Source organism: Coloeus monedula (genome assembly GCF_965178545.1).
Source record: "Coloeus monedula genome assembly, chromosome: 4".
NCBI classification, from domain to species: domain Eukaryota; kingdom Metazoa; phylum Chordata; class Aves; order Passeriformes; family Corvidae; genus Coloeus; species Coloeus monedula.
Genome location: NC_138784.1, coordinates 67,052,286 through 67,629,001, shown reverse-complemented (window position 1 = coordinate 67,629,001; position 576,716 = coordinate 67,052,286). Strand labels below are relative to the sequence as shown.

The following is a 576,716-nucleotide window of genomic DNA, read 5'->3' as shown; positions in this document are numbered from 1 at the left end:
CCTCTCTTTCCCAAACTCAATCCTCCAAACCTCAGTCTTTCATGCATTTTAGTCTTTATGATGAGTGAGATGTGTGTCGTATTTTTAGTTGGTCATGTATTTTTCTCTTTCAAGGTTAGGTGAGATGGAATCACCTGGGGGAAAAGACAGAAGTATCAGAGACTTCCGGCAAAATCTTTTAAATATGGGACTGGGGAAATGCAGCTCAGAGATGATGAAGGTGCTGTGAAAAACAAGGACTGAGCAGCCAAGGTTTACATGAAACAAATTAGAAACTCCCAAGTGATTAGATGTGATGAAAAGTTTACTGCATTTCAAAGATCACTGAGTTAATTGCAACATCTTATGAGAGCAAAGTTCTACTTGCAAGAGGTAAAGAGGAAGTTGGTGCAAAAGTATTTATTTCTCCTGAATTCTTTGGATAAAGAGAGTTCTCAAGAATTCCTATGGATAAAAAGAATTCATAAATCCTAGTTTTCTTTCTTATGAAAATGCAACTTTTAAAGATTTTAAAGCCCTGTGGTCTTCTTCAGGGAGTTAAAGTAAAGGTCTAGATAATGCTGTTTCTAGTGAGAGTTAAGTTGGTTTCCCATCATTACTCTTCCAAGAAAAGTCACCTGAAGTCTGTGCACTTTGTCTTTTCTCTTTCTTTGTCTTTCTCTCTGTATTTATGTGTCTGTGCATATGTACACATATTCAAGTGCAATTATATGTTTGTATGTATGCATATATACATCCATATATATATGTAAATACACATAAAGAGAGAGATATATATTCTTAAGTACATCTATTACCTCAATAAACAGAAACTTCCTTAAGGAAGTTTCATTTTAATTAATTTTTATTTGCAAAATAAATGTATTGAAAAATACTTTTCACTGCTAAAAGATATCATACTGATTTGGCAAGAACAAACCCAGTTAGTTGATCCCATTTCCTATGAATAGAATTTCTCTCCCACCATTTCACGTTTGCTTTTGGAAGTACTTTCTGAAGTTAAATGTGCACATGTGGAATAGAGCTGTATTTCAGCAAATGAGTTCTGTTAGCACAGTCATTAGGTTTAGATTTATGTGAACAGGAGACCAGGAGCATTCTACTAGCCCCAGTGGATTCCTTCAGTTTAGATACACGATTTGTGTAAGTTATGATAACAGTCTAATTAGTGGTTTGGACATACAGTTTTCCACTTGGCAGATTGACTACAATAGCTCTTTCAGAAATTCTACTCATTATGTCTTATTAGTATCAGGCAAGACAATATAAATCTGAATTCTCAAGGGATTTATAAGAACTCCTACTGGGAAGTGGTCCTTTTTCAAATGACCCCTATTTTATTTTTTTCTGTGTGTCAGCTGGATATTTCTGGAATACTGTCTTTAGGATCAAATATAGTGCATAACAGTCAGTATTTGAAAATGTCAGTGTCTGAGAAAGTAGATAACACTTCTCAAGCTAAAACTGCTTTGGGGGGGAAATAGTGCTAATATTAGTATATCACCAAATTACTGCATCAAAATGAAAATATTTTAGTATATATGTCTGAATCATACTGCAAAATTCTAAATGGCCTTAAATGTAAATCTCATTCACACATGAAGCTGAAGATCTTGATTCTTAATAGGAACTTTGTTTTTAGGTTCGAAGACTTTTTGTTCCATTCAAATGTATCAATTGGTTTTTCTTTAGCTGAAAATTCATTAGCCACCAAAGCTTTGCACTTCTGACCTCTTTTTAGAGAAGCAGCTTCTGATTTTTTAATTGTCCTAGAATTGCCTTGTATTCATTCTGATTAGCTTTTATAGGACTACAAAAAGTCTAATAAAGTATTAACATTCTTAAGATAATTCTATCCAGTAAAATGAAAAAAGAAATTGGAAAGTAATATTAATTCTGCTTCTGGTAGAGTTTGAGTAGGAACAGTTGGACCATAAGTAGAAGTTTCCCGTCCTCCAGAAAGAGTTGGCTCCTTCCAAACCACAGCCAGAGGGCGACCCAGCATGGAACTGTATTAGAAATTTGTGCCATGACTTGGTAGATCTGGAGTACAAGCAGCTAGATCTGGGATGAACTGTACAAAGAATAATTTCAGTATAAGGTATGACAATTGTTCTTTTGTAATAACTTTTGCTGTTCCTGGGGGTTTTGCTGCAGCAGTTGGTTGAATCTGAACAGCATCAACTATGTTGTATATGTTGGCATGTCATTTAAGTGGCGCTCATGAATTAGAAAGGAATGGGCTTCTGTGTTTCACTCCATGTTGGCAGGAAAGTGCACATGGTTTAGCTAGCCCAGTATTCATGGACAATATATACAGTGCAAATCATACAACTGCCCAAACTTCCTGTATAGTGACAAATCCTACAGGAAGTATTTGCTATCTGTTTTTAGGAACAAACATGCTTGCTATTGCACTGATAAGGATTACATGTGTCTTGACTGTAGTTCCCATTTTAGCGTCAGCAAAACAATACTTTTGTCTGTATGAAAACAGAGAGGGTTTAAGATGCTTTTTCTTACACCTGCATTGGCCAATGACTCATGCTGTATTTGAGGAAGAGGCCAGTTTTCAGTCTTTGATCATTGAGCTGAATAATGATTTGCAAAGCCAAAAAAGATAAAAGTAAAAAAGTGTTGAGTTCTTCATCTGTTAAAACTAGGTACAGTGGACTTAATAGCAATGAAAAATAAATGCATGGGGCCAAATTTGGGCAACATACAACAAACTTGATTTGCAGTAAAACTTTTTAATGCACTTATGGTAAAGCACATGTGAGAAGATGGATTTCCCTGTCGCTCTGAAGAGGGGATGAAAGCAAAGTCGGTAAAATCAACAGAGTGCTCATTTTACCTGAACAGAGGTGATTTAAAGAGAAGATCTCAATTGCCTCATGTATCAGATATCTTTTACCCCCAAATTGGTTTCAGCTTATTTGTTCAATTTAGTGAGTGTTTTTTACTTTTTACTACCTCTGTGATGGCAGTTAGCATTCATAACCCACCTGATTGTTTAGGAAAAGCTGCAAGGTGTGGAACAGCAATGGTTTCTGCAGAGAATCAGTGGAAATGTCTTAGGATGTGTTCCAAATATAACTAATTATTTTAGATGAAGAAATATTTTTTGAAGATGCTTTCAGTTGCAATTTGCTTTGGAATGGGACAGTTCCTGTACAGCTCAAAAAATTGTACTAGACCTTTTTTATCATAAATCAAGGCTCTTTTGGCACACTGCGTGTTGTTAAGGAAGTTTATTTTCTGATAGATAAGGGAAATACCTTATGTGTGTTTTGTAAGTGCATGCATTGATTTTAGCCAGGTCTTGGATAATCAGCATAAAAATGTCTGGGGAGCCTGGAGCACCTCTCCTATGAACAAAAGCTGAGGGAGCTGGGGATGTTCAGCCTGTGGAAGTGAAGGCTGTAGGGAGACCTTCGAACAGCCTTCCAATACTTAAAAGGAGTTTAAAAGAATAACAGAGAGTGTTATAGTGATAGAACAAGGGGTCATGGTTTTAAACTGAGTAGATTTAATTGAACAGAAGGAAGAAACTCTTCCCTGTGAGGGTGGTGAGGCACTAGCCCTGGTTGCCCAGAGAAGCTGTGGATGCCCCATCCCTGAAAGTGTTCAAGGCCAGGTCAGATAGGGCCAGGTCTAGTAGAAGTGCCCCTGCCTGTGGGGGAAGGGTGTGAGGGTATGGACCCCGATCATCTTTTAGATCCCTTTCAACCCAAACCACACCAAGATTCTAAGTTTCTATGACTTTATTGCAACGTTTCTATGCATGTGTGGTACAAACTCAATTTGCTGAAGCAGTTGTAAAGAAAGCTTCAATGAATACCACAGCATCTTTATAGGCTGTGTTGTTAACAACACAGCATTGCAAACCTTTCTTTGCTTTTATTTCAGCATTGAACTGCAAGTCTTTACAGTAATGCTTCAGGACAGAAGGAGGCCACTGCAGTCATTCCCAGTAACACATCACTAATGTTTTCAGCGCTTCAAAATGCTTGTCTAACACTTTTTTGAATGATCACAGCTGTGGTTTCTGGTGCCATCTCAGTCGATGCATTCTCCACGTTAATCAACCCTTTGTATTCTGCTAATTGTCATTGTGTCTTATCCTCTCATTTGACCTTGTGTCTCTCAGCCTTAAAACTTCTAAAGCTCTGTGTAACTTTGCCACATTTCTTAACTGTCTCTTTTTTCTTGAATGTTCACAGTACACAGGGAAGCACAAAAAGGGGTTATTACTCCTGCATGCTGTGTATTAAAGCCTGACTCCCTGCACATGAGCTTAGGATGGATGGCAATGAGAATCCAGGTTTCAGAGTCTACCTCGTGTTACCTGGCAATGCGTAGTAAGAATTGCCATTCTACATTCCTTTGCTCAGGCAAGGAATTTTCCATCTTTTCCTTGGGTACAAAAAACCACATATTAAAATTCAGAGGCGAAATACCTCATTGCAGTCTGCAGCTTCTTCATGATGCAACGTGGAGGGGCACTGATCTTTTCTCTCTGGTGACCAGTGAGAGGACCCACATAAATGTCATGAAGTTGAGTCAAGGGAGTGACTGGGTGCTGGGACAGGCTCCCCAGGGAAGTGGTCACAGCACCAAGAGTTCAAGAAGAATTTGGTCCATGCTCTCGGACAGATTTCGTGATCCTTGTCATGTTCTGTGCAGGGCCAGGAGTTGCACTTGATGATCCTGATGGGTCCCTTCCAACTCAGGATATTCTATCATTGTATGATCTGACTACCCATCCCATGTAAGGCACCCACTCTTGTCCCCATTGTGTGCCTGTAAGTATTGCAGAAAGGAGTAACTGGGGAAATTTTTTTCTTATATAGCACCAGTGACCATGTGTTCTGCTACACCTATAGGCAAAGCACCAGTGACCATGTGTTCTGCTACACCTTGCCCCTCCATAAGGCCATGGCTCCCAGACTTTGGATCCCAGATGCTCTCAGCTCTGTTGAGGAGTTTAAAACCCTTGTAGAAGCAGTGTCTCTGTGAAAGGCAGCAGATACAAGTCACAAATATTTATATTCTGGAAAATTTTTTCTGCATTGATTTCCTGTTCGTTTTCCATAAACATTTCATGTTTACTGTTCACTAAATATTAATAGCATAGCTATTATTCAAGCTTCTGTTTTGTTTCTGCATATATTTTTAGAAGAAATACTTTTGGCTGTATCTACAAACATACTTTCCCAAAATAACTTTTTTTTCAGACTCCTTGAAACCTTTCTCTCTAATTTTCAGTATCTTGCTTATCTGTTCTGTTATTTTAAAATATAGATAATGCTTAAGAGTCACCCTTATGTTTCAGTAGCCTTTATAATATTTTTCCCTTACTGTATCTCTAAACATTTGTAGTTCAGAAATGAAGAAATGAACTTGAATCTCTGTAGACTATATTTTACTTTGGATACTTGGTAAACATTTGGCACCAGGAAAATTAATGAGGTTCAAGGAAATATAACATTCACTCAAATATGAATTGCTTGATGTCCACGTGGATTTCTCTCCCCACTCAACTCTTCCTACTTATAATTATGATCTGAAAAAATCATTTGTGAGCAGACAAAGAAGTACAGAACACATGGTCTAGTACTATGTATATTTTTCATAACTTTGACTTTACCCTTCTGAGTTAAAATACCCACATTTTCTTTTTCCCTTGTTTGTAAGCTTCAAATTGAAGAATTTTCTCCCAGTTGTGACCTAATCAGTGAACCATAGTGAGAGGATTTTGCCACCTTCTATTTCTTGTTCCTGATTAATAGTTTCTTTATCTCCCAGAGTTTTATGTGGTTTTCAGAGGTTTTGGAGCAGTTTTCAGATGATCTTTTGATCATGCCATTTTCAAAATTGTTCTTTTCATGTCTGGATTCAGTTTGGCTTCTAAAATATCTTGTCAGTGGCTTCAAAGGCCACAATGAGCATGATTAGATGGTATTTGCTATACATATCTAGATGGCATTTACCTCTAAATAGCAGGGACAAGCAAGCTCTGCTTCTGGGGCTGTCCCTCCCTGTGCTCCGAGCCAGCTCACAACCATGCAAAATCCAAGGACAAAAGGCAGGATGCATGAGCTCAGACTTGGGAGAAGGTAACTACCCTTCCATGTCTCCCCTTTGACTGTGTGTATGAGCAGGACTCTCTAAGTCTGTTTACAGAAGGCAATGTTAGCAGATTCTTTATGACCCTGGTCCCTGTCCTTCCTCCCTGCTCAGCGAGCCTGTGATGTGATATACCAACATTACTGACAGATAACTTGTCAGTGCAGGATGGTGATTCCCATTAAAAACATCAAGGCCCCTCCAATCCCTCAGTAAGTTAGCTCTTTACAGTGACCTGTATAACATATTCATACTTCACTTTGGAGACTTTGACTCCAAGGCATTTGAACACCCCTAACATGCTGGTTAACTCCCAGGAAATGTCCACTCATTCGGCAGAAGCTTAATTGCACACTATGTGCTATTTTTTGACAAATAGCAAGTCTCTTAGTCAGCTTTGACAAAACAGTAAATTGTGGCTTCCTTACTTAAGGCTTCAAGTGTGTCCAGGGATTACTTTCCCTGGTTTGTATCACATTCAGACAACCACAGTGTTAGCAGTAGTTAACTATATGTCAGCATTCAGAAGCGTGATTTCTGTGTTTCTCATAACATCTATTACATCTCTTACAATATATGCAATGTGATTGTAGCTATTGATCTCTCTTCTAACTATGGTAGTCGTTAAAAGTTAGTGGCTCTCTGTATCTCCACATACTGTATTCAGTAGCAGCCATTTATCAGTAGGCGAGTCTGAGTGTTACTCATTTCAGTGAAAATGAAAAGGCCTTCTTCCACCCAAGAGTAGCTGTGATGAGGAATTGCACTCTTCCTTCACAATTTTTTTTCTGGTTAGGAGGTTGAGTTGGGTTTAAACCATCCCAAAACCTCTGTGATAGCCATTTGCTCCTATTCTCAGAGAACCCATTTTGCACAGGAGCTCAACAGAGCACTTGGTGTGTATTCACGCCTTTTAAAACAAAACTACTATATAATTTGGACAAGATTCTCTTTGCTGGTGTTTTATGCTGAGCCTGTTTCCACAGCATGCCTCTCTGTTCTTGCATAATGTAACTTTTCCCATCAACTTGTGGGCAGCTGAGGAGCCAGAGCTAAATAAAGCTCAGATAAAGGGTTTTATATGTGATGTAAATAGATGTGAACTGGCAATTTAATAGTGCCCTTGCATTTTTCTGTGCTGTATAGGATTGTGAAAGCTGAATCTGGCAGAAACTGTGCAGTGTTCACAACTAACAACAAAGTCTTGAATTTAAGCATGGTAATTTATGTGGGTGCAAGGGGATGCCTGTGAGAGAGATGAAATAATTTGGTCTAATGGCAGCAGTCTCTGATTTGGAGAATTTTAAGGCTCAGATTTGTAACCACTCAAATGGAAAGCAACATATGTTCCACAAATGGATTAATAAACTAAATTAAGGCTTAGCCAAAGACCTATATAAAGTCCTAGAAATATTCATAGACATATTCATACTGAAACCACTGTTGAAAAATTAAAATGAGACCTGTACAGTTTTAAACTACTCTTAAAATACAACATCCTGTTACTGGATGGTTTACAGAAAATCATTGGACTCAATAGAGGTGAAATTCCTTTGCTTGTGTTATACAGGTCAGGTTTGATGATGGAATGGTCCCTTCTGGACTTAAAAGCTATGAATCTGTTCCTTTTCTACAATGCTCACATAAAAGGTCATATTTCCAAGACTGGAATATTTCACTGAAGGACCAGAAGCTCTCTATGATGTCTTTAAAGCAATGAAAAGGGTAAAAACGACATAAAATAAGGACAAGAGAAGGAATACAAAATAAACTGAACTAAGGAATTTCTGTCCTCAACCTACAAACGGGAATGAAATGTTAAATATCGGAGCATGCCATGTGTTTCCAGAAGTACTTATGTGTCAGTGAACAACTCTATCACACAGCTTAAGGCTGGTCTGCTAATGGAATAGGCCTAATAATCATAATATCTCCTAATAATCATAATCTCTCACTTAACTAGATCCTGAAATTCTTCACTAAGAGGAAAACTATTTTGTGAATTGAATGTGTACATGTCACCCCATGTAAATACATAAGCATAATTAAAGAGCTACAGTGACAAATACCAGGATCAAAATAGCTACTAACTACCTAATGACATTACCACAGTCTAGTATTAGCATCCTCCCTCCCATACTACTCCAAGACTGAAAAACATACTGAACATTTCATTTTTGGAGTTCACGCTCTAATCTCAGTAGGAATTTCAGTGTTCAGAGGAAGTCTCAATGAGGGTCACTCAACAAATGGGGTACATACTCTGGAGGCACCCTTTTAGACTTTGATTCTTACTGTGCCTTATTTTATAAAGAGATTATACGTTAAAAATAACATTCTACAATTTTAAATTTAAATATTTATTTGGTGGCACTAAGGAAAAAACACCCACTCAAATGTAAACAGTACAAGCCTATACCCTCTAAACAATTAATAGTTTACATTTCTCATAGATGACTTATCAAATACAAACAGAAACCAACATTCCTTTTCCTACATTTTGATAAGCTCAGCAACATTGCAACATTAACTCCTTTATAATGAAGGATTTCTAAACTGTAATAAAAGGGATATATTAAAATAGTACACATGGTACTTATTAATTCCCTCCATCAATATGATCTGTATTTTGTGCCCCATAAACCTCCACCACCAGGCAAGGGTTTAATTTCTAATTTATGCAACTGTTTTCCAATCAACTATCTGTGATGGCAGATAAGGCAAAAGCAGTAAGACATCATATCTGGAAGAAAAAATACTGAGCTGGAGAGCACAGTGAGAGGTGTTTCATTTAGCTGACAGTCGTGCATATAACAGTTCTTATCCAAAGACCCAAGAGCAGTCAAATTTTATAGCCAATATGTTAGCTCTCTGTATCCATTATTGAAATTCAGCTAGGGCTGAAGATAAAAATCTAAGATCCTTTGTGAATGTACACCAAGATGACACAGAAAGCAGGAGTAAAATAAGGAATCTTCATATCAGTGTAAGAAATATAGGAGCAATTAGTCAAGTGAAATGTCATCAAGATCCAAAAAAATTATGGCTCTCTGCCACTTGAATCTAGCTTTAGTACATTTACATCTTACTCAAAGGATAATATCTCAGAATTTCTGTAATAATACAGCATTGTGCTTCTCTTTACTATAACATATTTTGTATTCTTATACATAAGTATTATTAATAGTAACTAACTACTGCAGTTAAATTCCCTGATGTGAGTAGGTGAGAGTTTTACTTGCAGTGCAGTGATTTGTGAAGTTTTTTGAAGGGTTAATAGTTTCATTTCTAAACTTAAAAATTAGGATTTTTAGGAACTGCTTTTTCTACTAAAGCAGTCCTAAGCAATGCTGTCAATCTTCTTGCTTTCCAAGGTACCTGAGCTACATCAATTTGGGCTCATATTATACAGCATTTCAAAAATAAGATGAAGAATGGAACACTTATTCTGTTTAAATAGAATCCTTTTTTAGAACTAGCTGTGATAACATCATAAAATTTCTTGCTGGGTTCCTTTCTGTAAAAACACAAAGAAGGTTTTATACAACTTCTCTTCCTTACATGCAACTTCCCCCCACCCTCTCCTTCAAACACCCATATTTAGGAAAGGGAAATTCTTGACAGCAAGCCCTCAGTGGCAATGACCATCTGGCTTTGTGTTCACTGGTAGGCGCTAATTGGCAGTGGTGAAAAGTGGTGGTAATAAACGCTCAGCCCAGTGTAGCCAGCCCTGTTTGACTGAAAAAGAAAATTCTTTGAACTTTACAGAATTTTTAACAAATAGAGCTTTTTTGGGTTACAAATGCTTAGATTTTTATCAGTGTTAGGAACATATTGGCCTGACTCTGTGAGCAGATTTATAGCAAAGAAAAAAAGAATTTAAGTCATGGTACAATTGCAGCCATTAACATAGCTTTTCTTTTAATAATTGCTGCCCCAAAGGAGACGTTTTGGTGTTTGTTTGCCTACAAGCAGAATTATGATTCAGAGGACAGAGTCTTGGGTGTACCCTATACCTTCATAGGATGGCCTGATTTCGTGGGAAGTGTCTCAAATATCAAAGTTTCAGAGCAATATAGGAAAGTGAAAATCACAATGTTACCATGTCCATATGTCTTGTATATGAATTGCACAATTTATGTGCTCAATAGCACATTTCTTTCCCCAGATTTGAAATTAGTACCACTGGATCCATTAAGCCTACTCAGGGTAGAGAGCAACTGACAAAATCCCATTCAGTGGATATGGTTCAGACTTAATATATGCAGTTTTTGGTTTTCTCAAACACTATAAAGATATAAGGTTGTTTGAAGGAAAGGCTCTAATTTGCAAGTGGGCAAAGTTTGAATACTATTTATTTGTATTTCTGAAACTACTTCACTTGTTTTTATTCAAAAAGTCACAAGTATCTTGAAATATTTTTATTTTGCTTAACTTGTGAGCTAATCTGAGCCTTTTTAGACATGAGTCCTACAAAATGAATTTTAAAATCCTCCCAAAAATTATCTTCAATAAGATTATTATACTGTGCTGAAAACTCATAGCATAACTTTCTGCAAATGTTAGACAAGAATATTTTTATTTTTATTTTTATTTTTATTTTTTTATATCTATAAAAAATTATTACTGCAGAATACTAAAACAAATAAAATATTTTAGAACTTAAAAAAAGAAATAGTGACTTATTTTGAGAGCTGATTGTGTGCGATTTTTATGTGATCCTTGTTGATTATCAGTGTTCGTCAGACACCTTGGCGTTTCAAGTTAGAAGTCTAACTTTCACATGGAAAAACAGAGGTGAAAAAAAATTTATCTTTAGTTTCTATTTACAGCAATGCTACTACTCCTCTGCCCTTACTAAATCCTTTCCTGCTTTATGTTTATCTTTCTCCAAGTAAGTTCAAGCCATAAATAAATTAATTGATGTACATCTGAAATTTCTGACCTTTTCCTTCATTCAGTTATTTTTCAAATTTCAGTAATTACAGGGAGAGTACTTCATATCTGTAGGACATGTTGAGAAGGACTACATCTTGGCTGGTAGCTCTAGTTGTGACTGCTCTCAAGAAAAGAGCCTTTATCGTTCATTTCTTATGCCATTATGGATCTGACCCCTAGCATTCTCAGCTAAACCTTGGTTCTAGAAGACTAGAGAAAGAAAATCAATTGCTAGCTTTATATATTTGCAAAGTGACACTTGCTAGGAAAGTTGTCAGAATCCTATGTTTCTCCAGTTGGAAGGTTTATAAAAGCTACTTCATCCATATTAAATTCTAAAGTGAAATAGATTTGTGTGGGAGAGAACTTAATCTCAGTTTAACATCGGTACAACACCCCAAAGGATCATAGTTCATGCCTAATTGAGCTTTTGCAGCACAGTCACGATCACCTACATGAGGAGAGAAAAAAGATGCCATAACTTCAAAAGAGAAAATACTTTATTCTCTTCTACCCTCTTTCCCTCTTTTTTTCTCTCTCCTACCCATTCCACCCCCTTTAGAGCAATAAATGCACACTGCACTTTGCACATTCCCACAGCAGATAAACATAGACAAATTTTCCTACTGATGACCTTATTTTTTAATACTTGGAAAACTTAAAACTATGTCTGGCCATAGTTTTATAATAAAAATAGTCGTGTTTTTTGCAATTTGCATTTAACTCTTCCTATAGAAAAGCCTCAGTTCTGGCAGTCAGGAAGAGCACTACAACACTGATTTTTTGGATGGCCACCACTATGGATCCCACTCTATAGCTGAGTGCATGGCTGTTTCCAACTCATAATGTGAAAGTCAGCCATTTCTATTCAGCCCATCCCTCTCTTGTATTCTGTGGAATCAGCAAAAACTGAGGATATATTCCATCCAATTTCTAGAAGAAATAGTAACTTACCAAGAACAAGCAGGGGTATTCAGGAACTTTAGTGCATTTTCTTTCACTCTTGCACAGATCTAAAGGAATATCTTGCAATAAAATCAAATACATATTACGCATTAATATGGTATAATGCTTTCCATTGCATTAATGGAAACAGTGTGCTCAGATCATCTCTATCAAAAGTCCTCTTTTGGTCACAGTACAATATCTTTTGACCTCCTCACCTGTTGGAACTCACCTGTTCCCAGTTCCCTGCAGAAATGTGATAGTATCTGAAGCTGTCAAATGGAAATGGCTGAACATTGGAGATAGGAAATGTTTTGCAAGTACACTTATTCCAGTGTAGAAAAGTTGGTGTTACATGTTTTGCCCAAGAGACCTTGCTCTGAATATCTGAAATGACTTGCTGGATCTCTCTGAAATACAAGAAGAAAACACACTTGTTATTTGTCCTCATGTCCTGTCTTGGAATGAATGAACGTGTTGAATCAATCCAACTGATAAAGAATGACTGAAGAAGAAGTTAAATCAGATAGCTTTTAAGGTAGGAACAATGGGGAATTAACACTGAGAAGCAGGAATCAGAGCCCAAAACCAAGAAGAGAGTCCAGATTAAGGTGCACATTTTTTGTCTGATGCAATGCAAAAAGCACTTCCTTCCCAGATACACCATTTAATTTTTTACAAAGAATAGATGAAAAAGTGTTGTTATACAATATGGATCTTGGCTGTCTAGTTACTTTCATTCCCTTTTTGTCATTGAAATATAATACCAGAACACAGTTTATATCTTCATGCACCAAGAACTTTAGCTGGTTACCAGCTTGTTTATTAGTGAAGAACAACTTGAGTTAAGCCAGTCAGTAAATCAGTCTTAATGCCAAGGTGGTATTCTTAGCACAAACTTTCACTTTCTTAAATACTGAGTAAAATATTTTCAGTTATCTAATAGCACAAGTAGCCTTGACTATGATTGTCACACTCTTCTGTCCACACTTTACTAACTTCTTTGGCTCTAGTTTGTGAGCTAGTGGTGTCTCATCAAGATTTTACTTAATGCTTTTAGTAGAGAAATTAAATGGGACAAAACCTAGACATCTAAATAAGAGAAGAGGATGGCTGTGTGGCCCTCCATAGAGTGCTGCTGTAGTGCTGTCCTTGTGAAACCTTTCTGATGTCGAAAGTAATCTAACTGATGCTGAACAGGACGTTGGGGAGCCTTCCACAGAGAGCAGTTGTACACTAGTTTGATGGGACTTAGAGCAAATAGCAAGTGTCACAAAGGTTTTTATTCCTAGATTTTGAGGGAGCTTTTAGAAAGGAAAGAGTAGCATAGCTGCTTGAGAAAGGAAATAAGGAAAATCTGAAATACCCATGTACTTACAAGTGGAAAAAATCTGCTGTCTTTCAACTGCCACAACACTGGTAACTTTGTGATTGATATTCAGTATGCACAGTCCTAAAAATAAATCAATGCACATTTTAAATGCTGTCTGTTTGGTTACACATCCTTGTGCAGTCTTCTGTTTTTAAGACCTGATAATGAATCTTTTGTTCTGATTTTTCAATTGTAATGTGATTCATGGATTTAAAGTCATTAGGATTAGCATCAGTAAAAACAGCTAAGGTCCATATTATGAATAAAATGAAAATTTTAAAAAATTTCTGAAGTAGGGATGTGCCTTGAGTATGTAATATTTTTTTTCTGTTTTCCATTGACTTACAGTCTATTATTACATGTTGCTGGTAGCAACCTTAAAGCCAAAGAATGGTTCTGTATTCTACAGTCCTTTTGGAACTTAAGCTACTCAGAAGGTTGGCTGGCTGTTACATAAATCAGATTTTACATAAGTCAGTCTTAATAAACGAACCACTATAGCTGTACTCTGGGGGCATGCTATCCATTTGGAAACAAACAGTGTTTTCCAGCCACATTCAAGGAACTGCCAGCTAGTGCCTCCACAACTGTTTCTAGGGGATTGGATAGTTATAATGCATGATGCTTGCCAAGTCCACCAAGTCCCCTGAAAAGTAGCTATAGTAATGAAAGATTATGTCAGATAAGCCAAAGTCAACTGTCACTGCAAACATCAGGAATGTTGCACTGGATAATGGTCACCATTAGACACAACAGAGTCTTATCTGGAATCCTTTGTGGTGACTAAGGAAAAAAAAAAATCTATTTCATGGGCATCATCACATGCCCATCCTGGAAAATACCTGGAGAATAGAAGGCCTGACATCAAACTCTGCATGAATCTCTAGCTCCAGCTTGGTAAGTATGGGCATGTTCCTAGAAAAGGAAACTTAAGATATATCAGCTGCTGTTACAGGTCTCTGATGAGAATGTCCTTCATAAATACCTTAAGTATCATTAACTCATATAGTCTGACCATCTGAAAAATTCAGGGTACATCTAATTTAAGTGCAACTCAATATAAAAATAATCTAGCTTTTCCCACATTAAAGCAAATAACTCCGTGTGACTACAGCCCAGTTTTCAAAATCTGCTTAGTTTTATTTTGAGGATTTAGAAGTGGGGAATCCAATATGCCCTCCTAGATTATAACATTACTGTGTTAAGAAAGAAGAGGAAACTTAGTTAAATTTGTTTTCATAGATTCTCACTTTATCTTTCACAACAAGATGAAAGTATCCTTGATATTTTAATTCCCATTTTGTAAAGGCTTAATAACAGCACTGGAAAACCTATTAATAAACAGCATAATACACATTTATGTGTATTTATTTTTGTCTTGTTTTCACTCATTGCCTATGATGATATTAAAGAAATAAACAACAATTACTGGCGTCTTAACTTTGGAAGTATCAGTACACTGCAATCCTCTCTCCATGCATGAGTAGTACTTGATTCAAGTGATTAAGTTTCACAGTATAGGTTGAAGAACTGAAGGAATCATGAAACCAGTGGGACAATTTCAGAATCTTTGGTTTTTAATATAAAATGTGTGCAATCTCTGAATACCATTTCAGGCTCTCTTTATTTGGATTTTGCTAAAAACTGTTGAATGACTTTAAATAGATTATCACCTGTATCCAGGAACAGTTTCAGAGAAATTAATGGGGCTACTTCTGAACTAAGGATCTAACTTAGGTCAGGGTGACATAGTTTGATACGTACTTGGCCAGATTTAGCAGGCAATATATTTTTGGACTGTTTTTGTTTTTTTTTTTCCAAACTTAAAAAATTTCGGTGCAGTCTTTTGTAAAAATGATCTACAGATCAGAATTGCCTAAGAATGTGAGCTCACAGCAAAGTAAAATCATTAATATAATCAAAATAAATATAAAGATCTTTCCTGTCAGTGCTCAATCTATCTTTTATCTTCTTCTGCTCTCTGAAACATCTCTATCCTGATCTTGACGTAATATGGAAGTATCGGTGCATTTGAGCTATCAGAGAATGCACTATAAAACAAAAGCAATTTTAATCTTTTGGATATAAGTAGCATAGACAGGATTATTAGTTTCTGACTAATTTTTCCCCCTTGTTATTAGAATATCAACTTCAAGTACTTCTGGTTTTGTTGTTATTATGGCTGGTAATTCTCATCAAACAAGGCACAAGGGATAATCTGTGAAAAGCTACTCCATGCTTCCCAATACTTTTCTTGAATCTTTCTCTGAATTTTCTGGTTCCCTCCAACACAGAGGAAAAAGTTCTGGGCTTGAAAACTGTGATTCACCATAATAGTTGCTCTTTAGGAAACAGATTAGTCATTGAAAAATCCCAATCATCTTCTGCAGCCACGCACTTTCTCTCTAGAAACACATTTAACCTATATAAGCTCAGGATGCTACTCAATCATTTTATTAGAATATTTCTCTAAGTAGATGGACCAGAATCATGTCACTGTATCCTCAAGGGGCACTAATGTGATTTTGTCTTTGCCTACCTTTTTCATTAAAAGTTCCCTTCATACTTCTGTACCTGAAACAAATTATCTGGCTGACCCAAGTAATTCAGCCATACTCTAAGTATGTTCTACTTCACCAGGAGTAATTTTAAAAGCTGAATTTTTATGTTGGAAAAGTCTAACAAGTGCCACTACAGAGCATACAGATCCTGTTACTTTCCATTTCCATCCATTACACTGGTAGCCATGTTCACCCCGCACAAATTTTTCTCCTGTTTTCTGAACAGCCACCTATAGCATGTATGCATAGAAGTGAGACCATTCAGTCAGGCTGCTGCTTCTAAGCCAAGAAGTGCTTATTCACTAAGGTAGGAAGAAATGTCTTGACAAATCCACTGCCTCTAAATACGCAATTGTTTCCAGCTGCAAATAGACATTGCTTCTCCCTGTTTAGCTACTCTGCAAAGTTCCTGGGAGGTTAGTTAAGAAGGTGGGGAGGGAATCTACATTACAGAGGAAATTACCTCTCTATTGGCAAGATCTGCTTGAAATCACCCTACTTTTCTGGTGCTGATTAAAATGCCAGTTCACACAGAGAGAGTGAAGGCAACAAGGTATTGCTGTTAGTATTTTATACAGCACAAAAAGCAAAGAACTGATCAAAGTTATATAAAATGCACTGATGAAGCAGAACTGAGAAACAGGTAATGTTATGTCACTAAATAGATAGCATAATGTCGTTTATATATTAAATAGGGATAACATATTCCATGTAACTCTAAAGATTTTTTTTTAATTAATATAATATTGGACTATGATTTCATATAAACGTCAAGATAGAAACATGGAGACCAAAAATCTGGAGTCCATCTGAACTAAAAGTCATGGTCCAGAAAGATAGAAATGAAACTAAGTATTCTGTTTCCAAGGGTCTTCAACATGAAAGTTGAGAAATCTTTAAGAGCCATGTGGAAAATTTTTGCCTGTTTGGAAACTCATTTTTTCAACTTTCTACTCATGGAAATGATGACAAATAAAGGAGTGCTGTATATTTTTTACTGTAAGCAGCTGTGTTCCAAAACCAAGAAAAAACCCCATTTTTTAACTTTCATCATAGCTTGTTTTTCAGACTTTTCTTATTAACATTGTGCTTCATTCCAGGGTAGAATGTACCTACTTTGGCATGATATAAGACAAGAGCATGTACAGGACCACGTTTGCAACACATGCAGCTGCCCACTACAGATTGTGTGAAAAGGACACGGCTTGGCCAAGCAGAGCTCTTGCTACTTCTAACGGGCACTGTGAACTCCCCAGCAAAGCAGCTGTCAAAACTCCTACCAAGTCAGCCCCTGGGTCTGGTCCTTAGAAAAGAGCCCAGCACCAGGTAATTCGGAGAATTTAGTCCCCAACTGGTTATTGTGTACTTTATGTAAAAGATTTTCCCCTGTGGCTGTTTCCTCTACAAAGAAAATTACAAATATAATGTTAACTCAGGTACAAATTTTTAAATTTGCTACTTATTTTTCATTTTTAAATGGTCTATCTATGCAGTCAGGAAGAAGTGTGTTTCACATCTGCAGAGGGAAAAATAGATTGCAAAAACATTTTCTTTTTTTTACAATTTCAAATAAGGCATTTGAAAAATGAAATTTCATGTGTGTGTCTGTAAATTTTGATGGATTATTGTTTTAAGGCTTTATATTTTGCCTCCTCACTGTTTAAATCCTTTAAAATTTCTATCAATGTCTAGCATAAGTTGAATAAATATTTAAGCTAAATATAAGTAATTCTCAGCCAAAGAGTGAGAGTTTCTAATTTTGTAAAGTGAATTCAGTGACAAATCAAAAGCAATATAAGCAATAAAAAGTTGGATTAGTTTGACTCTAACATTTAGTTGCTTTCATTTTTTACTCTGTAGTCTTCAGAAAGTGGTTTGGTTTTCTATGGAAATGAATTAAAAGAAAGCCACACAAGTTCTGTGCTGTATTAAATGGTCTTTTTCAACCTTAATTATTATATTATTCCATTATTCTATGGGGTTTTATTACAATTATTATTTTGATATATACAATTTTAAATCTTGTAGCATTCCTGGGGTCAAATCCTAAGGGTCAAAATTTAATATAAGTGTCAAATTTGTCACATGATTTGTAAAGAACTGCAAGTATGAAGGAGTGGGAGGCTGGGATCAAACATATATCTTCGTTGGTTTATAAGAAAAACTAGGAGAAGAACAGCTGACATAATTTTATGTCAATACATTTGCTATCTTGGACATTCTGGATATAATTGAGTACAAATAAAATAAGAAAAAACCCTTCTATCTACTGATATTCCAGCATTTGAGGTTGGTGTCTATAATATTGGTTCACACTCAGATGTACCATAAAAGATGTTCTGTCAAACACTTAAAAAACGAGAGGAAAGAAGGAGAGAAAAATGACCTTTTCAGGTTATTCGGACTTGTGCAGGAAGCCAGTGAACCAGAACCACTTCACACTGACTTGTTGGACTCTGCCACAGTTCATCTCTCTGTTCTTGTGCAAACTTCACTCATTTTGTAACATTGTAAAAACAGAAATCAATGCAAGAGAAAAAGTCTTTTAGATAAATAGTACTGAGAGATGTAACTTACAGAGATTCCTCCTGAAAAATTTTTTTAAAGGAAAAGCAACATTCCTTCTTACTGAATATGATGTTAGTTTTACCACCTCTAGCAAAAATAGCACATTGTAATTTTCTGGTTCACTTACAGTGCTACTGCACATTTTAAGCTTCTGTGCAGTAAGAGCATGGTCTCTATTTGATAATTAATAACATCTGCTTCCCTTATATGACAAATGATGTTTCTTAAATGCAAGTTTTTTTCATTTCTGCAAGTTTTGCATGAGTCTTTTAGGAAAAGTTTTCAAATGTTTAGTTTTGTGCAATTTTCTAAAGTTTCAAACGTGTAGGAGAGAATATTAGCTTTTGAATCTGAAAGTATATGGTTTATTTAAAATTCAACCTGCTTCTCTTGGGCCTTCTTAAGCAAGGAATATATGAATAAGAAGAATTAGTCTTACAGTGTCTATTAGTCTATTAGTGTGATGTGTAAAGTATTTTGAAGTATAAAATGTATACATTTTTATAAGGTGATTGTCTATCCAAAAGGTGTTTGTATTCCAGACTTGATATGTTTAAACTCCATAAATATTCAAAGAAATATCTTTGCTGTATACTTCTAACATGTAAAGTAGTATCTCCTTTTTTAATTACAAGGAAGCTCAGACATGAAGAAATTAAATGACCTCAACAAACAGCACAAAAGCAGAGACAGAATTTGAATCTGGATCTCCTGAATGTTAATTATTTGGTTTCCTTCGCAGAATTAACTCTTTAATGTGTTGCTGTTCAGTATCTTTCATTTGACATTCCTGTAGTTGTTTTGGCTCCAAATAGGGCAGGTTTAGAAAGCAGCAAAAAGCTGCGTATTCATTTCAGCAATTGTGAAAGGAAGAAGCTGTCTTGTTATTATTCAAGTAAATTCCATTTTTCTGGACCTTGAAACTTACTTTTTTAGACAGACAATGAAACAATAAAATAGATGTCCATGAGCCATGGTGCTGTGTCATGGCTGCCGATTGGAAGAAATGGGCTTGCAATTAGGAACCACATTTTCTGTTGAACAACAGAATATATAACATATATGGTCAGCATTTTAGGGAGACTTACTACATCCTTGATAAACTTAAGCAATCCAGGTAGATTTTATCTCAGCTAAATTTAGCTGCTTAAATAACTACAGACATTCAAACATTCTATAAAACATAGACATCTAAATGTCCACTACACTCTATGAAGTAGGAATAATAAATAAGAAGCCACATGAGAAAGCGCTGTCTTGTCACTGGGTGGGGCAAAGAGGTAAAAAAGCAAAAAGGACAAATAGAGAGATCTAAGGCTTATTTGGTTTTGTATGTGTTAGTTACATTTAAGAGGTAGTTATTTTAAAAACTTTCTTCTCTGGAGAAAAATACTCCTAAGCAGTTATATTTATCCTCTGGGAATTGTGTAGCTGTTATTCTGTCTATCTACCTGTTAAAGTGTGCTCTGTTCTTCCTTGGATACAAATTTTGACAAATTTTTTATAAGATCTGTTAAGCCTTTTTCTGTCAGGTTAGGAAATTAGCTCTTAGAACAGTACTAGTGTTCGTACAACTTTCCCAGGTTTCTGGATGGAGTCAGAGGACTTTTTTTGTAGTGACCACCATAAAATTTAAACACAGCTTTTGTTGCTGCCAGTCAAATTATAGCAAAAGAAAGTTTTGTATCTCATGATCTTACCACCAAACATTCAAAATCACAAGCTTGTTCTCCAATATAGGAATAAACTTTAAAAATAAAATGCTTTTCCAGTTTTTGCTTTTAAATTAGATGATTATTTAACTGTAGAAATTATCCATATGAAGAAACATTACAGAAAAGGAAGAAATTGATGGGTGATGTCTGATGGAGACTGAAATGCATGCCTAAAAGCAAGTTGTGGATCATAGAGGCAAGTAATTATTAATTATTTTGAACATTTTACATTTAATTTTTATTATGTTTTTATGATGCAGGAATTTAATCCAAAATATCCAGTGAGATTTGGAATCCCTATTTGCTATCTGGTGCTATTAAAAATAGTACCTTTAATGGACAGAACTCAGACACCAAATGTTATGTGCTGCTTATAAGGTGGAAAGGAGCGAGGAGTTTCAACCTGAAAAAAGTTTCATTTTCAGGCATTTTGGTCAATGCAGCATTCCAAATATTGCTACGAACCTTTACAGTAGACTAAAGATCAGGAAATTTAAATGAGCTCTTGCTACCAAGGACTCAATTAAATGTGTACGGCTACGAAAACCCCACAGGAATGAAGGGCAGCCTGTGTTAAGGAGGAGATCCAAATTAAAACCAGTTTTTAAAACAGTTGCTGATTATTATTTTTTTATTCTTTCCAAATGCTTTGCATTCTCTATGTTCCAAGAAACACAGAATGAATTTACAAATTTATGGAGAATACAGTTCCAAAATTAATACAGTCTATAGAATATAATTGCTGACGCAAATTCACAACTTTCAGAGTACCAGGAATTGTAGGGGTTTGTTCCAGGCCAAATCCTGTTCAGAACATTAGCAGCTACAACAGGCTAATTTCTAGTTTTATTGACCAGTGGTCAGTGTGACATATTTGGGCTGAGTCCCATTTTCAGACACATTTAATACCCTATAATGAATGTGTCATCTTGTCATGGCCTCAGTGAAAAAGGGACAAATATAGATTTGATTGCACAGAATCAAGTGGCTCTTGTGAACAAGGTTGATCATGTTTGGTTTTTTTCTTTCATCAATACTGACGTAAACTTGAGCACCAAAATATATGCTGTCTCTCTTTCTGTGTGCTGATGCTTCTAAAATTAAATCCAGACCCAAAAGGTAACAAAACTGATCACTTCTTCCACTGCTGTGTCCAGGAAGGCAAAGTTGAAGCTGTCCATAGACATGAACCACTTCTGTCCATCCTCTCACTGGGACCTTAATACTATGACAGACTCTATGTGCTTCTTAGCTCCTTTGAAACTTTTTCTTCTAGTTTTACCTTCACTGTTTTCACATCCTACCCTAAAAACACAGTTACCTGAAATTACATTTATCAATTTCACTGTGCACCAACTTCATCGCTCTGTGTTGGCTCCTCTTTGACATATAACTTGCAAACCATTTTTGGCACCAAGGCACTCTCTTTCTTTTCTTTGTCTAAAGGAATGTAGACCACATTCTAGTGAATTCTATGTGTATTTCTTGTTTCTTTCAAACAGGGCAGTACTCTTCATAACTGTTCATTTTCCACAAAAAAAACCCCAAAAAACCAAACAACCTCCCCCAAAAAAACCAAACAAACCCCTCCAAAAAAAACCAAACAAAATCCCCCCCAAACAAACAAAAAACCCCCAAGCCAACAATAACAAAAAACCCAAAAGAAACAAACAAACAAACAAAAAACCCTAAAAGCAAAAGACTGGGAAAGGTGATGATGGTGAATAATTGCTCAGTGAACAATATTTTTCAGGTCATGGGGTTTGGGAGTCCAGGTTGTGGGTCTTCTACAGAAATTATGAGAGAATAATCATAAGATCCTGAGATCATTAAAATCTGGGAGAAAATCCTCAAAGAAATCTTTACCCTAAGAAAAATTCCTGAGAATATCTCTGGAAAGAACCAGTTCAATGACACAAGTTTAGGATTAAGACTTTCCAAAAGTTAAGTGTCAGTGAAAGACATCTGTGAATATGCAATTTTATTTTTAGGGAGATAATTTAAAGATATTTTAAAAACAGGATATTAGCTGTGGAAAATTACAGCCCTTGAACTGAAATAAATAAAATATGACCTCCAGTACCAAATAATTCCTCTCATTTTACAGCTATTCAAACATAGAAGTCAATTGGTCATTTGTTGGGTGTTCAGCCCACAGAGAAATAAGCTCCCAGCTATGGCTGATCAAGATTTATGTGTTTATAAATATATAATTTTAGTTGGCAGGCTTTCTTGATCAAGCACACCCCTTTTTTAGAAGAAAATGGCACATTTCCATAAAAGTGACAAGAAATAGTAATCTTTCTCAGACAGGCTTCCATTTTGCTGAGTGTTTCAGTCTGATGGTCTGAACATGGGAACTGAGTGCCAGATCTGGTGAGGTCCTGTGAATAGTGCTATGTGAATAATTGTACTTCAGTTCTTGAAAAGGGAAAATGAAGTTTTGGTACTTTAAAAATGAAAATTAACTTTCAAGTTGAATAGAATGCAAAATTATGCAAAATTCTTTTTATGTCTCTTCAAGAAATAAAAAAGTTTTTGCTGACTGAAAGATTACATCCATAGTGAACCTCAGAGGAAAAGTCCAAGCAGAACTGTGTCAGATAATCCTCTTGTTTGAGGTGGGAATGCAAAAATACTGGACAACAGATCAACTTTATATACTGGCATATTAAAGAAAAATAACAACAAACCCAAGAGGAGTTTAGATTCATGAATTTTTTAAAAAAATTTGAAATAGTTTAAAGTTGAATCTCTCAACTGTGGACATCTAATCACAGTTGTATTGGATTAGGACAGGTAAGATACACACTCTTACTTCAAAAGTTTTATAAGCCTAATCACTTCCGAGCTATTTCCATGAAAAATAATTGTAAATCTGTTGCCTTGGATTACCGAAACAGAAGAAGTGTATTTTATTTATAGTGTTTTCATTTTTTCACAAATAGTGCTGCAACTAACTTGATGCAACCCCAAAAACTCTGTTTTGTGAATTTAAAGCATAAAATAGTGTTTTTTGAATGAATGTTAATAGCATATTCACACTTTTCATCAAGAGTAATAATTTCAGGATATTTGGTGTTGCTAGCTGTCCCTATTAATAGAAATTGAATCAAGTCATTTTACACAACCAGAGAAGGAGACCGTCCTGTTTCTGGCCTTTCTGATGATGCAATAATTTGGCTATGAAACCTTAGGAAAATTTAACTGAAGGAATAAGAGCTACACAGACTGAAGGAGTGATACATAGGAACTGCAATGAGAGGGTTCCACATTTAACAGAGCACTTCTGTATTTTAGATGATTCAATAATTAATATTTTAATTATTGTTATTTTTAAAAGTTTATCATGGCAACTACTGTGGTAATTATGCTAAGCATCAACAAGCACAGCAACACCAGACTGTACAACTTGCTGTATTGTAAATCAGGGATTCCCCCAGGCAGCCGTAATTTTTCTGTCCTTCTGGTTTTGTCTACTTTAACTTTTCTATTTTAGGGACTACACATGTGCTTTGTGTTAGAGTAGGGAAGTCATAGCAGACAAAACTATAGTCTATGGTGACTTTGCCTTTGAGGTCGTGCCCTTCTTTGGTCTTGGAGGAAGATGGTCACATATAAAAACAAATTATGATTCAGAGAATCCCTACAGAGCGATTAACCAAAGAAATGTGGTTTTCACTGTGCCTTCACCCAATGTACAAAGTCCCTGTAAAAATAGTCTTGTACTGGTGTAATTAATTGGCTCTCTAATCCTTGCCTTGCCCACTACATACAAAGTGGTTTTGTAAATTCAAAATAGACGTGGTCCTGAGCCACAACATTTATAAGTTCATGGCATCCAGGGATGGAAAACAACTAATACATCATCCGGTACACCTCTCCAGCAGGGCAGGGCAGCCTAGTTAAAAATGCCTCAAATAACATGGCTTTGACCACATCCCAAGCCAGCCAGTCCGCTGTCTAATTCATCCTGCTGCTGTGAAGCTTTCCTTGATTTTCTTGGTAGCTCGTTTCACAACTCCAGCCTCTAACTTCGAATTCAGCTCTGCTATGGAAAGGCAGCAAATCTCCCTTGCCTGAGGACAGCCTTTCACATACAGACAATTGCTCACCTCTTGTTTATCCTCCTATCTCATTCCTGTTCTTTTGAATTGGGGAAATTTGTGTAGATGAAAATTCTGTATCAGCCAACACAGCCTCAGGATTCAATTTTTGATGTTTTTCTCATATCTGGCAATACTATTGCACTTTCACTACACAACTATAGTACTGGATTTCTGAGTATTTGTACTAACAACTGAAACCATAGGTTTTGCTACTGGAACAATGTCATATGATTATGAAGACAGCAGTATCTTAGCAGATGAGGGTAATACTTGTACATCCTTAATAACGATATAAATTATCTTAACAGGCAGACAACATACTTCCCTGAGATAAACTATTCACTTATCTAGTTGTAAAATAGACTGACGCTCCTCTTTCACTTCGTCAAGGTTGTAATTTAAAGGATTAACTTAATGCTGTTTGATACCCTGTCCAGACACTTCTTGAAAGCTGAAGTTGTTGGCTCTTCAATAAAGAAAATATATTAAAGCCTTTGGTTTTGGGGTTTTTTTTCTTCCTTTTTTCTCTTTTTCTTTAAGTGGATGTGTTGGTGGTTCAAATAAATATCTGTCTAGACAGATGTCAAAAGTGAAATCCAATGATAAGGGCTTTTTTCATGATAATAATAAAGCAGATGGCAAAAAAAAAATATTTGTGGTGTATAGAACACCCAAGTTCTGAATGCAGAGCCAGATCTTTTTGTTTCAGCTACCACACAGCAAAAGACAGTCAGTCAGTCAGACCAGAAGTTCCCTTACACAGAGCATGGGTGCAGGGAGGGTGTGCACGTACAGTAAAGTGGTTAGAAACACAGCAATGGATTTTGTGGTTTTCTCCTTTGAAAGTTATCATCTGGTTAGTGCTGGGATTTCTGAAGACCTCAAGGGAAATAGATTGTTCAGTTCTCACCACACTGGGGTCTCTTTTCTTGGAGAGGTTTTGTACAGAGTCTGAAAGTTTTGAGATCTCCCTCCAAAGCTCCCCGCGGCTGCAGTTGAGATCAGCTGCTGCTCACCAGGAACTGCTGCAAAACACTGGGGATTTGTGTGCTTCAGTAGTTGGCATCCCAGCACCTGGATGTTAGCTGCCTGACAGCTGCAAAGGGATTCTAAGCAGTATATATACCTAGGAACATCTTTAAGCCAAAGGAAGAATTAATGCTTTAACCACTGTGACACAGAAGAATATCCGCTAAGCTTCTCTGTGTACTGAAGTTGAATACAGACAGCTCACTTCCAAGTTAAATGCCAAAAGAGTTTCTTTAGATTTCCTTCATCATTCCCTCAGGTTTTGGACCCACATTGCTTTAATGAGAAATCTAATGCATTTCTGAAAGCAGATTATGTCCCACAGATGCAAATCACAGCATATACAGCTCTGTGTTTTTGGTATCTGTCATGGAATATGTCTTCCACTACCAGGAGTACGTAAAAATACAAACTAACTGTAACCCAGGACTTATGTCCAGAACAGATGATGTCATCACCTTGCTCAAATAGGAATGTGGAATCTTTTAGTGAGCAATAAAATTGGAATTGATTTTTAAATATTTTGCATTTTGCATTTGCAACTCTAAAACCTGCAACTCATTTGTGGTCAAAATGGTTTATTTTTTAACCAATGTTTTTAATTTCACCTTAAGATGATAATTGCATTAAGTGATGGCTTCAGACAGAAAATGTGCATGTTATAATTTTGCATGTCTGATCATGGAAAGAAAGATTTTGTCTAACCCTGTCTTCAACAATGGGCAAACCACTTATTCTTCTGTAGAGAAATCAATAGCTAAGAAGTGAGGCCACTAAATGTCACCTTTAAGGCATAAAACATCATAATTCCTTAACTAGTTATTTGTTGTTTTGTCTTCTTTTTAAATGATGAAGAACCAAGAAGCAATCCACTGGAAGCAAAATTATGTAAAGGGAGAGCTAAACGGTATTCACATTGATAATTTGGGATAAAAAAGGGAATCATTAACCTTCAATAAAATATATTCCTCATTCTGAGTTAATAGGAAATATCTGATAGATATAATTACTTAATATTAGACTTCTGACCATTACATTTTTTATTTCCTGCTCAGTGATCAGGATAGGAAATATGTCATGCCATATTTCTTCTTCATCTTCAACAAACAGCAAACTGTTTCATTTTTTTTCTTTTGCGAGACTTCAGTAATTATTTAGTAGCAAAAATATAATAAAAAATACATTCCTCTAGAGAAATCAGTAATTTGATTTTCATCCATAACTAACCATACAGGTTGCTGTGACCCATGTACTAATTGTAAGTCAGGTACATGGAGTTGATTTCAGGAATAAGATACACAGATATGCCTGGTTTTTTTAGTCTAATTTATAAAGAAATCCATTAAGAGGTCTGCATTTGAAAAAATAAATGTTTATTCCATCTGTTTTTTATAGGTTAGCCAAAATACCCAATCTATGTCCCAAGCAGTATTGACATTCACCTGTAATTAGACATAGAAATGATGTTACTGCAAACAACAATGTTCCAAGGACAGTGTGTTACTATATTTACCCGTCAAAACCCTGTCCTTCCTGAGTTGAGGAATGTAATTTAATTCAGACTCTTTTTCTTCCTCCAGAACATTAATTTATCATGTAATTTTGTGGCTAGGTTGAAGCAGAGGCTCATGTTCAGTCAAACTCTTATTCTTAATGAATATTGTCTAAATTTGATCTTGGACCAAAGAGAATGCACTGTGTATAAAACAAGAGAAATAACACTTCCCAGTTCTGGAGATATCTCATATAAACACTTCTAGTTTCACAGAGGGTTAGGGTCCAATTCCTGATGACAAAAGCAAAGACCTGAAATATTTCTAATCTGAAAATTCCACAGAGGACCATGTCTTATTATTATTTACTGTTATTTCCTTGTAACAAACATGATCTGGCAGCATTCTTCTGCTATCAGTTAGCATATCCTCCAGAGGGTCAGTGGGGTCATCCAAGTGGTGGTTCTGCTCCTTTTTCATTGAGAGAGATTCCAGAAGATATTATTGAGAGATTACTCACCTGTTGGATCAGCTTTTTCACTTTCTTCTTGTGTCTTGTCAGCACTCTTAACTAATACGTCCAGAGAATTTTTTATGGGTAGACTGGGAGTTAGGATGCTGGGGTACCTGACATGCAGTTTGGTATTTCTCTCGGTACTGCTGACGTAAGGGAGACAGCGACCAGCTAGTAACAGAGACTGAAGCAGACATGAATTCCCACCTCAAAGGCAGAGATAAGACAGAGTTAACAATTACATGATATATAGAACTTTCCTTCAACTCCTACGTTTGTCGTAAAAATTTCTGTATGACAGAATTTGAACGTCAATGTGTCAATACAAACTGCAATGCCCAGTGGACAAGTGGTGACACAGACAAAGATTTAAAGATGAAGGACTGTAAAAGAAGTTGTTATTTAAGTGCCTTTTAAATATTTTTGCATTAAATAAATGAAGATATCATTACCTGTGCACTACATCTACTGCAGGTTCTGTACCAATGCAGACATAGGTACCATTAACTGGTGAAGGCCACACAGCTCCGTTTGGGGTTGCTCAAGTTCTTTAGATCTGCAGTCATAGTCAGACAGAGACAGAAAGAAAGAGAGAATTCCTGCTTTGGTTCAGTGTGTTGTCATCAGAAGAAGGAGGAAAACTTGCAACTTTTAAACCTGGTTTTAAGTTATGGTTATGGCAAATTTTGGACCACCCCAGCTTTAAATTTTCTAAACATTTCATTTTGCTTTATGGTTATAATGTTTAGAATTAGTTACTGGTGCTAGTAGCTGCAGATCTACTTATTTATGTCATGCTCCTGCGTTTACATTTCACTCTATCAGTTAAACCAGTTCACACAATATGTCAGAAGTATTTTGTGTTGGAGTTCTTAGATTTACAAGCTCGATGATTTCATTATGATTGCTCTGGATCTGCAGCAGCTGTAGCAAATCAAACTATGGTTCACAGACTTCACATAGCAACTCACAATTAATTTGTTGTTATTTTAATGGACTTCTTTACTGTACATAAAAAAATGAATATGTATACAGCAACCTTTGTTTTCCCCCCCTTCAAAAAAACCTCATCATCTTCCTCTTCAGGATAGTGTAGTTATAGGGATTCTACACTGGCAATCAAGTATATGGTTTGCATTTGTATTTTCAAATACTCTTTACTTACAAGCATGTTTCCAGGCATTTTTTTTACGTATCTGTCAGCATTTACTTAAATGGCAATTTTACTACTGAAACAAACTCAGGTTTGACAGACGTTTGTTGTATTTGCCTTATTAAAGAGAAAACAAGGAGTAAACCCACCCTGTTTACTCTTCAGAGACCCTTGCACTGTACTACATGAGGGCTCCATAGCCCTGGGGCTTTGTGTTTGTACTCATCTAAGACAGAATCCTAATATTTGAACATCTGTGTTGCCATCCTTCTACCTACTGTTTAAAACTGTATAGGAAAAAGTCTTCCAAAACACCCCTTGAGGCAAGACTGTGTACCTATTAAATTGAAAAGATGCTGAGGTATAGAGCTTGACTGCCTTGCCTGAGGCCACACATTTCTCTTGGGTTGAAACTGTGTGTACCTTTCCACCACTTGCTTTGCTACAAAACTTGTTGTGTAAGGCTGTAAGGGCTTGCAATCCTCACACAGCAATTTGAGAATTATAAAGAGAGGATTCACCCTGTGAGAACACAAACTCAGGGAAAAATGAATCTCCTGTAGGTACCGATATGTGAATTTTCCTTTTCTATTGTTAGGTTACTTTCCAGTGCAGGAATCTTTCCCCATGCCCAGCAGCCATTCCCAGATTTCCCATGCCAGCACTTCTTGCTGACAGCCAAAGCCTGAACACTGAGCAGCAGCTCCAGCTTCTGCCTCTGTGTCTTTGCCCCAGCCCTTCCCTCGGCAGGCAGGGAAGGAGCCTGAGGCACCCACACAGCCCACCCTGCTTGAGAATCAGATTTCAGACAAAAAAGCTTTGTCCTTGGGCACAAATATGAAAATCAGCTTGTTTGGGTATTTCTGACTCCTCTGGAGCTCCAGCTCTGGGTCACGTTGTGTTTGTAGGGAGCCAAGGAGTTGTGTAATGGCTGGAATATGTGGGGTTAGAAATGCAAGTGAGTGCATGTAAGCTCAGGTTGGTGGGGGAATTGCCCTTATTTGTATGCGTGCATTTGTTTGAATAGACCTGCTGCACCCTATCTCTTATCTAAATACAAAACAAGGCCCATAGTTTCTAGCAGCTCCCTTGTGCCTTCCCTCCTCCACTTGCCTTTCCCCAGCTGGATGAAGAAAACAGAACTTTAATGCTGGGGAAATTGTTTTGAATTTGCCACACAAACCTTTTTGTACCATCTCAGGATAACTGAAGTGTACCTATTCAGTATGCTGAGCATCTCAGATGCCAGCTGAAGCCCAGGAATATTAATAAATAACACCATGTAGCAGCTTGGAGAGGAGCTCTAGAGAGAGGCAAGATTTGAGATTTTGCACTAATATTTGCTTTACTCACTGAATATGGTTTTAGCTTTCATAGTGTGAGCTCACATTTGGATTTTGTGCCCTTTTTGAAAATACATATCATAAATAAAAAGAAACATCAAATGTTCCACAAGACCTTTCAAAGAAAAAATTCCATTTGGACTACTTCAGAATCAGAAATGTTTACATTTTGTAGGGTTATGATGATAGAGAATGAGTCTTTGAGAAATGTCTTAATTGTATGCTTGCGGGGTGGTTTTGGTTTTCATTTTTTTTTAGGAAAAATGTGACTATTTCAATAAGAACTCACAAAATCACAATCAAAAGAGAGTCTTCACTAACCTTAACAGGCACCAGATCATGCTGCTCTACAGCAGATCTTAATGGTCAAAGGCAGAGTATTTGTATGCCTCACTGTTACAGAAAGGTGCCAGTAATAACAATCCCATCAGGTGGATATAAACTCGTCCCTGCTGAGGTCTGTCCTTGGAGGCAGAGCCTGCATTGCCTTCTCCACCGACAAGATCTCAAGTACTCATGCTGAGCTACTGCCAGACAGCTGGCACATCAGCATAAAATCCACTGCAACCTGCAATTGTGTGCAAGAATTGGAGCAAATAGCTGTGTGATTTAGCTCGTGCTCCCATGGTTCAACTGCTGCTGGCACAGCTTCCAGCTGATTCAAAGCAAGCCCAGGTATGTGTACGTGACCTGCTCTTGGAGAACTCACAGGTAGATATGACCTGCTCCCTGCTCCTGATTATACAGCAGCCTCCAGGAATCCTTGGGCACTCTGAGGATTTACTTCTGTCTTTTCACCAAAGCTGCATTTTTTTTCTCTGTCCTAGGAGTTCATATATTTTATTCTTCTTGAACAGATCTGTCTTCTCCCATCCATGTATCCTGCTATTAAATTTATTAGCATTTCATTCTCTTATTGTTCTGGGTTCTTTTCAGTTTGCTGGCATACAGACATGTCTTATTAAATCTTTCTCTCCAGATATTATTATCTCTGGTTGACTACCAATTTTTTTTTGAGTGCATTATTGTCAAATGCATACATTAGTTTTCATTTTCCTTTCTTTGTGATTCTTTTTCTGTAAAAAAACAATGAGGAATATAAAGACTTAACATGACTTTAATGCTTCATCCTATTAAAAAGTGCAATTGTTAATGTCTAAAATGCACCTTGCATAATCCTAAATGGTTATATGCATGAGATCTTAATTACATAGAACTTTATTCCTTAATTAATGTATTCCAGACATCTGTAGTTTTGATGTATAAAAATCTTGCCATGGGTATATTTTTAAGTTACACATGCAAAAAAGAGATGAAGTTTTCTGGTACTTGTTAGCAATGTAAGAGGTAGCTGCTTGGCACTTTCAAATCTGATGCTGTTAATCATCACAGTACTTTGATCAGGCTTTTATATTTTTTTAAATACTTCCCAATCACACAGGCATCTAGTCAGAGAAATAATTTTACTGACATATATAGATGACCTAGGGTTCCAGACTTACAGACATTTAAAATGCAAAGGGGAGAAGCTACTGTGTGAAAGCACAAAGGGGGGGGGGGGGGGGGGGGAAGGGGAGGGGGGGGGATACGTAAAGCAGATCCTTTTTCTTTAACGTGAGCAAGTATAAAGTATATACAACTAGACTCGTTTTACCCTGATCCACTTAGGAGCATGCTGTTTAACGATGCAAAGTGATAATGTACTTAAATGGTTAATGCAAGGGTTGATCCTCCTCTAAAACTGCGCTGGGAACAAAAGCTGAAATGACTTTTGGAAAGGGAGGGACAGGAGGAATTCTGACCCTTCTCCTGGCGCTTTACAATGTGAAACCACAAATCAATTGAGGAATCAGTGCACGGCACGTGGATTAAAACGCCTCCTAGAAGCAGCCGGTACTGTACATTGCCTAAACCCTCCCTGAACTTTCTCAGTGAATACAGCAGCCTGACAGCCCGGCTTCCCGCTGGGTGGATCCTGCAACTCCAGGAGGGAATGGCACTTCTTGTTTTTAATTAGCAAAGGTGAAAGGTGAATTAAAACTAGCTGTTTGGCAAGTCAGAGCAAGGGGCTGAGTTCTGAAGATCACCAAGGAGGAGGGTGCTTTCTCTTTTTTTCCTTTTTTTTTTTTTTTTTTTTTTCCCTCCCTCCTTCTCTGAATGAATTGCCTTGCAGGAGGGACTGAAAATACAGCTTCTTCCTGAATCCACTGGCAGAGTTACTAAAGACAGCTCAAGACACAACACTGCAGAGTAACGCCTTGGAATGTCCTCGCACTTTATAAACAATTGTCCTAGGGAGGGAATATTTTTACATGACATTTGCACAGCTTGACAAATGGCTAGCTGAGGCTGTGTGCTGCTCTGATGAACGTTGAATTTCCCACAGAGACACCCCACAAACTGACCAAAGAGAGAGATCTAGCTGCACTGGCAAAGTAGAAGTGGAAGTTGAAGCCTTAAAAACACCCCACCAAAACAACAAACAAACAGCAGCAGTTAAGTGAAGAGAGCAAGAAATTTATCTTGGGCAGGATGGCATCTGCCCAGCACCTTCTAATCCTGGCACTGTATGGCTTGTTACTAGAGTTACCAGCTGGATGTCACACAGCAGATACGAGGCAACCAAGGTTACGTCTGTCACATAAAGGTAGGTCAGTGTGTCAGGTTTTTAAAGACTTTATGCTAATGCAAGTTCATTGACTTCGCTGAATGTATTGCATGGGATTAAATTATGGTCCTTTGATGGAGTAAAATGATCCTGTTCAGAAATCTTGTGAATTGTTTCTTTTTACTAAACTGCATCCTAGATTAAGTTTACTGAATTCTGGAAGACTTAAGGTACTTGCAGTGATGATTTTAGACTGCTGAAATATTCTTCTACCTGAAAGTGTGTTAGATTTGCATGTCATTCTCTCTTACTCTCCATGCTGTAAGAAGGCTGTCAGGTCTCTTAATAAGAGGCAAAGAACTGGAGAAGATAACCTGAAATTATTGCTGAATAAATGTGCATCATATAACCCTTGAACAATTAAATGTGTGTTTCACTTTTAGAATTCTGTCTGTCTACAAATGTAGCTGAGGCAAAAGGACTGAATTCCTGTGCAACCATATGATTCATTTTCTAAACAAGCAAGTGTCATCACACTATAATTAAAATGAGTAACTGCCAGTGTAAGTCTGCTTGCAGTTTAACTGAGTTACCCAATGAAAAAAATGTTATTTTTTCTGACATATTTATGTAGAATACTTATAACTTTTATTTTTGTTTAAAATTATTTAAGTCTCAGTTACCTGAAGCCTGAAGCACTCTTCCTTAGCTCCTTCAGTGTCCCTGTTCTTTTCTGGATTGCATGTGATTTAAACTCTTCCTTATTACTTGGGTTTAATCCTGCATATATAAAAAAATACCTGTGCATAGCCATGGCATTTCAGTTCTCTGCAGCAAGACGTACATTTGTAGATTATACACTTAGACAGGTATGACAGATAATCATTGCAAAAGGAGAAAAATATGTAATTGTGCAAGATAAACTGATGATTGGCCAGGATGTTTGGATATTACCTCTTATGCACAGATGAAAAGAAAATGCCTTTTTGCTGACATAGTTGGGAATGAGCAAATTCTAATTTACTCAAGAACATTTCGATGGCTATACAAGTGATAACTGCATCAGTGTGAAGTACATTAGAATACCTATTTTAAGAATGGGTAAGATTTAAGAATTAGTAGCAGCTAGAGCTCCATGAGTCTACAGCTTTACTCCAAACAAGGTTTAATTATGTTTTATATAGCAAGCTAAATTACCAATTATAAGGAAGGGAGAAGCTGAATAGGCTAATTGGTCTGAATATCTTGCTAGAAAGCTATAAGAAATGGGGTTTGCTTTTACAGGGCAGTGAAATGTTCTAGAGAAAGAAGTATTTGTCATGGAAAGCTGTCTTGTAAGTAAAAAATTAATGGCTCTAAATTAAATAAATTATATGACCCCTTTTAACATATAAACCACTTTTTTTAACCTATGGTTTCAGAGTACAGTAGGAATGAGTGCCAAATGCTGATTGTATAATTCTTTAGTATCTCTTACTGTTGAAAATGTGCATTTGAATATTGATTTATTTCTAGATGTAACTACTAGGGCTATAGTTATTTGGTATTTTTTTGTTTGTGATGGGGTAAGGGAGATGAGAAAAGCACAGTAAATGAGACAAATAGACCTAGCGTTATGTTGGTTCAGGACTTTAGCTTAGCTGGCTGTTTTGGCAAGCTCCCCACTATGGTACTGCAGCTATTAACTGCTTCTCTGCTCACTTGTAGTAGTAATTGCTTTCCAATGGTTGGAACCCGTGTACATTTCACTGCATACTGCTCCTCTTTTCAGCAGTGAGCCAGTAATTTGGCCACAACACACCATAACTCTGATATCTTCAAAGAGATCTTAAAACACCCATTTCTCACAGAGGACCAAACCTTCCCTGCTTGATGGCAGTTCCCTCAGATCCAATGACACAGAAAGATCTGTCCTCATAAATTCCCTACAATGGTCACACACATCACCATCTTATACTTCACCTTGTACAATACCCTGTTGCATTTTTCACACTTATGAAATGTGACTGATTTTACAAGCAGTGTTGCAGTCAGGGAATGCCTGACCACATATCCCCAGCCAAAGGCTGGAAGTGGCATATCTGCCTGCCACCCTGGGAACAGCTACTGCAACCCTCCCAGCCAAAAGAATGTAGCGACCAAGCATGAAGACAATGAACAAATGTCACTGCTGTCCTCACTAATCAAATAGGAACAGCAGGTGGGACCCTCATCTTAATTGCATCTGCTCCAGAGAAAGGCTGCTGTGGGTACCAGAGAGGTGTGGGGTAGTCACAAAGAGGTGGCCATGCACCCCTCTGTAGGAAGTTGCTTCAGCCTCTCCTGTGAGTTGCTGTTGTGGTACTGAGGATGAAGCCTATATGTGTAAATTTTCAGTGTGGAGTAGCTGTAGCTTCAGTTAAAAATTTCACTGCAAAGACCCTGAAACATGAAAGTCAGCAGGCCTGCTAGCTACCTCCCTTTGGAACTGCAGATGTTGGTGGCTAACTGGGATTCAGGCCCTTGCAAGACAGGCTAGTGCTAGCTGGAAAATTAAAAGCTTCTGTGATGAGTATGATGAGGTTACGGACATCAGAAATTTTTTTGTTATGGAAGGATATTTAAAACTAGTCCATTTTAAAGTCTTGTTTCCTTAGAGTCAAGAGAAAGCTTCCACAAATTAGAAAGAGTCTCCTTTGATTTTTATAAATTCATAAATTATCTCTTTAAATTTCTTTTAAAGTGATGCTCAGTGAAAGTTAGTGGTCTGACAGTGAAAGGGAACCTTTTGCTCTCTCAGCAAACCAGACCTTCACCTGCAGTGCACACATGTCTCCAAACCCACAGCAACAAGACCAGGTCCTAACCCTTGCAGAGGGGTCGCCTGATGGATAGGAATACCACAATCCCCCTGCCAATTAAGGGATATATTGTGCAACCCCTGTTTGACTCTACAGCCATTTTCTCTGCTTCAGTCGGAGTTAATGAGAGTCCTGCATTCATTAACTACTGGTAAACCTGTCAAGTCAATGCAAACTGTAATGGTGATTTTTGTTAAGGTAGATGATGGTCTTTATTCACAGTAAACCCAAATGTGAATTTTGACATTCCTTTATGAGATCGGAATTGATCCTATAACCACCTAGCAGTCATTTTATGGTTCTAACTTCATTTTTAGTAAGTTGAGATAGGTTTATATCCAGAACTTGAAGGTGTTTTCCTCAAACCATCATCTTATGTCTATTAGAAAATGTATACTGCAGTTCATACCACCTGTGGTACTAGTGTTACAATTGCAATAAAGGTTAGTGCTTGAAGATGACCAACTAAGATCTATGTACTCCAACAGCTTCATGTAGATTTGTAGAGATAAAAATGTGTCATATCTTGATTAATATTACAGAGAAATAGATTTCTACATTATTAAGTTATAGGTTGACAACTTCATTTAAAAATCATTAGCTCATTTTACATACAGTACATACTCTGGCTAATGAGGTGTTAATGGAAGCCAAGCTTCAACCCCTATTCTTTATAGGCTGCTGGTTAAATTCTTTCCCAGTATCCCACAGTTTGAGTTCTCGCAATGGGAAGTATATAATTAAGGTGAAATCAGCACACACTGCGTGCTAAAAAGAAACTATTTACATTACAGATTGAAATGGATTGGGTTTCCAGAGGACAGGAGGGATATATTTATATAAGGCTAACAAGGCTACACGAGAAGCATGTGGGCCTGAAAGGCCCATGAAGGATGTAATTGTATAATTCAAGCATTATGCATGGTTTGCTTTGTATTTCTAATTGGTTTTGGATTCTTTTCTTTTCCTAGTTCATGAATATGGTAAAGAACAAAGGCAATACAGTATGAAAATGAGATATTGAGCCGTTAGAGCGGTCTGTACAATTCTGTTGCATCAATGGGGTCTGGTTTTTGTGCAGCAATTTGCACATCTTGAGGGATCTATTTTCTGTTTTACCCACTACATTCTATTGAGTGACTTGAGGGATTTTGGCATTGCCTGACCTCAGGTTGTGTAGCTATGTACTGGACACTGCTCTTATCTATCAGAAGTGTGGTTAAGAAGCAGTTGCGCCTGTCTTACCCACTGAAGTATATTTTTTTTACCTGTTGTTGGAACTGCTTGCAACTTTCTACAGTAGAGTCAAGCTGCAGCAGGCAGAAGGAGCAGACTGAACTTGGAAGGAAATCATCTAGGTTAAAAAATGTATTCTCCAAGCACAAATATTTCAAATAATAGCATACTGCTAAGGAAGGGAGAGTGGAAATGTTGCAGACAAAAGCTGATACTCTCCATGTTCATAGTCAGATTTTAATACGAAAAATGTGTAATATAAAACATTTAATGTAGAAGAGTTTAGGTTTTTTCGGGCTGACTAATCATCTTTGAGGGCTGCTGAGGTCTGTTACAGCAGAAAAAATGTTTCATTGCCATTTTCAGGAACCAGACTTTCAGTGCACCTACTTTAACTTTCCTGATATTTGCAATTTAGAATTTATTGTAATAAGGATCAGGAGTTCCACCATGCTTATCCACGATACCTTACTCTGTTCTCTAGCTAGAGGGCAGTAAAGTTTACTCAGGGGCTAACAACTACATTGAATAACAAAAATGTGGGGAATGTTTAGACAGTAATTTCCAAATTGTAATGTCGACAAATATATTTAATACGAGTATAATATTTTCAATTAGTAATCACCTGACCGCATAAATCGTGGCTAATTACTGACCAGCCACATAACCCATAACTGAGTCATGGCTGAGTCAATTTCATACGTGAAAATGTTTTCTATTTTTAACAGCTTTCACTTGTTTTGAATGACTAGGAAAGACCAGTTTTCCTAACAAAGCAAATTCAAATCCAATAAAGATGTTAATTCATCCTAGATGTATATCACCTTGACTTTGTACCAGGATAAGGAATTGACTTGTGGTCTTTGCTCTACTTATAGTCCAGAGAAGTCTATGTCCAAAAAAAATAGATGATACTGTATATGTATAAACACACACACACACATATATATATATGTATATGTATCTGTAAAATGTGTGTGTATATACATAACAGATTGAAGTTTTGATATTTCTTACATTGAAATAAAGAGCAGTAAAATTCCAAGCGTTTAGGAGCTAATGGCCTTTATTATGGCTCCACATTTAAATGTGCTGGGATATAAGGGCTGCTAACCAGAATTATGAGTGTTTGGGAAAAAAAAGTGATGAGTAATGTTTTATAATTCTCAAGGCCCCATAGAGCTCAATGTCAGCTTAAAAATATCTTAGGAAAAGATGTGCAAGTATCTCTAGGCCAATTAGGAGGCAGAGAGGAGAGCTTTTGCATCTCCCACCGGACAGGCAACTGATTGTCTACCAACAGTTAGGACAAGATTTAGGTTTATTAATCACCCATATCACTAGGGGTGACTGCTAGGAAGCTCAGGAGTGCTTACGAGTAATCCTGGTGTGACTTGCTCACTGAGACAGGAATTTTTTGGCAGAGAATTCATGCTAGTTCCTTTCATAACTGCATTTTGTTGACAAAGGCTGCTGTAAGTCTTGCTGTAGCAGAGCTCTGAAGTGATAAGCACCACCACCGGGAATGCAAGGAGCAGACAGTTTGCAGCCTGACATCAATCACTTTCCTGCTCTTGCTTTAAAGAACTAAGTACCATCTGAAGGTGCAAGACCAGAATATCCTGCATGTTGCTGCTTCTCTGCAGCTAACTCCCTGCTTTCAAAGTGATAACACCATCTGCTATTTTAAACTCTTCATCAGATATCGTACTCGCCATTATTTCACTGAAAGCAAGTGTTATATTTTACTTAAATGAAAACAGGATTAATGCTCTTTATGTGATTTAAGGGATGGTGTCCAAGGGTGAGCATCTGTGTCAGGCCTTTTGATAAACTTCTGGTCAATAAATATCCTAAAATGTGCAATAGAAATATTACATATTATTAAAATTGCTGCCCTGGTTTTCCTGGTTTTCTTCATGTAGCCAGGCAAATATGACGAATTTATAACATGCAGACAGTGTTAATTGCAAAAATCATAATTTCTTGAAGAAATTCATAGCCTGCAGGGATAAAGATAATAATCTTTGTTTTACAGGGGAAAATAAAGCCCTCTTGAGTACACTATTTAAAATGTTTTGTGTTGGTTAGTTAATGTTTAGCATTTATTTAAATCAGTTAAGGATTCAGAATTAAACATGAAAGAACATGTTGAAAGAGAAGAAGATTGAAAATATTGCATTATAAAAAATAAGTAGTATCCTTTAGCCATAATTTCAAACTCCTCTTAAGAAAAGACTTAAATGATTTTGAGGAAACAATATTTGAGAAGTTTTTTAAATAAACTCCATCTTTGAATTGGTGAAAAATTTAAATTGTCACCATCAAGATTCAGTTTGAGGAACTGAATCTACGGAGTCTACTGTATACATTAAAACAAAGGAAACCATCAGGATTCTCTCAGAACACAGTTTTAAAACCAATGTGTTTATCTCACATTGACAAATTCCATTTTTTCCCTTGATCTTGGTTCTTCTGATCACCCTCAAGGCTACAAATTCTTATTTTGGAAGAGAGATTTCTCCGTCTTAACAACTTCAATTGAAAGCTGACTTCAATGTGCTTCTCCTCTAAGCATCTTCTGCTAGTTTAAGCTATAAATTGATATGCTTTCACTCATCCCTTTGGCAAACTGTTTTATAGCAGTCTAAAGACTGGTTTTTTTCCCTTTCAAAAAAATGTAAAGCAGGAATGTATCATTATGTATCCAGTTTTTTCTTACGCTGTGATGATTTTCATGCCTGTAAAAATCACCGAAGCAAAACTATTTTAAGATAAATTTTGTTTGTTTTTTTTCTTTTTTTAAGACACAATATTACAGATACAAGGAGTGGTTTCTCTGGTTTGTCTCAGGGTTTCTTGGTGACATTTTGATGCTAGATCTCTTCAAATGTTTGTGAACTGCAGCACATTACAATCAAGCATCCAAATACACTGCTTAGCTGCAGTGCTCTTGGTGAATGTATAATCTTAGTAGTGAATCTTTTGTTCCTCTTCTAGTCTCCTCATTCTTATTTTACCTGCAATTTGGGGGGCCTCCAGAATATAATGGCATGTCAAAGGTTCCTTTTACAGTTTCTGTGCAAGTATATACAGGAGGTCTGCAACCACAAAGTTGTCAAGGGGATGGCTGCCAAACATCTTGGCCCTGACATGACACCCAGCCTCTGTGTGTAGCCAATAGCTGCAAAACTTGAGTAACTCATGTAGCTGAGAAACAATTTTTGATGAAATAGAAGTTGAATCTCATTTTTAAATAACTTTTTATTAGTCTCAGGTGAAAGCAGAGAATTGGCAGTTGTTTGTCGTGTCTTGCTACCCTGTCTCGCTAGAGTACTTGGTGTGCTTTATTGCCTCTTCTGTCAACCAGAATCTGCTCAACTCTTATTAAAAGTCAACAAGAGTCTTCCAGTTACATATAACGATCTAAGATTTGTTCCTGAATGCAGTGCTGTGTTTCAGACTGTGGAAGTGCCAACCTTTGACCTCATAAACTCCACAATATCAGAATCAATTCTGTGTACCAGGAAGCACCAACACTCCACCATGTTGTCTTTGCTTTCCACAGAAAAACACAGTGCCATAGCACTTTTTGTAACTCACCTGCCTGTTACTGATTGGCACCTGGTACTTAGACCTCCAGTATCAAGGAATGGATTAAAAGCTGTTTTTTTAAACTTCTGCATGTTAAAAAGTCAACACAAAAGAAATTCTGTAACGATCCAATGGCAAAGACTAGTTTGCCATCGACTTGCAACATTCACAAATTATATTACCTTTCCTGGTTGAATTTTCATATCAGAAACCTAATTGTGAAGGAAACTTTCCAGTCAAGGAAGATTATATGAGAAGCATGAGACTTGTCTGCTTTGTGGGATCTATTGCAATATAGTTCAAAGGATCTTTATGAATATATAATGTCAAAATTCACAAAAAAAATTAAAGGCCAAAAATTTCATTAATGAAAAATAAAAAAAGCCCCAAACTCAACCAAAAAATGTCTACTAGCCAAAAATAGAGAGACAAATATATCACTGACAGCTTTTCATATCTATTTGGCCTGAGCATAGATGTTCATTATTTATAAGAATTTGATGACAGGTAATATACAGTACTCTTCAGACTGTGATTTGGCAGGAACAGATACAAAAAAAAGTTGTTTATGATCCTTGTGAAATCATGTTGCTAGTGTTTTTACTTCATCAGTAATGAAGAATTTAGGGGTTTAGGAGATTTGCTTGTTCAGCATTTGCAGTTTTCATTCTCTTTCTATTTTTTTTTTAATCCCCAAAAATCCCCCAAAATAAAAAAAAAAAAAAAAAAATACCCATATTTACATATGAATATAGAAGATTCTCAACACATGCTAGATCCCTCTAGCATGATGGTGAGTCTTTCCCCCCCCAAAATAATTCTCTAAACTAAGGGACCAATGCTGGGAAGATAGGCATTCAGTGAAAGAAGATTTAACTCCTCTTAACATCCTTAGTATATCTGTTCTCTACTTCTTCTGTGTTTATTTTCATCTAAAGGATTCCTGACTTCACACTGTGAAGCAATTGAAGCTTCTGTGGGGAGTCAGACAATGGGGTTTTTACTGTTGCTAAGTTCGCTTTATAAGCTTTTTCTTCCAACACATTTGTTTAATAGGCCTAGTAAATGGTGAATGAAGCTGTAAATATATGTTTTATTTGTTGATGTGCAATAAACATCACAAGGATGTTGGTCTTTTCTTATTCTGATCTTCCTGACACTGGTGAAAGGAAGCTGTACAAAATGAATGAGAAGTGCCTTAAACTGATTGCAGAAAACAACAGTCCCCACATACCAAAGGGTTGGTACCTTGTTTCTTTTTTAACAGATGGTTTCTCCCAGCAGTGTTACTAAAACTTAATAATAGCAAAATAATAGGTTTCTTGATGTGAGGGAATTATTCCAGATAGCACTATTCACTGGGGTCATCGCTGAAGGTCATTTTTCATCCAGAGAGCTAAAGGTTTGCAAGTGTTGGTCAATTCCATGAGCTCCTGCAACTCTTTATTTATGATTAAGCTAAGTGCTCTCCTGTGGGTGTGTGGTAAAAGCCAAGAGTAAAGGAAAATAAACCCATTCCTTTATATATTAAATATTTCATCTCAGTTGATTGAGAATGGTATGATGCAAAGCTTGAAAATATGTGCTGTCTGGGAGCCCAGAAAGACGTAAGCTGTCTTAGAGATCTTGTTCTTATTAATGTTGTTGCTGAGAAAACATCTTGTCTTTATGTGCCTGTGTTTACACACTAAGTAAGTCATTATTCTCTCTCCTCTGCTTATCTTAGGCATGGCCATGTCCTCCTGCATATTTTCAGGTTACACAAGCGTCTGGGATAGCAGTCATTTCTAAACACACTACTGAGAAGGTGTTAAAGTATTCAGCAGGTTCAGCACTTATTATAGCTCATAACCAGGCTGTAAACAGGCCCAAGCACTTTACTGATTCCATAGTATTCCTTGTTGAGTGACTGCAGCTTCTATGGTTTAACACTCTAGCACTGCAATGGGTTATTTCATTTCTAGAAGACTTCAATTCTTGTAAATAAAATGCTTCACATTTAGAAGACAAAGTTACAGTAAAGAATGTTCTTCCAACAACAGCTCTGAATATGGTCCTTAAGTTCTGCTGCTAAATATATGAAAGCTTTATTACAAAACCAGAACAATTAGTAAAAAATAGAACAGAGGCCTTATTTCACTAAATACTCCCATAAACTTTTGTGACTAAAAAGTTGACAGGATATTCCTTGCTCCTGACCTTATTCTCTGAAAGAGGTGATCCATTTGGTCATTGCATTTCACCTGGAAGTGTATTTCTGTCTCTCTTGAGTTTAGAGGGAGAGTAAAGTCAGCTTAAACCAGAGTCCTCACATTTCAATAAAGGTGGGTAAAATGGACTTGGGATGAATGTCTGATGATAGGTCTAGCATGCTAAACATGCAAGGATAAAACCCTTTGGCTTAGAATGACTTACTGCAGAGTTTACAAGCTGCAGCACTATTGCCTTGATAAAGTATAAGTGAAGATATTATTGCTAAGTAGTATGTCTTTGATCTAATAATGGTCTGGAAGAAGAGGATGGAGGCATACTCATTTGAGCAGTGACCTGAGCAGTGTAAGTGGCTCCCAGAGCTGCTGGACACAACTATCTCTAGACCATAGTAATGACTGTTGTGCTCTGCACCTGCGCCCATGCACAATATGCTGATTTAGATTAAGCATGACATGCTTAGGTTAAGCAGCTTTCAGAACAGTTTAAACCTAATTGATGTACTATTGCATTGAAATAGGTGAGCCACTCACAGATGCCTGCCATAGCTACTCCTTGGCAAAGAAGCAGTAGAAAAAAGGTTAGATACAAGCTGCGTAAGTTATTTCCACTGCCCACAAAGCAGCCTTAAAACTGCACCCTAAAACTTTGGTTCTATAAATATTTGATGATCTTGTGTGTGTACTTTTAATTAGACAAATTTATTATTTGATTAAAAGTTAAATGGGGGTTTATTTGCAAGATCAAAATCTAAGGCATAAATTCTTTGAAGCAGTCCCTGTAGTGTGATTGACTAAAATCAGTCATGACAAAAGTTATTCTATTTTGCCTATACCGCAGGCATTACAAAGCAACTTGAAACTTTGAAAATTTTGATTTATGTGCAAAATTTCACTTTCCATTTTATTCTATGGTTAAAAACTTATGGAAAGTTTTGAGAACTACAACTTACTGGCATCTTTTGTCATAAGGAAAACGGTACTTCCAGAAGATGCTTCTTTGGGTCTTTTATAGAGCGCTGTGTGTAGGTGCACGTCATTTAGAATTGTGAATAAATTTCACAAATGCTATATGTGGTCTCTGTAATTTTCTTAACATGGAACAACCCCTTACTTTCTTAGGAAATGTAACAAATTACTTCATAGTATCAGGTTAATGGAATTTTTTTTTACTTTGTGGTTTCACGTTTACTGCTGTAATGTGTTGGCACTAAAATCCTTGAGCTGTAAAATTAGATGTCTGGGCTGTTGAAAACTCCTCATACTTTTAATTTAAAAGTAAAATAAAAACTAAAACTTACAGCATGGAGATTTGAAAATAATAATAACTGTTGTTTATACATTCTTGTGAAACAGCTCCTGAAGTGTTCTGTGAATTTGATAGCAGCATAGAAATACTTTACCTTGGGATTGCTGAAAGGTAATAGAGATCTTGACATGAACTGATATCTGATACCATTGCCTGGGAGTGTTGCAGGACCCATGGGGAATATCTGAGAGTTAAATTTTTCATGTCTTAGCATGTTTTATACTTTAAATGGTGTATACTATAAATTAACATGCAAAAAAAAGGTTTCTAATCTAAGATGAAAAGGTGCTTCAGAGTTTTTCTGAATTAGTCATACATTATATGCAGCACTGTAGCCCTGCTTCAGCCTCGTTGGAGTGGTTTGGCCTCTGCATTCAGCTGTTCATAACATGGTGGTAAGTTTCTATAGGTGTTGATTTCTGTGAAAATTTTGTCTTTGGTTTTGCTTTATGAGTGTTTGGTCCTTGAGTCTGTAAGGTCTGCTCTTGCCAGACATTGTAATGTTGATGGCAGAGGTTAGCTATTACAGCATCCACCTCAGCCCCATAATTATGGTTGCAAATGCATTACAGTAGCACAGGGTGAGAATGTATTTCTGTCGGCATCTTGGAATCCTGCAGTTGGTTTCACAGGGACTGTGATACTGCTTATTCACCAAAGAATTGCTTACAGACTTTTAAAAATGCATTTGAGAGCACTAGAGGGTGGAGGTAGATCCATAATTGGATTTGAAAACCTTCCTGACCTTAACACTGTTGATTGGACAAGATTTGCTTTTAACCAATCAGTTCCTAACCTAAGCATTTACTGATTTTTAACCTTCATGAAGACTTCACACCTACTGAAAATGTAGAAGATGAACCCAAATAAAGACCTCACAACTGCTGGCTGGAATCTATCTTGGAAGGTGAAATCCAGAGATCTCATATGATGCTTATAGAAGTTATAGTACCCATGAAACTTGCCTTTAAACCAAATCTTTTTATAATTAAATTATTTCTTTTAAGAAAGATGAGATCTTTTATTTACTTGAGAGGTTTTTTTTGCTGGGTTTATTGGATTACCAATAATGTGCTAATAATCTATTAGATTTGAGAAATCTGGATTCATCTAAAATTTTACTAAAAACTTTCAGCAAGCTCCTGGGATGCTCTAGTATTTAAGTCTTGCTAAATGTCATAATTTCCTTCCCAAATAGAACTTGCATGTGAGAATAAAACTTCTTTCCAACTACCTACTGTTTTACCTCATGAGACTGAAATACCTTTGACTATTGCGAAACTGGCAATAAGGAGTAGGAACGAAGATATGCCTCAATAGCAGGCTATCATTAAAGAAGATAAACTTGGAAAATGAAAGATGTTTTCTAGACTCCTATATCCTTATATCATATGTCCTTTGTTTTTCTTCTGTTCTTTACTCCTCTACTGAAGTAGTCTGAGATGTTCTTTTCTTTATTACTAGCTTCTTTATTATCTTCACTTCTTAATAAATCCATAAGTAACAATCCAAAGTCATACTCACCTTTCCTCATCCCTCATGTTTTCCTGCTGCAGATATAAGGGTATCCCAGGCACTAAGGTCTCCCTTATAGCAGCTATGTCCCTCTCATGTAAACTTCAACAGTATTTCTTCAACTCTTTTTATTCATTAAACACTTATTTGGCTCCCTAGGTGGGCCAAAAGTATCAGAGGTATGATTGTTTCTGCATGTGATGTTGACCAGTTAGTTTGCATGTGCTAATTGACCAGCTAATTGGCCTGCTAACTGCATTACTTGTATAATGATTTTGTTCTCCTTTTTCAAGGGACTTACAGAGTATTTCTATTTCTTAGCTGCTGACTTTCAGGAAACTTGGAAAAACTTAATGTTTTTTAGACAGCCGGTACTCCTCACCCTTTTCCCACAAAATTTAAAATTGATCAGTGGGACCTCATGTGTCATAGGGAACATGGATTGTGTTATCAATTATCAGAGTGTTCCAGAACACCTGACTTTCTAGGGCAATTAGATTTGTTTGCATCACAAGAAAATCAAATAATTTTTACTATGATAAATCATTCTTCTCTTTTGCTCCTTCCAAACTGATAATTCTGTAGAGAAGTCAGATAACTACTGTCATTTCAGTGGCAACAAAATTATCTTTTCCAATAGTTCCTATGGAAATTTCAGTCTCCTGTGTTGCAGGTAGCTGTTCCTAGGAAATCCAGATGATACCCAAGCATGATTTAGCCTGAAGGTATTTTCTTATTTCATGAGTTAAAGGCACTAAATATGCGTTCTTAAGAGAATTAAAATTAATGAAAACAAGACATTTTGTTCTGAAGCTTTTGTCCTTGAAGAATAATTGGAGACAGTGCAATAAATGAGTACTTGGAAGATATTTTCTGTGCTACTCCTTGCTTTCAGATGGGTTAGAATTATTATCCTAGCTCTTCCCTCCAAGATTTTGACATGCTTTTATTCTCAGGGGAGTCTTGGAGATGTACATACATGTGGAGCTTTCTGGAGCACAAACATTAAAGCAAGAAGCCAAGGAATGATGAAAGTATCCCAGATCAATATAGTGCTAAAGGAAAAGAACATCTGGAAATAAAGACCACATAAGGTCTATATGACTGGAAGATGAAAGAGTCCTCACTAGGTAAACATTTGGGCTGGAAGTTTTAGAAAAGACCATATAGCTGGGGTAGTGAGACAGGTAGTGAGACCAAGCTAAATTCAACCCACTATATCAGTATCAGCAAGCTTTACCAAAAGACTTGTTAACACGAAAATTTCAAGAAAAAAAGCTGATCAGGCTAGTGGCTGAAAAGCGTGTAGGCAAGCTAGATAAAAAATAAAATCTATGTGTACCTGAGCACATTCTACTTTAGGAGTAATAACAAAAAAACATCCTCTATTTACTTTGTATTATCTTAGACGGTGTCATTCTCAGCTCAGAGTGATAAACTAGTAATAAATTGTTATATGCTTTGCTAACAAGCTGTTTTATTTATCAGTAACCTCTAAAGTTTTTAAGTGCAACATTTTATTTAAAGTGCTTTGAGATACTAAGTTAGACAAATTAACCTTTTTCCTTTTACTGATTGTGCTGTAAATGCATTCCAAAAATTCTAGTGAGCTGATGAAATCAAATTTTTCCTTAAGCTGCTGCCATTTATTCTTTTGTAATGTTTATCTAGATACTGTTAATTAACTTCAATTTTACAGGTAGTTTAGGAATGTTAAAACAAGCCTTGTCCTATCTCAATCGTCAGAAACAGCAGGAACACTTTGAAAGAGCAAATGGTTGTTGTCTTTCAATTTTAGTCTTCACAATAATGCTTAGTTTTGTTCACAGATAAGTATTTAATTCAGAAATTCCATATGAATTTAGTGATGACTACCTTATTAATAAATCGAGATACAAAATTTTTCTTTGAAGTCCTGCATTTTGAAATTCTAGATCTTTAAGAATAAGTAATAGTTTTTTTTTAAATTATAGTGTTCAGCATTGCAAAAAATTCTTGGAAACAATATTTTTTTGATATTTCAAATATTGGAAAAAATGGACAGTAAATTGAATGAGCTTTGCACCTATTTCTGGAAATATTACATGCTTTTTTGGAAGGTCTTATCTGCCATTATAAGAGCTCCAAAGTTCTTTTTTTTGGTGAATGTCAATAAGTATTGAAAACTTAATACATTATCATTGACTTGAAATGATCCTTTTCTTTAGGACAGAGGTTTATTATCATTACTTGAAACAAGCACATGTTGAAAAGGTATTTGACTAAATTATTGTGGTGAAGAACAACTTTAAACAAATGTTCAGTTGATCATTTATTCTAAAGTGGCATTGGTGACATGGATCCTCCTGTAGACAACTTACCTGGTTTGAGGTTTGACTACACATTCTTCAGATTTGACATTAGCTTTCCAAATGCAGGGCTCAGGAACAGAGTTTCCAATGGTTTAACCAATCACATGGCATCAAAGTGCACATTTACAGCCTGCTGAAAATATAAATTAAACTAACTTCACAGAATCATTGTTAATTTTAGGCCAAAATTACTTGATTCAGAGGCATTCATGCTAACTTGTCACCTCATCACAACTTGGTCACATATCAAATCCCCCTCGGCTTATGTTCATGACTGGTTCTCTTCTGATGGCCTCAATGGGCTGTTCCTTTCTTTGGAAAAGGTTTCTGCTTAATGCAAAAAAAAAAAAAAAAAAAAAAAAAAGAGCCCAAGACCCTTTCTGGTTTGGTAGTGGAGTTTTTAAAATTCATTTTCCTAAATCTTCAAGGTCCAGAAATAAGTATGATTAGTATCATGTGTTTGTGCAGCTTCCAGCTAGCAATACAAGGATTTAAGTTAACTTTAAATTATGTCAGTCCTTTTATTTTTGGTATAAGTTTCACTTTTGGTTTTAACTATCTTCTGAAATGTCATATCTTAAGGTTAATTTTTCTTTCTTGGTTTTTTTTTTTTGGTAAATATTATTCCTCCTCTAAGAGAACTAAATTTAATTCTGTTTTGATCACTATTACTTAACGTCTCAACTATAAATATTTTTTCTATTTTTGACTAAAACTTCATTTTATATATTCCAAAACAAACTACTCCAAGAAGGAATCGTTTAACATGCAGAATGAACTTCTTTAGATGTTTTACTATGCCAGGTAATTAGTTCACAAAAGAGATATGTTTTAATGTAATATCATTGTTTTCTGCAACATCACTGATCTCAGCCAAGAACATTCTCTCCAGTAGAAGTAGTACCATACCTTTGTGGCTCTCTCTGTGTTCTCTACAGACATAAATTTAAAAAATAAATTCACTTCTCATAATTTAGAATACACATACTTTGTTTCCACAATTGTATTAAGTATAGGTTCTTGTTTATATACCCTGGAAGTATTTCTACCTATCCTTTTGTGGTGTATGTCCCTTCCTCGATTTAGGGAGGTCTGGATGAAGAAAAGCTTAGAGATTTTTATAAAAAGTGGAGTTTCTGTACTGTCTCGTTTTTTTGAAGTTGAAAAAAAGAAATGAAAATACAGAAGTTAACAGTTAAATTTTCAACTCAAGGTAGAGGATTTAGTTGTGCCAGGGGAGGTTTAGATTGGATATTAGGAAAAGATTCTACACAGAAAGGGTTGTCAAGCACTGAATTAGGCTGCCTTGGAAAGTGTGTAGATGGAGTGTTTAGGGACATGGTTTAGGGGTGAGTTGGCAATGGTGGGTTAATAGTTGGACTCAAGGATCTTAGGGGTCTTTTCCAACCTAAATGATTCTATGATTCTATATTTTGTGATGTTTGAAAAGACACAGACCCACTGTTTCTTTCAACTCTCTCAGTCTGGTCCTAAACCCTATCAGGAAATTGAGTGTTTTCTGCAGGAGAGAATAGATTTTTTTTCTCTTGGTAGACAATTTGGATGCAGGTTTTTAAGGTTGTTTTTCCCCTCTTTTGCTTGTTTGGTTTTTTCTTTCTTTTTTTTTTTTTTTCTTTTTTCTAAGAAGCACTGGAGAATGGCAGAAACTAGAGGCAGATTTCATGCTCCTCTTGGCATAAAATGGTCAGATACCTGTCTATTATATCCTTCTATCCTGATATTATATCCAAAAAAAACAGAATTAAACTGACAACCACGTTTAGTATAAAAAGAAATATTCATCTATTCCCCATTTTTCTCCTTCTCCTTTGTGGTGCTGACACTATAACTTTAATTTAAAAAAGTCCTGCTAAGGTACTCCCTGGAAATGGGCTTTAACTGCCTTGCTTTGACACTTTTTTATTTACAACATTTTCTGTGGTGCTCAGGTTGTTATAGAAAATTGGAAACTGTGTTGTGTTCTGTAGCCTGTAGTGATGTCTGGAATATCAGTAACTCCTGGGAGTACTCCTAAACCATGTACTTGTTTTAGGGTTACTTTTAGTTTTGTGGAGCTGGACTTCAATGAGGATTGACAACAGCAATATGAAAAGATACATCAAATTGTCAGTCAGCTGCAGAAGACATCAAAAACTCTGACTGGTATGCATTTCAGACCAGCAGCAGTTGTAATGCTATTAACTTAATTAGATAAGGAGAAACCTCTACAAATTTTCTGGAAAATTGCCTATTATTTAAAACATTTAATCTGAGAGTAGAACATGTTCGTTGGCTGTGGAATTGTCTAACTTTTGGCTTTCAAAGCTGTCACTTTGCCTCACTTTTTTTATTTGCTACTTTACACTTCCACTGGAACCTGGAATAAGTCTAAAGAATTTTTAGTAGCAGTGAGTTGTGTGTTAACTCTGAATTCGTAGTTAAAATGATTCAACTTTTAGTCTAAGAAAATCTCAATCTGCAATAAATTCTTGGGTAAAATGTATATGGCTAAGTTACTAGACTATATTTCTGATCTAGTGTTCAGGCTATCCAGAGTTTAATAATAGATGAAACTTTCTTCTGTTCCTGGATAATCTGGAAAGAGAGAGACATAATTGAACAGAACAGAAGATCATTCATGACTACTGAATAAGTGGCATGGTTTTGTTTTCCCAAGCTGAGCATTTCTAAATTGAATATTGTTTTGTGTTTGGTGTCTGTGTTAAAAGCATAGATTCTCTTGGTTAAGGATTTTTTTAATGATGATTTATGATATAAGATTATGTGGAATTTGTTCTGAGCTGTTGAAATCAGTGCATAATGAGTTCAGAAATATGTAATGAATAATGCATTGTATTCTATGTAATTTTGAGATTAACTTGTCTCTCAGATGTTGATCAAATAGTTCTAGAAAAATATTCTGTAGGAAAAGGGGAAGAGAAAGGACAAGACCTTCCTACTTAAATATACATCCCATTTGTATTGATTATTGTATGCGTTAAGGCCAATCTTGAACAAGATTTGAGCTATATATCACATGAGGAAGCTCAAGTTCAGCATATCCTCAGAACATGTGTTTGGGACTTCTGTGAGCATATCCTCTGACGTTTCAGTGCTTCAGTTGGCTGAGTGTCTTGTGATCTTTTCCAAATTTTGAGGCAACTTGTGGGTTTGGAAGCTGAATTAGTTTTGTTTTCACTGCATCCTCACTGCAAAATCAGGACAGAACTAGTTCACATACCACAGACCAAGCTGGGCTTTTCACTTCACTTGCAGTACTCCTAAACTTAGCCCAAGGTTTCTTGTGGGAAAAGCCCACATTAACACTCTAGTGAAGATGCATGAAGTGTGTTCCTTTCAAATATTACTAATTCTTATATTATTATATATTATTCTTATATCCTTATATATCTTATAGAAATGTTATTATTCTTTCTTTCTGTTTATAGTTAATTTATCATCTTGGAGGTGTTAGAAACATGCTGGTGAATTTGTACTGTTTAGGAAGTTAAGCTGATTTTAGGCACTGGTGGTTACTAATCATGTTCAGTAGAATATTCCATTTTGATTCATAAAATAGTATGATTAAGTAATTTTTCTGGATTTTTATGAATCCACACCCAGTTTCTGGTTGTTTATGATTCTGCAGCCCATTTGAACGGTTCCTGTCGTGATTTATTCTTAAGATGCTATGGCTGGACCTGTAAGAGAAAAGTAATATTCTGTGAGCACCCTCTGAAAAAATTTCAATGGGGCTGGTGAAAGGAAAGGGAGAAAGCAATTCCATTATGTCTCTTTTCCATGCCTTTAAAAAAAAACAAACCAAAAAATTCCAAAGTAACCACCTCTAAAAACCACAGATTAATGTGTTGAAATTGGGTAAGGTTGTGCTGCTGTGACACATTTCCTCTGGCACGATTTCATAATAATGCCTCATCAGGCCTGCCCTTACTGCCATCATTCACATGCTACAACCAGAATGATGGGGGATACTTTATGCACGTGTTGTGAGAATCTGTAGTGTTCTCAGTATTTGTAGGGTCCAAGTCAACACAGTAGAAAGTCAGAGAGGAGAAAATAAAAGTTTAATCTAAACTGATAAATCAATATCTGCCCAGTCTTGACCTGTGTTAGCTGTATTTTTAAATGCTGTTCCATGTTGCAGTTACAGACACATATCCACTGAAGAAATGGGTGGGCTTCCTATTCTTTCACATCCTCAATCAGTGGAACAGCTGGGTTATTTTCCTCATTAGGACACTCTTAATCTAACGGAAATGCTGATTATCATACTGAGATCACAATCCTACATCTGAGGTGGAAATGTAACATCTGAGATACCTGCAGAAAAGGTCTTGTGTCTGAAAACTTGTTGCTTTTTCCAAATGTTTTGGCATAAGAAGGTGTAGCCTCTTTGTTTTCCTTACCTACATTTTGGGAAAATCACAACCAGACTTCACAAATAAAACATAAGAAGTGACTGACTTGTTTTAAAACCAGTTGTTAGCAAAGATTCACATAAGCCACACTCCAAAATGATTACTTTGTTGAAATGAAAACCAAAACAAAGAACAACAATGTTGTAGGATATTAAATATTTAGATAGTTTATCTAAATATCTCTGCTATTTCCCTTGTTCCTTGTTTTTACCCCTGTATTTATAACTAGGATCAGAAATGGAAGTATAGCAATATTCTTAAGGAAGGTACAGAATTACAAAAAAATCCCTCAGATATGATTTTCTTTGTATATTCATTCCATCTTAAATAAGATAAATAATTCTGAATTGCTAACGTTGCTAGTTATGTACTTGGCAATACAGCTTGAGGTAAGCAATTTTAGGACAAATTGACTATTTGGAACTTCTGGAGTGGAAACCAATGCCATATCAATAGTCGGTCATCTCAGGCTGACTTACATAAGCCCATTGAAAACAGATTTGAACTGAGGAATTATGTTGCATTAATTTATATTATGGTTTGATAGGATTTGACACAACTTTAAATGCCAATCTCACTTGGCATGATAAATGCAAGTTTTCAAAATGTCTTTTTTTTCTTTTTTTAAGCTGCCTCGCATTTGTAAAGGAGATGTGGGTTTCTCTTTACTTGAAATATTGTCATATTACATCCTGAGTTGGAAGGGGCCCATAAGGATCAATAAGTCCAACTCCTGACCCTGCACAGGACACCTCCGGAATCACATCCTGTGCCTGTGTCCAAACCCTTCTTAACTCTGTCAGGCTTGGTGCTGTGGCTGCTTCCTTAGGGAGCCTATTCCAGTGCCCAACCATCCTCTGGGGGAACCTCTGGGTTCTTAACATCCAACCTAAACCTCCCCTGGCTCAGTTTCATGCCATTTCCTTGGGTCCTGTCACTGGGCACCAGAGAAGAGATCAGTGTCTGCCCCTGCACTTCCCCTTGTGAGGAAGCTCCAGACCAGGGTGAGGTCTCCCCTCAACCTTCTCCAGGCTGAACAAGTTACTCCAAACGCCCTTGTATGGCTTTCCCTGTAGACCTTTCACCATCTTCATAGCCCTCCTTTGGATGCCCTATAATAGCTTTATGTCCTCACATTGTGGTGCCAAACCTGCACACAGACTCGAGGTGAGGCTGGACTAGTGCAGAGCAGAGCAGGACGATCCCCTCACCCAGCTGGCTGTGCCTGATGCACCCCAGGACATGGTTGGGTCCTCCTGGGCACTGCTGGCTCATGCTCAACCTGCCATGTTCTACTTATTACTAGTGGTAGTAGTATTTCAAGCAATAGCAATAGCTGCAGAAATTGTCCAGTCTGATCCCAGATAGATGGAATGTAGATTAAATGGATTGTGTGTATGTTTACGTATCTGTGCCTTTTTTCTCCTTGTGAATACACAGCTCAGGCCATGGAAAATAACAACAACAAAGTAGATTGCATGAGTATTTTACATATAGTCTTGAGAAAGCAATATCCTTGCTCAAATGAAAATACACATTTTGTTATAAGTTAATATGGCTTCTTGTTCAAAGAAACAATAAGAATAAATATAGGTATAAGATAATGTCATAGAAACCATTCTCACTTTTCACATTATGTGAATGATCTTTATAGATTAAGTCTATATGCTGCAAAGATCCTGACTTGAGTACCTTACAATGTTTTTGACTTAATTAATTAAATATATTGGCCAATGCTTTCTGTTAAATATTATATTTTGAAAGTTGTTATTTTGCTACTTATAAAGAATCATAGCTGTTTTCCTGTTCTTCCCAGTAAGCAGCTTTATAAATTGCTTATTTATTTTTGGACTATATTAAGAGATGTAAAACTCTGTGATAAGTAATACTTATATAGCTAAATACAGTATTTCAATACCATACCTCAGTGTTCAAAAAAGGCTTCCTTTTCCTTTTAATACCTCTTGAAGTTCTAAAGCCAGATTCCCTTATCCTGTGGGACTGTCTGAAAAATAGATGAACTGTTACAATATGAAGCTTAGCATATCTTAGCCAAGTAACCTTTATAGTTCACCCTGTAGGAAGAGGCATTAACTTTCTCTTCCCATCAATAAATCCAGACTTTCAAAAGATGCTGGAAGCCACTCTGTGACTTAAGCAATAATTTTGTCTTCAAGACTTCAGTTTTGAGTAGCCTGCAAGACACTAAAATCTTGCACAGTGTGTAACAATTGCTGCTCACTACTTGTAATTGAGAAGCAGAGATCCCTGGTGCTTCAGCTTACTAGAGAGGACATTCGTGGAGTATAGCCAGTTTTGTGGATTATTAATTAAGTAAAGGATAGAGTTTTCTACTTCACTATGGATAAGTTAGACAGTTTATCATTCTCACAGATCCGAAAAACCACATCTGTCCACATCTTGTGGAACAATATTTTTTTCACCCTATATATTTCAATAACATATGCCTTTCACCAGCAGGAATTCTTGTTATTCACCTGCAGTCATCAGTAGCTGAACACATTCAGAGAGAACATAATGTTCACAGTTAAAAAAGACTATTCAGTTTATTTTTCTCCTACTCAGCCTATTCAGTTGACTAGATGAATTCTTACAATAGTAATTCCAATTTCTGCAGCCTCCAGCACAGCCATCCAGAAGTGGGATGGATCATCAGAGCAGAAAACGTCGATATTTGGAATTTGTGTTGATGATTGCAAAACCTGGTTTGCAGCATCAATTGTTTCAATAAGAGTATGTCTTGCCTCAACCTGTACACCTTGAAATGATAGATTGTAAAAAGGTGTTTGGGCATGTGTGCAATAATAATCCCTGAGTAAATTTGGTCCACACCTGGCCATTACTGTACTGTTTCTTTAGAGAAACATGAAGAGTCTGAGACAAATTGTGTTATCTGGCTTAAGTATTAAATTATTGGTACAAACAGAGTTTCACATCTTTGGTGTGATAAATCAATGTAAAGTTCATAGCAGCAGAGTAGGAATTAGGACTGATTATGACAATGATGATCATTTTATTCCTTAATGAATGCTATTATGTAAAATGAGTCTAGTCTACACCTGGCATTTCAATCATCATACTTCAAACATCTTCTTTTCCAGAGTGACTATACATATATTCATGAAGAAAATATTTCAACAGCAGCAAAATTTTCTCCTCTATGAAAGAGTAGCTTTTCATTTTGAGATACTGAATAATCCAGGAATTAAAGTTTTCCTTGTTAAACTACACGTGCATAAGTTTCTACTTACAATTTCTCTGCTTATGCCAAATACTGGTGTTTCCCAGTATTCAGTTTCAGTATATTCAGACTCACTGTCTTTGCCACTCAGTGCAAATCAGATTGCATTCAAATTCCAAATACATTGCAGTTTACATTGCAACTCAGTGTAAATTGATGTATCACGCAAAACTTCAGTGATCTACTGATGGTCTTACTGCTCTACATCTGTGCAGGTTCAGTACACCTACAGCCTTCTTAGCCTTGTGGAGATGTGCTGGATCAGGCCAGATGTGTAGTGCTGGATGAGAATTAAGTGGAAGTGATAGGCATACAGGATTGCTGCTCTGGATTAGCTAAATAAGCTCGAACAAGGTTTTGCAGGAGCCAGTGGAGGCCTCTGCTCTGTCTGGGACATGGTGTATCACCAGTAACAACCTCTCCTAATGGCTGGGTTCTGCTTGAGGTAGCCAAACTCACTTGCACCAAAGCAATCAGCACACCTGGTTCACCTGGCTACCTAGTTCAGTGTTGTGCTTGTCATTTCCACTCAATTTTTGGCATACCTCATTAATCCAACAGGGAACAATTTTCATGAATCCAACAGGGTATGATTAATTCACTACATTTACTGAAAATCAGTGCTCTGCATCGAACATCCTGGGCTATGTGTGCCTGGCTGTGTTCTTTCATAGCAGGGTGGTCTGTTCAAGTGGCCTTTAGTAAACACCCTCAGCAGTGTCACCCATGTTATCCTGCCCCTTAATTCTTACCCATAAGCTCAACTGGTTCTTCATGCCCCCCAAGGCAGAACTCAACACATTCCAATTGCTTTTCACGTAAAGAGCCTAAAGACATTATAGTTAGTTTCTGTTAGCTGATATGAGGACATCATTCTGTCTTTGGGCTCTCATTACATATATTTGGTTAAATAATATCATAACATGCATATTATATATGTTTATTTTTAAATAAATATAAAGGTTTCTCAACAGACATATATGTATAAATACCAATATTTATTTAGCAATGCCTGTAATATGGTATTTCCTATGAGAATATCTCTTGGTATATGAAAGGGTCTTTTCATATGTCTGACTTTTGAAATAGTGCAGACTCTACTGTGCACACAGGGTCAGGATAGATCGTTATAATGTTCTCTTATATCCTTCAAATTTCTGGGACATTTCTTATTTGGCATAATTCAGTCCAGCTCTCTTGAATGCAAAGGCATGGACAGGCTAAATACAATTCCACTGTCAATAGATTCCTAATTTATAAAGGCAGCACTGATATTCTTTCATCATTAATGTTCAGTTTTGATCTGATGCACTGTTTTTTTCATTGGACTTTAGGCAAACATATGAAATATATCATTTTAGCTGCTACTGCATGCCTGAATTTAAAAAGAAAGAAAAAAATTTAGGAAGTTTTATCCTGTTTAACCACAGCATATTTTTTCCATCCTCAGGGAAAAAGAAAGTAATTCTGGTTAAAAAGGATACTCTGTTATGTATAGCATAATGTTTTCTCTGACTTTAATGGATTTCACTGTTTTAGAAAGCACTGAAAATGGAAAAAAGATTACACACTAACAACAAAAATGACATCACATTGGTTTTATTAAAAACAAAAAGCCTTTAGAAAAGAGACCAGAGAGAAGCATGGATTCAGCAGTATTCCTTTCTTTAAAAGAAAGAGATTTCCAGGATATATTTTCTTTAGAAACATAAGTAAGTGAGCCTAATTAAAATACTTAGAGATATTTAATAATGAGCAATTAGTTTTAAATTCAGAAAAACGACTATCATTTTAATAGTTTGGTTATATCTAGGAACTCTGCAGACATTCAGTTTTCATGAAGCATCAGTATGACTTGATATTTGATATAACAACTGAACAGCTTTCTGGGATCCATCCCACTATACTTTAACATTTTTAGCACCATTCCCAATTATATTCTAAATTAAAGTCTTACATAAACAGAGGCATAAATGCAAATGCGGAGTTTAAGATGCCATGTCTGGATTATCACAGGATTTTAACTAGCAGTTCCACTCAATCCATTTACATTACTGATAACTCCGCTAGCGAGTTCATCCCTACTGACCTAAAGCTTCATAAACAATAAATATAAATGTGAATTGATTTTGCAATCATTTGTGGAAAGGATTTTTTTTATGGAAGTACCTGAGAAGTGGAATTCTCCATGGAAATTTTTTACTTAATGAAAAAGAATAAATATATTTTTCACAAAGAAACTAAAGCAACTTGTTTCTTTTCAGGCGCATATAACCTGAAAACAAAATAAACTTTTCTTTAACTTGGCCACTTTAGTTTTAGTTAAACACTAACTTACTCCTTTGGCTGGCGACTTGGATTTTTAATGAAGGTTCTGTTTGAATGCTTAGATTTGTGTTTGGCTCACATACATTATAACTAAATACAATATAACCATAAATGAGTGACAGTGCACGTGTGGCTTTGTCACTGAAAGGTTCGTGTTAGCTGACATTTTCAATGAAGCATGTGGGATTTCAGTGACCAACTCCTTATCTAATCCAGTTAAAATCCTTTGAAAATCCTATCATTTACTATTAATTCTCCTAATGAGTTATTTCTGAAAGTACCCATGTACCTCTCAAATGATACATAATGTAGCCCTTTGACATACACTTGTCTTTGAGGAGGAGAACAACAGGTGATTTTCAGGTGATAATTCTTCAAATAAAGTAGTTAATTTTTAAATTATTTTAAGTATAATTCTAATTTACTGCTCCACATAGAGCAGTTTAACAACATATTTAATTACCTTCTTATGAGAAAAGTATAAAAATATTCTTGTAAGAAAAGTATGAATTACTGAAAGGCAGCTATGAAAACGAATACACCTATATCTGGTAATATATTCTAGCACAGCTTCTATTTATCATTCTCCCTAAAGTGTTTTATATATTAAATTACATATAAATTTTGCATAAAATATTCATAAACACACCAGTTTCAAGCACAACACAATGCTTTTCTAATATTAATTGAATTACAACAGTCTGGCATATCTATATGTCTTTAGTTATTAATATTTTTGAAGATATTATTGCCTTTTTCTAGTATGGATGTGAGTGAGATTAGGGTGACATTTGTATAAATCTGTAGGAAGATTCTTCTGTTTCCAGGGAGCACAGATTGCCTTTTGTCTGAAAATATCTGTAGTATTAAACTCAGTTTTATATCCTTATACCGCCACTTCTTGCTGGAAAATTAAGCATTAGAGAAATTCACTACTATTCTGGCATCATCCATAGGATTTAGTGAGATGTTTCTAGTTTTTCTGATCTTGGAATCTAGTGAAACCTGGCTTTTTAATGTTATTCATCTGAGAATTTAATTCAGTTTTTATATGCAAAGGTAGAATTCATTACTCGTATTGGTTTAATCATACAGAAAAAAAATTGAGTTGTCTGCAGCACATACTACTGCACAGACATGAGTGCTACTGTATGATTTATACAGATAAAATAGGGTTTAAAATCTAGTTTCTGAATTTGTAATTGCACAGCACAGAAGGCCAAAGACAATCACATGTATGGTCGTCTGAAATTTCTTGGAGCCATCTGACATCACCCACGTTGACTTTTGAGTCATTAATTTTTAACATGATAATATCCTGTTCTTTACCTTCATAATCAGATCTGAATGTTATTCTTTCTGTTTGACAGAAATAAGAGTTAGGAACATGGAAAATTTAGAGTGGAAGAAGGCTTGACTACAAATTGGAAGATATCTCAAGTTCTATTGCTCATATATGAAAGAAACACCTATTAAAAAGTAACATGAGAGAAAAAAGATTTTTAAAAAGGCTTTTTACTGTGGTTAAAATCTAGTTGGAATGGAAATACAGTTCATATGAAAAGTGAATATATAAAATGAGAGTGTAAAATTATACATAAGTGGCCTTATTCAAGCAAGAGAACAATTTGAAAATTTGATGTCAGAATGACAGGGGTGCTTGTGGTCAAAAGTAAAATCCAGTATTTCATAGTGCTATACTGTGGCCATTCTTTGAGTGACAGTGGAGATTAAATGGATTTAAATTATATTTTGCTATTATAGCTATTAATTTCTGTGTCATTTATTTGTATTAAGACTTTGCTTTTCCCTTGGAGATCTCAGAGCACTTTAGAAGATGTACGACACTCATTAATAATGGTTCTCATTAAATAAGCCATCTGCCTGGTTTACTCATTTGGAAAGCCAACATGTGTCTGCTGCATTTATATAATTTTTAGTGCCCTCTTCAAGGCAGAGGTCAGGCAACAGCATGCTTGTGCATGGCAAGTGTGAAAAGTTAGTCAGTTTAAGCTACCCATGCTGGTGCCACATCTCAAATATTATTATTAGCCATTCGTCTAACTTATATAGACAAGTTACAAGAGCTTGAGAATCTTCTATCTCTGTCCCTTCCCCTTCCTAGCTAAACAGTTTCTGCAGCCCATGAAATTCTTCCCCCATACTGCCTCAACTCCACGGATCTCTCCAAGCCCCAGTGACTTTCAGACACAATGAGTTAAGCTTGTATATTTCTTACTGCAGAAATATTTTCTAGCACAGCATCTACATTCATTGAGACAGAGCCATTTCCAGATTAAAAAGTATATAGGCTTTGCTAAAGATGGCATTTTTAAGAAATGCATTAAAAATACTGAAGAGAGACATTTTGTGGTGTTTCAGCCCATTTTCAAGAGCTGTAACTTAAAAACTCTTATTTCTTTGATATCTTCATATAAAAATTGATTTTTCATGTTTTATTTTATTTTAAAGTCACAAAATGTTATTAAAAAAAACACCCCAAAATACAACCTATTTTCTCTCCAAATTATTCCACCAAAAATTTTACATAAAATTGAACGTGGAAAATATTTGGTAGGGTTATATTCCATTTGTTGAACTTTTGTGTTTGTTTATTTACCTTACCTCCCCATCAACTTTGCATAATAATCAGGAACAATTTACACTTGAGGAGAGAGAAATGTGAAAAAAAAAATTATCATAATGGGTGTAATCTTGAAAAGTAACTGTCTACAAAGAAATAAATTGAAAATATCATGCAGTAAGGAACAGGATCATTAAATAACTGTTAAGGTGAATTTTATGTTCAATCTATCTTTCTCATGAACAGATGCCTAATTAGGATCAGGAACAACTAGAAGCTTGATTTTAGAAGGTATTTAGGCAAATATGAGATAATACCATAAAAACAAAGAAGTCAAATCCTGCTTCTTGGTCATAATCTAAATTGAACAAACCTGGAATCAACTGTTTCTGCTGCTATCTCCCCAAGGTGAGATATGGGAGAATGGACCAGAAAAAGGATGAAGGCATCTCAAGATACTGGTTCATTCAATAAAATATTCGGGTATTCCACTACTTAATTGATACTCTTGTCCTCTGTAATAAACACTAAGGCCCTGTATCTTCAGTGTCCCCTCCATGTGAAAGTTACATATCTCAGCAGAGAGAGAACTGACAACACACTGCAAAAATCAGAAACAAACTGAGGAGCTGCACTGTGCTAGGTCCAATGTTGTAGTGCCAGTCCCCATGTAATTTAGAGTTTCAGATATCTACAAGACAGAACTATAAACCTTTTTTCCTTTTTAAAGGTAATCATCTACTTTTTACACTGGAGATGAGGTATCAGTTTTTCTCTCTTGACATATCTTCATTCCCACCTAACTTAATATGTAGAACGTTTTTGCTTTGAGATGTAAGAGGTCTGAACCCAACTTCCTTCTTTGGCTGGTGGCAATTCAACTCTTTATTCTTCACCTCCAGTGGAGAATTTTGATATTGTGTTGAGATCCCCTGTCTGCCCTCCCACTGCAGCTATCACTTTTATAAAAACATTTAAGTCATTAAGGAGAGGATACAGGTGAATGTAAGGCTATCATATGGCAACCTGAAAACTACAGCAATGTCCTGGCTAAGGAAATTCTAGATATCCTGAAATCCTCCATATATTTAGTCAGTTGTCAGCATGCCAACTTTGAGTATTTCAAACTGAATTTCTAATTGCTTTAAATGTTATCTTCATTGCAGAAATTTATTACACAGCTAATAAAAACTGCATGTATCTTCTGCACTGTAGCACTGAATTTAGCTTTCTTCGAGACTGCTGCAACCCTGCCTTGCTTCTCACATCAATTTCTATTTTAAACTCTGAACAGGAGCCAAGTAATTTAAAAGTATGTGAGAAAGTTAATGTCTTATAAGTGGTACTAATAGGTTATTCTCAGAGCCTTAAAAATCAGCATTTGCAGTGAAAATATGAGTCTGGGAGAGACAGATCCCACTTACCTGTAACTGATTCAGTCTGGGGATTTGGTGATTTAGAAGTTCAATTTTAATTGCTTTGAAGATTTTCAGCTTTTGCAGGCCTGTTCTGTAAAAGAAAGTTTGTTTTTGCTGACAAATGAGAAAACAGATAAATGTATTAAATCAGACAGTGCCTGGACACTAAATTTTTCTTCCATCTGGAAGCCTATTAGCCAATAGTCCCTGGGAGACTTGCTGCCAGTAGCTAGTTGTACTTGTTTATTTATACATCATTAATGTTTTTACTTCTTGAATCACTGAAACCCATGTGCAGTTCAGAGTTTCATCTGGACTCTGGATCTCTGGTCTTAACGAGAATGGTTAGGTTAAGTACAAGGGTAAAATGCCCACATAAAAGGGTAAACACAGGACAGCCCACAACTGCTTTGTATTCCTTCATGAGCCTCCCAGACTGGCAGGGCTGCCTGGAGCTCTGGGCAGGCTCTGCTGCCTGCCCATCCTGGGCAACACCCTGGGAACTGGGAATTAATGTTACCTTTGGCTCAGTTCTTCCACTTGCTGGCCAGCATAGCTGAGCTGGCATGGAGGTGGCACAGGAATTTATTTCTGGAAAAGACCATAAGCAAATAGAAAGGCTGAGGGTGAAAGGAGGAAGCAAGGGATGAATTATGACTCAGATGGAGGTCTGTGACTCACAGTGTTTCCCTGGGCTGCCCAGGAGTTACATGCAGCCTCCTACTTGGAGTCAAAATAAAGGAATAGTTTGTTTCAACAGCAAAGTGAGTACTGAGGATTAGAGTTTACATGTATGGGTTTGCAAAGAGCCACTTCTTCATGATGTTTGTATTTTCAAATGCTTTCAGCTTGAATTGAGGGCATGTAAAGTAACTCTGATGAGGTCATTAGCAAATCTGAGATCATGATTCTGCTTCATTCCTTCCATTGTGTTCATCATGAATCTCACAGTGAGAAGTACAACAGAGACTGTATGCATTACAATAGAAATGTAAAGATGTAGTTCCTAACTCTAGAAGGCTTGCAGCTTTTACAGCTTCACTCTTGGATACCTGTCAGGTGTAACCCTTTTAAACACCCATTTAGTGGCAGTGCAGCTGGGTGTTTCCAAGGAGCAGGAATACTTCTTTCTACAGCTTTACTCTTCTCCAGGGAAGAATTTCACGTGTCCCTGTATTTCAGGGTCTGTGGAAATGCATTCATGTTCAAATACTCTAATAAAGTTAAAATGTTAATGTTCCTGTGAATATATCTACAGAGAAAATATTTTTTGCTCCCACAGTCATCCATGATAAATCCCTTCAGCTCAATATTAATCCATTTTTCCTTAGGATGGCAATTATGCTTAATTAGTGTTCTGAATAAGAATGTTCGTACCAACCAGAGCATACACCTACAGAAGACCAGTGGCAACCTTTTCTTTGCCTTACTGAATAATTGCCTTGGTAAAAGAAGCAAAATGTGGAAGAGTTTTTGCGTCTCCATTCAAGTGCCTTTTTCTCATAATCTGAAAAATAACTTATTCTTTTTGTGCACTTAGTTTGCTGCTTTTACAGCAAAACAGGGAAAAGGTGTTCTAGTTTTGCTCTCTCTCACTGTAGTCACACTCTGGGAAGCCAGCACAACCAAGAACTACTGGATGTAGCCAAATTTTATGCATTAAAACTTCAGTGATATGCAAGAAGAATCCCTAAAGATTTAGTAGTGTTCTTAGTAAAACAGTAGGAAAGTGTATCCTTGAACTGATACAATCCAGCATCAGGTAGTAAGTTTACGCTCTTGAAGTTCAATGAAAACTTTATCAACACCAGTGAGGCACTGGGCTCCAGATGCACATTTTTAAAAACAACTGCTTGGCATTAGAAAAAGATGAAATAATTGTCAGCCTCATTTTCCAGTGATCATATATTCTTCTTGACACAGTCTGCACCTTAATTGTGTCTCCCCTGGTGGGGGAGACTTTTTAGAGCCTTTGCCAGGAGTCAGAGACGAACGGGACTTTTGGCCTTCTCTTTCTTCAGTTGTTGTTTATTAAGTCTTATGAGAAAAGTACAAACCACTGATGTGACCCAGACATAGCATGAAGCAGAGAATACAGGAAAAGCTGAATTATCAAGATTACACAGCCTTTTTAAAGGTAAATTACCCAATGAAAACTTAAAATGCAAGATATTTTCACTTTTCTACCAATGTCTAATGAATCATCTAGTCACACAGGCGGGAACTGTGGAATTCTTTATCCAATCATCCCAGACTGCTTCTACCACAGAATATGGAGTAGATGAAGAAGAAGAAGAAGGTCTGGAGAATAATAACAAACCTCCATTTTGATGTTTTTTGCTTATATCTACTTACTATACTAATAAACCCAAAAACTCTAGATTTTTCACCCTGTGACAACCTTACATACTATTCTATCACCTAATTCACACCATTGTAGATTCTAATTCTTCCCAGAGGGTAGGCAATGTTCTCCATGGGTGAAGGTCAAAAATAGTGTTGTCCAGGGGGGTAGAACCCTTCAAAACAGGCAGAGAAGTATTCTCTGTATTCTGGGCTCCCGACCTTCTGAAACAGTAAGATGAAAATAAATGTTCAGATGAGGATAATAGTGTATGCGTGTGTTTATGTGTTAATATGTATAATGATGTAGTGTGTGTATAGACACACTTCTTTGATGTGTGTCTTTACACATGTATACATAGAGATACATAGATATATGTGTACACACATATCGCCACACTTTTGGTTCATAAAGTTTCGTTCTTCTTTAAATACACATTTTCATAAAACCCTTTCAGTAATTGTTCCTGTGCTGTGGGTTAGCACTGTACCATTTGCTCAGTTATAATTCTGTGCACAGGTTGTACAGAGATTTTCGTTCACTAGTTAGTGCATGAACTAGTCTTTAGTTACCCCTTCTTAGAAATGTATACTTTTATCATTCACGTATTTGTACTTAACTAAAAAAGAAGAAACTAATGTGGTGAAAATAATATTCACACCAAGAACAGAAGTTCAATGTCAGTTATTTCTTTATGGACATTATTTAAAGGATATATGTTTCCCATATATTGGAAGTTTATAGCAAGAAATTTGCATTTCCATAAGGAAGTTTTCCATTAAAACATGGTTCTGTTCCCCAGCAGTGAGGTTTCAGCCAGCTTTGCTGTTTGAGTGCCCACACTCCTCCAAGGGGAAAAAATTCTTCTTTTGGAGAAATGGGAAGGATAATACATTCATTCATAGGCTAGATTCTGTGTAGTATGCTTCAAGTGTAACATTCAGCTTCCTTAAGAAAGTAGAAAGACGCTTCTGTTTGTAGTATTAATACACATGAAAATGTTTCCAAATGAGAAGGTTTTCCACCCTTCCTGAAATCAGAGCAGATGGAGTCCCCTTTATTTAGAATCAATTTCTAAAAGTCTTTAGTATTATGATTTACTAGGACAAAATCAAGTTTACATTTTTCATTTATATTTATGTAAAGAGTAATTTTCATTAGCCTTCCATTAATTAAAAGGAAATAAAACAGTAATTGCACTTTTTTTTTGGTCTTTCTTTTGATGTGAGAAAAAAGCTGACCCACACTGACACTAATGGGTGAAAACCATCAGTTATTCCAAAGCAAAACTTTGTATCTCATCCCCACATTTTGCTGTAGTGAGATATCAGCTGTAGTGAGTTCACCCAAGTCAGTGTCCCAGTAGTGTGGGCTACACATGCCAGGGCTGCAAACTATTAAAACCTTTGAAAAACCTTTGTTTCAAGGAATTTTAATTATGGCTCACAAGGTCATTCATGTTGAGACTTTATATCACAGGCCAAACTTCAGATCTCCATGAATAAGGCAAGAGGTTAGCATGTGTAACTTTATCCTCACTATAGAGTTCATATGCTGTTGATTATAAGCTTGTAAACAAATCCTTCACATCTCTCCTGTCTGAAACAGCTTTATAAGGAGTTTATTTTTTAGAAAAATAAGAACAGGTGTTAAGGACAAATTGTCCTGAAGACTGTGCAAGGTAGTTAAACCCCCAGTTTCTGATGAAAAAGGGATTATAATCAGAAATATCAGATGTCTTTAGACTATGTGGAGCATACTTAGGTCATGTCACAGTTTTGTTGTCAAGGAACACCACTCCTTGGCTTCAGTGAAACAGAGGATGACTTCCCTTTTCATTCTTCTCAGCATCTGTTTTCTTCTCTTTTGCCTCTTTCTCCATGAAGACATGCTTTTTATAGGCTAGCCTTGAGCTGAAGGCACTGAATCAAATTCCTTGCTCACAAATTTGTAAACTCCTTAACATATTTGGCAACGTGAATGAGCAAAATCTCAGCTACCATCTCTTAAGGGTTGTAGACAAAGTATATAAATTTTTAATCCAGATTCCCTCTTTGGAAATTATTAATTTGAATGAATCATAGTGATGATTCTGCTATTTATTCTATCCTTTCTATTTTAAGTCATACCTGTGTTAAGTTTGTTTGGGCCATGGAGCAGTACTGTTTTATGGTGCTTTTTTCTTGAAAAGGCATAATTATTTTTTTTCTTTCTTTTCTTGAAAAGAACCATTCTGGCTTGTCCGCCTCTCACTTTATTTGACATACATAACTTGTCTTATGCCTTAAGAATCAATTTGGCTCACTTGTGTAATTTGGTCTTTTAGTCTGCTTTTGTCATCTTTGCTTCAGAGAACATTTATGTCTTCAACTGAGACTAAATTGTGTTAATTAGGAAAATATCTAATGGCATCTTGCCCATCACCATGCCTGAATGGCCACATAAAGTTAAAGGAAAAAAAAAGCACTGATGTTTCTCTTGAGTTCATATGAAATGCTTCCAAAATTGTCAGCACAGAGTAATTTATCTTTTTAAAATATAGACAATGTAACAGAAAAAGGCATTATAAGACAGATTTGGATGGGAAATTATGTAGACTTTTTTTTTAATAATGAGAATAATTAATTGTTGGGAGAGTTTTCTAACCAAAGTGATGGAGCAGCTATAGCTGAGTGTTTCTCTAAATCATGTACTTAAGCTCATCAGGAAGTTATTAGGCTTGATGAAGAAATTACTTCATTAAATTTTACACCCTGTATAATGAAAGAGGTCAAAATAAATAGTCATAATAAACATTTTTGGTCCTCAATTGCAGGTGAAATTGTGGTCAAGTGAATCCTAGTAGGACCTAAGTCCTATTGATTTCAACAAGAAAATGTTTTCCTGCAATACACTTGCAAACAAATCTTTTACTTATGTTAGGTGAAGACAGAAACAAAGTATTTTAGGTAACTTATTTTTTAAGTATATTGTGTTATGTAACCAGGTGTTATGAAGGAGAGTAAAATATGGCTACAATGGGACATGCCTATTTATGGTGTTGCTATGGTAATTAAAAGTAATATTTTTTATTCTTGTGTGCTTTTACTAAGCGACAGAAAAAAGTACCCTCTTCATTATGCTGAGAAAACAGCTGAATGGCCCTATGGAAATTTAACATCTGTTCATCTGACTTTTCTTAGCTCATTATGACTAACCCTACTGCCAATGAACCTGCTAATATATTAATTAATACTGGGTTATAATATTTACTATATTGAATACTATGGTACTGTGTGTGTATACATACATGCACACAATGTATATATTGTGTGCTGAGTAGCAGGTCTTAATCCTCTTCTAGTCAATTATAGAACCTTTTGACTTCCCTGAGACACAGCTTTAGGTCCCTGCTGTTTTTTTTCTTTTGCAAGTTAATGCCTATACTTTTAGCTCCTTCATATAATGCAGCAGAGAGACCCATGCAATCTAGAATCGAAAGGGCGTCAGTCTGCTGTTGTGCCCCCTAATTGCTTCTGTCTTGAAACATTTCAGTCTTTCTAAGACATGTAATATTTTTTTCTTTTCAGTGCACATGAAAAGGGATAATGTTAGCATTTTGCAGTTAATTCAATTACTTTCCACTTGCGAAAATGCTGACAGGATTTCCGACCACTGGAAGAGGTGCCCTGACTATTAGATGTGATTGGCACCCCAGACATAACTTATAAATTGCAGCTGAAATTAAAGCATTTTATCTTCACTCATATATATCCTTCATGACCAACCGTTCAGCAATACTTTCAAGCCATTATTTCAGTGAATTGATTTTCAACAGCAATTAATGACCAATTTGTGAGATAATGTTCTCAGTCAAATCCCAGATGTGTCAGGATCTGTTTCAGTAGTAGACAAGACTAATGCACGTGCGAACTTAAATCATAACTGTTGTTCTTTAAATACTATAGATGAATAGTTTTTCAGATTTACACCACCTGCAGTAATATAGTTATCAGAAAACTGTGCTCTGTGCATTACATATAAACTAGAAAATACGAAAAACAAAGCTTATTCAAAAAGTGTCATTGTCTGCATACTGGAGAAAATAACTTCTCATAATAAACCCATTACTTTTTAAAATGTTATTTAATGATAATCGTAAAAATTTTCCAATAGCATAATAAGAAAGTAATTTAGAAAATAAAGCTTGCCAAAAACAACTATAAAACACACAGAGGAGAAAAAGACTACTCCAAAATATGTTTAACTAAGGCTTACAGTCATCACACCTAACTTTATTTTAAGAGTTCATTTAGCTCAGATTTTCTCTATGGCCCATGGAAAAAAAGAAATGCTCCCAAAGGTAATTCATGTGAGAGGTGAGCTGAATTTCTGTCTCCAAGTGACTCCCTATTGTTGTTAAATGAACAGAGATGTAGGATCACTCTGTACTTGTTTAGACTGAACATCTAATTTTTAGACAACTAGCATTAAGGTTCATAAGCCTCTATTATCTCACTCTGATGATATTAGCATGATTTTACTACTAAAAGTTGTATAAAAGCTGAGATGAAAGTAGGAAGGGTGCAAATTCCACTATGGTAAATCAATGACTTAATCCCATAATGGAATTTGCAGACATTAAAAATTAGTAGAAAAGATAATAGCCACATATTGGCTAATTTTTGGCTATATTTTAAATTCTTAAAAAGATATAACGTGGCAGAAAATTCAAGGATAGGAGAACATTTTGAAAAATATGAAGACAAGTAATGGTCTAAATTAACAAAAGAAACCCATTAGTATTATGAACAAAACATTTTTTTCCCTTTATTTCAATTTTTAATTGGGCATGTTTATCCTGATCAGCTAGAATAGCAATATTTAGTATTCTGCATATAAACCAATGGACAACTTTCTTAACTGAAGATATGTCTGGGCCCGTTGGTGCAGCCAGCTGCAGGAGCAGAAGGTCTGACTCCTGAACAATAGCATTTCAAGGTTTTCAGAAGCAGATTTCTCGTTCTGTTCCTCCTTCAGGTCTGTGGAGGAGAAATGAACAGTTTCTTCTGGCATCCAAGATTTCTGTGCTGACTTCTTGTCACTCCTCAAGGAATAATGAGAGGCTCATGCATGTTCTAAAATTTGAAAGGTAGGGATGAAGTTGAGTTGCTATGCTCCTTGCCTTGACATAGTACAGAATAGTGGTTTAAATACCTTAGATATGCAGCAGTGAATATCCAAGATAGCCAAAGATGCGAAAAGAATGATTAAATCACATTAAATCCATATACATTTAAAAAAATGCACATTCTGTTAATATTTTTTTTTGTAATAGAACTTCAGTTATCTTCAAATTAAAACTAACAAGAGATAAAAAGATTAACAGTTATTATGGAAAATTAAGGGAAAGAACAATTCTCATATATAATTTAAACCTCCTTTGGTATCATGAAAACAGAATAGACATTTTTGTAGTTTTAATCACATTTGCTTTACACTCTTCTTTATTTTAATTAATTTTTTTTCAGCTTCTCAGCTTCTAGAATGATAATTAAACATACACAGCGGTTTGTCCCTTTAGAAAGGAGTAAAAATATTTCATTTCTCTGAGGAGACTCTCAGTTATTAAAGACCCATTTGCAGTCCAATAGGCAGCTTGTTCTTTAGACATGAAGGCAAGCATTTGGTACAGATATTTCAGGGTTATTTTGCAATATCGTCTTTAACTAGTAGGCAGTTGCTAGGTGTATATTGTAATTGCTATTGTAATTTCAGTGCCTCAAGCAAAAAAAAACCCCAGTATTTTTATAAATGTTTCTTTGTTATGTCTATACTTAATTAAGTTTAGGGATGTGACTTTGCCTATCATCATGTGCTTCTGATTACAGTGATACCTGCATTAGCCTGTATTTTGAAGGATTTAAATCTTAAGTATTAATCATCTGTTAATAAAAGAGATTATCTCACTGCATTTTACAACAGGTATAGACTAATTAGAACCAATTGGTATTTTTTGCATTCCTTTTTTCTCACAAAGGAGCTCTCCAACATAGAAGTTACATGGTTAAAATCTATCTTTTGATTGAATGCAGTTTTATTGGATCATTACTTAATCCATCGAAGATGTTGATTATATCTTTTAATAACTGGAATAGTTGAGACCAAAAAAGAGATTGATTTAATGATATGGCAGTTTTAGCACAAGGCAGGCGTTTCAAAACTAAGTGGTTGCATGAAAGAGGAGAAGTTGCCTGAAGGCTTTGGCGAAAGCATTATGGTATTTCGGTGACAGGTTTCCTCACTGCTACTTCAGCACAGCTCCTTTACAGCTGGCTGCTTCTGTTTGTGCTTGCAGAGTCTCCTAAGGATTAGGAGATTATTGGTCTTGACTAAATAAAATGAAGTGAAACTTGAGATTTCTGCACAAGCTTTGCACTATTAAAATTATAAAAATTTATTTCTATGAGTATCTCTATACCAGTAATTATGGACTCCACTGGCTCAGTGTTACTAGTTTTGAGATTAACATGGTATAAAAAAAAATGGTGAAGGAGCCTCAAAAACCCTTCTCTCTGAAGTAAATGCATTCTGACAAGAAGGACAAGAAAATATCAATTTAAATATTAATGATAAACATATGGAGACAATTTATAATTATTAATCTCTTGGTCAGACCTACAAAATTAAAAAGGAATGAAGTCCACTGAAAAAAATCCTTCTCAAATGTAACTTGATGGCTGGATATATTTTATGATCAGAAGAATCTCTTTGGTGTCTTTAAAATAATAAGGTGTTTGGTTCAAAATTGCTACTATATTTAAGTGAGTTATTGTGGAGTAAAATGACATCAGCCATAAATCAAACAAGAATTACCATGATACCATAAATATAGATTTACTTTGATTTGAAAAAAGAAATAAAATCAACTTATTTCAGAGATAACCAGTTCAATAAAAGGAATGGTTGGAATTGATACTTTAACTTTTCTTATGTAATAATTGTAAATATTCTACATAGGAGGCTACAACATTTTAGATGAGAATGTGTGTTGCTGAGCTTGTAGGTTCCTTGTTTCTTAAGATTCTGTGTACATAAATTTATTTTTTCCAGACAGACAGATTTCATTGTTTTAAAACCTGCATGGACATATAGGCACATCAGTATGGAAAAGACACTTTGATCTGGAAATTTCTCATAGGCCAGTTTAGAGGGTTTAAACAGGCCAGGGGAAAGGGAAGCCTTGTGAAATCCTCCAGCTGGTTCAGAAGAAATGGTTCTCATTCTGATTTTCCCAAGAACACTTTCATAGGTTGCCTAATTTTTGAAGCCTTGGTAAATTGTAATACAAGATCAAGTTGTGTGAAGTTGTGTGATCTGTTCCTCATTGATATAATTCACAGGCAGTGAGAGAGACTGGTTTTTAACCAATTATTTTCCATAATCATCCAAACTTCTAACAGTTTTAATAACATCCCCTCTGCTGTCTGTGGACCCTCCATGGGCAGACCTGAAGACACTATGTGATTTCAGCAGGAACTGGGGCTGTCAGAGGAATTTCACTATTTGGTGTGACAGGCTTAGCTTTGGCCACAGTGATTTACTTTACCCCTCATGACTGCTGAACAAAGAGAATGTTATTTTGTTTATTCTGATGAGATTTGAGATGGTAAAGGTGATCTGAACAGTCATCAACAATTTGGCTTTTAAGACTACAATATAAAGTCATCGTGGGTGTTTGTTATGTTCACTAATGTAATGTTAGTCTGAATATTCTGTCAAGGGAATTTTGAAATACACTTTTTGGAAGATGGTGTGTAAGAGCCTTTCAAATACTTCCTTGGAAGATTATCCTATAACCAGAATAAGAGCTAAGAAATGCTAAACAAAAAAGCGTTCAGCCCAGCTTTAACCAGGAGGCTGCCCTTCATATTGTTTTCTTGGATTAAAAACTTCAAACAATAATGAAAACTGAAGCATGAATGTTAAAGTTGCCTCCTAAAGTTCTGGTTCAAGTTCAGGCAGATTGATATTTATTATTTAATTTCAATCACCATGTTTTCAGATATTTTGATCTACTGATAACCTATTCAACTAAGCTAACTGCCAGCAAAACATGAAAGTAAAACATTATTCTTAGATACACTGTGCCAAATGTTTTACCAGAGTAACGGAAAGAGATCTGGAAATTTTGCTTCAAGTGCTGCACAGGAGATGGTACTGCAGCTCAGCCATGCCTGAATAGGTGACAATGGGCATCTTGGTAAAACCTGAAGTTTAATCTCTATGTGGCAGGACAGAATAGTTTTGTTTACTTACCACAGAATCATAGTGGAAATTATTCAGATGCTTTATAGCTTCTCTAGTGTTGGCTTGATAATGTAAGCAATCTGAGAGGACTGGAGAGAAAAAACAAAGTGCTTAACAGAGAGTGCTAAGGGGAAAAAACCATCAGAAACATAGTCTGAGTACCAAGATAATAATGATCCTATCAATGGGCTGTGAGCAGATTCTGAAATCCAAAGATCTTAAAGACAGATGGACCATCAAATAAAGTCAGTTTTTAACTGTAACTGCAAGTGAGCTATGTGGATTGGGAGCAGTGAAATCTATTTTATTGATAATATGCCTATAAATAGGGTTAGAAAATTCTTGCACCAACATCTCTACCTGAGTTTGTCATGTGGGCATCATTTAAAACCAGTGAGGAGAAATAAGCCTCTCTAGAGTACAATTCATCTCAGCAATGTTGGACTTTACAATGGGGAGTTGAACAGCTGTCTTCCTAGAAAAACTCACTTACCTGTTTTAGATTAGACAACCAGAATATATCTAAATATCAGATTTCTGGAGTTGGATGGGTTACCTTTAATGTCAGATTTTTTAAGGTGTTAGCCATATATCTGCATCTTTACGAAAAAGAAATTATGCTTCTAAGCTTAAATATTTCCAGGCTATTATGCAAGGGCAATGTCATTAACCTGTCCTCTAAATGTGGTCCTGGGATCTTATTTGAGAGTGTTAGGAATGATTTCATGGATGTAAAATTGAAAGCAGAGCCCAGTCTTCTGACTTTGTGCAAGTATTGCCACATGCCTGTTTCCCTGGAAGCCTTAACAGCAACCCTGGCAATTTCTAATGCACTTGACTGAAAACAATTGAAATTGCAAGTGAACTGCAATTGCTACGAAAGCTTGAGTTACCACTGTACCATGTAATTTCTGATGGCAATTTCCTTAGCATTTAGTGAGGTTTTGAAAAGTACTTTCGTTGCAATTAATAGAAATAATGGTGTATCTGTAATTTCCTTTGGCCTAAAACCAAACTCTGATTGACATATATTCTAATAACATTGTCATGAATGCTAGCTGCAACTTTTTTTTTTCCTTTTTAAATGAAGTAAATGGGATTAAATGTCTTTATTAGTACAAGACATGAAGCATGCAATTACTTGGCTAGCAAGTAAATAGTAACTGGCAAACTGTGTAGACAATCTGGAGCTCAGATATTTGGACCTTGCTGGTGGTCCCAGAGTCTGCAGTGAAGACTCAATGGCATAGGGACAGAACTATTCTTGCAGTTGAGTAGGTGGTTCTCTGCAGTTGAGAGCTAAGACAAATAACTAGCAAAGGCAGGAAAATATTTACTGCCACTACCCACTACACATACTGCCACCATACATAATGTACCAGCATTGTGACTGAAAATAACCTTCCTGGCTCAAAGACTATCAAACTATCACATACTCCACCAATAATACAAGATGTTTGTAAATGAAACAGCATGGAAATGCCAGCATTTATAACATCCTAACCACATCTGTGTCACTAAATTCATTGTAGGAGTCAAAGCATATGTTCATCTTATCTAAATTCAGGCACCTATAATGCTTTAATTAATATTTTGGTCTTGCTAAGCAGCTCATGCAGTCAGTGGAAAAATATGGGCCTTTCCAGAAGGCAAGGCTGATCTGCAATAAGCTAAATTACTCTTTGGAGGGTCATACTTCTCTCCATTAACTATTAGGAAATTCAGTTACTGGATATGTACCTTGTGTACCCCCAAGCTCTTACCTGGGTTGGAATGACTCTGAATCCACATGACTAAAAATATTATTGAGGAGAGTGTGAAGTAAATGATATATACAGTATCTGGAGGACTGAATTTCTTATTTTTTGTTCTTGGGGTTGCTCTGATATTCAGTCCAATATTAGTGCTGGGTATGGCAAACTTCAGCCAGTTATACATGCCATGTTTAACCTGGAGCACTTGATTTGTCCTAGTAACTGAATACTTGAGTTTTATCATTAAGCAACTACTTTTCTCTTCTGGGAAGTCACATGTGAAACCATGCATAGTTTCTAATTTATAGAAACAACCTAGTCCAATCAATATTCAACTCATCTTCATTGTCTTCTCTTTTGATGCAAAAGAAACCTCACTGCATGTAACAAGTCAGACAATAATGTTTATCCATTGCAGTTGTTTCACCTTTTAGTACGAGGTTCAGTCTATCTCAACTAGACATGTACTGGCCTCTGGAGACCTATAACTCATCTAAATTCCAAACAAAAAGTTAAAGATTAGTGTATTCAATTGATCAAGAAATGTTTTTGGATCCTATATCTCATACCCTGAAAGGCATGTATAATCTTCCTGGGAAACAAGAATCACAACCTTAGAGGCTTTCCTCCAAGAAAATGAACTGACTTCTAGGCAAGGGAGAAATGCATCTTTGCTCATTTGTCTGAACAAGCCCTGTCCCTCTTCCTTGAAATACCCTTTTTAACTGGGTTGCACCTGCCTCAAAATTGACTTCACTGAACTCTTCTGATGAATGGTTAATGATAAATAAGGATGTCTGAATCCAAATAAAGTAAGTTCAGAGCTGAATTTTAAGTGTATATGTCTCACTTTATACATATATTAAAAGCTAATAACATTCTGAAATTATAGGGTAGTTTTGATGAAGACCACTGTTCCAAATCCCATACACTGCAACATCTGAGTAGCTATTACAGTTACTGATATTTAAGGACTTTGTGGTCTTCATTTTAAAGTACAAGTATGTATTTATGTGTTTACACCCTTGAGCTAAACCATCAAAGACATCTTTGTAAGGTACAATTTTTAGTAAAAATAAATTAAAATTGTTCTGAATGCTACTGAAATAACAAACTGGGGCAATCCATCTGGAATTCATTTTACTTCATATTACAGGCTTTGTGTCACTGCTGTCCAATTTGACACCGAAAAGCACAAAAAATAACATTGACATAAGGATATAGTTATGTTTATAGCACAGAAGTAGTTTGTTTTTTTTTTTCCCCTTATTTTCAGAGTAGTATCCTTAGAATTGGCACCCTCAACTGGCTTTCAGAAAAAACTATCTGTGGCGGTCATGTTAAAATGCAGCAGCAAAAGCCTATGGAATGAAAAGCTGTCAGTCCAGCTACTGTTCTTAGTCAAGTACTTCTGTTGTACCCGCTGGGGTAGGCTGCAAGGCTGGAACGGGAGACAGGCTTTTCCAGACATGCTTTGAGGAAACAGATACAGTACAAGTCTGCTGACTGCATCAGTGCTATTTTCTTAGGGTCCATTAAGTCATGCCAATTAAAATCAATAGGGGGGTTTTCTTTTAAAAAGCAGAATAAAATCTGCTTTTTTTTTCTTTTTTATTTCCTTATACCACATTCCGTATCTTATGTAATATATATTTTTAAAATATCTAGAAATTTTGGTCTCCACAATGACTGCAGTTGTCAGAACTTTAGGTATCTGAAAGAGATAATAGAAAGGAGAAGGCAATTAGATCACTCTTCTGTAAGGGCAGAACATGAGACGATCTGAGTATGAGCCAAAGCTAAATAAAAATTTGCTTTCAATAAGGGAAATAATATAAGATTTGAAGATAAATATTATTACTAACAATAGATTTATAAAAGGGAAGTGTCTTTATTTGATTTAGAAATAAATCTATAAGGGTTTTCACAACCTCAAGTCAGAAAACACAATCTTCTTCAACCCCAGCTATAGGCTGATCCAGCTATCTAAAAGTATGGGTCCTAGTTCATTCAAGAGAGAAAATAGGTATCTCATTTAATTCCAAATATGTCTGTGTATATATACGGGTGCTAATGTATGAAGTGATTTACTCCTCACATATGTTTACATCTTTCATTTGGAACCTAAAAGGCTACTTTACACCAGATGCCTACATTATGTTTTGCTAAATTTAGGTGGAGTATTCCTTCAATTTAAGGGAAGAAAACAGTCCTTAAAACAGAATTAAATTGAAAGCAAGATGATACTGAAGACAGTTTCATCAAATATAAATGCAATTACTCGTACTAATATATTGTTATTTAACATATGATTCATTCCTTCAGACATGAAATGTAGTAGAGCAAATGTGTTTAGACTTCAGTAAAACATTTAATATAGTGCTATAAGATGGTATTTGTCAGCCAAAGGGTTAGGGATGGACAGGTATTAACACACATCTTATAAAATTAAGAAAAAAAAAGGAGAGTAGCTGGACTTAAAGAGGGCTTTTTTCAGAATTCTACAAGGGTTATTCATGGAATGCATCCTCTTTAATAGACTCATTTATAGGCTTGGCAGAAACCCAAGCAATTTGCTAAAGAAATTAGCAGATAATGAACAAAATAGATGACCTTAAGAAAGAAGTGTTAGACTGAAATAAACTAAATGAAATTTTAATAGTATTGAATGTTTGGATATGAACATAAAGGTCCATAACAAATGACTCTGTTAAAAGCTGCAGCCAATATTTTTGGGACACAGAAGGAGGGAGAAAATGGAAGCCTAAGAGCTGATCCCAGAGAGATTATTAGCTAAGTATTGGGACTAGCAATGAAAAGAAAAAGGGGATCCTAAAATCTATTAAGCAAAGTATTTCCAATGGAATGGGAAATACTGCATGAGGCATAGGTGAGACAGTCATAAAATCATAGATTCAGCAGTTCTGTGAGTTGGGAAATGCTATTGGAAAGGCATGGGGAAGAGGCAAACATATGCCAGCCCAGTGAGGATGCTGAGCAACACTGCCCCATCAAGCCTTAAAACAAGTTTCATTGTCACCTACCAGGACCAGGGACTGGGGCTCCCAAGTGAGAAGGTGGAAATTTTATATAGTTCTGTAAAACTCCTCCAGCTTCCTACTTCTGATGCCAGAACCCAGAGCAAAGTTCTGTGAACACATGGTGTCCCTGCTGCGGCTCAGGAGACAGAGTGACTGACTTTTACTCTGGAAAAAAAGCTGAAGCAGCATGATCTGAAAGAAGATTCAGGTTAGTGCTGCAGATGGCTCACAGAGCTCAGTACGAGTGTGTGGTGGGGTGTCCTTTCCTTTCCTTCCACACAGATGATCTCCCACTCATCACAGCTCATGCCATAGGAAAATCCTATTTTGAGTTTGTAGTAGCAAGACAGTAGTAAGTAGCTGCAAAACTGTAAATTTAGAAATATGACCTCATCTAATAATCAGAAGCGGTAAAAGAAAGTGAACTTTGGTGGACAAATAAATCCCTTTTATATAAATGCTTCCAGGGACAAGGCAAAAGGTGAAGTGATATATCCTATTACAACAGTGTTGTCCCTAAATTGACTGTTTCAGAGTTTCCCATGTGACATTAGCTGGTCTTATAAAAGACATTTATGCTGATAGAACATATTTCCATCCAACAATGGTTAGGTATAAACAGCAGGGAGTCCTATTATATGCTTATCTAGTCTGTGAGTTGCTGTGCACTAATGAGCAGCAGATGAGATAGATTCTTTGTAGTCATTGTTTTCCTTTCCTCCCTCCCCATTTTTCTTTTTTTTTTTTTTTTAATGGCTTTTTGTTTTTGTTGTTGCTGTTCTCTATGGGTTTGAATTTAGTGTCCTTGGCTTCTAGAGAGAATTCTCCTGTATATTTTACTTGATTTTAAGTGTAATAAGTTTTGAGTGTCTTAACATACACTGTCCTAAATATCTACAATTTCTCTTCTACTTCATGGAATTGCTTGAATGCATTCTCAAGGGCAAATATTAGTGTAAAGGAAAATATCTAGCAACCTTAGATCTGTATTTTGTTTCCTTTATGCTTCAAACACAGCAAAAATTTTTAATACAATGAAGGATAAGTGAAGATAAGAAAAAGTGAACATCAGACCTCTACAGAATAATACCTCATTTACATCCTTAATATTGTGTTATTGTAATTAATTTCATTCATATATTTTTCCTGGAAGAATGATCTTCAAACATGTTACAAGAAATGAGAGAAACACAATTGAAGGTTTCTAGATTATTTATAGATCTCCCTGAAAGTAATAACCAGTTTTCAGCCTTCTGAGAAACTTATAGGCAATGGAACTGTTGAAACATTTTGAGATAATTTTAGTTGTTTAATTATGCTTATTTTATAAATTTCTAATCCAAAAATGTTGAACAATGAAAAAAATTTTAAAAAATAAATTCAGCATTTAAAAATATCATAAATGGTACATTAATGTGCTTTGTCACTACAAATATATATATTTACTTCTACATAGATTAAAAGTGTTTGATAAAGAAAAAATAAGACAAAATTAAATGTATTACAACACAGCTGAGGAAGATATTATAGTCTCAGATATTATGAGCAAGTGAATATGATGATAAATATGCAATATTATTTAAAATAATATTCACATTATAAAGTGGAAGCACATTAAAAGCATTATGTTCTTTCAGCAATCTAGGGAACTGATTGTTTTACTTACACAACTGAATATACTGATTGAATTAGCTATGAGCTTTTAATGCTATTCACATACTTATTCACAAATGATAGTCCATTTTCACTCTTCTTGATGTGTATTATATATCAGAAGACTCTGTGTGGGGCAACACATGAACTATGTCACCTGGTCAGTACTAGAATTATTCATAGTTCCAGAGGCATCAGATTTTAGCCAGGGTCAGCAGAAAATTGCCAGTCAATATTAGCAAATTATATAATTTAGAATTAATCTTGCATTCTCTTTTCAGTATCAGAAAAATATTTTGAAATAATTATCTAAATGGACTTGAGGCAGCGGAAAACATATCTGTAATCCTATTGTGGTGCTAATTAACTCCTTTGTGTTACTTTGATGTGGTTTTGTAGTTTAGATTGTTTTATTTCGGATTGTGCAATTCAGCATGTCTACATTATAGAGTGGAAAATGTAGCACTATGCCTACAGCAAAATGTGAGTGAGGAAATATTGGCAAGGGAAGGTTGATCCGGTAGTGCACTCAAGCTTATATTATTCATCTCTTAAATGAGAAAAGCTGGCTTTTGCAAACAAGATGGTGATTTATCACATAGTTGAAGTGAGAAGCCAAAGGTTAGTAGAAGGATATGAAAATGAAACTCTTTCATGCTTTAGTTGAGTAAGGAGCTGGCAGAGTTATACTATTATGGTTTATAATATAGATTATATTAACATATATACATTAAAAAATGGAAAGAATGAAATGCTAAATAATGTATTTATAATCACAGCAATCATTTGTGGATTATTCCTTAAGGAGACATAGTAGACAGCTCCCTGCCTCTGCTGAGTAGTGTAGCTGAAGTTCTACTCTAAGCAGGATTCCCCACATCAGGGGTACATAACACTTACAGTTCTGGATATGGAGACTCTAATGATAGAAGGAAAAAAGCATTGAAGCAAAATTCTGACTACAACCCTTAGATTTTGTTTTTGGCACTAGAACAAGTGAACAAGTTGCAGTTGCTAAGTTACTTATAAAAAATAACATACTGCTCATGCAACTTCCCTGTTTTCTTTAGGGAGCAGAGTTTGTGCCTAAGCACAATATCATATGATTTATCAATATATATCTACTGTAGAACATGTGTTTATCTGACAAGGAGGCCATGCTGGGAAAAAGTGACCTGTCACTGTCTTTAATGTGATTGCAATTTCCATAATTTGAAGCAATTATTTCATATATCATCACTGTGAAATAGACTGGTGTGTTAGATCCTAGAACCTTTCCCATGGTACAGATTTCCTGGGGGCTGGATATATCCCTATAATGACATTTGGATTATTTCAAATGAAAGAAATGTCTTTGTGTTCCATACTCAAATGCTTCTTAAACAAGATTATTATTATTGAGCTATGTTGTAAACCTAAGTATGTCAAAGCACTTTCTTAACTAGATTTTAATTAACAGATTACAGATATGCTTTACTTAAGCTGTTGTTGATGGTAACTGAAGTTACCACTGCTCATTAGCATTACTGAGGTGACATGCTCATTAGTGCCCCTTGGCTATGAGGCAGCACGTGAATATTTCCCTACTGTTTTGTCTAAGTCAAAAGCAAAGAACTGGGCCTTTATTGTACACATGTGAGATGTCTGGTACAACAGAAATTCTTCTCCGTTCTCCCAACTCTGGTCTAATATATCAGTTAAATAATAATTAATACATTCTGGAACAGAATAGACAGGCAATAAAACAAAAAAATTACCCAAATGAAAACAAACCAGCAGGGTAGGTTTAGAAAAGGGTGCATATAATTTTAAAAGGTAAATCCAGAGTACAAACACCACTGAAATATTGACCTGTGATTATTCCTAGTATTTAAATTTTTGATGTTCTTCTTGGCAACTTTGAAAAATAGTACTCTTCCAAATAATATTTGGGCATGGTTCAGGAAACAATACAAGGACCATTCTACATAGGGGGGTTGGATGACATTATATTGCTTGGAGATGAAGACAGTGGAACATTTTAGCTTTGTGGATGTATGCCATGTGGCCTCTGAGACACAAAATGGTTTTATTTAGTAATACTTCTGCAGCCAAGGAAACCATATTCTTTCACACTAGCAGGGCCTATTAGAGCATCACTACTTTTCAAAAGAAGAGGTGGTTGCAGTTTCACACCTTCCAGGTTGTGTTGTAGTTGCATCAGATGCAGCTCTTTGGTGTTGATGTTATTTGCTATCCTATTTGGGGATAAAAGTGGCTGAATGCAATTTAGATAATGCTGACAAGTATGAAATATAATTCATTAGTTTTATTCATAAATCTGCTAATACACAGTTGTTGACGTTTTTAGTAGAATTTTGTAATTCAGTCTCTAAAATCTATCTCTTGGTTTATTCATTTACATTTCATAATTGAATGGAATGCAGAATAGAGAAGACACTATTCAGAGTGAAATTCCTCCATAACTTTTTGTTAAATATCATGAAATTTGTTGCCAAGACAATCAAAGTCATCCTCGAGACCAGACACTGAATTTTTTTATGCTATAGTTTCCTGCAGTCAACATCACGCAAGAGAAATAACACCGCCTTGAGGTTTTTCATCACGTGAAAACATTTGTCAAGCTGACAGTTTGGCTACTTCACAAAAATACATAAAGTTCATCAGCAGTGCATGAAAAAGTCATAAAACAAAGCTCTTTTTATTCCATTTTGAGATATATGATTAACGGAATATAGCCTAGTTTGATTAATCTATGCATTCATAGTATCTCCCACTTGACATTTGTAGATAGTTGCTCCTTTTACAAGAGTTTTTCTTACATTTATATACAAAAGGGGATCAATCATTCTTCCAGTTAGCCACCTTTTTTGTCACTTACCCACCAAAAAGACTTGGCTTTCCAGACAGTGTTTCCACTAAAAACTCTTGCCATAATATTTGGTTTCTCCACTACACTCTCAGTTTTCATCTCTCTTGGCAAAAGTATTTTTCATTCTACAGCTTATATGGAGTGTGATGTTAGCAAGGTATTTGAACAGAAAAAGACATTGCTGGTCTATTTTCCATTTCACATGTAATGAAAACAATTTGAGTTTGAGTTGACACACAAGCACTAGCAGTGTTCGTGCAAAGGAAACAATAAATAATGACAAACTTCAGCAGTGATGGAATCATTCACATGTATTTGACAAACACCCTCAGTGTCCAGCAAGAGAGTATATGGCTTGAGTATATCCCAGAAAATGTAAAGAGTGAAAATAAATCACTTAAAATACAGTGAGTATCCACTTAACCAGAAGACAAATGGTCATCTTTGAACCATTATTTCACTTCATTTCAATGGAAAGGAGGGATGCTCCAGTCCTTTGATCATCTTCATGGATTCCTCCAGACTTGCTCCAATAGGCCCATGTCTTTCTTGTGATGGAGGCCCCACAGCTGGATGCAGCACTGCAGGTGGGGTCTCATGAGAGTGCAGTAGAGGGGCTGAATCACCCCCTTAAACCTGCTGCCTACACTGCTTTGGATGCAGCACAGGATTGGCTTTCTGGGCTGTGAGAGCATGGCAAGCTTCGCATGCTCCAAATTCCCCAAGTCCTTCTCCCCACGGCTGCTCTCAAACCATTCTCCACCCAGCCTGTCCTTGTGCTTGGTACTGCCCTGACCCATGGTGCAACACTTTGCATTTGGGTGTGTTGAACTTGATGAGGTTTGCACAGTCCCACCTCTCAGGCCTGTCAAGGTCCCTCTGGGTGACATCTGTTCCCTCCAGTGTGTTGACCACATCACTCAGACTGGTGTTGGCAAACTTGCTGAGGGTGCACTCAATCCCACTGGCCATGTTGCTGGTAAATGTGTTAAACCCTGCCAGTCCCAGTGCCAACCCCTGAGGAACAACACTCATCACTGGTCTCTACCTGGACATTGGGACACTGAATCTGCTGTGTGGTGTACAGTGAAAGAAGAAGGCCTAAGACTTTTTCAAAATATGTTATAGAAATTTAATGACAAAATTAATACAGCTCACCAAATAGTTCTGAGGAAGAGAGGAGATCTTTACAGAAAGAGTAAGAAAATTAACTTAGTTTTAAGTTTCATGAGAAAAGACATTAAACCCTTCTGTGTTGTGGGGGAGCAACAAAGTATTTGTAACTATAAGGAGAGCTCATTAAAAATCTGCCCCCAAATCTGTCTCTTAAAACATGTCGTGTCTGTAAGTGAGGGTGCTCGTTAGTAATAGCAATTATTGCTCACAGCACTAATAATTGATGCTTTCCCAGTAGTCAGTGCATGTTCTTCTGGAGACATAAAAAGTTTTAGTCTCAGTCTTCTTCTTGCCTTTTTCCCCTTGCTTTTTCAAAGGCAACTTCCCTCTATCTGCCTTCAAGCTCAGAGGCTCATATCTTTTGAACTTGTAGGTGAATAAAATACCTGGCAAGTAACCTGCCAACTGTAGGATCAGTTTCCATTTTCAAGAGAGACTTTTAAATAAGCTGGAATACTTTTCAGAGTTTGTTAGCTCACGAAGTCTAAATGTCAGATTCTTCTGTGCTGAGCAGAGTGTAGGCCTGTGTAATTATCGAGCACAGCAACCCTATTGTTGCTTTATAATTAATTGATTTTCAAGGCAATGCTGCTTCTTTTAATTTAAACATATTTCTCCTATTTAATTTTTTCATAAATAAAGATTACCAAATATATCTCTTGGTTTTTTAAATCCTCTTTCCTCAAGTAAGCCAGCACAGAACTGGAGATTCTTAGTAGTCCTGAAAGTAAAACCTGCCACTCTCCCAAATACAGGTTGAAGTGCCATAATGTGAAGAACAGTTTTAAATTGCTGGGTTTTTCCTACTCTGAAATGCAGCTGAGTAGCCACTGTCCACACCTGTAGCAATTATATCATTCCCTGAGCACACAGAAACAAGCAAACCCCAATAAGCTCTTATTGACAGTAACAGCAAGGAGACCTTACCGAGACTATGGCAGTGCATATTTTAACACCATTATTGCATTTTTAATTGAAATTGGTCCCCCCTTAACATGCTACACTTAACCTCTAGATACAATGTGCTGTACAAGAGTTTTGAGACAGTCACACATTAAAGGTGTGTAGTTAGGCATAAAGCCAAAGCAAAGTGCTCCTCGTTCCTCTGGAGAAGAATATCCACCAAGGAATGCAAATAATTATATTTGGCAGGTATCCTTATCAGCAAGTGATTCAGCCTTCAACAATCTCCAATTCTGCAAAAGGAAGAAGATTACTTTATAATGCTAATAAATGATCAGTATTCTATTTCTATTGATTTTTATTCACGTGCAAATAAATAAGCACTCTAGCACCACCATGTTTCCTTCTTTATAACATATTATTACAGCATTAAACTGATACAAATGCTAGACCTTGACATAGATTTCCTATTAGCTGATTTGTGCTGAAAACCATGTGATGTGTATAGATGAGTTTGTTCACCTATTTACCATTTTAAAAAGTAATATATATGACAAAAACTTAAATACCACTTTTTACACTTTCTATCAATGGTAGAAGGAACCACTAAATGTATTTTCTTTCAACCAGCTTCCAGGTGTATGCAGCCTCATATGGGAGTTGCTTCTGTCAGAAGCAAACTTTGCTCATAACTAATCATAATTTTAGAAGGTCTGTTGCTTATGTCGAAATTAATTCACAAAAAGAACAAAATCTAATGTACAGTGTAATTAAGCACTGGCAAACCTAGATATTCAAGGTCTAGGAAATGGAAAAATTAAGATATCCTTCAGGTGTCTTAACAGATTGCAACTAGGCTCCAGTTTTCAAAAAAAGAGATATAAATAACCAGTTAAAAACATGTTTAAATGCAATCTTTGTTTATTTAAAGAACTTTTGCATTATAACTATTCCACTAGCCCCTTCTAAAATTTAAAATGTAGATACCCTGTGTCTGGCTGGTGTCTGAAGAACAGCTGCAAAATAAAAGAGATATTCTGATTTGAAAAGAAACCAAAAGTATTGACACATCGATATAAACTATTTTTCTAATCTATATGTATTAGAAAAGTGTTGAAATAATATGGAATAAAACATTAAAGTTCTATTATACCCCGAGTCACAATGTAGTGCCATGCCTTAATATAAATATTTGTTAATTCTCTGACTAAAAGTACTTCAAAGTGAAAAGTACTTTTGAATATTCCTTCCCTCCTTTGCATCTTTCTTGTGTGGAATACTAAGTTAATACTAAATCAGAGGTATTTAACAGGAATGGGGATAAAGATATGTAAAAAACAATTGGATAAAAACAAAAGAATTTCACAGTACATGATGGTGCTAGTCAGCCAATCCTTCTATGGAACCACTATTGTGAGATACTGTTCACAATCGACAGCACAAAGAAAAATCCCATTCAACTAGAACAGAAGAGCTTTCCAATTAGTAAGACATAAAGCAGGCATTGTCGTGCTCTCAGTTCTGTATGTCATTTCTAATAAAGATTGGATAATAGAAATGCGTGCTAAAATGAACCTTTTTTTTTAATAAGAAGGCTCTATATAGCAGGAAAATAATATGAACTTTTTTGGTCTAGCTGTTTCTCAATCAAAGGGCATATCAGTTACTGTATATTACTGCAACATTCCAAGCATTAAATTAAATTATAGACAATAGAATCAAATACAGTTTACATCTGTGGGGCATTAAAAAATGAGGCACGTTCAGCAGTTTATTTATTCCCAGTAGAAATACTCCTGTTGAAACAGTGCTTTGAAAACATTCTTTCCTACCAGGCTTGGCTGTTTCAAATGTGTTCCTCAGGCAATACACATATTTAGTTTTTAAATGTGACATGTAGAAATCAACCTTGATTTTCTTGGATGGCTGGACTTTCTTTAGCTGTGCAACGGTTTAGGTAACCTTATCACTCCCAAGCTCTAACCCTGCTACTGGACCTGTACAAACAGCCTGAAGCACACTTATTCCACAGGGCTGCAAATAAGCACCAAAGGTCCACCTGTGTTAATATGTTTTGAAGTCTTCTGTCACTTATTACACAAGATTAATGTGTAAGGGGAGGCCAAATACTGTGGAGACTGAACATGCGATCTTTAGTCTAAATATGAGGATCTGTACCATCTGAGCTGAAAATTATACCGTTAGTGGAATACCATTACAGCTCACTGCAGTCATAAAAGAAGGGGCTGCAAACATTACTGGTAGGTTTGGATGCACATTTTAAAATCTAGCTTAAAATTGTTTTCTAAATCAAAAATATTTTGGATTTAAATATTAGGCATCATTTCTTCTTCTTCCTAACACTAGAAAAATGCTTCTGTAATTTAGATCAGCAGACTGTATAAATAAATCAGAAACATCTATAGGGTGCATCAAGGACAAAAGTCTACACAGGTATAAGTAAGTGAAATGTCATTGGGCAATTTGCAGTGCTACCTTTTGCACAAGTGTTCATTTTAACTTCTTTGGCTGCTGTGGTCTTTTGCCTGGAGACACCAGGGCACATTTGAAATTGAATCATTACGTATGTTGAGTCCATCCATTGCATGATTTGCTACACTATTCTCTAAACACATACCAGTCTATTCCTTTTTTTTTTTTTTCCAAAAAAGACTCATTGGTCAAGAAAAATTGCCTGTATCTCCATAGAGTGTGTAGCTTGATGTGAAATTTAGTGTGTTGAGTTCTGTGACTAAAAGCCCAAACTGGGTTGTGTTGAAAGACAAATGAAGATGATTAAGCAAAAATAAATCAGAATTTCCTAGAACTCCTGTGTAATAGAATTTCTGACTGTTTATAGTAATATTCTGCAGACTTGCCCTACTTGTTTTTTTCATTTAAAGCTCTCTGACAAAAGAATGTAAGAGAGAGGTAAATATTTAACATGAATGGATTCCTTAGATGTCTTTAGTAGAACTGACTTGAAGCTGAGGATGGCATTTCAAGACATGCAATTTGTGTTAAGGTGCTGATGCTTATATTTTTTGTACAAATGCAAGAACAGGGGAGGGTGAGTCAGTGGAAGCCACAACTGCCTTGACAACATCAAGCCATCTATGCAAACACCATAGCTTCCAGTTTTCAGCACAGACAGCATCCGTACTGCTGCTTTACTAGAGCAGCACATGTAAATCCTTATCAGTAAACCACCAACAGATACAGTGGAAATAAATCCTTCTAAAGGACCTGTCTTCTGATCTTTATAACCCTTCTAAACAGAGCAAGAAAGAAAGCAGTGCAAATTCTACTGACCATCTGACCTATGAATTGCCAAAATGTTAAATTATCATAGGGAAGAAAAAGTAATTGTTTCCAATAGCATTTTTAAAGCTATTCAGGTAATGATGATAGACATAGAAAAAAGAACTGATAACAACAGAAAAAATAGTTACTGTCAAATGACATTAATAGCAGCACCAGGCTAGACTTGAATAGGAATAGGTAGGTATAAATAAGCTGTTTCTTTCTGAGGAGATGGATGTAAATATTCTTTTTTTTATCTTACTTTTGCATAGAAATATTTTAATTGGAAATGTGACACATCCAACTAATGATCTGGTGTCAGCATCTTGTGCTTGTAGAAAACTTTGTTCTTTAGTGTACATTATATTATGGAAAATGAAGATGGGGAAATAACCTGGAAGACAGCTAATCTTTCCCCACTAGTGTGTGGCTATTAACTAGAACAGATTGCCAGATGTTTCCTCCTATCTTTTTTAATTGGTTCATCTACTAGCAGTTCCACTGCTTGCCTTTGCAGATAATTCTAAAACTAATAGATCTTTTACATTATTTGTATCCTTATTGCTAAACTACCCACCACAATGCCTTGTCTTGTCCTTGCAGTATTTGCTGTTAACTTTTCTCTTTCTTTTTTTCAAAAACAAATATATATAATTGTGCTATGGTTAAACAATTTTATCTTCCATTGCTTTAAAGAGTGGAAAATGGGTAGAGAATGTTTGGTACTTATCATACACTCAATTTGAACAAGTGAATGGGATTGCAAAAGATGCAGTGAAAACCATTTTTTGGGTTCCTTGTGATACACGTATAACACACATCATGGCATGTGTGGTCTCTCAGGGGCTGCCATCCCCTGGTACATAACAGCTGTTTATATTGAGAAATACATCCTTCTGCAAGAGAGCCTGTTGAAATCAGAAACTGTATATAGATATTCATGTGAGTAAAGCTGGCAGAAACAAACCAGATATATTGCATTCTCACTTACATGTACCAGCATTTTCTAATGCTTTGCCTCCTTTCTTTTCTTTGTAAAGAAAAGTGTCTCACTGCCTTCAGATATTTTATAATATCCTACAAGGGTCCGAATAGGACCCAATTCTTTAATTCTTAAAGAGACAAAATTCCCTTGAACTTTAGTTAAGCTTATATAAAAAGTGGCAGAAATACTTAAGTGTAACATTTTCCTCTAAAGTATTTATGAAATATAATATAAACAATTAAATAGCTCTCAGTTAAATAATATATGTTTTGGACCTATTCATTCCTAATTGTACTTACTTCTGACAGTTTGATAAATATATTATTCTGTGACAAGCTATTTCATACAGTTCATTATGTTCTTCTTACATATTTTTCCTAGTATCAAGCATAGAGAATTGTATCCTGATGTATAAATTCTAGTGCAATATGCAGCACGTATTACAAATTTAATTTGTCCTCAGATAGTCCCATGACTGTAAATAATGTGCAGAATATAAATCTCTCTTTCTATTCTATTCTAAGAAAAAACATTGCTGTCAGATTAAGTACATTGTACTTGGGATTTATAATTCCAATATAATAGCTTCAAATTTTTCATATATATATTGACAATCATTTTGGATGTAACCAGCATATCTCAAAACTTGGTATTTAGAAATTGTCTTGTAATTTTGTAAAAGGATTCTGAATGTTGTCTTCCATATGACTTTTCCTCTACATTTTCCCATCTCTACACACTACTATGAAAAATCCATAGCAGATTTTTCAGTTCTTTTGCTTTTGGAGATAGCTAAATTTTATTAAAGATATACCTTTTTAGAGGAGACATAATAATAGGTACTTTAAAGGTATGCAGAAGTTCTTTGCTAGCTGTAAAGATTCTGGTTTTGGCTTTTGATTTTGGTGTTTTTTCCTCTATGAAGCATTATGAAATCATGGAAATTTGATTTTTTTTTCATTGATTAATATTTTGGCAAAAAAAAGGGATATTTACATGTTTTAAATTAAGACTTCCATTTTGTTTTAAGAACATGTCATTTTGAAATGTTAGTTGACTTACTATAAAAAGAGAGGACTGCATTAATCAAAATAAAATATGTAAAATTATCAAAATAATTCCATCCATGGGAAAATAACTAGATTTTTTTGATGTTTGAAAATGCTCTGTATTTGAAGCTTTTATTCCAGTTTGGGATGGAAACATTTTCCATAATCTTTACAAAGTCTTTCAGTGTCTGAAAAATATTCTCTCCCAGTTCCAATATCTTTTGTGTGTTCTGCTCCCAAAATTTCCGAGGGCAAATTCTCAGGACAGTAGCCTGTGGGTCACCCATTGTGCTTTCTCTCAAAAGATGAAGTGTCCAGCAGTTTTATGCAGACTTGCTGAGTCATCATTACAAATCATGCAAATCAGAGCTAAATTCAAACCCTAGAGAATTTTGTGAACACTGAAATTATTATTTTCTCATTTACCCCATTTTCATGATGGAAATTCTTTAATTTTGGTTTCTTTTTTTTTTTTTTTTTTTTTTTTGTTTGTTTTTGTTTAGTTTTGTTAGATTGGAAATTCCTGGAGAAAACACTTGTTTTCTCAGGGCTGTGTATTTTTCCAGTGCTGAGCAGTACATAATCTAGTAATGAGTGGTGTTCCTCAAGGATCTGTACTGCAACTAATACTATTTGATATCTTTAAAAGCAACATAGACTGGTGGATTGAGTCCATCCTCAGGAATTTTGTGGATGTCACCAAGCTGGTGGAAGCAGTGACAGTGCCTGGCTCTGGCAGGGGTCTATGGGAGATGATCTTCAAAGGTTCTTTCCAATCCAAAACTCTATGTGTCTATGATTGGATCCCTAGATCTCTATGGACTTCTGCACAACTCTTTAGTATACAAAAATGAATCACATATATCAGTCCTTCATTTTCATGATATCTCTATAATTCTAAACATCAGTAGCCCTCATGAGAAATAAAGAACATTAATGAAATTATCTGATGTTCTACCTTCTGTAAAGACAGCAATGAGTAGAAAAGACAGATTGATCCCAAAACATCTGAAATTAAGCCCCAGTGTTAAACCAAGCATCAAGATGAAGGTGAATTTCTAAATTACAGTGAAGAAAGAACTAATGAAGGAACACCCATAAGTGTATGGTGTTTTCACATCGTGTGAAAAATGGTTCAGGATAGAGTCATACTTGAGACAACATTGGTTCCATTTTGAAGTGGGAGAGGTTTATGTGGGATATTTTATGACTACCATCAGGTCAATTGAGGATATAGAGATGCTACTTGTAATTTCAGGAGATTGTTTCTCTGTTCTAATGTTGAATTCTCTTCAATGTAACAGGAGCTTTTGTTATCATTGGGTATTTTTCTAAAAGCATCTGAAAGGCTTAGGAGCACAAACGACAGCTGAAATTCAGTACAGTCTATTATGTGACTCTGTTGGATAATCAAATGTGACATGAGAAAAGAAAATGTTTATATCAAAGTACAATAAACTTCTAAACAAGCACTATCATTTTTCTCTGTCTTGAAAAATCTGACAGAAACAAATAAATAGTGTGGGGAAAAAAAGGAAAGGAAGGATAGGTGGACATATCCATGAAGGTTTGAGGATAATATGCAACAGTCCATATTATAATTCATAATAGTTACGTGACCATTAATAGCTGCCTATTATTGACTTCTATTCTCCAGTAACACTATTTAAGATCAACTGTGTTGAGTTCTAAACAGAAGAATGTTTTGACTGTTAATATTTGCAAAGCATTACTGATTCTGAAAGGTTTCAAATATGTCCTAAGTTATTCAAATAAAGCTTTTTTCTGTCTCTTTCTTCCAAGGCATTTACTTAACCAGCATTTTACAGATAATTAAGTGTACTGGGGGAGAAACAGAAGAGACAAGAAAGACAGCTATTTCTGTGTGTCGCCCGTCATTGCAGCGATTAAAATTTCAAGCACTGATAAAATACAACCTTGGTTTATTTATAGAATGCATTTTAGAGTGGAATTCATCTACAGTTTATTATTTATCTAAAACTTAGCTTACATTCTTAAAATTTGGATTATAGAAATTATTACTTTCAGATTATATTTGTTTGGATGCTTTTATAAAGGAATTTTCAAATGCCAATTAGGAATACCTCTTTCTTTTGTTCTGATAAAAAGCCAGACAGCTGGATAAATACCTTAAACTAAACACCTGACTGAACAAAACAAAAGCTGAATATGACATATCCCACCCTGTAATATAAGAGCTTGAATTCTTTCATAAAGCTCTGTGTCATTTAAAAAAAAAGATTAAAAAATAAAGGCAACAAGACCTTTGATGTATTCAGCTTTTGTTAATATTTAAAAGTATTTGAGATGTATGTGGAAAAGCAGGGTCAAATCATGGACATATTAGTGCCAGTTAACTCACCTGAGGTATGTCTCCCAAAGACACTGATATAACAGCTGAATATGTCTCCTTTCTATGAATTAAATCTTTCCAGAGACGATATTCTGGTCAATTAAAAAGAACAAACTTTGGACTAACAAACTGCTCGGTTCTATGTAAGTCTATTCACTGCTGTTTATAGACTTTGTATGCTCAGTGAAAATTGAGTTTATTTCAGTGCATGAGGTGTAGCAAATCTTTCTAAACTCACCTATGGACTATTATCTCAAACTCTGCATAAGCTGTGAGTAATTTATTTCACAGGAAAAAAAAAATACTTTGAAAATTTCGTTTCATCTTTTTAGTTATTTCCATTTCAATTTTCCCTCTGACTTTTGCTTTTCTTACAATGCCTCCTTTCTCCTCCATTCTGTTTTTCTCCTGTTGATGACTCCAGATAGCCTTACATACACTGTCAATCACATGCCATCCTGCCCAAGAGCATATGCTGCTGAAAATCACATGAGATAGCTCCTTTTTATCCATCTTTTACAGGGGAAATTCAATTTAACAGTCATTTTGAATAGCATAAACCCCTGACTCTTGGCATCTTCATTTTAAATGAAAGCACCAGATTCTCTTTCTGTCAAAACACTGGGTCTCTCCATAGGATGAATTCTACTCTTCCCAGACTGGTGTGGTAATAAGCATGTAGTAACTGGTACACCTTAATAAATCAGGTCCTCAAGAGACTGGACTGTCTGTGTTTCATCAGCAGAGGTCTGTGATTATTTGAACCATATGTACCTTCTAAAACTCAAGTTTTATAAATCAATTATTTCACTTGTTAACACTATTAAGATATTAAACATAATGTAAAACATCTTCAGTGTGTATAATTTTAAAAGGACATTTCTTTCTATGCTTACTTCCTTAGAGATACTTTGGATGAAGTGCATGAAGTTCACAAAGACTATTTCATGGATGCTTGTGTCATCCATTGGCTGGAATAATTTCACAGTAAAAAAATTCCAATTTATATTTCTGCTGAAATGTTTTATTAGAAAAGCACATTTCTGATGCTTTCTATCATGCAATCTAACTTTTGGAAAGAAATTTGTAACATTGATGAAGATATTTATTATCCACAACATTATCATTTATTATCACCTCCTAAAATGCTTTACTAAAAATAAAGGATCATTAGGATTTGAAGTTACTAGAGAATTTTAGGCAGCCACATTATGCAAGTCACTGAGACCTGGGAGTTCATAACAGACAGAGTATTATGTCATTTTGCATAAGCAGTTGTTTGATATTTTCATTACAACCATGTTTCAGAACTGTGCTGGCAGATAGCACTTTGGGGATGCATGTACCTTTTCTAAGAAAAATCCCACTGGTAAGGTAAACAAATTTTTTGATAACAGAGTCCCTGGTATAATGAGTATGTCAATTTACCATAGCAAATTTGTTTGAATGAGTGCCAAAATTTGCCATCTACTACTGAAATGAATTAAAAGAATAAATTCTTCACCACTCTGCAAGCAATATCCTGCTAACTGGAAATAGATATGGTAAAAATATAGTAATATTTATTAAAAATATTTGAAATTTTTATTATCATTGAAAATTAATATTATCATTAAAAGCATAATGAATGGTAGACATCATTTATATAGTAGTTTAACACTGAAATGATGAAAATTTAATCTCATTCTTAGTTGATTCTCTGTCTGTTGTTTCCCAGGATCAGATAAAATACAGAAAGATAAGTGTTTTTCCTGTACTATTTAATCCATATTGGTGTGATAACCTAACTCAAAAAGGCTCAAAATGGCAGATGAGCTCTGGATTAGGCCTTATATCACTAACCATAGTAGCTTACTGCTATAATGGAAACCAGTAAGATCCAGAAATTGGTAGGGTCAAATGTGTTAGTGTCAGAAAACAAATATCACTTCAACATACACAACAGTTTAGTGGGTTCTGTAACTGCTTTCATTTGACTTACAAAGAGATTTTCTTCTAAAACAGTCTGTAAATCATCCGTAGTTTCTAGGTAAGTATGATTAAAACCCAAAAAGATCAAAGTTTTATTACATGGAATTTCATTTCTTTTCAAGCATTAGTAACATTAAACTGAATATCAGTTATTTTTTATATATGTAAAAAAATTTACCAGCATGTAAATCTAGAAATGGACCTTAAAATTGCTGTAAACCCAGCTTGTATGAAGATGATGTGCGATTACTCTTAAATTGATGTACACCATAGAGGTTTCCAGCAAGAACTAGAAATATTATGAAATGCTGTGTAAAAATACATGTTTTTACTATTATATAGTATACTAATACAATAAACCATGGCCTTTTTTAATGCCTATATTTCTGTTGTTTAGTAACTAAAACCAAACCAGCTACAGTGCTACTAACTGAATATGTTATTTTGCTATCAGGGAAGAAAAACTAAATATTTGTTAAATATGACAGAATATACACATATCACAGTATATATGTGACATATAATAGTTTGAGATGGAAATATCAAGGATTAGGACTTGAACTATCATGATTAGCTGTGTTAAGGGCTTTCAAGCTACACAGAATATTTTCTGCCATTACCTGAGTAGAATTAGAAGAAACAAAAATATTTCCTAAGATTTATTACATGTTCCAGTTTTAAGTTTTTCATATATTCTTGAGGGGAAAAAAGCCACAAGAGTGTTTTGTCTTGCATACAGATTTAAACTGTGCTTGTCTCCCCAAACTGGACCTTTTAATTTCAGAAACTTTTGCCTCTGTAATTTGGACAGACTGACAAGGAAAGATCTTTGAAGTTTTTACTTTAATTCAAACTTCATCACTAGATCCAGAACATTTAGGGGAAAAGAGAACCAAATAAGCAAAATTATTCATGGGCTTTGCTGCACCAGCTCCCTTCATGAAGCCAATTACATTCTCCAAATAAAGCTCTACAGCCAAACTCACCTGCTGTTAAGAGCAGAGGTTGAATCATATGAAAGTAGTTATGGACTAATGGGTTTTTGCTTGTTGTTACTAGACTTTGCCTTCTGTCTCCTACCCTGCCAAGTTTCTGAGGCATCTGTGTGGCAGCCACAGAGATAAAACCTGAAGCAGTGAAAGCTCATACTTCAGTCTCCCTCACAGGCTTTTAAACCTATCTCCTACTAATTCATGTTCCCCAAATAAAACACTAAAGTATCTTAAGAACGGTGTTTTCAAATTACAGTGGTATCTTTTGGCATTACTACTGCTCTAGATTTTTAGTTTACTATTTGCTGTTAATTCTGTTATAGTTCTTGGCTCAGATTTTGCTACCAATTCTCATGCAGCAGGATTTACTTTGGCCATCACTGTCTCCTTTGGCCAGCACTTGTCTCCTTTACTACTGCCCAACAAGTTTAGTTCCTTGCTGGTTCACCAGAGTTAATGCATTTTTCTATTATCTGACAATCACTATCACCACTTTATTTTTACAGAGCTGTATTTGACTGAGGACTGTAAGCACAGGAAAGCAAAAATTGCTAATCTCATTCAGCAGCATTGGGGTTTTTAGGAGAGTTTTAGTCTCTAATGGTTTTTTTCCCAGGGAAGAAATCTTGTGCCTCCTGCTACTAATTTTATACAGTCAGAGGTCTTAACCTTGTCAGAAAGATTCAACCACTTGTAAGTTTATATTTTGTCCTTGTGATGGATGACTCTTAAGAGTACCCTTGCATAGACATTTGCCTTAAAGTACCAGTGTTTTAAAACAGAAGATACTTATATTTCCTGGTCTTACAGTTGACCTGTAGTTCATAAGCTGTGTCACAGATATTTCAGGCTCTCCCCTATGTCTCTTTTTCATTTTTCCTTCTCTTTGCTTCTGTCCCTTTCTTGTCACATGTAAGCAGGTTTTGTTATCACTTGGCAGCAATACAGCAAAAAGCTAAATTAAATAAATTTACATAAGGTTGACTAAGTTCTTGTAAATCTTGTTCCGCTGTAGTATCTATATTCCAGGACTATGCTTCTAATTTGAAGCATCAGATGTCCTTCAGGTGCTCACATTACATAGACTTTTTATCAGTGGCCTTTTACATTATTGATGGGGGCAGAAGGCAACCCCAGTCATTAGCTCTTCCTGTAAGGCAGCACTGAAACATCCACCTTATGTGGACTCATTTGTCAGTGCCCTGCATCTGGAAAACATCTTTGCCAGAAGAATGATCTGCAACATGAAGTAGTGTGGGAGGTGAGACTATATTTCTGAAGAATTTAAAAGGGGAGCCAAAGATTTTTATGAGGGCAAAAAAGGGCAAAGGCTTGTGCAGTAGCGATGATGTAATGCTATGAAGAACGGAGTAGCGCAACAGCAGCTTTGTCACTCCCTAAGAAAAATAAGAAAGATTAAAAATTTGCATTGATATTTGTCTATATTCAAGGTCCAAATTGATATATTACTCAAAATGTGATTAAATTCTAAAACATGTTACAAATGAAATGTCACTATACTCTGGTTGCTGTGGAGCAGCATTGAGATTTTTGCATTTAATGTTCTAAGCATATTTAAGTTATCAATCACTTATAGTTAAAAAATATTGAAATAGAAGTCGGGTGACAATTTTTTTTCTCCCCAAACGAATAGAAGAATTTCTAATAGAAGAAATGGCTGCTCTAAAGTAATCTTAGAAGTAAGAATTATATACTGCTCATTAAAATATCTAAGAAAATGGGTATTAGGAATATAATTAACATTGTTAGACCAATGTATAACAGAATCCATTTTGTCAAACAGGATACAGTATGAATATGTTCACCAAAGTAGTTATGCAATAAGAGAAAGGGTGGTAAGCAAGATCCATCTGAATAGTTTCCAGAAAGCTCTGGCAGACAGATAGCAAACCATCAGGTTTGTTCTCAGCTTTTAAAACAGTAAGAAATAAGATTTGTTCTCTTACGAAATGTAGTTTAGCAGTCCAGACTTGCCTTAAAGCTTTCACAGGTAAAGTGAAGTGTCATATAGGAGTATGTAAATATTGAAGCAGTCTTTCCTTTGTTGAGTAAAATGCTGTTTGTACTGCAATGGTGTGGGTTTAGTTATGGTCTTGAGTCTTTAGATTAAAATGGCAAAGCAGTATAGCACAAAAGATAACATTTTCTCAAATTTATGGGTCAGTACTCCAGAAGATTTGTTTTTACCAAAAGATAACAGTAGGAAAACTCTTTTCTCTTTTTTTTCTGTGTGTTGAGCACTAGCAATATATTCCCTGTGAATAATTCATCCCCTGTGTCTCTGGCTTTTTACTTCTTTACACAAGATCTTTACAGAAAAAGGACTTTTTTTTCCTTTGTCACAGAAATCTTTAGAAACTCAGTAAAAGGAAGGGCTCTGCTCAACTGAAGCCCTTAGTCACTCCCACATGAGGAAGAAGCCAAGGATTTCTAGCTGGAACAGCTTGTAAAGTTTATCCACTAACTGTTTAATATAAAATGCATAGACTATCTTGAGCAGCAGAGCCAGAACTTCTTTCCCAGAAAAGCAGTTTAACTACGAAATTAGAGTACAACTTCTTGTTCACTCTTTCTGAGTCTTAAATATTTTGTTGCACAGCTTCAACAGGGAATGGAGAAAACGTCCATCCTTCCCTACCAATCCAGTAGCTAATAACTTGTGATTAGACCTCTTTATGGTAGAGGAAGATCTGAGTTTCAAGCCATTTAGAAAAGGAAATTGAAGTCATGTCTGCTATTCCTTAGCTGACCCATTTAGCCATTAGACTATTTTAAAAATGTTAGGCAGCACTGTTTTTTCTTTTGTTGAAGAAAATTGCACTTGCACCTGATCTTGTAAGTGTGCTAAGATGTGTCCAGCATAAATGTGGACATTAAATCCTAGTATTAGGTAGAGGAACAACCTCTCTTTGGGTTATGCTCAAGTATAGACATGGTCTGGAAATTAATTTTTTTAATTAAAGGGTATCAGAATGGCCAGCAGCACAACTCTTGACACCTCAAGTAATCCGTATTTACAAGGTGACCCTTGTGAGCATAAGTTTCTTCAAAGTAACTGAAATTAGATTTTGGGGAAAGTTGCTTAAAAGTTTGAATTGAAGGGCCTCACTCCCAATTGTGTTGTGATTTCAATGACCGAGTGCAACTCAGCACTCCAAGTGCAGTGATCCATGTGTCCAGCCCTGGGGTCCCCCCACATAAGAAGGATGTGGACCTGTTGGAGCAGAGGAGGCCACAAAGATGATCAGAGGACTGGAGCACTTCTAGAATGAAGACAGGCTGAGAGAGCTGGGATTACTTAGCCTGGAGAAGAAAAGGCTTTAGGAAGAACTTACAGCAGCCTTCATTGTCTAAAGGGGCTACAAGAGAGCTGGAAAGAAACTTTGTAGAAGGGCATGTGGTGATAGAACAAGGGGTAATGGCTCTAAACTGCAAGAGCTTAGGCTGAAATTAGATACTAAACATTTTTTACTGTGAGGGTGTGGAGACACCGGCACGAGTTGTCCGGAGAAGATGTGGGTGTCCCTGCCTGGAAGTGTTCAACGCCAGGCTGGACAGAGCTTGGAATAACCTGGTCTAGTGGAAGATGACCCTGCCCATGGCAGGGGGGTTGGAACCAGATGATCTTTAAGGTCCTTTCCAACTCAAGCCATTCCATGATTCTACAAACTACAAACAATGCCCTTGTGTGAGTGTGAAGGCTGTTCTGTGTCTGGAGGCAGCAGGAGCAGCAGCTTCTCTTCTGGAAGCAGTACAGCTGCATTCCTGCAGTGCTACATTGAAGCCAACCAGCTTTGCTGAAGGGGCACAGCACTACATGAATGTTGTTCTACTGCTTCAGAACCTGTGTCATTTACATCAAACCACACCACGGTGAGATTCACTTACCTAGAAATGACAGGCTTCTAGAACCATTTTAGACTCCCAGATATACCACTCATTCTCCAGGCATTCAGGAGGTGTTGCATTCTATTTGCTTGCACTGTCCTAATATCTCACATATCCTACAATGTATGGAAATCCTACTACCTTTCAAAGGATCTACATAATACTGCTACATTGGTGTTTCAGTACAAAATCACTCTCCAAACCCAACTGCTTGTTGTTTTCCAGCCCTTTCAGATATCAGGTTTACTTCTATTCTCATCTCTACCCCCACAGCAAAACCGTGTCAGTGTAGGTTGCTGGATGTAGTGTTAGAAACATCTCTTTTTACAAGTTTGATCTTGAAAGATGTTTAATATTCTCAACTTCTATTTAAGACAATAATATTCACAGGTGTGCTTTGCAGGACTGAGTCTTATATGAGCAGTTACCAGTTTATGTGATCAGGTAGAGGACATCAGTATGAGAACACATGAGTCATATCTCTGATCCATGTAAAGAAATATTGTCTCATTTATGAGCAATTTGCCTTCAGGACAACATGAAAATAAATCAAGGGAAGCTACCACAGTAATCTTTTGTGGCTTGTATATAACTAGAATTTAAAATGCAATTCTTTTCACTTCAAGACTGATTAAAAAATAAAATATATTGAATGTTTTATATTCTTGCAAATAAGAAGTGGCTTTATTTAGGACCAAAAGTGTATTTCTAGCTCAGCTTTCATTTCATTTCTAATCTGTTCAGAAACAAGCGATATTCTTCCAAAACAGCAATCTGCTCATTTGCTTGGAGAGAGCAAGATTTGAAAGTGCCGTTTCCACATTGCTGTGCAGCTGTGTTCTGGGTGTATCTCTGTCAAAAAATGTGTATCTATCCACTGGTTAGTATGCAATGCTTAGACAAAAAACTCTTGTTCTGTTCATCATGATGTTCCTCTCTCTGAGTTTTTCCATTTGTTAAGTGAAGCCAGTCAAACACAGGTACAACTATTTAATACATTCTGTTTGAAGATCACTCAAGAAAGGCATCATATGTGAGACTGAATTTTTGCTATGACTCCTTTGATGTAAATTTTATCACCTAAGGAAACAGCTTTCAGAAACTAGTTACTTTCAGCCTCTGTTGACCTGAACTAATCCTACCTAGTAAATGGAGCAAAACATATTTATCCTATTACTGATTTTCATTAATCATCACACACACAATATACTTAATAATTTAAAATTAATAGAAATTGTGTCAATTTTTAAAATTAAATTAATATCCTTTTGGAATGTTAAATTTCTTGCTTACAGAACATCAGCTGTGGTCTCTGTGTTGCTGTCAAGGTGCAGCATGGACAAATGAACATAACTGCTGGTGTAGCATGTGAGCAGGACCCTCCAAACTGCATGGGGGCTCATTTGTCTTCTCCAGCTCTGGGACAATCCCACTTCTTCCAGCATCAGCTGCTGGGCCACATCCAAACAATTGAAAAAGTTATGTGAGGATAAGCATATTTAGCTATTTTTAACAAAAGTGATTTCTTCAAAATAAAACAATTTGCCACAGTACAGACATAAGAACATAGTTGCTTTCCCCCAGTTCAACCGCTGTCATTTTGGAGGGAGTCTGAGGGTACTCTCTGTAATGGATCCTTTTGAGGCTTCTCAACAGCAAAATGGTTTTCAACCTCTCTGACCTGCTGCAAGCCAGGCTGTGCTCTGCACCACAGAGCAGAAAATCCCCATGCTTGCCTCTTCTTTCCTGAGGCCTGAATCCAAGTTTCTGCAGCACTACCCAGAATGAACTTACTTTTCTCTGTGGGACTGACTTTAGCTTGGATCATGTACAGTTAAGCTTCAGATTCCCATATCAGGTCAGTGCATTTCTTGACAAAATCAGTGTCAGAAAACTATTCTTATGCATTTCACAGATTTCATACTGTTTTCACTGAATTTAGAGGCAGTATTTTCAGTAAACTGAGTGAAGAAAGTGCTGGGATTAAAACCCACAATGCCATCATCCTAAAAATACAAACCCAGGTAAATATTGTGTGTACACTGAAAATCTGTAGTTTGACATGTTTCAAAGACAAGGACATAATTTCCAGCTCTTTTTTTTTCAATTTCCATTAATTCATTCATTTTTTTGCCCATCTGCAGCTATTGTTCTAAGTACTTTTTCCTTTTCAGAAAATAACCAGGAGCAAAATAATTTGCATCCCTCCCCATCTCATATTTTGAGCATAAAGATTATGATGTAAAAATTCAGAGACAAACCTCCTGGAGAACTGGTTAAATTTGAAAATTGCTCTCAGGTGTTTTGTGTCTCTTTCTTACTCAAAGATTATATGATTAGCATTTTAATGTCCCACAACTTCTCGTCCAGTTCCCTAGGAGGATATGAAAATGAAGCCATGAAAGCTAAGCTGTTTGGTATTTATTATGACCACTCTGATTGTATTTCAGAGCTCTGGGATTTAAACAGGACGTCAGTCTTTCGTAGCCCGTTTGGATATCTTGGACTTCATATAATGCTGCTGGATGAGTATCAAGAGCGACTGTTCGTGGGAGGAAGAGACCTCTTGTATTCCCTCAGTTTGGATCGAATCAGTGACAACTACCGAGAGGTGGAGTAAAAAGTTATATATATATTTTTATATATATTAGACACTTCATGTCATAACATGTAGCACAGGATATCAGAACTTGCATGAATGAAGTAATGGAGTTTTTGTAGGTGTTTTGTGCATGAACTTTAAAGCCATGTTTATATTAAGAAAAATACACTAATTACCATTTTTTCCCCCCTCTTCATCCATAAAGGCTCACTCTGGGTGAAGAGACTTGGAGGTCGTATAGCTATTTCTCACTGAATTTCAGCATAGTCACAGATGTTTAGAGCATCTCACACTCGTAGACATCTGATTTCTGCATCTCCACTATATTATTGAGGACTAAAATCTCTCTGGTATTTTGGGGAAGTTTCAGAAGAGAAAATATTAAGGAAAAAAATCAGCATGTAAACTATAAGAACCTTACAACAGCAGCATAAACCTTGCAGCTATTTTTCCTAGTCTTCTTAGAAACTGAATTTTGCATTGGTTTGAGCCAGATGTGCTATTAAGTAATGACTGAAAGTGCCATGTGAAGGCTGAGCCATGGTATCAGAGAGAAAGGTGGGTTAAGTCATAATCCTACCAGAGAACTCAGTACATTTTAGAAACCATACATGATTGGCAAACTGACAACTGGAGAGGCTGGAGTTTGAGCTGATGTGAGCCTTGGATTCCTTACTCACTTCTGCACTTGGAAGCTAGAACTGGAAACATACAGTTGTAAGGGAAGCTGACAGGAGCATTGTTCCTGCCTCAACCATTTTGACTGCAGATAAATGATCTCTTGAAATATTTCAGTGTTTTCATTATCTACTTTTTAAAATTTTTCCAATGGGTTTTGATATGTTTTCATTTTTTTGCAAATTAATAAATGGAATGAAAAGCAAGTAAAATAAAATAAAGTCCTTTTGGAGAAATATTGTTGTTGATGCCCATACTTCACTGACCACTGATGTCTCAAAATCTTTTCTTTCTTCCGCCTTGCTAAAAGTGAATATCATTATTCTCATGTCAACACCCTGGCCACCTTTACCATAAGCCTTCTTTCTTATCTCCAAGCACAATTAGCATGTTCCACTACTATGAACAGATAAAATATACTTTATTCTTTTTATAAACATTTGGGTATGTCGGTTCTAGATAAGAGGACATGAATGTACTCAGAGAGGGTATTTGAGAATTTATCTATATTAAAAAAAAATCAAAACAAAACAGAATTTGACTCCTCAGGGAGCAAATTTACATACTGAGATTTGTTCCTCAACAGTCAGATATGAGTTAACTCCTTTTCACTTTGATACAAATTATTAATATCCTGTGACAAGATATCAGAGCTCAGGGAAATGAAAACATTTAGATAGCATTTGTTTCTATAAAATAAGCTTTTTCCCGCCTCTCTTCTTCCCCATTTGGCAGTAAATCTGTGAGGAAAGGGTTACTTTGATACAAATTACTTTTGTATTTCACTTTTCACTTTGATACAAATTATTAATATCCTGTGACAAGATATTAGAGCTCAGGGAAATGAAAACATTTAGATAGCATTTGTTTCTATAAAATAAGCTTTTTCCCACCTCTCTTCTTCCCCATTTGGCAGTAAATCTGTGAGGAAAGATGGCAGGATAGAGCACTTCATGCTTCTGTCCAACTACTATCATCCCATCTGGACACACTCAAAGTTCATTGCTCCCTTTCTTGTTTTTAAGTGGAATATCAGCCATTTACTCTGAAACTATATTCTCTGTCTGGAGACCTGTATAGAGAGTATGGCAAACTGGTGAAAACTCTTCTTGCGTTTTTTTTTTTATGCAAAAGATGAGAAACTGGAATAAATGAAGCTTCTCCTGGTATGTTTAGAAACACGATCTCACTGGGACCTAGCTCCCTTGAATACAAATGTCATGAGCTTTCTCTCTTTTTCTCGGTGTTCACTAGCGCAGATCTCATTCAGGGATAGTTAAGGAAAGTGTGATCATCCTACAGCACTTCCAGCAAAAGTGTGGAATGAGACATTTCTGTTACAGGAAAGCTTAATTGCTGAGATACATTAGAGAAAGTTCCTGGAGTTGAGAGACTAGTTGATTAATTATTACCAAAGTTCTTAATTAAGCTATCTTTAACTGTGTGTTGGTTAGTCTTTGACCTTTGCTTTTAGACTGAAGAGTTTAGCTTAATTAATCTAAACTAGAAGTTGCAGTCCAGTGAAAGCATATGAGTTCAGGCAAATTCCTGGGTTTTATTATCGCTCTGGTAACCAGGATGACTCACTAGCTGCAAAAGAGAGGTTTTGTGAAATTTTGGGCAGATTCATATTGATCTTCATCCTCTGTGTCCCAGAAAACAGTTTATGTCTTTTAATTCAGTCATCCCTTTCTCAACAATTTGGAATATTAGTATGCCTTCTAAAATCCAAACTGAAATCCATTTCCAGTTGGAGACTTTATGCCTTTTTCTGTAAAATGACCAGATAATTCAGTCCTAGCCAGCATATTAGAAGTTATCCCAAAGAAAAACAACTAAATGCTCAGTGGACATAAAATGCTTTTGCATAGAGACCTGTTGACTGCCAAAGTAATCCAACATTTCCAAAACACTTACCTTGTGATGCATATGAGGTATGCCTCCTATAAATCTGTATTTAATAGACTACGTATTTTCTTCTGGTTCAATTCTTTTCAGCTTTTAAATACAATGCAACACTATGAAGGGTAGATTATAGCTTTTTCATGTAAGCTAATGGCTGTTTATATATATCTCTACCATATTATTTAAAGCACATTTTATCCTAACCAATTTTCATATAGAATAAAAAAAGACCTAAAAAAAAGGGGGAGAAAACCTTCAGGGAAGAATACTACTGCTTTCATTCTTGCATTGGTGGGGAAATCCAGACATCTGGGTTGAGCTCTCAACTGTGGCACAAACCTTCCACGTCATCTTGGACAGCGACCGACTCTCACTTCTCTGTGTGTCAAATTATGTTTCTTTTGCCTACATTGCTCTTTGTATCTCTCATTTAACACATGCAGAATGGATTATACTCTTTCTTAGAGTATTTAACACATACTGCTATAAGTTTTTGAAAAGGTTACTTAAATGTCATTTCTATGTGAAGACTGCCCTAACACTAAGAGCAGCAAGACTGAGGGAGAATATGAAATGTGGATATCAGTGTTTACAGGGAATTAGAGCCATATAAGCACTTAAAACCTTGTGTAAAGCCAAAGTTTTGTAGGCACATTCCACTTAACCTTTGCTTCCCCTAAGACCTCATTCCCTTTGACACCATCTTTGGAATAAAACCTTCCACATATTTGAAATTTGATCCAAAGCCTGTAGTGATCTAACAGAGTGATAGAGAACTTTTTTTGGTATCTGGTGCCAAATTTGTTTTTAAAAACATTGCAGTTCATTGTAATTGGTGACAGTAAGGATCTTTGTTAACAGCAAACTTGAATCAGTGCCAGTGACTCATCACCACTGGTCCCCCTGCATAGAGAAGGGGGACCTTCGGTCCTACTTTTCATCCTGTGTTGGAGTGAAAATAAACTGCTCTTCCTATTTGCCCACAAATTCCTTGCAGATAGCTCTGCTTCAAAGCCCTTATGAAGGTCTGAGTCTGAAAAGAAAGCTTCCCACTTCTGTAAATGGGCTTGTGCAGGCAGATTGCAATTTTGCTGTTTCTCACCTAGTGTGAGACGGCTCCAGATTTGGTTTTATATCTCTGCTGTAATAAACTGTAGAGACCTCATCATATATCTTGCCTCTTGTAAAGCTCTACTTCCACTCCAGAGCTGGCTGAACACAAGTCTGCAACAGCAGGGCTTACTTATGTCTTCTCTGAATACTGTGTAGGAATGTGCACAAATGTAAACTGAAATAAGAAGCACAGAATTTAGTGAGTTTGGTTATCCATTGGAGTAACATTCCAAGAGGGAAGGTGGCTATGTATTTGTTGATAAATATATATAATATCCAGTCATCAGCAGATATTTTTAAAGAATTTGTGCTTCAGCCAAACACAAGTTATCGGTTAATTAAGCATTATTTATTGATTTAAACTGGGGACAGGGTGGCTGAATTGCTTAATTGCTCTGTCATACACTAGAGTTCAGACTAGATCACACAGTAGCCTATTTTGGCCTGAAGTGCTACAAAGCTCATATGATTTCTTTAAATTAATTTTCAGTAGAGATACCATCCTGTTTTTTAAGGTTAGTGGCTGAATAAAGAGGATGTCTGGAGAAACTAATTATCATTCCAGATCCAATTAAAGTTTCCCCCATATCTGTACTACCTTGCAACTCCATTTTTCCCCATGACGAGTATATTTAAAAATATCTTTTACCTGTCTTTTAAATACAGTGCTAAAGTTACATCATCCAGGTCTCAAGGATGAGAATACTATTATGCAAGATGAGAAAACATCAGTAAACAAGCAATTTAAAAATTTAATTACAGTAACCTGAAGGGGTAAAAATTTTGAAAAAGTATGTATAAGCCAATAGATATGTCAAGCCTTCAGCCCAGTGAAATGTATGCTATTACAGCTTAAATACCCAGGAAGATTTCCCAAAAATTCTTATTGATAGCTTGCCAAACCATTGTAATCCTGGCAGAGAATCAATTAAAAATTAAGTCTGGTAACTGTCACATGTCTAAAGCATAAACATCAGGAAAAGTAATACATGGCAGGTTCAAGACTATCATTGCAGCTGATTAATATTTGGATTTTCAAGCAGTGCAAACACATCCTATGTCATGCTAATTTGGAATTTGCTATGATAGCAAAATCTGACATGCAGAGATTTTTTTTAGTCTCAATTATAAAATACTCTTGAAGAGATTAAAATCTTAATGCTTATTTATGTTAAAACTCAGAAGCCTCACAAGAGTTTTGAGTCTCAAAAAGTAATTTGTGGATAGAAAACCTTCTTCAGGAGATATATATCTATTACTGGAGTTATAATTCAGACCCATGTACTTCAGGCAACTAACATGGACTTGCCTTAGAAGTAGGTAATTTGCTATGAGCATCTAAGGTAGATTCCTATGCTGCAGCACAGCCTCTGAATCTGCCCTTCTACTCTCTTTTGAGAGCCCAGCTGGAGTACTATGTCCAGCTTTGGGTTCCCCTGTGTAAGAAAGATGGGAACCTGATGGAGCAGGTCCAGAAGAGGGCCACAAAAGTAGTCAGAGGGTTGGAACAGCTCTCCTATGAAGACAGGCTGGGAAAATTGGGGTTCAGCCTGCAGAAGAGAAAGCTCTAGGGAAACCTTATGCTGGCATTTCAATTTGTAAAGGGGCCTTATAAGAAAGACAGAGAGTTTTATCAGGACATGTTGTGACAGGAAAAGAGACAGAGGTTTTAAAATGAGAGTGTAGATTTAGGGTAAATACTAGGAAGACCTTCTTAACTATGAGAGCGGTGAGACCCTGGAACAGGTTGCCCATAGAAGCTGTGAATGCTCCATCCATGGAACTGGTCAAGGTCAGGCTGGATGGGGCTTTGAGAAACATTAGCTAGTGAAAGATGACCCTGACTATTGGTTAGTTACCAATAGCTGCTGGTTACCAATAGCTGCTGGTTACACTAGTTGGTCTTTAAGGGTCCCTTCCTACCCAAACCATTCTGCAACTCTATGATTTATTCTATTATTCTGTGCCAAGAACCAAATTCACGTAGCTCTACTGCAGCTGCTTTCTGACATCCCAGAAATAGCAGGAGCACTGGGTTACCTCTTTGGCTTTTTTCTCTTAATTCTGTATATGTATTTAATTCAGTATATCTTAAGTGGAAAATGTATATACAAAGTATTTTCAATAGCACTGGGACTAAGTCTCCAAATACAAAAATAATCAGCTACATGTGGTGTATTTAATATCAGGTTACAGAGTGAAGTGTTTTATTCCCTCTGTGGTTTCTCTGTTCCTAACAACCACCTACACCTGGTGTGGGCAATAGCTCTCATTTTAACCTACTAGTTAGAACATGTCCTGGGGAAGTGAAAGCTGTAGCTTCACACTTTTAGCCTCGAGAGATCCTGGAGATCTCATAACTTCGAGGTTTTTGGGTTAAGGACAAGCTTAACCCAAGATTCATTCAATTCCTGACCATTGACTAAAATAAGTTACTGTGAACCCTGAGTTATGCAGTGAATGAAGCAGGAATGGTCTGACCAGGATGGCTAGATGACTGCCCTTATGGGAGTTCAGCAGAGTTCAGGTACCTTTCCAGACTGTACAGCAGCAATGCAGAGACTAGATGAGAGTTTTGATCATTCATAGATGATTATAAAACCATCTGACTGAAAACAGATGTTCTGATTAACCTGGATTTAAATGGTGTGAGTCCAACACACTACCAGGGTACTACTGACTCATGCTCAGCTTGCCACTGACCAGGACCCCCCGGTCCCTGTCTGCAACTGTTCTCCAGCCTCTCATGCCCTGATCTATACACACTGTCCCAGAATCCAGCACTTGCCCTTGTTAAACTTGATACAGCTGGTGATTGTCCAGCCCCCTGATTTATCCTGGTCTCTCTGCAGGGCCTCTCTGCCCTCCAGAGAGTCAGCAGCTCCTCCCAGCTTAGTGTCATTGGCAAATTTACTCAGTATTCCTTTGAGATCCACGTCCAAGTCGTTAATGAAGACACTGAAGAGAACTGAGCCTTTTTCTTAAAAGCCCTAGGCATCTAGGAGTCATAATTTATCCCCACTTTTCTTGCAATTAACTTTTCTAATAATTTATCCACAGATTTTCTGAGACTTGAATTATTTCAAGAAAACTAAGATAGTTCAATTAACCAAAAAAAAAAAAAAAGGAAGAAAAAAGCCTAGCAGATAAACTTAATTTTAAAATGTTTTCCAGACAAAAAAAAAAAAAAAAAAATTGTGATTGGATTATTTACAAAAATGCCTTGATGATGACATCAGTTTTTTGATATTTACTTGGTTTCAGCCAAGCCTGATATCACTGTCATGAACATGTTTTTGTTTTCACTTTTAAATGTCCTAAGAAATTAAGTAATCATTCCAGTGTGCTCAGTCATTGTTTAATATTGTTTTCATCCAAACAAATCACACATCTGGAATGAAACATAAACGTTGTATAGTAGGTAGCTGAAAAAAACCTCACTTGTGTAATTTGGCTTCATGTCTAGGAACTGACTGTGAAGAGCTGATCCTACTCCCATGAGGGTGGTTGCTGACCCTTATTAGCTTCACTGCAAATCATTTGCTTTCCTAAGTGTTACTTAAAGCAGGAAATCACTAGTTAAAAATTAATAACTATGTTGAAAATCCCTGACAATTTAGCATAGATGTTTCTACTGAATTTATATAAAATATTCCTTACATTATCTTCCTTTAAATTCTGTTGATTACTAATCAGTTTGATGAGCTACCCTAATCAAGACAGTTCTGTTCAAACAAAGGAGAGACTGAAGGTCTTTTCTCCTGGGGAGAAAGGCTCAGGGGGAACTCCTCACAGTGTTGCAGTACTTGAGTATTTAAATGGCATCTCAAAGAGGACAGAGGCTCTCCCCTCACAAGCAGCCAGGGACATGGTGAAGTTTCTGTCTCTGGAGGCTCTAAAGATGTGTAGGACAGAGTGATAATCTCATCTAGGCTCCCATTCCCACCTAGGGCTGGACCAGATGGTCTTCTGAGGTACCTTCCAACCTGGACTGTTCTATGATTTTGTACTTCTGTTCTGAGAATCTCTCACATGAGAAATAGTGGAAAAACTGAAGACTGCCAATTAAATTATTTTCTTGGTTTTTTTCCTCAGATCCATTGGCCTAGTACACCTCTGCAGACAGAAGAATGCATAATTAAAGGAAGAGATGCTGTAAGTATCACTAATTACAGAGCAAATATAAGTTAATTATACCAGTCGCTGGTACAAAACAAGGATTCAGGCATCCTTAACTTGAGAGAGATTAAAGCACAGATCTAAATTTAAGTGTTGCAGGTTAAAAACATGTGACTGCTGTGAACACACTAAATTATTAATTTAATTGCTCTTTAAACCAGTTTGTAAACAGGCAATGAATACTTTTGATCATCTGAACTTTCTTTTCATTCTTTTTCTGGTGCTGTCAAAGAACATACCTTAATAATTCACCTTTTCCATTTCTATTTCCTCTTCTTTTTGTCCACATGGATTATCTTGTCCATTTTCACATTCTCTAGAATACATTCAGAAAAGCAGTTGCATTATTAGTAATTATAAAATACATTGTCATATATACTGTCCTATAGCTTTTGTGTTACATTAATAAAAACACTCTGTTTTAATGAACCTCAGAACTGTTCTGTTCTTGTGATTCAGTGCCCTGACTGTAATCAGTTCCTGGGAAAAGACCTGAAAGCTCACTGACACACAGCAGCTGATATCATTGGCAGCACAGGATGAAAGTTCTTCTGGATGGGAGGTCTCTTTAGTTTTGCAGTGCACCAAGCTCATTATCTGCACCTCATAAACACACAGCAAGTACAACACCTAATAAATCCCACAGCTGAGAGCTCACACTGAACCAAAGGATCTGAAAATTATGATAGTTTTACAGCAACAGTGACAGGAATGTAGGACATGGAAGGGCACATACAAGCTTTTCCCACAAACCCAGCAAAGAGCAGCCTTGATGATAACCACAGTATATTCCAAATAAGATAAGGAAGTTATAAAGATTTCTTCTGAAGTAAAAACTTGAGAACTGTCCACATTAAGGGACTGGAAGCAGATTGGAAAGTAGTAGTAATAATAATAATAATAATAGTAATGACAATAAAACCCCACCTCTTTAAACTCACCTGGCTTAGAACTGATCCTTTCTGAAGATTCTTAAGAGTTCATTGCAGTTTTTCGGGTTAATTTTGTATGCTTGATAATTTTAGATGGCTTTGTTTGAAAATGGCAGTGGCTAAACTTTATGGTCATATTAAATGAACCCCAAACCTAAATTATTTGGCCTTTATTTAATAGTACCTTTCAGCATAAGCTGTTATTAGTTAAAGATGTACAAACTTTCCTTCACCACTACATATTTTCTGATACTCTGACAATATTTTTTTGGTTAAATTAATACAGAAATAGGTACTGTTGTTTCAAAGCAAAGATAGCCCCCTCAGACTCATCTTTCCCTAAAACTCAAAACCTTTTTGCAATCCAGTTTGTTACTATAAGTCCTGAAATTTGCATTGTATGAATGTGATCATTTAAAGAACTTCATGTGTTTCCCACATTTCTCTGCATCATGAAGGTTTGGTGTAACTACTATTTTTATAGAAAAACCAGAACTTTTAAATAATCACAAGATTCCAGAAGCGGACTATTTAAAAAAAAATACATTAAAATTTTAAAAGCTGGAGATATTGCAATACTAAACAATATTCTGATCCTCACATGAGACTTAATTATGGATGGACTATGTGGATGAGTAACACTAATTAATATCAGGGAAACCTTAGTAATTTTCATCAGTATGCTCAGTATCAGTAAGATAAATTGCTCAGCCTGAAAGGAATCTAAATTAGAATCAAAAACTATCCTTCTAATTTTCTTTTCACCTTCATTCTTTGAAGCCATAAACCAATATTGACTTAATAGCACAATGCCTTAAAATCAGCCCTTTGTCAATTTTAGGTTCTTAATGCTACTTTTCACACTACAAACTCACTGAAAAATATTGCTCTATTTCAAACTTTGTTTGCTTATTTCTATGCTATTTCTTTTTTTATTTTCCTTTGCAAAAGATCTGTTATTCAAGGCATAATTATTAAGTAGAACTGATAATATTGTAATAAGCTTCTCAGCATTGAAATACTTCAGGTGTACCCTGCTGCCTCTTTCTAGATAACAGAAGAGACTACTTTTATGAGCTTGTATAACCTTAAAAGTTATCAGTTCATGTTGTAGCAGTAAAACTGCAAGTATTGTAGTCATAAACAGTTTCAGAGCTTGTAACAGTCTTCATAGGACAGTTAAAAAAGGCTTGTCTTAACAACACATGCATACTCTTAAAATAAGGCTATGCTTTTCTGATTCGAGTGAAGCCAAGGAAAAAAAATCCTTCAGCTGTCATCCTGTGTGCCAGGAATCCCACCTGCTAGCCTGTGGTGTGAGAGCTTTCAATTACTCTGAATTACTTTATCAGAATTGGAAATCGTTCAGATAAAGAAATCAGATTCTGTAGAGATGACTAACTCCTCCACACTGAGAAGTTTCGGATGAATAAAATTCCACAGATCTGTTAATGTATCTATGGAGCATCCTAAAGACAACCCTTATATTTAATTAATTGATATAGTGTAAAGAAGTCTTATTTCAAAGTCCCCTTGGATGATGTATCTCCTCCCTGCTCTGTGTACAGTACATTATTAGTAGGGTTAGCAGCAATGCCTTGTTGCCTGACACTTCCCAGAACAGCACCTTTTGTCATCTGTTTATAAATGATCAAGTCTAGCCATTTGGAATTAGTTTTTTTCTATATTTGGTATTTTCCTCATCCTAGGGTTTTTTTGCAGAATTTTTCAGGCATTCCTACAAAGGCATGCAGGAGGAAAAAAAGTGCAGATTTTTCCCATTTAAAAAAATCTTAAATTCCTAAAATGATTTTGGCACAAAGATCAAGAGCTGAAGGCATATGCGGATAAAAAAGGAAATAAAGGAGTAAAGAACAGACCACCACTGAGAGGAAACAGAGGGAGTAAGTCAGGAAGGTCAGGAAGGTCATTCTTGGAGGAGAGGGAGAATCAGGAAGAGCACCACTGCCCATCTATTCAAAACCTGCATGGCATCATAAAATTCCTATGGAATATCACTTTGCTACCACCAGTCAGCAAATATTTGGGAAATGAACATACAAATAGGACACCTCTGTCACTGAATGCTGATGCATGCATCACATCCTACTAATTTCAACCCATTCCTCTCTCAATTTGCCTGACTTAATATTTTTATTTGCTTAAAAAAAAAAAAAAAAAAGGAAAAAAAAAAAAAAGAAAAAAATTAGTTACAAATCAAGAAATTCCAAAAGTAAGATATTAAAAAATTGATTTTTCCTTTGTGTATACATAATATTTAATTACACAACAGGTTACCTCCTGTTGTTTAAATACATTTCTTACTTCTATGAATTAGCATGATTATCTTAAGGATGAACAGTTAAGGAGAATCAGGTAGCAAAGGAGATTTCTTTCCTTTTTTGTCTGCTGGAGCATTTGGAAGACTTGCACTGAATGATTTAAGGATTTGAAGAAAGAAGAAAGATGGTTTCTTAGTTTTGAACATAATGTAGATTTGCAAGTGTTGAATTCTGCCCATGGATCCTCTGCAGACTCCTCCTCTTTGACCTTAAGTTTTTGCAGCTGGTTAATAAGACCCAGGATTGTTCTCACACAAACATGGCAGTCCAATAATAAGAGTAGTCAACAGTGAAGAATAGGAAATTTTCCAAAAAGGAAATTCCTCCACTTTGTTTTACATGCTTCTTTTAGGATTGTATTAATTGCCTTCTGGAGATGTCTGGCCTACTTCACTGACTATTGAAAAAGCCTGTGAGAATTGCCTAAATTACATGTCTAAACTCTAGAACAGCTAAAGTTAGCTCAGATTAATTCCATTTTTCATGTCTTAAACCTGACATAACTCCTAAAGCTCAGTATTCTAAGTTACAGAAATGTTGAGCAATGAATTGAAATGTACAGTAATTTTGCTCCACACATAGAAACCATTGCAAAATATAAAATACTCTCTAAAACCAAATTGCAGGAGTCCCAAAATCAATGGATACTTTTATCTCACTGTCTCCATTTCTAGTTTAGCACAGTAATAATGACACCATATCTCAAAGGGATGCTTGAAAATGTTTTAATTGTAATATTTATGAAGCTGCAAATACACTAATGAGTCCCAAAGTGTTGCCCTGGGGGAAATTAATATTTCTTCAAAGGAGTTTAAATAGTGGGAACAGACAAAGTATGTGTCTATACAATATAAAAAATATTGACTAGCTATTAATTATACAAGAAATTAATGGTGCAGTAAGAAAAAGGATATTTTTCTTGAGATAAAGTTTATTTAACTTGAGAGAGAACCCATTTGCTGACTATTCACATCTTATGCTCTGAATCTTACATCTAGTTTATCTAATAATACTTACTAAAAGATCTATTCAGATTTGCAGAATATCTCCATGATTAAAGAAGCACAAATGTGTGTTTTTATAACTAAGCAACTCCTAATTGGTTAAGTATCTAAAATAAAATATGATCAATTAGGGCTCTAAACTTCCTTTTTTAATGTAAAAATTCCCACCCATGAAACTGATGGCACAGAGTTAGTAATATGAAGTGAAATAGAATAGCACAGAGTTAGTAATATGAAGTGAAATAGAATAGAAAGATTCAATATAAGAACATCACCTAAGGGCACATAAGATACAAAAACTACCAAATAATTGAAAGCTAATATTTCCCTATGTTTATTTTTTATGTAAACTAGGATGAATGTGCAAATTATATCCGTGTCCTTCACCGATACAACAGGACTCATCTTCTGGCTTGTGGGACAGGAGCTTTTGATCCACTCTGTACTTTTATAAGAGCTGGACATCCATCAGAGGTAAGAAATTTGGTTTACAGTAGTGATTCTTTCAGTCTAGACTCCAGCAAAGCTTCTGTGGTTAAAAAAAAATATTTAAGTTCAGTTGCTCACAGTTCTCATATGAACCAAACAATAGATATTTTTCCTGAAGAAATGTAATGCTGGTCTAAAATTTAGTATGTGGTTAGAAAAAACTCACTAATATTTGAAAGTATATTCTGGAGAATTATGCAAAGAATCCAAAGACTTTTTCATCTGAGGCTTTTTGGTGTGCTTTTTACTAGATAAGCTGATATAGTAATTCTTAATAAAAATATTATTTTTTGGGGGAGGTTTTAGCTAAATCTGTAGGGGCTTTTTTTTTTTTTTTTTTTAATTAAATAATACATCATATATCAAAGTATGTGTTAGTTTGATGGGAGATGGAATCTCTTAACAAATCTTTGGTAAATTCGGCTTCTTTGTATTGGTCTTGTTCAGCAAGTGTATGTATGCTCCTTAATGGTGCTTATAGCTGAGTGAAACAGTACTGCAGAGACCAATAAATGGAACATATAATCAATATTGTGAATATATTTCTTATGCAAAAATAAAAATTGTCTAGACTTTTCAGAAATTGGGAACCTTTCTGTCTCAGCTATATCAGAACAGGTTAAATGACTCAGCAGAAGTACCAACCTCTTATTTTAAATTAGCATGTAAGACTCTTTGGGCATTAAACCTAGGCTGCTGAAGGCACATGTGATGACAGCTTTAGCAATTGGACCAGGGATTCTTGGAAATGCACTTTTTGAGGTAGGACTTCATAGATGGAGGTGATGTATAGGCCAAAGATATGATTGCTTTTTACTGGCAGGTGTCAGCAAGGGTTGCTGGTCAATGGTCTCATTTAGTTGGTTCACATGATGTCTCCTGGTAGAGCCGAGCACTTCTCATGGAGCTGATGCTAAAGCACCATCCAAGAGGATTCTTGCCTTCTCCTATGGCCTGGAGCTCTTGGCTTGAATAAATATTAATGTCAGATATGAAGTATTTAAAGTGTACTCATATAAATCAACTAAGGGATTTGCTTCAGCCAAATGTTTTTGATTAATCTTTTCTGAGTAACAAGGCATTGTTTTGAAACTAGAAACAAACATCACCAGAAGCAGCCTCCAAGGATCCAATCCATGCTGTGCACCTCCAGCTGCTGTCAAAATAAGCATCTCAAAGTTAGGACTCCAGCACAGCACTTAGATTCAGAGTTGTATGCATCACAGAAACACACTCTCTTCTGAAATTAAGGAAGGAACTAGATAATAATCAGCTGGTTAATAAGACCCAGGATTGTTCTCACACAAATATGGCAGTCCAGTAAAAAGAGTAGTCAACATTGAAGAAGAGGAAATTTTCCAAAAAGGAATTTCCTCCTTAAAATAAGGCAAATTTGCATGTCTTCTTTGCTCCTCTCACAAACCTCCTGTTAGGCTTCCTGGTACAGTTTGAAGGAAGCAATAGCTGCTTATTTAGGAACACTATTTTAGAAAGCATAAACAACAGACTAATAAAAATAGAAACCAACCAAACAAAAAATGAGAAGCAAGACATTTGTAAGACTGTGTGGCCCATTATCATCCCCTTATCTATCACTGTCCTTCCTCCCCTTATTTTTGTTTATTATTCTCCCTTGTCACACTGAGGTTCTAAAATCTTACCCACACTGAAATCATGGGAAAATTTCCTCTTTTTTTGGCTGTGTAGACCAACAGGAAATTTATTTGCTACACTAATAAGTGGCTATACTATTTCCTGTTATCTGAAAAGCTGACCATCAGGATTAAAAAACATAGGTGCCCTTTATACAGCTGGTTAAAAATAACACATGGTATGTGGTTGAGTGGGCAAATTGTAATCTTGCTTTCTTTGAGTGATAAAGACATGGTGTAACTGCAGGAAGTGAAAGGACAAGATCCTTCAGAAAACTGCAGTTCAGTCTCTGCTGATTTATCTGGTCAGAGCATCCTCTTCCAAAAACATCCAATTACTGTCCCCTATTTCTTCCACCTCATCTCTCTGGCCTTTTTCTCACTGTCTGACTGTCGTGGAATAGACAGTAGCAAATGAAACAGGATTTAAAATATATATATACTTTAATATAAATATATATATATAATAAAATATACACCTCTTTATACCTCAGCATGTCTAAGTAGAACAAGGTGTGTTTAAGGCTCATATACATTTGAAAAATGGCACTTCCCAGACATGTTGAGGTATAAAGTATGGGATGCAGGAAAGGTGGGAGCCCTTATGACAAACTTCTGTGTATCCAGATACATAACTAACACAGCCTATGAAGGCAGATGCACACTTCCATATGGAATTATGAATCAGCAGTATCAGCATTGAAAAATACTTGCTCTGTGGTCAGGGACCTTAACTAGAAGTTTCAGTAGTGCTCCTTGAGCTGATGGCAAAGGGAGGATGTGACCCTGTCAGTAAAAACTGCAGAGTTCTTAACTGATACAATTCTAACTGTATATAAATGTAAACTACAGATAATTTTAGAGAGGCATTAAGCACATGACAGAATAGCAGAACTGTTTCTTCTGCAGCATTGTCACTTCCCATTTATGAGCAGGCCAAAGAGAATCAACCTGTTGGAACTAAATATCCAGCTAAGGCTCCCGATCTTGGTGATCACTAGTCCCATGTTGCAGGGACATTTATTTTGTAGTTGGCTTGCAACTAAAGTTTACATAAAGTCATCAATTTCTGAATAGCCATTTGAACAGGGAAAATATCCTAAAGCCATGATCCCAAGCATACTATATGGCATCCTGATTTAGCATGGGTTTGTGAGGTGCAGTACAGTTTATGAAAAGGAACATTCTGCCTCCTGTATAAAATCTTACATGCTTACACAACCACAAATTCATCTTTTCATATCAAAACCAGTTTTGAGCTGTGTATTGCAGAACACTGAGCTCTTTTCAACAAACTGTGAAGCCAAAAGATTTCCAAATATAGGCAGAATTTGATTGCATATTGGCAGATCATTTTATCTTTGAACTGCCTTAAAACCAGAACCTCTACTGTTCTCTCTAAAAACACAGCAATAATGTCCATTCCCCAACCAGCCTGTGTAGAAAGTATTAATCTTGCTATGTAGTGATTGAAATGTGCTTTGAAATCTTTTGCAAGCACATTGTGCTATGATACATTACAGCTTTTTTTTTGTGCTTTCCATGGTTTATAGAAATTTAATTATACCATGCATTTTGTCTTAATATGCTGATCACATAAACCAACAAGAAATAAATATTGGTTTCATTTAATTCTACATCAAACTTGTGTTGTACCACCAGAGTATAACCAAATATATTTTTCTAAATCAAATTACTTATAAATTCTATTATACACTATATATCCATTTGAGAGATTAAATATATAATGGTTTACTGCAGTCTATTCCAATATTGGTTTAATTGATTTCACTTTGGAATTCCAGGCTGTTCACTTTAGTAAAGCTGTTGTCAGTTACTATCTTTCTAAAAATATGTAAGTATAGTCACTGACAGCAGCTTTTTATATTTTTCTCTGTTTTTAATTACTTTGACTCTGATCAATGTTGCTTTTCCAAATTTAAACATTTCAGAAAAATATCCAATGTTTTTCTGCCATTTGGAAATAAATTACAAATTAGGAAAAATAGGAGTGCTGACTTTTCAGACAGAACAACTACTGGTGTTTGCAACAGAACATATTACAAAGTCATGTCCAAGAAAACATAAGCAAGTTAAATGCCAGACAGTGAGTTCATTATTTCTGCCTTCATGAAATGATTCCAAATGTCAAAAAATCAGTGCAGGTAAGAAAAGACTGGGTTCTTCCTTTTTTTTTTTTTTTTTTTTTTTTTTTTTGTATTTTATCAAGAAATGAAGGGGAATTCATTAAAATAAGCACTATTTTTCATGAAGAAAGCGGGAGTCAGAGACCCTGCACCCCAAATTTCTCATGAGGAATTGCATATGCATCCTTCCCATGTACTCTGTGAGAGAAAATCTGAGAGAAGAGAGAGAGAAGAAGAGATGAAGTGCTGGAAAAAAATCTTATTTTGCTTTGATTCTCACCAAACTGACATTTGACTCTCTTACTGACTTTGATGCCAACAAGGCAGGGTGGGGCAGAGAAGGGGGGAAGCATCTGCATTAAGTAACTTCCTTTTGCTTTTATATAAACTTCTCCATTTTGGCAGCAGGTGAAAAGTGCTGAAAGAAGTGCTTTCTGTCTCAGTCTATGTTTCTCCACATCTAACTTCTAGTAAAAGAGTGCTCCAGTACTGTTCCATATAGCTCAAAACACCCTGGCTGAGTTTTAATGAACCTTCAACAAATCAAATGGTCTATCTGCAATCAGGTAATGATTTTATCTTTATGAGTTACCTATTCAGTGGAGCAACAGGTTGTAGGGCTGCTCTGGAGGCCTTCCAGTGATCCAAATTGCCTCATTCACTAACTCACAAAGCGCCTTTAACAAGTCCACATGGGAGTTTCACCAAGTACAGCAAAAAATTGCTCTGTCTCCCTTGGACCTGCAAAATGAGAAGAAATTCCAAAAGAAAACAACGTGCAGAAACAATATCCCAAGTTTATGCAAGCTATGTGGTGACAAGATAGAGATGATTCCTGGAGACGAAGGCATCTCTGCTTGACAAAACCTGTTGAGAGAATTAAATTTATGGGAAAGAACAATGCATGAAGAATTTTTCCTCCAGAACATGCTGTAAATTTTTAATATGTACATGGAGCTGGCAGAGTGCCATTTTCAGTGCCTCATTTAACTCAATAAATGGCCTACAGCTGTATTTCTCCACTTCAGAAGGCTGATGGACTAAGCCACCCTTTCCTCAAAATGCAGTGGTGGTTTTTGGGAGTCTCCCCTAGGTGTTCCTCATCTGATGAATTCTTTATTGTGCTATTTGCTCCTCAGTTAGCCAAGGGAGACTCTGCTTATCAGGGAATACCAGCTCTAAATTATACGTCTTTAGTCCTGTTAGAAAGGACTTGCCTTTAGTGAGCAGCAGGTGTGTTTGTTTGCTTGGAAGACAGTTTAGTCAAGTCGGAACATTTTCTTTCTAATCTACATTGCCTTTAATATTTTGTTGTGTGGGGAAGGACACTTCTATATGTCCTGTGATTCAATGCAAAACCAAGAAAAGGTTCAATTGTGCAATAAGCTTTCTGTTTATTCCTCTGCACCAACCAAATGTAGGCAACATGAGCTCCTCAGCTCTTGCTTTAACAAACTAAAGTGAATTCCCATGCAAGTCATGGGAGAATGTGCCAGCCATATCTCAGATTAACTTTGACATGACATGATTGTTCTGCTCTTGACCAACATTTGGTAATGTCATCATTCTTCCAGCTTTGTTGAGAAGCAAAATTGTAGACATATTTACATCTATTATTTTACAATAATAAAGTTGGTTCTGACATATTTTTGTAATCAAAACAAGCAATGAACTGCCAAGTTGCTCCCTCTCCATGCTTGTTCCTATTACTTCATCTCCACACACTGTTTTCAGAGGATTAAGTAGGAGAAACATCTGGTTTCACTGACCAAATCGAAGTGGGTGTTGGTCAGTTCTTCATTAGATAGAATGTGTGACAAATTCTTTCCCTGAAAATATTTGCTTAGAGACACAGTGTCCTTCTGCATGGGTGAAAAGCCACAATTTGGAGCACCATCCACTAAACAGATATGAAGTTCTGCCAAGCAGAATGTCATAAAATCTTTTACTAGAGGGGTTCATTTACATCCTCTGGTCTGAATGGCCACATCACTGACTGCCAAACTGTACCAAAACATCCAAACACCCCAGATTGCATTTAGATTAAAGCATTTCATGTTCTGGAAGTTGAATATGCATGCACATTTCAAGAGAGGTTAAAATAGTACCTAACTCAGACAGAAAATTAATTTGGTGAAGATAGCATGTATGCTCACAGCAAACAACAAAGGTGCTGTGCTGCAAAAGAGAAAGTGAGATAACACCACTATTTCTCTGTCCTAAATATTAGCTGTTCTAATATTTAATTACTTTTAGTGTTAGGAAATAGCCACTCATTCAAGGTTAAATTTTTCTAACTTCAGCTTCCGCCTTTTAACCTTGATATGCCTTTGATAGCAAAGTTGAAAAGTCTCCCATTATCTTTTCCACATCTTTTCCATGCGTAAGTACCCACGCACAAAGATCAAGCCGCCTCTTCACTCTTTTTGATAAGCTGAATAAATATAGCTCCTTAAACCTCCTATCACCAGGATTCTTCAATCTTATTTGTGTCCTTCCTGTGAACTCTCTGCAGTATTTTCAAATCTTCTGCAAGTCCAGACACCAGAATCACATGCTACCACAGTGTGTGTACAGGCAAGGTCACTGCCCTACCTCTGTTTGAGATTCCTCTTTCATGGACTCAAGTGCTGAGTTCTTGGCGTGGCATCTCAATGAGAAATCTCTTTTCAGTGATTTGCACTTGACCCAAAGTTCTTAGCTCAAGCACAAAGTTATCCCAGTTTACACACTTAGTTGAGGCACCTAATTATCAGTCTCATATAACAAGGTAAATGGAGAGATTCCTAGTGTTGCCTGTCAGTGTCAGCTTTAACAAGGCATCTGGGATATCCAAGATCCTAAATGAGGCACCTCAGTCTGATACGTGAAAGCAGTCTGAAAAAGGATCTGAACGTCCATCAGAATGGGTGTTCTGATGTACTTCAGATATAAACTCTGTTCCCTATTCCAAGATACAACACTTTGGATATGGCTGTATTAAAATCTACTTAGTAAGCTTCTGACCTTTAACTCAGTATTCCAAGCATTTCATCACCTGAGCTCTCATTAACCTTTTCTCTTCATTATTTTGTCCTCCTCAGTCCTTTTGTAAATAGTCCTTTTAATAGGAAAAAAATCATATGATTGTTTAAATCACTGCTAAATTAAAAATATATCTTAGTAGCAAACATAAAATTTATGGAAAGTGTCAGTAAAGGAGGATTCATCAATGATACCTCATAAGAACTGTACTTTTATTTATGTCAACTGTTTGTATTTCTTAATTCTACAATGCACATTGTTTATCAAATAGCTATGTACTAAGTGAAATGCTCTGGAGAAAGTCAAGTATTCTGCAACAGCACTGTTGCTCTTATCAGTCACTCTTACATGTTGCAACAGACAACATGTTTTCTTGACAGGGCTCTTCATCCATAAAATGAGGTGAATGACACTCATTACTTTTGAATATTGTCTAAATACGGCCATACGTGAAGTGTAAGTTCGATTTGGGAGATTGGTAGAGTATGTGATCTGCCATATGAAATGAATTTTCCATTGTATTAGACCTGGCCTTTGGAAGATTAAACACAGATGGTCCAGGGAGAATGAATCCATGAAGAGGAATAATAGTGTTATCCCATAGAGAAAGAAATCCTCCACCTGTGTGGTAATTTGATGGAGGTAACTGAAATATTCCAGGTCTCATTATAATGATTTTTAGATTCTACCACATTTATTTATGAAAGAAAGTATTTTTCTAAGTGACGGCACCTGGTGAAGTCTGTATCATTGTTTGAAGAATGGAGTTACGGATCAATATGGAGTTAATCATAATTAAAACCAGGAAAAAAAAAAAGTTTAGTTAACATTTTTGCAGGTTGATAAGATGCACCCCTAATACTGTATAATCCTTCTATGATATATGACTGATTTTTTTTCTTATTTGACAGATATCTATATAGAAAAATTATATTAGATTAAAAAGTAAAAAGAAGTATTGCTAGCGGTTCATCAGTGTCATCGGGAGGCAATGCATCCACTCCCCTGCCTGTTCTTTAAGAGTGGCCAACTTCAACATCCCCTGCTGAAACTCTGCAAAAGGGCTGTTGGCTGTCTGAGGCTCCCCACCATGGAGACAGACAGAGCAGGCTATCTGAGTCCTTCCGAAACCCATTCCCAGTTGAAGGTAGCTGCTGTCCTTTCCATGCCCAACGCATCGCTTCCTCCTTTCATCACCAAAGCCTAGATAGAAGCTCATCCTTAGAGCTGCATACTTCCTTTTTTTGCTTTTTCATGACCTTTGTCCCCAGTTTTTATGATAGCAATCATTAGATTAGATCATTAGAGAGGAATTTATTTGGTATTCGCTCTGATGTGACCCTCACAATCTCAGCACAAGTTTCGCCTGTCAAAATCATTGAAAAGGAAAAGCCTTGGTTAGTGAGGCTCTGTGTAAAGACTGTGCACTTCTCCACAGTGAAATCCCTTCACTTTTGTATAGTGTTTCTGGACTATCTTTACCTTCTCTTGCACTTGGTTGTAAGACTGTATCACCATATATAACTACTCATATATTTTAATGCATTTTAATTATAGGGAGCCTTTATGTCCCTGGACTTTTCATACATATTAACTAACATATCAGTGCAATATAATCAAATTTTCTAATGGTTCTATTCTTTGCCATAAGACTAGTGAGTTTATGTGACCAGTTTGAGCTCACACAAAGGTGTCCCTTCTAAAATTCTGACCAATGCAATCACTGCTACTGAAATACTGTGTGCTGCTAGGGATAAATGCCTGTGATTTCTATGTGCAGTGTGGTGGGATCTTTTTTTATCTTTTGCCAGATTTTTTCACATTCATTAAGTCAGGAAAATATATTATTTCTGTCACTTTAGGCCAGATATTTTGACACAAGTCACAAATTGCTAATCCTTTTGCAAACTCAGACAGCAGTCTGACACAGCTCCAGATTTTAAATACGTTTTCAGATTGGAGCCCAATGTGTCTTAATCATTTAACTGTGGAATAAAATGCACAGACCTGAAAAATGCCTCTGAATTTTTAGGGAGGATTTAATGTCTATGATATTTATGCACTCTCATCCCATAGGGCGATTGATCTTTTCAGTATGTCACTGGATAGTAAAGAGGATTGAAAACAGATCCTCAGAAGAAATACTACCTCCCAAATAATCTTAATTATGTCAAATAGCAGAGGCCTGACTATTTCGGACAGTTTTTGAGGACTCCATTCCAAATATTGCATTCCCATTTGGCTTGGAAAATAAAGTTCAGTGAATGCTGAAGGTATAATTTTAAAAGCTAGTAATCCTCTGACAACAAGAAGAGATTTTTTGCCAGTGCTTAGATCCTTTTGAAAATTAATGTTTGGATTATTTCAAGAAGATACAACATGAAAAGTTTTTTCCCTGTTGGGATATCCTTGTCATGCCCACCTATATACCTGCATGCCTGTTTTATGGTGACTGAAATAGGGCAGTGTGTTGCAATAGAAATTTATTAGTATAATTGTAAGTATTTGGAGCACAGGTTCCTTTATATAAATTCAATTATATTCTGCTGGATTTAGATTTTTAATTTTCAATGAATTAGTTGGCTTTGTAGTAATTACACACCTAGCTAATGTTTGGGACTATATTTATCAGAAAATGCTAATGCACACTCTTAGCACCTGAATTTAGTCTGCTTGAATACAAAGGGCTAAATCATATGAGACACCTTTTCAGGCCTCACCCAGTAAGATATTTTCTGCTGTTACACAAGGACAAACTGTTTTGTGGTAGATCTCTTTTACTATGTGCCTCCTTGATGAGGCAAGTGTACAGATTACGGCAGGTCATGGAGTTGAAGGTTCATTTTGGAGACTTATATTTGAATTATATTTTCTGCTGATTTACAGAGATGTTCTGTGATTTTTCAGCTTTTTTTTTTTTTTTAATGGGGAAGTCAAGGTTCGTCCTTCCTTAAAGAAGCATCTGCACAGTGTATTCCATGTGCCTTTCTATGCTGAAATAAAAATGTAAGGATAAGTATAAACGAAAGAGAAAAGAAGAGAAAAATTCTATTTTGAGAATATACAGAACAAAAGAATATATGCAAGAAAGTGAATTTATATGTGAATTTATAATAAAAACATTATAGTGTGAAAGACAATAGAAATCAAGATGAGGTTTATTCTGTACATTGTACTTCACTTTTTGTCATGGTCACAAAATTTCTATGCATTCACTCAGTATTCAATCTCTCACATGAGAAAAAATACAGTTACAGCTGTGAAATGCTTTACAAATCCTATATTAGATTAATTTTGTAATAAGTTCCTCACATTGGGCTGTGTGACTGAACATGGCTGTACAAAATGATATTTTAAAGATACATTGTTAAGGTAAAACCAGATTTAAATTTTTTTGAATAAATGGGAAAGTACATATGGGCAACAAACGTATGCCTTGTTTGGAAAAACACACCTGATATATTCAGTATTTTTTAGTTTTATTTTCTACAAAATACAGTCTGTTACTGTCTTGGAGATTTCATGATTTACATTAATTTCCATAGTTCTAAAGACTGTTGATAAAGCTGCAAAAGTGTCTCGCTGTGCACCTAACTTTGTGACGGTTTCAAATCATAGCTTTTCACGTTACTTTATTGCTTTGTCACTTGGGTTCTAAGATAGTGTTAGGGAAAAAAAAAAAGCAAAAGCATCATACATGGAACCAGTGAAATCAAGAATAATACACCTTGTTTTGGGACAAATGTCTCAGTGTCATTCTCATAAAGAGAAAGGGCAAAATTGCAAGAGATTTCAATGTAAGTGAGAGGATATAACCCTGCAAGTGAAAATTAACCTCAGATATTGCACATAGGCACAAGAAAAACTTCTGAACACTGTCCTCTGAGCAGGGATGTGCACATGCCATTGGCAGCCCTCTCCCTCCCATACCCCCTCCGTTTGCAGCCGTCTCTCTTGCTCTGGTGGCCCTTGGTCAAAGCCCTCTTGACAAGGTCACTCAGTAAGCCAGTCCATCGGGATGTCCTTTCCCTGCAGACTCAGTGTCTCTCATTGTGTCCCAGCCCTTCTTAACCTTCTTCCACCTCAGAGAGGACACTATGGTAAAATACAGTGAATCTTTGATTTCACACCCCCATTTTTGATGGTTTAAGAATTACGTGAATATAAAAAAGAGTGCAACATATATGACACTAGCACCATGTGGCTTTACTAAGAGTTTTAAAAGAACATTTCTCATAGCTTTGCACAAGCAGTGCATCTCTATTTTATGCTTTCCCATTCAATTCACATTGCATATGAACCTTCTTTTTTCTAGTTCTCTTCAAAAAAGTATAAAATACATGACCCCTAGAAATGGAATGCAACGAACAGATCTTGCATGTAATATCATTCTTACTCTAAGGTTGAAGAACTATGAGATCATTAAAGCTGAGAACGGATTTTGTCCAGGGCTTTAAGAGCAGTAGTGACTACTATAGCCAGTGTTTAAAAATATAGCTACAAAAATCTGCACAGCCTTTCCCCACTGTACTCTAAATATGATTTACTATCTGGCAAGGTAACATGGACTTGTTAGAACAAAATAGCAAAATACAAATCAAAACATACCACACACCAGAAAAAAAACCCAAACAAAAAAGCACAAAAAACCCCTACCAACCACAGAAATGCACAGGTCTCCTGGAGAGCAGACTATGCCAGTACTGTTGTAACACATGCATACACAATTAAGAGTGTAATTAAAGGTTATGAAATGTTTTCAATCTCCTTTTAAAAATGCCAGTATGTTTTACTTTTTTGTTACATGGAAAATAATAAAATTTAAGTGAAAAAACCAAAACACCACAAATCCTTACAGAAAACCAGATTATTTTTCTCTCATAAAAATAATATCCTAGGAAAACACAACTCAAGCCTCTGTATTTTTAAGTCCCTGGTTTAGTGAAAAGATACAGCCATTGTATTAATGTTCACAATAGGCTTAGGTACTTTGCTGAACAGGAATAGAAGTAAGCATATGTTTTAAATTAATCACATGCATAAGTGTTGTCTTGACCCAGAGCAAAGCAGCAGTTGGCATTAGTGAAAGCAATTTTCTGCAACAAGTTAAATTCAGACTTTAAATTTTAATGCCTCTGATTGACCTTTTCTTTCACTATTTTTATAGCCTACATTATTCTTCATTGTCTAAAATTGTCAATTCATATCAAGTTAATGCCAAAATGTTTGATGCTTTGAAAGTATCTTCTAGTTTTTTAAAAGAAAATTATTATTTTAATAATAGTTGAAAGTGTATTATGTTTCCTGAGTCATTGGTGTCATAAATCAAACCCAGAACCCCACTTCTTTTACCAAGTTACATGTAGAAACATGTAATTCCATTCCCAGCCCTCCATATGTGCTTTTGCATAGTTTTTACCTAACCACTGAAAAATGACCATAAAATAAATTATGATGTTGAATTGATGTGCTGTATAATCTGTGAGGAAACTGTCAGTTTTACTCTGACATTTCTCAAGGGATTCCAATGTCACAAACTGCAAGGAGGGTTAGAATTATGGAATTAGCCTTCAAAGCTGATTATTAATGTGTAACGCTTATTTCATTTAAACTGGCATCCCATGGAAGCTGACACATCTAACACCTGAACTTCAGTTACTCGCCCCAGTGATAGGAATAACTTATTGCAACCATGGAATATTTGGCATGCTGTCCTAAAAGCTGAAGGTAGAAAATCTCTCTTGGAGGAGTCATTGCTTACATTTTCAGCCACTTTTCAGACAGTTACATGTGTCTGCAAGCATTTATGAGATATACATCCTGCTTTATATCAAAACTAGTGACCTCCTCTCAAAAATTCCACAAAATTGCACTGAAATCCAATTTTTTATCTACCCCCAGTGATAACACTAGATTACATATTTAACCTACAATCCTTATTCATAAATTCCAGATAATGAATGAATACTATGCATATTGTTTAGCATTTTTATTCTAGTCACATAGTTAGCTGTTTTAAACACATTCATGTCATGAGTGTTAAAAGAGATGGGTTTGTCTTTACCATTGATTTAATTCTGGTTCTCAGGGAAATGGTTAACTACATTAGTAGCTTTTTCATTGTGCTGGTATAATTTTGTGTAATGAAAAGTTCTTCCACATCATCCACAAGATTCCAGTACTGGCCACATCTCCCTGGTCTGAGTACCAGTGGCGTTTTACCAGGGGAGGACCAAAACATGAAGCATAAGTTATGAAGACCTGGTGGGATCATGTCTCCTCCAAGAGTAGAAAAACTTTCAGTTTCCATTGCCTATGTAGGATGAAATGGAGCCACAAACTATAAACCAGGAAGTACGGATAACATAACTTCTTCAAGTATGGTTTCAAAACAATATTGTTCCCAAAATGATCACTTTACCTGAGTATGTTTTTTTCTGTTATCAGTTTTAATTTATTACTTCTTCCTTGTATAAGCACATGCATTTTTATTTTACTGTGGGGAAAAGTAAATAGAAAGCATGAAGACCAGAATAATCTGTCAATTTTTAACTCTTGGTTTGTCTCTCCACTTACTTCTAAATCTTTATTGAACCAATTCACTGACAAATATATTAGTTGAGAATCCCAAAAGAGAAAGTTTTTCATAAGTAACTTTATTTTTAATACCCAATTAGAGAAAACATAACATTAGATGATTCTTAGAAAGATTTCTTGTACATCAAATTTTATGCCATTATGACTCCCAAGTACTTTTTCATTATTTCAGAAAGTTTTTCTTTCCCTTCCTGAGCTCACCTTACTCTTTTTTTATCCACTGTTGAGTCAAAATGTTACAGTATTTAGTTTTGAAAAATACATGGTATGTAATGTTTGAAAAGTATAGAATGGGACTGAGATTTCCACACACAGGGAAATATTTCTTCATTGTTTGACATTTACCCAACAGCAGAGGGGAAATAGTTACTACTGATGTGCAATAGTTGCTGATACAGCATAAATTAATATTCCTGCACCATCAGTCTCTACCCAGGACAGTTATTTTCTGCTACATCAGCTTTAACAACTAAATGGCACTAACATACCAGGGTTAGGCCAACAAAGGAGCTTCTGGAGAGGTGATATTATGAATGCTTTGTTACCTCATGAGTTTTAGGTCCATTAGCTAAATTTTTTATGGTTTTTTCCTTAATTTACCTTATTTTATTTTATTTTATTTTATCTTATCACTTTTTAATGACTTTTTATGATTTTTTCACTGCAAGTACACATGACACAGATGTCCTGTTTTTCCAGAACTACATTTTGAGTTGCATCCCATTTTTTACAGAAGCTCTCTAACTATTGGGATTCTCTCTTTTTGACCAGAAGTTGCAGCAAAATGACATGTATGATTTAGACAGATGGGAATGGAATACAGGTACATCAGCTTGTCTGATCTGGGGATTAAGATGTGAATAATGCTTTAAAGTCGAGGGCCTTGTGACAAATTCAAGGTTAACTGTTTTAAATTAAATGCACAGAAAGATTCAATTATTCATCAATTAGTTGGAACTAAGAGCTCTACTACTTTCCACTTTCCTTATATATATTTTTTTTTTCTGTCCTTTTAAGCTATTATTTTATTATTATTATTGTCTTTCCAGTTTTTCACCTTCTGCTTCTTTGCTCCTTTTTATGTTGTTTCTTTTTTCAGGACAGCGTAATTGTCTTGAAGTCACCTGAAGAGAAAATTCATTTAGCTTTTAGGGCAATTGTACTTGCTTGAGAAGATTTGTAGGTTGTAGATTATAGAGCTTTTTTCTGTGCCAGTACCAAGTTATTCTAATAAATTCCTGAAAAGTCCAGTCTAATGAAACCTGATTTTTACGACTAAGAAGTCTGTTGGACCTTTTTGATAATGTGTTATGTAAGGGAGAGACTGAGGCAAGTACTTCTAAAAACTCTGGGAGATCTGGCTTCCTGTTGCATGTAATTTTATGCCTCACAAAATATTTGTCTCATATATTAGCAATGAGATTTAGTTTAATGAACAAGTAGGTTACAGTTATCCAATCCACATTTCAGTGGACTTTAGAGTAAAACTTTACACAGAGCTTAAACTACTAAATTATCAAAATATTTGCTAGTCTTGATGGCTGTGTGGCATATTTCTTATCAAGCTTTCATCGCTTTCTCTGTATTTGCCCTTTTTTCTCCCCATCTCTGCGTTCTGTGGCATGCTGTTAATATCTAAATTAAAAATATTGTGCTCTCACTTGATATTTTAATCAGACATTAATGGGCTTTTCTGTGAAAGCTGAGACAAACCTACCATTACAAATGAAAATTTAAATTGTAAATTCTTTCTCAGTCTTTACAGCCTTATACAGACAAATTAAACCAAGTTGCCAATATTTTTTTATACTGATATTCTGTTAAATCCACTGAAGAAATCACATCTGCTCTGAAAACCATAACTGGGGATTCATTCCTAAACATACTTCTATGAAGAAGATATATAAACATCTCAAAGCTATGAAGAGAAGATAACACAGTATGATATATTTAACAACTACTGGGAAAAAAAAAATTGTTTAAAGGGGGAAAACACATTCCATGGTGAGATATCTATTTAATGTTTAGATAATCTGGAGAAGAGATAGAGGAATCCTCCCTCCCTACTCCCACAGAAATGAAATAAATGCAATTTTAGTGCATATCTTTCTGATTCTTTTTGGGCAGTGAACACACAAAGGTGATTTGTAGAAACCCAGAGAATTTTTGCCAGTACATCAGTGAGCAACCATAATTGTGTTTTCTCCCTAATGAAGTCAATCCTCCACAAAGGTATAACAAAGTTAAAGCTTGTCTCTGAGGACTGTTTCTTTGCCTGTAGGGTTTATGGTGTTTTCTGTCATTTTTTTTTTAAGGATCATCTGTTTCAACTGGAATCGCACAAATTTGAGAGAGGACGAGGCAGGTGCCCTTTTGACCCCAGTTCTTCCTTCACCTCCATCTTAATTGGTAATGATCTTTATGTGACAAGCTTCACAGTCCTGTCAATCTGTCATTCTGAGTCTCTTTCTTCAGCACACCAAAGTGTTGTCAGCCTTCCATTGCAACCTTCCACATGTCAGACTTAATCCTCATGGTGCTGCCCACATTAATATTACATTCCAGGCAGCATTAACTACAGCAAGGGTGTCTCACTGAAGTGAAATGTTGAATGACATGTGCCATCCTGAAGGTAATAGATTGTTGTGTAATTATGGAAATAATAATTTCCTGCTTTCCTTAAAAGCAAAGAAGCCTGTGTGGTTTAGTCATTTGCAACACTTTTGTTTTCATCTACTGAGATGAATCTGAGCAACAAGCACCCTGTAAAAATGTGAATTTAAGTGTATTTATATCAAGCTTTATTGTTCATATAAATTACCATTTTTAATTTTTTTTTTTTTTAATGCGGTCTTCTAACAAAACTATCGCAAACTGGTGATTCTATGTTAGAAAAGTTGATTTTATACTCAAAGGATATAAAAGTAGAATTCAGTCAGTCCTGCAGTGCCAGGAAGCTGTACTGAGAGTGCACTTCTGTGCCTTGCTGGGAAGTGTATCACTATAGGACTGGGATCTTCGAAGCTGTGATATAGCAAACCATATGGGTTTTCCTCAAATATGTTTGCTTAAAACATTTTGTGAGATGAAGCAAAGACAGTCTTGGCACTATTGACTAAGTGTACATTGACTAAAAATAGCCTGGAACAGCAGGTAAAGGGTAAAAGCTAGATGGAGTTAGGGAGTAGCAATGATTTCTGGGTTTAGAAAACATAAACAAAACCCAAGCATTCAAAAGGACTATCCATTAAAAGAAAGAGCTAGAGAAAAGAGGCTAAAGATTAAATAATTTTGATATTTTTCAGGGATTAAAAAAGAGGATTTTAGGGCCCTTTTGATGTTTACATTTGTCTCTGCATCTTCAAATCTGGGAGAGAAATTCTCTGATGATTAACTACAATGGTACGGCTCATCCATGGTGGTGATGAACTATTGCTCATGAGTGACAGATGTATTTTTACATGCTATGTTTATTTGTTCCTTTACATTAAGAAATTAATTACAAGAAGAATCTTCAGCAGTAATGTAAAATGTAAATGTAAATGTAAAATATTTCCCATTGCAGCAATTCATCAAAATATTCTTCATTGTCATTAAAAAAAGAAAGTAAATTAGAGCTTTAATTCTTAAGAGTTAGTGGGTTAAGAAGTCATAGAAGGATCAGAAAAACACACTATATTTTGCCTGACCTTCCAAAGTCCATGAAGCACAGATTGTCACGCTTTTATTCAACCCTTATTTCTAAATTGTTTCTACACTTTTTGACAAATTCCAGTCTCAGCTTAGCCTGGGAACAAAGACTCATGGAATTGCTGTAGGCCTGAAACCTCATGGTCTAATCTTGAAGTCCTTCTCAATCTTTCCTCAGATAGAACTAAGTAAATAAATTAACCTGATCATGTTCCTACTGTGAGATCAATGTGAATTTTATTTGCTTAAATGGAAGCCAGATTGTCCCACTGAGCTTTAAGAGTTTGCCTGAATTATGGGAGGTCCTATGGATCCTCATATTTTTATCTGAAGGAGAAAACAATTAAATAAGCCCTTCCCTGATAAAGGGAGATTAGATTCTTGGAGGTCCACTGACAAACACTTATAAAATCATTCTGACAAAGCTAAAAATTCTGTAATGTAGCAAAATTAACAGGAGAAAATAATTTTTTTATCAGATCACTGATACACCAAAAGACAGACTAACTTTCAGCCCTTCATCAAAACCAGCAAAGTATTTGGAGGCCATTTTTCTAGCCATCCATTAGGAAATTCTATAATTTCAAGTTATCGTGCAGTGATATTTTAAAAGCATAACAAAATTCTTCAAAGATTTTAATATTTTATTTATTATTTCGTATTTGTAACTAATGGATGGAGTTGAAACACTTCCAGCACTTAGGAAGAATATCATCAGCAAATTTGAATTTCCATGTATTCTTTTTTATTCTACCAATTTCTACTAACCAGAGACACAGAGGTCACAGAATAAAATGCTGCACCTTAGACTCCAAGATGTATGTCCTTTATCTCTGCAGGTAGCCAGTTGAAAAGGTTAGAAGACCTAGATGCAATCACAGTGAATAATAATCTTTTAACTGACATTTGAGAATGAGACAGACTTGTAATGCCAAATGCACTGAGAAGGAAGGGATGCTCCTTCATTCAGACAAGCACTGAATTCAGCTCATGATGGCCATTACCCTGTGACAGGAGATGATAACTACACCATGCACCCTCCAGGACTGGTCTTCCAGTCCTTCCTCCAGTGCTTGGAAGTTTAATTCTTCTTCATGCACTTCAGTTTTCTTAGAAAGTGAAATCTGCTCCTGGTATGAAGTCAGCATGATCTTGGAGGCTGCGCCCCAGAGTTGTCTCCACTCTGTGGCACAGGTTCAGCCAATGTGCATGTCCTTGAAAAGGTTTAATGCAAACCTGTTAGCAAAGCACACCCCAGCACCTTCTCCCTCCTAAGGAAACCATTCAAAACCTGCTCCCACCTCTGCCCCTCACATTAACACAGTGCCTACACGAGCATCACCATTGACTAACAGAGAGGGTTAGGTGAACAAGAAAACTTTACATACCTCTCATAAAGCTTTAAAAGCTTTTAAAATCTTGATCTTGAAAGATCATTTGCACCATAACTAATTAGGACCAGCTTTAGCTGGATTAATTTAGGAAGAAAGATAATCTCTTGTTCTGCATCTCTTTATGTATTTCAACACAAGAGTTAAAATACCCACTTCAAGAAAACAACAGTTCGTGACTTGGCTTGAAAATGAAGTATCTGTGCTGTTGTAAGCATTATTGTAGGTTATCTGACCCACTGGTGAAGTAGCTTTTGATGAATTCCTCAATATATGAACAATCAATTAATTTACTGCCAGCATCAGGAAACAGAATGGAAGTTGGATGGAAGACAGGCTGAATAAAATGTTTATGTTGAGCTCAATGGTATATAAAACTTTTGGACTTTTATTCCTAATGAACTCCTCCATCTGCTTTCAATAGCCAAAACTATTTTGGATACCAGATTTTGCACACTGATTAACTTAGACCACACTAGCTCTTGAAAGATGAGAAATTAGTTTATGTCCATATATTCTTACCTGCAATATAGCAGAAGTGGTGAAAAACTGAAACTACATCTGAATAGGTGAATATCCAGGGAATCCATTCAAAAATATTTTCTGCTTTTATGGTTTTAAAAGTTAGGTATTTGTGTATTTTCTTTTACTCTAGACAAAAATACATTTTCTCTCAAAACAAAAGACAAAATGCTTGAGTGACAGACAGAAAATACAAATATACGGAGGTATTAGTTTACAGTTAAACAATAGGTTTGGCACTTTTTAATTTGCTGTTTTCATACTGCCAAAAGTATCATTTACTAAAATGTGAATTAGTCTTTTGATTTTAGTTGTCATGTGAGTAATAACTGACTGACAGTCAAAGAAATGCATGAAAGGTGCAGCTTATGTTCTACTCATTGTGTTCTAATCCTTTATTCATAACATAAATTTTCCAATTTACCCCAAAAAAAGACTACTAATGAATAATAGCTTGTGTTTGAATTACCTTCCAGTTTGAAGCAGGTACACAAAACATGCCACCTTTAAGGTGGTAGCAGCCTATTTATAGAAATCTTTTGTATGAGTAATTTAATTTAAATGCTTCAATCTCTTTTGCTTTGGGGTTGTCACCTAGGAATTTTGAAGGGTTTAGAAGAAAAAGTTTGTATTTTAATTTGTGAATATTTGGCTTTGAATAAAGGACAAAGGTAAAGGAATTTTTAAATGGTCACAGTTGAATTTTGATGTATTTGTTTGCTTGAAAAGAATGCTAGCTGAAAGTATGTGTGTATCGCTTGAGCTAAAACTGGTCTTTGAGGTCCATGGGAGTTTTTTGTTTGCTTAAATAAAGAAAGAAGAAACTTTTTATTCTTTTTAGAACATGATTAACCAGGCTGTTAACCTGATTAACCAAACTTAAATTTTAGCAATTTAACGTGAAGCTGAGGTTAGACTGGAAGAGAGGAGGAGCAGTGAAGGTCTCTGAAGTTACTCAGCTGATTTTCACTGAGTAGAGGTTAATCAGTGTGATGTGCAGCAGTATAAAACCCTGCAGCCAAGACAGGAGTGAATCAATATGTGACAGTAGCTTTTCAAGGGAGGAAAAAAGTAGAAATATTTCCAGAATTCTTCAAGCCTCAACCTTAGGTTATCTCTAAATCTGGAATTGGTCAGCACCTGTAAAAACCTAGCAGTGTTCAAAATTTGTAACTTGCATTTAAACAGAAGACTATTGGAAAGGACAAGAGAAGATCCTCGTAGAGTCACAAGTGCAAAGTATATCAGAATCATGTTGAATGTTTTCGTGCTGAGATATTTGACACTCACACTTGTTAGTACTGTCCCTTCGCTGTTCTTAGGTGAAGTGACCTGTCTGTTCACACAGGATACTTATATTTAGTTTACTAAAGGTTCAGGGTAAAAATCAGATTTAATTTATGTATCTGTAAAATATTTTTCATGGAACAATATCCATCCAGGGCTGGAACTTCCATTTTCTCCCCTCAGGATCTCAGAGGTACAATTAGTGATAACTTCTTCAGTATACGGTAGAATGCCATACCAGCAGGTTAGTTATTTAAACCACCATTTTATACCTATGTCAAACAAAAGGAATAGACTCCATATCCAAATTTCTGAACATCTGGACTTACAGATGTCAGTCCTGATCATTGGTAATATGTGATGAATCATTTACCCTGCACTGATGCATTTTCCAAGATTCATTATAGTGTTGAAAAGATAAAATATCCCATTTTGCATTACACATCACCAAAACTAAAAAGAATACCAGCCAATCTGATGTATTTTTCCAACAGAATTCCCAAAGGGGAATATATGACTAACATAACTCATTAATTAGGGTTGTGAAGATTGTTTGGAACATTGTAAAGACACTGGCAAATTCTACAGTTTAAGCTGCTCTGTGCTGTTTAAAAAATAAAGTTCTCTATTAGTTTTGGGCAACCTTAACTTCTACAGATGCTATAATTTAAATTTAATTTTTACTTCACTTATTAATATTTTACTCTAAATCACAACCAGGTATTTCCAGGGCAATATCCATTCTGTATATGATGAAGCCTAAGGCAAAACTGTGCTCAGCTCCAGCTCAGCTGAGGTGTTGAACCAGTCCCAGCTGCCAAACTATTAACTTTTCAGAATAATCATTCATAATTATGCCAACCATTCAATTCATATGTCTCTCTTAAAAGAAACAAAATTCACACTTTGAGGGACACCTACAGACAAAATTCTTGCTTTCTGCTATAATCTTTTTTGAATGCCAGCAAACGTTATTTGGATGTATCAGTCATGTTTATTTTGATTAAGCAGCAGGAAGATGTGTCACTGAAGCCTCCACTCAGATTAGCCTTTAACTGGAAATAATTTATCTCCCTCTCCCTGTGCAGTTTAATTCCTTCTGTGCTCTTTTCTAGCATAAGGATGCCACCTAGTGACAACAGCTGCCTGCTTCTCAAATTGAGCCTAAGTCCACAATGATATGAAATAAATTATTGTTAATACTTGATCAGTTAAGGGAATAGTGTCCATACAAAATGGAAAGGTAGAATTATTGATGGAATTTTACCAAGGTAAAATCTATCCAATATCACAATTTTAGATGGGTCAGAGATAGGCTGGATTTTTGAACATATTAAATTGTACCAATATACATACTGACTTTTCAACAGTGTCTGTTAATCAGTGTATTATTTCTAATTTTTCTGATGCTTGTTTAATTTGTGAATACCATCTAAATCCTTTGAAAATGAGACCCATTTTATGTTTCCATAAATTTTTCAAGAAATATTCATCACCAGTTGTGGAGAATGGATGAAATCTCAGGTTCTGTCCCTATGCTGGTAAATACTTCAATGCTATGAAAACAAGTTATTGATGGACCAGAGAAAAAAAGTCCCTTTTTTTCTGTCCACTGAACACGGAATCCCCTCAGCCAGAAATTTATTCCCAAACTGCAGTTATTCCGGGTGAAGTGAAACAATTCCAGTAGGCTGACTGGAAAACCCCCTCAGCCTAATAAAACTTGTGCTTGTTTAAAGGAATAATTTCTAAGGTAGCAGGTACTGCTTCTTGTCTCTCCAGCTGGGGAGATAACTGCACCCAGCCCTCCAGTGTTTTCAGTACGACTGTCTTTTCAGCCATGTTTTCCACAAAGCTAAATTTCATAATTATGCTCAGGAAAGGCTCCTGTGTTTGAGTTCCAGTCTGTGGATTCAGTTATGGTTTAGCTTTGAGCTGTAACCACATAGTGTAGCCCAAATCAGTAGATCGGTGCAGCTAACAGCATTCTTATCCTTAGCACTGCATTGTCTGAAAACTGTTGCTGCATTTTCATATGATTTTCTTGCTCCTGTTATATCTAGCTCCTCACAAACCCACCATGTCCCTTCCACTTCTAGAATCAGGAAATTTGGTGCTTCTCATTAGCAAAACCAGGGCACATCTGGAACTTCTCAGCAGCCAATCACTGGTCAGGGTCTTAGCACTGGTGAAGATTTGGGTACCATCACATTGTCCCCAGAGCCAGGCACTAACTGGACCACAGTGAGATCTTTGAACTGAGGTGCCCAATGTGTCAGATGTTATTGTGGCAGATGTTAATGTAACACCTTCATGTTCCGTGTGTGACTCTATCTTATCAAGACAGTTTTGAAAATGAGACCACTATGCATGAAATTTAAAATTCTTGTCCTCACGCTGCTCCAGTAGCAAATTCTGGGCTGCTGGTAGGAACGACATCCAAGTGCACTTCAGACTGTATTAAACTACTGACTCACCTTCTCCCTGTGAGCAAATACTAAGGACACGTATTTACAGTGAGGTTCCTATCACGTGCAATGAAATCAATTATAGAGTATTACCAAATTGTTTCATTTTGGGTTTTTTTTAATGTCTGGTCTGCAGGTGGTGAACTTTTTACTGGTCTCTACAGCGACTACTGGGGAAGAGATGCTGCTCTGTTTCGCTCCATGAACCGCATGGCCCATCTTCGCACTGAGCCTGACAATGAGCGCCTGCTGAAAGGTATGAGAAGGACAAGGAGCTAAAACCAGAGGTGTTTCAGATGACTGGACAATTTCTGGTTTGCATGGGATTGGAGATTGCTATGCAAATATTAGTGTTGAGTTTTAGCCTAATTCAAATTAAAGTATATAAAACACAGAGAATGGGACTGGAAAATAATCTTTTGCAAAAATACAAAGGAATATTAATTTGTCAATTGGAGGTATAAAAATACTTCAACATTAATGTATTCCACACGTTCTATAGATACTCACCAAATAAAAAAACGTTTTTTACTATTTCTATCAACTCTGTTGTGCTTTGGTAGCTCTCTGACTCACAGACCCCTTACCTCTTGTTTTATTTTTTGGTTTCTATCAGCTGATTTTAAGGCTTGAAAAAATAAGACAGTATTTTAATAACTGGACTCAATTAATTTTTGGTTTTTTTTAAAGAACCAAAATTCGTTGGCTCATACATGATTCCTGACAATGAAGACCACGATGATAACAAAGTATATTTCTTCTTTACTGAAAAAGCTTTAGAAGCTGAGACAAGCACTCACGCCATATATACCAGAGTGGGACGTGTATGTGCGGTAAGATCCTTTCTCTGATTGTGCAGATAAGAAACTAGAACAAATGATGAATTGTCCAGCAAATTATTTTCACAGACAGACTGAAGTTTTACGGGAAGGACCAGAAAAATCATGAGGAAAGGCTTTGCTTCCCTCTACTGCTCTGTTCAGTTATCCATTTCCCACTCACGCCATCCTCCTGGTGTGTTGATCTCATCTCTTTTTGGCTCCCTGGCCCCACACAGAGGAATGAGATCTCAGGCAGTTGCTGGCAAGGAGCACTGTTAACATATGATCTCCCAGCTGCCCATATTGGTGCTCTCTAAACACTGATGAATTTTGGGTGCATTCCTTTTCTAGTAATCAATTACTGTAAGGCTGACAAGAGGAACTCTACCATTCCCACTGGGACTTCATCTGCTTGATTAAAGGAAGGAAAGAGAAAGTTCTTTCTCAAGATCTGATTTTGTTTAAAAAAAAGTTTGTATTCCCCCTGTATACCTCCCCCTCCCCCCCCCCCCCCCCCCCCCATGTAGGGGATACCTTCCTAAAACTATTGGGCAAAGAGCAAGATGCAAGTTAATTATTTTCTGTCACCTGGATGTGTGGTATTCATCACATATGCTCACCAGCATACTGCTCCTTAAACTTTCTTGGGTATTCATGTATAACTTAAAAACATCTGATGTATGCAAACTCCCAATATGCAGCCTCAGACATTAATGTTCACAAAGCCACTTGGCTTTCTGGATTCCAGCCTGCATCAAGATCCAAACTGAAATTCTTTGGCTTATGTTCTGAATATATGCCTGAATAGATTATTTTAATAGTTCCCTCTACTCTGCAATATATCCACCTGGAAGTCTTATCTCTAGCCATGGGTTAAACCAAAATCCCACTGACCTTTCTCTTCCACTTCTCCAAAATGTATCTGGCCATTAACTTCACAGCTGTATGTCAGAATTCAGATTTGATTTAGTGAATACAAAAAAAATCTAGCTGGTGATTCAAGGACTGGCTTTTTTCCCCCAGCTTTTACATTTTCATCTGAGCTGTAACAGGTTTTGCAACACAGAGGCATCTACTCCTCATAATTCTACTTTTCTGAGGAAAACAGATCTGTTTGTGAGACAAGTTTTGCAAGCCTATTGCAGAGCCTTCAACAGCCAGTTACACGGGTCTTGAATATAAGGCCACAGATTGTGAATGTTACCTAAAGGTTACAAAACCTGATTGCTAAGTAGTACTAAATGTTCCCTTTTCTTGAAAGTCACAACTGTTGCAAGAGCAAGAAAAAGGTGAGACAACCATAGCGAGGCAGGTGTTGTCTAAAGTTGTTGAGAATTTGTTAGAAAACCATGTAAATAATTACCTCAGACTTGCCCCATCTGCACCAGCTCTATAGATAGATTCAGGGCTTCAGTTTCCAAATGCATTGAATTAAAGCTGCACTGAGCTCTTAAAGCAAAGCTAAAGTTCAGTAACATACTCAGTATATCTAGTTTGCAAAAATGACCAATAAAAAAAAGCTTTACAACAGCTGTATAGCTAAAACTATCCAGGGATATGGCACAGAATTAAAAAATTCTTATGAAACCACAGATCTTAATGAGACCTGGACTTGATCAGCACAATCCTACTTGAAAACTGACTCCAGAGAAATAATACTAGTAATAGACATATGGTTTGAAAATGGATGCTTTTGACATTAGAGGATACAATGAGCAGCTAATTCATCAGAGAAGTTTGTGCTTCCAGACTTACTCATTCAAATTACCATGGGCATTTGTTTCTCTCTAAACAGAATGACATGGGAGGCCAGCGAATGCTCGTCAATAAATGGACCACTTTCCTCAAAACCAGGCTAGTTTGTTCTGTGCCTGGGAGAAATGGAATTGATACACATTTTGATGAATTAGGTAAATATCCTAGATGGTAACAAACTTGAAACCATGAAAAAAACATATAACTTAATGATAATACATTTTACAGCCAAATATTGCACTTGTATTCATTATCAGGGAATGGTGGTTAGCATTGTTTCCAATGTATATGAAGTTGGAATATATATGGAGTTCACTATCATCAATTACTCCTTTATGCATTGCATTGCTTTTAAAGATTGTTTTAAAATCTGCATAAAATTAAATAGAATAAATGAGTCAAATGTGATTATGCTTTTAACAACCAATGAATTTTCTTTTGGGGGGGCTGAGAAAAGTAGTTTTTTAACAATAACATGGCATTTAAATTTTACAGAGGATGTGTTTTTGCTGCAAACTCGTGATAACAAAAATCCAGTGATATTTGGCCTCTTCAACACTACAAGGTAAACAACTAGAAGAAATAATAGCAGCCATAGAGGAATGTTTGAACAGTCTATTAAAAAGATAGAAGCTGGATGATACCTATCCCTTAGCAAATATATAGTAAACAGTTGAATCTCAGCTCTCTATTCACAGTGGGCTTCCTTGCTAATGTAAAAACTTCTCCATAACACTCAGGGGCCTGAAGTGTCATTCTGTGATTCAGCATATCTGGATCACAAATTAATTAAATGTTTCTCAGCTTGACAATTTCCTGTGTCAAAGTATATGCATTCCTGCATGCTTATAAGAACAGCATCTCAGAGCCACCTGTCTTCCTTCAAGAGCTCCACTGTAATTCAAGGTTAAGTAGATAGCAACTTAAATTCCTACTGACTTCTTAGTGAAGCCTAAAGTACCAGATGTGTTGTTGCTGGTGGCCTCCTTTTCCTTTTCCACTGCAGCCTGGTTCAAGTGCAAGCACACAGTACTCTCAGCTTAGTTTAGGATGTAACTGCTAGAAAAGAGCACCTGTGCTTTTGCCATTTTCTCCTGATTTATTATTTTTATTAGTAACAGAAGGCAGATCTGCTCCTCTAGGATTGCAGACACCTGACATTTCCTACTGGCTCTCAATGCCAGCAGAGAAAGGTGGGCACCTAATTAAAATTATCTGGATCAACTTCTGCAGTCTTCAGAAATAATTTCTTTGTAGAGAACATTGATCCTTCTTTAAAAAAAATTAAAAAAACCAAATTCTTTTATGGAACAAAATAAAAAAATATTAGAATAAAGTGTAAAAATAAAATAGAAACTTTTATCTGGATTGTTCTACATAAAGTGATCTGTTCTAACTAATAATACCAACTAACATTCCCACTCAATAGAAAAAGGACTCATTTTAGGATTGTTCACTTTAGTCAGCATTGGTTGGTTCCCATCTTTCCAAGCAAAAACAGTAGGAAAAATTTTGGAGAAGGAAAATGATTAACTGTTTAAGTCACTAATCAAAGACATACAGGATCTGAGTTCAGACTGTTGTGCTTCCTCTGTGTTTCTAAACAAGTAATTTAGAGTTTGTGTACACCATCATCAGATTTTGGCATAACAACACAGAGCTTCCTTGGAGAAATTTTATGAATATAAACACATTAAAGACTTTTAAAGATCATTGGATGCAGTATTTAGAAGAAAAGCATATAGGAAAGAATAAGCTGTGTTTTCTCCCTGAATACTCTTGAAATGTGACTTGGTTTTAATTACATTATAATTCCAGTATTATATGGACAGAATGTGACATACTGCTTTAATAATGTCTTTAAATTTTACTTCATAGCAATATATTTAGAGGATATGCTATATGTGTTTACCACATGGCAAGTGTCCGAGCAGCTTTCAATGGACCATATGCTCATAAAGAAGGACCTGAATACCACTGGGCTCTCTATGAAAGAAAAGTACCTTATCCTAGACCTGGTTCAGTAAGTACAATCTATTTTCCACTGCTTTGCTATGTAAAAGATTTTGGAAAGAAAAAGCAGACTGCTGCTAATGTAAAATCTTCCCGACTTCACAGTGCAGGATATAGTCCTTTGACTATCTACATACTCCAGCTACTCCTGGAGAAGTGTGGAGTGGCTCAGCAATAGGTTTAATCAAGTACTAGAACCTTACATTTCCCAGAGGAAAATAGTGGGATCAAGTATATACAATTTTTCAAAATCCTGTTGGGACATGATTTTATCAACTTTGTGTAAGGGTTCTAAGGTCCCAAAATTAGGACCCCAGGCAAAAGGGATAGAAAGAGGTGGCTCTAGAAGGTGGGTCAGATGCTGTATTCAGAAACAGTAAGTGCATTACCTGTGAAGGAGCCTCACTTTCTTTCTTTTGTGTGGTGAAACTGGGACATTTAACAAGTGTAAAAGGAAGAAAAGGAAGAGAAAAAAACAAAACAACACAAAACAAAAGAGAATCCACTATTTTAATGTCAGGTGATTCTCATTCCTTTTTTCCACCTCATTTTCCAAAAGGATCAAATTTAAATACTTCTGTAATTTAGATCAATGCACAGGTAAGAAATGAGACATATTTTAATAAAAGTAACTAATCAGAATAAATGCATTTGTAGTCAAGGAGCGAATTCTCCATCATTCAAAGCCCTTTGCTCAAGATTGGTTCTTTCTGGAAGCAATGGTCTGGTACCCTCACAATTCACTGATTTCCTTTCAGACATCACAGAGTAAGATTTTACTACTCTTCAGTCAGGTTCCTGAGCTTATCAACATTCTTGTTCTGTACCCTTTACAAAGAATATAAAAATATTAAAACAACACTGTAAAAAACCAAACTCAGAAAAATCACTCACACTTTTTATTAATTTTCACACAAGTTTCTTTATAAAAAGAATTATTTTTCAATGATGATTAATGGAAGGAAAGAAGCAAGAAATATTTTGGAAATGCAATTAGATGGGAATTAGTGTAGTGAGCATTCAGCAACTATAGAGGTGCAGTAATGTAGAGAGTTGTTCCTGTCTGGTACTTAGATTTCTGGAGGAAATCACAAACTCATGATCTAAGTAACAAGTAATTAACTTCTACAAGGGATTCCTAATTCTTATGTTGTTTTCTCAAGGACATCACAAGTAATCTTCACCTCAAGCCGTTTTCCCATTTTAGTGTCTTTTTAGGTGTTTCTGCGGCTTCTGTGCCAGGGCTCTCACATCCCCACTCAAGGGGTGAGGAGAGCACCTGCTGGTGCAGGTTGAAGGTGCTCTTTGCATTGCAGGGCCTGTCACCATCTCACAGAACAGGCACAGCCAGGCCTTCCAGAAGGAGGCAGGCAATGCCAGGCTAACTCAGGGAAGTAAAACATCCAGGAATTCTTTTTTGCCCCGTATTTTTTGGGATTACAACTACCTACCCACCCATGGCAATTGTCATGTGCTGCAAAGCTGCTTTTGTTTACACTCATGAAGGTCTATCCCTTGTCATTGGGCAGATTTCTAACTCTGAGCAAAGACATTTCTAACAGCTGCTTGTCTAAATCCACCCCTCCCTCTCCCCGTCGAAGTTTCCACACTTCACCTCTTAATCTCCTCTCAGGCTAGGGGCTCACTCTCTTGATATTAAAGGTGGAATAAACAGTTGCTGGATGTTCCTTTCAGTGCTGTTTTCCCTTTGATAATTGAATCAGTATTCCCCTTTATACTAAAAACAATCATTTCCAGAAATAAGCATTGCACACAATTCATTTATCACCAGATCTCAGGAATGAGAGGCGTGTTATCTTATCTGCTCCATTCCAGTGAAGTTTTTCTCCTTGTAGTATGATTTCAAATTAATGTCCTTTCTCATTTAAAATTAATCATTTAAGATTAATATTTTTCTCTACTTCTCTTGGGGTTACAGACGTAAGTCAAAATGTAGAAGGAATTGTTCAAAAAAAGAGATTATCTAAGATTTAAACATTATGGATATGATTTGAACATCTTGGCCAATGAACTACTCCTGTAGCACTACTGACATCAATACCAAATACTTTTTTGTTTGTTTGACACCAATTGAAGTCATTAGTATTGAGTCAGGATAGAAAGACAGGTAAATAAATTATAGCATTTTGGGAAAAATGGTTGAATTCAAAGGAATTGTTAGTTTCATATTTGATATTTTGTATATCAAATGTATGGGTTTTGCACTTCTACCAAATAATGAGACAGTACCATGCATGGATTGCAGAATGGCTTTATATTTTGCAAAGGTGGTACAACCCAAGTTCTTTAAGTGGTATTCATTTTTTTCTGGGCAGTAGAACACCTCACATATGTTATTTGGACTAGCATTAAACACAGGCATGAATTCAGTATTAATGACTGCAGTTATTACATTGATATCTCCTAGCACTGAAGATTAAATGGTGTCTTTTTGGCAAGAAGGAGAGAGCACAGCACCAGCACTTCGGCAAGGTTGGCAATGATTTTTAGAGAGGCTGCCCTAAGTTCCACTTGCTTTCAATGCTTCTCTTCCTTGCCCACGTTTGGGTCAGACTAGAGTGTCACCTCCCCAAAAAAGCAAGGCATAGGAACTGAAAAAGGAGCAGAAGAGTGCAAGTAATTTCCCAATATCAGGGGAAAATTAGCTGAGGAAGCAGTTCTCTCCTGGGTGCTAATAGATTTAACCATGGTTTTCTTTATATGTTGCAGAGCTCATCAGAGGCTGAAGTAAATGGCTCTGCCAGCTAACAGAGCATTAACTGATTCATTTTTAGCTACTCATTTAGGGCAGAGTTTAGAGGTCTTTTCAATGTTTATGCAGTAGCATGAAGAAAAATTGTGTAGCGGGCTGCAGCCAAGTGTTAGGTTGCACACTCCAAAGAATGTGCAGCATGTTGGTAAACTAAATCCCACTACCTTTCCCATTACAGGAGTTACACTGACAAGAGGCCAAAAATAACCTAATGGGCATCTCTGAGAATCAGCACTCATTGATGTTAGGTACTGAATGAGTAAAGAATAAGTCTATAAGGAATGAGAGTAGAGCTTAAAGCTAAATAAACAGAAAGCCACTGTTAAGAGTCACACAGGTTCTGACAGACTCCACAATCCTCTGCCATAATCTCTGCTGGTTCTTTTAGTTCATTTAGGCTGTTTTGCTTCTGGAAATGACATCACCTACATCAAAAGTGGTGTTGATAGACTTCAGAGACAGCTGCCTCTACTGTTTCCTTTCTAGACTACTTGATTTTATTTAATTAAAATGAAAAGCCTGTGAATGATTATTTTTATTAAATCTCTCCAGGACCAGAACTTTGCAAAGGGAACCTGGCAATGCCTATACACGTGATATGCAGTGCAGTGCATGGGAAGCACAGGCTTAGCCTGTCTTCATGCTCCAGCTCTGTCTCTTTATTGCAAACAGCTGGTGAAATTTCATCACTAGGTTGATTAGACAATTACTTTCAAGTCAACACTGAACAAATACTTTCCTGTAGCTAAGCCCAAAAAGTGGAAACAAACATTGCCCCAGCTGACAAGTGCAGGAGTTTGTTATTGTCGATTACAGCTGACCACAAGTTTAAAATTACTGTTTTCAGTAAACATAAGGAGTATTTTATTTCGTTTTATTGATCGAAAAATCCAATTTAAATAGAGAAAGGCTGCTACTGTGGCTTTGCTTGAAATGCTTCTTAAAACCGCACTGTCTTATGAATATTTGCAGAAAGTAAATGGTTACTGAGATATTTCCAGCTTGATCATAACTGGTTTCAATTAGACATCATGAAGCAAATTGGAAATGTAGGATCTATGTTCAGTTGGGAAACACTATCTCACTCACAAAGCATCCTAAAATTAACTTCTCTCTTTAATGCATTAAATTATCTCTAATTGCATATTTGACTGAAGGAGTAAGCCTCTTTTAATCAGTCATTGACATAAAGTTTATTTGCTTTGCAAACTGGTAGATTGATCAATGCAAACATTGGTATTTGAAGCTAAACTGTGATATATAATACTGTCATCTAGAGTCAGGAATTAGAATCAAACATAATACTATTAGAATGCCTAAAATCAAGAATTACTGTTGCTGATGGCATAATTTTTGAGTGTGTTTAGTTTCTTATGGTAATATATTTTGCAATCAAAAAATAATAAGACTAGAGATTGATTTCAAGCATTAGTGTTCTGCTGATTTTGCATGGCTGTTTCTGTACTGGGATAGAAAACTCTTTTCTTCTCACTATGTCAATGGCCATTTCGATTACATCTTCAATATGAATTTGGGGAAGACATAAGCACTATGGCTTTTGTCAAAATCTAGAAGTGTTACTCTTTATTCTGCTCTTAGTATGCCAAAAGGGAGGAACTTCGTTCTAAACATGACAGTGTCAAGGCACTGTTCAGCATTTCCTTTCTTCTCATGATTAATAATCCACACATGCATAAAGTACAGAGTTCACTGTCCCAATTCTCACTGGGGTCTTCTGCGCTTGGTTTTCTGTAGACTTGTCTTTATGCCTAAAAACAAGACCCTCTTCTGACAATTTCTTGGGCAAACCTTCAGGATAATCTGTGTTCTATGTTTTTGCAGTGTGCCAGCAAGGTGAACGGTGGGCTGTACACTACCACTAAAGACTATCCTGATGAAGCTGTCCATTTTGCCAGGAGTCATCCACTGATGTATCAGCCCATCATGCCTGTTCATAAGAAACCAATACTAGTTAAAACAGATGGAAAGTACAATCTTAAACAAATAGCAGTGGACAGAGTGGAAGCTGAAGATGGGCAATATGATGTTTTGTTCATTGGCACAGGTAAATACAGAAAACAAGAAAGAATTTTTACATTTACAATTTAGTAAGTTGTTTTGTTGGTTTTTTTCTCCAGGATGAAGCAAATCAATACAACATTCCTTTTTAAAAATTTTTCCTTTCATGCCTGTGCCAGTCTTCACCTTACAGAGGATGTTAGTCATTCTAGACATGTGCTTCATTGTGATGCTAACATTATATAGGAAAGTAATTGCAGGGATACCTTTAAAGACTAGCAAGATAAACAACTATAGGATTCCATTTTAATTTCTTTTCTTTTCAAAAAAGAACATTAAAAAAAATTGCAGGACAACCAGCCTTATTTTTTAAACTTCAGAACACAGTGATGTAGCTGAGCTGAGACTTGGAGACCTGAGAAAAACAAAGGTGATATGATTTCTAAAAATATCAGTTCTAGTTATTGGCTTTATTCCACAGTTTCTCTTCCTCAGTTCTGAAGACAACAAGTCTAGCTGATACCATTAAAAAAAAACCTGCCAGCTTCCAGATTTGGGTTAAAACACAGCTCAAGCAAGGAAGGAGGAAATGCCCAATTTTAAAAAACCCAAAACTGTTAGAATTTCCTGCCAAGTTTTCTTGTCTTTCTTCTGTGCCATTTTATTAAAATATAGAGAGCTTGTTTAACAAGAATTTTTAAACATCTTCCTAACAAACACAATAAAGGCAAAATATAACATACAGCTGCACTAAGTCTAAGAAAGCAGAGAAAAAATAAATACCCTAATGGTATTTGAAAAATAAAAAACAAAATAATAAAACAAGAGGAAATGCTGGACCTAGACAAGACTTAAGTCACATCTAATCTGTCTGGGAAAAAAAACCAGGGATTCTTACATTCACATTTAATCAGTGTAACAACAGGAGTGGTATCACAAACCATTTTGACCATTTTGTCTAGGAAAGAAGTTGCAGTGAATTATTTTTACTAATGAAATTCCTCTGATAAGTACATTTCAGTGTTGAGAACATTCTAAAAAAGCATGTTCATAGAATAGCAAAGTCTTATTTATATTAGTTTTGTTTTCTAAGGTTTTGAATGGCCTCAGTATGATCTGGGTAAAGGACTTACTGTGGTCTGTAAAACCCTGTACAATGTGTCACTTATTTCTGTACAGCAGATTGTACAGTGTACATTCTTTATATTTTCTCCTTGAATTTCTGATTGAAACTGCATCAGATATTCTTGTACACAAGTCTTCTGTTCATCAAAGTTGAATCCAAAGGGGCTTAAGTGTGTGCTTTAGACCTGTGCAAGATTGGCCCCCAACAGCTGCCAAGTGTTCTCAAGCTGTCTGATCTCAGGTGATATGAAATTCCAGCAAAAGAATTTGGGTTTTAGAAACTCTGAAATGAAACCTGCAATCACTATTCCAGCAAAGCTCCCATCAGAAAACTCATGGCTTCTTTGGACAATATAATGTTAAGAAAGGGTTGATATATCTTTTTTAATCCCAGTCCAACACCTGTTGTGTAACATAAGTAAGCAGCATCTTAAAGTTGAGAAAGTTTCCTTAGGGTAGCAGTGCAGGTTAGAAAGGTTCATCAAAGGCAAAGCCTGAACATCAGAGCTTTTACATGTCTGTCAGCAGGATTTGAAGAGAGACTTATAAAAATCAGAGCTTGGAATACAAATTTTTTCCCTGTTCTACTACAAAATGGTTGCCTTTGATTACATATTCTCTTTGAAAAATGGTGTATGACCCCAGTTTAATGGTTCCTCTTTTTGTTTCAGCCTTTTGATCTTTTGCTGTACATTTTCCCCAGTGCTTCCCTGCTTAATATTTCCCGTGTAAATGAAAGATGACTGAAAGTAAGAGAAGAAAGGAAGTGATATTTGCCATTGTTGATGACAGATTTTCAGATTAAGGACAGCAAGGCTTTCCTATTAATTGCCCGCAAGGAAAAACCAAAGTGGTGGAAGACCAGATGTTATTTGTGTGTTTTAATTTCCTGCAAGAGTTGCAGTGACAGAGAGATTGATAAATCTAAATCCAATGTGCCTTGGTCTTTTTGAATGTGCATCTTATATTTTAGTTCATCTCCCTTTGACTAACACCTTCAGCTCAACAGCAGCTCAGTGTTTCCTTAGAGGAGGGTGAGAATTGTGCACTATGAACCTCTGAAGGTTTTTGTACTCTTGCCTGGGTGAATGGAGCTGCTGTCAGCAATTAAGGATATTAGTAGTTTCCTATCTAGTGTAAACACTTAGGTCCTATAATTAAAGCTACTTTACACTTGCTTGCTTCAATGCACTAGGCTTCCACCTACTCCCATTTCTTTTTCTGAAGTATGGTCACTCTCTGTGATCCTTTTGCTATTCACAAGAGGTTATGACCCAGTGTTTGAAAAATACAATTAATTATGTCTCTTACAAATGTCTAAGTTGACTCATTTGAGGGGGACAAATTGTCAAATATTACATTTTCTAAGAGTAAGAATCCTCATTAGTGAAAGCAATATGTAACTATCTTTTCATATTTATACATTTCAATCCCTTATCAATTTGAAGTAGTCATTTCAGGTATTTGAAGGCCATATAAATGTTTCAACCAATCATAACCTTTACTTTTGTTTTGTTTTAAATTTATATTCAGATAATGGTATTGTGCTGAAAGTCATAACAATTTACAATCAAGAGACAGAATCAATGGAAGAAGTGATTCTTGAAGAGCTGCAAGTATTCAAGGTGAACTGTGCTGTATACGAAGTATATACACAAGTCTTGAATTTTCTGCAGAATTAAAATATCTAAAAAAAGTCTGAGGATAGTGAAATATATAATACCTGTGTGCAAGAAATTTTCTAAATATCTAGCAATTTTATGACAGAAACCTTCATTTTCAAATGAAGTTTTTCTAATGGCCCAAGTACCAAAGCATGTTGAAGCAAATCACAACTACTGCCTTTCTATTTATGTACTTGGACATTGTAGTGCAACTTTTAATTAGAAACTTACTGAATTTTGTTTAATTCTCCCTCATATCCAGTTAAGTAATTAAAAGAGTATAACTGCACACATAAAAATGTGCAGTTATACACTTTTAATGCAATCTTGGAAACTTAAATGAGGTCCAAATATAAAAAGCCCAATCCTCAGAAAGAGTGAATCAGTTAATCTGTCTCTGCAGTGGGCAAACCTGGGCCCTAGTGAGGCAGAACGCCATTCTGCTAAAAATAACCAATGTCTAAAGCTCAGTGCTTGGCACGTGACAAAGCTAATATTATAAAATTCTCTTACTGAGCATTCTCATCATGCCACATCAAGCAGGATGCTAACCTGCTTCAAACCAATGGGAAAATCTAATGTCTAAAGTTAGACATTTAAACCTGGTACGTGAATTTAGGCAGTGTAACTATTGACTTGTTGCCTGGGGGGAAAATCACAGAATTTGCTCTTCTTGATTAAGCTACTTTTCAACTGAACTATGAGGGGCTATGTATTGCTCCAAGCAATCTGAGCAGAGGGTAGTGAGGACAAAGTAAAAGAAGGAATTCCTGCTATTTTTATCTTATCTTCAATGAATGTTTTGTTATAAAAAACACTCCACTTATCACTCTCAAGCAGGACAAAAGAGATTCAGTGGTGGCAAGAGCTAATGTCATGTTTGACAGGGAAATTGTAGTGTTCCTGTAGCTCTGATAATCCTGGATTAAGTGTTGGCTGGTTGTTTCTAAATAAACTGTTTTAAAACAATACTTCTGAAAGTCACAATTTCCTCATATCTTTCTTAAAGAAAGTCAAAGTATTTAGCAAAGCTGAATGCAATAAGTAAATATCAATCCTATTTTACCTGATTTATTTCCATAGCAAAAAGATACTCTTTTTTCTAACCAAGCAAGTATTTCCTGTTTTTTTAGATGCCAGTTCCTATTATTTCTATGGAAATCTCTTCAAAAAGGGTAAGTATTTTACAAGTTTGAAATGTGACAATTGTGACTCAAATGCAATAAAGCTGTAAACTTCACAGAGGTAGATGCATAGATACATAGGCAGATGTACATCATCTATAATGAGATCTGGTTGGATACATGTAATCCTTTGGTAACAAACTCTTGGTTATATGTTCTGTTTCTTTATAATGCATTTATGTTTTTCAGTTCTAATGTTAAATATCCTTAGTTCACAATATCATGCATATCAACGGAAGTAAAAACTAATCTGTTTCATAAATTACTGTCATACTAGGGATTAGCTTGGTGGATGGATATAGCAATTCACAGAAAAGTTCTTTTTTGATAAATGCAGGCAGACTTCAGCCCCGTGGGGATATCAGTGCAAAAAGAGCCTTGCTGGCTCTCCCACATATTCAGTTGCCCTATAAGGCTGTTTGGATCTGAGTCCTTTTTGAGTTTCTGCAAGTATCTTCTGATATCAACAGCCAATTTATTACTCTTGTGGTTAGATTCTTATCCTTATCATATCATCGTATCGTCTCAGCATGGAGCCATTATAAACATCTGAGGACAGTTATGTCTTAATGTTAAACATGTCCAGCAGTGATTTTAGACATCCAGTGCAATGTAGGTGCGCATAAACACAGTGAAACACACATAACAAAGAATGAAAACTGCAGTTTTAGGAGGTGTGAGAGTGCCTCAAAAGGTTATTTTAGTCTTGGTGTCTAATCAACTTGCATTCTTCTCATAGGTAATGCAGAAAGTCAAAGTTCTGTGATGCTAATTCAGAGGAGGATTTGGGTCTAAATATTTTGAATTATTTCCTACATCAATCTTTCCTCATGGACTGTGACAGCAGCTCTGGAGACTAGATTGTCTAACACTGCACCTAAGAGATTATCTGGAGAAAGGCTCTCTGTCATTTCAGATGTTTGCCTTACCTTTAACTCTCAATGAATTGTCATGGTTAAAGGGTTGTGTTGGAAGAGTAAAAAGGACATATCATAAAATTTGAAGTAGCATTCCTCCATTATATTCAGCTCCCAAGAGGGCTGCTAACTACTAATTCAAGGTATATCTGGAAAATCTGGAGAGAACTTTAAAAAAGACACCAAAGCAATCCAGCAGTTGAAGAGTAAAACTCCTTGTGAGAAGTAAAAGTAGCTTAATTTTTTTCAAAATATCAAAGAGAAGACAGAGAGAGAACAGGAGAGTCATATATAAATGTTTTACTGTGTGAAGTAAATGGCATGTATGAGGATTCTTAAACATCAGTGGCAAAGCAGTATCAGATTAAATATCCAAGACCAGCTTCTTGAATGTAGATAAATTTATTCTTGAATTAGGATACAGATTTTTGATACTGAGGACAATTAAATGTTGGAATAAGTGTTAAGGACAGAGTTGGTACCAAGTAATTTTGTCTTTAAAATCAGCAGGAATATAACTAGTTGAGTAGATGAGAAAAAAATTATGTACCTCAAGCATCTTCACTGATCTCTTTTGAACTTGGAGTTACTGAGCCTGTGGAGACCTCCTTGCTACCTATGTCTCCATATCCTTATAACACTGACCAGTCTTCACCAAGTCATGGTACATAAAATATCAGATTTCAGGGCTGAGCTAGTTATCTGCAGAGACTGGGAAAGAATGTTCTTTGATGTTTAGTTGGCTAGATATCAGATGCTTCTTTTCCCTCCTATGATTTACCAAGACTTAAAGAAGTCTTTACCCCTGCTAAAAGATAAAAGAGAAAATCTCATCTCGTATGTCTCATTGAAAGTGTTGTTCATGCCTTCTGGGACAATCACACTGCAGTGCTTGCAGACAAAGAATTCCCCTCAAACAAGTATCCTAGGTTTTTTCTTCATTCCAGTTGGCAGATTGAGTTCCTGCTACTATCGTCTGGTTTATCTCACCAGAAAAATTCTTCAAGCACTGCTGTTAACAGCCTCTCCTAATTTCTTCCCATGGCATCTCTGAAAGTTAAATTTCTGTGATCTAAAGAGATATGAGAGGTATAATAAGAAACAAGAATGGACTACCTGGATTAAAATCTTTATTTTGTGATAGACTAAATGAGATGTCAGTATTTTCCATCTTTAAGTAATTTTCAAATACCAGATTTTGAAATCTTGGTTGAAGAGTAGGAATTATGACTAAATTTGGCCATTAGGATGAGCACAGCTTAGGAATCTTTTTTCTGACTGGTAAAACTGTGGAAGTGAGCTGTGCATAAGCAGTTTCTATTGCAGTGCACAGTGAATACTTCTGTGTTCAGAAAATTACATTCATCAGCAACAAGACTTTTTTCTCAAATTCCTGTAAATTCAAGGTATTCTCTTCTGAAATTATTGTGCTAGCATCTGAAGAATAAGATTGTTTATCTGTCATTTGATTTGAAAAAGACATCTATGTGAACTTAAAAGATTCAGTCAATGTTAATGCTGAAAAAAACCCCACCCAAACTCTGCAAATAAACATTAAAGAAGTAGATAGTGATCAGTTAATTTGTAAGGAAAGACTGCACAACAACAGGAAAACAATTAAATATCTATCTATCTATCTATCTATCTATCTATCTATTTATCTCCTGTGCACTGAGGGATAATACAAATCATAGCACTACTGTGCATGTAAATACTGATCATGTTCTAAGTGGGCACATCAAGAGTTATATTTACTTAAAAAGTCCCATTTTAAAATTGAGTTTGCTTATAACCCTTGCCTATCTGAATTTCTTTTTTTAACGTCTTTTATGTCAAGCTGGGGACTTTTGCAGATCAGTTAAGTGACAGACAAGTGTAAAGAGGGAGGCATTGGAAAACATCTTGACGAAGAAAAGGAAATATAAACCCTTGCCTATTCAAACACAAAGCTGAAACTTCAGAAGCGAGGAAATGACAAAATAAACTTTCATTTTACCTTCTTTCTGTTTCCCTGTCCTTCAGTAGGAGAGCTTAATCTGTAATCAGATATTTTCCTACAGAGTAACTCTGCCTCCCTCAGGTCACAGGTTGGATGCGCAACCGGCAAGCAACGATTAATTAATAACTGCATTGGGAAGAGAAGTTTCAGTGGACATTCTAGCAATCCTATGTGGTGTATTTCTTGCAGCAACAGCTCTACGTGGGATCCGAGTCAGTCATAGCTCAAGTGAAGTTCCACCAGTGTGACATGTACGGCACAGCCTGCGCCGACTGCTGCCTCGCTCGGGATCCCTACTGCGCCTGGGATGGGATCGCCTGCTCGCGATACTTCCCCACAGGAGTGCAGGCAAAGAGGTGAGAGCTGGTGCTTTTTCTGATACGCTTTTTGCAAAACGTCTGCGTCTACAGTTTCTACTGCAACACAAAGTATTCTGCAACTTCGTATCTCCCCCTCAGACATAACCAAACAGTGAGATGTCAGCTGCTAATTTATCAGCATAACCTTAGGGGATTGCAAGGAACCAAATTCACAGGATGGCATAAAATGCTGTACCAGGAATATATTTATGACTAAAGCTAAGTCATTTTGTAATTATTTGTATTACACTGTAAACCTTAATTTCCTTAAGAATCTTTTCAAGTCTTTGAACATCAGAGACCTAGTTTGGTAGTATTACACAGCAAGGATATTAGACTGCAATAACATATACAACAGAATTTCTGAAAAAAAAGCAAAGAATCTTTGTTAATAGTAATATACCTTTACCAGCCAAAATCAAATCAGAATTTCTGCAAAAGCTAAGGTTTGGTTTAGGTTTTCTGCAGTGGATGGAAAGGCAAGTTACTCTAGAGGCCAGTTCAAATCAAAAACCTGATCTGGGTGCTTTAATTCTTCCTTTTGGAGACTCTTTCTTGGTACCACCCTTCACTGGGTGGTTCTTGACCTTTACATTTTCATTCAATGATTTCCCTGGGACCTGTTGTCCTCCCTTCCCTCTCAAATCCAGGTTCTGCAATTCAGCTACACAGATCAAGTATCTAGAACATGTGTGTTTTAATCCAGACCTTTTCATAAAATTAGTCACCTTTGCAACCTAGAGAGAGCAATTTCTTACCTGAGTCAGCAAAATTTTGCTAATGTGCAATTGAAAACCTTTCTGTGCCTTTTTTTTTTGCAATAACTGGTTCTAAAAATACATGCCTATTTATATTAGACCTAAAAGGACTACAAGAACAAATTTTATAAATTCCAGAGAGAGTTTTCAAAACTGGTGGAGGTGGTTCAGTCCCAACCAAGTCATATTATCCCAAATGTATTATTGTTTCCTAAAGAAAATCAGGAAGGTGGGGCTTTGTATTTTTTTATTTTATCCTGCACATCTTATCTTTCCATGAACCTGGATGCACTCAAACAAATGCAGGCGGACTATTATCAGGCATAACAGACATTTCCATAGAGTTTTACAAAAGATAATTAATACAGTCGTTACCTTTGGTAACATCATTTTTTGGATAAGGCACATTTAAAAATACAAATGAGAAACACAGTCTGTGACTCAGCATAATTAAGAATCTCTTGGATTTACTGCACTAAGGCACAGGTTAAACCAAGCAGGAAACCTGAACTGCTTTTGCAAGCAGGATTGCAAAATTTTCTTGTGCCTTTTGTGAATAGACCTGAAGGGAAGCAGTGGGCTCTGGTTGACTGCTCAGGGTGAGATGAGTCTGGTTAAAATTTTCAGGACCCAGATTAAGAAAGATGAGCAGCTATATAGTGGGCCAGGGAGATGAATGTCCTACAGTAGAAGTAGAAATTGGATTATCATAATGATAAAGCATATGGGTTACTCATCTAATGATGTAAAAGGCATTTGGAAAGGAAGGGGAGGTTAAAAATTTCCCAACAGCCTTTAACTTGCTAGCAGTATCACCATTTATGTTGTGCAGGCTACTTGCTGTCTAAGAAAAGATAAGAGAAACTCACTGAACTTTGTTGTACATGTTTCTCAACTAAGACAATTTCCAGAGTAGCAGCCTTTAAGTTCCCTGAAAACACATTTATCCAGGGTGGAGTGATATGGGCAGCACCCCAGGCACCTTCCTATGCCTTACCTCCCCAACATTCAGCAGGTCAGCCTCTAAAAGAAGAAAATACTGCTGTTATCTCCTTCCTTCTCTTAAGATAAGCACTGTAGCACTGGAGAAGGGATTTGCACTCAATTGAATGTTCTCAAAGTCTGCAAAACTTGTTTTACATATAGGAGTTTGGGGAACAGCCAGCAAGTGTTGAGAGGCATGAATGGCATTTGCCTTGTTCACTTTAGGTCACAGCTGAAGCTCAGAACATTTTAAATTTAAGACCTTACACTAACTGTGTGGTACATGGAGAGGCAGGGACAGGTACTAGGGACATGTGTATAGAAGTTGTTTTAGGTTGTTTTCTCGTCACGTACCAGGTGAAGAGTACTACGGGAAAAGTCAGATCCCAGTAGACAGCATGGAGTTTTCTGATACCAAGTGGCACTGAGCAGTTGATAACCCTGCCATGGCTTCCTTGGGCTCCAGACAGAATTAATGCCACATCCCAGAACATTCATTTCTTAGTCTGGCCTTGTCTCAGGGCTCCAGATTTCTGCTAGAGCTGTACATGGTGATATAAGTAATGTGAGTGTAAGGGGCATTGAAGAACACTTGTTTCTCCTGTTCCTGATATCCCTCCCTTCACTGAAGTCATGGAGTTGTGCCTTACATTGCAACACACTTGAGCTGGCCTTAATACCACTTCTGTCTGCTCAAATGTGGCCCTCATGCTGTAAGTTCAGGTGGACTTTTGATTTGTAAGACCAGTACTGCTAGTGAGTAAGGGCACTGCTCAAAGCTCTCTTTTTAGTTCCAGTCCTACTGGTAAAGAGTTGAATTGGGGCAGGGATGTACAACGTGTCCTCCCCACTTTGATCCAAATGCTGTCTGCTTTAGATCCTGATGCCTCCGGGGTATAACAAGTGTTTAGAGAAACATTAAAGAGAAATCTGTAAACTAAGGCATGTAACGGATTTAGAGAGAAGTGAAGCATAAATACAAAAACCCTCTGCTTGGCATCTGGTAATAATTTTTTAAATTCTGAAAGTCTGTAATTCCTTGTACATGCATAGCCTGGATAACTAATTAAATGTAGGATTTAATTAAGGAAAAATAAAAACTGAGCTCAAAATCCCATATATTGATGCTGGCAGCACAGCACACTACAGTTCCGTGGTAATTACAGGTGTATGGCTCCTGCATATTGCAAATACCTCAGATAGCAGAAGGGATTTCTATTGCATTCAAATTTCATGAAGTGCACTTGAGAAAGCAGAGATCCAGGACTTAAATGATTTAGTTCACTATTAGTTCTACAACCTGATTTAGGCAGGTTAAATTTTTATCTGAACAAGCACTAAATTCTAAAGGTGAGATTCTTTGCTGTGCCAGCTCACCATGCAGGCTGAAAAAGGTCTGAAGTAATTTTAAAATGTCTTTGATCTTGGGTAGGTCTAGTGTGATACTTTAGCTAATTTTTAGAAGCTGACAGTCACTCCCCTGCCTCCTCTCCCTCTCTGGCTTCCTTCCCCATCACCCACTCCACCAACAAGCATGCAGTCTACTGATACATTTATGCAAACCACAGCGGTGCCTTTATTTCCCTAGACATTTTGATTTTGCCTCATGCATTCCTGGGAAATTATAAAGAAAAATGAAAATTATGGTGATGATGACGATGACGATGGTGATGACTGTATTTCTATCTTGCAGATCGTTTTTACTTATCTTCCTAAAAGCACAGGGTTAAGGGCTGGAATCTAAATTAATGAAATTATAGATTGCAAAGATACTTCCGTACATTCAGTACATTTATTAATCACTAAAAATTGTTCTGTAATTTATCTCAGGGATTGTCTGATACTCTATTATTCACAGAATTCCGAGTAAAATAATTTCTAAGAAAAAATTTAAAAAAAAATCAGGCTTCTGTCAGTATTTGTGAAATGAGTTTATCTCCAGCATCTCCCTCTCTTTCAGAACCTCTCCCCATTCTTTCCTTCTATTCAAGAAAATAGCAAGTGAAGGCACTGGTAACTGGTAACTTCCCCAGTGTTCACAGTCACAACAGTAAAATTCCACGAAACAAACGTTTCTTTTTCTTTAATGATTCTGAAAACTGGAGAAATAACCCTGTCTTACAGAACCAGGACTTTTTTAGCTTTACAATTATCTTAAGGAACTGATAAATAAATAGAACCTGCCTACTACCTGTCCTGTTCCTGCTAGATAGGGCTGTTGGACCTGACAGAAGCAGGGCTGTCTTGTTTGTTTTTTTAAAGGCTAATGCATATCCTATAGTGTTTATGTATATTTGTGTAGGAGGATATCTCTTCTGAGTAATCTACATACACAGACCTGCAAACCTGGTGACAGCATTTACCAGCACTGACCTACACGTTGCAAAGAGAGCTCCCAGGGCAGAATAAGGCCCAGTTGCTACATCAGAATCTCTGTTTTTCTTTAATAGGATGCAAGTATTGTTAGCATTGCTCCCTAAAATCCCAATGCACTCCTCACGGAATTTCCAGATTCCCCTGGAAAAACAGTGTAAAAACCACTGGTTCTTCACTGAATATCAGTGGAGGTTAAAGCTGTGATCTTGGTCCACCAAGAGCACTGGATCAGGAGTCCATATGGATAACACAACTCAGAAAATAATCACTGTCTACTGCCAGGTTAGAAATGAAATGAGTAACATCAATGGACAAGGCCTTTAGATGGTATAAATATGCATAGTTTCAGTAAATTGATTTGTGCCAAGTTAAAATTTTATCTTTTGGGTTCACATGGAACTGTAGAATAACATTATTTCAGTAGTAAAAGTAAAGAGTAACAGAACTCTTTGGCTTTGCTTGTTTCTAACATAAATAATTTAAACTGTACACATACCTACCATGAAAGATTTGCTGCACTGCATATTTCTTCTGTTAATCTGTTATATATGGCATTGGCAATACTGTGTAGAATTACTCTTCATGCTTAGAGAAACTAAATTTGAGGTTGTTGGACATACTAATCTAGCAAGATACAGCCTTCCAATAGACTCTTTTATTTCCCAAGTAAACAATTTTATTTTTCAGGACAGTCAAAGAAAAAATGTGATATAAAAGCACAATTATTCTGGGAATGCACCACATAATCATGGTTTTAATTTTTTTTTCTGTAAATGCATATAAAAACCCTAAACCTCATTTTCTTTCAAAAGCACAGGCATTAGTTCCAGGTCAAAAACAGGGCTCCCATGTTCTGACCACAGTTCTGCCACCAGTTCATTTTCTAGGCATGGGCATTCATGAATGTGTCTGTTTCCCTGTTGAGCAAAACAAGCTCAGTAACTGTCTGCTACAAAGGTGAAATAAAATAAAGTATTTCCTCTGTGCTTTGAGATTCCCAAGTGAAAACAAACAACATGAGAGTGAGGGATAAAAGAAGTACCATTCACACAAATGGGAAATTGTTCTAAATTAAAAAAGGAAAATTTCCTTCTTTTCTGGAGAGAGAGAGAGAGAACCCAAAGAGAGACTAAAGGTCCCTTTGACTGAATGTTACCTAGTTGGTTCAAAAGATCTTGTTTTAGTATTTATAACATCAGTGTAGTTATATATAAAATGGAAACATAATTGTGCCTCTTCTCCAGATAACTGTACACCTGTCACCTAGTAGGTTTATAAATACTGATTTATAAACGAGAACTTCTCACAACAATGGTAAATTGTTAGCAATCAAGATTTAACTCTTTAAGTTTTTAATGAATGCCAGTTTAGCATAAACCCAACAACATGTAGGCTAAACATGTTCTCTCAAATACTTCCCCTTTTTCCCCTCCAGACGTTTCCGCAGACAAGATGTTCGGCATGGAAATGCAGCGCAGCAGTGCTTTGGCCAGCAGTTCACTGGTAATCTACTCACACACCTACAAATTGCTTGTAAATGCCTGGAACAGCCAGCACAAAGTTTGCCAACAGCATGAGCCAGACCATGATCTCACTCGCCTCTTTTCACTGGCATCTTCCTGTAGTGTTGTAAGGGCTGTGGGGATGAGCCCCTGACATCCAGGTCTAAGAGTGACTGTCTCAGTGGCAGGTCAGGAGCATCCCAAAATGTTCATGTGGTCCTGCAGTACTGACATTCAGACCAAAATTGTGGATAATGCATCTCAATGGGTTCCAATGGAAAGAAAAGCAGAAAGATGGGGCAGGAATAAGAAACAACGGAGCTGCATCCTGAAATGTGCATTAAATAACCAGGACACTTTGACAGAATTGAAGCACAGGAAGGGCCAGTGACATGCCAGAACAAAAATGTGTATTTATGATCATTATCAAGTTTTCTCTTAAAAAGAAAGATAGAGTACTGTGTCTAATGCTGTTATTCAAGCCTTAGAAAGTGAGGATTTCAAAAATGGGTATTGGGAATAGCAAAACAGAAAGAAGACAGTTGCCTGGAAATCCTCAGTATTTTGCAGGATAACACACAATACATTTGTAGGAGAAAAAAATGAAACAAAAAAGAAGAAAGATAGCCAGAGAAACAGTATTTTAAATATTATATATATATATACTTTTTTTTTTTTTTTTTTTTTGCAAGAGAAAGCTTCATTAAAATTGAAGTCCTTTGGAGGATATAGTACATTTTGGTAAAGTATATTCCAATATTAAGTGCTAATTCTTCCACAAGTTTGAAATACAAGAGAGAAATCACAATATACAAAATAGTGTATTTTTTAAGGTATAAAGCTATGTGGTCTCAAGAACCTTTCTCACCATTATGGAATAAGATGATTTCATTAATGAGGCAATTGCTTTCATCCAGTGTAACAACTAATTTATCCTCCTCTAGATGTTTTTTTTTTGATTGAAAACCAGAATTAAATTTTGATTAAATTCATTCACTTTGTTTTTATTAGCACTCTTGGGCCCAAACTATACATTAAGTTTACACATGTATAGTATAGATGTATATAATATTGGTTAAAGTATTTATAATTTTATTCTGCAAAAGGTTATGTGCTGTCATTATCCCTAAAAGAATTGAATTATTTATTGTATTTAAACATGTTTTGAATCCTCCTGTTTCACTGAGTGAAAATGAAATTAACTATTCATAAGAACCAGGCACAAGCAATTACCAGTGTGAAAGGCTGAGATCTGTTTTTCTGTGTATAATCTTAGGTGAGTCACAGCAAAATTTGTTCAAATACTGTAAAAGTCTGGGATGATGGGAAAATTCATTTAGCAGGTCAGACCTCCGTTAGACATACTTTTCAGTCACTATATGGTTGGATCTGAATTAAGCTTCACTCTTAAAAGTAAATGAAGTATGGAGTGTAACAAGTACTTGCAGTAACACATTTTTGAAACATTTATTTCCCTTCCAGGTGAAGTCTTGGAGAAGACTGAGGAGAGACTTGTTTATGGAATAGAGTACAACAGCACCCTTCTGGAGTGCACCCCTCGGACCTTACAAGCAAAAGTAATCTGGTTTGTCCAGAGAGCACATGAAACTAAGAAGGAAGAGGTAAATGTTCTTACAGACGAACTTTTTCCAATAAAAGAGCCTGTTGTTAGGAACATTACATCTTCACTGAATTCCTGTCATCAGTTGCTGAAATATATATGTGTGTCAGGGAAAATCACTGTGTTCATTTGGTCTCTTGAGTTAATAGACCTGAGAATTTCACCTGGTGTTTGCATTCAGCATCTTGAATGCAGATGTTAGAAATGTAGTGAAGCTTATTTAAGAAAATCCATCACTTCTCTTGGTATGCTTTTTCAGGGGCGAAATGTGTACATATTATTTCTAGTGTTAGTCCAGCTTAACATCTATTCATTCTTTCAGCCTTGTCCATTACATTACAGAATATTTTGCAAATGAATATTGGTGGATTCTCTGCCTTTTTTACATGTATTTTGCCATTATGAAAGTCCTTCATAGGTGATACTATATTTATTCCTCAACACCTCTCTGATACACATCAATGTAGATACCACTACAGTGTAGATATGTCACTACAGGGGCTGGTAAAAAAGTTACCATCTTTCTTATAACCCCACTTTAAGTATCGAAAGGTCACAATAAGGTCTTCCTGGAACCTCCTGTCCTATAGGCTGAGCACTCCCAGCTCTCTCTTTCTTCACAGGAGAGGTGCCCCATTCCTCTCTTCATTTTTGCGACCCTCCTTCAGCCCCAGCCTAACAGGTCCATTTCTGCCTTGCACCGAGGATCCCAGAGCCAGATGCAGCACCCCAGGTGGGGTCTTACCAGAGCAGAGTAGAAGGGGACAAATCCTTCCCTTGACCTGTTGGCCGCACTTCTTGTTATACAGCACAACATACACTTGGCTTTCTTCAAGTGGGTGTGGCCAGCTCTCATCCAGTTTCTCGTCCCTCAGTACCCCCAAGTGCTTCTCTTCAGGGCTGCTTTCGATCCCTTCATCACCCAGTACTTCTGCTTAAATTCATCACCTTTTTGGTAAATGAAAAGCTGAGGATACCATTTTTGTGGCCACTCCTGCTGCTGGATTAGACAGCTCAGTGCTCCCTGCTTGCCAGCATCTGTGAATGTCTTGTAGTCAGTAACGCAGCCTTTGGGAGCTGTAGGAGGAACTCAAACACCAGACACAGAACTGAGGCCTTAAGATCGTAACAATCCTGCAGTTAGATATACAAATACCTATTAATGTGTCCTCAAAAGCATACCAGTCTACAAGAGAATTCACAGGAATCCTTACCACAGGTCAGCTGGCAAATGCCCTGTTGTTTTCCACCCAGTAGATTATTTGCATGTTTCTTACTTATTTTCCTCTGCAATTAAAACAGGAAACTGTCTGCTCCACTATATGTTCTTCCATGCTTCCCAGGTTCTTTAGAAGGTTCTCCATTTACAGCTCAATCTTTTCTTTACTTCAAGTAAATATTTTTGTCATTAAAAAAACCCTGTGAATTAAAAATTTGTGGATCTCTAATCTTCCTCTCAAAATTTAATACTATGGTCATGAAAGTACAGTTCAGAAATAATTGCACTGGTTTAATATAATAGCAAAGGCCTGTGCTCTCTAACTGCATTTTTTTTTTTTTTTTCAGGTGAAGACCGATGATAGAATAATAAAAATGGACCTTGGCCTTTTATTCCTGAAGCTGCATCGACTGGATGCAGGGACTTATTTTTGTCAGACAGTGGAACACAGCATTGTTCACACTGTCAGGAAAATCAACCTGGAAATAGTTGAGGAGGAACGTGTAGATGAAATGTTCAATAAAGACTATGAGGAGGAGATCCCTCACAAAATGCCATGCCCAGTGCAGAGCAGTATACCTCAGGCTTCAAAGCCATGGTATAAGGAATTTCTTCAACTGATAGGTTACAGCAACTTCCAGAGGGTGGAAGAATACTGTGAAAAAGTGTGGTGTACAGATAAGAAGAGAAAAAAGCTGAAAATGTCTCCATCCAAGTGGAAATATGCCAACCCACAGGAGAAGAAAGCAAGGATCAGGCCAGAGCACTACCGGTTGCCCAGGAACATAGCTGACTCTTGATGGACAAAACCCATCCACTGTTTCTGAGCAAAATTTTATTTGGACTTACAAGGGAGAAATCAGTCTTGGTTTGAGTAAATTTCACAGGTTTATATATGTAAAATAGTGGGACTGAAAACAAAAGTGCTATGGTAAGTTATATTGTACACTCATGATGACTGTTCAGAAGCATTTTAAACAAAATCTTCCCAACTATCTGGTTCTAAGTAAGTCAATGCAATCAGAGCTTTGCATTAGGGAGGATGTGACAATCTTCAGACTTTGAGTGCTTGAATCAGTTTCCTGTGTGGATTGTGCTTGCACTGTATCTTGTTGCACATGATGGCATATCTAACAAATTCAAATAGCTAAAGCATTCACAAGTGGATGACAAGTATAACACATCTTTTCTTTGTTTCACAAATTTCTCATGCTTCTGAAAGCAGCACGTCTTAAGAACTTATTCCTTTTGATTGTGACCTTTCTGAGTTTATCACTGAGATCAATGAGTTGTGTTAATACAGTGTACTGCTATTTCTAAAGATAATGAAGGGAAATCCTATTTACTTCCCACTCTCTTTTCAGTATCAGTCATTTATGAAGAGCAGTGTGCTCCCACAGCTAAATAATATTGCCTAGTAACTTCATGTAAGTCACATGCATGCTGAGAACACAGACAGAATGAGATTCATCAATTTACCTATACAAGAAGCTGAAATAATGGTTTAGATAGAAAAGGAGTCCATCTTGCATCTGTACGTTGCCTTCGTGGTGACACGAATTAAGGGATCGCCCTCTTGTGGCAAAAGAAAGGGAAACTCGATATTTAAATTACTTTTCTGAAGAAATGTAAGCAAAGAAGTATCACTGAGATCCATAGCTGGTTTGCTTTCAGCACACACTTTTAGTCTCCGTGTGCTAAACCCACATATTTAGTAGGCAATGTTGGAAGTAATTTATACTGGAAAGGCAGCATTTAAAATAAGTGATGTTTTATGATGTTAATGTGCTTTTGGGGTAAAATGCAGTCATAAAAAGTTAGGATGTAGATTAAAAACAAAAACAGCATTATGCAGCTGTGTTTCTATAGTTTCAGGATCTGGTCCACATAAATATTTTTCTGACATGGGATCTCTGTTTGAAAGGGCTGCTTTGCTCCTCTTGTGACTGATACCAGGAAAGGAGATCAAAAGAACTAAGTTGCTTACAATCTAGGTCTTTCAAGACTTACTTAAAAAAAAAAAAAAGTGTATATATATATATATATATATATATATATATATGATATATATATACACATATAGCTTTAAGAAAAGCTTGCTTTAAGAAACCAGATGCAGAAAATGAAGCAAAACAAGCATTTCAATACCTGAGAAATTTAATATTACAATATTAATTGGATTCGTGATTTTTTTAAATTGAATATTAAAAAAAATTAAAGATAGGGAAGTTAAACACAAATTAAACATAAACACAAGTTAAATGTAAACTCAAATTAGTTACAAATGAGTTAATTCCTAGAATAAGAACATTATGCCACTAGGGGAAATAGCCAAACTGATCCAGATTTTTGTGCCATGAAGAAAATATACAAGGGATTCATCAGCTACAAAGAGTTTCATGTTGAGCTTCAACTTCTAATCAGAGAAGAGTGGGAATTAACAGCCTGGGTAACAGAGATTTGTGGTTTGCTGTGTTATCAAATGCAGCAATCAGTGCTAATCCAGTGTTTCCCAAACAGGCTGTGACAGGAACTCACAGCAGCTGGCAGGACCAGTGAGCTTTGCTGTGCTCCTCTCAGAGCAGAGACTGTCCTGTCCAAACTGGTGTTTGGAAGGAGCACATGGCACCCTGTCAGCAACCACAGTGTGAGGAAAACAGGGTTTCACCTGGTGTGGGTATAGCAGCAGGTGAATCTCCATCAGCCTGTTAAGGGAATCAGTGTATCTGAGGGTTTGCACTTCGTTTAGCTACAATACCTCTCTAAGAGATGAGCCTGGACCACATTCTTGCATGAATTCATGCAGTTTCTAGCTTTGATCTGAGAGAGGAGACTGGATAAATTCATGTTTCTATAACAGTTTAATGGAACTTAGTTGCATTTAGGATCTCCTATTTGTTTACAGCTGTATGGAAAGCGCCAGCACTGGAGGTTGTGGCAGAGAGCACACACAGAACAAGCATCCCTGATCTATACTTAATCCCCTATACAAACTTCACTGACATCGTTGGTGGAAAACTTTGAAAACGCTACTAAAATACTTTTCTGATGAATTATGGAATCCCCTTCTTTTAAAGAGCAATGGGAGTTATTTTTTACTTTTTGATTCATTTGCAAGTATGTAGTGCTAAATGTATCATTAATGAACTATTAGAAAGGAATTATAGCATCTCAGCCTCATGGAACTTTGTGTCTCATTCTCTGAGATTTCAAGTGGAAATCATGTGATATGGAAATCAGGATTCTTGATCTAATATGAGAGTGTGTATTTTTAGCTACCCATCCTTTTAGTGTTTACACGTGGAGATTTGCATTATCTTTTTATTTGACTTTTAAAATTTAACTTTTTGCTTACACCTTGCTCCTTTCATGGCTGCAATGCCTGTGAGAATTCAGAACTAAAAGGTCTTGTTCAAAGAGTGCTCTGACATCTACGGAAGAAGAGAAAGAGTGACAATGTATTTTGGAAGGATATGCACAAATGTGCATTTAACACAATGTTATTTAAAATGCTTCTTTGTATATTTGGGGGGCATTGTCTGCTTCTTTTCATTATGAGTTTGATGTATTTCGTATGTGCATGAAGTGGTCAAATTATAAATATAATTAAGAACCATATTTGGCTGAAATAATCTATATTATTTCTTATAATTTATTTTCCCCAGACAGTATGATTATCTGCAGCTCACTAGTCACATTGTTAGCTACAGATGTCCTTCATCATGAATTTCATGAGCAGAGACCACAGATAAGGACAGAAAGATGTTTGTATAGAGTTGCCAAATGGGAAATGTGGCACAGGGTAACGAGTAGATTTAGTCTATCTGGTGGATGAATGTATTTTCAGAGTGGAACACGGTCACTTAAGCCCAGAACATTCTAACTGATGGAAATCCACTGAGAAACCACAATTTGGATAAAACTTTGGACTCCACCCTGTTTCGTGATGAAGGAAAAGCCAGACCACTTGGACTAAACACTTCCTTTGCTTTGCTCTTGCTCTTTTGTTGTTGGTGAGATTACTGTCACCTTGTGCAAACTACTGTGCTCTCAGATTCTTTTGGGACATCAGGGCAGGAGAGTGTTAACCTGCTGTGAAATTCCTGGCTTTTATATCTCAGAATAAGCTTTTAGGCTATACACCACTTTTCTGTAGCATAAAACTGATCACTTTCTGTAGGCAAGTGAGAAAAATAATTGCCCTAAACGGGAATTATTCAGGTACCTGAATAGCACAGGTAATAGACATATTTGAAGAACTGCTTGAATCAACATAATTTACATAGTTATATAGTTTCCCTTGTTCTTTTATTTTCTATTAAATTTTGAGGGTATGCTGGTTTTGGCTGGTGTAGAGTTAATTCTCTTCACGGTGGCTACTGTGGGGAAATGTTTTGGATTTGTGCTGAACATAGGGTCGATAAAACAGAGATAATTTTTTTTTTTTTTTTTTTTTAATTGCTGAGCAGGGCTTACACAGAACAAAGGCTTTTCTTTGCTTTTCATACTGCCACATGGGTGAGGGAGCTGGGGATGCATGGGAGGTTGGAAGGAGATACAGCTGGGATAGGTGACCCAAATAAATATTCCAGACATCATGGTCAGTATCTAAACTGAGGGAAGAAGGAGGTTGGGGGGGATATTTGGACAGATGGTGTTTGTCTTGTGTTTGTCTTCCCAAGTCACTGTTACGTCTGACAGGGCCCTGCTCTCCTGGAGGCGGCTGAAAATCTGCCTGCCCATGGAAGTAGTGAATTAATTCCTTGCTTTACTTTGCTTGTGTGCTGTGGTGGCCAGTGAGACAGGGGTACAAGGAACAAAGAGAGCTCTTGGGTAAGATAGTCCCTAGTACCAGAGAATTCTCCGAAGTTAGGGTGAGAAGAGAAGCCTCTCCCAGAATGTTTTGTTCGGTCATGGTAACGTACCCCAGTTCTGTGCTCCTGGCTGGCTGTTGACCGCCCAGCCCCCTTGCTACCTTACGTATTTCATATCCCAGAAAGTTCCCCACTCCAGTTTCCCCCATTGGCCTTTGCCCCTCGCCACTCCCCCAGACCTTCCCCATTGGCTCCCATCCCCTAGTCCCGCTTTTGTACCGCTCTCGTGCCCTCAGATCATTGGTCCCTGGCACTCACCCACTCCTGTATTTAAACCTGGGCTCTCCATTGTTCTCTGTCTCTGCTTCTGGAATCCTTCAGGGTGTGGAGGCAATAAACTGCTCCCGTGGAACTCTATGCAAAGATTCTTCCTGCCTCTTTGCTGTCTCCCCATATTCCTGAAGCTATCCGTGTGTTTGTGCGTGCATGCAGGTGTGAGCGTAGGTAGCTGATCCTGCTGAGTGGCTTCGCTAGCGAGACGCTCTTGGAAGATTGCAGCACCTTGCACTCTGGAACAGAAGCCACAGAGAGCATGGGTATGAACTCTCAAAATATCTGTAGTCAGTTTGAGTTTCCGCATTTCCAACATACATACAGATAGCTCATAATGACTTTTTCTCACTCTGAAGAATCACATTTGCCAAGTCCCCTCAACTTGGACTTCTAGCATGTCCATGAAGGCACATAATAACATCAATAATCATCATCATCATTAACCACAACAGCTGTAATTCGCTGTCTTCTCCCTTTACCAATAATAAGAGATGAAATTTGCAGACCATTGGGCATGATTAATGCACCATGAGCATCTTCTGCATTTTAATTTGCTAGGTGTATTGAAAAGTGCTATTAATCAGAACTTGAAGAATGCATTGTGGACTGTGTCATAATCAAGGTAATGGAAATATTCCAACTGTGGCCTTAACTCAAGCATACAGATCATTAGTATTTAATTTACTATATTTTCTTCTCCTTAAACATTTACTTAATACAATACTACTTTTCAATCATTAAAAAAATTAACATTTGATAGTGCTTTTTATGTTTGAAATTGGCTTCACAGCAGCCACCAGAGGGATGAAAATAAATTTTTGCATCCTTTAATCTCTTTTTTACATTAGCAGAGAAGGCCTGTGGCCAAAGCTCCCCATGTCACAGTGCAGTGTCGTGCTGCAGCAATGCAGAGCAGTGCCAGGTGAGCAGGCAAGTCAAATTGTATGGGGGACCCCAGCTTGTGCTCTAAAAGCAGAGAGTAAGGGAATATTTGTACTAATCAATATTACTTTCAGGCAGGCAGCTTTGGTTTCTGGTACTATAGTCTGGTAATACAATCTCCTCAGTCATTCCTGTTATAGAGTGAAAGATTCTAGAAGAGGGTCAGAGTGAAAAATCACAGGTTAGTTAGGTTATAAATCCTTTTTACAGTGATGTCCATCCATGTTCTTGTCACACTGAGTCCAGAGTACAGTCCATATTAGTATTTAAAGCACAAGAGCTAAAGTTGTTCAGGGTTCTTTGATTTTTTTTTTTTTTTTTTTTTTTTTTTTTTTTTTTTTTTTTGGTGGGGGGGAGAAGGGGAAGGCATTAGATTTTGATTGTATGTTTGGGGTTTTGTGGTTTTTTTTTTCTTTTTTTTTCCATTCTAATCATTGGTGAAAAGAAACATACATTTTTAGACTGCAATCTATCCTTTTAAGATGTGTTCATTAGCATGAGAGGATTCATCAGATTAACTCCACCACGATGCTTTCAGGTAATCAGAAAAAATATTTCAAGCTGATTTTTGTCACAAAATAAATACTGCAAAATATCAGAGCTGTCAATATATATGAAAATATGGTAACTACTTCTCAGCAATTTTGCCTTAGAGAACTAGTAAACAAAGTCACTGGGGAGGGTGATGTTGACAGCATTCAACAAGAAAATATATATTGGGGAATGGTTTTGTTCAGAGGGATTTTTTTTTTCTTAATGGACTCTTACCTCTCATAGGTCATGTTTCATCAGGGATTAATTTTAAGAAACCATTTTTTTATTTGGATTTGCTTATAATCCGGGGAATTAAGTTTTAACACACTTTTATACCACATTTCTGTGAAAAAAAGAAGATATTCATAAACCTGAAATACAACTTTCAAAAAATAGTACCTGCCTTTCTAACTTTCTGCCTTTTAATCATCTTGGAAAAGACTAGAGATGGGATTTTTTTAATCATCTGAAAACTATAGTATTTTTTTTTAATGTGCACTGACCTTTTAAGAGTGCACGCATGAAAAAAAAAAATTATTTAACCTCCAGTATATAAAATTATGACTGTCCCAGCCTAGAACATTACCCTGTCTGTTCTGTGCTCTGGCTTTTTGACTGTTTTCCACAATTTCATGGCATTGTTTTCTGAATTTCATTAAATGTTGCACTTGGCACAGGGAATTGTGAGCTGGCAGATGAATATTTGGCTGCGAGTTATTTATATTGGTATGGGGTTAATGTCTATAATATGAGAAGTGCTCACCCACAGAAGCTTTTATAGAAGACCTTGAGTTGTGATTTTTTATCATAGTTCCTGTGCCTGGGTAGATTATGAAATGTGGAGAAATTTTTAATTTCAAAGAGAATATGCTCCAGAAAGGCAGAAACATGTTTTCATTGATTAAAAAAAAAAAAAAAAAATGGTTTTCCATCCCATCCATCCTTTTCAAAGCACTTAAAATGCAAAAATTGGGAAACCATGGAGGAAGAGGAGTTGCAAGAGTGGCCTTTCTGGTGGTGAATATAGGGTCAGTATCCACTGAAGCCCCCTCCATCCTCTTCTATAGCTGTCAGTGGAGCTGAAGCTGCCGAGAGGATTGCCATGTCACAGCTTGTGCCAGGGAGCACGTCCCCAAACAGGTGATTCTTGCTACTGACTGTTTTCAGAGTGTTCATGTGCAGCTCTGGTCTGATCCAGGCATTAGACAGCACATGGATTGTGAAGTCTTCTGGGGGACATTGCAAAACCATATGGCAGGAGCAAAGGATGCTGTGGGGTGACTGGTGAGTGGGGAGTCTTTCTCATTCACAGTTGACTACTTGCACTTTATTGCATTTGATGCTATGCAATGCAGGGAAGGAGGCAGAAAAAGGAAATAATTGTTAACAACACATGTAGTTTGAATTTTCCCTCTTGGAAAGCTGGATCCACAAAACTAAAATTAAGTGAATGCCAACTTTAGTCAGCAGATGCCATATGCTCCACAGAGCTTTCAGTTGCAAACCAACTGCAGAGAGGGCCATCAAGAATGCAATTACACAAAGGCCACAGGAAAAGAGAATATATCAATCTATTAGCTTGGTGGCAGCTGAATATGAACATGGGCTACACTTTCAAAGGCTGCAGAATAATCATGTTAGTTCCCATTCTTTTCAGGCTATAGGGGAAGTGGGTTTCCTTCCGTTTCACTGGACATAAGGCTATAAAAGACATAAAAAGAAGGAGAGATGGAAAAGAGACTGATCTCTTTCTTGTCTCATATTCAGTCCATCTTCTACATAAGAATTGGTGGGTTTAAGCCACATTAAAGCAATGTATCAAATGAAGCAATTAGTCTATTTCTGTAGCTGTAAACAAAAGCCATGCTGTGAGAAATCTCTTTTTACCTGAAACTGAACCTTCCTGTCATCAGCATAACAAAGGCTGTTCCCTCACACAAGGTCTAGGCAGGCAAAGAGACCAAGGTCTGAATAATTAAGGGCATAGTCAAGGCAGTGATTTATGCAGCACAGATGGTGTACCTTTCTTTAATACAGACAAGACTTTTACCTGAATTAAGTAAAACCAACCTGATAAATTTCAAAGCAGTAGATACCTTGCAATAGAATTAAAGAAGTTTCTTCATAGTTTCTTTGGAGACAAACTGTTTTGTTTCTTTCAGCAAGAGCTGGTTATTGTGAGAGACTGAAATGTTAATGACTCAAAACAATCACAGAGTGCTTTGCAGAGGCCAGGTTTACAACCCCTGAGGGGGAGAAGGTGAGTTTTTGGGTGTGTAATGGCAAGACTCTGGTCTGCATAAGACAGATGGGATGAACAATCACTACCAGAGGTTACAAGCTGGCCTTTGAGGCCAATAAGAGATAGATCCTGCAGGGCGGGATGGTGCTTTTTATCATGCCAATGGCCATCCCCTGAACAACTCAGTTGTAAACGCCTACCACACACACACCCTCTTCTGGGAAAGTTCCTGAAGGAACTAGATGGATGGTTGCATCCAAAGAGTTGCAGTCAATGGCTCAGTGTCCAAATGCAGATCAGTAAAAAATGGCCTCCCTCAGGGGACCAGGACCTTTCAATATCTTTATTAATGACAGACAGTGAGACTGAATGCACCCTCAGCATGTGAGTGACACCAAACTGAGTGGTGCAGTTAATTTGCTAGAGAGCAGGGATGCCATCCAGAGGGACCTGAAATGGGCCCATGAGAAACTCATGTAGTTCAACAAGGTAAAGTCCAAGGCCCTGCTTTGGGGTCAGGGCAAATCCCTGTATCTGGAGACAGTCTGGGGCATGACTGGGTTGAGAGAAATACTTGGGGATACCAGGAGATTAAATATTCAATGAGACCTGGCAATGCTGACTTGCAGCTCAGAAAGTCAGCCCTATTCTGGCCTACATCACAAGAAGAATGGCCAGAAGGTTGTGCAAGGTGATTCTCCCTTTCTACTCTGCTCTTGTGAGACCCCACCTGGGGTACTGCATCCAGCCCTGGAGTCCCGAGCACTGGAAAGACCTTTTGGAGCAGGTTGAGAAGAGGGGCACAAAAATGATCAGAGGGATAGAGCACCTCTCATTTGCAGAGAGACTGAGAGAGCTGGGGTTCAGCCTGGAGAAGAGAAGGCTCTGGGGAGACAGTATTTTGGTCAATATAAAAAGGGGGCTTATAAGAACAATGGGGAAGGATGTTTTACTAGGGTGTGTAGCAACATGACAAGGGATAATAAACTGAAAGGGGGAAGATTTAGATTGAATAAAGGAAGATTTTTTTTTTTTTTTTTCTGAGACACTGGAACAGGTTGCCCAGAGAAGTTGTGGTTTCCCTATCACTGGAAGTACTTAAGGTCAGTTTGGACAGGGCCTTGAGCAACCTGATCTAGTGAAAGCTGTCCCTGCCCCTGGTAGGGCAGATGAACTCCATGGTCTTTACAGGTCCTTTCCACATCAGACCATTCTATGATTCTGTAAATCTATGATTCATAGTCTTACTGTATGTGTAAGCCACATATACTGGTCATGCTCATAACAAAGATGATAGGAATCTGCTTCAGGTGGTATGAGCTGAACCTTTCAGAGTCCAAGATTGCCCAGTTCTAATGAAAATACAGACAAAAGTTGTAATTATATATATTAACTCCCAGGGACTACTGAATTAACAGATAATTACTTCACATGTTGGTGTGCCTGTAGACAACTTCTGCTATTTCTTTTAGTACCTTGACATTTTCCTAGTCCTACCATTTTTGTTTATGTCATCATTTTAAAATATTTTCAAGTTACCTGCAAAACCAGTATATGATTTGGGTTTTCTGAATGAAAACCTGTATTATGTTCCCAGAAAATTAAGATTTTACACTAGAAGTTTTCTGCTATGACTGTGTTCTCAAATCTCTCACTATCTCAATGTGTTTTTTCTTGTATCAGCAGTCTTTTGAGTTCCCCTTATTTCTGCAGTGAAGATTTTTTAAAAAATTATTGTATTTAAAAGTGTCACTTAGAAGCAAACACCATGCTAGGCACTTCACAGAAACCAGCCACAGACTTTCTTCTTAGCAGGGAGAGATACTTCTTCAGATCAGGGATTTAGCTTAAGGAACTTGAAACCGATCTATTAGCACACTTGGCATGGTTAATATTATTAAAAGAGAAATATCAGCAGTTGATTAGATCTACACAGCAATGTGTCTGGTCATGTACAAACACAAACTGTGAACCAGTTTGGGAAAAACTCATTGGGCATTCTGAAAGCTACCTCATATGCCTAAGATATCTTTATTCAATTTTGCTGCATGTTAATAGGTTGCATGCATACATCATTTGGTATTTAATTAGATTGCAAGGTTAAAATAAAACAACAAGCATTTAAATATTTGTAGAACTACACAGAAAAGGGATCTGGACAAACATATTCAAAGATAATTTGTTTACTGTATATTTTCTCCAAATTCTTGTTCCTGAAGCACAATTCAATTCCTTTGCACATACCTGAGATAAAGGTGAAGATGTGATTTTGCTGCTCAGCAAATAAATAACATATGTCCTACTCTTGGAAAGAACAAATAGTGACACATTTGTTACCTGACATTGCAGACCAGGACAGCTGTAACACACAACACATCAGAAAGAGGCATAATTTATCAAGTGTGCCACTTTTATGAGAGTTGAATTTTGACCCCATTTCATTCCATAATCATATTTTCAATTCTTGAGTAATTTTTGCTGTCCAACTACACTACCCCTGGCTTCTCATTACTACCCTTGAATAGCATTCTCAGCTGTGTCTGAACAGGGGTTTGTGGGGCTCCTTAGGGGTACCAAAATGAGGAATTCACAAACTGATACAATTGTGCAAGAGGCACAGGAGGGTCAAAGGACCAGAAAAAAAAAAAAAAAAACAGGATGAAATTATTTGTAAGCTGAATTTCCTATTGTAAAAAGGATCTATGACCATTTTATATATTCATTTGCATCAGAAACATTTTTTAAGACAAAAGTCACACCTTTATTTGAGATCTATTTGATTTTCAGATTTATTTCAGTTTTTTCCTTGTGTTGCCCTCTGTGTATGAGTTAGAGACATATCTGAGAATTTGTAGTCACATAAATATGTGCAATGTACATACAAAATACACCTCTTAGCAAATAGTGGTGTGGAATATATATTTACATAAATTTAAACACTTAATAAAGACTGTAGTGGGGAATCCGTTTATTATGGTCCTGATTCTGATAAGCAGGACCTATGTACTGTTCCCTACAGTACAAACTAAACCTAGGATTTTATAACTTCTCTCAAGTATAAGTATCTAACACTTGCATGAACTGGCCTGCCTGCTCTCACTGCTGCATTAAGTGAGCACCATAAATACATTAATAGATGGAAATAAATTAGATGGAAATAAATAAATAAATAAATAAATAAAATAGATGGAAATAAATTCATTAAGAGATGGAAAAGCTCCAACACCTGGGTAAAGTTAAGTCCAGAAACTTAGAATTCAGAAAACCTTCTGCCATATGGCCCTTTCAGACTCTATAAGTACAGCTAAAACATAAGAAACCTGAATAAGAATCAGATTGAGCAGCTTTCAAATAACTTTTTGTCTTAAAAACACTGAAAACCCATATTTGTATCTGTCAGAAATAGTCAACATTTATGAGCAAATAAACACAAATGAAGGTGTCTCCAGCTTGGACTGTAGTAGAAGAAGACTCAGAACTGAAATGTTCAGGAATAGAACTTTTTATATTTAAAATGCAAATTACCACAATTCTAGGCTCAATAACAGGATACAGATCTTCCTTTACCCCAGCAGCTGAAAGTCCACAAAATGGGACACTTGATCTGATTGTTTTCACCTCCTCTTACCAAAATGCAAGGTTGTCTGCTCTGGTTCTTACATAGCTTGCTCCAAAATCTTTTACCTCTGATTAATGGCCTGCAGACATCTCACCTCCGCAGTGAAATAATTTATTGTCTTACAGTTATTTACAGTCTGCTCCTAGGGCACAACTAATGGTACTTGCAGCTGACAAACTCCAGGAACAGCTGGAATCCACAGGTGATTTCACATTAAGTACTGTTTACTCTCTACTCTTACAACCAACCCCAACGTGTACTTGAAGATGAGTTTTGCAGCGCATAAAATGTGAAGCATGAATTGTGGAACGGAACACAAGGCCCCAGCTGCCATTCATAGGAAGATGGAGAACTGTGAAATAAAGATGTCAAAGAACAAGCCACAGCTGTGTTACTTCTGCCTCTATTAGATCTGTGCTTGAGAGGCTCAAGACTCACAGAAGACGGGATGGAGAGCCGGTGTATAAGTTAAAAAACCTACACACAGGGGAATTCTGAATCTAGAGTCTGTTGAATCACAGCAGTCATAAGACAGTGAAGCAGCCCAGTGCTTCAGCTGGTGATTGGCAGCTCTTGCAGATACCAGAGAGGTTCTTGATGGCAGATGTAGACTTTTGTCTGGAGGCTTTGGATCAGAATTTCTTGGACAGTGTTCTTTGAAATATTTCTGATTCTAAGCATAGGGTTGTACAGACAGACAGGCAGGCAGAAAGGCAGAATACCCTCACATAAAGAGAAATTGTTTAAATTTAACAAAAAACAAGTGAAAGATCTTCAAGAAACATGGAATCTGAGGAAAAATATGTTCAGTTTTCTAGCGCTTAATTTTTAAAAGAAGTTTTAGAACTAAGCATCAATAAAGATTAAAATAAATAAATAAAAAGAATAAAAAAAGAGTTTAAGATAATTCATTCCTTGAGAGGATTCTTATAAAGAAAATGCTATAATAACAGTAAAAAAATGTAGGCAAGCCAGGAAAAAAATACTAAAAGTATAGAATTCAATAATTAAATGGGGAAATAAAAATAAGCAGCTGGATTTCAACTATCTGTACTGGTTTTACATTAAATTACTCTTTATATAACACTTCTGTGTAATTATATTTTTACAAAATCCTGCATGATGAAAATATCCAGTTTTGAATAATACATATTTATGATTAATAATATACTTTTATAAGACAAATATATATTTAATATGCCAATTGGAAACTCGATAGAAAGAAAATAATAATTATGCTGTCTGTTATTGCAGTCCAATAATATGGGAATGAGACAGTGTACTGCATTTGTGAAAAGGATGGGGGATTATGTTAAAACAGAATAGTCAAATAAGCCTTTGCTGTCACATTATGTCACATAGTCTTCATAGATTGAAATTCCTGATTGAATTAGGAAAAATGTGACAGTAGAGTTATACGAGGACCAAATTGTGAAAGGAGAACTATGCTCTGAAAATGATGAAAAATACTGTAATAATTATGAAATAAAACAAGAATTATGTAAATCTTCAGTGAACCCTCCTCAGTCAAAGTAAACATGGGGAACATGATGCATAAACTGCACTTTAAAACTGCCACTGTGTCTTAGAGTAGTCAGAGCATTCACAAGAGAACAAATGATTTTTACATCAGTAGCATCCTGGTTCAGGACGGAAAACTGAAGTGGCAATAACATATCAGCAATTTCATTTTTGAGTAATGGGGGACATACAGCAGTGAAATCCGATGACCCTTGGAGAATACTCCTTCTTTAAAGGTGGAATCAGTACATACAGGATGAAGAAAGTTAGAACAAGATAAAATGAACTGCTGACAGGATAAAATGCTTCCAATAAAAAATTGGTTAAAAAATCTCTTAATAGATGCTTACATTTAAAAATATACCATTAAACAGAAGGTGAGAAACAAAATGTAAGAGGAACACGCACACACACATGCACACAAAATCCTCAAGGCAGCTATCATGGTTAAACCGCAGAGAAAATAATTATTAGGAACAAAAAGTCAACTTTCCAAAAACAGAGACTTTGTAAAAAAAAGGCACAGAAGAGGAAAAAAATGTCAAGTTAGATGTAAAACTGCAATGAGGGAAGCTTGGTAAGAAGGGGAAAAAAAAATAAAAGAAAAATATTTTAGGGAGAAACTTGCTTGAGGCATGAAAGCTAACAATGAAAATTTTCAAATACATCAGAATTAACCTGAAAGAGAATTTACAAGGCTGATAGAGGATACCATAAAAAAATAAAAAGCCTTCAAGCAGTGTAGGAAAAACAGCTAAATCAAATTAATTTTATGTGCTGTTCACTAAACAGGGGCTAGAAATTTTCCTAAACAAGGTTAACACATGTTCCTCAGAGGATGAGATGAACAACTGCCCCAAAGAATAGAATAGAATAGAATAGAATAGAATAGAATAGAATAGAATAGAATAGAATATTTCAGTTGGAAGGGATCTACAACAACCATCTTGTCCAGCAGCCTGACCAGTTCAGGGTTGAACAAAAGTTAGTGTGTTATTAAGGGCATTGTCCACTTGACTCTTGAACACTGACAAGCTTGGGGCATTGACTACCCACTGACCACTGCTGTAGGAAGCCTGTTCAAGTGTTTGATCTCCCTCTCTGTAAAGAAATGCTTCCTAATGTCAAGTCTGAATTTCCTTTGATGCAGCTTTGAACCATTCCCATATGTACTATCCCTGGATACCAGGGAACAGACATTGGTATCTCTCTTTCCACTTCCCTTTTTTGAGATTTTGGAAGAAATGGGTGCAAGGAAGAGCAGCAATTTTCCAACATTGGTTGGTGTCCACCCAAAAATCTTTAAGAGACATGAAAATGAAAATGATGAATTGGCATTTGTTGTGTATTTAGGAAAGCAAAGAGGTAACCACTGTTAATGGAACCAACCTGATTTACCAGAAGGGATGTAGAATTCTGCATAGTCTTTTTGAAACCAATTTTTATTTGGTGAACTGTATAACAAGACATGCCAAACATTATTATCTATCATTTGGGAAAAAAATAAAAGGAATTTGGTTTAATCTCTACACTTCACAATTTGAATTTTCAAATTTGTCACTTGTTAAATTCAACACTGTTGTAAATGGAATGTTGGACCAAGATTTGTCATGGGAAGTAACAAGGGCCATGCAAGCTGAGAGAACCTTCTACCAATCATATACTTGATAAGCTCACTTGCAACAGGTCTTGTTTGAAAAAAAAAAAAAAAAAAAAAAAAAAAAGGTACAAAAAAAATCTCTTTCTTTCTCATCTTCTATAAGTTAAAAAAAAAAAAAAAAAATTATGCTCTGAAGCATTGAGCTCTACCCCTTTTTTTAAACTCTAAAGTTACCAGAAGTCAAAATTTCATGTACGAGACAAAGAAGAATATTTTGCCTTTCTGTACAGTCCTCCAAGAAAACAGATATTGGGAAGATGAGGTGAGCAAAATGAAGTCTGTACTCTTATATTTTTTACCTAAAGTGGGGATTTTAAAACTACGTATTTGCCCTAATGTAAAAGATATGCTCTTGAGCTATCAGCACTGAACCAACCAGAACCATGAAATAAGAAAGGGAAAGGACTTATATTATGTTGTGGGTTTGGCTGGGATAGAGTTTATTTTCTGCCTGGTAGCTGGTAGAGTGCTGTGTTTTGGATTCAGACTGAGAATAATGTTGCTAACTGATGTTGCTAACAATGCTGTTTTAGTTGTTGCTCAGTAGCATTTATTCTAAATCCAAGACTTTTCAGCTTCCCAGGCTCTGCCACTGAACAGGTGCACAAGAAGCTGAGGGGGAAGCATGGCCAGGACAGCTGACCTGAACTGACCAAAGGGATATTCCATACCATGGCACGTCATGCCCAGTATAGAAACTGGGGGGGATCAGGTCAGGAGCTTCTTGGGGATTGGGCTGGGCATCGGTCAGTGCATGGTGAATAATTGCATTGTGCAGCACTTGTTTTTATTAGGCTTTATTCCTTTCTCCCATTATTAGTATTGCAACACAGACATTATGCGTAAGTAACCATTTGACGATGATTATTCAAGGAAAATATTAGATCTACAGAGACATATTATTATATGTATAAATATATAAATAAATATATAAATATAGTTTTATATACAGTTATATAAAATACTTTAATGTATATATCTGTAGAGAGGGGTCTTAATAAATTTCCACAGTTTGTCTGAAAAAAACCATTCATTCTTATGGATAACTCCAAAATATGTATTACTCTTAACTACCATTAAACAAAAAGCAAAGCAATGAACAGAACTGTCAGTAGTTTTAATTAATCTGTGGAAAACACACATTAGGTTGTATCTTCTGTGTGGAGGAGACTATGATAAATGTTGAATTAATTTTCTTTGTAATTTAAAAAAACCCAACACCCTGTATATTGAAAGTTATAAATTGGATGTAAAATACTGTGTTTGTCTATACTCCATTCCATTTTTTTCAAAATATCTTGGAAGCTACTGGGGGAAGCTCCACCATGATCAATGTCCTGGCAGTCTTTATAAAATTTATTTTAGATCTGCTATCAAGCACCAAAAGCTAGCAAGAACCCTGGAAGCTTGGTAATGAATTAGTGAAAAGCAACACAGTAGTGTTGCTACCTGTGCTCAGAATTAAGGTGGAAGGCAGGATATCTATTCCAGACCCTGACTGGGGGCTCCAGGTGTGCAGTGATCCACAGCATGCAGTTGCTGAGGCATAGCTATGTAGAGTCATTGCTAATGAGTAGGAATGCTAAGATCCATGTGCACTTGATATGAAGGCCACAGATGCCCTGAATGAAGAAATACTCTTCCACTCCATGTGTGAGTCCATGCAGATGGACTGTGGCACACGTTCTGCAGAACATCTGACCGCCCTCTGATCATCTCTCAAAAAACCTGTGGATCATAAAAAGATGCTGCTTTTGCCGTGCCTCTTCCTCATTTGTCTCTTCATCATTCAAAGGGATGAGTGTCTGAATCTCAGGCCTGGAAGTTCTCCAGATTCAAGTATCCAAATGAAGGTACTCTTGTGGGAAGGCAAAAAGTTAAATCCATCTGTTACAGAGAGAAAAAAGCAAAAATTGAAAGAAAATGTAGTCTGTCTGAAGCCTAGAGGTACACCTTTTTGGTGTATAATGCTCTGTTCAGGGATCTTGTCCTGGCAGATCTTTGGGCCAAACAAAAAAGCATTCCTTTCCAAATCCTCCAGTAATGCTGCAATAAAGCATAAATATTCATTGCCATTTCCCTCAGCAATTAGAAGGGAATCCATCTTAGTCCAAATTCCTGAAAATACCAAACTCTTGTCAGACAGACAGAGTCTATTCCCTCCATACAAACTGCAGGGAGGCATCCTTAATCCTGGAATTGGAAATCACTGCACCACTGATCACAGTGACAGACTTACTTTTCAGTTCACTTACTTCTGTGCCTGGAGCAGCTTAACTGGGCTAGACGATTTTTGCCAAACAAGAATTTGAAGCTTCTCCATCCAGGTCAAGGTAGAAAAAAAAAAAAAAAAAAGATGAAAAAAGACGAGTTAAGAAGGTGTGCTGACATTCCTCATTATACTAATGAGCAGATTGGTCCCTTTTGCTACGAGATAGTAATTTCCCTTGGTGAGTGATGGAGAAGAAGAGCAGTCTGCCATCTAGTAAAATAGAGGGAGCTCTTCTGTGTCTTACAGATGCCTTATCTGACCCTTGAACAAGGCCTACTTGCCAGCTCATCAACTCCTCAGTGTTGGAGACATTTTCTTATAACCATAAAAATGGAATAGATGGGAGATTCTTAACAATCCATCTACCTTTGGGGGCAGGTCTTGGTGAATGAATCATTTACAATTTATTATGCATTCAGATACCAGACTATCAAAGAAATGAAGAATTTTGCTCTTGGGGATGTGTTCAAATAATACAACAATAGTACTGTTGTAAGGCATAAGGAACAACCAGTACAAGCAAAATATTGAATAACTTATTGTTCAATTTGTGCCCTGAATAAGGGAAGAATTTTATTGGAAGAGCTATGATTTCTTTTTTTCTTTTTCCCATTGTAAAGAGTGTTTATCCATTAAAGAACTACATTAGAGCTACAAATATAATTAATTGTGATGTTTCTTTTCTTTGGAATTTTTTGTTGGATTTTACTATTTTTAATTAATATTTTAATTTGTTTACATACAATGCATGATCTAGTGCAACTGTCTATCTCTGCCAGAGGTGCCTTTCAGAACAGATTTTAAACCATTGATTTTTCAGATTGATGTGACTGCATTTTTTTCACTGTGAGTCGCATTCAATTGCTAATAATAACAGTAATGAAATAATAACAGCAAAAATAGCATACAAATGTTAACAGAAAAGCTATGAGAATAATTCAAAGTGTCTGTGAAAAATCCAGATGAACCTAAAATAACCATCTGACAGCCAGAGATTTATTTTCCATAATTTTTGTCTATAATCGGAGGAGAGGACAAGTCCTCTCTTTGATCTTGGCCAACAGATTCTCAGAATCAAGTTCAGGATGGGACAAATACTTATAACAAAATCAGTTATACAAGTGCTGACTTTTATACACAGATGCTACATTTTACATTAAAAAATAGCACAAACAAATACATAGAATATATGAGTGCTTGTTATTGAGGAAAATTTAATATTTGCATATGTTCACAGTTATAGTGTACTGCTCATCTTAATCTTCCTTCTGATTTTTTTGGGGAGAAAGGTTGTTGGATCAGATTTGGGAGAGAAATTCAGTGCTCACCTTCTAAGTCAGTGTTGATTTGGAAATGCTTCAAAGTATTCATTTAATCACTTCATTGCAAGACTTCTGATATGTCATTAATACTTTAAAGATATGGAGGAAAAGTCAAAGTCACTCTTACTGAAAAAAAAGTGTAATGAAAATCTTAAATATATATATATAACATTTTTACCTTCTCCTGATAATTTGGAGACATTTTCAAGAAAGCATCACTTTATTTCAAACATGCTCCATGACCTCTGAGCATTAGCTAAGAAGTCAGCATGGGACAGTATTTTTAATTTTTATGCAGTTATTTGCCACCTTAACTAAATAGTATTGAACTGTGGGATGTCAGTCCTTATTTCAGGTCCCTGTTATCTTCAGTAGATACGGTTCAGGATTTAAAAGATTTTCCTTTTTCTATTTTTGCTTTTTCCTATTTTTTTCCTTGCAGCTTTGAGCAGCATGAGGAAGGCAGCAGATCAACAGGCAGCAGCAAGGGATGGGGATGTGCTACCTTCGTCAACAGGGCACTGGCCTCACCAAGCAAGACCAGTCCCAGTGCACCTCAGTGGGGTGAGTGGCACAGGCTGGGCATGGCAGCTGTGCTCAGCCCAGAGTCCAGATGACCAGAGAAGTCCATGACAGTGAAGCAAGTCCAAGATCTGTCTGGAAAGTCAACTCTGAGGACCAGGGTCAAGCTCAGCAAAACCTAGGTGTGTCTGATGTAACTCAGGCAAGGACGAGGACAGGTTCTGAATTCAAATGCAGCTCCTGAGGAAGGGGCCAATAGACCTCTTTGTTAAACAAGCCAGCAAGTTTACATGGCTGCTCCATATCAGAGCTGACCTCCAACATCACCAACCAAACTTCTGCGGAGGCAGTCTCTGCACTCAGGTCCCTGACACAGATCTTGTTATACAGGTCACTGGCTTTCATGGGACAGAGTGTCACAATCTGTTATGTCCAGCACACTCACATGCCATGTTAAAAGCCCTGCCAAGTAGCTGTGCATACCATGTGAGCACAGAACAGCCCTGCAGCTGGGCAGGGTGGAAAGCTAATTTTTAATTACTTTTTTTTGTCCCCGGCTGTAACCGTTTTTCTCACTCCAGCTGTGTTCGGGTGGTGAGTCATCCTCAATGCTGAAGGTGTAAGAAGCACTCACAGAGACATAAGGAACAGACATTACACAGCTGAATTGTAAAAACTTCCGTGAGTCTCTTGGATTTTCATGAAGCAAGAATCACAAGTCTCATATTTAATGCATGAAGGGAAATAACTTAAAATTCCTTCTGTGCAAAAGCCTTGGAATAAAACTGTCACATACAGAAGAATCGTGCTCTACAGTGAGGACCTATATGAAAAAGTTCCTACATCCATACAACACGTGGAGTTGGTAGGACTGTGAGGAAAATGCAGTGCCTCTCTGTGTTGGCAACAAGTTCTTGGAGCAGCGAAATCTGTGTCAGCTGCACTTGGCAGTGGGCAGCAGTATCCTGACTGCACACACTTCAGAGACTCACTGAAAGTGAACAGTCCTAGACTGAGCAATTTTGATACTTCTGAGATAAGAAGAGGTAATAAAATTCGTATTTTGGAAAAGAGCAAGCATAAGCCACCACATCATTCCTGATAGCTATTATTTGATATGTGTGACTACCTTTTCTTTTTCTGTGGCATCTGAAAAGTTTAAGGGTGGTATTTGTTAGAAAGAATAGTTATGTGTTGCTGATATCATGACAAAAATGGGGATTACACCAAAACATATGCCCAAAAATGCCCAGCACAGCCTGATATTGCTGGAATATTTATGGACACTCTTCTGTTTATACCACTGTAGTGGTCCATATGTAATGTTAAGTTTAACAGAAAAAAGAAGTACTCCTTTGTCTAAGTTTAAAAAGATCCAAGCAATTAAACAATACTGTTTCCATTTCCTCAAAAGAGGCCCTGGTTCTCAATGTGACCTTGAAAATCAAGGAGTGTAGTTTTCTGTAAGAGGAATCCACTTCTATTACTGGAACATCCATGTTTACAGCACTGTGTTTTAAGCAGTAGTGACTCTAACAGGTAGTCTTGAGAATCTGAAGGACTATGATTTTAATTTTATTATGACAGCATATTTTTGTGTCTGAATTGTTTGGACAATGAGATGTGTGTAAGTGTGAATTACTGTATTTTTGGTTATAGAACAGGAGCACATTTTTAATTAATGACGTATTTTCAGTCTACTTTTTCATACATACATCTAGTTTGTGAATTCTTCTTATACTGGGAAAATATCAAGATGTTTCAGCATTCCTGTAGCCTGGTGGCAGGGGTACTAAAGGCAGTCCTTCATTTTGGCAGGGGAATAAAACAAAGATAAGTGATTTGTCTTGTGCAAACCTGGATTATTTGTGCTTTCAGTTTCTTGAGTGTGACGTAAAGTATAACGTCAAGATAATCACAACTGCTTGGATGTGTTCTAGGAGCTGGTCTGATCTGAGGACACACACAGGGCAGAAATTAGCATTCCTTTTAAGGGGTTAGAGGAGCTGTTGGTTTTCAACTCAGTAACAGCTACCAAGCATCTCTCTCAGACTAGGACTGAGAACACCATCCTTTGCAGCACCAGCAGCAGTGTGCTCCAGTTACAGGAGGCAGTGCAAATTTTAACACTGCAAATAGGAGTGTGGGGCAAGGAGCTATATGCCATGCCTTCTTTCTGTGCCATTAAACTGCATTCATCATCATGTCATCGGAGTGTTTGCTTTCCTTTGCAGGTTTTGTGAGCTACTCAGGTTATTTTACTCCTCTGATTTAATATTGATTTCCTCCATTCTGTTCTCTGTACTAGCCAGTTAATCATTAACTCTGTGTGAGAAGTATGAACAATTATAAACACAACAAAAATAATGAGAATTCTATCATGCAACTGCTGTGAAAAATAAACAGATGATAGTTTTAATAAACCTCAGAAAACAAGGCATCATGAAATCCAGAGCAAATAAGTAATGGTGTTAAAAAGTGAGAATCCTTCCAAAAATTTACTGAAAGCACAGTAATAAGAAAAAATCACTTTTCGATATTAAAAAAATAAGCAAATTTTAAAATGAAAGTTATATAGCAGTTTATAGTCTGCTACAGCCTATTTTACTATTTTACCTATTTACACAGACTATAGATCAAATAAAACACTGGACTTTCATGGTTCTGAATTAAGGTATGTGACAGCATGTCCTAAGTTATAGTCCCCTGGTTTGAAAGAGCCCTCAGGCATGTCAGGTAACTTCTGCTTCTATACCTTTCCAGTCCTGCTCTACACTCAAGCTGCATAGCTGGAAACCTGCAACTACAGACTGCTGACTGGAGAGACAAAGCCAAGTTACTGTGAAGACTTAGATTTACATATTGGGTAACTAAAATATCAGCAAGCCCCTTTGTAGATATATCTCTTCTGCTATTCCAGTGACTGCAAAAGATAAATCTAGTTCGTGATACTAGCTGTGATTTTGCTGCTAGCCAAGCAAAGGAAATCTCAATGGTTGAAGCTGTTGCCATTATCAGCTGAAATTCCAGGTCTGACAGCTCTTGCTCCTGATTCCTTCCACTTGTGGAGCAAAATAGGCTGGTTTGTGCAGCTTTCAGAGAGTCTAAACACATCCGTTTCATAAATGAGAGAGCCAAAAGCATGTAAAAAGGCCAGAAAGGCAGCACAGCTGTGAAAACATAAGTTCTAAGCTGCTGTAAGTCACACTCAGTCACACAGCCATAGCCTAAGAGCAAATAGTTGGTGTGTAACCTCTTCACAACACTGCCACTGTTGTCTTTAAGAGCAGTATGAAGTGTAATGTATCATTTCTTGTTGCTCATTCTGCTTATCATGTTGTCATGGGACATTTCAGGCTATTTTTGGCCTCCTTCTACCCATCACATTTTCAAGACAATGGGAAGACAATGTGAAGACAATGTGATTTTCTGTTCTCATTCCCACTGTTATAATGCAAATGAATTAATATTGTGCCATCCTCTGTTCTCATTAATAACCTTCTTAGAGAAACAGTATAGTAGGAAAATACACCAGTCACTAAAGCTTTCAGTGGCAACTCAGCATTGTGATAAAACATGCTGCAGTACAAGAAGAAACTTGTATATGCTCATTGTGAGTAAATGGAAGATGGAAAGAAGAGAATGGAGAACAAATGAACCCCTTCTGATAATTGAAGCTCATAAACCTCTGGAAGCTTCTCTGCCTCTGTTAGTCATAAGACATGACAGTAGACGACACAATCTCTATTGCTCCCCAGGGGATATTTTTCCCCTTTGTAGCAAAACAACCCATTAGGTAAACAGAGCTTTGTTGCCCATAGCAACAGAAAATTGCATTCCAGCAGGATAACAATGTATTTTAGCTTTGCTTATTTCTTTCAAAATTAAAAGCAAAGATCAGCAGGAAAACAGAAGCACAATTAAAATGAGGCCTTGCTTAACAAAGACTGGACAATTAAAAGAAAGAAGAACAAGATTAATCAACCAAATTAAAAATATGGTATAGTGTTGTATTTACCTGCTGCTTACTTTATTTACAGCAGTGATAGTCTGGCATTCAGTTATTCCCACACTGCCAGAGAGCTTGCCACAAAGAAGCTGACATTGTTCATATTATAGAATAATAGCATATTCTGGGTTGTAAGGGACCCACAGGGATCTTTAAGTCCAACTTCTGGCCCTGCACAGGACAGTCCCAAGAATAACACCATGTGCCTGAGAGCACTGTCCAAACACTTCTTGAACTCTGTCAGTCTTGGTGATGTGACCACTTCTCTGAGAAACCTGTTCTGGTGTTCAACCACCCTCTGGGTGAAGAAGCTTTTCCTAAAATACAGCTTAAATCTCCCCTGACGCAACTTCAGGCCATTTCCTTGGGTCCTGTCACTGGTCACCAGAGAGAAAAGGTCAGTGCCTGCACTTCTGCTTCACCTCTCAAGGAAGCTGCAGACTGCAATGAGGTCTCCCTTCTGTCTCCTCTCCTCCAGGCTGAATACACCAAGTGACTTCAGCCACCCCACCTATGGCTTCTCCTTTACACCCTTCACCATCCTCATGGCCTTCCTTTGGACACTCTCTAACAGCTTAATGTCTTACATTGTGGTGCCCAAAACTCCCTCCAGCACTCGAGGTGAGGCTGCCCCAGAGCAGAGCAGAGTGGGACAATCCCCTCCCTTATCTGGCTGGTGATGCTGTGCCTGATGCGCCCCAGGACAGGGCTGGCCCTCCTGGCTGCCAGGGCACTGCTGACTCATGTTCAACTTGCCATTGCTGAGGACCCCCAGGTCCCTTTCCATGGCACTGCTTTCCAGCCTCTCATTCCCCTGTCTGTTCATACATCCAGGGTCACCCCATACCAGGAACTTGCTCTTGTTAAACTTGGTTCAGTTGGTGATTGCCCAGCCCTCTGATTTATCAAGGTCACTCTGCAGGGCTTCTCTGACCTCAAGGGAGTCAACAGCTCCTCTCAACTTACTGTCACTGGCAAACTCAGCTAGTGTACCTTTGAGTCCTGTGTTCAAGTTGTTAGTGAAGAGCTGAAAATAGAGCCCCACTAGTGGCAGGTCACCAGTCTGATGTCCCTCCATTCACTATAACCCTTTGTCCCTGACTTGTGAACCAGTTGCTCACCCATCCCATAATTTGTTTATCCAGAAGGATACTGTGAGAGGCAGTATCAAAAGCTTTATTGAAATCCAAAAGAATAAATCACCTGGCTTTTCTTGTTCAACTAGGGTGGGTTACCTTGTCATAAAAGGAAATTCAGTTTGTCAAGCAGGAGTTTCCCCTCATGAACCCATGCTGGCTGTGACCAATGACTGTGTGGCCTTTTAGGTGCTTCTCCATAACTCCCAGAATAATCTTCTCCATAATTATGTTTTCAGACATTGCCTGACTTAGTTTACATGAAAATATATCCCAAAATATGTTTCATAGTCTTTTGATTGCTATGGCATAGGACGTGTCCTTTCCTATCAGTGATTCCCAAGTAATTATCCCAAAAATTAAACTAATTAAAGAAGGAAGGGTCCTGTGACTGATGCTGGAAGTGTGTAGGGTTATTTAGAAGAGCTACAAGAATGAAATAAAGTGCCCTAAGAAGGCAATCTGAATCAGACCTGGTTGCCCACTCTCTAAGTTATGGACTATAACTGTCCTTCTTAAAAATAATATTACCACTATTTTACTAACTCCTGAAGGAAAAAGTAAATGCTGAGCTTTTGTGATGGAAGAAAATCACTGGTGGGGTTCCTCAGGGATGCCTGCTATGACCTGTGCTGTTCAACAAAATCATGGAAAGAACTGGAAAAAGTCATGTGATGAAAAAGTTTCCCAGTATTAACAAGCTTTTCAGGGTTATAAGAACAAGGGAAGACTAAAACCAATGTAAGACTGAGGGGATCCAAAAGAAGCTTGTAGGGACTTGCTTCAAAACAAGCTGAAAGAGGTGATTCATGCTGCAACGGGGGAATAACAGTGAAAGCTTCCAGAGGCTCAAGAGCAAACTGAAAAAGTTCAGGGAAAATAGATTTGTTGCATTCTGTGGGATACACATCTTGCTCAGAAAGATTCCAGAGATGGAAAAAGTTGGAGGATGGGACAATATAAGGGCAAATAAAGCCATTCCATATTGATTTATCCTGGGTCTGGAATCCATGTCACCAGACTTACCATGGCTATTCAAATTAGGAGGTGGCTCAGTTCAAGTGTGTACTATATATTAGATTTAAAATGAAAATGTGCCTGCAAACCGTTGATGCTCAGTAGTATTAGCCCAGCCCATCTGAAATACAAGTACATGATATACAACCTGGGGATGAAGTGTTAATCAAGATATTCTCAAAAATGCTGTCTTCCTGTGCTCTTTTTTTGCTGTTAAAATTTTGGGTAAGAATAACTGGATACATAGTTCTCATATCAAACAAATAGTGAATGATCAATTAGTTGGTCAATAAATGACTGTTGAGAGTCTTTCATGGTTTTATCTTGATAATATTTTCTACCTTATGTTAATCTTGTTAGCCTTCATTCTGTTATATTTATCACTTGTAATGATGTAGATAATGGTAGTAGGTTAATGCCTTAAAAGTTTGTTGGTTTTATTTTTTTTTTTCCTTTTAGTATTTTAGCAGAATGCACAATTTTAAAAAAAGGGAGGACTGTTGTGGAATACATCTGGTACAGGCAGCTCTTTGCATCACAAAGGGCACAAAGACCAGTGGCACCAGCCAGGTGAATGGACACGGAGACACAGCAGGAGCTGAGGAAGAAGGAGGAAGAGGGAGACATTCATGAGCTTGGACTTCAAGGACATAAAAGCCCAGGGTTTTTTTTTTTTTTTTGGGATCCCTCTGTGGAGGCACCAGCTTAAGCTAGTTCTGTATTACAGCACTGTTAATAAACTGCTTTATTGAGCAAATTATCTGAGACCCTGTTCTGGGAGCCCTGGGGTTGAACCAGTATGGAAACTGGTCTGACAGTGTGAGTCGGGTGTGTGGGGAGCCAAGCAGAGACCCGCCGGGTCACTGAAGCCACCTCTGTGAATTGATTTTAGTCCCAGCAGCAGCAATCTCTGTCCTTAGGAGTGTGATTTCCACAGAGTCTCATGAATAGTCAAACTGGGAAGTTTCCTTAACAAAACCTTTTGCATTAAAAAAGTTAGTATTTGAAACCCATCTTCCAAGGTAGTTGGTAGCACACCTCTTGCTTTTAGGAAGGGTAGATACAGGATTTGGGTACCTGGTAGATTTAATGAGGTGCAAGAATAAAAAGGGATGAAGCTGTAAGTTTTCTAACTCTGCTTTTACATCCTTTATAAAAGACTTTGTAAAGTTTTCCTTTTGTCCTTATATCTTAATGGCTCCTTTTTTTCCCAACAATCTTTATCCCTTGACTTTTAATTTTTTTTTTTTAAGGAAAGATATGGATAAATTGGTTAAATTATGACTACAAAGAAAACACTACATTGAAACAGAATAATGTGAGACTTTATCTAAAGTAGTGAATTGGGGGTGCTTCGTAATTGTCTGGTTTTCAGTTTTCATTACAGCTGAGTTACGAGGGTAGGGAATAAGCTTTGCAATTTTTAAAAAAAGCTACAGACCTGGCTACATGGATGGTAGGTAGTGACACAAATTGAGATATATTAATGTTGCTATGGGGAGAGAGTCTCCAATAATTCATAAGTCATGAAGGAATTAGAGTCCATTTCTCATACTCAGTTTAGCAGTAAGAAGTCTTGAGAACCTTTTGGTCTGTTTCTAAAAATAAATGAAAATAAATTCCAGTAAATTAGTTATAGAATACCTCTTGATGTGTTTTGTTTGTGAGATACTCAGAGACCCTCTGATAAATGTTCCAAGGACCACCATCTGCCATTTTTATATGTAAACTCATGGAATCAAGTTATTTTAGACTGTAGCTTTTTAATATTCTTTTGAAATTCTGTATTTAGATCATATAACTGAAACAATGTGAAAATGTGGGATTCAAAGAAATTTTTTAGAAAGCATGAAGCAAACATAGGTAACCAATATTTAAATATTTCTGTATTTCAAACAATTAATTATTTTAAGGATAAATCCATGATTTCCCAGTACTTTATAATACTTGAATGCCTGATTTAGTTTTTCTTGATTGCATATTACAATGTAACTTCAAGAATCACATTTCTAAAATAAATGCTATTGCTTATTAATTCAGAATGTGTTTTCTGTGAATATTCTGCAATGATAGCTAAAAAATGGATATTTCATTGCAGTATTTGCCAATGTGGAACCATGTCAATGTGATTGGTGCAGAAGAAATGGAGAGTGAAATTACCTGGGAACTGAGGAGACTCTTTTTGGCTAAGAAATGCAAAAATCACACTTAGCAGAAAAATAAAACCCTCCCAAACCTACAGTTGCCTCTAAACTGACTCCAGGGTGACTTTGGTCATGACCCCACATGCACTGTTGTGGTGGCTTGACCCTGGCTGGATAACGAGTGCCCTCCAACAGGACAGGGGAGAAAAAAAATATGACAAAAAGATTGTGGGTTGAGGTAATGGCAGGGAGAGATCACTCAGCAGCTATGGTCTTGGGAAAAGCAGACTTGGCTTGGGGAGACCAACTGAATGTATTATTCATCAAATTGTAACAGGAGAACGAGAAGTAAAAACAAATCTTAAAAACACTTTACACCTACCTGACCCTTCTCTCCAGGCTTAACTTCACTCCCAATTGCTCTGCTTTTTCCTCCAGTGCAGGGGGAATGGGGTTGTGGTCAGTTCATCACTGTTCTATTACTCTCCTTCAGCAGGGAAGGTCTGCTCACACTCTTCCCCTGCTCCAGTGTGGGTGTCCCTCCCACAGGAGGCAGTCCTCCACAAACTCCTCCAACATTACTCCTTCCCATGGGCTGCAGTTCTTCATGAACTGCTCCAGGTTGAGTTCCCTGTGGGGTCACAAGTCCTGCCAGCAAACCTGCTTCAGTGTGGGCTTCTCTCTGCATAGGTCCAGAGGTCCAGCTGGGAGCCTGAGTCAGCTTGGCTTTTCCACAGCGTCACTGCTTCCTTTTGGCATCCACCTGGTCCACCACGAGGTCCTCCATGGGCTGCTCCACCACCACCACCACCACATTAGGTGTGGACTATCCCTTTGGTCACTTTGGCTATGCTGTCCTGGTTGTGTCCCCTCACACACCAAGCACACTGGTGAGAGGGAATGTTGAGCGACAGCGCTGATGCTGTGTCTGCCCTGCTCAGCAGTAGCTCAACTCTGGGGTGTTACCAACGCTTTTCTGGCTACCAATGCAAAGCACAGCAGTAGGAGAGATGCTGTGGGGAAAATTAACTCCATCCCAGCCTGACCCAATAATATCAAATACTATGGCCCAACTATCAAAAAGCATCTGAAAAGCTTTTCTATCACATAAATACTAAAGAAAGCTGTTCTGAAATTAAAAGCACCTACAGTCCTATGTTTCTGATAACTTTATGGGGTTTTAATGACATCTAATTAATGCAGTCTCTTTCATACATTTTCTTTTCTCTCCCAATTTTTTTCTGACTCATAATATCACCATTTTTTTCCTCTCAGTACTCCATTTATAGATCTTGCCAAAGCACAAAAATACCTTTTTCCATATATTCAAATGTTTATATTTCTTAGACACCAAATTTGGTTTGGTGTCAAATTTTGTCCATTTGGTTTGGTTATACGTAGAATCTAAATTTTTCAAATCTGCTTGTGAATTCTTTCATATTAAGTATCACCTACAGAATATTTTTGTAGTCAAACCAGTCCTGATGAAATGCAGGCTAATCGCTCTTCTCTATACATAACCAACGTACCCCAGGGAAGTGAGGAAACAGCTCTTCTGAATTAGTGGCCATCATCTCAGTCACAGGCAATTTACCTACCAAGAGTTAGAATCAGGACTGTCACACAGAAACTTCTGACTGCTGGCCTTGTTTCTACTTCTGATCCAGACTGTGGGAGTTCTTGTGTTAAATAAAGTTTACCTAAATAGAAACTGATAGAATGATTTTTTTCCAAACCTTGTTCATGTGTGCAATATTCCATATATTCAGTGATACTTTTATTACAGAATTATGCAGTGCAATCCAGCTATATTCTTTCCTGATTTTCTTAAGTAGAACATTTCACTTGGTTGTGAGTTATTTGTGAAAGGCTGTATTCAAGTATGATTAGAATTCAGAAGATATCTCTAAATTATTTTCTACAGGGTTTTGTTCACAGGCAAGAATTTTTCTCCATTCAAGTAGTAGTGCCAGATCAAAATCAATACATATAAACACTCATGATTTCTCTGAACATGGTAGAGGTAGGAACTGGTTTGGAGCCACTATGAAAAAGTTATAAACAAAGTATTTAACCAGGGATCAGGAAATAGCTGCTGTGATTTCAATGTGATTCTTTAAATCCAGTAATCGTTCATCTCCACTAAAGACAAATAATATGGATAAGCAAAAAAACATGAATAAACCATGCAATAAAGGAATTATGGGGGGTTTTGCACTCTGGAAAGAGGAAAAATACATAAAGGTTGAAATGTGTGTGAGTAGCAGGAAGAGATTGTGCAAAAGAACCAGGATCAGTTCCCAAATCATTAAATAGTGACAAGTGTATATAATGACCAATAGAGTTTAGCTTGCAGTCTTTCTGAGATGGATTTTTCTCTCTTGATTCTCTGTAATAATCATAATTTTTTGCCACAGTTATCAATGTTATTTTTACCTAAGGATTTGATAGCTGGTGTGATTAATAAAGACTCAGTACAGCTAACAGTCAAGAATGACCAGGCTTGCAAAACAGAGGTGAGCTGCGGAGCTGGAAGTGATTGATTGTAATGTCTGGGAAATGCAAAGGACCTATCATTTAATACATAGAGGCAGTCACTTCAGAAATCTGATAGAAATCTGGTGAGGCGTGAGTGTGCACATTAACCGTGGTGGTGGACTAGAACAGTGTATTTCAAACACAGTTTTGTGTCTTTTGGATGACTGAGAGCAAACACAAGTTTTGCTGGATGTACTTAAATGCATTTTTACATAACTTTGAGGTTTCATATTTTACAGGGCTGCAAGGCACTCCTGGGTTAACTGGATTTTTTGGTATAAAGTATAGATGCTCTTGAATTTTAAAATGAAAACCAGCACTGCATGAATGGCCATAGGTTACCCTTGATCACCATATAGGACTGACAATGAAATAATCCTAACAATGATTAAATATCATATTGTGATGATTTATAATTTTAACTATTGAGTCCAATCTGCTCTTTGAAGCCAGCCACTTGAAATCAAATCTCGTGAAGCTGGTGGTTCTTCTCTCAATAATTTCAGCTAACCTTGAAGCACCACCAAGGGTATAACTGTGAGTATTTCCTTTTACATTGGCAAAGTTATGGTTGAGACTTCCAAACACAGGTGAGGTATGACAATCCAGTATATGTTGTTTAGTCTAACTCCGTGGTCACTGGTTTATGGCAGATTTTCCTTCAAGCAACAATACAAGCAGTTAGTGGCATGCTCAGATAAACCCATTGCAGCCACATACTATATTATTTTGTAAATTATCTACCTTTATTCTGACAGTAGGAGGTCAGTCCCAAGTTTCCAACTACTAAATAATTCATGTTAATGTCACTGTCTTCTTATTTAAATTTGAAGCTGAAGCCCTTATTTAATCCTTCAGGTATTGCAACTGCAGAAAGCTATTCACTATTACTTGATTAGGCGCGATGTGAAAAAGCAACACCAAAAACACGAGTCAAAAACCGAACCACAGAGAAAACATTATGAACTACTTCCCATTTGAAATAGCTGTGTTTCCAGGTTAGCTTTTATTTCTTTCACTAGAGCTACATGTGAGATTATCTCTTCCCTTAATGACTTTTTTAACCTGCCTTTTGTGTATTTATACATGAATGTCATTAAGAAGAAGCAGGCTTTTATGTCTTCAACATATTTAATAAATGGCATTGTTTAGCCTGGAGAAAAGGAGGCCCAGAGGAACCTTGTTGTTCTCTACAACTACCTGAAAGGAGGTTGCAGCCAGGTGAGGGTCAGGCCTGCTCCCAAGAAATAGAAGAGGAAGTAGCCTTGAGTTGCATCAGGTTGGAGTTTAGACTGAGCATTAGTAAAAATTTCCTCACCAAATGGGTAGTCAAGCACTGGATGGGGCTACCCAAGGAAGTGATTGAGTTACCATCCCTGGAAGTATTTAAAAGATGTGTTGATGTGGCACCTGGGGACATGGTTTAGTGGTGAACTTAGCAGTGCTGGGTCATGGTTGGGCTTGGATCTTAGAGGTCTGTTCCAACCTAAACTATTCTATGACCCTATGACTATTAGAAAGGCAATGCATATAAAATCACTTTGATGTGACAATCCTGTCATATAAAACTACCGGATCAGTGGATGCCAAAGTCAGGTGGAAGTGCTGGATCTTGCAACTAGACAGAGCTTTGGCCGTCCTAAGTCCAAAAATAAACATTAAGTTTATAATGTGTATGGGTAGGCTCAGGACACTCATGCTTGTCACCTCTGGTTGTAACGGCTGCTAATGTTAATTTATAACTCTCTGTGGTGCCCCTATTATATATTGTCCTGTTGTCAGTCCCTGTCTGGCTACACAGGCAGCCTACAGGAATTTGAACTCTGCAACATCTGGTGTCTGAAAAGAGAGGGATCCTGATGTCCTGAGAAGAGGATTGCTCTGAAACGCCACTGTATACAGGGTTGGGCAAAACTTGTACTTGCACATGGTGCTCTTCTGTTGCCTTATAAATTCAAGGCATTTGAGAGTGATAGTATTAAAAAATTTCTTGTAAAAAGAAAGGGTTAAGTCTGGGAAAATAAGTTGAAAATCCCAGATGTGCTACATAGGGATAGGAAAATGCAGAAACAGAATTATTACCAAGCTATGAATTTAGAATTATTGGAGGTGGTAGTCAGGATTTTTTTTCAGTTATTTCAATGGAGCAAGGCACTGTCCTCCAATGTTAATAAGCTGTTAATATAGTATTAGGAAACAACATATAGGATATGAATGTCAGTTAACTAAATAGATATCATGTAAATTTTTCAAGTTCCCCCATCTCATTAGCTCAAATTCTAAGCAAGTTCCTTTAATACAGGTTAAGTCTCTTAATAGATTAACCCTTCCCTACATTCTACCTGGCTGCTTATTTCCTATTCAGTGTACCTCTGATAGGTACAGCATACATATCTTGTTTGCTGTTTTGTTTTGTTAAAAAAGCTGTACTGCAAACAACCAAGTCCCTGAAGTATATGTTCAGCAGTTAAAATGTCCTTGTTGCGAATGTCATTCTCCTAATCAAAGACTGTCAGAGGAAAATATATGGGCTATTTTAACATTCTCAGGCTTTATACCTACAATAACAAAACAGTTTGCTTTACAAAAGAAAGATGACACATTCACGTCTCCCCGTATTTCATTTCCTATGGCTATTTCCCAATTTACATATTACAGCTTAGGCAAAAAAAGTTTACAAGACCACCTGGGAAAAATTCCACTAGATTGATGGTCACTGAAACATTGGAACACAGTTCCACTGAGTATTTTGCTCATTTTTCTATATTTTAAAATGACAGTGTTAATGTCAAATATAGAACAGAGTTGTGAAGGCAGTCCAGAATCCAGGATCACCTTAGTGAGCTCCCAGAACATAGTTATGCTTCCATTTTTTTTGAGATTTGGGCCAAATGTATATTGCAAAGTGGTCCTTTTTGCACACTGGGCTATTGTCATACCCAGTATTCTGAAAACAATGATGTTAGGGAAATTTTAAAAATATATTTTTCACTTCGAGATTTTCAAGCTATTCTAGTTAACTTGAACTCAAACTACTCTTTCAAGAAGTGTCTGTTTTTTCATTCTTGATGTTTGGAAATAAAGATATCAAATATCATTTATTTTGTGGGGAACTTATAAACCTGTTGTTCCTGTTTGGCCAAATTTAGAAATATATCCTCTGAGAGAAGGCAGGTCACAACCATCCCTCCTCCACCTGGTTTGGGAAAAAAAAAAATTCTCAAAGGAAAGTGAAAGAGATAAAAACTATTTATTTAACAAACGCACGGGAAAGGATAATAATGCTAAATAATAAAACCTCCCACTCTGCTGAGAGAAACCTGGGAAAATTTCAGAGTCCTTCCGTAGATGTCTCTCTCCCCCTCCTTGGAGCTGGGATGAGGTGGTGGGCCCACCTCCAGGGCCAAGGCCTCAGTGGAAATTCCTCCCGATGTATTTTGATGTTGAAGCAGTCCAGCAGAGGGAAAAAAAAAAGACAAGACGAAGTCCCAGGAAAAACAGAAGTTCAACTCTCCGTCTCTCTCTGGAGAAAGAAAAAGGAGCTGAAAAACTGGCTGAAAGCAAGCCAGCTGCCTTCCCCACTCTCGCTCCACTGTCGCAGCTGAAAAAAAAGTCTCTATCTCTGTGTGACCTTGAACAAGCTGCAAACTCCTTTGAAGAAGTTTTGTTCATGTTTTCCTTCACCCTCTCAGGCTCAGTTTAAAGGCACAGAAAGGCACAAAATTAATTCCTGGGCATGGGGCAGCGATATGGGATACACATCACAAAGTCACCCCAAGACACCTGTCCAGGTGATTTTTAAAACACAGTTATTCTCAGAGTAGAAAATGCAGTATACACAGATACTTGTTCTGTTTACAGCTTGTTTAATAATTTCTTCTGCATTTCAAAACTATAATATAGGTTAAAAGTTGCAGAACAAACAATCTCTTTTGAAGGACAAACAAAACAAGCCACAGTGCATGATGTTGACAGGAACTTCTTGCTCAAGAAGCTAACGCAAGCCTTTTCACACAGGCCTGGTACCACCTGACAGAAGCAGCCACTTCACTACAATATGCCAAATATATTTTGATGGAAAACAATTCATACAAATCTGTCGTTTTTGTTAAAGAAGTCACAGTCATCTATATAATATATTTCTGAGAAAAATGAAAGACTGCCAAGAATAGCCAGATCATTCAGCCTCACTCAGAAACACAGCACTCTTTCCTGGGGCATATTCTCCAGCAATGCCTAATTCAGAAGGATGTGTTTGCTAATTTTGCTCTCGGTCCTTCCCTTTTCCTGCTGTGAAAGACAGGTGTGTCCCATGGTTTGGATCAGGCTTATTTAGCCCTAATTTGCTGCTTCATTTCTACCCACATAAACCAACCAGATGAATGACTTTTCTTTATTCTGGTAAACTACCTTTTCTAAGTATGTCAGAGTTGAAAGATTCCCTTCAGGAAGATGCCCAGCAGCATTATTTCCATGTGCACACCTCCAGTTATCTCCAGCACATTTTGCTCCCCTGTAGTGCTGCTCTCATATCACATTATTGTGATTCATTACATACATAGGCAAGTGTTACACTGAGAGTGACTCAGCAGCAGGGGAGATTATTCACTTCTTTACATGTCTACAAGTGCCTGTAGAATAATAGCAGAGAGAAAGACACATTATTTGTGTCACTAGGGTGATGGGAGCTGGAACTTCAATTTATAGTAGGTGTTTCTGCACACATTTGCATCCATTTTTTATATTTTAATGTGACAAAACCGCTCTATGTTGAGACTGTCAGAGTGTGTGTCTGTGTCTGTGTGAGTCTGTGTGTGGGGTAAATGCTTTGCCCAGACCACGGGGTTATTTTGAGGGATTTCCATTTCCATCATGGAAACCACAGACCCTGCAAGTGCTAAAGTCAGGCCCCTGACATCACCTTTGTGACTACATAATTTTCTGTCCATAAGACAAGAAAAAATCTGACAGGGACAGCAAGAAAAATGGGCTTCTAATCTATTAATCTGCTACCAATTTTCCATGTGGCTTTGTGTCACAATGCTTTGGGTATTTCTGTCTTCTTTCATAATTTGTTTTATTAGCACTTTAGGATAGCACTTTCCCTTTCTATACAGTGAATAGTCTAAGTGGGGTCCTGCCCTCAGCTTCAGCCTTTAAGTTCTGCCATAGAACAAAGACCTGTAATAAATATATGTAGTGGCCTCTCCATTAAGATGCCTTTTGGGAAATCCATTTGATGGAATTGTTTCACAATTACCTCAGAGTGAAACCCCAGGGCTTTTAGAGATGGAAACTAACCGACATACAAGTGTGTTCATCTGAATTTATTTTAAAAATAAAAGCACTTTGACTGCCTTCATACATTTCCCTATACTATTCTCACCAATTAATGTTTTCAGTGCAGATAACAGCTACAATTAAACGTTATTTTAGTATCTGAAATCCAAACACCAATCTAGGATTGAAATGAGACCTCCTGAAAAAAGAAAAAATCCTGACTCAGATATAAAATCATCTTGTTTGGCTTTGTGAGTTTTATGGAGGAGGGATAAGCAAGGGTTTTGTTCCTGTTCTTGAAGTAACAAAAATATATGAAACTAGAATAAGAATCACACTCTAATGTTACGTGTAGTGAAGGCACGAGTACATAATTCATCACTCCACTAATGTGTTCTGGCAGAGGATTATTTCACATGCATAGCAGGATGTGTCAGACCCTTTGATTTAGAGCCTTCTCTAACAGACTCCATTTTCAAAGAAGTGCAAGGGGGTTCTGCTTCCTCCACCATAACCACTATTAAATTCAGATTGAGAAATCTGACTTAAATTATACTTACAGTTCCTGACACATAAAAGCAATCTGATTCGGAAAAAAACCACGGAAATTCATGCTTGTGTCTTCCTGAATATGGTGGAGTTTGGGATGACAAAATGCCACCACGTCCCAAGTAGTGACTCAGGACTCAACTTTATTACAGGCTTTTTTATCAGGTGATGGCCTGGGATGGATTAAAATTTGCATGGAAGACTCTCTCTATGGCATGAAAAAATATAAGATAGGAAAAGCAACTAAATGTTAAGGTCCATTAGCCTCCACCTTCTAATTGATGTAGCTGTCTTTATACAGTCTCTTAAATATGTTAATTTGACCTTGTGTTCTCTTACCTGAGATCATCAACTACTTCACATTTCATTAAAAAAAAAAAAAAAAATATTCTCATGTTTCTGAAAAGGTGATATTTTTGAAATGTAGTTAGGCCTATAACAATAATATAAAATATATATATATGTGTGGAAAGGTGATGTAATTGTAGGCCACTCCAGGAACTCATGATGGCAGTTTTTCTTTATGTTCTGGATTGTTTGAAAGACTGCAGTGTCTGCAGTGATATAAAGTGGCTAATGTTGAGCCTCCAGCAATATTCCAAGTGATTGACTATACCCAAGGAATATCAGGTGCAGATCAAGCAAGTCCTATCTGCAAGATATAAATTAACTAAGTTCTTTGAATTAAAAAGGTACATTTGAGAAAATCTGGCAAATCTACTCTTTAACATTCTTGGTGGAAAATCATAGTGTGGCTCTTTATATCTTGTAGCATTCTACTTCCTAGTCTCATATTGGAAGATTAGTTAAGTAGCAGTTTTTTCTAAAAGAAATAAAATTCCCTGTAACTATGCTAACCTATGACATTCTAGCTAACCAAAAAAACATTTGGGTTGACAATGAATGTCATTTACTTTCACTATGTCTCCTGAATTGCAGTATTCAATTTAACTCTGAAGAATTTTCATTGTTTTTACTGTATTTATGGCTTGAGCTGTGCACGCAACTGTTCTATTCCCCACAGATCCATCACTTGACCAATAATCAAACTCCATGTGCCAAAGTTGTCTAAATATACAAAAAAAGTAGTCATTCTAGGTTTTCTGATATTTCAATTTTCATAATTAATCCACGTTAGGAAAATTGGAAAAGAGAAAACAGGCTTAGCAAGCTGTGCCCATTTGCAGTTTATCTAATTTTTGTTAAATTGTTAGTGATTAGATTAGCTAAAAAAATGCTGTGCATGAGAGGACCATCAGTCACCCCTTGACTGGCAGCTAAGTTAGACAGCTTATTTCCTTAAGCTCCAGCACAGCTCATGGTGAACTCTTTTTCTCTCCAGCAGTTACATGGAGGATGAAAGATGATAAAGGTCCTAATGTAAAACCCAAAGTTGTTTCTTCAATAAAAGGGTGAGAATAGTTTCCTCTCTCTTCCCTGATGCAGAAAATATACTTGTTTGCTTCAATTCTAAAGTATTTTAAGACTGCTTTTAAAGCATATTGGTTTAAAGCCTGGCTTTAGTTTTGTACTTGAAAGTTTTAGTCTGTGAAGCAGTGTAAGGCAGCATGATTTAATAATCTTCTCTAATCTTGAAATCTGTCTGCATGAAAGATGACTTGAGTAAAGAGAAGTTATTCCTTGTATTTTGATTGGATTTTCAGACTTGAGTCAAATTAGTCCTTAGAGGTTCTGGAAAGTCTTACTTTTATTTATAGGATATATGTCTCCTCATGCTCTGTTCAGGAACTTTGGACATGTGGGCAAAAATTTTCAGGATCACCTAGTTTTAATCCTTTTAATCTTCAAAGTTCAATCTCTTTACATCTGTCTTTAAGATCTCCCAGATTTTCTGTTTCCTGTTTTTACTTTTCTTTGACAAACATCTGGACATTTTTGCAAGTACACATTCTGTATCTATAATATTAGAAGCTGAGATTCTCCATTTTGCTCTAGTTTTTAATTCCCATTCCTGCTTTCCTCTTTTCACATTTTGTAACCAATTACAATAATCATAATTACCATAGCCTTTCCTGCATAGCATCAATTTACATTTTGTCTAAGAGCAACCATACAAAAGATGTAAATGTCCTGAAAGCAGATCAAAGCTCATTATTCCACTGCAGAATGTTTAAACTTAATCAGGAAACATGACTTACGAATTGTACTGTGGGGCTGAATCAAACTCAGAAAATAAATTTTGGGTTGAGGCTGGCCATCTGTTCTTAAGTCATTGGAAAAAAAAATACCAGGTGACTTAAGGACAACATTTTCAGCCTGAATTAACTTCCTTGGGCTTTTGCATCTTCAAGACTGTAAGTTAAGGTACCCAGATTTATCTTGTATATTTTGTAACATTTCTCTCTATTGCTTATTTTATTGTCCCAAAATAGTGATTATGTTTGTTGGTATTCAGTAGCTAAAATAATTAGCCCCAGTGATATTCAGTTTGATAAACTCAGATTGGAAGATAATCACAGGTATGATTTACTGATTTTTTGGGAGTTATTTTTAGCTATGAACTATACTCTGGGGAAGAAGAGGGGTGTTTGATGATGACAAGGAATTGCTGCAACCAGTTGAGATTCCTCAATTTCAGTGACTGCAATTAGGACATGATTGATATGAAAGGGAAAAAATTATTGTGCTAAGTCTAAAGAAATTTAAAGAAAACCAGTAGTAAGAATTAAGAGACATAAATTGTGTAAAGTGATGGGACTGGTAAAATATAGGTTATGTTAATTTCAACTCACTCACAATGGTTTAAAGCTGAGGGTCAGTACCCAGGGTACTGCTTCTTATCCTGAAACAAATATATAAGGAAACTCTGGTCAGATGTACTATGCCAGCTCATGAATACTGATACAGCAATCTGCTGAGGACTCGAGTGCATATACGTCTTATTTTTTCTCTTAATTTCTCTTATATAAAGCTGTGCTTCCTTACACTCATACTTGTTAGATCCAATACCTTCATGTTAAACTAACAACTTTTCTAGAATAATGTTTTAGTAGATTTTTCATAACAATGGCTGTTCTGGCATCCTGTTTCCTCTGGTGGCCGCAAGTAGATGTCCAGGGAAGAGGGTAAGAACAGAGGCAGCACCCTTTGAACACCTTAATCTTCCATTTTTACTTTAGTTCCTGCCTGACACTCTTTTCCAAAGCTTTTGACTAACCCAGTTACAATTTGTTATTTTCCTTACTATGTTCTAAATGTGATCATAGAAAATTAGATCACACTCACATATTTGAAGTCCAGTTTCATAACTTTATCTTTGAAGCTGTCTTTGAGTTTTGTGCTGGGGCTTAGGAGTAATATATTTGGTTTAATTTCTTCAAGGTATTGTCTTTTTGGTTTTCTTAAATTACTTTACAATATATACAGTCTGAGTTTATGCTAAACTAAGTCCAAGCTGTGACTATCTATTAGACTTCTCTTAATGGATAAATTATTGAGTTACCTTTTCTTGCCAAATAATTGCCTCATTAATTTTATTAGCTACTGAGGGTACAGGACTTGAGCATGAGCAAAAAACCAAAGAGATTGCTACTGCATTCCTAGAAATGGAGAGGCAAAGTATGTTAGCTAGTACAAATAATCTTTCAATTCTAGTTGTAAATGACTCTAATTCTCCTCCTCACTGTGTTTACATTCTGATTCTGCTAGCAGGTAAGTTGTTCAATTATCCTACTTTATTGTGTGTTAGTGGGTGTGTGAAAAGTGTACTCTATATCTGAAAATAGTCACACCCCATTTGGCAACAAAATGGGCAAAAGAAAGATATGCCTTGTGGTCTGTGTCCAATTGACACAGCCTGAAAATTGGAATATTATTTATGAACAGCTACTTGTAACAATTCCAGTTTCAGGATGAGAATTACTGCCATGCTCTGTCTGGAGTTCTGCAAGTTCTTATTCAGTGCATACGGACAGATTAGTTGATTTAAGTTCATTTGAGCAGTGTACTGATGTCAGTAAAAGAGGCTGTTCAGAGCTCAGCAGCCTTGAAGTACACTTAAGTGAGCTGTAAACATCAGTGACTAAATGCCATCTCTGTAGAGCTTTGCTTTGCTGAGGGGCCTCCCCTCAGCAGTGGAGCTCTGCCAGAGAGGCTTCAACAGATATTTCAAACAGCTGGGAGTTTTATTGTCTTCTCTCTCCTCTGTCACTACCTCCCCGATGACCTGTGAGGAAAATACTAGCGTGGAGACTACAAGGAGGGATGGCTAAGGAGAGAGAGACTGTCAGGGTGTGTCTCAGGGCCAGCATGGCCTCTGCTCTTTGCCCCACCCCAGCAGGTCCTGCAGTGCCACAGCCATGGGAGCTCACGGCCCTGGGTTTCAGGGTCTGGATCTTGACTCCCGCCCACCAGCTGATGTCCCAGGCAATCTGCATGGCCAGGGAGGAGCCTGGTGCCAGCGGCTGTGGCTGACCCCCAGCTGCCCTGCCCTGCCCAGGCTGAGGCATCAGGTCCTGCTGACCTGGGAGCCCCTGAAGTCCCTGGCCCCCAGCCCAGGCAGCTGCCATCTCCCTACCATCCCATCAGATTCATTGGAAATCTTGACTTTTAAGCTTCGAGAGTTGTGATCTTAATATTTAAATGGAATAAAAATGCACTTTTTTAGTTTAAGAAGGTAAGAGACAACTCGTTGAAAAGTACAAATATTCATTTCTTAATAAATTCCATACTATGAATACAGTGGAAGTAGAAATTTGTAGAAATAAGATCCATGCAGCTCATTTGTTTGTTCCAGTTTTGATATCTCATCCATTATTCAGGATGAGTACACTGATTGAGAAATCAATATATATGAACGTACCCATCTTCCACCCCGATGAATAGGGTCTAAGACAATGCATACAGTGCTGTCTGGGTAATGTACCAGATTATCTGAGTCAGCCATACAAAGTCTTAGCTATCTTTAGGCTTTTTATGTGGTAGGAGAATTTGGTTTACTCCCAAGGTGAATGGACCTTATATTCTTGTTCACTCAAAAGCAAGCACATATTCTTCCTTGCTCCTGATTAAAAAATCCTCTCAAAGAGCTAAATCTTAAAAACTGAAAAGCGTTTTCAGTTTGCGGACAACAATTTTATGTATTTCTGTCACATGTACTATTAATTTTCAGTCTTGAATACTCATTATTGACACTCAACATCCACACTCACTGGTTTTTGCACATCCACATTATTATACACAGTGACCTCCTGCTGAGGGCTGGAGATAAAATAGTGGAAATGTGCCTATTGGGCATGAGAGAAATTTTTCTCAACTTGGAGACTGCATAGCATATTAAATTCCTAATCAGATATTTTATTTGGATGAGTAAATAAAATGCTGATCATGAAAATTGTCAGGAATGTCAATTGTCAGGAATTGTCAAAAATGCTGTGTAACCCAGGAAATATGATTTTTGCCACAACCAGCAAAAGACTTGAAATTATGTGGTGTTGCAGGGTGTCAGAACATATCTGTCTTTGTCTTGGTTTCAGCTGAGTTTTGTATTCACCTGGTGGCAAAGTAACTATTGATTCATATTTGTATGACCTGAAGCTTTGTGAACACTCAGAATGGTAAAGGTCTGGCAAACCTGGGGAGGCACTGCCTTACAAGAAGCTGTCTTTGTTATCAGATCGGGCTGGGGGAGAAAACTTTCTGACTTCAAGGGAACAAGTGATGAGGAGGAAAATTCCAATAAGAAAATATTTAAATATAACTCTAAGTGGACCCCGAGAGGAAAGAGGAAGAAACACTCACCCACTGTGAACATCACCCTAACAAAGGGAGAGGAGGTGAGTTTCAGACTTAAAATTAGGAAGCATTTCTTATGGAGAGGTGGTCAAACACTGGGACAAGGTTCCTGGAGAGGTGGTCAACACCTCAAGCCTGTCTGTGTTAGAGGCAATGCCCTTAATAATATGGTTTAGCTTTTGGTCTGCCCTGAAATAGTCAGGCAGCTGGACTGGATGGTCATTGCACATCCCTTCCAATGCAAATATTCTATTCTGTTTGATTCAGTTTGATTCCTACTTCAGTTCAGCATAACTGACAAATGAATGCTGACAACTCAGTACAGCTATCACCCCAACTCCTGCTTGAAGAAAACTACAGCTGTCAACTTTAAGACAAGAGGGGCATTGGATCATAATGTGAGAGAAAAGGGAGGACTTCAGGGTATAGGAATATGTGTTCTGTGTAATGATTTTAACTCTATTGTTAATATGAATTGCTGTTTCAATTAGATAACTTGGAGGATTTGACTCCTAAAGAATTAATTTAAATTATATCACTTATTAGTTAAGTTATTCTTCCTAGAACATTATTATTCTTATTATATTCTTGTTAATCTTATTCGTTATTATTCTTCTTGTTTTAGTTCTGTGTATGCAGTGTATCTCTTTTGCCAGTAACAACATTTTATCTAACACAAGCCATACCTTGAAATCCAATCTCACAACCAAGCTGAGATATGGCTGTAAAACATAGCTGCATTTGTTTATATGATGTTGAATTTCACGTCCCATAAATATATTTTGAAATGGTGATGTTTGTAACCAGCATATTGCTGCTCGGTTGGCCTATTACTCAGTCAGTTTTCTTGTCCCTAACATATGTAGAGAACACCCACAGCTACATATAAAGTACACTTGATAAATACAATATCATGAGGAATGAGGAAGTTATATGGTAGCACTTGTCCTTTTATTCATTCTCAGGATGGCAAATAGGGTGGCATGGCTGAGTGGGTTAGGCCATTTACCCATCTGTCTTTATTTTTCAGGTCTTACGTTGTAACATAAGAATTATATTTCTCTGCCATATTTACTTTAGCTAGATGTTCTCTTGTCCTTTTTTAAGTCCAACTGCAGGCCCTTCCTGCTCTGACAGCTTCTCCCTATTTAGTGTTGTGGGCAAACTTACTTAGTATTCTTTAGAGACTGGGTTTGTGTACCCAAAATCTAATACCTCTGCTGCAGGGAAAGAGCATTTCTGCTTCTTCATGTAGTCTCTTAGGTCAGGAGCAGGTAACAGAGAAAATCCTAGTCTCTTCTCCATGAGTCAATTAAAACACGTATACAAACAGTTATGAAAAAAAGAACTTTTTGTGGGCTTAAAATCCTAACCAAGTAACTTTATTATGGTAGGTTCTAGGTTTTAAGCCACTTAAACTTTAAATAAAAATTCTTGCTCCACTTTTTGAAACGTTGTGATATTGACTCCTGAGAGTCTGAGAAGCTATAGTTGTGGTTTTGATCCAACACAGGAATCCCCCTCTAATCCTCAGTTAATTGCCATGCCATGACAGAGGGATTGTCTTTGCTCCACCCTTCCCAGATTTCCCTGTTTTAGGCTTCATGTTACTTACTAAGGAAATAATAGTGAATTCTACTTAATTCTCTCCAAGCACTGATTAAGGAGCATTAGGTATTTAACTCAGAGATATAAATCAAAGCTAACTTCAAAGTTTGGTTTTGAATTTGTTCAATGCCACTTGAAATTGCCTTTCTTGTTGGCAAGATTCGTGAAGGTGACAGATTCTCAGCAGCTCTATTCTTGTGAAGGAACACTGGAAGCTGTAAAAATTAAGAATACTTTTAGAAATAGAGGATGCAGTATTTTTATCAAATTCCTTTGTCTCTGGGAGGGGAAGAGAGGTCCTTTTGAACTGAAACTATATTTAAAAGAAAGCAAACTAAAATCCCCAAACCCTCCAGCATGTGGAAATTCTGCTTGTCAAGGCTTGTTGACTAAATTCTGGTGTTAAGTACCTGTTTATTAATCCTCTGCATGACATAACCTTGTTTAATGTGTTGTCTACTATTCCAGTTAAAAAAACCCAAAACCCTGAAGTGTCCACAAGCAGAAGAAAATAGAAAAGCACTGGTAAAAATTGTAAGTTACGATTCAGCACCAAAATCCATTACAATTCCAGGTGGCCTCAAGGGTCTTAGCAGGTAATGTGTTCTTAACTGGAAGAAACATTCCTCTTAGGCAGAGTTGAATTATCTTAATACCCAACTTACACTTTTTTTTTTTTTTTTTTTTTTTGGGTGGAGAAAACTACATGGGGGACTGGCCTGGTGGAAGGCATTAATATTTTCCTCCAGGGAAAACACAGGCATTCACAAGGGAAAAATGGAAGAATGGTGCTTGCACGAAGAGAAAGTTACAATTTTATATATATTTTTACATATATATATATATATGTATATATATGTATATATTTTTACATATAGGATAAAACTATGTCTGGTAGCCTTAAATTGGACCCTGGCTTCCCTCAAGTCCTTTGAATACTTAATTTGATTTCTTTGGGGACAATTTTCTATTTAAATTTTTTTTTCACCTAAATTTATGTAGTCAGACTATGTTAAGCAACTTTGAGTGGGATATTCAAGGAGTGACTGGAGCATTTTTTGAAAGAGAGATATCCCTCAAAATTAGCCTTATTTTCCCTAAGCAAACAGTAAATTCTTCATTAATACCATATAAGTTATACTTATCATTTATACTCATGTATCCAAAAATCATTAAATTTCACCTCCAGATTATTACAGATTATTACTTAGTACTGAACACTATTTTAAACATTTTTAAACCTGAATTTTATCCTTGACTTTTTTTCTTTTATATTTTTTTTATTGCACCACTGCTTCCCTGAATCAAAGCACTGAAGACAGATTGGTAGTGTGGGCATACATAAACCCAGCTAGAAGGACAACTAATTTTCAAAGACAAAACAAAACTCTGTATGCCCCTAAGGTCTCCACAATTTTTACTGAATGTGTAATGTTTTGGAGGGAATGGAAGAAGGAAAGAGATGGAAATGTATCAACAATTTTATTATCAGAAAGCAACATAGAAAAGTAGAGCCTCAATAACATCAATAAAGTTCCTCTGATTGTCCTTCAGGTAGTGGATCTTATGAAAAAAGTACTGCATTCTGTCTGCAGGTACCTGCTCAAGTTTACCTTTCCTCTTCTTGATTCTACCTTTGATTATTCAAAAGGGTATTAGATGTCCAAAGCAAATAGTTGAAAGACCTGAAAGTTGTTCTCTGATTGTAGTTGACTACATATCAATAATGAAGTTTTCTCTAAGCTCAGTTTGTACCCAAGTGAAATGTGGCTGGTTTGCACCTAGCTCCATAAAGTACTGAAGATTGAAGTGCATGGTAATTGTACTAATAATTATTAGTAGTACTATAATAATATAGTATTTTCTGATTCTGCTCTTTGCAACAATTGCTTAAGACACAAAATAATTCATGTTTCCCAGGGAAATGTTGGTTACTGTAAGTATTTTATAAATTAGTTTTCATCTTGGTTGGAAAGAAGAATATAGATTGATTTCTAAGGAGGAAAAATATATAATTTTGTAATAATAGCAGACTAAATATTACTTACTTTAATCACCAATCCAATTAAACAATTATATTAATAAAAGGAGAAACAGTCAAGCTAGCTTATTAGAGTTAAGGCAGAATTTTTAACAACATCTGAGGAACATCTTGATAACCATCCTGCTGTTTTAACACACTCACCTGCCCTGCTCCTTATTCCAGATAAGGTGTGCGTTTGAAAGAAGGGAAGATCTGCATCTTCAAAAGTCACCTGGAACAGGTCTTCCTCCTGCCTCTAAATTCAAGTTTCAGAGGAATCTGCATAGTTCCCCAAATGTTTCTGCGGGCTGAAAGTTAAGGTATATCATTTTTAGTGCTTTCGTTCGTGTGGAAGCAGGAGCGGCCGGCCGAGGCTCACTAGATGGTGCTAGGCACAGGCGGGTAGCAGAGCCCGCCGCCGCCGCCAGACGCGCTCCTTGTCCTATGGGAGGCATGGGAGGAGCATCCACGCATCGCAGCACCTGGCGATGAAATGGTGGGGAAAAGAGCTTTGGGAAAGTGACTCATACATATGTGAAAAAGAACCGGTGGTGTGCGTTTGTCAGATCATCCCAGCATTTAAAAGCAGCTTTTGTGACTGATAATAAATAGTTTGCTGCGGTTGCATAAGTATTCCCCTTTCTATCTTACTTTAACACTGTCTTTTGGTGTTCCATTTTTCTTCACTTGCATATTAATTATTTCATTATTGCTTATTCTCAGTTCCTCTTTGAGTGACAAACCTATCATCTGGTCTGCAAGTTATTTTCCTCAGTTTTGGTTCCTGTGTGTAGTTTTCACCCTGCCAGTTTTCCTCTTCACCCTGACAGCTTTCCTTGGGGCCATGTCTCCTGTTTCTCGCATCCAGCACATCAATACCCGCAGCTAAGCCACCTGCCAGCCCGATTTATGCTTAGCTACATCCTGCCCCAGGCCAGGGAGGGTGAAGTGTTTCACACCCATGTTGCTGTAGCCCATCAGAAGGTCCCTTCCCTGTCTGGCCCATCCATGGTCCTTCAGGTGTGTCTCTGCCCCTGCAGCTGCCACTTTTCTGATTGCCCCTGAGCCTGTTTCATGGGTTTTGGAGCCACCTGGAACCACCCTGCAGCCCCACCACCCCTATCTTGTGGCTGCTGGCTGGTGTGACCAGCAGCACCAGAGTCCCATCCACCCCCAGCCCTCCCACAGGACCTCATCCCCACCCCAATTTTCTGACCAAACTTTTGAATGCAGACGACATACATTTGAAAAGTATGTATCCAAGTAACTCCATAAAGAAGTGCTGCAGTGTCAGTCAGCCTCAGCACCTCACACTAATCTGATGAGCCTGCGTAAATCATAGAGAAAATGTTGGGCTTTGCGTTACAAAGCACACAGTTCCACATTAAGTAGATGTATATATCTGCCTCTTAACTGATGAAAACAGTACTACAGATACTTGCTGCTGCATAACAGGTAAATATTGTAATGTTAGTAGTTATTACTCTGTACCTCAACAGGTCCTTAACTCGACAGCTTGTAGGACAAGACAGACAGCAGCTCCATGTTGAATGTCACCTGGTGGGGACAGTCAGGTGAGCACAGACTTTGGTACAGGGAATCAGATTTATAGTTTTTAACTGACTGAGGTGATGACTTCCTCCTAAGTCTGAATAAATAAAAAAAGAATGGAAAGCCTGATTTAAAAACAGGACTCTGATCTGCATAGAACTTTCCTTTAGTGGCAGACTTACAAGGCCTCAGGAGATATTACCCAGATGCACGACTTCCTCTAACTGATGACAAAGCCTTTGATGTCACTTATAACTTGGAACTAATTCTGAGATTTTAAGTACATGTTTAAGTATGCAAGATGCATTCTACCCCACGCAGTTAAAAAAATAAATAAATGCCACCATACTTCTAGGGTTTTTTTAGACCTTGTTTCCAAGCCTTCCTTCTAATTTGCATATTTATTCCTTAGTCGTTGCGCTGGTATAATGCATCAGTCTCTCAACAGGGTGTGAGGGTAAATTCCTACGAAAGTGACCCTAAAGCTACAAACTACCTATTCCTGTACTCTCACTGCCTGAAATTTCTCCTATTTTATAAAATACACCACAGGGGTAAAAATAAAATAAAATTAAAGAAAAAAAAAGACACAGACAATACAGTTCATTCTTTATTCATTTGAAACAGAAGGTAGATTTAGGCAGGTAGAATATGTGCACTACATAGGAAAATCTTGCCAATTTCAGCTTCTTAGTCTTCTTAACAACTTCCAGTTAAAAATGAAACCAACAAAAACTAAAAGTATATACAAAATGTCTTTGCACACAAACAAAAAAAAAGAAAAAGAAAAAACACCTACATTTTGAAATGTTTTTACTCAGCTAAGTGAACCTGAGTGTCATGGAAAATGCCCCATTTCTAGGTCTGGTAGACTGTCTATACCTTTCAGCATTAAAAAAAATGTCTTTGAGTAAAATTACTTTGAGAAAGAATGGGTATAAGAAATTATTCTGAGTCTGTGCTCAAAAATTTACAGCAGACCTCCCATGGTCCAGTTGAGATCTGGTTAGTCATATGATTTCTCTAACGGTGTTAGAGAAACAAATCATATCAGAAATTCTGTCATAAAGGGATTGTAAAATCTGAGATACTGATTGGAATGAAAGGCTGCTAATGCTGTAGGGCACAGCTATCCCTGGATGTAATTGCTCTCATTTCTTACTAAATAGTCATTAATCAGCCTGAGGTAGCACTGGATTACAGTTGATTCTGGTAAAATATGAAGTTATCTTACACAGTCTGCTCATCAGAAATAGTCAGAAACAGACTTTTATCAGATTTTTCCAATTATTCAATATGAGTTTAAGTAAAAGAATAGGAAAATTGGGAGTTAACCTATAAATAAATCTCTACATTAGCTGATTAAAATCCTTGAATCAGAGCAAGGACACTTCTGGTATGTGACACTGTTGGTGGTATTAGCTAATAGAAATAAATGCTCAGCAGTACAGAGTAAGATACTGGTTTAGATAAATTTTTAGTTTTTCAAAATAGTGATTAGCTACAAGAACTGCATAATATGACCATAACATTATTGATTATCATGATAGTAGGTATCTCATATTTGACTTGTGTATCACTGAAGCCACTTTGGATTTCTAGCTGCTGCATGGTCACTCCTCATGGCTATTTTTGCCTCCTGATCTACCAGAGCAATGTAATTTCTTGCATTGCTGAAATAAAGAAGCAACAATCTGATATCAAAATGAGTTTACAGCCTTTAGTTTGTGGCAGAAGAAAGTGAATGATTGGTTAACACAACCTAGAAGGGGAGATCTTTATGTTCCACAATTAAAAAAAGTGTAAATTCTGATGATGTATGTGGGGTTTTTTTATGAAGCTCCCCCAGTTTAGGAGCTGTAGGTTTCAGTTTGGAGAAGGCTTTGAAGTTAAATTAAGGCAGCTAACTCTACATGACGTTTTTATTTTAAATAAGAGAGGCGAAAAAATCCACTCCCAAACAAGTGGTGTAAATAACTTCATTTAGAGAGATATCAGGAAATAGTAAATATTATCTGTAGAATGTAGGAATACTTAATAACAAAGCTCTGTCAGCACCATAAAGTAAACTTCTTAAAAACACATTAATTTTGAATTTTCAATGGAAAATGGAAAAAATAAAATACCTAGGTGCATAAATAAAAATATAATAAGAACTGTAACTTATATACAAGAAGACATTAAAAATAAAATAAAATACTTGGGTCAGCTGTCCCCAGAATGAATTAATTCAGTGTTCAAGGATATATATGATAGGATAACAGGAATAACAATAAAGTAGCAGTTCTTTGAGGTACATGTGAGAAACTCAGGAGGCAACACACGTGCTACAGCAGGTATGTGTACCAGAAAAACATGAGACTGAATTGTTTTTTAATAAGTGGTCAAAAATTTGAACACTTCCTCTAAAAAGATTTCATAATTTTCATCAATGAAGGTACTCTAAACTCAACCAGACAAAGCCCTCAGGAATCTCTGATTTTGAACTTAGCTGTGCTTTGACTTGGAACTGGTACAGACAGCCTCCAAAGCTTTACCCCAATTTAAATTAATCTGTAATTCCGTGATCTTTCTTAAATAAGGTAATTGGTTTCCTATACTTATTAAATGTGATTGATTTAATTTCCCTGGACATATCAGACTTAAAGGGAGTGACATCAGAAGTTCTTTAAATGCAGTATTTGAGCTATGATTTGGTTTATACATGTGAAATTCCAGGGCAAATTGGAAAAGAAGTGTCCATACAGCTTTCCTAGGCTAGTAGTAATGAGTGGCCTCATTCAACTATGTGGAAGATTTAGGGAGTATAATTTTAAGCTAACCTTAGATGGTATCATCATTGCATTATCAGCACTTTTTCCCTCTCTAGGAAAGATGTAATATACATCAAGATCTCCTGCAGTTTCTGTCTTGATCTTTATTCTGTAGATCTTAGCAGTATCCCATGCATTTTAGTATTTTTCTTGAGTGGTTTTCCTCATTGTGCTGTCAGATTTATTGGCTCCTTCACAACTGGTATTATTTTAGGGTTTAATGATGATGCAGATAACAGCTTTTGCTGTTTGTTTATTTGTTTGCTTCTCCACTTGTTTGTTTATAAATCTGGAACCTCCTTATGTTTCATCTGTATGATTGTCTCAATCTGATGTCATCTCCACAGCATCAAGAAAAAATTTGCAAGTGCAGTCTTTAGCCACCAATATCTTGCATGTTTGATCACTGCAAACAGTTTAGCTCTGATGAATCTTTGCCATAGTACACTTAATTAGAAGTTTTTATGTTTTTCTAATATGGTTTTACAGCAAGCCACTTTTACCATTTACTTCTATGTACTCAGGTAACTTGCTTCTAAGGTTTTAATCAAGCAATATTTCAGCAATTTCTATATCACTTTTCAGAGTGCTGATCCATTATGTAGTAGTACCAAGTAGAGATCTGACTTTTCAGGTTTTTTGAAATGTTCTTTCAATGCTTTTAATGACATTTCACACAAAACCATAGGGAGTGAATGCCAGAAAGCAAAAGCAACATGGTTACAGTTACAGTTACATTTTTTTGAAAAGGATTTAAACTCATAATAGTCAACCTGCAAGTCATATCCCTGCTGCAGTGGGTACATCACATCAGAACTGTAGGTGCACGTCAGGGTTACACATTTAATAATTGCATTCTTTAATGATGTTATTTATGGAGAGCATTACAACAGGGCTGAAAAAATAGATACCTATTATACCATTATTTCCAGTATTATTACCAGTATTATTTTGAAACATATATTAACAGCAAAGTGGTGAGCTACTTTTTTTCTGCCTCTTCAACTATTTTATGGGCAGAGTCTCTCTTTTTAACAATATTATATGCTGATGTTTTGCTTTAGCATTTGTGGACCAGAAAGATTATTCCTTTTTTACAGGGCACACTTGTTGAAAGAAACACAGCTCACAGTTTGATGTCATCTGGCCACCTTTGAGCTAGTAACCCAGAGTCCTTTAGAACTGGCTAAGAAAAACAAACATCCAGGGCATAATTCATCTAACCTGTTTTAGATGTCTGCTTCAGGAGATGAGATGAATCATGTTCCTGAGAACATTTGTGCTCTCCGCTGAATATAGAGAGGGCTTAAACAACTAACCATGGGAAGATCATTATGATGTGGGTTACTGAGTTTGGTCTGATGAATCCTGATGTTAGCCCCCTGATTTTAGACCTGAAAATAGGAGTTCCATTCTTTTTATTTCTATTATTATTGTTGTTGTTTTTATTTTTATTATTATTATTATTAATTATTATAATTACTATTATTATCAGCATTATCATCATCATCGTTACCATTTTTATTTTTACAGAATTCATATTTAGGCCTAAGGATTACTTAAAAATACAGATGCTAAGAATTTTCATCTCACTGATATATTCATGGATTTACCTGCCTAGAAACACTGAAACAAGGTATCATTCTCAATTTGTTTTGTTGTTTAGCAAAATAAAATATCTCATGGTGTGTTGAAGTCACAATATTATAGCCACCTGTCCTAGTTGCACATTTTTAAATGTTTGGTTCTGGGTATTTTGATGCAACTGATGAAGAAGAATTTGGAGTTGATTCAGCCTTTGTGAATTTTCAGTGTAATTTCTAAGCTGACTGGGTAAATTTCAGTAAGTTTCTCTTTGCTGTAGTGTATGTTTGAAGTACTATCTAGGTGAAATCAACAGCAGTGGACTTTTGAAGTCAATTTTTAACACTGAATTTTCTATTAAATATACCATAATAAATGTGAATTTTACCTTTAGCTTTTAAAATATTTTATTAATGACAAATGATGCTATTCCATAATTTAAAATTTTATTGAAATAGAATTTTTTTTCATTTTCTTCATTCAACATAACATTGAGTATCCTCTTTCCTCTCAGAAATTATTCTTTTCAGGGAATGAAGGATTCTCATAAGAACATTTTTAGTCATGATTATTACCTCAAGGCATATTTGCATGGATGTAAAGTCTTTTACAAGCAATACAGTACTCATGATCTATGAAAGATAATGTTTATAGCTAATAGTTGATATAGTTAATAAATATATAACACAGTTCATAAATCTTTGGAGTCCTCTTTCAGGTCATATAAAAACTGTTTTCCAGTTCAAATGAAGCACTAGAAGAGTATGGAAGTGTATTTTATTAATTTCAAAATGAAGCTACGTGGAGAAAATAAATATTGCCTGGTAACGATACTGTAACTCTAGGTAGCTAAGCATTGCTTTAAGTTGTGAGAAGCAGTGTGGAACTACAGGATTTTGTTCTCTGATATTGCTCTACTTAAATACTCATTTTTTCCTGTTTTCTTCAGAAAAGGGAACTTGTCATAGTAACAAAATAAATAAAACAAAGACAAATTAAGACTCCTTTCTCTGAAGAAATCGGTAAAAACATTTATTAATGTCACAGAAGCCTTTGTTTAGCCACCAGAGTAGGAGGCATTTCCGATTCAGCTCAGGTTGATAGTGACTTGAGTGGCAGCTTAACATAAAGGTCAAAGCTAATTCATAAGGCATTTGAGAATTTCTATCTTTCATTTAAATATCATTTAAACATTCATCTTTTAAATATAAGAAAATTTTAGAAATTGAGATCACTATCACAGGTTATTGTTATTATTAGGTAACATTTGTCTCTAAAATGTTGCATAATAAGTAGATGCTTCTGAGTTCAATTTAGAAATCAAAAAATTTCACTGGTTTGGGAGGCACAAAAGCCCAAACTAGATGACCATACTGATCCTTTCTTAAATATATTTGCTTCTAATGAATAGAACAATATCAGAATAGTTTAACAAAAATAGTTAAAGTTGTAAAAATGCTGACAGGTGCCTTCTATAAGTGAAAAATTGGACTTGGGGTTGAGTGTAGTTGGGCAATTCTGTAAATTCCCTCTGTCATCAAAATGTCTTTGGGTAATTTATTCTTGGACAATAAAAATATAAAATAAAACAGCAAAAAATCACCTAGCATTTTCTCCTGCCTGTAAAGTGATATATATGTTCTTTTAATTTTATCTTTCTTTTTTCAATGGATTTAGGTGCTGACAGGATTAATATTTGAATTGTAGGTGCCTCAAACCTACATGGAAGCACGTTTCAGATTTAACAGACTGAAATTCTTTTATTTATTAGGCTGAATATTTTATTCAATATGAGAAAAAACTCTTTGACAATAATTTGAACAAAAATTGCACTGCATATTATGTTCAGTGAAATATACAGACAGCCTGGGCCCATGTACAGTGCTATATTTCTTAGATTTATCTGTTTATTTGGGGGAAATCTAGGCTTTCTCAGACCATGCTCCAATGAGCTATGTGGCTTCACTCTCAAAGGAGAAGAAAATAAAGTCTGAAATTTTGCAGAAGCCAGAGCTACAGAAACTGGGGTGCTGCTTGATGAAAATGTTAGGAAATGGCTTCTGGTGAAGGTAATCATGACACTAAGTTTGGTGTTAGACATTTCACTTAGTACTCTCTTGCAGTCTCCAAGAAAAAGATAAGTGACTGGAGAAAAGGATGTCCTGCACAAAATATGTGTGGTGAGAGAACAATCATATTCTTATCTAGTGTTTTGATTCTGTGAGCACGGACACTGTGGTTTGGTTTTTCTTTAGAGGGGACTTCACTGTTTTCTTGTTTAGGGGCATGTTTTCTAGGGTAGTAAAACAAGCATAAGCACTTGGGCTGTGTGTTAATGTTTATCACAAACCTTAAGTGTTATGAGAGAATCTGACGGCAAACAAGAGCAGTGTAAATTAATCTGAGGTGTATTCTCTACTTTTTTTCAGCCATCTCTCTGAACCTAAGGCAAACAGGTGGCTGAGGATTTCTCTGAAAGATTAAATGCTTTGATATGAATATCTCTCAGGATGTAATTTACATGCTACTTGGAGCCTGACTTTTTTCTGTTGATTTTTTTTTTCTTCCCAGAAGTATTAAAGCACAAAGGAACAAAAGCCATAAGGCATACCAATAAACATTTAGATCACAGGCTACTTGTTCTTACTGTGACATTAGGTTTATTTACTAATTATGCAAGCACTCATTATAGTTCCTCTTAGTATACTTTTTTCCATCAATTCAAAGAAATAATATAATATTATGGTTCCTTAATTTTTAATGCACCCAAGTATGTTTATATGGGCTATAAAACCCTCAGGGATAGCAGTAGGCTTTTGATAGATTATGTTCTTCATGGCTACTTGCCATCTGCACAGAGTCGCTGATTCCAGCAATAATGTAAGTTCTTGACTACCATGATCCTGTATTTTTCTTGGTTTAGCTACAGATGCAGGGCAGAACAGAAGTTGCATAGTCTCTCCTGCAGCATTACCAGAGAGCAGTCTTCCCTCTTAAAACAGGAAGGAAAGAGGGAGAAACTAAATGCTAATTTTTTTTCTGTGAAAAAGGAATGCTGAGAAATGCATATGCCCATTCTTTTTCTAGAGGGTAGATTTGATTAATAAGGTTCTATTTTTCTTTGATTCTGTAAAAGCCTTTCCAAAAATTGATTTACTCATCCTAATTTAATTCTTTGAGTCTGCTTAATCTAAAAACTGGCTTGCTATGTTGATTTTGTTAGCAGAAATCAGGACTAAAATATGTATAATTTAACACCTTTGAAGTTGTTCTGGAGGTGGGATGTCCAATAAAAACTCAGAATCACAGAACTGGTCTGTACTTTATGAATAATGCTGTTCACTCAATAATGCTTGTGACAAGTTTACCTGCCATACTGTATCATCTTTTGTCTTTCTTTCACTAAAACATTTATTCTCTCCTCGAGAAATTACTGCTAACCACAACCATTTCCTTAGGATCTTCCTGGGTGGCCGGACTTAACACAGAAATCTCTCATGAGCTAATATTCCACAGTTACAGTATTCAACAAACTTCCAGAGACATTCTCTTTCTTTTATTTTTAAACAGTCCAAGTTTCTTCCACACTGGAATCCAACAACAGCAGAGATAATTCTTCTGCATTGAAAAGTGGAAAATACTCTACAGGTTGTTCAGATTTATGTGGTAGTATAATGTTTGACTGATCAAGATTGTGTTGTTGAAATACACAACCTGTGATCCACTGTAACCTCAAATCTTGGTCTGCTGCCTGGTAATTCGTCACCTTGTGTTTTATTAACTGGATGTGCCATGTGCTTGCTCAAATAAGTAAACTTCATTATTTAGATACAGAATTCCATAGCTATCAAGACATTTTTTAACTTTTCAAAGTAATAAAGTTAGACTTCAATATTTTCCTGCAGTATATTTATAGTCTCCCCCAGACCAAAGTAATTTAAATTATAATAAGAAAACAATAAAATCTAACACGTTTCTTTTCCATAATCTCAAGACAGGTTCCCATGCAGTATAGCTTGATATGTTTTTCATTATTTGCCAGTGAATTACATATAACTGTTCTGCAACCATGGCTATCTATCTGGTTTTACATCCAACTGTAGCACTTTTTTTTGGTGTTGTTTTCCTTCCTCCTTTATGAGCTTTAATGGACTCAAAATAGAACATCTATGTTTTCCTCCCAGCTGCAAGGCTGTTATAGAAGACAATAACATTGGTCTGATATGTGCCAGATTCTACTTGCTCTTCTAATTTCATTATTTCCCAGATCATTAAAATGCTTTGATTATCACCCCAGTATTTTTCTGATTAGTAGAGAGAAGATTCAAGAACTAGAATCATAGGAAAGCAGCTAAAAATTGGTATAATTAGCAGAAGACTTACTGAATATACTTGACTGTAGAGAAATTCAGAGGTGCTTAAGAACTCCTATTGTTCAGCCATCTAAATTTTCTAAGTAGACAGGTTGAAGCTGAGGCATTTGTGTGTTGAACGTGATTTTCCTCAGAGAGTTGTTAGTGCCAAAAATAAAGGTTTGATTCTGGTTTCATTTACATGAGTAAACAGAGAAAAGCATGTAAACATGGTGTTTACGTGCTCATTATCAAGCCCCACTGAATTCCCTTTTATCTTGTACATCTTCAAGTATGCTCTTAGAAAATAACTGTAAAATAACATAAGGAAGGTCTGTGTTTTCTAAAAATTATTTATTGGTGATCTCCTGCTTTTACAACTTGAATGGATTTTTTCTTGTTCATAAATAATTTACATTTTTAATTATATTCTTTTTCATATGTACAGTTGATGGTAGTTAGATTGTTTTGGAGAAAGGGTGAGGGATCTTGTGGGGGTGGAGGAGCTGTAGACAAAATGTTGCTTTGTCATTAATTGTGATAGTCATGTGTTCCCAAATTCTCATGTTGCTTTTAGCTTGTGAAAATTCAGCTGCGAATTTAACTTCCCTCTTGAAGCAGGGTAGCTTTTAGTAATGAGATTATTCTCCCTGTTCTTTGGCTATGCTAAGCCCAAACAATGCATTCAACTTTGACTCTAAGCCATTATTGTCAAAACAGTGTAAGTTTGGAAATTAACAATTAGGTGAAAATGTCTTGCTAGAGTAATTCCTTCAGGCTTCTCTTGGCTCCCTCAACTTCATCCAATCTGAAAAATGATGTATCATCACCTTGGCAAAGATTTCAGATGCTTTGTTCCCAAAAATTAATGTAGCATTTGCATTCATTTTGCCTGTTGCTCTTGGGTTGCTTTTTTAAAATTTTAAATCTTTTTATTTACTTTTGATATCTCCATTCCTTCTTCTCCATCATAAGCACTAATGAATGTATTCACATCTTCTTTTCCATAAACAAAGAAATGTGTACCAACATTATCAGTGCATAAATGGTTCAAAGGTGCTGAAATTCATGCCAGATGCTTCAGTGACTCAGTAGCAAATGGTGAAATGTCTGAAAGCTTAACAAGATATTAATTTTTCTGCTGGAAATATCTTTTTACAAAGGCCTTTTTCTGTTAAGAGCCATCATTGATCACAGTTCCTCAATATGAAGAATCAACAAGAGCTGAGCAGTCTGCTTACAAAACAGAGCAATTTGCTTCTGCTGCTTGTGTTAAACCATGATTTTATAATAGTCAATTTTTGAGAGAAATTTAAATGAGATACCTTTCAGAAGAAGTTTCTTAAGAAAATTGTGTTAATATGTTTGTTGGGGTTTTTTTTCAGCTTTAAAGGCAAGTGTTAGTTTGGACTCAGTGATTTTTTTATTCCTTACAGCTTGATTGAAAACAAAATTAGTTGTCATTTGGAAAGAGGAAAGGATGTGAAAGTTGTTAAATAACTAATAAGCCAAAAGACATTTCGGTATCATTCAGTCTGATTGTAGGTTTGGTCAGTGCCTCAGCCTCATACCTGTGCCTCTTCTGACTTTTTTATTTCACTTCCTACAAAAGGGTGACTTATTTCAATCAAATCAAGTCAGTAAATAGAGAAGAATTATGTATTCTAAAATTAATAACCATTCTTTTCCCTGTCTTATCTGCTTTACCCTCTGATATCTGAAACACACTCATATTTTTAATGCAGTCATGTCCTGAGACACAACATTGAATATCACATTGAAAATTATTTTCATTATCCAATATAGTGATTGTTTAAGCTGTTTTAGCATCCCTTGGATGCTCAACTTGGATAGTTGAGGCTGAGTTCTACTTGATCACTAGTGGTGAGCAGCATGCTTTTTGATTTCAACACACGTTAATTTTTAGTATTTATTGAGATGTGAAACTGATCACTAAAGCAAAAGATGTAGTGAATTGAGAACATAGAGATTTTCTTTTTAATAGTTGATGAAATTAATGCCATAAGGACGTTGACATTTTCTCTTTAACATGTAGATGTTAAAGTTACAGAAGTTACTATACATTCTACATTAAAAAAGAACACTCAGAATTTATAATTATTTATCCATAAATAATTATAATTATATATCCATTTATAATTATTCTGTAGATAATATTTTCAGTTCCCATGCTAAAAAGAGGAAGCAAAGTGGGTAGAGTCCCATTTTTAAGCAGTATCACTTAGCTGTCAGGCATTATCACAGTAATGCATTGTTTAGAATATAAATGTTATGAGAAACTGTGAATCAAACGAAAGTATTCAATGTATTGACATTTTTTCTTGTGAAATTTAATGAAAATGTAATCCTCTAAATTAGCAGCTTGGTATAAAAGTCATTAAAATAGATGGAAACATATCCATTAATTTAACAAGTCTGTAGAGCAAGAATTTAAGTAGCTTTTCGCTCTAGCCTGATGAGTATTATCTTTGTTATACAGATAATACTGTGAAGTCATGGAAAGGTTAAATGTTGATTCCAAGGCCACAAAATGAGGAAGTTGGAAAACCAAAACCTAAGTATTAACAGCTCTCTGTCTGTACTTCATAATTAAGTTGTTTTTTATCTAAATAAATGAATTGTTAAGTGTAATTTTTTTTAGAAAAAGACAATATATATTAAAATGTATCTTTATATCATAAAAATTAACATGTTTGTAAGTCAAGAGAAACTGTTTTTAAAATGAATGGTTCTCAAACTCAATATTTATGTAGCTATACATTAGGTCATTTATGACATTGCTTTCCTGGCTTCTGGCATCTGTAGGGAAAATCCATCTTCTCTGTAAAATGTATTGGTTTCAAAAGACCAAAATAGAATCTGTTTAATTTTGCACTCCATTTAGGTGCTCAAGCAAGTATATTTGACTTTTCTTTTTCAACGAACACATACTGCACAGCTGAGCTTTCAAAAGGAGGTTCAGAAAGTTCCAAGAATCTCAGATAAAAGCATAAATCAATATATTTAGTATAGTTTAACTAAACTACTGCCACCAATTTATGTTCAGAATCCCTTTGTCAGTGCCTTGACAAGAAACAGCAAAAAACTCATTGCCAAAGAACTGTCTGAAGAGGAATGAGATGGCAAAAATTCTCCATTCAGTTTCTTCATGTCCTTCACCCTCTCTATTTAGTACAATGTATTCACATTACAATAATATAAAAGAAGTTATATTCTTGGATTAAATGATACCAAAAACAATTATTTTCACAATTGCATTACATTGAACTTTGAATCTAAATGTCAGGTTAGATTTTGAAGGCTTTCTATCCTAAGAAAAAACTTCAAAGTCCAAAGGATTTTGTAGAGCAGCAAAACAGGGTTTAAAATCTGAGGTCTGGCCTGAAAGCTGAACAGAAGTTCTTAAAGGTACCTAAGATTAAGTCCTGGTTTATTTTCACTGCTAGTAAGTGTTCACATCTTCTCTTCAATTTCTATAATAGCAAGAATGGATCCTGGGTCTAGAGAGTAGAAAAGGACTTGGGTTTTAAATAGCATTATTTAGAAGGGAGAAAAAGGAATTGGGGTGGTTGTAGATCTTTAACACTCATGCCAAGTCAGTATTTGCAAGCAAATACACTGAATGTGTATTATCATATTATTATGCATTTGTGTTGTGATTGTTGGAGGGGGATTTTTTGTGTGCGGGGGGGGTGTTTCTGTGGGGTTTTTGTGTTTTGAGGGTTTTTTCGTACGTTTGTTTGTTGTTTTTTGGTCATTTTGTTTTGATTTCTTTTTCCTCAGAATCCTTTTTAATTCTACCCTTTTCTATCTACCCATCTCTGTATTTTTTAATCTTATTTCCATTCTCTGTCATCACTTATATTTATTGCTACAGTCAGCCCAAAGGTAGTCTACATTTCTGCACTAAGAATTATTAGCAGAAAATTAACAGCTAATACTCCCTGAAAAGGGATCAGATATGTCCCTGAAGGCCAAGACATCTTTTAATTTGTTCACCTGCATCTTAACTCTAGAAGTGGTAGTTTTTTTTAACATTGCTCGATAGAGTCCTGTACAAATGCACGCTCACTATGAACAAAGCTTAGCGTGTGGCCCCAGAGCTTTCTTTGTTGCAGCTCCTTATTACATCAGTTCACAAGCCCTGCTTTGCAGAAATAGGTTGCTGGATGTGTGGCAGAAGGACTGACCTGTGGCACTGTTTCCTCAGCTTTCTTGCTACAAAAATGGCAAAATAAGGAAAGCATTATTAAAATGATTGGCTACTTTTTCTTATTTTCTATTTAAGCAGCCATCCCAGAATCACCTTGCCTCAGCATAGCATCTGTTGTTCTCTTTAGCAATTTAATTCTGCATATCATGAGTGAGAAGCCTCCTGTGCAGTGACAGTATTACACCATGTTGGCCAGATTATCTCTGAAGTAAAGAAATGGGCTTCAGTTAATATTCTCCCACGAACCAAGAGAAGTAAAGCACTATGGTTTGACTTGATCAGTAACATACAAAAAAGCAATATAAATCATTTAATATAACAATCCAGACAGTGCCAACAAACCAGTATAGATGTGAAGAGGAGAAGAATTTTCCCCTTAAAAAATCCCTACCAAAACACACCCACTCTCACAAGACTCCATCTGATAATCTGTATGATGTAAATACCTAGATATTCTTTGATTATAATACATTGGCAGGACTGCATATGGTAGTCTTCCTACCTGAAACTTGAAATTCTAAAGATATGAAAAAACATGGTGAATTTTTTTGAACTTCAGAGCCTCTAAGGCCTGAGCTGTATGTTTTTTCTCATTTTTTGTAAGAAAACTCACCGAAGTTGATAATAGAGATCAAAAGATATGATCCTTTCCTCTTCAGTCTAGCCAGGATTTCTCTCTGAGTTTGTGAATAAATTAGAAAGTTAAAGTCTTTTTCAATTTGTTTTCCTATTTATATTTCTGATACCTTATGGTAAACATTGTCTATAGTGAAGTGTGATGGCCAGTGCATTCTGCCCTGAAACCAGTCTAAATAGCCTGGAAAGAGTGAGGGAGCCTGGAGAATGGAATATCATGCATGACAAGTCCAGCAGCTGGTCATTGCTGTACTGGGCAGAAGCAAAGCTGCTCAGGGAGATCTGTCTCATGCCATCCATTTTAACATAGAAAATCATGTGTCTCGGTATCAAAAAGTTTGGGAAACATTTTCTATACTACCTGGATTAATTAATACCTTCTACTAACATGGACTGAAACATATAGCCGTGATTTTTTTCACGCTGTCAAGGATCTCTTCTCATTTAAAAGAAAGTTCAGTGTGGTATTTTTTTGTTACTCTTGTGTGAATGTCTGAGCATGCAAATCTTTCAGATGCCACGTAGAAAACTTGATGTGTTTTTAGAAAGTCTTCCTGACCTCTTCTTATCCAGAACTGGAAGATTTGGGTCAACAAATCCTGACATCTGCATTCAGGTTCTACTCCTTAGGGATGTGAAGACTTTTGAATAATTGAGTTCCCACTGTTCATCTCCTCCAGTAGGAAGCTATCAGGAAGAAAACATTCTGATTAAATATGAATTGGAAAGAAAAGACAACAATTGTACCATAGACGTGGTACTGTCAGTAAAAAAAATATCCAGTCAGACCTTTGTGACCCCACAACAAGCTTGAGATTCTGTACTTCCAAATTATCTTGGCTTATTTACAAAAGTGAACTAAGGAGTGACTAGTATGAATACATACATCTTCCTGTGAATACTTATGTCATTGCAGAGAAGCAAGACTATCTGGTGCAAGCAAAGGGCTAGTTCTTCAAAATAATATAATTTAAAATATTTTCAACAAAATTTCGAAGTATATAATTCTCAAAAAGTGCTGAGTAAGTGCAAAAAGTTGATTGTGTATGACTATATGAATAAAGCCAATTAAGAATATAAAAACTTCTACTAAAATACATTAGCATACCCAAAACCTGTAATACCTCAATCTAAAACACAGTGAGTTTCCAAAAAACCTCTTAATCCTAATTAGAAATGGTCATAACTTATATAAGATAATATTTGGTTTGCATCTAGCTTTTTACTAATTTATTCTTTTTCCTGATTCCTGAATCAGTTGCCAATCCTTAATTGTCCATGCAACTGCTCTGGTTCCAATCATTCCAAAGTTCAGTAAATTTTTAAGAACACAAGTTTTGCACTTCAAACCATCAGCTAAGGAATTAAATATAACGTATCATAAATTTGGTAGCAATACCAGCATTTTTTCTTTGTGCTCTTATGCTCTGATATCTGTTTTGTCATGTAGATTATAATTACTGAAAACAAAATTGGAAATCAAGACACGAGCATAATAGGAAGAAGAGCAGAAAACTGTAAAGCTCATTTATTTTCTAAGTTATGCAAGTCTCATTTTCTGTGAAGCTCTTATATTCTACTGATGGGCAACTTAGAAAATTCTTAGATCATTTTTCGTCACTAATTGGGAGCATTTAATTTATTTGGGCTGATAAGAAATGTGAATGTTGGAACTGCATACTTTTAAGACAAAGAAGAGGGAGAAAAAAAAGACCTAAATTTCCCCATGCCAGCCTGAGACTTTGGTCAATCAATTAATCTCTTTGTTTTAATTTGTTTTAAATTGGGAATAATTATATTTCTGTAATCTGCAATGCTTCTGAGATTCCAAATTTAGTGGTGCTCATAAAGCCTTTGAGAGGCTTCACTGTAGATGTTCTAAATTAGCACTATGTACTTACAAATATCCTCTAATTTTCTTAAAGGTTGATAATTCCTGGCAGTATTAACTCAATGTTTTCAAGGGAGAAATGACTAATTAATTTTCTAATATTGTAGAAGCACACTAAAATTAATAAGTACAGAGGTCTACTTAGCACACATTACTTAATGCTTAAGTTTTTAAATGCTGTGTATTTGGCACATTATGAATATCTAATTTAAGTTTAAAAAGGATTATATATGAAATCACATAAGGCATAATATAGAAAATAGGGAAAGTTGACTCTACTGTTCATGGAATTATAGGAACCAGGTGAAAGATGGTACTTTCTCTTTCTCTTCACATTACTCCCAGATGTTGCTTCCAAAACAAAAAACAAAAACCAAAAAACAAAAAACAAACAAACAAACAAACAAACAAAAACCAAAACAAAACAAAAAAGCCACCAAGAAAAAAAGCTCCCGACAAAAGCACACATATAAACCCCCAAACAAACAAAAGACCAACCAAACCAAATTTAAAGAAACAAAAAGAAATCACACCCAAAAAAGCACTATATCTATAGCCCAAACCTGAACAGTAAAGCAACTTCACCATTCTGAGAACTTCCTGCAGCTATGATTAAACAGTTCCTACCATGTGCTTTTTCAATAATTCATATTTAAAATGTAGCAACTGCTCCTGAAAAGATCAGGACTAGCTGGAAAAAACATTTAATCTAGGAGGATATGCTGAGTAAAGAACAAATTAAGCTTGTAAATTGAGAGATCTAGGAAAGGTGAAAAGAAGTGTCTGCATTTGTGTGGTATGGCAGCACCTCCTCAGATGAGGTGTAAAAACATGGGAGAGAAAGGGAAAACACAGATTTGGAACAAGGAGAGGCAGCACAGACTTTTCATAGGCAGTCTCATCAAAGAACGTGGGGAAATCCTCTAACCTTGAAACCTTAAGTTTGTTTCTGAAAGGTGAACCTAGGTAAATAGCTTGGCTTCTACAGCTGATAGTAAACTTCAAGAAATCATAAATATAATCTAAACCAAGATTCAGGATACTAGGATTAAATTACAGGGCATATTTTCTTCTATTACACTTTTCTTCTGTAACACCTTGCCCAGCTGGGTAAGGACAATAAAGAAGTTGACATAACTTTGCTAAAAGATAAGCTCTTATTTTCATTTTAAGCTTAACTAGTATTTAAAGCTGATTTAGGTAATAACATACTTTTATATTGTTCTTATTTCTCCTAATGAAAAAAAAATCTAAATAATTGTATGTTAGCAAATAAGTCATTGCAATGTCTAAATTCAAGCAGTTCTAAAATCTCAGATCTTGTGTATTTCTAATTTGTCTGTAGAAGTCAGACTGGTGCCTGACCCCCATAGTTAGTGAAGCCTACTCCTTTATTTATGAGTGGTTCTGCCAAGAAACAGATAGTGAAAGGACAACCTATGACTCGGGGAGAACATATTTGCTTTTCAGAGTAATAAATTACTGGTGAAAATTTCAGAAGAGAGCAGCAGCGCCCACAGATGCCTCTCCAGGATAGTTGAAAAATACCTCCTGAGTTTATAGTAATTTCCTTTGCTTGCCAATGGTCTGTATGTAAACCAATTTCTTTAGCACTTGTGTACATAGAGGTTATTCTGAAAAATCACATAGCAAAAAAATTGCAATTATCATCACAATTAGCAAGAAAAGGCCATTTGACTTCCACATAGTAGAATTTTGCTTATTTTTTTTGTATGTCAGCTGTATCTTGTTTCCAAAGAATTATGCTATTCAATAAATAAATTATCTCTATTGCAGTCTTATCTAATTAATAAAATGAAATCCTCACAGAGAAGGAACAGAAAAAATGTTTATCTGAGAATGAGTTTTCCTCTTCCTAGAGAAGACAAAAAAAAGTCATATTTGACTCCAGGTTTGTTGCACACTGAGTTATTTCCAGAACAGAGTTCAGATCCTTTAATGAGCTAGGTTATTCAGAAAAAAAATTAGAAGATAGGATGTTAAGAGCATAGTAAAAGAGCATCCTTCTTTGTTTTTTTTTTTTTTTGGGAACAGGTTTCACAGGCTCTTTTTGAATATTTCAGTTTTCCAAGAAGCCTTGCACCTTTTGTCTGAAGCCCACTGAAGGACAATAAAAACTGCCTATACGCTGTCTCTCAGATTGTCTGAAAACAGTTCCATTTTTCTCAAAAAGCCCCCCTTGTTTTCATGTGACATAAATAGCAAATAGAATTTCACAGCAATTTTTTTACTATATTTCAGTAGAACCTTTCAATACTTTAATACTGGTGTGGTCCAAAAAAAAAGTCAAGTCTTTTTTTAATTAGTGTTGTCTGTTATTATTCGATCTTGATTCTCATGTTTTTCAATATTTCATTCAAAGTTCCATACCTTGGGAGAAATTTGTCAGACCAAATTCTTAGCTTGTTCAGGGGAACTATGGTTTTAAATAAAACATTGCATGTAAAGAGACTCATAATGCTATCAATTCTCAATGTTTTATCTAGTCCTTTGCCCTTCAGGTTGCAGAGAAAACACAAGATCATCATTCTTATATTCATATCAGATGGGAAATAAAAATAATTCAATCTATAAGATGTCTTAAAATTCATGAGTTCTCTTTTTTTATTTTTTTTTTTTTTTAAATCTCATGACTTATTGTGCCTGGCTTGTTATTTTTTGAATGTCTGGCTTTGACACTACAGTTAAATATAGAAAGTTCATTCATTTTCTTCAATTTGGTTTCTAAAACTTAGCTGTCAAAATCTTTCTACCTATACATTCATGTTCCCATTTAACTATCTGACCCCTTTTCAGAAAAAAAAATCATCCTTTTACTTAGCCCAATGCTATAACTTAATTGTTCTCAATGTTTTGTTTTAATAATGTAATAGTGTTCAATACTCTTTGTAAATACAGGGGTTTTTTTTTCTGTGTCACTTTTATAAAGCATTATGCTCTTCTTAAAATCTTAATTAAACATCTACTAAGGCATTTTGTACATCAGTATACCCTTATTGCTGAAACTATCTAGTGAAGAAGATGGAAACAACTAGAATGTGTTTAAAAGTGAAAAGCATATAGATCTGCTAGGCTGGTAAGCAACAGGAGAGGCTGCTTTCGAGCACTGATAAATCAGAGAAGAAAATGTGTGGTATTAATATTATTTAGAGGATAGCACAGTTTAGAGGCACAAAGCAGAATTATTTTTTTTTAATTCTCATTTTATTATCTGATGCAGTAAGTATTCATCTTAATTGAAAAATGCTAAAAATGCCCAAGGGGAAATAAACAATCTTACTGCTGAATTGAAGTTACAAATTCAACCAAGCATAGTGGGGAGTGAGACTCATCTACCTCTTTCTCTGCATGTGAAAGGGCTTTCTAATCTCTACAATCTTTCTCTGTTTATTAATAAAATATTTGATTTTGAAACTCTTCATTTCAATGCTGGCAATATAAGTACCCCATTCTTTATTCTAGCACAGGAAATGGAGTTTGTCCCTTACTCTGATCAGTGATACATAGTCCTACCTTTACCCTTAATTGATCTCATATATAATCACACAACCCAGCTGCAGTAGTAGAATCAACCATGCAGTTCAACAAGAGGGAGTGCAAAGTTCTGCACCTGGGGAGGAACAACCACGTTAGGCACTGGTGTTTGCTGGGGCCCACCAGAGGGAACACAGCTTTGAAGTAAACGGATCCAGGGGTCCTGGTGGCCATCCAGTTGAGCATAACCAAGCATGTGCCCTTGTAGTAAAAGTGTCTAATGAAGACTTGCCCCCAAGTTTAGGGGGGTGATCCTTTCCCTTTATTCATCGCTAGTGAGGTCACAGCTGGAGTCCTGAGTCCATTTCTGGGCTTCCCAGTACAAGAGACACAGGGACATACCGGCTAGAGTTCAGTGAAGGGTCACAAATGTGGTTAAGATCATTACTATTATGAGAAAAGCTGAGTGAGTTGGAATTGTTCAGAACGAAAGGCTCAGGGGGATCCTACTGATGTATAGAAATGCCCGAAAGGAGAGTACAAAGAAGATGGAGCCAGACTCTTTTCACTGGTGGGACAGGACAAGAGGCAGTGGGCACGAACAGAGATTATGAAGGCTCTATCTGAACAGAAGGAAACAATTTTTTTACTGTAAGGGTGACCAAAGACTGGAATAAGTTGCCTTGAGGAGTTGTGAAGTTTCCTACCTTGGATACATTAACAAACTGATATGGTACTGGTCAACCAACTCTAATTGACCTTGTGATAGCAGAGATTGGACTAAATGATGCCAGAGGTCATGTCCAATCTTATCAGAGTGTATTTTTGTGAATTATTGGTTATTGTTACAACATTTCCAAAATTTCTTTTTTAACTGGGTCTTGGTTTGGGAATTACATCCCACTGAATTTGAACAGAACTTATAAAAAACATGATGAGAATCAACCTTCTAGACCTCAGTATCTAAACTAAGTAAGATTGAAATAACAGTGAAATGTTTTTACAGTTGTCTTTGATTACAGTTAGGTTCAATTCTATATGAGTAAAATAAGTATCTGGCAAATTAATTTTTTTCTTCGAAATGCTGGTTTTTCTTAGCAGTTGTCTGCAGTCCCTCCATGCATGTACCTTTTGAAAATAGATCACTTATTAGAATGCCTAGACACATGATCTAACTGTTCTAAAACTTAGAAAAAGGTATCTTTTTTGTTAGTATGTCTTAAATAAATATCAGTGCCCACTATCTCTAACATTCTGTTGATTTATGGTTCTCAGAACAATTTTCCTGTCTTGCCAATAATTCATTCCTAGTATGTGTTTTAAGGGAAAGTGTTTTAAAAAATAACCTTTTAGATTAAAAGCATCAATTAAATGAAGTAAATGTCCTATAATTACAACAGAGATACATGTATAGGTCTCAGAGAAGATTAACTTAAAAGCTAACTGTGAACACTTAAATGTCAGTTTAATTATTAATGCAAAATTTGCTGTTTGTCACAGATGATTAAATACACCTTCTAGATAGTAGTTATTCCTGTGCAAATTCTTGCTGTTTGATATCCTCCTGATTATACATGTAGTCTACTCCAGTGAAAGCTTTCTCTGAACCTGGCTGGTCAGTCTTTATGCAATTTAATGTGTGGCATACCTACTTTGAGTGCCGTGACATAAACAGTTGTTTCTGTTCAAGCAGAAATTCATGCTATGGATATTTCCATGGAAATGTATAAATCTTTAATTGTTTTATATTTGGGTCAAAAAAAGTTCACGTTTATGTTTCATAAGCATTAGATCTCAACATTTGAACATAAAAATATTAATATTAGGTCTGTATTTGTTGAGCATGGCAAGGTTTTCATAGAGAGGAGTTACAGGGATGGCTTTTGTGAGAAGCTGCCAGAAGCTTCCCCATGTCCGACAGAGCCAGAGCCACCCAGTTCCAAGCTGGACCCTGTGCTGGCCAAGGCTGAGCCCATCAGTGATGGTGGGAGTGGGGAAAAGCTACTGTGCAGGAGAAATTGCAGCTGGAGAGAGAAACGAGAATATGTGAGAAGGAGCCCTGCAGACAGAGGAGTCAGCAGAAGGAAGGGCAGGAGGTGCTCCAGGCACCAGAGAGATTCCCCTGCAGCCCGTGGGGAAAACCATGGTGGGACAGCTGTGTCCCTGCAGCCCGTGGAGGACCCCACATTGGAACAGGTGTGGGGCCAAGGAGGCTGTGACCCTGTGGGAAGCCCAAACTGGAACAGGACCTGTGGATCCCTGAAGAAAGGAGCCCATGCTGCAGCAGTTTTGCTGGCAAGGCTTGTGACCTGAAGGACTGCATATCCTTTGCTCCTGTGTCAACAGTGTCCTGTAGTTTGTTGCCTTCAGTGCGCTTGTTTGTCTGATGAAAGGACATACAGTCATAACCCTTTTCCAGCCTCCATTTTACCAGGGTTTAAAGAACTGCACTTATTTAATACCAACACCTAAAACAGGCTTTGTGGTACTCTTGGTTGACTTTTTTATCTGTTTTTCATCAAGTTATTTTCTCTTGAACCAGAATTACCATACGTGATATAACCAGTATTGCAGATGGGAGTAAGACCTTAAGGTCTTTCATAATTACATTAAAAATTTTCTTTCTTTACTGAAAATATAAAGCCTGAAACAGTTTTAGATTGTCTTTGCTGTTTTTCAGAACTTTCTCACATCAATGATTTCGAGTCATCCTGTAACAGATATATTTACCCATGTTCTTTTCCTTTGCTATTTCAAACTCACCCTCTGCATTGTGGTATCAATTCCTGTTGTTTAGCCTTAAGTTCACAAGCTATTGAATTTCACTTCATTTCTGTTATTGCCATCTTCAAGGTCATCCAATTTTTCCTCTATGGAAGAGAATTTTCAATTCTTTTCTGTACAGATGATGACTCCAATTCTTTTTAATCAGAGAATCTCATTAACCCACTCTTCCACTTTGTGCCAAGGACATCAGATAGCATATTAAAAAGATTAACCTCGTGACCAGTTCTCAAAAAGATCTACTTGTAAGCCTTCCCCAAGCTTGTTCTGCTCTTCACTGTGATTTTCCACATTTCTTGCTTTCCAGTTCTCCACAAACCCAAATATCTCAATCTTATCCAATTTTCACCAGTGTAGCACTATCTCAGATATTTCACTGATACCCAGATAGGTAAGATGCACCCAGACTTTAAAGAGAATGAAAACTCAGTCTCTTATCAGTAGAAAATTTAGGTTAATCTAGACTGGAAAACTCATTCTTTCTCATACATTTTTACCTCAATTTATCAAGATATACACCTCCTTTTTCAGTATGAACATTTATAGGAGCAGAAAGGTTCTGGAATGGTAAATTTTATAGATGAAAGGCAAATGTGGAGCGTAACCTTGCTTTCTTTCCTCTTGACAGTGAAATGTGTGAGAGAAATGTAAAAATAAATGCATGTACAGTTTTATTTGTGTACAGAGAGGTAAAAACTAATGACCTGCAGGAGAGGTCTCCTGTCAGTAACCTGAAATATGACAACCCCATTATCTTTCTGTGTCCTTTACACTGATGGTCATCTTCTCCTTTTAATCCCAGGTTTAAAGAAAAATCTTTGATACATTCCCCACCTTTCCACACCCCCCCTTTTTTTTCCCCTACTCTCTAGGGGCTAGCCTGAGAAGCAGGCTGAAATCACTAGTAGTTAGGCATCTAACTTGCTACATCTTAGAAAATGTAATTCTTACCTACTGACATGTACAGGTGCTCATATGGTGTAGAAGATGTGGCCCCTGGTAATTTACAGATAAAAGTAATATCTACTCATAGCCCACTGAATGCATGCAAAGGGTCATTCCTTTCATTCTCTTGTTCAATGCACTTTACCCATTCTCTCCCATGTGCCTGACTGGAAAAGAAAAAGGAAAGGAAAAAAACAAACGTGACAAATCTTCAAACCGTTCCCAAAAATTATGTCTTGTGCTGCCTGGGTGTTAGTGAAGTTTAGAGCTTTGCTCTGGCCTTTTATGAACTTTTTACTGCTTCTTACTAGAAGCAATAAATTATTACCATTGCAAACTTATATTCAGCAATATTATATACACAGAAAGTAGACTTGGAAAGCACATTGCAGGCCAAAAAGCAAAGGCAATGCTTTCAACCCAAAGACAAGTCATTTCAACCAGAGTCATGTAATTTGGTGGTTTTGACTTCTTCTCTTTGCATACTGCATCATTTTCTCTGTGCAAAGTCTCAAAACAAACCTTACATCTCTTTCTGAAGAACTGGCCTTATCCTCCCTTCTTCACCACCTTGTATTATCAAAAGTATTAAAAATCCTCTTTTAACTAACCTCTCAACAATAGGAAGGGTGTTGGATGTCAGTCTTGTTCTGTGAATTACCATAAAGAATAGGAACACAAGTAGGAAGACATCAACTCATATATCAGATTTTTTTAAGATGGTATTAATTGTTGTTTGGGCTATGAGTGGTGTAAAATTTACTTTATCTGCCATACTACAATTGTTTTGTTCACTGACATTGACATCTGTGTGCTTATGGACTTTTCTCTGAATACTTAAAACATTTGTCTGCCTGTGCATAAGCAACAGTAGCATTTAGAAAATTTTCTCAAGAAACTTTGCACGACTTCCATTTACTGTATGCAATGCCGTAACTCTGTAAAACTAAATAAAGACATAGTCATGTGAATAGTTGTGTTGCAGTGAGAACTTCAGCACGAACTCTCTACCTAATGCAGCCAGTATGACCTCTGTCAGCAGTTAGCACTTCTGTGCCCTGCAATGGAACACAGCTCAAGGGAAAAGCATGACAGTATCAGAGAAGGAGAAGCCCTGGCACAAGGTGACTGTAATATCAGTAATTTCTTTAGATAATGAAAATTGCAAGGGGTTGTTTGTCCTGCACTGTAAAGGACGAGGTAAATAATTAATTACAGTTGTAAAGTACCTGCAAGAAATACTCTTTATTAAGGTAAAAAAAAAAAGTCCCATTCTTTATGAAATTTTCCTTCTGTCTGCATTTTACTCTTGTATCATTAGATTATTGAAGTTAAATACTTGTGACCTTTGAGTGGAGTTCAGAATAAGCAACTTAAATCTGCTTTTAAAATACTTTTTTCTCCTCCTGATGCTCCCTGAAGACTTCATTTTCTTTCTTCCATGCTAAGTGTTCATTATATAGCAGATTGTTGTTCTTATAAAAATGGTAGTACGATTGGTGTCCTTTTTAGAAAGCTGTGTAACTATAAGCAATATTTCCAGTAATTACACTTCAGTTGGAGGAAAGGTTGAAAAACATGGCAAAGTGTATACAAAATGGGACATAAAAACAATGAAGCAGACAAAAATATCTTCTGAATACAGTGAACTTTTGAGACCCAGTCAAATCTATGCTCTTTTCTAAAGGGTAGAGCTCTAAGGGACTCTTTTTTTTTAATGTTTGTCATTATTTCTCTCATCAGTGTTAAGGAACTGAACCTCCTTTTCTCACAGATGACCACACAGCCCTAGAAATAGCATTACTTTTCTTGTCACTTATAACTACAACACAATTAACAGTAATGAGTTTGGGAACATTCTATCTCCACAGCTGAAGAAAGTAATATATTTTCTCCAGAACTTGCCAGACAAATCTCTGAATCATGTCTAGGAATATTCAGCATATTTTACCACAGTTTGGGGCAAACAAAACCTTTAATTTCTTACGTCTAATAGTATAGTAAAAGTAGGAGAGCTGTGCAAGAAATGGAGCCAATCCTGAGACTAACTCAGTGTATACTTTCACAGAAGGAATGTTGAATTTTACAGTCACAGGTAAAAAAACTTGCCCAAAGTATTAGGAACAAGACAATAAACTGCATTTACAGAAATTTTTTCCACTATAGGAAACTTCAATCAAAGTTATATTTAAATATAAGTCATAAATATGTTCGTACTTTTGGGAAGAGAGAATGGGATCTTTTAAACGAGTTTGTTAATGAGGAGTTAAAATGTTTGGAGAAAGGAAAAGCATTTTTACTAACAGCATAAGCAGTTGTTTTGGCTTGCTTCTGTTTATGCCTCTGGAAATGTCTAGCAGGCTTGCAGGCAATGGAAGGAAACATGATTTATAATAGATATAAAAGGCAAAGTTCCACCTTCAAGCTTGAGGGCAGGAAATAGGATTGTGGCTGAGCATAAATGTGCTTCACAATTTGAGCTTCATCTCTTCTGGTGCAGTCCCATGGCAACAATGTGTTGTAATCTTTGGTGGGAGTTGCCTCGTAACTAATTCCTGAAAATTGTGTGATTTCATTTAGGGCTGAGGTTATAAGGTTACTGAACAGACCCCTGTGTGCTTCAGAGGAAAAAATAATAGTTTCTTCTGTACCAGAATTATCTGGTGTTTTATCACTCTATAAATTATAACTCCTTCCATGGACTGAGTGCATGGAGATAGTCCATGGCTGCTGGGCTCTGTACCAGGGCTCACAAATCATGATCATGTTCAGACATTGTAAGTCTTGATGCAGGACTAAAGGGAGTTAGTGGAATCTTTCACTGATCAATGATTTGCAGTTGTAGACTTCTATTGAATTCAAAAGCCACCTGCTGGTGTGTCTCTTCGGGGAAGATGTCAATCCAATTAACTGTTAAGTGTTGCAGCGCTCAAGAGATGAATGTGTTTAATCAGCCTTATTTTGCTAGTACATACAGCGTCTGTGTTTTCTATTTTTGCCATTAATTAGGAAGCATTTGGTGATACAGGGTATGCAAGTAAGTGCACCATTCAAATCTGCAGCGATGTCTGCTGGCGTTTTCCTGATTTTTAAGTTCAAGTATTGAGACATATTATAAGAATAAAACTATAGATGGATGTTTAAAAATAAATACTAATGTCTTTATGATTCTGAATTATTTGCAAAAGTCATGTCTATAGGCTGAATGGATGCTTGAAATATAGAAATAACCAATTAGAAAGGTATGAACTACAATACATTTTTCTTTCCAAAGTTCTTCAAAATTTAGGTTAATCACATGTATATTATGCTTACATCATTACATACTTCCTACCCTAAATAAGCAGAATGAAGATTAAAATGAGGAGGCAATAGGAAAAATACTGCATGCTCACAAGTTAATGGTAAAAAAAGACTAATTTCAACAGGATGATAATTTCATTCCCTATGTTTTATAGCTTCAATGGATGTATGGTAGTCAGTCTTGCTGAACTAAGAATAAAAGTAGAAAATTGGTATTTAGATTAAAAATATATAACACTTAAAGACATTAAGGTGGTTGAAGTGTGAAATTTTATTTCACGTGTTCTGATTATCAAAATTCTGAAATGTTTCAACCAGTTTTATTGCTTCATTTGTCGGCAAGGAAATACCACACTTTAAATGTTAAGGTATATTCTTAACTGAGATATCTTTGGAAGAGATTATCAATGAATATTATTTTTTTAATATGATATTTGGACGCATTAGTGGAAAGAGGCCCTTTTTTTATGCATGTAACTAAGAGAAACAATAGCTTCTTTTCCTCAGAGGCCTGAAAAAGAGATGTTATATCTGTTTTCTGCAGATTTCTGCTGAAGTAATAAAACAATTTTATCACAGCTAACTTTAAAACACTGAAGGGTATTCTAGAAGGCTCTTTCTGCCAAATGACCCCCTACTTTTCAGGAAAAAAACCACCTCCTTGCAAAATCACTCTAATAAAGAAGAATAGGAAAACGCCATATGAAGCAATATACAGGAGATGGAAATGATGGTGGTTGCTAAGATTTTCTTTAGTTCAAGTGCAAAGATAGAGTAATCACTGTTTCTTGTGAAGGTCAAGGAATAGTTACCTTGGATTGGAAAGGATTTTTTTAACTGTTGAGGCAGAAAAGTAGCAGTTGCCCCTAAACTTTTATTCTCCCTCCATCTGTATCCAGTCACATTACTTTGCAGAAAGGTTAAGACAAACACTGAGATAATGTGGAACAACTTTTGCATACACAGAATTTCTCTTCATATTTCTATCAGTAACAGAAAACTTGTATTCAGATACCAGACATTTGACAGATCTTCCTGTTTACTTTCACCATAGACAGTAGAGCTGAAATGTATAATAAAATATATATATATATATATATATATATAAAAGTTATAATTTATATAAAATGAACAGCCTGGTAACCGTATAGGTGTTTCAGGAAAAATTTGCCCCAGTATGGGAGCAGTAATGACAGCACCAGCCAAATTCTTGTCAGGAGCCTATTCTGGTGTAGGTCCTTCCTTCAGGGAATATTCACTGGCTCCATTGTTGGATCCTCTGTGGGCTGAAGTGTGGATATCTGCTCTGGCATTATCCCCTCCCTGGGCTGCCATGAAGACCTGCTCTGGTGGCTGGAGTGCCCCTTCCCTGACCCCTGATCCGTTTATACTTCTGCTGTATGTAGGTTGTGTATGACACTGAAAATAAACTATGCAGTTCCTTTAAAAAATATTATTTATATTTATATTACATTATTTAAGGGAAATAAGGGTCGATAAGGTGTGGGAGAGGAAGTTGGCCTTTTAGAACTGATGGAAATAGTCTAAAAAGTGAGGATACCGCTCTGAATATTATTTACTTTATGTCACGATAAGCTTCATTGTAACAGAATTCAGCATTTTCAGTTTAGACCTGCTGCCTTCTATATTTTAGTGAGCAGATATGGTTATTTTGAAGTTAAATTTCTCGGACAAAGTTACCCAGACTATATGGTGATTCTGAACTACTTTTGCTTACACAAAATCTTCAGAAGTTTGGAGGTACTGGATATTTTGTGTTTGCAGATCTAACATTTCTGAATGGCACTGTTCTACTGTTGATGTACAGTAAAAACACATGGGAAGTGGCATTTTAAAACAAAAGTTCTGAGATGAAGACAGAAACTTAATATTTCTGTTACTGATTTCATAATTTGGGAGTTTCTTTTCCTATTTGTCTTAGTGATCTCTTACAGCTATTGCAGTGAAGAGAGAGACTTGAAGAAAATTGCTTTGACTCTGCAAAGTGTGACAGACTTGATCGCTACCACAGCGAATCTGAAAGTGTCAAGTGGCAGTTCCCTCATGCTGAACTCTACTATTGAGGCAGACCTGAGTCAACGAAAATACAAAAACCCCCTTATACAAACTCCAGAGACAGGCAATCAGCAGATCCTGAAAACCAATTCGAAGTTACTAGTTTCAACATAAACCACAGAAACTGGCCAGCAGACTGTTGAGGTGAAAATGTCACCTAAAGTTTCAGCATTCCAATCCAAAGTTGATAGCTTCAGTCAGTGGAGACAACTAATCAATTACCTGGTATGAAAAATGATGGACTATCAGAAACTTTCTTCAAACTATTACTCAGCTGCTGCACCGTGTTAAAATATTACATTGATAATGAATGCAGTATGATGATTTGGAAGACCTCTTGCTTGCAGACAGCAAGGGCATTTCCCTTGCCCAATATACATAATTTTTATACATAATTTATTTTGTGTGTGGCTGTGGAATACACAGATCACTACAAGAGTTAAAGCAAATCAAAAGTACTCCAACACTGTAATACGTAGTCCAACACTGTAGTGGTCTAGGATAAGCTTCAACCATGTGATTATGAGATCAGGGAAAATACTACAAATTTTTATAGGAATTTTCACTATATTTAAATGGGATTTTTTATATATTAATGGATAATTTACTTGCACATGTCTGCAGTGCAAGTTTTTTATTTTCTACAGGTGTACATATGGGTATATTGAAGCATAATATAAAGCAGGGTGAGACTTTAAAGGTATTTTGGCAATAGGAAAGCTGCCTCTAGAGGATTAGGGACTGGTCATGCGGACAGTTTTGTGTAACAGTGGAAACAGAAGATATTTCATTTGAATCTTTGAATCTTATGTTGGGGACTTTAATTCCAGCACTGTCTTTTTTTTTTTTTTTGTCTATAGGAGCTTCTTAAGACCCATCCAGAAGAGGTCATGTCTGTTATACATGTGTATGAGGGCAGCTGGTAGAAGTAAACAAACAGCTGTCATGCTAATTTTCATTCCACTTAAAACATGATATAGCAAATGCACAGACGAAACTATACATGTGAAGAAACACTGAATGAGCCCAACCAAATGTTAAAGTTACATTAAAGAAAAAAAAAAATCTGAGCTCTTCATAGACATTCACAGAATCAGCAAAGTAATCTTAATCTATAATCCTCATGTGATGTAATCTGCTTTGGTCTACCGGCAGAAATCATGCTAGGTCAGCTCATTCCAGTTATGCTTTGGGTTTGTTCTTTTCAATTCTACTGACTGAGCATTAAGGGGGAAAAATGAAGAGGGTAAAAAATATTAGACTGTGAATATTAAAAATCTTTACCACTTTGATACATTTAAGAATTTGCAGAAATTAGCAAGTAATTTGGGGAAGTTATTGTGAAGAAAACAAACAGATTTTACTTGCTGTATAGCCATTAATTTTTTTTTTTTTTTTAAATATGACGCTTATAAAAAACAGTCTGCACAAATATGTTGCTAACTAAATGAGAAATCCTGCCTTGCACCTTAGTTTGCTTGAAGAATGGTGTCTATGAGTTAGAAGGGAGCGTTAGACCCCAGGCAGGAAAAGTGTGTGTGGACTGGCAGCTGCCCAGAGTTGGGTTTGTGTGTGAGAGCTGGGCACATGGCAAATGGGTTTTGGATCAGGACTGGCTGTGCTTTGTATCTTTTTTGTTCACTGCTGCCTATAACTTCATGAATTATATTGATGACCATTTTCTAAATTATAAAGGACTATTTGAAAAAATCCATAATCAAGTAAGGCATAACACTAATATATTCCTGCCCTGAAAGTAATGGGTTTCTAAATAAAAATGTCTTGGATAAGCTACACCTTATATAAGATGGTTATGTTATAAAAGAGTATGTGGAATTGAATTACTCTCTTGCTCTGTTGAGTTGGAATCACTGATTTTGCAGTCTGTGTTCAGTATTAAGGGCTACACGAAATACTCAGTTGCGCCAGGGAGGATATGAAGAGATTAGAGAGACTAATATATCACAGACTAACCTCTTTGCTCTGGACATTCACAGGGACACAGGCAATTCTCATTCTGCTGCTTTCTGGAGCCACTGGATATCAAAACAAAAAACAAAAAAAAAAAACAAAAAAAAAAAAAGAAATCAAGATTGTAAGGAAAGCTGAAGTTCAAGGTAAGCAACTCTTTCATTAGTTATAATTTTCCATGTTGAGTAGATTTTACATACTGAATTGTGAATTTAAGTACTAGCTATAATTTTTTAGAAAACAAAAAAGAATATCACTGGTTGAATAGTTACTAGCAGCAACTAACTCACCTTTTGTTTTACATCTCCTTAGTGGAATTCCTGAATGATAGTACTGTTGATCTCAAATTTTTTTGAATTATGATAAGAAGGATACTTCTAGCAAAGTGGTAAAAATTAGAGTATTATTAGGAGTTGCTTATTCCTTGAAAAATATCAAAAGTCTCCATGGATACATAAAAATCACATGCTAGAAAACAGATAAGCAACACAAATGATTTTTATTTTCATAGAACCATGTAATATGTTAAAGGGAAATGTAGTCTTGTATAACAGTCTTTCATCATAATTAATTGTTTTATAAAATAGGTTAATAGTAGATAAGAAGTTCTAATTAAACACTGCTTGTATGGCTTTCTTGCTTGTCCCAACAAGAGAGATAATCTAGTTTATTTCCTTAGTATTTTAGAAACACATACTAAACTGTTAGAGTTATGCTAAAATTTCTGATTCTTGTGTGGATTACCCTTTTCTGGCTGTGTTCTCGATCAGTGGTATCAGGAGTTCTGTGAGGAGCTTTAGAATGTCATGAATACAACCTATAAACAAAAAGTTAAACAAACTTCACACTGTGGAGAGAGTGGTGTTTCCTAGAGGTGTTCATGAACAGGGAAATAATTGTATTTCAAATGTCTACTTGAGGAAGGAAAAAGAGAAAGAAGGAACAATTTTCAAAGATGAAGAGCAAAAACAAGAAAAATAACAACTTCAATGTAACTACTGCAGTCTTAACTGTTGTGTAATACTCTGTATAAGCATACAGAGAAGGGAACTATCAAATTAGTTACATACTGTTTTGCATTGCTAAATTTTCATGTACATAGGAAAGATGGTCTTAAAATTAGTTTCAAGTAACTTATTTTGATCTTTTTGGAAAGTCCTGTGAGCCTCACTGCTGAAGATGTTTACTAGTTCTAGAAATTTCTAGTTTCTTAAAAATACCTGGTGAAGAGGTAGTACACTTGCCATTTATTAATTTTTTAAGTAGTAAATGTGAGTCAAAATTTTTGATAAAAATTTATTAAAGGCATGAAGCTTTAGACTACTTATAATTAATTTACAGAAAATTTTCTTAAATGTAGATATAAAATAAAAATTCTTAAATAGAGGTCAATAGATGCCAAGTGAAAACAGTAGGAGTTTAAAATTGAGCTGGACTTTGAAATTCTTATTTTAATGTTTTATATAAGCCTGTTCATGCTGTAAGGGAAATTTTATGCTTATGCCTACAGGTTTTGTCCAAAAATACTGATTTTTAGCAACTGGGCTTTTTTGTTTATTGTTTTTTTTTATGAGAATAAATAACTTCTCAGTTGATGTCCTATGCAGTTTAGGGCAAAAATGCAACAAATAAGGCAGGGTGGTAGTCCTCTTGTACTTGTGAGATCCTCATGGTAGCAGAAAAAAACATTTCTACCAGCTGAATAATTCAGCACTTCATAGATTTACCAAAGGCAAGTAAGTGAGTCAGGAACTTCTGGTGAGGAGTTAGGAAGGGACTTAAATGGGAAGGGATTTGAAAAAATAAAATAAAATTTAAAAATGGAGCTAGTCCTTAGGGAGGAACTGAGTCAAGATTATGTAATGATAAGAATACAGAAATAGCTAAAAGTTCAAACCTGACACTGTTAGCAGTTGTTAAAACTTGGTGGTCTTTTAAGAGTTTTGATTTATTGCTCTGGAGTTATGTCTGGAAGGAGAGATCTTCAATGAGTGGAAAATCTTGGCTGTGTAGTAGATTTCCTTAATTTAATTTTATTTTGTGGATTTTTAGGTCCAGGGAGCATAGTCAATAGCAAACACTGCTGTACTAGAATTTGTCTATGAAATTTTGGGTTGTAAATGATACTGGGAGATAGTTACCTCTTAAGTTTCCTCTTAACACAGAGGAAAACACTTGAATTTATAGAGCTCTTCTTCCATATTTTGCTGCAGGCAAACTCAGAAAGTATCCCAGTGAAAGGCCTAAAAAGCATCTAGATCATACTTTACAAAGATGAATCTTAGATTTCAAAGTCACTTTTCTAGGTCAACAAAAAGAATATATAGGAAAAGAGAGAACATCCATTTATTTAGCATAGAGCCGTAGGTGCATATTTCCTCTTAATCTTTGCATAAATCCATTATTTTCATGATAAAATGTTTTTGTCTTCTCTACAGTTATAAGACTATCAAAAACACTGTGATAATGGGCAAAGTTGAGAACTCAGTTAGGTCATACCCCACCTCTCCCATCAGAACCCGTGGGGAGTGCTCAGCTGCTCTTTGATTCTTTTGTGTGCCTTCTGAGTTACAGCTGATTATTTTTACTTTTATTTTTGTAAATGTAGTACGGGTGTTAAGGGAATTATAGATAGACAAAAGGATGACTTGAAGATACTTCAGGGCAGGGGAAGAGGAAAGATGAGATGAAAGAAGGGAGAGGATCCATGTGGGAGGGAATGTTTGCTTGTTTTAGCTGAAATTGTAGATTCATCTGTCTTTGTATCCTCAGGATTTCTTTGTGGGAATTAGTCCAAAGGACTTCAGGAACTGTTAAGAAACTTCATTAAATCTGCTACAATTCCGAGTATCACTGTGCTATATAAATGACCTCTGTTAAAGTGGAAATTCTCTTTCAGATGGTGACAGTTAATCTGAGACGTTAAAATCAATTGAAGCAATAGAAAAAAAATAGCCAAGCCCAAGTGGGTAAGGTTTATTTTAAGTTGAATTAGTTTATATTAGTAATTTAAAACTCTTTATGAGTTATTTTTTTCCAGCTAGTTGCTACACTTTATTTAACAGTAAAGCTGATAAGAGAAATAGGCTGGATATTTACATTCATAGTGTGCTTGCTGCTGTTCTATAATCTCTAAAGTGACTGTATTTTTTTGGTTGTGCTGCTTTGGGAAACCTTGTAGCTGAATTAGATCACAGGCATATTTGTAGCTTTGGTGCTATATTATTGCAAAACAACAAGTTTTTTAGCAGTAGTCCATTGAATTAGAGAAATGAAGTCTCCATCCTTAGATGTATTCAAAAGCTGTCTGTACATGTTCCTGAGCAATCAGCTGTAGGTGGCCCTGCATGAGTAGAGGACTTAGATGGGATTGTCCAGAAGTTCCTTCCAACCTCAGCCAGTCTGTCATTCTGTGAATCTGCAAACATTCCAACAAATCTGTAAAAGTATACTTCTTCAGGCCTACGAATGGCTTGATCATTTTTTAGAAACAGGATTTGAAACAGTTCTCATATTCCTCTTCCTCCATGCCTCAAGCTGTTACAAAGATTTTTCTGTGAGGCTTAGAAACCATTCTGGATCTTAACTGCAGGTGTTATTTGCACTGGATTTGTCAGCCAAGGGCTTGTATTGTAAAGGAAGAGAGCACTTAGGAAAGGCTTATAAACTTTACCTTTCAAGTGTACACTAAAACTGAGATTCAGATGAAGACATGGGGACATTTAAATTTCAAGAAAGCCAGCTCTGTGGCTTCCCACAAAGCTGTCTAACTTTATGAGGTATGCACTGCTCCCTTAAGTTATGTGCCCACAGGTAGGTATGTAATGCCATTTAATGTGCCTTATGGTAGGGCTGGCAGATATGACTGAGAATTTATAAAATAAATTATAGATCTTATAAAAGATCTCTTTCTCTCTGCACTGGCAGCTGAAATCTTAAGTAGCATATAACATGTTTATGCAACTGCATCCTGTCCGTTGTTCACCTGATTCCCCCTTAATGGTTTATGGGCTGGCTCTCATCCAACTGCTCACTCAGCTCACATGCAGAGTTTGTTTGTGGGTACTTAAATGTAGGCATCCTTTTAACTTAGTTTTTTTTAGTTACTCTAGAATCCAATTGCTTAGTGTGAAAATGATGATAAGGTCTCTGAAAATCTGAATGCTTATTTACAGAGTGGAAAAGCTGTTTAGAGAAGTGGACCTTAGGACCCAAGGGAGTTTTCTTCCCACTCCACTAGAGTTAAAACTGCTGTGGTTCCCTGTTTGAAGTCCACCCAGTAGCAGGGCCAAGCATGTGTCATCAGTGCACACACATATGAACACTCAATTGCTCCCTGAGTAAAGACACAGTGAGCAGATGAAGCTGTGAATTGCAAATCATAAGAAATCATGAGGTACCTTTATGGACCTCACGACTAGAGTATGTGAGTTTTAAAATTCTTAAAACCATTAATTACCACTATTAGAGTAAGATGTGTCACTGTTCTCATATAATAGATAAGAAAGCCTCCTACACAGCGGTATACAGTTAATCACTAGAAGTGATTAACTTCTAGTGGCTACCTACAGGTATAAAAAAATCTCTTTAACAACAGGAAGTCTTGGTTTCTTAAGCTGTGGATCATCTTTTAGGTTTAGTAACCTGTTGAGGAAAAAAGTGACTACCACCTTGCCTGATGATACAAGCCACTGTAACATGCTTAAGTATCTAAAGAAACTAAGATTGTAAGAGTTAGAAAAATATTCTGAGTACTGTAAACTTGGGGGTTTTAGACTATACTGAGTTTCATTGTTGTTTACTTCATTATAATAAAACATTAGGCAACAAATTATAAACATATTTTTATCTTTGTGAAGGCACTAGAGGTTTAATAAGAGAAGCTCTCTTTCTGAAATTATAGTATTTCTGGGATTATATCATATGGAAATGTACTGCTGCAGAAGTTGTAAGAGTCTAATGAAAGTTGCACATGGCAGTGATAAGTATTGCATAACCAATGGTACTTTATATTTTCAAATACTGGAAACTATGAAGGATGTCCTGTGTGATATTAGAACTATGACAAATGTGAGAAAGGTATTAGGCATTCCTGGGTGCTCATCCACATGGGCACCAATGACACTGCCAGGGAAGACTCTGAGGCGAGCAAGAGCAACTGGGGGAAATGGTAGACAGAATGGGAGTCCAGGTTTTATGCTCAATTCTGCTGGTGAAGAGGAAAGGCTTGGGCAGGAGTAGCTGTGTGTGGGGAAACACAAAAGATGGACAGGATTTTAGGTGTGAGAAATAAAAGCAGGCTTCAGAAAATAAAGCAAAAGGATTTAGAATTTAGCTTTGTCTGTGAAAACTAGGAGAAGATACAGTTATGCAGCACCAAGGACATTAAAACAATGGTTAGGGTTTCTAGTTTTGGCCTAGATAGATTTTAGAGTTGTAAATAAATATGCTTAGCAAGATAGATAAGTTTAAGCCTTATAATGGGATATTGTTACTGATATATGTCAAGGCATAACAAGCCAGTATTGTATTCAACAGTTGTATGTACGCTATTATGGATTGGTTAAGACACCTGTCTAACTTTTAGAAGCATGCTGATTGGCTAAGAAGCTTTTAAAAGAGCTTTGCAACCAGGAAGTTGCTGGATGTTCTTGGCAGCACAAGCTTTGTACCAGCTTTGTCTCAACTCAGTATGTGAGGCTGCTAATGGAATAAAATAATAAAAGGCTCCTGGAGCACCTGACCAGGCTCCCCGTCCCATTCATCAACGAAGACACTGACACCTGTGTATTTCATGAGATCTCAGGAATGCCCGAGATTTAATGGGGTCCCTTGTGTGCCTGATCTGCTGAGATGGATGGAAAGAAAGTCTTTAAGAAAGACAAAGGTAAGGCAAAAGGGAATTGCTGCTTTTGTAAAGGAGCATCTTGGATGTGGGAAGCTCTTCTGTGGTATGGGCAACAGTGTAGTTGCGAGCTTGCGTGTCAGGGTCAGAGGAGAGGCCAGTAAACATGACATTGTGGCAGGAACAATGTCAGACCCTCTGAATGTGAGTGAAGAAGTGGACAGCCTTCCTTATACGCTTGACTAAAATCTTTGTATTACAGACTCTGCTTCTCATAGGGTATTTAAACCTCCCTGACACCTGACAAAAGGGCAGTACAACAGGACACAATCTCAGAAGATACTGGAGGTTGTCATGTATGACTTCATAATACAAATGTTGTGTGTGACAAGTAGAGATGATGTTTTCCTGGACATTCAAGGCCTCTGAAGAGCTTGTTGGGGATGTGACAGTCAATGACAGGCAGGCTTGTTCAGTGATCATGAAATTGCAGAGCTCAAGATCCTGAGGGGATTCCTGAGGAAGGCAAGCAACAGAACACAGATCTTGAATTTCAAGAATGTAGTCTTCAGCTTAGTCAGAGAACTGGGAAGTACAATCTGGTGGGAAACAGTACTGAAGGGCAAAAGTTAGCAAATCTTTAAGATCAGTCTCCTTGAAACAAAACAATGATCCATCCTAGTACTCCCAAAAATTAGTATATATATCAGGAGTCTGTCTTGGTTAAACAAGGACCTGGCTGGGGTCTAGTGCACAAAGAACATTTATAGAAGTAGAAGTGAGAGCAGGCTTAGGAGGAATTCAGAAACATTGCTTGGGTAGGTACAGATGGTGTTAGGTAGGTCAAATAGTTGAAGAGCATAAAGTCAGTGATCTGAGTAATCTCAATATATACAGATCCACAGGACTATAAGGGATGCATCTGTGAGTACTCAGAGATTTGGCCAATGTCATATGAGGTAAGTCTTAGGTGTCCTTGAAAGGTTGTGGAGACTGGGGGAGTTCCCTGATGACTGCAGAAAGGAAAATGCTACAACCATCTTCAGAAAGAACCAAAAATGATACCAGTAAACAAAGGACAGGTCAACCTCACCTTTGTTCCTGGAAAAATCATGGAGTGATTCCTCTTGTAAACCATTTCTAAACAAATGAAGGAGAAGGTGGTGAATGAAAATATCTTATATAGATGTACAATATGTAGGTCATGCTCTGGCCAATTGGATTGCCCTTATCCTGTTTAATATGTTTATCAATGATCTGGAGGAGGAGAAGGAATGGACCCTCAAGTTTGCGCATGATTCCAAACTGGCAGATGAGGTTAATGTGCTCTGTGGTAGGGCTGGCGTTCAAGGAGATGTAGACCAGCTGGAGGAATGGGCAGACACGGACCTATTGAAATTCAGGAGGGATTTGTGCAGAGACCTTCACTTTAGATGGCCAACAGTATATTGGGCTGTATCATAGCCAAGAATTTGAGGGAACTGATTATTCCTTTGTACTCAGCATTTGTAATATTGCATCTGGAGTGTGGTGGCCAGGTTTGAGTTCCTCTGCATAAGAAAGAGATTGACAAACTGGAATAAGTCCAGTGCAGGGTATTCCAGAATGTTAGGAAATTGGAGTAACTGTCCTCTGAGAGAGAGAAAGGTTAGTTCAGCTTTATGTAGAGAAGGCTCTTGATGAATCCTATCACCATCTTTGAGTTCCTAGTGGGAGGAGATAGAGAAAATAGTGCCTTACTCCTCCCCAAGGTGCACAATGAAAGGATAAGAGGTAATTGAGGCAAGTTGCAACAAAAGAAATTCTGATTAGACGTAGAGTTGCCCAGAGAGAGTTAAATCTTTGTCCTTGGAAATACTAAATTTGACTGAAAGTTTCTCTGAGCAACCTAATGTATATAGGCCTTGTTTTGAGAAAGTGGTTGGTCCAGGTGACCTCCAGAGGTTACTTCTTACTGATTCTAAAATTGATTTTGGACAAAAATGAAAATCGAGGCTTTTGGGATGTATGACTGGTTTTGTGTCATTATAAGCAAGGAGGTATTTCTAGTGTCAAGAGTATAAAGCCTCTAAGTACATATCTGAGGAGAAAGGTAAACTTTCTTAGTCCTGAGTAGATATACTTTCTGGGATAAAGACTGTTGTTTACTTTACCTGAAATAAGGAGTATTCAGGGCCCATTCTAAGGATCAAAGATAATTTTTTTTTTTTTTTCCTTTTAATTCCATCATGGAGACAATTGGTAGCTTATGCCAGAAAACCTAGTTAATGTGTATTTAACATGGTCTACAACATGTCAATACATGGGGAACAACGGGCAGTACCCACTGGAACTGTGTGCTCTGCTTTCCTGTTATCATTCTACTTGTGAGCCCCTACAGTAGGACACAAGTGCTTAACTTTAATCTCTTATCCTTGGAAATGGTAACCTTGGTCAATATTTAGGGATTTTAGTTAAAATCCATGTAATACAAAAGAGTTATATATGATAGCCCTAATGAATCTTAATGTCCACTCCCCTCTACCCCCTGCCCCTCCCTGGATTCATTTAGAAGGAAAAATTATGTAACATTATGTTTAAGGTGAATCTGTTCTCTGTGGCATAGGCAGGACCTGAACATATAATCTAAATACATATTTCACTAGTGAGACTTTCCTCTGTTTAGGCTATGAAGTTTTTCCTATCGTGTTCTCGGCATGAATGAGATAACTGCTAGGGGAATTAGAACTTTCAACATTCTTATCTTACCAATTAAAATCCTAAGAGAAAAATCCTGAGGGTCTCACTGTTATGCTCACTGGTGCAAACCCAATTCTTTATTTTAATGTGATTTATCAGAACTTGCTGCTAATGATAGCTCAGATCTTTCCCTACGTTTTTCCTCGGGTTTGCTCTTGAATTGTAGTAATTACACATATGACTCTTTCACCATATAAGCAAATAAAAATTGAACTCTTTGTGGTGATGGCTATACCATTATTAGTTGGACTCAACTGCTGCAGGTGAATAAACTCATATTAAAGAAAGTAACTGGAGAACAACAGGACAGAACTACAGTATTGCTGTTACACATTGTGAAGGATACAGCCTTTGAGATTAGTGGCTGTTTTGCCCCATTCTTCACTTTAAGATGCAGATCACCATTTATGTAGTAGAAAACACTGATTGCAAATAAACTTTAGATGTTTAACATTGTGACTAATCTATATTATGCTCATACTGTGAGCATATCAGCATTGCTGTGCTGTAGTCAGTTGCCAGATCTTGTTTAAGTAAGAAATTGTGGAAGAACTTATCCAGGTGTCCATGCACTGGCTATTCAGTAGGTAAAGTGCATATACTAATCCTGTTTCACTTAGACCGATGATAATGAAGCTAAATACCTGCAGAGGCTTCTCAGATCTGTTTAATCTTAAAAAGGATGCTATAAAATTAATGCTATTATATCAGAGTGCATAGTATCCCAAAACCCCAGACATTCAGGTACTCTGGAATACTGCAAATAATTCTGCCCAGGATGTTTTATCTTACCTGGGAGTTTTTATGCTCTATTCAGTTTTGGGTTAGGTTGGTGGGTTTTTTTTTCCTTAGTAGGTGGGTTTTGAAGGATTTTTGAAACAGGGAGGCTCACCACTAGTTTCTCAACCTGCATTTACAAAGTAATGGAACAAAGGATTATATACAGAGAGAGAGGAGTTACATGTATTTGAATAGAAGAGCAAAAACACACAATGCTCTGCAAGCTACCTTGTTATCATCATTTACTGGTTGTTTTGGTGACAAGTAATTCAGGTGAGACTGGAGAGTAGTCATGACCTTTAAGAACATTTGCTGTGCAGTATTTAGCCAAATGTTGGTTGGTATGTAGATAAGTGCAGTTTTGACACAGAATTAGAACCTGTGGGACAAGAAGCCCTGCTGGTGAAAGCTATCATTACAAGGCATTTCTCATTCTACAGGGGAGATGGACTGCACTGTTGGATGCACCTTAGACACCTCTTTTAAATTCCACAGTCTCTGTATCGCTGAAATAAGGTAGATAAATGGGATAGGAGTACTGCAACATTTAGCTAAGTATTTGTACAAGTTATAATATAAAAACTAATGTGTAGAGTTTTATAAATATGTTTATGCAAATTCTAGCTTCTCTTCTAGCTTCCTCTATCTTCTTTTGTGGTACTGATCAGTACAGTCTCTGGTAATCGCTAACAATTAACACGCCTTCTACCTCCTTCACTTTTGTCTGGGCACAGTGCCAGGCATATTATTAAAATATAAAAGTTTCTTCCATTTTTCTAGTTCACGCCAAGGTGTTACTGACCTCTTCCTTTCTTCTGATAGTCTTAGCATTACTTCTTCAACTTCTATGTGCTAAATAGCTTTTTCTCAACTAAAATGTACCTGCTGATGAGAAAATTGGATGTCTTCAATGTTGTTAATCAGTAAATTAACTTCAAGCACTCATTTTATTGCTGCAGATTCACTCTTAACTGAGATTCCCTTGCCCCAGATCGGACTCAGCACTGGCAAAAGATGAATTAGTTCTAGCACTAGTGTCCTTGTGCTGCTTCTGCATACTCAGCTCTAACTTGGACTGGCTCCTTTGGAGATCTGATGCATCTAGTTTGCATATCAAACTGGTCAGGCCCTGATGAAAGTACTGCATTACTGATAGTCTGAATGAATGATTCAAGCGGACACAACAAAAACTCCACAAAAACTGTGAACGGGTCCTCAAAGGGTAGTTTGATTTGCCGCTATTCATGATTATCTTTTTTATATTACCTAGTATCAAAGAAAAGGCAACTTGCTTCTGTATCTCCGCCTCTAAATTTACAGAAATAACTCTCATTTGCACGCACTTTTTAAAAGACTTTTATCTCTGAAAGGGTTTTAATCATATTTTTCTGTGGTAGAGATTTATGAATTTTTTTATGCAGGTTTTTATCCTGGCACCAATAAGGTGCTCCTTGCAAGTTAGATATTACGATTTTTGAGAAATAGGATGATTCATTTGATAACTCTTCTTTCCTTGCTACAACAGAATCTTATGCCTCATTAGTTTGTGAGTTTCATTGGTTTGTGATCAGTAACACCAAACACATCAGTAACACCAAAATGAGAGCGCTCTTGTCACTTTTGGACAGACAATAAAGTATATAGAGAGAAAGATGTGGAAATGATAGGATGTAGGGAAAACAGGCCTGCAGCAGGACTTCTGGAACAGATAACAATTGATTCCATGCTGTTTCATAAGAAAAGGTAAATGTCACAGAACTGTGAAAAGAGACAGTTTCCACAAAAACCCCTAAGATATTTGAAATCATAATCATTTTTAAGGTGAAATCCTTGGCTCCAGTGAAGCCAATAATGAACTTCTTACTGAAGGTCATTTCTCGTCCTTTGCGTCTTTTTGAGCTCAGCTTACTTCCTTAGGTGTTACATGTCTTCCTCCTATCTTCTATCTCAGGACATGTTAACAATGGAACAGAAACAGTGTATATACTTTTAAACAGTAAGCATCAACAGAACACCTGTTTCCCCAGTTTTAATTGTTTTATTGAGTGAATTTATTATTTTGATCTTGCTTGTTTTGTCTGCATCTATACTCAACTTATGCCATCTGATTTTAAACAAAAGACAACTGCTCCATCTGAGACAGAATCACTAGTTACTTATTTGGCTTTGAATAAAGAAATATAGGGAGGTTGTTTGTTTAGAAAACTTTCATTTGGGAACATTATAAACTTTTAGACTACCCAACTAAAGGACCACCCACCACAAAATATTGAATATTTAAGAGTATCATGAATGCTCACATTAGTAAGTATCAGAAAACCAAATGTTTTCACGGATTAAATCCGTCTTTCCCCATCTTTGTTTTGCACTTGTCTTCTTCCGTGCAGCAGCACTTTGCACACCTATTCATAATTAAGTACATGATGTTCACTTTTGCAAAACGATGTGGGGATGTGTATTTGCTTCCTTCTAACACCCTTAACTGGACTTTGTGTCTTTCACATGCCAAAGGAATCCACCTTCCTTCAGGTGTGACTGTGTTGTGTGTTGCCTTTTCCACAGGCCCTTCTGATGTCTTTACCTAGAACACCCTGTGAAGAGGCAGCCACTTACACTCATGTCATACTACTCAGAGAGTTTTCCCTCTGTGCTTTGTCATGTTCTCTTCCAAGCTGTTCTTTTGATGTGTAACTTGTAGTCACTCAAGAGAAAAGTAGGAACCCCCAACTGCTACTAGTTTCATCATTTACTGTGAACCAGTACTGGAAAAATGATCTCTGATTGCTATAATACAAGAGCACTATAAATATTTGTACAGTATCCTTATGTAGGTCATTTTGGGAGCTCATCTGCATACAGCTGTGTCTGAAGCAAAGTACTAATGGAGCTAAAGAGGGAGACAAGCAAGTGTACCAAATGCTGTCACATCCTCATTGCTAAAACAAATGATATTTGTGAAGATCTAGTTGCTCAACAAACACATTTGAATATGCAAAATGCAGACACAATTTAGTAAGATCTCTATAAAGGATTTGGTAAAAACTTGGCTCTGATCAATGAAACAGGAAAACTAGTGGCAAACACCACGGCACTTAGTGGCTCTTTGCCATGGCTTTTAGGGATTAGGTTTGTCCTCTAGTCTTCTGGGTCTCTGAGTGAAAGCATGAGCTGTAGGAAAGTAAGACAGAGAGCACTTAAACCAGTTGGATATACAGAAGCTTATGGCACTAAATGGGATAGATCAAAGGGTGATGAGGCAGTTGATGCTACTACAAAGTCAGTCATCTTCAGAAAGTCACTGGGAAAGGTCCCTAATGACCAGAAAAAAAACAAGCACTGTACCCATCCTCAAAAAGGAGATCCACAAGAGACTACCAAGCAGTTTGACTAATGTGGCTAGTACTCTTCCTGGAAAAGCAAGTCCCTTTAGAAGCCATGTCCAAGCAGACACAGGACAAAAAGGTTATTAAAAACAGACAGCATGTAAATTACTCCATCAGGCTTTCAGCATGATCAACTATAGCGTCCTTATAGCTGAATCAGGGAGACCTGTATAGTGAATGAAAAATAGACTGAACTATCAGGCTCAAACCGGTTGTGGTTATTTGCATCACGTCCAACTTCTGGCGTGTTACTATTTGTATCTTTCTGACTAATGATATGTAACGTCTCTGCTACTGATGTGAGCAAAGGCATGGAATACACCCTCAGCAAATCTCAGGTTGGAGAATAGTAGATAGACTGAAGAGCAGGGCCACTGACAGGTGGGAGAATGGGCTGGCACGAAAGTCTTGAAGAACGGCAAGTGCAGGGTCTTATATCTGGGAAGGAGTAACTCCATGCATCAGGATGGGTTGTCACAAAAGCAGCTTTGCAGCAAACATCCAGGTGACATGCATTTCAGCAGTACGTGGTTGTGATGAAGAATGCCAGAGGCAAACTGAGCTCTGCTACCTCAAGTGTGGCCAGAAGGTTGGAGAAGGTAATTCTGCTCAATATATTCAGCAGTTGTGAAACTGCATTAGGAGTACAGTGTCCAGTTTGAGGCTCACCGGTCCTGGAATGACACTGACATGGTGGGAGTTAGACATCATGATAGTCGTCCAGTAGAGAAACACAGACCCAGAGAAGCTGTAAAATCTCCGTCTATAGGGACATTCAAAACTCTGCTGTTCAGGACATGGAGCAACCTGAGATCGTTGATTGATTCTACTCTGAACGGGTAGCTTGGGCGGGTGTCCTCCAGGCGTGTCTTTCAGTCCCTCTTACTTCTTGCTTTGGGCGAGCGAGACTCCTTCAAGCTTTAACTGCTGGCGAGCACGTCCTCGTACACAGAGGAGAGGAGAACGGGAGGCAGCACCCGCGGGAGTGGCAGCGGGTCCCCGTTCGGTCGCTGAAGATGCGGCGGGTGCGCGGGGCGGGGGCGGCGGTGCCTTTAAAGGCCGGGGCGCGGGGCGGGCCAGGAGCGCGGGGGGAGCCGCCCGCCCGGAGCATGCGCTGCGCTGCGCGGGGCGGCGGAGCGCGGCGGGCGGCACCGCCGCACTCCCCCGGCAGCCGCGGCGGCAGCCAGCGAGCCCCAGCCCGGCCCCGGCGCTGCCGCCGCGCGGGGCCGTGGTGGCGGCCGCGGAGCCCTGAGCGCCCGCGGGGGAGCGGGGCTGCGAGCCGCCCCCCAGCCCGGTCTGCGCCCGAAGGGAGAGGCGGCGAGCCGCGGCGGCCATGGGCAACGAGGCGAGCCTGGAAGGAGGCGAAGGGATGGGCGCCTTCCCCGAAGGGGCGGCGGCAGCCGGGGATGGCGGCGGCCCCGCGGCCCCCTTGCAGAGCCTGGTCCCGGCCGGGGTGGAGGCGGACCTGAGCCAGCTGAGCGAGGAGGAGAGGAGGCAGATCGCCGCTGTCATGTCAAGGGCGCAGGGGCTGCCCAGAGGGAACCTCGCCGGCGCGGAGCCGCCTCCCATGCAAAGGCATGCACGGAAAATCTCCCTTCTCCCGCTCCTCCCTTCCCCCTTCTCCGTCTCCTCGCGGTGGGGCGGGGGGCGAGTCGCAATACGATCTGGGCCCGCTGCACCCGGAGCCGGCGTTCCATTTTGCTGGCAGAGGGAGGGAAGGGGTGGCTGCACGGGCTCGGGCACCAGGACGGAGCCTGCACCCTCTGGCTTTCCCCACTACAGTGGTCTCTGATAATAACGGCGGTCCCCGGTTCCGTGGGCTGCGCCCTCTTTTCCTCCCTTGCACTGATCTGGAGCACGGGCAGTTTCTGTGTCGGGGCGGAGAGAGATGTGCAGACACTGTTGTGGTTTTCTGTGTGCGGCTGTGTGGTTTACGGGGCTGGATACCCCACAGCTCTGGTAGTAGCCACGGAGGCTCTCACCGGGGCGGATGGGTTCTGCAAGCGTCTGGAGAGAGAGAATCTTGTTGAATCTTCCAAAGCTTTTGGGCATAACACATTTGCTGGCCGTTACTCTGCCAATTCTGAACCTCTACAACTATCATTTGGCTTCATTAAATAGTCATGGATTGAGGAGGTCTGTTTCAGTCTATTTTTTCACCCTTATTTTTATTCTCGGTTTTTTTCTTTTTTTTTTTTCCTTTTTCATTTGGAAGGGGAGAGGCCAAATTATAGATTAAATTGATTGCTACGGCATTCAGTGTTCTGGATAGTCATGGCTTTACCTCATTGTGCCTCTCCGAAGGCTGGGGTAATTTCCTTCCCCGTTCATTCCCTGCCCCTCAGCGAATTCACAGCCCGACGTGCAACAAGCCCGCTCCCCGCTCCTCAGGGCTGCCCCTGTCTGTGGTGCTGAAGCACCGGCCCTCCCCCGGCCCCGTGTCGCTGTCCGCGGCCGTGAGCCGCCAGCCCTGCCCGGCTCCGTGTCGCTGTCCTCGGTCCCGAAACCCCCCGCCCCAGCCCGTCATCCAAGGCCAGCGCCTCTGTTGCTCTCCGGCTCCGGGGCTGGGTGTGTTGTTTGTCTTGAAGGAGGAAGCAGAAGGGAACCTCCTCGACTGACTGTTTCACGGTGCATTGACCTCACCCCACATAAACGCATATTCAGTTTATATAATTTAAGGTTTATATAAGTGAATTCTAGAAGAGAGGCAAGGAGGGTGGGACTAAATTAATTCTTGGGCAAATTACTGGAGTCACTGAGATTATACCTGAGATGATGGTCTCCATTTTTTAAAACTGGAAGTCAAATCTTCCTATTTTATGTCTTGCTTAATTATTGATCAAGCATTAGCACTGTGTGTAAAATAAAATTTTCCATTCAATTCAGGTCTCTGCACAGCTTCTATAGATGTTAATGAGGAAAAGAAATATTCTTTAGTTCCGGGAAACTAAGCTCAAAATTCCCTTTTATATAACAGTCTATGAACAAAGACACAAGTACTTTGAAACTTACTTTTTACTGGAACATTTGCATGAAAAATAAAGATAAGTGTTCATGGAAGTCTTTAGAATAGGCTGAACTCATTGCAATGTGAATATCTCTGCATTTATAAATGGCTGCTTTCCTACAAAAATATTTATATGAGAAGCTACTTTGATCTTGTTAGCATACCATACTTCCACCCTCTATTTAAAGTAAAGGGACTCTAAATTTGTGAATGACAGCCTTTTACCTTACGTCAGAATGTCAACTTTGACTATTATAGCAGTTCCCATCATAGTATCTTCGTGCCTGTCCCACTGTAATGAAGTTACTACTTGTCTTGTCTCTTGGTTTGTGCCTTTATTTTCTCCTCTTGCTGTTTCCTTTACTGTTGAGATCTCCCAAGAATGTTAGGGGTAATTATCAAGAACCTGATCCAAACAAAACCTTTGGAGTAAGACTCTTCTAAGGATTAAGGATCGCCCTCTTCCACACTAAAACTGGTACTAGTTTTTTTTTTTTTTTTTCCCAGTCCAAATGCTAAGCAACAGAGTGTGATCAAAAGAGGAACTCAGGCTTTCAGTTCATATAGCTTTGGATTTTGGCAGTGTCCTTATTGGAGTGTCTGTTAGTTTTTAACATGTTAACTGGATTTTTCCTTTGTGATTCCCATTATAACATTAGAGTCTAATAATTATTTCCTATTCTAAATGCTCTCATTCTTGCACCCAAAGTAACCGTAAAGTATAGAAATTCCTCATGATTGATGGTATCCTGAGGTAACAATTTTTGCAAATACAGAATTTTTAATAGTAAGTAATATATGTGCCAGTTAACATACTTGGACCTTTACCACCTTAAAATCAATGCTGTACATTCTAGAACTTCTGTAGGCTTTGAGCTTTTAAATCTTGTGAATTTTAATATAAACATTTAGATTTAGAGCACCTACAGTGAACTAATTCAGATGTACCTTCTAGGTTTTAATTTTTTTTTCTTTAATGAACATTTTATTCTTGGGCTTCCAGTGAGATGTTTAGGATCTATGGAAATTTTTCTATCCTATTTAAGTTGCCTGTCTTCAGAAAATTAATGGTTGGGAAATTTATCTGAAACAAACACAGTCAATTTGTAAGCAAGTTCCATTTGTTCTAGCTTCATCAAATGATTCTGTAACTGTGCCAGTGTTCACTTCCTGAGGAGTTATTCTATATCTGAAAGGATTAGATGACCAACTGAATATATGACCATCTAATACAGATGCTTGATGGCGTTTATTGGTTTTTTTTTATTCCCCCAGCTCAGTAAGTTGGTCACAGTAGATAGCAATAAAAAAAAATTTGCTGCATTTTGATAAGAAATGCTAAGAAGTCTTGATGAATGTCACACTTTTGAAGTATATTTATGGTGTATTTTCCAGAAGAAATATGTATTTTTAGTGTCATTGTTCTATTGACCAAAAAAAAAATTCGCCACTGGGCTATCTTCCCTATGTTGTCTGTAGATACGAAAAGATCTAGCTATCTTTGAGTTGCATTATTACTGCATTTGTCTTTGAAGTTATTTATACTGATGAATAGGGAAAAGGCATGCCTTTGGTCTTGAGGTGACACCTTCTTAATTGGTGTTTGTAGTTATGGAATTGAAGAACTACACTATTGGTCTTTTTGTTAAATCTCTGCTTACTCCAAAGTAAGCTTTGATTTGGCTGTAATATGTAAATAAATAGAGATAAGTTCCATGAATCAAGACCAAAGTGAGGGGAAACACAGCAGCACAAAGAAAAACATTCTGTGAGGGAGAACTAAATTATTTTGTTTGTTGGGTCTGGTTTGAAGGCTTTAAAACAATTGTGCGCTTTCATGATTCAAAATGTTTGAAAGTTAGAAAATTCTTGTCAAATAGATACAAGATTTAGTTAGAGGATTCTGATTCTCCAGCTCAATTAAAATTTTGCAATGTCAGTCTGTAGTTGGTTGTAAAATGGTTGTAGGAAAGAAGACTTCAACTCTCAGGTACCTGAAACTAAATGGAGCAAGTCCTGGCTTTTGACAGAAGTAACCTTTCTCAAGAAGCTTGTCTTTTCAAAGCTTTTTCTTCCACTAGTTAACCATGCTCTGTCTCCATTGCTTAGAAACATTGTTACGTACAGAGGCAAGACAAGTCAGGTCTTCAGGATACACCAGCAGCCTTGACAATCACCTGAGTTTATATCCTAGATTCATGGGTTTTAATCTTATTCCAGGTCCTGATATCTGATCAGGTGGAAATTTATGGAACGCATTATTTGATAAAAATTCTACTCTAGTAGGGATCCACAGTTACTTTTTCTTGCTAATTTCCAAGTTAAATTTCTAAAAGCAGTTGGGGGCTTTTTGCTTGTTTTTTTTGTTCCACACCCCCCCTCCAACCCCCCCCCCCCCACCCCCTTCTACCTTCACACTCTTAAGATTTGGGCATGATACCCTCTTTCTGGACCTGAATTTCAATAGTACTGTTGATTTCTTTTCCCTCCCCTCCCTTTTCACTCTTATCATTGTTGAATGAAACCTTCCAAGAATTTGAACATTTACAAACATGAATGCTGGAAGTGTTACCAAGCTGCTGCTAACAGACCAATTGAAATGTTTTCATATGGTAAGCAGCGCCTCCTCAGATAAACCTAGAGTGCTTATCTAAATAACAAGAAACAGAACTGTAGGTAGACCTACCTAGGTGCTAATGAGAGTATAAAATTGTTTTTTTAGCCAGCAAAAATGCCAGATATTTGGAAGAATTAGATTATCATTGGGATTTTCTAAACTCTCCTCTTTGTGAGTTAATCAATGTTCACTGACGCCAGTGGAAAAACACCTACTCACTTCAGTGGATTGCACATTAAGGTTGTAAACTTCCAAGTATTGTGGTCAATACGTACACAAGGATGGGAAAGGATAAATGGAGTTGTGGAAGGCTGGAAATAGTTTGTCCTTAGCAAGTATTTCTGGAAATTTTAATTAACAGAAAAAGTCAGATACAAGATTATGAGCAATCCCGTTGTGAGAATTACATGCACAAAAATTTCTACCAGTTAGCTTTGTCCTTTTGTCTTGCCATTGCTAGCCATGTAATGGAAACTAAATATTAATCAGAAATACTGGTAATCCCATGGTGACATTAACAATGTAAAATACATTTTTTAATGTGGCTACTGTAGATGATTCTGCAGACTTCTGACAAAACTCTTAAAATTGTGCATTTATTAATTTATTTGTCAAGGAATGCAGTTAAATGTAGTAAGTGATTATCTTGCTCATGAATACTCAAGAAGAAATTTCATGTCTGGAAAACTAAGATCAGAGTTGAATCGTTTTCTCAAAGTGACAAGTGAAAATTTTATAGTTGCAACATTTCTGTGACACTGAAGAGAGCACCATATCTTCCAGCAGAAGCTCAGTGATAGCACTGAATAGAATATTTTATTACATCCCTGGACATTAGCAGCGAATACAATATTATTTCCCCAGCTACAGCCCAGTATAGCAACAAGTAAAATACTGTGCCACATATGAAGCCATGGTCTTGATTTTGGTTCCTACATTCTTAATTTAATCTTCTCCTGCATGAACATATAGCAAAATACTGTTGCAAGGATTTTTTCCCAGTTCTCTAATGTAATAAGATTTGATTTTTTTTTTTTTTAATACATCCCAACAGTGTGAATTGTTGGGATGAGGCTGAGAAGAACTATGGTAGCTATTTGCAAAGGAAAAAAAAAAAAAGTTCAGGGCTGACTGTGAACTGACATCTGTTTTATCTGATGGAAAACTTCTGATTTGTGAATGGATGGGTGCCAAAAGAAATACTTTACAAAGAAGCATATACTCCTTAACATGTATCAATTTTAGGAGTTTAAATCCCTGCTGCATATTGAATTGTAAATATATCCAAATTTTGTACAAGTAGCCAGAACACAAGTACATAAACATTTTGCATTGTGCATTATTTTTTTTTTTATATTGAACTACTGTGCGCATTATTATATTGCATTATTATGTGCATTATTATTATTTGATCTGCTAATTTTGACACTTCTGTTTCTTTTAGTCTTCTGTCTCCCTGGTTTTGTATCCCAAGGAGTAGGGGGGAGAGTTAATCACTTGGGTATAGGTATAATTGGAAGTTCTAGCTTTGAATTCTTCAGAATTCTGAAAGAAAAGGTATGTGGTTGAATGTTGTTGTATTAGATTGTTTTCTAAAGAATAAAACAATCTATGACTGAATACTTGTATGAGCCTTTAAAGAACAATGATTATTTAAATATCTTTTACATGCACCTTGTTATAAACCTTGGTCTTGAAAACACTTAAGCACTGAGAAACTTCACAGCACTAGCAGTGCACTTCCAGGGTTACTGATATATCTTATTTTATCTAATTTTTCTAGTATTATGCACTATTTTAATTTTATTACATTTTCTCTCTGCAGACATCCTGAACTTGATTCAAGCCGCCATCCCAGACAGCCGGGTAAGCCTCCAGATCCAGGACCACCCGGTTTAAGTAAAAGCAGAACAGTAGATGTGCTGAAGACAGAACAACGGGCACCTGGACGGAGCCCTTCTTCTCTTAGTCTACGTGAATCAAAGTCCAGGACTGATTTTAAGGAAGATCAGAAGCCAAGTATGATGCCCAGTTTTCTCTCAGAAGCCAACCCATTGAGTGCAGTCACTTCAGTTGTGAACAAATTCAATCCTTTTGATTTGATATCGGATTCAGATACAACCCATGAAGACGCCAGTAGGAAACAAAAAGTTACCCCAAAAGAGCAAGGGAAACCTGAGGAGCAGAGAAGCCCTGCGAAACATCCAACTCAACCACAGTCTCCGAAGCCAGCTGTTCAACAACAAGGACAACAAAGACCTACCCTCCAACAAACGGAGTCTTCCAAGCCCGTGCCTCAGCAGCAGCAGCAGCCTGGGGAACCAAAGCAAGCTCAGAAACCAGGCCATGGCCAACCAGCAGATGCTAAGCAAGAGCAAGTGAAACAACCACCCCAGCCACGAGGACCACAAAAATCTCAGCCACAACCATCAGAACCAGCGAAACCTGTTCAGCAACAAACTTCTGCAAAACTGTCATCAGGCCCAACAAAACCATCCCCACAGCAACCAGACAGCGCTAAAACAACATCTCAAGCACCACCTCCCACAAAACCATCATCACAGCAGCCGGGACCTGCGAAACAACCATCGCAGCAGCCTGCACGGCAAGGGGGTCCTGTAAAGCCATCTTCGCAGCAGGCAGGGCCTCCAAAACAGCCTTCTCAGCAACCTGGACCTGTAAAGCCATCTGCTCAGCAAACAGGACCTGCAAAACAGCCACCACAGCCTGGATCTGGGAAGCCACCTCTGCAGCAAACAGGGCCTGTAAAACAAGTGCCACCCCAGGCAGGACCTACGAAACCACCTTCTCAGACTGCAGGGCCCACAAAGCCCCCAGCACAACAACCAGGACCTACAAAACCATCTGGCCAGCAACCAGGGCCTGAAAAACCTCTGGAGCAAAAGCAAGCTGGTGCAAGCCAACCCACCGAGTCCGTCCCAAAGGAAACCTTCTGCCCTCTCTGTACAACCACCAAGCTGCTGCTGCACACTCCTGAAAAGGCCAACTACAACACATGCACCCAGTGTCACACTGTAGTCTGCAGCCTGTGTGGATTCAATCCTAATCCTCATATCACAGAGGTGAGTAATTTTCAAACTGGTGCTCACTACCAGAGCAAAGAATGAAGTTTACCTCTGTTATGTTGAAACATCAGATGTGCTACGGTACATCATCATGATAATTTAACAAGTTCAGTGAAAAAATTAATGCTACTTCAGAAAACTGCTTATGAGTAAAATGGTGAAACTGGAGGAAAAAAAAGAAGATAATAATTCTCTGCTCATATAGATTTAGAAATTTGTTCTCTTCATGTCAAAAGAGGAGAAACCCCAATATGACTTTTGTCTTATTTTGATTGATTTTAAGCACCTGCTCTCTATGTTTATAATCGGACCACAAACCCCATGTGCAAATACATTTATAGATAAATCATTTTTTCTGCCATAAGAACTAACTAAGCAAAAAAAAAAAAAAAAAAAAAAAAAAAAAAAAAAAAAATCAGTCTTCATAACTCCATTGTGTGGCTTAAGAAAGGATGTGGAGTAGATTGGCTTTACAACTGTGTCAGTGAGTGTTTGTTAGTTGAAAGCCAGAGTCATGAGTTTGGCTTGGTGGTACATGGGTTATTTCATTCTTGTGGCATAAGATCTTTGTGGACTATTTCTAATCTTGATCACCATTCTTGCTACAAGTCTATAACATAAAAATGTTATAAAATATAATATAAAGCAATATTAGGACTTCAAATGAATTTATTTTAACGTGATGTTTGTAGTAACTTGATTTATTGCTTATATATATTCTTTATTGCTCTGCATGGGAATAAGTCTTCATGTGACTTTTTGATATCTTCTTACTGCTTGAACAGCTGAACAGCTTTTTGTGCATCCTGATAGGCTAATTTTAAATTTGCAATGTAGTTTGGGTTTTTTTTCAGTACCAACACTTTCGTCAATTTATAGAAATTCAAGCATAGTAGACCTGGCACCAAAGGGCTAACTACTGATAAATAGAAGGGATATTTGAAAAACTTTTTTTTGGTCTTGCTTTGGTATTAGTTTAGCCGGTCTGAGATGCACACAGGAAGAAGTACAGACTGCTACTGTATTTTGAACCTGGTAAATACTACCTATACATTCAAAATTGAATCAAAGAATTTCTGAAGCTGGAAAGGTCCTCTGGGTATGGTGTACTCTGAGCTTCTGCTCAAAGTAGTGTCACCTAAAGCAGATTTAGCCAGTTTTGGATATCTTTAAGGATGGGGGCTTGACAGCCTTGCTGGGCAACCTGTGTACTCAGCACCTCAATGATTTAAGGACATTGCAAGCTGTTGGTTTTCTTTCCAGTGCACGTTTATTTGTGGGTACCTGGTAACAAACAGCAGACTTTTTGCATCCAGCAATATGATCTATTGATTTGTTGTTAAAATTGCAAATTTAAGCCTGAAAGACTAATTGCAGTAACCACTGATAGCACATTGCTTGGTTTAGAAGTGTAACATCTTCTTTGAGTTTAAGGAATTCGAGGATTGAGATAGCTGGCACTAAAGCCTGGACTGGAAAAGGAGTGACTTGAACATCTGTGTGCAGAAACTTCAGAGCCTCTGCAACTTACCAGCTGTCTGTATTTCAGTGTCTACATGAAGAAAGGTCATTCTGGACTGTTGGTGTAAAAAAAGATATATTTATATATAACAGGCAAGAAGCGTGATGTATTGATATGCAAGTCAAAGAGGAAGTTTTATTACAAACCTTTGCCTTCAAATTCTGCCAATGTTTTTAGGCCAGAATTTCTTACATTTATTTGTGAGTGCTGAGTTGTTCATTTCCATAGTGTGCTCCTGAAGTCTCTCAGAGCCCCAAGTTTGTCTTCCTTTAAAAGCTTCAGATTTCCCATGGAAATAGTCAACAACTTTGGTATGTTCAAATGAACTAGGTTTTGAGAGAGAGTTTATGTAAGATTTCCAAGTGTTTGGAAATTCTGTGAATAACTACTAGTTTTTGAAGTAGGTACTCTGTAAGTGTGAAATTCAGGACTTTTAGACAATAAATACAGCTGCATTTAAGACTAACTGATTGCATACATATGTAAAAGAAGATTTGAATTTCATATTACACATTGAAATAAACACAGGATATGCATTTATTTCATAATGAAATCATTTCAGTAAATGAAGGTATTGGACATCTAATTTATTCAGCTATTAGTTCCAATCTCCTGACTCCCACTCAGGCTTCTCTCATTTGCTCAGCTTTGCACCACCAGCTGTCTTGCTGAAACTTCATTGTAGGTGTCCTGCTCCAGTCTGCCATTGAAGTACGACAAAAATCACATCTGACTTTATTACTGAACATTGGGATCAAAGTTAATAGAACCCGCTCTGGCACATACAAAAAAATTCACTTATTTCAGCTGCCAAGGTTCCCTCTTAAGTTATTATCAAAATTTCTTTCTAGTTTCTGTTTCCTTTAAGTATTTAGCTTATTAACAAAATCTTTTGATTCCTCTTTTACAATACTTTATCCATTTCTTCCTGTTTATCAGAAAAATCATGGTTTGTGACTTGGCTGTCAGTTTTCTTGTTTATGGTGCAAGTTTTTTTATTTTGGCTTCTTGTATTTTAAGCTCTTCTGAAGTATTATTGACCAAAAATCTGTGTCTTACCCATGTGCTTACTGACTTTACTGTTGTACTTGGCTTTCCCCGCTCTTCTTTTTGCCATGTTTCATGATTCTGGAATTCTGCATTGTGCTTTTCTCGTGTCCTTTATAACTGCTGATTTTATTGCTTATGTTAAACACATTGCTGATTGGAAGCAATAATTTCAAATTGGGCGTGAGGAGTGGAATCCATTTGTTTAGAAAAAAAATTGACTTTTGTTCTCTAACATTTTCCCTAGTGCAGCTGCTTGAATTGCTTTCCTAAGATAGTCTTCTTACAAGTTTCTTACAAGGTAGATCAGTCTTCAAAACTAATCGAGTGAATAATTTTTCCAATATAGATCTTTCTATATTTTTGTGTTCTATACTTCTAGATGATTCTGAAAAGAATTTAACAAGCTTTAAAAATGGCTTAGGAAGTAGATTGCATACATTGTAAAACCATTATAAAAAGTGCAGATAAAAAAAAATTAATTAATTTTATTCTTTTAAACCTCTACTTAAAATGCAGTAATATATGCACTCTGTCTGTTTTAACTCACTAGAGAGAACTCTGTAACTAAGAGCAGAAAGTGATACCTGTATTGCCACAAGGTCAGATCCCTTGGACTGTTTCTCTGAACCATCTGACATTGCAGTCCTCTTGGGGAAGAAGGATAGTTGGTATCTTGCTTTTGTACAGCAGTCTGGAGAGAAAACACACCATACATAAGTGTTCAGTAGCATATGTCTCTCTAATCTGTCTAGGTATTCATACTCCACTCATCACCATGGCACATGACTGCCTAGCAACAGTTGCATAAAGTAATGGAGAAAATTATATAAGAAGGTTTGAGGACTGGTACTCTTTCCACTTTCCTTTCATGTATATCAGAACCTTGTAGGGAGTGCATATTTTAGTACATGGAGACTTATTTTTCTAATTTTTTTTCCATTTTATTTTCCCAAAAGCACTCCCATGAGCCATTAGCAACAGAAACCAGCACTTCCCAAAAAAGATTCAGCCCTTTAGAACATTCGAATAGGAGTAGGCTTTCTGAAAATGAACAAAGACATCTTGAGGAAAAAAGGCAACAAGCATGAACTGCTATAGTTAAGTCTAAATGATCAGTGCATATGCTCAATAGATGGAGTCAATTTTCATTCCCCGTGAAGTAGTTATTGGAAAATACGTGCAACACGGAGTGAGCAAGGGTTTAAAGTGTAATAACAAAGTCGTTACGTTCTTTATGATGGTCATCTGTAAAGCTGATGATCAGGTAGAGTGTTAAAGCTGTTAATGTTGGACACTTGGCTGTGTATGGGCTCTCCTACTTGAGCCCACCTCTGATGTGTATCTGTGCATATGTGGATGCCTGTCTTCTAGGTGGTTTTTGAGGAGGGATTATTCTACATGAATTTTATCTACATTAGATCATATTTTTTTCATTGTTTTGGTGTTCTTTTGAGAAACCATTCAAAATTCATTGTGGAGCCCAATATAATTTTATACATAGATACTTAATGAAAATTGTACCTTCAGATAATGTGAAGCTGTGTATTGATGTAGGATTTGTTTACTTGCCAAAAGTTCTTCTTGGTGGAGGTAAGGTGAATTCTGAAAAATACTTTATTGTTTGTGACTATTTTTTTCAAACAGTGTGTCTATACCAAAGCTGACTTTCCTAATGGAAAACAGAGGAGGGGTAAAAACTCCAAGAGGAGGGATAAGAAACCCCAAACAGTTGACTGTCTCAAAGTGGACTGTATGGTCTCTGATCAAATAGAACTTTTTACTGGATTGCACATTTATTTTTCAATTCAACATGAAACATTTTTAACCCAATCTGAACTATTTTCTTTTTTTGTTATTATTGTAAATTTTTGTGGGGGAGGGCATATCTATTTTTTTAACTTTTTTGGTAGGGCTAGAAATTTTCCGTATCAATTGTACTACATACTATTGCCTTTTTTTAAAAAATTTTTTCCTTTCTTTCTGCCTCTTTTTATTTACAATAATATCACAACATTTAATTAAAAATATAATATTTTAGTTCAAATCTTTATAATGATTTTTGGTATTTGTATTTGTTTTTATTAAAGTCCTGCAGCTCTTAATATCCTAAACATACTTGGGCATGAAGTAGGGTCAGTAACTAAACAGAATTTAAACAGTCAGAAGAGCATTAATTTTCTTCAGTTGTTTTCATTATTTTTAGGTTGTATAGGGAGAACAATATATAATAATTTAAAATAAAGAAGGTGGATATAATTCCTGTGGTGAATCCAGTTAAGTTTTGCTTATACTTACAATAAAATTAATAGAAATTAGTCTATTAAATCTTCGTTGATTACATGACAGTAAAGGAAGCTGTTGGTTGAAGTTGGTTCCCTGTGGTTTGCAGTCTAGACCCTGCTGTGTTGTAATAGTGCATAAGAACCAGAATGCAACTTGGACTGGAAATTATATATAAACAAGAATAAAACTGCCATCACTGTGGGTAGTGATATGCAACAAAATCTTAAGTTTTTTAATATCTGGAAGAATAGCTTTGAAACTGTACACCCTGTGTGAACTTGGAGGGAGGAATATAAGGGTTATGTAAGTAAAGCAGAACAAACTAGAAAAAAAATCAAGGACCTAAATCTGATTATTAGCTGTTGTAATCGTCATAAGTTGTATAGAAATGAGTTTAAAAAAACTCCAACAAAAACCAAAACTTTTTTAAATTTTTCAAAGTATTAATTTAGATACCGGCTCTTAACAGTGCTGAAGTAAAGCTAGAGGAGTTCTGTAAAACTGATGGACTTTAGTCTGTTCAAACTGATCAGAGGGCAGATGCAAACAAGACTTGTTTAGTTGTCATTTAAAAACCATGAAAGTGTGAAATATTTGCTTTGGTACAAAGAGTACTTGGGGTGTTCCAGTGCTACTAACACTGCAATTTCTATGCAAATGGATATTAGTCACGATTTTTGTGATGAAATGAAGTTAGTATAGTTCTTATAGTTCTGCCCCTAGCCACAGCTGCCACATTTGGGAAAATTGTAAAGATCCTCAAATAGAAGGGTTATGGAAGTATAGAACTGTTTCTCTCCATGGAATATTCTTAAACAAATTCCAAAATTGTTTCTGTCTTCGAGGAAGACTGCGTGCCTACAGTTCTGCTTGACTTTAAGGATTAGATAGAGGAATAGCGGTGATGCCCTGTGGGTTTTTTTCCCTCTTTTTTTCTCTTTTACGTAAGGGGCAGAACATAGAGGCAAAACCCCTCTGCATGGGGAATAGTTTCCCTATAATTTAATTGAGCAATATTCTACAATATGTTGGAGTGTTTTCTCATTAGTCTAGAAAGCTGGCCCGTCCAGTTTTTAACACAAGTAAATAATAAATTAATCTGCATAGCTAAAGATGTCAACTGCAGTCAGCCATCTGCGCCAGTATTGCTGTTGCTCAGCAACTGTAATTTACTACTATGGGAGGCCATGTGATGTGGAGATGGTGTTTGCTGGGCGGTCGCTGGGCGGGCAGCGCAGCCCAGCCCTGCTCTCCCCAGACAGCTTAATCCTTTTCATGATTTGCTCAGTGCAGCACAGATGAACTTTGTTAACCTTCTCTTTGCCGCTCTCTTGATTTGTAGTTAGATTTTTTGTTAATCATTCATGGGTTTCTGGTATATCAAATCTCAGTGAAGTTGATGGAAGCAATGAGCATTTGTTGCATTGCTGCATGATGCAGTGCACTGAGCTTTTTAAAAGTCTTCTTCCTTGCTATGTGCATGAGGCAGCTTAATCATATCCTTGGCTATAAAAACTAATTTTTAGATATCCTGAGATACTGACATTCAAAAATAAAAAAAGTAAAAAGATTATGTACACTATTTTGCTTTATGATTCTAATTATGTAAGCTATAAAAGAATAGTTCTCCAAATATTCATAATTCATGTGCAAACTACAGATTTTTGTGTTGGTAATTTAAGCAGAGTAGTGAAGTATTTTTAAGACTATAATAACCGCATCATATAATTTACCATAGTGTAGTAGCTTTAGAATAGCTAAGTAACATTTAAGAATAGTTTTTCAATATGTCTGTTTAAAATGTTTGCACCAGCATTGGTTTAGCACCAAGCTACAGAGCTTGTAACCACTGCTGTGGTTTGTGGAATGGATACCCACGGACCATGCTGCTGACTAGAATCTAGTGTCATGTTTGTGAGCATCTTGAGTCAGTGTTCCCTGATAAACTCATCTGATACTTGAAAGGAAGGTAAATATGTATTTTGTAGTGATGATCTGTTTGCCTGAAATGAGGATCAGTTGCATACTGTGTACAATAGTTAAATGTTTGATTCAGTTTGAACAGCTGAGATCTTATTCATGGAAGGATGGTGTAGAAGAAAAAACTTTGTCTCCAGTATTGCACAGACTTCTTTAGACGATATTTTCACTTGTATGTTGGTATACTAATTTAATTTGGTTTGTGATAGTTCTTTTTTGTTCATAACAGGATTTTCTGATTTAGTTTCTTGTCTCACACTGCACAAAGCTGCATAAAATCGTGTGCTTGAGTACTTTATTTTTCATGTTTCTCTCATCATCTTTGCAAAAATGTCTGCTAAGAACCAAATCTAGATTCATCTCAGCTCTTTGAAGTTTCCAGGGACCAAATAAGTTGCTGTGTTTTCAGACTAGAAACTGATTTTGTCGATAAAGCTTTGGAGCTGAGCAATTACAGCAAAGTCCACTTACATATCTGTGGTAATGCAAAGGCTTTATAAATCTTTACATTTATATTAATATTTTTATGTATATCTTTAAGTTTCTTTTTATAGCAGCAAATGACTGGTCTAAATGAGAATGAGACCTGTTCCCTTAGAGTGCAGCTCTGCTCTGCAAAAGGACTGTTAAAATGGCTTCTGAAAGCCACATTCATATTGTTTGCCAGTAATTTTTATATGAAATATGTTCAATCGGCAAGTCAAAATTTATTTCTCATGTACATCTGGAATCACAGAATCAACATAGATTCTCTTCCTCCCCTAAGTCATCTGCAGGGATAGAAATTAAGCATGCCCAGGCAATGTGCTTGCTGACAACTTTCCTATTGCTTTTGATAGGTTTGTGTTGTTAGAACAAATCTGAACCCTTTTTGAAGAAAGGAATAGGCACTGGATTGCCTTCAATTGTGTTGGCTCTGTTTAGGATAGAGAGCAGGACTGAACTGAAGTTCTTATTTGTTATTGGTGTCAGCTGTTAGCTTGACTTTCTTTATGCATTCATCATCTATCTACTGTTATAATTTTCTTCTAAGTAATTCTCCATGGATGTTGTTAGTAAAATACTGAATAAATTCATTTAGTGCTTCAAACTAGAAGAGTTGATGCTACAGTTGATGAATACATAAAATAAATTTTAATTACTTCTTTGTTGTTCTGAGGGCACATAGTTTCTACAGCAGTTAGAAAACAAAGTACCATTTTTTTTTTGTTGAGGAGTTGAAATCTGAACAAAATTGCTACATGAAATCTGTCAAATTTACAGTCCTAGTTATGGCACTTAATGGCATGGGTCTCAGAATGAAGAAAATCTTACTGATTTCTTCTAGAAATAAGACCCAGCTCCCACCCCTATATACTGGCTAAAAACAGACAGCTTGGGTTTCTCAGCATCAAAGAGGAATCTCCTTCACAGACAGGAACTTCTAAAGCTCACAAGTTCCTCTGGAAACTTTTGCTTTTTAATCCTACATAAAGGTATTAGAAATGTGGAGAAAGAAACTAGGAAGTCACAGAACTGTTGCCCAGGAACACCTTTAAGGATAAAGAAAAAACTGTATTTTTTGGTATCTACAGCAGCAGCAAGTTTTACTTCATCTGTAATAATGTGTAAGAGCATCTGTATTAAATGGAAGCCTGCTCCTGTTAAAATTTATGAAAAATCTCTGTAATTCCAGTAGAACAAACAGGCAAGTGTTTGATAGAAAACTATATCACATAGCACATTTCATTTTGAACTCCTGCTGTTCCAACAACAGGACTATAGTTTGTGCAGTTTTGTATTTCTTTGAAGATATGTGTAACCTATAATGACTTGATGGTTTTGGCACTTAATTCCTCTCACTAAAATGCATGGGAGGAATTCTATGTTTAAACCAGAAAGATTTAAAAAATAATACAGGTTAGTGAAACTTCCTACATTTTCCATTTTGAAGTTCAGCTGAAGGAGTAGCAAATTCAGTTTTAGTTTTGGAGGCTTCAGTTTCATACCAAGAATGCACATATATGTGTATATGTATATAATTTTTTTTTTTTTTAATAAGGAAAAATGAATGGTTGAGGGTTAAGGTTTTCTCTTCTGCGCAAGGTTGTTTTGAAATCTGTAGCATAGAAGTAATGTTTGTTTGGACTCCAGGTAGGTAGTGGAATCAGACTGGACCAGCTGCAGGTTGAAGACAACCTTAAATGCTTATAAATGCAATTGGAATCTGCACGACTTAAATGTAAGAATTATTCAAACTATTCATTTTTTAGCCCCATCAGCCCTACAGCTACTTCATTTGAGGCTTTAAAGGTGGTGTAGTGACTTTAATTTAGATTTCCTGGAAGCTGAATGACAGACAACAGGTAGGCACCTTTTATTGCCATGGTGTCAAAAAGAAGCAGAAGCAGTGAATCCCTGTGGAAAGTGCATTTTTCAAATATCTGTAAAAATTCTGCGGATAGAGGAAAAAGCCATTCCTTGCTTAGGTCCATTAAAAAGCTCCTCACAGGATCTTGTCTTTCTCCACTGTAGAGTGGAGCCAACCTCCCGAACATAAGAAATCTTAGTTTCTTTGCCAAGCCAGACCACTGTGACAGCCTGGTCTTTGATTACACTTAAACCCTATAAAAACCTTAAGGATTCATCCAGAAATGGTATTAGTATGTATCTTAATTAAATTATGTTACTAATATCTAAAATCAGGTAAGGGAAGTGATCACTAATCAAACAAAATGGGAGTTAAGCTAAATGTAATCCTTGCTCAAATCCTCTGTACAGGTCTGAAATTAATTCCTTTCATAATTCAAAGCAGAGCTTAAATATGTGTTCCAGGTTTTTTTCAGTTGTTTTCACTTTTTAACAGTCATTTGCTATATGGTTTGCAAATAGATCAGAGAACTGTTTAAACAATCTAAAAAAAATTGCACTGAAAATGGAAGATAAGAGCAGCCTTATTATGAATGGTAACTTTACAGCTGAGGCCAAAATTTGGCATCGCCATGTGGAGCTGTTAGTAATAGTGAATTTATATACCAGAGTGTGTTTTTAAACCATGTTTATCAGAATAATTGAATTAACTGTGTTTTAGGGGGCTGCATCCAACTCTTAATTTTTGCTGCTGCAAAAATCCAAGGCTGGCAAGGCACACCAAAGTAATGAATTCATTGCCTCATTCCATGACATCAGAGCTCTTTCCTTCCAGTGAGCTCCAATATTACACAGACAAAATCTTTCTTTGCATGTAGTGCCTCTATTTGTTCCATGGTGTGTGGTAGAGATTTCATAGCATCACAGAATCATTTATGTTGTAAAAGATATTGAAGATCATTGAGACTTGAGTGAGGAACAGCATCCAGGAATCTTCACCCTTAAGGGAAAAGAGACTTATGTTGAGTGTTTTCCTACCTGCAGTTCCCTCTGTTGCAGTGGTGCGTGCAAATGCTGTAGCTGGTACCCTGCATTTCACACACAGACTAAAGACTAGGAGAAGAGCTACAGGTGACCTGCTTAAATATCTGCTTGCAGGTGCAGGCCCATGGGACTCTGTACCATATTGAATGGCATTTTTGCTGCCTATAATGTTTCTGCTAGTGATGGAAAGTGTGGAAAGTAGCACGTGACCACATGTTTTAGGCAGTTTGATCTTTTCTCAGATGGGGAAGCTGGGCTTTTCTGTCTTACCAGAAATATGATTTCCCTCTAATGTAATACTGCTTGGAATGACAAAAAATGTTTTGAAGTTGTGAGGTACTGTAATTGATGAGAAGCATGGGTAAATACATTATTTGCCTTACTCCTTTTCCTCTGTGTGAAAAGAGGGGCCCATTGTATACAGAGGTATAGTAATTACCCTAGAAACTTCTAATAACAGAGGGGTTTTGGGAAACCTAATTATGGCTCTTGAAATACCATCAGGGCTCAGGCAAAGCTCCTCACTGATTTTGGATGAAGACTTGCCCTCTGAAATTGGTGGTAAAGCATAAGTCTGTGTTATTATAAACATAAATGTAAACATAATGCCAGTTTACACCTCTGTGCCTAATTCATTGGATACATATGTACTGCCAATACCTGTGCTCTGTAATTTAAACCATTACCAAAAGCATAAGCTGTGTGAAGAGCTTGATAGATGTATGCTTAAAGATAATTATGCATTTACTGTGTTTTAATTCTGATTATTGTTTTCTGTCAGCAGACTTGATGTGTTAAACTATTTTAGCAATATTTGTCATTATTCTGGCAAATCATTGCTATAAATGAATCACTGCTAGGTCCCATGAAATTCCAGTGCATTTTTTTCATTCTGTTGGGTTTTCATCCTCCAATATTCAGCTGTGTGTAAACTGAATGTGAAACCATTAGAATCATGGGTTCAGTGATAGCTTGACTCACAGCAATGTGGAGAAGAATGAAAATAATCAGCTGTGCATGTTAATTGCAAAACATTATTAGTGACATTTCTCCCTTTTTACACAGAAGTTTCAAATATTGCAGCAAGTCCTATATTAGAATAACTTACTATTATGTTCTCTTAATTAACTTTGTCTTATCTTAATTATAATGCCTTTATTTTTTTTCAGATCAGTGAATGGCTCTGTTTAAACTGCCAGATGCAAAGAGCATTAGGAGGTGACCTAGCAGCAGGTCATGGTCCTGGGCCACAGCCACCTGTACCCAAACAGAAGACACCCATTCCACCTTCAACGGCTAAACCATCTCCCCAGCCACAGCCTGTTCAAAAGAAAGATATTACTTCAAAACCTGATCCTTCACAGTTAGCAGATCCAAAAAAACCTCCGCCACAAAAAAAGCAAACTCCCTTGCCTGGGTCTCCCCCTGTAAAATCAAAACAACCCCGTGCAGAGCCCACTGAGATCTCCCAACAAACCAGAGATGCCACTCCAAAATCTGATCAGGTCAAGCCAACACAGGCTGAAGATAAGCAAAAACAGCCCAGTGTACAGAAGCCTACAGCAGACACTGTATCTACCTCTGCAGCTCTAGAGCAGAAACAGGATTTGGCAGGTCCCAGACCGCCAACTCAGCAGAAAGTGACAGACTCCCCAAAGCCTGAGCTAGCAAAGCCGTCGCAGGACACACATCCAGCCGGGGATAAACCAGATTCCAAACCTGTTCCACAAGTGTCTCGGCAGAAGTCAGATCCCAAGCTTGCGTCTCAGCCTGGGGCTAGACCAGATGCTAAAGCTCAAAAGCCTGTTGAGCCAACACAAACAAAAGATGATCCTAAAAAGTTACCAACAAAACCAGCCCCAAAGCCTGATACAAAAGCAGCTCCCAAGGGCCCACAAGCAGGGGCAGGACCCAGGCCAGGGCCAGCACAGCCGGCACCTCAGCCGCAGCCACCTCAGAAAACTCCGGAGCAGTCAAGGCGTTTCAGCCTTAATCTGGGAGGCATCACTGATGCCCCTAAGCCTCAGCCTACAACACCACAAGAAACAGTTACTGGGAAACTCTTTGGATTTGGAGCTTCATTCTTCAGCCAGGCCTCAAATTTAATTTCCACAGCGGGTCAGCCAGGGTCTCAGACATCAGGGGCCCCTCCTGCAGCAAAGCAGCCCCAGCCTCCACCACAGCCTCCCGCCCCTCAAACAGCCCCCAAAGAGACTGGTCAGGCTCAGCCTCCTCCAAAAGTTGTTCCTGTAAAGAAAGAAGCCAAGCCTCTTACAACTGAAAAATCAGAGCCATCAAAAGTGGATAGTGTTTTAACTAAAGGATCTGATTTAGAAAAGAAACCTGGTTTGGCTAAAGATAGCAAGCCTCAGGCTGCTGAAGCTAAGAAACCTGATGGGCTGTTGGAACCAGACAAAGCCAGCCAGCCTGAAATGTCTTGTCCCCTTTGTAAAACTGGACTAAATATTGGTTCTAAGGATCCCCCCAACTTTAATACCTGTACCGAGTGCAAGAAAGTTGTGTGCAATCTCTGTGGATTTAACCCAATGCCGCACATAGCTGAGGTAAGGTGACGGACTCTGTGTTTACCCTGTATTCCTACCTACAGGCTCCCTGTGCTGTGGAGACATAAATACCTGGGGTTTAGCTATTGAATTGTTAAGAAATTTTCTTGAGCATTTCATCATCTGAGGTCTTTTAAAATTAAGGATCTGTGTTGTATGAAGATACATTTCAGAGACCCACTTGTCAGATAGTACTTCTGATGAATTTTTGGCATATAAGGAGGTCTGGTATAGGTGGTTGCTAGGGCTTTGAGACATAAGCAGATATGGTTATCAACTCCTATGAAATTGGTGCTGCTATGACACAGCAAACTACTGTACTTTCAGTCTAAGCTTCTTTTTGATATACTTCTGTGTTGTCTGCTAACATGTACTTTTTTAATCAGTGCCTCTGATTCAAAAAACTATTGAATGAAGGAATGTGTTAATTCTTAGTTATTGCCCTTCCCTCCTGTTTAGTATATCCCCAAATTTATTCCATTCATCTTATTCTGGCTCTGGAGTCTTTGCATATGCTGATGCGCTCATTAGGAAGGTTGAAGTTTGAGTGATACCTGTGTGGTGAAAGATGTAATTTTTTGGCAAGAACAATGAAAGGCTCATAAAGTTACTTCATTCATTAAAGACTGTCACTTTGAAAGTGCTTTTTTCTGTGATTGCCTGAGACAGCTACTTATATTTAAAAGAATTACACGACTTATTTTCAACAGTTTCCTCACATTGCATGTTTTTACCCACTTCTTTTCTCCATGTAATTTCTTTTTGACAGGGGATTGGAAACTTTATATTAGCTTAATTGAAAGGTGGAGGCACATCTTACTTGCCCTATGAATTTGGCAGGTTTAATTCAACAGAAGCAGACCACTTAAAAATACTTGTGAGCAGTTGAAATGCTTAAGTTGGTCTGTGCAGCACATGAAGACTGTGGTTGTCAATGCTCTGCCTTTAAAATCTGAATGAATAAATGACAAATGACTGCCAGGGTTAAAGGATATCACATCTCTGCCTTAAGGTGAGAATAAATGTGGGAAGAAATAGCACACTGCAGGGAAAATACTGCTTATGTTGTTTGCACATGCTCTTTGCTGTGGATTATTTTCTGGAATATACTGTTATTTGAGAGGTCTTTGTCCTACTATAATAAGCACATTTTATCCAATTCATGAATGTGTTGTCTAATGCGTTTGGTCACTTAGGTCAGAAAGAAAGGCCTGAAAATGCAGGAAGATTGATCAGTGATTGAAAATTGATTTTTAACATTGTTTATGCACTGAATACCATCAAACACACACAATGCTTCATCATTGCCCAACTGTGTGTAAGCACACACACACTTATGTGGGTTTAAATGTGAAAAATGCATATGGCTTTTTTCAGATGCACACTAGTATGCATACACAGAGTACCATGGAAACAAGATGTGTCAGTTCTGGTGAAATGCTGCTCAAATGACAACTACATAAGTCTTGGTGCATGACTTGCCTTCTTAGAGTTGACTTAGTTGTGATGGTGTGAGCCTGCCTTGTGGTGTGCAGACAAGATTCCTGGAATTCTTCTGGTTAGGATGAGAAGGCTGGTACTCAGTTTCTGTTTTTCCATCACTGTTTTTGTTAGAAGATTCTCTCTTTTTCTGTTCTTTAGAATATGCAGAGCTTGAAATATGATTGATTTTCCTAATCTGACTTCCTCATGCCTTTCTTTGTTTCTCTTTTGGTTCCTGCTTGCATTTTCTTCTTCCTTGTACTACACATTTCCACCTCTGTCGACATTTTCTGCCTTGCCTTCTTTTTTCCAATCAGTTTTGCTAAGAAGTGTCAACTTACTTTTCCTTCACAACAGGAGGTGGTTTAGTTGGCTGAAGGCATCCTGACTTTTCTTTGCATAAAGATTGGACAGACAGAACATCTCCCAACTGAGCGGTGTAAATAATGTATTTATGCTCAGATAGCAGTTCTTTCCCTGGATGCACAGTATGTAGTATATTGCTTTTACATGACAGAAACATGATGGTGAGAAAATAGTTTATGCTCACTTGCATACTCTTTTTGTCCACCAAGTTCTTCTAATGTGTTCAGTACCATATTGGAGGTTTTATTTACTTGTCTCTTTCTTTGGGGGTTAGGAAGGAGAAATAGAAATGCTTTTTAAAATTGGTCTTTCTGGTGGTTTTCTACCTAATTCTTTTATTTCTATACTGTGTAATCAGATAAAAAATAAAATTCCAGAAGCTACATGCCTTCTTGGCCCCAGAAGTGATTTTGGATGAACAAACATAATGCATCTTAAACATAATTTTAGTTTTTCTTTGGGCCTGCAGATGTATCACAGTTATTCTGACAGTTGCTTCTGTGTCATCTACAAGTTGTTTCCTCAGTAATGGCTGAAAATGGGTGGAATTTTATTGTCTGAGTGATGGCTAAACCCTTGTTGCCAACAAAGCTTATATTAGGCTACATGATAAGGATCAGTCCGATGGAACAGAGAAACCAGTGTTTCACTCTCAAATGGAGAGGAGAATCTAACCCCCGTGGGCACTTCTACCTTAAGATCTCTCAGCAGGGAGTTTTTTCCAGCCAACATGCTGCTGTACTGCAAGACATGGCTGAGAGTTCTTTTAAGGGAAGAAGGTGCTTTCTTACAGTGGCAGTTGTTTGTTCTTGTGTGTATGTGACAGAAATAACTTTCAAAAAGTCTTAGAGCTGCTGCAGTCAGTCCTCTGATAACCCCTCTACTGCAGAAAATAGAACTAGACTCTTACCTAGTCAAAATCAACAATATGCTATTTACTTCAGTGAAGTTGTTTTGATTTGTGCAGGCAGAGAATTAGGCTAGAATACTTTTTCTTAAAATGAGCTGACTGTTCTTTTTCTCCCTGATTTGTTGATACAACAATCAAGCAGTTATTTACTTAAATGGTAATTTATCCATGATGCAAATAGCCACAAACGATTAAATAAATGACACTTGATACATTTCAGAGACCCACAGGACCATGGGAGCCCTAGTGCATTAGCAGGCTCCTTATTCTGCCATTTGCTCAATGGGGAGGAGAACTGTTTACCAGCTCCGTAATTAGCTTTCCAGCTCAGGTAGTTGGAGCAGCTCTATTTTTAGAAACAAAGCACAAGATCACAACTGCTGAAGCCAGAAATGAAATGTGTGGCAACGACCATTTTGTGCATTTAAAACTCAGTGAACTGTTCAGAATATTGAGCAGGAGCAGAGATGGTTGTCTATAATGTAATTAAGGACGTTGAGGTCAGGAATATAGAACCTGTGATCAATTAATGTAGTAATAAAACATTTTAAAAAAAGATGATTTAAAAGCTAAACCAAGGAAAAATAAGATAATCCAGATTTTTAGATTCTATATGGGCAATAAGAAGGATAACATCTTTATAATAGAGTCACGTTATGAACAGAGAGAGCTGAAAATGTGAAGTGTGTATATGTGACCATGCTAATGGATTTAATCTAATAGAACTGCCAGGAGAACAACAGAAGCACTTTTTAGTCTACAGATAGCTATAAAATTACCTGGAAAGGTACGAGCAAGTAAAGAATGTTCCCTGTGTGAAATAAATTACTGGGGCTGCAGAAAGGAGAGAATTTTTAAATGATGGAGAAGGACAGGGGGGACTGGGGAAGACACATCGTATCTCTGACTTGCTAAGGATTTTTTGTTTGAAAAAGATGTAATCTGTTAGATATGTGATCAGAATAGATAATATAAACAATTTTAGAGTGATATTTCTTAATATGTTTATTACAGCACATATAGTCTGTATGAAATTGTTTTACATTGGTGGATACGATGACAGGAGTCTACAAAGATTGATGGTTGCTGTCCCATCTATATTCTTATATATCTTTTTTTTTATAAATAGATGTATAACTTTGTAAAAGAATTTACATGTTTTTCTGATAACTCATTTTTCCACTCCTACTTATTAGACCTAACTAAATAAATACTTTTTTCTTGTCCCCACATACTGTCACCAGAAGGCAAAGCAAAAATATAAATGATTTTTTTTTAAGTAATCACAGTGCTATCATTAAACTCCATAGTATAATCAGGTGAAAAATTGGTACCTTCCTCTCTAGTAGGAACTTCTAGATGTAGCAATAAATAGCATTTTGGAACTGATATAAGTCTCTCTGGAGATGAAGGGAGGGATTTTGTGGTGGCACAGTGTCATATACCTGGATACATCTTGGGTTTTCTACCTCCTCCCAAAATCCTGCATAACGGGTACTGGCACAGGTGAGTGAGCACCCAGTGTAAATAATTCTGCTAGTTTCTGTTTTTCCAAGACTTCACTGATATGTGAAATGGAGTGAGGCCCTGAGGAAGTGTGACCTGATATGCAAGCTTCAAAAGTAGGCTTTAAAAAATAATTTAACCCCACCCCCCCAAACCTATACTAAGTGAATCAAACCCTGCTATTGAATGCCCAGATGTACTTTGGACTTCTTAAAACAAGTGTGCCACAACATTATAAAGAATAATCCATCTATTATTCTAATGAAAATCCCTAAAATAGTGTACTGCATCATCACTGAGGTGACACCCATTGCCTGTCTTTAATTAATTAACAGCTCTGTACTGTAATGTGTTTCCTACTTGAAAAAGCTCAGACCACTCTGCAAACTGGGAGGTTTACCTCTTATAAGAAATTCCTCTCTGCTCTCTTGTGTTTGGTGATGAGTTGTTTTGGAAACAGATGGTGTCTGGGAAACACAGTGAAGAACAATTTGCATTAAAGATACAAAGGGAAAAACAACCACTCCTTTCAGTTGCATAATTTATCTTCTCTGTTTCTTCCCTCTCCCTTTAAAGATCCTTTTAAAATTTTGATTGTAAGAGAGTGAGTGCTATTACTGTTTAATAAACTAACTAAATAATATAGAACATAATAGGGTAGCACAACTTATGAACAACTAGCACTTATGAAAATTCTATCCATTAAATGATAATTCTTTATAATTGAGAAAATATTAAAACTACTGCTAACTATTATTTTGAAAGATAAAATCTGGCATTGAAAAACAGAGTGCATGTTAGATGATAAAAACCCCACTATATTTCTTGACAGTCAGAATGAAATTAATTTCACTCCAAATTAGGTATCCTACTTTTCTGTTTAAATTATTCAATATGCATGATAGAAAAAAACATGAACATGGAAATATTTTTCATAACAGAATGACTCATGTCTTCTATTTTTCCTATAAAGCACATATATTGTGTATTTACAAAATAGAAGGGCTAGTGTGGAATGACTCTTTGATGGATGATTTAGTCAAAATTGAACACAGATAAATATTTTTTAAAAATTTAATGCCTGAATTCACTTTTTAAATAAGGTTGAAGGGCTTAAGCTTCATCAAGAGAGTTAGATTTCCGGTATTTGCATTTTAATATTCATATTTAAATTCTTAAAGACAGACAGATACTTGTAAGCATGTTAGGAGCTCGTGTCCTTCTATGATGCCTCAGCTAAACCTGTTCCAAAAAGCCCAGCTTTGACCTGATGATTTTACAGAGGCCTGAACTTCTGTCTTTTACACACGGCTTGAGCTGTTCCTTTTGAGCAGTGTCTAGCTTCAGTTTAAACCCCTGTGGAGTCCATACATGGAGACCTCTTGTGGGATCTGATTTTGGTGTGTCTTTGAGAATAGTTCCACCAGAGGCAGTACTTCTTGGCCTTAAGCATACCAGCTACAGTTACTTTAATAAATAATAATAAAGCCCGCTCATGGTCAAATGTGATGTGGTGGTGGTTAGCCAAGTTTATTTCTTCTTCAACGATATTATATGCAAAATACAGATCTGCAGATAGATATGGAACCTCAGGACTCTTATCCTCAGCTCAGGCCATGGTACAGCCAAGCTTCTTGTCTCCCAATTTCCTCCAAGACCCCACAAATCTGCACTTAAGTTTCAGCAGAGTGAACAGCTGCATCCAGATAACCTATTCAGTAGATGTCCTGTGATGGTTTTGTTTGAATTCCTCATCACTGTAGAGGGAAATGAAAACATCCCTACTTTCTCACAACTTTCTCTGAACAGGTGTCTTGCAGTTCAGTAGGGCTCCTTGGTCCAGAGAAAATTATACATTAACGCAGTTTCATTTTTTGGCAGTCAGGTTTGATGGTTATTTCTGAACGTGGTCTTGGGACAGTATTTGAAAGCAAGGCATCTTAGATTTCCACGGTTATTAGTCAAGGCATTCATTACAAGACTGCATTCTTGTTAATTTTCCTTTTCAGTATTTATGACCATAAAATTAGGTTTTGTTTTTTTCCCCCTGAAATTAAATTCAAGGAGTGAAGATTGGTCCCATTGCTCAAAGTAATAGTGTGACCTTTGGAAGGACTATTACCATGATTAATTGCCTGCTATTTGTTTTCTTTATTCTACTCTCTAAAAGTTTCCAAATTACCTCTCTGAACAAAGAACTCCATTGAAACCAACAATGAGATACAGACATAAAGCCATGTAAGGCCAGATGGCTTTTATTAATGCTGGTAATGGCTACTGATGGTGTGAAATCCAAAGGGATGTCTATAGCAGCACTGCTGCTGGCACCCACAGCTCCTGTCTATCTGGCTATTCTTCATCCACGTGGAATTCATTTGCAATGAATTCTTTACTTATATACACTTATTCCATCTTAGATGCCTTTGCATTTTTGAAAGAGAAAATGCTTAGGCAAGTGATTAATGCAGAGCTCTTAGTGTTGATTTTTGTGTGTGGTTTATTTTTCTCCTGTGCAGATAGTTTATAAACTAATGTATTAGAGACAGTCAAGGTGGAGTCACAAATCTAAAACAGATTATCAGGAAAATTACTGACCTGGCCTTGAGCCAGGTGATTTTCTTCTCTGTTACTTCATTAGAAATTTGGTTGGTTTCCCATTATTGAATGAGGAAGAAGTCTTTTGAAAGCTAAGCTGGTATTAATTGTTCGAATTTTTGCACTCAGCTTTATAATAGTAATTTAAAGATAATTTATTTATTGAGATAAAGGTATTTCATGTTTTTCTCTTCCATTACAGAAAAATACATTTTTTTCATGTTTTATTGAGAAACAAAAATGCTTAATTTAGACACTTTAAATATTGCTGTGAGTTTTAGTTAATTTCAATAAAAGACCCAGTCATCCACTTCCAGATTTTCATAAGCAAACAAACGAAATCTACTGTATGTAAAGTGCCTTTTTTTTTTTTTTTTTTGTGCCCAGGTAAGACATTACATGCTATCTGGTCACATTAATGATATGTGGAGACATTGTCATAACTTGTGTGACCATAAAAATATAAAACATTTAGCTTTTTATAAGAACCCTTACATAGTTTTGGTGTTCCAAAAGATTCCCTATAGGGGGAGGTTCAAATGAATTTTTTTTTTTTAATTTTCCAGGAATATGAAGAGCTGATGCTCTTCCAAGGAACAAATGCTATAAATAGCATTTTGAAAATGCTATTACAGCATTTTGAAAAATATCTGAGGATTTTATATATCTGAAACCAGGATATTTTTCCCTGCATATTTGTTACTCTGATCGACAGTAGTCGGACCGATAGATCGTGTAGTATTTAATAATATTCTGAGAAGACAGTACGCTGTCAATTTAAACATTTGCATATATTTTGTGATCCCATTTCTTGAAGAACAAAGCTATTTATGTTAAAAATTTCATGTCATTTCTGCTGACCAAAAGCCGAATGTTGTCACACCACAACAGTATATTAGTAAAGAAAGGTCAACATTTCACACAAAGAAATTCTATAAAATCGCTTGTTTTCCACTACTGTGGGATGATTTTAAACTTAATGGTATAGCATGAGCATAATCAAAGTAATTTTGCAACTAATTTTAACTGTTTGTAGGAAGTGCGACCAGCTGTAAAAATAAACCTTCAGATGTAAAGCTAGAGATGAAATGAGCAAGAAGGGGCACTTACCTGATTTCTATTTGTATTCTACACATTAATATTTCCCCCAGAGTAGTGGAAAGATTGTGTCATTTAAAGAGACAGTGGCCAGTAATTATTTTTAGTATTTCTGAAATGCAAATAGTTCAGTGGACCAGAATGAGAACAAGCCTGGCTTCAGATTTAATGTTATTTATCTAATAAATTGATTTCACCAGTATTACTAAGAGTAAGGATGGAGGCTGAGGGGAACCTAAGCCATTATATAGTAGTGGAAAGGCGATTAGATTCATGCCAGTAAGCTGCTGGAGATGCTGTCTAGCAGCATTTGAAACAGGAGGTCGCAGACTGATGTTGAAGAGGGGGATTAGCTGCTGCTGAACCATTCTGGTTGAATTTTGCACAAAATGCTGGTGAGTTGGGAGGGAAAGGGGGAAAATATATATTTTTGCATCACTAGGGAAAAAAAAAAAAGTAAGAGCCAGTAGGCTGTATCAGACCAGAACACTCACTGAGAAGAATGATGAGGTGTATTAGTTTTCCATCTGTGTTTTATAGGTTAATGAAATTACTCAGACAGTGAGGTAACTTAGGCTTCTAAGGACAAGGCTTGAAAGACCATCTGGTGGTCTTCTGTTTTTAGTGTTTCTAGGTTAGTAAATTTCTTTGTTGTTGTTGGGGTATTTTTTTTCCTTTCTTTTTTTCCCTTAGCAAACAGCCTTCACATTGGAAATGGTCCAGCTGTCATGTATAGAGATTAGAAATTGAACATACGAAATCTTGTCCTTAAGTATACCATTCTAATGTGTGTAGTTACTTTTTTTGAGAAGATTTTGTGGTTACCTGAATAATTATTTTAAAAACTCAAAATGTATTTGTGATAATTTTTTTTTTTTGAGATTTCTGGCCATATTCCTGACATCCATAAGGAGTATATTGTTGTGATTTGTTTGGGTTTACAATAGAATTCTCATAATTGCACATATTTGCAAATACAGGAGTACACTGAAGATGTTGACATAACTCTGATCCTCATCAGTAGTTGTCAATACAAATATCTGAAGGTTTTTTTTGAAGTGTCACTTCCGTAATTGGTCTTAAGTTTTTGTATCTTCACTTTTATATGTAAAGAAAAAATGTATTTCTTTCTGATTGCTGACAAACTCTTAGCTATTGTCTTCAGGATAATAGTTAGTAACTATATTTTTGTACATTTAGAGTGTGATATTAAGTTCTTTACTGTCTGGAAAAGCTGTCACATATGCCTGTTCCTATTCTTCACCCTCCCCCAAACCAACACACCAACTCTTAAATGTCATACATAATATGTATGTATATACATATTATTTCCCCACAGCAATTCATGAAACATTGAACTCTGATGTAGTACAAGAAAACCAACCTGGGCACATACCCAACTCAGATGCTCTCTTCTTGCTTTTGAATTACAGTAGGAAAAAACCTGGAATATTTGAAATACTTGTTATTTCTTAAATTTTTTGTATTGAAATATGCTCCAAATTGATGCTTGTTTGCTCAAAATTCAATTTGACACAGAAAATTGGCTAAAGCAGTAAAGTTGCAACCTATTTAACCCTCTGGCTCTTGTTTTTGGAGTTTCATAAGAGTTTCTATATTTCTTTTAAAGTCAGAAGTGGACATTGGATTAAAGATTCAGCACTATCTCTAAAAGTATTTGTATTTTTGTAAAGTTTAATTCTAACTATAGAAAGGCAAGAATTCAGAATAAAACCAAACTGTGCTTAGATTTTTTCTTTTTAAAAGTGCAATGTATTTTCTACTTAATGTGACTTAAGGTTGATGTCACGGCATGACATTTGTAAGACTGAGAAATTGTAGGCTTTGTACTCATGACAGAACAAATTAAACAGGACTACCTCTTTCATGGGCTTTGTATGTGCACCTTTGTGCTGACCTACAATGCACTTCTGTTTTTTCCTGACTCAGTCATAGCCAAGAACACTTGCATTGTGCTGTGCAGTGAAATTTTTAAAGTCGTGTGCCCAGTATAGCTGGGACTCAATTACACTGTTATCCCAGACCTCTAAAGAGGAAGAGCACTGCCATTTTTCTTCTATATCACCTATCAGCAGGATCTCCTGATCAAAATATGATCTCTCATTTGATTTGGCATATTTTTAGATACTTTATCTGTGCTGCTTCTTCTCCAGACCTGTAAGAATTGTTTTAGTGCTCTGTCACCCTTCAAATGACAAATCTTGGCAATGTTTTTTCATGAGGTGCAATGAATGCACATTGTAGCTAAAGGAACTTAGGTTTGAATCCATAATGTTTTACAATTAGTTACAGACATAATTAGAGGCTTCAGTGAAATTCATACTCGTCCCTCCCCTTCCTTTCTTCTGTATGCTATTGGTAACTGGAATCAAGAGAAGTTCAGCTTTAGTATGGTGAATTGGCCTGTTCCAGGTGTTGGTCTAAGGTATGACACACTTTCCCTGATGAGTTCCTTAAGCGCATTTGAGTTTGGTCCTTCATGTCTTTCCAGGATGAAATGAAGATATATTTGATGCTGTAAGGATCTGTATGTCTTTAGTACCTATAAAGGGCAAGGTGATGCTCATGGGATGCTCCAAGAGTTGAACTTTGAACCTGATCTGTATGTCTGGAACATTTATATTTGAATCAGTTCAGCTAAACGTTACATTCTACTTTCTCCTCCCCCTAAATCAACTTCCTTTCCATACATGCTGAAAGAGTTTTTTTTATATTTGAAATTGTTATTTTCTTCTATTAACTATGGGTCTCCTTTGTCTTGTCATCTTTTACGTTAAAGGTTTTCATTTTTTAAGTGTCTCTTTTTGCTCCAAGGCAGTGGAGGAGAAAAAAAATGCAGGTTTAATGAGGTAAATTCATTAGTTATTAACTGGTTTTCCAGCTTCAGAACTTCTGTTATTTCATCCTGAATCAGTATATGCATTTTTAAAGTGTAAGGCCTTAAAAACACCCTGTAATTTACGGAGCTTTGAAGCATCTTGCAATGAAAATTTGTTTAGTAATGATCTATTTTCTGAACCTCTATGTGAAAACAGTTAATCCCTATGTTCCAATAGGATTTATGAGGGGTTTTATGCTCTTAAATAATGTTTCGTTAGGATGACTTTTCCCTATAGAATTAGTAATTCTCTACAAGCACACAATCTATATTTTTTGATCTAAACTTGTTATTCAAAAATAAGTAGTCATTTGCCTTTTAGATCCAGGGATATGACATCAGAAATGATGTGTTATCACTAGAATGAAAATCTACTAGAGCAGATATTATAAATTCATAATTAGTAGCAAACAGTTATTGATATATTACAGTTATAATGGGAATCAGGGTGCATGGTTGTATCCAGCATGCAGGATACAACTTTCAGAGCACATCAAGGAAAATTTACTCTGATTTTCTTTCTGAATCTGAAGCTATGATAGTGATTGCCTTTCTTGAATGGCTTTTTCCCCTCAGTTTGCTTTATTCCAGTTGACACGTTCTGTCCTTATGACTTGGATTAATTCTGTGTGCATTGCAGGGTATTAATATCCCTTTAAATAAGTTTCCTATTGCTTACATAGATTGTATAAAAAGTGGCCTCATAGTCTGTGAGGAATCATTGAACAGCATTTAATTTCTTTCAGTACTAAAGTTTGTATGTCTGTAGTAGAAAAGAGGAGAAATCAAGGTGTCCTTGCAATGGTAATTCAGTTTCCTCTGCACAGGTTCCTCTCTTTATGCATTGGAATCTTCTTTACACAACTCAGGGAAAGGAATGCCGGTAGACTGACACTGTTTTGAGAAGGTCATACTTTGAATTTTTAAGTACCGCATATGTACTTGCTGATAAAGTAGGGTCAGGTACTCGTTGGCGGAAACCAGTGATTCCCCTGGCACACCTTCTAAGAACTTTCACATTTTTGAATGTACCTTATGTGTACAGTTTCTGTTCACATAAAAATATTTATTTCTGCTGACAGGTCTTCTCTGCTTGGCACCACTTATTTCTTTGCATTTGACTTCAAATGTGTTGTACGAAATCTGTCTGAGAAGAGATACATCTTGAATTTTGTGTTTGAAACACTACTACTCCTATAGTATCATTCTCTTCTTTTCAACTTTTATTTTCAGCCATTTAAAGCAGTCATTTTGATTGCCTGTTTTCCACTTGATAGTGAAGTTAAATGTGTGAACATCATATTTAACTACCAAAAAGTAAGATCCATTTTTTAAAACATTAAGAGAAATGAAAAAAAAAAAAAAAAGGCAAGTGGAAAGAAGGTGCTGGCAGAAAGATGATGATTTGCAAGTTAGTGCAATAAAAAGTAATAAGTCCAGTTAACAAAAGTGTATTTCCTTGCAGTTATTTTCCTTATATCTCCTGAATGTACCAAACTAGAAGCCAGTGCTTCTGCATGGAAGAATATGGCAGATGGAATTATTTCTATGCAAGTATTAAAAAGAAGGGCTCTACATTTTCTGTGTCATAATTTAGTTTTGGGCTTCAGTCCCTATGCTGTCTATTCTTAGCATCATAAAGCATAATGGAAGTATTTAGAGATTCAAATGCATAGATTCATGCTGTATATCACTTCCTTATGTATCTGCAGATGGTGTGTATATTTTTGCATACTGGATTTTATGGTGGTTAGAATACATTTGATGGGATAAATGTAGGGAAGTGCAAAGATTCATTGCAAGTGATTCATTCAAAGACTTACATGTATCTTTTGTAAGCTGCTTGGTTTCCAATGAAGACTCTGAACCATTATCTTACTTTATCACTACTTCTTTTTAACTTTGATGAAATTTTTTTTCTTGTTCAGTCAAAAAGGCTGGGAGTCTGATCTATTAAATGCTTGGATGCTTGATGTTGAAAGGTTTATCTATATGTATGAGCAGAATAAAATCAAGTAAGACCTTTTAGTGCATAGAAACAGAATACAGGAGGTCCATTTTTCTAAGGTTTTTGATTGAGACCCCAGATGAGCACTGCAATGTAATGGCAAGTGAAAGCAGTGTATGTTTGAATTATGCATGCCCTGCGAATATAAAGGCAGAAAGTTTGCAAACTTAGTCACAGGAATGGATTTCAATGATCAGTCACAAGTTGATCCATTCAATTAATCAGGATTTTTTCCCTGGGCTCAGTAGAGTTTAAAAGTCATGAAATTCCCAAACTCTGTTCTTGAGAACAGACTTTCTTCATAATATCCAGTTTTTAAAACTTCTTCCCACAGGAAGCTACTAAAAGGGAAAGATGAGTCTCTAAGTACAATATGGGGGGTACTCACTGGGAGAATTGTCTTAACTTTTGCAGTGGCCTTCATTCTTCATCACACGTGGAAAATTTATGCAACCGACAGCTTGTAAACTAGACAGATGTGTTTAAGCTATTATGGAGTGTGTATGAATGGAAAGGGAAGGCGCAGCACAAGTTTCTTCTCCATTTGTTGTTTCATGAGAAGGAGATGTCCTTTGCCCATGCTGGTGTTCCACAGCATCTACTCTCATGACAAGCTGTCACTCAGCATAGTCCTATCGAGCTGTCTGAAGTAATGTGGAAGGTTAGATAAGGGAAGGAATTACAAGACAGTGATGTCTTTTAGAAGAAAGGAGTCTCAAAATTAATCAAATAGGTAACATAAATGTAATTTTCCTTGATTTATTTCTCAAGAGTTGTTGGAAATGACTCTGGTTTCAGAGAACCTGGCACTGCTCAATCAGCATCATGTAGCACCTGTTCAAATCCATGGAAATATATTTCTTGGTTTTAGCAGATAGTGTTGTCTGACAGGATGTGACTGAAATAAGTCAGCCTTAAGAACTCACAGAAGCAGAACTAAATACCAGTTTCAGTGCTTACTTTCTGTCTCTGGGGATATATTTTCTTAGTGGCATTTAGGATTTTAGAGCTTCTTCTTCTAAACTGATTAGCTAAGTGAGAAACTTTGGCTCTCATTAGTAGTTATTTCCAGATATGTTCAAAGATATGGCACTAGAACCCTAAACATTACTTCACTAGGCTTAGAAGGATTTTCATGAAATTTCAGAAACTTACAGCTCAAGCATTAGTGTTGCAAGTAAAAAGCTTTCACGAGAGTAATCTGATCTACTTCACCCTTCTGGTTATGGGTAGGGCACTGCTATGTCCCACTCCTTTGAAGGAGTGACTTATTCTATAAGGAGCTCAGTTTGCCTGATTGAACTTTTCAAAAAGAAGGAGAAAGCTTATTAAGAAAGTAGGTGACAAACTTAGTTCTTCCTGAGTAAAGACCATTATGATGAGTGAAATCTTTCAAGAAAGTGACTTATGTGGTACCATCACTTAAAGTGATGCATGCTCGTTTTTCATGGTACTGCTCTATGTGTGTAGATGTAGAAGTTTTGAAAATATGTAATTGGTTTGTGACTAGAAACTTTGGTCACATCCCCATATTTGCTACAGTGAAATCCAGATGTATCCTGGGCAGTTCTAGATGATTGCTCTGTACTTTTAAAGTCTTGTCTCAGGCCTTTCTAAATGTGCAGTTCTTCTATTTGAGGAGAGGGGGAGTTGCTTTTTAAGACAACAGAGCATGTTTCATATAAGAAAATACATTAAATGTGTTTTTAGTCTGTGCATACTATTGCAAGGACAAGAAAAAGAGTTGAATACTACACTTAAAGAGCACACTGAAGGCATAAATTTTGAAGTTGCACTTTGAAGAGCACCAGCAATCTATAGGTATCTGAATATAGCAACAAGATGACCAAGAGTCTGAGTCAGTGCTAATATACATTTGTCATTTATGCTTCCAATTGTATTAGTGGTGATGCTACTGAATCCTTTGCTGTCAATACTGTTAGCAGCCAACATGACCAGTCTCTGTAAATAAGGGTGTTGAGGGTGGCAGCAAGACCTCATTGATGAGATGTGCACTGCAACAGCATTTGAACAGGGCAAGCAGAACAGGTGGCATGGGATGTTAGACAACTAACACAAACATTTAAATTGCAGACACAGAATGACTGAGGTTAGAAGGGACTCTGGTAGGTTATCTAGTCCAACCTCCTGTTCAAAGTAGGGTCTACGAACCACACCAGGTTGCTCAGGACTTTGACATCTAGTTTTGAAAGCCTCCATGAAGAGAGGCTGCATAACATTTGTGGACAACCTGTTCCAATTCTTCAAAGTCCTTGTGGTGAAAAAAGTTCTCCATACACTTAGTTTAAACTTATGTCTGCAGTTTCTTGTCCTGTCACTGGGCATCACTTTTAAGCACCTGGCTCTGTCTTCTCCAGGGTCTCCTCATAAGTAAAGTAACCTTATGTTTCAGTTAGTTTCCCAAAGCAGACATCTGCATGCTGAACAAACCTCTTTCCCTCATCTTCTCCTTACAAGGGAGTTTTTTGAGCCTCTAACCATCTTCGTTGTCTTTTACTGAGCTTTCTGCTGTTTGCCACTCTTTTTTGGTACTGGGAGAATGATACTGGATGTAGTGTTTAGCAGTGGGCCCATGTTTTTCTTGTCCAGACCTTTTCTTGCATATTTAGCATAGAAAATATTCTTGTGCCCTTGATGTCCCTTGCCAGTTTCAATCCTAGGTAAGCTTTGCTTTTTCTAGACAGATGGCTGTGTAGTGTTTCTAAATTCCTTCTTTGTAGCCTGTCTAATTAGAATGCTAGTTCTGGAGTAGAGGCAGGGTTCTGCGGTCCAGGCATCCTGTCCCATGTGTGCAGCTGGTTGCTCTAATGACATAATCTTACAGCAAACACTGTGTGCAGGAATATTTTGGAAGACAGCTAGCAAGTGCAAAGAAAAATAGAAATATGCCTGTAATTACAATGCTGTTTGGGGTTTAATGTTTACTTATATTAACGTGAACCTTTTTTGACAGTCTCCTGGTCCAGGCATAGATTGTACCTGTTATGGCAGTTTATATTTCTGATAGCCATGAGAAACCATCTCAGCTTCTCAGAGATGATAAAGCTATTGCTGCTGTGAGTCAAATTTACTTGGAAGTTAATGCAGTTGTCCATCTAAACTTTATGATGATGTCTTGTTCTTCTGCACTGATCTACTTGGCACCATTGTATCTGTCACATTTAATAAAGCTATATTCATCTTCAACTTTATTTTATGTAGGAATTGCCAGACTTAGCATATCAACACATCACATTGTATCATTGCTATGAGATCGGGTTGGTTTACCGTAGCAAAGAGTTTGTTCTTCAGTGTTAAAAAGTTAGTGTGAGTTACTGTGTTTATCACTACTTATAACAATACTTATTTTCTTATCATAATATATGATCAAAATTCTGACAGATGTTCCAAGGCTGCGTGACAGAGGTGTTACTACATGTTACTATGTTAAATGACTGCTTATTTGCATTTGTTCTTTCATTATCTCTAATAGATGATGACACAGCATAGTGGGGGAAAAAATTATATTAAACCAATGTAGTGAAAGAGACAGTTTTAATGTGGTAAACACAAAATTATCTTGACAAGCCAAAGAGACTCTGTAATATTCAACTCTGTAGCTCATTTTTAGGAAAAGAAAAAAAAATTCCTCTTTAAACCCCAATACCTTGATGTTTAATGACGATTTATTTGTTGTGTAAGCTGAAGAAGAAAGCATTTATGTGTTACTGGTCTGTAGGTATAGTTTGAATAGAAGTTGTTATTTGTGTGTGGATTCAGTGTATATTTTTATTTTGATATTTAAATCCCAGATTGGAATCAGTCTGGGGGGTTGGATTGTGTGTAACAACCAGAAGCAGTGACGTCCACAGTCTTTTCCATAAAAGTCTGTGACCAGTCCAGCTCCACTTGGCTGAAGCTATTGACTCAGATTAGGAATGAAATGTTTGATTAGGCTCAAAAGTTGAGTGTCTTCTCCTGCATCAGGGCACAGCCAAGCACCATAATGCCACTTTTGCTACAGCTCAGCTGGAGGAAAGGCAGGAGCTAAAGGCGTATTTCCCACCAAGTCTGGTCCCAGGCTTAGATTTGCAAATTGCCTTGGCAACTGTTGACCATCCTTCATTTATAAAAGGTAAGATCACCCTGAATACATATGAGTACCAGACATTAAGAAGTTAGCCAGCAGGTATGACAAGGTAGCCCCAAATCTGTGTCCACTCAGTAAGTTTTCCTGTTATGTCATCAAATAATTTTTCTTTGTGCAAGAAGAGGGTTATCATAGAAAAGATACGTAACATTTCCGTGTGAACCTCTGAGCTGTTGTAAATCAAACAGCAGATTACAGCCCATCATTTACTCTCATTTAAATGAGTAGGAATCTGAAGTAGCTGCACAGACACAGTAGAATTTCCCTCACATGCACCAGTTTATCTGAGAATGAAATTCAACTTTGTCATTAAATTCAGGCAAGCCATCTTTTGCATCCAAGTGGATGTCTGCAGCCATAGTAACTCATAACATTAGCTGTAAGTGGATTTGAACTGGGTATTTGCAACTCTTGATTCTAAAACTGACCATCCGTGGGCAATGTTTTGCATTTTCTCTTTCCAGTCATTGACTTGACTGTTTGGTCTGCCAGCTCTGTTTGCTTTCCATTTTGCTCAGTACAATCCTAGTGTGGTTTTTAAATGATACTGAAATATAAATTATGACAACAGCTTTTAAAATAGGAATTATTAAACTCTAGAAAGTCTCCATCTGGTTGTATATCAGTATACAGAATATTTGCTGCCCAGTGCCTGGTGTTCAGTAGAGAGACATTTTTGATTGTTTCCATATATCACACTCTGACCCAACTAGGAATGTAAATCATCAGAAATTATTAGGAATCTGTCTGTGGGAGATGATCACCTCTATTTTGTAGAGCTAAGACATCTGTCGATTTTCAGAAAGGTTCATTTTAGAATTTCATTATGTGTGTTTATCTAAAATGAATATGCAGATCAGTTTTGTTTGTTTATACCCATTGTTGGATATTATAATGCTTTTGCATAAAGAGGTGCTGTATAATAAATAGCTTGCTGGCAAAGGAAAAGTGTGGTCTTATGGTCAAAAAGAGGAGTTTAGATTAGTTAATCATTACTGTGCTGTGAACATAAATTCTAGCACACTCTCTGGGATAGGAAGTAGTGGGCATATGAATCCTAGATTAGCCAGAATTCTGGTGTGCTGTAATGCCATAGTGATGGACTGAAAGGCCAAGAAGTCTTTGGCAATTCATTCTTGTTTTACACAAAACATACGTTTTTGTGACTGTGGTTCAAAAACAGGCTGATAAGTTTGAAGGGCTCCCAAGAAGCTGTAACAATTACTTTATATGTAAACAAAGAGAAGACCTCCAGAAAGGGAGAAAAATGTATTTTCAGTCTGTTTTCATGAGGAAGAGTTTAAGATCATCTTTTGCAAAGTTCTTTGAGTTTCCATTAAACATAAATAGCATAGAGCTCTTAAGGTAAACAATCCTCATTGCAAACTGAACACAGTCAATTTTAGAGAATCAGAAGAGGTGCAGGATTGAACACAGCTAGTTACTGCAACAAAGTACTGAGAATTGGTGATAACATGCTATTTATCAGTTGTATGACATGAGGAGCTACTATCAGAAATGCCATGGAAATCAAGAAAAGAATAGATGCAGTTTATGTAACAGAGGTCTCAGGTTGGGTAAGACTATGGTTTGTGTTAAATGCTAAGTTCAACTAATTGAAAAAAGTGATTTCTCCTGCTTGTGAACAGTGTAACTGAAGATGATCTCTCAGTTTAAATCTTCTCTGGCACATGGCTGAGCAAAGAGCAGAAAAGTACTATCACCTTTAGAGTAAGAACTGTCAGATTCATGAGCAAACAACTTTCTCTTTTAGTGTTCTGAAGATTCATGTGCCACCAAATTTTGATTGGCAACACTGTTGTTTGGGTTTGCATTAGGTTGTGTTTTGGTTTTTTTTTTCCATTAATAGTAGGCAAAGTCTTCATTTATTTCCATTCTTTTACCTACTGATCATCACATAGTCAAAGAAAAAGATTCTTATTTAAATCTCTTTTGGCTAAGATTTAGTCTAGCTTCAAAGTGATCTGGGGAATGGAGAAAAAAATGGTAACTTTAATAAACAGAGCTCCAGGTTTCTTCAGCCAGCAACTGACCATTTTCAACATCATGTATAGCACTCATCCTAGTACCATATTACCTAAAACATCTTGGAAAACAGAAGGGGTTTTCATTGAATCAACAAATAAAGAATTACTTGTAAAAAACCCATTTCTAAACATTACATCTTCCATAGGTTGCAAAGTCTTTTCTTTGCCTTTTTTTTCCACAAAATATGATGAGACTAGGCTGTAGAAGAAGGAAATTTGCGCTCCAGGTGTTAAGGTCAAATAAAATTAATCCCTTGCAGAGCAGGTCTTTAGTCAGAGCACTAGATCTCAACCCTTCTGTATTTTTTGAATGTTCACCTGTAAGCTTTGTGCTTGGCACTGCTTTTTTTTATGGGGTTGTGGAGACATTACAAAGATATTTTTCTTTAGTCTTCTGCTTTCACTTTGCATGTTGTTTTTCTAATGTAGAGAAGGAAAAGGTATCTTCAGGTTTATTACTTTCTCCTTTAATTTAGCTAATGTTGAGATTACAGCTGGATTAAAGCATTCCTATGCTAATAGCTACATTTATTACGCTTTTATGCATTAGCAACGGTAAATAATCGCCCCAAGACAACATCTATTCTCATTTGTCTAGTTTCATTTATGTTAATGTATAAACTGAGATTTTGATAATCACTTACCTACTTTAAAACTTACTTCTGTGTGTTGTACTACTGGTTTTGGTTGCCAAATTATGTATCCAGGTGAGGATCTTTTTAACTTTTACATCAGCAACAAACCCAAGTCTCAGAAGAAAGTTCTCGAAATAGCTCTTTCTCTGCTCTGTCTGTGCTATGTATGTCACTGCACTGTATTCCAGCATGGGATATATTCAGTCTGTTTTATCACATTTCTTGTAGTTACTGTTACATCTGTCAAATGTACTGTAAAATCTTGGCTTCATGCTAGCAATTTTCCAAGTTTTTATGGATGTATTAATTTGTTGCTTCTTTTAATTAAAACCACTGGCTCTTCACAGAAATATTCTTTCATACAAGTGCTTGTTTTTGCCTGCACATGTGAATGGGGGTAAATTGAGTCTCTCAGGGACTGGTCAGGTGTAGCTGTAGTTTATTCCCTGCTTTCTGATCTGCCAATGTGTATTAACTCTAGGAAAGTTCAGTGTGGGAGTGGATACTTTTCTCCCTTCTTTTGTTTTCTGAGGAGACTCCTAAACCATATCAACTTCCTGTACCTTTGACCATGTTCCTGGCTCTAGGACTGAAGTTTTATCACAGATTACCAAACAGCCTTTGCAAAATATTTCTTCTTTTGTGATACTTCTGATGTGTGGTGGGATGGGACAATAACAATTTATACCTAGTTTTAGAGGTGCAGTTAAAAAATTATCTTTTATTGCAACTGAATTGCAATGAAATGTGATCTTTAAATTCAGCCATCTTGTTAGCCAATGTGGCAAGTGTGGCTTTGGTCCAGGAAAAACACTATGAAATTATATCCTTGACAGATGCTTTAGCATAGTCAGAGTGACTAATCTTCACTTTAACTTAGCCTTATGCCAATACAGCTCCACTAATGATTATATAATTGTGGATATGAAGCAAGACTTATATTCAGAGAGAACTGAACCCACCTAAATGTTTTTTGTATATTTTCCATGCAGCTGAAGTTGTGACAAGTGGACTATTAGCTGTCATTGTACCCAGGGGAACACTGTGGTACATAGGAATTGGAGAGATCCTGAGGGTCTTGTCTGTGTTTGCGTGTTTGGTTCCCCGTCTTCCTTCCCCTGGCTTTAATCATGTGAAACACATTGACCCCAGCCTATCCTCTGTGTAAATGAAACATCTAGAAAAATATGAAGATAGCATATCTCTCAGAAAAGTAGTCTTCACATGAATTTTTCAATGTAAGCTTGTTTTGGGGTATTTCACTTTTTGCTTCATTCTCACTTCAAGTGTGGCAAGTGTTAATAACACCCTAAAAATAGTGTTCTGTAATTTGTCCCAGTTTCTTTAAATCTATTTTTGTCTCTTCAGGAAAATTTTCATGTTCTTTACCCTTTGACTGGTCTTGTTTTTAAATCTAATAACGTCTCAATTCTTATTCTATCTGAATTTTTTTGTGCTCTGTTTCTGTGAATCAAATTTCATTGCTCTTCTGGGTTGCATATAGGGAGGAGTGGTTACTGCTGCTGCTGCCAGATTTTAAACAGCATTTTGTACACTTGTAGCTAAGAAGTAGTATGAACTTAAATATAATTGGTTTTGCACTATCCTAGTTATAGTTATCAACCTGTAGCAGATGGGTAAATTCTCCACCTGTTCTTACTGCTGTATCCAGCTGTTTCAGTGATAATTATAATTTATCAATATGGGAATAAGCCACAGACAAACACAAAAATATAAAAGCCATTTTGGTGTGGATTAAGGGAAGAGTAAAGGAAATCAAAGATGCCCTTAAGTTCCAGTCGGGCCTTTTCCACTTGCAGTCTCTTTATATGGTCTGTGATACTAAAATCAAGACAGAGATTTAGCTTCTATTCCCGGTTTCTACAGGTATCCACTGTGACAGTAGGCAGCTGAGCTAAGCCAGCATTGCTGAGAACTATGAGTGTCTGAATGAAGTCAGTGCTTCTTCCCTCTATTTCCCAGTTCCTGTGTTATTGTGGCTTCTTGCAGCTCAGTAGAAGTGTGATGTGATACCTGGTTCATCTCCATATCCCATCTCTATTTTCTCCATCTACGTTTCACACCAATCTCGAGTTTTGATATTGAAAGCATCAAAGAGGTCACTCTAGGGAGAATTTTTCTTTGTATTATCCAAATGTATTGGTCTTATGTGTGGAAATAAAACTTTTATGAGCCTGCCTAGGGCTCTGGGATAGTACCTATTCTCCTGCCTATTATCCTTTGTCTCCAACTCAGAACACAGTAAGTGCTCTGTGTCTTTTTTCTTACATGGTACTAAAAAATATCTCACCATTGCTGGATTGAATACATTCTTCTATAAATCATTGAGTTTAGAAAGACCAAATAGCGGAAATACTGTGTGTTGCTTTGGAAGATGGGTGAAGAACACAGGCTTGCAATTGGAGCTTCAATTTATTGCTTTAGCTGGAACTGTAGTAGCTAATGTCCATAAAATTCATCCAGATGCATTCAGTAATTCTAGCCTGCTTTCCTGAATTGTTATATATAACCTTAATACAAAACTTTAATATAATTTTGAAATAAGTAATGCATGCTTTAGTATAGGCTTAAAGGATATAGGTGTAAAAGTTCTTTTCATTATTAAATTGTAGATGGGAACCTTGTGTAGTTGAAGAAATCGTCAGTGTTATTTTACTTCAGTTTGCCTGTTTCCCTAAGGTCAGGTTATAAAGTTTCTCATAAGATTTGTCCTTTCATAGTAGAAAATAATCTGCTTTATTTTCCTGGAGGCAAAGCATTGCAGGAGAAGCTCCCTATCTGACATAGTAATCCCTGATTAAAAAGGTATGTCTAATAGCAACTGTCCAAAATTCAGGCATTATCTGACTCACACTGAGCCTCCCTTCACTGTGAGCACAGTTGTGAATTTCTCATGGAGCTGTCAATGGCATTTAAATAACTAATGCCACCTGGGATTGATTTTTGGGATTGACATAGAAAGAGCTGCGCAGATACAGATTGGTTATTGTATGCTTATGTATTCATGTACAAAATGGAAGGGGACAGTATTCTTCCTAAAATATTTTTAATTTGTATGCATTTATAATGACTCAAAAACCCTGTGAAAGGAACATTGATATGCTTAGTCTTCTGTTGTATACAGACTACAATGTACAGTGTTTCAATTAAAAAAATGGGAAGATACTTGAGACCAAATGGGAAGTAGTACTCACATCTTTGATAAGTAAAGTTACAAAATCCTATTTCTAGCCTATTTTGATGACAGAAATTTTGTTTTGAACTTAAGTGTGTGCATATGATGTCTGTATCTGAGACTGTCATTCTGGGGGAGATAACAGCAAAGCAACCTCAGTTCCTAGCAAAAGCAGTGTAGTTTGAACTACCTCTGTCTTATTTTTAGCAGCCAATCAGAGTAGGGTAATGAGAACTAAACCCAAATCTTAAAAATGCCCTTTATCCCACTGCTTTCTTCTTCCTAGGCTCAGCTTCACTCCACAGTTCTCTTTGTCTTTTCCCTAGTGACACAGAGGCATGGAGAATGGGAGTTGTGCTTAGTTTGTCACATATGGTCTCTGGCACTACATTCTCCTCCTGGGAAGAACTTCTCTCACCCTTCCCCTGCTCCAGCATGGGTCCCACATATTCTCACTTCTTCCTCTGGCTGCAGAGGCTCTGGCACAGTAATTTTTTCCATTCTTAAATATGCTATCCCAGAGTCTCTACCACTGCTGCTAGTGGGTTCAGCCTTGACCATCTGGGAACTGGCTGGTATGGGTTCTGTCAGACATGGGGGAGGCTTCTGGTAGCTTCCTACAGAAGCTACTCCTATAGCCTCCCCCTTCTACCAAGACCTTGCCATGCAAACCCAATACATCCTGTCAGTGCTGCTGAGATCCTCCTTTATTTCACTTAATATCTTAACAATTCCTGACTTTAATGAGTTTGAGAAACCTAGTGATCTCCTAGAGATACTCATCAGCTTTGGTAGGGATGATATGCAGATGGATATGCCATATACAACTTGGACTAAAAATTAATTTGTGCACCCCAGGCCTTTGGTCTTGAACTCCTTCAGTGTGCAACCAAGTCTTTCCTAACAGATGAGGACTGTGAAAGAGCCTGAAGTATGCTGAGATGGGAGAGAGACAAGGAAAATGGTGGTTAACAGAAGCAGTAAAGTGGGAGAGAATCTGGAATAAGAAGCAGCAGAAAGGAATAAGGTGATGTGATTTCTGTGTGTACAGCAGGGATAAAACAACCCCAACAAACAAAACAGCCCTGCTCATGACTAACCTCTCACCTTGGCTACTATCAGGTATTTCAGAGTTGGGTCTAAGAAACTGAGATGATGTTTGCAGAATTCTTTGTGAATCAGGGACAGGTGAATTTTCTCAATTGCATGTGCTAGTGAAGAGCCTGTGGTTGAGCTAGCAGAGTTTGTATCTCACTGTGCACTTTGCTTTTATAATGAACAGAAAAGAAACATTAATATTTTGTGAATGTAAAAATCTTCTTTAAAGCATGATAGTGTCCTCTGCTAGTGTATTAGCTAGATTATCTTTTTGAAATTTACTGAGTACCTAGGTGAGGCTATGTTCTGCATTTCATGAGGTGACCTTTTATTTCTGCTATTTTGATAAAGTGTAAATTAGAGTGCATAGCACTTCTCTTTTTTTTCCTCCAGAATAAGCTGCAGGCAGCTCTGTAGTATGGGTACAAATGATTTTTGCCATGCAAAGAAAGAGAGGCCAGGAAAAGAGAAGGAGGGAAGAGTGAGAGCAGCCTTGTGCTGCATCCCTGGGGGCTGCTCCCTGCGTTGGAGAACAGGGATATGGAGGGGGAGAGGGGCACCAGCAGCAGCTGTGACTTCCCTGGGTTGTGGCCTAAGGTCACTGGCAGGAGCTCCTCAGCCATGTTGCAGCTCCTGGCAGCCTTTTGCCAAAGGCAGCTGTTTGTTTTGCCCGTGGAGCTGGGTGTGACTGTACCGCTGATGATTTTGTATCGGTTGTGTACCTGGGGCTACTCAGCTCCTTTTTAACCAATCCCAGCCCTATCAAAGGATCTGTCTTTTGGAGTCTTTACAACCACTGAAACTTATTTATTTTTAATCACCTGTTTGTGGGCAATTGTTGTCTGTTAGTTCCTTGTTTTGGAACCCAGAATGCTGACAGGAGTTTTCAGGTGCTGGGCTTCCTTGCCTTTAATATTGCAGACTGTGTTATCTGCACCTTTATAGCAGCTTTGACATCAACTTTTTGGTTTTGCTACTGTAAGCTACACACTAGTGGGGAGAGATTGATCATTCTCATGCCCTTACTAATTTTCAGCTTTATTTTCTGGGTGTTTTAAAATTAATTTGAAGCCTGATAATGTTTATTTATTTTATTCTGCACCATCTTCAGGGATATTCTGGAACAGATTTAGAAATCTGTGATTTGCTTATCTTGACTTGCACCTTGCAAGCACTGCCCTTCCCCTTTTGAATAGCTTTGATATTTAAGCTCCCAGTTTTGGGTGATGCAGTTTCCATGGGACATGAAAAGAATAGATTTGTCCTGGTATGTGCTGTGAATTTCATTTTACTTTGCATTCTCCATTTTACAAAGTTCTTCTGCAATGCCTGGCAGCCTTTCCAAGCTTTGATTAGAAGGGAAATAAATTAGTGTTTGATTGGGATATTTTGCAGTCTCAAATTTCATTTGAATATATATTTTGTATTTGCAAATCTGAACAGAGCAGTATAAGTGAACACAAAAATGTACAGTTTTATATTCCTTAAAAACTGCTAGATGTTCCCTTTTTTTTTTTTTTATTACATGTAGGTAATTAGATGGTGGATTGCCAAAAAAACATTTCTCACTGGATTATAATTATCTTCAGGAGTTAAATTTTGACTATGTGAAAGTGTAGTATTTCTGACTTGACATTTAATAACATGATATGGACATGTATAAATCAGGTGGATATTAACTGATCAGCCATGGAGTGATTGATTATTGAGTAACATTATCTGCTGTTGGCTATAACTACTGAGTACAGTGATTTATACTGCACAGAGATATTTTCCTTGGCAGAAAATATCCAAGGTGCCATGCTGTTATATTTTCTTTTTCTTGAATTCTCTTAATCTGAACCATACACTTGGAGATAGAAGTTTTTCTATCATATCAATAATATAGATGTTATGATTTTTAATTTGAAGCATTTATCAAGTAAATAATTATTAGCACTTGCATAATAGATTGGGAAAGTGAGATGCTTGACATCAAGCAAGGATTGTAGCTGGAAGACTGAAATTTTATATGCTTGGGAATCAACAGTTCTCAAGGTACAGAAGTAATGAATATTTAATGGCTTGAAACCCCAGTAATACATTATATTCAAGTTTTATTTAAATATTATTTTTATCTGAGCTATTTTATCCCATACCTTGCTCTTTTATTCATAAACATACTTCTGTAATTCTTTTGTTACAATTAATCTCTTTGTACAGTCTGTTCCCAGAAATAAGTTAATTGACAGAATTTGTATTTGCTGAGATGCTTTAGATTGGGATTAGGCAATAAGTAGTACTGCTTTCAAGAGAATTAAAGCATCTCAGAATGTTAATGGCATGACTTTTTTTCATAAACTTGTGGCAAATGAGGTAATGAATCTAGATAATCATATAATAGATAATATTCTATGATTCCATGATTATCATCCTTCAGTACTGGTCATCAGATTCAGTCTAAGCCTAATAAATTATTGAAGGAAATATATGGTATGGGTCAGTCCAGTCCTAGACAGGATGAGGAGATACATATTTTAAAGTTGTTGCAGAGTTCTTTGGGATGAGGCAGTTGTGACCAATTCCAGCATTGTTTCTATTGGAATTAAGAGAAGTTGTCATTTTCTATTAAATATCTATACATAGCTGTAAAAGTTTATAGCAAACAACATACTGGCTGTGCTTCTTAATTGGAATGGCAATAATGGTTGAGTTAAGGAAATAGTTATGTGCTTTCTGCTCAGTTTTCACGCTGAGCCTAATAGGTGTAGTTCAGAGGCTTCCCTAAAATCATGCACTGCTTGTTGAATACATTTCTGTCAGCACTTGAGAGTCTGAAAAAAAGAGAATGTTTTAATCTGTGAGTTTTGCCATTAAACAACAAAACCCTCGCCCCAACAAAACAAGAAAAAGAAAAGAAAAAAAACCCCAAACCAAAAAACAACAACAAAAAAACCCCATCCCAGAACAAAACCAAAAAACCCTGCTTTTAAGGCAGGAGTCCTGCTCTGAGTGCAGTGGCTTGTCTAATAGTGATGCCTCTAACCAGGAGCCATGTTAAACAGTGCAAGATGGGAGAGAGATGTTTCCTATGGACTGTACAAGCATTTGTATTCAAGAACATGCAGAATTCAGATGGTGGGTTTTAGCTGGCTAGAGCTAGGCTTTGACTACTCCCTTTGAACCCAAGATCAAAAAAGGAAAGATGATGAAATATGGTGTCTTTAGTTTCACTAAAAGTCACTTGGGAAAGCATGCAACAATTCATTAAAAATGGGAATGAGAAAGATTTCCTACTTTTTGAATAGTTTATTTAATTAGTGAACATTTGGTAAACCTGTTCCACTAAAACCTGAATCAGTCTATCCTTTTGGTTGAGGCTTCATAGCTTTTTGCAGTTGCTTTTCATGGTCTCAAAAGACTCCCCCACAAACACAAAGAATACAACCCAATCCAGAAGATTAAGTGGAAGAGTAATGTGAAATAATGTCTTTTTTTTTTTTTCTTTTCTTTTCTTTTCTATTTTTTGTAGGAATGCAGCTCAAAAACAGGGAAAACAAAACTGACTGAATATTTCTGTAGACACCTACCTCTTGCAGAGAAATAACCATTCCAGTTGTGAAAACTGGCTCTATGAATAATTTCCTCAGATATTGTAAGAGCTACCTTATTTACAGAATGACTTTCTAGATGACAGTTGTTAAAAGATTGATGACTTAAAACCAAAGTTTGATAAATAAATCAGCCTTGATTGAAAAAGAAACTTGAAATTGCATCAGGCAAATATCAAACCCCCAGATTGTTATCATTAGCATAAAATTGTTATAAATAGGTGAAATTAAACAAAATTAACAGCTCTTTAAAAAGACTTAAGAAAGTTGTAGTAGAGAACGCTGCATGTTTTCTTGTGTCAAGTAAAGAATTTCGTGAACTCCAGCATGATGTCTAAAGCTGTTGCAGTTGCACTTTTGTAGTCCCTTCTTCCTCTCTTCTCCTTACCCTTCCCAGCTCTAGGAATATTTGTTCTGGCTCAGAAAAACTTATTCTGTCTCTCAGGACAGTAACTGCCATGGCTGTGAGTTGGGCTCTTTAAGACTGGGGAAAGGGGAAAATAACTAGACAGAAGCTGATCAGTATCTTTTCTGCTATCCAATGTATGAAGTACTAATGAGGTTATTTAATTCCGTATCTCACAATGAGTATGATAACACTGAAAACAGATTAGGACCCCATTCTAGCAGAAGATTCCTCAGCAATTTTATAAAGGAAGATCAAATCAATATCTTCATCACAATTATGTACGGATACAGTTTAGGGAGAGTGTCACTCCACGCAGAAAGAGCTGTAGTAACCAACAAGCAGAACTACTGCATTGCCTGGCATCCAGTAGGTATCTTTAGATACACTTCTGAAAGGATTAGTTAATTTTATTTTTAGTGGCCAGCAGGCATAGATATTCATTTTGACCTCATAATTCTGAGGTTAATTTGTTTTAAAGTCGAGAAAGAAGATATTCTGGAATAAAAATGTTTGAAGTTGAAACTACTTTATAAAGAAATACATGTTACTCATAGTAGTATACAGGATACTGAATATAGATTAAAGGTTCTAATGTGGTAACAGAGTTTTGGCTTTTATTCTAATATGGCTTTTTTTTTTCTAATTGGCTTTTATTTTAATATTAGTTTTTCTTCAGCGTACAGGTGCTGAGTTGAGGTAGGCAGACATTTCACTCTAGCAGCAGACGTGTTGTCCCATCAACCAATAATGTCTTTTATACAGAAGATGAAAAAATGCAGAAAAAAATTGCAATTATCAAGTAAAATTGCTTGAAATACTTGTAACAATGTGTTTGTAGCCATACATAGTTACTGTAAGTATACTTTAATAGATGTTTGTGCTCATAGAGGAAGATGTGATAGGAATGTATGTAGAAGAGGAAAGATGGAAAAATCTGTTAAATTTGTGAATTAAGGATAAAATTAATTGCTTAATTTTAGCTAAAATGTGACTATCATATTAAACAAGAAAACTAGCTTAGAGTTGTCATCTTTTATCACACAATGTAATGAAACTTCAGCTAAAATCTGATATAAATAGCTTATAGGCCCTTCTTTAGTACAGATTAGCATATTCAAACTTCCTTTTTAACAGCATATAAACACAGAAGGTGTTCCATAGTAGAATAGCTATCTTAAAGTTCAGGTGTAATAGTAAAGGATCAGCTTTTCAGTGGTGTTGATTACTTCAACTGGCTTTCGAGTCTCTAAATAGTCTAAACTGTTCTTTGTGAAGAGGGTTTATAAGTGCCATTGTGGTGAAAATGCTGGTAAAAAAAATTCAACTTTGGTCTTTCTTTCCTCAAATTTTTTGTTGTTGCTGTTATTTTGGTTTTGGTTTGGTTTTCTTTTTATTTTTTTCAGAACAAGCCATTATTTTGTCTTTGTGTTTCAAAAGCTACTTTTAACCGGATGGATTTTTCTTAAAAAGAATTGCAATGCAAATATAATCTGAGAACTCCTAAAGTTTATTCAGCCTGACTGCTGAAACACTGCTTTACTGATTGGAGTTATTCATATAAAGGAAGGAACAAGGGACTGCTTCATGTCATTTGAGAGTTTGGGACATGAAAGACTTTTAAGCAATTTCATACCCAGAGAATATTGCCATTTTTTTAAGACTGTTATCACATTAAATTCAATGTGACTTTGCATATTTTGTTTTTTAATTCCCCATAGGATTTATAATAGTGTGTTGTAGCCTTTATAGTAGTACATCAGATCATAACTTTGAAGGTTTTGTTAAGACGTTCTTGAAAATTTTTTTTGGTTGTCAGTATGGTTGATGAAATATCCAGTGAACTGGCAGGTAGTTACATAAAGAGTGGTAAAATCTCTTAGGGTGAATGTAACAGTATATCTAATGTGACGTGCAGAAGAAGAAGCTGTGTTTTAACAAAAAATGATGCTTCAGAGTTCAATTTAAAGTTGTTTTTTTCTTGATTTAGATTTATTGCAAGTGAAAGATTATCCCAAGCAGTCACTTTTTCTCCTTTCTTCTGATGAACAAGAAAAAGCACTGGATAAAACAAAGCTTTTGATTTAGTGATACTTGTGGCTTTCAAAACTAGGAAGCCACAATTAATTTTTTAGGATCAAAGGAGAATATTTGGGACTTAGTCCCATTCCCAAATAATGCGTAACATAGAAACCATACCATAATATAACACCCAATGAATAGCTAGACTCTGCTCTGCTGCCCTTTCTGTATATCCGTGCTCGAGTTCAGCTGTTACTAGCAGGGAGTTACTCATCCTAATTGTCCATAATCAGAAAAGAGATCAAAGTGGCAAAACCTGCATATCAGTTGGAAAAGGGAGAAAAGCAAATAGCTTCAGGGCGTATCAACTCATTCTGAGGTTTTATGTTAACTTGGACAAGGTTGTAGCTCGTTTCCATTACCTATGGATGCAATGAAGATGAAACCAATTTAGAGTTGCTTAACCATAATTACACCCACATAGAAATCACTTCTGCTTTTGCATTTGTACCACAGTTCGAATCCATTAGTGAATGTGCTTAACAATAATTTACCAGGTCTTACGGCAGACAGAGAACTCCTGCTGAAGGAAAACAAATGACTGAGATAGAAAATTGACTGGTTTTTTTTGTAACTTAAAAAAAAAAAAAAAAAAAGGAAAAGACTACAACCTAATTGACAGAACAAAGTTTGGATCTTAGCTAAACACCAACCAGAACAAGTGTCTTGCCAAATGAAGAGATAGTTCAAGAAAATGTGTGCCTTGGCTTTCAACCCTTATAGCAGGCTGGTTACTCTTTTTCTCTGTGTGTGTATTGTCTAAAGGCACAGAGTAAGGAAATCTGCAATTGGCAGGAAATCTTCACCTTTTTTTTTTTTTTTTTTTTTTTTTTTTTTTAAATTTTTATTTTTTATTCTTTTCCCTCCTCCTTCCCCCTCAGTCTTCTCTCTTCCTGGTATAGTAAATCTTGCTGGCCTGTCCTTTACAACATATAATCAGGTATGGAGAACACCAAAGTCCAGCTTATTCTTTGTCTGTCTTGGGAGATTTAAAAGCTTACCTCTCCAGAGACTACATAAACCATCAGATTCTTCTGGAGTTCCGTGGTTGCTGAGTTTTCATGGATGTGAATTTGGATTTGGGCACTATAGATTGGGATGGATAGGGTTTAAACACTTAGGTGAACTTCTGTATCTAAGCTGCATGCTGAACAGGACAAGAGCAAATCATTGGTTCTTTGGATCCCCTAATTATTTGCTGTCAGTGTTGAGTTATTTACAATTTATTCATCACAATACTGTTGTAAGTATTAAAGAGATTAGTATATGAGTGATATTATAATGTGCACAAAAACTGATACTAAGGATGAACAGGTCAGATGTGTATAATCTGTGTTTTTACATGTGTTTACACATATAAGTTGTAAGTATTTGCCTCATTAATATTACTCTGATGTTACAATCAATATGAGAGGATGAAGAAAGGTTGTAACACCACAGCTTGCTGCAGTAGCACTTCCAGAAAGGAAACACTCTCCATAGCCTGGAGGTGTGGTCTTGGGCAGGTCATTTAAGATTTAAATATGAATGTGACATGAATAGTAGGAAAAATGTGACAAGCTCATGCACCCCTTCTTAGCTGAGTGTCAGTGAGTATTTTGATTGGACTCTTGACTCTTGAAATTGTTTTTCTCTACAAGAGACAAACTCTAGGCAATGTAACCCCATACAGTCACTCAGCTTTGTGGTTAGGGAGGTTCTCTAAGTGTGTGTTTGAATCTGCTTGTACATACAACAGAATTGAATCTGGGTCACCCATATCAAGTGTGCAAGTGTTTTAACCAGCAGTTATTACATAAAACTGAAGACTACAGATTGGTTTTTTTTCTGTCTTGTGGTCTTACGTAAGAAAGCACAAAATACCACTGCAATTTCCACTGAGTTTTCCAACTTTTCTCTGAAAGGCCTACTGGCTCAAGCCCTTCATGGGTTTAAATGGAGGATTGACTAGTTCCTGGTTCCTTACTTGGCTTCAATACGGATTAGCTGTGCAGATTCATATGCCAATACTGTTATAACCAAGACTCTGGTGCCTGGGTATTGCTCCTAAAATGGGGGATTATGGCATGGCCTTTGGTAGTAATGTTTGTCACTGCTTTCCAGGCTGGGAGTTTCTAAGCTGAATATCTAAATTTATGTAATACTCAAATGATAGCTGTGCAGGTGGGTTTTACTGTTCTTTTGCTTTTGGGAAATAAGAAGTTGGGACACAAAAGATTTAAAGTTAGGGTACAAGCTACCATATAAACAGATAAATGTAGAAAAACTGTCTTAAAATGAATTAGGGCTTTTGACCTAATTTTCGGTAGTAGTTAAATTTAATCTCTATTTAATTGATGATTTCAGTTAAAGAATAGCAGAGCTAAAGCATTTTCCCTTCTATCAGTGTTAATGTCTTAGATCCTCAGTTGGCATCACTCCACAATTTTCTTGGGCCTGAATCTATTACATCAAAGGAGGATCTCTTTTTCCCTTGGTGTTCAAAACGTGTGCTCATCCAAGATGAAGTTTCCCTGCTGTGTTCTCATTCCTTGTCTGCCTGTGCCCAAACTGTGTGTGCATTTAAAATTTAGGAAAACACTGTAGTGAGGTTCTCTACCTGTCTGGGGAAAAACCATGGAGACAAAAAATTACGTGCAGTGTACTGCTGCTGTATGTGCATGTATGTATGTATATATATACACACACACAAACCCATGTACATGCACATACATGCAATATAACCATCATATTATATAATTTATCATTTTACAGAACATGTGGCAATGTGTACATAGTACATTCAAAGTGTGTTTTGTGTGCTAGCAAAAATGAATGAAAGAATAAATAAACATACAATCTTCATGGAGGCAGCAACCTCATTTTCCATAATACACTGCTATTTTTCCCTTTGGGAGACTGAAGGAAAAGAAAAGCTTAGATGTTAAATCATAGAAGAAAGCAGAATCAGCAACATCCTTAATAAACTAATAGGATGCAATCCTGAAAACAGATGTTAATTCTAGAAATGGGAATTATGAGTGAAATTTAAATATAAAAATCTAGAGAAAGGATTTGTTAAAAATTAATATTAAATGCTTTTGAAACCAAATTTTTAAGGCACATTTTTCTAACTTATTGGAAAGAAATCTTATTTCACTATACTTCAGTGAAAGAAAATACTGCTCACAGTATAAAAATTGGCATTGTTACTCTTATTAACCTTTTTTAGTAATTCTTCAAATAAAGAAAAAAATACAGAAATTTGCATGACTGTATTAAATAATCTATATTTAGGTCTATGTATGAAAGAGGGAGGCTGTGGATATAGCTACTAATTTTAGATATCAATTTATGTTCTTTCCAATTAATGTTGCAATAGAGTGTATGAATGTAACTCACAGGTAGTAAATACCAAAATAAGGAACCTTCACATGACTGAGATCAGAGGAGTGTTCTGTGTTTATGTATATGTGTATATATGCAACATGCACATGTGTATGTGTGCAAACAATGTTTATATGTATTTGTGTGTACTCTACATGTGTATGTCTGGCAAAAACCTTCAGAAAAACCAAATTAATTGTTGCATATGAGGAAATTGTGTACACACACAGACACAACACCAGGTTCTGCATGCTCCTATATAGTCCAATGGATTATTTTTTCCTATGTTTTTATCTGAATCCTGACCTTGTTCAACACTGGGAAATAACACAGGCTTTCCTCTTGACAGCAGCAAATCAGTCAAAGAAAAGAGCATTTGGAAAGCACCCAGCATATAGAAGGTCATACAATATAACCAGCATTTATGTTTTTAGTATTATTTCTGTCAACAGGAGGTTAATATATCAGAAATATCTTATCCTTATCCTCTTCTAAGATCCATCAAAGTAATCTGTTTCCTATCCAGTGGAATTCCTAGGGAAGGTATCTCATAACCCTTTCACATGCCCGCACTGTGCTTGGATGAGCAGAGGCAGCTGGAAGTGATTAGAATAGACTGACATGTGAAATCACATGGGAAGGAATTCATCTCACTGAAGAAGAGGAATCAATGCTCTGTTCTGTAGGGGAAGAGGAGTTTAAGTACAAAAATGAGCAGATTTTCAAAGGGGCACATGGGAATTGAGCTACATGATTGCACTGATCCCATTTAATATTGCAAATCACATCCTACACTCAGTAGATTATAAACAGACTGATAATCACAGATGATAGTTTCATAAGAGCATAGGAACCACCCAGCAGGAGTGAGGCAGTTGTTGCTTTATTCTAGTTGTCCCTACTAGCCCTCCCAAAACACAAAGTGATATCAGGCAAAAAGAGGAACATTAATAAATGTGTGTCTGTAAATGTTACATTTGTAAGGTGAAAGCTGACATTTCTCAGACATGCAAGGCTTGATAATTTCATTTTAAATGTGTGCATTATTAGAGATGGGTCAAATGAAAACCTTTCCCTCTTGAAAGGGAAAGAATGTTTGTTTTATCATAAGCGATATCCTTTAAAAAACCCAAACTTGTACTATATCTTCAATTTTTCTCCAGCTGAACGTATTAATTTTATGTTTTGCCCTTTATCTTGTGATCTTGTTACTTAAGCCTCTCTTTGTAATTTCAATACCAGTACAATACATACAACGCTCGGGTTCGCTGAGGTACCTTGCCCAGTGTGTGTTCATCATCCTAGCATCAGTGTGATATTGTAACTGTCAGTAGATTCTCAGTGCAAAAGCAAGTTATTAGTCTAAGAATTTACTGTCTACAAACATACAAACACACACTGGGGAGAAAGGCATACATTTGGGATCTAGGCAGAGCTTTTCTTCTTCTTTCATAAAGTAGGTGATTCTTTTTGTTTTTGAGTACTGAAAAATTAAATGAGACAAGTAATTACTGAATAGTGAGAATATTCACTTTTCATCCCCCTAGAAAATTTTGAATTCATGTTGGTTTAGGTCTTCATAATCATGAAAACCATGGATTAGATTCAGAGATTTTCTAATTTGTCACCCATCTGAGGTGATTTTCCTTGTTTTAATATTAGGTAATGTTCTGGCAGTGGTGCCTTCATAGGAGATAGGCAGTGTTGTCTATGCCCTAAAGTATCATGCTTGTCTGCCATCTAGAGCTGTTGACAAGTTGCCTTTTGAATGTCATTTCTCTGCATGACATTCTGGCAGTCACTTCCACCTGCAGGTGTCCTTCCTCTTGGTTGTTTAGCTCAAGCAAACCCAGCATCAAAATTGTGTACAATGGCTATTCTCGAAGGAAGCAGAGCCTTTTTGTTCTGCAACAGTAGTGAGAAAATGCCATTTCATGTAACAGCCATCAATAACAGGCTTATATAGCATATTATAAACTGGATAGATAATGTTAGAGATGAGTATGTTCACTCCACTAGCCACAGGTTCCTTGAGTTAAACTTTGATCTGGTTTTCCTACCTGTACTCTGCTATGAGAACTAAAGTCTGCACATTTCAGATCAGGGAAGGAACCTGTGTGTTTCCCGTATTTAACTTTGTGCATACTCAAAAGAAATGTACATGGTCATGTGTCCAGGTGGTAGAATTACTTATTAGAATTTTAAGTTATTGTAATGAAGCTTGATAATTTATTAAACAGGCAAAAATTAAGTATATTGTACATGAAACAGAGCCTGCAAGGTAAGCCTGTCATACAAGGCATTACAAGAGGAACTTTTACCCCTGGGGACAGCAGCCATTTGGTAACTGACTTAATTCCACGTGAAACTCTGATCACTCTTACTGTCTGAAGCTCAGATTAATCTCTTCAGCCTCTAGTCATTAAAAAGTTAAGCATGCTGCTGACATTATTCATTTGGGCTCTCTGCGTCAATTTAATGGAGAGATGTCATTTTTGCAGGAAGTCAGTCCATCTGCTTAGAGTATCAGTTTTTGTCCATGGAAGTCAATTCCCCTGTTCACTCTAGTAATAATCATGATAACTGATGTGTTATAAAGCAAAAAATGCTCATGTGTTTAGAGGTAGGAACATATCATGTGCTTGGAACAGCTGTTCCAGCCAAGAATGCAGCCAAAAACAGAGCAGAGCCCTTTGATGACTATTCTGAGCACATTGTCTCTCAGTCACTGAATGATGCTCTAGCAAAAAATGAATAAAAATGGAGTGAAAATTAAATAGTAACAGGAAAACCTTTCTGAGTGGCAAAAAAGTAGTATTTTGACTCTGTTTCTTGAAGAGTTTTTTCTATCTGTTACAAACAGGGTGGCAGAATTTTTCAGACTAGAGCCCAGCCTTTGCTGAGAAAAACTAAAAGACCATAAGAGTGTCCTAGCAATCAGCTGGAAAAGGACAGCAGCACTTGCTTCTTTGCTATTGAGTCTCTTACTCCATCAAGGGTGACTTTGCTAGAACTAATCCCAATCACATGTTTGTAGGCTTTTATCTAACTTTTGAGAATAATTTTAAACAAGCATTTTAAATATTTAATTTCATCTATGTGTATCTGCACACACACACATAAGGTAGGGAAAAGTGAAGTAACTCAAAAAATCTTGGAGGTTGGAAGCACAAAAATTATTTTTCAAGTAATACTTTTCATTTTAAAGGTAGGAAACTTGTTTTCTACTTACCTATTGTATGTGTGCTTGTGGGAGCGAAAGTTCTGTGTAGAGTTTTTCATAGTTCTCAAGATACTGGTAATTAATTTCCTGAAGAATTGGCTAAGGCAACGTCTGGCTGCTTTCTTTATGATTTAAGAATAGGACATAGTCATCCATTCTATATAAAATACTCTCTTTTTTGGTTTTTAGCCTGTGTACAGGCAGATTATATGAACATGGAGGTGACGGTATTGACCCAGACCAAGGTACACAGAGCAAAAAGTTCTGTTTCCATCAGCAACAGATACCAAAGGAGGAGTGAAAACAGGGGAAACATATAGTATACTTTCCCCTGATACTTTCCTAGCTTCTACTTCTGTAGGCAGTGCTCCCTTAATAATATGTATGTAGGCTCTGCCAGCATCCCTTGAGTCCAGATTAAAGTTCTCTTTCTCAAATTCCCTTGAGGTTTTTCTGGCCTTTGCTTTTGTACCTGCTTTCAGCCCATGTTGCCAATCTTCATGGTCTGTTTCTTCTCTTCATCTATTCAATTTATTTTTACCATGTGGCTTCTTTCATTTTTATTTTGTAAAGGACTGTTTTCAGTCCTTTCAGCTAAACTGTTCATTTTTATAGTCAGAATTTTCCTAAAATTAAAACTTTTTTGATTTTTTTTTCCATTTGAAAGAGTACTATCAGTCAGAAATTACTGTTATGAAATGCGTTTTTTCCAACGGAATTGGTCATGTCAATAGGATTTTTATTTTTGAAATCAAAAATAAGAAAAGAGTGTATTGAAAGAATATTGAAAGCTGCAAAGTCAAGCACTTAAAAATTTGTTACGTAGGACTTTAGGTGACAAGTGTGGCTTTCATTTACACTTTCTTTCCTTCCGAAGTAAAGGATGTTTATTATGTAACAACTTTCTGTTTGGATTTTTTTTTCTTCACCCCACAGGACTAGTTATAATATTTTTTCTTTTTAATTTTGGATATTTGACCCAGTTCATTATTTACTTTATATAGAAAAAAAATAATGCAGTGAACACAAACCTATCAGATTTTTCTTGCAGTATGACATAAAGATTAAAGCAAAAGCCTCAGCTAGGCTCATTAGAGAAATCAGACCTTCAGTGTTCAGTGTATTTCCTGTAAGATGGCATTTCAGAGCTCCCAAATGGGTAAAAGGATGTAAGTCACATTCTAGTCTCAGTCTTAGAGTTTTAGACCCCATCCTTAAGTAGCCTTTATTGGTCTGTGAACTGAAATTCCTTCAGCTGCCAAGATAAGTCCAAAAGGTTTTATGTGAGAAAAAAAAAAAAATTGACCTAGGACAGTTATCTCTTATGCTAGGCTGTAATTAACTGTGCCCGTACCTGTGTTGTGCAGCAGAGCTCATCCACAGAGGAGCTTCTTTCCTTGCCATTAAAAATCTTTTACTCTCTAAAATGTAGTGGTGAAGTTTGCAGTATGTACAGAGACTGATCCCCTGCTTTGCCTCAGAATGGTTTGAGGGTGACCCAGGTCAAACCTACTCCAAAAACTGTTTAAGCAACCTCACAGGGTGAACAAGTGCAGTCCAGGGACAGTGCTCTGGACTGGTTTAATTTAGGCAATGGTAGCCATCTGTGGTGGTGTCTGTGAGGAGTCCCTTTATATATCCATTCTGAGATGATTTTGTGTTAGTTATAAACAAGTATCCTGAGAGGGGTGGCCTATAATGATTACACTGCACCCTGTGAGGGGAAGCTGTGCCCCAGTTCTAGGATGCATATTCAGTGCAAGGATTATGCTGCAGGTATGGTTCGTATAAATTTTTCATGGTGAAGTGTGACCTTTATTTTCTTGCCAGGAATCTCATGACTTTAATACAATAACCTGTGACAGATTGTTTCAACTGAAAAGCCCCGGAGCCCTGCTGTAGGTGAAAAGTGGATGCTCCTTACTTACAGTGAAGCATGTCAAACAAGGGAACAAAGACAGATCTTTAAAAAAAAAATAAAAGACAACCAAAAAAGCAAAGCAAATAAAACAAAAAAAGGCAGCCTATGAACAAAAATAAGCAGCAAATCAGGGGTATAGACTTAGGAACTCATTTTATTTAGACCCATATCACCATGCATTGTTTGGTGGATAAGTGGTTGTCTGGATGGTTGCAGCCAGAGAGTGGTAGGGTGGTCGATGACTCACTGCCTGGATGGGCATGTACACTCCCTGCCCAGAAAGCCAACCCCATGCTGAGCCACATCACCAGCAGCGTAGCCAGCAGGTGAGGAAGGGGATGCTGCCCCTTTACTCTGCTCTTGTGACAGCCCACCTTGGGTACTGCATCCAGCTCTGGGGTCCTCAGCACAGAAAGGATGTGGACCTGCTGGAGCAAGTCCAGAGGAGGGACATGAAAATGATCAGCGGGATATAAAAGCTCTCCTGTGATGACAGGCTGAGAGAGTTGGGGTTGTTCAGCCTGAAGAAGAGAAAGCTCTTATATGTGACTCTTACAAGGTATCTTTTCAGTACTTAAAGGGGGTAGGGGTCATAGGGAATATGGGGACAAACTTTTTAATACAGTCTGTTGTGGTAGGACAAAGGGTAATGGTTTTGAGCTTATAAAGGGTTTTAAACTAAGGGGTAATGGATTTAAACTAAATCAACCCTCTTTTAAACTAAAAGAGCGTGCATTTAGACTAGGCACAAGGAAGCAAGTTTTTACAATGGGGGCAGTGAAACACTGGAACAGATTGCCCAGAGAAGGACCCCAGCTCTGGATCCATTCAGGATCAGGTTGGATGGGGCACTGAGAAATGTGATCTAGTTCAAGGTGTCCTGCTCACTGCAGAGAGGGTGGGATGAGATGACCTTTTCCAACCCAAGTCATTCTGTGGTTCTATCTAAAGGTACCTGCTTTTAGTTGTTCTGAATTCATGCACATAATGAATGAGTTGAGTCCAGCACATTTGACTGTGCTACCCATGCTACATTTGCACTCTTATCACCTCTGATGATGCTTTCTCTTTGCTTTCTCAGGGGTGTAAACAAAGGTGCAAGACAGCTGTCTGTTTTCTGCTAAATAGTAAATACTTGATACTGACTCAGCTTCACTGATTTATCAAGAGAACATCTTCAGTCTTTGCCTCTGCCCACCTGTTATGTGGTTGTATGCAAGAAGCATTGTGGGCAGCTCACAGAGGAGAGCTGCACAGGTCACCTCACAAATGAACACATCCTATTTTGTCAGATATAATGCTATAATTAGCTGCTTCTACACTTTGTGTTCTTTGCACTCTCTGGTTATTTTCCTTAACAATTAGTCAGTGTTGTGAAAGCTTTAAAAGCAATGTATGTGTAGCTGACTAAAAAAGAATTAAAATAGGGCAAGATGTGTGTTTTCCTCTGGGAAAGAGGATGAAGCCACTTGAATGTAATTTTAGTAGTGGTAAAGCAGATGCATACCTCTGATTTCTAACTCAATACATAAAGAAATTGGATTCATAGCAGTTAAAGGAATCAAATGCTTTGGTTAAGTGCCCAGAATAAGTTACAGAATACAGATATAAAATGGTGGTTAGATGTGGTAAGAAGGTGTCACTGCTGCCAAGAAGAGCTGATGAAGAACGTGATGGGAGTTGTGCAGGGATGGGGCTAATGAGAAGGAGGCACCGCACTTCAGAGGTTGGAGAGGACTACAGAGGGGAGGGTTTGTTGCTCTGATGGGAATGGAGAGCTATAACCTCAGCATTGTATTTGATTAGAATGCTACATATTAAGAGGAATTGGAGGGTCCTGGTTGTCTCATTAAATCTTCTGACACTGAAGTTTTGGCTCAGATCATGGAGTTTTCTATAAATTATGCCTGGTAATTATGTTCCTGAGGGATGTAATGGCTGTTAGTTGTAGTATGCTGTGTTTCGGCTGTCATGTCAGTACATTCTGAAGTACATCAGCACACTGCCTATTTTTGACTTGACAATAGGAGCATAGAAATTCACAATATCTTCTCCATTAAACAGAACGTGTTCCCGGAGGGTGATCCCACCTAGTATTCTAGAGTCAGTTTCTTTTCATCTGCTATTTTTTTCTATTTTACATCCAGATCTCAGGGATCTCTTTTGAAATGTTTAATACTAAATTTTTAAGTAGCTTTGACAGTGTCTATGAAAAATGAGTTTCTCTGTAAAGAAGGGAAAATATTGAGGGTTGTGCTGGTCTGTGACACAGCAGAGACCTTATAAATCATGGCAAAAATGTGACTTTGGTCAAGAGAAAACATTTGGTGTGTCAATCTGAGTATCTGTGGATGGACACAGTTCTCAAGACTATCAATCAAGGAAGTTGTCTTGCCTTGTGTGGGGAGAGCTGCATACCTCACCTCTCTTCATAGTACCACACGGTGATACAGGTTGTAAGGCACCTTTGCCTGAACATTTAGAAGACAGTCTCACAAAGTCTTTTGCTTACAGTCACATAAAGGAGTTTTTACTCAATGTTTTTCTAGTATGTAGAGATAGAAGTACTTGATCATAGATATTGCTGGCCACTTCTCAAAAAGGTACCTGAGATTTAGCAATAACTTGCCAGCAAGTACTGCATGACAACCAAACCCCTGGAATTTCCCTGCGTTGTAGGAGCAATATATTCCTAATCACTAGACCACAAAGGGCATAGCTACAGGAACATGTACAAATAGATACCAGCTGTGCTGTCTCATTTCCTGAGCTGTCCAGAGATAAGACACCTCCAGACTTGAAGCCAAGTATTTGTCTTAAGTGTTTCTCCAAGCCTGAGAAAGTTTGACCTCTTTCCCTGCTGGGACATACTGGGATAATGACGTGGCTCTGTACATCTGAACTGAAGCTATCTCATGCTCATCGCACAGGCAGCACAAGCATAAATCTGTTAGCCCCTTGTCATGCTATCTCAAACACTGCTATGTTTATTTAGACCTAATATATATTATCCTTGTTTTTCTGCTGCTTATGGCAAAGTGTTCCTGCTTCCTAAAGCCTAGAATTAAGTATTTGACTGTAGGATTTTAGGAAAACCTAGCTTGATCTGGTGCCTTCTTTAAGCACCTTTATCTTTTCCTGTGGGCTGCTGTGAATCTTGCACCTAAGATCCTGCTGTCATTTGCATGCAGCCCTGTGTGGCAGTAGCCTTGATTCTGCACCATGAAACTCCATTTCTGGAAAGACTCTTTCAGTAATTAACACTTCTTTGTTATTAATATCTTCCATTCAGTAAATAGATAATTTGTTTTGAACCCTGCTATCACTTTTCCTCTACTGATAAACACTTTCACTTGTGCTATAACCGAATAATGATTTCTTTGAAAGTGTGATTAAAGCATTGCCTTCTTCATAATCACACTTTATTTTATATGATAAACTTGACTCAATGAATAGCTAGCTGTCTGACCCACACAACAGTAACGAATATTTGTTTTTATAACTTTTTTTTCAGTAAAGGCAGAAAAAATACCTCTTAAAAGTTCTGCATGTGAATGCATCCGGTTGGAAGACACTTCAAGTTTTGCTGTCCACCCTCCTGCTTAGAGCAGGGTCAGTTCTCAGGTCAGACCAGATTAATCATGGATTTATCCAGTCTTGTCTGGAAAACTGCCAAGGCCTGCACAACCTTTGGCTGCAGCTGATTGCATCTTAAAAAGAGAAATATCAGAGATTGAAAAAGGAATGAAAATAAATTTTATAAAGAAGAGGATTGGTAAAGCAGATGTTGTAAATCAGATGTCTTTTTATGCACTTCTTTATGATTACTTAAGTTCTTGACTATTTGAGTGTTTACTTCTTCTCATTCAGTGTTTCAAGTACACTAATTGGCACAGCTTATATTCTAAGGAGATGTTAGGAAGCACTGAAGGTAAAACTGCATTGGATTAAATTAATTTCCTGTTTCCTGGCCTTGAGAATCTGAAAATCAGTGAAAAGTTCCATCATGTGCTAGCCTGATGGGAGGGCAAAGTGGAGTGTAACCACCTGCCAATGTTATTTTGTGCAGTTTGGTTAGACTTGGTCTCAGTGTTTCTCTTACACCAGTCTTTACTAATGTATTCTTATATAACTTCTGTCTGCTCAAGTGCTGTCCAGAGAAAATGTGAAAATTGACACTTTTCTTATTCAGAACAACATGTGAGATGCTTGGAAGTCATATCAGTAAGCCGTATACACCTTTCAGAGGAGCACTTTCCTGTTGAGCTGCGCTATTATCTATGTATCATTTCCACAGTCTGGCTTTGAGTTCTGAGGAAGTGTTAATGAGCTTGAGTCGTAGGAGAGCAATTGTCTGCTCTTCATGGGAAAGGAAATGGAGTCTTTGATCATAATTGCAAATATAAATTGCCCATCCTAAAAGCTAAAATGTCAGAAAGCTTGTTTTAATTTATTTTGAAGCAACAGAGATGCTTCTTTTAGACATGATCAAGGACAAAAATCTCTGCACTTTATTTGCTTATCTTAGTGTGAAAGACTATATTACTGTGTGTGAATTAAACAGAGGGATCATAATGAAAATGATGCTCAGCCAACTCCATAAAATTTGGTAGCTAATAGATGATCTGTTCCTTCCTTCCTTCCTTCCTTTCTGCTCTCCATCCATCCATAAAGGGTAACAACAGGATCATGTTCTGACGGTCTCTTCCTTATATAACTCCAAGAAAAATTGTCCATTTTCAGGGGTCATCTATTGTGGCCTAGCAAACAGTGATTTGACAGTAGAGTGCTTACTTTATGGAGTAATTAATGAATTCTGTCATTAATCAGCTTTTCTTGCTGGTATTAGCTTTTTTGTGCATCTCTGATGTTTCTGGTATAGATATACTTTAGGGGTATATTGAAAGGGAACATTTTATATCTTTCAAGTCAGATGTGCTTCTTGGTCTTGTACTTTCTTTTTGCAATTTACCAGATGGCATCAGATTTAAACTCAGGTTGAGATTTTGTACTATGCTGAAGCATATAATATTGATTAAATCCTTTGATACTCAATTCAAAATGAGGTTTTAGTTAAGTTTCTTGTTTAGAGCATTGCAAACAACCTGTTAAAATGTCCTGCAAGGTATGACTGCATGGGAAGGACATAACAATAATTGCAAATTTCTCTTTTGCTATATTTTTATGCATTCAAGCATGCAAAATATGGCCCTAAAGCATCTTCATTTTATTCATTTTAGATAAAAAATTCTAGCTGGGAATTTACTACAATTTTTTTGGTAGCAGGAGTAAAGGAAGTAAAATTAACTCCTGGAGCAGGTGCTATATGAATGTGATTAGTTAAAATCAGGGATTTGCCATACTAGTTGGTCAGCCTCTCTTCACATAGGCAGTTCCATTTTTCCCTGTCACTATCAGTGGTGAGAGGGAAGCAGAGTCTGCTTTATTGTCCCTGATTAGTATCAGTCTTAGAAAAGCCATGATCGCAGTATTTATGAGCAGTAGAAATCATCCTTGTCTATGAGAAATTGAAGTGCATGCCTAGGAAACCAGATAGCAGGAAAAAGAGCCTACAGGAGAGTGACTTTTGTAATTGTAAATGCTTTTGTATATGACTCTTTTCAGTATATATGCTTTTGTATATAACACATTTATTACCTTCTGTAATTCTAGTCACAAAAGCAGATTTAGGTATTATTCAAGCTTTGTGTAGACAATTTTTTTACAAATCCCACCTAACTCTTCAAACTCTTCAGTGAAATGGGATTAAAAATAGGAATTGATGATTTGGAAAATGTAAAATTATCCTTATAGAAGATTAAACAATTCAAGAGGAACTAGTACAAATGACAAGTTATAGTAGGAGTTTTTGATTTGTGAAGGAAGAGTATGCAAGGGTAGATACAGTTAAACTACATCTATAGTGAAACTGTAGTCCTTAAAGATGCCATGGCTAAAAAAATAAGTGACCCTTAAAATGGAAATTATTTGGCCTCCACAATATACTGGATTTCAAATTCTTTACTTATTCATGGTCCCACTGAAATTACTCACCAGTGTATCTTCTCACCAGCTGTAAATAGAGAGAATCATCTTGGCCAGAGTGAAACAAAACTGTGTGTAATTTCCTATGAGGATATTTGTTCTAAAATTTTGGCTGTAAAAGTTTTGAGTTTGGAGGTGCTTATGACAACTTTGAAAGCCACTTTGAAAAATAAACAGTTCCACAATATAAATTCAGTTTAAGAAACTAAAACATTTCTGAATTAGTTTATATATTAAGCAGTTGAATCCTACATGGACTACTAAATCTTTTTTATGTCAATTTAATGCTAGTCTTTCAAGACGTTATTAAAATTTTAAAAATTAAAGTCTTTCAAACTTCTTGAGTTCTGTTAGCATGGCTTTCTTAGTCCTCTTGCACCTTGTCTAGATACACTGTGAAGTGAAAAATTGACTGCTGCTAGGGCCTGTTCACTTGCTCTCTGTTTAATCAGTTATACCTGTGTGACATGAACAGAAAGTAGATGCAAAGTGCTGTCATATCAGTCTATTTTTCCAAATATGCTTCCAATTTTTACATGGCATAAAGCAGAAGAGTCTGGTGTATTATTTTTCTTAACTTCTTTTACTCATGAGTCCTTGTGTCTGCTTGCTGGAAACACTGGTTCCTCCACAGAATGTCTTGTTTTATACTGCATATTTTGGTCTCGCATGGGGCTTTGATTCAGCTTTCATCATTCAGGAGCTTTCAGAATACTTACCTGATTAAAGTTTGTAATATATAATTATAGATATTCGCAAGAGAAGAGATTCAGGATAGCATTATTTTTAAGGTTGTAATTAATGGGCTAATCTCTCATCCTTTCATCAAGAAGGAGGATTTGCTACAAGTGAATCTCTAAATCCCGAATATGTTGCAATCCACTGAGCAACTCGAGTGTCTAGACCAATGATACTGCCAGGCTCTATGAGTGATCTGAAATATGTGAAAATTGAAGTGTTGGGGTTTTTTTATTTTGTTTTCCTTTTTTTTTTTTTTTTTTTTTAATTTCAAGAAATATTTTAGTACAAAATAGATCAGGGACTCCAGAACATTTCTTTCTATGACTTATGTTCTATAAGGGGCCAGTTGGTCTTGCAATCCATAAGCCATTATAGATCTTTCTAAAATACAAAACCCAAAAATCGCTGTTTAGGAGATTTTCATCCTCTGTGCATCTATAAACAAAAAAGCCAAAACTGGTGGGGTTTCTGTTTATTTTATTCTGTGTATTCTGTGGCCCTGTAATAATGTGTTGTAAAAACACATGATGATGGCTCAACTATTTTTGGGCTACCATGTCCAAATTTACATCAGAAATATCTGGGTCAGAAACACATATCCTAGGTAAGACTCTACTGACTTTTTTTATAAGATGGTTGTTTTCTTCAGCTGTATGGATTCAGAAATAAGTATGTTAAGCATGTCACAATGAAACTCACCACTTAAAATCATCGGATAAATCGTATTGAACGAAACCTCAGATTCTCACTTAGTACAAGCTCTGCTTAAAGCACAGTCAGCCTTGAAATCAGACCAGGTTATTAAAGGCTTTTTCCAGTTGGTCTGGAACACCTTCAAACATACACTGTCTTTCTGGGCAATCTGTGCCACTCCCTGGTAGTCTTGAGGAAAAAAGTTTCTGTCTACATCCATTCTGAACTTTTCCCTTTTCAACTTATGCCTCTTGCTCCTCACTGTCTCACCAGGCCATGCTGTGAGGAGCCTGGAAACACCTTCCCAATAATCTCCCTATAGGTATTGGGGGATTGCTGTTTGCTTCCCCAGGAGCAGCCTCTGCTCCAGGTGGAACAAGCCCTGTCCCCCAGCTGTTTGTCACTGGTCAGCACTGATTTGCTTGTAGACCCTACTGAAGGGAAGGGAGAAGATTCTAAACTATATATTCGTGAATGCATAGGTGAGGAACCTCATCAGATTACATGAGTAGAAATGACTGGGGAACTTGGTTCAGCATGAAGAAAGAAGGGCTATTAGTGACTGAGGTACAGTAGAATTCAGGTTGGGCTTCCTATGCAGAATCACAGAAACACAGAACTGTTTAGTCTGGAAAAGACCTCTGAGCTCATGGAAACCAACTGTTACCTCATCACTGCCAAGTTCTCCACTCACCCGTGTCCCCAGCTGCCGTATCTACTGTCTTTTTGATAATTTCCAGGGATAGTGACTCAATCACTTCCCTGTACAACCTGTTCCAATGCTTGAACACGCTTTTGCTGAATAAATTTTTTGTAATATCCAATACCCTGGTGTAACTTGAGACCATTTCCTCTTGTCCTGGCACTTCTTACAGTGAAGATAGGATCAATCCCCCCCACCTTGCTACAACCTCCCTTCTGGTTGTTGTGCTACATGTAGAGGAAGTTTGGTTCATAAACTTCAGTACAAATTTGCAAAATTGTTCATAAAGTAGCCCCACCAAAGCACAAATATCTAGCCTTTGAAAGCCCATTGATATTAATAATGGAAGATGTGTTTATGTGACTGGAGTATTTTGAAGGAAAGTTAATAGTTTTATGAAATTTCACTTTAAAACTTAAGTTGTATTTTTGCCTGTTCATTTTGATATGTGCTGTAAACTCTAGCTTATTAATTTTCTGTATTACTGTTTTGAAAATATTTTCAGAACAGCTGTTGCATAGTCTTCTGTAGTCTTTACCTGGATTTTTTTTGATTTTGTTTGTTTTTTGCCTTAGATTCCTTCAGAATAATTTTTTGACAAAAATAGCATATCCTCTGCTCAGAGATCCCCAGAAGATTCTCTTTAGACCTAATTATAGCTGTCTTTAAAATCTCCTGGCTTCTACTGCCCAAAAGTAGCTTTTTACTGAAAGATAATAGTCTACGCAAAATGCTCAGCTTCTTTTTACTGCAAAACAGTAACATGATGTGACATTTCTGCACTGTATTATTATCAAGCTCTGAAAACTTACTAAATCACGTTCCAAATGATCAATGGATTTATCCTTTGCAAGCTAAAGTGCTCATCATTCATGGCACTCCTCCTTTGTTCCAGTGGAATAGAGGACAGTTCTAATGCATCTTGGCAGGTCCTCATTTTCTTTATTTCTTTGAACATGAACTTTACTCTTCCATAAGAAATTGGATAAGTGGGCATTAGGTAACAGCCAGATAGGTTTGTTTTTTTTCCTTTTCTCAGAAATGAAGATAATCTTTTTTGAGGCAGAGTACAGTCAACCTCAGACATTCCATTTATTCAGAGAGTTTCTTCAATACAACTCCATGATTTTGGGAATTACATAAAACTGAAAATAACAGAAATGAAATTTCCATCATGGGGAATGGAGAAAACAATCAGATGCTGGACTCGGTCCACGCTGTAAATAGTTCAAGCCAGTGTATTTCTGTGTCAATTCTTAACATGTACAACAAGGGAAAAGTGGTTGCTGCACTCGCTTGCTGAAAACCACATTCAGATTTACTCACAGGCAGGAATTTAGAAGAGATGATGATGGGAAGAGGCAAAATTTTGATTCCTCACTGTGATCCATGGATAACCTTAACCTTTTGGGTTTACCAAAGTAACTTCAGAAAATATTTAATGTAACAATTAGCCCCATACAAGCAGTCTGGTGCTCAAGTATTAATGTATGGCAGTTTTCATGTTATAAATTATGGAAGTGGTACTCCCCAGTTTTTTAAAACCTAAACATAAAAATGCACTTGGTTTTGTTCACAATTCAGCAGTCCAGAATTTCCCTAACTGTAAGGAGATGTCAGCATGCTGTAGAAAAAAAGGAAAATCCATCCTGCTGCAAAAGCCAAATGAAACAATATAAAATGAAAAATATATAGAATAGCAGACAGAATAGCTGTGTCTAATTCTGGAACAAAGTATTTAACGTCAAAAAAGAATTGGTATATAAGGATTTATATTAGGGAATGTATAAGTAGGCAACATACCTTGAGAATCATAAGTTTGTATTATTTTGTTTGTAGTCTTATGGTTTCAGGATTTGGGTTTTTTTATATGATGAAATGAAAATAAAACCTTTCCCAGTGTTGGTATAAAACACAAATATATGGGAATTTCTGTTGTTCACTTGAAATTATGAGATATCCTTCAGATCTTAGAATGCACTGTGTAAAAGATGAAGGGAAGAAAAAGCTCATGGTTCCATTTAAAACAGCTCATAATACTGTAAGTTGCCAAAACCAAAACAAAACAAAAGACAAACCAAAGCAAAACAAACAAAAAAAAACCCCAACAAAGCCAGAAAACCCAACCAACACTTTTTCACCATATTTTCCTTTCCGCATTATTTCCTTGTTTCTCCATCTCAAGCTTTGTTCTCCTGTCACTAGTGCTGAGATGTTTAACTTGAAGTGCACTATTTCTGGATTTTATAAGTCTGGTGGAAAGAGCTCATGTCTTAGAAATCATTCTTTCCTGTGTATCATTTGCAATCTGAAACAGGCTAAGTTTTCATTTAAATATTGCCATAGGTACTCTCTTTCATAAGTGTACACATATTTTTGAAATGAGATGGAATTCTGGTAAACTGAGCTGTTTAGTGACTGTGTCTGCAAGGGACTTTTGCAGCTGAGGGAGAGCTGTTCAGTGCATTCTCTGTGGAGTTTAACAAGCAATTGCTTCCTCAAGTAGACATCTGCACTTGGTGAGATGGATAGTGCTTTACATTTTATTGGCTGTATTGACCAGGGGCTTGGTTCAGTTGCCTGAGCAGTGACACCCAGTACCCGATGCCTGTGGGTGTTTTCCCTACCTTCTGGCTGACCCTCCATGCAGATATCTCAGGGCATATCTGGTGGCACTCGTTTAACACTGATTGTCCTCTGCTGATACCTGTTTTAGACCACTAAGATCTAGGTCTTTCACTGAAGTAGAAATGTAAATAGCGGTCTGAGGTATAGACACCTGCTTTGTTCCATCTGCAGTTAGATGAGATAAAGGGAGTTTCTGTAATTCTTTGCACGTGTCAAGCTTTGTTTTGTTCAGCAGCAAAGCAGTATGCACACAAAATAGTGGTTTTGCTTATTTCGGTTAGCTCAGATCCTGCAAAGGAAGAACTAAAGTGCAGCCCACCAGAGATAAAATGTATTTTATGTAAGTTTGAATAAAACTAGTAGTGCTTGAAATATTAAAATACATACCTTTTATTTACAGATGGGAATGCAATTAGCCTTGTTTTGATATTTAAGTCATGTGTGATGTAGGAATTGCCATCCACATTACAGTAAAGGTGCACAATATCAGTCATACCTCAGCATTTCATTATTAGGGATTTGTGTGTGGAATTCTGGAGGTAGGAAATACTTCCTACATAGATTACAAAGCCAAATTTGCAATATCCATGGTTTGAGAAGACGTGGTCACTGAACAGGTGCAATTACAGAGACAACTTCTTTGTCGCTGGTGACTCGGAGAACCAAAACCACTGGTGGATAGATTGCAGATTCTGGGGTCCACGATGGCCCACCATGCTGGCCCTGCTGTGCAGATGCCTTTGAGGATTAGAGAGGGATTTCTAGAATAAAAATGCAACAATTATAGTTCACATGCATAATGAGCAGAGTTTTGCATCTGCAGAGTGATATTTCCATTTTAGTGATAATCTTAGTACTCTGGATTCAGTATTTTGTTACTAATTCTGTGTTATTTTGTTATTGATATGTTTGGTTAATTCCTTTTTCTAAATGGAAGTATTGGACAGACAAATCAGTACATTTACTTACTGTAAATAAATATTTATTACTTATATATTAATATTTATTATTTATGGATGCAATACATGGTTAGATTGAAGCTAGTTCTTTTTTTTTTCTTCATTCTATTCATTCTATCTCATTCTATTTTAGAACTTAGAAGAACAGAATTAAGTCAACCATTCTAGAGATTTCAAAATATGGTGATAGATCTTAATAAATGCTAGTCAGAGTATAAACAAAGTAACATATTTTATGGAGGAATAAATATATTTTCTAACCTGCAAAATATTTGATAATAATTGATCAGTTAATATGCAATAACGGCTTTCAGAGGTTCTAAAAGACATAAATATTTTTGATACTTAAATCTCACATTTAATTTGCAAGTTGTTTAGATATTTAACTGAATTTGGTTTTCTTTTAGAAATATGAAATCAGTAAATACTTTTCCTGTCTGAAAGAGATGACTTGGAGGTAAAGCCCGAGAGATCTCATGATTACTTAAAGATCCCACGCTTAAGTCATCCCTAGTGGTGAGAAGGAAGTGTTCATGAGAAAGTATTTTTTCAGCAAACTGGAATTTAATAATCTAATGTTTAGAGGTTGAGGCTGATTTCAGTTGGCATAACTGTAGATTCAGCATAAATAACCCATCTCACATAAACTGTCTTTGAAAAATGTGTACACATATCTATGTGAGACGTTACATCAGGTTGCTTATTTTTTCTTATATAAAATCACTGGCATATTATTTTTGTCTGGCGGTAGCCAATTTCTGAATATATTAGTAATTTCTCACATCTTGTGATTTTATTACTCAAGTATGCTTCAACATCTGAATAAATATATAATTTTGAAAAGCCTAAGGTGTTGTTCCATGAACATATAAATGTTCAAGTCTAATAAAAAATCACAGACTTTAAAGTGCTCTCAGTATTTAGAATAAATATGAGACAGAAATAATAAATAATAATAAATAATAAATAATAAATTAATGAGACCTTGTTATGCTCTTGAAGGTAGTATGAGGGGGAGGGTCGGTTTTAGGCATGACAGAAGTAGACAGTAGCTTAAAGTATAAAAAAATGTTGGTGTTATGCAAGAGAGATTTCTAATCCAAGAGAAGTGCCTGAAGTGCTAAGCCTGGCTCAGAGGCAGCCACATAATGTCACTTACAAATCCATTCAGCAGCTGTGGGACTGAGCAAGCCCCTTAGCTCAGTCACAGGTAGAAGGGTCTCACTGCTGAGGTGTCCAGCCCTGTTTAGCCCCCACTGTTTAACAGAGAAACCCATAAACAAAAGTGCAGAGTGGAGTGTGTGGGATCCAGAGAAGTTACTCAGCCTTGGCATCCAAAAACTTATAGGGGAAGATGAGAGACAGGGTTAACAGCTCTGCTGTGACAATGCACTGGAAAGTTACCCTTGCTCTGGGGATCCAGGGAAGTCTTGAGTCTTGTTCCTTCAAGATGGCTCTAGGGGCTCTAGGTGCACTTGAAAAGTCAACTAGAAATGTTCTGGAGTATAAATAGAGATATTATATATATATATATATATATATAATCTTAATATATAATCTTAAGATGTGGACTATTGGATATATCCTTCAAACAGTAATTAAAAGTTGTTTATATCTTGGGGGAAGGATGAGGAGCCAGTTACACTTTTATAATGCAACTGCAGGGAAGACAAATGGAATATGAGCTTGCCTCAGCAATGTAACAGAAGGGAAAAAAAAGACATTAAATATATTACTATTTTGAAATAGCACAGGTTCCTGTGCTTAATCTTTCACTGTCCAAAGTCAAGATAATTTCCAAGCTTTCCTTGAGTATTATTAATTGTTAATTTGATTGCAAAACTTTTTACTGTTGAATTACGTGCATATAAATCAACAGCAACAGGACATGTTGGCTGCAGGTTACAGCTCCGATGGTTGTATTTCAAGGGGGTGTCAGAATCCTTTTCCCCACCCTTGTCCTGGAAGCAAAATTGTAGTTTACCCTTGATGAGCTATTTTACTGGGTGATTACACGGAATATTAAAGAAATTTTATGAGTAAGAGTTTAATTCAGGTTTTGAAGATATTCAGCAGTTCATTTAGGGGTTCAGGATCTGTTCACAAGTCAGTGTCAGTTTCTGATGCTTACTTGTGATTCACAAACATCTGACACCATGTATGCACTCAGTGAATATATGGTCTTCAGATTTTGAGTATTTCATTCAAATAGCATAGTGATTTAAATAATAAACCACTCTACAGCAATCATGACATCCTGAAATAACAATTCATGCTAAATTAAGCAAAGAAAAGTGGCAACAGCTGACAAATGTCTCTTTCAGGAAGACTGGAGTTGTGTTGTTCTTTTAGTGCTGATTTTCAGTTTGTTTGCCTTTCTTCAAAGTGCTGTTAATATTTTTAAGAGATTACTGTGGTCAACTATATCCCTTCCTGTCATACTTAGTGAAAATATCTACTTTTTTTCTGGTAATAGCAAGCTAGCTAGCTAGTTAATTATTCTAAAACCACTTTAATTTTATGAGATCCCTGTGTATCTAATACAGTATTAACATTTACCTGAGTTCTTCTGTGATTCCTAATGATAAAATATCCAGGACCTCTGGAGCACACCAATTTTATAAATTCCAGTTAGTTTTCAAAAATTAACAAAACCCCAAAGTGGTCATTTAGATTACAAATAACTATTTTTCTATTCTGTTTTTAAATTTGTGTTTCCTTCAGCCTGTTACTTTAAGGGTAATGAAACTGTTTTTGTGAAATCAGTGAACCACTTGATCAATATTTTTCTCTTAATCTAACAATTTTTATGATACTATATGGTAGTTGTAGATATCTCCAGAGAGAGGTATGTTCCTCTACTTACAGAATTAGGATAAAAATAAAATTGGAGACTATTGTGCGTCAAAATACTGCACAAATTGTTGTCTTTGAAAAGAATGGAGAGGACAAAGGAATAGCAGTCTAAGAATTCTGTGATTTATTTTGTATCCAAGAACAATTCTATTTGCATTACTGAGTACTTACCACATTGTGGAGAAGTCTTAGACATTTGTAACTTACTTGAAGGTATCATTCTTATCTACTCACCCTAAAGAGAGAAATCTGGTGGTGCATTATCAAAACATATGCTATAAAAGAGATTATTTCGACAGTGATCTCAATAGGAGAAAAAGACAGTGCTGCATTAGATATATTTTTGAATTTAAAGATTTAAGTCCGAGGGGATTGTTATAAAGACACAGAACTAGCCTCCAACACAGTATTGATAACCAATATCCTTTGGTAACTTTTTTTTTTGTCAAGCTCAGAATAGCAACTAGGGAAATAAATTTTAAGTACAACTGTAACTAAAATGGTCTGCACACTTTTCCACCCCATCTGTCCAGTTGAAGGAATAAAGGAAGATCTGATAGAACTCTGGGTTGTTTTTTAAAAACATCTGATTTATTTCCTTGACATAGAAAAAGCTTCTCTGATAGAATCCTGGATGTCTTCTCCAAATTTATAATGTACAAATTGTGAGGAGGAGCAGCATAGCATAAATGGATCTTGTTTCCAGAAATGGTATGTACATATGCAGACAAGTGTACTTAATAAATGGAGGTTATATTTTACATAGAAAAAAGGAGGAGGAAGGTCAGAAGGTCAGAATATTTGCAGCTGTAGCTCTGAAAACGTGAATTTCCCATTACTGCTAAAAGGCTGAAGGTGCTGGACTGAGTTGGCAGTGCAGGCTGTCAGCACATGTGTGGGTTTGTCTTGGCATGATTTCAGATTGCTTTAAGTGAAGCCGGGTGACTTTTGCCTCCCCTTCGCGTGAGCAGAAGCTCTGTGAACACCATGAATAAGGTAAAGGTCTGTCTGATCTGGGGCAGCACTGCTGTGCAAGTAACAGCCCTTGGTGTCAACTGAGGCCAGGCAGGGAAACGATCAGACTTCAGCAGAGAACCAGTGAGAAGGAGGCAGAGTGTTAAAAGTAGACATATAAATAGAGCTCCAAGTATACCACAGGATAGAAAAGGAAGGAACTCCCACAACTGTGAACATCATACTCCCAGCAAGGATCTCAGGTTGTTCACAACCTGTTCTACTTACCCCTCTTTCTGTTTGAGGAAGACTGGAGGTCTCGACCCTAGGAAAAAGAGGAATTTCGGGTAGACAAATATGTCAAATGAAATTAGTAGATCCTACAAGAGTTTGATATAGCTATGATTAATGGGTTTTGTTGTGTTGATCAGATAATTTGGATGATGTGACTGTTTAAACTAACAGTGAATTTTTATATCTTTATATATAGTTTCTTTCCATTTGTCCCTAATAAAATTTTGAGTAAAATGCTATGTTCCATTTTTTTGACTTTGAGCAAAGGGAAGGGGACAGTAATGTGGTAAACAGTCACAGAGAATCATTTGGGAATAGCCCAATAAACCACTAACAAAGGCAGACTGAAATGCGTAGAGAAATCAGAGGGTTTCCTCCTCTTGTATGGCTGTGGCTGGTACAGTCTGCTGGATTTGGATATAGAAGGCTCAGGGGAGTCTAGAATCAGGTTTCTAATCCTCTGCTAAGTGCTTTAATCCCTTTGATGTGCAAAATACCACTGCATCTACCACTGCTTCCTCCTCTGGGAGGTGAATGGTTATCCACCAGCTGCAGGCACTGTGGTGCTCCAGGTGGAGAGCAGAAGATTGGCTGCCCAAGGACAAGCTTCTGAACATTTCACGTGACAATGCATAACCACAGAGGGACCTTCCAGGCAACCAGATATAATATCAAGAAAGTCTAAGCCCTGCCAGAGATGGCCACCGGGTGAGATATGGGTTGAATTGCTTTCCACCCTGCTCTGTCACTGTATTTTTAGTGGAATGGATTGCCCACAATTATTGCTGTGGACTAGGAATTGTGCTGTGAAGCCAGTTGAACTGGTTGGAGCATTTAGTTGTATTGCAGGGGTTTGTGATCATGGAGCTGGTAGTCCTTCTGTTCACATACCCCTCTGGAATGAAGAAAAGCTGTGACTGCTAGATCACTGGGAGAAGTTTGTTGATGCACATCACCAGAGATAACTAAAATCTTAAAACTGTAACAGTGTTAAAGACAAGAAAATGTTCTTGTTCATATTGTTGCAGCATCTGTAGTGTGGAACAATGGAAACAGATATACTTTTAAAAGCAAGCAATAAATATTCAATTCCACTAAAATATGGGAAAGTACTCAATATGGAGTTGAGTATTTTCAGGAGCTGTGAAATGCTTACAAAATTCCCGTGATTATAGAACAGCACTAGCTCTCAAATAGTAAAATCTTCAGAGCAGCTTAAGTTAATTGCCCTGGTTAAATGAAATCTTCTAAGACAGAAAATGCCTCTCTTTAAGCAGGACTCTGAATGAAAATATGTTTGCTAGTTGTCACAAGCCAATGAGTAAGCTCATTTACCAGGCCAAATTGTCACCTTGAAAACTGAGACAAGAAATGTAATCCTGTAGTGTGCCCAGCATGAGTGGACACCACAGGGCATGACTACAACACAGTCAGGGGCAATGCACTGGATACCCCTGAATGACCAGCTATCACAAGGTGCAGTGGTAAACAACAGTATTACATAATACCTGGCATGACTGATCCTAGCTCTAAGGATAGTTCACATGGTGCTCACTCAGGTATCCGTTTCAGGTTGCTTCATAAGGAGTCAGCACGTGTTCGTTTTCATGACATACATATGACCTTAACCACAAACCCTGCTGTTGCAGCCATCTGGAAAGTTGTTACAGTGCAGATACTGCAACACACGTATCAATCAACGAGGCTGTGGAAAAGAAATATCTATGGACTGATTCTTGCTAGATGTTTCAGAGATGTTTATTTCTCCAGCCGCATGGCCCGGGCTCTGCCGAGGAACTGTGGCAATCACGGGACCCGAGGGTCCTTGCCCGCGCAGGGGAACACAAAACAACCAATGGGGAATGAGGCTGACCAGGGGCAGGGAAAACCTGTGCCTCCCCCCAGGGTCCCTCTCCCAGGACCACATGGCAGGGGAAGGGCCCCAAAGTTGTGCCATTTGACAACAGGTGGAAGTGTTCATAATCATAGAACCATAGAATAGTGTGGGCTGGAAAGGACCTTTAAAGGTCATCTAGTCTGCTATAAGGTCTCCCTGGAGCTTTTCTTCTCCCGACTGAGCAACTCCAACTCTCTTATCCTTTCTTCATAGGAGAGCTGCTCCAGCCCTTTGTGATCATTTTTGCAGTCCTACACAGGACTGACTGCAGTGGGTCCATGTATTTCCTGTGTTGAGGATTTCAGAGTTGTACTCGGTATCACAAGAGCAGAGTAGAGGGGCAGAATCACCTCCCTTGACCTACTGACCAAGCTTCCGGTAATGCAGCCTAGGAAACAGTTGGATGTAATCACACCTTACTGACTTACAGCCAGCCTTTCATCCACCAGCACCTCCAAATTTCTTCTCAGCAGGGCTGCTCTAAATCCCTCCATCCCCCAGCCTGTATTGATACCAAAGGTTTGCTCTGACCCGTGTGTAGAAACTTGCACATTATCTTGTTGAACCTTATGAGGTTCATATGGCCCCACTCCTTAAGCTTGCCCAGGTTCCTGTGGATGGCATCCCATCCTTCAGTTGTGTCAACTGCATCACTCAGGTTGGTGGTGTTGGGAAATGCATTGAGGGTTCACTCCATCCCTCTGTGTCATTGAGAAAGACACTGAAGAGCACTGGTCCCAGTACAGACCCCTGAGGGACATCATTTGTCACTACACTCTGGATGCAACCATGTAACAAATTCCTCACCCACCAAACAATCCACCCATCAAATTAATCTCTCTCTCATTTAGGAAGGATGTTATGGGGGACTATGTCAAAGCCCTTAGAGAAATCCAGGTGATACAGGAATTGTTCTGTTGCTTCATATATGCTATTACTTGGCATTAAGTATTTTGCTGTCAGCAGAACTGCTGCCTGATAGAGAATCTGTATAAAGTGCAGATGTCTTGGTTCAGAATGGTCTTACAAGCTTAGATCTGCAAACTCTGAAATGAGTTCACATTCACTGAGAAAAATGAAGCCAGAGAGACACAAATAAATGCTGTCATTGCTGATGAAAACAGTTACTTTTAAGATGTGATTGTTCAGCTTCAGATATCTTTCTTTTTCTCTCGCTGTTATTGAGAGGGAAACCATTAAGTGTAATATAGCAAAACTTCTTAGACTTACTAGATTTCTCTAACATTTCTCAGAAAGAATTCTTTCTGAAGCATTCATATGTTAAGGATATTGCAATGATTTGTGCATGCAGCTGAGCTTTTATTGAGAAGAAACCTTAGATGGCCACAGTGTTTACATGAGCTGTCAGTTTTGTATTGCAGAGTTTTATGATGTGGTGTTTCCACACTCAGATCCTACTCCCATAGAGAGATTTACATGCTGCAGCCCTTTTCCCTCTCTTTTTAAGGTTCACCAAAGGTTAGTAATGGTTTTGAGGACTACTATCAGAGACACTCAGTCCTTTATTCTCTAACTATTGTTGTATGTCTTTATTTTAAACTTAGTAATGAAGAAGGAACCATGTTTTGTGGTTGAGCCTTGCCCAAAATAAATATGATGAAAAGTGTGAGGAAAAAATGATATATTTTCCAAATACGTTTTTCTCCAAAGGTGAGTATATTTAGTACTTTTAGATTTGCAGTCCAGAACAATGTCAGTTCTGTACCACAGCAACATGTCCTGTTAGCACTGTACCCTGGGCATCACTGCATTAAGGGTGGTGTATTGTAGATGCCTACTTTCTCCCATACCCCTGCATCATCACATGAAATTAGAGCTTGAATATAGTATCTAGAGCACCAATTTGCAGGATATTAAAACTACTTGACTCTAGGCATCTAAAACAGGAATATTCAGAGTATCAAAAGTAAGCTCTTCCTCTGTGTCACCCTATAGAGTCACTAATACCTTTCCTTTTCCTTCACAAGAAAGTGTGAAGAGTAACTACTTACCTGTCAAAATGAGGCTAATAATATGTATCACCTCTGGGAAACAAATATGATTTAGGGTAAGTGGATAGTTCTTCAGTTTAAGGAGAGGAAGAAGATAAATTGCTTTATGCAAATTTAAGAGTGCCTCTCAGCCCTCTCCAGAGACATTTTTCAAATTCCTTTCTCCACCAGACAACAGCACTAAGTAACACAGTGGGTCAGACCTGTGTGGAAGGTGGATGCCATGGTAACAATACCAGGCGAATAATCCTTTTATTGAACTTTTTTATAGAATCTGGATCACTGACTCTCTATGAGGGGAGTTTAGATCACAATTTTTACTTGGATTCTTCAGAATTGTGGGGTACATGTACACCAATAAACAATTGGTGTAAATTAGTAATTGTCTGGCATGCTATCTCTCTGTCTCTATTTGTGTTTTAATTTTAGGTTTACACTTGTGGTTTGGCTTGGTCAGGAAGCAAGTTTGGTTAGATGATAGTAAGTGTGACACTATATCTTGTCCTGACAGGTGCTGTATCACCATCCTGCTGTTCTTAATACAGGAAACACAGTGCAGCGTGGACATTGTAATGCATGGACAAATGAGGCTAGTGCACTGGCAGACACTGGAGCCTTTAAAGACAGAGCCCTGGGAAGATTTTAGGGCATTGCTTACTGGAGGCAGAGCCTCTGTGGTACTCAGCAGGTTTTTGTTTGGCTCAGGGCACTGCCTTAGCAGCACAATGTAGTTCTGGGGTACAGAGGATGCATATACTCAAATGCACATGACCTGCTTTCCTTTGATTTGTCTTTCTCTCCCTCCTGTTTGATTCTGCAAACGTGAGGACATTTTTTAGCAAGATGCACAAGCATCTGTTTAGCTATGCAGCTTTTTTCCTCTTAGTTAGCATCTCTGAGATTCTGTAATTACACTTCTGGGTAAAATAGGCTGTCATGATAACTTATGCATGGAATGCTCTATTTAAAGTGGTGGGCCTCATTATTCTTGGATTTACACACAGAACAGAGGTAGGGCCTAATGGAAGATAGTAAAATAGAGGAAATTTGATCTTCCTCTGAGAGAAATAGTTGGAGTTCATCAACTCAATATAAAACTGACCAACTTTTAGAAAAAAACAGCAAGGGAAGATTCCTGCTTCTGGTATAATATGGAGACTGAACATTTCCATGCTTTTTCTGTAAGATATGCACTTTCTTTTAGGCCAGAGAGTCTTTTGTTCAGGTTGTGGTACTGACTTTTAAACTGATATATTAACAATAAGGAGGAATACAGGATGGGCAGATGCTCTGGTGCCGATGTGAATTACTCATTTACAGCAACTTGAGAGTAAGATTGATGATCCTGTGAGCATGTTAAAGAGCATAACCCAGAAGATTAATCTAGTGAAAAATATTCCAGAGAAACACAATTCCTGAGAGAAAGAGAAAGATAATGTAGAAAATAATATCTTGTATCATCTTTATGAGTTCTTTGCAAAGTTGTCTGGAAAAGATTGTTTGCTATAATTAGTCTCCTGAAAAAGTGATTGTTTTAACTTTTTGTTTTTTCTTTTAAATTGTAGAAAATTCTGAAACTTTGTTTCAGACATTTCATGCAGGATATTTTCCCTCCAGTTCTTAAGTGAAACTCTTCAAACAGCCTGCTCCCAGACAAGCAGGCTGCGTGCAGTATCATTGATTTCACTGATAGTTCAGAAAACAGAGATCTCATAGGCTGGGTCTTTGACAGTATCAGTATGAAATTCACTAAATAAACTCTGAACTGTGTCTGAAATGACAGCCCAAATCTCTCAGCTTTACATAGTTAGTGTTTACTTAGATAAGCAATTTTCATTTCTTGCTTTTAAATATAAGGTAGTTTCTACTGCTTTGAGTTTTGTAAAGTCATAGTTTCTAAATGCTTTTATATTAAGTAGTTATATTAAGTTCTTGAAAGGAAAAACGTCTAGAACTTAGAGAAGACTCCGCCAGCATGTTTTTTCTTTTTAGCTTTTTGTTACAGGCATTGGTCTGTTTGAAAGAAAGAAAAGCTTTTCTGCTTAGGACAAAACTGAATGTCTGTTTTGCAAAATACTTACAAGGCTGATTCTAGGTTGAAAACTTGATCTCTACTGGAATGAAAGATGCTACAGCTTTAACAGATAAGAATTAAAAATTATAGTATTTTCACATAACAGGTTGTAAATCACAGTGGCTGTTGTGGTTTAACCCCAGCTGGCAACTCAACCCCACATATGTGCTTGCTCTATCCCCCACCAGCAGGATTGGGGAGAGAGTCTGAAGAGTACAAGTGGGAAAATTCATGGGTTGAGATAAAGGCAGTCCAATAGATAAAGCAAAAGCCACTCATGCAAGCAAAGCAAAACAAGGAATTTGTTTTCAAGTACTCTATGACTTTCTGTAAACCACCTCACTTGGCTGTTGGTATTTCTTATCTTACGCAACAAAAATTTGATAAAACTGCACTTCCCCAGAATCCTGATAATATAGAAAGCAAATCTTGTTTGTAATTACATTAGATGCAAATTTAAGGAGCAACACGAAGAATGTATAATTAATTTCTTTCAGGATGCCAATCTAGATATCTAATATTCACATTATAAATACATAACTGAAGGCAAAACCTGACTAATTTCTATTATGATTAGCTCATCCCCAAAAATAATAAAAGTATGAGCATTATTTTATAGGCACAAGATTAATTTAATATGGTTTTGTTTCATTATTTCCTATGTAGGAATTCCCAGAATAGCAGCACAGTCAATATTTGTAAACTTTCCACTGGCTAAACTTTCTATTGGCTAAACATTGGCTAAAAAGAAGGAAAAAAAAATGTTTTTTATCATCCAATTCATTGACACATTTTCAGGCAGGGATTCTAGTGCAAGACCAGGATGAGAATCTGCTGGTGAGAAACCTCAGTCACCGACCAGGGAGGCTTAGGCAGCTGCACAGCACTAACCACACAACTGTAGGTTTCATTATGAATGTTGCCATTCCTAGAGTGGGATTTAAAGTCTGGCTTGTATCATTGATTCAAGTGTATTGTTTCTCAATAACTGTGTTGTAGACTGTACTTATCACTTAGACACTCTGGTCAAGAAAAAGTTGTCACCCATCTGTGTTTCAAGATGGAAGTATTTCATGCCCAGAGCTATGTTGTAGTGGCATGTCATTTATGTGAAAGCCACACAAGCTTTTACATGCTTCCAACAAGAGTGAATCATTTGAGGACTCAGCGACATGTGAGATAAACTGTAATTCAATTTCACCCACCAAAGATATTTTTCTTAATGCAACTTAAAATATCAAGGACTTGCTTTTTATTTCTTCTCAAACTATAAAATGTTATTTCCTAGATTTGAAATCTAGTGAGAGTCCCTATGCAAAGGGATATATTGTATATTCAACTATTCTTCCATCAGTGTGTTCACACTAAAACTAAAATTAGGATTAAAGAAGATAACCTGGTAAGATTTTTTTTTCTACTTTAAAATATTTGGTCCTCTATTTTATGCTCCTGAACATTATTATCCAATAAATTCCTGTATATTTGGGGATTACTGCTTTCTTAGTTTTCAAAGTATATTAATAAAACGAAACATGGAAGTTCTTTCTGGAACACTCAGTGATAGGTATAGGGTCAAACTAGATTACAGGATTTACATGTTGATATCAATACTCATATACAATATTTAAAACTCATGGTATAGCATGTATGAGAACTTTTCAGACATGAATTTCATGGTAGTGATTTTGCTTCACATAGTTCTCATTGTATTGCTGGGAGAAGAACCGATGTGGAGATGCTCTCCCATAACTGGTCAGTATTTTCTCTATGTTTCCCTTAGAACTGCTTTGGATAAAAATATCTGTTTTTCATAGGAAAACATATTTCTGTCAAATTTAAAATGTCAGTTTAATTGAAATTTTGGACAGGCAAGAAAATCAGGAGAAATCATTGGGTTTTCTTACAGGTGCGAGAAGAGTATGATCAGGTAAAGTAATAATACTTCATTTGAAGTGTTAGCAGTAAAATGGTTTGATGAAGATTGATAGAACCAAAATAAACCAAAATGATTTAATTCTGGAGGGACAGGTGAATATCCAAGTACTTCTCTGCAAAGTACCTCCTGGTAGAATTTCAGACAAATGCATTTTTAGATTGTCCATCTTTAGTTAATTCCAAATAATTGTTTTTGATCTTCTTTAATCTTCAAATCAAGAGGAATTTTTAAACTCTTCTGAAAAGCAAAAGCTTTAGTTTAGGTGTTAAATACTTGATAGTTTGTCTTAGTCTCACTTTACAAGAATTATGTAATTTTTCTGTAATACATTAAGGTGCTTGCAAGAAATCTTTGAATATTTATCATCACAATCAAAGTCTAATTGATGTAGATATGAAAACCTTGTTTGTTGTTAGAGAGTGAAACTTTACTGCAGATCTTTGGGCAACTGCTATCACCTCTTGTTTCAATTATGTTCTTCACAATTATTTTCCCTTACTAGATGTATCTGTATAAACTTTGCCAAATGTATATAGCTGTACATATGCTTGTTAGTGGAAATAACTAGATAGCTAATATCAGTGTTTTTCTCACGTGTTTCTTCACATGTTTATATGCAAGTCTTGTTCTCCATTCTCTTTGCATTCCTCATTGTTGTGTGTGTCCCCAAGTTCTCCATCCACAGTATTGGTGTCCTGTCAATACGTATCTTGCTCAGTTGCTTTTTATTTTTTGTTTAAATTTATTCCTCTTGTCTAATAAAGGAGTTAAGGTAAATTGAGTCACCTGTTCTGCACCTAATTGGTTCTTTGCCTTAATTGTCACGGCTGGTTTGAACAAACAAGCAGAACTAACCCTGCTTTAGGGAATGTATTTAACTCTCCTTTACCTTATTCGCTATATTTTTTTTTTTCTCAGAAATTGCAAAGATATATTACACGAGCACTTGCTATTTATGAACTCAGCCAGTGCTTGGAATACAGGGAATATGCCCAAGATTACAGAAAAAGCTAGTGAGAACTCAGCCTCACAGGAAGCAAAATCCATGGCATTGCCATTCTGCTTAGCCCATTATGAAATCATCTGGTTAGTACAAATATCTGGCCATAATATGCCAGTTTTTCAGAAACAACATCAGAGAAATTAAACAAAAACAGAAAGTAAGGGAAGAAACAAATGTAAAAGAAGTTCAGATTGGATAAAATGGAACTAAGAACCTGAAAAATAAGGCATAAAGAAAATTGTATTGGTACTGTAGCTATGCCTATGAAGTTGGAGAAAATCATGACTTTGAGAACTTATGCAGTTCTTCCTGAATAAGGTTCTGCAGCTGAAACTGGATATGACCCTCCTTAGCTTTTTCTAGGGTCTGTGCTGTGGCATTTCTGATTAAAATTCTTAAGCATACAGTTGGTTGTTCAAGGGAGTTAAAATCTTGGCAAACTAAGTTCTTGGAGCCTTTCTATTTGCATGTAATCATTTGAGGATCTTGTAAGGAATATAGTTAGAAACAGCACATTATTCATAAGTGCCCCGATGAAAGAGTGCTAAATAGTTACAAAATACCCTGCAAATTTGCAGATGCTGCCTCATGGTCAGATCATACATATCTGATAGCTTTCATCAGTGAAATGAAACCAATAGTTGGAAGTGTGTTTAATCTCAGCTTCAAGATCTGATTTGTTCTTGCTCCTTTGTTTTTCTTTGCATTTCATAGCTTTATATAGTTTTCTAACCATGGTGTTTCACATCCTACTTTCAACAGTACACACAATATGTGAAATGTAATTTCTGGACCTATCTAGTCACTTTGTGGCTAACCATACCCTTTTCCCATTGTCATTAAGTCTTCTTCAGTAAAGGAGAAGAAGCATTAGGAATCAGTATGGTGTTGCACATGTTGCTTCACAAACAGCTGATTCCTCCTGAAGCACCTGTCATGAGTGTATGTCCATCAGATCACTCAGACAGAAAGATCTCGCAAGTGTAGGCTTGGGTGGAATGAACTGTAATTAATACCTGCTAGAGGCAAATTCATACTATTCCCCTACATTTGTAGCTTCCAAGATTAAAGGCGAAAGACAGCAATAAATGCTCATTAGTCAGAACCATTATGCAAGTTATCTGGCACCCCCTTCAAAGGGTCTCTCTACATCCATCTAGATGGGCTTTTGTCCTCTTTTTCCTGGATATCCTCAGGTTCTTTCCATCTCTTCCCATCTTTCATCCATCTTTCTTTCCACTCCAGAGTTTCCTTGTATTATTCCTTGCTCATTATATATTTCAGAATTGACAGAAATAGGGCCAAACCCAAGCATTCTTAAGAGGAACGCTGTTGGGACCAATCTAACATGTAAACTCAGTTTGATATGTAAAATTCAGTGAAGAAATTATACAGCCTGGCAGAGCAGAAAAGAGGACATCATAAAAAATGTAATTAAAAAAATCATGGAATTAAGACCTTCACACTTCAACTCATTTTCCCTCTGATTTGATTATTATTGTGTGAGGATATTTTCTATGTTATTACTGTCTGTTTTGTCCCATTTTAGAAATGTCAAAACACTAAGTGATTGCCTTAAGGAAAATGTTTTTTTACTCTCTAACTTTCCATTTTATGAAATAATGGAAGTAAATTATTGAATATGCATACAGTTCTCGGTTTTTCATATTGAATTTATGTGGTTTGCGGAAATAAAAATGTAAACTTTTACACAGTAAAATGCTCCATACAGTCCTCTTTATAAAGTAAAAATAAAACTATTTTAAAATGAGAAATACTGAATCAGTTTTACAAAAATTGATTATTTGATTTATGGGTACTTGGTGAAATTGGGTAATTTTTTTATCCAATGCTAGTTGACCTTAAATAAAATTTTTAAAAAATCATTTTTCTAAAAGGAGCACTCAGAAACCATTTAAAAAAATAGTTCAACCAAATATGTCACAAGATTGTTTTGGCAAGATATTCTTGATGGTTTTTACTTTCAGAAAATAGAATAATGATGCATTACTCTTTAGTGTCTTTTACTACTATCTTGACACCGTTTGCTGAAAGACTAATGAAATCTTTTTTCAGGAAATCTCTTTTTCTCTGCTGTGTTATGTTGTATCCCTAAAGACTTCAGTTCAATAATTTCTACCATTTCACCTCATTCAAAGTTTTGTTTCAAAACAAGATCCTCATCTTCCTGTTCATTTCAAAGTACCTGACATAGTGTGAGAACTGTGCTGGTGGTTCTCTAGTGGAAAGCTGAAGGTATATGTTCTGTGTGTTATGGTGTGACATAGTACAAGCCTTTTTAGGTTAGAGAGTCATTCTCTAGTCCCATGAACACATAAGTGGAAGATCTTCAGACAGAATGGATTAATAAGTAACTGTTTCATCTGTTAGTGTTGTGGTCTCAATACTGCCACTGCAAATGAAAATATCTCCATTGAATCTGAGAGATGTAGAAGAGTGGTAAAGGTACAAGAGGAGGCCCAGGCCCCAGGATTGTATGTTCAATCAAATTAGTTGAGCAGATGGTGTTTAGAGAGGCATGCAGAAAACAAAAGGCTCCAGGAAAATTAAATTAAACACTCTTAAACCAATGCAAAATTAATAAACAATTGTATAATTTTCTTTTAAGCGAGGAGAAACCTCACTAAAGGAGGCTAAAGGTTTTTAAGAAATTTAAAAACAATTTTAAAAAGAAAATAGTTTCTAAGGAAAGTGTCACACATGAGCATGATCATACTAAATTAGAAAAATATAGCAGGTAGGGAATATGAAAACCACAAAGAACGACCAATGGAAAGGCCAGTAGTGGAAAGATAAAAGACAAGTAAAAAAAGAAAGTGAGAAAATATCTATCCAGAGTTTCTTTTTTCCCTCCTTTTCTTCCACACTTCCATCATCTTAGACATGGCATGTTGGCATTGCACAGCATCAGGCTGTGATCACTGGTAGTGTTTATTAGTAAGGTATGCCCATGTGTATCCACAAAGGAGTTCCTTCAAGGCCGAAATTTTAATTGTTTGATGCTTTTTTTTTTCTGTGATTAAATGGAGAAACTGTCACCAAACTGTCCTAGATACCATACTCCCCCTAAGCAATCAAGGTGATGAACCATTCAGAACAGCAGCGTGTGAGCCTGAATTGCCATTTTGTGAATAAATTGTCATTTTAGCTTTCAAGACATTTTAGATCAGCAAGTGCTTATCCCTTGGGGGAAGAAAAGTTTTATGGGCAAATCCCAAAGTTGTCAAGGTTAATTTATTGAGTTTGTTGCTTCTTTTATATCAGATATAGGGATCCATAGGCATTTTGTTGCACACATAATGACAAGTTCCTAAACAAATGTTATAATTTCCTTCCTTTCCAAAGAAGAATCAGAGGAAGTCACAGTACCTCACTGGATCAGCGCACTATTTTTTTAATTGACTGTCCATTGAAGACTTGAGAATATTTTTGCTAATTTAGAGATATTTCAAAGCCAACTGAAAATATTCTCATACTTCATGTAGCAGTGTTCTGCTTTTAACTTTGCAAATGAAGATGAGAAATTTGCATAAAAATTAAGAAAATGAGATACAGTTTCATGAACATATATATGCTGTTTTCAGTCAGATAGCTCCCTGCCACCAAAGCCAACAGGGTTACCCACACAGCTACTGTGCAAAGCTGTGCTTTAAGTGGTGAAACTAGACAGAGGAATACTTTAACTGTCTGTTTTTATATTAATGTCTCAAAGAGCACTCAATTACTCCAGTGGTTCTCTTCTTCTTGGTAATTATCCTTACTGTCATCATCTATTCTACAGATGGCCTGTGATGCCTCTCTTTACAGATGTCTAGCTAGAGGGTACAAAAATACTAATGATGTTTTTTAGCTTGTGGTATATCACTGAAATAAATATTTGCAGGTGGATGTTGCAATCATTACTTGTTCAAGCTTAATGAAGAGAGTTCAAAATGAACATTATTGAATTCTACTTTTAAATCACAGTTTGTTGGAAAGATTTATTGTTTTGACTTGAAGATTGAAGAAAATCCCAATCTATTTGGTTTTATGGAAATTAGCATTAGAATAACATGTAGTTCACATTTAACACACAAGAATATGTTGCTGTGTGAAACTTACGAGGCATTCTGGTTTAATAAGCCAGTTTATATAAACAAAGATGTTACTTTTTATTGTGCTGCAGGAAGAGTCTGTGATAAAAGGATAAGGAAATATAAACTATTTTCAAAGCTTCAGTTCTCTGATTTCCATCATTATTTTAGGGGGAAAAAAAAAAAATAGTAAAACTCTCATGAAATTGTATTCCTGGTCCTTCCAAAACAAGAATGCATATTATTTTGATGCATAAATTTCCATGCCTCTGTTCTCCATTTTTTTTCCCCCACATATATAGATATATATTATTCCTGAAACATTACTTTTATTCTTAGAATATCTTTCACTTCCCAGATCAGCAAGTGGTCATCTTTTTATTCTTTCCTGATGCGACCACTGTAGTCCATCTTCCCAGGCACTGAGCCACTTCTGTTCTACTGTTAGAAGTATTGTACTTTTGAGCCCAAATTTTGTGAAGTCTTACGCCCTTCTGCGAAAGTTTGGCAGCACTTTCTCCTTCTGAATAGTTGATTTTTTAGTGTCTCCCTCATGGTTTGAACAGTTCTTTCATCCAGAAGCAAGGAAGATTAATATAGCAGAAAACCTCTTGCAGTAAATAAATATAATGAAAATAGGACTACAGAGCTACAGAAAAATGTTGGTGGGAACAAGGTCAAGTGAAGAAACAGGACTCATTTATAACTCATGCCCTGTACAGAAGTCATGCAAAAGATGCAAATGAGGCACGATTTTTGGGTGTTTTTTTGTTTTGTTTTGTTTTGTTTTTTTGTTTTTAAATTGTTTGGTTTTGTTGCTTTGGTTTTTTTTTTTTTTTTTTTCCCCCTGCAGAAGCTATTGTGTGGTTTTTTTACAGAGGTTTACAAGCAGGTTATATTTATTTGTCATTAAAGGGATCCAGCTTGGACTATCCAATTTTGCCATATGGGAAAATTCTTCTACAAAAGCAGTGAGGCTGATTTTCACTGGGATGAAGACTCTCCATTCTTTCACTATGAATTAGTATATGGCACTACTTTGCAAAGGTGTGCTCATCTTTTAATTATGTACTTTTAGAATCTGATTGCTTTTAATGGGGCTAAGCAAAATATGAAAACCAGTGCAAGTAGAATATTTTTCCAGTCAAGGGTTTACAAAAATGTATGAGCAAATAGAAAAACAGAAAGAACACAAACCTAATTTTTTAGAATTCCTTTAATGATGTCAGAGCCCTGTGGATGGAATTGTCATTGACTGCACTAGGATACAAATCATTATAAAGCCTTTGTGCTTTCTTCCAGAAATAAAACCTTTTCCTTTTTTGATCATTGAAAATAACTTGTATAGGGAAATAAAGAATAGTTAATAATTATGGATAATAGAAAAGCCATCCTTTCATTTCAGCACCAAAAAAATATTTTTTAGAAAGGCATGAGATTTATTTTTCACAAAATGTTATTAAAGGTTGCTGTGGTCTGTAAAAATCCTGTGCAGACTAAACTCTTGTGTCAAAACTTGTTTCTGTGGTCTTACTAGTGTCAGTAAAAATAAAAAGGTTAAAGTGTTCACCTTCCATAGCACAGATTATCCCTGTTTGGCTGGAGTTTTCCTTTCCACTGTGAACTCTCATGTTAAATGCTTCTGTTTTACAGATTTACTGCTGTAAAATCATGATCAGGTTTGATACCTTTAATCAACTTTCACGTGCCAATAGAAATCAGAATTTTTGCTAGTCTGGCATATTACTTCAGTAAGGAAGTGTAATAGTCACTCATCCTGAGGTAGACATCTAAAATCAGTTGAATTAATCACACCTCTCCAGGGACCATAGGGGCATCAAATTTAGCTCTGATGCTGCACATTTGGGCAGATAAAACCACTGCAGGAATTTCTTTCAGGAATTTTGTTTGCAGGGGATAAGGTCAGTGCCAAAATGAAATCTTATCTCCTGGATAAGATTGGAAGGCTGGAGTGTGTCCTTGGTGGCATGGCACTGAATTTAATGTCTGCGTTTTCTACTTGCAATTAGTAACAGTGAATTTGATACACTATAGTGGGATGAAATTTGGGGATATAGGAAAGTTAACGAAGCCAGAATTTGATCTATGCTGACATTAGCATTTATAGAGCAACAGGCAGTTCATTGTTCAAGTTCTTATTTTTAGTAAGGAATTGAAATGTATGTTAAATGAAAAGTCAGTAACTTTAAGCCAAACTGAAAAATCTAAGAGGGCTCAAAATGCAGATTATGATTCAGTAGCTTCCTTTTAATAATCTCCTGAACTAAAATGTCTGATAGTTTAATATTATATTTTATAGTAATATTAGTATAAATTTCTCTTGTGACAAAGGAGGACTTGTTTGGAATTCACTTGCATACAAGTGGGATGTCATGGTGTTACTGAACACTGATTTTGGAAATCATTTCCTCACAGCAGTGCTAGTAGACATCAGACTGTATTATGTTTAAATTCTGCCAAAGGTAAAAATTTAGTGTCATGTATGCTTTGTTCACAAATATTGCTATAAATATACTTGAAGAACCAATGAAAGCATGCAAGGTGAAATGTTTCCACGAGAAAATTCTTGCATGTGTTATGTTTAAGGATATTTTGGTAATCAGTAAAGGACAGAGATGATTGACAGCAACTTTGCTCATTTTTTTTCTTTCCTGTGATATAATAGTTATTTCCATAATTAGTTATATGCTGCCTGAACATGACCTTGCACTTTTTAGAGCCATGAGTGGAAACAAGGGAGGTATTGTCCACAGTAATTAACTCCTTGCCACCTATTGCACCACCTTTTCTAGCATATATGAACAACCACACTTACCTATGTGGTATGAGCCTGTGTGGTAAGGCACCACTGCACTCCAGGGCAGAAGATGAAGAAACAAATACTCAGTCTCATATTGTGTAACATTATGTAAAACATTCATAGGCTATAAAAATAAAGTGAAATTAATCCATTGCAGCCTGTCATATGCTATAAAAATAAAGTGAAATTAATCCATTGTAACCTGATTGAGGAATTACTGCCATAATCCGGAAAGAGCGATGAGATTTTACAATTACAGGCTGTTTTCTCATGTAAATAAAGAAACTAAAGAATTACTCACAAATACTGAAAAATTGTGGGTTTACCTTTCTTATTAACTACAAATGAGTGAATTTTCATTCAATAACTGTTATTCTCGTCTATGAATAGGAACCACATCTGTTTACTCCAGTGCTTTTGTTTCTAAAGTCAGAAAAGCCAAAACTTTTCCTCTTACTGGAACATTTTGGAATGTAGGTGTCTGGATTTCATAGATCAGACATTTCTTCTACTTGTCTTTTCCTAATGGCAGTTTGAAAAAATGTGGTAGATGCTAATGAAGTAAACAGAAGCCATTATCTGTACGTCCGTAGATCTGAATGTCTCAGGCCAGACATTCATTACTCTCTAGGACATGACTTCTATGAATTTATCCTTGATTCCTGAATTGAAGGGGACTGAAAACCAAGTGAGTCCTGTTAGTCATACACATTCTGGTGAAACTCAAAATCTTTTTGTTCCACAAATAATATTTACCTTGTTATAATTGCTTCTCAGTAATTGCTAAACCTCATTAAAGTGAGTGCAAAGTACTAGCAAGGGTTTTTTTTTAGTGGTGTTATTAATTTTTTAAGAATTATTTTCAATGAAGGGAGCTTCCTTAGAATATTCTTGCAGTTAGAGTCTGTCACACTGCTAGTGCAGGGAATGAGTTAGTAGGTGGCGCTTGCCATTACCATTTCTCAGCCTCCAGGAAAGCCCCACACACTGTGTAGTCATGAACTACTGCAACTCCTAAAGCTGCTTTTACCTAAATGCTGTTGAGGTTTTCTTCTTTGCCTTTAAGAAAAAACCACATATTTGTTTCTCGTTTCAGTGCCTGCATATGCCCACAGGAGCCTCAAAATGCCTCTCCTAGGTTGTGTCTGGTGAGGTCAGTGCATAAAAGCACAAAACTAAATGAAAAGATCAAATAAATGCAACATCCAAGTTCAAGAGCATACAAGTAGCTCCCTGACTTCAGCTCACAAATGTTGCTTGATGAATTTTTAAAGCAGTCTCGCTTGGGCACTGGCTTTTCTAGAAAATTAAATATTAAGAGCTTGCGAATCCTCTTATCCTGGTGCCTCCATTTTCTCATCTTGCTGTGGTAGTGAGATCTCCCAAATAAAAGCTGTAGGCTGAATGAGCCTCCATACCACTTCCTCTGGGATTATAAGAGCGGTGTTGCCATTTTGTCCAATTTGTCAGCACCTGAGTTTGCTGCACTTTTCCAAATTACAAACATACACTATCAAAAACGTATGAAACCATGGCAGATACAAATGCCTGAGCTATCAGCTGAGATCCTCTTTTTGTTTATTTTCACTTCTCTTTCCATTTTCTTCATAACATACTGTATTACTCTTCCAAAAATACTGATCAAAAAAACCCTGGGTTTTTTTCCCATCTCTACTATGTATATTCTGGCTGCATTTGCAAAAGTTTTGTATCTCCTTTGTATCTCCGAGCATTTCCTTGGCTTATTTTCATTTTGACAATGTATGCAACTGTGTGTGTTGTTTTTGCTGTGCTACTGCCTTGAACTCTGTCTGCCTTACTGCCACAGGTTTTTTTGTTTTGGATTCCTTTAGTATTTTGGATACTGTCTCATGCAATACTTCTGCCATTTGTTATAAGCCTCATTTTATTAGACAATTTCTTTTGCTTGGGAAATTTTAGTTTGCTCTTTCAAGAGTTGATTCTAAGAATTCTAACTACTCTTTTTATTCTTACTGATCCAAGTCAAAACCTCCTTTTTTATTGGGATTTTATCTAGCCTTTGCAAATTGCAAGACTGTCTTTTTTGAACTCGGATGAGATTCAATGTGGGGTATCATATGCCACATCAGTTGCAAATCCTTCTTTGGCCTTCTTTGTTTCTCAGAACCATCAGTTATGGGACTTCAGGCTCTCCTGATCTCCTCCCTTTCTGCTGAGGATGACTGCTTCACAGAATCAGAGAATATCCTGAGTTTGAAGGGACACACTAGGACCACACTAGTCCAACTCCTGGCCCTGCACAGGACAGCCCCAAGAGTCACATTTGTGTGCCTGAAAATATTTTTCCAATGCTTCTTCAATTCAGGCAGGCTTGATGCTGTGACCACTGTCTGAACATCTCTAGGTGAATAACCTTTTCCTAATATCCAACCTAAACTTCTCGTGACACAGCCTCAGGTCGTTTCCTTGGGTCCTGTCACTTGTCACCGCCCCTCCGCTTCCCCTTGTGAGGAAGCTGAAGACCACACTGAGGTCTCCCCTCATACTCCTTTTCTCTAAGCTGTACAGATCAAGTCCCCTCAGCCATTCTTCATAAGGATTCCCCTCCAGACCCTTCACCATCCTCATGGCCCTTCTTTGCACACTCTCTAATAGCTGAATGTCTTTTTTATATTGTGGTGCCCAAAACTGCCCCAGGACTCGAGGTGAGGCCGCCCCAGTGCAGAGCAGAGCCGGACAATCCCCTCCCTTGCCTGGCTGGTGATGCTGTGCCTGATGCACCCCAGGACAGGGTTGACCCTGCTGGCTGCCAGGGCACTGCTGGCTCATATTCAGCTTGCCATCGACCAAGTCCCCCAGGTCCACTTAACAGCTGCTCTCCAGCCTCTCATTCCCCAGACTATACACACAACCAGGATTGCCCCATCCCAGCTGCAGAATCAGGCACTTGCTCTTTTTAAACCTCATATGGTTGGTGATTGCCCATCTCTCTAATTTGTCGAAGTGTCTCTGCAGGGCCTCTATGCTTTGAAGGAGTCAACAGCTCCTCTTTATCTTCTGTCCTCTGCAAACTTAGTATCCCTTCCAGTCCTGCATCCAGGTTTTTAGTGAAGATGTTGAAGATCACAGGGCAGAACCCTGTGGAACCCCATTACTGACAGGTTGCCAGTCTGATGGTCCCCCCATTCATTATAACTCTTTGTGCCCGACCCATGCGCCAGTTGCTCACCCATCCCATGATGTGTTTATCCAGCTCTGTGCTGGACATTTTGTCCAGAAGGATACTGTGAGAGACAGTACTGAAAGCTTTACTGCAATTCTAAAAGATTACATCGACTGGCTTCCCTTGATAACTTGAGGCGTTATCTTGTCATAAAAGGAAATCCGATTTGACAAGCAGGACTTCCCCCTCATGAACCTGTGCTGGCTGTGACCAATGCAACTAAAGAGACTGTTCTGGTCAAATTTGTGTTACTGTTGTCTTCCAAATTCCTTAGGTCTTAGTGCTGGGGGAAACTAAGCAGCAAAATCCTTCCAATGTTCTTTGACACTTTCCTTGTGAGTGTACCAGTTGTGGGGTAGGTCCCATTGCTGTGTTTGGTGCTTCCAGAAAATCTGCCTGATGCTGTGGCCTCAGAAGTATCTCTACTGAAGCCTGTTGGCTGGCCTTGCATGGCACAAGTTGCATTTCTACAGCTAAAGTTGCTCATGGAGCCTTGTAGTGGTAGGAGTCTGTCTAACACTGTCCCCCAGACGGGCCGATTTTTTACAGAAGTAATATCAAACTAGGATGCATGCTAACAGCAAAACAGGATGGGTAGATATGGGCTTGAGTCTGTTCCATGACCCTGTTAGTGTTATTGGACTAGAAGCAGTGTCAATAATATTAGTCCATAAATTTTATATGTAGGAGATTCAACTGTTAAAAGATTCAGTTCCTCAGGAGAAAGAGCTGATTTGCTCTCAGGAACTGAGATAACAGTGTTGCCTCACTTTTTAGTCCCAAATAACAAGCACTTAGGCATTTCCCAGGATAGAGGGAACCCCACCTTCAAATATCTTTTAAGCTTTATTTGAAGCAAAGGTATAAGCTTTGATCTCCTATCTCTGAGCCCTTAGGCTTGCCAAGTCAGTCTGTCTATATCTGTAGTCCAATGAACATTTAATTATTGAAAAGTGCTTACAGAATACATTATAGTGTCTAGTTGCAGTCTTCCAGCTGAAAAGTGAGTCTAATTTTAATACCTGACTTCTTTGCTAATTTATCTGAAACAGTCTAATTCACTGTGGAGTAGTGGAGTATAGTATTTGAGTGAAAATAGAGAGTTACGAACACTGCGTGCTAGAGTAAACTGAAGGTATCTTGCCTTCTGATTTGGCTTGTTTATACAGAATTTAAAAATAAATGCTTCTGACATGTTTCTCTTTTCTGCATTGCTTCGGAACATCATGTGCCTTTGGCAGTTTGCAGTTCTGGTCTAAGTACTGTCGTTGCTTTTACAACTTTAATCTTTCAAGATAATTTAATTTTAGCTGACTTTTTAGATTTTTCACTAAGACATCATTTAATTAGCATGAGTGTGAACTGGACTTTCCTGTGCAATTGAGTGATTTATAATTAGCATTCTCATTTTTGGTTGAACTGCAGTAGTACTCTACATTCTTTTTAATCAGTTTTGGTTGTGATATTTCTTTTCTTCTGTTCTTTCCAAGTTGTTCTCATTTGTGTTCTTCTGATAAAATGCAGTAATTATACCCTTATGAATCACAACCTCTGCCCTGTTAATTACAATTAAGGGAATCCATATATTAGTATATTTAGATTTCTGGATAATTTAAGACAAGAAAAAACAATGTGTTTTTTAGAAGCTAACATTATTTTCTCATCCGCTCCTTTATTATACTGCTTACGTCTGCAAAATTCAAGAATCAGAGGGAAACTAGAAATAACCTGTTCATAACCTCCTATTCAATCTTCCTGCTTTTAGATAGGAGATCCTTTCTAAAAAAAGTTTCCATGGTTTATTTTTTGCAGCCATATTTTAATTTGTCCTCTATGAAGTATTCTGTGGAATAATAGTGTGATGACCTTCTCTTCTGTGTTCCTGGAACTATCTTGGGAATTCACATAGTGAATGTTCTACCTTTAGCTGTGTAGGGCTAGAAATAAACCTCTGTGCACATGTGGACAAAAACCAAACTAGCACCACAAGAACCTTTATATTCCTGTTAAGCTAAAGAAGATCAACGGATGGAGAGTTAGTTTTCATCTTTTTGTCAGAAAGTCTTTATTGTGCCAGATTTTTATCTTGTTTACATTTCTTTGTTAGGATAAAAGCAATAACAAGATAATTCAGGGAAGTACAGACCTTACTTTTTCTTTCCTGGGTGATCTTTTGCCTGCAGCAATGGATTAGTGTTGTTTCAGGAGGTGAAGGAGCTGGTGTTTCCCCTTCTTGCTGTGAGCCTGCACCTTTCCCAACACTAGGCCAGGGGAAGCAGATGCACAATAGCTCAGTGGCAGCTCCACTCACTTCTCCTTTCCCCTGAGTGTTTGAGAGAGTTTTCTTTCCTCTGATTCCTCCTCTCTTCTCCATGATGTATAATTGGAGAAGGACCAAGGAGTGCAGGAGTTGCCCTTCTCCACTCAGCTGGAGAACAGTGTTGCTGCTATTGGGTGTTACGCTGCTCACAAGCTACAGGAAGGACAAAGAACTGGCCAAAAGAGGCAAAAAACAAGGCAAGGAGAAGTAATGGTGCACCCTGGAGGAGAGATTTGACAGGAAGATGAAGCACAGGAGTAGTTGCTGTGAAGGCATTTTCCTCATCTATACACATGGCCTTCCTGCCATCATGCTAAATGCAGTGAAGAGTGTTTAGTGCTTACTATTCAGATGTGTAGTTTCAAAACTAATATCCTATTTACTGACTTTTAAACTATGCCTTGCAGATGAATGGAGGAACACATTGCAGCATTTTGGAGACCTTTATTCTTATGGTTGGATTATGGAGATCCTAGAGAGTGGACCAGTTCCCCTGGTTACAGATGATTGACTGAGGGATGGACTACTGTTTTCCAAGACCACTGAAATCACTATCACTTATGGCAAACATAAACAATATGTACTGTTGAAAATATGAAGCTAATGGGGTAGATGCTGTGTTTAGAGACATGCTCAAACATATTTGACAACTGACAGCTACCTGTTCTCAAGTTTAGCTTCACGTAATTCTTCTTCTGTTTCATTCTGCTAAAAAAGCTCTCACAGTGTCAGCTGGTACTCAGAGATCAATGAATCTCATCTTGATGTTGCCTCCACCCTGAAAAGCGATGCTCAGTTAATAGTAAATACGGTTTTATTTTTTATTTACTCCCTGACAATCCAATGAGACATAATTGTGTCCTGTAGGTCATAAATGTGTCACTGATTCATGAAATATGTTTTTAACTTGCGGCCAAGAAAACTTAGTTTTTAATGAGAATTTAGACAGATGTGGATTAACCTCTTTACAAAAAGAAAATTCAGCACCTAACACACACTTTATTAAATTAATTATAATTTGACATGACCTGCTGTGAAAGAAAACTTTTGTGAGATTTGATAGGATGAGGTTTACACCTTAGTATAAAGCTCTTTAAATACACAGATTTAAATTTGCTCTCTATATTTAGAGTCTAAAGGGGGAAAAGGAATTTAATTTACTACTAGCTTTCAATAGAGAATCAGGAATGACAGTCATTAAACACATTTGGGACAGCAGCATTTTTGGGAGATGCTAAAGGTATCTTGCAGGTTTTGAGAAACATCAGGGAAATCTGGCTTCCAAGGTCAAGAGACTGAATGTGACCTTATTTGTATTATTCGTGTGATTTCTAATCCCAGTTTAATGATGGGAAATCAAGAATATAAATAAGAGAAATATTAGATTGTTTTAGTATTTGTTCGTGATAAGCAGAAGTTTTTATTCAACTTCTCCATTTCTTCATTGATAATTGGAGTCGGGGATGCTCATGAGGTAGTTTTTTGATTCTGATTATCAAGTGGATCAGACAGCATAGGAGATACTGAAACAACAAAAACCAGATACATTCTTCTATTACCAATTTTATAAATAGGGATGAGTGATTGGAATGACAAAGGAATTGGCCAGCTGAATGTGCTGGCCTGATCCAGGGCCTGGCTACATTGCTTCCCTGTCGGCTGGGTTCCCCCTGTGCTCTGTTGTACAGATTTGTTGCACAGTTTTAACTTCTCTGCCTGCTGTTGGGAGCCATATTTAACAACACTGTGATCACTGTGCAACCAGCAAACAACTTTGGGTTTTTTTCCAAAGGATTCCCTCCATTTTGCCATAAAAGATATCAAATTTTCTTTCTGTTTTTCTTTGTCCATCACCCTTTTCACCTGCATTTTGAGCTTCTTTATGGCTGGGAAATTCAGAGATAAATTAATTATATGTAAATATTGTGTTACAGTTATGTTCAGTAAAACAGTGATAATCTGCACTTCATTAAGGAGCTCACTTTATAATTTCCCAAGAAAAGAGAGTGAGGAAAGGAAAGAAATTCTTGTCTCTCTTTTACAGCCCTTAGTAAGGACTTAATAGCGGGTGCTGTAGTGAGGTCTCACACTACTAAGGCTTAATTGCATTTAGTGCAGCGTATCTGCTAGATTACTGAGCTATAACTTGTCAAATAAATACAGCACAATTTGTGATAGCCATGTTTTAATGGAGTTTATTCCTTTCTAATTTGCAAAATCTAGTCATTCCTAAGAAGTTCCCTTGACATTGGTGTCAAGTGGCTTCATTCTGTGCTATTGGATAAATTAATTTTATTTATGTAAAAACTCTACACTGTGCTGGTGTACACAGCCTCTGAGTGTCTTGGAAGCAGTCTGAGTTGGTTTCACAGTGCATTATCATGGTGGGAAGTGTGAGTGATCTGGTTTTGCTGAGCAGAAAGCTGCTGTATGTGGATCCTTGAGGCTTTGAGTAATCCAGTGCCTGACTGTTTCTCATCTGGCCACAGGACAGGGGTGAAAGCTGTCATGTCTCTGCTGTTGAGGCCAAATCACCAGCACACCAGGGCTCAGTCCAGACTCTTGGAGTTCACATCCTTAGATGACACTTGGACATCATTAGCGTTTGGCTCTGTGGGGGGGAAATGTGCATTTTTATGGAATATTGCTTTTGCTATAGTGGACCACCACTGCCTGTTTTGTGCTCTGTGTGCTGCAGGAGATGAGCCACAGTTGATCCACAAGTATGAAGGGATAACAAGAGGGCTCAGGAGCAGTGACACCAGGCTGTGGGTGATGGGGTCTCAGCATAGCAGTGTAAGATGGGACTGCATGCTATTTTTACTGTGGGAAACCTGGCAAGACTGTGTCTAAAATCACAGCCCTTTATCTTCTGTGGCAGAAGTCCTCACTACTTCATCAATGTTAAGAATAAATTAAGAGTCAGTTCTTCAGCTGTGTTTATACAGGTGATTTCTATCCCCAGAAGTATCTCCAGAAGGTGCTGAGACCTGCTTGCAGAAAATGACACACTCCCCTAGAACTGAACTGTTTCACTCAGTAAAGTGGTCACATCCATACCTGGCCCAGGCAAATTCCCACAGTCTGCTAATTGGAGATTTCTTGGGATGGTTCTATTTACATGATAAGAAAACAAGGCTAGTGGTCTGTCCAACATTTAAATGACATCAAGTGTTGAATTTTGGTGCCTGAAGGCACTCCTAGATCTTCTTAATTTGATGTGGTCAAAGCCTCTGGAGCTTTGATAAAGTGTCTGTCTTGTGTAGAAAGTTCGTGCAGAAGTTGAAGTTTACCCCGATGTCCATGATCCAAGATAACTTCACCTCTGTGGCAGAAATTACATTAATCCTCTTTATTGCTGTCTTGATTAACTGTCACATCTAAAGTTGATCCCAGCCTCAGGGAAATATTACTTTCTGTCAGGGTGGGGAGACATGGAATGTAAAGATAGATTTGACAGTAAGGGTGCCTTTTAGTTTTGCAGTGGTAAAAATAAACAAAAAGAATAAAAAAGAAACAAAGACATAAATCTTGACTCTGGTGATTCTCATTTTGGTAGGATCTGAACTGCTCTGTTGCTGCTGAATGAGTCACACATTTAAACCAGCAGAACTGCAAAATAGGCTGTTGAGTTGAATCGAACAAGAGATTTATGCAGACTTGTTGTGCTTTAGAATGAAGTCTGTAGAAAGTTTATTGAGGAAATGCAGTCTTGCAAATGCTTTCTGCTGTCCCTTTTGATGTTCTCAAGTACAGAAGATGTCAGCTTGAAAGAAGAAATGTTCTTGGTAGGGAGTGGTGTTGACTATATGAGAAATGGATTTGTATTAAGGCACTCTATTCCCCTTGGAACGTTAATACAAGGAAGTGCAAGCTATTTTATTAAATCATGGATTCCAGCATGGAACTTGTCAGTTCTGCCAAGATGTTATATTTTTAGCACTGCGAAGTTGCTTGTCATGCTCCCACATCTCACCTGCAAACAGTGTGTGAGAAACAATGAAAAGTAGTTCACCAGTGGCTACATGTGTTAGGTGTAAACCTCAATCCACTTACATTAGCAAGACCTTTTAAAATTAAATTTTCGTTTAGTCCAAACTACTGTATTTGGTGAGGCTAGCTGATACAATGCATTTTGGTTAATCCTTTAATCTAAGAAAATTAATTTGCTGCTTATTTGTGACAAGTATTTCTTTCAAAGAGGCGGGGGGGGGGGGGGGGGGCAGGAGGGGAGGGTAGGAAACACCAAAAAAAAAGATTAATTATCTTCCTCTTGGCACATGCATTTGCTCAGTCATGGATAACCTGACATTTCCCTATGAATGCTTCACAGTTGGAAGTTTTGGTCCCTGTTAAGAGAGGCACGCACTATGTATGCTTTGGTTCATTTATAATTCCACAAGCAAAGTGTCCAGGTGTCTAAAAATCTCAGGATATAAGTCTTAAAAAGTTTCTTGTTATACTCAACTTTTATGTAATGTAGCCTTCAGCTTTTCAGTGACTCCACAGCTGTTACTTACACCATGGGTTTTTTTTCAAGATTTCCATGTGCTAGATAACTGAGAGCTAAACTGAAATCTGCATAGAAACATGAAGCATATTTTGTAGAGTACACGGCTGAGTTATCTTCTTTTCTCTCAGTGCTTTATGAATTCAGGTATTTGTTCTTCAATCCTGCCCAAATTACTGGCATGGTGGACTGAGTCCGTCATGTAATGTGGAATCTCCAGTCAATTCTCATTTCCCGTCTACCAAAAGAGACAGACACCTCTGAGCAGTAAACTACAACAGCAGAAGAGCTTTATCTTCCTATCACTCAGCATCAGTGGTGCCTTAGCTATCTCTACAGAAGGATGCTGTTAGGCTGGTTCTTCTGGGAGCATCCTGTCTATAGGGGCATGCCTTTGGCCTTCTTTATCTGGACTGCAAATGCATCTCAATCCACCAGATGGAAACCAACAACCTGAGCTGACCCCAGTGACTGAATATCATTTTCTTAGAGATAAGTCAGTTACTCTTCCAGAGTTTTGAAGGATCCACATGGTACATTGGGCACTGAATCGGGTGGCAATGAGACACTGTGCACTGCAAGAAGATTCTTGACAGTAACCTAGTTTCACAGTTGTATACCTTGCCTGACTTGTCTGAAGTTATTTTTCATTTGCACTGTTGCAAGGGAGCAATTACTTTTTGCAGAATGGTGATCTTACTAATTTGTTCCATTTCTGGCATTGTAGATTGTCCTGAGAGAAGTTATTTTTTAAGTAAATATCACATTTTCAATATCCTTCTAGAAGTGCCAAACCTATCTTCATCCTGCAAAAAATTAATGCCTGTAGGTAATTAATTTTTTGTGAGTTCTTCCCTTGAATTCACCTCATTCAATCTTGGAAAAAATCCCCAGCATTTATTGCAGAAGAAACTGCTAGACTCAGTTGTATTTTTTTTCTTTTTGTATGTTAGACACCTTCTCACACAAAATCTCAGAGTTCCTGAGGCTGGAAGGACTCTCTGGAGGTCATCTTGTCCAATCCTTCTGCTCAAGCAGCATCACTAGAGCAGACTGCTCTGGGCCATGTTCATTAACGTTTTGAATAGCTGCAAGGAGGGAGACTCCATAACTTCTCTGGGCAACTCGTGCCAGTGTTCAACAACACTCACAATACAAAGATTTTTGCTTATAATTAAATGGAATTTCCTGCACTTAAACTTGTGGCCATTGCCTCTTGTCCATTCTGCTCTTTGGACTCATCCTGGAATAGCAACAGGCTGGCAACTTTGTAGAATTCTATTAAGTCATAAATGCAGGATTATACAGGCAGGAACTCAAATGTTTTTGTGCTTTATGAATCATTGCCCACATTTTGGCTGTGTAATATCTGCAGCTGAAGGACATAGTGTTTACAGAGCTGGGACTGATTTTACTGACCTAAAAGGCAGTGCCACTAAGGTCGGATTATTTATTTCTCAGCACTTCAGTCCCTCTTTTTCTTTCTCTTAAACTCCCATAACTACAACACTTTAAAGCTTCATCTAAGTATGGCAGCATTTTTGATGTAGTTGTACTTAAATTTCTTTGCATTTTCCTACAACCCGTTTTCAGAAGGTACAGGTAGTGCTGGGTGGTCATAAGAAGCTAATAGGTCAGCCAAGTGAGACAGTGTCAAATTGCAATGTGTATTAGGCATAAACGCAAGAAACTCAGGTTTCCTGTGCTTAAAGTGGGCACCAAAATGATTACTTAAAAGTAGAGTGGAGGTGAAGTAATTTCAGGGGCAAGTCAGAAAAGCAGCCCATTTCTTAATGAGCATTTTCAATATAGTTTTGGCACAATAAATTCTGATCCACAATGTTCCAATCAGTTGCTAGAGCAGGAAAACAATCAAATTAAACCATGTCAGAAAACTGATAAGCTTTTAGAATCTTCTCAAAGTGGCACATATGATGATACACAAAATTACTCACCAATTGTGTAAACATAACATATATTATAATATATTGGAGCACCAAGATCAAACCAGAAGTACCAACATGTGAATAATTTATATGAAACTACTTTGCAATTCTTGTGTTATGTGATGAAAGCATGATGGTAGTAACAATTCTGGTCTGAAGTTATTTTAAGCTACATTTTATTTCAAATTTTAATTGGAAATGTATGTAATTGGGATTGGAGGACACTGAAAGGTTTTATCAATAAAATATAATAGTCATTCTTTTTCACTGATGAAAATGAATTATAAAACTTGTTTCTGTAGCCTTTTGACTAGAATATTTAATTTAAAGATCTATTTCAAATACATTTTAATATCTCTTTTTCTACAATTTTTGATTTATTGTTTATTTCTATGAAAATTTGCTTTGCTCTATATAAAATATGGCTGATAATCCTTGCTTCTTTGTCGGTGTGTTCTGTCTTTGGGCTTTGTGAATATACATTAAAATATAAATTTCAATAGATCATGTTCATATAATTGTTTTTTGGTCTTCTAGACCTTAAGACTTTATATAATTTGTAATAGTGTATCAGTCATCTGTAAAATGCCTGTTTCCTCCAAGTAGCTGGCAATCTGTACTACAGCAATTACATGACAGATCAACAAATGTGACTAACTGTTACTAAGGAAGTAAAGAGCAAACAATCACAAATACCTTACAGAATACATATGAACTGTATGTGAAAATCTTGTCTCCATATTATCCCAGTAACTGCTATGATCCAGTGGAACAAGCTGTTTGGTCACTGATACCTGGTAATTTGTAAGCCGTCGTCAGTCAGTGTACCTAAAAATCACCTCTATTTGTCAGCTGTGATGACTGCAGAAAAAAAGGTGTCTTTTTCTTTGGTTTTATTTCTGTTTTATTTTCGTCCCATAGTTGGTACTTAAAATGCTGATCTTCACATTTTACTAGTTAGTTAATGCTTGCAAAGCAATTTGAAAATGAAAGGGACTATATTAATCATTGTTAGGCAACTATTGAGAAGAAAATTTAATTATGTGTTTGACTTCTGTTCTGTGTGGGACATTTCCCAGGCAAAAATGAACCTTGGTTTTCAGTGTTCCATTGACCTTCATGCTTTCAGTATTTTCTCCTTTTTTTAGTTATTTCTCACAGCTGAGGTCTTGCTTCAGGAGGGGTTAGTATTGAACACAGTCAGAGGATCCTGGATAGTAACCTTGTTCATTGGGGTGCTGAACCAAAAGTGGAATGTTTTTATTCCTACCTTTGCCAGTAATTTAAACCATGTTCTTAGCCAGGTCAGTTATCCCAGGTCAGTGCCCATCCTATATTAAATCTGAGCAGTGGTCACTGATGCTGTTCTTCATCATGAAATGCTGATCTAAGACAGATGTTCTATAAAACCTTGCAATTTATTGTTATGTTCATGGATTCATGGTTACATACCATTTTTCCTTTTTATCCACCTTGTGACTAGTAATATTAATAAGGAGGAAATAAACTGAGATCGTTCTTCCAGCTGGCTACTCTGGAAAATTAGTTTCTGAGAGCTTTTCATTTTGAAAACATTTTTTTGCTTTTATTGCTCTAATTTGCTGATTCTCATTAGACATTAAAATGCAATGCTTTGCTGATTTTTTTTTGCTTGTTGTTTTTGTTTATTTTTTTTGTTTGTTTGTTTTACTTTCTGACTGTCTATATACTGTGAAAACACCAGGAAGAAAGTCAGTTTCTGGAGAAACAAAGAACCAGTTGGGTGCATCATTTCCCTGTTGTGATCTTACCACAGTGGTGCATAGGATGAGATCCAGTTCAATGTCCAGATTCAGATGTGTGATGTTAGATGTCAGTTTAGAGTGTTCATCTAAAAATAGATCTGTTCCACACACACATAGGAAAGATCTCTAAGTTCATGGTATAGCCAAAGATCTAGTTAACACAGGTCAGAAAACTTTGGGAAACTCTTCAGCCCATTTTAGGATGGATACCTACCGTCCTATAAAAACTGATTTTCTTTCTGGACTCTATTGATGAGGATCTCCCCACAAAAACATGTGATTTTTGAAGTTCTTTAGGGATAAAAATTATCTGCAAATAATTGGGCTGGCAGATGTGACTCAGTATTGCGGAAAACCTTCAGCCATCTGAGTCAGCAGTGGTAGGCCAGACAGGCAGAACTCTGGCAACTTACTGCTTCTCTAACTCTCCAGTACTTCCATTTCTTAGACTGCACCATATCAGGGAAAAACTTTGGGCATATGATAGTCCTGTACACCTGAATGGGTTTGACTGTCCTACAAGTCTTACTGTTTGGAACTGTGACCTGTAAATACACTGGCACAAATAGGCCTCTCCAAAGATATAAGTGATTTAAAGATAAAGGATGCAGCATAAGAAAATGTGTATTTACATGACAGTCTGTACATGGGATCTTACCCTGAACTCGTTTGCTTAAATAATTCAGAGCTCTTTTTTTCCCTTTATTTCCCACAGAGTTGGTTTCTCTTCCAGCAATGCCAGGCAGACATGGGTGGTCAGGGAGACTTCTGTAGAACAGACACATGCACAGTACTTCTTGGTATCAGCTGTCTAAGGGTTATCAGAAGTGTTTGCCAGCATTCCATGGACACTTAGTCTCATTTTAGTCTTGCATAACCTCCATGTGGCAAAGAAAATAAGGGCAAACAATCAAAGTGGCAGCAAATATTTTATCTGTAAGTTATTACATGTACATTTCAAAGCTTCACCACAATGTATTATAAACTTCTAAGTTTTCCAAGTGTGGGAGACAATTGATTTCTCTTCTTCTGCATCCTAGAGGATACAAACATTTTCTGAACATAGTTGTAATTTTGCTAGACCAAAAAAAGGTAACTATCATCTCTCTGCTCCAAATGTCTTGCTGTTTTATTGTTCCATATCAAATATTAGAAAGGATGTAAAGCTGAGTGCTATGATGCACTATTAGGCTGCTGCCCAACAAGCTGGTGATGAGTTTTAGTGTGTGAACATGTAGCATTTTTCCCTGATGTATCCTCCAGTCCCTACAGAAGTATGCCTGTAAATGTCCTTATTCTGCCTACTCATGAAACAAAACAGAAATGAACAGCAGGAAAATAAATGGTCATATGCTTATCTATGATTCATAATATGGAACAATATGATCTTAGCACCATCCTTCTCAGAAAATGACAGTAAGCCAAACTATGAGCAAACAGATGTAAACAAACCACATTGGTCAGATCTTGAAGTCTCAGGCAGGCAGGAGCTGTGGTGTAACATGCACTTTTGTGCAGAGCAGTGGCAGGCAGTGATTCCCTCCACCCAGCTGATCCGGCCCATAAAGGATGAAGCACTGCTCAGCGTCACATCTCTGAACCAAAGCTTCCAGTCTGCCCCTAGAGACGTTGTTGACAGAGAGGTCTTTGGACCTGTATCTTTTCCCTTCTTTGCATTGTTTGCACTGTGTTTAAATTTGACAGGGAGATATAAGGTGATTGACAGAACATGTTTAGCGATTGAAGTGTTAGTGTAAAAAATCTGTGAGCCATTGGTGCACACAACACAGCATTGTTCATTCTTACTGCTGGAAAAAAAAAAAGTTCTAAAGTCTGCTTCAGCTTTTTCTATACATCAGCCAAAATGATTTGCCAACTGCACATGAGGAGTAAACCCAGAATAAAACCAGAATATTGATAACTTCAGTTCATCCAAATTATAAAAGCTGTTAGACAGATGGATGCCTATTTTTTTACTTTCTCGTGTTCCTTTATTGTTATTGTGAAATAATGAGATTCTGTTATTCACAGACCAGCAGCTTTTATTTATACCACTTTAAACTTGGATTCCAAAATTTGTATATTATTTCATATCTTTTTAGTAATTTAAGAAATATGGTTTTGTTTCTCTGCATTAGTTTTTATGAATGCAAATGCAAAAGCTTTCCTAAAATACATATTAATGTTTTGTTTTCTCTTTAATTGGACCCTGTTTATCTGTATTTACTCCAGATCTTGTTCATAGATGCTGTTGTTTTTTGCCTTTCCCTCACAGAGGTCTGGAAGTGCTTAGAGTTAGCAACAAATCTTGTGTCTATTTCATTATGGGGAATTTAAACACATTTGACATATCTGTTCCATTCATAACATTTTGAAAAATCGCGATGAGGCTTTGCAAACATTCAGCAAGTTCCTTCACTGAAAAGGGACCCTTGATCTACCAGTCTTAGTCCAGGCTTTATCACCAAAGAGAAAATTATCTGTAATAAAATGGCACAGGGAGGTTGCTGCTTTATAAATTCTATTTTTTCTGATTGTAGTTTATGAAAACATCATGTTGCATTCCAATTAGTTGCTACCTATGAGTTCCTGCAGTTTTCATAAGCACATAAATACAAAATGCATGCAAATGTGTTTTCTTGTTCCTGTTTGTTTTCCTTAATCCTTTTCTGGCGATAATGTATTCACACAATATAACTCAAACCCTTCTGCTTTAATACATGTTGCTTTCATATATTTTTCTACTACTTATCCCAAGGGGAAATAAAGTCTATTCCAGCTTCTGTTTCTGAAAGTATTTAAGGCATTGAATAGGTGTGTTTCAATGAGATTAGGATAGATAAAATATATTAATGATACCTAGGTAACTCACATGCCATTTTCCACCATGAAACTAGAAACACTGAGTCTAAGGCTCAGATTCGTAAAGTTCACCCTTTTCTTCCCCATAGGAAAACATGATGAATTAGTGAAAAAGAATGTAATTTATTTCTATTTATTAGATTCTGGAAAATTCCTCTTCTTTCATTAGATGCATTAAGAATAACCAGAAAAACCTTGATTTTTATGGGTGTGAGTGTTGTTTTGGACATAAAGTGTACACCATTCCAACAGGTAGTTGTAAAAAAGAACCTAAACAGCCTAGACATCTATGTAACAAATTTATTAATCTCCTCTCTACTATGCATTTTACTCAAAGCAATATGCTGTGCTATATCTTATATGTGACAAACTGGTACATAAAGTACTGAACATAGAAAAGTATATACACTACATGGAAAAGTAATTTAAGTATGTAGTACAAGAATAACACTGAAAACTGATTAATCAATTTTGTGTGATGCTGTAGTTATTCTACTGTGTTGAAATTCTTAGAGGAAAGAGAGGAGGAGCTCAGACATCTTGGGTACTTTTCATAGTGAGGTATACTGGGATGGATGAGGGAAGTTTATATGGATACTATTTGTGTCAAAGAGTAAATGTATTGTAAAACCTGAAACTCACACAATCATTAGTATGAACTAGAAAAACCAGAGACAAAGATGGCTTAGTCCCCAAATCCTATCTCATTTTGGTATTATTAGTGCTTTCCTTTTATTCTCAGGTTTCATTCACCCTTGTCAAAGAAGTTCCCTAATAGTTTAAAAATTAGCTCTATGTGATGATTTCCCCTTGGAATGTATTTCCTATAAGGTACATAGAGCAGGATTTTCAGGAGAAGCTGTGGTAAGCACTGTCATTATGAAGGAAGGCCATCCCATGAGACCAGCTCATCAAGGTTAGGAAGGAGGCATCTGAATAAATTAGAATGCACCCAGGAGACTGCATTAGATTAAGTGTGACAACTCAGTGGCAAGTTAAACTAAAAATAAAGCTGTTGACATAACAGAATAAAAATAATAAAAATTTTATGTTGTATGAAGAATTACACATATCAGTTTCCACCATATGGGACAAAGAGATGGAATATCATTGCAAGCATGATGATACTGAAATGTTCATGCTCAGCTCTTCCTAAATCAGTCAGGCTTTGACTGAAAAAGTAATATGAAATGAAATACACTTATGTGGACAGAAATAAGTTAATTTGGAAAAATATTTTTTTCCTACTCCTAATTAAAGCAGTGTAGTTTAAAATTTCATTGCAGGAAATTTAGATTTTTGGAGGACAGTAATTAACTGATTTTAATTTTTTGCTAGCTGTGCTTGTTGCTACATTTCTATTTTCTAAGGCTTCCAAGAATTGCAACTACAGGATTTTCTTATTGATAAAAACATGAATAATAATTTATTGATGGGGGGTGGAAAGGCCATTGTATTTTATTCTGTCTGTGGGCTAGGGTATAATCCTGAAAAGTTGGAATTTGTTCTGTAGGTAGGAAAAGACTTTTGAAATAATTGCAGATTTGAAAATCAGTGCTCTGTTCTCTGATTTAACGATCATTTTTTTTTTTTAAATTCATATGCACTGAAATCTATTAGTTGAATAGTCACTGAGGCCAGTGAACTGAACCATACTGAATGCTTGGAATTTAATTATCTTAAATGCCTTATGTTTATATGCAGTAGTTTGGCACAAATTTGATTATATAAATAGTAAATTGTTCAGTTAAAGCACTGTTAATAACTGAATAATGGAATAAATTAGTGAGGTTTTGAAATAATTTATCCAATGACTGAAAAAGCAAAGAAGGTTTTAGTAATACACAACTTCAGACAAAAGTTAAAAACCCCAAAAAGATGAAGAAAAATGTGTAAACTTAGGAAAGTTCTAGAACTACATGTGTATGAGTATCACGTTGGTTTAAGGTTGTTGGTAGAATCACAAAGTGCCTTTGCTAGTGGAGACACTCCCATGAACATGCCTGCTGCAAAACCACTTTTTATCAGGTGAATCAGGATATAAATGGAAAGAAATAGGTACTTTTAAAGATATATTTAGTAGAACCTCTATGTATGCCTCTTTTCCACACATAAAAATGGTGACCTAGAAACGCCTGTTTGTCTCCACTGTCTCAGAAGGAAGCCTGGCATAATCGAGTCCGATTTTTTTAAATGTCCTGTTTTGAGTACTGAACTGCTAAGCAAAGGAAGGGGTTTGTATCCAATGACAAGAGTTATTTACAGTGATTTAAGTGGCATTTGTTCCCTCTTGCTCATTCCTGTCCCATATCCACTCTTTGAATGTACTGTCCAACTATTTGTGTGAACACAAGATGAGAAAGTTCCCTTAATCCTAATAAAAGTTAAGCCTGAAAAATATTTGATTTTTGCCATATTAGTTCCTTAGTCAAGTTCACATCTGTTTTCAGAAAATTTTGAATAAATGGACAAGAAGGCAGAGGCTTTTTGTGCTGGTATTTTTGCCAGAAAAGTACAGGTGAAACCAGAGACCATGATGAAGAGGCTTACAATTATGTGTTCTTTTGGGGAAGGAGAGGGGAATAAAGAGCCATCAGCCTTCATGGAAATCACAGAAATAGAGTGACACGGAATTGCAGACCTTTGTGATCAAAGTATTTTAGGATTCACTGGGTTTTAATGGCTTAAACATTTTTCACTGTTGTCTGACATATATTGAGCAATCTGTGGCATATTAATTCTCTTTGTCCCTTCTACAAGTGTGTCAACCAGAGGCTTAATCATGTTAATTAAAAAAAAAAAAAAATCCAAAAAACACACAGCAATACCAACACACTAATTTTCAGTATGAATAAGCCTGGACTAGGTTAGAGACAATTAGGAAAATATGAATATTTCCATTTAGTTGGTCATGGTGAAGCATCTGATGGGAGTACTTAAAGATCCATCCAAAATAATCTTTGACCTATACGTTACTATTGTGAGACTCTGCAGAGGACAGGGAAAATCCCACAGGACTGAAGAAGCAGCAGCATAATTCATAGCCTGGGAAACTTTCAGTGGATCCCAGTATTTTCCATACTGACATTGATACAGAGGGGACAGGTATGAAACTGAAGATGAAGTAAGGCTAAGAAGAGTTGCAAATTCTGTGAAGAGCGTAATAAGAATTCCTAATACAGTTGAAAATGGGCTGTCTAAAACCAATAAGATAAATCTAATAAAGACAAGAACAAAACTCTACTTTTAGTAGGAAGAAATATCACAAATACATGAACAAAAAAAGCCCTGCATCAATAAGGGAGAACGGTATCTGAGGCTATAATGTACATGAGTTCCATGTAAATTAACAGTACAATATGGTTTCAAAGGAGACAAATCTCTTTCCTAGATTAACAGACACTTTATAAGAAGGCTGTTATTTCATGTGCATTCACTGCTATTAGGATCTCAGCTAGAATTGTGTGTCCCTCTTTTGAGAAAATCTGCTTTAGGAATGGTATAGACTATTGAAAGACAGTGCTGTTATGAATAACAAGAATGGCCTGTGGGGGGGAAAAAAAAAAAAATTAGGCTTCATTGCTCAAAAATACAGAAGATTGTAGGGAGATATGAGAACTGTCATCCAAACTATGGAAGACCATTCTGCAGAAATCCATCTATTGCTATGGGAAAGGATAGTAAGAGACCCAGTACATTTTCTGTATTTAGGGAAATTTTTCACTCATTGCAAAGATACTCAAATAGAGGGAAAATAAAGTTTGGAAGGTTATCAAATTTCGTTACCTAAATATTTTAGAAATCTTTTTTAAGGAACTTTTTTATGCATAAGGGGTTGGATTAGGCTCAAAGGGTTTTGCATCCTGCCTGAAAGGGTAGTTGTAGAGGATACTGTTTCTGTGAAGCATGATTTGAATTTAAAGATTTAGCTCTGAGTTGATGACAGTGACCAGGTTATGAGTTTGATTTAGAGCTAAGATGTCAATATAGTTTAGAATTACTAAAAAGGCGTTAACAGGGAGAGTTTGTGGCAGAGAGGGAAAACTAAATTTTGTGTGGGATAAGCTGCAGGCAATGGCTGAATATTGTCAGCATTAGATGTCAAAAGTGCAGGGTCATTAGAATAAAAATTGTAGGAATAGCAGAACCAGTGCAAAATGTTAAATTCAGGGGTTTCAGAACTGCTGTAAACCACTTCACTGGTAAAGATTATGAGTGCATCCACTATAGATTACACATCTGTCTGCAAATTTTGAGCCAAAATATGAAAAGATACCAGCACTGAATAGTGTAGCATTCTAATGCATTTTAACTGAATACATTTGGTAAATGCACTGAAATAAAATTTAACTAGAGACAATAAATTTTACAGCAAATTATTTGAAATAAACAGGAAACCACAAAGCATCACAGTTTTAGAATATGAACAGCTAGTTTGCAATCCAATCAAGTATCTTGATTTAGACTGTGATAGAAACCCAACTCATTTCTTTGTTCCATCTCCCTTGTCATACTGTAGAATGAAAGACAACACTCAAACGGATTTACCTAGGTGTGAAAAATAGTACAAGTCATATTCAGGCCTTTATCACTTTCTTCTTTAAAATGAAATAAAATCTCAGACCTTAGTAACTGCTGAACATGGGGGCAGTTTCAGCTCTGACAAGGCCACAGAAATCTCAAAAGAATTGAGAGGGCTTCCTATTATGGGAACCACTTGGGGAAATTCTTTGTGAAAACTAATAGTTCAAGAAGTGCTTCTCTTAGTTTACATTTGCTTATCTACAAAGGCAAATTGTCCTCATGCTGTTGTGATTCAAGCAATATGTGCAAGAATAATTGTATTCCCTATTGTGGCTAAGAAATCGTAGAGCTATGTGTTGGTGCTGATGCATGTATACGTAAGTATATGTATGTATTTCTCTGTCTATACAGAGATTTATTAACCTGGAAAGAATCCAGCATAAACTATGGCCTTTTCTTTTTTCCACTCTGGTTTACATGCAGTAACACATATGGCTGTTCTGCCATAGCACTTCTAGGTAATGCTCCTACATATGGAAAACATGAGGAAGAGTGCTGATTTCTTGGAATTTTGCCTTGTGTTCTTAGCACAAGAAAAGAGGGGGCTGTGTGTGTCAGGATATATACTTTTTTTTCCTTGCTTTTAGATGAAGCAGAAGTAAATTTATTGCACAGTCCAGAGGAGGTCACAAGGGAATGTTTATCTTTTCCATTGATCTCTGACATATATACCGTATGTATTTTTCTAGCCCTTTCTTACTGCATTTTAAAGTGTTTCCTTGGGAGTTATGGTATTTGTATGCAGTGAAACTGAAGCAGTAGCTGTAGAAAAGAACATCTGGCCCTCTTCGGAAGCAGTATTTTTCTCAAAATTGTATGTAATATCCAATAATGATTTCTGTCTAGTGAAAGATTAAGTGAGCACTGATTAGGAGCTGTGTGTATTTTAGATTAATTATGTCTTGTGGGCAGTGTAGCATATGCTTCAGTGTACAGAATGCTAAATTTAAGGATACAGAAATTGCCTCTTAAGAGCAAATCAAAGTCACAGCAGCAAAGTGATCTTAATTCCATCTGCTGTCAGGAAAGAACCTAATATAAGCCAATCAAAATTTAGAGGTCTCCCGATGACTTGCCACTGGTGCTAGGTTAATAGTCGGACTTCATGATCTTAAAAGGTCTTTCCCAACAGAAATTATTCTATTATTTTACGATACTATAGTTTCTTGCTTTATTACAATTGTCATCTGTAACCAAGTGGTTTGTAGGCAGTACAACCACAGATTCTACTGAGTTTCTTCAAACTTACATTTTCAAGTTAATAAGATGATCTGATACTGGGTGTTGTTGGATTTATTATTTCCTTTTTCATATCATAGTTTTCTTTTTTTTGTGTGTGTGTTCTTTTTTCTCCTAATATGGAAAAAATAATGTAATGATCTATTCCAGTGATCTTCAGTCTCATAGCCATTTATTTAATTTATCCAGTTTTCTCTTTTTTTCCATGCATAGAAAGTACTCCTTCCTGAAAAATTCTCACAGGAACATTGAACTTCATGTCTATATCCATTCTGGTGGGAACATTGGAGGCAATGAATATTGAACAGCTAAGCAATAGCTTATAAATACATGAAAAAATCAATAAAAAATATCTTGTATCATCACAGATAATGAAAGTTTTTTCCTTTTTCTTTCAGCTAAGGATTAGCATGTATTCACATCTAATGGCAGTTGTTATTTTAAAATTAAGTAGGGAGTTCTTGTGGAAACAATCCCAATCAGTCCCTTTTCCCCAAATTTGGCATGTTTTCCTCCCTCCAAAACCTGTGTTTGTAACATGGCTGATTTAAATCAAAAGTAATGCTTGCTGCATTCCTGAGGCATCTAGTACAAGACTTCAGAGGTTATGCATATGTTTGTTATACTGCTGCAAATGAACTAGAGAATGTGCTGATACTTGGGTTTATTTATATCCTAGCTTTGATTATTAAAGCATCTCAACCATTTAGCTTCACCTGACTGAGAGACATCTGTGAAAGGATGATTGAAGCTAGAGCTTGACACATGCGCTACGTTCCCAGAGCAGGTTGTGTGGCAGTGAAAGGGGATTGTGATGACCCTGGGAGGGTTGTTCTTCACAAACTGGAAAGCAGGAGGTGAATGTGTGGTGAGGAGTATTAGTTAGTGTCCCTGCTCTGTAGCTTGGAATGGGTAGCGTGTCACAGAGTAGATTTTCTTGCGATCTTAAGGGCCTGTGGTAGAGCTCTGCTGGCATTTCGGTATTGACCGATGTCATGTAAAGGGTCATGTAAAGGGATGTAGACAGAAGGGCACAGTAAACAGAAGGACTCAACTTCAGCTGCATAAATAATCTACATTCAATGCATAAGGATAGAAGTCAAAACCTACAACTTCTCTCTTGGCTCAAGAAATGCCTTTCTTTAAGTCCTATCAGTGCCATGTATAGGAAGAAGAGAGAGACTACAATCTGGGCCAGCCCATTTTTGCATTCAAAACGGAAACCTTTACAACCCACTATTTGTGATAGTATTGAACACCCATATTTGGCCACTCCAGAGCTCTCTGTCTCCCTCCATCTCTTCACAGATCCAGCATGGAGACATGCTTCGTCCTGTGCATCCTTGGGAGGTTACTGAGTTACTAAAAAACGGAGCAATGAGAGACCTTTAAAAAGTTTTTTAGTTGAATAGAATAAATGTTAGAGCAATTTTTCTTTCAATTCCCAAATGATTACATCTATGATCATTTCAGAATTGAAGCAGGAGAGAGCTATGCCTTATGACCCAGCAAATACTGGTTTTGCTATTATCTGTGAAAGGCTGTAGGTTTTGGACTCATGAGACAGCGAAGGCCAGCATGATGTTTGTTTTATTGTCTACTGGCCAAGTGTCTCACCTTTGTGTGGGCTGAAGCTCTGTGAAGAGTATGAATGATAAATGTCTGGACTAGGTGATCTTCCATCTCGCATGATCCTGTGACTGTGACAAGGTGGTCAGTGAGTAATCAAGTGTCTAGAACATATGAATCAAAATTTTCAAGTTGTTTCCTACTGATGGCATAACTATGCCTGCCTCAAGACTTTTAATGGATACTTAAGAATCAAATGCATTTTGTTTTAATGCATCAACATCATCTGTGTCCCAGAATCTGGAGAATTTAAAAAAAAGTTCCTAAGGAGAGAGACTTACTAATCATGCCACATATGACTAGATCTCTCTCATAGAGTGTGTCCTTTGACATATTGCAGAGCACATAAAGGTACTTGCTGCGCTGCTTGCCTTTGCACATGTCAAAAACTGCCTGAACCTAAATACAGAGATTAGTCATTTTCTGTGTCCTCAGAGCATCATTTGGGATCCCTTCAGGACACAGGCACTAGCTTTCTGAAGCTGTCATAAGGTGAATGGAAGAAAGCATTTACTGAGCCATTATCAGATTAAGCATCTAGGGAGGAGTCCAGGAGTTAGGAAAGTGAAACAATGCCAAAATTTGAAAAGGTTTTTTCTTATTGGCATTAGGCCAACATATTGTACTCAAAACAAGTGTGCTTGGATTTGAATTTTCTACCCTATGCTGTAATCACTAGAAAGAAAGGAGCATTTCAAGACTGTGTTGATCTTACCACTGTATTGCTTTATTTAAGTAACAGAATACTTTTTCATAAACAGCTCAGCATTATAAGAAACTCCAGACATGCCTTCATGAGTTTCACTGCACTAGCAGCTGTCTTGGGACCCAGAGCCCTGCATGCCACACAACCTTGTTGCAGTCCTTCCCTGCAAAATCATCCTTTGTATGTACCCTGATGTGAGGACTGGATTCCACAGCAGTCTTTCAGCTAACAGATGGGCTTGTAATGCTTGGTGGGGGCTATTACCCTGCAGACACAGGCAAAATACCTAAACATTGCAAACTGCTGTCCAAGGCAGACATGCTTGGTGAATCTAAACTCTGTAAAAGTTTCCATAGAATAAAGGGATTTCTGTTAAATCAACCTGAATTTTCCATGTAAGGTTGTGGGTTTGATCCCTGTACGGGATCACTTAAGAGCTGGGTCCCTTCCAAATGAGAATATTCTGTGATTCTGTGAAATGCCCTGAAAAGCAGAGGCATTCTTAATTTTCACACAGGTACTCCCTCTGGTCCGAGTCTCTCTCTTTTCCAATCTGTAGTAAATAAGTTGCTTTTCGAGAAAGCTGCAAGGCTTGATACGTGGTTTATCACCTGATTTATCACCTAGTGTTGAGTGTCCATGTCTCTAAAATGATGTGTTCACTTATAATGATACTTCACAGATAGTGGTAATGCTCCTTAGGGGCTCTGAATTATAATATTCTTAAGTAATATAACTTAATGTGATGACTAATTTTATATGGGAAAATATTGTAGAATCACAGAATTATTTAGGTTGGAAAAGACTGTTAAGATGAAGTCCAACTGTTAACCTAACACATGCATCATCAATATTACATTCTTCTTCAAATTAAATCAGTCTAACCCTTGGAAAAGCACCAAAACCATGATGGTAATATTATTTTTAAAAAAACAGATTTCCAAGTATAGATAATAAATACCATGTATACGTTGTATTTATTTTATATATGTAATAGCCCACGTCAGTGAAGCTAGCTTTAGATCATAGAAGGTATTACAGTCTCTTTTAAATGAAGTCTCTCATTTAAGTAACAACAGACAGGAGCTATATATATATATATTTTTTTTTTTTTCAAGTACTAGAAGACAGGAGCTTTTTTCAGGTTTGCAGGAGGGCATTTTAGACTTGATACTAAAACATGTTATTTGGTTGTATCATGTCATGTGTCATATCTTTATTGTTACAAGAATTTGTGAGTCTGTACTGTAGCATAGAAGCTTTCTGGAAGGCAAGTTTGTTTAATAAATGTCCTGTATGCTTTTTGAGAACATTACTTGGTACCAGGGTTTTCATAACTCTTTTGCTCTTCCTTCCTCTGTCCCATTCCTCTCCATTTTATTTTGTTGTAGAGTTCTGGTTAAAGTTTATTAGAAATGGAATTTCAGCTGCACTGTATGCTGAGGTAAACACATATTTAATTTCTGTGAGTCTTATTTTAAAGGCAGAATTCATTCTGCTTTTTCATATAATGCTGTCAGACTGATAACTATGGAAGGAGACCAGCTTCCTGGTCTCCTTCATATAATGGAATAGTGATCTGCATTTGGCAGGAAAAAAGCAAGCACTTTCCCTGTGCAGAGATAACCACACAGCTGCCTGCCCTCTGAGCTGATACTGCTGAAGAGGTTTCTTTTGCTTGGGTTCTTTTTGGCTTAATCAATTGATCTTTGTCTGGATACAGTCCTGTTCGATTTAATGTTGAAACCTTGGATTCAAGAGTCAGGAACATTTCCTGTAGCAGTTTCCTGTAACCAGACTGTGAAAATCTGAGTAGAAAACCCTTTACCCTATTGACAAACCAGCCAGTTGTGTCTCACAAGAGCTATTAGAGGCTTCCTCCTGCTAGTCTGAAAAGCCTTTACATAATGGGGTGGAAAACCACTTTGTCAAAGGGCACAAATACCTCTTCAGAGAATTCTGAAAATAGCAACCTTCCTTCCTCATCTGCAGCACAGTAGGGGCAAGCTCAGCAATTACTATGATGACTAAAGTGCTGATAAAACAGCACTACTCGCCATAAGGAGTCTTGTAAATAAAGATCTCCAAGGCTGTCCCAGTCTTGTGTGAGGTAGCTACAGCAATAATCCCAGATCTGCTAGCAGAATGCAACACCCTCATGTCAGATAAGACTGAAAACATGATTTATATTTACTGTAGAACCTATTTTCCTACTGTGTTATCCCTAACTTAGAAAGGGCAGAATGTATGTACTTTGAAATGTTAACTGAGGCTAGAGATGAATTGCCATTGGCAAACCATTCTGACCATAGACTTTTATTTCAGTCACTTGAGTCATTCCTGGCTAGGTTTTCCAAGACTCAGTGAATATGCTGGATGCTGGTACATGCTCCTATTGCTGCCTACACTTTTATCCATCTGTTACCATGGCACTATTCCTACTTAGAAGTTGGTCAGACCATTACACTAGGTAAGAGGTGCCGAGGGAGTGTGGATTTAGACATTTACAAAAGCTCTTCTGCAGGCTATCTCTGCTCTGAGGTAGGATTGCCACACTGATGCCACATGCTTCCTCACCTCATGACATCTGTTGATGCTGAAATGCCAAATAAAAGCCCTGTGTAAATACAAAATGGACCTCTCTCTTGCTTGTAGATGTTGAAAAAATTTAATTGCAACAGATACATTTCATGAGATCACCTCCTTTTCCAAATACAGAATCACCTTGCTGTTGTTTTAAGACAGTTTTATGACTCAGAATGTCAGCCAGTAAGTCTATTGGTTCAAGAAAGTTTGTATTGATCCTGAGTCACCTAGGCTCAGTAGCTATCTTCATTAAGACATATGTACCTCAAGGAGATTGATAACTAAGTCTTGTTGCTACAGATCATCAGCATGCAGTTGTTTGATTATAATTTCATCACAGAACAGTGTTTTTGTTGCATTATCCCATATTTCTCATATTTGATTTTAGTTTTTTTCTTGGCCAATTCCTTTACTTGATCAGTTTGCTCAAACTAATTACTTGGTAAATGATTAAGTTATTTTAGAGTAAGTTCTAAAAGTGCTCAAATATATGATCAAATGTGAGTTGAATTTTAGCAGCTTGACAAATCAAAGATCAGTTGAGCTGTGGTACCTATCCATATAATCAAGTACCCACCCTACTCAATTAGAGCACCCTCAGTAAATTCACAGATGACACCAAACTGGGTGGGAATGTTCATATGCTGGAGGGTAGAAAGGCTCTGGAGGGATCTGAAAAAGCTGGATCATTGGGCTAGCATCAGTGATATGAGGTTTCACAAGTGAAGTGCCAGGTCCTGTCCTTGGGTGACAACAACTCCATGCAATATTCCAGGCTTGGGGATGAGTGGCTGGAAAGTGGCCTGGTGGAAAAAGACTTGGGGATGCTGGTTGAGAGCTGTCTGAAGCCAGTGTGTGCCCTGGTGGCCAAGAAGGCTGTATCAGCAATAGTGTGGCCAGCAGGACCAGGGCAGTTCTAGGCCCCTCACTACAAGAAAGATGTTGAGGTGCTGGAGAGAGTTCAGAGAAGGGAACAGAGCTGGGGAAGGGTCTGGAGCAAAAGTCTAATGAGGAGCAGCTGAGGGAGCTGGGGGTGTTTAACCTGGAGAAAAGGAGGCTCAGGAGGGACCTTATCACTCTCTACAACTCCCTGAAAGGAGTTTTAATGAGATGGGGGTTGGTCTCTTCTCCCAAGTGACAAGTGATAGAATGACAAGAAACAGCCTCAAGTTGCACTAGGGAAGGTTTAGATTGGGTGTCAGGAAAAATTCCTTCACCAAAAGGGATGTCGTGCTTTGGAACAGGATGTCCAGGGAAGTGTTGGAGTCAACATGCCTCGAGGTATTTGAAAGATGTTTAGATGTGACAATTGAGGACATAGTTTAGTGGTGGACTTGGATTGTTTAACAGTTGGATTCTATGACTTCAAAGGTATTTTTCAACTTGAACATTTCTATGATTCCGTATTGAATCTCCAGTCTTAAATGACTGCAAAGAAATTAGTATGACATTTTCATGAGTTAGCTTATGTCATCATAACAGCATTAACTCATGATAAGACAACTTTAAATGTTAGAACTATGACCACAAGTATGACTGACATGTTTTAAAGTTCAGTCAGAATGGGAATGGACATTTAGTCATGTGGCTTGGCTACATTGGAATCTAAGTTCAGCACACAGTAACTTGGTTGCTTATAATGATATTCTCAGCTCACTTTGTATTAAAATGCTCTAAACATTGGTAGAAGTAGTGTAATCACAAGGAACTATTGTGTTTTAATTTGTAATGCAGTGGGCTGAAAGTGTGCATGCTGGTAGTTACATGAGCTTATCTAATGAGAGCTTCTTTGTTAAGCAGCATATCATGATTGTGTTCACCGATGTGTGTGAATCCTTGTATATAAATACTTACAGGAGTTTTCTCCTGTAACTTGGGATGTTTCTAACAAGTTTTTTCACTGCTGCTTCATAAACAGAAGTTGAACTGGAAATGTAACTGCTTTTTGCATCAAAGAATAATAAGACCTGTGAGATTGTATTTTAGATCTGATTTTCTATTCACTTATTTTCTGTCATTGTTTGTAGGATCATTTCTGGGGTGTCTTTGTTCTTATTTTTAATTATATTTGAGCCTTTTAACTCAGCATTATTACGATTTTAATTTAATATCTTAAAAAGAATTTGAAGTCACAGGTTGTACTATACTAGCTGTGCATTTTTAATACAAAGTTCAATGAAGAAATGGCAAGGATTTTGGATCAAATTTTGAGTTTTCTCATTCTGTTCCTGGTTCTCGCTGTGGCTTTTGAGACTGGGTGGGATTCAGATAAAGATTACTGTCTCTAAATTTAGTTGACTATGAATAGGTATCCAGCCTCCCTCGAGAGTAAGTGAAGATCCAGTCAAACCCCCTGATGGAGCCTGGAGAGGGAATTAGGTATCCTAGAGAGATACCAGTAAGAATACACTTTAGTGTGAGCTCTTGATAAGGTGAACTCAGAGCTCTAGACTAGGATCGAGGTGATGAAGTACCTAATACCATTCCAAGCATGTTAGGGTATCATTCTTTGCTTGCTTGTTTGCAATACAGAAGGCACAGGTCTTATGGAGATACTGGCTCATATCTTCCAGCTCCTTTTTGTGTATTTTGGAGTGTTAATGCATGTTTTTAAGTGAAAAGACTTCTCAGTAGATGGTGGTGTCTTGCACTTCTACGTTTGTGGCTTTTTCGCATTCTGGCAATATGAAAAAATTACATTATCATTATTTATTTCAAAGTATTTTCCCCAAAAAGAATCACTCAAAAAAATATTTCAACACAAAAAAAAGCTATTTCTTTACATGAACATGCACATTTCCCATTCCTATGCAGCAGTTTGTCAGTTAATCTTTGAGCACCACAATAATATTCCTTAAGTGTTCTGTTGGTTGACAGTTTCTATCAGTGTTAAGTAGTCATTTCTTTGCACATTGGTTGTTACTTCAGACACGCAAGATTAATCAGTGCCTTTCGTAACAGCCTTCTGGAAATGGAAGTTCTTAGTGCACTTATCTTCTTCTCTCACTGTTTTCTTCCTCCTTCTTTCTATGCATGTCAGTGAGAGACTGTCTGAAGAATTTATCTTTAATGGAAATGTTCCTGAATTAAATTAAATGCTTAAATAAACATCATGTAAGTTTTCTAGAGTGGAAGTGAATTAATATTTTCTGAATGCTGGCTAAACAAGAAAGTAAGATTACAGTTGGGCAGTAATTATAAAAACTACTCCATAGGAAAGAAAAATTTCACACTTTAGACATGACATGGAGAAAGATTCATTTGAAATAGGGCCTTTGAAAAGAAGCCTTTGCTACCTTAATCTCTAGACTTTTACAAAGCATTCCCAGGTCAGAGATTCTGGAATGCTTTAGAAAAGACAGTTTCATGTTTAATCTCTACCTGATTCAAGCAAAATTACCATGAAGTCTGGGGTGGATTAATTTATTTTTTTCTTTTTAGGATTATAATTTTCATATATAATTAACATTGTAGAAATGAGATAAAAATTCTATTTACATTCAAAAATATAAATGTAGCTCTTTGATATCTAAGGCTGCATTAGTATGTAGTCATTTGTTGATCATTTAGAGCAAGTGATAACAGAATTATTTATTAAAAATGTATCGCACAGACAGTTTGTCTCTTTCAGACCATAGGAACTAGACATATATTTATCATATTCCTTTTTTTACCCATTTAAAATAGTGTCCATGTCAATGGGCAAACATTTTATGATACAACAAATGATTAAGGTGGGAACATGTCACAGAGGTACTCAAGCCCTGTGAATGTCCATGAATAGGGCAGTGATTCCAGTTCTGGTGTACCTCAAAGAAACCTTAGATTTAATTTACCTCTTGCAGAAGTGAGCAAGAAATTTCTATAATCTGAAGTGATTTTCTCTGACCCTATTTTAACAGCAAGAAATATGTGTGAATTACTCTTTCAAGCTTCATTAAAAGCGTATCAGCAGATGGCTAAACCAGTGAAATCATGCTTCTGTCAGTCACTTTCTACAGGGGTAAAAAAAACCCAAAACCCCTAACTTGTCTGAGTAGTAACAAAGGAGATGCTAAACATTAATCTTTCCCTAGAATCTGGTAATTTCTTTGTCGTGTTCCCTGTTGATGCTAAGTGTTCTGTTCCTATGAATTACTGGGAAATTTCATTTTGTGTCATGTCAGACATTCAAATCTCAGTGCACTCTCTCAGTAAGACACTGTGCACTATACAAACTGTTTTCAGAGATATCTGATCACACTTTCTATTCATTCTGATGCGCCTCTGACTATGAATGCTGTGAGTGTTACTGGATTCTGCAGGTTTTGTGCTATAAGAATATACTAGTTTAGCTCTGATTTGTAATGGGAATAGTACATTCACACTGTTGTTTGCAGACAGATTAAAAAAGGTAAATATTCAAATGTTTTCATTGTTTATTGTTCTAAGTAGAAAAAACAGTGGTATACTCCAAAAGGTATACGCTACAAGGGAACTAGATAATGTAGAATAGTAAAATTGGCCATTTTTATTACAGTTTTTAACTTATTTTTTAAGTATGACTTATGACCATAGTTACGTTTCTTGTAAAGCCACATAAAATACAAGCTGATGCCTGTGTGTCTCTGAGTGTACTTGTAAAGCTGATTTGAATTTTACCTTCATTCAGAATCAGTTCTGTTAAAAAAATGCATAGTTAACTCTCTGCTCTTCAGTGACCTCTGAACTTCTCAGTGAACTTCATTTCAATGAGCCATGACTAACCTGACAAAAACAGCATGTTGTCAAGAAAGTTGCTATCCTAGAAGAGTGAATAAAAATAAAATAAAGTAAAATTTTCGTCTAGAGAAATGGCCTATGCTACAGATACATTCTGGGCTTGAAGTCTTATGGATTTGCAATAATACCTGAATGTTTCTGAAAAAGAGATTCCAAAATATTGTTTCCCTTAATTTTGCAGGATAATTTGATATAGTAAAATGAATCCATAGAAAATAGAAAAATAAATCTAAAATTGTATCTATAATATCTATATATCTAGAAATTCAGAAACTTTTGATTTACTTGTTCAGCTCCATATTCTTCCCCTGCTTTTAGGCTCTCATGCACAGTAGTTGACACTGAAGTGTTTAATCATTGTTTATTGGATTTTTCACTGTTTAAAGTCGACAGGTTTTCCAAATTATATGTAGGTATTACTGAAGACTTCCTCTACCTCTTGTGTATTTATTCAGGCAGGTAGCCAAGGTTGTCCTCTTTATTTTTCTTCATTGTGTGTTGTTTTTGGGCTGGATTTTTTGGTTTTTTGTTAGGGGATGGGGGGGGTTGCTGATTGTTATGGATTATTTTGGATTTTTTTCCTGAACAGCAGGATTTCTAATAGAAACTCTAATTGTGCAAGTTAAGTCTACAATTTCTTCTATACTGTTGCGTATTAGAGAGCTAAACTGAACAGCATGGTTTGTCTTTTACATTTGGTACTTCTCTCATAATGTTCTTATATTTCTGAATTTGGCTTAAATTTGTACATGCTAGAGACAGATTAAGTCCACAAAATCCAAATCCTGATTTCATGTAGTTGTTCTAGTAATAAGAGCCAATTGCAACATTCCAACCCTTTTCAGTACAGGTGTTTAATGAACTTAACAAAGATTCGCACCTACAGATCTTGAATGAAAATGGAGTCAGAGAATCATGGAAAAGTTCTCAAAGACATAAAACTATATTGTAACTCATTGCAAAAAGTTGTTCATACGAATAAATTGCAGAATTAAACAGGATTGAACAACATGGAAGTATGAGAATTTACAATTAAGTACCAATTTGCAAATTGTAACAATGACCAAGCTACATTCTTTTAAGAGCTGATCTGAAATGCAGATAATCCATGCTATGCTGTTTTAGATCTTATCATTAACTTGTGTCAAATTAAATATGAGTGAATTCATTCATAGTGTTCATTCAGAATTAAACTCTATTCTTTAATTAGAAGGAAGAATCTGTATTTATTTTCAGCTAGAGGGCTGAAGCTGGTCAGATATAAATATTGCCTTCAGTCTCTTTTAAAACATAGATTTCTCCTGAATACACGGAAATAGTTAATGTAATAATAATAAAAAAAAGTGTTACTGGTGGATTGAAATTATGTTCTTGTCCAACACAATGGATATAATGAGAACATAAGCAATATAAACTGTTGCTAATGAGTTGTGGAACAAGTTATAGACTGAAGCTGCTTATACTGTTGATCACTAGCATGTTTCCTGGTGTGTTCTTAGCACATAACAACTTATAATAATACAGGTCAGTTGATTGTCATAATTTGCATAATAGCTTGCAAAATAGTACCCACAGCCAGTCTGGATGGAGTCATTCTGGTTTAGGCTGAATTTCATTTAGGGGAAAGGGCTAGTAAAGCCTTACAGACAGGAGCTCTGCTGTGCCTCTTGAACTGAGTTTTAGAGAACAAACATGGACCCATTTGTTTTAAGATGTGGCCACGAAGCCCTGCCCATTAGGGAGACTGAGGGACCAAACCAAGGCGACTCATACTTTGAGAGGAAATGCTGTAGTGGCTAAGCAGAGTACAGATTTAACATCTTACTTTCTCTCTTAAAATGTTTTAGGCCTGTGTTGTATTAAATTTAAAGACAGATAAATAAGACAATGACTTGTGTTCATGAGAGGCATGCTTCCTTCATAGCCTGTGAAGTTAGTTGTACCTAGCTCAGCCATATGGTCAGGTGTTTCAAGTCAGGTAAGATTAATGTCCCACTGACATCAGTTCTCTTTTAGTTCAGGTGGCACTTGTGCACTTGAAGAAGGGGAGATCGATTTACAGTTCTGTGGTTCTTTGTTCTTTTTTGTATTTTCCAGAAGAGGGACTGAGCAGCCTTCAAAAGTTGTCCTTCTAGCACTTTCAAATTATTTTTTCCCATCATCTTTTTTTATTCAGTACTAAAGTGTGATCTGCCAAATTACCTATTTATAAAATTGAGTTGATTCCAAGTAAGAGTATGGTGAGTCCAGGTATTAAATTAGAATATTTAATTTTTTCTGTCAAGGTTGGATGGTGAATACTACTAGGCTACAGACCTAGAAACTTTAAATTTGCAGGTAAACAAACACACATACCCACACACACATCATGTCAAATACTCTCTTTAGCCACTCTGGGCTGAACAGATCTGATTAACTTTAGTTGAAGTCTGCTATCTGCAATTCAAATAATCTTTTTTTTTTTCACAGGTTCTTCACAGGAACAATTTGATTACCTTAAAATTTTTTGTATCTTAATTTTGAGTCATCTGTTTAGGATGAACTTCAACAGACCTACCTTAAATCACAATGAATCTTTCAGAGTTCAGAAGTGTTTTATGAGAAACACATAACTTCAAGATACCTGTCAGGATTTATTGGCATTTTTTTTTTCCAATGGCAATTATTGATGTGCATTGAAGCACGTTAACAGTTTTTAAATGTTACAACAGTCACCACTGTGCATCTCTTCTAGATGTGTATTGCCAAGTCAGCAATGCTCTTTATCACATCAAGACTGGAGAGTGTGTGTCATCCATAAGTCTTTTGGGTGGGGGGGCGGAGGGGGGAATAATAATTTTATTGCAACATTTTTAGAAAGCTAAATGGAGTTTCTGCAAGTTCTTTCTTTAACTTTGGTATTTAGAATGGCCACATTGTCTCTATGTAGAATTAAAAAAAGGCCTTAAGTAAGAGTCATATTCATAGATGAGAAATGATCTATACATTTTTTTCTGCCACTTTTCTGGAACACCATAGAAGGCAGGAGTTTTTAACATTTAGCATCAAACTTCTGGGACATTTCCTTTTCTACAAATACAAAATTGAATTTCCCCAAAATTAGTGTGGGCAGGGAGAAAGAGGAAATACAGATACTAAACCGGAGGTCAGTTTCTGGGTTTGTGTCTGGTTTGCTAAACAGTCTAAAATAAATCATAACTTCTCCAGTTACATTTGGACTATTCCACAGAATGCTATAATGTTCTTTTTCTTATGAGCATTGTGAATTAAAGTCTGAGCAGGACTCTAAAATCCTGAAACAAGCAAACTGTCTAAATGCAGCATCATCATCTGTGTAAGACAGAAGAAAGAATGGTGTAGTCTGAAAAAGGAAGAATATTTTAGAAAACATAAAGCAGGTCTGCAGAAACTGAGTCGATTTTATAATAAATAGCCTAGATCAGACAGAAAGGCTAAAGAAGAGATAAATATTTATTTGCACCTTACCTGTTGTGGGACCAGATTTTCTGGGGTTTTTTTTGCATCTGAACTCTGTAGATTACTAGTAAATCTCACCAGGTAAATGTGAGATTAAAATCAGATACTGCTTGCCTATCTAACTGATCTGTGCTCAGAGTGATAAACTGTCAGCCGTGAATGCTGGTCTAATTTATTCTTGAAAAAATGATTGTAAAAGGGATAGAAAATGGCAAATTCATAATGGCTTCTTGTCACATAGATTGTAATGAGAACAGAAAATATCACAAACTAATTTTTTTCTGGTGAAAATCATCAAGCTGTAATGAGAACAGAAAGTAGCACAAAATATGTACCACTTCTCTGAGCTTCCTAAAATGCAATCTCTCTGTTGCCCTCAAATGGCATTTTCCAGGTTCTCTTGGTCTGCTCATTCTACAGCAGGTTTTTTTGTTCTTTTAGCTGTTTCTAAGTGACTCATTAAAACTATGCACAGATTAAATAATGTACTGTGGTTGTGCAGTTTTTTCACAAGACATTTTAGAAATGTTTTATGCCTTTCATCATTGTAAAAAAAAAAAAAAAAAAAAAAAAAGTAAGATTATGACACTTTCCAGCTAAGCATGGAGAGTTTAAACTAAGTAGAATCAATCTGAGTTGGCTTGAGGAGGGTTGTGGGTGGTTTGGGGCAGCAAATATAAACTGCATTCACATTATTGAGTGGGATTTAAGGAAAGTAGCTTGAGTTTCAAATGCTGCATTATATTTAATATGACTTTTAATAATTTCTAGAACATCATTTATGTATTTTATCTACTTATAGTCTTTTTATTAAGACTGAGCATGATATATTTTATTATCTCCAGAAATTCTGGCAACTTGGTGAGTAAATTTCCTAATTGGTGGCACAATTGCACACATGCTCTGGATAGTCCTTTTGAAAAAAGATTTTCTGACATATTGATTAAAACAGATTCATATTAAAAAGAAGCTCTTAAAAAATTATATTTTGGCTCTGTAATTCTGTGATAATTTTTTAAACCTGCTTTTGCAGGCAGAATCTTTTTACAATAGATCAATGATGACATGTTTTTCAATTCAAACTGTCAAATATACAGCTTCCTAGAGAGTTCATCAGGTTTTAGAGAGGATGCTCTAAAGGCAGATTAGCTGGTCCTGCAGACAAACATTTTTCTTTAAGTGTGTTTTTACCATACTTACTGCTGTTATATAACACAAAGTAGTTACCAAATCATGATAAATAGAGCAGCACTCATTTTCTCCTTTTTAAATCATCATTTTTTTTTTCCGAGAAGGATCATTATTGATGAAATTCCATTACTGATGGAATGTGTTCTTTGTAAACTTGTAACCACCTGAGTCCTCTGGGTTTTGTTGTGCTTCTTCCTCCAGCAGTTGAGTTTCCCAGTTCTTTTCAGTGATGCCTTTTTGTGAGCATTCATCCTGGCAGGCCTTGCACTGTGGTACAGTCTGTTTTCCACTGCTTTTGTAATTATTGACTTTTGCTGGTTTATTCAGTTTTTGTTAAACTCTTAAACCGTTTCCTACTTTTATTGGTGTGTTTGCTTTTTAAATCAGTTCATTTGGTTTGTTGATTTAATTCAGGGAGTGCTTTTATGTAAAATCAGACAAAAATAGGCTTACTTCTTTTCTGTCTTTCTGTGTTCAGCACAGTTAATTCTGCAATTTCCTAGATAAAATTTTGTCATCAAATACTCAATTTTTCTTCAGATATGGCTTTGTTTTCGTACTTGCATGATCAACCTTGTCAATTAAATTCATTAATGATTATTGACAGCAGTACTACTCCCATAAGTAATTTCTAAGGAATGTTTTGGCAATATTATGCACCATCTACAAATTAGTTCTGTAAGATGCAATGTCCCATGAAGAATTTATTGGGCAAATACTCTATTAGAAAGAGAGAACTGAAAAGACCTGGTGCTCTCTGAGTGAGCTACAGATTTACGATAATACATTATAGTTGTAATGTACATTTTTAACTATGATGGAAAAGTAGCTAATGAAGCATTAAAGGATAATGTTTTTTTCTAAGTGCCAATGTAGCATAATCAGGGAGATTGAAGCAAAATCTTAATAAATGAACGAACCAAGATAAAATGGATCTGTCAGATTGGTCACACAGGTAAATGTTCAGTCAACAGTAAGATCTCTTACAAAAACTAAAAATAGCAAATTATATGAATCTAGGTAGGCATTTTGGGTATGATTTTCCTTCCTAAAAATCACTATGGAATGAACAGTCAGCTGAATTAGTATTTGGACTTTTGTAGCAGTAGAAACTCAAGATTTTTTGAAAAAAAGTCTGCTTAGTTGTTTGTGCAGAATAATTAAAATGATTGCACCCAAGTGCCATTTTAAAGAAAAAAGATTATTTCTGAAGTACTGGGTTTATATTAAACGCAGATGATTGGAGGACATGATTTTAACTGCTTTGATGTACAAAAACATTGAGTTCTGCTCACTGGAAACTGCTTCCAGATCTGCCCTTGAAGACAGATGTGAACTTTCCACTTCATTGCCTAGAGATGTTTTTTTTGAAGAGACCTCCATAAATGGTTCATTTTACAAGCAGACTGCGTATTATTCTGGTGTCAAAGGCTTGGGAATTGATTACATGGACTATAATACAGATATGATAATTTCTGTTGTGTTTTAGGATGCAATTTGAATTCTCTGTGCCATGCATCTGGAGTTACGATCTCTGTAATACACTCTTCATGCATTTATATCTGCAGCTCTCCATAACCCATGTTGACAAAGACTCTTGCTTTCTAGGGTTATTCAAAATTTCTATCAAATTACAGTATAGTTGATTTTTTTGTTTTTACTCAGGCAGGTGCATATTTTACTAAAAGGTTTGGTTGAAAAATATGATTTAAAAAAATAGAATGTAAATGAGAATTCCTAATTTAAGCTATGTAGTTGCATAAACTATGAGTAAGTTTCTATTCTAAAGAGGTCTTTCTCTAGAAGAAAAAAAACAAATTATATCCTGGTTTTATAAATGATGAATGAAGGTGGTAACGAAGTAGTTAAATTGTTCAGGTGTCACAAAGCCAAGAACTAAAAAATTATTTTGAATAGTTTTACCAAAAGGCTGTTGTGTTTTTTTGCTTTGTTTTGGTTTTGGGGTTTTTTTTTGTCAGTGGAGATGGGTATTTTTGCTTTGATTGGATTGGGTGGGTTTTGTTGGTTGGTTGGTTGCCTGGCTTGGTTTATTTCATTCATTTTTTGGGGGGGTTTTGTTGAAACAGTGATAATTTCAGAAAAATAAGGAGATTTAGAGATCACCAACAAAATCCGTTCCGCTGTTTTTTTGGGACATTTGGGTTTTTTTGTAAAATGCTATTTCATTGGGTTTAGACCATTCCTTATACGAGTATCCTGAGGTGAGTGGAGGGGTTATAAACAGCAGAAAACTGTCTCTGAAGAAGAATAAAAGAACAATAAAAGTGGTTGTAACATTTTGTGGAGGTGCTGCCTGAGTAAGACCCTCACTTTAATCATCAGAATTCCATTGGCCATATATGGGCATTCATAGCCTAGAGAACAAAGATGAACACAATTTTTCATTTACAGTCTTTTTCCAGCAAAAAAAAAAAATGCTGTTCAGCTTCTTTTCCATCTCCTTTTTTTTCTCTTTCCCCCCTGCCACCCCCATATGAATGGAGAGAAGAAAGGAAGAAAGAAAGTAATACAAAACTTTTGAAGGAGGAAGTTTAGGGCTTTGGGGTGGGCTTTTTGGGAGGTTTTTTGCTTTGGTTTTTGTTGGTTTTTTTTTTTTTTTTTAACTTTTCATTTTTCATCAAACCACTGAGAGCTATTGACTTCTCTGTCATTTTTATCTCCAGATGTTTGTTCTTGACTTATAAGAGAACATACAATTAAATTAATTAGAAGCTGACAGTAATATCACTCATCCTGGAAGACTGAGGATGGAATCATGTTATCTCTGATGTAAACAGGTTATTTAAAAGAGTGTTTCAACGATTGAGAAAATGCTTCAAAATTAATTAAGACTTGAAAATTGACTTTTAATGAGAAAATAAGATCTGTCTATTTTGAATAACAGCAACACATTTGACAACATAAAACTTCAAATGAATGTTGCTCTTATTTGTTTATTTTCTATTTATGTTAAGGGTTATTTTTTGGCATTTTGAGTTTTTTTAATAAGGCATAAAAATTTAGAATTCAGTCCAAGGTTTGGAGAATTAAAATTGTTTGTTTTTGTGACAGATGTTAGTATTTTTTCGGTGTAGAACTAAAGTAAGATATATGTTTGCTTCTGAAATGACAGAGTAAAAAAGAGCAGTTAACTTTGGAACCCAGTAACACTTTATATTAAAAGTATTTTAAAATATTTTTAAAACTCTTCAATAATTTTCAATTTATCTAAAATTTTTACTAGGAACACTTTAGCATCAAATACTCTTTTAAAAAAAACATGCTTCAAGACAGGCCATATTTTCAAGATAAAAGTTAAGCTTCCATGCATTTTCTGCTGACATTGTAAGAATGATACAAGTATTAACCACAAGAATAAGGCTTTTCAAACCTGACATAAGGTAGAAAAATATTAAGCATTAATACATTGTGTATAATAATAGTAATAATAATAATAATACAATAAATATAAATAGAAAATGTGTGATTTCAAAGTAGAGCCATATTTATTATATTTTTAGCATTATTGTTGCAGAGTTTTATGTAGTTTAAACCAAAAGCTATTTTCTTGACAAAGTAACTGTGGTACTTGTTGCCAAAAGGGACTGTGAGTCCCACTTACACCCATTTACAGTTTGGCTACATGTTGTGGGAAAATGCTGAGCTTGTATCACATGCATCTTGGTCTTGCATCACTTCCTTTAAAGATTATATCTTTAAAGCTTTAGTGTGCTTCTTTAGAAAGGTAAGTATAATTAAAATTCATATTATCTCTAGCTTTTTTTGTATCTTTATGCCAACACATAAAAAAAAATTCAATGGATAGAGAAATTATGGGAACAATAATCTTTGAAGAGAGAGAAGTTTCCATCCCATAAATTTGATTATCTTTCTAAGAAATGCTGAAAGGTTGAGAATAGAAAACTCTGGTGAAACTAGAAGGATTTTGGCATTAAAGAATCAAATCTGTTGAGAATAATGGCCCCTTCTGGATGTAAAACTCTGTGACTATAGTGAGTAAGTTTGTTTGGCTTCCTGTGTGCTGCATACATGTGTATGTGTGTAGATGTCTGTCTGTGTATCACTCATGCATACATGACTGTAAAATTATAGAATTGCCCTTTTCATGAAAAATTTTTGAAGATGTATGAAGGCATCCTCTGTCTTCTCATCAAGGAGAAATTCTGAATCAGATAAAATGTATAAGTAATTGTGTAATTAGTATTATACCTGAGCTGAGTAGTTGCTTTGACAGGATTCTTCTTCCTTCTCAAGATAGCAAAACGAAGTGAAAGTGTGACTAAGGAATGCAAGGAGTTAATTTTGGAGGCACTTCATTTCATGCTATCTGTGTAGGCTTTTTTTCCCACTCTGTAGTCATTAAAGCAGTACTGTGTGTATTTTGAGACATGAAGAACTTAATTTTAGAAGGGTAAACCAAATGATTTTCAAGTGTAATGTGTCTGTTACTTGCATTGCAAGTCCATTGGGAAATGGAGTACTCCCGCTGTAGTTCAATTCAATATTTTGGGGGCTTGCCCTTTCTTCCAAGGAGCTATGACAGATTTATTGACACTAATGAGACAGAAAAATAAAGTCTCCACATTTCACAGTTTGGTTTTTTTTTTTCTTTTTCCTAGCAGATAAGATCTGCCTTTTCCTCTTATATTTAGTATTTATATTGAGAGTTAGCTGTACTTTTGTTCTGGGCAGATTTATGTGGGTTTAGATTATTTGGTATTTTCTTTGCATAATTTTATGGTGTTTCTTGAAAGTAAACTCAAGCTTCTTATGTGTGTGATTGCTGGAGTATATAGGATTTATTTGCACATTAAACACCAAGAAAACATCTTCTTTAATTCATACTGTAGCATTACAGTATGTGATGCTTTTAAATAGATTGTACTCATGTTTCTGTACGAAATATTGAGAAGAATTTTTATTGAATATTAGTCTGAAGTTTCCCAAGAAAAGTGTTTTATTTTTAATTCTTCTTGTGAGTGTTTGCCAAACTATGGGAGAACACAGCATGCTCCCCTTTTTGGAGTTACAATTTTTGACAGGATTTTCTTGCTGACTAAATGGCATATTCCTTTTTAAGACAATCTTTCCAATATTTTCTGTCGTGTGGTGGCACAAAGGCAGAATTGTAGGCAGGAAAGTGCAAGGTCAAAACAATGAGCAGGACATACAGAAAAGATTATTGTCACTTAAAGCATGTCACCACAGTCTTCCTGAGAGCTGATCAGCAGAAACCTTGAAGGAGGATGAAGCCAGGAGACTAAAAAGCTTGTTGCTTCCTTCTGCACCTGCACCTCATCTCTGCCTTTGCCTTTCCCTAGACTTTGTACTGCATTGCCTCAAAGCTTGGGAATTTGCCTCTTATCAGTGAAAGTGGCCACACCTAGTGATAAAATTTTATTCTGCCCCATATGTTGCAAAACCAGGCAGTGACTATTTCTGTGCTCTGATGCTCTGCCATTTCTGCACACTGCCCGTGGCAGGGAGGCCTGTATGGTTTTTCACCTCCTCATTGTGGGTGTTTAAGAGAGATGTCCATTGGGAAGAGCTCAAGAAGCTGCTGGAAGGCCTGTGTGCTTCTCAGCTTGTACCATATCACACAAAGCCATGCTCATTCTGCACAGATGCCATGTATATTTCCTTTGTTTACTTCTTTTATCTCATGACTGCCCTGGCAGCTGCCAGTGTATCAGAAAATGATTACATGCAAACTTCTTACTGTATCTGTAGCTTATAATTAATATAATTTTCCAAAGCCAGGTAAGGGACTTTCCTTCACTTTCTGCTGGACCTGTGTTCTCTTCCTCGAGAATAGTGTGTTTTCTTGACTATGAATTATCCTCCATTTTTCTGTCTGCTTGTTTCCTTGCCTGTCCCCCTCATTTTCAAGCACCTAAAGGATTCCGATATCATTCACATGACACTGAATGCAAACATTATACATAAATCACTGCTAATAAACTGAAATGATAAAGTCATGTAAAATAAACATAAGTGATAAAACAGATATGTACACTGTGATTCTGATTAAAAAGATGAAGAGACGAACTGAAAAGTGGGAGTCAGTGGAAGTGTCTTCAGCTATTTAGAGCTTTCAAATATCAGACCATTTATTTAAGTATCAGATTACAGATTTAGGTCCTTTCTTCAGGCTACTATTTTAAGAAAGGTTTATCAATGGACTTTATTGTAGGGTCTGAGCAAATCTCAGATTCATCCTTGAAGTGAGGTCTGTGTGGAGCACAGTTTGCTGCAGGCCCTCTCCCTAATCAGGAGTAGATACAATAGTCAGACCACCAACACTGTTCATATCTGGGGACAACATCCCATAGTCTCCTGAATTAATTTGAGTAGCTGGGGCCATAACTTTAGCTCCTCAGTTAAGTAATTAAAATTTAGGTTAGATGAGACTGGATGGAGCTAGGAGTTTAAAAAAACGAAATTAAAGAATCTCCTTTTATTCTTTAAGTATTTACATCTTTATTTGTAGAATTTTACTTGAAGCATGCAGATCTCTCTTCATAAAACAATTAATGCATTAGTAGATAAAATGGGGACAAAAGACAGACACATTTCGATCTGTCTAAGCAGAGATTTTTGGTTTTGCAAACCATATTGTTGGGGTGAACTGTACATGTTAGTTTTAGGATTATCTGATTTGCAAGAGCAAACAAAATGCAAAAGTGACTTTTCAGAGCAATGATATATATCAGTTGTTTCTGTATTTCTATTGGGGATGACCAAATTAAAAAGTTTTTACTTTTGAGTTTAAGGTGTTTGTATATACGACCCATTAAGGTTCAGAGAGAAAGGTTGCATTTGTAGTTTATAACTAAATATATATAGTGACATGTAATAAAAAGAAGAGTTCTCCTTTTTGCTACAGAGCCTAGTTCCATAGCTAAACTCTTGTTTTTGAACAAAAACAATATTCTGTAGACTGTCTGTAAAAGGTCAGCCCTGAACACAGAATTGAATAGACCACAAACTCTTCAGGGGATGGTGTTGTTTGTTGTTTTAGTGCCATCTGTGACACTAGACATTTTTTCAGTTCAGAACAAATAATAGTGATGATGCGATGGGAATACTCACATATTCTGCTGACCAGTTGTGTGGGGAATAGTGATTCAGCTTCTGGGAGGCACAGAAAACAGTTACTCTTTGAGACTGTTGTAATAAAGGGTACAAAGGAGCTTAGTGAGGCATCTCAACATCTACATCTAGCCAGAAAGGATTACAGTAGCCTAATATTTTTAAAGCTCTGACTAAACTGGTTTATAAAATAACTACTTAATAAAACTGTATTTTTAACCATAAAATTATGACTTCAGACACTAACACAACCTTGGATTTCTTTGGTCTATATAATCTACAGAGATCTTTAAGAACTACAATTCTATCAAAGCAAGTTAATAATAGCATCAGTGGAGGTCATATGCTGCTATTCATTAATGTACAACAGCATGGTCATTTGTCACGTATGCAAGCAAACTGAAATTCTTCAGTCATTTAATTGGGAATCTCCTTAAAAGAACCTGTGAGTGTCACAGCAACAATGTTTATCTGACTGATTTTCAGATATACACTGAAATATGTTTATGAATGTGACTATTATCTTCTTATCCTGCAAGTAAATTCTCTACCTGCAGTGGCTTTTATGAGTGAAATGAGATTCCAAAATAAAGCTGAAACCACTCTGAGATTGGTCCTGAGATTCAGGACTTTGGAGATGAGAAGACTGCTTAATAAAAAGATTCTATTGTCATTTATTTGTATGAACAGTAAGCTGATTTTCATGTGTATTTCATTATAAAAATGAATATTAAAAATATCTTAAATGCTTAATAAACAAAAGATTGGCCTTTGAATGATGCCCATATCCACTTTATTGTTTTTTTCTTTCACTGAGGTTGTTTTTGCCATGGTAACAGAAGAAGTGGTCACCAGGGGTAGTAAAGTAAAGCTTGATGGAAATTTCTCTGTGTAAGACTGAGGAGGAAGGGTCATGCCTTTGTTTTGGGCAACAGCACCCCTAGAGCTAAACCTGCCAATACAAAGGAGGACTTTTAGTCATCTTGTTATAATGATGCATAAAAAGAAGCAACAAACATATTACAGTGCAGGTAGATGCAGAGTAAAAACAAATACAGTGATGTTCCCCCTCCTCAATAAAAAAAAAGTTATTTCTCCACAGCTTTCATTCTTTTGCATCTGTGATGGTGTAGGTGTATGCTAGGGGTACGTTCCATTATTCTATTATTGACAGCATAATTCTAAGCCTCTAAAGGACTTCAGCAAAATAACTGAGGGAAACTAAGGTACACACAGACACTATACACATAAAAATCTCATTATCTATTAAATTTAATTGCTAAAATAAAAATTCCCATCCAATAGAGCAGTTGCTGAAAATACACAAAAATTTGAGCTTTTTCTGAAGGTGCTAAGATGTATCTTGAAGTAAGGTAAGGGTATACACATTTCAGAATTGCTATCACTGGAAGAAGTAGGTCATCTTTGTGTTGTCATATTCTGTATTTCATCTGTATGTAATTGTGTGAAATATTCAGCAGTCCTAACCCTATTAAAGTTAAGGAGCAGATAATTCCTGACATATGGGAGAAACACTGATTCTTCTGTATTTTTCTGCTACTCTGCTGCAGTATTTACAACTCTCTTCATGTATCGCTTGGTGTGGAAGAAAAAGAGATCATTGAAAATACCTTATTTTATTTCATAGTTGTGATGGCTTATAAGTAAACATATCAATTTGTAACAATAATGAGAGGCTGAGATAACTTGGTCTTCCTCAATCACATACTGAAACTCTTTATCTAAGAAAAAGATAAAAGATGGTACTTTGTTTTGCATTGTTCAGATAACAATCTCATCTTGGTTGCACTTCAGCAAATAAAAAAAGCATTCTTAAACTAAAAAGGTAATCCCTTCCTCCTTCTGTTGCCAAACTTCTTCATTCTGCAGGGATTTTTACTAATTTTTTTTTTTCTAATTTGATGCTTTAAATTCATCTGAACCAGTTTTTGGGGATCCCTATGACCTCTCTTTGGTGGCCAAAGGACACCTTGATGTTTAAAGTAAACTAAATTCTGTGAATGTATTTAATGCTAATGATATAATGCATTCTGCTCATGAGTGCTATTACAGAAATGCAGTTTTAAAAACTGGTAGGATTTCATGAATCATTGAGTGATTTTGTTGGCAATCACATCATATATTGAAATTAACTGTGTTTCTCTGTACGACACTCCTATTGTATTGTATTCCAAACTTCAAATCACTAATGGCAAGGAAGGTCTTCTAATTTCAAAGCTAAATTTGTCCATGGACAATTAATATCCATTTGGTTTGCAGCCAATATACCTTTCCTCCCATATAAGTCATACTTGTGGGATTCGTTCCTCTAGGTTAAATTAGCCGCTTTTTTCTAACCTTTTTTTTCAAAAAATCAGCCATCTGACTAAGCATTTGTTTGCACATAATTTTTCCACTTGGGGTGGGATCCAAAAATAAGTTTAAGTTCCTAAGTGACGTTTTAGACAAAATTTATGAGTAAATTCAGGAGAATGAGCCTGGAAAACTGCCTGTGACCTCCACAGACACTGTATCTGTGAAAACCTTTCTGCAACTTTTCTAATTCTGGATGCCATAGAGGCTCCACTGTAGACCCTGTCTCTGCCAAACTGGCTGCTTTTAGACAGTTACCTCCTGACTGCTTACCACTGTTTGGATAGAGAAAGTGTGGGATTTCAGTATTTTATTTTTGTCTTTTTTTCTTCTGCCTGATCTACTGTCTGATTTGGTGGTCATGCTCTGAATATTTATGTTTCTCTATGCGACATCGATGGTAACTTTTTTATATGTAGGTCTAGCAATTTCAATATTTCCCCTAGAGGTAGGAGATCTTAGTCCTCAGTTTGTGTGGGATTTGAATTTGTAGATCACACATCCCAAAGAAATGCTGAGGCCAGCATTCCCTTTCTAGATGGGAATGTAGGCTTCCCTCTCTGCACTCTTTTGTTCAGGCAATGTTTACCACAGGCAGAGGGACACAGCAAGGAAGATGTACACACTTGAGGACTACAGAGTGATTTGTGGATGAATACACACAGCAGACAGATAGCAATGAAGAGCTGTTAATATTAAAATACTCACCACCTCAGTGAGGCCCTTGAATGGTGTCTGCTGGCCAGACAGTCACCAGTCAGGTCAGCAAGCATCAACTTCTCCACTGCCTTGGAACATACCAGCCAACCTTTGTGACTGCTGGGTTGTTACCATCCACTTCTCTGTATTTTCGTTTTGGCTTTGTACCTCTTCATGTCAGTATATTTTTTCCTGAATTTTTCTCCCTGTGACACTATGTGGTTTTACTCTTTTTTTTTTTTTTTTTTTACATTTTCTTACATCACCTGGCTTTCTCTAAAATACCATCTCAGCAGCCTTTTTCTCCATAAAACTGAGCTGAGGACTCTCAGCTGTGCTGTACCAGCCTAGGCCTTGAATCAGACACCTGAACCTCTGAGCTGAGCCTTTCAAGAGTTCCTTCACTCCTTTTGTTTACAGAAAGGGCCATTCTGTAACAAGCAGGGCAGAGCTCTTGGTTGATGACTGAAAAACAGACATTCACAATGAATGTTAGATGTCTGCCCTTTTCATAATGACATTTGTTTATTACAAAATTGAGTGAAGAGAACATTGTGACAGAGCTACGTTGTTGTGCCCAGCAATACTGGGTTGTAAGGTTTGCTGAAAACATAGGGAGAGAGCCATGGATTCAGAGTATTAAAGAACTTGTATCACTTGTAGTGCCAATCATAGTGTCTACTGCCAATTCAGGAACCAAAGGGTGTGAAGAATTCTGTAAAGAACTAAGAAGTTTTATCTAGTGGAGATTGCTAAAAGAAGATGATGTCCATTTCCCAAGTCCTAATAAATTTGGGTTGACAGGCTAACTGAAGAGATAGCCTCAGGAAAAAGCTTGCATTCAGGGCATGAGGTTAACTGAGGAAAAGACAAGTCTGAAACTGAGGCATATGACTTCATGGTACAAAATTTGATTTTCTAGAGAACCATTCTGACAGAGAATCAGGAGCTAGAGGCCTGGTACTGTAAGATTTTTGTGGGCTCTTTTATGATCAAATTCCACATGATAATAAATAAACCAGTATATCAAACTCTTATAGCTTTGGGGGTTTGCAATGCCTATACAGCAGCACTGAAAAATAAACTGGTAAATAGATGCATATATTGAAAAAGTCCAAGAGGACAATGGTAAGGTTCATTAAATCACTGGATATCTGGACAATTCCAGCTCATTTCCCTGCTATCACATTCATCAGTATGGCAGGGAGGCAAGACTGGTGGTTCCATCTTTTGACAAAAATTAGTGCATTTTGCCAGTCTGCTGATCATCACATTCCTTTACTCATGTTGTCATTACTTTCCTTTTTAGGAGGTCTATCATGTGCTCAGCACAAAGCATAGTCCCTGAGTTGCAGAAATTTACTCCAGGGAAAAGATACTAAATAGGGACAGTGAGCAATGGAAACAGTGACTGGGTAACTGTTTTGGGTTTTAAACACTTAATACTGTTACTAAAGTTGCTAAAGTTGTTATAGGCAGTTCAAAGCACTGAGTCTGTGAATGATTTAAATGAGGGAAAGGGAAGTGACGATGAATCTGAGAAGGAGCAAGTGTATGAGCAGTGAGTAAGCTGCAGCTGAGAGGTGCTAGATGGGATCTGTATGATCAGCAGAGCTAGGAGAAGAGCCAATGTAGATAGAAAAGAAACAAACATAGAGACCCTAGAAACTGGATATGGATATAGCTCAAACAAATGGTACTGCAAAGAGAACATGAATTTAAAGTATAGATTAACATGTTCATAAAGAATATCTATATAGAAGCAATTTTTTGAACCATGGATTATTTCATGTCAGAAGCCACTTCATTATGTTTTTATGTAATTAAAGATGGCTAAGGCTAGATTCTGAGAAGCTTAATACATTTAAATACGGTCTTATTCTCATGTCGTGTGCTGACTGAAGCTATACTACCACAAATAATAATGGCATTATTTCTGCTTAAATTGTGAAATGAGCATTTTTCAGGCTGAATGGATTAAGCAAAATCTGCCCCATTTTTGGGGGTTTAAAATCTTTTGGGCCCTCCAATAAATATTTAAAAATTACTATGACAATTATTTCACCAACTTTGTACATTGATCTTCACAAATTTAATGAGAAAACAATCAAAGCTACTATGTAATTGGATCTTTTTTCAGTAGTCTATTTATGCTAAATGTTATCTGGTATTTTTAGTCAATTGCAGACTTATAATAATAATATCATGATTTTCTGTGGGGCAAATTTGTTTCCTGGAGCATTGCTTCTATTTTCAGTTTATAAAAGACAGTGCACAAGATATTTATGGCTTCCAATACTGTTTTCTAGGAAAAGAGAGGAAACTATCATAAGAATTCCATATAACCCCATCTAAGAGTAGTATCTTCAAGAAAAACTAGTTATATTTTGCACATTCATTAAAAAAAAAAGTTTATATTTATATTCTAAATTTATAATTAAGATATATATGTATGTATCTTAATTAGTGCTCCCCAAACAAATCATGTGTAGTTGGAACACTTTAAGTCCTATGGAGGAGGATAGTAGGTCCTGGAGGATTATGTTTAAATGCTTTTTTCAACAGAGAAACTAAGCCTAAATTATATTTAATAGTCTGATACAGAGCCACATTCAGTTTGGAATTGCAAAGGATGTAGTAACTGTTAGGGGAGACAGCTGATTCAGCTGATAAATAGCATTTAGTGAGACAATATTATCAGGTACTATTAATAAATATTTTTTGTGTCAATTGCTAGGACTCACTAGTTTGGTCATTTCTAAAAAATTAAAATAATAAATACACAAGGCAATTGTTTGATGACCTCAATGATAATGCATGCATTCTTCTTTGCCTGAAAGAAAATTTGTCAGAAAATTTTATATATTAAATAGCCTCTCCTTAGTTGCATTTCCATAAAACTAGCCCATATGAGCTTTTCTTACTTAAGATTTTTGTCATATCATCTGTGTTTCTTGTAATTTATATATCACTTATAAAAATAGCTGATCAGCTATTTTAAATGTAGATTTTAATGTACAGTATACACCTCTTATCCACCAGTGAAGCTCATTTTGCATTAGTGAAGTAAACCATCATTAGGTGTTCTAGTATCCAGAAGAGTCTGGGATTTTCTTTACTTCCAGTATCCTTCTGTGCTTAAAATTTTCTTTTGCTATTTTAAAGGGACTATAAACCAAATCCCACTGGAAACAGTGTGATTACTTCTCTCATATAGTAGCTAGGCAACTGGCAATGAGATCTTTTGCACAGATAGAAGCACTTGTCCTTTTTCTGATTTTCTGGGAAGAAGAGTAAAAGAAGCCAGTGTGCAACCGGGATTTAGCAGTAAAGTGAGCAGAGAGGTGATCTTCCTGTTGAGTTACAGCCATAATAAATTTATACACTGATACTTATGCAAAACTTCAAGAGGGGATTTCTGAAGAGAAACACAGAGAGTCATGAGTGCCAGTTGGTCCCCTTTTTCTCAGATTTGCAAAATTATAGGGACCTATTGATAGATCATAGAGGCTTTAGAAAGGAATATATGTTAGAAATATGTAAGCAAACATTGTACATATAGGTCATCAATACTGTGGAAAAATGTCATTGCTGTTAGTTTTCACAGTGTCTTTTTATATTTGTTCATCTAGGCTTTCTGGAATCTGACATGCTCCGTTTCTGGAATGGTGCTATGGATCTTCCTGCAAGAGCAGGAAAGAAAGAGAATAACTTACCAGTATGCATAGCATTCAGATTGAAAGAATTCAACTGTATCAGCTGCAAACACTGTATGATTTTATTGTTACTTTTTCAAATAAGTAACTTCATATGTTTGTTGTATCACAGGTACAGGAATGGCTGTGCTTAAACTGCCAGACCCAAAGGGCAATGTCAGGACAACTTGGAGATATGGGCAAGGTGCCACTTCCGAAAACAGGCCCTTCACAACCAACATCCAAACCACCTGCTCCTCCTCAAAAACAGCCAATGCCTGCTGTCTCACATTCCCCTCAGAAGACTTCCACACCGCCTACTCTGGCAGCAGCAAAGCCGAAAGAAGAACCAGGCGTTCAGAAAGAAGCTCCAAAACTTCAGCAGGGGAGATTGGAAAAAACATTGTCAGCTGATAAAATCCAGCAAGGTGTTCAAAGGGAAGATGCAAAACCTAAGCAGGGAAAACTTGTCAAGACTCCCTCAGCTGATAAAATCCAGCGTGCTTCTCAGAAGGAAGACCCAAGGATTCAGCAAACAAGACTGACAAAGACAGCCTCCTATGACAGAGTTTTGCATGAAGTTCAGAAGGAGGATGAAAAACTTCAAGAAGCAAAGCTGGCAAAAACATCCTCAGCTGATAAAATTTTACATGGAGTTCAGAAGGAAGACATAAAACTTCAAGAGACAAAATTGGCAAAGATACCCTCAGCTGACAAAATTTTGCAGGGAATTCAGAAAGAAGACCCAAAACTCCAACAGATGAAAATGGCAAAGGCACTGTCAGCTGACAAAATCCAACCTGCAGTTCAGAAGGAAGATGCACAGCTTCAGGAGGTAAAATTCCCAAAGGAAGCTTCAGTTGATAAAATCCAACATGGAATTCAGAAAGAAGATATAAAACTTCAACATGAAAAAATTAAGAAAACTAGATCGGTAGATAAAATCCAAGAGGAAGATCAGAAAGAGGAAACAAAACTTCAGCGAGGGAAATTGTCAAAGACACCTTCAGCAAATAAAATTCCTGCAACAACAACTGCAGACCAAAAGAAGCCCCTAAGCACAGTGGAAGAAGATAAAGAAACTGTGCCCCCAGAAAAGAGCACACCACATCCAGAAGACAAAAAAGAAGAAATTACAGCTGAGATTAAAGACCATGTTGCTAAACAGAAAGCAGAAGTTGAAGCACCTTATAAGGGACTGCAAGCTAAGGAGCAAGAAGATGTTAAGAAAGAGGATTTGACAACTGGGATTTCACAAGAGGTTTTGAAAACTGAAAAAGCTCAGGAAGAAGAAATTCCTGTTCAAACAGCACCTTTGCCAAGAACCGACCATGTGGAAGCAGTGAGAGAAAAAATAGTAAGTGTTTTTCTCCCTCCCACATCCCTTTTTCCCTTTCTCCAGCTTAGAATCTGATCCTTACAGACCCTCTCCTTCCTGCTTTGGTGTTATTCTCTTTACAAGATAGTTCTAAGTGATAAAATCAATGACTCCCATTGAGTGAAAGTTTCACCAGTTAGTCTTATGCTCTACATGCACATTTCAAGATTTCTTGCCTGATTTTAAGTCTCCAGCAGTTAAGCATTTGAAACTAAGGTAGAGCTCCAGTTTAATAATTTTTCCAATATTTCAGATTTATTTACCTTGATCTTTAGACTCTCCAGACTTTGAAGATTAATTGTTACACTGGAGTATTTTTGTAGTTCTCAATCCCAAAAGGAAATAATCTGAGAGGGTAAGGTGTACTGTACTTTGCAATACCAAAATATAATAGAAATTCCAGGAATACTTTGTGATGCCTGAACATGGCACATTAAAGAATGCAATTTTTACATCTTTTTACTATTTAATTGGCTTATCTCATATAGACAAGGACTTTCATGTAGAGTTCTTGTGGGCTCTCAAGTCAGAGGAATGGGTGAGTTTATGATACCATGAACTAGAGGTCCTCATTTCTTAAATAAATGCTTTTGCTAGACATAAACTCACCAACAAGTCACTTTATCAGCTGAAGTGAATAACATGCACAATTTGTTGAGAAATGGAAAATTAAGGGGTTTTGTATTGCAGCGCAAATTAGGTGCTGATTATTATGTTATAAAAATAAGAGTAGGCTTAGGCAAAATGTTTAATCTTTGAGAGAATTATGTTTTCAAATAATCCCAGTCAAAAAGGTCAAGGGTTTGGTTGGCTTTTTTGTTTTGTATATTTCCTGATCGTAACCAAGGTATTTGGACAGAAAAAATATTCTAATTCAAAAATTATGATCTAGAAAATACTATTTTTATAAACCAAATCTCCTGCGTGAAATATAGCTCCTATCACATGTTATGTTTACTGCTCTTGATCATATCTAGAGTTACTGTGTATGACTGTACTGAGGGAATCCCTGAATTATGCTTGGAGTAACATAGCCAAAAATACTACTTTTTGGACCAAACAAAAAGGAGATTTGGGAAAATCCTATTTCAATTTGTTCAGCATTAAAAATAAAGAAGGTGTATCACCTGGCTTGTACTTAGTAAAATAAACTCTGATTTTTTATTTTTTTTTTAATTGAAGTACTTCAGTCTTGTCTGTGCTGTCCATCAAACATTGCTAGATACAGCTCTTCCCAAGAGACCATGTGATAAAAACAGAAGAGGTGATACCAATTTAGATATCACACATTGATTCCATTTCACTAGGTAAAAGACAACATGTAGACATTGAAGAATATAATTTATATGTATTTCAGGGTAGAGTCGTATGGAGGATTTCAGCTAGGTGTATTTTTAATTAGGGATGCAAGGGAAAACCTTTCTGCACTTGACAAACTGCTGTCATTTTATATCCACTTCTGTGGAAATGGTAGTTACTAACTTGTTTAGCTTTCCTTTAAGATAAGCAATTACTGCTATCCTCATTTTTCACTAAAAAAAAAGAAAACATGAAAACGCAGCAGCACTCCAGTAAGTCCCTGAAGACATGAAGAACTTTGTACATGATTCAGTAGAAACAGTAGACTAGTCCATGGAAAATCAGAGAATCATAGAATGGTTTGTTATGGAAAGGACCTTAAAGATAATCTTGTCCCTGCCCACCTGCCACAGACAGAGACACCTTTCACCAGACCAGGTGGTTCAAAGCCCCATCTGACCTGGCCTTGTGCACTTCCAGGGATGGGGCAGCCACAGCTTCTCTGGGCAATGGGTGCCAGTGATTCACCACCTTAATAACAAAGAACTTCTTCTTAATATCTAATCTAAACTTGCTGTCTTTCAGTGTGAAGCCATTTGTCTTGTCCTGTCCATGCTCTTGTAAATATTCTCACTCTGTCATTTCTGTAGGCTCCCTTCAGGTTCAGGAGAAATCACAAATATCAATTGTATTTAGAGATCTGGCATCCTCTGAAAAAAAAAGTGATTTTAATATTGAAACATTTTAAAATATTTGAGTCTCAAAGTGTGATTTGAGGAATCATAAAGCTGGTTTTTTTCTTCAAAGCATTTTTTCAGTAATATTTTGAAATATAATTTCTTCACAAATTTTTTAAAGAATAAACTGACTGCTCATGTTTTACAGGTCCTTTTCCTGAGAAACCATCTTGTAATATTGACTATTGACATGTGCAATAGCAGTTAGCTGTTCTAACAAGGATGCCTAGGAATCTTGGAGGTTTAACACATGCAGTTTTTCAGTATCTAATCATCATCTTGGAACTCACAAATAAACACAGAAGTAGTTCAGCATTTCTACATGAACACGTTACCATGGTGTCAATTGGACATACATTTGCAATATATCAAATATACTATATATGTACCCTTATTACTACCTTCTTATGTTTACTGAGGAATGATCACATGCTTCAGTTGAGTAACTGAGTAAATATTAATATTTTGTTGATTGGCATCATTATTCTAACACATGCCATTAATGACAAAACAGCCCAGAGAGAGAGAAGAAGGAGGATAAGACTTGTTTGTAGCAATATTTCTGGATACAAATAAAATGCTTCATTTTGAAAATATAAAGTTGAAATTGCAGTTTACATAGTTTAGTCAACTGTGTTTCTTTTCCACTTTGTGAAACATTTTTGTATAATGTAGATATCTTTATTTCTTCTATTAAAAAAAATGACCTTTTAAAAATTATGAGTTCCTTTGCAAAATCAAATTTCTGTGCTCTGCAACAGAATTTGATTTTGCCAGCTATAAATACTTTTTTTAAAAAAAAAAAAAAGATTTTTTTTGACATACTTTTCTTTTATTAAAGTTCTGGTTTGATTTGGTAACCAATAGAAGTTTTTTCAGAGAATTATATAATCATAAAGGTTGAAAAAGAGCTCTAAGATCATGAAGCCAAACTATTAGCTTAGAAAATACTGCTACCTTCACCACTAAACCAGCTCCACAAGTGCCACACCTTGATGTTTTTTGAACACAGTTTTATGTTTTCAAATAAGAATAGTAAAAATGAGGAAGAGTAAGAATAAATAATACTGATAAAGCAAAAAATTCTAATACAAAATAACTGTGTAATGGATTGACTCTGGCATCACAGAAATGGCACTGGAATAGCACAGATACATTTGACATTAGATAATTTTTAACATTAGTTAAAGAGGTTGCATTTGCTCTTTTTAAAAGTCTTATCCAGACTGCAGCTTTTATAAGTCTCCTTCTTCCTCACTTCTCAAGAAGTTCTTCTTATCAATGTCTGTATTAGAGCTAAATTTGTCCAGTATTAAAAACACAGAGTAGACAAACTCAGAGGAAATGCCATTGAAATACTCAGAAAAGCCCAGTAATTCAACATGTATCAAAGTACTTCCTAATTTACCAGGGGACAAAAAAGTAGATTTTTATGATTTGAATGCATTTTTTTCATTCTCAAAGAGTGCTGGAATATATATATGATTTTTAGCAACATTGTTTCTGCAATATTTTGTTATTCATCTAAAAATCTTATGTTTATGATATGTTTGAAAGTTTAACAATGATGCTGTCTTTGTGAATTTAATGGCCAACCCCACAGAAAATAAGTTTGCAGTCCTTTAAGAACAGATGTAGCTAGTGGCAATATCCTAATTCTCAGACTACAGGAAGTAGGAGAAAAAAGCCCAGAGGCCACATATTGTTTACATGCATATTGATCTTGAAGCATGATATGCAGGATAATTTTTGCGTGTACCATGGTGCAGGCAACGATACAAACAAAAATGTTAGAAAATACAGTCATGTTTTGGTAACCTTAAAAAGAAAGTTGGATTTTTCTCATCCCTTTTTTTGCCAGTGAGAAAAGAATTCTGTCCTTATTGTAGATCTTTTTCTTCTCCTTACTGTACAAACAGCAGACAATCTCATATTCAGTTTCCTGTGATTCATAGGAGTCATGTTATGGCATACACGGATGTTCAACACCAGGGTGGGCAGCAGCAATATTCATTGCCATCTCCTCTGGTTTGGTCACAGTCTGTACTAGACACTGGACTCAGCTGCAAAGAGCATGGCTGAAGTTGTTCCATGAACCAGTTGTTCTTTACCTTCTCCTGTGCTTAACTGTTCAGTTGATGCTTTCTGTCTCTGCTTTGCAACTGACTGTATCACTCCGTCTCCCTGTGGAGAACCAAGATCTGACAGGTTCCCTTTCACTAGATGGGTGCATCCTGTCCATCAGCTTCTGGGAAACCTTCTGAGCTTGAGCAATGTTTGCATTTTTTAGTAGCTCATCTAAATTGATCATAGTGAGTTTTGTTGGGTATGTCTTCATAAGTATGAACATATTGATCATAAATGAAAAAATGACAATCAAGTGTCATGGGTGAAATTTCAGTGAGGGGTGTGCTATTTATAGAGGGAAAAATCCCTTGGTTTTAATGATACATGTATTTTTTTAACATAGCAAAATACATTCCCCTTAAAAAATTTTTCTTTAATAAAGGGAACAAAAATGCAAATATAACATACAAAACCTGAAATGTTTAATTATGCTTCATTGCTTACTTTTTGTATAGACCATACATAATTCTGTCCTTAAGGGCCGGACAATACCCAAGATTTTTCAGAATAGTGAGAGCTGTAGGGTTCAAATGGTGATGACTTCCCAAAGTTTTTTTTGAATACTGCAGGTTTCTCCATGTTTAAATATTAATCACAGCCTTATCATTCAAGAAGTCCTTAGAAATGTTTGTTTTCACACTGGATTTTTATTTGCAATGGATTTTTCTGTGATATCAGATAGTTGGATTTGCAACATTGGTTATAATGTCGGTAAAAATAAATGTAGTTTATATTCAATGTATTATCTGTTTTTGCAAAGCATAAAATAGATCACTCCTGTGAATGATGATTAATTAATAAAATATTAGTATATTACTGCAATAATATTTTAATATTAATATAAATATTAGTGTTTTAATGTAAGATTATATTCAGAGTATATAAGATATGTCTAAAAGCAACAACACATACCTTAAATGTAAATTAAATCTAAACCTGTCTAGTTTTAAAAGATAATATAACTGACTATAAAAAATATTTGGATTTTGATATTTTGACTCTAAATGTAACATTAGTGTGAATAAACTTTGAAAATACTTGTAGTCGATAGCAACTTAACATGAGTGTAAATGTGATTTAAAATTATAATTAACAGTCATGATAATTTTCCTAGTATATTTATTCTACAGTACTTTTAACTATTTTTCAAATAATCTTATTGCCAATGAAGTTGATAAATTAAACCTTTAAATAAATGATTTGCTGTACTTCAGAAATCACGGACTTAGGTTAGCAAAGCTGGTAAATACTCCCTACTTCTATTATTGAGAGCCCTAACAGAAATAAAGATCACATAATGAGACTTTGGGATGCTTGTTCTCAAATTGGCAGTGGATGTGGGGACACTTCCTAAAATTGTCAGCTCAGAGTAGAGCTAAGGTGACCTGAATTTTGGAGAATGAACTGTTTTTTAACTGAATGATGAGTTACTTCACTAAGTACAGAGCATTTCACAGCTGTGAGAAGCAGGAGGGAAACTGGTGTGGGAACACTTGCTGTAGGATATTTTTGGCATTTTTGTTATTTATAGAAGGAGATAGAGATGCTTGTCAGTCAGAATGGTGTAGAAGCATCTGGAAGCTAGGATGACTAAGGATGTTTAATTAGGGATGAGAAGGAAAACATTGGTTCTGATGCTCAGTCAGGAATGCCTGCCTTGTTTGCTTCCTTTAATCATGGCTGACCATCATGCTTTCCTCCCTGCAATCACACTTCCCTACCAGCAGCTTACTCTGCATTACCAATTTACCAAGAAACTTCTTTTTTGTGAGATACTCAGAAAATATTTGTGCAGTGCCCAGCTGTAGGGGACGTACCAATATGTGGGGACGTTCCACACGTCATTAAATCGTGCTTCAATACTAAGTGTATTCTGTGGCATGTTGCAATGTGTAATACTTCAGTTATCAAAATTAAACCATGAGTCCAATATTTGAGAAGATTGACATATTTCTAGACAATTATAAAAGGTAGAATGGGTAAAGAGAGGAGCAGACTCCAGAAATTCTGCAGCTATTTGTCAAGCTGTATTACTTTGTATCTAGAACCACAAAAACAGCTTTGAAACATAGTAAATAAAATCTTCATATAAATAAAACCCCCGGGAAATTTGTCCCATTGTGTGAACAAATGGCAGATTATGATTACTAAGTGTTCTTAAAACAATTAAATTTTATATTGAAAAATAAAAGATCATCTTGAAACTAGTAAAGTCAGTTGCCAGTGTGGACAGCCAAGCAATGCTTAGATTCAATGCAAAAAATCAAAATTTGAGGAACTTTTTTGTATTATTTTAATAGCTTTGAATAGCAAAATTATTGTTCAGTCTTCATCTGAGACATGAACTCATCCTTTAGGAAAAAGAATCACATGTTTTAATTGCCAGGAGACATTAAGAATTTATATATAAATATATATACACGCGTTATGTATTTATTTTTTTAGGAAAAGGAGGATGACAAATCAGACACATCAAGCTCTCAGCAACAGAAAAGTCCACAAGGTCTGAGTGACACCGGGTATTCTTCTGATGGGATATCAAGTTCACTTGGTGAAATTCCAAGTCATATCCCCACTGATGAAAAAGATTTACTCAAAGAATCTAATAAAAAAGACACTATTTCACAAGAAAGTCCACCAAGCCCCTCAGATCTAGCTAAATTGGAAAGTACTGTGCTCTCAATTTTAGAAGCTCAGGCAAGTACTCTTTCTGATGAAAAATCTGCAAAAAGCAAAGAGCTTTCTGAACCATATGGTGAACAGACAAAGGATCAACTTAAAACAAAGCCTTTGCCCGTCACTCCAGAATCTTACAGTTCAGATGAGGAAGACTTAAAGGCTATCAAAGAAGGTGAAGGAACCATTGTAGAAGAGGGCAAAGGAACTGCTTCCTCACAGGCAGATTACAAGGAAGACCATGAAGGAGAGGACATACCAGCAAGAAGACAGCAACGTTATGATTCTGTGGAAGACAGCAGTGAGAGTGAAAACTCACCTGTCCCAAGGAGAAAAAGAAGAACTAGTGTTGGTTCTTCAAGCAGTGATGAGTACAAACGAGATGACAGTCAGGGATCAGGTGATGAGGAAGACTTCATTAGAAAACAGATTATAGAGATGAGTGCTGATGAAGATGCTTCAGGTTCTGAAGATGATGAATTCATTAGAAATCAACTCAAAGAGATCAGTGCAGCTGAAAGCCAAAAGAAAGAAGAAGTGAAAAGCAAAGCCAAAGGAACAGCTGGAAAACACAGAAGAATGGCACGGAAAAGTAGTGCAGGCTATGATGAGGATGCAGGAAGAAGACATTCATGGCACGATGATGATGATGAGACTTTTGATGAAAGCCCAGAGCCAAAATACAGGGAAAGTAAAAGTCAAGACGGTGAAGAACTTGCAATATCTGGAGGAGGAGGCCTTCGACGTTTCAAAACAATAGAATTAAATAGTACAATAACAACCAAATATTCTGAAGTATCTGAACAACAGAAAGGTATTTTATATTTTGATGAAGAGCCTGAGCTAGAGATGGAGAGTCTTACAGATTCACCAGAAGATAGATCTAGAGGAGAAGGATCTTCTAGTTTACATGCTTCTAGTTTCACACCAGGTACATCTCCTACTTCAGTGTCATCACTTGACGAAGACAGTGACAGCAGTCCTAGTCACAAAAAACTGGGAGGGGAGAGCAAACAACAGCGCAAAGCCAGGCATCGGACACATGGTCCTCTTCTTCCCACTATTGAAGATTCTTCAGAAGAAGAAGAACTACGGGAAGAGGAAGAGCTGCTAAAGGAACAAGAGAAACAACGTGAATTAGAACAGCAACAAAGAAAAAGTTCTAGCAAAAAATCTAAAAAGGATAAGGATGAACTAAGAGCCCAGAGAAGAAGGGAACGTCCAAAGACTCCACCAAGTAATCTTTCTCCCATTGAAGATGCATCTCCAACAGAAGAATTACGACAGGCTGCAGAAATGGAAGAGCTGCACAGATCTTCTTGTTCTGAATATTCACCCAGCATTGAGTCAGAACCTGAAGGTTTTGAAATCAGCCCAGAAAAAATAATAGAAGTGCAGAAAGTTTACAAATTGCCTACTGCTGTCTCTCTATACTCACCAACAGATGAACAACCAACTGGACTCCCAAAAGAAGAGAGTGGTCAAAAGACATTGAAAAGTGCCGAAGAGGTATATGAAGAGATGATGCATAAGTCCAAATCATTTCAAATTTCAAATGAAAATAATGAAGTATTTGAAAAAGAATCATTATATGGTGGAATGCTAATAGAGGATTATATTTATGAATCTTTAGTGGAGGATACTTACAATGGAACTATTGATACTAGTCTTGTCATGAGACAAGATGAGAGCAGTGAATATATACAACAGAGAGGAAAAGAGAAAAAAACAAGAGCTTCAGAACAGGTCTATGATGAACCACAGAAAATTAGTGATCTAGAGAAAGACTACTATAGTGTTGAGACTTTACATACTATTGTGCCTCAGGAAGATATTGTTTCTAGTTCTTACATTATCCCAGAAAGTCATGAAATAGTTGTATTAGACAGCACAGTAACTTCCACCATTGAGGAAAAGCATTTGTTAGATGCAGAAGCTGCTTATGAAGAGCTTATGAAAAGACAGAAAATGCAGCTAACCCCAGGGTCTAGTCCAACACAGCCAACTTCTGATTTCATTCCCACATCTGATACAAAGGTATCTGGTGGTGGAGAAATAGTCGATAGTACATCTTTAACATCAAGCACTACTTCAGCAATCTCAGATGTGTCACCTGTCAGTAGCACAGCACTGTCCATTCCAGATGTTAAAATAACACAGCATTTTACAGCAGAGGAAATTGAAGATGAATACTTAACAGATTATGCCAGAGAAATTCAAGAAATAATATCTCATGAAACATCAATATTGACATACTCTGAGACATCGGAAGGTGCTGCATCAGTTTTAGCTTCTGATACAGCTTCCTTAACATCATCTACATCTTCAGTTTGTACCACGGATAGTTCCTCACCTATAGATAGCACAACCACAGGTATTGTAGGTCCAGCAGAGGGTGTAAGTAAACCAGCTGATTCTGAAGGTGTCAGGGTAGTAACACAGGTTCCCTTAACATCTGCAAAAGAGTACTCTGAAATGAGCATGCCTTATGAATCTATTGCTGGAGCCACTAAAAAACCATCTATAGAATCAGATGTGGAGAGTGTGGAGCAAACTGCAGTTTGTTTGCCTGAAACTGTACCTTTAGTAGTGGCAACTACGGTTACAAAACCCAAGGAATATGCAGCTGATACCATTACCTTTGATACCTCCAAAGCAGAGAAGGAAACAGCTAGAAAAATTAAAAGTACAGTAGAGGCTGGCAGTGTCAAAATTCATCCTGAAGAGCCACACAAAGAATTGGGTATTGATATTGCAAGGATTGATTTGATTAATGCTGCATCTGAGCAACCACCTATATGTATAGCACCAGTACCAGTTACAGAGCCTGCATCAGAAACATCTTCTGTACTCACTCACAGTGTTGTAAGTAAGACCAGCATGGTCTCTGTGCCTTCCTCAGCTCCTGCTGTTTCAGCCAAAGTATTCTCTCTTTTTAGAAGCTCTTCTTTGGATTCTCCTGCACATCCTTCTCCACCCCCACCTCCTCCTCCTCCTCCTCCACCTCCTCCACCACCATTACCACCTCCACCTATTTTACCCAAGCCAGCCATTTATCCCAAAAAGAAGTCACAGATTAAGACTCCAGCTGCAACAGCTCCCACAGTGATACCTCCAGTCACAACTGTTCCAACACTTGAGTCCACAGCTGTATTAAAGAATCATGGGGTACCTATCACAAAAACATACACCCCAATACCACCTCCTGTACCACCCAAACCATCCTCCATTCCAGCAGGGCTTGTTTTCAGTCACAGGCCCCCTGAAGTAACTAAACCTCCAATTGCTCCTAAACCAGCAGTTCCTCCGCTCCCAATAGCTGTCCATAAGCCAGCAGAAACACAACCCAAACCAGTAAGTTTGTCATTGACTTCAAGTATGACTCTGAATTTGGTCTCCACAGCTGAATACAAAATACCGTCTCCCACTTCCCCTTTGTCTCCACACTCTAACAAATCTTCACCAAGGTTGGCAAAACCCTCAAAGGAAACCTATGTTGTCATCACATTGCCCTCTGAGCCTGGAACTCCCACAGAAGCTATAACTAGTCAGGCTGTTACCAGCTGGCCTTTAGAAGCACCTTCTAAAGAACAGATTCCACAACCTATGCAACCAGTTTTTACTACATCCATGAAAACTATGGATATTCAAAGTATGGCAGGTCAGAGTATGTATATTTCAAGTGCACTGCAAGCTATTCCTGTGACAACACAATCAACTTTTGAAAAAATACCTATTTCAAAATCAGAAGTAGTAACAACAGACCTAACCAAGACCACAGTGTCTGTGGTTAAGGGTCCAGTGCCTGGTTGTGGTTTAGGTAGTGTTGCTATTACTATACCTCCAGAGCCACTCCATATTGTAGATCAACCCAGATACAGAGAGAATGGAAGATTCCATCCTTTGGGCGATGTCATAGATCTTCGCACTTTAACTAAGATGGACATTGAAATGAGAGACAGCTGCATGGATCTCTCTGCTGTTTCCATGGATGTAAGAAGGCAAATGCCAGCAATTGACACAGGTGGACGGCCAGTAAGTACTGTCCAGCCATCCATAATAAATCTTAGCACTGCATGTGTTGCCGATACTTCTCTACCTGTAGTCACTGAGACAGTAACTGTCATGACCTGCACTGCCACTGTGAGCTACGCCACCAGCACAGACAGCCTTGTTGATCTGGGACATGCAATGACAACGCCGCTTCAGCTAACAACATCAAAACATTTTGAGCCTGCATACAGAGTAACAGGCAGCCAGGCCTTCTCTGTGGGTAGAGATGAAGTGCCAATAAATTTATCCCTAGGTACTTCAACACAGGCAGTGACATGGGCTACTACAAAGCCTGTTACTGTACCACCTGTTGGTGTTACAAATGGTTGGACTGATCTCTCCACTTCTCAGGAGCCAGCAGAGAGTGGAGCAGTTGACCTTAGCACTACAAAATCCCACAGAACAGTAGTAACAATGGATGAAACTACTTCAGGTATCATAACAACAGTAATAGAAGATGATGAAAAGCCTGTAGATCTGACTGCAGGGAGAAGAGCTGTCTGCTGTGATATGGTTTATAAATTGCCATTTGGTAGGAGCTGTACAGCACAGCAGCCGTCTACTACACTTCCTGAAGATCGCTTTGGCTACAGAGATGACCATTATCAGTATGATCGTTCAGGGTCATATGGCTACCGAGGAATGGGAGGTATGAAACCATCTATGTCTGACACAAATTTATCAGAAGCTGGACTATTTGCATACAAAAGCAAGAATAGCTTTGATTATCGATTTGGGGCAACTGATACAGCAGTAGATCTTACTTCTGGAAGAGTAACTACAGGTCAGTATGACACAGCAGCAGATCTTTCTTTGAAATATAATTTTGATGTTCCTCACCTCATTTCAGGATAATTTTTTTAATTATTTTTCCCCTCCTTCTGTTGTTCTGCTTTCTTTTGGACAGTGTGACAAATTATTTCGGATTACACATGTTTCTCATTTCTTCATTTTACATATGTGTTTGCACAGAGGTGCCTGCATGTGCCTGCATGTTCAGAAATGCTGTTTCTTTCACATCCAGAGTAGATCACTAACCTGAAGATTTGCATGCAGTTTCCCCTTCCCATTTACTTCATCAAGATGGGATGACTTTCAGAATCCGCAAAGCAACATTCTTTTGTGGGACTGGACTGTAACTTTGCCCTGTAATTTCAGGTGAGGTTATGGATTACTCAAGCAAGACTACGGGTCCATATGCAGAGACTCGGCAGATTTCTGGCCTCGGGCTCAGTACACCGCAGTATTCCCAAGCAAGAATGGTGTCATCTGTGGGTTCGCAGTTTGGCGTTGGAAGTGTTTTAAGATCATCCAATGGTGTTGTTTATTCTTCAGTAGCAACTCCAATCCCATCCACATTTGCCATCACCACACAACCTGGTTCTATTTTCAGTACAAGTGTCAGAGATTTACCTACTCTCCAAACGATTGACTCAGTGCCCTCTTTATCAACTTTGCAACAGACTCAACCACTCCCAAGATCATACAGTTTCTTGACAACTGTGGCAGCTGAAAAAGATAATGCAATTACTGCCATTAGTATGGAGACAGGGTTGCCACCTCATACTATAGAAACTATTACCACTGAGCCAGCCAGCTTGATACCTGCTTTAACTACAGCATCCGAAGTTTATACAGATGTAATTGATGATGAGGTTGCCCTTCTCATTGCCCCTGAAGAAGGCAAACAGCAGCAGCTTGATTTGGAGCGGGAACTTCTTGAGCTTGAGAAAATTAAGCAGCAGCGCTTTGCGGAAGAGCTGGAATGGGAACGTCAGGAAATTCAAAGATTTAGGGAACAAGAAAAGTTTATGGTGCAAAAAAAGCTTGAGGAGTTGCAATCCATGAAACATCATCTCTTATTTCAGCAGGAGGAGGAACGACAAGCTCAGTTTATGATGAGACAAGAGACATTAGCCCAGCAGCAGTTGCAGCTTGAACAGTTCCAACAGCTTCAACAACAGCTCCACCAACAGTTAGAGGAGCAAAAACTTCGTCAAATATATCAGTATGGTTATGACCCTTCAGGAACTGGCTCGCCACAAACCACCACAGATCAAACACTCTTGGAAGGACAGTATGCAACCACAGAAAATGGCCAATTTTGGCCTACTGATGACACAACCACTACAGCTTCAGGAGTGCTGGGTATTGAAATTCCACAAAGCCAGGCGTGGTATACAGTTCAGTCTGATGGCATTACCCAATACATACCCAGGTCTGGTATCCTAAGCTCGGTTTCAGAAATGTCTCTTAAGGATATTGATGTTAGAGAGGAGAAGCAATTGAAAAAGAGAAGTTCTATGCCAAAATTACGTGGTCCTTATGAGGAGTTTGAGGAGACCCTGGAAGAAGAGCCCCGGTGCTTCAAAAAAATAGTGGACAGTGGAGTGCAAACTGATGATGAAGATGGAGCAGAAAGAGGTTACACAAACAGGAGACGGAGAACTAAGAAGAGTGTTGATACAAGTGTTCAGACAGATGATGAAGATCAAGATGAATGGGATCTTTCCAGCAGATCCAGAAGGAAGCCCCGTGTAGGGAAATACACTGAGAGCACCACTGAGGCAGACAAAGCTAAACCATTCTCCAAGGTATCTAGTATTGCAGTTCAGACAGTGGCAGAGATTTCGGTGCAAACAGAACCTGTAGGAACAATAAGAACACCTTCAATCAGGGCCCGATGGGATGCTAAGGTTGAAATCATAAAGCACATTTCAGCTCCAGAAAAGACATATAAAGGAGAAAGTCTGGGATGTCAAACAGAGACAGAGTCAGACACTCAAAGTCCCCAGTATCTGTCAGCTTCATCTCCTCAGAAAGATAAAAAACGTCCAACACCATTAGAGATAGGATACTCATCCCACCTTCGTCCAGACTCCACATTACAGGTAGTCCCTTCCCCTCCCAAATCTCCCAAAGTTCTCTATTCACCCATTTCACCCATTTCACCAAGCAAAGTGATAGAGTCAGCATTTGTACCTTATGAAAAACCCATGACTGATGACATCAGCCCTCAGAAGATGCTACATGCTGACATGGCCAAGGTTCCTCCATCAAGCCCAAAGGCAGCAAAGATGATGCAACGCTCTATGTCTGATCCTAAGCCCCTGAGTCCCACAGCAGAAGACAGTTCCAGAGCTCAGTTTCAGTACACTGAGGGTTTTATGGTAAGAAGTATTTGCTTGCTTTTTTTTTTTTTTTTTTTTTAATATGCAATTCTACAGCTCTTAGTACAGCATGAGGACAGACACACTCATTTCCAGTACCTTGTGTATGTAGTCTTTTTGCACACCTTACTGACAAGTCCAGAGGAATATCTGCTGTCTAAAGCAGTGGTTATCTCCTTCACTGCTTTGCCTGGAAACAGACAAGTCCGTATTACAGTCTTACTAATATTTGGGAAATAACAGAACAAGTCCATTTTCCGAATTTGGATGGCACTTTGTGTTTTATATGGCTATTCATTGGTAGTGTAGGTGTTACTGACAATTCTTCAGAAAACTGAAAGCATTTCCTTTCTAATCATACAACACCCAGCTCTTGTGGCACAGTCTGTAGTGCATTTACCTTGAAATGACTGCATGTGCCTTCTGAGAGACAGATAACACCAGATTTAAAATTGCCTTAGTTAGCTGTCCTTTTTGACCCTCATGAGGTTTCTTGGCCATGTGTGATTCTGTGGATAATCTCATGTCCCAGTGTGTACATCTTTTATCTTTCCCACACCAAAAGGTCTCATATCACAAATCCATTTTTAATTTGTTTGTTTTGGATAAGGAAGATTATCAGGAAGTTATACAAATTTTGAGGGCTGTTTATAATAGGGGTGAGAGGAGGCTGACATTAGGATCAAAATTTTCATTTCTGCAGTATTTCTTTTCCTTGAGAAATAAGATTTCATATTTGGGAATCAAAAAAAAGTACCTTTATAATATGATATGTTCTTGGCTGTCCTTTTATCTGAGACCATTACCTTCTGTCAGTTGATGTGTCAGTATCTTGTCAGAATTCTGGAAGAGTTGCCATTCAATTTTTTCAGCAATATTTGTCTTTTATGTTCAGTTATCTTTGAATATGAGTGATTTTATGAGTGAATATGAGTGAGGATAAAGAGGGTTTGTTCTCTCTGTTTGATAATTTTTGGTGGCCTTCAAATGCAGAATTATCTGGTTGTACCCTCCAAGGCTCCCACTGTAAATAGTTCCTGCAGCTTCACATAATTGTGCAGCATTAAATTCTTTCCATGCTGTTATTGCTTGGAAAACAGTACTTGGAAGTTTGAAGGGAAAGCTGTAGTTATGGCATTGGCACTGCATATAAATATCATTCACTAATGCAGGATAAGCACAGTGGGGGAAACTAGCACAAGCACTAAAGTTTCATGTAAAGGATTTGGAACCACATCTTCAAGAACGTTGCTCTTGGATTGTAAGAAACAGTTTTACTATACTTGTAAAAGTATAGTAAAACTATTTCTAAGAACAAATGATTCAGTTCACTTATTTTACAGATACATATATATATATATGATATAAATTGTATCCTATGATGGATGATAAATTCTATAAAGAGCTCATTGTTTAAAGGCCTTTACAGTAGAGTTTGAACACATACATTATTCTTTAATGAGACATGAGAACAAAGAGCTTGTACACCATTGTTTGGTTTTTTTACCAACATTTTCTTTATGGTTTTGCCTTGAACCCAAACGGCAGTGAGCTATGTGGTTTTCACTAGTGTGCAGCCATCAGGCAGCAAATAGCCCATGTCTCAAAGTAGTTACAGTCTAAATAAATGAGGGGGACATTTTTGTGGAAGGTAGGGTGCAAGTAGACAGATGCAAGGAGGTTAAAAGTCTTCCATGAATACAAAGTTGACTGCACTAACTTGGCCATGCAGCAGAAAGTGAGGAAGCTGCTCTGTAAACTTCCCCTAACCATCATGGCTGACTTCAGCTTTGATGCTATGTTAAACATTAAGCTTTTTATACTCTCTGATAGAGTTTTGATAATTATATGTCTGAGGTTAAGTTAGTTTATGCTGAGATCAGGTACTTGAAGTTTAAAGGAAGAAAGTCATATGGCCATTAAAAGAAAAAATATTTATGGTGATCCTTGCAGAATGTAATTGATTGACCTCATCAGCATCTGGAAAAGGGGCATAAATTGCTTTTGCAGTTTCTATATCAGTTTCAGTTCTCAATTGCTCAGTCCGGTTATGTTATGAAGGAGAGTTCTACAGCACAAGATCTAAATTATCTGGGTTCCACAAGACTTGCAGTGTTCCTTCCAGGATGTCCATTTTTTTGTACCATGGGTTTAGAGCTGTATCATTTTGAAGCACAGGAAAGACTGGACAGTGATTTCTTTCGTACATTTTATCACATTCAAAAGTTCTCTGAAAGCATACACACAGTGTCATTGTTGGCAAAGTGTAAACCTTTTTGACATTTTTTCAACTGTACACCTTTGTTGTTAGACCCACATGGTGTTATTATACTTAAGTTTAAATACAGGATCACATTTGGATTATCCTAAATGTGAAAGTAAGATGCTACCTTAACTTGGAAATATTTTTGGCACTGGACTGTTTTTTATTCATTCTGTATATGTACAGTGCCCACAACTGCTTTATTAATTCTCTCTGTACACTTTTGTGCCTCCTGACTGGAGAATTCCTAATTTCCTAGTTATAAAAATTGAAAGGTAGAAGGGGCCTGTTAAGCCATTCAAAAGAGTGAAGTTCAGTACAGAAAAAATTGCAAAACAGCTCACTTTGGAGAAGAGAATTTACTAGAGCTGAACATAAAAGAATAAAATGGAAATGAAAGATTGATCTTTCACTACCTTAAGGAAATGGAATGTGTATATGAATACTTTTTGCATGGATGAATATCCCATCACTTTTTAAATAGTTCATGAATCAGGATTATGTCTTTGTCTGCATTCATAAACACTGCAGGTGAAAAGGGTGTTCATGTGTTCATGTATATGATTCACAGGCTTTTTTTTCATGACAATTGAGCAAAAAAAGTTGATCCTTAGGCAGTTGGTGGGACTAAAAGAGTAAGAATAAAATTGATCTCTTTCTAAGATTTTCAGTTAAATGATATGTTGTCGTTTAGACAGTATCCTTTCATTATTCATGCATTTCTTCCAATGGAAAATGGGCTTTTTACAACATTTCAGGGAAAGATATTATGGACACTATGACTAAGATGATTAAATTATCTCTCTATGTCTTTGAACTGTTGCTTTAAATACAATTTTCTTCTTTAATGCAGCTTGTAAAGGAAATTAGTGTAATGTTTTATCTAATCTAGTGTAAGTGAAAGGCTGAAAAGTAACCTGGTAGCTAATCACATAATAAAAAATCCAGATAACATTGCTTTCAGTGATGACACATTTAATTTTCAGACAACAAGCTACGTGGTTACATTACATTTTCACTTTCTTGTCTGTCATAGTCATTGTCTCTATGTGAACACTGGAATGAACATAAATGGTGGCTTCCTGTTCCAAACAAAAATTATTACTGGCCACTATGTCCGCTTTTGTAGTTCTTATGTGCTGTCCATTTCTGTGATACATATTAGTAATCAAGTGTAGCTGAGCCAAGAAAAAATTAGGAATTGTAGCCTGTCAGAACCAAAAAAAGTTGTGAAAGCCACCCATTGGAATTGACATTTTGCAAAGATATCCAGTTTTTCTGTTTTGTGAGCTTTGTGCCTCTTGAGCTCCCTGTGGCAGTGAGCTCCCCAGCTCTGATACTATTAGACTGTCCAGAAGTCCCACATGGTAGGGTTCAATGGAGTGAACAGCCCTAGGAATGGTCTCCATGAGAGCACCAGGAACTGTCAGTAAAGTCTGGAAGTGAAGATTGAAGTTCATCCATTCAGCAGCAACAAAAAAATTGTGAGCACCTGTCTAATGTAATAAAGAAATGGCTTTACACCAGTGTGCCACAGAATCAAGTCACATGCCAGTCACAGTCATCTTTGGCACTTGTACAGATTGCATATATGTAATCAAAGATTTTTTCACCTTTGGATGCAAAATGCCTGTTCAGCTAAACTGAGGCAAGTTGCAGAAGATTTTGCACATGACCTGTCGCACGCATAAAACATCTACAGCTAAGCAGTGCATAGACTCAGCATAAGTGTTTGTATTCGTGAAACTAATGCAAAGACACATCTGTCAACAGCCTGTCAGCTTTAGGGTAGAAACTGTACATTTAAGCTTTAACACTTAGAGTAAATCCTATCAATATGTTTATTAAGAGAGACTTTTCTTGACATTTTTATCTGATGTGATTTACCATGCTTGTAAGGCAAAAATAAATCAAATCTTCATAATATGGTTAAAAAAAAAAAAGTAATTATTTCAAGCAAAATCCCCCTGAAACGTGTCTTTATTTAGGTAAGAAATGCAAGATTTCTTCTATTTCTATATTAAGAGCAGAAGTATACTGATTTTAAGAGTGGAATTTCTTGGCTTTGTTAACACATTGATGTGTATCTTCTGTGATATTCTGAAATTTTCAACTTTAAAACTGGAATGTTAAGACTTTATGATTTCACAGAATCATAGAATGGTGTGAGTTGGAAGGGACTTTAAAGTTCATCTAGTTTCAACTTCTCCTGCCGCAGGCAGGGACACCTTTCACTTCACCAGGGTGCTCCAATGCCCATCCCACTTGTCCTTAAATGTTTCTAGTGAGATGGGGCATCCACAGCTGACCTTTGCAGACCTGCTCTACATGTGAGCACTGAAAAGGGAAAACAAGGTAGTTGTTCCCAGTAGAATTAAAACCTTGAATCTCTCATATCCATGATGTTTTGTTTGTTTATTCAGGACTAAGCTGATCACCAGACTTGTAGTTCAGGAAGGAATGTTCTCCCTGGAGAATGAATAGAGAGAAAAAGGCAGGGATAATCCAGCTGTTTGAAGGTGGATATTTCTGTTTGCTCACATTCCTCAGGAGCAGGGAGTAGGTTCATTTCTTAATATCATGGCAGAATGTCAGGTAACATAACTCTTCTAGTGTTGGAGCACAAGGCATAGGTGTTTCCCTTGGTTTCTTGTTATCTGAGCGTAATTCCAGGTAAAAGGAGTTGGTACTTTGTTACAGTTTTTATAGTTGCTGTAAAACATTCTGAAGTGATTTTTGGTCTGAGACATAGGTGGTCTTGTGGTTGTGCTGCAAAAGGCTTAATTCAGTGCCTTTAATTTTCCATTTTAGTTCTATGATTCAGCTCAGAAAAAGGGAATAACATTTTGATTTCTGTAAAAACTGTATTTCTGTATAAAGGAAGAATTACCTTTTGCAGAAACAGCTGCTATTTGTGTTTCAATACAGCTGGGTGTTGAGGGAGGAGTCATCTAAATTTAAAGTGCAAAGTTTCTTTAACTTTGCTTTGAAGTGACATCGCTGGACTGTGGTTTAATGAAAGTTCTCCAGACACTGGTGGCAACTGGATCTTCATTTTAAACGTGCATAAACCAGTCCTAAAGAGTGACCTGGGAGAAATCTCATTTGCATAATTCATAACGCTTTCATGCAATTTGTGAACTGCACATGCAGGTCTGTCTGACAGGGTGTTAATACACTTAGCAACAGGCTAAGTCACCAGGCCTGAATAATGTTGGTTCATTGCTTATGAACAGGAAGTCTTATCTTGAGACTGAATTCAGGCCAGAAATCCAGAGAAGGTGTAGTAGTTCCCCTGAATTTCCTTTTGTGCTTGAATTTTGTCACGTGCTTTTTTAGTGTGCTTCAAACAAATTCTCTGGGAACTGAGTTAAAAAGACAATCTTGCTCACATCTGGAAACAGTTCTCAACAATCCTATCCCTGTATAAATATTAAAATAGTACTTATTTATCTTTTCCTTTAACCATGTGGCTGTACCTAGATTTAAGATTATTTCTTCCACTAGAGGTCTGAATTTTTTACAATTTAGAGTCCTATTAACACTTCAAGCTACTGCTGCCGGTGAAGTATTTGAAATCCTTTGGAGTAACATTTATGTGACTCAAATGAGGCATCTTTTTCCGTCTGTCAGGTCTTCCAAAGAGACAGGATATCCCACATCTGGGCAACATGTCATATAAACATTACTTTCTAAAGCACATTTAACTATGTCAGTCTTTTCTGACTGATACTTTTGTGTTAGTTGGTTTCACACCTTCTCTATTCAACTAAGGGACATTCATGCATAATAGGAAATTATTGTTGTGTTCACTCTTTTTCCTTAACAATGTTTTATAAAGTTTGAGATTTATGGCAAAGTTGACAAAGAGCCTTGGTTTTATGTCACTTGGGCCTTTTCCTACCTGCTGTCGGCTTATCCATCCTCCTCTTAAGCCAGCTCTTACACAGACATTAAGAAAACCGTCCCTGGCTGCGAATCCAATCCCTCAGTCTTTTATCTTCCATAAAGACAAAGAAAAATGGAGGTACAGTAAGATCTTTATATTCATTTCTGGTTGACTTGGTTTTCATGGTTATCCATTTTAAGAATACTTGGAGTATTTGGTGTGGAAAGAGGTAAATAATCACGTTCCTTGTTTTAAAGTAATAAATACAGTGTATAAATTTATACAGTGGAAACAAGCAGGCACAGAAGAAAGAGGGGCACATAACCATGAGCAAATTTTGGCCTACTTCAGCTTTGTTTTACTTCAGATCTTCACCTCCTCTCAAGCCACAGATTACTGTACTTAGAGTGAATAGGAGGGTAGAAGTTCTACCAGTGTAATTGACTGAAATCAAAGGAGGATTTTCTTTCACATTTTCTGATGATAATTCTGGCTTCCTGCATTTTATTCTGTCTACAGTTTTATGAGCATCTTTGACTGAAGCTCTGAAAGTTATACTGAGAAAATGAATGTACATTCTCCAAAAGGAGCAGAAGAACAATGTCTATAAAATCTTTGTTAGAAAGAAACTGCTGTCTGTGCTTTTTTAGCAAGTTGTTTGGTTTAGTAAAAGCTGAACAATAGATCAAATTAGCTGATGTAAACTATCTGCAAGTATATTGTGTTGTTGTCCAAAAGGAGCCAGTCATGGTTTGGTCTGGTTTTCCCTACTGGGATTTGAGCCTGTTTGAGATACACTTAGGACAGAGCTTCCTACTGAGTTTTCTTCAGAAGGCGGCTAATTTGTTTATAATAATTATCCCTGATTTATTTCTAGCATATGAGGTACTAAAAATTTCAAAACTCTACATTATTCCCTTGGGAAAAATATGAAAAATATTTGCAGAGCTAGATATACCACATATAATCACCCCAAAAATTAAAAATAATGAAAGGATAACATGAAGATAACCCAGTAATCTTTGAGCTAGATGTATGTGTGTTTGTAATACTCATCACAGCATAATTAGCTTCGTAAATTGTATACCAGAGCTCTGATGGTTTCCTTCTAATCTCTAAAAATACTGGCTAGACCAGATTCTCTTGTGCTGTCAGTGTTTCAAAATGCAGTGTGCTCTAATAGCCTATAACAGGTTGTTTATTTGTTTGCTTGTTTTTAAATTAGTAAGGCTTGCCTATGTTAGAACTTACTTTACTTTGGTTCTGATCATCAAAATCCTTCTAATTAGGCATTGCTTTTCTGAGACAGTGATTTCATATTAAAAATAATTTGTTAAGATAGACATATGATTTTGCATATTATTGCTGCAAGATAAAATTTTATTATGAAATATTAAGAAAAATAGTCCCCTTCTACTTCTTTACATTATTACTCCAACACAACATTATTGCTAAGCTAATTTTTTTCAATGGGGATTTTTAAATGGAAGTTTTCTCTGCATCTGCCAGCTGGAAGTGAATGTCTTAGGTCAAAATGGTCCCTGTTAAATGGGAAAGCTGTTTTAAGTGGACCAAACAAGGGCTTGTCCTAGGTTTACACTTCAATAATTCAATTGCAATTTAAATTATGAAGAAATGCCTCATATAGAATTTTTAGATTGATATAGGAAACACAATTACTTTGGAAAGCAGAGTTGCAGTTCAGAGCAATGTTTCAAAATTTCAATAATGATACAGACACTACAGGTACAGAGGAGAAAAAGCAAACCAAAACCAAACCAGGAATATTGCTGATTAGGCAATAGCAGTAGTGAAAATATTCCAGTGTAGTAGCAAAAGTTCATATCTAATATGACTTAAAAATATCTTGCATGAAAGGTAGTGGTGTTCTTGGGGAATACTGACAACAGGTGCCTGTGTAGGATACGTGTTGCAGTTGTTTACCCTGCTCAGTGGTGGGTGAGACTTCAGCTTTAACACTAAATGCAGTTTAGCTCAGCACCATTGAAGAGTTAGACAATGAGATGTTTCAAAGTTGAGCAAAAGAGAAAGGGTAAAAAATGTAGACAATATTGGTTAGAAGGCCGAAGGATCTGGGTGTGTTGATCTGGAAAGAAGTCCAAAACTGGACAAGAGTCTTTCGCTGTGTTAAACATTATTTTAAAAAGGACAAATATTAACCACTCTTCACATCCAGTGGAGGCACAGGATGGACTGTCTCAATCTGTGGCCTTGGATATTTAGCAGATATGAACTTTGTAACTGCAATAGCACAGATGCCTTAGAATTGATATATTTTAATGAACCTGTGTTACGTCTGAATATGTGGAATAACATAAAGGGATAGATAGGCTGTATGACTGATTTCCTTTCCAAGCCAAGAATATCTTGACACTATGAGTAATAGAAGTATGTTTAAAAATTGAATTCTAAAATTAGACACAACTTTCTTTAGTATTCATGGCTTTTTTTACACAGTATCATGAACATCTTTGGTGTTAATTTGTATTGATACAGCATTTGCCCCAGACCACTCAGATATATATGGCCCTTTCTATAATATGAGTGACTGCAGTGATGCAGTCTTCATTTAAAAGATAGGAAGCTGAGATAGGCATAATCAAATACCCTAAATGTCCCGTCTTGTTCCTTCCATCCGTCAGCTGAAGTGGCATTTAGTCACTATTTTACTCTCCTCTTTCCATTTCTCTTCAGAAGCCTGGAAGTCTCTTGCCTTCCTTGACTGACACAAGAACATAGTCTACCTAGCTGAGGTATGAGGGATTGGAAATAACAGGTTTAACATTAGGTATTGGTGGTGAAAAATCCCAACTTATCTGGTCACTGTATATTCCTGTTATAATCTGCAGGCAGAAGTATTCCAAGGAAACAGTAGTTAATCCACTTATTTTATAGTTTTAGTTTAGAATATGATTACTTTCTCAAATTACTACAGTAAGGTTCTAGATGACTGAAACTGATTTTGGTCCCATGGTCACTCAAAAAGCCTGTCTACTGAGTCTTCTGTGTTCTTATTTCCTATTTTTTTCTCTCAAAACAGTGGATTTTTAAATTATGTACTAGTTTCCTTTTATCAATTCTGCACAGCAAAAGTTAGGATTCAGTTAAAGTTAGGCTTATAAATTGTTTTCTAGGTACCAAAAGAAAAATAATTAAAAAATTATTAATTTAAAACAACTTTCATTTAATTCACTGAAACATCATTATAAAAAAGTCTTTCCACTATTTACTGGTCTCTCCAGCATGCTTTTAAGATGAATGGCTGCTGACAGATGGGCATCATAGTGCAGGCAAACTTCTTATTTATGGGACAAGGTTGGCTCTGCTGACACCAATTCAGACTTTCAGAAGTTATCCTGTCAACAGTTCTCAAATCTCCCTATTTTAGAGGAGGAAGTTTTTCATTTGTGCTTATCCTCCCAGTTCAGTTTCTCCAAATAATTTCCAATTTTGTTACCAAGAAGGAGCCAAACTCTGGTAAAAAAAAGTGATTCACCTAATGCAAAATTCAGCTCAAGGAGTGGAATCCATAATGGCATGGTAAGTGCTAGCAGTCTATGCATTTAGCAGTCCATGCATTTAGAATGAAGATATGAGAGAGGAATTAACAGTGCTGTGCTGCCTAATTCAACTCTTTAAAACTCCAATTACAGGGGTAAGTCTATCACAAGATATGACTTAGACATCTCTGTGAAATTTTGATGCAGACACCGAAATTTCTCCCTTGGTGTGAGACTGCAGAGGAAGCCTGCCTTTTGGCTCTCCTTCAGAACTTCTTGCATTTTGTACATCGTGAGTTCGGGTCTCAGTTCAATTTCTGTTCACATTCTCCATCTGTCCATATCTTCCCTCTAATCTCCTTGCTAAGCCCTGCTTCTGTTTCCCAGCTGGTCTTTCTCTGACACTCTCTCTCATCCAATCTAACTGGTTCCTATCAAAATACAACTTTGATTATCTCACCTTACTCACTTTGCAAGCTGTTTGCTGATGCCAAATCCAGCTGAAGCATCAAGTGTGCTGGTGCTCTTACACTGCCTGGCAAGCCTTTTCCCTGGGGCATTATGGCCAAGCAGGCTAAGTGGGCCAGCCATTGACTGAGAGTGAAGGCAGAGTTTGAAATTTAATAACTGTTATGGAAGAAGGTCTGAAGGAGGATTATATGCTGAGGATTTCTTTAGTGTGTGTGTGGGATGAAAAGTTTAACAGATTTGATTTCTCTAAATCTGGATAACTCCTTGATTTAGTCAGCAGTTGCCAGAGGTGAAAAGATAATCAGGAAGGCTGATGGATGGAGTGAAACAGAATGAGAGTTATTGTTCTGGTTTGGCCAAATTTAGAAATATATCCTCTGAGAGAAGGAACAACCACCCCTCCCCCACCAGGTTCGGGAAAAATAAATTTTCCTCGAAGGAAAGTGAAGAAGATAAAACTATTTATTTAACAAACACACAGGAAAAGGAAAATAATGCTAAATAATAAAACCTCTCGCTGTGGAGAAAACCTGGGAAAGTGTTCGAGTCCTCCCTTTGGTCTCCTTGGAGCTGGGGCTTGGCCCAGGGCCAGGCCTTCTGTGCTCGGTGGAAAGTCCTCCTGATGTGCTCTGATATTGAAGCAGTCCAGTGGAAAAGGGAGAAAATCCGAAATTCCAGGGAAGGAAAAACAAAATTCAACTCTCAGTCTCTCTCAGGAGATAAAAAGAAACTGAACAACTGGCCAAAAGCTGAATGGGAAGCAGCAAGCCAGGTGCTTCCTCACTTCCCTGCCACAGCTGGGAAAAAAGTCTCTATCTCTATGTGACCTTGAACAAGCTGCAAACTGCTTTGAGAAAGTTTTGCTCAGTTTTTCCTTCCCCCTCTCAGGCTCAGTTTAGAGGCATAGAAAGGCACAAGAATTAATTTCTGGGCATAGGGCAGCAATATGGGATACACATCATAAGGTCACCCCAAGACAGTTATCCACCTAAAATTTAAGTTTAGTGTGGTGAAGATTGTTTCAAGACTGAGTGTTTAATTTCAACTGCTGTAGAGCATTATTAAAACACAGTGACATAAGACTCAGGAAGTCATAAGGTAGTTTGGAAGTAATAATTACTTCATTATTTTCTGGAACAAGTTTTCTGTACCCTCCTTCATAGTTGTATTTTTGCAGTATATATATGATGTAAGAGGGCAACAGTGAAATAAAATTAGGGTCCTTGTCTGAGCTGATGTTAGAAGCAATGACTCTTTTTTTCCAAAATTTTACTGTCTGGATTAATCACATCATATTGATGCTCCTTTCATGATTCCTAAGTTATAAACAACAACAGAAATATCATGGTCTTCTAGGAAGAATCAGTGATTAATAATTAATTCTTCTTCTAGGAAAAATGGAATCAGTGAGTTAGTCCTTTGCCCATTTGATAAGGCACACTGTAGTATAAAGAATTTTATTGTAATGCCTTCAGATATTTCTTTAGGCAGTAAAAACAATTCTTGTGACAGTGGTAATATTGGCTGCTCTGAGTCCTTATGTTCTTACAGCCTGTTTGAGCATTTCTTGTCTGAGGAATGATAACCTAGGTAGAAGAACAGACTTTCATCTCTTTTCTTCCTGTTTCTTCATCATTTTGCCCAAAAACTCACCAAGAAAAACAAGAAGTTTTGACAATGTTAGAGAAGTAGCATTTTTACCATAGGTATACACGCACCCACACACACGCATACTACATACGTATATTTAAAAAGGCAAATGGCTCTGGAGGGTATTTTGCACACATGACTAATAGTATTTTTTTACCTCAGAGACTCTGCAGTTATGGAACATCAAAGCTTTTATTTAATTAAAATAAATACTGAGGTCCCTACTCTTTTACTCCTTACACAGCATCTTGGCACTATATCCATCATGATGCTGGTGCCTGTATAATATTTTGAAAACAATTGCCTATCTAAACTCCTCAGTCATCACAGATCACCAAAAAATCAGGTTGGACAGGTACTGTGGAGGTCATGCAGTTCCACTTTAACCTCAAAGCTAGGCTAATTTCTAAGTTAGATCCGATGTCTAGAGAACTTGCCAAGTTGAATTTTGAAAATCTCCAGGGATAGAGATTTTACTGTCCCTCTGTGCATTCTTTTCTGAGAATTCACTGCTCTCATGTCAAAGAGTGCTCCACTTCCCTTGTGCAACTTGTGACTTTTGTCCTTCTTCGTTAGAAGAGTCTGACTGTCTTTTCAGTACTGCTTCATTTGAGAGTTGAAAACAGCAATTAGGTGTTTTTTCCAAGCTCGGTTCCCTTAACCTCTCTTCTTTGAACAGACACTCTCCCTCAAGCCTGACCATCTTACTGGGCCTACACTGGGATCTCTGAATGACGTTTTTAATGCTTTGCATGGATATAAAACAGGGTGGGAAGAGTTGGGAGACTCTCCCATCTGATTCCTTCTCTTCCAGTTAGCATTGTTGTTCTCATTAGCTCGAGAGCAGACACACTCAAACTGCTCTGCTGCTTTACTTCAGAAGCAAATTACATTTCCTCAAGCACTTCCTATGCAGCTTTATAAGGAAATACACAGTACAGTTCAGGAAACACTAGTCTATGCCCGCCATTAAGCTCTCAAACCCCATAATTAGGTTAGAGAATTTGAGAAATTGGTGGGTTTGATGTTTTGGGTTGTTGGGTTTTTTTTCCAATAGAATCTCCTCCATTTTTTCTAGATTTTTTTTTTATACACTTAAGTTTTAAGAAATCTTCATTTCCTAATAAAAACTAGTATTTTTTTGGGTGCATGTAATTAATAGGCGATATATAAATTCTGTTCTTGATTTGTATAATACTCTTTCCTTAAAGATTTTGTGTTGGAGATCTGTGTCTCCAGAAACGTTTTCTTCTGACATCCTCACCAGCTAAAATGCATTAGTCACTTCTGCCTTTTTCAGTGTTTGGGAGCACATCTCTGATAAATCACACTTGCACCCAACAGTTTTGCTTTCAACCCATAAATAGTGCCATTTCTTATCTGTAAACGGATGTATCATCATACTGTGCCTCAGGCTGCTATAGGTCCCAGTGAACATCAGACTATTTGAGACTTCAGAGCAATAATTTGACTTTCTGTTAACATCTCTGGACCCAAAAAATACTGGATGACATGACTGCCAAGCCTGATAATTTGTGAAGAAAAGATGTCACTAATATATTCAGTAGCCATTAGTTTTGGATGGTGTAGACTAATTTTTCAGCTCTTGCTCTTCCACTTGTCTAGAATGTGCATTTGGATGATTACAGACATTTCAGGGTTTCATTAATTTTCTTTTCTTTTTAAACTCCAAGTTTGCTAGAAATTTTAAAACCATTAATAAAACACATAAAAACAGTGGAGAACGGAACCAACCCAGATCTGTGATTATCCTGTGAACATCTTTTACTGATAATTTCCTGTGTTTCTGTAGTAAGAAACATTACATTGCAGGTTTAGGGTAATTGGTATAGTCCATGTGCATATACTCAAGTAGAGCTACTTTTTACCTGGATTATTTTTGACCTATGGGATCAATGGACAAAGAATGGTTTGGAACAAGAATAATAGGGGATCTGAAAGTGAGGGGGAAGAAAAGAGCCTTTTTCCTTTTGTATATGCAGTGAACATATATCCTAGATTCCAGGCCAACCATAAGAATTTTCATTTTTATTTCGTGTCTTGAAATATTTCTGTTGCATTAAATTGTTTCTCCCCCCTTTTTTTTTTTTCATATGTAGGTTTAGAAACTGCAAATGGCACATCTTTCACATTAACTTCGGATTTTTTGCTGCCTTCTCTGTATTTTTTGCTTCATTAGTGTTTAAAAGTAGTCTTTGCCGACTTTCTATCTTCCTGCCCTGCTTGTCACAATAAGCAGAAATGAGAAGAGGAAGGTCATGATTCTAAAATAGTATAATTGCTATTAAAATAGTAGGAAGAAAATTCATTAAAGGTTACTGCTTTCTTCTTTCTCAGCTCTACACAGTTGGATTAAATATCACATTGCATACAAGGTTGTCATCTGATGCAATTTATCCAGGAGTGGGATACTTCCTCCTCTGAAAATGAATGTAGATTTCAGTGCTAGTAATATAAATTATATTTCATAATTAGTAAAATAATCAAATATAAATACTATCTCCACGTGTGCTTAAAAAGAGGAGATAGAGGATGTTCTAAAAATCAGGACTTTCAATTCTATTCAGTTGAGCTAATCAAGATGGAGCTGAGTGCCTTGTCTGGATTTCTTTGGTGAAGAGATGGAGTTGATGTCCAATCTGGTTTTAAATACAAATGATGAAGCATTTGCCATTTCTGTTTCCCAGCTCCATGGATTAAATCTGGTGCAGTATCCACAGAAAGTAGAATACATGTAAAAGTAAAAAAACAAACAAAAAGTAAACTCTGAAAAAATGGTTTCATATCTTTTAAAATACTTTTGTTTGGGAAAAAAAAAAAAAAAAGACAAGCAATCTGTTTCACTTTGTTTAATGGATAACACAGTGGAAGCTGTTCTTCTTCCATGAGAAGATGCTCTGTGTTGTATCAGTATAGCAGATTTATTCATGTGTTTTTTAAGTGTTAATGCTTACTTTAAAAAGTTGGCTTTTTGAAGGTTAGGGGTGGGTTGGGAGGAAAGGTTAGTTTGGTTTTGTTTAATTTGTGTCACTTGGAAATGTATTTGTATCAAAGTGGAAATGCCATTTTTATATGAGAATAAGAATAGGAGGAATATGGAGTTTTGTGTGGTCTGGCTAGTACATGTTCTTGCTGTAGAAAAGTGTAATGGAAAATCCGGACATACTGTGAGTAGTTTTCACACCTCGTAAGTTTAGCCATCTGTGGCAGATGATCTACTCTGTGTGTTTGTTGTCAGGTTCAGCTACATTTCTTTAAAAGGTGTGAGGATTACGCCTGCCCTGGGATCAACTGAATGTATTTTAGAGGGAATTCTTATGCTTCAGAAAATGAGGGGTGGAGGCAGAGAGGAAAGAACTTTCAGGCAGAAGGAAGTTTAAGGGAGACACTGAGAAACTGCAGAGAAGAGAGAGAAATATACTTGCAACCTGAACTGAAGGAGAAATTAACTTGTCCAGCTGAGACAGAGGGGGTTATGCAGAGTTTACTGCAAGACCTGAAAGCTGGTGAGTTGTTGGAATGGAATGAAGCCTGAAAGACAAGTATCAGCAACCAAGGGGAGTTTCCAAAACTTCCTTTTGTTTCGTTTCTACTCTATTCTATTCTATTCTATTCTATTCTATTCTATTCTATTCTAACAGTGTGTAATATTGGAACCATGGTATATAGTACCAGAGCTGGATAAGAAATATGCTTTCCTACAGCTGAATGTGTTCCATTGGTAATTTTAAGGCACTTCTGGAAAGAGGGGGAGGAATTTGATGCAGACCATTCTGCAGGTGCACAGCAGTATGGATGAATCCAGGGCTGAGCAGAAAAGACAAAAAGAAGGCTTAGATGTGATGGATATGGAAAGGCCTGAATTAGGCATGTGGGCACTTGGTGAGTTTGTCTGATCTGTGCCTTACAGCAGCAGCTACATGGCCATTGTTCCCCAGCACGAACCACATTTTAGAGAAAGTGGTTAATCAGGGCACTGCTCAGTCTACCACCTTTAATCTTAGACTAGGCAAGTAAAGCATCATGAGTGCAGAATAAAGTCAATATTGCCTGAAGAATCAAACTGAGCCAAACCCAGAACTTTTGATTGCTGAGGAGAGGTGTAATTTCTGAAGAATTGAAGAGGTGGTGGTGAGACTCCTGAAAAAAAGAAAAGGATTAAAACTCTGCTTCAAGCAGATATTTCATGAGGAGCCAAAAGCAGGAATTGAAATTTCTCTAGTTGTGGTGAGTGGGAATGACCTCCTGTCTTGAGACATTTACAGGTGACATCTGTGTTACATGTGGCTGTTTCCACAGTTGGCAAGAGAAGCAGGTGTGACTATGGAATGAGCTGAAGAAAAATTGCACTTTCTTTCAGTTCAGTAGTCTGGAGGACTAGCTCAGATTAACTCTGCACATGGTGCCTGTGCTTGGGCAGATGAATCCTAACTCTTGTGAACAAACAAGGGCTGTGGCACAGCATGTGGTGTCTCATCAGCTACCATGCTTTGGAGGAAGTCTGTAGTGAAGGAGAGGCAGAAAAAGCCAAGATTTTCTCACACCATTTTTGTTTGGGATTTTTCCCCTGTAAAACAAGATTGATATTTCCTTTCTTTCAGAGATAAAGGGGGATTTGGTGTTGATTGTTTCAGGATTTTTTAGCTGGGTTTTTTGTTGTTTTTTTGTTGTTGTTGTTGTTTTGGTTTGGTTTTTTTTTAAATTGTAGCTGAAAGTTTGCGAAGTAGCCTCATATCTGTTGAAAACAGATGGTGCTAATTCAGCATATGCATGTCATATTGATAAGTATAAACTGTTCTGAATTTTTCTCACGAGTATTTTCTGGCCATGATTCTCAGTTGGATTGCAAAGGAAAAAAAAATTAAAGTATATTCTCATCTACTGTGAAAATGTGCTTTATAATCCAGTAAAATTTTCAACAGATGAGATCTGAGTTTCAAATAAAATGTATTATTCTGACTGAGGGGTATGACACATAATGATTTGTGTGTTACATAATGAGAAACAGTGTTTTATTGATTACTGTTACTGAATGAGCCCCTGCTAAGGCTATTTCATACAATGCAGAAAGATTGATTTCAAGGATTTTATTATTTGAAGATTAAGTTGCCTTTCTCTACTGCCACAAGTAGCTAACAGTTAATATTTTGGTACAGTATCCTTTAATATAGCTTGTTTCAATTACCAATGGCAGAATCACATTGCCTCTGTATTGAAACACATTACTAAGGTACAGTTCTTTTTTATTAGTTACTTAAATCCAAAAATGTGTTGTGTTGGAGACAGGGCTCATCATGAGCAAACAATATCTGTGTCTTAATCTATCACAGGCATCAAATTGTCCATCCACATTCATAGAACTTTTGATAACAGATAAAGCAGAGAAGTTCTGAGTGGTTTTGGTTCTGTATTTATGTAAAATGCCTTTCAAACTGTCAGTGAAACTACAGAGGGGAGAAAAGGAAGTGATGACTGATAAGAAACACTAATTATGTTGCAGTGTAGTTGCAGTGTACAATGTTATAGTGTAGTAGTACATAGTCACCGTGAATCTGCAGGCTTTGTCTTGTTAAGCACCTACCTCAGAGGAATTCTAGTTTTACCATTTTTATTTCTCCATATAGTGAATCTTTCTCCTGTTCAAGTTACTGTTATGCTTATGTAATACTTAGATGCCTATATACCTTGTCCTCTGTTTTTTCATTTATATCATAATCTTTTGGGTTGTCAAAGTAGAATATGCTTAAAAAATCTCCTCTTCAGAAACCTTCCTGAGTCATGTCAAAGATTGTGTATAGAAAAATCCATTTTTTTCCGTTTTTCTTTTAAACAAAAATTGGATATCTTCTTAAAAGTAATTAGAAAATGAGAAAGATTTTGGTTCGCAGACAAAGGGATTTGTTTTAAATTCTTTATCAGGCTTTGGCTCTGGACTAGAGCTGTAGTACTTTAGCTGTCAGAGTTGATACTGAAAACACAGTATTGCAACAAGGATAGAATAGTATTTTATTTCTGTGAAGTCCCTCAATAGATTTTAGTATACTGATATATAAATAAAATACCTGAGAATATTTAACATATCTTAGTACAAAGCATATAAAGACAAGCATTTAGGAGGCATCAGTAGGTATTGCCTACACAGCAGCTGTATATTTCCTGCAATGTTTTCAAGCCTTTTATAGCAAAGTATGAAATCTGAACTTGTCATTCAGAAAAGAAATTCTGACCATATTCTTCTGGTTTGAGGACAGGCTTTCCCCCTTCTACTCTCCTTTCCCTCTTTCCCTTCCTTTTCCTTATTTTTCCTTCTCTTCTTTTTTCAGAGATTGAATAGTGGGGAAAATACTGAGTGCACTGGGTAAAGAGATTTCAATGCAGAAGCAGTACTCAACTCTGATTCTTTCTGTTGGCTTGACAGATGCCCATTGTCTGAATCAATCTGCCAGAGACTTTTCCCTATTGCAAAGTAACTGAGATACCTGTACTTCTGTATACCTTTAATATAATTGAACAGTGAATCTCTCACATAAACTCCTATCCCAGTATACCTTGCAAAGACAAGTAATATGGTTGCAGAGATAAATAGCAAAGGATAGCAGAGGGAAAAATAAATTGAGAATAAAAAAGAAAATAATGAGTTTTGAAGGTAACAGTACTGTGAGTTAGCCAGAAATGTTTCCCTTTTGCATAAGGCTTAAGCTATGAAAGAAAATTACAAAAAGTGGTGAATTGTACTTAGGGATTTGGGAAAAGCACTGTCTTCGGTGAGCAGAAAAAGCAGACAGTATAGATGTGATCTGTACATGTAGGGTAAGGGAATTAAAATGCAAGCTTGTGAATAATGTGTATGCTGTCTAAAACCTTTTGAATGCACATACATGGAATCTTGTTCCAATTACACTATTTAGATCAAAGTTTCAAAACACTGGATTTCATTTTCTTCTCACAAACTGATTTTTCAATAATGTATTACCGCTGATTTAAACTGCTATTTCTAATTTTTAGAAATTGAGAAGGGAATTGCCCCATTACCCTTTACAGGCAAATTTGTCAGTCCTGTTCCAATGAATCACAAATCAGTTAGTCTGTGTAAAACTGTATTCTGTGCAAACAACTGGGAACAGCTATTACATCTGCTCTCATAAAGTAGATGAAATGTAGATTTAGATCCCTTTGAAAATCACAGTGTAAGAGCCACATCTGTCTGTAGTTTGCTTATCAAATTTCCTTTGAATTTCTCCCTTCTCCCCTCAAGATCAAAAGAAGCATATGGGCTTTTATGTGTTTAACGGAGGAAAGAAGTTGATATCTCACATCATGTCAGCTCTTAGGAAGTGCACAGTGCTGTTCCCCTTGCATTTGAAGTGGAAATGGCAATTTCAAACAATTTCACAGAGAAAATGAAAGGAGTAAGGGGATGGAAAGTACAAATATGCTTATCTGAGAAATGAGTGACTCTGACTGACATGAAGGAAAGCAAAACAACTGAAAAAATCTTATTGTTTTGGAATGGACTAGTTCTAAAAATTGTATATTGGTGTTAGTAGAAAAAAAATTTAACTTCAGAGGCCTCCAAAGGAGTGGGGAAAAAAAACCCCAAAAACTCAAAAACCAAAAAACAAGACAGAAAATCAGACTCATCTCAGTGCTGCTGTGTAGTGATTTAGAAACTAGTTTTCTGCCTGACTGCTCAGCCCCCAGAGCAACATACTTTCAGAAAAGAAAAAGACAAGAGTTACATTAAAGGAAACTCTAGTATATTACTCATGAAGCAGGGTATTTCAGTCCCAGATACAAGGCCAAATTCAGCTCATCAAATTAATCTTCCAGCACCCTTGCCAGCAATGTCACACAAGCCAAGGCAGTACTGGTTGTATGGTATGATAAGGTTTTACTATTGGTTAGAATTTGTTCAGAGCGTATATTACTCCATTCTCAGCACTGCTGATGAGACCAGCTTTTATTATATACATGTTTCTGTATATTTTTCTTACCATACACAACTCATCTGCTTCCTTTAACCTGATGGCTTCATTGGAGGGTTCCCATCCTCTGTGGTTCTTCATGCCGTAGAAGTGCCCCTATGTCAGCCTTAGACAGTCCAGAGAAGTTTCTCAATATTCTTGCTCTAATGTTTGTTACTCCCTTCTCATCAGCAGTTACCACGTAATAGATATTAAGTCCAGAAGTGACCATAAAAACTTACATGAGAAGCTTTCTTTGCACAGGACAAGTTAAAAAACATCGTTCAGAACCTCTGTACCTATAAGAAGATGTAGTTAAGGATTCCATACTTAAAATGAAGTAATCTAATACTAGTGTATTATGTTAGTATCTTTAGGAGTTAGGTCTCATTTGCAAGTAATTTTAAACATACTTTTAAATTACCAAGAAATCCTTAATGAATGATAACAGATTTTCATGGATTCTTTGTAGTAAATTAAATGTTTAAAATAATGAATTGCCAAAATTTCCGACTCTTCCTTCTGATAGATTTCTAACAATGAAGAGCACATGCTGTAATACTGAGTAACATATTCCAACCCTTTATAAGAAGAACAGTAGAACAGCTGTGCTACAATTGTAATTTTAACTGTGCATTTTGGGGTTTTGGAGGGGTTGCTTTTGGGAAGGTTTTTGTTACATGAAAAATCCAAGATTGAGAGCTGGAAAGTGAGCTACAGCACAGGCTTCACCTTGAAAGTAGGTGATTTTTTTTCTGAATGGGGGAGTAATTTCTATCCCTCCACTACCTGACATCTGATCAAAACAGTTTATTCCCAGTAATTTCATTTAACGCATCAGCATTCATCTCTCAACCTGATGCTAGTCGTAAGTTTTCTGAGCAAGTTTATAGACTTCATGGTCCTTGTTTGAAGACAAAAAATATTATTTGCATTTTTTTTCTGGTAGCAGAAAAATCAGGATACAGCCAACTTTCTGCTGACATTTCAAGTCTGTTGCAAATCAGCATTAAATGTGTCAGGAAACCTACCCCTGCAGAGGGTTATTTTTTGTTCTTTTACAGTGTAGAACAGGATTTTCGCCATGCTGTTGAGTCTTCTGGGGACTGTGGCAGAGGAGTAGCCTCATCTGTAATCCACTTTACCTTTGCTTTTCACAGCACCACAGGCTGTAGTAGTCTGACGTCACCATGTCTATTACATAGAGTCTGGTGATGGAAAACTAATAAGATGCTGTCATCACAATTGTAATTGGCTTCTGGAAATGCATATTGTATACATTATTTTCAGGATTTTTCCCTACTTATACAAAATGTATATATATAAGTGCAGGTCTGTTTTGTCAACTCTAAAGAGGACTGGAGAAGAAGTTGAAGTTTGTTTCTGTTGTGATCACAGAAAATTTTAAAAAAGGAATGAATAATAAGGATTACATTTTTACTAGAAAAAATTCAAAATGTGCAAGAAGTGTGCAAGAGTTGTATGCTTAAGTGTGAAAGCTGAGTTTCTGAGCAAATGAAGCTAATATCCAAACATGACAACCTGAATGGAGAGGAGCATATCATGTTCAAAAACTCATTTGAGGAGAGGACAAGAAAGATTGTGTAGCTAGAATCAAACACAGTGTTTAGAGGTAAAAATTTACCCCAGGTGTCCTGAGCCATTCTGTCCCCAAAAGTGAACTATCTCTTTAAAACAGATAAAAAGCAGCAGAACATACTAGTATTTTCTAGTACTGGACTGATTCTGTAGTGGGTCAGAGTCTTGCTGGCTTTGTCAACAATGGCATCAAATTAAAAGAGATGAGAATAGATGAGAAAAATGTATTTTTAGAAAGATTTGTTTGGAACAGAATGGTCATTGCAAAGGAGTTACTCTGAAGTCACCACACAAGTTAACAGGGTTCACAAGCCTTTGTCCAGACGACCTCTATAAATTCAAACTCACATCAAGACTAATGTGTACTGGCAAGGCAGAAAAGGAAGGTTTTGCTAAATCTGTTTGCATGCAACCTTCAGCTCAGTGTTTTCATTTCCTTACTGTGATGTTATCTTGTCACTGAACTGCAAGACTGAGAAGACCTTCTCCTGTGTTTATTTCAAAACTTTCTTAGGCCTAAGGAGTGGTGGTGGAAGGAGGAGACTCTTTGTTCCTCATTTCTTTAGTTTGTAGTATTGTGGAGAACATCTCTGTGGCTTTATTTCAAGCACAACCTTTGGCCTTATTTTGACAAGGTCAGCTTTGCCTCAGAAGCAGATCTGATTACCATTAAGTCAATCCTGAAGGGATATCCCAGACTAATGTAAAATTTTAAAAGGGTCAGCAAAAAAGTAATAACATTTATATGAACGTCATGGTAAAACAAAAATCAGAATAATTTACTTCTAGTTTTTGAAAGTAATGGTCAACATTTAGAGTGATCATTTGCTAGACAAAAAATTATTTTTAAAAATTAGTAAAGATACTAATACATAGCTAGAAGTAAACTGACTAGAATTAAGATGAAAAGCATGATAAAATATAGTAGAAAACTTCATTGTTTATTCAGTCAGAGAACTTGCTAAGGTTGCCTGTCTGACATCTAACTTAACCTTTAACCAATGGTTTTAAGGTCTAAGAACACCTGCTTGTGTTTGATAGGTGTATGTGGCTCCAGAGTGGTCTCATCAAGGTTTCTACCCCATCTTTCCTTTGGGTACTTCAAATATAAAATGGGCGTAACATTATAAATGTGAGACAAGGACCAAAAATACAGGGATAGGACTAGACAGCAGAATTACTCTTTCCACTCCCAATTCTTTCTGATAAAGAGATTAGAATTTGCCAAAGATCAGACCTAGCTTGTCCTTTTTTTCCATTCTATTTAACAAATTCAAAGGAAATGCAAAAACTAACGACAGCCACTTTAAAGTTACCTGTCAAAATACTGCAGTTGAACTTCCCTTCAATATACTAAGCCACTTCCCAGGGATCATGCTAATATAAGTGATGATCAAAATATTCAGGAAGAAGAAGAAAAAGGCACACATTTTATCACAGTACTAAGATACTTTTTTTCTTGTCCCAATATAAATATCAAGTGAAAATTATTAAGACTTGCCTTTTGTGAGAATAGTAGCTGAGAACTAGTGGTTATCAATACTTTTTTAAAAGCAAGTGGTACTTCCTATAATATCTGTTAGTCTAAGTTTCTTCATATACAGAGAGATCTATAAACAAAATATGGGGATTTTTTTATAAAATGCATCTGACAATGAGATTTATGCATCAGCAACTTAACTACCATCTGAAAATATTAATTCCATAAAGTATTGTAGAGCTTTTAATGACTGTGTTATTAATAGCACTTCCCAATACCAGTGGCCATCTGTGACTGCTTCACCATCTGTGATTCCTATTTCAGTTCAGGAGGGGGAAATAACAGTGGTATTACACTGGTTTTACAATATAAATCATTAGCCAACTAGACCTACTGTAGATGATTAATTTGTCTTTGCTTATAAGTACACACTGAGCAAGAGAAAATTAGTTCCTTTGATTTGTTGGCACAACATGGGTTTGTGAAATGGCCACGGGAAGCTGAAAATATTAAATTGCTTTTATTGAAATCTGAAACATGCAAAAGTTGATGGAATTTAGATGAAGAGAATAAAAGAGCTTAAATGGCACTTGAAAAGGTAGTGGCTGTTTCCTTAAAGATCCATGGCAAACCATGTGTTGATTATTGTAATTTGTTAAAGCTAGGTAACAGAGGAGCAGGAAAAGGGGATTGTCAACACTTCTTAAAAACTTGTACAGTTTGTTGATGCTATATTAAAATAAACTGAGAAAATACTGATTTATAAACTCCTACTTAAAATCAATCTTACTGATATCTTATCTGAATGAAGCAGCATTTATTTCAAAAGAAATACCATTTTTAATTAAAAATACTTAATGCTTGCAGAAATACTGTCCTTGCCTGCAGAGGCAGGAGTGTCAATTTGATCAGTATTATTTTTTATTCTTCCCTTATTAAACTGGGCTAAAATGTTTCCACATGTTGGTATTAATATGTCTACATTCTGTAATGGCTGAGGTGATTTTTCTTTTGTGTCAGTGTATGTGTGTAGATCAATCTCTTTTCCTTTGCTAAGGCAAAATTTGTAAGAAGCTATTAGGGAGATAGGTTACAGTCTCAAAATCATTCAGGTCCCAGTTTTTAATCTGTGTACATTGTGTGGGAGCCTAAACTTAAAAACTAAAAAAAAAAGTTTCAAAAAATTTAGTACATCAGGGTGCAAAACAAATTGCTTCTAACCAGTTGCATTGTCTACTTTCCTAGCTGATGAAGGGAGATTGGCACCTCAAAAGGAATTACTTATCAGCCTAAGGTAGATAGTTCTACATCAGGATGAATCACTCTTCCACCATTAACTCTGAGGAAGTCTGGACATCTGGACAAAATTAAATTACTATATTTTTATATCACTTAACTTTTTTTCAGTTTTAAACTGTAGCTTTCTAACTGGAACAAATTTCATTTATAAAAGTCTTCAGTGAACTGAAGAAAGTTCATACCAGTTTTGTAAGGCACAAGGAAATCCCCTGAAAAAATACATATATTTAGCATCAGATATGAGGCAAAAATTACAAGATCATGCGAGAACTACCTGTCTTGTCACTAAAAGTTCTGCTTTGTTGTCTGGATTTCAGGACAAGTTATAGCTTATAGGATATGCATTCAGTGTCTGGCTCAGTCATCTATTCAACTTTACAGATTATACATAATTTAGATATAAAGGTGTATATAAGTACACTTACATACAGATTGTTTATTAAATTAAATGTTATATAAAAGGGAGGTGTATGCATACATGTTCCCCTCCCACATACATATGTATTGAATATGCTTATGTATAAGCAGGCAGAAATTAAAAAAAAAAAAAGAAAAAACTCTTAAATTACCATTGATTCAATTTTAAGACTATAAGATAGATTTTTTAATCTTAGGCTAAACAAAGTCTTAGCGAGTATCACCCTTATTTTGTATTAGACTGCTCATTTTTAGCAGACTGACATCCCTTTTCCTTGCCATTTTCTTCTGCTTAATCACAGATAGAATATTTCCTCTGTCTAAAGGAAAATATATGGTTAAGTTATAAAGCCATACCCTGAAAAAATTAAAAAAAACTTGTGATTAATTTCCCTCCAGAATAGTGATGCAGTCTTGTTTCTTCTATTGCAGTCAAAAGGTTCTTCAAGCCTGACTCCATCCAGCACTCAAAAGAAGGTGAAGAGGACTCTGCCCAACCCACCTCCAGAGGAAGCAGCAGCAGGAACTCAGTCCCCATATACTTCTGTGGGATCAGTTTCACGGAGAAGGATTTGTAGGACCACCACTATGGCCAGAGCCAAAATTCTTCAGGATATAGACAGGGAATTGGATCTGGTTGAACGTGAATCAGCCAAGCTTAGGAAGAAGCAAGCAGAGCTAGATGAGGAGGAAAAAGAAATAGATGCCAAGTTGAGATACTTGGAAATGGGCATTAATAGGAGGAAAGAAGCCCTACTAAAAGAAAGAGAAAAGAGAGAGCGTGCGTATCTCCAAGGAGTAGCAGAAGAACGTGATTATATGTCAGACAGTGAAGTTAATAATACCAGGTCAACCAGAATAGAAACTCAGCATGGCTTGGAAAGACCACGTACTGCACCCCAGACAGAATTTAACCAGTTTATGCCACCACAAACCCAGCCAGAAACACAGTTTGCCCCTGCTACAAGCCCATATGCTCAGTATCAGTATTCATCTCCTGCCCTGCCAACTCAAGCACCAACTCAGTTCACACAGCAGTCACATTACCAACAACAGCAGCCTTTGTATCACCAGCAGGTTTCACCCTATCAGACCCAGTCAGCGTTCCAAACAGGAGCTACTATGTCGTTTACCCCACAGGCTCAACCTCCGCCATCTCAACAGCCATCATATCAACTCCCATCACAGATGATGGTGATACAGCCAAAGCCAAGACAGACCACATTATATTTGGAGCCTAAGATAACAACAAACTATGATGTAATTCGCAATCAGCCTCTCATGATAGCACCAGTTTCCACTGACAATAGTTATGCAGTTTCCCAGCTGGGCAGTAAATACTCTACCTTGGACTTGAGGATAGGACTAGATGAGAGAAATAGCATAGCAAGCAGCCCTATATCAAGCATATCTGCAGATTCGTTCTATGCAGATATAGACCACCACCATACACCCCGAAATTATGTGCTGATTGATGATATAGGAGAACTTACTAAAGGAACAGGAGCTCTTGGTTCCAGTTTTAGCCTCCATGAGAAAGATCTGACCAAAACAGATCGACTGCTTCGCACAACTGAGGCCAGGAGAGCACAAGAAGTGTCAGACTTCCTAGCACCACTGCAGACTTCCTCTAGGTTACATTCCTATGTTAAAGCTGATGAAGACCCAATGGAGGACCCTTATGAGCTCAAACTTCTGAAACACCAAATAAAGCAAGAATTCCGTAGAGGTGCAGAAAGTCTTGATCATCTGGCTGGCCTGTCACAGTATTACCATGGAGAGGGCAGCTACAGGCATTTTCCAAAATCTGAGAAATACAGCATAGGTAGGCTTACTCTTGAGAAACAGGCTGCTAAGCAGCTCCCAGCAGCCCTCCTTTACCAGAAGCAGTCAAAACACAAGAAAGCCTTGATAGACCCTAAACTAACAAAGTTTTCACCTATCCAAGAAAGCAGAGACCTTGAGCCTGACTATTCAAGCTATATGACTTCTAGCACTTCAACACTTGGGGGAATTACTACTAGGGCAAGGCTTCTTCAGGATGATATCACTTATGGCCTTAGAAAAAACATCAGTGACCAACAGAAGTACATGGGGCCACCACTGACGTCATCCATTGGAGCAGGCCTTGGGACCGCACTAGGTCCAACAATGCGATCCACACTACAAGATGAAGCAGACAAGTCCTATAGCAGTGGTAGTAGATCTAGACCCTCATCTAGGCCTTCCTCAGTGTATGGGCTTGATTTGTCGTTGAAAAGGGATTCTTCCAGTTCTTCTTTAAGACTGAAAGCTCAAGAAGCTGAACCTTTAGATGTTTCCTTTAGCCATGCAGCACCTTCTGGAAGAACTAAACCCACCAGTCTACCTATTAGCCAAAGCAGGGGAAGGATCCCAATAGTAGCACAGAACTCAGAGGAGGAGAGCCCACTCAGTCCTGTTGGACAGCCAATGGGAATGGCAAGAGCAGCAGCTGGACCCTTGCCACCAATATCTGCAGATACCAGGGACCAGTTTGGATCGAGCCATTCATTACCTGAGGTCCAGCAGCATATGAGGGAGGAGTCACGGACTCGAGGCTATGATCGAGATATAGCCTTCATCATGGATGACTTCCAGCATGCCATGTCAGACAGTGAAGGTAAATTAGGCCTCAGACTGGTATCTTACTATCACAACGCAAATCCTCATTTCTATGCATGTGTCTGATTTTTGTTACACTTCACAGACTTGTTCTTTTTCTGTTGCTTGGTGCATCTTCTGTGTATTTACATTCTTGGGGGTTGATTTGTTTTGTCTTATTTTGTATTTTTTATTTTACCCTAACAATTCCTGGATGGTGTTTAGCTACTATAGCATGCTACTATGTTGTTGATTTGCTTTCCTTTTGGTTTGCTTGTGCACTTTCCTTTTCACTTGTTTATGTCTACTTTTCAAATATACTGTGTAGAACATTCCATGTACAATACAGACTCTGCCATCAGTCTTTATGTGCAGCTCTCTTCAGTGACTGTGAATCATTGAACTTGTTTGCAATAGTTTTGGTTGGGATTTGGAAATAATCTCCCAAATCTCTAAAAAACTCCAGTAATTTTATGTGCATGAAATTTCATGATAGAACTCAAAAAATGATAATTCCATCTCCCGATGCACCAATTTAGATCTGTGTTTATGTAGAAATAGTCTGTTCATTAAGTACATATTATATGTTAGAACCATATAGAGCTTAACGTGATAGCAAAATAACATTCTACATATGGTTTGTTGAAAGCATCCTGTCATGTGGACTTCTGTGCATTCAGAATTGTGATTATGTAAGATAATTTGTCATTTGGATGGTGCAAGACAATCTCATCCTTCAATAAACTTGCATAAAGTATTTTACTTCTGTTGATGGGTTATGCAGCGTAGCTGGTTTTATATGCACCCCATACACGTCTGCCAAATAAGCACAAGAGTTTATCACACTTAAGTTCAGGAAAGGGACCTTTCTGATGTATTATAAATAGTGCAATTAAAAATGCTGCTTCTGAATAAGTACAGAAGAATGTTAAAGCTGATGTTGAGTACTTAATAATTGCAAATTATGTATCAGTTTTGTTTGAGTCAGTTCAGACTTAATATATTCTAAATTGTTTAAAAATCATGAAGACAGTTTGAAAGCAAATGAAATGAACATGTTTGAAATTGTATGCGCTCCCTTAACTTTTTCTTATGTGTATTTACTGCACAATAAAAGAGACTTTGCATGCGCTCTATTGTCTGTAAATGGCAATGATTGTCTCAAAAGACACATTTGCATGATTATGAAGTAGTATGGTTTATTTTTCACATTTCTACTAACCTCCGTTCATTATTGCATTATTGGTTTTTTACACATGCTGAATCTTTCATAAGCATTAGAAAAATTGATCTATTTGCCTTCCTCATACTTCATACTAAGGGCTTTGTTTTCTAAATTTCTTTTCTTACTTCTTAGATATTTCTAACCCCATCATGAACTCTGTGTTTCAGGAGAGACTCAGGGTCATTAGCTTTTTTGATATTTATCAGAAGTTTAACTGTTTTCATTGTCCTTCGATTCTTAGCACACAGAGTCCTATAATTAAATCTGAAAGCAGTTGAGAGGAACTCCCCAAGTTGCATCTCATATCATTCTTCCTAAATAAGCAGATGCTATCTTATCTGCTCTCAGCTTGTGACTTTTACGCGTCATTCTAGAGTCACATTGTGAAAAATACAGGACTTTTCCTCCTGAAAACTAAGGAGAGCCAACCTGGACCAAAAAAATCCAATTTGGTGCTATTCTACCTCATATGAACTGGTCATAGGGAATTAAAAATCTTCCCTACAGTGCATTATGTTTCTCATATATATTTGTATAATACATACATGTAACACTTCAAGTTTAACACATTTCAGTTTTAAATTTGTCTCTGATTAGTTAGACCCTTTCAGTGGTGTTCTAACTTAATTCACATATTCTGTACTTGATTGATATGTCACATAGGGCTTCTCCTTTCAGCAGTCTTTTTTCTAATTTCTATGAAACTTTTGTCTTCACAAATAGCTTATTTCTTGGGAAACCAAAATACTTTATGGCATTATTTTCAAATATGCTGTCTAATAGCAAGTAACCTGTATTGAAAATAATTCATATTATTTGGATGATAAAAAGTGTTCAAAAGAAGCAATTACATTTCTATAGAAAGTTATGGCCTTCTTTTTTTGGGACTGCACTCCTCCCTGTAGTGCTTTGATGCCCTGAAAGTGGACACCTATTCTGGCATGTTTCATCCAACCTTTTAACACAATTTGCTTTGCAGTTTCTCTTTATTTTAAGAAACTGCTGTATGGTCTTTACAAGATTTCATTAAAAGAAATCAGTCTTAAGCATTGTCTTAGGAAAACTCTTCTTGTGCTACAGCTTGATTTATCATCTTAAGAGACTTCTAAAAATTAAATTTAAGTTAAAATATTAAATTTAAATTGTTTTTCTCTGGTTCAAACTCAGAGACATGCTTAACTTTCTGTTCATTTTTTATAAGCGACATCCCATAACAAATACTAGAAGAGAATGCAAATAGGACTTTGGGTCCAAACCTTTGTTTTTTCACTAAGTACATACTGTAATGAATCTTAAACCATGCTTCCATACATAAGTAGTGCTTACACTGGGATTCCAGACTTAAAACAGGTTAAAAAAGTAGCCTTAGTGTCAAAAGACCACAGCGTCCAGAGCTGCCCATTGGAAATAAACAACATTTTGAGCTCTTGAAACACTTGGAATTTTCTCAGGCTTCCCAGTACCATGAAAGCTCTGATGCAGCAAATCTCTGTCAACCCCACAGCTGCCACTTTCCACACACTGCTAAGTATGCTGAAGATACTAATTTTCAAGAACACTGAAGCCAGTACTCAATTTTATGAATATAAATGGTCCTTGCTCTTCAGAAGATATAAAATATACCTTTTCTCACCCAAGATTTTTTTTTCTTTTATATGCTAATTTGGCAATTCTTCCACAGAGTTTAGAAGCTTAAATTTGAGATCTCAAGACATCAAGATATCAACACAGCCAACTCCTTGTAATTTTTCATCCATGGGATTTAGGGATCATTGTTACTCCTCTGATTGAGTTTCTCGGACCCCACGGCCTGGAGTTTAGTCTCGCCTGGTTAATCTGGGTGGAACCATCTGGCTGCATTCTGTTAGTCTCAGAATAAAAGGATGACTTCTCTAAGAGCATCAATGGTTCATCTTGGTTGTTCCCAGGTTTCCAGCTGTGACAAATCCCAGCTGTGCAAGCCAAATCCAATGGTGTGTGTATGTACATGTGAGTGTGGTGTGTGTGTGTCTATATACATGTACCTTTGTAACATCTTAAATTTCAATAAAATTCACACATTCATTGCAGTTTGATAAAAAAAAAAAAAAAAAAAAAAAAAAAAAAAAGGCTGGTCTGAACTGCAGTATGGAATTCTACATTTTCAAGAGAAGCAATCCAGGAAAAGTTATTTCAACTGAGGCAGGAGGAGAGAAAAAAAAAAAAAAATCATTCTTTCATCTGCTCAGATGATGACACAGACTGTGTCAGCCTGCATTAGCATCTGGGTTCAGGAATATGCATTAGGCTCTTTATGCAAGCTTCAGAAAGAAGTTCTGTTAGGATGAGTTATGAATGAACCTGCTTTGTACAGGCACTGGTCAACTGGCATAAATGTGTAAAGCATGAAGGACTTGCATGCTAGATCATAATGGTTTATTCAGAGCAGTTAATCAATAACTAATTAGTAGCCAGATAAGCATCAACCTCTAATAATGTTTCTGGTAATTCATATATGCTTATCTAAATAATATTAATAAACTCATGTTAGATTAAGTTTGTGCACAGTTATGAAGGAAGAGGCTGCATAATATCTGAATCAAGATTAAGAATTTTCTAAAGGCTTAATGTAATATAGAATGTTCATTTTACCACACACAAAGTATTACTTTCAGAAAATCATGCATACATATTATTCCTCTTTTTTGGAAAATTTAAAGAAAATAGTAATGAAAAAACACAATTTGTTTTTTTCCTAATAACATTTATTTCCAAATTATTTCTTAAACCAAATAGATAATGTTTACTTTCACAGCTAAGTAGGAAAGATTATGCACATTACCATTTTTCCTTTTGAATTCTTTTCTCTGTCACGGGCATTCAGTCTTGTTACTATAGCAAAAACTGACCTTATTTAAGGTTTGCAATTCCTTGTGGTTTTGCTGAAACAAATCTTTTCTTCCTTTGATTTCCAAATTTATCTTGCTTAATAAAGCATAAAGTTCAAACTTGCCTTACATTCAACATTGCATTACCTGCACAATGTTTTGGTCTGCACTGATTGGCAACATAGAAGAAAATAGGACATGATTCTGATCCCAGTGGGGTGACAGGTATGTCAGTTGACCCAATAGTCAGTAAGCATAAATATATGCATTTGCAAAACTGATTTCAGTGAAATGGCGTTATTTGATTCCCAAAAGACACCTTAAACAACATGTTTTATACAGATTTGAAATGGTTGCAAACAGAATAATAGTCTTGTAGAATTTTTGCAGAAAGAATATTAACAATCCATATACAAAGGTTCATACTGCAAAATTGGGGGATGGAATTCGAAATGAGATCACCTGCAATATTTCTGCTCAGAATTTCAGTTACATAGTTTGGTTTCCTCTCTGCTTTGATTTGGGTTGATACCGATTTCATAAAGAGGTCATAATTTTCTTATATATAATTATAGATTATTTCCAAAACATTTTTAACAATAGTCAGTTCAGAAATTTGGGAATTAATGGAGTTTGCATTTCGAAGTCTGGTTATTTTGGGTTTTGATTTGGATTTTCTTGGTTTGTTTTTTTTTTCTTAGTCTGCTGCAAAATAACTAATATGACTAATTCTTTTTCAACAAAAATTTTAGAGAGATGTGAAATCTGCAGTGTATTTCTTAGCTGCCAGAAGGAAGAAGTGGCCATAGCACTTGGTAGATTTCTTCTGTATTTAATATCCATGGGTCTGACATAAACAGAATCTTCTCCCTTTGCTGTCTCACAGCTAAATAATGCTCAAGTTCAATGTCTCAAGTCTCACCTCTAACTTTGCTTTAGCTGCATGGCCAATTAGTAATCACTCTGCATGTTTGCTATGCACAATGCACATTCTTGCCCTTTGCCCAACACTGGATCAGAGCATTTGACCTGTCCTTGGTTTTCAAAGCCTATCATCTCCGTCGGGAAGAAACAGATTGGTTTGACAAGCCCAGAGAGCCTCGTTTGGAGAACGGACACATCCTTGACAGAAGGCTGCCAGAGAAGTTGCCACACTCTCGACCACTAAGTCAACACCAAGATCAAGTAAGCTGTCAAGTAAGATGTGCCTTTAGTTTTATAAATGATTGATAATTTAATCATACTGTCCAATGATTCCCATAGGGGCTACAGGATTACTCAAAATCCAGCTACATTCAGCTGAAGTACTGTTGAACGTTTGATGATGAAAGTAGATTAATTTTCCTCTACAACTCAGTATTAATTTTGCAGGTTGTCTTTTGACTTTTGAAATACAGCTGAAAATATCTATACCTTAAGTATACTTAAGTATTCCTTCCTATTGGGGAAAAAAAAAGGAAAAAAGAAAACAATTAGTCTCATTTTCCCTTACCAGCTTTATCCCATCCAAATTCAAGTCCCTTCTTCTAGCAGTTGAAGGAAAAGAATTATTTTATATTGTTGGCAAATTTTTCCACTTTCAGTTGGTGAGTATAATCCCAACAGTCTGTGATTAATTATTGCATAAATCAGCAAGACTTTATCATCTAATAATTAGAATATTTCATTTATTAGAGAGAGAAAGAAAAATACCATACTCTTCTTTTCAGGCTTGCCAACTTTGAAATCTAGTTTACCTTAGTGTACCGTCCAATTTCTACTTTTTATTAGCAAATCTTATGTATTTCAAATCTCTAAGGTCTCCAGTTGCTTGTTTCAGCTATCATTTTTACTGATTGATTTAGATTACATCCTGATATATTCTAATGTATTGGTTTAGATTACATTTTTACATGAGATCAAATGAATGCAATGAGTGCATTTCCTCAAGACAAGAGGAAACAGCCTCAAATTGTGTCAGGGGAGGTTTCGATTAGATACTAGGAAAAATGTCTTCATGAAAAGGGTGGTCAAGCATTGGAACAGGCTGCCCAGGGAAATGGTGGGGTCACCATCCCTGGAAGTGTTCAAAAAACATGTGGATACTGCACTTGAGGACATGGTATGTGGTGAACATGGTGGTGGCACTGGGTTGACAGTTGGACTTGATCATCTTAGAGGTCTTTTCCAACCTTAACAATTCTGTGATTCTAAGTAAAGGTATTACATGGTCCCTTTGTGATACTTAATAGCTTATTTTGCTCATGTTAATTCCTCAGATAATATACAAAACAGGAATATCCCACTACCAAGCAGCCTTTGAAACTTTTATGCCGGTGAGAATTTTCACTGACATTTGAATATCGAATGTAGGATTTATGAAGCAATAGTGTAGATTTTATGAAGTGAGTGTTAAAATATCTTATAAGCTGTCATTTATTTTCCCTCCTTTCCTATCCCTAGCATATATTGAGATTTACACACCCTAGGTTGTACTGGGCCTACCCATTTCTTGTTGAGAAAAAGGGCTTTACAAGATATAATTCTTACAGGAATCTATTCAAATAGATCTATGAGTCTATGAATCAACTTAATTGCAAGATAAAAGATGTTTTTGAGTCTTCACAGCTCTTAATATCACTGACAATAGTTAAAAAAACTGCCTCTCTGAGCACTTTAATCCTCATGAGAAACATTTATTATTCTAAGCATACATAATTGTATTTTACCACTACAGCTTTCTGAGGTAAAATTGAAAATTTTCCTTGAAAATCAGGTTTGTCCAAAAGGATTACTGCTAACCCTGAGCTTTGTGATAAGGAGGTGGTTAGTAAAGATGCATTTAACTTCTAGGGCTCCAGAGCTTGTGTCCTGGGAAACAGTTCTAAGGCAAGGTCTTAGTCACAGACATCTGATCTTTGCTTTATTCTCTCATATCAGTAGCACTACACTAAGACTGGTTGAAAAACTTTGTTCAAAAATTTTCAGTTTGAAGGTTAAAGGGCCTAGGAGTTGTTTTCCTGGATATTTCCAGGAAGAAAACACGTATTTTTTTCCTGTCTCAAGCTGTTGTGGTATCTCCATTCTTATATGGAAGTAGAGATACAGCATTAAAATCTTGCCAAAGGCATTTTTTAAGGTTTTGTAAAATCTAGGATGTAAATTGGAGCGTGAACATGTTCTAAATAATTCTGTCTGATGCCATGGAAAGCCTCTGCAGAAGAGAAGAAGTGATGTGTGAGAAGGAGTTTTACAACAGTTCCTTCTTCTGTTTCCATCCAGGTTAGATACTGTCAGTCCCACACCAGTACAAAACAGTATCAATAACTCTGCAGAAGGGAGAAATGCCAGTTCTCACCAACTCTACATCATCTACCTTATCAAAATGTTACTCAGAGCATGTGTATGTTAAGTGTCTTCTGTGAATATTTGTTTGAGACAACTTAAATATATTTTCAGATTTGTGACAGGACAAAAAGGGTCAGACATATTTTAAAAAGTTTCATTAGCTCCATGCTGAATTGTGAAGCACTTAGCAATAGAAGCAAGTAAATCAGTATTAACATCTCTATTTTTTAGTATTTGACTATTTTAAAAATATGAAGGCAAATAAACCATATCAGGCCAATGAGAGTGGTGAGGCAAAGTAACCACTCCCTAAAGGCTTTTCTAGCCCTATGTGTAAAAAAACTGTGACTGAATTCATTGTGGCATGCTGTCTGTCTCCTGTATCCACAATCAGCCCTGCACAGGGACCTGTATTGTCCAAGTGTAATGTATTCTGGAGATAAAAATGGCAAGTCATTCTCCATCCTGAACCATCTGAACATACCCATCTTCACCCAGAGCTTCCTTTGCTGCAGATGATTTCCTGAAATCAGTTAGGAGGGAAGTTTCTTGGTTAGCACAGGAATTAAGCCATTGCAACTCCTTTAACATCCCTTACTGAGCTCAAACCAGACATAGAAAAAATAATTTGCATCAATAGCACTAATCCATTTGTAATGTATCAATCAATGTTTCCAAATACACTTATTGGTTCTAAATTTGCTATTTTTATGATCTTCTTTGTTAAAAAAATTAGAATATTTTTATGATCACTACAATATGTGTATTACAGAAGATTTTGTTTCACACATGTGAAATATCAATTTCCTTACTAGATGAAATCAGAACTGCTTGATTGCATCCCACAGAGCCTGTACAATTGAAGGTAATAAATAAAGCACAACCCTGAGCTTTTGAAGCAAGAATGCAGTGGAGTGACAACCCTGAACCTCCAGGTTTCCATGGAGTTCTTATAACCTAGCAGATTAAGCTCACATTCTGTATAAATATTAAAATACATTTGTTTCTATAGCAACTTCTGTGGTTCTATATAGTATTCCGAAATCACATTAAATTGCAGTTGAGTTGGATATCTTAATAGCCATTTCCCAATGTACTGATTCTGGACTGCTCCCTTTAGGAGGGTAAAACCTGATCAATACATAATCTATTGTAGATTTCCCACTGATCCCTGTTGACCTCAACAGTTTGCTTAGTTACTGCCAGTTCATCACCAACTTCTTTAAACCTCCAGACATCAAGGGTTTTTTTCGTATTATTTTCTGTGAAAATTATTTGCATATTCTGAACTAAACTGGCTTTTGCAAACAGTTCGGGAAAGAACAGTAGGAGGTGGTGCCAGGGCAGTAAAACTTCATAACAAGGGCATAGACAATGAGAGTATATTAACAGGCAATAAGTATTTTTTCAGTGAGGCATTTTAAATACTTCCAGTCATCATGAGTGGGTCTTTTTAAGCCCTAAATGAATAATAAAATCCTAAACTCATCATAATACTAATAAATTGTCATCAGTCCACTTAGGCAAAGGTTTTCTAATCACAAAAAGAAGGCAAGGGTTCTAGACATGAAACCTTTTGAATGAAATCCCCTATTTCTAAACACCAAAAAAATTATGTGCTCCTCTCTTCATTCATAGGTCACTAACATTCTCTTTAAATTTCAGTCAAGCCTTTTTAGGGGCACCTGAAGATTTAGATATTATGAAAAAATGGGTCATAAGGTAAGCATTGGGGCTAAAATGAGAAAATACCATTTGTGACACTGATACAGAAGGGTACCTGAAAACTTCTGTTCCACATTTTTGAGGTCCATCTACTTCGTTTTGATTGTTTCCCAACTAGCAAGGAGAATTTATTTTAAGTTGTAGTAAACTGTTTTCTGCTAGAGACTTGGTTGGCGGGGCATTTTGTGATTAAGATTCTCTGGAAATATGATGAGAAATGGGTCATTTCCAACTTTAGTGCAGTTGTTAAAATATGTAATCTAAAGAATGAATTGTTAGCCACCCCCTCACTGTAATTCACAAAGGAATTTAGCTGGCAGTGGCTCATTTCTTAGTCACTCAGAAATGTTTTTCTCTCTGCATGCCAGAATGACTTTTAGAGCAAAGGTCAGTGTTGAACTTACCTAATTGCAGAAGAAAATGCAACTGACTTTGCAATTTATTAATGAGCAGGAACACTGTATTTGTTAAGTTTTTATTCAGTGCACCTTTTGCAAGTTATCTCCATCACCAGGGATCTATCCTCTAGAAAGAACTTTCCATCTTGAGGATTTTTAGAGAACTTGACACTTGTGCTCTGCACAGAGGGGATGTAGCAGTTCAAAGGGGCAGAATTACCACAGCTGGAGAGATTCTTGGTGCCAGCTTGCACAGGCCTTGTGTGCTCATGCAAGTACCTGTGGTATTCAGAAATTAGGATGGATACTGCCTAACCCATCACCTTGAGCATCTACCATCTTGTTCCTGGATACCTGCCTCAGGTAGTTTCCCTTGAAAATGGTATTATCCCAGAGGGCAACAGCCAAGTGTAGCTGCTGAGAGTCACCTTATCAGGGCCTAACACTGGTGAAAGGGGAGATGCAGCAACAATTAAAACCAGGAGCTACCATGACTTTGGTGATCTGATCCAAAGACCAATTGATACGTTACAGGTGTGGCTATGGACTGAAATACTGAAATACACTTCATTAATTTTATTTCTAAAATATAGCACTAGAGAAATTTATTCTTCTTGATTATCCTCTTTACCTTATAACATTCCCTTTTATGAGGCTTCCCTAGTGTTTCTTTATCAGACAAAACACTTAAAGACGACTGTCCTGGGGCGATGTTATGAAGCCTCTTTATTCCTTAACCATCCGCTTAATGCCCAAGGACACTGTTTCTTTAAGATGGACTTGGGGGGCAGTGAGGCAAGGGGAGGGAAGGGAAAAAAGAACAGGAAAAAAAACCAACTGAACCTTTTCCCAGCTACAAAAAAGAACACAAAAGAAACCCAAAAAACCAGCACAGCGCTCCTGGCGCACTCCCTCCTGAGCCCCGCCGAGCCCTGGAGCCCCCGAGCCGTTGGGTTCAGCCGTTCAACCGCCCCACACTCGGTCCCGTGGCCCCACCCCCGGGTCCATCTTAAAGAAACAGCATCCTTGGGCATTGAGCGGATGGTTAAGGAATAAAGCGGCTTCATAACATCACCCCAGGACAGATGACAAATGGAAAATGAAGTGCATTTTTAAACTGATCTTCTGTAACAGTCTTAGAAAACCTCAGCACAATTATTTGCTATTCGTTCCATTTTTGGAGGGCCTTTGAGCTGATTAATAACATGAAACACATGAACAGAGCTTACATTTCCTGTGGAAGAGGATGATATGCCAGTGCTGAACTACAAGTCGAGTGTACTGAATGCTCCCAAAGAGGTGAGGAAGGATCTTCATGACAGGAACAGATGGCAGAAATCTCTGGGGTTTGTCGCAAATAAGTGGGATCAAGTCACTTTTGCCCTGTGACCTAAATCTGCACTTGGGGACTTACATGTTCTCCAGCCATGAAGTGGAAGGATGGCCCATCTGCACCAGTTTGTATTTACACTGTTGTGGTTGTGTGGCTTCAGTGGGGTCCCTCTCTGTCTTCACTGGGGAAACTGGGAGAAGAGTCAGCTAGAAGGGACTCCTGGAATATATTCAGGTGAAGGGAAACCAACTGTAGTGGAAGTTAGAAGATGTGAACAATTGGAAACACAAAATAATTTGTGTTCTACAGGTTTTCAAATATTCTAGTAAATTTTCAGATAAATTTTCAGATGAATTTCAGAATAATTTGTGTATTACGGGTGTTCAAATATTGTCGTAAATTTCAGATAAATATGCTCACTGATGGTTAAAGCAAAACATCAAGACCAATATAACTGTTCTCGGTATTATCTATTTACAGCAACCACTGTTTTTTCCTATTTATTCTGCCACTTTCAGAAATATACTAGTCTGAAAGTAAAAGTCTAATGACATATTCCATTTAATTGCTGATTCCCACCAACAATAAAAGAATAATATACTACCCTGGATGCTAATAAACTTCAATGGTTTTATTCAGACCTATATGAATCACAAAGATTTATTCTTCTCATAAAATTCCAGAAGTGAAAGTAATAAGGAAGTAATAGTCTAAAGAAGGAGACAGTCTATATTTTCAGATGTATTTTTCAGCAGTCATGTACAATATGGAATTGAATATTCTTGGATTGTCATTTATTAAAAAAATGAAAGAAGATAGAGCAAGTAAAATAATGTGAATGGAATTTTAAGAGCTGCAGTGTTCCTCAGTTAAATTGAATTGCTCCCACCAAAATAGATCCCAGCTAAGGATCTACTCAAATGTGTTCATACACTTCTTGTAAATGGCAATATTTCTTTTTTTTTATTTAATTAAAAATAAAATTAGATGCGTTCTTTCAGATTTTTTACAATTTTATGTAAGCTACATGTGACAAATATATCACTTTTAGTGTTATATAAAACTTGCTGAATTTCTGACAGTGTCATGAAAAATATAACACTCTCCCTATCCATTAATGTGTGGAAGCCTCATGGAACTTTATTTAATACTGGTAGTATTAGATTCTATGTTCTGACAAAATCCCATGATAAAATCAAACATCTGCCTGATCTCTTGTTCTGATTTATTCTGGAGTACTTGTCCACTACCAAATCCATCATCTTCTTCATGTCTAACATTAATTACAGTCAATATTACTCTCACTGTGTTATGGGAGGATTTGAGCCTTCTAGATACAGCATCATTCGCTGGATAAGAAATGGAATTACGACAACAGATGTATAAACTCTTCTGCTTACTGTGAGATTGAGTTAAGCAAGTCCCTTGACTTCTCTGTTTCCCTTCCCATTGTTTATGTGTTCTATCCATTAACTTCATAAACTCTTCAGGGCAGAAACTAGGTTTGAAGTGTTTGGCTCAGGAGGAGCTTAATCCCTTTAAATACTACTTAAATATAAATAATAGTAATAAACTCTTGGCAACAGGTTGCTGATACACTCAGGCTGCTGCATTGCCATGATGAATAGTGTTGTCCCCTTGGCTCCTTGAGGCTGCTTCCTAAAGTCCCATCCTGAAGCAGGCACAGTCATGCTCCCTCCTCTCAGTCTGGGTGCAGTACCCAGGCTTGGAACCGACATGTCAGAGGCAGAGAAGTGATGGGTTCAGCTTTGATAACTAAAGACCAAAACTGCTGGCAAAGGGGCGCTGTAATGGTTGTGAGGGGAGTATTGCAACCAACACTCTGCAGAAGCATTTTGGTGTGGGCTTGGGACAATCATCCCTGGCAGGTGGGTCAGTTCGTGCAGCTTGGCCCTTCGTATGCCCAAACCATAGGGCAGGTGGGGTCTTTTCAAAAGGAAAACTGGCTCTTTAGAGTCTGTCGTAGGGTGCATTGCTCTCAGCTTTGACAAGGTCTAGGATCCATCCAGGTAAATGTTGTGCATTTTCATACAGAATGTAGTCCTGCAGGTTTTAGTTTGGGTCTTTCTGATGTTATCTCTCCCCATATCTTCCAAATGGCTTTTGGAATTTGAAGACAAGAGGTACATTGAACCATGTGATTTTGCTGAAACTAAAGCTGCAACTCATGGATGGTAACACATTAACATTTTGTTTAGGTGCCTAAGAAAAGAATTTTATAAAAAATAGAGGAATTATGTTTCATGTCATTCTTATCTTAATCATTGCTTGAATAGAGGGTTAAGGTTAAAAGAAACTACAGAAGAGAGGGAGCACCTTCTAGTCATTAAGAAAAATCAGAACTAAAGCTATGTTCAAAATTAATCTGGAGTTATGGAAGCAAATATTCATTACCCCACAGAAGGAATTTGCAGTTTGACCAATGTCTTCAAACTTGGGGAATTTTTTGAATTATGAAGTTGTGATATTTCCCTGGATGAAATAAGTTTGTTAGCTTGTTTCTGTTTCAACTGTCTGAAATTATTGATGCAATTGTTGGTTTATCTTTTTATGACATGCATATTTGTGTTCCTCAGATAAATGGGAAGCCCCTGCAATACATTTTTCCTCATACAAGGCTCAAACTACTGAGAGACCCAAAGGACCACACAGTTTCAGGTAAAACACTCTCTACCAGACATGATAATTAATTTGATTAGCATGAATTATACAAAAATTTTCCAGCATTAAAAATAGTTCCTGTGTCTATGCAGCAGGAAATTCAGTGGTCATTTTAAATCTTGCTCATTGGCTATAACAGAAAGCAGCAGTGCATAAAAAAGGTCACGACATCTGTTCAAGATATATAAGCTATACTGATGTTAAAAAGAGAGGAAAGTCTGTTGTGTTATCCATATGAACAGTCTGTTTTGCTGTTGCCTTTTATGTAACTCTATATTCTCTGCATGAGTTCTTATAAAATAAGCTTGTGTAGGTGTTCAACATGTACAGAAATGAGGATTTTATTCTTTCTGTCCTGGAACTCTACCCCCCCACAGAGAGGGTTAGCAGAACAATCAGATCCCATTTTTCTGTGATATCTTCATATGGAGACATTTATCACAGGACTTCAGATTTATTCTCTTTTTCCCTAACACTGACACAAATGTTCATGTAAGTCAGAGTCTGCTTGCCAAGGAGATGAAAGTGGCAGAGGTGATATTCATTCACCTCCCAGGCTGAGAGCTGGAACACTGTGTGATATTTTCGTGTATCAAACTGTAAAAGGCTGCCAGCTACAGCCCCTGGCACAGGTAAGGACTGTCTGTCTGAGCTTTTGGAATTGCACTCTTTCTAACATCTAATATTGATATGGAACTCAAAGTTATTTTAATACACTGTTTTTGTTCTTTCAGAGGTAGATGCTTTCAGCAGTTTTGTCGTGAAACCATCAGACTTTCTTTTAACTTGCTTAAGAAATTCTAACTGTGTGTCAAATTCTGTTTCTGCACAGAAGTAATTACCAACTGCCAACCCTGGTGTTCCCTCAAGCATTAAGTAGAAAGTGGCGTGAACTTACTTAAATTGCTAAATACTGTTTTCACAGGGTTTCTGGCAGTAAAGTCTTGATAATTTCCATCCTCGGTATCCACCTCATATTTAGGGTGTTAAATGAATGTTCTGTATGTATTATGAGGTATTTTCTTGTTAGTCAGTGTAACACCCACTGGTGATTTCAGGCTGCAGAAAGACCCCTCCACCCACACAGCACAGTCTGAAAGAAGCTGCCAGCTCTGCTATGTGTCAGCCTGTGCTGCTCCAGGCCCTCCCTGTCCACAGGAACTCCTTGGCATCCTTGTAGCGATCTTTGCCCTGCAGGCTGATGAGTAATGCTGTGATCCAAGCTGCTCTCTTACTCAAAAATAAGTGGAATTGTAACCACACAACTGTAAAGCTCATGATTTAGTGTTCCTATGTAAAGTTACTTACCCTCACACAGTGGGAAATGCCTATTCCAAGCTCTCAACTACCTCTCATGCTGGCAATCACAGCTACACATTGTGTATAAGGGAAAACGCCTTGTGAGCAGTGATGGGCAAAAGGCATCTCATTTACTAATGCCCTGTACAAATGAGGTCACATAGGATCAAAAATTTACTCAGGGTCCTGCTAAGGTTATGTAGCCCACACTGGGATTGCTCACTGCTATAGCTATATAATATTGTGCTTAAATTCTTATTGGAGAAAGCAAGCTTGGCTCTGTCTACAAGCTGCAGTCATACTTTTGTGTTTTGATACATGCTTGGAGACCTGCACAGACATATTTCCGTATGAGGTACACATAGATTTCTCTACAAATACTTACAGGCTTAAATGCAAATTGTACAGAAAAGAGCCAAAGGTAGAATAGGGTAGCCCTGAAACAGAATTGGTTGTAGTTTTCATACCGTATACATCTTTGAAGTACCATAACTCCTTGACTATGTACCTCCCTTCCTTCCCTTCTCTCATGTGTCTAAATGATTTAAGTACATGAAAACTCTCTTCAAATGTGCAGTGCTTTATGCTTAGCCTTCAGCTTTCCAAATGACCTCTCCCAGAGATACACACATGGCTTTAAAAAAATTAATTTTGATTTAACATTATCTGCAAACTAATAGTAAGCATCTATGTTAATTAACCAGACAATAACTATTAACCAGAGGAAGACATAGAAGTCTATTATGCAGCAAAAGTTACTTTAAATTTTGGTAAATTAAGCAATAAATACTTTTATACCATCACAGCTATCTCACTACAAGAGTTTTGGATATTCATCAAGATTCCATGTTTGATTGCTTTATTGTCTGGTTTCTTTGTTTTTATTTCTTCCCTTTGTCTCTTTCTGCTCTCCCTTTCTCTCTGCCCTTCTTTCTGATGGAAAGTACCAAAATGAGGTGTTGACTCATTTTTTTGGCCTTTATACTTGTTGCATAAACACAGGAAAAGCGTATGTTAAAAACCACAACCATCAGTAAAGCTCACGTGGGGAGTCAGATCTTTCCAAGACAACAGACAGTCACTGTTAAAATCACCCTTTCAGAAGCATCTTCAGCTGAACTTTTGTGTTGCTGGATTCTTATAAACCAGCTGGCCTGTGGTCCTGGGTGACCACAACAGCATACACACTGTCTACTGTCTCCTATTTCCTCACAGTGTGTACAAAACATCCTCTGTCTTGGCTGTGCACAAAAGCCTCTCCTATGTGATCATTTCTGCACATGCAAGAGTTTCTTCTGATATTTTAAATTACCTATGTGCAGTTTAGTGAGTTCTGCAGCAGGAGATGCCTGGGAGGGTGCCTGAGACTGACACGTTCTCCTCTCAGGGAATGAATGAACACATCTTCAGAATACAATTAGTGTATCTGATCTGGAGTGTGCACAGCAAGAGTTACGTAGGGAACTGTCCCAAACTGTACACAATTCCCACTTGGAGAATTCCTGTAACTGTTGACCAGCTGCTTTGCTGGGAAACTGGCCAGTGCTTCAGCCCATTATCTCATCTCACTGGAGTTCTTGGGCCAGCCTGGCATTTAATGATTCGGTGTGCTGGGTCAGCCCAGATAACCAAGTCTACCACAGCAGCTGTAAATGTAGGACAAACTTGAATTTCATCCTAATAGCACCATTATAATTTGAATTCCACAGGTCTCATGACAATCTTACCACAGTAGAAATTACTGCCTGTTATGAATCCAAAAATTGTCACACTCTAAATATCAATAATAAGAATAGTCCCAAATATTTTAAAATTCAGACTTTTTCACTACATATTATGTGCACATGCATTTGCTTTATTTGCTTTCCTGGTTAATGAAAGCTGACTCTGAGGTACAGATGACTTTGATGCCTCTTACATAACCTGGCATAATTTTGCACACAGAAGCATATAATGTGAATTTTGGCATGTGAATGAGGTGTTTAAGGATTGAGGAACAGAGCCAGAATTGCGATGGCAAGAGAATAAGTGTTGAATGAAAAATAAATGTATACTTGCTCACTGGCCTCTCTCTTGAAGGTTCTTGTTTCTTTATCATACACCATAATCTAGAGCACACAGATCTACTTTTCAAGATACGCAGTGTCCCCTCCTCAGACAATGCTGAGAGGTGTGAAGAAATTTCCAAGAATTTACTCTTCAAAGACTGATTAATAATTTGCAATAAAAAAAAAAAAAAAAAAAAAAAAAAAAAAAAAAAAAGAATTGGCATCATGGTTATGCTGAGGTTCCAAAGCAATGACAGCAGCGATCAGTGAATGATAATACAGCAGTGTTTAACATTCCAGAAACTCATTGTTTTCACTGAGAGTTCCTTGTTCCTTTTGGATCCTTTAGCAGAGCAGCATAAGTGCTGTTTTATACTGCCAGAATTTTCTCTTCTGTTTTTTTATCACATCATTGTTATATTTGAAAAAGTGAATTAAGAATATGGCTATTGAAGGCAATGAAAGCACTGGCAATACCTTTGGAAATGTTGCAAAGATAACTTTCATTGTGTTATTCCTGGTCAGGAAGCTGTTTAGACACTCGGGGGGGAAATCCAACAAGGCAGACACATCGTAGTACGTCTGTAGGTACAATGAGTGAACTTAGTCAAAGGTAATTTTTACTCCTTTACCTCACATAGGCTGAGTCAGAAGTAATTTTTCCTTTTTGAAAGGAGGCATGTACTGTGTTTCCAGGAAAAAAAAAATGTACCTTTGAGCAGCCAGACTGTCCATGAACAAGCTCTTCAATTCTGGTGAAAAAAAAAAAAAAAGAAAGAGGCAGAGAAACAATTCAGAAAAATCTGCAAACTGTGTAGTGGAGTAAATAAATGAATTAGATGGTGGGCAGAAGACTGCATCCCTAATCTCCACATCAGCAGTGATGTCAGTGAAACTGCAAGGAGAGTGACAGGGTAGCTGTAATGCTGTACACACGTCAGACATGCCTCATGCTCTCCGTAAGGATTGCTAATTCCTGCAAACAACACTACACTTCTGCAGTGTGCCAGCTCATGCACAGCATAGAGAGGAAGGGAATTCAGAGAGTTTTCCTGTATCAAGACCTCACTGCTATAGTTAGTCTCTAAATAAACAACCCTATATATTTAGGATTATTTCACCTGCAAGTTCGGCAAAATTAGTTCTTACAGCAAAATACTAAAGTGCAATGAATATGTGATTACTATTCAATTAAAACCATGTTAAATATAGTCACAGCCTGTGTTCAATGTGAGAAGTCAGAGAGTGAGAACTGGAATCCACCTCCTGTCCTCAAATTCTTAGAGGATTACTTATCCTACTTCTTTCATTTAATGTTGTGAAGAACTGAGATAATACTTTGCACAAAAAAGCAATACCCTCCTCTAGCATTCCCTTGTCACTGGGGAAGGACTTAATCCCTAATTAATGGCCTTCATTCCCTCAAACACTCACTCCTTAGCAGAGACATGGCACAGAAGTTAAAAGCCATAAATAGAAAGGGACTGAGCTGTTACAGTCAGGCTACATCAGAGATTTTCCTGGGAAGTCACACAGTAGTAAATGGGGATAGGACTGGAAATAAAAGGAAAGAGAGATGCCTGGTTTTGTCTTAACATCAATTTTAGAAAGAACTCAGTACCACTGAACTTTCTAAATAAAACCAAACAAAAAACCAAACAAATTATTTTGTGTGTTAGCAACACTTTGTAGAGATACAGACCATATATTCCATATTTATGTTTCTTGTCTCCAAATTATTTTAATTTGGAAACCACTAGTGTGTGTATTTAAAATATTTTCCATGAAATCTTTTTGGCAACTCGGTTGTTTATGCATTTTTCAGTATATGAACATTTGTTGAAGATCTTGAGTGGAGGTAACTGAGAGAGGGCAATATGTCTGCTGGCTATAAAGGTGCAATTTGCTTTCATAGCTGTCATGCAGAAAAGGCTGCAGAAACAGATCACTGCAATGCTGAATGTTAGAGTTCAGTCAGGCCCCCGGATTTCCATGGAGGTTCAGCTGTCAGTCAGTGGCATCTATCGAGCCACTGGTGTCTATCAGTAAACACAGATGAAACTCAGTGCCTGCAAGGGATTTTATAGATTTAAAGCTACAGTCTACCACAGATGACAGCACAGGTTCTGATGTGACAGGTCATCCAAAAAGAAGAGACCTTTATCTTATTTTCAAGTAGATGTAATAAATGCTTCAAGATGCTAACTCATAAAACACTTTATAATCCTTCAGGATGATAACCAGTGTGCAAATCAGCATGAAACAGATTTGCAGCTGATATAAATAAATTCTGTGCTATTAAAACAACTGCAATATATCTGAATTTCATCAGGTCATGATTTGACTTCATGTGTGTTTTATGCCTTAATTACCAATGGCCAAGAAATGCAATAGCTGTACAATCATGTTTCTAGGAAACAACTTCATTTAAGCTAATTTTTTTAGAAGCACCAAAACAATTCTCCTGAGGACAATCTTGAAAATATTGTACCTTATAGACAACCAGCCTCTGATATGGATCATCATATTATGTATTCCCGGGAATTGCATAAGAATAACAATGCACATAAAAATTTAGGCTGGATTTTATTATATACATTATTTTTCCTGCTGTTTTTCAAATTCCTGTGTTAACTTGTTTTTGTTTGCTTTTTCATGTTTCCTTTATCTCTGTTCTCCAGACTTTAGAGATTGCTTTATCACAACTACAATGTCTAAATATATAGCTTGCATTTCTTCATGGTAGTTTCAACTCTGACCAGTCCAAGAGAAGTCATTGATGTTTTTTTCTGTGTTTGAGCCTTCTGTTCCATATAGACAATGGAACAGGGTGTAAAATTGTTCCAGCAGGTAGGGGCCTACCAGCACCCAGCATATGTCTGGTCTAGATAAGGCTGGAGGAGGAATGACTAGATAATGTCTAGTAAATGAACACAGGAGAAAGGTATGTTCTGTCTCCATTCACAGCCAAATAGTATTGAAAGGCTTCATATTGTTTGATTTGATGGATATGTTCTCATTGCTATAACAGGGTACATTGGCACATTACAAAACCTTTTGTGCCTAATGTCTCAGTTTAATGCTTTCTCCCTGTGCATTCTCTACCATTGGACCTCCCTGCCCAAAATAAAGATCACCTTTGTGCTTCCTTGCCATAATTCGCCATTCTGGTTTTGTTCTGGTTTGGGGGATTTTTTTATATTATTAAAAAGTGATGAAAAACATATTTGGACAAGTCTGTGCATTGGCTCCTGGATCTGAAACACAACACATAATCTCTATTTTGAGATTTAAGCATATCTCCCATTTCAAACTACTCAGAGATAGGTGTTGTAGCCCTGCATTTAAGCCCATTTCATTTTTTCCCATTTTACTTCTGTATAGTTTCAACTTCAAAGCACACAATATTCCAAGGTGTTAAAATGACCATGGGTTTACAGAAATAGTGAGTTTCAGCTACCATCTTGAAGGGTATACTTTTAGGCTCTTAGAAATTGAAATCAGTAGCATTTTTTTAATATCTTTCTTAAAAGTTTGGTCACCTAAAAGTCTATTAAATATTCATAGAGCTCTATTTCTAACTGTGACAAAAGTAAGATTGCTGCTGACGGTCATACTTACAGTTTCCTATGCCAATTCGCACAAACGCATGTGTGATTACTGAAAATCTGTTGTACATTCTAGTTGCGTCTTTTCTGTCCTTGCTCATATAATTCGACAGACAAATGGTTTCATACTTTCAAATATAAGCCCAGAGGAAATATTTGCTTGAGTTAACACATGAACAATGTTTGCACAGAGCCTCTGGGTCACATGGCAGCATTCTCCTGCATGTGTTGAAGTTGTTGCTGCTGCATAGGACCTATATGATGACTAAACATAATCAATCCTTGCCTTTGCTTCTAGAATGCTATTCACTTTCATGAGCAAAAACACCCCTGGAAAATTAATTTTCACTTTTGTGTAAAATCAGGACCACCAACACCAGCAAAAGCCTGCTGGGCCTTGAGTTGTTCAGTTTTCCTCTGCTCTTTTTTTCTTTCTTTCCTTTAACCTTTACCTTATGTAAGGGTTATCAGCGTTTGTTTGGAAGGGCAAGTCTAGTAATTGCTTTGATGCTGAAATAGTTCCAGGAAGTCTAGGCTGTTCATACTCTAATGGCTATAATGGAGCTGCTCAGCAAAGCAGTGAAATGATGGTAAGAATCCGTGATCTTCCCTGTGACCTGAGAGCAACAGCAACAGATTGGCAACAGTCTGATCTTTATTATCTCCATAAGGGAAAAAAAGACTAAACTGTAATTGCAGAGCTCAGGTTCTAGTCATCATATTCCAGCAAAGTAAATTACAGTCTTTCTGCTTGTTGCTACTGTGACACAATGAAGTATACAAGGAGATAGGATTTCATAGTGTCTGAGACACATCGAGCTACAGAAGTTCAGAATAAATAAATCTAAAGGAACAGAAAGTACCTCATGGTGGAAATAAGGAGAAAAGAGTGACGAATTTTGAAAACACATTTACAGTGATGCTTGCCAGGTCACCAGTGACAGAATTTAGTAGTGTCAGGTTGTTGGTTACTGATCATATGTAATTTATATATGTGTATATATGTGTAAAATATATATGTATATGTATACATATAATGAATATGCGTCACTGAAACAGGGTGTGGTGTGTAGAAGGGTATGAAATGACAAGTGAAATGTCCCTTTGAAAGTCACAGAGTTGGTTAATTGCTAAAAATCAGAAAAGACCATTCAATATTTTTCCTTCAAGTATGGATTTCTCACAAAAATAACTCTGCAGTTATTAAGCACTTGAAATCTTTGCTAGAATAGAATAGAATAGAATGCAATACAAATACAGTATTTCAGACAGAAGGTACCTACAAAAATCTTATAGTCCAGCTACTGACCAATTCAGGGTCGAACAAAAATAAAAGCATGCAGTTGAAGGCATTGTTCAAAAGCCTCTTAAACCCTGACAGGCTTTGACCACCTTTCAAGGAAGCCTGTTCCAGTCTTTGACCACCTTCTCAGTCTAAACCTCCCCTGGTACAGCTTTGAATTATTCCCACAAGTTCTATTACTGGATACCAGGGAAAGAACGCAGCAGTTCCCTCTCCACTTCCCCGCCTCGGGAAGCTGTAGAGAGCAGTGAGGTTGCCTCTCACAGCCTTTTCTCCAAACCTGACAAACCCAAAGTCCTCAGACATTCCTCACAGGACATTCCTTCCAGCCCTTTCACCAGCATTGTTGCCCTCCTTTGGACACATTCAAGGACCTTGACAATCCTTCTCAAATCGTGGGGCCCAGACCTGTACATGGTACTCAAGGTGAGGCTGCTCCAATGCTGAACACAGCAGGACAATCACCTTTTTTCACTGGCTGGTGATGCTGCATTTGATGCCACCCAGGACAGGGTTTGTCCCCTTAGCTGACACTGCTGACTCACATCAAACTGCTGCTGACCAGCACCCCCAGATCCCTCTCTGATTTACAGACACTGCTCTCCCCACTTATACTTGTGCCCAGTGTTATAGGTACAGGCTCCAGCATTTCCACCTGTTAAATTTCATCCATTAATCATAGCCCAATGATCCAATCTACCCAGATTCCTCTGAAAGGCCTTTTGTTAATCAAGAGAGTCAACAGCACTTCCCAGTTTTTGTAATGAGCAAATGTGCTAATGGTGCATTCAACTCCTGCGTCCAGACTTTTGACACACATTGAACAAACCTGGCCCTAGAACTGATCCCTGAGGAGCACTGCTGGTGTCCAGTCCCCAGCCAGACGTCATTCCATTCACTACAACCCTTTCAGCTCTGCCCTTCAGCCAGTTCTTCCCCAAGAACAGTGTGAACCCACTCATCCCACAGCTGGACAGCTCATCCATAAGGATGCTATGAGAACCAGCATCAAAAGGCATAGTAAAATCCAGAAAAACTGCATCCAGCACCTTCCTGTCAGCCACTGGGCAGGTGACCTAAAGCTTCAAAGTCTGATTGTTCATATGTTCGGCTGTATAAATCAGTGGCATACAAGCTAACTGTATTGATTTAGTATCAATTTTTTTGTTTGTTTATCAAAGTATAAAAGCAATTTAGTTGCATTATCAACCTTGTCAAAGTTTAGCATTATATAATTTATTATATCTTTTAATATATATTTTGGTTTGGGGGGGGTGAGGTTTTGGTTTTTTTTTTTAGTTTAGCATGCTCCATCTTAAAGCTTTAGTTAAGACTAGATGGGAGAGTAGGATCACAGCCTTGGGAGATCAGTAAAAACAGTTTTAATTAATTACCAGTCTTCTCGCTTTGAAGCACCCTAAAAAGGATTGCATCTTAGATGTGTAAAATTCTCTTTGAAGAGATGTTTTCCTGAAGATATTTTCCATGGAAATCAATACTCATAATTCAGAAAGGTGCCCTCTCTTATTCAAATCACTGTGATTTGCTTTCTGATGGTTAACTGGTCCTGTGTCTTCTAAAGAAAACAGTAGTTCATTAATCTGAAAACTTAATGAGAAAGATGAATGTCTGGTTATATCAAAATAGCCTGAGAGATGGAAATTAAGACTCAAAAATTGAAAAAAAAAATCCAACAAAAACAAGGGGAAAAGAGATCTGAGAAAACATATGATGGGTATTTTTAAACTATCTGCATTCAAGGTTATAAACTGGGCAATGTCATTCCAAACAGAAGTAGTAAGCTCAATATTTTCAATAGATAAAGTATAAATAGGCTTGAAATCTCATCTTCACATGTGAAAATACAGCAAGACCCAAGCAAAATTACTCTGTCAGCCAGAACAGAGCACTTAGAGCTCATTGGGTGAAAAGCAGCTCATTCATTCTGACTACCAGGAATGAATGTTCTATAGTTAACCTTAATTTAAATTTAAATTGTGATTTAAATATTTTTCTAGTAGTGTTTTTCCAGCAAACACACATATACACGCACACACCAATTCCTGTGATTGTCCCTTAGCAAGCATACCTCTGCTTAATACATTATGTCAGTCATACATTTGGCTCTAAAAAACTGCAAGCATAAAACTAAAAGCCCTTTCAAAGTGTCTAGGAATAAAATTCTTCATATATTAGCATGGAAAATATTTTATTAGCAGTAATACGGAAAAAACCCTGCAAAAACTAAACAAATATGTCAGCCAAGGTTTTCTGTTCCCTAGCATAGGTATCCATGTGAATGCCTCTGAAATCAAGTGTAGATTCATTTATGTGGCAAACTACTTCTCTGCCATTCTGTCACAAATAGGCTATGAGAGGTAGAGATTCTAGTACTGTGCATCATGATAAAACCCTGACTCCAAGGAGTTCCTCCCCTCTGATGAAAAGCAGCCAGTCCTACAGATATATTAAAAATTCCAGGTGTTGACTGTGTGAGTTAAGAGTAAGATACTGTGTCCTTGTTTGTGTGTGCTGTATACTAAAAATAGTTTGTTGGATTTACTGAACTTAGTAGTTCCCAGTTGTGAGCTTCAGATCTATAAAAATATTAATGACTCTTTCCATACTGCTTGGTCAGAAGTTCTCTGTGCAGAGCAGCCCACGTGAATTTCTAAGTCCTCAGAATGGACTTATGTTTAAATGCTTTTATAGGTGTACACGTTCACTTTATGCAACGAGGTACTTACTTTTTAAAAACTGTGTTTTCTAATTTTTTTAAAAGACATTTAGACTCATCCATAGTATGGGGATTTTGCTTTCCCTACCATGTTATGAAAAATAAACTTTACCAGTAGAAAATTTCAAATTTGCAGTGAAATAAGGTAATTAACCTGAAATATTAATGCAGTTTGTTCCAATTAAACTGAAAACTCATTCTCCTCAAAAAAATATATTTGGAAAATGTCTAATTATGAGGAAAGCTGAGTCAAAAAGGATATAGATTTAGCTAAACTGGGATAGAAAAACTAGTGGAAACTTTTTTGGTCAGAAACACAATGTGGTAATCTTGCTTCTGAGACAAACTCAGGGCTGACTTACAAAACACTAATAGCATTATGAGGAAAGGCCTTAATCTAAAAAGATAAAGCTTTGCAAAGAGGTGGTGTGGTGACTTTCCTACATCTGATCAGTCTAATCACTCAGCAGGTTTGGCTTATGAAATTAATGAATTGAAAAATAATTATTAAGACATTACAGTAGAGGTGGGTAAATCAGCCTTTATATTCCCGGATCAAAGTGTGAATCATCTCATATGGAATTTTCTTCAAAGAAAAAAATTGTTTCACTAGTATAGGAAGTTGTTTTTTAAAAAAAAAAACAAACCAAAAAAACAAGATAGCATGAAAAGAATGGCAGTGCATAAGATTGGCTTTATGAGACTATATTTTACTCTCATTATTTTGTACATAAGGGAGGTTAGTGATCTGCTTCTCTCCAGCTAAAATAATGAGTGGTAACAATGTTTTTATCTCTGTACTTTTTCAAAAGGGAGAAAATATGTGGTTTAATGATTCTTTACACAGAATTATTTTATGCTTTTCCAATTCTTAATTTGCACATCCTTTCATGTAGAAGATGTCAATTAAAAGCAAATATTTAAGAAAAATAGTAACATCTGCCAAGTACAGGCTCATGTAAATGTACATGCTTTGCTGCGCAAAAGAGCAAGCTTGAGGATCTCTGTCAATGTATCCATAATTATGTGATTCTAAAAGCTCAACTATTATAATTTCTCAGCTAAATTTCATGCATGTTGTAGGCATATGATAAAACTTTCCTTTGAATCCACACTTCACGTGGATTTCTAGCAATTTAATTCAATTTATTAATACTGCAAGTAGATTGTCAGAAGAAGATAGGATTAGCTTCAATGTAATTTTTAGTGACTCAGTTGTTTGTGTTATGTCAGTCATACAGTAGCTGCTCAAGAAGATCTTCTCAAAGTTAAGTCTTTAGAAGAGCAACAGATTTGAGTGCAGATAACCCTGATCTTACAATCACAGCCAGAAGTTATTTGGGACATTTTCAGTAACCTCTGATTACTTGTTCTCTTCCTGTCTTTCCAGTGCATTATTCATTGCTTCATCTCTGTTTAAAGTTTTTGCTTTCTTTTGATCACAGGCAATGGACTGGGAATCCGAGTTGTAGGTGGGAAAGAAATTCCAGGCAGCAGTGGGGAAATTGGAGCTTACATTGCCAAGATCTTGCCTGGGGGCAATGCAGAGCAGACGGGGAAGCTTATAGAAGGTAAGATAAATGCATTATTAAAAAATGGAACCGTGGGACGGCTGGGAGTTTGTTAGAATTATTTGTAACACACATTTTTCTCTTGCACAATGGATGCAATCTTGTGCAAGGATAGAGGGCTGAACCTCCACAATACTTAGAGCAGAAAAGGCCTGATAGAAAGTAATTTTATGACTTCTGTGGCCAAAGAGAGTTGCCATGATGAGCATTATTATGGCATGTCTTCATTAATATGTGCCAACATGCTGTCTGCATGGTCATATATCATCAGCTTGTATCATGGACATGCTGTTTTGAAGATCTTTAACCTGTCTTGATCACCTAGGTATCCATGTTTGAAATTTCTTAGTTGCACAGGTAAAACATACCCAGTTGTCTCCCAGATACATGCACTAACCTTTTTTCTTAGTTCCCTAAAATCATACCTAATGTCAGTTTTCCAGTTTAAGGTAACCATCCAACCTGCCCCAACAGGCAACAGAGTAAAAGAGGTATCCACAGAAAAACAATAATTTCATCTAACTTAGACTTCTGCTTCAAGAATTGAAAAGAGTCTTCCTCATTTAATTGGCTTTAAGAAAACTGCATTGAACTTCACATCATCCTTTAGGCAACCAAAGCTAGATGGAATGAATTTCACTTCATTATCAATACATTTTCTAGGATTATTGCAATGTGATCATTCTGTCTAAAAATTTATTTCTGTTTTAACATGAATGCCACCTTTTTATAACTTTCTCTTTTTATAGCTATTTTTCTAGTTCCTTTTTACATATCTGTATGCACCTGAAATGTCAGTCTGCCCATGGACAAAAATAGAATACATTTGTTTCTAATTCATTCAACTATCTTTTTTTCTTAAATAAAAGCATGCATACAGGGAAAGATAACAAAAGAAGATAAGCAGGAAAAATAGCTTTCCCAGCCAGAATTCAATTCATATAAGTTTTCTGAATGGTAATCATGCAAAAAATGTAATGACTAAATTGAAATCACTTTGCAGACAGAATGTCTGCAAATTTACCCAGAAAAACTGGGTAAATTGATTAAAGAATATATTTACAAGGAATAGTTTAATTATGCTGTGGGTATTACAAAACAGTGTCACCTGCATTCAGCCTGCAGCTTTTTACATCCTTGGTGTTTTCTTTGTCAATATTTTAATGATATTAAAAAAAAAAAAAGAAAAAACACACAAACCTCAATGTCAGTGAAATTATGTATAAACAGAAATATATTTCTTTTTGGCTATAGACTTGATTTTGATATTCATATTTAATGGGTAGTATCGCACTCATCAAATGATAGAATAGTGTTATTTTTTGTGCATGAATGATGAAAGAATTGACCTTAATTTAGTGTGTTTTGAAGCAAGTATTTGTTTTGGCTCTCTCCATACAAATAAGCAGGTCTCTCATAACTGTGCTAGATCACACATGCATTGTTTCAGTACCAAGCAAGTAAAGAGGAAAATGTGGTTATTCAACATTTCCCCAAGACTGGACATTTCAAGAAAGAGAATGAGCAGTTACAGCTTGGAATTATCTGTGGTCTTTTGGTTGATTTTGCTAGGAACTTTTCTGGAAATTGAAGTGTAGAAGCGTTCTTTACTCACCATACAGGTTCTTTTCAGCAGTGATCAAGAACATCTTGGATTTACAATAGCTACAGGAGAAACCTGACATAGAAATTTACTTTTTAATCTGTTCACATAATATATTTTGAAGGCTTATTCCTATTTTGAAGGCTTATTCCTACTTTATAGGAAGATGAATATGACAGTAAAATATTTATTCCTTTGTTTCATTCTCCCATCGTATGTTCAGTGATGTTTCTGATCCGACCTTTTTTAAAGTATCCTAGACTTGGGTATGTTGGCATAAATCAGCTCTATCAAAATCCCTATATTTGATCTGTTGAATTTTTCCACACAGTATCTCAGAATATGTTTTAGTATTGATGTGTTAAATGTTGTATCAGAGACAAAAAATTCTTCCTGCAGAATGCATTTTGACTATGATATACAAGACAAACATTTCTTCTCACTGTCATTTACCTTTAGGTCTTGCCTTTCTACCTAGTTTACTTTTTATGTTATTTTAGATGGTTGTCAAGATTAACAAAGAATATTTTTCTACTTCAGTGTAAGTTGTTGTTGGCTTAGTGGCAATATGGCTGGTGCCCATTTAACCTCTACCCTTCAGAAGTGCTAAAATCCGTGGAGGTCTTCAGTCATTCTCATACTGATCACTGTACATCCAGTGAGGCTGCTAATCTTACCAACATGGCTCATATTTTTACCTCTAAAAATAGAGGATGGCCTTCTTTTCTTTTTCAAGTTATTTGCTGTCTTTCACACCACAGAAAGAAAACACAAAGAAAACTCATTATGTCATTATCTGTAAATGCAATTACTTTTTTTATGTGTGTGTGCAGTGATCATGAGTCACTTTTCCTGATGAAATGCTGTGTGACCACAAGTTAGACTATATACCAAGTCATCAAGTAAACATATACTAATGTCATTACAAGTTAATATCTTGACTCATTAGCCTTTCTAAGAACGTGAATCACTGTGAAAAATCCCATCAACTTAATTAATTCCTCTAATGCTAAAAACACTGGGCCAGGTCTGAAAATCCTACTAATAACATAAGAAACAAGGATGGATTTATTGTGGTTGTGAAAGAAGACAAACTCCTACCTTCTCTCTGTATGACTGCATATAAAGAAATGACACACAGATAGCATTCCTATCCTTAGGGAATAACATAAAATTTTTGTCTATTAAAAAGCTTTGGAGGAGTCTTAGTGCTGAAAATTTTATTTATAGTTCTGACTGGCAAATACCAGTCTTCTCAGTTCTCTCACCTTGAATTGCTTTCAAATGTCAAAAATATCTCTGATTCATCACTCATTGGCGTAACAAAAACTGGAGGTGGAAGACTCATTCCACCGAGCTCATCAAGTGCAAGGACTGTGTCAATTTGATAGATGTGTCTTTGCTCCCCCTTGTGTTGACAGAAACAGTTCAGTTATATTCCACCTGGAAAATCTACTGAGTGAGTGGCATTTCAGCCAGCATTTTTGAGAAACAGAACATAGAGTAAAGAGCAGAAATGAAATGTTTATGTGTGTTACCTACTCTTAGAAATTTGCCAGATGCCCTCAGCATTCCACTTTTCTTGTTGGACCATTTCAATAGGCTGAGTGGAGAGCCTGGGAGCTGTTGAACAGCAGGTGTCTTTGTTACAAGTTTTCAATCAGCCAGACAAGATGTGCTGCAATTGTTAGGTCATCTGATGTTCACTGAGATGAAGATACTCCCCGCCTATTCCAGTCTCCTTGAAATTCTGGCAAACTAGCATGGTCTAAAAGCTAATGGTGAACTTGATTTGTGGTGATCTTACTGCCTTTGCTTATACTCCACTCAACAGCTACCCTGACACTGGTCAGACTTCTGTTAATCTCTTCTGAGCCCTTTTGTGTGCATGTATATTTTTAATATGTATGCACCATTTAAATGATAACTTCCCAAGCTTAAAAACAGGAAAATCATAGTGAAGACATATATCATATATATAGTAAAGACAAAAACTCTTATTTTGAAAAACACTAAAAAGAACCTCAAGTTTCTCTTTTATAGCAAATATAATAATGTAACATTTCTAGCTTAATTTGGAGGGATGCCACCTAATTTATGAGTCACAGAACTTCACTGTAAAATATTAGAATATAAAGAGTCCATGCTAGCAGAGACATGCTATTGAATTTAATTCAGTTGAATTTTGTGTTTTATAATTTAATAAAAATATTTGTGATACAGTGAGATTTTAAACTTCCCCATCCTGAATCTGGTTTAATAATATTATAAGAAAAACTGCCTGATGGATGTACAAATACTGAAAGATTGTGATACCTGTTAAAGCTGTTAAGTAGGTCAGAGAGGAGAAAATGCACTGTTGTTGGAGAGTTCCATCTTAGTTAATGGTGCCCTCCCCTCAGTCCAATCCTTCAGCACGTGTTTTGCTCTAGATTAATAATTAATTTTCTCATGATGCAGGAAACATTGCTCCTGAAAACAGCATGAGGGTCCTCTCAGAGCCACCTGCCTTCAAGAGTAGGTAAAAGTACATCCAATGTCCTCAGCATCGAAGTCTAAATATTGACAATAAGTTCTTAAATGTACTCAGTACCTTTTAGACTTTGATTTACCTGCTAAGAAACAGATGGTCAGTTTTTCCAAATTGGTTGCCTTTAATTGTGCTGGAAGTTCCCCAGGCCACATGGCTGGTTTCCCTCAGGAGAGTATTTTGAATGAGTGGGTCTTTGGTAATGCCAGACCTCTCTTCCATCTTTGGAAAACTGCAATCTCAGGACTTTCAGATAAATAAAATTGAGGTCTCCCTATTTCCTCTTATCCCTATTTATTCATGTTTCTTTTCGCCTCATCTATAAAGTCTTACATATTCTTACACATTCAACTGTCACAATTTTCTTCTTTAAGACTTTTGATGCACAGCTCACGCTCTCTAATGCCCTAATACAGGGTCAAATCATGCTAGAATCATTCCTCAGATTGAGGCTTAGAGCCTTCCTTTGGACTGTTGTGGGATGGCACAGCTTATGACCTCTTGGTCCACAGACCATGGCCACAGCATCAGTGAGTACACTTTCTCACAAATCTGGAGCCAGTAGGGAGAACATGTTCACTGCTTGTCACCAAACAGCCTTCTGCACCAAACTGACATGCGAGATGAAGAGGGTGTGCCAAGCCACATGCTGGAAAAAGAGGGCCACATCTAAACCTGCGCAAAGTGATTTCCACCCAAAGCAAAATATGATAGGGAAAAGGAGAAAAGAGCTATTTGGATTGCCTCCATCAGAGAGCAGTCTATCTCCCCACCTTCAGTTCACAGAAGGAGGCAGACCCAGGAAGCCCTGACAGAATCCTGCCTTAACCAGAATGCTCTACAGCTGTCACCCATGGTGTGGACTTTGGCTTCTGACCTGGTTCACTTCAAGCATCCCAAAGGCCCAGGCTTCATAATGGAAGAATCTGTACTGAGAGATTCTGCAAAAGCAGAGAAGAAAAAGTCAGGGCTCAGTGGGACTCATCTGTACACATCCAAGTATGGTTAGCACAGCTCTTCATTATTTCCAGAACCGGCAGTTAATCAAAAGGAAAATTATGCTAAAGGCATAAGGAGTTATATATGATGTTAAAGAGGGAAGCTGCATTGTTAGGTGAAAGTCTACTACAAAACACCAATCAGTTGACCACCCAGAAATGACACTGAAATATGAGAGACTAAGAAATACAAGAGCCCTCAGTAGCAATTTTGAGTCTAGGGAAGGCTGCAAATGGAAGCTGAAAGACAGCCAACATGTTCATGGTGTGTAAGCAATCCTTCATGCATACAGTCTGCATTAACTGGAGAAAAAGATTATTTATACTAGCTACAGTTCCTTCTCTGAGGAGAATGTAAATACGGCTAACGAGAAAAGTAGAGAGGAGATGGCCAGTGTGGGGAGAGAATTAACTTACTTTGGTTGTCTAGTATAAATAAGACAAATCTGGCCATAAGCAACACTGGGTAGAGGCTGTTGGAATATTATAATCATTGTTTAATCTTTAAAGATTTTCCTGAGTTCTGGGCAATGACATCTTTGAATACAGGTATCTTCGTCATTCCGCCAGTTAAAGGTGCCAACTAGATAGCTTCCAGAATCTGTTTCACTCCAGCCATGCCCTGGGGATGTGTCCCTTCATGGGTTTTCAGATCATAAGTTTTCAATCATAGGTTTTCAAGTTTTTAAGTCCTTGTCATCTTAAAGCATGTTATTTACTGGCATTGGAAACACATGATTTCTTTTAAGTCCTCTCAGAAGGACAGTGGGAAGCAACTGGAGTACTGATCAGTCCATGAAAGGTTTATAAAGAAAATGTTAACAATTTTTCTGGAAGTTGTTTAATACATTTTTGGGCTACTTTGAGTAGCACCAAGTGCTGAAAAACAAGGCCAGACTGTTTCAGAAGGTCTTCTGCAAAGGCAGTACAGGTGGAATGGCTGTCCATCTTATCAAAGCTATCTCTTGCCATAGTGCAGACGTGCTTTGCATCTTGCTTGGAAAATGCAGTGTGACTGGAATGGTCATGGGCACCTAAACAGCTGGAAAACCAGAACAGAAAGAGTGAGTCACTATAATTCTCCCTACCCTTGTCGCACTTCCCTCTTATCCCTGAGTTACAGATGAGCACAAGTGTAACACTGACTGATCTTTAATCGGTCACTGGCTGGTCCTTTATTGGTGGGAAGGACAGTAGGCACCAGGTCTTCCTGGGTTTTAAAATACTGTAGTGAGCACTGCTTGCTGTTTAGACAGCTAAAATTGGAAACATTGATTGGGTCAACACAATGAAAAGAGATTTTCCAATCCCTATGAAGCAGAGATAGTGAAGACTGAGCATCTTTTCTTGATTCCCTCTGATAATTACACTTCTGGCAGAAAGTAGATAGCATGGTGAAGCTGGAAAATGATGAAACAAAATTAAAAAGAACACAAAAAGGGAAGGAAAAATTCTCAAAAAACTGTGGATCAGGTCTTAAATGAACAGTAATAATCTTTCCATTCTGCACTTCCATTTTGCAGTTTGGCTACTTTAATTATTACTGCATTGAAAAAAACAAAGAATGAACTTTACCCTGTTCTCTGAGTATTAGTCTTCATGATTTATTTTGCTGTTCATGCTTATTCTGCTGGGTCAGAAGAGAAGAGAGCTTGCTCTCAGCATATTCCCTGGGCTATGGGCTCAGGTTTCTCTGTCCCAGCAGAAACTGGCTTTATCAAAGACAATGTGCATAAAATAGCAGGCAGTGCCATTGTTTGGTTGTAAGCTTTGCCCTAAAGCTCTTTAGAAAGGTCCTAATCTAAACAACCCCCTAAATACCACCTATCAGCTGTAAATCTTAACTTGCATAGTTGTGCTCCTCTCATCCATGTATTTTGTTCTGTCTTGTACTTCTTTTACGTAGGTAATAATCAAAGGTATAGGATTATTCTCAAGTGTGGCAATGGACATTCAATATATTAAAAAAAAAGTCTTAAAATATTTTTAAATTACTTTTTTAAAGGAAATTAAGTTAGTAGAAAGGACACCCTGCCAAAGTGTATCACTTTATATGTTGGAAGTAACCTAATATCTGTGAGAAAGAAAAAAAGAAAGGCAGAAATCTTTCTCACACTGGTTCAGCCATTTCATATGCTGTCCCACTGACAGTGGTCTCAATTCCATTCTTGGTATGGCAGGAGTTGAGTTGTTCTGAGAGTTTAGTTTGGCCTTTTGCTAAGATATGAGAAAGAAGTAAGAATTTTCAGAAGGAATGAGAATCATTTCAGTGCTCGTGTGGCACTTACAGAAAGAAGTGGAAGTAGAGATACTTGCAGTACAAACAATTGACTTGGAAATTTCTTGAGAGCTGGTTACTATAACACTGTGCACAGCTTTATTTACTAAATCTCTTTTTTGTGGTGGTTGAAACACACTTAGAAAATAATGCTTCTCCCTGCTTTGGAAAATACAGAACATAAGTTTAAGGAGTTTTAGTTTAATCTTATGGTGTCAGAATTATATAACTGGGGTTTTACAAGGATACTTGATTAGAAAACTTCTTTTATACCTAAAAATATCAGTTTCAATGAGATAAACCAGGTAATATGAGTTTGTAATGTTTCTTCCCGTAATGTAATTGCTGTATACTTAATTTCCCTGCAATAAAAATAAGCACTTAAAAGAGAGAGTTAGAGAGTAATTTGCATCTAGGAAGTAGTTGAGCATCTGTAAAGACTGAGCTTTTAGGATCTCTTTTATTTAATCTAAAGCAGAAGGGGACACTTAAGGTGCACTTACAAATTTTATAAAGCTATGGAAAAGAATCATTAAATGTAAACATATTATGATCAGTAAAATATGGCACCTTATATAATACCAACTACTGATTTTTTTTCATTCTTGCATTTAGCCTTGTTATGTGCCACTTAAACTACTATAGCTTATACCTTCTTTATGATCAAAAACTCTGAAAATAACCTGAACAATTAATTATTGATGAAAATCAATTTTGCTAGAAAAGGCATATCATACAAATTGCACCAGGAACTTGGATTCTAAATAACAAAAAAAATTTTTTATCAAAACATCTCTATGGGGAGGGTTTTTTTTAATTCTTAAACAGGTAAGTCTGATTTATGAAAACAAGAAAAATAAACTAGATGCTTCAATCAGAGGGAAGAGGCAAATACAGTCACTAGATGTTCCAGTTAATGAAGTGAAGAACCATCATGAGAATAACATTCATCAGATGGTTTATAACACAAGTTGTGGAACATCACTGGTAAATGTCATTGGTGTCATAACTAGCTTCCACTAAAATCACATTAGGAAGTACTACTATCTATTTTAGAGTACTTATGTGGAGCTATGCATTTAGTAATTTTCAGATGCACAGCTTTTGGCAGAAGTTACTTTTCAGGACCTTGATGAACGGTGCCTGTTAGAAAGAATATCCAGGTGCTTCTTGGAACCTCCATGGTTCCAGAGAATGTGCCTGAAGCCCTGTTTCTCTGAGCACAGCAGGAACAGCAGCAGGCAGCGTTGTCATCACAGTGCCCACAAAGCTTTCTTGGTTCCTGCTGGCACTATGCAGCTCTCTGCTGTCCTCTGGGATCACACACATCACAGGTGCTTTGTAGCTCTTCCTCTGGCATTGATAGATACCACCCATCCATGTGGTCCCAGTGTTCCCATCTTACTCTTGAATACTTTTCTTCTGCTATATTCTGACACTGCGAGTACTTTTAAGGCTCATTCATCTCCATAGAAGAGTTTAATTCCTTCTTTCTCTATTTTTAAGATACTGTATTAAAATCAAGTGGATGTGTATTTCTCAGAAGGTGCAGGTATGTTTCCTGTGTCAGTATTCCAAATACAGACTGGCAGAGGCAGAGGTCTGTATCTTTTCTGGTTTGGGCAATGCTGGAGAGAAGATGGGTTTAATTACTGCTTCCAAGATGTTCAAGGATAAAGCTATATCATTAGTCAAACTAAGGCAGTCTGTCTGGGATTGTAAGAGATAGACATTCTGTAGATCATATTATACCTGATACAGAGGCAAATAGCACAAGCAGAGAGACCCACAGACACTGTACCTGCCCCCTTTGCATAGCTGCTTGCTGTGACTGATGAGAGGGACTTGAATTTCAGCTTGGACCATCAAAGATATGTGCCTGTATTGCTCTGGTTCTTGTCTTTTTTTTTTCAAGGACTGGCTTCTGTACAGAACATTTACAAAGAAACCAGACAAATGTGAATCCTTTGGTGCCTAAACTGAGATCAATTTGTCTTACTAGTGGAAGTCATCAAATGCACCCTCCCATCTCCATTCACTGTGTAGGAAGCTTAGGTATTTCTTTTAGGGGAACTGTCTCACTAACAACCTAAAATTCAGATGCTACAGGCCTATGTTAGGCATGGTGGGCCACATCTCATAAAACAAAAATCAGGACATTTTCGTCTGATGTTTTTAGGGAACAATATCTGTTTGGGCTCACATAATGGGCATTCCAGAAAAACACCTTACTACAGTGTGGGAAAGCCTTTTGCATAACTACTGAACTGTGTTGTTTGATAGTGACTCTAAAAATACTCTAATTCCATTTCCTATTGTGCAGATTACTGTGGGCTGAAACTTGCAGACTAGCAGTTTGATGTGATTGTAGTGGAAAAAATCTAGTGAAATCAAAGTGAGGGTCATCCTAAAACACAAGTTAAATAAAGCTGTGTCCTTATGGCCAATTTTCCCTGCCACTGGGTTCCAAAAAGTGTATTAAAACACTTTGCGTTTATTTGTAGCAATTTTAACCTTCAATCCCATTCCTGAAATGTGGGTCTCCAGGAATATTAGGCCAGCCTGGCCACTCCATGGGCTGCTGTGTTGATGTAAAACATAGCAAAGATTCAGGGCCCAAGGTGAAATTTACCCAGTCAGGGTTTGTTCTGCTGAAAGTCAGGTGAACAGATATCAGCTGTCAGTGACTCTCAGGGGTGGGATGTGGGTTGTTTGCAAGCCACAGTTCTCAGCAGCAAAGAGGATTACAGACAGCACATTTTTCTGCCTGTGAAACTGGGTACTGCAGCAAGCAGAATTTCTTTAGTCACTTGTTACTTCAAAGTACTTTCTAGATAGATGTATGCAAACTTGATTTTTCCAAGACCATAAGAAACATTATGAACAATTGTAAATAATTTACTGTTAAAAAGATGAACTGATGGAAGTGGGTTTTCTCACAGTAGAACATCTTTTAGATGGCTTGGACCCAAATTTGAAATGGTTTGTCAGAGAGCTTCACTTCAGTTGTTTAAAAAGTGACAAGGGCAAATAGATAAAGCCCTGTTTTCTCTAAGTATTGGGTAACACAGGAAGAGAAAATAGAGGTAAACAAAATATTTCCTAAATTTCTTTAATTAAATCAACCAATCTCTTGAGGTACTTAGGTAAAAAATATAGTTGTGTAATCAAATTATTGCAGATTTTCCAAGGTTTTCTAAACAACTTCTGAAGCACGTGGTATCAACTGTTTTCAGGAAGACGCTGAACTGGGTTGTACTTTGCTCTGACCTAATCTGATCTGATACCTTGATTTTCTTATTCAATGGAAAGGGTAAAGGAACTCAAAGAACAAAACAATAATTTTCGACAATTAGTTTTGCAATATAGTTAATTACAAAATAGAAATATTATGTAAATCAATACAGAAAATGATTTAGATGTCAGCTTAAAGAAAGAAAACCACTATGAGCACTCTCAAAAAACTGCATAAAGACTTTATTTCAAATTTCCTGAAACGTTCTATTCCAAAAACCTAATTAGATCATCCATAAGGTATGACTGGGAAAACCTTGTATGAGAATATTCAGGTTTCTTTGAGAAAAAAATAAACAGGTGATTGTATAATTTAACAGTAAAAAGAAAAATATTGATTACAAATGATTACTCTTTATCCAGGTTTATAATTCTGATGTTTGAGGCTTACCATGTAAAATTAGGTAAATATGACTTCACATTTCTGTATGAAAAGTCTGAAAGGAGCTACATTAAGTGTACTTGTGCTGTAAAAATGCAACTTAAAATTCAACTGAAATTGAAGGTATTGAATTGCAAATTAGCTAATTTATTAATGACTAAAGCTTGAAAACATTTCATCAAGCTGAAATTGAGTCTTAAATCCTTATTTTTGCCTCACATTCCAACAAAAAAAAAAAACCCTTGGCGGGAAAAAAAGCCCTGTAAAAGCATCAAAATGTATTTTTTGGAATTCCTTTAAACTTTGGTAAAAGTAAACTCTTTGAACTGTTTCTAATTTTAAAAATAATAATTTGTTGTCTGAAATAATACTTGAAAATTAGGAAGGTGTGCTGTGGGTTTTTTTCCTGTACAGATCCTACAATGTCTGAGCAAAAAATCATTGAAATCTGTATTATTTCTCCTTGATTGTAAGGGAGTCCCTCAGATCCTAAACAGGCATAATAGAACAGTTTGATCTCTCTCTAAATACAACAGTAAGTGGAATTCTATTAAGATCTTCAGGTTTTATGGTCCATTTGAAAACTTATGAAATTACCTTGTAGGTACATTAGTATGCTCTAGGCAACTTTTCAAACACTTTTTTTTAGGTACTTAAATATTATCAGTTCTGAAAAAACTTAATTAGTTGTGATTTGAGTGGTTGGGGGGGATCTAATTGGTTAGAAAATGCAAGACAGTTACATTTAACTCAGTAGGACTGCAATAATCTTGGTAGTATACCTATCTCCTCTTGGGATTGGAGGTCAGATTTCATGAATGATAAGTGGTAGATAGAGCATTTTTAGGTCAGCATGTACTGACATTTTCTTTCACAGAATCAAACTAGAATGTAAAATGTAAAACACTTGAAGGCAAAGAGATTTCAGACAGCCAACCTTGGTGTCTGGCAGGTAGCAGCTACATTCTCCAGGGTCTGAGTTTTTCTTAAGCCTCTGAAAGGACTCAGCGCCTGTGAAGTGGTTCACACTGCATTTGAAACATGTAGAATATGTCCAAGTCATCATATATATGGTGTAGCTGATCCTAACTGCTTTTATGTGAAAATGCAGTGGTTCAATACCTGTCAAGGGAAAAAGAAACCTCAGCTGGGGGCCTTTCCCAGCACAGATGATGACTTGCTCAGATACTTCTGCTTCTAAGGAGAGCTGTGTTTGAAATGATGCTGCTTACTACTGAATTTCATTAAAAACAAGTGGTTGGGACCATTTTGTTTTTACTTGGATCTTGATTTCTGATTTTCAGCTGATCCATCTTCCAAATTATAAAGCCAAAATTATTATTTAGTCTGGTAATTCAGGTACTTTCTGGGAAAGCTGTCTTAATAGAATGCAGAAATGCAACATGGTTACTTTTTCTTGATCTCTTGTACATTTTTCCCTGGAATTACTGCACATGTTCCTGTTATTACCCAAACCATCTAGTTATGAAACAGGAGCTTTCTTAAGAATTATTTCCAATGAAACCACAAAATGCTCCATAGTACTGTGATCTTCATTCCCACTGATTTTTTTTTTGTTTGATGTATTACATTGACTTTAACAAAAGTGATTGTTCATTGGTGCATTCCTATGTCACAAACCTTTTATGTTTAGTAAGCACCTTATTCCTATGTTTATAGCATGTTAATCTTTCTTCTCTTTGGATGTGGGCACTGTCAGTCCAAAATAAAATTTGCAGGACTCTATACTTTCATTTAGATCTTAAATTGGATTTTAACAATTTGAGTAATAGTAAGATATTCCCACCTTCACATGGAAAAGGTGGGAAAAAAGTGTTTGCCTTCTGATGCTATGGAAGTAAAGAAAAAAATAATTTGCAATTTTGGTGAAGTTTGTGAAAAGATACAGAATAATGAGTCTACAGCTCTATGTCAACTTTTGAATGCCAAGAAGAGTTCTACTGACCATCCACTTACCTATGTAATATTATTCATATACCTATGAATTTTGACTGTAAGGGACCTTTCCCTGGGGACTAATTGCTGCCAAACCAAAAGGGCATGCTAATAACCAAGAAGTATTAAATCTTAAAAAGTCCCTAAGGCCTTAAAGATGAGATACATCTTACACTCATCAAACTAAATCTCACTATCAAGCAGGTAATTTGATGGAAAAGAACAATCATCCTGTAGTAGTGCTTGTACTAGAGTGGTTCCTTAGTCTTTGGAAGAGTAAAGGATTTTCTGTTGCCTTGGTTTGTTTTCTTTTCCTTTTAAATAAATTTAAATAAATTTATTCCTTAAAGGCCAGTAAGGACAGGGTAGAGACACAGTGATGTACATCCACAAAAAGAAACTCAAAGACAGGGAAGAGATTTGGAATCTTTTTGCTTGCTCATACCTTTCTATACCTTTTTGCTCCCTTCCCAACAGCTCACGTCAGGAGGAAGCATGTCTGGCATAGCCTTTAAAGATACCCAGACAAGCAGGGTTAGTTCTGGTACTGCCCACAAGCTCCGTTCTATGAGGGTTCAACTTTCAGAGGGAATTCCTCTTTCTGAGCACTTCTCATCAGAGCCAGAAGACTGCTAACAACTGCTGTATTGCACAGCAGCACCCAAGTTGCCTTAGCCCAGGCCTGTGAACTTGTACACTGCTTATGTGCAATCAGACTGTGTTATAAATGCACAATAAATAGGGGAGAGCCGTGTGTTGGAAGTTTAGGCTGCATGTCATGGCAGGCACAAGGTGAAAAAGAACAGGCAGGAGGTAAAAAAGGCATTAGGATGATCTGCTTAGTACTAGAACAGAGGAAAGCAGTGTGGTGAAAAACAAACTCCCATGTTCATAATTTATATTCATGATATATGTTCAATATTAGAATCTATTTTCATGGGAAAGATGAGTGCCATTTACCTGCCCACGTGCAATGACAGGGCCATTTACAGGTGCTGACCAGTCACCCCAATGAATAGAAGGTTTCATTATTTCTTAGTTACTAGATAATGTGCTGAACAGCACCCCATGAAATTAACCTTTAAGATGACAGTAAAAGGAAATGAGTCATTCCAGGCAATGCTCATCATGGTGTGAGCTCTACGCTTGCTAAATGAGTTCTGTCATAGTGTGGGTGAAGTGGAATCAATCCATATAATTCATACATTTGCTGCTCATGCAGACAGCTTTGGAACTGCTAAGTAGAAATAAGCATTGACTTACGTCTAACTAAAGCGAAATTATGTATTACTTTAACTGATTATACTTTTCAAATGGGTCTGAAGTAACTCAATAGAACGAACTGAGAGTTCCTGAGATGTGTGTGAAAGAAAGGATAAAAGGAATCAAAATTCTAGGAAAGTACTTTCATGACTGGTGTTAGTGGGGAAGTAGAAACAGTTTTAGTCTTAGACAGTACTAAAGAAAGAAAAGATAAATCTTTCATCATCTTATTCACAGACCACTGTAGTATTCTTAGAAAGATCAGCCTATCTCAGTGATAGTAATACCTCTGCAATTCACACAGTAGAAGCTGACTGGTTAGTTGCAAGGCAGGAGCTTTCTTCTGATTAAATAGCTGTAGAGTGCATGAGACAAGAAAAACACTTCCCCCCGTTTTGGAAGAAGTGAAGATCCAAAGAAGGAACTGAAAATACCTTCAAGCATGACAGTGATCCTTGTTGAGTATGATGCACACAGGCTGGTAGATATGATAAAAACAGCTTTACAGCAGATGAGCATGAAGCACACACATCTGTATCTGGATGAATACCCTTCAGTGGTGCACATGGATGGGCTGCAATGCCACCTCAGAGGTTCTGTCTCTGAATGGGGACTAGCTGGGAGAGCACCTGACAGCAACAGCAGATAAATGCTGCTCTGTTGCCTACAGTTTCCATAGATATGGAAAAATTTGGTGCCACCTAATGGACAACCCCCAGCTCCTGAACTTTGAATGTGTTTTGCAGGAATGCTTTTGTAAGGCATCTAAAAAGGCATCTACCTGTATTTACTAATGCTTCACACGAAGTATTTCTCATTCAGTATCCTTAATCACATATCGTTGGATGTAATATGCATTGTTTAAAGGTGAAGGCTTAATAAGCCCCATGGGTAATACAAAGATTTCTGTATTTGCTGGCTTTAAATTTATGAACTGGGGTCATCTCACAGCTTCCTCAATTGCAGCAATATAGCACCACATAAAACTAAATTATTGCACCTAAGTGTTCTGATCTGTTTACGGGTGAAATTTAACTATCTATTCTGTCAAAGTCACATAAATTATTCTAGATCATACTTAAGCAAGTTTACTGCTACAGCTGCATGGACATAGCTATCTCTTTCAGTAGAAATCATGACTATGTCAACAAAATATTTAGCCCAAGGGGTTTATATCAGTAAGTGTACACTTGCAGAGTATGTTAGCAAAAAGGAGTTGGACTATGCCACCATTATTACAATGACTGTCATAAAGAGCAAGACTGCTCATTATTATTCCTGTGATGCCTCTTCCTGGTCTTAAAATCAACAGTCAAACATGGTTAAAAGGGAAAAAGGGATTTTACCTTGGTATTTATTTTAAGGATACTTAGGTGCATTACATCCAGGTCGAATACACGTCCATGCACACCGCAGTGCACACCCTCAAAAGATCTGGTATAACATTATAGGTCTTACTAATTAGCATATCTAACAAAAATTCCCCAATGAGAGGCTTGAATGAGCCCCTCTCCCCAAGGAACCTCTCCCTGGATGGTTCTTTCTTGGTTTACAGAATGTGTTCTGGAGAGGACCTTGGGGTCTGGGGCACACTGATCCCTAGCTACAAAGCTTCTAAGATGTTTGGTCTCCTTGCTGAATGAACAAGTCCAAGAATGTAGGCAAAAGCACTAAGAATACAGAAGTTGTAAAAAGGTATAACAGGGGTATAAAAGAAAAAGCAAAAAATCTTCATGGCGTCACCTGAAAAAGCTGTTAGTGGTCACTTGATTGCATGTCATGTACTTCAGGAAGCAAAACAGGCAAGAAAACATAAGAGTATCTCTGTTTGATCAGATGAACGACCAGATACCATAAATTAAACGTATCTACCTGTGATATCTGTATAGATGTATGCATGTATGTGTATATATGTTTATATATGTTGCAAGATGCAATATCTCCTCTTGCTTGTTTGAGCCTGCCCTCCCAGTAGCATCATCTCTAGCCAGAATGTGAGCATCAGTATTGGAATTGCAATTTGAACATTATGTTCCATTCTCAGCTGTCACTGAATTCAGTGGTACAAGTAAAATCATGGTCAGTTTGATGAATTTCAGTTCGTAAAGGTACATGCTTTGAAGAGATGCATCTCTGAAAGAAATCCATTTTCCATCTGCAGTTTACATTTATAGATTGTCAGGATGCATTATGGGTTTGGTTATTTTCATTAACCTGTGAATAGAGATACAGTAGGATTAGGAGTGTTCCTGAAGGCTTTCAAACAAAGGACAAAGAAGGAAAAAAAAAATTGGAAATTGTATTTCTATTGCTTTCATTCACTGGAATGAACTGGAGAAAAGGGATTGGACTTTTTATTGTTTTCTTTAAAATTTATTGTGTATGTTTTGAGGTCAGCTTGGATGGGGCTTTGAGCAACCTGGACCAGTGGAAGGTGTCCCTGCTCACGGCAGGGAGGTGGGAACTAGGTTATCTTTAAGGTCCCTTCCAACCCAAATCATTCTATGATATTATGATTCAATGATTCAATACAGTATTTATTATCATATATTAAAAAAAAAAATCCAATCAGGTGAATCCGTTCCTTACTTTTAGAGAAAATAATTATTAGTTTTGGTGAAGATAAAGAAATGCCTTTGAAATGGGATGAGTTCATAGGCAATTTAGCAATTCCTTGGATACTTTTCACCAAAGGAGAATTGTTCAAAGACTTTCTTCTCTAAAGGATATTATATCATTTGTGATTCACTCTTTTATTGTATTCAGTATGTTTGGGGGATTTGCAGTTTCAGTTGGCATTTTTTATTTCTCACATATATTTTTTCCTTATTTTTACCTATTGTTGCATAACTCATTCAGAATGTTTCACATATGCAGTTGCTCAGCTTTGAGTGGAGGTCCTTTTACTTAAATTTTCTGTGGAATAAAGAAAATACGTATTTTTTATTCTGTTAAATAAAACAGCTATTTATCAGCTATTTTTCCTCCTTTTGCCTGGGAAAGAATATTTAGTTGTTTGATGTAAAAAAAGCAGAGGTGATTGTTTTACTCTCTTATATTGTTTGACACTAATAATTTTAATATTTGACACCTAGGAAAAAGACTCATACATGTTCAATAGCTTTGGTGAAATGAAAGAAGTCTTAAAAGATTAAGCAGTGAAGTGATCAAACTCCTTTGTCCTTGTTGGCCCGTAATATACATTCGATCTTGAGTCTAGAGATGAAATGTCAGTTTAACATTTATATTTGGCAGTTTAAAAAATAATGCTTGATAGCTCACTTGGGCATATTTTTGAGGGAGAATAAGCTGTTGCAATACCAGGTGAAGTTAAGGTGAGGATGCAGTGCTGAGAATTTGGTAACAGTTCGGTGTTTAAATATGATTTTGATGTGTAACTAAAACACCCAAGTTTGAAGAAATAGGGGCAGAGTTTGTCTTAGGGCCAGTGTGTAGTTGCCAAGTGGAGACTGTGGAAGCATCAGAGTAGACAGGCTTATTGCTGTAGTTGTTACGGGACAGGGGGTTGCCTGTATGGGCAGCAGCTTCTGGTTGCTGTGCAGCAAGAAGAACAGTGGGTCGACTACCTGCACCACATCACTGTCACAGAGCACTCAGGCAGGGGACATATCCTTCCAGCACCTTTCCTACCTGCACCTGCCACAGTTCCATCAAACCCAACTCTCATCTTTTGATCCATCTCAAAACCATAAACCATGTCTTGTAGGCTGTCTTATTCTTTATGAGTTTCGAGGTACTCTGTTGCTTCAGCAGAAAAGCTCCTATGTGCCTTCAGGAGGCTTGAAAGGGAGACCTGAACTGCCAGCCCTGTCCCTCTTTTTCTGGCCATCATCTGCAAGCAGGGCCTTGCAGGGCCTTCTTGTGGTTGCTGTCATGCTTGGAGTAACAGCAAGTTCTTCCATGAGGAAACTGCTTTCCCTGGAGGGGCACAAATTGTATTTCTACAACTATAGCTATCAGTAAAGGAATGTAGTATCATAAGTTTGATTTGCTTGTCTTCCTGATGCTAACACAGTGAATTCAGAACATTAATTGTGATCGTAGGAAACACAAATATACAGGGACTGGCTGGGAAGAGATCATTTGTTTTAGTGTAGATAATGAGAAGAAATAGCAGCTGCTGCTACTCAGTATGCCTGTGAGTATTCATAGCAGTTGATTAGGTGTGTAGCTGCCAGATAATCACCATCCAATCTTGCATGTACAGAATAGTAATTGTGCATTCAAATTTCTTTTAAAAAACCCTACAGAGAATAACAAAACTATGGGTGTAATCCTGCATCATTTATTTGCAATGCTATTTCGTCATGCACGAATTCTACATTTATTACAATGGACTTATTTGTAAGAATAATGCTACTTCTTTGATCAAGTACTGCAGATCAAATTTGTATACAGAGATGTTAATAAAAAAACTCAGCTGACAGTAAGAAGTATGTTGAAGATGTGTAAACATCAGCAGAATTTTATTCTAAGGTAGTGAGAATATTAATTATTTTAAAATAATTTAATTTGAAATGAAATTTAAGTATTTTATATTATTATTTTTAAGACTATTTTAGTTGCATATCCTGGACCATTCTCACTGGGATGTATGGCCATTCTCACAGTCGTTGCAGGGGCTCACTTTCCTTTCTCTGATTCGTGTTGCAGTTCTATAAGTGTGGTTTTACCCTGGTAGGCAGCTACGCCTCACTCAGCCTCTCTCTCACTCCCCTGCAGTGAGGTGGGAAGAGACCACTCTATCACTTCAAAACCAGTATAGCCAGTTGAACTGCAGGTTTAAATACGACCATGCACAACTGTTCAGCCCTAGATTGGTTAGATCTCTCTGATTCTACTCATAAAATCTACTCGCAAACCAAATTTAACCAGATCAGATTTTTTTGATTCTTAGTTCCTGACTCAGGTTGTGTCAAGACAGTGCTTGAGCTTTCAGGAAAGGCTACTTTGGTATCTCCAATCTTGGCTGAGTTGAGCAGCCTTAGCACCATGAGGGAAGATTTTTTTGCTCTGAACCCAGCACTGAAATTTGACTATCATTTATGTCGCTAATCAGATGTTCCTAAAAATGGGGTTTGTGCCTACTTTTATCACTAAACTTGGAAGAACAAGTAATTATTGGAAACTGAAATCCTGCAGTTTTTCAACTTTCTGTTAAAATGACAGTTCTAACAGGTAACTATGAGTGCCTCTCATTCTTCTAGCACATATGGAACCTGTACCTCTTAAAGTTGAAAAATCCTATCATTTATCACTAAGTTCTGTTATGAATGAATTATAGGGATACAAAAGTTGGGGTTAATACCCAACACTTAATATTTCACAAGTACTATCTCCTACAACTCTATTGTTAGTAAGAGTTCTGATGCACTTAGCTTCACTAATAGCATTTATCACTTGGACATCCCAAAGTTAATATACAATAACATTATCTTTCCACTGTCCCTTTTTAACACATAAACTGAGGCACAGAGACTAATTGGTGTGCTTTTGCTGCTCACCTGGCTGGTTGCAGCAGAAGCAGAACTAACAGCTCAGTCTCTGATGGTGCCCCATTAATCACCTTCAGCTGAGATTCGCTATCTTTCAGTTCCTTCCTCTCATTGATAAGGTACAGCTGCCTGTTTGCTGAATTGAGAGAAAAAAAGTCCCTTTCAGTTTCTAGGACAGATTTATCACTTTAGATGACAAAGGAGGGAATCAATACACATATTTTTAAGTGTCTGAAAAGTAAGTATCTTACCTCAACCTGTATTATGGGCTCTTTTTCTAACCATAAGTGAGGGAAGGCTACCTGAGGAACATGATTCATCTCATTCCAAATAGGTGTCAGTTGAGATGAGCCATCCTAAGAGGAACCTGCCTCTCTTCATTCATTAACTACTCAAAATTCCTAGACAACTACTGAGGCAAGACTCTTACTGTTTTACAGCCAAAGATTGGTACATTGACTCTAAGCCCAAAAGAAAGCAAAACCAAAGCAGCTGTATGCATGTGTGCATGACAGTTCCTCCCTGCAGACATACATACTGCTTTCCATGCTCTTTTCTTTATTGTTCTAAATCTGTTCAAAATTAGATGAAACAGAAAAAAAAAAAAATTTTATGCATTTTCACTTGTGGTTGAGATTATCGTCTGTTGAAACCAGCCAATAATCAAACAAGTTTTTTCCACATACTTTCTACAGCTATGGACACATATGTATCAGGAATTTGTACAAGCATCCAGTTAGCTTCTACAAGAGAAGCATAAAAAATGTTCATTGAAATAAAGTCATTCAAATGACTGAAGAATTTAGGTCAACTTGAATTAGAACACAAACATGTTGATTCCAAGACATTATCATGGATTTACCTTACGTTATATTATGAAGAGCATAATTAAAAAAAAAAAAAAACCAAAAACTTTTCTTAGAAGGAGAATTATATGTATTATATGAAAAATAGGTACATACAGGAGATGAGAACCGGGTAGCACTGGCCCGAAATTTGTATTCACTTTCCTTAGTTTTCAGGTTAGATGACTCTCACAAATGAGATAATAGTGAGTAAATTCTACTTTATATTTGAGTACTTACATAGTGTCAGAACTGTAAAAGTTACTCCCAGGGTACAGAGGATGATTATCGACAGAGTGACTCCTATTAGAACACATCAAGTAAGGATCTCAGTCTATTCCAAGTGACAGACTGGCATTTTAAGGTCTTCAGCCATTCTCATTAAAACTTGACTTTTTGCTTGAACAGTGGTGTTTGCTTACTGTGAGTCACAAAAACTTTCTGTTCTTGTTTCTATATGACCTTAAGTAGCATTGCCATGTGATGCATAGCTATGGCCTTTGCTCATTCCTAGCACGCTTTCAGTATTTAAGTTATCCTAATAATTCCATTCTTTTCTGAATTGGCTGCTGTAGTCCCTTAGTGGTGACATTGCTGGAGACCAGCCAGGATTTCATCAAGCAAGGGTTTGACCCCCAGATCTGTGTGAGGAGAGCCTTTTCAAGAAGCCCCAAGAGAGTCAGCATGTTGGGGGTAAAAGAGCAACTTTTCTTTGGCATTAGTTCTTTCTCTGTTGTACTTTCCAAATATACCCATTCTCTCCCAAGCACCAGGATGTGTATATGCAAGTGGAATGTCCAGAGAGCAAGGAATGCCAACCCATGAGTCTACTTCTCACCCTCTGGCTTTGTAAGTTGATGACTGTGTGATGGTCTTAGAGATGTGCTTTTTGCACACTTTCAGAAGCTGATAGTTATCTTTTGTTTCTCTACCTCATCCCTGTGAGTCACTGGAAAATGTTTCTGGGTTACTCTCTGTCCTTTTTTCCTTATCTCAGGGGTCTGTCCTGTTCTTTATCTTCCTGCCAGTCTTTTTATGGTTTCAGGCTACACTTTGATTTAATCAGGGTTTTGCTAAAATATGGTTCTGCCTTGTCTTTCTTAAGCTACCTTTCCTTACTGAGCAAATGTCCTGAGAAACCACATTTTAATGAGTTAGGATCTTGATGACATGCTAACCTATGTGCCATGAATCACTCTTTTCTTCCAGCACAGTTCTTCTGGGAGTCCTACATACATAAATTTCCACTCATATCTCATTCATAGAATCATAGAATATAATCGTAGAATATGCTGAGCTGGAAGGGACCCAGAAGGATCATTGAGCCCAGTGCTTGCCCCTGTACAGGGCAGTCCAAAGAATCACATGTGCCTGAGAGCCTTGTCCAGGTGCTCCTGGAAATCTTGGTGCTGTGACCACTTCCACGAAGACCCTGTTCCTTTTCCTAATATCCAACCTAACCACCCCTGATAGAGCTTCATGCCATTCCCTCGAGTCCTATCACTGGTCACCAGAGAGAAGATATCAGTACGTGCCCCTCTACTTCCCTTGTGAGGAAGTGATAGACCATGATAATTGCTCCTCTCAGTCACCTCTTCTGTAGGCAGAACAAAACAAGTACCCTCAGACTCCCAAGACTATTGAAAAATCTTTGAGAGAGGTGTTGTGATGACAAATGAACAGTCTTTATATAGACTTTGTTTGACATGTTAGCTGTCATAATTCATATTCGTAGGCAGAACAGAAGCTAACTAATAAAGAGATAGTGACTCTTCAGACATACACTGTAACTTTCACATGAACTGTTTGTTTGCACCTCATGTCTTGTGATTCTTGCCCCTGCAAAGGAAAATTTCAAACCCAAATATCACTCCATTTACAGATGTAATTGTAAGAGAAGTTAGACTAACAGAACTGCATTTGTATAAAGAAGAATAAGTTATTCCTTAAAAAGGGAAATTGAAAAAAACCTCACTGAATTCTGAATACACAAATATAAATATAGAATGCAGGCAGGGATATAGTAGTCTAAATTCATATCTGGCATTAAACTCTCATGAAAATAATGGTTGTAGTTATTTACCATTAGTGAAGGAGACAGCAAAGAGAAATTCCTGCAGCTTCTTTGTTCACTGAGCTGGATTCACTTTAGGTGAATCTTAAGGTCACTTGGAATTAACAGACTTTTTTCATTCTACCATATACTATTGCATGATTTTTTAAAAAAATATGAATAGTAAACTGCATTTAAAAGTAGAGGGGTTTTTGTGAACACAGCCTAATAATGAAATGTTTAAGACTTTCAGCTCAATTACAGCATTTTACAGGAAGCTCATTTCACTGGCAAGATTATTATAATCTCTTATATGATGTTACTGAAAACAAAGTAAATACACTTTGCTCTATAGCTTCAGTGAACACTATGCTGCAAAAAACCGTTTCTTTTTCTCAAACACTGAATAATTACAATGCACTGCAACATTTTGTTCAGCATAGTATAACTGATCATCTGTCTGCAACCCTGATGTAAACTAATCTTTGAGGATATAGTAATGGTGAAAGCACTATAAACTTGCCATTTATATCATATGTATTTTCATAAACAGTAACTGTAAACTTAATTTAATTTGCCAAGAACTTCAATTAGGTCACACAAATGCAAGCAGATCATCACTTGTTGCTCTAGCATAGTTCAGACTGAAGGGTAATCTATAGAATCATGTGCCAACATATATAAATCTGAAGGCAGTGGTGGGCTGCCAAGAGAATGCCAAGTACACCTCAAATACAAGATTGATTTGCTCTGGCTGTACTTTTATAAATGCCATTTTATAGTAGTGTAGCAGCCATGAGGCATAGGAGGGTACATTATATCATTTCCACTCAATGAACAATATATCCATTTTTAAGAATCATGTATGTTGTCTATATAGTAATTATTGCAATAAGTGGAAAATATTCAGCCTGAGTGTGAATGATGAATAGGAGAGGAAGTTAAGGTGTCTACAAAAAATAATGAGTTTTGGTGTGATTCATGCCTGGCAGTTTGGGGAAATATATTAAATCATTGACTTTCATCAACCTATTTTGAACAATCAAAAAGGTTTAGAAATAAAAGAAAAATAACTGGATAGCATAGATGATAAAGTAATTTAGTGCTGAATGTCATACTGCAAGTTTATATTGTTTCTCCTTGTTCTGAGTGCACATTTAACTTTTATAGCACTTTCTGGGATTTCAAAGTAATGTTGCTGAATTTTAATTCTTATATGATATAGAAAGATACTAATATTCACATTTTACTGATTGAAGTTGTTAGTCTAGAGACCAATTTCATTTTCCTCTGTGAGCATTAGATCAGTGAAAAATACAATTAAAACTGACATGTTTATTATGCATAAGAATAAAAAATACAAACCATGAAGAAGCAGAAGAACCTCAGCTATCTGTGGGTATAACTGTGGTGAAACCAAAATCGGAGGCTCTACTCCAAGATTGCAATATTTAGATATTTTTAAATTCCAGTAGGACAGCAATTCTGAGACTCTAAAAAAAATGGAAAAAGAATAGGTTTTATACACAAGTATAGTTGGAAATAATTACAAACTCTTAGTGACACAGAAAATAACAGTTTTTCCACTTAGGTGCCTTGGGTATACTGAATAAGGGAGGCTGCAGTATAATAGTGTATTCAAAGTGACTGAGATTAACTTTATGGTTAACATTATGTTACAAAGGGGAATAAAATTCGAGATGTTCAGTGGTTTGGTTTAGTATTTCTGTATTTGAATCAACTGTGTCAAGACTCATATTTAGAAAAATCAAATCCTTGGATGATTTTCAGTTTCCTTTCAGTTTCAACTTTAATCATGCAGCTAGCTTATGTCTGAAAGATGAGTCTGAAGAGGAGTGAAAATATCAGAAATCATGTAAGATGGGTGAAAACTGAGATAAATATTGTGCCTTCTAGTTGACAGCAACTCTAATGCAAAGACCTATTCTATCTGCATATTTAATAATTTGTTTTGTGCTGTTTTGTCAATAGGAATGTTACATATACAACCACATTCAGTTAAACAGTACAGCTTTATCACCCGGGTGATGGAGTGAAGGATATATTTACTGAGATTGTGGGAGCTGATATTGCTATAAATAAGCTGTTGCTCACCCAATAAAATAATAATAAAAGAAAGATGATAGAAGAAATTATGTATTTGATTATCAGGGTAATTACTTCCTCAGTCAGCAGAGTTGCCATGGAGCAATGCAAGTTTTCTCATCTCCCTGGGTTTTTGTTTTCGTTTTTTCCCACTAAACTGGTTATTTGAAGCTAGAAACTTTTGGAAATGTGATTATCATGGCCTGACAACCAGTGGGAGAATGTGATTGGTTTTAGGAAAAAAAAAATTATCGCAAGTGTCTTGTGATCTCTCAATAATTTTTTTTCTCTCTTGTTAATTAGACTTGCATTTCTTCTGAAGATTTTATTTGCAACATTACCTTTTTTTTTTTTTTTTAACAAAATGTGTATAGCAGTTACATGTTGAAAAAAGAGGAATCAGCTTCTTGCCTACATTTTTTTTTCTTAAACCCCAGGGCTTTCAGTCTGATCATTTAAGTCCTGTTTAAATTGCTTGATTTTAAACATTTATGGATCCACAAGGCACACAATAAAAAGAAAATACCCCTATATTGACAGGTTAAATGGATCTCTGTGTGAGCCAAGGCTGTTGAAATTCCATTTCCTTTCAAGTTGTTGCTTTGTTCATGTGCTTGTGGCCTTTCTGACCAAGTGAGTAAGTGCAGTGCTCTTGCACACACTGTCAAAACTTTCACCAGTGGAAATCAGACTTTGTTTCCAAATCCTGGCACTGCAGTGGTACTCAGCTGAGCTCTTCCTGCTAGTCTTTTTAATTTATGTGACTTGTTGATGATGGCCTTACTGGTCCCTTGGTGAATTTTCTTCTGAAGCCATGGAAGCAGGATGTGATGTGATAAACCCAGGACAGGAGCTCACAGTATTTTGTCAATAAAGTTTTGGGTTGTTTTTTTTTTTTTTTTTTTTTTGGTTTTTTTTTTTTTTAATAGAAGGATGCTCTCTCAAATATCTAAATCTATAAAGTTTTTTTCTTGTTCCTTCTCAATACAAGTCGAAGTGGTCGTTTTTCTTGTCTTAGTCATGAGGTTCATACTGTCATACATAACATCCTATGCCATGATTACCATTACGAGGGCACACATTGAAAAAAACCAAAAATAACTTCAGTTCCTTCCTTTCTAGAAGCCTATAGGCCAAGCCCATGCTGTTATATTTGTATGACTGAAAATCAGAGGGAAATGAATTTGCTCCTAATTACTGTTGCTTTATTCTAGAGGAACTGAGCTTAAAATCAGATCTGCTTTAACAAGCAAAAGCAAAATCATGTTTTTGAATCATGACTGGTAAATGAAAGGGGCTAAATTTTAGGAAAATTCAAATCTATTTTGACATTAGGCAGCTGGCTTTACTGGCTTCTGAGCATCACTTTTTAGTCATTTTGCATAGTTTGTTTTTCTGTAAACTTCTACAAACAAAATGATAAATTCTAGCTGACAACAGTTATGAGTAATTCTGATATTTCAACTCCTAATTCATGGAATCCTATGGAAAATTTGGGAATATAAATTTGTATATTTATTTCTCATAGTTTTTCATTGTCAAATAATTTAATCTGTTTTATTCCATGAAAAATTTTCATTATATTTTATTTAGCAGCATGCTTTTCTATGAGTTTATCTCCACATTTTTCTTTATTATTTTTCCCATTTGTTATATGCAACAGCACAGGATTTTGAAATTAAAATATGACCCAGGTGAAGACTTGGTTTTATCTGTGTAAGTGGTAGCAAGTTAAGTGTTTGTGGTTTTCTTTGCTGTGTGAGTGATGTGGTTTCAGACATTTTGTAATGCATTGCTTTTAGTGGACTATAAAGAATTCAGTATCTTGTCCCATTAAGCAATTTTTTCCCACTACAGCCAGAGGCTTGGATTTTGACATTTGTTCATCGGTGAGAAGTTAATCTGTTTGGAGTCATCCTTATGACTAATTAATTCAAGATATAAACCCATTTCTCAGAACCTCAGATCTGTAAGACCCAGATATGAATCTAGAGTTTGCTTTGTGTAAGCATTTCACCTTAACCAAAAGATTTCTCATCAGAATATACCTCACATGATTTATAGAGGGATTGACTCTACAAATACTGAGCATAAAACTTCCTTATACAGATACACTGAACTGTACTGAGACTCCTGACTCAGTCCTGGGACACTTGGAAGACACAGCAGATTAGTTCAGTATTCAGTATTTTTCAGCCTAATTATTATAGTTCTGTTTATGTCCTCCACAATGAAGTATGTTCATCTGTTTCATCAATTTTTTATGAGAAAAGATATGGAAGAAAAATTTCAACCTGAATATTACCACACTGATGTTTGAAATGTGGAGGCACATTTTTTTCATTAAAATCAGTTAGTCCAACAGCCTTCACTTTTTTGTATTTTTGTAAGTGACAAAGTAAAGAAAATGTATTTGAATTATCTAATCACATTCACAAATTAATTCCATTTTGAGGCTCAGCTTCTTAACAGCAATTGTCACTGTAGGAAACAGTTATCTTCCAAGACCATGGCTGGCCAGGAAATGTCTGATATATAGAATGTTTTGGTTTATTGCTATGCTGGTAGGTGTGCATGTTTTTGATATTGGAAAAATTTTTCAATATCATGAAATACAGACTGTGGAGAGTGCATGTATACTTTGAATCAAAGAGAATAATCTCCTGTGATGTTTCAGCAGGTAAGTTATAGCTGAAGGGACAATAACATACAGCAGTCTAATCTGTGTGAAGTGAAAGGGCTTTGCTAATGTCTTGTGCCATTTAACCAACATTCACTGAATGTCACATCAAATTGTCTTGTAAAAGCAAGGCAAGAAAGATATAGCTGATGATGTCAAAATCTGAGCCCTTGACCTCTTGCTGTTTTGCCTTCTTAGGAATGCAAGTGCTGGAATGGAATGGCATCCCCTTGACTGGGAAAACTTATGAAGAGGTCCAGAGCATTATTATTCAGCAGAGTGGGGAAGCAGAAATATGTGTAAGACTGTGAGTTTTTCCCCATCTTTCTGTTTCCATTTCTTTTTGGCTTTTCATGGCTTTTTTTTTAATTTTTTTTATTTTAATTTACGGTTGTTAAGGTGGAACCTTTGTTAGCACAAAGCATCAATGTAATAATAAGCAAGAGTTCACTGTGAATGTGGGAGATCTGTTTGTTCTGTTTTTCTCTTAAAGTCAGAGGGAGAGATAAACTGAATCAGATGCCAGTAATTATGCTTTTATAAACAATGATAACTCCATTTTCAGGCCACAGTCTTCTCTCATTGACAAACATAGAGTTCACTGAATTTACCAGTGTTAGAAAAAGAAGGTAATTTAGTAATAACTTGACTTCTAGTGAAAACTGTATCTCTTAGATGAAATTCATTTAAGCATCATGAGAAATGCATACTTGCATTAAATCCATTAAAGATTTCACCTTAAAAGAAGCTTTTCTTCTCAGCTCTTTAACAGCATTGCAAATATATATCAGCTAAGAAGGGACCATGCTTGGGAGCTGCTTTCTGTCATGAACCACTATTCATTTACCTACTTAATATATTAATGAGGGTATGAGGAAAGAGTTTCTTTTGTCTCAGGCTTCTTATTGCTTTCTTTAGGGACCTGAACATGCTCTCGGACTCTGAGAATCCCCAGCACCTGGAGCTGCATGAGCCAATAAGGACAGGTGAGAGACAAGATGATACTTTGATATTGTAGGACTGGGTAGCAACTGAAATTGGGTGTGATATAAGCTGGTATGTTAGCATTGCAAGCTCTGGTGTTACATCCCAAATATTGCCATGGGTAGAAAGGGGACCACGCCTTATATAAAAAGGCAAGATGGGGGGATCAAGTGCACCTTTAATGAATTTTCAGACAACACCAATTTGGGCAGGAGTGTTGATCTGTTGGAGGGTAGGAAGGCTCTGCAGAGGAATCTGGACAGGCTGGATTGATGGGCCAAGGCCAACTGCATGGGATTCATCAAGGCAAAATGTCAGGTCCTACACCTGGGTCACAAGAACCCCAGGCAGCCCTACAGGCTGGGCGCAGAGTGAAAGCTGCCCAGAGGAAAAGTACCTGTGGGTGCTGGGTACTGTAAACTTTACATGTGATATATTGTTGTCCTTCTTTCCTCTGTTGCCCCTAAAGTTTACTTTGCCCAGTCCCTGGATTTGCACCTGTGTCAGTAACTGGCCAGTGAGTTGCTGGTGTCCCTGGGGCCTCAGCTGCCATCCTGTGTCCAAACCTTGCAGCACTCTGCTGTCACCTCAGGCCTCTGCTCCTATAAACTGCATTATTAATCTGGAGTCCTAAATACTTCAGTCTGCACAGTGCAATTACAGCTGTGCCTTTCTGTATCAAAATAATTAAGAATGGGCACTATACCACACCACTATACAAGGTGAAGTGTAACTCAGACAAATTAAGTTCATAGCTCTCCAGTCATTAGACAATTGCTGTTGCAGCCAGACAGGCTAAAACAAAGTTCCCAGCAAACTGCAGAAAGTCCAAAGAACACACAAATCCTAAGGCCTGTGTTTGTAGAACCATAGAATTGTCAGTGTTGGAAAAGACCTTGATGAAAATACCTGTTAGCTTAATACAAGGTTTGTGGCCTGCTATAAGTGATAAAAACCCAGTATTTACTGGATATAGGGATGCAATAGCAAGGAGTCAGTTTTGTTATGCGGATTCTAAGATGGCAGTGCTTTTGGGTGGATTTCCTGCTGTTCAATCAATACCACAACTGCAGGCTTCAGTCACTGTATCAGTCATATCTAATCTAACTTTGAATCAACATCCACAATTTTACCTAGTAATGCAGATTAAAAGATTGCTTCACTCACCATTTCATGGGTCCATTCTGAGTTCCATGATTTTGTGGCAGCTCTTTCATCAATCACTATCGAAATTATCTGGACTGAATCCTCAATTTTCTGACCACATAAAAATTCCTAGCTATTAATATACTTACCATCAAGCTACCTTCCGTTGAAAATTGATGTTATTGATAATAATTGAAAGCAAAGACTAAGTCTGACAGAGCCTTGAAGCTGAGCTACCCACAATTTTTTAATTTGTGAGCTGATCAAAACTGCCAAAAGCATTCAAAGATACTGAAATCAGTTTTGGAAAGGACAAAAACTAGGATAAACAACTTTTTTATTAATGAAGAAAACCAAAAATGAGAAGGAACAGAAGAAAGAGAAAATTGCTCCATTCTTGCAGGCATGCTTCCTCCTAGTCTGGAAATCTTGTGGTTTCTAAGTTGGAACAACTGTAGAGTTTCTCTGGCTGTCAAGTCTTTCTTGCCATTACCTCTGAGGTTTGGCAGACTGTTGGTGCTCTAGAAAGGAAAAATCTCCATTTTCTTGAAGGAAAAACATATTAGAGCCAAGCAGGCAGGATAAGGATAAAGTCTTGTTTTAAACCTCTCATACTTCTGAGAACCTGGGAATCAAGCTGTGCCTACTATCCTTTTAACTCTATTCCATCTAGCATATATGAAACTTACTTGACATTTTTCTGTGTTAAATAGAAATTGCTATCTCCAAAGGGTAAATTGCTCCCACTCATTCCTGGGCAGCAGGGAGAGCAATCAGACTCCTGCCACAGATGCCTCACACAGGTGTGAGTAATAAGGAACGATGAATCAGGGCTTTTAGCCTTCATTTGTTTACATTTTTTCTTCTTTGATTAATTTGTGGTCCTAAAGTTTTGAGTATTTTTCTCTTTATTGTTGTATAAATTATCTCAGGAGCAGTTCTGTTCAATGTCCAGCTGATTAAAAAAAAAAAAAAAATTAAAATGAGATTTAAACTTTTACAAGAAAGTTCAGATACTTGGTAAAACCGGACCAGTTTCAAACAATGAATGATAGCACAGGCCAGTCCTTAAAACTGTAATTTGCTCCAGTTTGATTCAACATGATCCACAAAGCCTGTTTTTCTTCACCTAGAGGTACCTTCTCAGAAAGCTTTTTAAATAAGGAGCACTGGTAAGTAGCACTAGCACAGAAAGATTGGAATTGGGATGTCAATATTGTGGGAGGGATGTCTATTTTTTATAGGATGCCTTTTGCATCTTCAAAGTATGCAGGCAGATGACATGACAATTTGTAAAGATTGTTATGCTGTCCCTGTACCATGGCAAGATGGATTTGGATGTGCTGGCAGTTATCAATACAAAGCTCTCTTGCTTTAATCCAATAGATAAAGCGAAGTCCCCAGGGGTTGATCCCAAGCAACTGGCTGCAGAGCTCCAAAAGGTTTCTCTACAGCAGTCACCTCTGGTTGCTTCTTCAGGAGTGGAAAAGGGATCTCATGTCCACTCTGGAACCACTTCTGCCACCTCCAGTGCTGTTCCTAGCCCTGGTCAGCCTGGTTCTCCCTCAGTGAGCAAAAAACGGCACAGCAGCAAGGTAAGAAACTCCCAAGTTATGGAGCAAGAACATTTTGATGACAGGAAGAGACTGCCTGCTTACCTTCTTTAGTGTGGCAAGGAATCACAGCACATCTTGGCAAACCCATTTCATGGATAACGATGAATATTACTGTTAAGGTGTTGAATTTGGACACAAGGAAAGATTATGTGATTTTTCCCAAGGTCATAAGAGATTGGTTCTTCTCTGAAAATATATTTTTGAACTTAATATTATTTTTTTAAAACAAAGTAACTGCCCTTTCCAGCCTTTGTTACTCTTGCTTTTTAAGTGCATCCTACATGGTGATGAGGTACTATTTCCACTAAAGAAGCTGTTAGTACTAAAACCATAATTTCCCTCTCTGTACTAAACTACTGCTTAAAGTGCTACAAGGTTTGAATAATCATAGCAATAGTAAGTAAGTCTCTGAAAGCCTAGGAAAGACTGAAAACAAAATTTACCATTAAAATGTGTTTTGTCACTAGCTAATTCCTGTGAACTTGCCAAGCGTAATTTCTTATTTTCTCTGCTACATCCTGTCCATTCCTCAGCTGAAGTTCTTTCTCCTTGTGCATCCACACACCTGAAAAGGGAAGAGTGGGAATTTAGTAGCATTTTTTCACAGTTGAAACTGAAAACTAGAGCATAAAGTAATCTGTCACATTTTTGCATTTTGTGTCAAAAAAGTGAAAATCAATAAATCAATGCTGTGAAGACTGCATTTCCTGAGGCAATTTGCAAGAGTGCTGCTTGCTATCCTGAATATCCAGCTTCTCACACACTTACAATGCTTCACATTGCAAAATGCTTTCTAAACATTTATTACTCTGCACCTTTATTCCTTTTTGGGACTGTCAGGTTCCTACTGTGTTAGAGTTGTGCTTGTATTTTTGTGCTGTTGGAACTATGCCTGTGATGTGAATGCATGAGTTAGGTACTGCACAAAACAGAACCAGCAAATGGTGCCTGCTCATTTCGGACAGCTCTTCCATATGCCAACATAACTTTCATGTGAGAGGAAACACAAAAATCATTTTCATCCAGAAATTTAGTACAAACTGGGAAGATATTTATTGATCAGTTTGGTTTGGATAGTAATTCTGTCTTGCCACAATGCCCATAGACTTTCTACAAACTAATTCAGGTCTGTGATGCACAAGTTAAATCCATACGCCAATATTTACTGGGCCTAACTTCAGGGATCTGGCCGAATTGCTTAGTCCATAGGTCAATAGTTAGATTCACTACAGCATACTTTGGATATTGTACACATTTACATATGAACTAGTTTGCCATGTGTATGATTTTTGCCACTGAGAATAATACTTTTCTGAAGTACAGTTCATGACACGGGGTGAAACCTGCCATTACAGGGCAGGCACTGCATGCAGAGAGCAGGGCTCTTAGTGCACATGCCACCATCTACACTGAAACCCCTTTCATTTGGTGAGATGAATCACACTCCTATATTCACAGTGTATGGAGATCTATAAATCTTTGCTGTGCAGTGTATCCTGGAGAGGTGCCCCTCTCTGTCCACATGAGGAGACTGGGGTTCCCAGCTTTGGCACCGTAGTAGATCACCTAAAGTTAGATGCATAAATTTAATTTCCCGCTTCACAAAGGATTTAGGATTCTTTTACGAAAAGAATCAGCTGGAGGCTTATAAAGATGAAACAAAAAATTATTAGACCTAATGTGTTTATGTAGGAGATGCAAAAGTCAGAACTAGTCAGGTAAATATTTAAAATATTCTTTGCTTATTTCTGAAAATCATGTTGAAAGGCATTTCTTTCATAACAAACATAGCTCCTGTTGACTTGTATAGTTTCTGTTCATTGACTGCAGGCCAAGTTTATAATGGTGTTGAGCTCTGTTAGAAGAGAAAGCTCATCCTTTCTGGAACTGCTCTTTGCCTTGGGCTGACAGCATTTCTAGGCAGGCTGCAGCCCTGCCAAAGTGTCATGACAGAATAAATATCCAAACTGCCTAGATTTTGTTTTCGCAACTGTTTTTATTTTTAGCAATTTTTTTTAAGCTTTTTGTATAGAATATGCACTCTAGAAATATTGTAGTAGTCTCTGTCACGCTCTGCAGTGCAAATTTTCTCATATTTAATGTTACTACAGGAAGTGATAGTGCATAGCATCAAAGCCTGGCATTAACAAGTTTCACCTCATGGCCGTGACAACGTGCTTGAGCAGGTGTGATGGCATTACAAAGCACCATCTCTTACACAGGGTCTGTGAGTGCGTGCAGGGAGTATCAAAAGAAATAAGACTGAAATTAGAATAGCCATCACACAGCTTTGGAAGCCTTGAGCTGACAATATCTCATGCAGACCTGTTTCTTTTGTAGTGTAAACATGTGATCATTCTGTGGTGCAGATTACATCGAAGATATAAATGACCTATAGAAACGTTTAATATGAAGAATGGATTGCTTTTTTTCTAAATCCTCAGATCCTTTAGCTCCTAAAAAAATCACCTGTGAAATACTTTTCCCTCTTTGCAAATGAATCCTCACTGAAGCTGTGATAAAGAAAGATACTTATTTGAATCTCTGTCTCTCAATATGGAACCAGCTTCAAAGTTGGCCCAGCTCTGAGCTGGGGATTAGACCAGATGGCCTTGAGAGGTCTCTTTCAGCCTCAATTATCCATGTTTCTTTAAAATATATGGGTAATTCTTCATGATCAGTTTTAGATCCACTGGCATCAGAGAAAACAAAGTATTTAATACATTGAATCACAGTCTTGTAAATGATGCAGAGATTCAACAATGATATAGAAATATAAAGTGCACATTTATTTTTACAGACTCCACTTTACAAACTCCACCTTAACCACCTTTGGAAGTCTCAATACAAATTCATCATGCCCATTCCCTTCTCTGTGAACTCCTCCTACATTATCCATACTAATACATTCTGTATAACATGACATTTGGAGTGAACAAACTCATTATTCTTGCTATTCCAACTCATGAAAAATGAGAACATTTAGACTACCTGGCAGTGATTTTGTAGCCACAGCACAGCTAGCTTCATGTTATTTTTTGTGTTGTCAATATTGTCAGTGCTAGTACAGCCTGAGGTCAGAACTATTAAGTATAATAAAATCTATTTGTAGAGGTAAAGTATGAGAAATATAAGCCTTTTATGTCCTACTTTGAAAGATTGCATGATGCTCAGGTAGCTCCCTGTCTTTGGCAAAAGGAGTGAAATTCACTCTCTGAATAGTCTGTCAAGGACCTAAAAAGTTCTAGGAGTACTTTTTTATCAACCTAAAATTTCATTTCAGATTCAGAGCATTTTATAGATTATTAGATGACTTATTTTAGCTTTTGGATGGATTAAGCTTCTTTAAAAGCATTGCCAGGTACCAAGAAAAGCTGGTTATAAAATTTTTCATGAGAATTATTTTTTGGATGCAAATGCATTTACAGAAAAATCAAGTTTGGTTTAGTTTTGGGTGTTTTTTCTGTTAAAGCTTGTGCTCACAAAGAAGCACATCTGGAAGGCAAGGTAAAGCAGTAAACCAAACAATAATAAGGAAACACAAGACAGGAAATAGATGCATATAGCAGGCAGATTTGTGCTATTTTTCTCCTGTGTTTTTATTGTGATAGTGTTTAGGTGGGATTTTTCTGGATAGTTCTGGTCTGTAGATCTGACTGATTGAGAGGATGTTTCTTCAACATAAACCTGAAAAGGGTAGTGCATCACCTTACCTTCATGCTGTGGTGCAGGAGATGTGGGCACTTCATTGCCTAATTTTAAAGCAGTTGATATCCAACATCCTAAGAAAGCCTCTAAGGGTTTTCCTGGAGTGTAGGGCAGCACAATGATGCTTGAAGAGGCAGATGGGTTTTACTCTTCTGAGAAAGTGATAGAAATATAAATTACATGGAATAATGTCAGGTACCTGCTCACATCTGGAGGAATAGAAAAAGTTGGCTTCCAGACCAGTCTCCAGTCTCTCTCTTTCATCCTCTGTTTTCTGCTGCATCAACCAAGAAAGCATATGTGGAGACAATGCAAGAAATATTCAAATCCTACTACTGAAACAGAGCTTTCTTGCTTGACTGATGGCTTGCAGATAGAGGTTGGTCCAGAGTGGCTCAAGGCCACCAGCATTTAACAGAACAGCATATTCTTGTGAGTCCAGGATTCTAATCAAGTGGTGATATTATTTTCTACCGACAAACAGGAGAAAAGAAAGAGGGCAGAGAGGAACATTAAGGATTTTATTGCTTTTTGTCAAAAACCTAGAAAAGTTTAATGATAAAGAACAGAGGAAAGCAAGGGCAGAAAATTTAATTTTTGTGTCACAGAAAGTATGGGGAGGAATTTGAAGAAGTGTCGTAGCTTGAACTGATTATCAGAAAACACAGAATAAAGCAAAAGACATTATATGAGATGGCTTACAATTGTGTAATCCACTTATACACATCACCGAGTTTTAGTACCATTATTTCCACTCTTTCTACCCACTTTCACCTAAACTCAGTTTAAATTTGAGTATCTTTTGCCTCTCTCTGCCTTTCTCATATTGACAGAAATATATAGCTGTGTTTTACTTGACACAGTATTTTCTTTCTCTTGGCAGCATTCATGTTTGTTAGACAGGGTTAATGCTATATGTTTTTTTCTCCCTATGCCTCCTTGTGTGACCAGTCTGCTCAGACTGTAAAGATTTGGTGTTCAGGTTGTTTGATTCTGTACCTGCATAAACACTGATCAAAATGGCTGGGCTGGACTTTAAGTGCTGTTGAAATACATAACCATTAGTTTTGACTATAACAACTGGAGACAGTTTTTAAAAATTTGTGGCAATACAGCAGTATAAACCACACCTGTTAAAAAAGTTAACTTTGAAAATCTATGTGTTTTTAATCTGGCAGCCCACAGAAACTACAAAGTCTGCTTCCCATCCAATCACTGGAGAAATACAGGTAAATATGTCATTTTTGCTGTGTTAATTGTTGATACTGGCTGTGTTTTACTGTGGAATAAGTTTGCAGAAAACCATCTCCATCAACTGATTTCTTATTCAGCTCCAATCCCTTAAAATGTCACTAATGTAAGAGTGCTTGATTTTTGCACCCGTCTTTAATGTTGGCTTGTGAAGTACAACCAGAAGAATGGAAAATGCTGCTGTTCCCAAAAGGACTAAAAGGATAGTGAAATTCATCCTAATCCTTAATATTTCACCACTTATTGTGCTTTTCTTTAGTAATTTCAAGTCTGTTTACATTGAAGCAAGAATCGCTGTGGGTTTCTTATAGTGCAGTGTATTTATTTCCATGCCATGCAAAGTTTATGGTTATCCCTTATGTAAATTGACTTTAGCCTTTTAAAACATTGGAACAGAGAACAGCAGAATGAAGCCTAATTTACCACAGATATCTGGGGTTTTTTTGCTCTTTGATTAACCCCTCTCTTCTATATTAGTACTAAGTGTCTTTCCACAGTGTTATAGCATCCTTGTCAGACTTGGCCTCCAGGTAGATAGGATGTGAGTAATTATCACTCAATAAACTGGCTATTGTTCAGAATAATATCAAGGATTCAAATTTCCTTTCCTTTTTCTTGATTGGAATAGATCAATATGGGTGTTTCCCTTTTTTTCTTTTTCAAGGTCCAGTGTGATGATCTAGCATTTCATTCTAGTCAGGAGAGAGACAGAAACTTCTAAAATGTGTTCATTTCCAGAGAACATAGAGGTCTAAAGCTCATTTTATTCAAAGGGTTTAGGAGATACTGAATCACTTAGAAAGTAAAAGTAACAAATAATCCTACCATGTTTTAATGTATTCACTAGCTTCAAATCAACTATGACAAACACCTTGGCAACCTTATCATCCACATCCTTCAGGCAAGAAACCTTGCTCCCAGAGACAACAATGGCTATTCGGACCCCTTTGTTAAAGTTTATCTTCTTCCAGGGAGAGGGTAAGTGTAGGACAAATTTTAACCTGAACTTCCTTTTAGTTTAGCTTTGCTACTTTTCATGATTAAATAGAACTAAGAATTATTGCTATAGAAAATCCAGGTGCAACACCAGGAAAAGGTAGATTTTTAACAGAGTCAGATCCTATTCCCAGGACAATGTACATACTTTTGTAGTGACCTTAGGAACTTTATAATCATTCCTGTAGATTCACTTTTCTTTTTTTCGTGTTCCCTTTTAAAAATTATAATACATGTAAAGGTATTTAATATAACAACAGACTCAATGAAAATGCACTAAATAGATGCAATACTTTCTGTAATCTAGAAAGCTGCATGTTAAGTTTAGCATGGAATGGTTGCTTCAGCTCAAGACAATCTGAATTTAGGACAGATTTGCAAACAGGCAGAATTAAAGTACCTGAGATAAATTTAAGGCTGCAGTATAATACAAAAGCCAAGAAATACTGGTCAGAAAAAATCTCTCCATATGAGTTTTATGGGTTTTTTTTTAAGAGTGAAGATATGGTTTTAGAAATATCACTAATTTTGTACCTAATGAATATACAAGTCACTAATCACTTTTTCACAGATCATTGATGTCTTTGACTCTGTAATTACAAATAGCTCATTAGTACTTCTATTAAAAGATATGTTTCTGTATCATCAATACTATATGCAATTTTTTAGCCTAATGTTACAGAATGTCATATGTATATGGAGAATATATAAGGATATGTAATACATGGTTATAATAGTCCTGCTGTCTTCAATGACACAATAGATATATCTAAAATTAAGCTGATGGATCAGACTGTATCTTGCAAAGACAAATCCCTGCAAACTTCCCTGCTTGTGTAATCATGCCAATACTAAAAGACTCTTAGGCTAGAGCAATGCAAATAAAAATCTGTATTTCTGTTCTGCTCAAAGTAACAGGAAAGTGGATGTTCAGGTCACAGTTCAGCATTTGGTGTATAGTCAAGCACCACTAAATACACGAGTGGTACAAATAAAGCCACACATTTTCTTTTGTGGCTTGCTAATTCCAGATATGCAGTATTCAATATTGTTCAGTAGCACTGGGCCCAAAACTATTACTGAACGTAAGGGGAACAGGTGCTAAAGCTTGAGAGGTTTTTAAATGCACCTAAGGCTTTTGTAAAATGCTTGTCAAATCAATCTTAGTGGGAATTTTGCAGGTACATTCACTGATATAGAAATAAGACTTTGAACTAAAGGCATGTTCACACTATAAAGTATCAGTTTAAACTTGTTGCCAAATTATGAAGAATTGGATTTTAGTTTTGTTTGGGTTTATTATATTAAAACAAGCTGCTGCTACAGTTTTGCATGTAACTTGGGCCTTTAGAGAATAATGCAAACGAAGAACTTCTTAAAAGTCCCAAATTTTTTTCTGAAAGTAGAAACTTGGGTTGCTACTGAATAACTTTTATTTGTAGTTCAGTCCATGCTAGACTTCTTATTCTTCCTAATGCCTCTATTTCCTTTGATTCTGATATTAGAAACTACCCATTATTCATGTTTTCTTTCATCTCTGTTCTCATTTTCTCTTACACTGCTTCCTCTGTGTTCCTAACTCTGTAAATTCTGGATATGCAGACAAGTCATGGTTGTCCAAAATGCCAGGTAGAGTGTATTATCTTCCAACTTTATACTCTAATTTTTGTATGCATGGATGAGACAATGAGCCTGTGCATTGAACTGCAGATTTCTCTTGAGTTCTGATGGCATGAAACTGTGGTATGGTTTTGCTTTACATTTTCTAATGAGGTCATTTCCAGGAGTTGGAAACAGGTAGTTAATTCTCCTTGGTGCATTATCCTAAGGCCAAACTCTGATGACAAGCAAAATTTCTTTTGAAGTATGAAAGAATTTAGTTCCGAGATATCTAAAACTTCATTTTCACTCACTGAAAGTTGAAAAATAATTAACTATGAATTTGTATCAAGATTTTGAATGTTGTTACTGCCAAGAGAAACATGGTCTGTTTGGTAATAAAATGGAATATTTTTCTCTATTTACCTTGCACAATGTATAGACATTAAAGCCAGGTATAACTCTAGATAATTGCCCAGATGGGCAATTAAATCTTCTTGACCACATAAGTGGTTATTTGTGGTAAACAAAATTGAAATGTAATTATTGAAATTACAAGTACTTTGTTTGTCCTGGAAACATAAGGAAAACTCAGTTCTCAACATATGCTAATATCAGCCCAGGCTAAGAACATAAGAAATACTCCAGCCCCAATTTGCATTTGTCTAAAAGTAAAAACCTGACTAAAGAAGTGAACAGATTAATTTCAGTAAACAAATTTCTATAATCTATCTGTTTCTTCATTACTAAAATTATTTAATTAATGTTAAAATCACATATTTCCTATGTGTATTCTATTACACTTTTTAATACAGTTATTCTATTATTCTTCTTTCATTGTACTTAATACGTTGCATTATATATTAATAAATTATAATTAAGGAATCAGAGAGAAAATATAAAGAAAAGAGCTATGCAGCTTGTATCTTTTCACACAGCATAGTCCTTGAATTTAAAATGCAAATTATTTCACATTAAGTGACATACCAGTGACTGGTTTAATGAATGCATTTTATTAAAGTAACTTCATCTGTTAATCTGTAAATTGTTGGGGGGAAGGTGCATCAGTGGTATGAACTTAATACGTTTGCCAGACCCTTCCCTTCAGAGGCCTAGAAACCTTCATCTGCCACCCAGTTTTGGCTGGTTCTGCACCTTCCTAGAAGAGGCTTCCCTCTGCAACAGATAGAGACTACAGATTACATGGATGTGGGCTCAGGCTGCCTTCACAGTTTAGATCCAAATATTCCGTGGACTTCACTGGAAATATTTCAGAGCTACCATGTTAGCAACACTTTTGTATTTTGTCACTGCCAGCTCTGGAACTCAACACTGCATGAATCACCTTCTCACATACTTCAAAAAAGAATCAGAAACTTTGAAAAGGTGATGAAGTTCTACTATTGCAAAAGGAGATCCAAGAAAGGAAAGGAAATGTTGATGTCATTTTCTTGGCTGAGTGTGCAAAAGACTCTCTCCCACTTTCTTCAAAAATGAAAGTATATCTGTTCCCTAAAACCAGTAGATCATAAGACATCTAATCAGGATGTTCTAGGCAGGGGGTGCTTTTCTCATACCAGAGAGTAGGAAAAGAAGGCTACTGAGGTGCTTTAAAATTTTAACTGCATCACTTAATAATATTTGCCATAAAAATCTCATTTCAAAATGGATTCAGATTTTGTATTTCAGCCTTCTTTCCAAGATATGTAAAGAAATAGCTTTCTGTGAGTTTCTTTTTTCATATGGTCTTGGTCCCCCTAGATTTTAAATCACTCTTGCTGTTCTGTGCTCTGGCTTTTAGAACTCACTGAACTCTGAAGAGCTGCTGCTTTCCTGTCATAAGCAGAGGTGAACAGATACTTTGTTTCACAGGTCCCAAAACCCTTCACATTCTTCAATAAACTGAAAGACACCGGATAGGAAGATTTCCAAGAAAATAAGTGGAAATACGTAGAATGACTAGAGCAAAAAATTTGAGGAAATATAGCTGCAAATCCCTTTCACTTAGAGATATCAGGCTAGTAGGCAGCTTGGATACAGCCACCTCATTTTGGAGAATAAAGCCACTCTGCTATCCAGATTAATTAAATGGGATCACTGCACAGCAGAATTGAGTTTATAGAGTGAAACTGCTGGTGCTGAACATTGACATACACCTGTGCCAGTAAAACACAAGTATCTTTCACATAACCATAAACCAGAATTGTTCCAATCTGGTAGCAGGTGTGGTACATCATTAGTGACTGGCTGATGAAATGAATTCCTGAGTGCTCCTTCTCAGTTAATCTCATATGGAAAGAATTAATTCATTAGTTCTGAGACCATGCCTTGTGTGAACCAAAACAGTTAAATCAGAAGTGAGAACTGTACACTACCAAAAGTTATTGTAGGGGAACCATAAAAGAGTCTAATATGGCATATACAAATCATTTTGTGCCCTTTTGTCGTAGTGCTAGAGAACAGTCCTGGGAACATTTTGTTTAGTAATCTATGTAGCAGATATATACTTGCAGACTGAAAAAAAGAGTTTCTTTAGCTTAAATCTTGTGGGTTTTTCAAAAAGACTCTCATATTCTCCTACCCAGCTTTTTTGAATTGTCCATTAAAATTTATGTCAAATTAAAATTGGAATGAAAGCAAATCTAACATCAAAGCTCACAGAGCTAGGTGAATCCATATTCTGTTAAAGATTAGTATATTGCTTTCTCCATACTCAGGAAATGTAAAGTACATTAGAAGCCATTAGTGAATCTTTTAAAAAACAGATTATGCAGCCAAACCTTTGTTCTTGACTATTGACAAAAAAACCCCAAAACAACGTGATCCTGATGCACTTTTATGTTTCTTTCCAGTACAGTTAGAGGGATAGGCAGAGAACAGGATCAATAAGAAATTAGTGTTTCAATCATTAACAGGATATTAGTTACCTTATGGCATTCATTAAATGTGTCTGTGAGCTGGGATTCCTGTAATTAGAGATTGCAGCCTATAAATATAACGAATATGTGCTGCTTTAAAGTGCTAATGGGATGGTCCTGGGAAAGAAATCAATGCATTATCACCTCAATTTAGAATCAGAGCCCAATACCTACAATGAGAGGACAAAGTCTATGTGCATGGGCTGCTTTAGCTTGAAATGGTTTGAGGCAGAGCAAGCCTGCTGAAGATTCAGAAGATGTTTTAAAAGACTAACTCAGAAAAGCGTACCAAAGAAAACATCCGAAAGGCTGTCATTGTCCTCTTGTAACCCTGAAATGTTGCAGAAATGGAAGATACAACTTTTTTATATTTCTGGTTTTTGGTTTGTGGACATTGTTGTTTTTTTTTTTTTTTTTGTATTAGAGCTGAAATAAAAGATTGCTAATGTAATGTTTTCTTTTGTTCAAATTCAGTGCTGAGTACAAGCGGAGGACTAAGTACATACAGAAAAGCTTGAATCCTGAGTGGAATCAGACAGTCATTTATAAAAATATCTCCATGGAGCAGGTGCGTGACTGGTGGTGCTCTTCAGTGCTTTTTGCTGCTTTATTATTGGCATGGTCTGCAGTGCTCACAGTGAAGGGAGCAGTGCTACTGGCAATTCTGTGAGCCCCTGTAAAATCTTGCCAGATTTAGGAAAAATTCAGAATTCTTTCCTTGCCTCTGATAGATCTTACTATGGCAATACTCTTTTCTTGCCCTTCTACTCATAAAAATGGTAATTTGTGGGGGTTACACTCATAATCATAAGTACAGACATGACAATTTAAAAAATTATTATGGAATAAATTGATGAGGGAATAAATTAAGACATAAATTTCTGAAGTAGATGCAGAAATCAGAATCACTCTTTGTTCCAAAAGCCATGCAAGCTCACACAAAGCACAGTTTCTAACACTTTTTTATTAAAAAATATTTTAAAAATGTAGAGATACTTTTTTAGATTTATCAGCAATTTATATCAATATCTTGAGATAAGAAACACGTGAAAAAAAATTGGAAGATATTTGATTTCCTTGTCATAGAAAGATTTAACTCACATCTGGGAAGTATGTCTGCGGAGTCTCCTCTGTTTCTTGGTGGCTTCCTAACTCCAACTGTGCTTCTGAAGCACTATGAGGCAACTGAGTCCTCTACTCCTCCATCTATCCTCATAAAGGGTTTTTTACCAACTTGAAAAAGATATAATGGGCAAAATAATGATCAGTTCATTTTTTTTAGTTATGAAGTATGTTTTATAGAGTACTGGATTTGCGTTCAGTCCTGAATCGTTTTGCCTTTCTTATTGTTTTGTTCTTGATACTTTCAACTTCACTTTACAATGCCATTTAATCTTTCAGTACTTTTTAAAAGCCTAGAATAACCAGGCTCTTTAGTGAATAGATTTCCCAATGCTTTTAATATACTTCTCCATCACAACCCCAAGACCTCAATATAATCTTCCCAATTTAAAATTTCATTATTCTTTCTTCTTGTTCATTGAGAGGAGCGTAGATTAAGATACTAATTTTTGCATGGAACAAAACCCTTCCCACAGAGAGATTTGCATGGTTGCTCATGCAATCTTCACATCTGGACTTGATAGACAGTAGCTCAGATTTACTTCAGAGGTGTCCCGTTGTAGGTAGTGGTTTGATGGGGTTTTCTCACTGCTTCCTGTAGGCTTTTATAAATGGTAGCTCATTGACAATTAAAGCATCCAAAAAAACCAAGCTGATGTTTGCCTAGCTGCAATATAAACCTTAGGTCTTCTTGGTTTGGCAACAGGGTTTGGTAAGTCTTTCAATATTTCCAAACAGCTTTTCATCTAAGAAAGATTCTTCAGTTTTCTTAATTTGCTTGGGGGTTCTGCTGTGGCATTTCACAGAGCTGTTATTAGAGTGCTGAGATGTTGTACATTCAATGGCTGTTTGGTGCTTTGAAAACGGATAATGATGTTAATCTAGGATTTCTTGGACAGTGATTTTAATGCCAAAAAAACTCCTTATATCTTTGATGTCAGTTTTTTGACCATTATTTGATGAAATTTGCAGTTAGTTTGCATGTTGAATTCCTTGCACTTTTGCTTTCTCTTTGAAAATCTCCTCCTTTTCCCTTCCTCTGAGGCTGTTATGCAGTGTTTATGATTTTAAGTAAACTTCATTTGAGGTCCACATATCTTCTATATTTTGGTGTCTTGTCACACAGAATTGTGCGCAGAGAATACTGTTTCCTTCCATCCCTTTCCATGGCTTCTACCTACTGCTAAGATATTGGGGTGTGTGACTTTTCTCCTATAAAATTCCATGCCCTGTCTTAGAGAATATACAGTGAAGCACATTTCTAAATCACAAATATTTCAGTGCTGATGATAAGTACCCTTTACAGTCTGAAGAACTCTCACCATGTAAGAGACCATCATTTGTACTCATAACCCTCAAAAATATATATTTCAAAATAGTTAAGAATGTAAATAGAAATACAAGACAATAATTGTATTAGACTGAGAATGAGCATTCTGTTCACCAAATAACCAAAACTGCATCACACACTGTTACAGAGTTAGCAGTCACATTCAAACATAAATTCATGAATTTTTATAAATAGTATTTCTTCAAAGAAATATTTCCTTTCCCTCCATGCTTTTTTCTCTCTATCAAATCATGTGTTGCTTGCTGACAGCAAATAAGTATTATTAAATATTTCCTAATATAGTTCTTTTAACGTCACTGTCTAGACTTTAGCTGGTGGTACAATTTTTCATTTTCCTTTTCTCTTTCATAAACTAGCTGAAATTCAAGTGAAAATAATTATAGGAAATAGATCACTCTTTGAAATTAAACAGACTTTTTCAAGGTCGCAATGACTTGTTTTATCACATTTATAGCAAATTTTACTTTGACAGTTGGAGAAAAAATAAATTAAACTGTGAATATTTAGTAATTTAAGGTTTTTGTTAAGTAATAGAATGGAAATAATTACAATTTGAGAGGAAGGCTGAGTACACAGATTACAAATGTTGTGCAGTAATTGCTAACTCTAGTCCAATACCTACTCAAGAGCATGAAAAGAAGCATTAGAGTAATTTAAGGAGAAGATGGTAAAAGATGTAAGTTCTCTTGCTGGTGAGGACATTGGTATAATATATGACCACACTGAAAGGTGTGGCTTTCTTTGCCTCAATTTCTTGCTTCCCAGAAAGCAAATAAAAGCATTTCCTTATATAAAAAAATTCCACAAAGCAAATGGTTTTGCTGTAAGTTATGTCTGTAATTTGAAAGTAATATATTTAGAAAGAGTAATATTTTCAACATCCTTGAGTGATATGGAAGCCTATGTCTTATTTCCCAAAGTAAGGAAATCTTTCATATGAATCAGTAAGGTGTTGGTATTTAAATCTTACTTGACATTTGGGACAAAAGAAAGTAAGTTCCTAAGTGACCTATAAAAGGTCTTTTTGTCCTCCTATGTACTAAAATACAACAATATAGAGAAGAGAACAATAAATTAAATATGAATGTAAACAAAAATAACTGCAAGAGATTACCTGATGCACCACATTAATTTCTACTCATCAAACTTCCTGACTGAAATTACAATATTTTGTATTATTTCTGTAGTAATTATAGTAACATGCTTTTACCATAAAGGAAAAACAAGCTGCATTAAAATTATTTCTTTCCTAATGCAAATCCTTGTATAAAATTTTCAAGGAATATGTGTTAAATATTTTAAGTAGTGCATATTTAGCTACACAGGCAAAAACCATCCATAAAAACACCCAGACATTTAAAACAAGAAATAAGCACTTCTGTACCTGTGGTGTTGGTTATGTGACAATTATACCTTCCATAAGAGACAATATTTTTCACACTGGCTTTTTCTGCTTAATCCTTCATTTTCTTTAAAATATGACAGTCCACGGAAGCCTAAAGCTAACTGGAGTTCACGTGCAGTAATGTGCTTCTAGGTGGATTTTTATCTATTTTATTGTGTTGTTAACTTTTTTTTCCCACAAGGCTAAAGCTGAAATCAGTTATTGTTTGGTAACACTTTTTTCAGAATATTCTTGGAACTCAGATGACATTCAGAATATGTGCAAACTGTGTTCCTTCTTTTTGTGACACTTTCTCATTTTCCTGTTGGTACATTTCCCATCTGCAGAAAGCCGTGGTCAGACAGATAGAGGGTTCCTGCTGGCCATTTCACTATTGCTGTCTGTTATATTCCTGATGAGCATCTGAACTTCAGGATTCACAACCAAAAACTGATTGATGTAAGGCAGAACCCTACGTTGCTGTGATGGTATAATGGCTGCTTTTAAAATCAGCAGCCATTGAACGCTCTTTGCCACCACAGTGCTACATAAATATATCTTCAGAAAAGCAGATTTTCCTCTTCTGTGAAACTCATTTCATGCACTCTGCCCAATAAAGGTCTTCCATGGTTTTTCATTGTCATAATATTTTACAAAAGCTTTGTTAAATTAAAGGCTTAATATAGATTTTACAAAGAATTACAAAGTACTGTAAGTTTTCATCACAGTTTTATTATCACACTGTTGCAAAGAAGCTAGCAAAGTATGGCTGCAGTTACTTGAAAATCTTTTCTATTTTCCCCTTTCTACCAAAAATTCTTCAAACCTTAGGGGTTTTTTCCCCATTTCCTGGATCTATACATTCTTCTCTCTGTCCTTGCATGGTCATCAAAAAGAAATCTCCTCTCAAAATAGCAACAACTGTGACAATACATTTCTGAAAAGAATTTGTGCTATCCCTTTTTTAAATGGTAAAATTACATATACTTAATATAGCACCTAGCAGAAAATTGTATCATCCAGGAAGCCAAAAGCATCATGAACCAGTGGGTGCTCAGCTCACTTTTTCAGGTTATTTTTCATGTTGCAGTTTCAATACTGTCTTGGAACAGCAAAGAAAAGGTATTGTATTCAGTCAAGGAAATCAGTTTTAGAAATATTCTGTAAGCAATGTTCAAAAAAGAATCTTTTTGTTCAACTTTTTCTTTCATTTTTGCAGGATATTTTTTAAAAGAATGCTTAAGAAGAATATTGCCTAATTATGTAAGAATAAAACAGAGAAAGATTAAAGAATTGCTCTCAAATATTTTTTTAAAAATCTTAGCTTTCAAGTCATGCTGTTGCCTGCTTAAAGAGTACGTTGTTGATGCTAAAAATAGTTCAGTTCCCCCTTGTGTGGGTTTTCCAGGATATGCTGATTTAAATTTTCTTTTCATAGTTATTGGCTTTGCATAGTTGTGCATTTTTTCTAAAGTTGGCTGGGAGCAGAGGATATTCTGAGTACATAATAATGAGATGAAATTATCATTGAAAGGCAATTGCAGGTTATTAGGAACTGTCTTAGTCTGTGTTGCATTAAACCAAGGGGCAGTGGAGGGAAATTGATGAGATCATGGTGCTAATAACACCAACACTGTGGGTTTGATCCTGTACAGACCATGCACTTAAGAGTTGCACTCGATGATCCTTGTGAGTCCCTCCCAACTCAGAATATTCTGTTGTTCTGTAAATAGCCAAGAGTGCTTTCTTTGCAAGTATATGCAATATGTACAGTAGTTGGTATAGCTTATCATTCTGAGCAATGACTTGATCCTTTGTTGTCCCTCTATCCCCAGCAGACAATTAATAGAGCAGTGAGTGACAGGTTGCTTGTTAGGATGACGACCTCAACTATCACATTAGAATTCTTCTGACTTCTTTTATTCAAGTATGTGAAGAGTCCTGTTTTCCTCAGTAATGCTTGGATTCTTCACTTATAACTTCTCAGTGTGACTTTGCAGACACCCTACAACCCACAGGATTTTGTTCTCTCTTTCAAGCCACATGAATTTATTACTGCCTTTCCAGCCACCTTATAGCCTTTTGCGGCAGCACACAATATCAGTAATCAATCCTGCCCCTATATGTCCCCAGAGACCACTGGAAAAACACTCAGATCAGTGTTTACAATAAGGTCAACTGCTTTGGTCAACAGTTTCTCTGTCTTGCGCTCTCTTGTTGTATAAAAAGACTTACTTTTTTCTTACTGAGGCCTATAGAAGAGTGCTTGACACAGCTATCATGCTTAACAAGATCTGCAGATAATGGATTTTGACAGCTGTCATTAATACCCAACAGTACAACTTGTCCTGCATGCCTGGATCACTTGCAGACTCTCATTGACTACACTGAATTCTGTAGGTATTAAAGCCTGATCTTCACAGATGAGATTGTGTCAATAGGGTGTTTGGTATGATACATTTGAAATTCGCACTCATATGCACTTCAGGAAAAATGTCTGAGTTCACATGACTCAGATCTGATGATGAGAAAAGCTGCAGGAACACAAAAATGGGGCTATAAAATCAGTTGGCTCTTGCAGTGTACATACATTCTACCCAAAACAACTTGTGGAAATTCCCAAAATAGGACCGAGCACAAGCCCATTTGTCTTGATAACAAATAGCTCCAAATTATTTTTCTCAGAACAAGGTTGATGTGAGGGCAAAAACTGCCTACCTGTCACTATGAAAAAGGAAACATGGAGGAAATCATCTACAGAAACCACCATAAAGACTTATCTGAAGTTTATGAGGTTAATTATCCTTTTACTTGAATTGCAGCTGAAAAAGAAAACACTGGAAGTGACTGTCTGGGATTATGATAGATTCTCCTCAAATGACTTCCTCGGTGAAGTGAGTATCTTATTTCTTCCTCTCTACTAGTAATAACTGCAGGCTGGTATTTGGAGACTGTTCTCTTCCAAGGTATGATACATGTGTTAAGTAAAACCTTTTTTGCATCCCAGTTTTATTGTTGTCTTCATAACAAATGGTCATGATTCCTTTAATTTAGACATGAAAGATATACTCCTTTTATCTTGATTAACTGGGGGCAAGTTAATTTAGGACCCAACAAAATGTTAATTCACTGAAAATTAATACTTTTTTGAGTGTGAGGTAGTAACAACCTTCACAGTGACTCCAGGGGGAATTCTTGTTATGACTGAAAGCTGTCTGCCTTGATTTTAGCATAACACAGGGAGGCTGTGGAGGTATTAGTCTTTGTAAATGATTAAAGGATTAAATTCTGCCATCAAGCCATATTTTAACACATGCAAAAGTACCTTCAAGTATGAATAATTTAGTCCTGCTGATAAGTCTCATTTTTAACATTCTGAAATAGAAATATCATTACCAAAGTATGACTGAAGGCAAAATCTAATCTTGTAATTACTAATAAATGAGATGAGTGCTCATGGGAAGAAGGCTTTCTCTTTAAAATACAAATAAACAAACATATGCACATATAATACAGAATTACCAGCAATAACTATGATATATAAATAATTAAAGACATTATTACAAATAAAGATTATAATTAGAAACAGAAGCACAGGAAAATCAATCAGTCATACAGACTGAGAGTATCTGGGCTGACTCTGCATTTGAATTCTGCAAAAAGCCACACAGTTCAGCTCCTGTTCCCCTTTGGGTAACTACTAGACTGAGCAATCAGTGTCACTATTTGAACAATTACTAAAATAAATGTATAGGAAGCTGCTTCATGATTACTTATTTCCTGCATACTGTGTCCATATTCTTGTTGAGTTGAGCATGTTTGTCCAAATGCAGGGCTTTACTGAATATTTACATCATTGTTTTTTATGACATTTAGAAAAAGGGTGCTCCAGCGACCGCTTCTACATGAAGATTTAAACCTTGCCCCTTCAGATTTTTCAGCCTCTATAGATACTTTTTTATTAATTTTGAAAGCAGTTAGGGAAAAAAGGAACAGAAAAGACTACCCAGGTGTCTCAGCACCAGGATGTCCAGAGGAATCCTGCACCATAACATCATATGTGGGATATCCAAACTGTGCCCCAAAGACTTGCTTGAATAGAGCCAGCAGGACTTGTGTGCCTCAGAAGAAAAGTGGCACATCATGGTCCACATCCATGGAAAGTGAAACCTCTCCTCCTACAAAGCAGAGCCCCCAGCCTATACTGCCTATTGGGAACAATCCTCAGCCATGCTGTCTTCCAAGTCATTCTCAAAGCTATGACCAAAAATCACAACAGGGAGCATGCTGAATAGTTCATCTGCTCAGATTAATTATAGGCCAAACCAGAAAGACCAAGACAGGCCACAGACAACCTATGAAACTGAAAGGAAAAAAGGAAAGAAAAAAGGCTTTTAACATAGAAACCACCAGTTGTTAGGTGACTTCCCCATCCCTAAACTTGGAGAGGCTTTCTTTAATTCAGGATCTTGTACCAAAGTGACAAAAACATTGTTCCCTGAGGTAATTGCACACTTTATTTGTCTAGCAGTTTTAAAACTTCCCTACCTGACATCAGTTTTAACCCTCTCACTTTAGAGCCAAATGCAAAGCTGTTTTTGACCTTCCTTCATTCAAGACTCTGTGATGAATTTCAGTACTTTACATCCCTTGGCCCTCTCACAACTGCAAGCCTATTAAGGGAGGAAGGGTCCTTATTGGTGCCAATGCTCTTCTTTTTAACTTTCTTTTTTTCAAGAAATTTTACAGAATTCCGGCTAACAATGAAGGGGGCTTAGACCAGATTTCAGCTATGTTTGGGAGTTTTTTAGCCAGGTTATTTATTTCATTTCCACATTATCAATGAACCTCCTTTTTTTTTTTTTTCTCAGTAAAGTTTAGAGGCCTAAATGGTCTGTTGAATTCTATTATTTTAGTGAAATGCAAGAGTAACCCTGATTTTTTTCTTTTTGTCACTGCTTCTACATATGTGGATTTTTTAAAGACTCAAGAAGCATGAGTCTTTAAAATTTATTGATGACCTTAATAAAAACAAATATAGATCTCTTTCCCCCCTTAAAAGCACTCATAAAAGGGAGAAAATTACACTGCCTTATTCTCCTATTAGAATATGTCTGTCCAGAGGCAGAATGGCTGGATGTCTTTTTAATGTCTTTTTAGTGTAGCTGTCAAGCTAGTGCTCACAAGCTTCCCTCTAAACTGCCCAGTCATCTTTGTGTGGAGCTATGCCACAGTCTAAGGACTCAGCTCATAGTCCTTACTGCGGTCCTGGTGAGAAGATATATTAGTTCAGACACATCAATATGCTACTGAATCTGCGTTTGGGGTCACAGCATGCCCAGAGAATCCTCAACCTGTCAGCACACAGCCTTATACCCTTCACTCTTACACTTGACTGCAACGTCTGACAACTCAGCTCTAGTCTCTTCTGCTGTATGCAATCATTAATAGGTCAGATATAGGCCATATATCATACTTTGATTTATTTGTAGGTATTGATCGAGTTATCCAGCATCTCTCAGCTTGACAACACTCCTCGGTGGTATCCTCTTAAAGAACAGAGTGAAAACATTGATCATGGGAAGTCTCACTCTGGACAGAGTAGCCAGCAATCTCCAAAACCATCTGTCATCAAGAGCAGAAGTCATGGAATCTTCCCGGACCCCTCCAAGGGTAGGAATGACTTGGTGCACCTGATATGAAATATTTTCCCAGATGATGGGAAAACCTTTGCTATGTGTAAGTTCTAAAAGAAAAATAAAGATACTGCTATGAAGTTTATATACATTTTTATTAAAAATCCATTTATCTCTGTGATTAATTAATTGGAGACAAGGCTTAAATTGTCTCAATCTTTCCAGACAGCTTACTCAGAAATTGTGTCCTTAAAACAGCAGCTTACAGACCCTACGTTCTTTGCACATCTGCTGTAGATTCTGTGCCCTTTTCATTTTCTTGGTAGTCTTGGGAAAATTCAATACCTATTTAGCTTCCTATTTTTCATGTTCCTTAAATATTCTATGGATTTTTTTCATCTGAAAATGGCACGTTAATATTTTATAGAACAACTCTTATGCTGCAATAATGAATATGCATTTCCAGCCAATAATAATGGACTGTTGCATATCTCTATTGTATTGGAAATCAGTGGAGCTGATATACATTAGTGTTTACAAAAGCAGAATTGATTTCAGTGTCTCCTGCTCCAAGAAATTTATCTCTAATTCTTTTTTTTATACTAAGTAGTCAGGGGACAGGTGCTCTCTTAAAACACATTCTATGCCATATGAAAGCAAAAACCATTCCATCTACAATCCAGATGAGAGCCCCAGAGGGACAAGACTCTGCTCCATCTCCTCTCTATTTCTCTGTGTAACATTTTGCCAGGGATTGGTGACTATATAAGATGTCTGAATTAGAGGTAAGTATAGGAGCTATTGTAAGTTAGGCCATGATTTTCATGGCAGCATTATTCAGGATAAACTGACATTCACTAAATGTTTGGTACTGGTGTAGGTGACACTGGTAAGCCTTGACTTACTAGAGAATAGAAAGCACAAAACACTACGGCATCATTCCACCAGTTTGAGCCAACACAGGAGGTCTAATTCACAGGTGATAAAAAACCAATACTAAATAAATTATTCCCTGGGCCAGGGAACAGTGGGGAAGTAGAAAATGATGCTTCATAAGAGTTTCCTAATCATGATATATCCTGATACTTTAAATGGAATGGCATAGCTTAATCTTTATTCCTTGTTCTTGAATTCAGCTAGAAAGACCAGTCAAGAGAAAGAGAACGAAATTGTTTGTTTTTAATAAATGCAAGAATTGTGCTTCTTCATTTTCCTGGTAGACATGCAGGTGCCCACCATTGAGAAATCCCACAGCAGTCCAGGGAGCTCCAAATCTTCTTCTGAAGGACATCTCCGCTCTCACGGTCCATCTCGCAGCCAAAGCAAAACCAGTGTCACTCAAACTCACCTTGAAGACGCTGGGGCAGCCATCGCCGCTGCTGAAGCAGCTGTGCAACAGCTTCGCCTTCAACCAAGTAAAAGACGCAAATAAATTCCTCAGCATGGCAGCTTAATGTTCATCTGTTGCCTTTTTCCCTGCTGTCCTTCCCTTTTTGGCTATTTATTTTTTTCTGTTCTTGGCACACTGTGCTCACTCTGTTCAATGTCTTTCTTTGTGTGCCTGTGTGTGAATACATATAATTACAATATACTCTTGTATTTAGAAGTCTTTTATTTATTTATTTATTTTAATTTGTAAAGACTGCAGTGAAACTGGCTGTTTCTCCATCAGTCCCTTCACTCATGGTCCATGATGTTCCATAGTTGTGCATGACTCACAGAGAAGCCCATTGTGTTTTGATGTCACTAAATACCTACCAATGAAATAATCAAAACCTGCAGAGATGCAACTGCCAGCTCTTCAAATTGCACACAAGACTGAGACCACATTAATAACAGGATATATCTATAAGTGGTAATCATGAAGGACAGTACTATACACACAAAAGAAGATTTGAAGTTAAAGAAACTCTTTTTTAACTGCATGGCTGAGATTTCTATTTTTGAAACATGACTGTAAATATCTATTTTATTTTTTTTTGGAAAGGAAATATAAGGCAACCTTCTTTGTATCTCAGATAAGATTGTGTTAGTGATGAGCAGAACAGAAATACAGCAAAAACATTAAATACATTAAGTGCAAAACCATTAAACACACAAAGCCAGTAACAACAAATTTCGACAATGTTGTCAAGTTAGCAAAGGGAGTTGAGAGCTAAGTCAGGTGTCACAGTTCAATTTTTTGAGTAATTTTTTGCCTTGGATTGATTAAAGGTCAAGATAGATTTCATCTGACAACTTCAGATAGGTTTATGAATTAGAACTATTCCATTCAAAAGGATTACTCTCCAGAGCATACTTCAGACCAGTATCTAATTGCTAGCTGAGGGTTTAGTTGATGGCAAATCAAATCTCTCTGACTGTGGAGTCATTGTGTTTGTCTTTAGGATTTGTTGATATGCCATAAACTCACCATGGTATAATGCAAAACTGGGGGAAAATTATTTCCCTTGTCTTCACCATCATTAAAGAAACAGCCAGTTTTAATACTCTTTAATGCTGTGCATGTGGTGTCCCTTTGGTGTTTGAAAACACTACTTAAATACAGAAAAAAAACCACTTCTGTTTGCATGAATAACATTTAAGCTGGTTCCATCTGAGGATACATACTCTGGGTTTCCATTTCACCCACACTGCCACAGCAGCACATAAAAGCGGTCAGTCTAATCATGCCAGGAAGCAGCACAGACACAGCATAGCAGGAGTCCTCCCTATTCAAAGAACTCAGTCTGACAATCTGCCTCCACCAGCCAATGACAACAAAGACCAAAGCCAACTAGCCCTCAGGAAAGTGATGTCTGATGGACCAGTCAAGCCTGAAGGAGGTGAGCAGAAAGACATGGTTAAGAAACCAACTACATCCCAAATACTTCTTGCCATGTCAACTAATTCATTGCGACATTTAATTATTTATTTTACCCCTCCATTAAGTGCTGTAAATGTTAACATGAATCAAGAACTCTGCTTGATTTTTCCACCTATCAGCGCATAAATCTATAATGAAAAACTGTGCTAATAAGCGTTATGAAACAACAAATGTGTGCACTTTCATTCCACTGGAGTACTTAAGACTTCTGTTGAAAAATAGTATAGCTTTGCTCATGTTGTTGCCTAATAAAAAGCATGCATCCAAGCTGGTCTGCTTAAGCATGATTGGACATTTCTTGTACTGTGAGTAAAACTGCACATTTTTGTTTCTGAAAATGTAATTGGGACAGTAGCAATTCCTGTTTCCTCTTCCAACATAGTTATCATGTCAACAGTCATTAGCATAGATAATTTTTCAAACCACCAGTGGAAAGGAAAGGAGTTTTGATCCATGTATAGCTCAATCTCTTGATAATTTTCCTATCGGCATCTTTAAAAATTATTTTCTACTTGTAGGCACCTGTAATACCACATATCACCAATTTATTCCCTCATCACAAATAAAGAGCCAGAATCTCAATCAGTTCAAATTGCCACTGTTCTTTTGATTTCTGGAGCATCTTGTTTCTTTCCATGGAATCTGAGGGATAATCCAAATAAATGTACTGACTGAATTCCCAGATGTTCTCTTGTGCTGTAATCCCTTCCTAAGATCTCAAGATTCATTGAAGGTTTTTCTGTCAACACCATTGCACACATTGGACAATACAAGCTGGCTGAGAGGGCTGCAGGAGAGAAGGAGGGAATGATACTTCAGACAATATACCCTAAAGTCAACAAGTCATTCAGACAACTATTGTGATGTTAAAACAACTAATTACCAGGGCAAAAGTAACAGGTATATTTAAACATTATATTTAGAAATGACAAGATTTTTCTTAGGAGAGCCTTCAGAATTCTTCCATAAATTCATGTATTTACACACGTGTGCATACACACACACACACACACACACACATATACACACATACACATTGTCTTACTCTACAGCTCAACTCCAGACCTCAGTTCAGGCATAACCAGGGTATGTCGTGGTACAAGCTCAGACATCATGTCTGAAAGCTGCATACTACTCCTGGGGTGTAGACCATTCAAAGCTAAATAACTCTTATGATCTTTTGAGGTGTCATGCCTGTAGAGTTTTATCACAAAGACTCGTAGCCCTATGGTGATGTCTTTTCACATAGACAGGTAATGCAAAACATTTTACTTGTGATATAAGGTTGAATTAAGGTTCAGATACACTTTTATAATGAGGAAATAGTGAGTCTGTTGGCTTCAAGTACCTGTGCCACAAAACTTTTATTCTATCTTCTTTACTTTTAAAATTGCAAAAAGGATGTGTATTGATATGTACTTGGCTCAGCAATATGGGAGTCATCATAGAGAGTTATGGGAATAAGAGTCCACATTATAATAATGAGAATCCACACTAATATATCAAAAAGGTTAGAATTACTATGAAGAGATGTGGTAGTTTTGTCCTTTTACTTCCGACAGATAAACACAATGCATGGTCACCTACACAATGTTTGCAAGTATGGTTTCAGACCTGTGAGATGTTTTGGCTTCTCCTTATTGTACCAAAGCTAGTTTGTCCAAATTTATTCATATGAGGTGGGCCAGTAGTTACCATTCTGAGGTTAATGACTCTCATGACTTTCAGCAGGAATAAAAAGCAAGATGATTTCACTTTCACAGTTCTGTGGAAGATGAAAGTAAAATGAGATGAGTCTATGACCTCTAATGGAAAAAAAAACCCTAAATATACTCAAAACAGCTTTTAACTTAAGGGCTTCTTTCTGGAATGAAGAGATGATAAAGGAAGGAGACGTTTCCCCTGCATTTTAAAAATCCTAAAAATTGAGACTATTGTGAACAATGAATATTAGAGCATCATCAGTTTCCAAGTCCATTCCTAAAGAGATGATGCATGTTTGTGGTACCCACCTCCATTTCTTATTGTTACCAAGCAAAAGAACCCATCAGGAACTGGTTTTAGTAACTTGAACAGTCATCTTGGCAAGTTAGAATTTTTTGTCACTAAGTCTCAAAGCCCTTTACTAAGGAAGCCAACACAGATAATCCACAACATTATGTTTTTACCATGGCTATTTCTCTGTGCATTTATTAAAGAACAGCACCTTTTAGAGGAGCTGTTTGGGTTTTTTTCAGCCCAAGCACACAATGGTGATAGAAATGATTCTATGCTGTGAAGTCCTTCTGTGCCTAAGATGACCCTCAGAAAGAGTGCCCTCCTTTAATCTACTCTCTCAATAGCTTTTTTCTCTTGAATTGAATTGGCTCTTGAAAAAACAACAAACCGAACAAGACAGGAACCCTAAGTCATTCTCAGAATGTCTTAAAGAAATCCTTCTCTACTTCTGATTTCTAGGATCTTTTCTATTGGATGTATTTTGTCAGGTATTAGTTATGTGTCAGTTAAGAAGTAACAAGGAAATCATAAACAAAACCAGCACCTATAGTATAAATAGCATATTTTGTGAATGCAAAGGTCTTTCATCAGGTTTTTATTGAACTGAACTCTTTCTGTATTCCTTTCAAAGAGTAAAAAATGTATTTTAATCAATCTGCTTTAAAATTAAGGTGAAGATGCAACAAAAAACCATTGGTTTTTGTTCAGAACCTTTGTAAAATCCAACATTCAGCTACAGCAGTTAATTAAAAATAAACCCTGAAGTGTAATTTTGTCATCGCCTGTGAGAGATAAGAGTGTGATCTGCAGAGAAACCAATTGCATACTACACATTCCCATCACTTCCCTCAGAAAGGAACAATAACATTTCAGAGCCAACTCTTTGAAGCCAGAAGTTGCGAGGGATCCAAGTCAGAGGAAGAGAGCAGTGCTTAGGCTTGAGTTAATTTGATTTAGGTTTTGTGCAATATATGAATCATTACACATTCACATAAAATTAAACACATTCCTTTCAACATAAATCTGTGTATTAGAGTTTATCCACCAGATGAGTCAGTTTTAGACACAGTGTGAATCAGTCCACCACCTTTTCAGTCAGTAATTTATCCTACAGAAGGATCTTCTCATTATATGGAATTTTGTTGGTAGGTCACTTATGTTTAAAATATAATAAATTATTTTAGAGTTCTTCAGATACTTGAAAAGTTGGAGATGTTCCAATGATTATCGCCAGTTCTCTGGATATATGAATATAAAAGAGTAGGTGTATTTGCAATATAATTTTTACTGATTTTCTACAAAAAGTCTCTTCAAACCTAGTTTATAGTTTTAAAGGAACAAACAACATGCTTTAGTTTTAATACGTTCCAATAAAGTGAATAAGAAAGACAAGGAATGGAAAAAGACTTCAGCATCTGTGTTAAGCAGAAAGGTGCACCACCTCTGCCTCACTAGAATAGAAATTGTAGCTTTCAGGGAAATAAGTTCAGAGCAAAAAAATAAAAGATACTGTTCATCATGTAGTCATGGTTTATCTACATAACTGCTCATTTTTAAGTGATACAGTTTTATAGGGACCTATGCTCTCTACGTGGATGTAGCTTAATGTATAATATTTGACGGGCTTGTCCCTATTTACAGAGAAAAACATGCCAGTTTTTCCCTGAAAAGGACAATGATTGTACAATGAAAAATCAATTCCTTTACTACATTAGAATATCCAAAACAACTACATTATTTTGTGACCTAATAAGAGAAATTCTAAAAATTTATTTTGATTCTTCCTAGGATCTTTGAAGAACAGTAAATTAATATTTAAGTAATAAATAGCTCACTAAGTGAATTTAAGTCTCAACACCATTGTAGCCCTCTACATTTTTTATTCTTTCCAACAGACACACATAAAAGAGAAGCTACATGTCAATATGCTATTGCTTGTGTATCGTTTGTTGATGGCTGCCATATGCAACTCCTCTTCTATTTGGCTCACATTAAACCAAACAAACAAACAAGCAAACTGCCAAGATAAAAACACTGCTATACTCCTGACCTGAATTAGTTAGCATAGATCATATTAAAGATCTAGAGAAATTGTCATGTGTTTCAGTTAAAGATCCAAACATACCTGTTAATTTAAGGTAATTCCAACATAATAATTCTACAGCAATTTCTGTCTATTTTTCAATAATGGATAGGTTTTTTCAAGCTCAAACCTCTAGCAATTTAAAATCACATTTCCTTAAAACCTCCTCTAACACATATACGTTGTATTATTTATTTTTGTCCCTGAAAATGGCAGGGGAAGGGGGGGCAGGGGGAGGAGGAGGGGGGAAAATGCAGCACCACAGGATCTCACAGAGAACATTTCGTCTTTTATGTTACACATCTTCCATCATGACACAACAGCTTTTCTGGGATATCCTAAGATGAAACTATGTTCCAAACAGTTGTACATCAAGTGATTTAGTACTGATCAGGGGAGAACTACTCTCAGAGCTGATACTGTTATCTAGAATACCTACGATAGCAAGACTGTACATCAGCGTTTTCAGAATTGACCTCAATTAAGCCTATCAATTTAAATGTCTTAAAGAATGCCTGTTTAAATAACTTTAGTTTTAAAGGCAGCACACCTGCTTATAACTGCCTTGAACCTACAACTTTGACAAAAATTCACTTAAGAGTCAGCATAACATGTTAAAGCTACACAGAAATGTGATGTGATGCATGCCTCAAGACATTATCATCACTGTAGAACCCATGACACAGGTCTGAGCCAGCACTGTGTAATTTCTAGCCACTTAGCTGCAAGAAATTAAAATTGACATGAGTTTTCCTTATCACTAAGTTCTATTTGCTGGCTTTAGCAACAATAGAGTGAAAGGAAATTGATTCCTAGGTTTTATAAATCTTCTGAATTGGATGTGATTGTGGTTTCAAACACCTGCTTATTTGCTATCACTCTTGGTCTATATCCATTTTCACACATTTAATAGGCGATGCCATGTTTTAATTTCCTACATTATTTTAGGATATTTCCTTCACACTTAAATAATTTACAGCCCAAAGCTGCTTAATGACTCATGTCACTAGTTTCTTAATTTCCAAGTTAAATGGGCTTTCATGTTGCTACAAATAACCCATTTCCAAGGATCATTATCAAAACAAGAACAGTTCGTCCCCACTCTCTGCAGATAGCAGTAATCTGAGGCTGTCTTTTCAGCCTTGTTTCAATCTAATAGCTGGCCCATTTTGCTTTAGCTATTCTTGCTATTTACTCTTCTACCATTTTAAGCTGACATGTAATTTCAGGAAATTGCTCAGATTCTTCATTTGATAACTCTTATTTCAAAAGTCTTATTTCAAAAGTCTTATTTCAAAATTCTGTAGGGTAGACTAACCCTACAGAGTGCATGGAAAATTATTTCATCAGAATTGCTTTGAGGGTTAAAGAAATACTTCAGAATAGTTTAAGAAGTGTGGTTTTTTTCTGTTACTCAGATCAAACAGTAAATTTCTCTGTAAAGGGTTGTGTTGAAATTTCACAAAATATCCCTGCTCAGTGTGTGGTCAAATCTGTGTCTAATATACAGATGTGGCTGAAATGGGTGAGACCATGGCTTAAAGTCCTGTTCAGTATGAGGCAGCCTTAAGAAAATAAACTATCTGAGCTGACCTGAGGTAGATGTGTTTGATCACCAGTTGTTTCTGCATCCCCATTCTGTTGCCAGTTCACAAAGGATGCAACAAGCGGTCCCAACAACAGTTTTACCCTGCAGAGCCCTACAGAGCAAGCTGGAGCAGCCCTTGCTTTTAGTACTAGGAAACACTTCATAAAAAACAGGGAAACTGGCATTTGGGGCAGTTTGAGGCTAGAGCACTTGAAACACTACAGAGTGTTTCAAGTGAAAGGCTACTGCGAGTGAAGGGTAGCCAAGCTTCTGCCAAAAGACACTGTGTATGAGATGCCCAGTCTGTTGGTCATCAGAAAATTACCCACAGCAGATTGGTGCTTTCACCTTCTCCCATGAGCTTGCATCTCTTAGAAAATTCAGCATGATGCTTTCAGCCTTTTTTGTCACCCAGAGTTTCTCAGAAGACTGACAGTTCTAAAGAACAATTTTTTTCAAGTAATTAGAGGTCAATTCTGGAAACGTAATCCTGAGTCCATACTTGAAGGTGTTTTTCCCTCCTCCTGTTTAGTTCACAAACAGAACCATCATTCCCAATGTGTTTTGACAGTGCATTTCTGCTTCTAGATGGAAACTGGAAAAGGGGAACATCTACAATATATTCACCCGGAGAAAGTGCTTGTTGAGTCTGTTCTTTTCTCCATATGAACCATAGAACTGCCTAGTCCACTTTTCCAAATTTATGTCTTAAAAAAAAGTCCATTCACTGTAAAAGAACGGCTGGAGTGGCTGAGAATCCTGGATTGTTTCCATTTTGCTGCTGACTGATTTAGCAGTTCCTGGCTGTTGGTCTTGTGTGAATGATATATCTTCCTTATATTAGGTTTTAAAAAAGTTTCTCTGTTGTCTGTTGAAAACAGACTTTTCCAAAAGATAAAGTGAAATCATATGCCTTCCATGCTTTCCTCTCTTATTGATTTTAATATGATATTTTCTTTATATTAAGATGTGACTTACATGTTTTCCTTGGTTCTAAAAGTTTATTTTCTAACTGGGTCCATAAGCCAAAGCATAAGAAAGAGCACATTTTTGCCATACTAACAATAGATTTAAAAAATAGATATAAAAAGATGGCCCTAAAAAGTGGGTGCTTACCTTCATTTTCTTGAAACAACAATTTTCCAAGAAGGCATAAGGGAATACATGCTCAAACATCATCCTGTTGAATTTTTTTCTTCTTCCTGTAAACAGTACAGAGTACAAATGGCATCTACCTAACCATTATAATTTTTTCTTGGGAAACCCTGGTCCCACACCAGGTATAACATTATCATCCACTTTCTTGGAATCTGAAATAATTACTGTAAGCAGTTGAGAACTTTTCTAACCCATTTATATATTATTTACTAGAATGGTTGAACAGAAATGTTTGCTCATGCCAGAACCTGTAAAACAGGCAGTTTAACAGAATCACTCAGAGGCAGCATTAACACCACATTTCAAACTACTAAATGTGACATATGTACCCATTAACACCCATTCCAAGTAGAGAACATTTAATCTCATCAAGGGAACTACCAGCTAAAATAGGATTAACAGATGAAAATGAAATCAAACCACAACAATAGCTTTGTGTAATAGGAAAATCTGTGCCCTATTTCAGAGAAAGCAGCTCATATTAGAATTTTAAATTTTCACTTCCTATTTCTATTCTTCATAGTTTGATGGCTGGGCAGCCCAGACATCATTGATACTGCAGTCCTTAAAAAGTGCCAAGCACCTGATAAATTGTGCAAAGAGTTTACAGAAAAAGGGCTGGAGGGGGTGAAGGGATATTTGCTTTCTCCCAGAGACAGGCCAAATGAAGGTGGGTAATGACCTTCAGCTGAGCTTTGTCTTGTCCATCCGCTGAGGCCTGAGGAGCCTTTTCTCTAAAAATGTAAGGCTTTAAGAATCATACATAATTGACAGCAAGACCTTGCCTACAACAAGTATTTTAAAAGTTGTCTAAGCTTTCTAGGAGTTTCTAAAAGTTGCTTAATGGGTTGGTTGGGTTCTTTTTTTTTTTTTTTTTTTTTGGGGGGGGGGGGGGATGGGAGGGTGGGTTGCTTAAGATCCAGGAAATAATTTAATAATTTGAGAAAACAAAGGGCAAGGAAGCAATGAAACATAGCTCTTCCATACTCTGGATACGGAAAATTACAATGATGGAAATTGCCTTCACCTGAGTTCCTATTCAGATACACATTGTAGATTTCAGTAAAGCAAGACTACACCTGTGTAATACCAGATGAGAATATCCAATCTTTCCAATCTTTTGACCCAAGTGAGTCCATACAAAACTGTTCCAATTCTACAGACCAAAGCACCTCCTGCCAGAACTTTGATGTCAAAACCTGGGGACTAAAGCATTTTCTAGCATAGGCACCTGTAAGCAGAAGCTCTGTAACTCAGAATTAACCCGCCCTAATACCATAATTAAAAGTAAAATTAAAACAAAATATAATGAAATAGTTTCTTGTCCTTATGTGAATATGAACCCAACTGATCAAGCAAGGTGGAAATTGTTCTGACACTTTCAGGACTTCACAGACCATATGTAGACTGGTAAGACTAGAGGAGCAACACAGTGAACTCTGACTTTCTTGTTAAAGTTTCTAAGACAATGTTTGCATGTATTCCAAGAAAAAGGGCAAGACTGCAAGAGACTGTGCAGACCAGTTGCTTGAACATACGAGCATGGAAAAAGTTCTATCTTTCCACATAGAGTAGAAATATAGCCACAGTTATACTAACCCTCAGGGAAAATATCGTCTGGCAAGAAACATTGCCACATCACCAGAACTTCCAAGTTTCCTACATAACCAGCAGAAACTTAGAGGTCTGGATGTATCTGTAAAAATACAGACATGTAGAAAATGTGGGTGTCTCACAAGTTATGAGATGATCTCTGTAGCCAGATTCTGAATTTGTCACGAAACCAGCTGTAAATCTATTTGTGGATTTCATTTCGTGTCACAAACTGACACTGTGGTTCATTACTTTCATAGAGCAGACAGGAAAAAAAATAATAACATTAAACTTTAGAATTTTCAAAATCCAGTCGTGAATCTAAACTTGGATCCATTGTAACCATTCACCAAGTGATCTTATGGAAAAAAACATCAATATGGAAAATGATGTGAATTAGTGAAAACAGTAGAAAAACTAAAAATACAGCATACTGAATGTGTAATCAGGATACAGCTGTTTCAAAAGAAACAGCTATGGGTTGATTATAAATAGATGAAGCCATTTCCAAAAGCTTAACTCAAATTTTCTGGATGGAACTAAATTCTAGGTTCTTACTGGTTTTAGAAATCCACCAGTAAAGATACAAGAAATTACTTCAGACACTATCTTTTACAGCAAAGTCAATAAAAACAAAGCCCAGATATGAAAGATCCTTTCAGGCCACATATGTTATGGTGGAGATATATGCTACACTAAGCAATATCCTGCCTAAGGGAAGGACTGAAGATGTTTTTCTATGCTGGCACAATACTGTGTTGGCTTCTGTGGGTTTTGCAGATGTGTTGATCTCCCATTTGTACTCACCTGTGAGGCATTTTTCACACCATGGCAAAAAAAAGAAAAAAAAAGCCAACAAAACAACCCAACCTAAAGGAACCCTCAGAATTCCAAACAGAAAACACTAGGAGACATACAGGTCATGTAAACATGATGAGAACTGAGGCTATGAATTAGTTTGGGACAGACATGAGAGAGACACAATTCAGGCTGTTGAATACAGGTCAACTGGCAATAATACCCTATAATGGAGAGATAGACCTCTCATCTCTGAAAACTCACTCTTGCCCAGCGTTTCTCAGCAGCATTTTGCTGACATGTCAGCACAGGCATAGGAATTCACTCACAGTACCACCAGCTGAAAGGGATAGAGCCACCACTGCACACAGCCACCCCAGATGGCTGCCTCTGGAAAAACATGGGTGTCTTTCCTCCAGGTGAGATACTGAGAGTATCTGCTAATAACATTATGATTTTAAAATTTATTTACATCCAAGAAGGCAGCCTATGATTGTTGTATAAAATAATGGTATAGAGTTAAAGAATAATTTGATCTGAAAACAATGTAGACTGAGAGATTCCACTTCTGGCTGTGGGCAATAATGGAACAAAGAAGACTAATAGAGTTGTAAAGATTAAAAAATTATGTGACAGTTTGGTTTACCAGTGAAGAATCACTGTGGAGAGTAAGAGGTCTGTCTTAACTCAAAATTTGCCCGAGGACTGATGATACAAGAATTGCTTCGTTCATTGCTTCTAGTTCAAATTACTCACCTGCTTTTTCATTATGTTTGAGGAGTTACACTCAGCTTCCTGGTCCCATGTCAGGCAGCATGCAAGAGTCTTCACTAAAAATATTATTCAGTTAGTCATGCATAAAAAATATTGATTGCCAGTTTAAAGTAAGACACTGTTGGGGCTCTGGCTCTTATTAAATCTCCAGTTAGATACTTGACTAATTTATTTTTTAAGGAAGAATTGCTTTTAACTGCCTACGTAGAAGTTTCACTGTTCAGCAAAATAACATAAAAACCTAATTAAGTCTTCACAAAAAAATAACTTTGCAAAACAATATTTTCTAGCTTCAGTGTATACGCTCAGTAGGTTGAAGTAGATGAAACATGACAACAGCAGATGGTATTCAAGGACATTTAGCAAGAAAATCCCCAAATCTGTATTAATATCCCCAGACAATTGCGTTATTCAATATGAGAATAGTTACTCTATTGTTCCTGTATTAATTGCTATGTGTAATTTCACCGTGTCCTTTTTCGTTTATATTTCTCAACTTGCTAAATGCCAAATACTGGATGATTTGTTCATGTAGTGCAGTAATGTCCAAAACACAAAATAAGGCAACCTGAAGTAAAACTAACGTATGCTCTACTAACACCAAATGGTCTTAAATTAGATTAAGGCATCTCCCATCAAAATATGTTCATTAAAATTCTATGCATGTAGTAAGAGAGATCCAGCTGGGTAGGAGCAGTTGAGAAATATAATACATAGCTGTGTTATGTCTGAAGAGGGGTGGGGATCTATTCTCTGTGACTATAGATTGTGTGCTTACACATCTGTGCAAACTCCTCTCCTCAAAATCACCAAATGCAAAGAACATTTCACAAGGAATATGAGGAAGGCCCACTGGGGCTTTCATTTTTACAAGATTATCATATGAAATGTTTCAGATGAATAACTGGTTTTCTGTCACGTTAATCAGAAAAGCAGTGTTAATCATTCTATCCCTTTTTTTTTTTTTTTCTTCAGGCTGTTAATTTGAACTATTAACATGACTGGAGAAAACAATATGGTGGTGTACTATTTGGTTTAGAACACCTTATTCTATATGAAAAAAAAATCTCATCTGCAAAAGATGAAAAAGCAGTATTTGAATGCAAAATATAAAAGTGAAAGTGTTTGCAGCATGTGATTTTGATAAATTACATTTTTTCTTAATGTCAGTGGTACGGATATGTTACAAGTGTTTTAGTAACCCACTGTTCCTGCCCTGTACAGCAAGGTCTACTAATCACCGACCTGCAGAAAGTTCTGTCTCCACTGGCTCATCAGCCAGTAGTTTTGGCAGTGGATACAGCATGGATAGCGAAGGCAGCAGCAGTGCCACAGGAGAGAATAATCTGTTTCCCATCCCAAGAATGTAAGGCTTTTCCTTTAATATACTGTATCCTCCATCCACAATTTATAGCACTTTCACTTGTCAGTCATTTTCCGTAGTGTCCTCTGCAGACTTGAGTTATGCAGTAGAAGAGCAGCTAAGTGAGGAGAATTCCCTAGAGTTCATCCTTTTATTCTGCTTTGTTGAACATTGAATTGTTAATAACCAACCAAACCTCTGTCTCAACCTCATGAATTTCTTCCTGTCACACAAGAGATGTGCTAGTCTCAGCCTTTGATGAAAGTGTGTAGAGATGGACTTGACTTATGTTTTAAAAGTACAACTATTGTAGGATTGAGAAAGTTTAGTTCAAGTTTGCAGATTTTTCTCCTTCTATGAAGAGGTGTTACCAGTGCAAGTGGAATTCATACTCTGGATATAGCCCAACTTCTCCCAAGTTTTGGGAGTTTCAGTAGAATTTCTCAGTTCTTGTCTGGAAAAAGCTTTTTGGTACAGAGTCCCTGTAGGAATTATCCATCTACTATCAGTGTAATGATCCTTTAAAATTATTTAACTTTCAAAATCTCTTACCTAGTTAAGTACTCCACAGAGAAAAGTTTTGCCAGGATTTTTTCCCCTCAACTCTGTCAGCATGCACTGTCACTTAGCAATTTCATTTATATTCCCTGATAGGAGGAAGTGACTTCTGATCAGGTTAATGATTCTGGCCAAAAAAAAAAATTATAGATTGATCGTTCTCAAAATATTATTTGGTGGTCATTATTCATTCATTGTCTGCAAGAGTCATTCAATATTTTTCTCTGGAACAAAAGTTTTTTGCTTTTCCCTTGAAGTGGTGAACTATTAGTCACAAAAGACTTAATCTTCCTAGAAAAAACTTGAAGTAAAAATTCTCTAGAACTGTGATATTTCTGAGTATTTATCATTTTCAAAAATAAAGCCAAATGGTATCTGTCTACAGCTTGTTAGTAACTAAAGGGAAAATAGAGATAAATCTAAGACTTCAACCTCACCTTCAGACTCTAGGAGGATTACGTGAGCTCAGGCTATAGGGTGCCAATTGTTTGATTTTCATTGGACTTTTCGCTCACGTTTTTCTAGGCTAAAAGGGGGGAAAAAAAGATGATCTTTGTCTCTGACAACCTCAAAAGAAAAAGAAAAATACTGGGCTGTCATTCCTAGTGAGAAAAGTAAAGATGCCTAAAATCTTTGTGCAGAGAAACACAAGATGGAGCTCTCAACAGAAATTTTCAGCTCAAATATGCCAAATTTGAGTTTAAATAACATAATTTTCTATGTATTGACTGGCACTGTGACAGTATCTACAGTTACTTGCTATTTGGCTGACAGACTCATTGGTCTCTTAAGCCTGAAATCAGCCCCACTTCCACTGAAAAGCAGGAGGAAGTATCCACAGCTTCAGATTTTCACTTATAGCAATTTGTTTTCATTAATCATATTTAATTAAATAAAATATATCCAGGTCTCTCATTTTTTATGGCTACACTATTTTTGTTTTTATTATGGCATTTTAAAGTAAATTATTTATATGCTGATGTTAGACAGAGTCTTTAAAATTACACAGGAAATTTATACAGACAGGACCTGCTTCATTTTTCATGTTAGTCTCCAGGGTTTTACATAGTAATATAATGAAAATGAATAACAAAACAACTGTTTACAATCAGATCATGGAGATGATGTTTAAAATAGATAACTGTTTCCATTTTGAATTCTGTATAAAAAGTCTTAATTATCTGAATATACGTATGATTGAAATATTACTCAAGATTTGCTTTCGCACTGGCTTGATAATGACGTCAGGGACTCTGACATTGTACTGTGATTCAGCACATCTATAAGACAACAGCTCATCACAGTTTGGGTGTGAAGTATCAAGTAAGCTAAATATTTTTAGGTATCTTGGCATTTAAAAACCTTTTTGGTTATAAGCTCCCTGTTTAGACTAAGTTTCTGGTCTATGAATAGAAATTGTTGGTTATGCTGAATTTTAAACTCTTTATTTTAATCCAAGTGTTTTTAACCACAGGAACAATTAGTCTTGAAGCAAAATAAAATAATTAAATAGTGACACCGTGGGAATTGTTTGATGAGGTAACTAATTAGAATACTTGCCAGTATTAAATAGCTATAACTATCAAGGGAAATTAATAATTATATACAGTTACACACATCTGAATATATCTCGTAAAGTCTTTCTATTCTGCATTTTTTTAAAATACTCTTATTATCCAGTTGTAATATCCCTGAAAGCTACTCATGTTCTTATCTCTGATAGAGACCAGATTCTCTATGCTTTTGTCCTGTGTAACCCTTTATAGCAGTACAATGTCTGTAAAATTAAATTTATTTTGAATGCAAAGGTGAAAAGCAATTGAACGATGTATAAGGAATACAACCCTTGGGACAAATAATTCTTGCATCATATTTGTCATGATTTATGAAGCATTACCTACAGAAGAAGAAAATAATAGCTTTCAGTTAAAACTGAATAAAAAATCACTTTAAAAACTGTGATTTTATACTAATTTTTTAGTTCCCTATGAATTTAAACAACTTCAGACATGAAGCTGGCTCACAAATAGCAAAGAACAGTCATGACCCTTTAAGCCCCAAGGAATCACATGCAACTGAAGATAATGCCTTATAGTCTCAATCACAGCATTCAGAGTCCTAAGGGAAAAAGAAAACTAGAAGCACAAATGTTTGAGAATGATTGTAATCATGTCTTAGAGCTTGCAACAAGTATGTTTAAGAATAGCTTATATTTTACCTAACTTTCATTGCCTAAAAATAGACATCAAGATTCTGATGCAGGTTCTTTCTACATAAAATGCAGGAAAATAGGGAAATCCAGAGCATGGTTTATTTCACTCACTTTAAGATTAATGTAAGTCTTCAGAATTGTTTCTTATGCTAAATCAAAACTGTAAAGTAAAGCAATCATTTAAGAACAACCACAAATATGTCTTACCTTTGAAGTAATGGTGTTGTAGACCAAATATCAACTTTTGTGACTGCTTATTTTATATTTGACTGTTGACTGTAACAAGATAAAGTAGGAAGATATGGAGCCCCAGACTGTTGTGGGGCAGGGAGCAGACAGAACCTGATGGACCCAATCTATAAGAATGTACAGGCTTAGCAAGCAGCTGCCTTCAAAAGACAAAAAGATAATATTCTTAAAAGAACCAAGCCTCGTTGGCTTAAGTGTATCATTGTTTTAGCTCCCATCTCTATATGCCTTTATTGATGACAACCACCATATCTTTTAACAGAGGGAAGATGAGCCAGAATGGACAAGAACCAGTAAAGCAGTCGGGAGTGGGAGTAACCGATTCAGAAGGTAAAAAGAAATACAAACAGCTCTACAGTGGTACCCCATGTTTGTAGGAAGGATATACCTACTTCATTTGCTATGAAAAATTAGTCTATGCTTTCCTTGTATTGTAGAATAAAATCCTGACCTTAATTTTCTCTGGGGCCCTTTACACAGAACACCGATGTAATGAGTCTTCAGTTCAAATGAGAATGGTGTCTTACCTGTTTATTTAAAGTAATTAAATAGTTAGATAACAATGAATAATATATAATAGTATCTGTCTTCTGGTGTTCATTGCTTTTCAAATAAAAAATACAAAGTATGGAGCTGACTCAATACTATTGGATTCAAAGGAAATATCTAATGCCTACCAGGCTTTATTTTTATAACATTTTAGAATATTTATTTCATAAAGCAATTATTAATGTTAGTGTTTACATAAAACATTAATTTTAAATAAAAATATTAGCTGAGCAGGCTTGGCTGCTGCACTTAATGCAGATGCACAATAATGAAGCCTTTATTGGATTGGGAAATCCTGAGAGATTATTTTTGGTCTTAATGTGGTGCTGACAAAGAAGGAGATATTGTAATATTGGAGCTGGAAAGTGCCTGAGAATGACTTTCAAAATTTCGTAGGGAATGTGTTTATCTTTTTTGTGTGTAATGATGGATTTCATTACATGAAAATGAAGAGTGTTTCGTACTGAAGGACACATTATAAAAATTCCATTTCCCTTTACATATAAGGTATGTTCTTTCAAGTGAATGTTTATGTTGACCTCAAATATAAAACTTAATTATCATGAACTTCATTTTATTAAAATAAGACCTTTATCATTTAGATTGATTTTAATGCAGCTTTGAGATATTTGTTAATTTATACATTGAAATTTATACATATAATTGATAAATTGATCTTAAATAAGTTTAAAAAAATCAACATTTTTCAGGTTTCTAGAATCTCTATACATGGAGAAATAATTGCTGTTTCTATATTTGAGGTAAAAGCAGTCTGACATTCCACAGAGTTGAAGAAATCAAATTAGAATTTACAGGTAGATATGTAAAGCTCTCTTTTCCAAAGCAAGAATCCTTACCTGTGTATATGCATTTTACTAAATATTTCCATATATAATATTCATAATACAAAAATACTTGATAATCTGCTTTATCAAATATCAAATATTTTGATAATCTGCTTATCAATCTTCAATTTCTTAATAGTATATTTAAGCATTTGAAAAAAAATCTGTTTTTTTAAAAGAGAAATGGTGGGATGAAAATAAGAAGTTGGGAATTTTAATTTTTTTTTGGTCCTGATGAGTTTTATCCAGAATTATAATTCTAAAAAAATACCTTTTCATAATTTTGTTCATCATAAGTTGTCCCTTAGGTTCTGTCTTGGATCTTAAATTTCAGAGCCTAAAAATAAAAAATATTTTCATTTCTTATTTGCATTATTAAATAACCCCAAAACCCAAACAAAGCTAAACAAAAAAAAAAAAACAAACAATACCCAAAACACCTTTTGAAACATTCTGAAAGATGTGTATACAACATTTGGTCACTGAAATTACCTTTCCAAAATAATGTTTCTTCTTGTCTTCAAAACTTGCAAATAACTCAAGAGCTGCAATTCCCTAATTTTCACTTATGATGCAATTCACCTCTGCTACCGTGGGAACTCTAAGTGTTACAACTCCTAGTCTGATAAAATGACTGGTTCTTGTTGAGGTTTTTTTTGCCATTGAGAAAAGCTGGTGCAGCCAGCCTGGATTTTAGTGTCTGATTTGTAGCTGACTTAGAGGGGAAAGGTCAAAGGATAAATTAAACTAAAAGCTGGAAAACAATTCAAAAGCATTTCAGTTTCAGCATGCAAATATATTTTGGGGAAGTAGTTCAGAATTTAGAGGAACTCAAGATTAACTGAGAATTACTTCAGTATTACAGATTTATTGCGGTATTGTTTTTATAGATGAATAAAAATGAATGAAAATCTTAAAACCATGTCTTTTCTGTAGTGCACTTATCTGTGTTGTGGACCAGATATGCTCTGCAATTAAGTGGAAGTAAATATTCCTTCCCATTTTTCATTAAATGTAGAGAGCTCCCATAGCTGACATTTGTATTCTTATTTGCAAAGAATAACTTACTGTTACATTTAAAACCTTTTAATACTGGTACTCTTTTTTTACATTTTCAAATATTCTTGGGGCATAACTTCTGTAAAAAGTACCCAGTGGGTTAGTCTCTTTAAAATGGTGCAGAATCAATTTAGTTGCTTGAACATGCAGATCTGCTGCTACGTGAAATGTTTTAGTCATCCAAGTCATTCACACAGGCCTGACAAATATGGCAGGGGACTTAGAGGATCTTTAAGACAAGTAGCTGACCAAAGCAAGGTAGGACCTCAAATGTCAATGAAAACTGGTTTCTAGGCGTCTGAACCAAAACTGTAGCAAGAGGGTTTGAGTTCAGCTCACGAGAGTATGACATCAAAATTTAGGCATTTACATAAGAGGAATCATCAGGAAAAAAATGCTCCTTTTGTAATTGTTGGCCCACTTATGTTAATGTTTTTTTTTGGGAATAGTTTTTATGCTATTAACCTGTATTAGTACAACTACAAGTAAATCCTGGAAAACAGTACTATTTACTTTGCTGACAAAACCAAATGGTCAATATAAACAACTGTGATTATGGCTATGATAATCTTTGTTTCTCTGAATATATCATCTTGTCATATTCTGTATTTTTTTCCTACTCAATAATATAAAAAAAAGTCAGAGTTTTGTTCTTGGACACCGTTTTAGGTATTTTTATGATACGCATTGTTGCATGCTATCTTACTCTGGGCATTCTGCCCTGGGTGGATGAAATACTTCATCTTCTTAAGCTTCAGCAAATCTTATTATACATATTGTGATCTTCATTTCATTAAGTTATGCAAGCCAATTTCTGTATTTGTTTCAGAAAGTGCAATATACCTTGTACAAAGATTTCTTATTACATGGTTGGAGTGTTATAGACATTACAAAAAGCCCAATTGCACCTATGTAAGGATTGAAACTAACAATTAAAAGCACGTGATTAATATCTTGATTCAATTGTAGATCATGATTGGTCTGTCCTATGAAGTTGCTCAGCCAGTAGGTTCCAGATGGAATTTTCCACCTACCAACCATTCATCCATTTAAAAAATATATGGGAAAAATGATTTTCATGCATTTTAAAAGTGTGACTTTACTGGGTAATCCCAAGAGGCCATTATTTCTAGTAGAAGAGAGATATATAGATACAAATAGCATACAAATTGTTGTTGAAATGTTGGATCGTCCCCTTTTGAAGACTCTATATGCATGCAAAATATCATTCCTCAGTCATTATAAGCACTGAGGTTCATCTCAAGCAAAGACTCTTTTAGGAATTTTTCAGGGGGGTTTTGAGTGAATGAGTACTCACCGTGCTTCTGTCATCTTCTGTGGCTGGCCTTATTGTTGTGAGAATTTTCGATCAGAAAATTCTAATCCTTCTATAGGAAGAGTGTAGTACCTCACCCACATCTTCCAAGAGAGTGGGGCTTTTTACCTTTTTTTTTTTTTTTTTAATGCCCTCCAGTCCATGAATACCTATGTCCTGAATACCAAAAACTTCTCTTCACTGTTCTGCCTTTGTGATCTTTCCAGTGGTCCTTTGAGCCTCATCCTTTGACCATAATAAAACCAAGTTCTCTATGTAAGAAACTGTCTCCCTCTACAGGTGACTGAACCAGAACAGAAATTTTCAGAGTGTTCTAGTAAAGCCCCAGTAGGTATATTTCCATAGGCCAACAGAAGGAATATATTTGTACTATTTCAAACTCTAACAGTGCACACGTACTTATGGAACTTTTACAAGATGATACAGTAGAGATATGCACTTATTTAGTATAACCTTTAGTGAAGTCTTTCAGGATTTCCTTTTTTTTTTCTTTTTTTCTCATCCTATTAGTTGCCTAAATTACAGATTAAAGAAAAAAAAAACCAAAAAGCAAACAGAATGACAACAAACCCCAAACATGCTCTGTGATCATATTTTAACAGGCAAATTTTACAGTACTGGGGGGGTTATTTAACCTATTCAGTGTAATCTGAGATAAAAAACACCCTTTTTTTCTTAATTCTTGAGCTTTGTGGTTCATCATCCAAACTAAGAAATTAAGTTTTAAAAGTTTAATTTCTTATCTCCATATTTCAATAATTAAGGCAGTCTAATCTTTATCTATGAGAAAAATATTCAAAATACCACAGAAACCTTAAAATATTCTAGGGAGTCATTCTAATAACATTTTGGAAAGTTGCATGACCTCTGTAAGAGAGTGACTGGGAATCATTTGACTTGTAAGTGTTCCTTTAAAGCTTTCTGAACAGTCCTGGTGAAATTTTCATCCGTCCTCTCTGTACAGAATAGACCCTGGAGCAAATTGTCCTGCAACTGTATCTCACTGTCTCTTGAAGAGGAGTACCCGGGAGCAATAAGTGGATTAGCTCTCTTGAGTCAAATAAGTCATGAAACAGACAGAACAGGCACAGCTAAGTAATGCCACATTCTTCAAAGAAATTAAAACTCAAAAAAGAATTCATTCTCCTTTTACTTGCTCTTTAACTAGGCTAGAGTAACACTCTTTAAACCACAAGACTCACTGTAGTATGATTGAGAACAGACTAAGGGCTTGCTGAATCTCAAACCTTAAAAAATTAGCAATTTGATTTCTTTTAAATCCAAAGGTTGAAAAATCAGAAGTATAATATTAGTCCTTATGAGGATGTTCAGTGAAAAATGTTCTAATATTAGACCTTTGACCAGAAAGTTATAAGAGGAGAAAAAAGAAAGATGAAGAAATTTATTGACAGATAATTATGATACAGTTACTGAGATTTGAAAATACTTTTGCATATGCACAAATCTATACTTTGATGTCTGGGTTTTCCAGGCTGAAAATAGGAGGTTTACTGCAGATGAGAAACTTTTTTGCATTAGAACAATCAGAGAGACAGAACACCTCTCTTATGGAGACAGACTAAGAGAGTTGGGGCTGTCCAGCCTGGAGCAAAGAAAACTCTGGAGAGACCTTGTTGTGGCCTTGCAATAGATAAAGGGGACTTATAAAAAAGACTAACACTTTTTACCAGGGCCTACAGTGACAATGGTTTTAAACTGAGAGTAGATTTAGATTGAATAAAAGAAAGAATGCTTTACAGTGAGGGTGATGAGGCACTGGATCAGCTTTCCCAGAGAAGTGATGGATGCCCTAACCCTGGTTTAAGGGTTCAAGGACAGGTTGGATGGGGGTTTGAGCAACCTGGTGTAGTGGAAGGTGTCCCTGCCATGGGGTGGGCTTGGAAGTAGATGATCTTTAAAGATCCCTTCCAACCCAAAACATTCTATGACTCTTTGATATGAAAGAGTTGACTATGATTTTTGAAGGGTTCAACACACAAACTACAACTATGCCTGCTCAGTGTGAGTGGTGATCTGGGAACTGCTGCCCATTCAGGTGTTTGACACTTATAAAAACATTTCCCTCCTTCAGCAGTGATTTCTTCTGTACCTTTGATTAGGAGCATCAGGCACCCACATTTCTCACACTTCATCCAGTGTTTTGAACAGATAAGTCAGTAACTCTGTGCCAGGAAAATTCCACTTCCTTTTTAGTTTCTTGCCTTTGGATTGTTTCAACTACTGAAGCAACATCAGAATGTCACATGTATAGTACTGGGTAGCAGGAATCTGAGAACTGTTATTTCCAAGATAAATTGAGAGTATCTTTACATAGCATACAACTGCTCATTCCTATATTTATGTCAGGAAGTGACTGAATAGACAGAGGAACTGTGCCTTTACATGCTGAAGGTTACAGCAAGAGTAATCTTCAATTTACCTACAAATCATAAACTAGCATGTATTTGTTTTTCTTAAATTTAGTTAAACTGAACTGGACTGAAAATTTTTATCTTCTGTAATATGATTCCTGACTCCTAGCAGTATAACTAACAGTATACCTAACAGTATATAGATCAGCAATAAATGACCAAGTCAGAAGCAGTCACTTTCACCACAGCAGAGAATAGTTCCATGTTTCTGGACCAAGGCTTGATCCAATTCTTTTTAAGACCTTTTGAGACTGGTATCTCAAAACCACAGGAGGCATCACCTATTTAGGTCAAATACTATCTTTGACATTTTCTGCCTTCCCAATAACTCAAATAATTCAGGATTATTGCACATTTAATCCTAATATCTACTAAAATGTATGAGAACCTGGAAAAAGTCTGGACTTGCAAGTATTTTTCTTGAATCAACAAAGCCTTGTATTGACCAAGTATGAGACTGTTAACTTGATTGTAATGGATATTGATCCATGGATTGAAAGAGAAATACAAACAATCTGAAATGTTGCCAACACTGACTTGAAGAGTGGTTGAATTGCATTTTTTGATTTTGGGTTCATGTCACGTACATAGCAAAAGTAATTGCTGCACCTTCTCATTGTCTTTCCTCAAGAGCAATATAAACCTGTTAATCTCTTTTTTAAAATCCATTTTTAGTGGCTGTAATATCTGCTTTTATAGTCCTATTGTTCTTCTGATTTACATGTAGAAGAGGTCTTTTTGTGCAATAAAATATTACTGATTAAAATGTGATCCTTTCCCAGGAAGATATCTAATTGAAAGAAGAAGAATTGCCAAACTTCTCTACTATCTCTATAAATAAAAAGGCTAAAATTCAACCTGACTTTGTTTAAACTGTCTTTAATATAAAATCACAACCTTGATTTCTGCCATTGCCTTCTACCAAGGGTCTGACATCTACTACGTGACAGCATAATTTTAATCAATGCCAACAAAATTTAAAGCAGAAAATACCAGCAAGGGTAATTTCTCACATGAGCAGCTGCTACATTACAGAGGAAAAAAAGGACATAAGGAAATAAGAACACAAGTACTGAAAGCACTTGCAGATAGCCTGTCATATGTTGATTTTAAGAATTGAAAAGACCAGATATACTCTTCTGTCACAGAGGATCCCTAACAATAAATCAGGCCTTTGCACTGACAGTAGTCCTTATACTCTCTCTTTTTAAAAAAGAAGTCTATATTTTATACATGCTCCCTTAAGCTAGGAATAGCCTTGCTACTAATGCCTAAAACCCACACTGAAAAAAGTGAGTCAAGATAAACAACAGCAGCCTCATAAACATAAGCATTATCAGCTTCCTCTCTAAAGTCTAAGTATTTTTTATCTATCCTCAATTGGTCCCACATTCTAATTTCCCACCTGGCTTTCCAGTAATAATTGGAGCAATTAGTTCTGCCTTCCTGAGGTATTTGCCAATATAATCCAGCTGGTCTTCCCAAAAAGAAGCAAGAAGAATTTAAATAAAAATAAAGATTGCAGCCAGAGATAAAAAATAGAGGGATAAAAAGGACAAGTTCTGTGTTCTTGTATCCACATCACAAACAACATTGATTTACAGTGTTACAAATCAGCCTATTCCTGAATTGTCACTATAAAGTGTCATCAAGAGAGAAATAAATAATCCAGGAAGACTGTGATTAAGTAGTAGCTAGCCTACAGTTGCTGCAGTTCTGAGTTCTGTATGAACTTTGACTAAAAGGGTATTCGCTCTTAAATTATGTCTCAAGATAATTCTAAAAAAACCCTGATTTTTTTCCAGTTTTGTTTCTAAACATTCTGCTTTTCCCATGGGATCTGTTGAAATTTTAAAAAAATTACTAAGATGACAAAACAAGGAAAAAGCTAAAAAGCATAAATATTTCTTCTGAAAACCAAAATATCACCCCTTTTTAGTGGTACTTCAGTAGTCACCTGGAAAGCTAATTTGTTTGCCTAATATTATTAATCACTTTTATTGGCCTAGCTCTTAAATACATTTCCATTAATGTAAAGTTTCTTGGAACTTTCAGAAAGTTTCTTCTAGTAACTTCGTGGAGTTGCAATGAGCTCAGGGTGTTTGGGCTGGGAATCAGCATGCTGATAACTCCATCAAAAATCTGACAAATATACATGGTTTCATTTCAAGGGAAGAAAAAAAAAAAGGGAGAACTCTGTACCTTTTAATAAGATGTAGTTATGATGGAAATCTGATTTAATACTACCTGACACATTTAGTATAAATACCAGTTAATAATGAAGACTGTCAACACTGGAAAGGAAAAAGAGGGATCCCCTCACCAAAATGGAGTGAAGGTGTTGGAATGTGATTAACTGAACCTGACCCTTCTCTGGTGTAAGTCTGAAGAAGGGCTGCTTCACCTAGTGCATTATTTAAAACCACCTTGAAACAGAGTCACTTTTCATGATGAATGTTCATTTAGGATCAGTAAAAGTCAGGTTGAGGCATTGATATGATAGAACGTGAATTGCTAAGTCCTAAATTATTTCCCTTCTGTCAAGAAAAAGAAACCAGGACTTACCAAGTAGGGCTTTTAAATGTCAGCTTCCTGGAAAATTCAGGTGATCTCTTCCATTTAGCAGTACGATTAGGACCTGGAATTGTGTCCATACTCCGAGGAAAAAAAGTAAGTAAAATAGATGTGTTTTACAGTCAATAATGTTCAGTACTCAGATACATATAGGCTATTCTGTAGCAGGAATGGTGTTAAGGGGGCTTCAAGAGGTCATCCCAATGATTCAAGGCACAATATTTTTCCTAAAAGGCTTTTGTTAACTTGCACCAAAAAGTCCTTAGTGGTGATAGAGACTTTACAGCTTCATTACTCTGTTCTGCTGCTTGATTATCCTTAACAGTAACATTAAGAATATGTTCTAGCTATGTTCTAGCCCAGTTGTTTACTGAAATTAATACTCAAGGACAGAAATAAGAATCCAAATCCAAGAGCTTTCATTCACAAATATAGCATATTTTATCAAGCACTTCCTGAAAATAGATTATTCTAAGCTTGCCTACAAATGATAACACAGTGGTTTCTACAGAAGAGTTCTGTATTAGAAGTTCACTTTTGCTGTATTTATTTGAAATGTTAAAAAGAAACAAAACTCAAGATTGTCATAACCTGTGTCTATACCAAACAATCCTTTGTAGCTCCTTAATGTCTTAAGATTCTTAAATATTTTTTAGGACAATTTATAACTTACTTAGAAATTAAACTATTATGCTGGGGATTCAGAAAAGAATTTTTTTTATTTACTCTCACATGTTCTTGAACACAGCCCCTTTTTTTGGACTGATATTCAGACTGTTACTTTGGAATACTGATTAAATACAGATAAATCTAGAGCATTTCCAGGTGGGATCACATGGCAAGCTAAAATTAAACTTCAGCTGATCTTTATTTTAGCATGTGAGAGTCCTCAAAATTATTGGACTGTAAATTGTGTTCCAAGAGGGAAGGCTTTAAAAATCAGTTCATTAGAACGAATATAAATCTTTCCTATGATGTCAATGCCTAGATATGTCCAAGTCTTGTGGTAGAGAGTCTATTTTCATATCTATAACTATAAACTTGTGCTTTGTCCCCACTTTATTTTCAGATTATGTGCTTTCCATAATGTTCATTATTACATCCTATGACAGTAGTCTTGCAGGCTTGCAGCTCTAATGAAATGTGTTACCCACTGCAGCAGTATGCGAGTAATGGTTTGTCTGTTAAGGAAAAGCTTCAGTGTGTGTATTTCTCATAAAGAATTCCTAAGAGTTTTTCCTGTAAAGGCATTTGTAATTACTTTAGGCTAATATACATTGGTCTTCCCTTTTGTGCATTATTTATTCTGACATTACTAGGCTGTGATTGGGAGGGAATCAAATGGACAGAAGACTAGACAAATCTAGTTGCTCAAAGTAACGTACTGTGTGTGTAGATGTTGATGCAAAAGTTTGTTTATCCTTATCTGCAAAGGGATTCAGAGTCTTCAAACAGAGGTGTATTCTGCTGTTTTAAATACTCCATTTTTATACCTCAATCCAGTTGCTGTTCCAGAAAGTTATGGATATCCCACAGATTCTTGATCACATCTGCCATTCCAGATCAGATACTTCAATTTCACTAACAAATCGTAAATGAACCCAGATCCACATGTAAATAGACATAAACCTGATTCTTCTTACAGCCAAGGCTGTATTCAAGCTTTCCTTCACTGTCAGCTACCTGGAGTGCCAGTCCTTTTCCACTATCTGTTAAGAGCCAAAAGACTATAATGAAAATTTAAAGCATTTATTTTAGCTTCTTTATCTAATGTTTAAGTGGATGATATCAAATGAGATTAATGCTTACGAAATGGTCCTGGGTTTACATGTATGTTAATGCCATTCATTGCGGAAGTCTTTGTTTTCTGAAACACCCTTTGGTATGCTTTCTTTCTGTCATACCTTCTTTTTTAATATTTCTTTAGATTTTTTTTTTTTTTTTGTCTGCCACAATCTGACTGATTGAGATGGGATAACAGCATGACTGAATTTACATGCCTTGGAAAATGCACAAATGTTTTGGACATCAGCCGGGTCAAACATCTGATACATTCACCTGCCTTCATGTTTCACACTGCTGTAGTACCTAGAAGTCCACATTCTTTTCAGAAGCCTGGTAACATAATGCCTACAATAATTAATCAGTTTGGGTGATTTCCTAGCCCCATACATATCTTGCATCAATGCCTGCTGAGTATGATATAGATTCTTGCTGTTTCCTCCTGCTGCTCATCCAATAGCTATAGCATTATTCTCCAGCCTCCTGATTGCCTTGGCTGTGGCTGGCTGAGTGTTTAGCTTTTTAGAAACACATTCATATTCATGGAACACTCTGTTATATTCCCGAAGGAATTGGATTCTCACTGATCTGAATGCAATTATTTGCCTTTTCTATAAGCTATGGCCTTCTGAGTAGTCTGATTGTCCGAAGACTTCCCTCTTTCTTGGCAGGTAAAGGAGAGAAAAGAGAATCTTTCCATGCTGTCTCTGGACATGTGAGAGATTAACAAAAAAGACACCTTATCTCATTGTTTATATGTTGGTTTTAAGACTATTTCGGGGTTTTGTTTCTATTTTAAAGCAGTATGCAAGTCTCTGACTTTAGAGAGGCACATTTTCCGCACTATTTTTATGTTTGAAAAAGTGGAGCCTATTCAATATCTACGCTGAGTATCTTCCTTCCTATTCAGCACATCTTTTTCAAACACATCTACAAAGCAAAGTTATCCAAATTCTTGCAAAATTGTAATACAGATTGTTACAATTCAGAAACTATCAGTGTAACAATAGGTTTTTAAAGCCTATGATAAATTTGTACATGAAAGCTGCCATTTCCAAAGAAAGGAATCTGAGCAGTCTTAGAAAAAGAATAAAAGAAAATTAACATGAGATTTTTTTTCCTGTTGGTGAACATTCTGGGCACAAAAAGAGCTTTCACAGCAAAAGGTAAATAGATTTTGGGAAGCAGATCCTAGGAGATTCTCTTCAAGTCTCCTAGAAACCACACATTACCTAGGTGTTACACTGATTAAAGGAGCTACGCCAGATATACAAATTTATAGAAACAAAATGATATATTGAAAACACTCAACTTACCTTCAGAAAATGATGTTTGGGGATACTTGGAAAAATCCTGCAGCATGGGAAACAGATTTTTACAATTTTCAGCAGTGGAGACAATGCCAAAATATACTCTTTTCTAACAGAAACCAGAAAGGCAGAATGAGTGAGGCAAAGCCAGTTTTCCTAACATTTCTCATTCTCCAGACAAAAGTTATTGTACACTGCTTTCTTTCCCAGACTCTTGAAACTGTCTTGTTGAATCTACCTTCTTGTATGCAAGTACAGATCTATCAAGGAAGAAAGGTAGAGAGGCCATAACTTCCCCATAAATATCTCATTATTTTGGATACATGCCTTCTTACATTACAGGGGAAAAACCACTCTAAAATCACATCTACATCCAACTATAATATGATTAATAAGTTCCCTCTTTATTGGTAGAATCTACTGCCCTCAGGTTAGTTGTTCTGAATCAAATTCCAAAATTAAATATTTCAGTTTTCTTGTTGAACAAAGCTGAGTAATTTGTTTCAAGTACAATTTTCTGCCACTGACTAAAGATTCTAAATTGAAGACAGCTTGAAAATGGATATAACAGTAAGTGATGCAAATCCTGAGAGAAAGGACACACACAAACAACAAATACATTATTTTTTCCCTGCCCCTCTCTGGGATCAACTGAATTTGTGGATACATATTTAAAGCATTGACCAAAAGTAATAATTATTCCAATTTCTGCTATAATTATGAGCAGAAATTTCTTTCTTAGGGATACTATGTCTGTTATGATCACAGATCAAAGTGAAAAAAGAAATCAGATCTTTTTGGATGCATTTTGTGAATTTATCTGCATGATTATTTTTATGTTAATAATTCCAATTACACAGTAGCAGATTTTTTTCATAAAAAAGGTCCAGAAAATTTATCTGAGCAGATTTCCTAAAGAAATTACAAGTTTTGATGAAGTTTTAACTGTTTATTTAAAAAAATCCCAACAAAAATTAGGAAGGGATGCATAAAATTGACATCTTCCTTAATTTCCTAATGAATCATTTGAATGAATAACCTGATCTTTATAATGCAGTCACTTATAATGACAAAATGAGATTTCCAATATTTTCTCAACTGACTGAAGTGCTTTAAGTCTTGTGTAAATACTTGTTTTATGGTACCAAGTTACCTTTGATGGTTAGCAGAGGAACTTAGAGGTTTCTGCATCATTTTGAAATTGGAACAAGTGGAAAAGACAGTGCTTCTATCTGGAAACTTTAGATAATTCACACTGTGCATTCTGTCCTTCCGTCTGTTCTGATGGTCTTTAAATATCTCTGGTGAAGGAGACTCCACACTCTCTCTGGGCAATCTGTTCCACTACTTGGTCACTGACAAAATAAAAAAGTTCTTCCTCGTATTCAGGTGGAACTTGTGAATGAGTTTCTGCCCATTGCCCTTGTCCTGTTGCTTGGCACCACTGAACAGAGCTCAGCCCATCCTCTTGTCACCATCCCTTCAGATACCGATAGACATTGGCGAGGTCTCCTCTCAGTCATCTCTTCTCAAAGCTGGATAGGCCAAATTCTCTCAGCTTTTCCTCATAAGAGGAAATCATTTTTATAGCCCATTGATGGACCTGCTCCAGGAGCTCCATGTCTCTCTTGTACTGAGGAGCCCAGAACTGGACACAGCACAGCATATATGGCCTCACCAGGGATGAATAGAGAGCAGGATCACCTTCCTTAACCTACTGGCAATGCTCTTCTGTTGGCCTACTTGGCACAAGGGCACATGGAAAGTACATGGAGAGCTTGTTGTCCACCAGGACAACCAGGTCCTTCTCTGCAGTGCTGCTTTCCAGCAGGTCTAACCTGTGCTCCTCCTCAGGGGCAGGACCCTGTATTTGCCTTTGTTGAATTGCAGAAGGTTCTCTGCTCAACTCTCCAGCCTGTTGGGGTCCTTCTGAAGGGCTGCACAGTCCTCTGGGATATGAGCCACTTGTCTCAGCCTTGTGTCATCAGCAAACTTGCTGGGAGGCATCTACCCCTCCATACAAGTCACTGATGAATAAGTTGAATAAGATTGGACCCAGTATCAAAACCCTTGTGGGATATCACTTGTTTCAGGTCTTCAACCAGACTCTGTGCCACTGATCAAAACCCTCTGAGCTCTGCTGTTCAGATGGTTCTCACTGTTCACTTGTCCAGCCTTCACTTACTGACTTTGTCTACGAGGATATCACGGGAGATAGCATCAAAAGCCTTCCTGAACTCCAGTTAAACAACAGTCCACTGATCTCCCCTCACCTGTCCAGGCAGGTTTTGGAATTCCAGTGATGCTTGTGACAGGAGAGACTGCCTTCATTGAGTTAAAGGGAGTTTTGCCATAGGAATTCAGTATTGCCCCCTTTGAGTTCTGCAATAAATTTTGAAATAAATTAATATATTCCATTGTATTGCACAGGAAACACTGCTTCACTACTATGAGTTACAGAATATTTATACATGGTCATGACGTGTAGATGACATACACAGACAAATACATGTAGTGGGCTGGATGAATAATGTTTAACAGTTTAGATCAGGCTGTACTTCATTAAAATCACTGAAATTTTGGCAGCCTAATATTGGCATGAGAGAAGAGGGATCACACAATGAGAAATTTTCAAGTACTATAAAAAATACAGGAGTGGTGCTGGAGAGTGCAGAAAAATTACATTTGAACCAGTTAGATGACTGAGCAACTAAAGTTCTGCAAATGATTCCTGAAGGTGGGAAATCTGTCCTCTCAGCAAACCTGAGCTAAGACTCGACAGCTTTTACTCTATTATTTAGACAAGCAACATTTTTGTCCTACTCTATAAGTGATCTTTAACTCCCCAGGTTATCACAGGATTGATTCACTGTGTTTACTTTAAATAAGCAGAACTATATTTCAGAAAATTGCTTATATAAATGTAAGGAATCCTTCATAACACAAACTTGTTGGAATTCAGATCACCTGTCTTGTATTCAGAGAAATATCCAAGCTATGTAAATTTTTTTGCTCCCCTAGTTGGTTTCTGTACTGATGCTAGCTAGTGGCATTTTTTGCATCTTTTTTTCTTTTTTTATTGCAGTTGAATTGTGAAAGTGAAGGTAGGATCTATGAACTATTTCAAATGGAAAATTTGTATAATATTACATGCTAGGATCAAAAGTGGTATCAGCAATTTGAAATTAACTTACATCACTCTAACTTCATAAACTTAAATTTGAGCCCAAGTATTTGGAGCTGATTGATTCAACAAGGAAATACTTTGTGCTGAGACAAGGTAGAGTGCTAGGATTAAGTCTACTTCAAAGATATATATGCTTATATTTGGACAAACGAACATTTATGTGTACACATGTGTTAGGATCTGATTATCCAAAGATGCTTCTGCACAAATTAAGGTGCAAAGGAAACCATATGCCAAAGTCAATAGTCCAAATTTTGTTTAAGAGTAGATGTGTGGTAGGGAGGGCAGGGACAGAAGAAAGAGAGCGACATTAAGTAGAAATATAATCACCACCACATGGGTCGCTGTGGCATCCTTCCTGTGCTTCTTCCTCTGGTCTTCTTGCTGGTGGGAGATTCTGGAGTGTTCTTCTGGATGTACCACTTTTATACCATCTAAGTCCCAGGTATCCACAGAACCTAGATGCTGTTCCCATAACTTGGTCTGGCATAAGGACTTACTTCCTTTCTCACAGTTTGCTGGGGTGAGAAATTTTGTCCGGGTAGGTTACCCAGATCTGCCTCAACCTGGCATCTTCTTACTGTTGCCTTCTGGGCTTATCACAAGTTCCCCCATCACAGTGGGGTTTTGTCCAGATTAGGACTGGAATTAATGCCTTCCTGTTTGCCATCTGTGCCTCTTGTGGTGCCTTCTCTTAACGGCAACTTCCTTCTCTGACAGTGTCTTGAGATATTTCACTGCATTCTTTAAGTCCTGACAACGTGTGGGCATGTATATATAGATATTTGTGCACATATATAAATTATTGAATCTCACACACAGATATATACATGTAGTTGTACACATATATATTATGACTTAATAGTTTTTTGACATACCTGTTTGGAAATAAAAAACAAACTTGGGTTCTGAATGAAATGCTTCATCTGTGTCTATGGGGTTCTTCATTATTCAAAATACCGCTTTTGTTTCATTACCTTTTATAATCTGGAGAATGAACATCACTGTTTGTAACTGCAATGGATAACAAAAAAAGATAAGACCTGTGTTGCATAGTGGCTCTGATATAAAAAGGCAACAAATACTATTAATATTCAGTTTTACAATTGACTTTCACGTGTTCTACTAGTTTAATTATCTTCTTTATTATATACATTCACAGTAATTTGATGATTAGTGATTTCACTGGAAATTTCTTTTGAATCTTAAATAGAGGATAAGGAGAATTACAATCTGATCTTTTAGATTTTGCAACCTGCTTAAGTAGTTTGGGCATTTCTTCGAGCAGTAGAAGTTTTATTTCAGTATCATACTCATTCTGTTTCTATATTAATTATCTAATTAAAAACTTAGAGTTTTGTCTATTATATAAAAAAATCTAATTCAATGTCTTATTACAGCTGGGACCTCTGAAATAGATAATGCAATGAGAAATTTTCTCATGGGAGTTATGGGAGGATCAGCCACTTAAAAATTTATAATCAGTGGAATGAAATAACCATTCTGAAGGTACAATTCATTTGACCTATTTTAGAGATCTATTTGCAAATAAGACAAACTACATTCTAGAAGAGCAATCCCTCATATAAAGACACAGACGCTCAGGCAGATGAATCCTAGCAGCAGGGTCTATCTCCAACAGACGTTAGGTGACAGTCACTGTAAAATGTTACTCTAAATGCATCAAGAAGTAACTTTTAAGCACATTTAACTTTATTTGACAAAAATGCTAATTTGATTTGGTCTGCAGTTCTAAAATGGCTGCTGTGCTCAACACTAACTGCAATTACCATTTGGAGTGTTAAGTTCCATAATTATCTTGAACTAACAAGAAGCACAAGATGGTGTCAATTTGGGGGTTTTTTTTGTTTTATTTGTTAGAAAAGGCTCTAATTAGGGCATGAAAAATAGAATAGGGAGAAGTTTTGGGTTAACAGTTTACTCAGATACAACATAACCATTTTGAAATCATAGACACATAACTATTATAGAGAACCGGGTTTATTTAATTAAAAATGAACACTAATGCAGGTCAAAAATCGATCAGTTTTGTGCATCTTTAGACTGCAAATACTAATTCTATTTTAATTATATTTGTATAATTTAATATTTTCAGTTCTTCAAATTCAGTGTTTCTAACCAGATTGATGGGGCTTTTTTTGTTGTTTTTGTTTATTTGTGTGTTTTGGTTGGTTGTTTGATTGGTTGGTTTGTTGGCTTTTTAACAAGGCAAAAAGAATTTTCCAGGGTTAATGATCAATTTAGCAATAAAATAGGTTTCTATTTTGGTTCTTCTTGAGGAAAGCCCCACACTAGTCCTCTCTTTTCTCCACCTTTCAAGTATCACTGGAAAAAGTAAAAATAACCAGCCAACTCAACACTGTAGAGATGATAGAGAGCCTGTAGAATTCTTCCATAGATTCATTTATTGACACAAAACTCATTAGAAAGAAGTAGGAACACTCCCAATTCACTGTATCTTGAGTTCTGTAGATCTACAGTTACTGATTGTCTCCTAGTTGGTTTTGTCTCTCAGAAGAGTTGATGTCCTGTATTTGCTGAAAGAATTTCACCCACAAAAGATGTTAGCAGATAGCAGTTTCCCCTGTTGACCTGTGACAAGCCTGGCAAGAAGCTCTGGGTGCCTAAAGAGACCAGATATGCTCCTCTCTGAGTCCTCTGTCTCTGTGGAGATAGTGGGTTTATCCCTGTTCACTGTAGTTCACCAAGAAAAGAGTCATAGCAGACAGAGTTAACATCTGTTATAATCTCGAAGGAAAACTCACAACAGGAAACAGAAGTAGATCATAGTAAAATACAACACATAGAATTAGTAACTTCCTCCTCTTTTTAGTCAGTGTCCCCAGTATTTATCATCACTGACAGTTCAATATATCTAAGATTTGAACTGTGGTGTCATATAATTTTAGAATTAGGCTTTAGGACAGGCATGGAAATAAAATCAACAGTTCAGGAAACTTCACTGTCTAATTCAGTGGTTTCTTCAGGACTCAAAACTCATCAGTATTTAGACCTTTAGTTCACTTTTGGTTAATAGAGGGAAGACAAGGATGCTGCACCAGCTAGGAAGGTGGAAGATAAAGAACTCTGGGAGCTCTTAGAGGAACAAAGATAAAACTGTGGAGAAGAAGGAACAAAGGTGATGTGGGAACTAGTCAGAGGACATAAAATAATTCTAATGTTCCACACCATGGGCCTGTTTGGAAGCACAGACTTTTAAAGTTTGGGGAGAGGGCAGCCCATGAGGAAATCTGGCATATGTCTGTCAAAACAAGAGTAAAGAAAAGCACAAATTTCATTCTTTAGTTTTTACTAGTAAAGAGTATCACGGGATTGAAGTATCCCTGAGCTCTGAGGTGGTCCCAAGCTGTTACATTCCTTCTTTGATTTCAGCCTAAAAGTTGGGCCAAAGAGACAGAAGTCAACCTGCTCACTTCTTAGGACTGCCAAGTTGTCTATAGATAAACTCCACATTCAGCTGAGTCCAGCTCACTTCATGAACACTCATTCCCAGTGTTAGAAACCTCTGGGGTTCACAACCAACATTCCATTTATTTAGCGCAAACTCAGCCATACACAATCAGACAGAAAAATGTATCTGATGCATCTGGACTCCCCAGCTCCCTCCAGCTAAAAGGAGCAATGAGGAACTGGGCTTGCATTCATGCTACAGCACTACTGACTTCTATCTCCTGCAGCAAAACTCTGGAACAGACTGGACTTGCTTTCATGCAGAAGTGCTAACTTGTTGATAGCACCACAGATATATTTAGAGCTCTTTTCCTGAGGCAGCTTTTCTTTATTGTTGACAGTAAAATGGATGTGCTATGAAAAGAGATTGTTGTTTTCAAACAGTTGGGGAATAATGCAAGGATCACAAAACAGATTCAATATTCTTTAGACTTCTTTAAAATGAGTAAAACTAAAAATATGCAATTGATGCCCAAAGCAATTTAAAAAATACTGAAAGTCCTGGCATTGGAGACAATGTCTTTTTCCCACAAAGCAATAGATTATTTTTTCATGCTCTCATGGCAAAATGTGCAGTGTCCACTCTGTTCTGGTCAACAGAACTTGGTTAAAACACTCTTCAAATCAGATTTTTTTCTGGAAAAGTCACTTGTACAATGAAAACAACAGTTTTTCTTTACTCAATATTAATTTAGAATATGTCTTTGTGATCACTGTTATTTGCATACTGGGCTGCAAAATTAACTGTGCAGGGAGCAGGTCATAGGATGGGATTCTTGCCTTCCACTGGGTGCTTGTGCGTATGAAGAAGACGAAGCCAGACTCTTCTCAGAGCTCATCAGCCAGAAATAGGAAACAGACAACAATCTCAAGCTGAAGTAAAGGAAATTCCAACTCACTAAAAGGGAAAATAAAAAGCAAACCAACCAACCCAACAAAAACACACACAAAAAAATTTTGGTTTTCAAAACTCTCCCAACATGCTCTGTTCAGCATCATCTAATGTGGAAGTTAATCCTGTGAGTGTGAGGTAGGACTGGAGAGCTCCAGCAGTCCTTTGCTCTGTGAATCATCCCATCAGTTTACAATTGCTTCATAAAGCACACTTTAAACCAGCATTATCCCTGTAAAATGTCATTTTTCCTTTCCCTCAACCTCATCTCACCCTTCATGGTGACATAAAGCGTGTGCTGATTCAGGTTAGGTGACTAACCCAAAATCAATATGCTGGGGTGGGGCAGGGAGGGGGTGAGGTTGCAGTGAGTAGGATCATTTCTGTCAGCCAGCTCACTAGGCAGCTGTACAAACATCCATAGCTACATGAAATAAAGCCAGGGACACTGTGTGGGAAGCAATAAGCAGGAGCATGGAGAGAGCTCTTTCAGCATCAGTGCCTGTTTATGACTTTTTAAGAATCAGGGATTAGTTACAGGTAACAACCTTTTCAGCTAGACTGGTGCTGAGGATGCTATAATTTTCTTTAAGGGAACATCTCATCAGGAAGAGCTTAAAGCAGCAATCTGCTTCAACTCTTTATTAAACACTCCATAGTATTTTTCATAACCACTGAGCTGGTTGAATTCCTCCCAGGTAAATAGGTTCTATTGCTTGAAGTTCCCTGCTGCAACTGCCTACAATTAAGTGTATTCTTTTCTTTCCTGACCACAAGACCTGCAATATCTGATCAAAGGCTTTGTAAATAAGGGGTTATTAAAAAAAAAAAATCTTTGTTAACAGAAAAAAAAACAAGCCAAGTTGGGTTTTTTGCATATTCTTTGTCTGAGCAGAAGGATGATGGTTTTATGGTAAATCACTGAGGAAAACTCAGTAATTTTTTTTTTTTTTTTTTTTTTTTTTTTTTGTCAGTGCCAGTTGCACCAGTTTTGTCTTTTGACAGCAGAGGAGTTAATTCTGCCTTTACTAGTGCCCGTTTTCAAAGCATAACAAACAGCTTTCAAAATCAGCACACTGCTCAGCAGGGTAGCAGACTTGCTTTATGTTTCTTGAAGAATTCTTGGTAAAAAATGTTCCTTTGCTGCAGCTTATATTTCACATGGAAAAAGGAAATAAATTCAGCATGAAGCTTGAAAACTCCTTATTTTCTTGTCTCTTTATGCCTCTCTGAGATAGTTTAGAAAAGTAGTGAAGATTACCAATATACATTTAGCTGCAATTACTCTCTTTAACTGAAGTTGCCTGATCCTTCTGATTAGAAGAATTGCACATAATTACTTATATTTTTGTGCAAATAATGATTGTAAACATATAATACAGACCACTCAAAAACAGATGTACAAAAAGTACTGTATTCGATCCCAGACAACTTAGAATTTAAAAAGAAAAAAGGATACATTATGATTTTTGGTGCTGTCTGATGTTATCTTTCTATGCTTGTTAAGCCTCAGTTCCTTCTTAACTGAAAATAATGGTACTACCCTTTCTAAATTTTAGGGGTTTGCTCACTACCACTAGCATTATTATTATTAAGGGATAAAACCAAAACATTTACAAAGAAGAAATAGTGCAAGCTGCTGAAAGTATTTATCACAAAAAATGTCTTAGATACAAATTTTGGTTTTTTAATGTAAATTATGACTATTAATTGACAGCATGAGGGACATATAATAAATTCTATTTAATGTAGAGGGTTGTTTATGTTGTTTTACTGAATTTTATTGTATGGATTTTATTTCAAAATTGGAAGTTGCGTGCCTTGCACAGGATAATTAGATGTCTTGTGAGCCATTTCAGTAGCAAGTTTGCAGTCTCCCACATCAGTACGATGTCCTTGGTCAGAATTATGGACTTAAAAGTCTGCATTATTTCCTGCAGCCTGTGTTGGGAGGGAGGAATGAAAATGTGCAGAGAAGTTAAATTGGTGCTCACCTGAATTACGATGTATACATACACTTAAATTTCAGATGTGAGAATAGTAAAATGTATAGATTTGACCGGCAAATAAAGCTCCTCTCTCTTTGGAAGAGCTACCAATAGAGACCTTGTGACTTCAACACTGATTGGAACATAAATATAACAGCACTGGGAGACTTGCAGTTCAGCAGTGGATCCACAAAGTTTTGCTTGCAAAACCTCCCACAAGGGACCACTTATGATACATGTGGTCAGGAAAGGGTAAAATTGTGCTGAAGTAATTTCAAAAATAAAACATGGTCTTCAGTTCTTTGGCCATGAAATCCCGTATTTCACAATGATAATCACTACACAGAAATAATTAACACTACCACCAATCAATAAGTTCATTTAAATTCATATGAGTATAAATATGTGGTATTGTCCAAATATTATGGACAACTTGATCCCACTCTCAGAGAAGAAATCACAGGTCAATTTTACATGATGAATTCCGATATTGTACTTTGAATTTGAGAAAGTTGGCTCAGAGATTTTAGGAAAACATTTCCTTCCATCAGTAGATCTTTAGTGACTTTGTTAATGTTCCTGAGCTAATCTATATCTCTACCTCAATACTTGCATATTCAAATATTTCAGCCTTTATTTTTATGCTTATGTACTCAGTGATTTATTACTTTCATTGGGAACTCAGTAAAAAGCTGCTCAAGACACTAAATAATGCCAAAAGCAAATGAAAACTACTGACTAGTCTTCAAATCCTCTTTTTTTTCTCAGTCCTCAATCATTTAATATTTTGCATGTCCTTTAATCAGTTGAAATTATTTCTGAGATTTTATACAGATGTTAATATTTTTTTCTGATCTGGGATTAAGAGACTCTTTTTCCTGACAGATGCAGAAACAATTTGTTGGGCATAAGGTTGCTCACAAATAACATTTAAGTTGCAACCTGACACTGGTTCTCCTATGGATGAGGAAAGAGGAGCTTGATATGGTACTTTGCTGTTCTTCACAAGGTTCTCTCTAGTGGTGATGAGTGTCTCTTCTGGAGGGATATCTAACCATGGCCTGGCACCAGCTTGGCAAGTCGTTCTTCATGAACATTAACATAAGGGACAGTGTATTTTCTTGGGTTTGAGACAATTCCAAGCAGATATTTAGTGGTCATATTGTGTCTCTTTAGGGTTTCTAAAATATTTAGTGGTCATATTGTGTCTCTTTAGGGTTTCTAAAAAGGCAATGCTGTAGAGTTTTAAAATATTCTTTATGTCATCAAGACTCCTTTTGTGGTGACTCTTCGGGGGAAGGTAACTTTCTTCAGTGTTGCTGCCTGTTCTGAGCTTCCCCTCCCCAAGACACTTGCCTCTGCCATGTGCTCTGAACCCCTTTGTTCTAAGCGCGGGCAAAACCAAATGTAACTCAAACTCTTCAGCAGTGTCTGACTGGCCGGTCACCCCGGGTCTGCCCCCAGTCGTCCCCTTTCCCCTTCTCTGAATAAAAGAGACGATCGAGAGAGGCCCCGCCTCTCTTGGCTCTGCTACCCTTCCTGCGAACTTCTCTTGTGTCTGTTTCATTTGAAATCTTCTAACTGCGGGAAATTTGCTTCTGCTGATGGTATTTGCTTTGCAGCTGATACAGGTACTGATTTTAGAGCTACTAAAATGCTGGATTGCCCGTGCTACCTCTCTGGGTTGCTCGAGGCTTTCTAAGGCATTGACCTACAAGCGCTAGCCGGTAAAAAGCTGAAAGGATACCTCCCTCATTTGGCGCCCAACGTGCTATCTCTCTTCAGTTCACATAAACCTGAACTTAAGGCTTAATAAATCTGTATAACAGATTTTTATTCAATCTTCTCTCTTACACTATGAAAATCTCTCAGAATAAGTTCAAAATCCAGGAGAATATATGTTCTGTTTTCCTAAAATCTGTCTTCATTTTTAGTTTAAGCCCCCCCCCCCCCCCCCCCCCCCCTTCTTACTTTCTATTCTAAATTGATTGAAACTGTAAAGAAAGCCTGTGCAATTCCTTCAGGTATTGGAATCATATTCATGGATGATGATCACAAATGCAATACTATACTTTATTACAAATTAATAATGACTATACAACAGTAATATCTTGAGGTTTTTTTCATGTCCCAGGTATTTTACATTTCAAAACCCACCAGACAAGTTTTAACTCACATTATGCAAAGAATCTATGTTGCAGTTTCAGTTTGTGAGGTCTTGCAAAACCCTACTTTTAATTCCCATATGTAGGGCTTTAATTTTTAAATGTAAATTATGAGCAAGACGTCAACAGTTGTCTTCCAAAGAGCAGTACTAAATCTCAGAGATTCTTGAAAAAATCATGAGTGTCGGCCTCAGTGCATAAAATCTTTGAAGCATTAACTCTCAAAACAAGAGACTAAAGTTTTCCAGTTGCCAGAAAGTAAATCTACAGGAGATGTCAGAGCATTAGCTCACTATGAGACATTCTTTTGTATTCATTATTGAAAAGATTCAGCTAATTATAAAAGTTCTACTGCATCGATACTGCCCAGGAGCAGAAAAGGATTTTCAATTAGTTATAAAATGCTTGAGTTTCTTTTTATCCACAGAGAGATAGTATATGTTTCAGTGACTTCAGAAAATGTAGGGGAGGGGGGAGTTTCTAAGCCAGACAGATTTAAACACCAACATATGTGTGTTTTCTTATTCACCTTTTCTGGTGCACACCATTTTGAGAAAACTTTCATCAGAAAAGTTTTCCAGTTGCAGGTGGAATTGATGTCAAATCCAGGTGAAGGCCAAGAAATCATAGTCTCAAATCCCCTCATCAGTGGGGCATTCTCAGATTCAAAAACAGGGGATTGAGTACCTCTTTTCTGTGTGGCACCAGGGAGAGGTGCCAGCATCAGTCTCTGACTATTTTTTTCTCTAAAAAGTCCTGTACAAATATTTTAGGTGGTCATATTGAAAATGTTCAGTCTTGCACTATAAATTATTTCCCCTTGCATCTCTGCTACCAATCTATCATATTCTTCCATGACTGTATATTAGACCCTTCTGTTTTAATAAAATCCATAATTCTCAGCTCACCTTTCTTTGTGAAAGGACTTCTACTACCTCTCCCATTCCCCATGGAAGTTCAGAAAACTCAGAAACTCAGAAACATTTTTGCATTTTCATCCCTACAGAAGATTGTCACTTATTCTGTAGCATCATTTTGTCTACCTGGAACAGGATTTAAATTTTGACCTTTGCCATTTTTTTTTGTGTTACATATAATTCCACTTACTTAACTGGTTTCTTACCAGTTCATGAACACTCTAAATAGGAACACATTTTCCCTTTCTCTTTTTCTTTCCCTCATTTCAGTCTTCATCACAAATCTCTGAGTGGGTTTGCATAAGTGCTGTACTGTCCCTGTACCTTTTCTTCTGCTCTAGGTTTTTATATAATATTTCTTATTCAAACATGTCTCTGTGGAGTTTAGCCATACACATCAGTTCAACAGTGCAATGAAATACCAGCTTTAGGATATGTCTGTTATAGCAGCTTGAGGGAATCAGCATTGCATGAAATAAAGAATAATGACACTGCTGAGTGCTGAATGACAGGGAAAATGTAAAGTATGCATTCCAATGAAAAGCAGGTACATTAGTCTACAAAGATTTCTGGTGGAAGGTTAAAAACTCAAAAAAAAAAAAAAAAAAGCATTTAACAGAAGACTCTGGGCAGGAGCTGAAAGTTAAATTGATATTTCTTCAGACTGGTAACTTTAGGAACCATGTCCACATTACTGTAAGATGCTTTCAGGCATCAGTCCTCCACGGACTGTAGAACTTTGAATTCCATAATACTATGGAATACTCTGCAGAACATTTCTGTTCATCCCTCCTGAGCAAAATTTGGATTAAAAGTTTTTTTTAGTTTTGACTGAGCTGATTCCATATTTATCCTGATTAATGGAAAGGATCATCCTCCATTGCTCTGTTGGACAGATTATACAGGTAGTAGAATCCCAGTAGTGATTACAAGTATTCATTTTTATGCTAAAATTTCATAGGTTCTCTACAGCCAGTCCCAAAATACTCTGATGGTCCTGGAAGACAGATTTGGTTTTCTTTCATACATTAGTCACAATGAGCTTTGTTAGAATTATCACAGGTCTTAATGTCACACAGAATAGACAATGTCTCATACTCTTACACTTCGTAGTCCTATTAGCAGCAATAATTTCAGTAATCATTCTTATTTAATGAGAGAGAAATAGCATCTCAACAGTGGGCTGTTACCACTGTGCCAGGTAACGCAACTACGCAAAAGAAAATCTATTAATATAAGAGCATACCTGTCTTCCACATGAACAGTCAGTGCAGAAGCTTTTGCTCTGGTACCCAAGCTGTGCAGCACACACGGCTGTGCTCTCCAGTGTGTAGCTCCAGGGAGGTATGAGCAAGACTTTAAGCATATTTCACTGAAAGTGCCTCAGAGCTGCAGTATAAATCTGAGGGGGAATCTGGAAATCATGATGTGAGGAGTGAATAGGCACGTTCTTACAAAAAATTTTCATTTCCAGCTATCATGATAGTGTGCCTACTAGGTTTATAGCACAAAGGAGTGCTAACATATTGTGTTAGCTTGGGTATGTGTATGGACGTATTTGTGTATACAAATGCCATCTTCCACCTCCTTCTCAAAGAAAGCCTTATAGAGTTGCATATGCCACCATGTGTTAAGTAATTTTTTTGTGGGCTATAAACGACTTGGCCAAGCTGTGAAATGAAACAGCTTGTTCCACTGCACTAACAGTGCAGGCTCAGTGCTTATTGTCTGTGCAGCAAATGTTCGGTGAGTCACTCTCTAAACGAAGCCACATCATATGTGGTTCTTACACCAAGTCCTATTCACTGTGTATGCATCCTTGTGATAGGACAGCTTTATGACAAAGGGAAAATATCAAAATATACTATTATTTTCACTGTTAAGTCAGAAAATAGTGGTACTTTTTTCAGTTTCATTGCCAGTTTTAAAAACTTTAGCCTGTCTAGTAAAACTAAGCCTTTATTAGATGTGTAGGTAACATCTACCCCTGAAATTAGAATTTTACCCGTTAACTGCTTTTCTATTTATCTTTCTATTCATATAAATTCTCTAAATACCTGCATCTAATTTTATCCATCTACTTTTGAAGTTTAATTTTCTTTTTTGCTTTCACTATGTCCAAAACACTAAAAGGAAAGAAAAATCACTGCTTAAACAGCCTTCTACCAAAGCAAATAGGGAAGTTCCTAGGTGTTTCTGTTACGCAACGTTCTTGGGTTTACATTGAAATGTAATATGGTTTTGCTTCTTCCTGACCCACAAGTTCAGCAGACATTATATAAATAAACTTTGTTTTTATGTCACTCTGCTCACTTCTGAGTTGTCAGCAGGCTTCCTTACAGAAAAATACTTTTTGGAAACGCAATCTGCAAGTACTTTGATTTCATTGCTTTTATTTTTAGCTGTTGTTTTTAGGATATACATTGTTCTTACAACATTTTCGCAGCACTTTGTGCATTTTAATTTAGGTCGGTGAATGTTTGTTTACATCCCAAGTAAACAAAATCCCAAGTAAAATATTCTCTTCAAATTATTTGTGTCTCTTTGGATTCCCATAAGTAAATACAATAAATGCAAAACCTACTTGGTAATCTAGTTTTCCCCTTCTGATATTGTGCTACATAAGACTTCTGAATTATATTTATAATTATTTGATCCTCTTTATTATATCTTTATGGACATTTTCTATTATCTCTTGCTACCATGCATGGGAGTAATTTTTCTTCCTTTAAAGTGCTTATATTATTTCCATTATACTTTCAACATATTGTAACATAAGCCAAATGGACTTTAATCTACTTCCTAGGATTTCTAGTGTTTCAAGCCAGAATGTCTAATTTCTCAAAATCAAGTGGACACAAAGAATAAATAAAATCTGTTGTGATATTCACATCTTTGTATTTATATTCAGAGTGAGAAGGTGTAAAATTTTTCATTATTTCAACACAGAAAGTGAAGGCTGGCTCAGAAGGGATTTTGTCATTTCAGACTATACTGTCAAACTCTCAAAAACTTGAATATCAAAACTAAAAAATAGATTTAAAATGTCTTTACCATGAGAGAGGGAAAGTAGCTTAAAATCTGTCATCTTTTAAATGAGAACCCAAGCAAATCTAGCAAAGTCCTCCCTGGTTTTGTATAGGTGAGACCCATTTTGTGTTCTCATACTGACATGGAAAAAAAGTGCAGACTCAGTTGTCCTACTTTAACAAAATATTTATGCTGTGTTACAAAAAGATTATTGTAGCATTGTGCAAATACTTTACTGAATTGTGGGTATGTCAAATTCAGACTTTTACATGAAGTTTGCAAATTATTTCTTCCTTTAGCAACACATTTTCTCCTTAGTAAAGCTGCTGTAGAATAAGCTTAAATAATCAAGATTCAGGTTGCTCTATATGTATGATATTAGTTTTCTTCTTCTCCTTGTATGAACTTCTGTCTATACAAAAAGCCAGGGCAAAATGTGCCTTTCATCATCAAAATTTCAGATGTGCTGTGGCAAGCCATCTTTTATGCAGCTGAATCTGCAGCGTCTGATATGCCTCATTATGTAAGATGCTAAAATTGTGAAGACTATGAATATATATTTAGACTTGGGCAGTGATTTATGGTGAGGATGAAAGGGAACAAAGGTGGTTGAAGAGAGTTTTTCCTTCTGAGACTGCACAGTTCCCCTTTCAGATCTAGGCTGCACCTATCTTTGAAGTTTGATTAAAATCACAAGAATATTTCAACCATCATTTTAGCTTTCTCTCAATAAAGTTATGGAAAAATATGGAGCTGTAAATTTTAATTTTGATACTTTTAGCCTAGTTTCATTGTTTAAAAATCCATTTTCTAAATGGAAGCCATTAACTCGCCTCTCAACTATCACTGAAAAAAAGGCAGGCACCTCCACAGGCATTTATCCATCCAAAAACCAAAAGCTTAAGGAGGTGTTATCCCTATTGCCTAGAACATTTAGGGAGTTTGCATTAGACATAAACACTTGCTTATGATTAACACTGTCATTAGTTTGTCATTCTAAATCAGAGTTAACATTTGGGGAAATCTGGTATTTGAAGGAATTGCAGAGAAGATGTTGATAGCATTATCAGTTTAGAACCTAAGAATTCCCTTCCACAGAAGTGGAAGATATAAATAAGAGATAATCTAGTAGGATGTACTAAGAGTTATTTGTATGAATATCTTGACTTCCCTCACCTCATTTTTATTCTCTCTCTGCCTACTACCAGTCACATGCACACAGGTATTCTGTGTTCATCTTCATAGTTGAAATCAACCTGTGGAGTGATCTATGATCACCTAAATTTGGTCTCATGATTTTCCCTCCGTTTATAATCCAAATATCTCTATGGTACAGGGACAAGTCTTGCTAGAATATTGAAGAAAAAATATTACTGGAGAAAGCTCTGGTCTCCTATACTGTCCTTTAGGTCACTGGTTTGGGCAACTTCTGATACTAGTGAAACTCTTTCCTCAGATTCACCTCCTCTAACACTATTCCTTCATTATACTCTTCCCACCACCTCACGAACCTACAACATTTTAGAAAGTCACACAACAGAAATAAAGCTGACTGAAACTGGACTGGTACAAGTACATGCCTTTATTTTTCATATTTGAGCATATTGTGAAGTATCAGTGTTATTTTCCCACACATCACATTACTTCAGGTCAAGTGTTTTTACATATGGTATCAATGTACAGTTAAAATTGAGGGGTTTTTGGTGGGGTTTTTTGTTCCTTTGTTTGTTTTGTTTTGTGTTTTCCTTTCAAAAAGATGAATAATACCTCTGAAAGGGAGGCACACACAGAATGACCAATAAATGGAACAGAGTTTTTGTGGGAAATATTCCACACCTCAAAATCTCAAGAGGCAAAAGACTTTCTCTGTTTTCAAAATACATTCTGTACAACAATTTTGTTTCATCTTAAAATAAGGATTTGGGGCATGCAGGCTAAAGTTCTGTTCCTCTCTCCCATCACACAATTGTGCATCACATCCAAGGAGACTGGGAGATATTAATGAAAGACCTTCTTAACTCATCTCCTAATATTTAATCTGTTCTCAGCAGTCCACAATACAAGGTAAGGAGAGGGAAGCAAAAAAGAGAGCAGCTCCTTTGGTTCCTATCTGCTCCCACCACAGAGCACCCCTGTGTCCCAGAGGGAGCCATTTATCAGGAGTGGAACAGAGTTTGCCATCTCAGAGGAGAATGGCTTCCTGCACAGTGTCCCAAGCTGTGTCAGGTAAGGGACAGAGTAAATAATAATAACACTGAGTCCTTCTTTTATAACACCACCTAGCCTTTCCATAGGCAGATTAGAGAAAAGAACACATACTAGGGACCCTTAGCATCTGCAGTTCATCTTCAGAGCAGAGGTAAATAAATACAACATTTCTCTGAGCTGCAGTTTGTCCCATGAGCTGTTGATTGCACTGTGAGGAGCAAACTGAGTATCCAGTTGCAGGAGGAGCAACAAATCTCAGAACATGAATGTATTCAACCTCATATTTATTGAGACAGATCCATGGTAGTAATCCCAACATCTATTTAAAGCACTGTGAGACTGGAGGAAGTGGTAGTTAAAACTGTATTAGATGCCTGATTTTTTTCTTACTGTAGAAAAAATTAATATAAAACCAGCCTGCAAGAGAAAACTGGCAATTTTCATGGAGAAAGCAATATGTATGCAAAAGGTAAAACACAAAAAGAAGGAAATTAAAAAAAACCACATAAGGACAGAAAAATTTGGAGCCTGTAAACCTTGGGAAGCATTCTTTATGAAGATTATTCATTATTTTGCAGCAATTTTGTCAGTAGCTCATGCCCCAGCAAGAGGATGAAAGGCATCATGAATACAAACAGCTGGTACTACAAGTAACTTGTGTGATGGTAAAAGAAAAAAATATATAAAAAATAAAGGAGAGAGAAAGATTTGCTTAAAAAAAGATTGGAAGGTTTTGGCTATATTTTAACTCCTTGATATATGTACTTTTAAAATTATACTGAATACTTTTGCTTTACTTTCAGTTGGAGTTTGCTTAGCTCTAATACTGAAATATATATGCTATATATATATATTTGTCTGAAGCACAGCTGTCTGCTGGACAATGAATTTCTGATTCTTAAAATAGTATTAAAGGAATCTACCAGAAACATATTTCTTGCTACAACAGCACTGTGTTAGACAGAAAATTATGTCTGTATGAGTTTCATGGGTTACTGTGGAGACATTCTTGACTGTGGCAAGGTCTTCTTCAGCCTTCCTAAGACTTTCTGTTTTTCCCTAGGACCACACACCAAAGTCCTGTCTACGTTTACACAATCAAAGTCTCTGTCTTCACAGAAAACCCAATCACAAATACTAAATCCAAACAACTCTAAGAGAAGTAGATGTTATTAACTCCACCTCTGAGAGATGAAATCTAAGATCACAGGAAGCTACTAGGGAACATGTGTCTTGTGACAGAACCCATGTTTTTGAGTTCTCTTTAATCATGCCCCATATTTTTAAAGCGGTAACTTTTTCCTTATTTGAATCAAGTTATCAAGATTTCAATTGGAATCTCAGATTGCTTAGATTTTATGACATGGTGCTATATATTCTAACTCTCTAAATATTACAAGCACATCCTAATATAGCTGAATACAAGATTTTGTTTAATTAAGAAATAGAGCTACATAGGAGTATTTGAGTAGCTTGATTCTGGAATATATTATTTCTCATTACACCATGTTAGAAATAATTATCCAAGTCCAAGTAATCAGATATCTATGAGACAAACAGTAGTGAAGTACATCAAAACAATTCCTTTATTCTATCAATAAACACTGTACAGAGCCCTCAGGGGCACATTAATTTAATCTCTCTGTGTATCAAAACAGATAAAGACCTAAGGAAATTATGTATCTCTTCAGTAGGCCAATGTCACTGGAAGCTGTTTAGAAGGACCTTCCTCTGATAAAAAATCTTTCACCATAAAGTGTCTGACCCCTGAAGCTCCAGAAGAGCATTTCCTACTACTTTGTAAACAATAATTTAATCTATAAACTTCATTTGGAAAGAAAAATGCTGGGAAATATTTGTTAATATTTTTTCCCCTTGTATTTTATGTTTAATTCCACTGCTTCAGCACCCCCCAGTCACTCTTCTGGATCAGAAAAGCCCATACCAATTTATACACAATCATGAAATAAAATGTCAGTTTATATATTTTCCTGATTCTGTTTTCTGGCCATCTGGCATCCATTCAGGAAATTACTCAAGTATGATGTTTATCAAGTAGCAGCATTTAGATATCTCATATTTAAATTTCCATGTTTAACCTACTCATGCATTATCCATCTATGTGAAAAGACATAGTCAACCTCAGAAAGCAATTCAACTTATTCTAAGATAAAAGTGCAAATTATCTCAGAACTTTACATTTAGACAATTGAACTGAATAAAATGCCTGCCATTCTCCAGTGAGATTTACTTGCTCATTTAATGCATTGCTGAATTAGCCTTGATAACACGGAATGATGGAGGCAACTACTTACTTTTGTCTTGGGTAATTCTGTTTGACAGCAGGCATCTGATTAAAAAGGAATGGGAGCACAATCCATGCTTATCAATCTCTGGAACTGACAACAACAATGAAGATGACACATCCTGTGATTTAGAGCTGCAGTTAATTAACCTTTTACAATGCAGAGTGTGACAGTCCTACAAGAATAACAGCTTTGGTGTTGCCACCACCACAGCAAATTTAAACTCCTTGACTTCTCAAATACCTTTCAGCAGTTTAGTTAATAACCACCATCTTTTAATTGTTAATGAGTTATTAATAAATATGGTCCCCCAAAAAGAGGTGTGCAGTCCTGAAATAAACCATGGATGTATTTAAACATATGTATAGATATAGATATATTTAAGAATTGGTTGCCTAGAGTTGGCATGTTGCAAAAATGAACACAATGATATTGTGCTTGACTGTGTTCCTCCTGTGGTGTATCAGTAAGTGTGAATTTGATATATATGAAACAGGTAAAATATCACACTACTTCAGCTTAAATACTTCTTATCCTTTTCAATTTTTACTCTAGCATATGGCTGTAGTGATGCCATGATGATTTTTTGCCTTTTCTTTTATACCCCTGTTATACCTTTTTACAACTTCTGTATTCCTAGTGCTTTTTTGCCTTCATTCTTGTACTCGTTTGTTCAGCAAGGAGACCAAACATTTTAGAAGCTTTGTAGCCAGGGATCAGTGTGCCCCAGACCCCAAGGTCCTCTCCAGAACACATTCTGTAAACCAAGATAGAACCATCCAGGGGAAGGTTCCTTGGGGAGGGGGGCTCATTCGAGCCTCTCATTGGGGAATCTTTGATAGATCTGCTAATTAGTAAAACCTATAATGTTATACCAGATCTTTTGAGGGTGTGCATTGTGGTGCATTCAACATGGATGTAGTGCACCTAAGGTTCCTTAAAATAAATACCAAGGTAAAATCCCTTTTTCCTTTCTAACCGTGTTTGACTGTTGATTTTAAGACCAGGAAAAAGCATCAGTTGAATGTCTTGTTTTCACTCTTTGTTTCCTGAGCTAAATTAGTAATTTTTTTTAGTGCTTTGCTATATGGTTCCCTGCCACTGTGATAATCCTGTTTTGCACCTCTTTCATCTGAAAATAATTTTTAATGAGAGAAATGTTACTGCTCAAGTTAAAAATTATTTTTCACTTCCTTGGGAAACCCTATTAGTACTTTCTTAAAAAGATATGCAATATCGCTTTTTCAGAGTTGTATTGTAGAATTTATCATCATCCAATGTACCAAAATACCTGCAATCAGTTCCATTCTCACATCACTTATGGCTGATGTTTTCTAAACTTATATAAGAACACAAAAGGTTGTGATTGGTTGCTGTATATTTTTATTTATTCCTATCAATGCAACCCCTGGGGTTATCCAATCCCATGACAACCTGAGGAAGTTTATTTCTCTCACACCAAAGAACATCCGTGTCCAGCTCAGACCACTGTGAACTCTGTGAATTGACAACTGTGAAAAAGAAGCTGTCATTTTTAGAGGGAGTTATTCAAATTTGGTTATACATTTGTGATACAGGAAGTAATCTCCACATGCCACTTGGCAACTTAATACTACTTAATCGAGAACTTTCTCCAGATGTATCATAATTGTTTACTTTATGCAGAATTGCTTTGCACCTTAAAACATCTTGGCAGAAGCTTCTAGAATTGCCAGTAGTGTTAAAGCCTGCTGGCACCAGAAACTAGGTAATAAAGAATCCCAGGGGCTTTATGGTTTGTTTTCTTTTGAACTAATGTCTAAAGAGAAGAGGAAGGTGAATTCATAGTTTCAGTAGCAGGACAATAGATAGAGAAGCACAACTGCACTGCAAGATGATGTTAGTATAGAGAGAATTGAGTTGAGGATGCTCTGCTCTCACCACCATATGCATTTAGAAGACGTAGCCCTGCTCCTCTCTGCCTGGCTTCTGTAAAGGCTTGCGGGAGGCAGGCAGAGAAAAGGCAAAATAGCTTTGTCTACATTTCCTTCTGTGCCTTCTCTCCATCTATGAACTGATTTAGAGCGAAATCCATAAAATGTGGAAATAATGGGCCAGTATTTCTGCCCACATAAGTAGGGAAATTACCTTTACTTTTAAAGGTCGCTGTAAGCACTTCCCTTTAAACTCCGTGAATGATATTGCTCCATGTATGTAGGAAGGTGAAATGAAACGCTGACTTCACCAGACTTACTTTATTGCCTTTGAATATCTTACTTTTAACACTCTATTGAATGTTCTCTTTCTTCTTTTCTTAGTTTTTTTTTTTTAAACGAGATAACTTCAGAATCTTGTAGCAAATGTTTCTGAAAAGGTGAATTGCAGTGACCGTTATGTGATTTGTAATGACTCCCAGAAAAATTTCTATTCTTGGGAAAAAAGCTCCACTGAGGCAAATACATTCTGAAGCATATAATCTAGTTATACAAGTGTACTGCATGTACCTACCATTTGCTCATCCAAACTGTATATTATCCTTACACTCTTGACTAAAAACTATAAGATTTAAGTATAGCTATAAAAACTATAAGGGGAAAAAAAGCAAAAGCAAAACCCAAACTAAAAAAAAAAAAAAAAACCCAGCAGAAAATTTTACTTCTCTCCAAGTCAAAAAGATGCATTCCATTTCCTTTTACATTAATGAGGGTTGCTTTTTCTGCTTTTCCAGGTAAAACACAGGTCATGGGTGAAATCAAGATTGCATTAAAGAAGGAAATGAAGACAGATGGAGAACAACTGATAGTAGAAATCCTTCAGTGCAGGAATATCACATACAAATTTAAATCTCCAGATCATCTACCAGGTATCACTAAGAAAACAGCTTCATGATACTTTGAAAACATTAAGAGGTTGCATCTTAAGTCATTTAATATCCTCACTAAAATGGAAAAGAAAATTGCTTCTTAGCCAGGATGACATATTCTACAGGATTCTTTTTGAAGTGCTTCTTTTCTCCTATGAGCAACTTTAATGAAAGTAAAAACATTTTGTAGAAGCAAATTAACTCTCAGAAGTTAATCCTCTTTTTAATTTACTTCTTATTTTTAAAAATTAATCTACTTTTAATTTTAGTAAAAATTATAAATCCCTAGGTTATCAAAGAACAGGTATAACTAGTAAAGTATTGTATTTTTATGAAAAAGCTTTTTGAAAACTAAAATCTCATGCTTACAATGGTATTTTCATACATCGATGAAGACATCAAGGTATTTGTTCTTTCAATAACAGCATTATAAACAAAAAGTAATTCTCTTGGATTTAGTGGGGTGGGTCCATTTCTACACCATGTGAACAAGAACAGAGTATGACTTTGTAAATTGTCATTTTTTCACAAAAAATCCCCTCTGTTGAAATCATTAAGAACAATGATTATTTAAAAGCTTCTGTATTTAACACATTGAACTATTCTTCCCCAGACCTGTATGTGAAGCTGTATGTTGTCAATATCTCTACCCAAAAGAGAGTAATTAAGAAGAAAACCAGGGTATGCAGGCATGACCGAGAGCCTTCATTCAATGAAACATTTAGATTTAGCTTGAGTCCTGCTGGGCATTCTCTTCAGGTAATTCTGCATTTTATTAAATCCTAATTTTGGATGTTGTCTGTGTTGTGCTATGGGCATTTGAGCTCAATCTTCTACCCCAGTTGTTTGCTGAAAAGAGAAAACTACAAAGAAAGTAATACAGTTATATAATAATGGAAATATCAGGCTAGAGGAGACATTAAAAGATGGATTACTCCGTCACACCACACAGAGGAGGGGTATTTATAGATCAGGCCTGAAAATTTTAGGCGTGATCTGTTCTTAAAATCCCCCAGAGAACAGAGTTATACATGCCTTCCAAGAATAATTTTCTATGTATTTAGAAACTTCAGTGCAATATCAAAATTAAATAGATCATATTTTTAAATTAAGCTCACTTATCCTTAAGTATCCTCACAAAGTACAGAGGAAAACTGATCCACTTTAATTAAGAAAAAAAGGTTTTACGTTGAAAGGCCATCTTATCTCTTCTCTATACTTTTCAAGGCTAAGTCAACCAAATTTCTTTGATATCTCCTTTTGCCTAAATGCCTAAACATTTTATCATTCTATCCAGTTCTCCAACTTCTTTAAAAGTTGTGGTACCTAGAATTTGATACAATAATCATAATCTCAGACACTAAGAATTATTGATTATGCGAAGGCAGATATTCTCTGGTACATTTGTAATGGAGTTGACTTTTTGTCAGTCTTTTACACATCAAATGATGCATGGAACTGGTTCAGGAATAGTCCCTCTCCTGTGTTTTACTTGCTTAGACAGATTTGGTCATATGGCCAGACTTGTGGGTTTTTTTGGACAGGTTGAATTCAGTTTTCCTACTTTCATTTATTTTCACATTAGGAGATAACAAGTGTAAGCCATATATTCAGGCTCTCTCCAGTCAGTGGAGGGAAACAATTCAAGGGGTATCTGCAGGCCAACCTTAAAATTAAGTGGAAGACATTGTTGGGCATATCAGCACTTTACATACCTTTAAATCTGTCAGAGCAGCCTGAATAAGACAGCCGCATTTTGGTGACTAAAGTTAGTCTGGATTATCTAAGTGTCTGCATTAGGCTTATTGCCTGTGTCAGTAATATCACAGTCAAAATGGATGTTACTTCAAAAACAAGACACCCAAAAATAGATAGTGTTTTTCCTGGTTTAAGGTGTCCTAACATCTTATTGTTTTGATAGACTCAACAAAAGGCTGTTTAAGGGTTACATTTTCTGGGGAAAGCCAAAGTGGTCAATAAAGTCTTGCCAAAGTTTAAGAGCTCCTGTAAAAAATTTGCTTCCAGTGGTGGTTTGAAGAGGAAACCATATAGGGTAGGCCAGTAAAGAATTCACAGAATCCTACAGATAAATAATCCATCAAGTTTTTAGGAGGGAGATAGTGAGGGACATATCCATAGGAACAGTTAGCCTGAGACTTGACAACATTTCCTCTGGAACTCTGTCATATAAAGAGGAGACTTAGGGGAGTCCTCATTGTGTTCTTCAACACCTTCCTGAGGGGAAGCAGAAGGGCAGGCACTGATCTGTTCACTGTTGTCACCAGTGACAGAACTGAGGCAATGGCGTGAGGCTGAGTCAGGGGAGGTTTAGGTTGGATATCAGGAGAAAGTTTTTCACCCAGGGGGTGGTTGGACTCTGGAAGAGGCTCCCCAGGAAGTGGTTACAGCACCAAGCCTGACGGAGTTCAAGAAACATTTGGACAACACTCTCAGGCACACAATGTGATTCTTGGGGTATCCTTCACAGGGCCAGGAGTTTGACTTTATGATCCTGACTTATGTCTTTAAAATCAGCATATTCTATGATTCTATGATTCTATGATATGTGCCGATGCTGCACACCAGAGCTAAGAAAGAGAATGAAAGCTGTAAAAGTATCCTGTAAAAGTATCAAGGAGCAAGTTTAAAACAAAGGAAAAGTGTTTCTGCTTCATGAAAATTGGATTTTGAGCTGTAATATGGATTGCCTTTATATATTGTGAGTGCTAAATTTTTTCATAGAAAAAGTAGCTGGAGAAAATTATAGGAGAAATTTATGGACGAAAGACATCAAATTCTGTTAAATAAAAAACTTACTACCTGTGAGTCAGGAAGTCAATGGTCCACATACCTTATTAGGTATTTTGAGAGAATGTCAATACTTAATTGCCTGGTTCTTATATTCTGCCTAATACACTGCCCTCTGCACTTTTGAAAGCAAAATATTTGCCTGGAGAGAGCTGTAATCTGACTCAGTGCATCTGTTTTTATGTGCTCTTCAAGCTTAGCAGTGATTTGTTCCTATGGCAAAGCATGAACCTGGGTGATTTGAATGCTGGATTTGAGTAATGAACATTTAGGACCAAAGACATGGACACAGTCAAAAGAGATCTGGGGGAGAGGGAAATGAAACAAAACCAGAATTTATAGAACAAAAATTAAATTGGAAGATGATGGAAGAAAGTAAGATCATAGAAAGGGAGTGAGATCAAACATGATAATAATAGAAGGTACAATGTAAAGAGCTATGAGAACTAACCAGAGGCAGAAATTAAGACAGTCTAAAAATCAGGAGCAAGTGCTGGGAATATTTGCCATAAAAATGGGACCATTGGCTTTTGAGGAAAAAAAAACCCAAAAAACAAAACCAACCAAAATGAAGAAAACTTGAATTGTCTGGTACAGAGTAATGGGAATAAATAAAAAAACCAGAAACCCTGGGGTTCAGTAACTAAGACTAACTGATCCAGGACAACAAGACTGGAATTTGAGGCCTGGAGCAGAGAATAAACAAGGATGAGAGACAGACAAGCCAGAGAAGATAGACCCCAGGGTTCATGTGGGAGAAGGATCGAGGACAGAACTAATGAAAAATTGGATATATTTTTTTCTGTCCCAAAACTGTTAATTGTGTCAGAATGAAAACATTCTGTGGAAAACATTTTGGCAGGTTTAAGACAGGCACTTTCCTCAGGCCCTGGCAGTTTTTTCCTTGCTTCTCTGATTTCCCTGTTTCTTGGCAATTCACCTGCGATCCTTCTGGAAAGCACTAAGCTTCTGGCTCGTGGCTCACTGCAATTAGAAATTCATAATGTCCTAAGTGAGAATAATCAGAAAAACCCCGAAGAACATATTTCACAGATGTTCTGGTTTGGCTTTCCAGCTTCTGGGCAGTCCATTCTTCAGCAAACACTGAACCTAGGGACCTAGAAAGCCATCAGCAGTGGAGGCAGGCTGCCTATTTTCCTCAAGGACACCTTTTCCAATTAATGGAGTTTTCTAATATTTCAGTGCCTAAGAGTTTTCCCTTCTCAAACCTGTTGACTAATAGCCATTAGGTGTCTAAGCTGTCCAGGTAGCCAATTGATATCAAAACTGGACAAGTAAGTAGGAAGCCTATTCAGGAAAACTTTTGTAAATATCTTCCCTTTTGAAATTTATTTTAAATTTTATTTGTAATGTAAAGTTTGCATGTTTTACTTTGCTTTCCAAATCGGAATGGAAAATTTTCAAAAATGTTGACGTTCTTGATACGGGAAATTCAAGTTCTTCTACAGTTCTGTTACATGTCTACTGCCATGTGGTTTCAGCAGAGTACAAAATCCTTGTGTCCTGTCATTTTTCTTCTAGACTAGATCTTTGAAACCAAACAACAAAATGCCCTATTTTCTTTCCTGCTGGTTCACACAGAGACTGACAGCCTCCTCCTGCTATTATTTACTTCCCTTGCTTGTTGCTTGTTGATGTCTGCTCAGTGACTGTGAATATTACAAACCTGCTGCTAATCCTGTCATGGAGATGCAAATCTTCATTAGTTCTTTCTCTTTTTGAAAAACTTAGAAATTTAATAAAAAGAAAACAAAACCAAACAACAAAACATTGTGCTTGTTAATTCAGTTACTCAGAATCAAGAAAAGCTAAATTTTTTCTGAATGTGTAACTATAGCTCATACCCTGAAGTATACATATTATGAAATGCATTTTCTTAGAAACATGTATAATGAACCTATAGATCCACAGAATGAGACAAGTCCTTAAGAAAAGTGTATTTTTTGCATGGCACAAACCTCTGTAGCTGGAAAATATGTGGTTGGATGACATTTCACAGAGAGCCTTGAACACCCAGTCTTCATCAGACTTCCACAGACTTAACAAGAGCTGGTACTTCACCTGCACAGAGCTTTGTCTTGTAACTTAAAACTTATGCTCATCCTTGGCAACCAGCAGGTAAACAAATTGCTCATTAACATTCAAGATTGTCATCTTCTAATTGCTATGTCTCATGATAGGGAAACAGAAGGGAGAGAAGATTCAATTTTCACAGGGCTTTTTGTGAGGGGGTGACTCTATATAAAAAGTTATGATCAGTGTTTCTTTTCTGTGCATAGCATATTTGAGCTCAACATTTCTGGATCTTTCATGTTTTGCTAGTATTATGTTACTATGCACATCAGTGAATTATTATTATTATTATTATTATTATTATTATTATTATTATTATTTTCACAGATTCTGCTTGTCTCCAGTGGAGGGAAGTTTATGAAAAAGACACTGATTGGAGAAGCTTATATCTGGCTTGACAAAGTGGATCTAAGGAAAAGAATAGTAAACTGGCACAAACTGTTGGTCAGCTCTACACAAACACACTGAGCAGAGCTGTCTGCTTAGGGCACAAAACATGCAGAGTCTGCTCTAAACAGCATCACTTCAAGAATATAGTTTGATATCATTGTGTTTAGCTAGTCTTTCAGAATACAAAGTAGAAAAGAGCAGTCTCTGGGCTACAAAGCACACTTAAATGAGGGCTAGTACACTTATTTTTGCTGCAAAATACAGCAAAAGGAGAAGAAAATCTGGGCCCAGAAGTTAAAGTGAGGCTGTTTGAAATGAAGACTGATATGAGGGCTCCATGTTGTTGGACTCTTTGTGAAGAGAGTAACTGTGAAGGAAATGATGAAGGCTGGAGGCAGGTGCTAACACAGAGCTCGGCTGCAGCTGGAGGTAGTGTGATGGGAAGCACAGTCTGGTTTTCTGTGCAACCAGAAGGAGATCATTTTATGCAAAAGCAGCTAGGGTGACTGACTTTCCAAATCTCACTTATCAAAAGTGCAAAACTTGCTCCTCTGCACCTTAGGATATCTGATAATTTGCTGTAGTGAGATTATGCCACTTGACACAAACTGCAAGATGTTTGCAAGAGTGGTAATGTTATTTTACATTAATTTTTTCCTTCTTTCTTTTTCCTTCAAAAACTATACTGTGGATAATCAGATCTGATTGTTTCATTTGTTTCTGTGTGTTAAAAATGGATATAAACCACTCTCCTAGAATGTAATGAATAAAATTATACGAACTGTCTATACCTTGGGATGTGGTTTTAAGGAGAAAGGACAGGTAATAAACCACACTACATCAAAAAGAAAAAATGCTGTTTCAATGTCAGTGACACTGTACTTCACCCCACCCTTTGAATCAGAAAGTCTAAATCAGTTTGAGAATGAAGAGACTTAAGCACTGGGACTAATGCAGTTATTTCAACTAGTCCTTATGTTTTTCAGCAACCAGTCTTGTTCTGAAACTGTAGAGAGACAATGAATTCTAGGCTATTTTGTGGGCACTTTGGAGCAGTCCCACCATGCCAACACTGACCCTCTCGATGCAGGGCTCTGTATCAACACTGGGGACACACTAGAAATCTAAGGGGAAGAGACAGCAGGGCAGTTCCTGACTGAGTGCAGCTGCATTAGAATGAAGAATATCCTCTTGCTATCTCAGGTGAATGTCTGAGTATAATCCATTCAACAGCATGGCTTCTCAGGCAAGTAAATAGGAAGGTAACTTGCAACTTTTCAGGCTGTGTCAGCACTTCCATGCTTGAAGTCCCCTTTCACGGATTCAAAGGCAAGCAGTAAGCTCCCTTGTGAAGAAACTACTGCCTGACATGGCTTAGTCTGGTTGTTATATTTTCCCTTGAACCATGTTTGAAGAAAGGAGAGCTTTTTCTCCTATTCCTAAAAGTATATCAATTTCTTTAAAACCCAAGAATCAATGGTACTAACTCCCATGTTACTCAGAACTCATTTAATATTTCACAGCTTCAATAAAAAGTAGTTTCCCTGGAAATATGATCTCATGACCTTTGCATACTTAAAAAGAAAATGACCAAATTTCTACATGTCAGACATTTATTTTTCTTGCCCAAGAAAGACTTTTCAGTTTTCATTAAATTATTCAATGTACATTGTCTTATATTTTCTGAATATATGCAGTACACTTCCACAAGTTGTGCAAGAGCAGCTGAAAATATTCTTCTGGAAAAATATTATATGCCTTTTAGAAAAAGGAAAAATAAAGTTTAGGTTATTGAGCAATTGGATTGACTGTGAAAAAGCTACACCATTTAATCTGGTGACACTTCCCACATACAGTTTTTGTTTTATTTTTATCAACTTAAAATATCATCATGGAACAGGAATATGAGAAGAAATGTTGAGATGATATTAATTCTACACACACCAAGGAAACTCCTGTTGTTCATAACCTGCTCGTAACCTGCTTAACTTGCAAGAAGAGCAATCTTACCAAAATCTTATTAGCTATCTTAAAAACACAACATCACTGACAGTGGAAGTAGGATGTGTGCTTTAATGTTGAATTTTATGCTTTCACCAGTATATGTATACCCTATCTCTCATATATTTTAAGAGCAGTCCTCTGGAGTTATTGTAAAAATTCTATATGTTTTGATGTTGCGTATGTTTTTATAAGAAAATACTTCAAAGAAAAAAAATCCCCGATTGAACGAAAAATCCTGCCTGGATACATTTGACATACGTGTTGCTCTCTTGGTGGGTTATCTTGCATTCCTGATGACTATACTGTGTTTGTACTTTGAAAAAAGATCCACAAAAAAAAAATTCCGTGTGAAGTACAAGCCATGAGGTGTGCAATTTTGTGCAAACTGCTGGTGATTTTGTTCTTGCTAAGATTTGCTGTAAAGGCAGCAAGTCTCACTGGTAGTTGCTATGGAGATTTCTGAGAGGAATGAGCAGTATCTGGCTGCCCTACTGGAAGCCTGTAATCATCATTCTTAATTGAGAAAGTGGACAGGTGTGCTTTGCTCTCACACACATACGAACGTGGCCAATATTTTATTGAATACTTTTGTTGGGTGGTATAGCTGCGGCTGTAGGGAACAGCTGCCTTTGAGGATAATTAGCTGTGGGCAGCTGGTTTAATTCAAATGACTTTGGTTCTCTGAGCAGCACACAAAATGTTTGTGCATGTTGAAATGGCAGTTTTGGACTCCTGTCATGAAACACAAAGAGTAGAGTTTGTGAGGAACACGGCGCTGCCTCGGCCAGCTGCAGCAAGGACAGGGCTCCTAGGGGGTCACCCAGGGCAGGTGTGGGTCAGACCTGGGCCCATGCACTCGGCTTTCTGAGGCAGCATCATTCAGACGTCAGAGAATGCTACCAAAGTGTGCCAAGTTCCTTTTTTTGACCAAATTTCTAGGTTGTACTGAAATCACTCTATGCAACACAGATTCATGTTTGAATGCATAGTTTCTTTTTATGTTGTTTGTTTGTTTGTTTTATGAATGAAGTCAGGAAAAACTCTCGTGACAATGTTTTTTAAAAAAATAATCAAACAAGGACTATTAGTATTTTTTTACCGTTTTGTATATATCTCAGTATATTTTTTTTTTCCTCATTAATTTTTATTTCTTTTATCTGGCAAAAGTGCTTAGATGTGGCAACAGCTTTTATCATTTCTGAGTGATTGATTATCAATGAGTTCATACATTTCTATGATTGCTTTGAAGATACATATTGCAGGGAGGCAACAGCAGAGGCATTTTAACTCTTTTAATGCATAAATCTGCTGAGACAACTGAAATTGAAGCTGCTTCTTAGTTCAAGGCCTTGTATAGTGGAAACAAGCTGAAATATGAGCAAAAGCACAGTGTGTGTGTTTACAAATGACAGGGATTTATAACATTATCATTACTATTAGTATGCATACAATGAGCAGCAAACAGCCACTTTTTTTTTCCAGGTTAAAACTAGACATGAGAGTCTCTATGATGAATGTTGAGCTAGTTCTTGATCATTACATTTTAAAGGGATAGTATCCAGGGGCAATGAGTGCTGCTTCTTTATTATTACCCATGGTTTTACATTACATGGATCCTGTGTGGAAGAAACAAAAACCAGTAAAAGTCAGTAACAATCAACCTGTTGACTTGAACTGGCTTTAAATTAAGACCTAGGAAATATTTGAGTTATTTTTCTGGATGATGGGTGTTTGCATGGTTACGTTGTGGGATATGGTAGCTGGTAACCAGCTGATATTGATTCATACTTTGAGGATGATGATGAAGAAAAAGAAGACATCTATTATATTGTAAGCTAGTGTGAGCCCAATAGAGATTATTTAATTAGTATTTAGTTTCATGGAGATATCATAAAGATGCTAATAGTATTTTTTTAAATTATTATTTGAATCATAACTGACACTATTTTTAACTAGTTTATTTTCATTGCTACGATGTTGAATGTCCCAGATTCATTATTTGAGTATATATCTAGATATGTACATACCTATGTGAATAGCAGAGAAAATTTGTGAGTGTAACTTATAAAGGTAATGAAACAGAGAGGAAATTTAGCATAAGTATCCACCTACATTATATTTACACTCTAGTCCTACATGCCTTGTGAATTTTCAGTACACTTGACATGTAAGATGAATGGCTCTTTATAAATACATGTTGCCTTTAGAAAGAAAATAGAAAGAATAAGTGAAACCGGATACTCTCTCTTTAAATCATAAGAAACATTTTAATGTTTTCTATATGTTCTGTTTTATTATTTTGAAAAAATTAATACGCAAATATATTGATGAGCTCAAAAGTTATAATATATATAGATATCCATAATTAAAACTAGATGATTTGACGAGAGTTTTCTTAATTTGTTACCCTGTAAATAAGTATACATTTTTGTAAAACAAACTGAGTTTAAATTATTAATTCCATTTGACATCCAAGCATGTGAGTGTGTCCTTATTTGATTGTATCTTATAGATGTTCAGTGATGTGCTCAGGTGCTCAACAACGGCTGACTAACGTGTGTGCTGTCATGCTACAGACAACGTGTACAGCAGACACAATGTTTAAAAAAAATCCAAAAAACACCAAAAAAACCCCTGCAAAAACAACAAAAAAAAAGAATAGTCCTTGGGCAAATGTAATGTTTCCACAGTGAATGTTGCATGCATAGGTGGTGGTCTGTTGATATTCATTTCGGTTTGAATTTCTTTTAATTTTCATTTTGCTTCCAGAATCATCAGGAAAAATGAAAACAAAACAGATTTGTTCTTAAAGTTGTAAAAACTGAAACAAGCAGTATGAGAATTGTATAAAAATGCTTGTAAATCTGTCCCAGTTTTCACTTTATGTATAAATCCATGCCATGGTTTTGTGATTGTATACAGGATGTATCTTGAGAACTTATGCAAATTGTGCTCTATAAAGGCTGTTATCCCAGTCTGACAAATAAATATTTAAAATATCTGGTTTGGTTTCTTTTTCCTAATTAACATGAAAACCTATTTTACTGGTTTAAATTTCCCATTTGTTTACCACAGTGGTTTCATGGAAATACTCTACACACTGCCTGTACTCTTCTGTCCTATTTCAGCATTAGCACATCTCCCAAGGTATCACTCATGTCCCACGCTTCACCTTGGAATAAAGAATGGTTCAGTCCTCAGAACTTTTTTCCAAACAAGTCAGAACCAGAATCACATTCAGCTTGTTGATATCTTCATACAGTTTCATATCTGGTAACCTATATGGGCAGTAAATATACATGCATACATCA

General features: G+C 36.7%; 2 protein-coding genes across 2 annotated transcripts; both read left to right on the top strand.

Moving 5' to 3' along the window:
* Positions 1 to 30,557: 30,557 nt before the first annotated feature.
* Positions 30,558 to 162,089, top strand: SEMA3E (semaphorin 3E; the record flags this gene model as incomplete). The annotated part of the gene is made up of 18 exons (XM_082280620.1): positions 30,558 to 30,580; positions 32,256 to 32,516; positions 100,629 to 100,789; positions 108,572 to 108,631; positions 113,288 to 113,407; positions 129,158 to 129,251; positions 136,337 to 136,456; positions 136,891 to 137,033; positions 138,817 to 138,931; positions 139,272 to 139,341; positions 140,655 to 140,799; positions 145,405 to 145,627; positions 148,240 to 148,331; positions 149,504 to 149,545; positions 152,660 to 152,826; positions 158,383 to 158,450; positions 159,932 to 160,071; positions 161,637 to 162,089. Exons 2-18 carry the CDS (start codon positions 32,402 to 32,404, stop codon positions 162,087 to 162,089), a joined length of 2,328 nt encoding a protein of 775 aa, XP_082136746.1. The 5' UTR covers positions 30,558 to 30,580; positions 32,256 to 32,401.
* Positions 162,090 to 252,843: 90,754 nt separating this feature from the next.
* On the top strand, positions 252,844 to 571,479 carry PCLO (piccolo presynaptic cytomatrix protein; the record flags this gene model as incomplete). The annotated part of the gene is made up of 26 exons (XM_082280339.1): positions 252,844 to 253,085; positions 258,960 to 260,217; positions 271,618 to 273,012; positions 394,115 to 395,338; positions 401,968 to 407,035; positions 407,410 to 409,421; positions 434,428 to 436,636; positions 441,758 to 441,906; positions 450,090 to 450,171; positions 462,615 to 462,740; positions 490,443 to 490,551; positions 491,163 to 491,230; positions 493,761 to 493,969; positions 498,877 to 498,927; positions 499,797 to 499,927; positions 501,548 to 501,574; positions 504,937 to 505,030; positions 511,142 to 511,213; positions 513,812 to 513,992; positions 515,176 to 515,370; positions 516,598 to 516,780; positions 528,038 to 528,179; positions 531,458 to 531,525; positions 565,975 to 566,109; positions 566,723 to 566,868; positions 571,339 to 571,479. 26 exons carry the CDS (start codon positions 252,844 to 252,846, stop codon positions 571,477 to 571,479), a joined length of 15,717 nt encoding a protein of 5,238 aa, XP_082136465.1.
* Positions 571,480 to 576,716: the final 5,237 nt, after the last annotated feature.